The 564,082-nt window shown below is 41.1% G+C and overlaps 9 protein-coding genes, 1 long non-coding RNA gene, 1 other non-coding gene and 1 pseudogene across 32 annotated transcripts; 4 read left to right on the top strand and 8 right to left on the bottom strand.

Moving 5' to 3' along the window:
• Window positions 1-41,933: 41,933 nt before the first annotated feature.
• On the bottom strand, window positions 41,934-127,642 carry LMLN (leishmanolysin like peptidase). 2 transcript variants are annotated; one of them, XM_059162971.1, is made up of 18 exons: window positions 127,410-127,642; window positions 114,556-114,653; window positions 113,856-113,886; window positions 112,933-113,015; window positions 112,107-112,224; window positions 109,593-109,771; window positions 105,551-105,656; window positions 102,544-102,638; window positions 97,703-97,820; window positions 96,056-96,163; window positions 92,342-92,418; window positions 79,475-79,585; window positions 68,337-68,469; window positions 65,925-66,084; window positions 63,268-63,398; window positions 58,938-59,148; window positions 58,763-58,805; window positions 41,934-45,927 (listed from the first exon to the last, which is right to left on the bottom strand). In XM_059162971.1, the coding sequence occupies exons 1-17, from the start codon at window positions 127,626-127,628 to the stop codon at window positions 58,765-58,767; spliced, it is 2,019 nt and encodes a 672-aa protein (XP_059018954.1). In that variant the 5' UTR covers window positions 127,629-127,642; the 3' UTR covers window positions 41,934-45,927; window positions 58,763-58,764. The 2 variants fall into 2 exon arrangements, with proteins under 2 accessions (XP_059018954.1, XP_059018953.1); XM_059162970.1 differs by lacking the exon at window positions 58,763-58,805 and having other exon boundaries at window positions 127,410-127,641.
• Window positions 125,807-126,181, bottom strand: LOC131824661 (large ribosomal subunit protein uL16-like). Its single transcript, XM_059162980.1, has one exon. It carries the CDS (start codon window positions 126,113-126,115, stop codon window positions 125,813-125,815), a length of 303 nt encoding a protein of 100 aa, XP_059018963.1. The 5' UTR covers window positions 126,116-126,181; the 3' UTR covers window positions 125,807-125,812.
• Window positions 126,176-126,309, bottom strand: LOC131826250 (small nucleolar RNA SNORA70). Its single transcript, XR_009351500.1, has one exon. It is a non-coding gene; the product is annotated as a small nucleolar RNA SNORA70 (small nucleolar RNA).
• An 85-nt stretch (window positions 127,643-127,727) lies between the features above and the next one.
• IQCG (IQ motif containing G) lies at window positions 127,728-181,353 on the top strand. Of its 4 annotated transcripts, none has more exons than XM_059162974.1 (11): window positions 127,728-127,798; window positions 142,020-142,088; window positions 143,185-143,452; window positions 148,854-149,068; window positions 151,800-151,928; window positions 157,970-158,051; window positions 167,977-168,138; window positions 169,338-169,412; window positions 178,897-179,028; window positions 179,721-179,822; window positions 180,885-181,353. In XM_059162974.1, exons 2-11 carry the CDS (start codon window positions 142,081-142,083, stop codon window positions 181,020-181,022), a joined length of 1,311 nt encoding a protein of 436 aa, XP_059018957.1. In that variant the 5' UTR covers window positions 127,728-127,798; window positions 142,020-142,080; the 3' UTR covers window positions 181,023-181,353. The 4 variants fall into 4 exon arrangements, with proteins under 4 accessions (XP_059018957.1, XP_059018955.1, XP_059018956.1 ...); XM_059162972.1 differs by lacking the exon at window positions 127,728-127,798 and adding an exon at window positions 134,877-135,154; XM_059162973.1 differs by lacking the exon at window positions 127,728-127,798 and adding an exon at window positions 134,877-135,131.
• On the bottom strand, window positions 131,243-134,749 carry RPL35A (ribosomal protein L35a). Of its 2 annotated transcripts, none has more exons than XM_059162978.1 (5): window positions 134,658-134,749; window positions 133,868-133,915; window positions 133,301-133,453; window positions 131,956-132,100; window positions 131,243-131,309 (listed from the first exon to the last, which is right to left on the bottom strand). In XM_059162978.1, exons 2-5 carry the CDS (start codon window positions 133,876-133,878, stop codon window positions 131,286-131,288), a joined length of 333 nt encoding a protein of 110 aa, XP_059018961.1. In that variant the 5' UTR covers window positions 133,879-133,915; window positions 134,658-134,749; the 3' UTR covers window positions 131,243-131,285. The 2 variants fall into 2 exon arrangements, with proteins under 2 accessions (XP_059018961.1, XP_059018962.1); XM_059162979.1 differs by having other exon boundaries at window positions 134,613-134,696.
• A 937-nt stretch (window positions 181,354-182,290) lies between the features above and the next one.
• LRCH3 (leucine rich repeats and calponin homology domain containing 3) lies at window positions 182,291-300,793 on the bottom strand. Of its 9 annotated transcripts, none has more exons than XM_059162965.1 (21): window positions 300,326-300,780; window positions 251,225-251,369; window positions 249,211-249,337; window positions 246,036-246,141; window positions 242,562-242,698; window positions 241,169-241,278; window positions 232,178-232,271; window positions 231,086-231,206; window positions 225,982-226,130; window positions 222,161-222,237; window positions 216,244-216,295; window positions 215,692-215,841; window positions 212,682-212,732; window positions 210,901-210,954; window positions 206,413-206,484; window positions 204,459-204,507; window positions 203,839-203,946; window positions 201,990-202,108; window positions 201,212-201,349; window positions 191,416-191,493; window positions 182,291-185,258 (listed from the first exon to the last, which is right to left on the bottom strand). In XM_059162965.1, exons 1-21 carry the CDS (start codon window positions 300,717-300,719, stop codon window positions 185,136-185,138), a joined length of 2,454 nt encoding a protein of 817 aa, XP_059018948.1. In that variant the 5' UTR covers window positions 300,720-300,780; the 3' UTR covers window positions 182,291-185,135. The 9 variants fall into 9 exon arrangements, with proteins under 9 accessions (XP_059018948.1, XP_059018951.1, XP_059018945.1 ...); XM_059162962.1 differs by lacking the exon at window positions 182,291-185,258 and adding an exon at window positions 185,437-188,125 and having other exon boundaries at window positions 201,990-202,057; window positions 300,326-300,793; XM_059162960.1 differs by lacking the exon at window positions 182,291-185,258 and adding an exon at window positions 185,437-188,125 and having other exon boundaries at window positions 300,326-300,789.
• Window positions 300,794-301,188: 395 nt separating this feature from the next.
• Window positions 301,189-337,216, bottom strand: FYTTD1 (forty-two-three domain containing 1). The gene is made up of 9 exons (XM_059162977.1): window positions 336,963-337,216; window positions 331,295-331,423; window positions 321,070-321,218; window positions 315,847-315,959; window positions 314,202-314,298; window positions 313,703-313,764; window positions 311,923-311,997; window positions 310,558-310,684; window positions 301,189-307,748 (listed from the first exon to the last, which is right to left on the bottom strand). Exons 1-9 carry the CDS (start codon window positions 337,066-337,068, stop codon window positions 307,650-307,652), a joined length of 957 nt encoding a protein of 318 aa, XP_059018960.1. The 5' UTR covers window positions 337,069-337,216; the 3' UTR covers window positions 301,189-307,649.
• An 87-nt stretch (window positions 337,217-337,303) lies between these two features.
• Window positions 337,304-409,715, top strand: RUBCN (rubicon autophagy regulator). Of its 9 annotated transcripts, none has more exons than XM_059162958.1 (22): window positions 337,304-337,767; window positions 366,179-366,332; window positions 376,501-376,587; window positions 377,893-378,067; window positions 378,695-378,801; window positions 379,844-380,000; window positions 380,630-381,166; window positions 382,482-382,523; window positions 384,615-384,710; window positions 385,416-385,531; window positions 386,246-386,456; window positions 386,964-387,068; window positions 389,610-389,684; window positions 395,901-395,961; window positions 396,702-396,834; window positions 397,707-397,852; window positions 398,422-398,486; window positions 398,978-399,216; window positions 399,754-399,815; window positions 400,285-400,438; window positions 401,513-401,606; window positions 401,830-409,715. In XM_059162958.1, the coding sequence occupies exons 2-22, from the start codon at window positions 366,294-366,296 to the stop codon at window positions 402,006-402,008; spliced, it is 2,880 nt and encodes a 959-aa protein (XP_059018941.1). In that variant the 5' UTR covers window positions 337,304-337,767; window positions 366,179-366,293; the 3' UTR covers window positions 402,009-409,715. The 9 variants fall into 9 exon arrangements, with proteins under 9 accessions (XP_059018941.1, XP_059018934.1, XP_059018935.1 ...); XM_059162951.1 differs by lacking the exon at window positions 337,304-337,767 and adding an exon at window positions 349,421-349,681; XM_059162952.1 differs by lacking the exon at window positions 337,304-337,767 and adding an exon at window positions 349,421-349,681 and having other exon boundaries at window positions 386,967-387,068.
• A 31,602-nt stretch (window positions 409,716-441,317) lies between these two features.
• Window positions 441,318-452,146, top strand: MUC20 (mucin 20, cell surface associated). The gene is made up of 4 exons (XM_059162981.1): window positions 441,318-441,507; window positions 445,329-446,666; window positions 448,961-449,052; window positions 450,733-452,146. Exons 1-4 carry the CDS (start codon window positions 441,411-441,413, stop codon window positions 450,799-450,801), a joined length of 1,596 nt encoding a protein of 531 aa, XP_059018964.1. The 5' UTR covers window positions 441,318-441,410; the 3' UTR covers window positions 450,802-452,146.
• Window positions 452,147-459,604: 7,458 nt separating this feature from the next.
• MUC4 (mucin 4, cell surface associated) lies at window positions 459,605-483,533 on the bottom strand. The gene is made up of 24 exons (XM_059165040.1): window positions 482,891-483,533; window positions 482,382-482,534; window positions 480,958-481,091; window positions 479,883-480,047; window positions 479,450-479,605; window positions 478,369-478,499; window positions 476,947-477,035; window positions 475,141-475,320; window positions 474,824-474,949; window positions 473,929-474,048; window positions 473,392-473,600; window positions 472,807-472,897; window positions 472,197-472,364; window positions 471,549-471,650; window positions 470,913-471,146; window positions 469,731-469,868; window positions 468,154-468,335; window positions 466,314-466,473; window positions 465,270-465,449; window positions 464,735-464,808; window positions 463,564-463,628; window positions 463,241-463,479; window positions 461,082-461,244; window positions 459,605-460,212 (listed from the first exon to the last, which is right to left on the bottom strand). The coding sequence occupies exons 1-24, from the start codon at window positions 483,531-483,533 to the stop codon at window positions 460,017-460,019; spliced, it is 4,098 nt and encodes a 1,365-aa protein (XP_059021023.1). The 3' UTR covers window positions 459,605-460,016.
• Window positions 483,534-534,678: 51,145 nt separating this feature from the next.
• LOC131825849 (uncharacterized) lies at window positions 534,679-539,691 on the top strand. The gene is made up of 3 exons (XR_009351331.1): window positions 534,679-534,793; window positions 538,908-538,984; window positions 539,381-539,691. It is a non-coding gene; the product is annotated as an uncharacterized LOC131825849 (long non-coding RNA).
• Window positions 539,692-560,430: 20,739 nt separating this feature from the next.
• LOC131826121 (U4 spliceosomal RNA) lies at window positions 560,431-560,532 on the bottom strand (annotated as a pseudogene).
• Window positions 560,533-564,082: the final 3,550 nt, after the last annotated feature.

The raw sequence follows: 564,082 nt of genomic DNA on the forward strand, positions 1-564,082 counted from the left end.
GGACTCCAACTCACAACCAGAGATGAAATCGCATTCTCTACTGACTGAGCCAGCCAGCCACTCCTCGTTACCTTTTCATTGCACCTTTCCTTGGTGGTTTTATATTGCTTTTTACCCCTTGTGGCAGCTGATTCCTACACATGGCATCCCTGGAGTCTTATCTTTCATGTATTCTTAGTGAGTCACTTTGGTTTTCCCCCTGGATTAAATCCTAAAGACAAATCAGTAGGTAAGTATGGCTCTCCCCCAAGCAGTAAAAGAAAATGAAAAAGAAAGGAAGGAAGGAGAGAAAGAAAGAGAGAGAGAAAGAAAGAGAAAGAAAAAGAAAAGAGAATCCTCTTTGGGGTAGTATCGCATGGTTTATAGTAATGTCATGTTTTTATATTCTTTTTTTTTTTTTTAAAGATTTTATTTATTTATTTGACAGAGAGAAATCACAAGTAGGCAGAGAGGCAGGCAGAGAGAGAGAGGAGGAAGCAGGCTCCCCGCTGAGCAGAGAGCCCGATGCGGGACTCGATCCCAGGACCCTGAGATCATGACCCGAGCCGAAGGCAGCGGCTTAACCCACTGAGCCACCCAGGCGCCCCATGTTTTTATATTCTTTTTAGAAGTATATACCATAGTTCAAGCAGTTCAGTTTGGTTCTGTCCAAGCAGTCCCCACGTGTAGAGTAGGATCTGTATTCCAAAGTGTATTTATAAAGCCAGTTGTGTAAAACCCACAATGCCAGGGCCCAGAGAAATGAGGTTACAGTGGGTCACCGCTTTCTCAGGGCAGTCTCCAAAAGTCTATCTAATCCAAACGCAGCTGATCTGGCACACTAGATGTGCTGTTCACCTAACTCAAGAACCCTGTACAGCCTTGATTCTGCAAGCGAGGGAGAGAGCACTCTGTGTTCCAGTGCTGGGTTCCGGGGACATACAGCCCTCTTCCACTCCCTCCTTGGCTGGGCCCGCAGCTAGGGGTTGGGGCTGTGCCAAGGAGGGGGCTGGGAGAAGGGCAGACAATCCTGGGCACCAGCCCCAGAAATCTGATTCTCCGCCTCAGGACATCTAGCCAGTCCTTTCACTCGCAGGAACTCTGAATAAGGGATATTAGTTTGTATAGTGTTTTATAGCTTATGAACGACCTATTTTCATCCCTAATATCTCACTATCTCTTTGGTTCTTAGAACAACCCTGTTGAATTAGTTATTGTCATATGTTATTTAACAGACAGGAAAACTGAGGCTCAGAAATGAAATGGTCTTTCTAAGGCCAGTGCTGGGGAGGAGGGTAGGTCAGGAAGAGGATGTGAGAAGAAGTTCAACTGGTGCCCCAGGATGGTTGCAGCTTCTAACCAGGTCTCCTCCCACACCCACTTGGCTGTATTTTATTCATTTGCGAAACATTTAAGCTGTGTGTACTAGGTGCTAGGCACTGTGCTAAGAGTTCTACAAATATTAGCCCACTTAAAATGGCTCAGTCTTAAGTTACGATTTACCTTCTTTTAACCTGTGTCTCAGTCACTATGCAAGCATCTTGGCAATGGGTGGTGACTTTAGCAACATTCCCTCACGGTCCATTTTTTTATTCAGAGGAGTTTGCGCTACTTAGGTGATCTCTGGCTCTCATATTTCAATTATCAGAGGAGTCACTCTCAAGAGCCAGATTCTTGGTCAAATAGTCTTGAATATGACGTGAGATTTTGTACGCTCAAATCTGGCAGGTCTTTCCACCACAGCTTTTCTTATTTTAAGACAAAATGAACAGTTTCTAGTCAGAGCTAAAGTGTCAGCCAAAGAAATATGTCTCTTAATCCACTCTCCATTAAATATGTCTTCAGAGCCTGGCAGTTTGTGCTTGTTAGCTCCTTGACAGCATTTGACCGCCCTGAGAGGAGAGTAGCTTAGCAGTTACTAGAATGGGCTCTGAAAAATAGACCTCTGGCCTTGAATTCTGGCTCTCCTTCTTTCTATTTTGTGATCTTGGGCAAGTTGCTTGCCCTGTCTGTGCCTCAGTTTTTCTCATTTTTAGAATGCGAATAACAGGGCACCTGCCTGGCTCAGTCAGAAGAGCGTGAAGCTCCTGATCCCAGGGTGGTGAGTTCGAGCCCCATTCTGGATATAGAGATTACTTCAATATAAACAAACCTGAGTGGCTCAGTCAGTTAAGCATTTCCCCTTGGTTCGGGTCATGATCTCGGAGTCCTGGGATGGAGTCCCACACCGGACTCCCTGCTCCGTGGGAAGCCTGCTTCTCCCTCTGCCGGCCACTCCCCTGGTTTGTGCTCGCTCGCTCTGTCAAACAAACAAACAAACAAATAATTCAAAAAAAATACACACAAAACCATTCCATACTATAAAATGGAAATAGTAATAGTACCAACCTTGTAATGTCATTGTGAAGATTATCCCACTCTATAGAGGAGGAAATGGAAGCTCAAGGGCACGAGCAGTACAAGGGATGTTCCCAGGACAACACAATTAGTATGTGCTTAAGCTTAAGTCTGAATTTAGAGCTGCCTGTTTCCAGATCCCCTACACTACTAACTGCAGGGATAGGTTCTACTCTGGGCCAGCTGATCCATCAGACGTGCCATGTTGAGAACAGTTTGGGACCACATTGGGGCTGGATGGGAAAGAGTATGAGCACTTAGGCAGCAGCTCCTGTGAGGACAGAAGGGTGTATGTCATCTCCACTTGGCACATCCATGGACAGACCTGGACATCAATTAAGAAGAGAATCCCAGCCTCGGAGACCCTCTAGGGCAGGCACGATGTCTTATTGATATCTGTCTCCCCAGCTCTCAGCAAGCACCTAGACCAAAGCAGGCAGGAAATACATGTTGAACAACACTGAATGGAGGTGTACAGAGACCTGCCCTCAAGGATTGGTGCTCTCTGCTCTGGGTTTGGGCAGCTTCCTTTGGTTTGCCTTAAAAAGACAGATGTCTAGTCCTTAAATGAGACATGGGGAGGCTCATATGCCCAGATTTTAAGAGCTTTAATGGCTTCCATTCTTATTTCAAGGGCAAATTTAGTATAAGAAAGATACCAATATGACATTTTGATTATAATTTACTTGAGTCATTACAGTGAAACAACAGACAGTTTACCCAGCCTCGCCTTTATCTCTACTGTACCTACTCACTCTTCCTCTATTGCCAATTACAAAGGCAAAATAGGTGTTACCTTAAGGGTGAGAAGTAAAAAGGATTGACAGGTGAGAGTTTAGAAATAACATCCTCTCCTTGAAACAGGATCAGTCTGGGACCTTTGATTCTGTTTCATTTTTCCTTCCCAAATGGTTTATTTAATAAATTATTTTTTCTTCTTTTCCTTTTTATTTTTTTCCCAGTGGTCTCCACACCCAACACGGGGCTCAAACTTACAGCCCTGAGATCATGAGTTTCCTGCTGTACTGCCTGAGCCAGCCAGGTGCCCTCCTTTTCCTGATTTAGAGAGAGGTGCCAAGTCCAGAGTGTTACTATTTCAGGAGCATCTAGGTAAAAAGAGCATGTGACTTTCATATGCAAACTCTTCTCACCTACTTTGGTGCAGCCCAAGGTGAGTGCACTCTGGAGCTGGAGCACTTGCCCTTCACAGGGCTGTTTCTCTGGACTGAAATCTCTTGTCTAGTGTGCATTCCCAGAAAGACGCACATTGCCACCATCTTGTTCCTTAAATCTACAATGGTATTTAGATCCTGCAGCGTGAGGAGACTGGATTGATTGTTTTTGATGATGAAAGCAGGAGGCTGTGACAGATAACTTCTTTAATCCTTTTTTACCTCTAAAAAAAATTACTGATCACATCCTATCAGTCAGGTGCTATACTAAATGTTTTTACATACATTATTTCATTTAGTTCTCTTAACAGCCTTAGGGAGGAGGTATCATTACCTTCTTGTCCAGATAAAGAAATCTTCAGATTCTAGAAGATTAAGTGATCTGCCAAGGCTGCATAGCTCCCACGTGGTTAAACCTCATCTATTCAATAAATGGCTCAGTTGTTAAACATCTGCCTTCGGCTCAGGTCATGATCCCAGGGTCCTGGGATCCAGCCCCATGTTGGGCTCTCGGCTCAGCAGGGAATCTGCTTCTCCCTCTCCCTCTGCCCCTGCTCTCTCAATCTCTCTCTCTCTCTTTCGCATGTGCGTGTGCTCTCTCTAATAAATAAATAAATAAAATCTTGAACAAAAGATAAATCAGATGATCTACTCAGAGGGAGGAAGACCTGTTGTAGCAACCAGGAAAATCATTTCACCTCTAATAGGCTTCTGGGCCATCTCCTAAGGGACAAGTATCAAATGAGGTAAGCAGCTGAGAGCTAGAAACATGGATTACAATCAGTGTGTAACAGTGGGTGATTCTTCTGAAGCCCACACCCCCACTGAATGCAGCAGTTAACTTCAACTTCCTGAGTCCCCCTTGCTTCTCTCATTCTGGCTTTCTCCCTGTCTCCAGCTTCCTACAAACTATCTATCCATCTCTGCCCTTTTCCTGTGTTTTTCTTTGCTGTTCCTTCTTTGAGTTTGCATGTGAAGCCTGTCAACACTGAGATGAACTGTATGTATGCATCTTGACCTCTAGAACAGTGTTTCCCAACTGAACTACAGCGCCACCAATCAACTATTTAAATCTGTTACTAGGGATCCAGGATTAAGAGAAGATGAGATGGAATCTTCCAAGTGGGAAACATGCAGCTAGATCAGGGTTTCTCAAAGTGTGGTCTGTGGACCACCTGCATTGAAGGTGTTTATGATAAGTAGAGATTCAAGGATCCCAACCCAGCCCTATTGATTTCAAATATCTTGGGATGTAGCCAAGGGTTTTGTATTTTTAACAAACCCCCTGGGAGATCTTTGAACAATACAGTAGGGACGACTGCCTAGAATAGGAATCACAAAATGGCAGCATTAAGTCAAATCCACTTGCAGACATATTTTGTTTGGGCCTTAGAGTATTTTATTTATTCGTTAAGATTTTATTTTTTTAAGGGTTAATAGTCTTTTTTTTTTTAAAGATTTTGTTTATTTATTTGACAGAGATCACAAGTAGGCAGGGAGGCAGGCAGAGAGAGGAGGAAGCAAGCCCCCCACTGAGCAGAGAGCCCGATGTGGGGCTTGATCCCAGGACCCTGAGATCATGACCTGAGCTGAAGGCAGAGGCTTAACCCACTGAGCCACCCAGGTGCCCCTTCATCAAGATTTTATTTATTTATTTGAGATAGAGAGAGAGCACAATCGGGGGAGTGGCAGAGGGAGAGGGAGAAGCAGACTCCTGCTGAGCAGGGAACCCGATGTGGGGCTTAATCCCAGGACCCCAAGGTGATGATTTGAGGTGAATCAAAGGCAGATGCTTAACCAACTGAGGCACCCTGGACTTATACTGTTTTCTTCAAAAATCGGCTTTTCTGCCATCTTGAAAAAATTCTTAAGGAGGCAACCCTGAGCCAATATTCAGACGACAATCATGTAACGCTATGGTAGGGACCGTAGCATGGTCACCCAGCAGGCTCTCAGTCCCCAGAGCCTCCAGAGTCTTCCATGGTGTCATGTCCTTACCTTTTGACTTGGGCTCTTCTAGGATAGATACCAGGTTTTGTCATCCATGAATCCTCAGTTCCTAAAACCATATATATATATATTAAGATTTTATTTATTTATTTGACAGACAGAGATCACAAGCAGGCAGAGAGGCAGGCAGAGAGAAAGGGAGGGAAGCAGGTTCCCTGCTGAACAGAGAGCCCGACTCAGCCTCGATCCCAGGACCCTGAGATCATGACCGGAGCCAAAGGCAGAGGCCCAACCTCTGAGCCACCCGGGCGCCCCTAAAATCAGAATTATAGAAGAGAATGAATAAATGAGTGCTGAATGAATGAATGGGCACAAATTTGATGATGTTTCCTGTGGCTTGGATAATTTAACTGTAGATTTTCAAAAAGTCTGTTCCTGGGCATAGGATGGATGAGTGTCTCATCCTGGTTTTGCTGCTGATACATTTTTCTATCACCTACTACTCAGGTAGGATGAGGAGGATGGATTTGTCCCTAAATTCTTCCATCTCTAACAGTGTGGCTCTCTTTGGCAGCAGGTGGGCATTATGGTTCCATTCTTAAATTGTATGTGGAGAAGAGGCAATTATGAAATCCAGTCCCAGCCAGTCTCTCTCTCTGAAGCCCCATACCTCAAAATGCCATCTGCTGACATGACGGTTTGGAATCTTAGTTGACCCGAGGAGGTGGCTGACCCTCACACAGTCGCCAAATGGCAGGTATTCATGGAGGCAGACCGGGCCAACTCACAGAGGAAGTTCAAACAGCTCGGCCTAGTGCAGAAGCTTGTCAGCCTCAGATCCCTGCTGATTAGCCCTGGGATTCCCCCCTTCCCACCAACAATACTCAACCTCAAAAAACAAATAAAAACAACCAAAAAAAAGCAAAAAACAATCCAATTCCTACGCTGACCCCAAGCACCATGTTGTTTTCCCCTTCTCTGCCCTCGTACATGCTGTTCTCTCTTCCTCAACCCACTCTACCATCTAGTAAATTCCCACTGGGCCTCAACACGCAATGAAAGCGATGCCTCTGGGAAGTGATCCTAGCCACTGTCCCCGTCCCCTTCCCAAAGACCTAACTTTTCACTCTCTCCCTCCTCTTCCCTTGACCTCTGCCTCGTCCGTGTTCCTGCCATTGCATCTACCACAGTGCTCGCTCCTCTATGTGCTTGTTCCCTACTAGACAGTGATGTCCTTGAAGGCAAAGATGAATCTAGGAAACTTCACAGAAGCACAACCACTGCCTGTCAAGTGAAGGCTGACCAGCCACAAACCCCAGATATGCTGAGGTGAGTCAGAGAAGAGCTGACCATTAACACTCGCCCCGCCCTCGCTCCCCTTTCCCTACCACACACACTTCTGCATTTTGAGATACGGAGCTCACTGCTGATATTTAAAACAACAGGTGAGGTCACCCAGCTGCTGAGCATGCTGGGTCTCAACATCAGAACTGCATGACATGGGTTGTAGGGATTCTGTGTAGGTGATTTTTTGTGGGAAGCACTTAACAATACCAGCATGGTATTTCCTAAACTGTTATGAAGAATCCTTTAATCCTCTTTGGGAGAATGTAAATAGACACCGTATTTAAAAAGTAATCTGGTCAAAAAAAGTTTGGGAATGTCTGAAAACTATATTCCCCTCCAAGAAAGAAAAGTTACATATGAGCATATTAAAGATTCAAAAGTCCAGTGATATGACCGTATTAAAGACTAGAAGTCTGGGGATAAAGAACATGGTTTAATTTTGTTTCACCCAGCACTTCCAGAGGACAGTGTTGAGGAAGGAATGCTGACTTGGAAGTGAGAAGGCCTGCGTTCTCATTTCGCCTCTCTCACTAATGCAGATGTGCAATCTCAAAACAGACACTTCCCCTTTTGCTGCCTCAAATTCTTCACTTGTAAAATGAAAGAATTGAAAGTGAAAATCTAAATGTCATGGTTGGATTCAATTATTTCTAACAGACTTTCTAATCCACGTTTCTATTCTGCTCCAAGAGATGAACAACTCTGGCTTTGAAGCCTTTGCTGGGGCTAAAAGCCTCACACAATGGGTACTTAGCAACCTACCCCAGGAACAGCTGGGCAGGAGCTTGGCGGTTCTCTTAATGCAGCTGTTTCTGTCAGATGGCTAGATCTGAAGGGGAATTATCTTGCAATTCTGAGCTGATGTGCCAACTCTGGGATGACTTTCAACATTGTAAGAATCAGTCAACCACTTTTCCTCTCCTCCTTTGCAAGACATTCACCATTGCAAAATCATTGCTCAGAATGTCCAAAAAATGATAGATTTGACATGAAGTGAAACTCTGAGTTAAGAAAGAGCTTTAAGAGAGGAGAGATTTGATAGCTATCATCAGTCAGGACTGTGAAAATGCCAAGTCCCCGCAGGGAGACCAGATACCCAAGAATGTAGTAAGGAGATTAAGGCCCCAAGTTCTGCTGGTTTTGAGAGAAAATACAGCCAGGCCCTTTCCCTTTAAAGTGCATTTGTGGAAAAAAAAAAAAAGTGCATCTGACTCAAGTCAGAATTCGGGATCACAGAGTTCACGTGGATAGGTGTCAGCCCACTTCTGCTGATGGCCCTGTTAGCATGATTCACATTCAGAGCAGAGAGTCCACACTTCCTGGGCCAAAAGACAGCCCCCAAATAGGCACCGCTGAAGGCCCATATTATACATATGCAGAGTGGCATTTCCCTATGAATATCATCTCAGTGAAGTCAGAAATACCATCACTCAGCATAACCTATAGCCAAGATTTCCTTCATGTGTAAGGTCCACCCAGGCCAGGATCCTTCCTTCTTTCTTTTCCGCTGTCCTGAAACATTGCAAAACGTTCCTATTGTTTTGTTTGTTTTAAAAATATTTTATTTACATATCTGACAGAGAGAGGGCACAAGCAGGGGGAGCAGGAGAGGGAGAAGCAGGCTTCCTGTTGAGCAGGGAGCCCGACAGCGGGGCTCGATCCCAACATTTTTGTGGAGCCCAAAGTGGAGCTTAAACCAACAACCCTGAGATCAAGACCAGAGCCGAGATCTAGAGCCAGAAACTTAACCTGTTACTAGCTGAGGACAAAGCACAAGCTGACACCCTGCCACCTCCCCCCAACTCCTGGGTGGGACATGTGTGACACTCTTTCAGGAAACTTACAATGATCTTAATGTTAATGCTTTGCTAGAGGGAAAAATACCCTTGGTTTGATAATAGCAAGGCATTCAGTACCCTGAGGTTCTCCTTTAGCATATGAAAATCTTTTAGACACCTCCTTTTTTCCTTACTTCCCCCAACCCCATAGTAATCGATTGCTCCTCACAACCCCAGGACAGCTCTTTCTGCCCACAGGTCCTGTCCCTGTGATGAAGAATAGCTGGAAGGCAGGCAGGCAGGGACAAGCCACCCGGCTATCCTCCCACGGAGGAAACCATCCTTAAAAGGATCTTACACCCCCCTGGAAGGAGCCCTCCACCCTTTCCCATGCGATAGATAGATGACAAAAACCTGATTGGATGACAGGTGCAGGTTAACCAGATTAAAACAGCCCACCAGGGGCGCCTGGGTGGCTCAGTGGGTTAAGCCTCTGCCTTCCACTCAGGTCATGGTCTCAGGGTCCTGGGATCGAGTCCCACATCAGGTTCTCTGCTCAGCGGGGAACCTGCTTCCCCCTCTCTCTCTGCCTGCCTCTCTGTCTACTTGTGCTCTCTCTCTCTGTGTCAAATAAATCAATAAAATCTTAAAATACACACACACAAGAACAAAACATCCCACCAACAAGTCCATAAAAACCCATTGACTTAGAAGACTTAGAAACTCCAGTGGCAACCCTCTTGGCACCCCCTTCCTCCTCAGGAGCTCTTTGCTACCGCTCAGTAAACCTTTGCTGCCCACCACTCTATCTGGCCAATCTCTTCCTTCTTCAAAGCAGTGTGATCAAGAATCACAGAGACCTACAGAGAAAAAATCTTGGAACACCCATGCTTTAATAAAACCACCAATTTGGAATGCCTGGTTGGCTCAGTCAGTTCACCGGCTGCCTTCTTCTCAAAGGGTTGAGATCCCAGGGTGCTGGAAGTCTGGGGATTTCCTTATAAGGCCAGCAGGTCCTGTTTTCTAGGGTAAGACAAACTAGCTAAAGCTGAGTTGGAAGATTGTGATTGGCATTAGGTTTTTTAAACAGGGAAGTGTTACCCTCATTGCCGGGTGTGCTGGGCCACAGGGGCAGCCTCCATTTTGTCATGGTCATGGAGCCAGAGTGGGTGTATGTGGTACTTTTAATAGGAGTTGGGTTCAAAGTTAACATTTAGAGCAAAAAGCAAGTATTATCAGAATTATCTTTGGAAATATTTTAAATCATCCCCATGGATAGTGAAAAGGTCCCACTCTGAGAAGCACAGGACGGTTGAGGGTCCTGGGTTTTAACTAAGGGATTATGTCGTTCATCCTATATTTCTCCAAGCCATTGATCGATTCAGTGTGTGGAACGGTATTATTTGAATTGCTATTTCTTCCCCCCCCCCTTTTTAAAAAGATTTTATTTATTTGAGAGAGAGCATGCAAACAAGCAAGCACATGCCGGTGGGGGGGCGGGGCAGAGGGAGAGGGAGAAGCAGGCTCCCCGCTGAGCAGAGAGCCCAATGAGGGACTCCATCCCACGACCCTGGGATCATGACCGGAGCCAAAGGCAGACACTTCAAAACTGAGCTACCCAGGTGCCCTAAATTGCTATTTCCTGCTCAGAGTCTTGTTTTGTTCTGTTTTGGCTAAAACTGGATTTGTGTAAGTTAAGTATGTATATGACACCATTCGGTGAAATACAGAGAAAAAGTGTCTACATTCATTCTACTGACAGAATTTACCCCTTGGGTGTGGACCAGGATTAGAGGTGCAGGAACCAAAAGGGTCAAAGGCCTTCAGTCTTCTCTGGGATGTGTTTATTGTTATTTAACAAGGAAAATGTATTCATATTTTTCTTCTGTAACAGGCAAAGATCCTTGACTCCAAGTCCCTCACACATAGTCAGGGAAAGATAAGCATGGAAAGAAAAAAATGATACGATAGTGATAGCAGTGTGCTGTGGGAGGCTTCAGGGTGGGGGAGTAATGAATGTTTCCCTGCTAGTTAATCTCATCACTGTCCTTTTATTCTGTGTTCACGGAGCTAGCCTTGGTGGAATGAAGCTTTGCTTATTCTGCTTCAAGGTGACAGAGATAAGGCTTGGGCAGTTTGGCGCAGCTTGCCAGGTCCCTCCCCTGCCACAGGGAAGGGCAGTTCTTTTTGTATATAGGACACCAGAAGGAGATACCTGCAAGAGTTTCCAATCTGCTTTTTTTTTTTTTTTTAAAGATTTATTTACTTGAGAGAGAGTGTAGGTACGTACATGAGGGAGGGAGAGGGGCATAGGGAGGGGGAAATCTCATGCAGGCTCCCACCATAAGCACAGAGCCCCATGTGGGGCTTGACCTTGAAACTCTGAGGTCATGACCTGAGTCGAAATCAAGAATCAGATGCCCAACCGACTGAGCCACCCAGGTGCCCCCAAATCTGCTATTTCTTTAGCCATCACAGGGTTGTTGCTAAGGGTGAGGGGGGCCTTAGGTCGGATCACTGCAGTGTGGCTTTCCTGCAGGCTCGCCTTTGGCCATGCATTTACCTCCTCTTTGTCCTTTGTGAGGTGGAATGGACTGGAATTATTATTCAAATGCTAGAGACTTGGAACAAAAGCATAAGAATCCGAAGCAGAGTGGTATACCCAACACTGGGTTGATTGGCCCCGCATTCTAGGGCCCTGTCCCTCTAACCACCTTCCATGTTCTTACTAACCACCTCAGAAGGTGGTTATAGATCAACTGAGAATGGAACCCTAAATCCACAATAACAGAATCACAGAAAGCCCACTGGGTGAATATTCAGATCATTTTCCTGACACAGGCTGTAATGTGAATTCTGTCTCAGGCCTAGTGGGAAAACTCAAGAACTTTTTCCTGTGAGTGAGGAACTTCTCAGTTGAAGGTTGTGCTTGGTATAGTAAAAATTGCAGGTTCTCTAGACTGAGATGGAACCCATCACATTTCACCTGTAATATACTGGACAAGTTACTTGACCTCTCTAAACCCCAGCTCTTTATCTATTGAATGAGAAAAATACTACCCACTTCACAGATGACTATGAGGAATGAAGAGAAGACAGACACCTGGCCCACAGCAGGTACTCATCATCCATTAGTCCCTCCCATTCTCTGAGTCTTTCCTAGCAGGGTTCTGGCTACCAAAACATCTGGTAGGACCCAGCTGGTTTGGTGAGTTAGCCTAGCGAGAACAAGAAGAACCACAAGTCATTTGGAGCATTAGTGTCCAAATCTATTGAGAGAATCTTCACTCAAATGTGCCTCTTTTCGGGAGAAGTTAGGCCTCTGAGAAAAGGAGGAGGGGGAGAGAAAGAAAGAAGGAAATCCTGAGGACATTGTTTTTACTGCCCCCGACTTTTTTCAAATACATGAAGAGAAATTAAGATTAGTTGGCCATGGCTATGGCCATCCTGTACTCATCTTTTCTTTGGATACATTTTAAGAACATCAGTGCTTGATGTTCGCAATGATCATGTAGTTTTTCATAGACCTTTTTCATAGAAGGTTTTCATAGACCTTCTCCCGGATGAAGGTGTTTGATGATAGAGGACTTCAGTCATCAAGATTTTCAGGCATCTGGCTCAGCAATCAATGAGATGAGGGCACAAGGCAGTATTCATATTAAATGGTTTTCCTCTAGTGTTAATACAGGATGGAGTGTGCTATTCTTGAATATCTTTATTTACAAATTGGCTGAAGCCCTTTGGTCATCATAACAAAATTCAATTAAAGTTGGCTGAGGGGAAAATTGAGAATTTTATATTTATCTATGTTAAAAATGATTAAGGAAGACAATTTAAGTGATATAAACAAACATTATTTCACACTTCATGAAACAAGCAGTCTCCATTCCCAAGGTTCCATAGAAGTGAAAAATGCGAGGAAGGCAGGAAACGATTATAAGATAAAGAATACAGAAAAAGCAGAAAAAAATAGAAAGTATTGGGCTGAGGCTACATAGGCAACCTCACTTGGGGTAAGAAAGAACAAGGAGATAAGCACAGAGCCCAGAGTTGGCTTGATGTTTGGAAATCAGCTGACTGGATATACTGTGTTTCTGGTCACGCGGAACGTTTACAAGGACAGGAAAGTTGCCTATATTCCTTTTGCTGACATGGCAGCCTGGCCAGGAGCAGCTCCATTTTAGGCCTAGAAATTTATCTCAGTATATACATGTATATTCTATGTACACATTCATGTATATGTGTATTCTATGTATGTAAATTACATATAAGGATATGTATAGGAGTATCTCATGAAACTGGAATATAAGAATCCAGTAGCGCTACAGGAAAGGGCTAGAACAGGGAATTGCATTGCCATTGGGACATCCCCCTGCAAATCTACTGGGTTCTATTCTCCTCTCCTCCCCCTCCCCTGGTGAAATATGGCTGTTAATCAGCCTCCTGAGAAAGTGATTGATGCTTACGGTTCTAACCATTTCTGAATCAGGGCAGTCTAGGTCACAAATCCCAATTCCTAACTTGGGCAGTTGTCCTTCCTGAGCCAATGAGCTATTAGAGCAAGCAGAAATGAGATACATAGTGCAGACATGGCAGGTGGAGCCTATCCATTGTGAGCAAGGAAGACACAGTCACTACAATTTAAGACCAAGAACTGGAAACCCAACCTAGACTGAGTATCCGTGTTGCATAAAGAAAGAAAAATGATCAAATACGAGCAAATACACCCAAAATGACCAGAGTCATGACTGAGAAGGATAAACAAAACAGGGGCTTGGCCTCTGGGTGAAATGAGATGGAGAAAAAGAATCAGGGCCTGATGGGGAAAAAGGGGATAGTGCCAAGAGAAATCTTGAGTGTGAAACCTGGAGGTTAAGAGCAGGATTGTGCCACTGAGAGTAGAAGGGAGAGAGAAAGGACAGTCTGGCCTGGTGCTTGGTTTCGTCGAATAGAACCTCCCTTAACTACTCCCACATAAGCATTTTGTAATCCCTTCCCCTTCCAACATCCTGCTTCTAAATGGGGTCTGTGTCTCTGGTCTCTTATCTTCTTGCCTAATTAAAGGAAAGCTTTCAAAAGAAAATAGTGATGTCAAGAATAATAATAGTTTCCACTTACTAAGAGCTTCCTCTACCCCAACTGTTTCACACAGTTTCTAATTTTCACATTACTATCTCCACTTTATAGACCTGGAAAACGAGTCTCAGTGTGATAAAGTAACTTGTCCCAAGTCACATAGCTACAGGGCATGGAGCACAGAGTCAGACCCAGGTCTGCTGATTGCTGCCCACCATGCCAGTGTCCTTGATGAGGGGATAAGGAATTATGTTAGTTTCCTACTGCTGCTGTAACAAATTACCACAAACTTAGTGCCTACAACAATGCAAACCTATTATCTTAAGAGTCTGGAAGTCAGAAATCCTAAAGTCAAGGGGTTGGCAGGAATGCATTCCTCCCAGAAGCTCTAAGGAAGAATGTGCTTCCTTACCTTTTCCAGCTCATAGGCCACCTGCATTCTTTAACTCATGGCCTCTTCCTCCATCTTGAAAGCTGGCCATGTAGTGTGCTCAAATGTCTGTGTGACTTTGTTTCCATCTTCACATCTTCGCTCACTCTGATCCTCCTGCCTCCCTCTTGTAAGGACCCTTATAATTACATTGGGCTCACCAAAGAATCCGGAATAATCTCCCCATCTCAAGGCCCTTATTTCAGCCACATCTGCAAAGTCCCTTTTGGCATGTAATAGAACATATTCACAGGCTCCAGGATTAGGGCGTGGATATCTTTGGGGACCATTATTCTACCCCTGTATGGACATCCATCTCTTTGTTGTATCTCCAATACCTAACACAGTGCTTGTCACATATAAGTGCTTAAGAAATATTTTGTTAAACTGAGGAGTGAGGAACAGTAAACTAGATTGACTCTAAATCTTATCCTCACTTTTTTTTTTTTCAAAGATTTTATTTATTCATTTGACAGACAGAGGTCACAAGTAGGCAGAGAGGCAGGCAGAGAGAGAGAGAGGAGAAAGCAGGCTCCCTGCTGAGCAGAGAGCCCGATTTGGGGCTCGATCCCAGGACCCTGGGATCATGACCTGAGCCGAAGGCAGAGGCTTTAACCCACTGAGCCACCCAGGCGCCCCTTGTCCTTGCTTTTGTTTTAATTTTTATTTTAGTTTTTGGTTCACCTGTCTTAAAGTATGATAGGATCAGAGGGTCTAACTCCACAACCAAGAAATCCGTTCTTCCAGTTGGTCCTAGATTTAAAAACAGACAGCCCTCAACACCAGAGTGTGTCTTCTAAGGCTGAGTGCACCCAGGAGCACTGGGTGTAAATAAAATCCTCAAAGTGTAGACCGACTGCCTGTGACCTACAATGGTGAATGACCTACAGTGGAGAGGGTTTCAAAACTTTAAATTAAAAATAAACCGTGAACAAACAGACCAAATTTTTTAAAAATGGACAAAGGACTTCTTTCTTCCAAAGAAGACAGACAAATGGCCGATAAACATATGAAAAGATGCTCATCATCATTAACCATCAGGGAAATACAATGAGATTACTTCTCCTGCACTATGATGTTTATAATTTTAAAAAAAGAAAGAAAGAAATAAAAGAAGTGTTGGTAAGGATATGGAGAACCTGGAACCCTCATACCTTGCAGGTGGGAATATAAAATGGTAGAGCCGCTGTGGAAGACAGCTTGGTAATTATACAAAAAGTCAAACACAGAATTCCCATATTACCCAACAATTCCCTTCCTAAGTATATGAGGTAGGCAAGACATTAGAGTTCGAAGCTGATGGCCAAGAAAGAATTCTTGAGCTGTCTTTGGTGCAAAAAGGTGGTTTTATTAAAGCACAGGGACAGGACCTGTGGACAGAAAGAGTAGCAAAGGGGTCATTAGCGATAGTGATTATATACCTCCAAGTTGAGAGGGGGTTAGGGATAGTGTAAGTCTCTAAGGAATTTTGGAAAACAGGGTTTCCAGGACCTTGAGGGGGTTAGCTATTGTTAGGAAAAGGTCATTTATTACCATCTAATAAAACTTTAGTCATGAGACCTGTCAGATGTATATCGGTGGGCCATATGCTTAGGGGATGATTGCCGTATCTTGTCGGGTCTAATTTTAGAGAGAAAGGAAATTTCCAAAGGAGTTTTTATTTTATTAAAATATTTTTTTTAATTTATTTATTTATTCGAGAGAGATAGGGATAGTGCCCGATGTGGGGCTCAATCCCAGAATCCTGGGAACATGACCTGAGCTGAATGCAGATGCTTAACCAACTGAACCACCAGGTGCCCCCAAAGGAATTTTTATATGTTAAGGTAGACTTACAGGATCCTGGGGGGGGGGTGGTGGTCAGGTTAAGATTGCCTTTTGCCCTTAGCAAAGTGTCAACATCAGGGCAGTTGAGTCCCTAGAGGAACGTCACTTTGCCTCTTTAAGGACTTCTAAGTAGTAAGTTGAGCTGCAAGTAGTAAGGAAATTTAATAATTTTTCTTCTGCCTTTGCTTCTCACATCATATATACCAAAAGAATTGAAATCAGGGACTCAAAGAGATGTGTGTACACCCACGTTCATGTCAGCATTGTTCACAAGAGCCAAAATGTGGAAACACCCCAAGTGTCTACCAACAGATGAATGGATAAACAAAATGTAATATATACATGCTATTCAATATTATACGGCCATAAAAAAGAATAAAGTTCCAATATGGGTGAACTCTGAAAATATTATTTTAAGTGAAATAAGCTAGACACAAAAGGACAAATATTGTATGATTCCACTTATATGAATTATCTAGAATAGGCAAATTCATGTAGACACAAAATAGATTAGGTTTACTGGGAACTAGGGGAGGAGAGGTTGGGGACTTATTGCTTAATGGGTACAGAATTTCTTTTGGGGGGTGATAAAAATCTTTTGAAACAGTGGTGACGGTCACACAATATTGTGATATACTTATGGACACTGTATTGTACAGGTGAAAATGGTTAAAATGACAGAATTGATTAGGCTATATATATTTTACCACATTTTAAAAAATATTAAAAATTAATGAATGAATAAATCATAAACTTTTTTGTCGGGGAAAGAAGGGCTTTCAGTGACTCAACACTGCCACAGGGTAAAAAGCATAGGTCCTGTGAATCCCAAGATTCATAAAAGACAGAATTTTTTAATTATAGGGGCTTGATGGAGACAAATACTCAAGAGGCCTTTGTCATGTAACATAGGGAGCAGCTAAACTAGTTTTATCAAACCTCATCAGGCCTAGAAATGATACACATGGAACTGTTTCACAATAAACTGATTTTAGGGTTTAAGGAAATCAAGCAGGAGAAACAAACAAACATCAGATGTTCTGTCTTCCATCTCACCAGGATTTAACATGACCAGGAACAGAGTGTGCTTATGATGACAGATGATAGTAGAAAGTACAAAGGGGGGGGGGGCTTTCAAGGAGCATGTGGCAAACAGAACTGCAAGCAAAGGTCCATAAGCAAAACATTAGAACAAGTTCCATACAGAAATTTTTCATATGCAGTCATAGAAGAGAATTCAAAGCGACATAACCAGAAGATATATTTGGTCTATGCTGTGTTTAAATTAGTAGCTAATACTTAAATTCAAATTCTGTTTATAGCTCCGCTTGAAAAATCAGAAGACCTGGCAAAAGTGGGTCTACAGTCTTGCCTGGAAACTATCCCTGGCACTGAGAGGTGGCTGCTCCCTTGGAAGGGCTAGGTGGTCTGTAGGTTGTCCTTTGTCCAGAAAAGCAGGCTTCATTCACCCATGGGTGTTGGAATACCACAGTACTACCAGGGCCAGTCCCCCGCAAAACATCTGGCTCTTTAACATGGAAACTGTTGAAACAAAACAAACTATTGGGTAGGCAAATACATTTTCTTTGGCCTGTGTAAGGAAAAACGTGTTTAATTGGTTTAAACTTCGGTATTGAAAAAGGACTTCAACTTCCTCCATTTTTAAACAATATTTTATTTATTTATTTGAGAGAGGGAGAAATAGTGAGAGAGGGGGGGGTGGGGGGGCAGCAGAGGGAGAGGCAGGCTTCCCTGGGCAGGGAGTCTGACATGATCCCAGAACTCTGGGATCACTTAATGGACTGAGCCACCCAGGCGTCCCTCAACTTCCTCCATTTTGACCTCTAACTTTCTAATTCTGTTCTTTCCAGCTTATCTCTCAATTCAGGCAAAAGACTCTGCGGGCAAAGCATCTCCTAATGGGAACCGAAACTACACCCCGGCAGTAAGGACTGCCCTGCGCCAGCAAGCTTCCTCCCCCATAAGAGTGATCCATTTGACCTTCACTGCCCACCTGCACTACCCAGCAACCTTTGTCTCACATTTTCCGTATATAAACTTGGAACTATTTTCTGTATCTTGCAGACAGCCTTTGAGACTTAGTGCACGGTTTTCCCAGTGTTGGCCTCGCTGAGATAAGTTCCTTTCTTGTTTCACTACCGCTTGTCTCTCTGCCTTTGGATTTTGTCAGCGGCAAGTGGCCAAACCTAGTCTGTTTGGGACTCCCAGAGTAGGTGCTCCTGTACTCTGGGCACCCCAGCTACAGTACCCTGTATTGGTCTAGAACATTCAGGCAAAACAAGGGCAGGACTGTAAGCTTGGGACTGTGTCTGCTTATTTATAGCTGAGTCCCTCATGCTTAGAACATTACTGATGCCCATAAATACAGGAGGAGGGAATGAAGACGACATGTGGTATGCAGTAACCAAAACATTCAGAGGAAAAACAGAGCAAGCTTGCCCTAAGGGGACGGTGCTTGAAGAAAGAAAAACACAGAAGCACAAGACTTTCTGACAGATGTCACTGATTTGGGGGCAGAAGCCCACAGAGATGAGAATCATGACAGAGAACTGAGCTGGACTTAAAACTCTCCGCTTACTAGGGCACTAAGGCAAATGACAGCATTTCCACGAAGAATTTCAGTTATGTGGGGGGAAAAAGGAATATAAATAAGTAAAATGACTCCATAAACTTGTACGCTATATAAAAATGTCCTTGGTAGTAAAATAAAAATGAATCTGGGGATCTCTGGTCATGGAGATGTCTCAGTGTTTCTCTCGGATTTGTAGGGGTCAACCCAAGACAGGCTGCTTTGGCATAAGGATTATTTTAAAAGCAATCAAGATGGCTCACCTGTCTGGTTTGGCAGGGTTGTGAGTTTGAGTCCCACATTCGGTGTGGAGCTTACTTAAAAAATAACAACCCCCACCAAGACCCAGAAGATTTAGGTAAAGTTCTTTATCTCCCCCCATAGCTGCTTAAAAAGAATTTAGATAGAAGACCTACTCCAGGAAGACAGCATGGATAACCACAGTATGATATGAACTAGGTATAGTGGACAGAGAGGAACCTAGCAGGGCCTTTTTGAGCAAAGTCCTCTCTGATGTGGAGAACAAAGGCAAAAGAAAAAATTAAATTTCTTTATAGCTTACAGCCCATGGACAAATACTTGAGACAGGCAGAGTGACCTGGAGCTTAGCTGTCTCAAAGTTAATACGTTGCTAGAGGCAAAAGACAACCTTGGCTTGTTATTAGCCTGACCTCCACTATCCTATAAAAATCCCTTTGGGAGGGGCGCCTGGGTGGCTCAGTGGGTTAAGCCGCTGCCTCCAGCTCAGGTCATGATCTCAGGGTCCTGGGATCGAGTCCCACATCGGGCTCTCTGCTCAATGGGGAACCTGCTTCCCTCTCTCTCTCTCTGCCTGCCTCTCCGTCTACTTGTGATTTCTCTCTGTCAAAAAAAAAAAAAAAAAAAATCCCTTTGGGAACTTCCTTTATCTCTACCCCTTCTCAGCCAAATACATGTTAGTAATCATCCTCTAAACACATGGCCCACTGATACCCATCTGAAGGGCCTCATGACCAAGAGTTTGCTATGCTTCATGATTTCTTTTCCTTAGTGCCCATGGTTCTTGGTCACATCGCTTGGAAGAATGAAGACGTAGACCCGATAAAGACTGGTGGGCAGCAAATCAGAGTTTATGGGCGATAATACAAAGGTCCCAGAGAGGGAGAGGACCCAAGAGGGTTGCCACGCGAGTTCCTAGGTCTAGGGATTTTTATGAGAAGGTTGGCAGGTGGTTTTAATCTGATTAACCCCCCATGCACCTGTCATCCATCGGATTTTTGTCCACTGGCCCATCTACCTATCAGGTAGTTGTTCACTTGGGAAAGGGTGGAGGGCTCCTTCCAGAGTGGTGTAAAATCCTTTTTAAGGGTAGTTTCCTCTTAGGGTGGGGGCCCCTTGTCCTTACCTGCCTTTCTTCCGACGATCCTTCATTAACATGATGGAGAAGGGCTACTGTGGGTCTGAGATTACCCACAGGTTCAGTTGTCTAGTGAGACAGGGGAACTAAAGGAACCCCATGAAAAACTTTCTTCACTCCTTAACCTGCTTCTGTTCTTGCTAGCATCCACATCCCTGCCTTACACATGCCTCAGAGAACAGATAATGTTATGAACTTGTAAAGGTCAAGGAGATAATGACCTCTCTTTTGTTCCCGGATGCCTGAGTGGACCAGAATCCTCAATAAAAACCCCAGACCCCAAGCAAAGATAAGACTCACCTTTCCTTTCCAGGTCTCCTCGACACTGCACCTGCACTCTCCGTACCTTTGATAAACTCTGCTCTCACTTCTTCTCGCCTCACGTTTGATTTCTATCCTGTGCAAAGCCAAGAACCCTCTTGACTCGTCTTGTGGACCCTTGAACCTGGTTAACCTGCATCATCTAGCATGTTTACACACATACACACACACACACACACACACACACACACACACACATATTCGTTCATTCATTTATCTTCCTGCTTAGTGCTCACGCTGTTTGAATAGCACTGACTCACCAAGACTGAAAAAAGCTCCATTTTGACTGATGAATTTGGGGTTTGAGGTCTCACACAGCCAACATTTTACAAGCTTATGGGCCAGCCAATGCTCCCAGACTTTTCTGGTCACCCTCCTTGCATTTGCAAAGCTGAACCAAGAAATTAGCTTTGCATGAGGTGCCCCCCAAGCCCTCCCCTTGTTCTGTAAACAGGGCTGCCCTGAGAGTCTGACTGCACAGTCCAGAGTGAAGATACAGACTTTAGGGCTCCTGGGTGGCTAAGCCTCTGCCCTCGGCTCAAGTCATGATCTCAGAGTCCTGGGATCGAAGCCTGCATCGAGCCCCGCATAGGGCTCCCTGCTCATCGAGGAGCCTGCTTCTCCCTCTCCCTCTGCTCCTCCCCATTGCTCTCTCCCTCTCTCTCTCAAATAAATAAATAAATAAAATCTTTTTAAAAAAGACACAGACTTTAGGGAGCAGAGTTTGGTTAATTAGTAAACTATTTCTTGAATTATTTATTAAGCATCCACAGTTTAGGTATAAGGATGTGAGGGTGAACTTTACTGGATAAAGGGTCTGTCCTCATGCAACTGATGTGCTATTGAGGGTGTAAGGAGGGAGAAAAAAATAAAGAGCGATGCTTGTCAATGTCTTCTACAAATAGTACTTTTCAGATTCTAGCGTGCAGTCCAGCTGCTTGGCAAGCTCGTTGAAGCGGATTGCTGGACTCCACACCCAGAAACTGAGTCAGTAGGTTTGAGGAGGGGTCAAAGAATTTGCATTTCTAACAAATTCTTGGGTGATACCACTCCCAATGGAGTCTGCACAAATCATAGAACTCCAAGGTCACCTGTGAGGTGAAGGATTTCGCACTGTGCTTGCTCCTGTAAGTGTGGTTCCCAGGACTCCCTGGTGATCTTTATGAAAAGTACAGAAAGAAGAGAATTCTTGGTCCCTCCCCTAAAGGGAAGCTGCTCAGCTAATAAAAAAGAAGGAATTGCTTAGTTAAATATGGAGAAATGACAACGTACTGCTATGTTAAAACTTTAAGAAATTAAATACTGATGAGAAACAATTTTGTTGGTTGATATAAAGGGTGTTTATAATAAAAACATTCAGTGTTATGAGGTAGGATCCTTATACTATTGGCATGAGAATAAATAGCAATCTGTACCACAAGCCTTCAAAATAATGTTTTAATTCAGTAATTTCTCTTTTGAAATGTATATTAATAAACTAACCATTGGTGTGCATAAATTTTTTCACTTTTAGAAAAATTAAGCCATTTATTTTGAGATAATTGTAGACTCACATGCGAGAAATAAAATCTTTAAAAAACTTTATTAAGTGAAAGTCTCGCAAATGTATTTTTATTTTCTTCTTATTTTCTGAGTTCTACAAGTACCATCTATTATTCAAAAATTGTTTTACTGTGGTAAAATACGTACAATATTTTTTTTTAAAGATTTTATTTATTTATTTATTTATTTATTTTTTATTTAAATTTTTTTTTTTTTATTAATTTGACAGAGAGAAATCACAAGTAGACAGAGAGGCAGCCAGAGAGAGAGAGAGAGAGGGAAGCAGGCTCCCTGCTGAGCAGAGAGCCCGATGCGGGACTCCATCCCAGGACCCTGAGATCATGACCTGAGCCGAAGACAGCGGCTTAACACACTGAGCCACCCAGGCGCCCCTACGTACAACATTTTTAAAAAGATTTATTTAGGGACGCCTGGGTGGCTCAGTTGATTAAGCAGCTGCCTTCGGCTCAGGTCATGATCCCAGCGTCCTGGGATCGAGTCCCACATCGGGCTCCTTGCTCGGCGGGGAGCCTGCTTCTCCCTCTGACTCTGCCTTCCACTCTGTCTGCCTGTGCTCGCTCTCGCTCGCTCTCTCTCTGACAAATAAATAAATAAAATCTAAAAAAAAAAAAAAAAAGATTTATTTATTTTAGAGATGGAGAACAAGCACAAGCAAGGGGGAGGAGCACAGGAAGAGGGACAAGCAGACTCTGTGCCAAGGGCAGAACCCAACATGGGGTTCAATCCCACAACCCTGAGATCACAACCTGAGCTGAGTAGGACACCCAACTGACTAAGCCAGGCAAGTGCCCCACATAACATTTTGAGTGTACAGTTCAGTGGCATTAAATACCTTTACACTGGTGTGAAGCTATCACCAGTATCCATCTCTAGAACCTTGTCATCTTCCCATACAGAAACTCTGTACCCATTAAACAATAACTCTCCATTCCCTACTTCCTCCAGATTCTAGTAACCACTGTTCCAGTTTCTGTCTCTATGTATTTGACTACTCCACAGAAGTGGAATCCTATAATATTGTCATTTGTGACTGGCTTACTTCACTTAACATAATGTCTTCAAGGTTCATCCACGTTGGAGCATGTATGTGATGCCACATTGATTATGAACCCATAAGCTACCACTAAATATAAGGCCACTTATAATAACCCTCATATTTGTGAGATGTTTCCATGTTTATAGCTATGAATTACAAAGTAAGTCTGGAGTCCCAGGCTAAAACATCTTTTGGACTGAATTTGGTGGGGGTGACCTGGTGGGAGACAAGTTAGTTTAGGCTGGGGAAATGACACATTCACAAGGACAGAAGAGTGGAGACCCAAGCAGCCAGCTCACCTGGCTATGCTCAGGAGCATGATTAGGGCAATACTGAGAAAAGCATAGAAGATGCTATGGTTTGAATGTTTATGTTATCCCCAAATTAATTTGTTGAAAATCCTAATGCCTGAAGTGATGATATTAGGAGGTAACCCTTGGGAGATGCTTAGGTCATAAGGGTGGAGAAGCTCGTGACTGAGATCAGCACTCTTTCTAAAGAGGTCCCAGAGAGATGCCTCATCCCTTCTGCCCTTTGAGGTTACAAAGAGAAGTCTGTGACCTGGCAGAGGGCCCTTACCCTACCAGGCTGGCACTCTGAGCTCCAACTTCCAGCCTCCAGACCATGCGAAATAAACTTCTGTTGTGTAAGCCCCCTACACTGTCGTATTTTGTTACAGCAGCCTGAATGGACTGAGACAGATGATAAAGGCAAAGATCGAGAGAAAAATGTACATATGAACAGTTTCCATGTAATAAGAGATGCCATTTCAAGCCAGAGGGAACTGAAGCTGAGATGGAACATGTTCCAACTACTGTTTAGAGAAGGAGGTACTGCTGATTTGTGTAGTTTGGGTGGCAGGAGGCCAGGGCAGCCATACGGAAGAGGAACAACCTCTCCAGTTGGGTTCAGATGGGCTCACACTTGCCCTGTGAGTCTCGTGGATGCACCCACACTCTACCATGCTAATCGGGATTTGTCGTGTGGACTGCATGCCAAGTTGAGAGAAGGAAACTGAATACAACAAAAGAGAACTATCAGAAAACAGAGCGGTCAGGGGAGGTCAGGATCAAGTATGATTTTGGAGGGCTGAACTTGAGGCAGGGTAGAGAGACCACTTTCTCAAAATGTTTGCCTGGAGTTCTGGGGCTGCTGGATTTCACTCTGGTCTGAACCAAAAGATAAAGCCTGGAGGACATAGGAGAACCTTGCTTTTTATGGCCATCACTGGGGACGGATCCAAAGGCAAAACCTAGGACAGATGCTGCCCAGTCACCCCAGTCTACCTGGTGAGTAATGCCCTGAATTCTGAAGGGAGTCAAGAGGCTGGGTTGGGAGTTCACCTGCCTAATCTTGATTTGGTTCCTTGATATTTTCTTCACTGTTGTGTAGAACCACACAGTAAGAGAGTCGAAGGAGCTGGAGCAGATGTGAAGAGGAAGGGCTGGTGGTTAAGGGATCCATGGGGACAACAGGAAGCTCCCCTTTTGTTTCACCCTAACCGGCACAAGGATATAGTCCTGGACTGGGGTATAGCTACTGAAATGGATAGGGAAACATAGACCCAGATGAAGGGGAAATATCAGAAGATTAACAAAAATATCTTACAGCATGAAGGACTTTGGAAGCCACCCAAGGTCGATTTCCCATCTAAAGAAAATGATTACTAACATTTTTGAGAACTCCCTTCACATTAGGGTGTTCTAACTGCTTTAAATATAAGTCCTTTAATCCCCTCCAAATCCCAGGGACATTAGGGCCCCTGTTTAGAGACAAGGCAACAGAGGTTAGGCAGCCAGCCTGGGATGGCAGATGGTGAATGGTGGAATCTGGTTCACAACCTGGGCATGTGCTCCAACACCTGCAGGTCAGCCATCGAGCAACTTGACTTTCCTTTTGGTATGAGTACTTTCAGAGCCCAACATCGCCATATACTTCTGCTCCTGTGTCGCTCCATTTGTGCCCCTTAGCAAATATATTCAAGGGTCTAAAGGACAGAGCAAAGTATTTCTTTTTGTTTGTTCCTCTGTGGTTCCCTTTTGGGTGAGGAGGCACCTCTTTCTTGTTCTCTGTCCTTTTTCTACCCTTCTCCCAATGCCCAACCTTTGGAGCCTACCCGGCTTCATCCTATCACACCATCTGTATTTAGGTCAGCAGGGCCCATTTGCCCCTCATGTCTGAGATTGCCAAATCCCTTTGTCCTGGACTTCAGATTCTTACGAGGAGAAAGGCCATATTAAAAGACAATCGCCAGGGCGCTTGAGTGGCTCAGTGGGTTAAGCCTCTGCTTTTGGCTCAGGTCATGATCCCAGGATCCTGGGATGGAGTCCCACATCGGGCTCTCTGCTCGGCGGGGAGCCTGCTTCTTCCTCTCTCTCTTTCAGCCTGCCTCTCTGCCTACTTGTGATCTCTGTCTGTCATATAAACAAAATCTTAAAAAAAAGAAAAGAAAAAAGACAATCGCCAAACTGTGGAAAGAGCCAAGATGCCCTTCAACAGATGAATGGATAAAGAAGACATGATCCATGTATATTATGGAATATTATGCAGCCATCAGAAAGGATGAATACCCAACTTTTGCATCAACATGGATGGGACTGAAGGAGATTATGCTGAGTGAAATCAGTCAAACAGAGAAGTCAATTATATGATTTCACTTACTTGTGGAGCATGAGGAATAACATGGAGGACATTAGGAGAAGGAAAGGAAAAAGTGAATTGGGGGAAATCAGAGGGGAGATGAACCATGAGAGACTGTGGACTCTGAAAAACAAACAGGGTTTTGAAGAGGAGGGGGTGGGGGATGGGTAAGCCTGGTGGTGGGTATTATGGAGGGCACATATTACATGGAGCACTGGGTGTGGTACATAAACAATGAATTCTGGTACACTGAAAAAAATAAAATAAAGATGTTTAAAAAAATGATAAAAAGATAAGCTTCTGGGCTCCTGGAGGCTCAGTTGGTTAAGCACCTGCTTTCCACTCAGGTCATAGGACTCAGGGACTGAGGTTCCTGCTCAGCAGGGAGTCTGCTTCTCCTTCTCCCTCTGCCCCTCCCAACGCCCCCCCTCACAAAAATAAACAAATCTTAAAAAGACAATAAAAGATAAGCTTCTACCTTGCTAATATTGCTTACCTTTGTTAGAAGGAACATCAATTGGGACCCAAGCAATCTGAAACAGGGGCTCTCCAGGCTGAAAATGAAAGTGCTAGATACACCAAAGCTGTATCCTATTATTTAAGGCAGTATTATGAGTTCAGGTCTCTGGCTGGTTCAGAGGGGAATTATAAACTCCTATTTGCCATCAGCAGCCTTCAGTTTTCATGTTACTGGTGCTGGGAAACCAGGTTTCAAACAGGTCCAAAATGGGTAGCATATGATTCCAGTGGGTCTAGGGTCACTCAACAGAGGTGCTGTTATGTGTCATATTTGAAGCTTAGCAAGCTGTTTTCCTAAGATTCTCATAGAAGTTGAATATATCTTTTTGCTGAATGAGAATGAAAGGCAGGAATGAGAATGAAAGAACAAGTTGATGAAATAGGGACAGAGAACCCCAAATGACTGCACTCTAGTCATCCTCAAAGTCATCCTTATGTCCTTATGTTCAGCAGAAATCCACGTCCAATGGATCAAGTCTGCACTTCAAAACCCACAAAGAAAGGACCTTCTCTTCCCAATGACAGCATTTAGGCTTCTGTTCTAAAGGAGAAAACTCCCTATTTCCTTTATATACATATCCTCATTCTACTAGGCCACTTTCCAGACTTCTGTCACCCTGTTCATTCTGCTCTGATTTACTCAAGTTTGCCAATATACTTTTTAAAATATGGCACCAGGAGTTGAAAGATGTTTTCCTCAGAAAAGTTATGTTGTACCCACAATGTCTGAACAAGGCAGAAGGAGACAAGAAATGGAGGTGATTTTAAGGAAGTGAGCTTGATGACTGGGAAGATGGTATTGAACAACTGTGCATAGAGGTTCAGATGTAAGATGATTTGGGGGTGGCTGTGTTTCCCGGTGGGAAACAGGAAATACAGACCTGATGGGAGGAGAGATGAAGACCAAAGTTATAGTCCTTAGCCTAGATGTAGGCAGTGGTAGCAAATCCTCTGAGGAAGGGGGATATTCCCATTTGCAGAAGACAAGGATGATCAGGCGTTGCCAGACACTTCCCCAGAGTCAGTATCATCTAATCGTCACAATTTTGTAAGGCAGGAGTCCCAGCCCTCATGAGGAGGATGAGGCTGATAAAGTTAAGTAACATGCCCAGGGTCACTGAACCAGTAAGTGGAGGGGCTGGACTCCTACTCAAGTGAGTTCTCAGGGAGTGTGATGAGAGCCTTAAGAACTTGTTCCCAAACCTAGAGAGTCAAGTATGAGTCACGAGGAGCACGGGTGCATGAAGGTTTCCCACGCAGACAGAGTACAGTTTTAGTGCATAGGAAATACAGTCTACAGTTTGTTGGGAAGCTGGGTGAGCACAGACCTTAATGGTTAGGAACACAGGCTATAAAGAGACCGGGCTTCAAACCATAGCTTTGCCCCTTGCATGTTGTGTGTTCATGGGAAAATTTCTCCAACTTTCTACCTTTTCTTTGTCTATACATTGGTGTGAGTAATACCAACTTTGTAACATTGTTACCAGTATTAAATTAGATCGCTTTTGTAATGGGTATATTTCTATATATATGTAAGCAAAATATATATACAAAGTATATATGAGACATGCTTAAGTAGTAGTAAGCATTCAACAAAGGATAGCTATTTCTTTCTATGTAACTTATTCACTTATCTTTGGCACTCCACGTTGAGCCTCTTTTTATTATTTAAAACTAGTTTGTTTTTTTTTTTTTTTTAAGATTTGATTTATTTATTTGACAGATAGAGATCACAAGTAGGCAGAGAGGCAGGCAGAGAGAGAGGAGGAAGCAGGCTCTCCGTGGAGCAGACAGCCCGATGCAGGGCTCGATCCCAGGACCCTGGGATCATGACCGGAGCCGAAGGCAGAGGCTTTAACCCACTGAGCCACCCAGGCGCCCCTTAAAACAAGTTTTTAAAGGATTTTTAAATAAGTAATCTCTACACCCAACGTGAAGCTCAAACTCACAAGTGGAGATCAAGAGTTACATGCTCTACTGACTGAGCCAGCCCGGTGCCTGTTGGGCCTCTTTTCAAAATGGAGAACAAGTGTGGTAGATTATAATGTGTCACTTGGCTTAGGTTGAGCTACTCTTCCCAGTTCCTTTCCATGGGTGTTTCCAGTTAGGAGGATCGGTGAGAGTTTCCGGAGATGGAGGACAGAAGTGAAGGGACAGCCGTTGTGTAGCTTGCACATGTTGTCATTTATTTTTGTGAGGAAGCAGCCAGGCCTACAACTCCTCCAGCTTCCCTGTATCCTCCTCCAGCATCTCTGGCTTCTGGGCCAGGAGTGTGTGGTTAGCGCTCTGACGAAGGGTCCCAGCTTCCGCAGGGCATCCATACCATCAAGGCTGGAGGCAACAAGGACTGTCCCCATTTCGTTTCATCTTTTGGCTCCAGCACATGCCTGCTCTCTTCCACCCTAGACCCGGCTTCTCTTCCTCACTGCCTGCCTGCTGACTATATATACCTCCTCATTAGGGTTGCCAGACTTAGCAAATAAAAATATAAGATGCTCAGTCAAATGGGAATTTCAGATAAACAATAAACAATTTTTTAGTGCAGGTTTCTCTATAATTCACATTTGACTGGGCATCCTGGTGTTTTGTTTTTGTTTCTGTTTTTTGCTTGCTAATTCTGGCAACTCTAAGAATGGAAGAGTAAGTGATTAGAGAAAGATGATTGCTGGGCAGAATCCCATAGAGGATAGTGACTGAGTTTACAATGACACCAATTAATACCCAGCTGAATGCTTTTCTCCAGCTGGGCTCAGCTGCCCAGGTGCAGGTAAGGCCTAGAAAACTGGGTTCCTCCAGAGTTAGGATTTTACCAGGTAGGTGCTGGTAAAAAGCACAAGAGAGTTTAGGGGAGAGGTTTACAAACTTGAATTGGTCACAGTGTCACTCAGAGGACTTTGTCAGAATGCAGACTGTGGGGCCCTTACCTGTCCCCGAAGTTTCTGATTCAGTAGGTCTGGGGTGGGACCCAAGAATGTGCACTTCTAATAAGCGCAGCACTTTAAGACCCACTGGAGTAGAATGAAATGGGGGGCCATGAGACTGAAAGTAGATAAGGGGAGGCAGTGACAGTAGAGGGGCTGATGTATTCCCTGTCTGCCTTCACAGTGAGCACGAGACTGTGATGGTGACTTCAGGAGGGTTGTGTTCCTTCAACCTGTTCTTTGCTCTCTAATTTTGGGCTATGCATGCACTATCCCTGTCCTTTCCTAATGCTGGCATCTGCCTCCCTTCTAAACAGGGAATTTTTGGGAACTCTGGTATCATGACACTGGTGTCCAGTGTGATCTATGTGAAGGTGGCCATGAAAACAGATGCACTGATGGAGGCAACATCAACCACAGAGGTATGGAAGTGAAGGTCACAAGATCACAAGGTCACAAGACCCCTATAGGAAAGAGACCTGTAGGAAAGGAGGATGAGAGAGGGGAGAAGGCAAGGACATGTGCACAAGGCACGAAAAACCAGAATGCACAAAGAGAAAAGCAAAACCCAAACAAAGAAAATTGGACAGAGGTAAGAGAAGTACAAATACACAAAGGTTAGGAAAGCCAAGAGGCTAACTGCCTCTGAGAGTTATCCCAAAGGGACTGAGTGACGAAGGAGAACAATGAGGCATCAGAAGCCACAGGGAAGATGAATAGAATCTTGTCATCTAAACTGTGTGTTCTGAGAGTGTTTGATCGTGTCTCGTGTACTCATTCTATACCCTACTGAAAAGTACACTACAGCGAACAAAATTGCCAAATTGAGGGCTATGAGTGTATGGGTGTAGGTGTGTCGTTTTTGATTCTGTGCTTTATTACTCATGCTGTTTTTCCTTTTGCATGTCTCATTTACAATGACCTGGCAAGATAGTGAGAGCCATCATCATCATAATCGTCGTAGGAATAACACAATGGTGACAATAATAGCTACCATATACGAGACCTGATGCTGCTCATATAAATTATCTCAATCAGTCCTTCTTTCCTTTCACAAACCCATGCGATTGGTAAATCATCCTCCTTCTTCAGATGAGGATACTTTCCAGTAATGGGATCTGAAGCTAAGTCTCCTCCCCAAATCCTCCCACCTGTCCAACACTGACAGGCCAGGCCTAAGCTCTGTATTTGTTCTGTTATGATCACATTTCTGAATTCAGCAAGGGAGACTTCCACTTGGGAGGTACTAGGGAAGGCTGGTCTGGAAATCCAGGGAAGGTGAGGGTGTGAAATGGGGAGGAGGAGAGGAGGAAATTATTAATCTTACTCAAATTTATTCCGATTTTCCACATTGTTCTCTAGGGTGTATAAATGAGAAAAAGGAAGACCTTTAAGGAACTGTTCAAACCTCCTGCTTTGAAATCACTATGATAGAAGACTGGCACAGAGGATAGAGCTCTATGGGGGTACAGAACATAGAGCAAGGGGATATTGGGGTGTCAGGGTCAGGGCGGAGGAGCTCCCAGAAGAGGAAATCCCTAAAGGCAAATAGCAATGATAGGCAAAGGGCTCCTATTCTTAATATGCATAATGCACTTACTTGCAAATCAGCAAGAAAAAGGCAAACACCTCTAATGGAAAAATGGCCAAAACTGAATATAAACATCAAAAAGAAGAAATATGGTTGACTAATCAGGATGTGAAAAAAGGTCAACAAAAAATTTCTTTTAGATGACATTCATGGTTAGTGGTTGTGAGGCGAAATGAGTTATTTAATCCAGTAGAGGGCAGTCTGCATGTAGGTATTCACATTTACTTTTATTTTTTACTGTGGTAAAATATATACAATATAAAACTTACCATTGAACTATTTTAAGAATACAGTTCAGAGGCATTAAGCACACTGACACTGCTGTGCAACGATCACCACCATCTCTAGAACGTTTTTACCATCTCAAATTGAAACTCTTCACATTAAACAATAACTCTCCACTCCCCGCTATATTCACATTTTAATATGATTTGTGATTTTATTTCATTAATTGCTCTTCTAAGAATCTATCCTAAGGAGATAATCAGAGAAATGTGAAAAACATATCTGTACAAGGATGTTCCCAGTTGAAACCGCCTACATATCCATCAATAAGGATTTGGTGGGCACCTGGGTGGCTCAGTTGTGTGACTGCCTTCAACTCAGGTCATGATCCTGGAGTCCCAGGATGGAGTCCTGCATTGGGCTCCCAGCTTCACAGGAAGTCTGGTTCCCTTCTGACCTCCCCTCTCATGCTCTCTCTCACTCTCCCAAATAAATAAATAAAATCTTTAGGAAAAATAGGGAATTAATAAAATAAATTATGCTGCTCAGTCAGGTACAATGAACACAATACAGTCTTTAAAAATTATGATGTTGATTATGTACACTATCAAGAAAACATGTCCATGATCTATTTAGTGAAGGACAAAAGATGATAAAAATGGGTTTCATGACTCCATTATATAAAACTATGTATTTGTGTGTCTGTTGTACTTCATTTTCTAGAGAAAAATAAATACTCAGATCCCCAGTTGAGACAATGTCATGTTTCACTTGATTAGGAAATATATTGTCGCTTTGGCATAGGTGAGTGAAATTTCCAAATGTATCTGGCTATGCAAAGTAGAATGTCTCACCTGTTGTTGTCTGACACAGAGAAATAATACCAGGTGCCTGACTGACTTCTTGACCTCAGGGTCATGGGTTTAAGCCCCATGTTGGGTGTAGAGATTACTAAAAAATAAATAAAAAACAAAACCAAAAAATCTACTTAAGTAACATGATAGCAATTGCATCATATTGGTTGGCTAGAAATAGCCTTTGCTCCTTTCCATCTACTGTTGCATATTAGTATTTGAGCAAGTTCTAACAGATTGTGATGTTGCAATACTCTTTAACGTGCATAGGTTGGTTATATTGTCTTTAATTGACTTAGGATGCATTTCTGCCCATGCTGGGTACAGCATAACCCGGAAAATAATGTTATCTCATTATAACATTAAAATGGCAACAAATCATATCTGTCTAGTAGGGAATGTGGTAGTTTTTTTTTTTTTAATTAATTTATTTGACAGGCAGAGATCACAAGTAGGCAGAGAGGCAAACGGGAAGGGTGGGGGGGAAGCAGGCTCCCCGCTGAGCAGAGAGCCCAATGCAGGGCTTGATCCCAGGATTCTGGGATCATGACCTGAGCCAAAGGCAGAGGCTTTAACCCGCTGAGCCACCCAGGTGCCACGGGAATGTGATAGTTTTAAAATGGATAAATACAGGAGCACCTGTGTGGCTCGCTCAGTTGGACTTCTGCTTTCGGCTCAGGTCATGATCCCGGGGTCTTGGGATCAAGCCCCACATTGGGCTCCCTCCTCAGTAGGGAGTCTGCTTCTCCTTTTCTCTTTCTGCCTTTCCCCTCAATTTGTGCTCTTTCTTGTGCTCTCTCTCAAATAAATTTAAAAAAATCTTTTGAAAAAATGGATAAATACCTCTGTTCAATAGAGGAGATATATACTGCCTTTTTTTTTTTTTTTTTTTAACAAGGAAATATCAAAGGTAGGCTTGAGATTTGTAAAATCTTGGGTCCACTTGTGACCAGAAGTGTGGCTGTGAGATTAAAGTGTTTTTGAGAACTTCCCTGAAACCACCAATGCTTTAAGCCATCACTCTACCCACTTGCCCCTTCTCTCCTGAGAAGAATCCACTGAAATTCTTACCCACAGCTCTTCCCTTGTTTTTCTAGTCTTCTATTTTTTCACCCTTCTGGTTTTTTCTCTCCTCTCCCTATTTATCTTTTCCACCAGGGTGGTTTCTAAAATATTGAGGCTCTGGGAACTGGATTCACAGATAGCCAAAGCTACCCTCTGTTGAGACTCATTTTTGCCAGTGTATTCTCCAGGGATCCAGTGGTTCTTTCCACTTTCCTGGAGAGCTGTGGTATAGCTGACATTATTATCACTTCACACAGTTTGCGGGTGGTGGTGTTGCAGGGTGGTGTGCAACATAGCGTTCTGGCTGAATACTTCGTGTTCAAAAAGGATGAACCCTTCCAGAGGAGAAAGGTCCAAATGGGAACAGAGTCTCTGGATGGGTTAAGAAGACCACAGTTGTGTCCCTTGGTGGGTGTTTGGCTTAGCTGTGATGTCTGGGCTGAATTTCAGTCAATGTATGGAGGAGACTCACTTAATGGAAAATTTAATGTACTCTGTAGTCACTTTTTCATTTTTATGGAAATCATGTTGGAGAGAGGTTTTGCCACCAGCAAATATTTGTGATCTGTTCCCATGATGCTATGGGGGTTTACAGAACACTAGGGAGAGTTGTCTTTTAAATACTGAGTGATGAGAAAACCAATGAATATTTTATAGAATCCGTGGACCAAAGTGCACCTTGACCAAAGATGGGTTATTTCAGCATCAGCACCAGCTCTCCCTCAAGAGCTGGGACCTACTGGTTCCACCTCTGCCAGGGACCATAGATAGAAGGAAAAAACAAATCTTTCTTTACAATCATAGGGATAAAGAAGAATTTTCTATTTTACATTTATTAACCACCTCTCCATATGCTAGGGAAAATAACAAAAGCCACCTGCCTTCAGAGTTGCTCAGAGCATAAAGAGGAAGACAAACTACCAAACATAGAATTACCATCCAGCAAGGGAGCAGAGGAGAAGTCTTCATCCCACACTAAGATGTGGAGGTCAAAAGGCCAGGGAAAGGCTTTCTGCAACAGGTGATACCTGGGCTGAGACTTGAGACCGAATTGAATTTGGCAAGTGTGGGCTAATGGGGTGAGTAAGGGCCTGCTCCCTGCCTCTCTTCTAATAATGCCTCTAAAGGCACCTGGGTGACACAGTTGGTTAAGCATCTGACTCTTGATTTCAGCTCAGGTCATGATCTCAGGGTTGTGAGATTAAGTCCCCTGTCAGGCTCCATGCTGAATGTGGAGCCTGCTTAAGATTCTCTCTCACCCTCTCCCCCTGTCCCTTCCTGCCCTCTAAAGAAAATAATGCTTCTGGGACGCCTGGGTGGCTCAGTTGGTTAAGCAGCTGCCTTCGGCTCAGGTCATGATCCCAGCGTCCTGGGATCGAGTCCCACATCGGGCTCCTTGCTCCACGGGGAGCCTGCTTCTCCCTCTGACTCTGCCTTCCACTCTGCCTGTGCTCGCTCTCACTCTCTCTCTGACAAATAAATAAATAAAATCTTAAAAAAAAAAAAAAAAGAAAGAAAAGAATGCTTCTAAGTATAACCATTAATCACTATACCCTTATTTACATAGTGCTTGTCGACTATATTTGCATACAAATTTCTGAATGCACAAAATTTCCACAATGTCAATTTGGCTACTGGATGGAAAGCTCTTTTCTGTGGTTTTGACCTGAATTCCTTTTGTGATGGACATATAGTGAAGTTCTACGTATGGGTTAGATTCATTGTCTAGATTCACTCCTGTAGGGCTGGGACGGCAGTCACTTTGGATGCCTGGCAATTTTCTGCAAGAAATTTATCATGGAGACATGGGATGTTCTTCTGCATTGCTCTAGGACCTCGTCACTAGCACTGTGCATGGCAAGCAGGGCAAAGTCACTGCAGCTGACAGAGCAGTTTCATGACTCTCTACCTATCCCTTCTTGTGGAAGAGACAACAGCTCCGATGGAGGCCAGTTCTCCAGGATTGTTCTGGACGACATTCTTACAGAACTACCATAGAACCCCTTTCTCCAGTTCTTTCAAGTGTCCTATAAAACACCTTGTTCCCGTAATAAATCACTCACAGCTTAAAAAAGTGGTTTCTGCTTCTTGGAACTGAACCCTGACTGATAAATCTTTAATGAACATTTTTCCTACTTTAGAATGAATGCTATTAACTCCACTGAGAGAAAGATAAAATTTTTTTGAGCTACAATTTTTTTTAGTGGGGACAGAAAAAGAGGGAGAGAATCTGAAGCAGGCTCCATGTCCCAAATGGGGCTTGTTCTCACAACCCTGCGAGGGTGACCTGAGCTGAAGTCAAGAGTTGGACACTTAACCAACTGAGCCACCCAGGTGCCCCTTGAGCTATAATTTATAAAGACTCTGAGTCACAAAAAACTAGCTGAAGTCTTAAAGCCAGATCTCTCTGCTACCAAAGATTTTGCTATTATTTGCCACATGTTAAAAAACAAAATTCAGATGAGTAAATTTGAAGATCTAATTGGTTTTATTAAGCAATTCATGAATCTGGCAACATCCCATCTAACAAGTAGAGGGGAGTTCATAGGAAGGAAATTGTTAGCAAAAAGACAAGAAAGGGGGCGCCTGGGTGGCTCAGTGGGTTAAGCTGCTGCCTTCGGCTCAGGTCATGATCTCAGGGTCCTGGGATCGAGCCCCGCATCGGCCTCTCCGCTCAGCAGGGAGCCTGCTTCCTCCTCTCTCTCTGCCTGCCTCTCTGCCTGCTTGTGATCTCTCTCTGTAAAATATATAAAATCTTTAAAAAAAAAAAAAAGACAAGAAAGGACTGTTTTAGCCAAGTTCACCTTCATAGACGGAGAAGGGCAGAGGTCTTGTTATGCAGATTATCTCCTCTTCCTCTGGGAAAGGCCTAGGCAACAGGCAACCAAAAGATTTCTCAGGGAGGTTAGAACTGAAATTAGGTTAGGTATTATGCTCTGGTTTGGTGACTTGGCCTGGCTCAAGAGTTACCATTTTGGGTCTGTGGTTTTCTTTTTAACATACCTTATGTTGATTCCCCAAAATACACGTACACACTACATGACACACAAAATCTTCTCTGCATTGGTGGATAGTGTGTTCAAATCATCTTTCTTTTTTAGGTTTCCTTTGTTTGTCTCTGTCTTCCAAATATGCTATAAGGGGAAACCAGCTAGGGTACAATATGCCTAAAGAATCACTCAGTACGTAGTAGTGAGTAATTTGTAGGGTCAGGCCTTTAACCCAGTTTAACCACTGACAAAGGGAGCCAAAGCAGAGCTGAAGCATGCAGCCCCATAGGACTAGGCCAACCTCAAAGCCATGCTGCTTTCTAATGATGAGAAAGATACATATGAACCTGGAAAAGAAGGGGGTTAATTTCTATTTTTAAAATTTTTTTTTTAAGATTTTATTTATTTGACAGAGAGAGAGAAATCACAAGTAGGCAGAGAGGCAGGCAGAGAGAGAGGAGGAAGCAGGCTCCCCGCAGGGCAGAGAGCCCGATGCGGGGCTCGATCCCAGGACCCCGGGATCATGACCTGAGCCGAAGGCAGAGGCTTAACCCACTGAGCCACCCAGAAGCCCCCTTTGGGGCGGGGGGCTGAGAAGAGCCCCCTTTGGGGCTCTTTCTGAGAAGAGGTGAGTTTTGGATTTTTATGTTTGAATTCTTGTTGGCATTTGGCCATTTTGCTTTCTTTTCCATGCGAGTGTCTTCCATGACTCTTCAAAAATCTATTTCTAGTGGTTTAATAAATGACATTAGAATTGTACTTGGGAAAAAAACTAAGAATCTTTCCCCAGACCAAATGTCAAAGTTAATTCCTGTTGGGGCACCTGGATGGCTCAGTTGGTTAAGAATCTGACTCTTGATTTCAGCTCAGGTCATGATCTCCGCGTTGTGAGATCAGGCCTAACATTGGGCTCCATGTTGCATGTGGAGCGGGCTTAAGATACTCTTTCTCCCTCTGTCTGTTCTTCCTACCCTCAATGCATACTCTCTCTTAAAAAAAAAAAATAATAATTCCTGGCATATTAAAGAATAAAATGTACAATTAAATGTAAATAAATAAAATAAATAAAATGTAAAGAATAAAATGAATAAAAATAAATAAATAAATAAATAAATAAATAAAAGAATAAAATTAAAAGAACCAGAATAAAATATAGGTGAATAGTTAAACTGGAAATAACATAAATGCCCATCAGTAGGGGCAGTAGGAGAATGGCTAAATGAGTGATGGGTACCAAAAAATCATTACAAATCTAAGTTTATAGACCTGGAAAGATGACTGTTGAACCTGTAAGTAATAACTACAAGATACCAAACACTGAGTACAGTGATATCGTTTTTATTTTTAGTAATTGTGTACCTCATCTAAATTTATGTATGTACATAATAGTCAAGTTTGAAAAGTGTTAGAAAAGAAAAAACAGGCCAAAAATTTAGTATTTTTATTAAGCCCCACATCAGTAAACCAAGACTTAATACTAACCTAACCTAATGGCTCTTTCAGCCTTTCCTAGGATTATAACCAACTAGTCAATCTGAATTACCTGGTCAGCACTAGTGAGGTAATCTACCTGATAGACTCCCATCTTTCCCCAAAGCATGGTAACCCGGCCTGAAACAATCCTTCTTTGCTAGAAATGTCCTTTCTTTCCCCATCCCCTTCTGCCTACAAAAGCCTTCCATTTTATACAGCTTTTTGGAGCTCCTTTTTATTTGTTGGATGGAATGTTGCCTGATTCATGAATCTTTGAATAAAGCCAATTAGATCTTCAAATTTAGTCAGTTGATTTTTGTTTTAGATTAAAAACAACAACAAAAACATAATCTTTACACACAACGTGGGGCTTGAACTCACAACCCTGAGATCAAGAGTTGCATGCTCCACTGACTGAACCAGCCAGGTGCCCCTTGAATTTTGTTATTTAACAAAGACTATGTACTGAACTGAGGCCCTCCAGGTTACCTTTGGAAGGATAGAAATGGAGGGGCCAGAAGAAGCAGGAGCATTTTTACTTCTTTCTGTATATAATATTTTAAAGAGTGGTAGAACTATAAATTATTTCTATTATTTGTGCTCAGTAATTCTCTGAAGAAAAAATTCAAGCGACCTTTCAAAAGTGAAAAAAATATATAATAGGGGTAAGGAAGTTTTTCTAAGCATAACACCAAAGATGAAAACCATAGAAGAAATCATCTAAAGAGCTAAAACTTTCATCTAACAAATAATAAACTTGTAAAAGGTATTTGCAACCTAGAAAACCGTGGTGGATACTCTTGAGTTAGCTCACTCCATCTCCATTCCTTCCTCCTTCTGGATATAGAGGGTATAAAGCTTAAAACTACATTTCTGAGATTTCCTTGCAGTTAGGATCCTGGATGTCAATTGGGTTCCGTCAGTCAGATGCACTCTCAGGATATTTAGAAGCAGCTGTGAAGCAGAGCCCATCTGTCAGCTGCTGCTGCTTCTGCTACTGCTATTAGAAACCAAGGTTATGAAAAAAAAAAAAAAGAAAGAAAAGAAACCAAGGTTATGGAGACCTCCATCTTCAGAGGCAGTTGCAGCCACACCCAGAGTTTCAGTGTCAAGTCATCCCCTCTTTGGATACTGAAGGCAGCTGTGGGCTCAGGAAAGATACCAAAGAAAAGTAAAATCACAGAAAAGAGAACAAAAATGAAAGGAGCATAAGGGACAAGGGACATTGTTGCCAATGCCATAAAAAACACAGTGGGCAGAAATGAGAAAAAGACAAGGAAATAAAAAATTAAGGAGTAGAGAAAAAGTGGTAATACTGAGGACAAATATATACCTAATTGGCATTCCTAGAGAGGAAAACTGAAAATAGAAAATAAAGATGAAATTTTAAAAAAATTAAATGAAATAAAAGAAGATTTGAATCTATAGAGTAAAAAGGCACATACTGTCCTCCAGGAAAAGCAGACTCAGAACAGTCACCAAAAAAAAAAAAAAAAAAAAAAAAACCTCCTTGCAAAAGCTTAAACCTTCAATATTCTTCAAATCTCAAACCATATGCATGGCAGACAATGAGGACTTCCTTTCTGACCCAGGAGTTTAGCTTCTAGCCACCAGACCTAACAGATGTGCTCCTGTTTCCCTCCATGTCCTATTTTATAGTGAATGGGGCGCTCCATTCCCCATGCTCTGTTCCCAGCTTCTGTCTTCTCAGAGCCTAACTTTATCGGATATCTCAGTCTCTTGGATCTTTAGCCTTGCTCTCTCCACTATTTCCCATGCTATACATTTTATCTCTTCATCTTCAAGTGTATAGTTCACCGTAAATGCTTGCTCAATTGTCCCCATCCTTCACTGGCTCCAGGACAAACACCATGTCTGTGGGTTTCTTGTGGACCATGGGAAGGCTTGCAGGGCGCCTGACAGGGTTGATGCCCAATACATGTTGAATAGTAAGTACCCAACAGAGACTACTGCAAAATTAAATCACTAGATTCAGTACCTCCACTGAGCTTAGGTATCAGAAAGCACTCAGTGCACTTAAACCTGGGAGTCCAGAACAAAAGGCAGCCCCTCCCTGGTCCAACAGAATGTAGTCTGGTTGTTCCGCATTCACTCATTTTCTCTGGTCCTGTTAGCCTAATCTTTGACTAACTCCAGCACTTTTTCCTCTGTGTATAGATTCACCTTCACTGTTTCTGCCTCTGGCCTAAATGATTTCTGAATCTATGCCTTTGGCTTATTGGGCATCTGAGAGCCACAGCCAGGTAGTACCTACCCATCCCCGAGTTGACCCGCTGTGTTCCTCAGCTCCGGAGACTCCAGTCCGCTCATTTTCACTACCATGCCTCCTGGGGCATGTGCATGGGCAGCCACACCAGACACTACCATTCCCGACCTGGAAACTGAACGGTGGTACGGAGATGGTAAAACAGCAGGAGCAGACCGAAGTGGCATGGGAGAGTCTGGTTTCTACCAGATTAGTAAATTAGTGAGGGTTGCTGGCTCCCTCCCTATCAGTCTTTGAGAAATAATGGATTGATAGGATCCCCCATATCAATTCCAATCAATGATGCCACCAAACAGATATGTACACACACTTGAGAAAACAGGGCTGTTTTGACCTGGTGATGGGGAAGCAGGAGGCATGACTACAGGCTTAAGTGGTGTGAGAGAAAAATGAGGCAAAACCGGAGAAAACCCCCATCTATGGACATACAGCATGGTGCACAGTGCTGGTGCAGGGGCTCTGGGGCAAAAATCCCAGTGGGGCAAAGCCACTAACTCACCTCAGTCTGAGCACTGACTTGCTTCAGACATTTCTTCTTCTTCTTTTTTTTTTTTTTCCACTGTAAAGATACTTACCCCTAAGGGTTATTTAGCATCTATATAGCACTTAAGTGACTCCTTCTTCACTCCTTTGTCAAACCTATTATAAGAAACGCAGATTTTGCAGATTTTATTTACTTAATAGCAAGCATGAAACTTCACAACTACCCAATAATTTCATTTTTTTTTTTTTTTTTTTTTTAAGTAGGCTCCAAACTAGGCCTCATGAGCCTGAGATTAAGACCTGACCTAAGATTAAGAATTGAATGCTTGGGGTACCTGAGTAGCTCTGTCAGTTAAGCGTCAAACCCTTGATTTCAGCTCAGGTCTTAACCTCAGGGTTGTGAGTTTGAGCCCTATGTTAGGCTCCATGCTGGGTATGCTTACTTTAAAAAAAGAAAGAAAGAAGAAAGAGTCAGATGCTTAACCGACTGAGCTAACCATCATGCCACACCCCACCTCGCTTTAGAATAGTTAACCTGTTTAAGATTTAAGACTCTGGAGACTGGGATGGCAAACTGTGGTGTGGTTGTATGACAACAGAGCCAACTCTATTCTTTGTGGTTATCTCACATTAAATTTTCATCACTTCAGGCAAATATATCAAAACCTTTGCTGTATACACATTCATGAACTGTAGGTGTGGCCCACGTAAAAATCTCTCCTGGAGCGCCTGGGTGGCTCAGTGGGTTAAGCCTCTGCCTTCAGCTCAGGGTCCTGGGATAGAGCCCTGCTCGGCAGGGAGCCTGCTTCCCCACTTCCCGCCTGCCTCTTGGTCTACTTGTAATCTTTCTCACTCCATCAAATAAATAAATCTTAAAAAAAAAAAAATCTCTCCCAAGTTGATTGTGGCCTTTTTGAAATTCACTAGGGGTGAGGGAGAAAAAGCCAGGAAGTGTTCAGATACTGTGATTTGAGTATTTCCAAATGCGATAATGTCAGAAAGTTGTTGAGTCACTGTTTCTAAATTGAAAAAAATTAACTGTTAGTGGCATTGAACCTAAGATATACTAAAGTCTGTAGGCAGAAAAATACCCATTTCTATACATACAGAATGGGAAATGTGGCTATCTACTGGAACATCAGAGCACATATTTGGACTACCATCTCCAAATATGTCCAATTTAATTTAAACATTAACAAATGAATTTCTGAGCGAACACTTAACAAAGCTGATTTAAATAAACCCCTCTTTTTCGGCAAATCTATCAGAGAGGCTGTAGACAAAAGACAGCTTATGGATAATGCCTACTAAGCAAACTATATTTGATGAACATATTGGAAGGTAAACAATGTAATATGTAAGAGGTAGACAGTTTCCTCTTCAGTATGCTATGCAAATAATATTGGCTTAATTCAACTACTTGAAGTAATTTATTACATATAGTTTTAGCTACTTTTATGAACTATTTAACATTTTAAAAATCCAAATTATTATTATTAAAAATTTCCACCAGGGTCTCAGCTCAGCAACTAGGTCACAAAGTGCTTGGATCCATGCCACAGGGTGGAATGCCTTCAAGTGCACATGAAGGCATGTCCAGGACATCCTTTCTCAAATTACATTCAGGTGATGAAGAAGATTCACACCTCAAGAGTACTGCCACAATCTACTTGCTGTAACTGCACAGAGTATGGTATGTGAATGTGCCAAGGGGCTCTTGCAATGGGACTCGTAGCCCACAGCATAAAACAAAAGGGACTGGGATCATCTGCAGCCAGAGGAGCTTCCCCTGAACTGTTTTAGACTGCTCTCTTATCTACATAACTCTTTGAGGAGGGCTACTCCCTACAGCTTTACATAAAACCTGTCCCCATTTGTTAAGTAGGGCAATTCTAATCCATTAAAGTAGAAATCAAATTATTTCACAATTAACACAAATAGTGCTGTTAACAATTCCCCAAATAGTGCACATGTTCTTCAACCAGGTTTTAAAAACTGATGGTAAGTAAAGACAAAATACAGATTAGTTTCCATTTTTATTAAAGTTTTTTTTAAACCAAGGAATACATTACACTTGAAGTTCAATAACACAAATAAAGATTAGTTCTTAAATCTTCTATTTACCAAAAATGTAAACATAAAAGAAAATAATTCATCACTTCCAACCCTATTCTGACTGAATGTATCAAAAAAAGAAGAAAAGGAAGAAGAGGAAGAAGAAGGAAGAGGAGGAGAAGAAGAAGAAGAATTAGGAGAAGAAGAAAAGGAGGAGGAGGAGGAGGAAGAAGAGAAAGAGGAGAAAAAGTAATAGTAGTAGTAGTAATAGTAGTAGTAGTCCTTTCCGGAGATAAGTTCTTTCTTCAGAATGAGTAGCACAATCTTATTAAAATATATTCATCTTCCAGGGCTGCAAGGACATGGCATGAATGACTAGTGCCCACTATGAAATGATCTGTGGGGTTATGACTAAAGTCCACCTCCTTTATCAGGACAGCTCAAATGCCCTCAGAGATGGCTCTTCTCTCTCCACTCAGTGTCCAAGGACATGGACAGCACCAGGGCACTGAGCCCGAGACACTGTCATGAACATGATGCGCAAGCTGGCATACTCTAGGACACAGATCAGAGCCAGCAGTGACCTACTGAGTCTGGATGAATGTTGGTCATAGAATATTAGAGCTAAAAGAATCTGACAAGGCAGCTAGCCATTTTACAGTTGGGTCTTCTAATAGTGAGGAGAATATTGATAAAATTTTATGGAATACTCAGATATGTTTATTTATGTATCTTCCTAAAGCCATTTAAACTTCACTAATTCATGTTTCATCTTCAAATACTGATAAACTCTAAGCCAACATACTAGGCTGAAACTAATTTTAGGCATAACTTATAACATTTTAAGAACATCTATTTGGTCTTAACAAAAATAAATATCCTTAAGAAATAAGTAAGGGAAAAGGATATTCTTCAGGAGAGTATTAGAGGAGTCTACCTTAAGACTACCTAACTGTTTGCCAGTTTCTTTAAAGCTGTCAGCTCAAGTCTGCTGACATGGCTTTTGCTGCCTTCCTGTAAATTCTGTTCTTGAAAACCTGAGAGACAAAATCACTTGTTATTTTTGACAATTGGGACCTTAATACTATCAAAATGAACCTAAATCTGAACTGAAAACTGAGGTAGTCTGGTCCATTTTTATATGCACTCCACACTTTTTGAGTCAGAGAGAGACTCCAGTCTATTGTCCCCAAATCAGCTACTTCCACCATGTCCCCCATCTCACTTCCACCATGGCTGCAGTCTGCTAGTCTTCTCGGTGAACTGCTTTTGTTAACATAAAAGGCATCCTGCCACAGGATACCAACATATAGGCCATTTTGAATTCTTCAGTTCAAAGCTGAATTCTAGCCCACTAATTCTGCACGGAAATCTCAGACTTTAAGTCTGTTTTTATACTACGGCCATATTCTAAGTGACTCAAATGCTCCTCTTAACATTTCTTATAGGTTCAGTGACCTTCTAAGTCTTCCCGGGGTATACTATGAAGAATCAGTGATAAGCAACCACTCTCAAGACTTGTTGAAGAGGAAGGAAGACACCGGAGCTGTTAGTTACCCTCAGAAACTCAAGATTTCTTAGCCACATACCTTATCAAGTTCCTTATATGTGCAGAGAAAACACTAGGGTATCAGATTCCAAGCTTAATAAATATATATATAGAAAAAATGTCATCTATAATATTTTCTCCAGAAAGTCATTAGTGCAAATATAATTATATCAATAAAAAATAAAGCAAAAATATATTTCAAGTATAAAAAGCACCATGCTCGGAAACAATACTACCTAAATGGCATTACTGCACAACAGTCAAAATATAATTGAACCTACCACTGTGAATCGCAAATATATTATCCATCATACTTTTGGTGAAATTCTTTATACAACTTTGCAGGATGATTCATAATCACAATCAATATATAAGTTTAGAGTTTTATAATTTTCTTTAAAAATATACTCTATACTTTTCCTTGACCTTTAAAGTAATGTGTGACAAAGGCAGAAAACTAAGCACTGGCCTGACACCATTACTATTAACTTCTCTTTAGCTGAAGTCAGCTATGCTAGAGACCCCCAGTTTTTTCTTTCTTTCTTTCTTTTTTTTTTTTTTTTACAATGACAAATACCTCCAATTTAAAACTGCTTGCAAATACATATTTAAAACTTATGCATTAGAAAAAGGTGACTTTCCTCTATTCTGGGTTGCAGTTTGGCTCCAATGTCAAATGGTCAGCTAATTACTTTTTAGTAATTATACTGCTTGCTCACTTAGCATAATCTCTTAAAGGGAGTGCTCAATAACTATGCTAAATTAAAAGGTGAATGAATGAATGAATAGATGAATGAATGAAAAAATACTGGTCAGGTGTTTGAGGACTTCATTAACTTTAGAGAGAACTGGGCATTACTCATCACTAAAAAACTTTGAATTGAATTACTAAGAGGGGGTGGTAAGCTTTAGTACCGGAGCAGAATTGTTTCTGAGGATGAGAATCTATGTAGTAACAGGAGCAGTCTCAAAAGCAGGAAGCAAAAAACATCACCTCTTTTTACCGTTGGTTTGTTTTTGTTTTTTGTCTGCCAAACCCATTCCCCTGTCTGGTTTCTCTGGATAGTAGCTAGGGACAATGGGAATCTCGTTCATCCACTCATGTGCATTACTAATGTGCATTACTAATTAGATGACGAGGCATTTGGCTACCTTCAGAGAGTCATAGTTACTCCTGCCATTTACCTGCGCTTCACTGAACTTCTTCACTTTGACATTCAGAGCACTGGGCGGAAATCACATCATATCAAGAACATCACCTCCTTTTAAAGCACAGGCAACTTTCTGACTTCTGCGGACCAAGCCTTATATTGTGGGTGATGAATAGGCCCTACAACAAACTTACACTTTGCTATTAGTAAACCACCTTGTTTTGACTTATATTTTTCTTCTTATATATAGTTTTCAGATAGTAGATATTCTTCTGTAATAACTTCTTAGCCTACTTGAAAATAACCGCATATCTCTCTATGTAGTACCATAATTTTTCTCTTCATTGGTCAAAAAAGAATAGTTCTATTTTTCTTGGGTTACAGTTATCATAATTATTATCTGAAAAACATACAATTAGGTTTTCTTCTGTTTGCATGTCTTCAGTGTTACATGGCAGAGTATTTTTCTCTCTCTGCTACCACAGTTTTTCACATCATGATTAAATTACTGGAGAACACAACTGGAAGGGCTACCAGTGCCTAATGGTTAAGTAGTAAACTGCCACACAGCTGGTTTGAAAAAGCCAAGCATGGTCAAATCATAAGATTTAGCAAAACATTAAAAAAAAAAACCCCAACCTTTTAGACAATGAGAACAATGATTTAAGTGTACCATGCATAGCCATTAAATTCAATATAACAGTGATACAGAAACCCAATTCAATTACTATCTGTAATTCAAAGGACAATTTAACTTTTGAGGACAGGATCCATAATTTATAATCTTATAATAGCCATTTTAAAAATTACTGCAGTATTCATTTTAGGTTAATGAAAATGCTGGGGTATGTAATCACTCTGAAAATTTCACCAATTATTCCATTTTCAAAGGCAAATTTCAGGCAGGTTATACATTCTGACAAATAAAGACATGGTGACTTAGAATTCCTTCTCCTTCTCCAAGCTCTGAGGCTGTCGGGCTGCTGATGAAGAGTGACTGCTGTGAAGTTCTGCTTCAAGGTCTGATTGTGGTCAAAGCTTCCAAGCCAAAGTTAGGAACGCCTCTTTTGCCATCTGCCTAGGCTGGCACTCTCCCAGATTTGTGCTTTGTTCAGAGGAACGTGACACAAAGTAATGTCTTGAGAATTCACTTTTCCATTCCTAGTGCCATACACACAGAAGAAATCCAGCCAGCAGAGGAAATAGATTGCCTAGCAGAAGCCAGAGAGTAACCACCAGGCTAGAGGAATGGGAACAAAGATCTAGGATTGAAAACAAAAAAATTGACTTTAGTAGAGACATTTTTGGAAAAAGTCATACCAATTAAAAATTGACAGATAAGTACAGGTGACAATTAAAAGGTGAACAAAGACCACCTTGGAGAGCAGAATCAAGAATAACTTCCTGAAACCTATATATGCAAAGTCATTTTTATACATTTATAGAAAAAGAACAAAATATCTTATGCAAGAAGGAAAGACGATGTACCCACCATATTGAGGTTAAAAGTAGCACCCCAGAAAAGAAAGAATTATCTTTAGGAAGTATCCCAACAAAGCTAAAGGGAAGTAAATTAATATCTTGGTGATTCTAACACGGGATACAGAATCTTCTTCCTCTATTCTTGTCCTTTTTACGTAGGGTAACCCTGAAATTTATCATCCCAAATCAGGGCATTTTGAGACAAGCATTGCAATAAATTTCCCGAGATGGAACCACTGGTGCCCATGGTGCCATGTCAGCAAACTGAAACTTAGATGACTTTTGTGTTCCCCTGCTTAACCAGAAACACAGTATAACCAGTAGCTAATCTACAACTGGCAAGCCAACTCTGGGACCTGCAGTTATTTCTTTCTTCCTTGATATTTCTAGTAAGGTCAGATATACCACCCCAGCCAATCAAATTAACCCAAATACTTCTTGTTTCCTGCTTGCAGTTCTTTTCCCTTATTTTGCAGTTCTCTCTGTACTCTTGAGATGGAGATTGCCTATTTTATGAAGTGTGAAATAAAATTAACACAAGGGAATGCTATTAATAATTATACCAAGACCATAGGTACATGGACTGTCCCAGGTAAACCAGCACATATGGTCCCTGATCTCTAAATATCTACCCATCTATCCATATTACCCCAGGCTGATATGGAAATGGTGAAAGAGGGGATCCTGGGTGGCTCAGTTGGTTGAGGGTCTGCCTTTGGCTCCGGTCATGATCCCAGGGTTCTGGAATCAAGCCCCATGCCCAGCTCCCTGCTCAGCAGGGAGCCTGCTTTTCCCTCTCCCTCTGCCTGCTGCTCCTCCTGCTTGTGTGATCTCTCTCCCTGTCAAATAAATAAATAAAATCATAAAAAAAAAAAAGAAAGAAAGAAATGGCAGAATATTCTATGGGCTTTGGGCATTAGGAATATATTTTAATTTAGCCATGAGTTGTTCTCAGGGGTAAAATCTTCCCAAAACAATTCTCAGAAAGGAAAGCATTTTTATTGCAGTCAAGAGACCAGGTTAACCTGACTTTATTTCAGAATAAGTTGTCCTTTCTAATATTTTTATCAATAAAGAGCCAACCAAGATTCAAGTCTGACTTGCTTAAAAGGTAGGAAAAATAGGACTAGTCTTCAGCTATGGAACGAACACAGTGATAATGGCAAGATATTTCTGAGCATCATACTACACAGTGTGGAACAAGTATTTTAAAAGAATTATTTTAATGCCCATAAGCCAGGTAAACCATGGGGGAACTCCTATTCTTCCTCAATGGAATCATGCTGGTATTTGTTAAATCTTAAAAAAAATCCCACTTAGAGAGGGCATCAAGATGATAGAGGAGTAGGAGACCTAAATTTTGTCTGGTCCCAGGAATTCAGCTAGATAGTTATCAAACCATTCTGAACACCTACATACTTAACAGCATAGTTGAGTTGTTATTTAGTTGCTTTAGCAGCAACTCTATGAATAGAAAAGCAACCACAGGGGCACCTGGGTGGTTCAGTGGGTTAAAGCCTCTGCCTTCGGCTCAGGTCATGATCCCAGGGTCCTGGGATCGAGCCCCACATCGGGCTCTCTGCTTGGTGGGGAGCCTGCTTCCCTCTCTCTCTGCCTGCCTCTCTGCCTACTTGTGATCTGTCAAATAAATAAAATCTTAAAAAAGAAAATGAAAAGCAACCACATTCTGGAAGGCAGGATATATGGAGAAGTGAATCTGAGGCGATATACAGTCAGCTACTAGCAAGTGATGGAACAGAGGAGCACAAAATTGGAACTTTTACAAGTCTGCTCTGCTGAGGGACATTGCTCTAATAGCTACGCCAGGGATGGATCCCTCACTGGGATAGTGTGGAATCAGGGCCCTTGGAGTCACAGAAAGGCCAGGGGTGCCTGACTGCAGTAGAGCTCCCAGGTATCAGAGCAGGAAAGCCAGCTGCAAAGACTAAGCCCAGGAGGGGGCTCTCAGCTCAGGGTTACCTTAAACTGCAATCCCTGGCACAACTGGGCCACTGCTCTTTGAGCAAGGGCTCAACAAGCGGCACATCGGGGAGACTCCCTTTCTTTCCTAGCAAGAGTGGCTTGGGAGCCTCGTGTGAGAGCCTGATTCAGGAGCCTGCCACAGGAATCTGCTAGGTTTGGAGATTCCAAACGTGAACACAGTCATGTGCCTGAGATAGAAACGCTTGGTCACAGGCCAGGTGAGCAAGGAATGTGGCCAGAGACCAGGGAGACAGTAGTGACTGACTACTTTTCTCTGAGGGCTCACTGAGGAGTGCGGACCCAAGCTCTCGGCGCTTAAAGAGCCAGAGTTTGGGAGGCTGCCATTTTCATACTTGTTCTCTAAAGCTGTGCAGAAATCTTCAGGGAAGAAAAGCTACTGAGTGCAAACCCAAGAAGATTATTTAGCCTGGCCCCTGGCAAGAATGGTGCAATTCCACCTGAGACAAAGACATTTGAGAATCAATGCGACAGGCCCCTCCTCCAGAAGATCAGCAAGAATATCCAGTCAAGACCAAGTTTACCAATCAATGAGAACTGCAAAACTCCAGCGCTAGGGGAATACACCACAGAGAATTCATGGCTTTTCCCCCATGATTCTTTAGTCTTTCAAAGTTAATATTTAAAGTTTTATTAATTTTTTTCTATTTCTTTTTTTTATTTTCCTCTTTTTTCAACCAACTTATCAAGACCTTTTTAAAAATCTTTTTTAATTTTCATTTTTATAGCCATAATTTACCCCTTCATTGTATTTACCCTTATGTGTATGTGTGTGTGTGTGTGTGTGTGTGTATGTATAAGTATTTCTTTCTTTAAAATTTTGGGAGGCAGTTTCTTCCAAAAGACCAAAATACACCCCAAATCTAGTGTGTGGCTCTGTTCTATTCACCAGCCTAATCATAGTCTTCTTTTTTCTTTTTTCCCCTCCTCCCTCCACCCCAAGGTTTTGGGTCTCTTCTGATTTGTTTAGTGCATATTTTTCTGGGGTTGTTACCCTTGCAGTATTTTGCTCTCTTGTTCATCTATTCTCTTCTGGACAAAATGACAAAACAGAAAAACTCACCTCAAAAAAAAAAAAAAAAGAATAAGAGGCAATACTGACTGCCAGGGTATTGCCTCTTATGGCAATTATATGGACATTAGTAAGATGCCGGAACCAGGGTTCAGAATGATGATTATAAAGATACTAGCTGGGCTTGAAAAAAGCATAGAAAAAGGGAGGGGGGAGTGATAGGGTGGCTGGGTGATGGACATTGGGGAGGGTATGTGCTATGGTGGCTCCAGTGAATAAAAATTAAAAAAAAAAAAAAAAGGCACAGAAGATACTAGAGAATCCCTTTCTGGAGAAATAAAATCTAACCAAGTTGAAACTGAAAAGGCTATTAATGAGGTGCCATAAAAATGGAGGCTCTAACTGCTAGGATAAATGAGGCAGAAGAGAATTTGTGATATAGAAGACCAGATGATGGAGAATAAAGAAGCTGAGAAAAAGAGATAAAAACAAGAACTGGATCACAAGGGGAGAATTTGAGAGATATGTGATATGATAAAGTGAAACAATATTAGAATAATTGGGATCCCAGAAGAGGAAGAAAGAGAAAGAGGGGCAGAAGGTGTACTGGAGCAAATTAAAGCAGAAAACTTCCCTTATCTGGTGAAGGAAACTGGCATCAAAATCCAGGAGGCACAGAGAACCCAATTTACAAATCTCAGAGAAAAGAGTAAATCCTGAAAGCAACTCTGGAGAAGAGGTCTGTAACTTATAATGGTAGAAACATTAGATGGACAGCAGACCACAGAGACCTGGCAGGCCAGAAAGGACTGGCGTGATATATTCAGTGTACTAAACTAGAAAAATATGCAGCCAAGAAGACTATAACCAGCTAAGCTGTCATCAAAAATAGAAGAAGAGGGGCACCTGGGTGGCTCAGTGGGTTAAAGCCTCTGCCTTCGGCTCAGGTCATGACCCAGGTCCTGGGATCAAGCCCTGCATCAGGCTCTCTGCTCAGCAGGGAGCCTGCTTCCCTTCCTCTCTCTCTGCCTGCCTGCCTGCCTCTCTGCCTACTTGTGATCTCTGTCTGTCAAATAAATAAATAAATAAAATCTTAAAAAAAAAAAAAAAAAAAAAGAAGAGACAAAAAGCTTCCAGGACAAACAGAAACTGAAAGAATCTGTGATCACCAGGGACGTCTGGGTGGCTCAGTTGGTTAAGCAGCTGCCTTCAGCTCAGGTCATGATCCCAGCATCCTGGGATCGAGTCCCACATCAGGCTCCTTGCTCCGCAGGGAGCCTGCTTCTCCCTCTGACTCTGCCTGCCACTCTGTTTGCTTGTGCTCGCTCTCACTCGCTCTTTCTCTGACAAATAAATAACTAAAATCTTAAAAAAATAAAAAAAGAAATAAGAAAGGTCTCAAATACACAACCTAATCCCACACCTAAAGGAGCTGAAGAAAGAACAGCAAAGAAAGCCTAAACACAGCAGAAGAGAAATAATAAAGATTAGAGCAGAGATCAAGGAAATAGAAACCAAAAGAACAGAAAAACAGATCAATGAAACTAGGAGCTGGTTCTTTGAAAGAATTAGTAAGAATGGACAAACCTCTGGCCAGACTTATCAAAAAGAAAAGAGAGGGGACCCAAATATAAAATCATGAATGAAAGAGGAGAGATTACAACCAACACTGAAGAAATACAAATGATTATAAGAACATATGAGTAACTCTATGAGAACAAATAAGATAATCGGGAAGAAATGGATGCATTCCTAAAGACATATAAACTACCAAAACTAATGCAGGAAGAAAGAGAAAAGAACAGACCCCAAAGCAGAAATGAAACTGAAGCACTAATCAAAAACCTCCCAACAAACAAGAGCCCAGGGACTGATGGCTTCCCATTGGAATTCCATCAAACATTTAAAGAAAAGTTAACACTTATTCTTCTGAAACTGTTCCAAAAAACAAATATGGAAGGAAAACTTCCAAACTCATTTTATGAGGCCAGCATTACCGTAATCCCAAAACTGGACAATGACTCATCAAAAAAGGGGAATTACAGACAAATATCCCTGATGAACATGGATGCAAAAATTCTGACGAAAATACTATCCAAAGGATTATTCACCATGACCAAGTGGGATTTATTTCTGTGCTACAAGCTTGGTTCAACATCCAGAAATCAATCAATGTCATACATTACATTACATTAATCAAAGAAAGGACAAACACCATATGATACTCTCAACAGATGCAGAAAGAACATCTGATAAAGTACAGCATCCTTTCTTGATTAAAACTCTTCACAGTGTAGGATAGAGGCTACATATGTCAATAACATCAAAAAGTCATCTATGAAAACCCCACAGTGAATATCATTCTCGTCAGAAAGATGGCAGGGATGTCCACTATCATCACTGCCATTCAACATAGTACTGGAAGTCCAAGCCTCAGCATCAGACAACAAAAAGAAGTACAATCCATCTGAGTTGGCAAAGAAGAAGTCATATGCACTTCTCACTCTTTGCAGATGATATGATACTTTATGTGGAAAACCCAAAAGACTCCACTCCAAAACTGCTAGAATTCATACAGGAATTCAGTAAAGTTGAAGGATATAAAATCAATGGACAGAAATCAGTTGCATTTCTATACACCAACAATGAGAGAGAAGAAAGATAAATTAAGGAGTCGATCTCATTTACAACTGCACCCAAAACCGTAAGATACCTAAGAATAAATGTAGCCACAGAGGCAAAGGATATGTACTCAGAAAACTATAGAAGACTCATGAAAGAAGTTGAAGAAGACATAAAAGAAATGGAAAAACATTCCATACTCATGGATTAGAAGAACAAATATTGTTAAAATATCTATGCTACCTAGGCCAATCTACACATTCAATGAAATCCCTATCAAAATACCATCAACTTTTTTCACAGAAATGGAACAAATAATCCTACAATATGTATTGGAACAAGAAAAGACCCCAAATAGCCAGAGGAATGTTGAAACAGAAAACCAAAGCTGGTGGCATCACAATTCCGGACTTCAAGCTCTATTACAAAGCCGTAATCATTAAAACAGTACGGTACTGATGAGGGAGCAGGAGGCTGGCTGAGGACAAAGCAAAAGCTGGCGCCTTGCACCCCCTCTTCACCCTTTCCCCTCCATAAGCGTAGCATCCCTCAGGCAGCCCTGACTGCCATGAACAATAAGCAAATGGTTAACTTGCAGAGCTCACAATCCTGCTAGACAGGAGTCTCCCTTGGCTTACAAATGTTCTAAATCTCACTAACAAAGACGATTGATAGCAGGATTGTGACACCCCACCAAAAAGTCTCCCAAAGATCTTAATGTTAATGGCTGGTCTAAAGACAACATTGATCCAGCAGCAAGGGCAAGGCCTCCGGCAGGCCTGGAACATCCTGGCACCTTGTAGGCCCTCTTTAGCATATGAAAACTCCACTGAAACCTCCCTTCCCCTCACCTTCCCCCAACAGCAGGGTACATAACCTGCCATCCCTCACGGCACGGGGCAGCAGCTCTTCCTGCCCACGGGTCCTGTCCCCGTGCTTTAATAAACCACCATTTTGCACCAATGACGTCTTAAGAATTCTTTCTTTAGTCGTCGGCTCCGAACCTCCTCACCCCACCGAACCTGACTTAGGTTCTAGGACTTCATCAGTACCGGCACAAAAACAGACACAGAGATCAATGTAACAGAATGGTGTGCCCAGAAATGGACCCTCAACTCTATGGTCAACTAATCTTCGACAAAGCAGTTAAGAATATTTAATGGAAAAAAGACAATCTCTTCAACAAATGGTGTTGGGAAAATTGGACAGCCACATGCAAAAGAATGAAACTGAATCTCTTGCTTGCACCAGATACAGAAATAGACTCAAAATGGATGAAAGACCCAAGTGTGAGATGGGGATCCATTAAAATCCTTGAGGAGAATATGGCAGCAACCTCTTCCACCTCAGCCATAGCAACTTATTCCCAGACACATCGCCAAGGGCAAGGGAAGCAAGGACAAAAATGAGCTACTGGTACTTTAAAAGCTTTTGCACAGCAAAGGAAACAATCAACAAAACCAAGAGAGAATTGAATGAATGAGAGAAGATATTTGCAAATGACATATCAGATAAAGGACTAGTATCTAAAATCTACAAAGAACTTATCAAACAACACCCAAAGAACAAATAATCCAATCAAGAAATGGGAAGAAGACATGAACAGACATTTCTGCAAAGAAAACATCCAAATGGCCAGCAGACACATGACAAAGTGCTGAACATCACCTGCCATCAGGGAAATACAAATCAAAACCACAATGAGATACCACCTCACACCAGACAGAATGGCTAAAATCAACAAGTCAGGAAATGACAGATGTTGGTGAGGATGCAGAGAAAGGAGAACCCTCCTACACTGTTGGTGGGAATGCAAGATGGTGCAGTGACTCTGCAGTGACTTTGAGGAACAGTATGGAGTTTCCTCAAAAAGCTGAAAACAGAGCTACCCTACGACCCAGCAATTGTAGTACTGGGTATTTACCCCAAAGATGTATATGTAGTGATCCAAAGGGGCACGTGCACCCTAATGTTTATAGCAGAAATGTCCACAATAGGCAAACTATGGAAAGAGTCTAGATGTCCATCAGCAGATAAATGGATAAAGATGTGGTATATATATATAATGGAATATCATGCAGCCATCAAAGAAATGAAATCTTGCCATTTGCAATGAGTGGATGGAACTAGAGGGTACTATGCTAAGTGAAATAAGTCAATCAGAGAAAGATAATTATCATATGATCTCGCTGGTATGTGGAATTTGAGAAACAAGGCAGAGAATCATGGGGGAAGAGAAGGAAAAAAGAAATGGGATGAAACCAGAGAGGGAAACAAACCATAAGATGGACACTGGGGAGGGTATGTGTTATGGTGAGCACTGTGAATTGTGTAAGACTGATGAACCACTGATCTATACTCCTGAAACAAATAATACAGTATATGTTAATAAAAATAAAATGAAATTGTGAATAAGGAAAAAAAAATCCCACTTAGCTAAGAATGGTTCTTTTTTTTTTTTTTTTAAGACTTTATTTACTTATTTGACAGAGGGAGAAAGAGCACAAGGAGGCAGAGAGGCAGGCAAGAGAAAGGGGGAAGCAGGCTCTCCAATGAGCAGGGAGCCTGATGCAGGACTCGATACTAGGACCCTGGGATCATGACCTGAGCTGAAGGCAGACATTTAACCAACTGAGCCACCCAGGCCTCCCAAGAATGGTTCTTTTTAAAATGTAGTCTTTGTGTCAACAATATTAGCATCACCTTGTAGTGGACAGTGCAAACTATGGAACATCAAGCCAGAGTTGATGTGGTAGAGTAGTGTGGGCTGCATTAAGGAATAGACCCTGAAGTGACTAATAACATAGGCATATCCCTTTATCTCCTGATTTTCATTTTGGCCCAAAGTAACAGGAGAAGTAGGCAATGTTTATCCACTGTTAGTAATAAAATTTAACAAGCTATTAAAACATTAATGGCAGTTCTGGAACATGTGTTCTTCAAAAATACTGCACTTTCCGTGCTAGTACTAATTAAAATGAAAACATTAAAAATGAGGGTTTCAAAATAAATTAGAGACAGTAAGTTCTGGGTTTTTATCTGAACTTCATTATTTATTAGTTCATGGATAATACATTACTTAATCTCTTTATACCTTAGTTTTCTCAGTTGTAAAACAGTAATTCCTACATCATTAGTTTTTGTGATGGTTAAATGCAATAATAAAGACAAAGCACTTGGCAAAAGTGTCTAGCATTCAATAAATGGAAACAAAAATAACCTCTACAATCTGAAGAGACTTGAAAGAATTCAGAAAGAAATCTTTCATAGTCACTAATGGAAACGATTTTAGGCAATATAGAACAACTACCTAATCACACTCCAGCATTTAGTAGTGTCAACTAGTAAAAAGAAAATAAAGTCAGAGTTTTACTTTTTTTTTTTTTTTTTTAATTTTACCCACCCATTTGAGAGAGAGAGAAAGTGCAACAAAGGAGAGGGGGAGAGGGAGAAGCAGGCTCCCAAATGAGCAGGAAATCCAATGTGGAGCTTGACCCCAGAACCCTGAGATAATGACCTGAGCTGAAGGCAGACCCTTAACTGACTGAGTCACCCAGGTGCCCCCAGAGTTTTACATTCTAAAAGAAATTACAGATATTAGAAAAAGCTATGCGAACTAATACCTAAAAACACTAATAACAAAAATCAGAAGAATTTAGGGTGAATATCTTTTACACTTCCTCCAGAATATTAGCATTTTTAAAGTTTTAAAGGCATGCTTAAAAACCTAAAAAAATACTTTACTAAGACAGATTATGGATGATCATTTGTTTATTAATAAAGTTCATTATAGGGGCACCTGGTTGGCTTAGTGGTTAAGCCTCTGCATTCGGCTTGGTTCATGATCCCAGGGTCCTGGGATCGAGCCCATCTCTGCTCCGTGCGGAGCCTGCTTCCTCCTCTCTCTCTGCCTGCCTCTCTGCCTATTTGTGAGCTCTGTCTGTCAAATAAATAAATAAAATCTTACAAAAAAAATAAGGTTCACTATAGGTTAATTCTAATTATTAGTATTTCTCACACAAGCATATTTAAAGCATCAAAATAGTTCTATGACTTTAGTGGGTCATTAAAAAAGTATTAAACAGAAACAAACTATTTACCTGAAAGAAACACTTGTCATTGTTTCTGGCACACAGTTCAATAAATATTCAGTAAAGAATATGCTCAGTGAACCCATTAACAAATATGGTAAGTCAGGATATTTTAGAATTTCAACAGTGATGTGTGTATTTAAAAAGCAATGCCTAAAATGTACCTATTCTTGTAATATTTACACATTTTCAAAATTGCAGTAGTGATTTGGTGCTTGCAACACTCTTTTGACCATGCTTCCTCATAGAAATGGGCAAGTTAACAGGGAAATCAATCACATTATAGCAGCACCATATTAGAAGGGTGACTGGTAAAGAAGGAGTAGGATAAGCAGAGTATAAGGTGCAGACTGTGCAGGTGGAGGGGGGCAGGTGATTTGCAATCTCCACCTCCCACCTCCTTTGAATAGATTCATTTGTTTTTGTCATGCCCCAAAGACTGGAAATGATCAACTCATGGCCCTTTGACCCGGTTCGGATTTTCTCTCATTCCTAGACACTCTTCTACTGTACTCTTAAGATTCTTACTCCTGAACCAGCAAGAATAACTATTTCAACTCTGTCAACAGCTCAATCCTTGCTCATGTCTTGGACAATGAGATGATGACAGATTGTTATAGTTAACTGGGATTAGGCCTGAGGATAGGAACTCCACCAGAACTACCTAACTTGTGGACTATCAGCCTTCTTATTCTAGCCAAAGCAATTAAACAGTAACAACAAAATTAAGTTACCGTATCAGCTTTGCATTAAAAGTAAAAGTTAACTAAGAGTATTTAACACTACTTATACTATTTACCATACCAAAAGGACCTAAGATCTTTTTTTTAAAAAGATTTTATTTATTTGTCAGAGAGAGAGAGAAAGAGCCGAAGGCAGATGCTTAACCTATTGAACCACTCAGGTGTCCCTGAGATCTTTTGTTTTAAAGATTTTATTTATTTGAGATAGAGAGAGTGAGAGAATAAGCGGGGGGTGGGGGGTGGGGGGTGGGGGGTGGGGGGGGTGGGCAAAGGGAGAGGGAGAAGTAGGCTCCCTGCTGAGTGGTGAGCCAAGTGGGGCTCAATACCAGAACTCTGGGATCATGACCTGAGCCAAAGGCAGAAGCCTAACTAACTGAGCCACCCAGGTGCCTGGAACAGGGATGTTCTTAATGACATCGAGAATGGTGAATCCTTGCAAGAAAGTTTTCAATTTCCTTTGATCGAATCCATCAGAGGAGTCACTATGTATGGCAGTTATAGCTTTATAAAATTTATTTATTAAATAATAAGACTTAAAAGTCAAAATTCCTCCTTGATCTGTGGGCTACAGAATGGATACTGTATTAGCATGTATAAAAACAACATGAATCTCCTTGCTCATTTCCACTGGAGCTCTTGGATGACCAGGTGGATTCACAATGGGCAGTAGTTTTAAAAGGAATCATTTTTTTCTGAGAAGTAAGTCTCAACACTGGGCTTAAAATAGTAAACCATGCTGCAAACAGATAGGCTATCATCCAGGCTTTGTTGTTCCACTTACAAAGCAAAGGCAGAGTAGATTTGGTGTAATTCCTAAGGGCCCTAGGATTTTCAAAATGGTAAATTAGCACCAGCTTCAACTTTAAGTCATCAGTTGTATTACCCCCTAACAAGAGAGCCAGCCTGTCCTTGGAAGCTTTGAAGTCAGGCACTGACTTCTTTCTAGCTATGAATGTCCTTGATGGCATCTTCTTCCAATGGAAGCTTCATCTACATTGAAAATCTGTTGTTTGGTGTGGCCACTTCCATTATTTATCTTAGCCAACTCTGTATAACTTGCTGTAACTAATACAACAGTACCCGCTACTTTCCCTTACACTTCTATGTTACAGAGGTGTCTTCTTTCCTTAAACCTCATGAACTCAACTCTGCTAGTTTCTGACTTTTCTTCTGCAGCTTCCTCACTTCTCTTAGCCTTCACAGAAGTGAAGAGAGTTGGGGCCTTGCTCTGGATTAGGCTTTGACTTAAGAGAATGTTGTATCTGCTTTGAACTTCTATCCAGACCACCCAGACTTTCTCCCTTTCTCCATGTCAGCAACAAGGATTTTTTTTTTCAGTCATTCATGTATTCACTGTAATATCACTTTTCATCTTCTCCAAGAAATTTTCGTTTGTATTCACAGCTTGGTTAACTGACAAAACCAGCTGTTGACATGCTTTCTTCACTAAGTTGAATCATTTCTAGCTTTTGATTTAAGTTGATAGACATGTGACATCTCCTTTTACATAACACTTAGAGACATGGTAGGGTTATTAATTGCCCTAATTTCAATATTGTTGTGTCTCAGGGAATAGGGAGGCCTGAGGAAGAGGAGGGAAATGGGAATTGTTGGTTGGTTGAGCAGTCTGAATACACAAAATTACCAATTAAGTTCAGTTTCTAATGAGTGTGGTTCCTGGTGTCCCCAAAGAACAAAATTACAATTGTAAAATCAAAGAACACTGATCACAGATCACCATCACAAATATAATAATAATTAAAAGGTTTAAAATATCATGAAAATTACCAAAGTGTGACACAGAGACATGAACTGAGCCAATGCTGTTGGAAAAGTGGTGCCGGCAGAGTTGCTGCCAAGGTTGGCACAAACCCTTCATTTGTAAAAAATGCAGTATCTGTGAAGTGCAATAAAGTAAAGCAGAATAACATGAGGTATGCCTGTATAACTGAAATACATTTAAATGCTTTTTGTGTTTAATGAGCAGAATTTTGTTTATACTTAATTTCAAAACGAATGGTTGAAACATTCAGTTTTTGTAATCTTGAGTGATTTTTTTTTTTTTTTTTTTTTTTTTTGCAAATCAGAGGTCTTTAGAAATGTTCCTTATCCTTCCTCTTACTGAACGGAAGTGTCGTTTACTCACCTTCAATTTCTAACAGTGGTGGTAAGGAGGCTTTCCAATGAAACTGCAATTAGAAGAGAAGATGCTCCACCTGTTTTAAGAGTTTCCACCTTTCAAGAGTTTCCTTGAAGGGAATTTCCAACATTATATAAATAAGAAAAGTCTTGTCTTTACTCCAACCACAGAGACTACTCACCTAGTGGAAGAGCTCGGGTCAAGTTAGTAGCTGGAGGATCTCTTTCTGGAGGACAGAGCTCACAGAAGTCCCAACACGATGGGCAGAGCAGGTTACCATCATGAATCCAGCCATTCATCTGAATACTGACAGGGAGGACCTGCCCAGCTCGACTACACAAATATGAAGTGTTCTGAACCCAAACTGTCAGACCTTGAGGAGAACAAGAAACCTTCAAATAGGAAGGGAAAAAAACCAGATTAATAAGATTCTCATATAGGATATATGAGCCTTTTTCATCTACAGGAAAATACATTAGAATTTACTAAAAATACTGACTATAAAACAATTTGGAATATAGGCATATCTTTAATCTCGTATAAAGAAAGTTAAACTATTCAGGTTCTAAAAGAATTTTCACTCTTTGGTAGTAGCTCTTAGACTTTTTGTTTAGCATTTTTAGAAAAAATCTGAGGAAAGCTACAGACACTACTCTTTAATGATACAAGACAACACACAACTTAACATACAATTTGGATTTATAGACCCTGAAGCCAAGTTGTCAAGAGTAACATTTATGTAGGGGTGCCTGGGTGGTTTATAGTCTGTGGAGCATGCAACTCTTGATCTCGGGGCTGTGAGTTTGAGCCCCACATGGAGTGTAGAGATTACTTGAAAAAAATCAAACCTTAGGGGTACTTGGCTAGCTCAGTCAGAAAAGCATGCAACTCTTGATCTCAGGGTCCTGAGTTCAAGCCCCACGTTGGGTGTAGAGATTAAATAAAACTTTAAAAATATTAATGATAATGATGATAATAAAATCTTTAAAAAAAGAATAACACTTCTGCAGATTATAGTATCCTCATTATATTTCAGCTCAAACCTTTGTCAAAGAGCCATTACTCATGTCATTTTCTCCACAAGTCATAACTTTTGTAAATCAAATTTTTAAATTGTAAATTGTAAAAATATTATCATTGTAAAAAAAGTATTACAGTACAGAAATGTACATAATACAAGTTTTTTATTCTTTTTCACTATCACAGACCCTCTGCTCAGGTATAAAAAAGGTCCTAGTGATTTTATATGGACTGGTAACATATTTATTTATTTATTTATTTATTTATTTATTTATTTATTTTAAAGATTTTATTTATTTGACAGAGAGAAAGAGAGATCACAAGTAGGCAGAGAGGCAGGCAGAGGAGGAGAGAAGCAGGCTCCCTGCTGAGCAGAGAGCCTGATGTGGGGCTCAATTCCATGACCCTGGGAACATGACCTCAGCCGAAGGCAGAGGCTTAAACCACTGAGCCACCCAGATACCACAGGACTGGTAACATTCTTAAAGGTAGGACTAACATCTTAACTGCAAGGGGTAACTAATAAAGTCAATTTTATTTTATGTATTTTTAAAAGATTTTATTTATTTATTTGACAGAGGGAGAGATCACAAGTAGACAGACAGGCAGGCAGAGAAAGAGGGGGAAGCAGTCTCCCCACTGAGCAGAGAGCCTGATGTGGGGCTTGATCCCAGGACCCTGAGATCATGACCTGAGCTGAAGGCAGACACTTAAGTGACTTAGCCACCCAGGCATCCCTCAAAGTTGTTTTCTAAAAAGACTTCACATTACTTTCAATTCTGCTACTTCACTTTATAGATTTCTGGAATCTCTCTCCTGGGCCTATATTCAAACCAAGTATGTGATTATGAATATGTCTAATGGTGGCAAATTTTTTACTTAGTAAGTTAATGTAATTTTTAGAAATACCTAAAAGTTGGCCAGAACCAAACCTAGTAAAGGTAGTTGAGTAAACTAGATAACATTAGGTTAGTATAGGTACGGGGATGTCCTTGTGTATAAGAAATACACAAATTTGTGTGTAAGTAGGAAGATGTCTTTGTGTATAAGAAATACACAAGAAATACCTGGGGAAGAGGGTGAAGCATGTCAGCAGTTTGCATTTAAATGACTCAAAAAAATTTTTGTACCATTCTTGCAACTTTTCTGTCAAAATAAATAAAACAAACAATAAAAAACAAAATAGCTAACCCATGTTAAGTGTTTGGAGATTATACACATTTTCCCACAAAATGGTGGTTAATATTAAGTTAGAAAAATTAACTGACAACTCTAAGTACAGGGAAGCCGATTTATTCAATCTTTATATATAGCATTGCAAATCTGCATAATCCCTTTGCGGTGCTGTAATGTGACAGACTTTTTTTTTTTTTTAGACTTTCTTTATTTATTTGACACTCAGAGATCACAAGTAGACAGAGAGGCAGGCAAAGAGAGAGGAGGAAGCAGGCTCCCCGCTGAGCAGAGAGCACGATGCGGGGCCCCATCCCAGGACCCTGGGATCATGACCTGAGCTGAAAGCAGAAACTTTAACTCACTGAGCCACTCAGGCGCCCCGATAGTGACAGACTTTTAAAATAGCCTGAAGATGGGATGCCTGGCTGGCTCAGTCAGTACAGCATGTGACTCTTGATCTCAGGATCATGAGTTCAAGTCCCACATGGGATATAGAGCTTACTTAATTAAAAAAAATAATAAAATAAAATAGCCTGAAGAGGTCATCCTTCTCTATCCTGCCACTGTTCTAGCCTTATCCCCTTTAATATTTTCACTTAAGGTAATTTATTTCAAAAGAAATTTTTTTAATTAATGTGCTTATATGAATCTGTTTTTTACATATACATTTTACATCTTACATAAATGTGCTTGTAAAAGCACATTTTTATCATGAAAAGTGAAAATTAGCTCAATATATAACAGGAAATGACTTCCTTAATTATGATACCTTAAAAAGATGTAATGTCTTGGGGCGCCTGGGTAGCTCAGTGGGTTAATTCTTTGCCTTTGTCTCGGGTCATGATCTCAGGGTCCTGGGATTGAGCACCGCATCAGGCTCTCTGCTCAGCAGGGAGCCTGCTTCCCTTCCTCTCTCTCTGCCTACCTCTCTGCCTACTTGTGATCTCTTGCTCCAGCAAATAAAATAAATAAAATCTTAAAAAAAAAAAAAAGATGTAATGTCTCATAGCCATAAATAATAGTAATTATTGGGACACCTGGCTGGCTCAGGTGGTAGAGCTTGCAACTCTTGACTTCAGGGGTATGAGTTTAAGCCCCAAATCGTGGGTAGAGTTTACTTAAAAAACAAAACAATAGTAATTTTTATTATTGGAAAAATTTGGAAAAGGTGTTTTGCTCCACACTAAGTGAAGGCAGTAAACAAAATTTTGTATTACGATTACAACTAGGTCAAAACTATGAATTTAATAAATACATAAATCTGCAATGTACTTTATCAGAAAATGGTTGCTAGATTACAGCTGTCAGATTATAGCTTAAAAGTTATGTATTTTGAATTGTCTTTTGTCTATTGATATAAAAGATAATTTTATATGAATTGGATAAAACATGAATTATATCTCAATAAAGCTATTATCAGTAATTTCAAAAGTAACAGTGAAATTACCAGCTATAGAAGTCCATTTAGATCTTGCAGCTGAAATGGTACAAAGAATTCTTATTTTTCAATTCTCAGGATCACACTTTCCTCCCTGAGATTCATGAGCAGAATATGTTAATACTCTTTAAGTTGGATGCCCCTGAGTTAACCCACTGAGCCACTCAGGCGAATTTATTTATTTGACGGAGAGAGAGAGAGAGCACACAAGCAAAGGACCAGCAGGCAGAGGGAGAGGGAGAAGCAGGTTTCCCCACTGAGCAAGGAACCCGAAGCAAGGTCTTAATCCCAGGACCCTGCTATCATGACCTGACCTGAAGACAGACCAACTAAGCCACCCAGGTTTCCCTCTTAATAAGTTTCTAATAAGGTGATGCAGTCATTTCAAATCAGATATGTAAATGAGACAATTAAGAAAAAAGTATTTTGCTACCTTTGGATTTCTAATTACACAGGAGAAAACCTATTATTAATCTATAGCTGATTTATTAATTCTTAAATCCACACTTTCCTCAGATCTTATGAAATAAAATTGCAAATTTTTTCCATTACAAAGTAGTATTTGTTCAAAAACAAAATTACATACATTCCATTATTTCCTTGGGATATATGTCCAAAATAAAATTACCATAAAACTTGCTGATATATAACAATTATATGTTTTTGTAAACAAATGGAAAAAGGTTAATTTCTCTCAAGGAAATGATAATATTTTCATGAAACATAAGCATCCAAGCTAATATTTACATAAATAAGTTGAAAGCATTAATCAGTACATTATATAAAAATATAAACTATTTTAAAATGTAAAAGCCACTGATAACAAGATAAAATTATATAATATTTTATAATAATTATTAACAATCATATAGTTTACCTGATAACATCCACTCCCCCAGTCTGGGTAACTCAGCTTCCTCTCACACTTTTCCATGACAAATGCTGATTTCTGAATTAGACAAACTGAATGAGGTCCATACTTTTCAGCACCATAGTTTTTAAAAAGATCTGAAACAAACCAAAGAATTTCTCTTAAAAATTGACTTCTGGCTCAAAGAAGAAGTTGAAGCATTCCAGTCTTATGGTTAAAAGTTGCTTTAAAAATGGAGTATGTTTGGGATGCCTGGGTGGCTCAGTTGGTTGGACGACTGCCTTCGGCTCAGGTCATGATCCCGGAGTCCTGAGATCGAGTCCCGCATCAGGTTCCCAGCTCCATGGGGAGTCTGCTTCTCTCTCTGACCTTCTCCTCGCTCACTCTCTCTCTCAAATAAATAAATTTAAAAAAATGGAATATGTTTAATGGAAATTATCAATTAAAAAAAATCAAGAGAAATGGGCTCTAAAATCAAACTGGATTCTCAATAAAGGACTTAGTGGGAAGAAATTATTATATCAAAAAATAGGAGATAAAACTGGCCTAAAGTATCTAAAGGAGATTTACAGAGGAAATGGCACTAAAAATCATCTTTACTGGTTATCTAAATAGGAATCCCCCCCGAGATGAAGCCAAGTAATTTATCTAATAAAGGCTTTTTTGTGGTGCTGCAGAAAGTTTTTACAAAGTTCTTTTATTTTCATTGTATGCCATCTCCTGGAGGTCCATACCTAACATGCTGATGCAGTCTCAGACTGAGCACAACCATGCAGAGATACAGGATTAATGGACCTCCAAATATCTAATAGACAAAGGAATGAGGCTCTTTACCCTGCTTAGCAATAATTTGTTCTCTTTAGGCTTAATACAGTTTTCATCTTTTGAAAGCAGAGGTCTTTTTTTTTTTTTTTTAAAGATTTTATTTATTTATTTGACAGACAGAGATTCCAAGCAGGCAGAGAGGCAGTCAGAGAGAGGAAGAAGCAGGCTCCCTGCTGAGCAGAGAGCCTGATGTGGGGCTAGATCCCAGGACCCTGGCTGGGATCATGACCTGAGCCGAAGGCAGAGGCTTTAACCCACTGAGCCACCCAGGCGCCCCTGAAAGCAGAGGTCTTAAAGATGGGTATTTTATGTCAGTTTTGAAAAATCTTAATTACATAACCTAAGAAAGAAAATATAAAACAGAATAAAATTTTTAAAAAAATTTATGAATACGTCAATGTCCTTGAAAAACAAAGTGATCAGTGTCAAAAAAAGAAAAGGGGGTGGTTACCTATCTACAGCCCTCAGGCCAATCCTGAAGGCTACCTGAAGGTTTTTATAAATAAAGTTTTATTGGAACACTGCCATTAATTTACATATTGTCTATAGCTGCTTTCATACTGTAACAGCAGAGTTCAGTAATTGCAACAGAGACCGCATGACCCACCAAGTTTAAAATATTTACTATTTTTGTTTAAAAAAATTTACTATCTTTCTCTTTATAATAAATGTCTGCCAACTCCAGATCTAAAACAATAAAGTGTGATACCATATCATTGGCAAACTCATAATTGACAGATCTCTGCATTTCTTGGCTTTAACATGGAACTGCTGAATAGTTATAAGTTTTTAGATGTTTATTGAATAGATGAGCGATGAAAAAAAATGACTGTACAAATCCAGTTAAATCTACCAGGTTTAAATATAAAAGGAAAACCATTTTGAAAATTTAAAATGAAAATAACAGAATCTGTAATAAAGTATAGAATAATTGGGGATTAAAAAGGACCAGGTTTTGGGGTAACTGGGTGATGGACACTGGGGAGGGTATGTGTTGTAATGAGCACTGGGTATTATATAAGATTGGTGAATTATAGACCTGTACCTCTGAAACAAATAATAGACTATATGTTAATTAATTGAATTTAAATTAAAAAAGAAAAAGGGACCAGATTAGAAATTTTGATGACCACAGAGTAAAAAACTACCTATCACTCTTTATGTACGTATCAATGTGATAACATTTTGTTTACACAAGTGAATACCCAATTGGCAATATATCTTACCACAGAGTATTATTCTGATATCCGGAGAATGACATGTTACTTCTAAATTACATAAAATGCACACTCCTCAGAAAAGAAAACACAGGATACCTAATATGATTTAATAAAAAGAGCTCTGCACTGGAGGACCTTAGGCTGGCACCATTAACTGTATCACTTAGTATCTCTTCATTTACTTGTGACATTCAATATGTTCTGTGTGTCTCTCATCAGGTTTTTAGAAAAATAAAATAAAATGATAAAAATGAAAGTGCTTTGCAAATGGAAAATGTCATGCAGATGTAAAGTACAACAAAAAAGTAGGGTGTACACATCTGCAAATATATCTAAACAACTAAATACTTGTTATGTGTCATAGTTCTAAGCATTTATTATGTGAATTCATTTAGTTCTCACAAGTACTCTATAAGACAGGTATTATTATTCACTTGGTACAGAGGAAGAAACTGAGGTACAGAGAAGTTAAGTTACTTCTAACAAATGGATACCAGTGGAACCATAATACAAATTTAAATAGTCTGGCTCCTGGGTCTGTGCCCTTAATCCTTACTCTATATTGCTAATATGTAATTTTAATATATATACAACATTTCATTTCACTAGACTACTAACCTGGTTGATTTTCCAATATTCTACAATCTGAGCTGCGCTGATATTCACCACTTAAATGCCAACTGAATTCCTGACTGAAAGGGCAGTAGTCAGCAATTTCTACTGAACCACCATAATAAGGCAAATCTTCTGTAGGTATTCCACTTAGTTCATCGAAGTACTATATAAAAAAAAAATTGTTAGGAAGACAGGAAAGTAAGAATCATTCTGTATAATCAAAACAAAGTCCACAGGCAATTTATAGCAATCCTCTAATGCCACATAATATAAAAAAGATATCACTGTACTTTTCTTCATATATAATACAATATAAAGACAATATACTACCTGAGCAGTATTTCAAGGTTGTCATAGTTTTAGAAATAACTAAGGTAAGTATCTTAGTCTAAGTTTTTTACTAGATGATAGATTTGACTAGTGTTTTAAAAAGATGAATAGGAAAGGTTTTAAGAATTGAAAAAACACAAAACTGGGGCGCCTGGGTGGCTCAGCAGGTTAAAGCCTCTGCCTTCGGCTCAGGTCATGATCCCAGGGTCCTGAGATCGAGCCCCGCATGGGGCTCTCTACTCCACAGGGAGCCTGCTTCCTCCTCTCTCTCTCTGCCTGCCTCTCTGCCTACTTGTGATTTCTGTCTGTCAAATAAATAAATAAAATCTTAAAAAAAAAAAAAAACTCACAAAACTAATCCAGAGAATTAAGATACTTTAAATATAATGTACTTCAAGTGTTTTAGAAGACTTAATTTATGTGTTGTTTTGATAAATTTGAAAAAAGTAAAACTGTGATAATATGAATGAGATCATATATATAAAATACTTTGAGGGGTGCCTGGGTGGCTCAGTTGGTTAAGCCATCTACCTTCGGCCCAGGTTATGATCTTGGGGTCCTGCACAGGAAGGGTCTGCTTCTGCCTCTCCCTCTGCCTCCTCCCCGCCCCTCTCTCTTTGCCTCTCCTCTGCCTCAATTCCCCCTGGCTCCCTTTCCTGCTTCTGCTCCCCCCAAATAAATAAATACATAAAATATTAAAAAAAAATACTAGGAACACCAAAGAATTAAGGCACCAGAAAAAACTTAAAGATTTCACGTTTACACCAACTCCTTGAATTATATTACTATGCCTAGAAATACAGTTGCCATCTTATGATATCTGAAGCATTCAGTGTGGTCATAAACATATACAGGAAGCTCAAAATTTAGCAATAATCGTTTTAAATTATCTTCTAAGATACAACTTCTGACTACAGAATCCTTTGTAAATGTCAGGCAGAACTGAGGTATTTTAGAGATGGCCACTGCAGGAACAAACTTAAAGGTCCAATCAGAGATTCAGACTGAATATGTGGGACCCTGTCCTTCACCCTTTTTTTTTGTTGTTAGAGAGAGAGGAGGGTCAGATGGAAAGGGAGAAAGAGACTTTTTTAAAGATTTTATTTATTTATTTCACAGAGAGAGAGACAGTGGGAGAGGGAACACAAGAAGGGCGAGTGGGAGAAGCCGACTTCCTGCCAAGCAGGGATACCGATGTGGGGCTCGATCCCAGGACCCTGAAATCATGACCTGAGTTGAAGAAGACGCTTAACCATCTGAGCCACCCACACACCCGAGAGAAAGACTCTTAAGCAGGTTCCATACCCAGTGTGGAGCGCAGAGCTGGGCTAGATCTCACAACTCTGAGATCATGACCTGCGCTGAAATCAAGAGTCAGATACTTAACTGACTGAACCACAGACAGCCCTTCACCCAAAAGGTGAAGACCTTTTGGAATTCACCTGTCAAACTTTTTCTAAAGAAGAACTTTCAAGACTTTTAATTAATTGAATTAGAGTGTCTCAGTTATTTTCTTTGAAGAATTTTGTCCTTTTGTGTTAATTAGAGGAAACTAAAGATGAAGACTTTGGAAACAATTAGAAAAAAATACAAACTACTTAAAAAAAGATCCGATAAATATTCTAAACGCCTTTTGCCATTACTACAAGACTTTGCTAGATATTAATTGTTGTTGATTAGCACATTGGGTTTAAAGAATTTAAAGAATTCTTCATTTTTTTTTTTAACTTATAGAAAACAAATGAGGACTTTCATAAGTTGAAAAACTCAAGAGAATTCACTCTTCTAACTCAAAATTGAGACTTCTCTTTAAAAAGTTGAGTTGAGGGCGCCTGGGTGGCTCAGTGGGTTAAGCCGCTGCCTTCGGCTCAGGTTATGATCTCAGGGTCCTGGGATCGAGTCCTGCATCAGGCTCTCTGCTCAGCAGGGAGCCTGCTTCCCCCTCTCTCTCTCTCTGCCTGCCTCTCCATCTACTTGTGATCTCTCTCTGTCAAATAAATAAATAAAATCTTTAATAAATAAATAAATAAATAATAAATAAAAGGTTGAGTTGATTTCTAAAATTGTGCCCAAAACAAGTGTTACCTGGTACTCTGGAGGTAAAGGTTTTGAAAACTTTTGCAAATTACACACTGCAACTGCTCTCTGGTCCTGTCTGCAAGTTAACTGCAATGGATTACTTCTGAGTGTGTCACAGAAAGGGCTCAGCGTCTGTCTCCTGCACACAAAGATAAACACCATGGTATCAAACTCTAAAGAAAATAAAACAAATCCATTTTTGAGCTTATCTTTTCTATTATCATTTCAGTATACTTTTTAATAGCTTAATACTAAATGCTGCATCAAGTTATGAAGTTATTTTTAAAAGTGTAAAAAGAAATGCTTAATGTAGATATGAAAGATTAGTGCTACATGCACTGTAACATTATTCCACCAGTATTAAACATGATTTTATTTATCTCTTTCTCAAATTTTGCCAGTAAAATGGGAGTTCTGCAGACCTGACCTGCATGTTAAAGACAGATAATAAAATTTCTGATCTTGCTTAGAAATGCAAATCTTCATAACCAATATAATGGAGTCTAAGAAAGAGATGGAGATGGAGATGATGCACTTCTGTCCTGCAGCTACAAAGAATTTTTTCTATGCCACAATCTAGTTCAAATACTTTCTTTTGACAGTTTATTAAACTGAACACATTCACAAGACATCTTGTTTTCATGTGCAAAATGAAGATTGTGTGAATACTCCTAATTATTACAAGTTGTTCTGTTCTGTTAAACCTAATCTTGAAAGCACAATTTGGAAAAAGATGTCTTGTAATTTTCCAAAGACACTGAAATCTATTGCTTTGTTCTGTAGAAATAATCTTCAAATTAGTCATCTTATTGATAATTACAATATATATTAATATAATGGTAATGTTATAAATGAAATTCCAGTATTCTTAAACAATATAAATCCAATCAAGACTGCCAAATTATAATAGGAATATTGCTATTTTTCCTCTTCTCCCATGTGCTTGCTGGAGAAAAAAGCCTAGGTTAGATTTCTTATTTTAAGGAAAACTGATACTTGCTACATTTAAGTTAACACTGTATAGCAATAAAACATCTCTAGGGGAGTTATAGTTTCTTGAGATAAAATATGTAAAAGTCCTACCACAGTCTTTGATAAACATGAAGCAGCACAGTGTAACAGGAAAGCAAACATCTAGAAGTCTTCACATAGGCTTGGTTTCAAATACTAGCTTATTTGATGTTTATTTAATATTCCTGAGCTTCAACCATAAAGTGCTCCATGTCTAGCACATACAAGTTACTCAATAAAAATGACCAGTAGTTCTTACTAAGTCACTTCTTCAATACCACAAAATTCTTTTCCTTTTTCTCTAACATAATACATAATTTCCCTTGAATTAAAATATGAGTTTTGGCTAACTGGATAAAGAGGAGTAAGGAACTTAAAAAACACTGATTTAAAAAGCTCCAAAGTTAGAGTTGTTCAAGATTCATGACATATAATTCTACAGAGTTCGGCTTATAGAACTTTCTGTAGAGTGCTGTCCAATATGTTTAATCATATAGTGGCTATCAACCACTGTTGATAATAGCAATGTCCACAATCGCCAAACTGTGAAAAGAGCCAAGATGCCCTTCAGCAGACAAATGGATAAAGAAGATATGGTCCATATATACAATGGAGTATTATGCCTCCCTCAGAAAGGATGAATACCCAACTTTTTTATCAACATGGATGGGCCTAGAGGAGATTATGCTGAGTGAAATAAGTCAAGCAGAGAAAGTCAATTATCACATGGTTTCACATACTTGTAGAGCAGAAGAAATAACATGGAAGACATTAGGAGAAGGAGAGGAAAAATGATTGGGGGAAATTGGAGGGGGAGAAGAACCATGAGAGACTGAACTCTGAGAAACAACCTGAAGGTTTTGGAAGGGAGAGGGGTTGGGGGATGGATGAGCCAATAGTGGGCACCAGGAGGAGGACACATATTACATGGAGTACTGGTGGTGCTCCATGGGTGTGCTTACATGGGTGTGGTGCATAAACAATGAAACTTGGAACTCAAAAAAAACACAATAAAATTTTTCTTAAAAATCGCAGAGAAAAAAGAAAATCCTGAAAGTAGCTCCAGACAAGAGGTCTGTAACCTACAATGGCAGAAACATTAAAGGGGCAGCAGACCTATCCATAGAGACCTGGCAGACCAGAAAGGACTGGCATTGTATTTTCAGGGTACTAAACTAGAAAAATATGCAGCCAAGAATAATATAACCAGCTAGGCTGTCATCAAAAATAGAAGAGACAAAAAGCTTCCAGGACAAACAGAAACTGAAAGAATCTGTGATCATCAAACCAGCCCTACAAGAAATATTGAAAGGGTCCTCTAAGCAAAGAGAGAGGCCAGAAGTAACAGAGACCAGAAAGGAACAGAGACAATATACAGTAATAGTCACCTTACAGACAATACAATGGCACTAAATTCATAACTTTCAATAGTCACCCTGAATGTAAATGGGCTAAATGCCCCAATCAAAAGACAAAGGGTATCAGACTGGATACAAAAGCAAGACCCATTTATATACTGTCTGCAAGAGACTCATTTTGGACCCAGAGACACCTCCAGATTGAAAGCGAGGGGGACAGAAAACCATTTCTCATGCTAATAGACATCAAAAGAAAGCTGGGATGGCAATCCTTAAATCAGACAAATTAGATTTTAAACCAAAGACTGTAATAAGAGATGAGGAAGGACACTGCATCATACCTAGAGGGTCTATCCAACAAGAAGATCTAACAACTGTAAATATTTATGCCCCTAACATGGGAGCAGCCAATTAATAACAAAATCAAAGAAACACATCAATAATAATACAATAATAGTACAGGACAGTAACACCCCTCTCACTGTAATGGATAGATCATCTAAGCAAAAGATCAAGAAGGAAATAAGGGCCTCGAATGAAACACTGGACCAGATAAGCTTCATAGATATATTCAGAATATCCCATCCCAAAGCAACAGAACACACACTCTTCTCTAGTGCACATGGAACATTCACCCACATGGAACATTCACCAAAATAGATCACATACTGAGTTACAAATCAGGTCTCAACCAGTACCAAAAGATTGCGGTCATTCCCTGCATATTTTCAGACCACACAGTGCTCTGAAACTTGACCTTAATCACAAGAGGAAAGTTGGAAAGAACTCAAATACACGGAGGCTAAAGTGCATCCCACTAAAGAACAAATGGGTCAACCAGGAAATTAAAGAAGAATTAAAAAAAAAAAGTCATGGAGGGGCACCTGGGTGGCTCAGTGGGTTAAGCCTCTGCCTTTGGCTCAGGTCATGATCCCAGGGTACTGGGATCGAGCTGCACATCTGGCTCTCTGCCCAGCAGACAGCCTGCTTCCTCCTCTCTCTCTGCCTTCTTCTCTGACTACTTGTGATCTCTGTCTGTCAAATAAATAAATAAAATCTTTAAAAAAAAAAGTCATGGAAACAAATGAAAATGAAAACACAACTTTTCAAAATGCTTGGGATGCAGCAAAAGGGGTCCTAAGAGGAAAGTTACATAGCTACAAGCCTTTCTCAAGAAACAAGAAAGGTCTCAAATACAAGACCTAATCCTATACCTTAAGGAGTTGGAAAATAACAGCAAACAAAGCCTAAACACAGCAGAAGAGAAATAACAAAGATTAGAGCAGAAGTCAATGAAATATAAACTAAATAAACTGTAGAAAAGATTAACAAAACTAGGAGCTGCTTCTTTGAAAGAATTAGTAAGAATGGACAAACCACCTCTGGCAAGACCTATCAAAAAGAAGAGGACAGATCACAATCAACACTGAAGAAATACAAACAACTACGAGAACATATTATGAGTAACTCTATGCCAACAATTTATTTATTTATTTTTTTTAAAAGATTTTATTTATTTATTTGACAGAGAGAGATCACAAGTAGGCAGAGAGGCAGGCAGAGAGAGAGAGAGGGAAGCAGGCTCCCTGCTGAGCAGAGAGCCCGATGCGGGACTCGATCCCAGGACCCTGAGATCATGACCTGAGCCGAAGGCAGCGGTTTAACCCACTGAGCCACCCAGGCGCCCCGTATGCCAACAATTTAGACAACTTGGAAGAAATGGATAAATTCCTAGAGATGTATAAACTACCAAAACTGAACCAGGAAGAAACTGAAAATCTGAACGGACCCATAACCAACAGGAAATTGAAGAAGTAATCAAAAACCTCCCAACAAACAAGGGCCAGGAACAGATGGCTTTCCAGGGGAATTCTACCAAACATTTATTTTTTAAGATTTTATTTATTTATTTGACACACACGGAGAGAGAGAGAGAGAGAGATCACAAGGTCAAGAGGCCGGCAGAGAGTGGGTGGGGGGAGCAGGCTCCATGCTGAGCAGAAAGCCCAATGTGGGGCTCGATCCCAGGACCCCGAGATCATGACCTGAGCCGAAAGCAGAGGCTTAACCCACTGAGCCACCCAGGCGCCCATTCTACCAAACATTTAAAGAAAAATTATTACCTATTCTTCTGAAACTGTTCCAAAAAACAGATATGGGGGCACCTGGGTGGCTCAGTGGGTTAAGCCTCTGCCTTCGGCTCAGGTCATGATCTCAAAGTCCTGGGATCCAGCCCCGCATTGGGCTCTCTGCTCAGCGGGGAACCTGCTTTCCCCGCCCTGCCTGCCTCTCTTCCTGCTTGTGATCTCTCTCAGTCACATAAATAAATAAATAAATACCAAAAAAACCCCAAAAAACAGATATGGAAGGAAAACTTCCAAACCCATTTTATGAGGTCAGCATTACCTGGATCTCAAAACAAGATAAAGACTCCACCAAAAAGGATAATTACAGACCAATATCCCTGATAAACATGGATGCAAAAATTTTGACCAAAGTACTAGCCAATAGGCTCCAACAGTACATTAAAAGGATTATTCATCAAGACCAAGAGGGATTTATTCCTGGGCTGCAAGGCTGGTTCAACATCCACAAATCAATCAATGTCATACACTAAATTAATCAAAGGAGAAGAACCATGTGATCCTCTCAAGAGATGCAGAAAAAGCTTTGACAAAATATAGCATCCTTTCTTTTTTAAAAAAATATTTTATTTATTTATTTGAGAGAGAGAGAGAGAAATAGTGACAGAGAGCATGAGTACGGAGGAGAGGAGAAGCAGACTCCCTACTAAGGAGGGAGCCCAACGTGGGACTTGATTCCAGGATCCTGGGACCATGACCTGAGCTGAAGCAGATGCCAACTGACTGAGCCAACCAGGCTCCCCTCCTATCTTGATTAAAACTCTTCTCAGTGTAGGGATAGAGGTTATATACCTCAATATCATAAAAGCCATCTATGAAAAGCTCACAGTGAGTATCATTCTTAATGGGGAAAAACTGAAAGCTTTTCCCCTAAGGTCAGGAATACAGCATGGATGGCCACTATCATCATTGGGATGCAGCAAAAGGGGTCCTAAGAGGAAAGTTACATAGCACTACAAGCCTTTCTCAAGAAACAAGAAAGGTCTCAAATACAAGACCTAATCCTATACCTTAAGGAGTTGGAAAATAACAGCAAACAAAGCCTAAACACAGCAGAATTCCAAGTACTGGAATTCCAAGCCTCAGCAATCAGACAACAAAAAGAAATAAAAGCCATCTGAATCCACAAAGAAGAAGTCAAACTGTCACTCTTTGCAGTTGATATGATATTTTATGTGGGAAATCCAAAAGAATCCATTCCAAAACTGCTAGAACTCATATAGGAATTCAGTAAAGTGGCAGGGTATAAAATCAATGCACAGAAATCAGTTGCATTTCTATACACTAACAACAAGACAGAAGAAAGATAAATTAAGGAGTCGATCCCATTTACAACTGCACCCCAAACCACAGGATACCTAGGAACACATCTAGCCAAAAGGGCAAAGAATCTGTACTCAGAAAACTATAAAGTACTAATGAAAGAAATTGAGGAAGACACACAGAAATGGAAAAATGTTCCATGCTCATGGAATGGAAGAACAAATATTGTTAAAATGTCTATGCTAGAATGATCTACATATTCAATGCAATCCCTATCAAAATACCATCAATGTTTTTCACAGAACTAGAACAAATAATCCTACAATTTGTATGGCACCAGAAAAGACCCTGAATAGCCAGAGGAATGTTGAAACAGAAAGCCAAAGCTGGTGGCATCATAATTCTGGACTTCAAGCTCTACCACAAAGCTGTAATCATCAAGACAGTATGGTACTGGCACAAAAACAGACACAATGATCAATGGAATCAATGGAACAATCAATGGAACAGAATAGAGAACTCAGAAATGGACACTGAACTCTATGGCCAACTAATACTCGACAAAGCAGGAAAGAATATTCAATGGAAAAAAAGACAATCTCTTCAACAAATGGTGTTGGAAAAACTGGACAGCCACAAGTGGAAGAATGAAAATAGACCATTTCCTTATATCATATACAAAGACAGACTCAAAATGGATGAAAGACTTAAAGGTGAGGCAGGTATCCATCAAAATACTAGAAGAAAACACAGGTAGCAACCTCTCTGAAATCCGCTGCCGCAAGTTCTTCCCACATACATCACCAACTGCAGCCAGTTCTTCCCACATACATCACCAAAGGCAAAGTAAACAAAAGCAAAAGTGAATGGACTGGGACTTGATCAAGATAAAAAGCTTTTGCAGAGCAAAGGAAACAATCGACAAAACCAAAAGACAACCAACTGAATGGGCGAATATATTTGTAAATGATGTATCAGATAAAGGGCTAGTATCCAAAATCTATGAAGAACTTATCAGACTCAACACCCAAAGAACAAATAAACTAATCCAGAAATGGGAAGAAGACATGAACAGACATTTCTGCAAAGAAGACATTCAAATGGCCAACAGGCACATGAAAAAGTGCTCAACATCACTCGGCATCCAGGAACTACAAATCAAAACCATAAAGAGATACCACCTCACACCAGTCAGAATGGCTAATATAAACAAGTCAGGAAATGACAGATGTTGGAGAGGATGTGGAGAAAGGATGAAATCAGAGAGGGAGAAACAAACCGTAAGAGACTTTTTTAAAAAAAATGTATTATTTGCCCCGGGGATACAGGTCTGTGAATCATCAGTCTTAAACAAGACACAGCACTCACCATAGCACATACCCTCCCCAATGTCCATAACCCAGCCACCCTGTCCCTCCCCTCCACCTGGCAGCAACCCTCAGTTTGTTTTGTGAGATTAGGAGTCTCAACCCTAAGAGACTCTTAATCTCAGGAAACAAACTGAGGGTTTCTGGAGTGGAGGAGGGTGGGAGGGATGGGGTGCCTGGGTGATGGACATAGGGGAGGATATGTGTTGTGGTGAGTGCTGTGTATTGTGTAAGACTGATGAATCACAGACCTATACCCCTGAAGCAAATAATACAACATATGTTAATAATAAATAGATAATAATATTAGAACCAAATAGTGTAATCGATCATATTAACAGTTTTTTTTAAAAAATCACATGATTATATCAACCAGAGCAAAAAAAGGACTCGACAAAAGTCAACATCCATTGTGATAAAAACTCTCAGAAAAATAGGTAAAGAGGGGAACTCCAACTTGAACAGAAGCATCTACAAAACACCTACAACTAACATTATACTTAATAGTGAAAAACTGAATGCTCCCCTCCCCCAACTGTGTTCATGGATTAAAAAGCTCAATAGAGGGGCGCCTGGGTGGCTCAGTGGGTTAAGCCTCTGCCTTCGGCTCAGGTCATGATCTCAGGGTCCTGGGATGGAGCCCCACATCGGGCTCTCTGCTCAGCAAGGAGCCTGCTTCCCCCTCTCTCTCTGCCTGCCTCTCTGCCTACTTGTGATCTCTCTCTCTGTCAAGTAAATAAATCTTAAAAAAAAAAAACTCAATAGAGCTAAGATGTCAATTCTCCTAAAATTGATATATAAATTTAACACAATTCATAGAAAAATCCCAGCAAGATTTTTTGTAGACACGGTTATTCTGAAATTTTACGAAAGGCAAAGGAACTAGAACAGCTAAGATAATTTTAAAAAGAGTAAAGTGGATCAGTTTACAGATTTTAAGACCTAGTATCACTACAGTAATCAAGGACTGTGCAGTATTAATGAAGTGACAGACACATAGACCAATGGAACAGGAAGCGAGAGCACAGAAATAGACCCATATAAATACACCCAGCTGATTCTCTGACAAATGCAAGAAAGCAATAATAAAAGAAAGACAGCCTTTTCAACAAATGATGCTGGAGCAACTGAACATCCATACACAAAACAAAGAACCTTGATCTAAGTCTCTCACTTTATACAAGAATTAATTCAAAACGGATCTCAGACTATAATATACAACATAAAGCAATTAAATTTTTGAAAAAGAAATACAAGAATCTTTGAGATTTAGGGCTTCGCCATTGACTTGATATTGAAAATATGTCTCAGAAAAGAACATATTGATGATCTGGACTTTATCAAACTTAAAAACTTTTACTCTACAAAAGACCCTATTAAGAGAATAAAAAGGAAAATTATGGATTAGGAGAAAATGTATGCAAACCACATATCTGACAAAGGACTAGTACTTAGACTATACTAAAAACTTTCAAAACTTAACAGTAGGGGCGCCTGGGTGGCTCAGTGGGTTAAAGCCTCTGCCTCTGCCTGCCTCTCTGCCTACTTGTGATCTCTCTGTCTGTCAAATTAATAAAATCTTTAAAAAATAAAAAACTTAACAGTAAAAAAAAAAAAAAAAAAGGAAAGAGAAAAGCAAACATTTCAATTAGAAAATTGGCCTAAAACATGAAGAGGTATCTCATCAAAGAGGCTATACAGACATCAAATAAGCACATGAAAAGATATTCAACATCATTAGGCATTAGGGAAATGCAAAGTAAAACCACAATGAGATACCACTACTATCTTTTAGAGTAACTAAAATAAAAAACAGTGACAACATTAAATGCTGACAAGTATGTGGAAAAACTGTCATCACTTATACATTGCTGGTAGAATATAAAATAGTATAGCCATTCTGGAAAAGAATACTAGAGCTCTAGAAAAGAGTTCAGCAGTTCCTTAGAGAACTAAACTTCCAACTACCATATGACTCAGCAATTGCTTATCTTGGAGAAATGAAGATTTCTTTCCACACAAAAACCTGCACACAAATGTTTACAGCAGCTTTATTCATAATAGTCCGAAACTGGAAACAACCTAAGTATCCTCCCACATGTGAATGTTTAGGGCACCTGGGTGGCTCAGTCCATTAAGCAGCTGCCTTCAGCTCAGGTGATGATCTCAGGGTCGTGGGAAGAGACTGCAATGGTCTCCCTACTCAGTGGGTAGTCTGTATCTCCCTCTATCCTTATCCCCTGCTTGTGACCTCTCTCTCTCTCTTTCAAATAAATCTTTAAAACAACAACAACAAAACATGTGAATGCTTAAACAAACTGTGGTATATCCACAGTTTGGAATATTATTCAGCTACTAACTTGAGGAAACTACTGATATACACAACCCAGAAAATTATGTGGAGTGAAAAAAGTCAGCCCCAACAGGTTATATATAGAATGAATCAATTTATGTAACATTCTTTAAATGGCAAAATTATAGAAATGAAGAACAGATTAGTGGTTTTCAGGGGTGTAAGAGGGGCTGGAGTGGGAGGGAAGTAGGTATAAATCTATAAAATGGCAAGATAAAGGATTCCTGTGGTACTGAAATGTTCTGTGTCTGATTGTATCAACGTCAACATCCTGGCTGTGTTACTATACTACAGTTATTACAAGATGTTACCAATTAAGAAAACTGGATAAAGTATATATGGAATCTCTGAATATTTCTTTAAAACTACATGTAAACCTATAATTATCTCAAAATAAAAAGTTAAAAAAATATACATTTACAAGGGTACCTGCTGGCTCAGTCCATGAAGTGTGAGGCCCTTTTTTTTTTTTTAAAAGATTTTATTTATTTATTCGTTAGAGAGAGAGAGAGAGAACAAACATGCAGAGGGAGAAGCCGGCTCCCTGCTGAGCAAGGAACCCAATGCAGGACTCGATCCCAGAATCCTGGGATCATGACCTGAGCCAAATACAGCCACTTAACCAACTGAGACACCCAAGAGTCCTGAAATGTGAGGCTCTCGATCTCAGGGTTATGAGTTCAAGCTTCACAGTGGGCACAGAGCTTACTTAAAAAAAAAAAAATGCATAAACATATGAATATGTGGGCATACACATCCCCCAAACTTGATGAGTGGACTTTTAAAGTTTGCTAGGTGATTTTGATTTTCATCCAGATTTGAGAGCCATTATTCAAAAGTATTTTCATGTTTTTGGATACTGATCAACAGTTGCATCTATGTTTATGAGTGCATTCTCTGAAAAAAATAGTAAGAATGATAGAATATGTAAAAATTTTACAGTTTATAATTTATTCATTATAAACTAAATAGAAATGCTTATGGCTCTCATTCCTACATTGTGGATTCTTTTCATATATGATTTTTTTTTTTTTTTTAAAGATTTTATTTATTTATTTGACAGAGAGAGATCACAAGTAGGCAGAGAGGCAGGCAGAGAGAGAGAGGAGGAAGCAGGCTCCCTGCTGAGCTGAGAGCCCCATGCGGGACTCGATCCCAGAACCCTGAGATCATGACCTGAGCCGAAGGCAGTGGCTTAACCCACTGAGCCACCCAGGCGCCCCTCATATATGATTTAAAACAATAATGTATCAGGACGTCTGGGTGGCTCAGCTGGGTAAGCAGCTGCTTTCAGCTCAGGTCATGATCCCAACGTCCTTGGATGGAGTCCCACATTGGGCTCCTTCCTCAGCGGGGAGCCTGCTTCTCCCTCTGCCTCTGCCTGCCACTCTGCCTGCCTGTGCTCACCCTCTCTGATAAATAAATAAATAAATAATCTTAATAAAATAAAATAAAATAAAATAAAATAAAACAATAATGTATCTACCTATTATATTACCACGAAGCACCACAGATGGTTTTCTGTACATTTTGAAATTGAACTGTTTAGGTAACATTTTCAAAATAGTGACATTTTAGGTTTAGGATAAAGAACAAAATCAGAAATCAACCATGTTATCAAAGATATAATGAGGAAATGTGTTCTTACTTTTGTTTCTGCTGGTCAATCCAGAATTTGCAGCTCTTCCTGACGAAGTCACAGCCCATTCCTCGGCCCCAGTCTAACTTCTCAGCCATACTGTAATTAGCCTTATACCAGCTGTGGAAATAATTCAAATAAAGAAGTTATTACTGTCATTTTAAAAACAATTCCAGCATACTAATTACAGATCTCAACAATGAGCAAACCAGGACCTCAAGACAGAGGAGCATTTATAAGCAAAGCACTTATACATGGGAACTGTTGCACAAAATCATGTAAAATAAGCACCTGTCTTATGGTGAGGGTACTTTTGTATTTGAAAAAAAAGAAAATCAAAACCAAAATATGTTGTCACTGTAATTTTCAAAAATGACAGAAGTCACAGAGTAGATAGTGGTTAAGGTGTGAGACAAAGGGATTAAGGGCCAAAGAAACAAAAAGAGAATGAGAAAAAAAAGACAAGGGAGTAAACTAAGGAAGAAATAGTGGACTTACTAGTTGGATAAACATTACCTAATCTGATTCAGTTGGCCCTAGTTTCTTGCTTTGTGGCCTTGAATTCGTGATATTCCATCAATACAGGTTCTGCTTGTGACTAAAAATTAAACTATTATAATAAGACATAGGAATATTTTTGTCTAAAATTAAAAATTTTTTTAAATGTTCTAATTTCAGAAAAAAAACTCCACATTTATTTGGTTTCCTGGCAAATTTATTTATTATTTTTTTAAAGATTGTATTTATTTACTTGACAGACAGAGATAACAAGTAGGCAGAGAGGCAGGCAGAGAAAGAGGAGAAAGCAGACTCCCCGCTGAGCAGAGAGCCAGATGCGGGGCTGGATCCCAGGACCCTGAGATCATGACCTGGGCAAGGCAGAGACTTAACCCACTGAGCCACCCAGGTGCCCCAGTTCCCTGGCAAATTTAATCAAAGCCTAGGAACCTACTTTTATTAGTTTTTCTTTTTCAAGATTTTATTTGTGAGAGAGAGAGAGAGAGAGAGAGAGAGAGCATGAGAAAGAGCACAAGCAGGAGGAGTGGCAGAGGGAAAGGGAGAAGCAGGCTTCACGCTTAGCAGAGAACCCAATGTGGGACTCAATACCAGGACCCTGGGATCATGACCTGAGCCAAAGGCAGACACTTAACAAACTGAGCCACCCAGTTGCCCCTTTCTTCTTTATTCTTAATAATAAGATTAGTTTACAAAAACTATAAAATTATAAAAAATAGATTCTTACCATATATACACACACGCACACATACACACATATATGTATATATATATTTGTTTGAGAGACAGTGAGAGTGTGCACATTCATGCTAGAGGTTGGAGCAGAGGGTGAGGGAGAGGAGGGGGGAAGAATCTCAAGCAGTCTTGGTATGAGCCTGATGTGGGGCTCAATCTCATGCCCCAGATATCATGACCTGAATTGAAACCAAGAGTTGATGCTTAACTGACTGAGCCACCCATGTGCCCCAGTTTCTAAACTTTTCATATTATATCGGTGGTCCCTTTAGCATTACCAAAACAGTACATAAAAACAAAGGCTCAAAGGCCAAGGGAATGACAAGAATTTTTCTCTCCATTCCGGCTACCTTCCCACAAAATAAAAATTTAAAAAGGAGCATCTTCAAAACATTCTCTTCTTTAAATTTTAATTTAAAAAATTTTTAAGATTTTATTTATTTAGGGGTGCCTGGGTGGCTCAGTGGATTAAGCCGCTACCTTCAGCCCAGGTCATGATCATGGTCTCAGGGTCCTGGGATCGAGCCCCACATCGGGCTCTCTGCTCAGCAGGGAGCCTGCTTCCTCCTCTCTCTCTGCCTGACTCTCTGCCTACTTGTAATCTTTCTCTGTCAAATAAATAAATAAAATCTTTAAAAAAAGAAAAGATTTTATTTATTTATTTGAACGAGAGAGCACATGGGGAGGCGGACGGAGAAACTGAGATGGAGAGAGAGGGAGAAACTGAGAGACACTGAAGACATGAATCTCAGCATTCCAATAACCAAAATGCCAGCAGCCTCTGCAGCTATAACATGACTTATGTTAATCAGTTAACGTAGGTCAAGTTGTCCAGATAGTAACAGATGCCCTCAGTATTGCACACTAGCAGTCATTTTAGCAGTGCTTAGATTAGCCACTCCTTCTCCCTATGGATAAAATGTAAAGTAATAAGATTTCCTTGGGAATTAACATATCTAATATAGGTTGAGTACAGAGCATACTATCAGCACTATGTCACTGAATCGCCAGCTAAATACTCCACCTACATTTCTTGAAACCCTCCTGATACCTTCTTTGCAGCTCTTCCTATGCTATGAATCCACAGTTATTAAGCATTTCTTTCTTTGTTTAATGATAAGCCTCTACCAGTGAATAAACAGACACAGCTCCTCCCTTCATGAAGATTATAATCCAGTGGGGAATTCCTGACGTTTTTTTGTTTGTTTGTTTGTTTTTTTAAAGATTTTTATTTAGGGGCGCCTGGGTGGCTCAGTGGGTTAAGCCGCTGCCTTCGGCTCAGGTCATGATCTCAGGGTCCTGAGATCGAGTCCCGCATCGGGCTCTCTGCTCAGCAGGGAGCCTGCTTCCCTCTCTCTCTCTGCCTGCCTCTCCATCTACTTGTGATTTCTCTCTGTCAAATAAATAAATAAAATCTTTAAAAAAAAAAAAGATTTTTATTTATTTATTTAACAGACAGAGATCACAAGTAGGCAGAGAAGCAGGCAGAGAGAGAGGAGGAAGCAGGCTCCCAGCTGAGCAGAGAGCCCGATGCGGGCCTCCATCCCAGGACCCTGGGATCATGACCTGAGCCGAAGGCAGAGGCTTTAACCCACTGAGCCACCCAGGCACCCTTCCTGACGTTTTGTTTTAAAACAAATGATGGGGGGGGGCGCCTGGGTGGCTCAGTGGTTAAGCCGCTGCCTTCGGCTCAGGTCATGATCTCGGGGTCCTGGGATCGAGTCCCGCATCGGGCTCTCTGCTCAGCAGGGAGCCTGCTTCCTCCTCTCTCTCTCTCTGCCTGCCTCTCTGCCTACTTGTGATTTCTCTCTGTCAAATAAATAAAATCTTTAAAATAAATAAATAAATAAATAGAACAAATGATGCTTTAAAAAAAATTACAACTGGGATGAATGCTACAGAGATTAAGTATAAGCTGGTAATAGCAGCACATTAATAGGAAAACCTACATTAGTCTGGGGAATTAGGAAAGATCTGAGGAAGCAGTTTTAAGCTAAACCCAAAGGATGAGCTCGAGTTAGCCGAGGGAGCAGGGGAAGCACTGGAAAGAGAGTTTCTTAGGGGCATTAGAAGGTTGTGAAATCAATTTATTGTATCTTAACATTTATTTCTCATTCTTCTAAAAATCAATAAAATAGGGAAAAAATGAACTGAATTGTTGGTAGTAGGGTAAATATATTTCCACGAACTTTGGGTTAGCTTTGTATACAACAGCTAATACCTGAGGTGGTACCTACATGGGCCAAACACTTTACTAAGGACTTTACATGTATTAACTCACAAAACACTGAGGTATGTATCACATTTCCCCTTATTTTACAGATGAGAGAACTGAGGGAAAGAAACAGCAAGTAAGTAGCAAAGATGGGACTTGAATCTAGGGTTCTGGTTTCAATGTCAATGTTCTTTATAAAAAACTGGGATATAATTCATATCTTATAAAATTCACCCTTATAATGTATATAATTCAATGTTTTTAGTATATTCACAGGGAAGTACAACCATTACCATTACAGGCATATCTCCTTTATAACATTTTCCACTTTATAACATTTTGCAGATACTGTCTTTTTATTGTTACAAATTGAAGGTTTGTAGCAACCTTGTGTCAAGCAAGTCTACTGGCACCATTTTTCTGACAGCATTGGCTAACTTCCTGTCTTTGTATCACACATTGGTAACTTTCACAATATTTTGAACTTTTTCATGATTATTATATTTGTAATGGTAATTTGTGACCAGTGATCTCTCCGGTTACTATTGTTAATGGTCTTGGGGCACCAAGAACCACACCTATACAACAATAAATGTGTGTATTTATTTATTTATTGTGTATGTACTCCTGCACTGACTGTTCCCAGTCTCTCTCCCTTTCCTCAGTCCTCTCTATTCCCTGAGATACAACAATATTGAAATTATGCCAATTAATACCCTATGGTGGGCTGCCTGGGTGGCTCAGTTGTTAAGCATCCAACTTCTGATTTTGGCTCAGGTCATGACCTCAGTATCTGGGATCAAGCCCCATGTCAGACTCTGGACTCAGCGCAGAGTGTCCTTCTCCTTCTCCTCCTCCTCCCACTCATGCTCTTCTCTCTCTCAAATAAGCACATAAATCTTAAAAAAAGAAAATAACCTAATGTGGCCTTCCAAGTGTTCAAGTGAAAGGAAGAATCATGGGCACCTGGGTGGCTTAGTGGGTTAAAGCCTCTGCCTTTCGCTCAGGTCTTGATCCCAGGGTCCTGATATCGAGCCCTGCAGCAGGCTCTCTGCTCAGCAGGAAGCCTGATCCTCCCGGCACAACACCCCCCACCCCGCCCCCGCTCTGCCTGCTTCTCTGCCTACTTCTGATTTCTGTCTGTCAAATAAATAAACTCCTTTTTTTTTTTTTTTTTTTTAAGATTTTATTTATTTGCTTGACTCAGAGAGAGAGATCATAAGTAGGCAGAGAGGCAGGGGCGCCTGGGTGGTTCAGTGGGTTAAGCCTCTGCCTTCGGCTCAGGTCATGATCCCAGGGTTCTGGGATCGAGCCCCGCATCAGGCTCTCTGCTCAGCAGGGACCCTGCTTCCCCCTCTCCCTCTGCCTGCCTCTCTGCCTACTTGTGATCGCTCTCTCTGTCAAATAAACTCTTTAAAAAAAAAAAAAAAAGAAAGGTAGAATCAGATGTTTCTCACTAAATCAAAAGCTAGATATGATTTAGCTTAATGAGGAAGGCATGTCAAAAGCTGAGAGAGGCCAAAAGCTAGACCTCTTGCACCCATTAGATAAGCTGTGAATACAAAGGAAAAGTTCTTGAAGGAAATGAAAAGTGATATTACAATGAATACATGAATAATAAAGAAAGTAAACAGCCTTATTGCTGATAATGAAGAAAGTTTGAGTGGTCTGAAAGAATTCTACTGTGGGTAAAATGCTACCAAACAGCATCCCATGCTATAGAGAAGTTATTCTTTAAAGGAAGAGTCCAACAGTGTGACGAACTTCATTGTCTTCTCTTAAGAAATTGTCACAACCACTTCAACCTTTACTGCCCACTGCCCTCATTAGCCAGCAGCAATCAACTGACTGAGCCACCCAGGCACCCCCTATTTTTAAATTATGGCATGTACATTGTGGGGTGCCTGCTGGTTCAGTCAGTACAGCATGCAACTCTTTATCTCCAGGTCATGAGTTCAAGCCCCACATTGGGTGCGGAGATCACTTTAAAAAAATAAAAAGTTATGTACGTTGTTTTTTTAGATATAATGTTATTGCACACGTAACAGACTACTGTATATTTATATGTACTGGGAAACAAACCAAAAAATTCATATGATTTGCTTTAGTTAGTTGAATGGTGTGGAACCAAACATGGTATTTCTTTAAGGCAAACCTACATCTAATTTCATAACATTTACAACACCCCTCAAAAAACTATGTCCCGGGGCGCCTGGGTGGCTCAGTGGGTTAAGCCGCTGCCTTCGGCTCAGGTCATGATCTCAGGGTCCTGAGATCGAGTCCCGCATCGGGCTCTCTGCTCAGCAGGGAGCCTGCTTCCCTCTCTCTCTCTGCCTGCCTCTCCATCTACTTGTGATTTCTCTCTGTCAAATAAATAAATAAAATCTTTAAAACAAAACAAAACAAAACAAAAACTATGTCCCCATAGTAATCACTAATAATTACTTGTGATCTCAGGGTCAAGAGATCAAGCCCTGTGTTAGGCTCTGCACTCATTGTGGAGTCTGTTTCAGATTCTCTCTCCCTATCCCTCTGCCCCTCCTGCTTGTGCTCTCTCTCTAAAATAAATAAGTAAATCTTAAAAAAGAAAAAAAAGAAAGAGATACTAAAGTGGCTATACCATTTTGCAATCCCACCAACAATGAATAAGAGTTCCTCTTGCTCCATGTCTCTGGCAGCAGATGTTCCAGATTTTGGCCATTCTCATGGGTGTGTAGTAGTATTTCATTGTTATTTTAATTTGCATTTCCCTGATGACCCTTTTTTTCCCCTGCTTTTTCTTTAATACGATTGCCATCTTCCCTGATATATAATTAGGTGCCTTCCTAATGACACCAAATCTACTTTTCTGTTGCACCAGATAGCATCCTAGGATAGAACTCTGATTACCAGTCATGTTCACAGAGTACTGTTCTTACATATAGTACAGCTAACTCATGGTTGGGCCATAATTAATGGATAATGGTCTTTTCAAAAAATGGATTAATGTACATATCTCAACCACATTAAATTTTAAACTTAGAAGTTCACAAACAGGGGCACCTAGGTGGCTCAATTATTGGGCATCTGCCTTCAGCTCATGTTATGATTCCAGGGTCCTGGGATTGAACCCCTTGTCTTGGGATCGTGCCCACTTTCAGGCTCCCTGATCAGCGGGAAGCCTGCTTCTCCTTCTCCCTCTCCCCTAGCTTGTGTTCCCCCTCCTGTTGTCTCTCTCTCTGTCAAATAAATAAATAAATCATTAAAAAAAAAAAAAACTTAAGAAAAAACAAAAAAATTCAAAAGAGTTCACACATAGTCTATTTCTTTCCTATAGTTGCTATCACTCCAAATTATAGTTTTGAAATCCAGAAGTGGGAAGAATCCTATTGTTGATGCTTCTTTCTTTTTTCCCTTCCTTCCAATCACCTTCTCTTCCTGTTTTATTTCTCCTTCCTTTCCCTTTTTCTTATTAAGATGAAAAGAAATGGTTTATTAAGGAAATCAAAATACAGTAAACATAAAAAACTTAGAGTAATTACAAGTTCTTATTTTAAGATTTATTTATTTATTTATTTGACAGAGAGCGTACAACCAGGGGGAGGAGCAGAAGAAGGGTTGAGGGAAGCAGGCCCCCTGCTAAGCAGAGAGCCTGATATGGGACTCAATCCCAGGACTGTGGGATCATGTCCTGAGCTGAGGGCAGATGCTTAACCAAATGAGCCATCCAGGCGCCCTATAAACTCTTTTTGTAATGATGTTAAAATTACTGACAAAATATTTGTCATTAAATAAAACATGGAGCATTTCTTCATATGCTTATCTATATACCTTTTTTGGTGAAGGGTCTGTATAGCTCTTTTGCTTGTTTTTAATTGGGTTGTTCATTTTCTTATTGAGTTTTAAGACTTTTTTTTTTTAAGAGTTTATTTGTCAGAGAGCAAGAGAGAGGGAGAGCAGGAGCAGGGAAAACGCAGGCAGAGAGAGAAGCAGGCTCCCTGCTGAGTAAGAAGCCTGATGTGGGGATTGATCCCAGGACTCTGGGATCATGACCTGAGCTGAAGGCAGATCTCAATCAACCAAGCCACTCAGGAGTACCTTGAATTTTAAGTTGTTGTTGTTTTTTTATATATTTGGGTAATAGTCCTTTATCAGATGTGCCTTTTACAAATATATTCTCCCTGTCTCTAACATGTCTCTTCATTCTCTTGACTTCATCCCTTTTATGGCTGAATAATATTTCATCGTATGTATATACCACATTTTGCTTGTCCATTCATCAGTTGATGAACATTAAGGCTTTTCTACTTTTTGATTATAAGTAAAGTTGCTGTGAATATTCATGTCTGGGTTTTTATGTGGACATGTTTTCAGTTCTTTCAGACAGATAACTGGGAGTAAAATGGCTAGATCATATGGTAAATCTCATTTAACTTTTTGAGGAACTATCAGTCTGTTTTCTAAAGTGGCTGGATCATTTTATATTCCTCTTAGCAGTATATGAATTCCAATTTTCCCACATCCTCATCAGCATTTGCTATGGTCTTTTTTATTATAGTCATCCTAGTAGGTGTGAAATAGTATCTTGTTGTAATTTTGATTTGCATTTCCCTAAGGACTAATGATGCAGAGAATAACTTCATGTGCTTACTGGCCATTTCTGTATCTTTTTTAGAGAAATATCTATTCAAATCCTTCACATATTCTTAAATCAGGTTGCCTTTTTATCATTGAGTTATAAGAATTCTTTATATTTTCTGGGTACTAGATATAATATTAGATAGATTATTTGCAAATATTTTCCACATTTTGTGAGTTGCCTTTTCCCTCTTTTGATAGTACCCTTTGAAGCACAAAAGTTTTTAATTTTTTTTTTAAAGAATTTATTTATTTATTTGACAGAGAGAGATCACAAGTAGGCAGAGAGGCAGTCAGAGAGAGAGAGGAGGAAGCAGGCTCCCCGCTGAGCAGAGAACCCGATGCGGGACTCGATCCCAGGACCCTGGGATCATGACCTGAGCCGAAGGCAGTGGCTTAACCCACTGAGCCACCCAGGCGCCCCCAAAAGTTTTTAATTTTGATGAAGTCTAATCTATCTAATATTTCTTTGTTTGCTTATGCTTCTGTTATCATATTTAAGAAATCACTGCTGGGACACCTGGGTAACTCAGATAGTTAAGTACCTGCCTTCGGCTCAGGTCATGATCCCACCATCCTGGGATCAATGCCCTGCATCAGGCTCCCAACTCAGTGGGGAGTCTGCCTCTCCCTCTCCCTCTGTCGATCCCTCTGTTTGAGCTCTCTCTCTCTCATATACCTAAATAAGTTTTTTTTTTTTTTTAACCTAAATAAGGTCTTTTAAAAAATTACTGCTTAGGGCGCCTGGGTGGCTCAATGGGTTAAGCCTCTGCCTTCAGCTCAGGTCATGCATGATCCCAGGGTCCTGGGATCGAGCCCCACATCGGGCTCTCTGCTCTGCAGGGAGCCTGAGTCTTCCTCCCTCTCTCTCTGCCTACCTCTCTGTCGGATTGGGATCTCTGTCTGTCAAATAAATAAATAAAATCTTTAAAAAAAGTTACTGCTTACTCCAATATCATGAAGATTAATACCTAGGATGCTAAGAGTTTCCTAATTTAAATTCAATTAACATATAGTGTATTATTAGTTTCAGAGGTAGAGTTCAGTAATTCATCAGTCTTATAGAATACCCAGTGCTCATTACATCATATACCCTCCTTAAGCTTCATCACACAGTTGTCCCATTCTCCCACCCTCTTCCACTTGAGCAGCCCTCAGTTTGTTTCCTATGATTAAGAATCTCTTATGATTTGTCTCCCTCTCTGGTTTTGTCTTGTTTCCTTTTTTCCTCTCTTCCCCTATGATCCTGTTTTGTTTCTTAAATTCCATATATGAGTGAGATCACATGATAATTGTCTTTCTCGAATTGATTTATTTTCCCTAGCATAATACCCTCTAGTTCCATCCATGTCATTAAAGATGGCAAGATTTCATTTTTTGATGGCTGCATAATACTCCACTGTATATATATACCACATGTTCTTTATTCATCCAGCGATGGCTAGCTGGGCTCCTTCCATAGTTTGGCTATTATGGACATTGCTGTTATAAATATTGTGCTGCAGGTACCCCTTCGGGTCACTACATTTGTATCTTTGGGGTAAATACCCAGTAGTGCAATTGCTGGGTCATAGGGTAACTCTATTTTCAACTTTCTGAGCAACCTCCATACTGTTTTCCAGAGTCACTGCACCAGCTTGCATTCCCACCAACAGTGTAAGAGAGTTCCCCTTTCTTCCCATTTCTTTTTATTTTATTTATTTATTTATTTATTTATTTATTTATTTATTTATTTGACAGGGAGAGAAAGAAGAAGGGAAGCAGGTTCCCTGCTGAGCAGAGAGCCTGACAAGGGGCTGGATCCCAGGACCCTAGGATCATGGCCTGAGCCGAAGACAGAGTCTTTAACCCGCTGAGCCACCCAGGCACCCCCCTTTCTTCCCATTTCTTGGTTGGATTATTTGTTCTTTGTGATCCAGTCATTTTTTCAGTAGGATGCTCTTTAGCCTCCATGTATTTGAGTTCTTTCTAAATTTCTTCTTATGATTTCAGTTCAAGTTTCAAAGGAATGTGGTGTGAAAATATGCAGGGAATGATCCCAGTCTTTTGGTTCTGGCTGAGACCTGATCTGTGACCCAGTATGTGATCTATTCTGGAGAATGTTCCATGTACACTCAAGAAGAATGTATATTCTATCACATTAGGATGGAATGCTCTAAATATATCTGTCCTGTGTCCATGTGGTCCATGTGTCATTCAAAGCCCTTGTTTCCTTGTTAACCTTCAGCTTAGATGATCTGTTCATTGTGGTGAGTGGGATGTTAAAGTCCCCTACTTTTATTTATTAGTATCAATGTGTTTCTTTAATTTTGTTATAAATTGGTTTATATATTTGGCTGCTCCCATGTTAGGGGCATAAATATTTGTAATTGTTACATCTTCTTGTTGGACAGACCCTTCAATTGTGGTAATAGTTTCCTTCCTCATCTCTTACTACAGTCTTCAGTTTAAAATCTAATTTCTCTGATATAAGGATTGCTACCCTAGCTTTCTTTTGCTGTCTAATAGCATGATAAATGATTTTTATCCCTCTCACTTGCAATGTGGAGGTGTCTGTGGGTCCAAAATGAGTCTCTTGCAGACAGTATATTGATGGGTCTTGCCTTTTTATCCAATCTGATACCCTTTGTCTTTTGATTGGAGCATTTAGCCCATTTACATTCAGGGTAACTGAAAGATATGAATTTAGTGCCATTGTAATACCTATAAGTGACTGTTACTGTATATCGTCTCTGTTCCTTTCTGGTCTATGTTACTTTTGGGGTCTCTCTTTGCTCAGAGAACCCCTTTCAATAGTTCTTATAGAGCTGGTTTGGTGACTGCAAATTCTTTCAGTTTCTGTTTGTCCTGGAAGCTTTTTATCTCCCCTTCTATTCTGAATCACAGCCTTGCTGGATAAAGTATCCTTGGCTGCATATTTTTCTCATTTAGCACTCTGAATATACTAGTCTATCCTGGCCTGCCAGGTCTCTGTAGATAGGTCTTCTGCCAGTCTACTGTGTCCACCCTTGCAGGTTATGGACTTTTTATCTTGAGCTACTTTTAGGATATTCCCTTTTCTCTGAGATTTGCAAGTTTCAGTATTATTTTGAGGAGGGTTCTCTGTGCCTCTTGGATTGAATGCCTGTTTCCTTCCCCAGACTAGGAAAGTTCTCTGCTATAATTTGCTCCAATATACCTTCTGCTCCCACTTTCCTCTTCTTCTGGGATCCCAGTTATTCTAATATTGTTTTACTTTATGGTATCACTTCTCTCTGAAATTCTCCCCCTTGTGATCCAGTAGTTGTTTATCTCTCTTTTCCTCAGCTTCTTTATTCTCCATCATTTAGTCTTCTATATCACTAATCCTCGCTCTTGCCTCATTTATCCTAGCAGTTAGAGCCTCCATTTTTAAAAAGATTTATTTATTTATTTATTTATTTATTTATTTATTATCAGAGAGAGAGAACACACAAGCAGGAGGCATGGCAGGCAGGCAGAGAATGGAGCCCGATGTGGAACTCAGTCCCAGGACCCTGGGATCATGACTTGAGCCGAAAACAGACACCTAACTAACTGAGCTACCCAGATGTCCCAGAGCCTCCATTCGTTAACTGTTTCTCATTAATAGTCTTTTAAATTTCAACTTGGTTAGATTTTAGTTCTATCATTTCTCCAGAAGAAATTCTCTAGTGTCTTCTATGCTTTTTTCAATCCCAGCTAGTATCTTTATTTATAATTGTTATTCAGAACACTAGTTTTACAATCATACTTATGTCCATACTGATTAGGTCCCTGGCCATCAGTACTGCCTCTTGTTCTTTTTTTGAGGTGATTTTTTTCTGTCATGTCATTCTTGCAGAAAGTGGTCACTTTTCCGTTTGTAGAATTGCAGCAATTCTTTTCTTAGATCTCCACTTGAGTTCATAGGCATTCAGAATTACTTAATAGCTATCTAGCTGAACTCCTAGAACAAAACTAAGGTCTCCTACTCCTCTACCATCTTGGACTCTTTGATTCTAAGAGTTTTATAGTTTAAAGTCTTATATTTAAGTCTTCAATCCATTTTGAGGTAATCTCTGTATATCATATATAGTAGGGTTTATTCTTTTGCATGTGGATAACCAGTTATCCCAACACCATTTGTGGAAAAAATATTCTTTCATCACTGAATGCTCTTGGTACCCCTATCAATATCTTTGCTCTTAACACACAAATAATTATCTGTGTGTGTGTGTACGTACGTATGTGTGTGTACACTTTGGTCATCTTTCTTAACTGTGTGATTATGTTATTAAAAATAAACTTCTAAAGAATATTTGTGAAGCGCCTTTGGGCAATAGAAAGGATCATTTAAAATGTAGTGAGATAGATACGAAAAAACTACTATGGTAATCCAGGCAAAAGATAATGGTGGCCTTGATAAAGGCAGTGGTGACCAAAAAAGTAGACAGATTCCAGGAATATTAAAGAGCTAAAAATCACGGACACTTTTGATTGATTGGATGTAAGAGGTGGGAAGAGGGAGTTGTCAAAGATGATTTCCAGGTTTCTGGATTGATAAATAATAATGTTTTCTACTGAGAGAAGCAACTTAGTTAACCTATATTTAAGTCTTATGGATTTAGGAAAGTTAATTTCCATGTCTATAACTTTAAAATATTGCCATATATTTAGAAACATCTGGCTATATTACCGTTGTGGTGCCCCAGAAAAAGGAAAAATGCCATAAAAATCACCACTGCCATGATTTAAATTCAATATTCATTTCATTTTAATAAACAATGCATGTAATATTCTCATAGCTGTCTTACCCAGTGTCTTCCATTAATGCCAGAGTGATTCGAGAGAAGACTCGGTTCTGGGTGTGAGAACCAGTCATTGCTTCATTCTGAAAATCAACAGATTTTAAATTAGAAGACTAGACCTCCTAAAACTCTCAATAATTTCCATTATTTTGATGTATATGTAAAATGTCTCAAGTGTGAAAGGCTGACTTATTCACTTAAACTAGTGAAATATAGAAACCTTCTTTAAAATAACAAGGAAGTTTAAAGAAAGATTTGCTTTCTGATTTAAATATCTACATTGTGTACAGTTTCCTAAAATGGCAGATAACCACCATTTAGGACTCTGACGAAAATGAAGATAAATATAAGCAAACAGAAATACTGTAAAAATATTACCCAATCTAGACAAAGTAAAATGAGTGGTTGAAACAGATGCCCATAAAATATTGGAAGGGATGGTTTATTTGTCTGAATTTTTTAAAAAATGGTTTTATAACCCTCAATCTTATGATCACAGAAATATACATTAACATGCAAAGCAAGTATCACAAAATCATAGGATCAAAGAGTTCTATGAGGGACCTAAAATGTCATCAAGGTCTACTATCTACTCAATGTTTTTATTCACATCCTAAAATTCCTACAACAACTCTGAGTATTCTTCAAATCCTTATGCTGAATGCTGGATGGTCACCTCAAGTACTTTAATATCATTAAAAAAAGTAGTTCATGGGGGCACCTGGGTGGCTCAGTGGTTAAGTGTCTGCCTTTTGCTCCAGTCATGATTCTAGGATCCTGGATCAAGTCCCAAGTCAGGCTCCCAGCTCAGCAGGGGCATGCTTCTCCCTCTCCTGGCCCCCCACTCATACTCTCTTGCTCTCTCTCTCTTTCTCTTAAATAAATAAATAAAATCTTTAAAAAAAATTAGTTCAAAGACACAAAGTTGATTTCAGAGAAGGCAGCTGTTGATGAAATTAATACTCTCAAGTTTCTACTGCAGAGTGAATAAATTTTCATGTGTGACTAATCTATGGTTTTCTAATGGGAATCACTTGGGAAATATGCTTAAATAAAATTTAAAAAATTAAATACCCATGGGAGAAATGAATATAATGTGTCTTTCATAAGTTTCTATCACTATTGATTTATGGTCACCTGATAAGAATAGTCAGCACAAACATTAATTTCACTCTTTTGTAAGCCACAGTTTGGAACTTCCCCATGTGCACTGACTCTTACGGGGATGTCCCTTACAGAGATCTGGAAGTTATATCTATGGAACTGTTAAAACAAACAAACAAACATATATTAATTCTTATTTGGGACATAGTACTTCTAAGCCAGGCTGGTTCTTACATCCCTCTGTTATGGCCTTATGCTCCTGTATTTGAGCTGGAGTAGGGTGGGGGAGAGGCATGGATGACAGTCCCTAGTCTGCTGTGTGGAGCACAAGAGAAATGCCTGACTTCTGTCATGCTCCCATGCTGCACATTCTTTCCTGTATCCTTCTAAGTGAATCTTTCTTCATTGTGGCCTGTTAGGTCTTATGAGCTTAAATGCTGCTGCTTCTTCGTTTTGTTTTTTGTTTTTAAGATTTTATTCATTTATTTGACAGAAATCACAAGTAGGCAGAGAAGCAGGTAGAGAGAGAGGAAGGGAGGCAGGCTCCCCTGAGCAGAGAGCCCGGCAATGGGCTCGATCCCAGCACCCTGGGATCATGAAGGCAGAGGCTTTAACCCACTGAGCCACCCAGGGGCCCCACTTGAATGCTTCTTTAGTTGAACCTAAGAACACCCACTGGAATGCCACTCCTGAAAGGTATCACAGATATAAATAAACTGCTCACCACAACATTTTAATTTTTTGAAAGATTTTATTTATTTGAGAGAAAGTACGAAAGACAGTGAGCACAAGCAGGGGGAGCAGCAGGCAGAGGGAGAAGCAGACTCCTCACCAAGCAGAGAGCCCAATGTGGGACTCAATCCCACAACCCTGGGATCATGACTGGAGCTGAAGGAAGATGCTTAACCGAGTCACCCAGATGCCCCATCACAACATTTTTAAAATAAAAAATTTAGGGGTGCCTGGTTGGCTCAGTTGGAAGAGTGTGCAACTCTTGATCTCACGGTTTTAAGTTCAAGCCTCACACTGGGTGTAGAGATTACTTAAAATCTTAGAAATAAAATAAAATTAAATTAAAATATTTAAAACATTGTTGCTCATTAACATAGGTCTATTGTTACATTTCATATAATACTATGTAATTGTTAAATCATGTTGGTTTATAATGACTTTTCCCTGGATTTTAGTATTTTGTGGAACAAAGCAATAGCAGTTAAATATAAAATACACTAAGACAGCTAAACACAGCCAACTGAGGAATGCTGGTACTATGCATGACCCATTCACTCCATGTTCTTCCACTTGGTTCAATATGACCAGAGGCTCTGTTTTAAAAGTGGTTATTGCCTGGCTCCCTCTAATTTTGTACATGTTAGGCTTGCCCCCATTACTCAATTTATAGCCTTCCTTACAATTACCATGGCTTTTTGTTGTTGTCTAAGGTAAAGAAATACTATAGTAAATACAGGAGCTTACTTACTGGAAATATGTTTAAAACTGAGCTAGTACTTTTATTATGACTTACTGCTTTTCTTAGTGGTATGTTATTTGTTTTTTCCATGAGTCTTGTTATTTTTAGTGTTTAATTTTGAAGAAAGAGTTTTTTTAGGAAAGCATACATTACATTATAGGAGGAACCCTGTACTGCTTGGAAAGATGTCAAGATACATCATTAAGTGGAAAAGAGTTCACAAATGTATGACTCCATTAAAAAAAAAAAACTGTGTGTTGGTGTGTATATCTCTACATTTATATAACATTTCTGGAAGGATATACAAAAAATTTAAATAGTGATTACATCTTAAAGTAGATCTGGAGCACTAAGGGGAAAAGGAACTTTAAGTTACCATAGGTTTTTTAGTATATATAGGGTCCACCTTATGGAAAAGCAAGGGAAGTAAGTGGAAAAGAGGAGGAGGACTTATTTTAGTGGCTACCTATCAAACATTTCAAGTTTTAAAAAGAGACAAGAAGTTAACTAACAAACAATAATCAGGAAGGACAGTTAAGATTCATTCTAGTTCATTATTGAACTTATTGACCTTGTTAAGGGGGAACCAAACAGAAAAAAAAGAGAAAAATAATTTTACTTCATAACCCATTATACTGTTTGAATAACCTGAATAAGAATTACTTTTATTTATTTATTTTTAAAGTTTTTTTTTTTTTAAGGATTTTATTTATTTACCAGAGAGAAAGTGAGAAAGAGTGCGAGCAAGGGGAGTGGCAGGAGAGGGAGAAGCAGACTCCCTGCTGTGCAAGAAGCCCCATGTGGGACTCGATCCTAGGACACTGGAATCATGACCTGAGCAGAAGGCAGATACTTAAGCGACTCAACCACCCAGGCGTCCTGAGAATTATTTTTATTAAAGAAAAAATATGTCTTGTAACATTTTTAAAAAATATTTTGTTTATTTATTTGACAGAGATTGTGATTAGAAATCACAAGTAGGCAGAGAGGCAGGCAGAGAGAGGGGGAATCAGGCTCCCTGCAACCAGACAGCCTGATTCGAGGCTTGATCCCAGGACCCTGAGATCATGACCTGAGTCAAAGGCAGAGGCTTAACCCACTGAGCCACCCAGGTGCCCTCTAGTAAAATGTAAAAATAAACTGACCTCTAATAACCGCTTTTCCCAATGATTGAGCTCAGTGCCCATACCGCCTTGATTTTCAAGTTCCATTCCCTCCAGAATTGGACAGTTAAAATGTTTTCGTGCTTCATCCTGAGAATCAGAAAAAATTAAATAAACCCTACAGAAATATGATAACAGCAGATTCTTTATCTAACCTAATCTAAATATAATAAAGTAGCCATTAAAGAACTACTTTGGTGAGAAGTGAGAACATCTTTTAAAAATATGGTTTTTACTATAATTAAATAGAATATTCTGATACTATTACACTCTTCTTTGCTAGTAAATTATTATTTCTCTTAATATTTTCTTCCTCTATTTGAAGATTTGGGCTTTAAGTGACATTTCAAAAAGGATACAGACTAACATGATTGCTATTTGTAACTACTGTATCAACATTTTTAATGAAGGTATAAACTGCTCTTAGTATAGATACAGTCTTTGAAAAAAAATAAATTCTTCATTAGAATATAATTTTGCTCACTTGGTTTTTTCTCTCCTTTGGTTAGAAATTTCCAGTGATGAGAAATATCCCAAGAACAATGCAAAAGTTCCAAAGGCAGGGGTGTTGGCTGGCTCAATCAGTAGAGCATGGGACTCTTGATCCTGAGGGCATGAGTTTGAGCCCCATGTTGGGGGTAGAGTTTATTTTAAAAATAAAAGTGGGATGGTTAATTTTACATGTCAACTTGGCTCGGCCACAGTGCCCAGATATTTGATCAAACATAATTCTGAATGTTTGAGTAAGGGTGTTTTTGGATGAGATTAACATGTAAATTAAGTAAAGCAGATTACCTTCCATAATATAGACAGGCCTCATCCATTCAGTTGAAGACTTAAAAAGAACAAAGATTGACTTTGTCCAAGCAAGAAGGAATTCTGCCTGCTTACTGCCTTTGGACTCAAACTGTAACTCTTCCCTGAGTGTTCAGCCTTCCAGCCTACACCCTCAGAGTATGAGCTCCCCAACCTCCATAACGGTAGGAGCTATTTCATTAAAATAAATTTCCTTTTCTCCCTCCCTCTATTTTCCCTCCTCTTTCTCAGTCAACACATTCTGTTGGTTCTGTTTCTCTGGACAACCTTGACTAATATAGACAGCATAGTGAAGGATCAGCAATTACACAAACAGTACCAGTGATCCTAAGAGGTACGACAGTAGAGGAGCACTGGCTTAAAGCAATGATTTAAAATGGAGCCATGAGAATTACTGCCAAATTTCCATTTCTTCATATTTCTCTTGGCTTGTAGCTTTACTGTACTGCCTTTATATCATTTTTCTTATTATAGGTCCTGAAATTTAATCTTAAATTCTTTTTTTAAAAAAGATGTATTTATTTATTTTAGAGAGAGAAAGACAGTGTGCATGCACAATTGGGAGGAAGGGCAGAAGGAGAAAGAATCTCAAGCAGACTCCATACTGGGCACAAAGTCTCACGAGGGGCTTGATCCCACAATCCTGAGATCATGACCTGTGCTGAAACTAAGAGTCAGACATTTAACTAACTAAGCTACCCAGGTGCCCCTAGTCTTAAATCCTTAAACAATAATGATCAGTAAAGAAAGAACTATAAGAAAGGAAAAGAGGAGATGGGTCAGGAAACGTGAAGAAGTTGGGTTAATACGTACAACAACACGAGGTGTTACTAGAAGATACACAGTGTGAGAAATGATCTTATTATCTCGAACATTCCACAATCTCTCCACTTTTCGAACTACTTTATCACTCCATTGATATAATCCAAGACTGCAATTAAAGAATAAAAGACAGTCATTTTGCAAATTCAGCACAACTTTAAATAGTAAAAGTGTTTATGAACATCAATATGAAATTAAAATATTGGACTTTACTATGTACCAAGTCTTTGCAAAGTACTTGACATTTTCTAATTTAATCTTTTCAACCTTCTGAGGTTATCACTATTTTGTAGATAAAAAGACAGAAGTTTGGAGAGATGAAGAAACTTGCCTAAGTTCACATAGCTAATACTTCGTTCAGATGACAATGAATTACTTCCTTTTAATAAATTTATTGGATAAAACAAAAGCAAGTCCAGAGATATATCCAAGTATATAAGAAAACTTAATAAATAATAACAAAAAATGTCATTTTAACTTATTGGGCAAGGGTAATTTACTTAATAACTGTGCTGTAAAACTGGTTATCCATTTAGGAAAAAAGTTAAATCCCTATTTCAGACCATATACAGAAATAAATTCCAGGAAAATTGAGCAAAAATGGCAGACCTCTGAAAATTCTATTCATGAAAACTATGAGGAAAGTGGCAAAATGCCTAATCAACTTTTTCAGAACTTTGTAAATTAACTAAAGACCTGCAGCAATCCAGGAAAGATTTATTTTTTAAAAAATGGATAAATTCAATAAGAACGTAAGCTTTGTAGCATTCTCCCATGCCCTCACTCCAGTCATATGGCAGCCCTGAAACTTAGAGCCCACAATCATGGTGAAAGCCAGCAACCTGACAGCCACTATAGAGTGGGCAGATCATGGTTGACTGGAAGAACGCATTTTTTAAAAAAAAACCATAATCCAACCATGTCCACAAGAAACACAGCTCAGACTCAAGGACAGAATTAAGTTGAATGTAAAAGAATGAAACAGATATACCATGCAAACTGTACCCGTAAAGAAAGCTGGAATGGCTATACCAATATCAGACAAAATAGACTTAAAACAAAAATTGTTAATAGAGATAAAATGGGACATTTTATAGTGATGAGTCACTCCACCAAGAAGATATAACAGTTATAAACATATATGTATCTTACAAAAGAACCCCAAAATACATGAAGCAAAAATAAATTCTGAATGAATTAAAGCTATGAATGTAAAAAATTCAAATAATAATTTAATTGAAACTATGAATGTAGAAAATTCAAATAATAAATTATCAGAAAACATTTAGGAGAGTATTTTTATAATCATTGAAGGGCAGAAGTTTCTTAAGCAACAGAAGAAAAAATATGATAAACAAAATAAGTAAATGGGATAAATATTTGCAACAAATACAAAAAAAAAGGATTAATATCCTTAAATTATAAAGTACTCTAACAAAATCATTAGAAGAAGAAAAATAACCCAAGACTAGCCCAAAAACATAAATAGGCTGTGATCAAAGAGAAAATTCAAATGGCTAAAACCTTAGCAGTAGTCCTAGAAATACAAGATAACATCTTTTACCAAATTGGCCTAAAAAAAAGATCTTTACTATCCAGTAATGTAAGGTAAGCATTCATCCAACATTGGTAGGATATAACAACATCAATTATAATGGACATCAATTTTGCCTTTTCCTATAATCCGTATCGCTTTTTTTGTTTTTTTCCCTAGATGACTTTTTTTTTTTTTTTAAGATTTTATTTATTTATTTGACAAAGAGAGATCACAAGTAGGCAGAGAGGCAGGCAGAGAGAGGGGGAAGCAGGCTCCCTGCTGAGCAGAAAGCCTGATGCAGGGCTTGATCCCAGGACCCTGAGATCATGACCTGAGCCGAAGGCAAAGGCTTAACCCACTGAGTAACCCAGGTGCCCCAGTTACTTCTATCATTAACCCTATGAATCTCATTTCCACCACTAAAACAGAACAAAGAAGCTATATATTTTCCAGCATTACTTTACAGAAATTTTAAACAGACATAATGTTGACAGAATTGTAAAGAGAACACCTGCATCACTGATAACCATACAATTAATACTTTGCTATATTTGCCATATCATATATCTGTTCATCTACCCATGCCTTGATGTTATTCTTTTTTTATTAGTTTATTTTTTTATTTATTGTATTTAAATTCAATTAGCCAACATACAGTACACATCATTAGTTTCAGATGTAATGTTCAATAACTCATCAGTTGTAACACCCCAGGCTCATCACATCATGTGCCCTCCTTAATGCCCATCACCCAGTTACCCCATCTCCCCACCCACCTCCCCTCCAACAATCCTCAGTTTGTTTCCTATAGTTAAGAGTCTCTCATGGTTTGTTTTCCCCCTCCTTGACTTCCCATTCAGTTTTCCCTTCCTTCCCTTATGATCGATCCTCTGTACTGTTTCTTTCCTTTTTTTTTTTAAGATTTTATTTATTTATTTGACAGATAGTGATCACAAGTAGGCAGAAAGGCAGGCAGAGAGAGGAGGAAGCAGACTCCCCGCCAAGCAGAGAGCCTGACGTAGGGCTCGGTCCCAGGACTCTGAGATCATGACTGGAGCCGAAGGCAGAGGCCCAACCCACTGAGCCACCCAGGTGCCCTCTCTCCACTGTTTCTTAATTGCTTTTATCTTTTTCCACGGCAAAGTCATGTTTAACCAACCATAGCAATCAAATGCAGCAAGAAAATAAAGAGCTTTTACCTTATTAATAATTCCTAATATCCTCTTCACTATCTACATTTCTAGACAAATAGTTTCTCCAAATAGATATGGAAGGGACAATCCAACTCTTCATATGTTTACCAACTGTATTTCCTATTATCCTCTTATATCCATTTATACTTTAAGATTTCCTGCTTTTGAGGAATATCCTGAGTACAAGAAAGCACTGCAAATTATCAGCTTAACAATAGTTCTTATGAGTGGCATAAGGAGGAGGCTCTCTCCTCCTTACCTACATCACTTATGTATTTGATGCCTACTTCACCACTTATGTTTCCCATAAAGACCACAATTTTAGGAAAGGCCAGACTCCTCCTACACCACCAAATGAATATGATCTATCTAAGAAGAAAAAACATATTTCCAATTAAAATTTGTTTCTTCATATGTACTTTAAAAAATATCATGATGAATAAAACATTATCTGCTTTAGTATTTAATTCTAGCTATTTTAATAGAGATCTCTGTAATTAAAGCAAAATATACATCAAGTTAACAAATTTTAAGTGAAAGGTTTAACTGTTTATTTCATATCCATATACCACTAATCTGATAAAGACAGGGAACACTGTCAGTACCACTGGAAGGCTTCCTTGTGCCCTATCCTAATCTATACTCAACTTATATGCCATTTAACAGCTTGGGCCTTCAAGACCACTTATCTGCCTTTTATCATTGCTCTTTTTTAACTCCATACAAACGGACTATCTGATCTCTTTTGCCCAAAACTCTATCTGTGATATTGATATATGCTATTGCATGTAACAATAGTGTGTTCTGGGGCGCCTGGGTGGCTCAGTGGGTTAAAGCCTCTGCCTTCAGCACAGGTCATGATCCCAGGGTCCTGGGATCGAGCCCCGCATCGGGCTCTCTGCTAGGCGGGGAGCCTGCTTCCTCCTCTCTCTCTGCCTGCCTCTCTGCCTACTTGTGATCTCTGTCAATGAAATAAAATCTTTAAAAAAAAAATTTTTAAAAAAACAATAGTGTGTTCTTTTTTAGTGCCTTATAAGTTTTCTTTTTTTTAAAGATTATGATTATTATTTTATTTCATTTATTTGACAGAGACAGTGAGACAGTGGGAGAAAAAGCAGCAGGCTCCCTGCTGAGCAGGGAGTCTAATGTGGGATTGGGTCCCAGAACCCTGGGATCATGACCCAAGCCAAAGGCAGACACTTAACAACTGAGCCATCCACATGCCCTATAGCTTTCATTTATATGAATACATCATAACATATTTATTCATTCTTCTATTGATGGATCTTTTGATAGTTTCTATTCTTTGGTAATTAATTACAAAACTGCCACAAACATTTTATTTTATTTTATTATTTATTTGACAGACAGAGATGACAGACAGAGAGGCAGGCAGAGAGAGGGTGAAGCAGGCTCCCTGCTGAGCAACGAGCCCGATGCATGGCTCGATCCCAGGATCCTGAAATCATGACCTGAGCCGAAGGTAGAGGTTCAACCCACTGAGCCACCCAGGTGCCCCCGAACATTCTTGAGCATGTCTTTTTGTGCACATATCCTCTTAATGTAGAGATCTAGAGAGCTTATATAAATGTATGCAAATAGTTACAGTTCTGTGATTGATATGCTATAAAAAATTTTTTTGATAATTTTTTTTAGTGTTTCTTAGTATTATTTATTTTAGGCCCTGACTCTATAGATTGCTGGTAACATGCTGTGCTAAATACAGTTTCAGTTCATATATAAATATTGCCATGAGAGGTAGTAATTATTAATAAGCCAAAATATAATCAAACTACATTTTCCTATGGCCTAACTATACCGTATAGTGTTAGAAGTTACAATGTGGTAAAAAAGACCTCTGCTGGCAAGAAGAGTCCTGGTTCTTTGGACAAGTCACTTAAGTTTTCTGCATCTTAACAGCTTCATCTCTAAAATGAAAAGGTAATGCTAAGTGACCTCTTTTATCCCATTTTAATAGCTACAGCCTTTTTAGGTTAGTCATGAAGCCACTATTATTTATGGCACCTAACATGCCATGATTCTAAGATTTTAGTCTTAGCGCCCTTCTAAAAGAGAAGAACAAGAACAAAAATAACAAATACCTGTAATTAAAAGGTGGGAGACCATCTGCAAATCTTGAAGTCAAAGGATTTCCATCTTTATCATGGTAAAACGCAAACAGGCCAGCAGAGAAACCCTATAAAAAAAAAGTTTAAAATGTCTCACAGAGAAAAATATCAAGACTGATTATACACATCATAGCATGCTACTATCAAAAGAGAACACTGATAGAACCTCATAAAAGCACGTGGCCAATATTTTTAAAGGAATTTGCCACATACTGGAACTAGACAAAACTTCAGTATTCCGTCTTATGAATTTTAAATTTCAATGACCTGAGGTAATTGTAAGTGAAGAAATCCAAAGTACTAGTGACAACATTCTTTGGTACTGGTATAAATAAGAAATACATGTGTTTAAGAATGATTTGTATTTATCACAGTTTATCCCCTTCTCATGAACTTATTACATAAACTCTACAATTGCATCCAGGGAATGTTACCACTGATAACAATTAACAATATAGTTTAGAGTAGGGGGTAGGCAATCAAATGCATTCATAAAAATTCAAAGTCTTTAATCCTAAAGTCCACATTTAATATATATCTGTACTTAACAAGACTAGAAGTGTGTGTGTGTGTATACTTAGGAAAAAATGGAAACATATATCAAAATATTAGCTGTGGTTCTTTTGATGGTAGGGTAATGTGTAAAATCACTCATATTCCCCCAATTTTTTTGTAATATAAATTTGTTATATTTAGAGTCACAATTTAAATACTATTTTTAAGAAGTCTTTAATGAATGAGATAATGGATACTTCACATAAAGGTTCCCATTCACTATCCTTACCCTCCCATAACAGATGGGCACACACACATAAAATTATTACCATTTGATATCTCTTATTTCATTAGTGAGATTTCCTTTCTTGCTGTCTTTCCTAATCTAGTAACTCAGACAAAGTACTTTTGTAACTACTTCTTTATGTATGTTTTGTACACTGAGAATATGTTATAACTTATATCTAAATAACTAACAATCACAAATGATCACTTAATTAACCAATTCCTTTGGCAAATTACTTTGCTTACACAACTGGGGCCTCTGTGTCATTCAAGGCTTGACAAAATGATTAATGGAATCCAAATTATTCTTTTATTCCTGCACTTCTTCTTCTTTTTTAATCTCTGAAGATGCAAAGGACACTTAATTGAGTCAGCTAGGGAAATCTGAATTGTTCTTTATCTACAATTCACTGAAGTTATACAAAGCTTAAAATAGTATGATTTGCCTCATCCTGTATAATATTCTAAATACACATTTTTCCCACTCTATCAGCTTGAAAATTCTTCTAAACACTCACATCTCGAAAGCTTATTAGGTATTTAAAGCACCACTGTAATTGATAGCTATTAGCATATATAACTTTAGGGGGAATCTCTGTTAAAAATATAATTCTTGCCATTGTCCAAGATGGATTTTGAGACTTAAGCTAATATTTAAAATTTCTTAGGTTTTTACAATTTTTAAAATAATTCAAATACGCAGAAAGTAAAAGAGAACTGGAGGCTTATATGTCTTCTTTAAGGTTAAGGAGTTAATTTTATCGTATTTTCTTTAAACTTTTAAGAAATAAAACACTGCAGAGTAAATATGGTTGAAGCCCCTTTACCTAACTCTTTCCTCCCTCTCCCTAGAAGTAACCACTACCAAAAAAAAAAAAAAAAAGTAACCACACCTTGAAGTCAATGTGCATAACTTTCATACATGCTTTTACAGTCAATGATATCTAGCTTTAATTTGTGATTCCTTGACTGCTAAAGTAAGTCTGAATACCTTCTCACACATTTTTCAGTCAATTGGAATTTTTTCTTTTGTGAATTGCCTGTTCATAACATTTATAACATAATCTATCTCGTGCCTGGGATCTCTGCATTTATGTTCACTTACGTATTCACTTAAAACCTGTTGTTCTTCTTTGTTTCTCTCAACATCAAGTAACTGTAGTTTTTAGGTCTTACTTAGAATGATCCTTGTCTTTCACCTCAATTAGCAGGTTCAGTTTACTTTTTTAAATAAAAGAAAAAGACATGATTCATGTTACAATCCCCTCCCCTAAAGGACATAAATGCTGTCTGGTTACAATGGAGTTTCATGGAGTCATTCAATGCTGATTTTAAGACAGGCTTGCTTTTCAAGGTCATACATGACAGCTCACTAAGTAAGACTAACACATAATTACCACTAATTTTTTTTTAACATCCCTACTATTCATAGCATGGTCCTGGAGCATTTCTGTTTTATCTTATTTAATCTCCAAGAAGAAAAAATCCACTCTAGTATGTACTACCATTATCATTTAACAAATGAAACTAAGGCTTGCAACAGCTAAATAATTTATACAAGAGCCCAAAGATTTTCAGTGGTGGAATTAAGAAGATTCACACCTAAATCTGTGTGATCTATTCTCTCCCAATGACTACATTTTACTACCATCTACTTTCTAAATACATAAATGGCATCAAGACAACATTTCCTAGGGTCTTAGATAACTTTAATTAATTTCCTGGACATATTATAAAAGTTCACTAATCTGGACAAATAGGGAAAATGGAAGGAGAGGTTCTGAATAAGTAAATTTAAATTTTAGAAGGCCTACGCAGCTCAAGAGGCCTTTTGCACTCAGATCTCTGTAAAAGATAAGAAAGATCTACAATAGCATTATCAATTATCACTTTAGAGGAAAGTAAGCTTCTCTAAATTACTGTTTTTTCAAAAAATAGTAATCATTTTCTCAAAACTCCTATTTACCCAATGAATTTACTTGCTTAATTATTTTAGGTAGTATAACTCAACCAAGCCACTATCTTAATCATTAAAAATTCTCTATTGGCAAAGGCCTAATAATCTAGGTTTTACCGACATAAATCTAAGAATCCAAAATTTAACATACACATCAACATGACAGCATAATAAGCAGAAAATCAAAGCACCAAAAAAAAAAAAAAAAAAAAAAAAAGAACAGTAGTTAACAGCAGAATTTACCAGGGCATGAATAATCTCATGTTTTACTGTGGACAGCATCCCAATAAACTCCTGAGGCTGGGTAGAGATCATATTTGGACACAGGTTAGCATATCCTGCTATTGGCCTGTTAAAATAGACATTGAATTTTTTATTATATTCCAGAAAAATATGTATTATGATATTTACTAACCTCTACTTTTATCACACACCCCCACAAGTTTTTATTTAAATTCCAGCCAGTTAATACACAGTACAATATTAGTTTCAGGTACTAACCTATTCTTTTCTATAAAACATTGACAAAGGTAAGAAAAATCTTTGCTAAATATCGAATGTCGTTTTGTACCATAACATCTAACTCACTGTCTTATACTTTCAAGACATATACCTCTGTTTTCCTATGGTGTGGCTCATTAGCACCAGTCCTCACAAAAGGAAAGTTAATATAAAAAGTAAAATACATTTCAGTGTGATTTTATAAAGTATGTTAATATATACCAAAAGAGGACTGAGAAACTTAAATTCTAACACTAGTTTACTTGCAAAATCACTTTTGACTTCAGCATTTAACTATATTTACAGGCACAGGGGTAAACAGGTTGGTGGAGAGGGAAGCTAGATGTACAATAGGATAATAAGCAAATCATTTAGGGTGCTCACCTTTCTTATGACCATCTTGCTATTCCCTTTCTAACATGGCCTTCATTCACATAAAGTTTTTTTTAATCTTTCCATCATCTTCTTTCAGAGTCTACATTTAATTCTATCACTTTCTGAGCCTAGAACCTGAGAGTGAAAGAGCTGATTCACCCTTGCATAATTCAGTCAGTTCCACCACGCACCTACCTGTTTTTCAAAACTGTGGCAAACAGAGTAAGGAAATCCAAAGTCCTTTCTCCCACCACTACCCTAACATTTTACCCTTTAAAATGTAACCATCTTTTCCAAAGTAACATTTGCCTTATTTAAGTAAGAAACACACGGCATACTTTGTTCACACTTGAGAACAGACTTATACCTAAAAAGTATGACTGTTACTTACTTACCAGAACACTGCCACATGACCTCTAAAATACAAAATGGATGTCATGGCCAGGCTTAAAACCCATAGGGACCTCCCACAGCATTTACAATAAAACAGCCCTATCTCTCCGATGCATTTCCTTAAGTTCTCATCCTCAAACCCAGTGTCCACAGAAGTGGCTTCTAACAGCAACAGGCACACATGGATTTTTCCTAACTTACATCTTTCTCAAGCTCTTTATTTGGCTGAAGCTTACCAGTGCTCAGGTTACACCTAAAGTTTCGATTTCAAAGAGGCTGTCTTTGCCATAATTTAGATTATGTTTCCCCCTTTTTTCCTTTTATGTTACAGCACCCTTTTTCCCCCTATAATTTATCATGTTTTGAAATGACATTTATTTCTAAGTATATTTGGTATCTGTCTCCCTCTGGAATTTGTATATTCTGTGATGCACGTACATGTGTCCGTTTTGTTCACCTAGTCTGCTGGCAACATATTAGGCACTCAAATATTCATGGAGTGAATTAATGTGGCAGTTTTGAAGGAAAGTTTCTCAAGTAAAAGATTAAAAAAGAACTGAAGATACACTTTTTCTTCCAACATCAACATCAGAAGAAACCAAATTCTTTTCCCAGATATGAGAAGACAAAGAAGGGTGGCTTCATATTCATGGATACAAATAACACTCTTTTTTTTTTTTTTTAATTTTATCTATTCATTTGACACACAGAGAGAGAAATCACAAGTAGGCAGAGAGGCAGGCAGAGAGAGAGCAGAGAGCCTGATGCGGGACTCGATCCCAGGATGCTGAGATCACGACCTGAGCCAAAGGCAGAGGCTTAAACCACTGAGCCACTCAGGTGCCCAACACTTACTCTTTTAGTTACTCATTTATATCAAATATGAACTGAAAGTTAAAAGTGTTTTAAACATAATAGCAGTGCAAAGAAACTGAAACACATCTCTGGGTTATGGGATTCTCATCTGTATGATGGCTCCTATGCTGGATTCTCTCACCAAAAGACAACTAGATATTTTACGTATGTTCAGCATTGTCAGATGCTGACAGGAGATGAACTAATCTACAATATCATCTCAACATGGAATTTTATATCCCTCTCCCAACTTTTCCAAGGAAGCCACTCTATTCCCAATACATAAGGTTCACTTTAATATATCTTTTATTTAAAAAAAAGTAATAAAAATTCATTGTGAAAGGATATATATCAAAACAACATAGAAATATATAAAGAAAAACATGAAAATTCTGTTCTACAACCTACTTCCCTCTAAATTTCACTATCAGAATTAAATGTTATCAATAATTTTGGGGGGGGTGGCACCTGAGTGGTTCGGCGGGTGAGGCCTCTGCCTTTGGCTCAGGTCATGATCTTAAGGTCCTGGGACTGAGCCCCACAACCAGCTCTCTGCTCAGGCAGGGAGCTTGCTACCCACCCCCTGTCCCTCTCTGCCTGCCTCTCTGCCTATTTGTGATCTCTGTCAAATAAATAAATAAAATCTTTAAAAAATAATTTGGGGTGCTTTATTTTTTAGCGTAACCAGTCATCCCAGTTTGTCCAGGACTGAGGGGTTTCCCAGGATACGAGATTTTCAGTTCTAAAACAAGGGAAGTCCAGGCCAAATTGGAATGGCTGATAATCCTAATTATTTCTTTTTCCTTAGCATATTCAAGTACATATATAAACATATATAAATATAAAAATCCTATTATATATACTGTTCTACAATGGTTTGACTCTCAATAGTATATTGGAAATGAAATTGTGTGTGTAGGTGTGTGTGCACAATCCATATAGTTTAGTTCAAATTAAGGTAACCATGATTTTGTAGCACTACTATTAGGAAGGTATATTTCACACAGACATCTACATTAAGAAAGTACTTCATTTTATGAGATAATTTATCATTCATTTAGCACTTCAAATACCACATTTCCTTGGTACTGAGACACCATTAATTACAAAAAATCTTAAAGCCAATGACAACTTCTCAGGAAAAAAGGAATACTCTATTAAATACATGTATTTTCACTAAATAATGGTGTGTGTGTGTGTGTATGCAAAAACATATAACACTTTCTTTTTCAGTATTACATTCAATCATTTGACTCTAAGCTTTCCCAACATTTAGAGGCTAAAGATTTTTGGGTAGATTTCACAGATCATCAGTTATACAGCATCATGGTAACAGACTGTTTTGCATAATCCATGAGGATGATTTTGACCATATCTTTAACACCTTTAGGTAAACATATACCAGTGTTTCCTTTGTATTGCCTATTTGATTCAACTAATTATTTCATTTTTCTTTTCCTCAAATGAACAACACATCAACAGAAATGAAATAGCTCTTTAAATTCAGCTAGTCTTGACAGAGGAACATTCAAGACCTCAGCAATGGTCCTAATATACACATGAACTGGTCACATTAACTCTCCTAGATTTGAGAATGTTACAATCTATCCTGAGACATGACGATTTCTACTATCTTCAACTGATCTGTTTGGAGTATGACAGGCAATCTTCTGCATATACAATAACATTTTATTTCAAACCTGCTTCACTGAGAAATTTTTTAAAAATCTTTTGTAAATAGAGAGCCTCTAAATATTTTAAGTCATAATTTATCTAAGTGAAGGACACAGCAAGTAATATAACAATTAGATGAACAGTTATTTTGAACATCTTACAGATTCAACAGAGATGCCAAAATTTAAGTTAAAATTGTTTCCTTAGGTATTTATTTACTTCCAAAGGACTCTCCACAGTAGACTTTTTCTCTGGAGCTGGTACTGGCATTACCATATGATAACAGTTCTATCACCTGACACTCTCCTCTTCCCCCCCATCCCCCCCTACGCCCTGTCACCCCCACTCCTCCATCCAAGCAGGGTACAGTTTCTTACAACTGGAGGCAAGCTAGAAAATGCAAACATCCTGTATTCTAAATGCTTAGGACTCTTTTTAAGAGTTCCCATATTAGATCTTGGAAATTAAGTCTCAGGGGAAAGTTTACCTGTCCATTTTTGCTTCCTGCTGACAATAGGCTGCATAAGAGATGATGTTTTCATGGCTGCACCTCTCGGTGGCCAGAGCACCAACATACAGAACAAAGTCTGCATCCCGGACGCCCTCTTGGTCTTGCACACCCACTGTCACACAGGACCACTTACCCCCACGGCAGACCCTGCATCGCTGCGCCCGTGGTGGGCAACGGAAAATCAAACCAGAGACAAGATTAGTTGTAGAGATTTTTATTTTATGTGAATCCAGATTCTAAATTCGTATGATTTAACAGTTATTATCCTTCAACTTTTATCAAAATCCATTCCTACCTCTACTCAGTTCCTATCTCTAATTCTGAATTTATTTTGCTAAAATTTCTACTTTATGAGTGATAATAAAAATCTATAATCTTAATTAAAACAATCAATTGTTTTTTAAGGGGAGCTAACCAGGACGTAAAAAAAGACAGAAATAGATAAGGTTTTAAACTTTTAAACTTTGACAGTGAAAATTACAAAGGGCCTTCTTGTGTATGTGTATATATATATGTGCATATTCCTAGGAATCTACAATTATTTCAAAATTAATTAATAAAAAGCTTTTTATCTAATGGAAATGTATTTTTCTATTACAAAGCAATTTGTGTATCTTGTTAAAAATTCATATAATACAAACATACACAAAGTAAAAAGTTAAAGTCATCTTTTACCTTTTAAAGATGAGTTTAAAGGGTAAAGTCACCTCACCATCACTCTTGTTTCTAGTTTTCTAATCAAATCTTTGCCCTTGTAACATCTGTTTTTTAGAGAACTTCTCTCAAGCTCCTAAACAATTATGAACTCCAACTTACAGTTTAAAGACTCAGTAAATTGTGATTTTTTTGTGTGTAAATAATGTTTTCATAGAGAGAAAAAAACAGAAATCCTCATTTTATTATATTGTTTACTCTTGTTTCTCTAATACATATATTTATAATTTTTCAGTTCAATTACTTTAACCTATTAATAGTGTTAAAAGAAGTTGTAATTTTTAAACACTCTTTTCCATGATCACTCATGTATTAAAAAAAAAAAAAATCAGGACACCCTCAACCCTTCTTACATCAAGATGTAAGAAGCAGAATTTGGAGAAACCAAGAGAATGAGAAACAAAAAATACTTCAGAAAAAAAGGAAAGCAATGCCTTTTTTTTAAAGATTTTACTTTTAAGTAATCTCTACACCCAATGAGGGGCTCAAACAAACTCATGACCCAGATTGATCTGCATGCTCTTTTGACTGATCCAACCATGTGCTCCAAGGACTTCTTAAAATGTCTACAAAATGCCTCTAAATTTCTTGGGGAAAAAGTTGGATAGGCAATTAACAAGTTTTTTAAATTTTTAAACGTGTCCCTAAAATCTTTTATACACTATCAAGAACTCTGAGAAAAGAAATAAAAGCTGAGTAAATTAGTTGTATGAGGGCCAACATATAAGCCTCTAAAAGCCTTATGGAGCTTCAAATAACTTAATAAAAAAATTACAAAGAAAACTTCATCTAAACGTAAGCTTAATTTTGGTTACAAAGTAAATGTTCAAGTAATATATTCACTTTCTAGAAGTAACCAGAGAACAGTTCAATAGAGAAAAACAGCTACAGCAATAATCATATTTACAAATGTATATGTATAATAAATTGGTTTTCCGGTATACACATTTAAAATTTTTATCTTTTTACTGATAAGTAATATAACCTTAATATGAAAAATCAGAACATTACAAAATTACATAACTTACCAAAGAAAAGCCCCCCCACTCCAACTCTTAAAGAAAACCATTAATATTTTGGTATGGCTCTAGATTCTTTAGTGTGTGTGTACACCTCTAGATTGTTTCATAATTTTTTATTGTATATGTACATATGTTTTTATTTTTTATGTTTTTCAGTTTTATTAAGTTGAATTATCGATTATAATTCTTAAATAAAATAGGCTAACTGATTTCCAACCTTTTTTTCATTTAAGACCTAAATATCTTTCCAAGTCAGTAGATGGAGATCTACTTCATTCTTTAATAGCTGCACAGTATTCCATTATAGGATTATACCATAATTTAATACTAATATAGGATTTATAGTTTTACAAAGAATATCCTTGAACACATATTGCATATTTGCAAGTATTTTTATGGAATACATTTCCAAATTGGGTTGAAGCACACCATACATATTTTTTATTTTAAAAGATAATGTCAAATTGCCCTTCAAAAATACTTAGTATATACCTGCTAAAAGATGTTTTGGAAGATAAAATTCTAAGCTGAAATGATTCAGCAGCCCCAGAGACAAGTTGAAAAAAAGAGAAAAAAAGGAAAGAAGGTATCATCAAATTCATTTGAAAATAAATGAAAGAATAAAATGAGAAAAATGAAGCTTTTGAACTTAAAACTATAAAAACTTTTTGGTTACACTCACAGATTCAAAATCTCCATCTCTCAGTTTATTCTAAAGAGTAACAACAGAGCTGCTAAGAGTAGGGTGAATTACCTGGAGGTGCTCCTCAGGCACTATAACTGGGCCACATTTTGTATGCTCTGCAAATTCCCCAGTACAGTATCTATGGGGATCATTTTCCTTCTGTAGGTATCGGTTTGTTGCACGTTGTCTTCAGTCATTTGTACATCAAAATTCAATTACAAAAAAAAAAAAAAAAACCCATAGAAAAAAGAAAGAAAACTAGTTCACAGCAGTTAAAAACATTTAAAAAAAAGCTATTATACTAGTTCATTAATAATAATTACTATTTTTGTTAGAAAAGTGGACTAAGAAAGAATTTTGGTTGCATGGGAAATTCTCCAAGGCTAGGTTTTCAGACACCCAAATAATTCATAAGCCTCTACTGTAGACACATGAGGGAGGGAGGGGATGTGGAGAATAAGCAATGACACCCCAGAAAAAGATCTAGCAGGTCACCTCATCATAGAAAATTAGGGAAAGAATGATCACTTAACAGATGCTTTCTTTTTTTTTTTTTTTTAAAGATTTTATTTATTTATTTGACAGAGAGAGATTACAAGTAGGCAGAGAGAGAGAGGAGGAAGCAGGCTCCCTGCTGAGCAGAGAGCCCGATGCGGGACTCGATCCCAGGACCCTGAGATCATGACCTGAGCCGAAGGCAGCGGCTTAACCCACTGAGCCACCCAGGTGCCCAACAGATGCTTTCTTATTCCCTTTAAATACCTTGCAGTTCGGTCACTAAGGACAAACATAATAAAATATCCTATATGAGTTTCATAATTTGTCATACTGACAGAATGGGGAGGTCAGAGTACCAAACAACGAAAGAAAATGACCTGTATAGAATGTGACATACCTGCTAAGTAAGATAGTGCCCGCAGGTCTCCGAACCTGAAAAGTCTTCTCTAAATAAGAAATAGCTTGTGGAAAAAGTTTATTCTAAATAAAAGTTGAAAAAAAAAAGTCAGAATTATAGTTAAAGGACGAGTATATTTAAAACAAGTAAGCTTAGGATATTAATGACTGAGGGGAAAAAAGGGGAAAACTTTACAATTCTGGAATACAAACGCTAATTAGTCAAAGATTGTGTGGAAAGAGAATGAGTCTAGGAGCAAAAGAATTTCCTTACTTTCTTAGTTGAGCTTGGGGAAAGAAATGAAGTGAAAAGTTCCTTCCCCATCTCTACTGAAATAGAATGTAAGAATATAGAAGTCTCAACTAATCTAAATTACTTCAAATTTGGGAGCAAATTAGATGACTCCAACATTAAGGTAATTTATGTTAAAATCTTATGTTTAGAAGATCTACTTTAATTTCACCGTATGTGTGACTCTGTAACAGCTAAGACACTGTTGACGTTAGCACCTCTATATGCAACTTCAGCATGTCATATATCAGACACATCCACCTGCAGGGGAATGAGTATTTCTACAAGACAATAGTGTCCTCGATGTATTTCAAAAATTGTCTTTTTCACTCTATCTTTAGCATGTTCTATTTCCACAAAACATAAGAGAACAAGGAAGAAAACAAGAAGACTGATTTACTATTAAATTGTAAAATGAGAAGACTAATTTAGCATCAAATAAGGACAAAATTTTGGTAAATGCATCACAGAGACACCTTTGAAGAAAATGATAAAAATGTTCACTACCAACACCTTCTATTCATTCATTAAATAATCAGCATATATTTTCTTTGTTGAAGTATAATTTATATATAATAAAGTGTACCCACTTCAAGTATCAAATTCAAGCCGTAAGTATTTATGTGACATACCTTTACGAGGTATCTTTTCTCAGGGAGTAATCTGAAAATCAAGACATAAAACATAAGAATTGCCACGGTGGGCACAGCACTGTCAATGATCATTAGTTCAGAGTGTATCTGGCAGGAGCCCCAAGGAATGCTCTGTGGAAGATCTAGTATCAGTCCTCTAAAATCTTAATTTACCTCAAGAAACATTTGAGCTTACTCTGTACCAACACAATGCTAGGCATGATCATGTTATCCCATTCTTTTGGGAAATTAAGGAGAGGGAAAGACATCAGTTACTCCTAACAGCTCTTCATACATGATTACAGATTCATAATTTATCTATTTTCTGAACCCCTCTTACACTAACTGAAAGATTAGACTATGATCCCTTTGGCTAATAATTTTGTAAATGTTCTTATTATATATATTAATACTTTTATTTTTCCTCCAGGTACTTACTGAGGAGGTGCCTTCTAGGTATGTTATGACCACAGACAAGTAGATACATACTAGCTCTGTTTAAACTGTTTATGATGTATAGATTGATTTTAATCATATCCCATTATCATCATCCTTCCAGACTAAAAGGCATTATTAGATTAATTCCATCTTGAAGGTGCATTAGCATGTAGTTCCATGTATGGATCTTCAGGTAACAAATGGAAATATCTTCACTACTTTGATTCTTAATTTTAAAAAGACAAAATAATGGTGTACTTACTCGTCAATACTTTTATCATAGACAGTCTTGATTCTTAAATGTTCATCAACATCTCTTTTTACAACATGATTTGCCTTAAGATGAACCTTATTTATGACCTGAAAAAAATAGATTTGAAAAATGTTTAAAAGGTGTTTTATAGACTAGCTAATGGAGATTCTAACCAGAAAAAAAATAAAAGAACTAAATAAATGAAGAGTTGTTTCATGCTCACGGATAGGAAGACTCAATATTGTCAGAATGTCAGTTCTTCCCAATTTGATCTGTAGATTCAATGCTATTCCAGTCAGAATCCCAGGATGTTATACTGAGGACACCAAACAAACTGATTCTAAAGTTTATATGGAAAGGCAGATCCAGAATAGCCAACACTATGTCAAAGAAGAAGAATAAAGTTGGAAGACTGATACTATCTGACTTCAAGATTTACTATAAGCTATAGTGATCAAAACGTGGCACTAACAAAAGAGACAAACATTTATTGCAGCATTATTTAAAACAGCTAAGATACAGAAGCAGCCTAAATGTCCTTTGACAGATGAATGGATAAAGAAGATATGGTATAAAAAAAAAAAAAAGAAGATATGGTATTATACAATGGAATATTACTCAGCCATAAAAAAGAATGAAATCTTGCCATTCCTGACAACACAGATAGATCTCCACGGTATTATGCTAAGTGAAATAAGTCAGAGAAAGGCAACATGATTTTAGTTATATCTGAAGTCTAAAAAACTGAAAATGAACAAACATACAGTACAACACATATAATAAATACAAGATACATATTGTAATCACTAGTGCAAATACTCAAATATATTGCATTTTATGGTAATTTAATTACAACTCAATTTAAAAAGTAAAGCAGGGGTGCCTGGGTGGCTCAGTGGGTTAAGCCGCTGCCTTTGGCTCGGGTCATGATCTCAGGGTCCTGGGATCGAGTCCCGCGTCAGGCTCTCTGCTTGGCGGGGAGCCTGCTTCCCTTCCTCTCTCTCTGCCTGCCTCTCTGCCTACTTGTGATCTCTCTCTCTCTCTGTCAAATAAATAAATAAATAAATCTTTTTTTAAAAAAAAAAGTAAATCAAAGAGATATAGCTAAAAAGTCAACAGAAGAATCAAAATAGAAAAGAGAGGAAACAAAGAAAAAAATGGAACAGAGAAACAGCTGAACTGCAGACCCAAATCCAACTCTCAATAATCATATTAAATGTAAACAGATTATAGAACATTTCCATTAAAAAGCAAAGATTGTCAGACTAAGTAACAGAGCAAGATCCAACAATTTATTTTTATAAGAAACCCATTTTAACTATAAAGATCTAAAGGGATTGAAAGTGTAAGAATGGAACAAGATATATTATGTAAACATTGATAAAAAAAAAAAAAAAAGCCAGAGTGGCTATGCTAGTATTAGACAAAGTATATTTTGAAACAAGGAATACTATCAGGGATAAAGAGAAGGGCAATACGTAGTGCTAAATGAGTCAATTCAACAAGAAAACAATGATCTAAAACATGTAACCACCTAACAGCACAGCTTCAAACTACATGAAGCAAAAAGTAAAAAAAATAGACAAATCCACAGTTATAGCTAGAGGCTTCAACACTTACACCTCAGTAATCAGTGCAGACCAGAGACAAAATCAGTAAGGATATAGGAGACCTATGTAGCACTACAACTAACTTAACTGAACCGACATTTATAGAGCACTTGCCCCAATAATAGCAGAATGTACATTCTTCTCAAGTGCATATTGCAACATTCACCTAGATAGATCACATTTTTGGCTAAAACAAATATTAAGAAATAGAGAAAACCTCGGGACGCCTGGGTGGCTCAGTTGGTTGGACGACTGCCCTCGGTTCAGGTCATGGTCCCGGAGTCCCGGGATCGAGTCCCGCATCGGGCTCCCAGCTCCACGGGGAGTCTGCTTCTCTCTCTGACCTTCTCCTCACTCATGTTCTCTCTCACTGTCTCTCTCTCAAATAAATAAATAAAATCTTAAAAAAAAAAAAAAGAAATAGAGAAAACCTGAATCATACAAAGGATGTTCTCTATCCATAACAAAATTAAATTAGAATACAATTACTGAAAGAAAACAGGGAAATTTCCTAATATTTAAAAATCAAACAACAAACTAAATAATCACTAGGTTGAAGAGGAAGTCACAAAAGAGATTAGAAAATATTTTTATAAAGATGTTATTTTTAAATCCTCTCTATACCCAACGTGGGACCTGAACTCACAACTCCAAGATCAAGTGTCACATGGTCTACCAATTGAGTCAGCCAGGTGTCCCTAGAAAATATTTTCGTTGAATGAAAATCAAACTACAGCAAATTAATATTTGTGGAATACAGCTGAAGCAGTGTTTACAGGAAAATTTATTTTTAAAAACCCTCTAATTATCTAAGCTTCTATTTTAAGAAACCAGAAAAGGGGGGCACCTGGGTAGCTCAGTCAGTTAAGTTTCTGCCTTGGGCTCAGGTCATGATCCCAGAGTCTTGGGATCAAGCCCCACACTGGGCTCCCTGATCAGCAGGGAGTCTGCTTCCCCCTCTCCCACTCCCCCTGCTTGTGTTCTCTCTTTTTCTCAAATAAATAAATCTTTAAAAAGAAAGAAAGAAAGAAACCAGAAAATGAGCAAACTTAAAAAAAAAAAAAGAAGAAGAAAATAATAAAGAGTAGAAACCAATTAAATGGAAAACAGAAAAATAATAGAGAAATCAATAAAACTAAGAGCTAATTCTTTGAGAAGACTAATATAACTGATAAACCCCTAAGCAGAGAGACCAAGAGAAAGAGAGAGAACACCAATTACCAATGTCAAGAATGAAACAGGAGATACTACTACAGACTTTACAGACTGTGATACTGTGATTTACAATAGGAAATATGTATTTGGTTTTTGCCCCATTACTGGCACAGATTTCTTAAAATCTTAGAATTTCCTAAGTGATGAGAGTGATAAAGGTGTATTTTGTTAAATTAATGAGGCGACTTTTGGAAAGCACCTAAGAATGGGGACTGATTGCCAGTGGAGCCAACCATGTGATTAGAGGGTTGGAACTTTCAGTCTCCACCCCTTCATCTCTGATGAGGAGAGGGGCTGCAGTTGAGTTCAATCCTAATGGGTGATGATTTAATTAACCATGTCTATGTGATGAAGCTTCTATAAAACCCAAGATGATGAGATTTGGAGTTTCCTACTGGTGAACACTGTTAACCTTAAAAATAAAACTGCTGGTTATTTTTCCAGCAAAAATGGATTTGGGAATAGAAAAAAACTGCAATCCAGGATAAGCATGATACAACAAAACCATAGGCAAATCTGAAGAACAAAGGAGAGGATAATACTCTTACAGAGAGAAAAAGGAAACTGGGAGGGCTATTACAAGCAAAATGTCTACTGGAATAAACTGGGAGTTCAAAGTATAAAGGCTTTTCATTGGCTTAGTTGTGAGTCTCTCATTGGCTGGACTATTGCCAGGGAAGGAGCGAAAATATTCTTCCTTCTGCTGGGATAGTAAAATAGTATACAAATGCAAGGTCCATCACTTCCTGTTAGGTCTGTAATTGACAATGAATGGCAGGGCATGAGAGTTCCCTCTTGCTGGCCTCCCAGCTCCATTCTAAATGAGGTTTCCCCTTTTATTGATTTTTGGACCATATGAAAGAGATTCCTAGAGAAGGGAATGCTCTGATGGGGGGAAACTCCATGCCCTTTCTCTATACCTTGCCCTATGCACGTCTTCCATCTAGTTGTCCTTGAGTTATACATTTGTTTTTATAATAAACCAGTAATCTAGTAGTAATTTTTTTTCTCTAAGTTCTATGAGCTGCTCTAGCAAATTAATCCAACCCAAGGAAGGGGTTGTTGGAAACTCCAATCTATAATCATTTGGTCAGAAGCTCAGATGACAGTCTGGACTTAACAACTGGTGCCTGAAATTGTGGAGTGTGGGCCAGTCTTACAGAACTGCAGAATCTGATGCTATCACTGGGTAGATAGTGAGTTTCGGTTTGTGTAGGAGAGTTACTTGGCAGTGTGTGGAAAACCCCCCACATGTTGGAATTGATACCAGAACACTTTATTACAGACATTTAAAAAATCAAAAGAGAATACTAAGAAAAACGTTAAGCCTACAACTTTGACAACTTTAATGAAATGAAATTCTCTGAAAGATATAATGTAATCAAAACACAACGAAGAAGAAATAACTTGAATAGTTCATAGTTTACAACTCCCCACTAAAGAAAATTCCAGGTTGAGATGTCTTCATTCATGAATTCTATTAAACATTTAAGGAAGAAACAATAGTAACTGTATGCAAGCTCTTCCTTAAAATGGAAGGGGAAGGAATATTTCCAAACTTATTCTCTGAGGCTGGCATTACCCTAATACTGAAACCAACAGTTATGGGAGAAAAAAAAAATCTACAGACCAATATCCTTCATAAATATATACGCAAAATTATCAACATCAGCAAGTTAAATCCGGCAAAACATAAAAAAAGGGTAATACATCATAACCAAGTGGAATTTTAATCTAAGGAATGCAATGCTAGTTTATCATTTAAAAATTTCAAACAATGTAATTCACAACATCAACATACTAAAGAAAAAAAGTTACACAATTATATTAATTAATGCCAAAAAGACATTTAATAAAATTCAGGGGTTCCTGGGTGTCTCGGTCAGTTAAGCATCTGCCTTCAGCTCAGGTCATGATCCTGAGGTCCTAGGATCTCACCTCTGACAGGCTCCCTACTCGGCAGGGAGTCTGCTTCTTCCTCTCCCTCTTATCCTTCCCCATGCTTGCGCGCTTGCTCTCTTTCTTTTGAAATGAATAAAAAATCTTAAAAAAAATTTCAATATCCGTCCATGATATTACTAAGAATAGAAAGTAATTTTCTCCACATGGCAAAGCACATTTGCCAAAAATCTAAAACCAATACACTTTTTTCTTTTAAAGGGTTTTTTTAAAAAAAGATTTTAATATTTAAGATTTAATAATATCTACAACTAATATTCTTTTTTAAAAAGATTTTATTTATTTGAGAGAAAGACCGCCAAAGAGCACAAGTGGAGGGGTAGGGGCAGAGGGCAAAAGAAAAGCCAACTCTCTGCTGAGCAGGGAGCCCAGACCTGAGGCAGGGGTGGCATCAATCCCAGGACCCAGGATCATGACCTGAGCTGAAGGCAGATACTTAACTGACAGAGAAACTCAGGTACCCCTACAACTAATTTTTTTTTTTTTTAAGATTTTATTTATTTATTTGACAGAGATAACATGTAGGCTGAGAGGCAGGCAGAGAGGGGGTGGGGGAAGCAGGCTCCCTGCTGAGCAGAGAGCCAGATGCAGGACTCAATCCCAGGACCCTGAGATCATGATCTGAGCCGAAGGCAAAGGCTTAACCCACTGAGCCACCCAGGTACCCTAATATTCTTAATAATAGAAGACTGAATGCCTTCCTAAGATCAGGAACAATGCAAGAAAGTCTACTCTCACCATTCTTATTCAATGTCATATAGGAGGTCACAGTACGATAAAGCAATATTAATATTAAATATTTAATATAAGCAAAAGATACATATTGTAATCCCTAAAGCAAATACACACACACACACAGGTTAAAAGTAAAAGAATGAAAGAGATATACCACATAAGCTCTATCATAAACAAGCTCAAGTGTCTCTATTAGTATCAGACAGAACAGACTTCAAGACAGAAAGTATTACCAGAAATAAAGAGTGACATTTTATAATGATAAAGGGTTAATATATCAGGAATTGTAAATATGAATGTATTTAATAACAATGGATTCAAAGTCTACAAAGCAAAAACTGATAGAAGTAAAGAGAAAAAGAAAAAATTTACAATCTTAAGAGATCTTTAAGACCTTTGTCTGAGCATAGGAAGTGCTTAGACTACCATCAATCACTTTACCTTACTGACACGTATAAAAAGCTATAATCAATAACTATAGAATATATATTCTTTGCAAGTATACATGAAAAGTTAAATAGGATACAGCATATGCTGAGGTATAAATAAATCAATCTCAAATTTCAAATTTCTGTCTTACAGAAGACACTCTCTAAATAACAGTAACAATAAGATCTAGAAAAGGACCCAAAATTTAGAAATTATATTTAAACATTTTTAATAACCCTCAGATTAAAGAAGAAATTACCAGGGAAAATAAAAACACTTTGGATCAAACAACAATTAAGCTCCCCTACTCTTGCTCTCTCGCTCACTCTCATTTATCTTAAATAAATCAATACAATCTTAAAAAAAAAAAAGACAACTCTCAATTAAAGATAAATAAATAAATAAATTACCAAAGCTAACAGTTGGTTATTTAGGATGTCTTTATGCCAAAAAATTTAACAGTTCAGATGAAATAAAGACCTTAAAAACACAAGTTACCAAGACAGGCACAGAATCAAATAGAAAGTATGAAATGACTTGTTATCAGAGAAATTGGATTTATCTAAACTTTTCTACATAGTGGTTGCTTGGGGCCAGAGGTAAACAGGGACTGACTAGATAGATAGGTAGATGGATAGATGGATAGATTTTTAGTAATTTCTACACCCTACATGGGGCTCAAACTCATGACCCTGAGATCAAGAGTCGCATGCTCTCCTGGCTGAGCTAGCCAGGTGCCCCAGGGATTGACTAAAAATGGGCATAATGGATCTGTTTAAGGTGATGGAACTATTCTAAAACTGGATTGTGCTGATAGCTACACAATTCTGCAAATTTATTAAAAGTCACTGAATTGGACATTTAAGTGGGTGAATTTTATGTTATATAAATTATAGCTCCATAAGAGTTGGTTTTTTTAAAAGATTTTATTTATTTGTCAGAGAGAGAGACAGAGAGAGTGAGCACAAGCAGGCGGAGTGGCAGGCAGAGGGGGAAGCAAGCCCTCATCGAACAAGGAGCCTGATATGAGACCCAATCCCCAGACCCCGGATCATGACCCAAGCTGAAGGCACGCCTAACCACTGAGCCACCCAGGTATCCCTCAATAAGAGTATCTTAAAAACTCTCTACAAAGGCCCACCCAGGTGGTCTCAACTATGAATTATACTAAACATTTAAGGAAGAAATTATTTCAGTTTTATACAAACTCTTTTAGAAAATACAAGAGGAGGGCGCCTGGGTGGCTCAGTGGGTTAAGCTGCTGCCTTTGGCTCGGGTCATGATCTCAGGGTCCAGGGATCGAGTCCCGCATCCGGCTCTCTGCTCAGCAGGGAGCCTGCTTCCTCCCCTCTCTCTCTCTCTGCCTGCCTCTCCGACTACTTGTGATTTCTCTCTGTCAAATAAATAAATAAAATCTTAAAAAAAAAAAAAAAAAAAGAAAAGAAAATACAAGAAGATGGAACACCTCCTAACTCATTATGTGAGACCAGTATAATTCTGGTATCAAAAATGAACAAAGGGATGCCTAGGTTGTTCAGTCAGTTAAGCGGCTGTCTTCTCTCAGGCTGCATCAGGCTCCTTGCTCAGTGGGGAACCTGCTTCTCTCTACATGCCACTCCCCCTGCTTGTGTGCTCTCTCTCTCAGTAAACAAAATCTTTAAAAAGATGAACAAAAACTTCACTAAAAAAAGAATTTATAAATCAACATTACTCATAAACATAGATGCATAAATCTTTAACAATCTATTAGCAAACTAAATTCAGAGATATATAAAAAGGATAATACATCCTTAAGTTAGGACCAAGGAGGGTCTATCACAAAAAGCAACTGCTATTTACACAATTTACTACTGGAAAATTCAATGTATTCTATCATATAACAAAATACTTTACATAATTCCATTTGTATAAACTAAGCTCTAAAAGAGACAAAACTAATCTCTCTCTCTCTCTTTTTCTAAGATTTTATTTATTTGTCAGAGAGAGAGAGAGAAAACAAGCGGGGGGGGGTGGCAGGCAAAGGGAGAAGCAGGCTCCTTGCTGAGTAAGGAGCCCGATGCAGGACTCAATCCCAATCCCTGGGAACATGCCCTGAGCTGAAGGCAGTTGCTTAACTGACAGAGCCACCCAGGAGTCCTGAGACAAAACTAAACTAATGTTAAAAAAAATAAATTAAAAAAAGGGAATAATTGTCGCCTGGGGTATCTGGATAGGGAAAACTGACTGGCACAAGATGGGGCAGGGATCTTTCTGGAGTCATAGAAATATTCTGTTATCATGTGGCTACAAGCTTCTCGTGAACTACATGACTGCATTTATTATGTCCCAATACATGTAAATTTAGCAGAAAGCTTTTAGGGGCACATGGCTAGCTCAGTTGGTAGAACATGCCACTCTTGATCTTGAGGCTGTGAGTTCGAGCTCCATACTGGGCACACAGGTTACTTTAAAAAAAAAAAAAAAGTTTAAAATAATATTCCTTCCTTCCTTTCTATTTTCCTTCCTTTTTGCTTCATTTTTTAGAGCACTGAGGAGCAGAGAGAGATGGAGAATTCTCAAGCAGGCTCTACTCCCAGCACAGAGCCCCAGGTAGAGCTCAATCTCACAACCCTGAGACCATGACCTGAGCCAAAATCAAGAGCCAGAAACTTAACCAACTAATCCTCCCAGGTGCCCCAACCACAAAACTTTTAAAAGTAACAACAAGTGGGATGCCTGGGTGGCTCAGTCAGTTAAGCGGCTGCCTTCAGCTCAGGTCATGATCCTAGGGTCCTCCGATCAAGACCCGCACTGGGCTCCTTTCTCGGCTGGGAGCCTGCTTCTCTCTCTGCCTCTGCCTGCCACTCTGCCTGTGTGCACGCTTGCTCTCTCTCTCTGACAAAGAAATAAATGGAATCTTTAAAAAAAAAAAAAAAGTAACAAGTGAGAGGATGGAGAATGGGCAGAAGTATATGAAATATGAATGAGAGAATATGGTAAGAGTTAAAGCTGGGTGATGTGTCCATGAGCGTTCATTATACTATTCTGTTTTTTTGTTTTGTTTTGTTTTCATTTATATAATTAAAAAATGAAACTTAGAGGTTTGGGTTGAAAACAAGTTAAATATGTCAAAAAAATTTTTTTTAGTTGGTTCTATACCCAACATGGGGCTTGAACTCACGGATCAAAAGTCTACATCCAACATGGGGCCTGAACTTAGAGATCAAGAGTCTCACACCCTACCAACTGAACCAGCCAGGCGCCTCCCTACACCTCCCCTCCTACTTCCCTCCCATCCTCCCAACATGCTTTGTACTTCCCACCACAACCCCAAAAATGTTACATAATTTCCTATAGCATTTAACAGAGGTGTAGTCACTAGTATGAGTACAATGAATAATTCTTTTTTTTTTTTTAAGATTTTATTTATTTATTTGAGCATGAGTGGGGAGAGGGGCAGAGGGAGAGGGAGAATAAGACTCCCTGTTGAGCAGGGAGTACAATACTGGGCTCATTCCTAAGACCCTGGATCATGACCTGAGCCAAAAGCAGATGATTAACTGACTGAGCCACCCAGGCACCTATAATGAATTACTCTTGCCTGTACTTTATGTTTAGGTTAAAGCTAAGACAATGGTTAGGAGGACTTGCTATTATATAGTCTATGAAGAACCGGGAGATTTATTAAGAATGATAAGTCTCAAAAAGAACTTAATAGCTTGCTTTTAGTATCTGAAGCACTATCACAATTGAGTTTGTTTAGCCAAGAGGCATGAATAGGAATAGTGGGTAAAAATTTCCGGAAGAGTTTTCAGCTCTATAAAAAGAAGAACTTTATACTGGTGATCTCCAAAAGTAAAGGGGCCGCCTCTGGAGATACTCTCTCTTTCCACTGAGATGTTCAAAAAGAAGTTGGAGTTTTGAACACTGGCAACATGGCAACAATCACTAGATGAAACTGCTATATGTTTCCTCCAATGGAGGGATTTTGCAATTCTTTGAATAGTTTTCTCTTCCTGTAATCTAAATTCAAAGAAAGAAGCACAGGGTTTTGCAGGAATGGTTTTGTTGTTTTAGATGTTTTTAAAGAATTCATCGGGGGTGGGAGAATTGTGGCTATATTGTTAAAGGGTACAACCTTGCAACCAGTAAGTAAATAAGCCCTGGAGCTCTAATACAGCATAGTGACTATAGTCAACAATACTGTATTATAAACTTAGAACTTGCTAAGAGACTAAAAAAATAAATAAAATTCAGCCAAAATGCAGTGTCATGATAAAAGCTGAAATATAGCTATAAGCCCCAAACTTAGTATTTTGGCACATATGGTTATAACAGTATGCATAGAACATTTTGGAAATTATCACAAAAATGAGTGGTCTTAGATTTCTGGGCTGAACTGAAAATTTCAAGATTAGTCTTTCTCAATAAAGTAATAAGACAATTATAAAATCAATCATAACATGCCACCCTGCCCCAGGTACTCTATCTCCTTTCTACAAAGAACACTGATTATTGTGGGCTCTCTAAATACTGCTGTGGAATCAGATATAAACCTCATCCAAAGGAACCTTACAATTTAACTACAAAAGCAAAACTACAAAGAAATGCCTGAGAAATAAACCTTCCCCACACAGTAGTACTTGGTTAAGTGCCAGAGAGATTACAGATAAGACATACTATGAAATGGAAAAAACCATTCTGCTGGAGTCGTTTCAGCTGACTGTCTTGAAGGTAGGGAACTTTAACTAGGATTAAAAGAACGTAGGGCACCTGGATGGCTCAGTGGGTTAAAGCCTCTGTCTTCAGCTCAGGTCCCAGGGTCCTGGAATCAAGCCCTGAATCGGCCTCTCTGCTCAGCGGGGAGCCTGCTTCCCTCTCTCTGCCTGCCTCTCTGCCTACTTGTGATCTCTCTCGTCAAATAAATAAATAAAATCTTAAAAAAAAAAAAAAAAGAATGTAGAGAGGGAGAAAAATGGAAGGAGGCAGGCACTTGCAGGGTAGGAGAACAGGGTAAAGCAAGCAATGTGGTGAAGTAACTTGAAAATAAGCCTGAATTTTGTCTTAGAGAGCCCCCCAATAGCCTTCCAATGCCTTTAGCTCTCCTAACCTTTGGGTCAGTAGTTTCCAATGTGTGGTCTTTGGACAAGTATCATCATCAACCACCTGGGAGCCTGAACTGCAAATTCTGGGTACCATCCCAGACCTAATGAGTTAGAAAGTGGGGGAGTGAGACAGCAAACTGTATTTTTTTTTTTTTTTTTTTTTTTTTTTGACAGACAGGAAGTTGGATTTATTGGTGGGCATGAATATGACGGGAAGGGGTAGTGCTAAGGTTCTCATGAGTGCAGAGCCCTCCATTTGTCCAAGGGACCACGGTTAGGGATGTATTTGACCCCACAGCCATCTGGGATAAGCCGCTTTTCAGCCACCATGTCTTCAAATTCATCCGCATTGAACTTAGTAAAGCCCCACTTCTTGGAGATGTGGATCTTCTGGCGGCCAGGGAACTTGAACTTGGCCCTGCGTAGGGCCTCAATCACATGCTCCTTGTTCTGCAGCTTGGTACGGATGGACATGATGACTTGGCCAATGTGGACCCTGGCTACTGTGCCCTGGGGCTTTCCAAAGGCACCCCGCATACCTGTCTGCAGCCTAAATTGGAGATAGCCATGAGGTCAGACCCCAGCATCCACCAAAAGGGCTGTCTCCAAGGTCCCTTAGGGCAACCCATACAATCAACAGGCTGCATACACTACCGAGGAGGCTACTGTTTGCAGCCATGGCACACTGGGCCCCCACAGACAAAGAGCACAGTCGGCTTAATTGGCTGCAGAGACAGCAAACTGTATTTTAACAAACCTTTTAGGTGATTCTGATGAACTCTCAAGTTGAAAACCACTGCTCTACAATTGCCTAAGTAGAACTCTCAGCACAGGAAAGCCATCATGTTCTGAGTGCCTAACTCAGCCACTTTGCTGGGTGCAGAAAGGGAGTTAACACTGTTAGAGTAGGCAGTTTGTGAGGTTCTCACAAGATGCCGCGAGGCCAGCAAAGAGGAAGTCATGGCCATCTATGAAGGAGAGGCCTGTCCTGGCACCACTCCAAAAGAAAACCACAAGGGACTACCATCTTGACAGCTTGAGTGACCTCAGCTCATTATACAGTTGTTTTATCATTAGCACTGCGGTTATGAGGGAGCTCCGCCTCTGAAATCTCCACGAGAGTTCTTTATCGGGCAAATAAGGCAAGAAAAAGGGCATAACCTACATTCCTGGAAGAGACCACCCTGTTTCCAAGAAATCCTCACTTCAAGTAATCAATATTCCACCCCTTTGTTAACAACTGTCAATAACAGAAACGGAAACCCAGTAGGCTCAGACCTTCCTTGAGCGCACCCTCTCTCACATCTCTAGAATGTAGTTTTACTTTAAGAAACTTTCCTGCTTGGGGGCGCCTGGATGGCTTAGTCTTTAGGCGCCTTCGGCTCAGGTCATGATCCCAGGGTCCGGGAATCAAGCCCCACATCGTACTCCCTGCTTGGCGGGAAGCCTGCATCTCCCTGTCCCACTCCCCCTGCTTGTATTCTCTGTCTTCCCCTCTGTCAAAGAAATAAAATCTTTAAAGAAAAAGGAACGAAAGAACGAAAAGAAAGCTTCCTGCTTGTACTGCTTATGTACCCTGTTGTCTGTCCTTGAATTATTTCTCCTGGCAGACCAAGAGCCTCCAGCGACATCTTTTGCAGGGGCTGGGTCAAGGGCTCAGGACCAAGGATCACCCGGTAACAAGGGCAGGTCCAACCCCCAAGAGTTCAGTTTCCGGTCCAACTTCGCTTTCTTCTCCAACACACCTTGTTCCAGAAACTACCCTCTACATCTTCGCCTCTTGTGTTACTTTACCCTCACAGCGCCCGTTCCCGCCCCTCCGTCGCCCTACCTCAGTCTCAGAGGGGACGTGGTGCCGGCAGGGAGGGGAACTGTCCAAGGAGACAGGAATTGATGTGGAGCTTGCCCAGAGGCCGCCCAACAGGAGTAAAACGCCTTGGACCCATAAAGACCTGCTCCAGCGCCACTGGCTAGGGCCAGGGCCTGAACCCGAGAAACCTGCAACTCCGTTCCATTCGGCCGCCATCTTCTGGCCGAGCGTCGTTACCATGGAGTACGTGACGTCTTCACCCTGGCGCCAGCCCCGCCCCTCGCTGCCGGCGGAGAGACGATTTTCGATTGGCTAGCATCACCAACCAGATCGCCCCGGATGTGAACTCCATCACGGTCGTCGCATCTCAGTTCGGGAAGCCTGCCAATAAATGGCCTTTCGCGGCCCACGTGAGTTGGGCTGTAGGAAGACTAGTGGGTGTCGCTCGGCAATTATTGTATAAGGCCATTTCTCTTTAATTCAGTTTCTCACCTTAAAGGTAGGCATCCACACTGGATGCCATGTAGCTTAAACAAACTGATGTAGAACCTTTAACGGTTTAGCCCTCTGTATAAAAGATGAATGGAATGTACTTTCATTTTTACTTTATTTTCAGTCACCAATTTTAGCACCATTTAGTCATTTCTTATAAAATCAGTATGTTCGTTCCTATTCAACCCCATCCCTTAACTGTTATAAAACAAGAATTAGGGGTGTCTTTGTGCAGCATTTGACTTGATTTCTGGGGTACGAGTTCAAACCCCACAATGGGCATGGAGCCTACTTAAGACAAAAACTGCAAAAAACAAACCCAAAACAACCCACAAGAATTGCAACTGCATTTAACCCAGGAAGAGACCAGGTGGATCCTTGCCATTAAGGAAACTACCTTCAATCTAGGCCAGGAGTAACTATAAAAAAAAATGAAAATTGGGATATTACCCCCAAGGCCCTTTAAAAATTAAAACTAGTAACTGTAAGCACTGAACTGGGGCAGTTTATTTATTCAGAACTGAATACTGTAAATTACTATACTAGGAACTGGAGAAAGTAAAGAATAGCCCCAAGATCATACAATTCATTGGTCAAGATCATGTACTCAAACTGAAAGGTGGGGCATTCTACCAGTAAAGGCTGGTAGAATGAGTCTATCATCCTCCAACTATTTGAAATTGGGACTCCAAATCAAATTTATCACTTTCAAGACATGTGCTTTTTCCACTACAAGATGACAAAGAACCTGTGAATTCTGAACAGAGAGTAGCACCAGGAAACATCAAGTTCCTAGTTTTAACAGTTGTGTCATGCTGGGGACAGGCTGTTTCAGATCCTGCCAACCAACTGTTAGCCATTTGAGTTCATTTCTCTGAAACACAGGATTCCTCCAATGGTACCTCTGGCTTGAGGACCATTTTTGTACTCACCAAATCTCATTATGGGAAGAGAAATGCATAAAGCCCTCTCTCATTTACTAAGTGCTGTATTACTAAATCAATTCAAGAGGATGAATTTCCATGCAAGGTTGTCTTGCCTCTGCATTTACTCAGGTCATCCTAAGGATTCTTTTTTTAAAAAAAATTATTTGACACACAGGGGGAGAGATCACAAGTAGGCAGAGCAGCAGGCAGAGGGGGAAGCAGGCTCCCTGCTGAGCAAAGCCCCATGCAGGAGTGGATTCCAGGACCCTGAGATCATTACCTGAGCCACCCAAACCTCTCTTCTTTGCTCAACTGTCCACTTCCTGTTTATTCACCTCCATTATTCTATCATCATCCTACTCAATACCATATCCACTTAATTCCTACAAAGGTGAGCTTTAAATTTCCTCCACTGTAAGCCTAATCCAGGCACAAATGTCCAGCTGCCTTCCTGGACATGCTCACAACTGAGTATCCTATAGCTTCCTCAAACTCATCACCCTTCCACTGAAAGATCTTCTCTAGTTACCCAACTTTGTAAATGCACTCACTACTACCCACCCACAACCCAAGGTAGTAATGTTACCATTGAAGACAGCTGGTCTTTGAATTCTCTTAATCCTTAGTACAGTTTATAAGACCTGGCATAATCTGGCCATTTCTACTTATTTTCCAATTATTGCCCACAATTAGGTTTCAGTTACACTACACAACCCAGTTCAACAGTTCCTTAAATGCCTTCTTTCACATAAACCCTAAAGGTCAATTTTTATGAGCATTTCTTTCTCTATTTCTAATCACTCTTAAGAGTACTGATACATCTTTGGGGCAACTGGGTGGGTCAGTCTGTTAAGCAGTCCACTTGATTTTTGGTTCAGGCCATCTCAGGGTTAAGATGGGAACCCCAAATCTAGCTATGAGCTCTGCAGGGTGTCAGATTCTTTCCCTCTGCCCCTCCCCCAACTCATGCACTCACAAATTTTTAAAAAGTACCAAAACATCTACTTAAATGACATGTTAGTGAAGTTACTATTAGATTATGCTGTTTCTCAACAACTAAATCTCACTGGAGTACGTCTGTGGATTGGTACTTCTTGCCAGTGACCCAATTTATCAATGTCAATTTCCTTAGGATTCTAAATACACAAAATTGTGGCCCTGAAATACACTGCTTAGACCTTGTGAAGAAAACATTAACACTGGACCAAAGCTGCATCTGACCCAACCACCTCTTTTTCCTTTAAGTCATTCTTCCCAAGTAAGCCCAAATGAGACTACAGTACAAATACAACCCATTTGTGATACCTGGTATTTTTCCTTCTAACAACTTTGGCTTGAGGACCACCATTGGGCTTGGCACACCATTCTTAGAACTGCTGTATGCTACTCTAAATGTAATTAAAAACTGTAAAAGGGCTCAGTTTGACCAATTCCCAGGTTTCATGTCGGTATCTTCAGTGGAGTGTCAAGATTTGGTGGTTAATAAAAGGACTGGCTGGCTGCTACTGTCAACAATCAAGTATTTACAGCCACCATACTGCGACCTGATGCCTTGATTTAAACTTTATTTCAACAATTCAGAGAACTGAAATACCTTGCAGCCCAGCTTTAGTTTCATCTTACACTAAAGTATCTCAATCCTATACTCTACTACATTAAAACATGGAACCCAGCTACACTATCTAGGCAACCTCCCCCTACCCCAACTCACTACAACTTTTTCTTGAGGCATGTATTATTTTGCTATTTTCAACTTACACATTATTAGCAGTCAAGTGTTTTATACTGGCATCCAGTAACACACCCCAAGAATAATCTCATCCTTGCCTATCTAAACAAGCTGCCAAATACCATCAATACAATCCTCATTTTAAGTTCTCACAAGTATCAAGTTTCTTAACCAATCTATACTGAACAAGTGCATACATGCAAGTAATTAAGGAGGTTGTCAAGATAATCTTAAGTTTCTTTCACTGACTCTCAGTCTAAAGAAGGCAATCACATGTAATAAACCACAGTACAGCGTTCAAAGAAACTTAAGTTATAGATCCATTTTGATGTGGGAACCTGGGAAAGTGTTATGTATTTGTATTGGCTAATATTTCTGGCTTCTGTCCTTCCTGGAATACATGGTCTCCACCTGACCAAAAGCTTTTCAGAGAACATGTGCTCCATCGCTTTAAAAACTTCCAACATACTCCTTCCCACTGCCTCTAATCAAAGCTTGTTTCCCTCCCCCATCACGTGATGCTTTGTATTAAGACACTCTAACCTCCCTACCCTCATTAAAACCCTCCTACTATCTAAATTATTGTAACTGTCATTACATATAGCTCCCTGGCTTCCTTGTACTATGAAAATGCTGGATAATCGCCACCATTTAAATATAGCAACTTGTATTTAGGAAAAAGAAAATGGTAAGCCATTTAACAAAAATACAAGAGAACAAATCTACACCTTTATTTACTTTTCATTAAATTTAAATCCTCGAGGGGTACAGCATCTAGGAAGAAAAAAAAAAACACGGTATAATTAGATGCATGTTCCACAACAAATCTGAAAATGTCAGTGCGTACAATATGGATCTGCTCCCACTGTCATATTACTCATCTCTAAAAGGGATCCAATGACTACTTATATCCTAGCAGGGAGAGAACTAAGTTCTTACATTATCTACATGAACACACTTTAAGAACCAGTACAGGGAACACTGAAAATCCATTTAATTTTGCTTCATATGAGTATCAGTTTTCTTATATAAAATACAGCTATTAACACCTTTTCTAACAAAACTGTCACAATGGAGATGAGAATATCATGAATTATGCCAGGAGGTGAATTTTTTCCAATAACCACTTCTGTGTTCAATAAATCTTTCTCAGAAAATTGTTCTTTAAATACTATCCTCCCCACCCCAAGCTTTAGCAAAATCTGCAATCTAGATACAATCCATTTGAACACTTTGCCTTCACTTTCCCCCTAATGCCAGGAAATCTGGTGTTTCATAATACATCTACACAGTAGCGGACGATTCTGAAGCACAACTCATGGGGTGATTTTAAAAATCACAATAGTCTTTAGAGGTCAGAGTCCAGACCTCTGAGCTTAGTCTGACCCCAGAGTGTCATATTGCTAATAATTTTACTTACCACACGGATTCTGTGGCCAATGGCTTTAGCAGGAAGGTTGCTTCGGAATTTGGCACGAACCATGCCGCTGTTTCCATGAGCACGAGTTACTTTTCCCCAGATTACTCTGGTTTTGTTTGGTTTGCCACCAGGAGTCACTGTGTTGCTGGTTTTAAAAGGGGATAAAAGAGGTATGAGAACATAGCAACAAGCGTAGGGTGATACAAATTCAAGGTGACCTAGACCAGTGGTCACCAACTCAACAACTGTAATTAACCACTAAGTCACCTGAGAAATTAAAAAGTCTGGGGCATCATTCATTCAGCAAGTATTTGAGTACCTACTGTATGCCAGACACTTTAATAATGTATTTTTTGTTAAGTCTGTAAAACACAAAATTGCAATTTACAAAAAAAATCCCTTTCAGATAACCAAATAGTTAAGTAAAACATACTAATGTCAGATGCTAATAGATGCAATATTTTTTTAAAAAATTATGGAAAAGCATAAGGTATCATGGAATGAATCCTAGATGGGCGAAGTGTAGAAATAGAGAGCCCTGAATGCCTTAAATGTCTTAAAGCCTCCTTAAAGACCTTTGTTTTTACTAAAGATGGGGGGGAAATTGGTTATCTGAGAAATGGACAGGTGATTTGAGTTATAATTTTTATTTTTTTTTAGAAGACTTTATGTATTTATTTATTTGACAGAGATGACAAGCAGGCAGAGAAGCAGGCAGAGAGAGAGGAGGAAGCAGGCTCCCCGCTGAGCAGAGACAGACCCGGGGTGGATCCCAGAACTCTGGGACCATGACCTGAGGGGAAGGCAGAGGCTTTAACTCACTGAGCCACCCAGGTGCCCCCTGAATTATAATTTTAAAGGTCTTGTTGGAGGAGGAATGGGTAACAAAGATAAAAGCCATGTCCAGAGATTTTAACTGGTTCCGTGAGTTTGAGAATCAACGATCCAGATACATTTTTAAGCATGTATACAACATAATTTCAAGAGAGCAACAAAATGAGTTAAAGTACATGAAAAACTACTCTATTAAGAAGACACTTGAAAGAGTTGGTGGCTTCCTTTAAACAATTAATTAATAGCTGTCATCTTTCTAAAAGCATTAAGATACCTAAAATCATTTAATAATGTACTTTTTGTTAAGTCTGTAAAACACAAAATTGCAATCAACACTGCCCACCCAAATTAACATCCTTCCATAACCTTCCACGAAGTTTCTTAAAGATCCAAAGTAGAAAACACAACAGTATTACTTTACCAGTATCTTTTGACGATTATTCTTTGAATAGGAAAATGAGACACATCTTAACTAAAAATTTAAAAGCCATTATTAGTACTATAAACTTACTTCTTTGCTTTGTACACGTAAGCACATCTCTTGCCCAGATAGAATTCCGTTTCATCTCGAGCATATACACCTTCGATTTTAAGAAGAGCTGTGTGCTCCCTCTGGTTGCGGAGACCCCGCTTATAGCCAGCAAAAATGGCCTTGGACCACAGCCTAAGACAAAATAGACGGTAACCGTTAAGTTGTTAAAGGATCGTTTCCCTTCACTGGTAAAGATGTGACTTGCAATGAGCTCTACTCAAAGGTTATCTGCAGCAAACATCTAAGTTTTTCCCACCAGCCTTTTTTTTTTTCCAATTTTTATTTATTTATTTGAGAGAGAATGAGTGAGAGAGAGCGTGAGAGAGAAGATCAGAGAGAGAAGCAGACTCCCCAAAGAGCTGGCAGCCCGATGCGGGACTTGATCCTGGAAGTCTGGGATCATGACCTGGGCTGAAGGCAGTCGCTCAACCAACTGAGCCACCCAGGCGCCCTCCCACCAGCTTTAAGCTCACATTTATGTTCATACTTGACAGACAAACAAACAAAAAACAACAAATACAATGCAATTATATTTAAAACCCGTACCTTCCAGACATTATTCGGCGTTTTAGAGGAGTCCTGTTCCCAGCAGGCCTTAAAACAAAAAGAACCAGTTTAAAATGTTTCAACGCACGTTTCTCACGGGGTCCTCTCTACGTTTCTTAAATTTGTTAGGCACATTCCTTTTTGCTCGGCATTCCACTTTAAGAGTACGGGGAGACCTTATTATCCCGTGACATCTACATGAAACACAGTCGGGCAACACTTCCCAACCTCAGAGAAAAGCCTGACACCAGCTAACTCCAAAACGAAAGCTACAACCAAACTGTCAGGATTCCACAGTAAGACTAGTAGCTCCTGGAAACCCCAAAAGGAAGTCCTGAGAAAATCCATAGCAGGACCAGCAGGAAAAAAATAAAGAGGGAGGAATCCGAGAAGCGCGCAGGAAGTAAGACTGAAGCACTGAGTGGGAAAGGAAATGCTGAGGAAACGGAGACCGTAGATATAGCCAGGTCTGGAGTGGGAACACAAGAAAAGGAACTCATCGTAAAGGAGCCACTGCTTCCAAAGGGGTACTACATACAGGCAACATGTGTCTATGAGTCCGCCAAGGCCCAGGAAGCAACACCGATTACGGGAGCTCCCGTTCTCCGGGCGTGCGGGGACCAGCAGAATCAGTCCCCCATCTCCTCAATCCTGTCCTTCCTGTTGCTGGAATCCATAAAAATCACTCGCCGACACGGCCTCCGAACCGCACCACTGCCCCGCCGAGGCATATTGCTGAGCTCACCTCACTTACTTGCGCCCAAAGTTCAGCAACAAGAATTCCACTCACCTCCACAAGCCCCAAGATGGCGGAAAAAGAAAGGCGAAGTCCCCCCGCGTGGCCTTGTGGGATAAACACCTCTCAGCCCCGCCCCAAGTTTAGGCATCTTCCGCAATCGCCAGAAAGGGGGGGGGGGGGGGAAGGAGCCTCGGATGTCTTTTTCGACTGAAACAAACCATATTCAGAAGCATTCTAACAGTTCTTTCTCCAAGTTCTTTCGTCCTTTTGATCTGTAACGCGTATTATTTTGAAACAGAGGGAGGCAATATGGTAGCCAGCTAGAGGCTAAGCGTTGCCCGGGAAACACCAGAGCTTGGTTTCTTAGGTGGAAAAAAACTGAAGCCGGACTGGAGGATATCTCCCCGCCTCGGGTATCCCAGATTTGATTCGCCGGCATGGGGGTATCTTCCTCTGCTACTACAGAGGAGTAGGTGAACCGAGACTCCGATCCTAGCGTGGAAGAGAAAGGCCAGGAGCACGAAGGCAGGAGGAGTTCTTCCTTTAAGGTTTTCCCGCTTACTCCTTTCCTCCTGCTCCTTTATCTCTTTCAAGAAGTGACCTAAGTTCTTACCTGCATCCTTCGTTTTTACTCCAGAGTAAATAGGACTGCCCTGAAAAGCCTTTAATGCCTTTTAAAGATAACTCATTCCTCTGCCAGACAAACTCGCGGGGCGCCCAGCACCGTGCCTACAAGAAATGGGTCTTCGGTAAATACTTGCAGACGAGATGGATTAGTGGATATCAGATTTACGTTGCCTAATTATTGCACATTTATTTGGGTTTCTCTATGGGCTCGTTCATTTATTCAGCAATTTATTGATGAATTACCATGTACCAAGCTTTGTTCTTGGCTCGGAGGACACTGCTATAAACGAAAAACCACAAAAGTCTCTGCCCTCATAGAGCTTGCTTACATCCTAGTAAGGGGAGCAAGACAATAAGCAAGCAAATTATATGGCACATTAGAAGGTGACGTGAGGAAAATTTTCTCTATGGAGAAAAAAAAATTAAGCAGGGAGGGAGGCCACTATTAAAAAAAAAAAAAAAAAAAAAAAGGCTTTTACTCCGAGATGAGAAACCATTCGGAGGTTCTGTGTGGAGGAGTGACTCAATTTGACTTCCATTTTAACAGGGTCCCTCTGTTGAGACTGAAGGGAGCAAGAACACCAGCAGGGAGATCAATTAGGAGACTATTGTAATGAACCTGATAGATGATGACATATAGACAGAGTGGATAAATACTGGAATTCCGAATATATTTTCAGTGTAACCCTGACATGGTTCGCTGATGGATAAGAAATGGGAGAGAGGAATAAAGGATGGCTCCAAATTTTATGAGATATCTATAAATCATATTTGAAGTCCTTTCTTAAATACATCAGGATGGAATGTTCATACCTTATAACCCACTCTGTCTATCCAGTATTCTCTGTCCCAGAAATACACTAAAAATCCTGCTATTAAATGTACTAGAAATCCAAATGTAAGTAGTCCTGGGAGGAATAATGCATTAAATGTGAGTTTTATTTCTTTGTTCTTTCATTCACTCTATAAATACTTCTTGAGCACAGTGCCTGAAACAATGTAACAGTGAGCGTCTCCATCATCCTCCTGCTTTCCTGACACTAAACAGTTTAATAGGGGAAAATGACAAATAGGAGTGCAATGAGTGTTTGAAGAGTGGAGTCCTGATCCAGCCTGTTGAGTTAAGTAAAGTGTCACTTACAGAAGTGTCATTTAGGGCATTTTTCAAACTGCAGGTGAGGGCCAGTAGTATATTGTGATTATAATACTTTATAGTATTATAGGCAAAATATGATAGAATCTAAATTATCAGAGTATCATACATATTAAGGGTAAATTGTTATGTGAAACTTGTTTCAGTTATTTAATGTATATATATACACTATATAAAACAAAAACTATGTAGATAGGCCATTGCATCAGTCACTGTTGCTCTGGATGAAAACAGTGATAGAGTTCAAAATTTCTTTTTTTTTTTTTTTAAGATTTTACTTATTATTTGACAGAGAGAGATACAGTGAGATAGGGAACACAAGCAGGGGGAGTGGGAGAGGAAGAACCAGTCTTCCTGTTGAGCAGAGAGCCCAATGCGGGGCTCAATCCTAGAACACTGGGATCATGACCTGAGCCAAAGGCAGACACTTAACGACTGAGCCACCCAGGTGCCCTGAGTTCAGAATTTCATAAAGGGTTTGCTTACAAAAATGTAGGCAGGAGTGAAACTATAAGGGATGACATAGTGTCCAGGGAAATGGAGCAGAAATAGTTACCTAAGCCCCCAAGAAAGAGCAATGTGGAGAGGATTGCCTGCCAGGTGCCATGGCCTTTGATAGAAACATAGCCAACCCATGGTGATCTGGCAGGGAGGGAGCTGAGAGGATAAACACCTGGTCTCACTCTTCTACAATTACCAAGTCTCCTGTTGATGTGTTCCATTTGGGTCAGTCTTTCAGGGCGTAAGAAATGGTGGAGACTGGATTTGGAGCAAATGACAGATGCCTAGCCAGATGCCACTGATTTAGGTTGGTACCTGATGGATCAGTGGGACCTTACAAGTTGAAGAATGAAGGGAAGAATGGCTCAAATAGAAGAAATAGCAGGTGCAAAGACCCTGAGTTAGAAGGGGTCGTGATTCCATAGAAGAACTGAAAGAAGCCCCTTAAGCCTGGAGCCAGGAGAACAAGAAAAGGGCAGTGCCAAGTGGGTATCTGAAGAGGAATAGAGCAGGCCAGATCATACAGGCCTTATGGGCCAAGTTTTGAATTTTAGCTTTTGTCCTAAGGCCATGAGAAACCACAGAAAGGTTCTAAGGAAAGACATGATTAGATTTTCAGCTTTAAAAAATTGATTTTCTGGGGCGCCTGGGTGGCTCAGTGGGTTAAGCCGCTGCCTTCGGCTCGGGTCATGATCTCAGGGTCCTGGGATCGAGTCCCGCGTTGGGCTCTCTGCTCAGCAAGGAGCCTGCTTCCTTCTCTCTCTCTCTCTCTGCCTGCCTCTCAGTGTACTTGTAATTTCTCTCTGTCAAATAAATTAATAAAATCTTTAAAAAAAATAAAATAAAAAAATAAAAAATTGATTTTCTATTTTTTATTTTAAAAATAAAACAAGATGAAATCAGAGAGGGAGACAAACCATAAGAGACTCTTAATCATAGCAAACAAACTTGAGGGTTGCTGGAATGTAGGCAGGTGGAGGGATAGGATGACCCGGTAATGGACTTTGGGGAGGGCGTGTGATGTAATAAGCACTGGGTTTTATATAAGACTGATGAATCACTGACCTCTACCTGAGAAACCAGTAATATAAGTTAATTGAATTTAAATTTTTACAATGGGGGGGGGGAAACAGTTTGGACCTGGATTTAAGAGAAACAAAAACCATTAGAAGTGTAATTTCAGTTTAAATGTGCCAACTATTTAAATAGACTAAAATGAAACATTTGGAAATTTGATTACATATTTTTCCCTTTGAAGTAATAGTTTTTTTGTGTGTGGTTTTTGTTTTTGTTTTTTTTAAATACTGATTTAAATACTGATTTAGAAGAGGATATCAAGGTAATTGCATATTTGGGAAATGACAGTTTTTCTGAGAATCATGAGAAGTCTAACAGCCCATTACAAAGTTAGAGCTGGAATACTCTAGATTAAATAATAAGCTGTCTCTTGTAGGTATTGATACACCAGCCATCTCCTTAGAAAACAAAGAAATGTTATTATTCTACCTTATGGACCATAGGAAACTTGCTGTGAAATGCTATTTGCTAGGCCTTCCTGTTGATTTTCATAGGTAACTCTTGCTTCCTTATTATAACTTATCTCCAGCTCCTTTACATCATCATTTGTATTTCCATCTACAAAATTAAAAATAATATATAATCATTCTTTAAAAAGAAAAAAAGATCACTTCCAACTTGGAGGCTATTAGAGTTGTTCAAGTAAGTAACAGCATCAGTTCCAGCATGGCATTGGGGAACATGGAAATAGAAGATAAAGCCACAGGACTTTGTGATGGTTTGGATTAAGAAATGCTGGTGTCACAAAAAGATGGAAGATGCTCTTGGATCGGAAGAATAAACATTGTTAAAATATCTATACTGCCTAGAGCAATCTATACTTTTAATGCTATTCCGATCAAAATTCCACCGGTATTCTTCAAAGAGCTGGAGCAAATAATCCTAAAATTTGTATGGAATCAGAAGAGACCCCGAATTGCTAAGGAAATGTTGAAAAACAAAAATAAAACTGGGGCCATCACGTTACCTGATTTCAAGCTTTACTACAAAGCTGTGATCACCAAGACAGCATGGTACTGGCATAAAAACAGACACATAGACCAGTGGAACAGAGTAGAGAGCCCAGATATGGACCTTCAACTCTATGGTCAAATAATCTTCGACAAAACAGGAAAAAATATACAGTGGAAAAAAGACAGTCTCTTTAATAAATGGTGCTGGGAAAACTGGGCAGCTATATGTAGAAGAATGAAACTCGAACATTCTCTTACACCGTACACAAAGATAAACTCAAAATGGATAAAAGACCTCAATGTGAGACAGGAATCCATCAGAATCCTAGAGGAGAACATAGGCAGTAATCTCTTCGATATCAGCCACAGCAACTTCTTTCAAGATATGTCTCCAAAGGCAAAGGAAACAAAAGCGAAGATGAACTTTTTGGACTTCATCAAAATCAAAAGCTTCTGCACAGCAAAGGAAACAGTCAAGAAAACAAAGAGGCAACCCACGGAATGGGAGAAGATATTTGCAAATGACAGTACAGACAAAAGGTTGATATCCAGGATCTATAATGAACTCCTCAAACTCAACACACACAAAACAGACAATCATATCAAAAAATGGGCAGAAGATATGGACAGACACTTCTCCGATTAAGACATATAAATGGCTATCAGACACAGGAAAAAATGTTCATCATCACTAACCATCAGGGAGATTCAAATTAAAATTACATTGAGATATCACCTTACACCAGTTAGAATGGCCAAAATTAGCAAGACAGGAAACAACATGTGTTGGAGAGGATGTGGAGAAAGGGGAACCCTCTTACACTGTTGGTGGGAATGCAAGTTGGTGCAGCCTCTTTGGAGAACAGTGTGGAGATTCCTCAAGAAATTAAAAATAGGGGCGCCTGGGTGGCTCAGTGGTTAAGCTGCTGCCTTCGGCTCAGGTCATGATCTCAGGGTCCTGGGATCGAGTCCCGCATCGGGCTCTCTGCTCAGCAGGGAGCCTGCTTCCTCCTCTCTCTCTCTCTGCCTGCCTCTCTGCCTACTTGTGATTTCTCTCTGTCAAATAAATAAATAAAATCTTTAAAAAAAAAAAAAAGAAAAAAAAAAGAAAATCATTAAAAAAAAAAGAAAGAAAGAAATTAAAAATAGAACTTCCCTATGACCCTGCCATTGCACTCCTGGGTATTTACCCCAAAGATACAGATGTAGTGAAAAGAAGGGCCATCTGTACCCCAATGTTTATAGCAGCAATGGCCACGGTCGGCAAACTGTGGAAAGAACCAAAATGCCCTTCAACGGATGAATGGATAAGGAAGATGTAGTCCATATACACTATGGAGTACTATGCCTCCATCAGAAAGGACGAATACCCAACTTTTGTAGCAACATGGACGGGACTGGAAGAGATTATGCTGAGTGAAATAAGTCAAGCAGAGAGTCAATTATATGGTTTCACTTATTTGTGGAGCATAACAAAAAGCATGGAGGACATGGGGAGTTAGAGAGAAGGGGGTTGGGGTAAATTGGAAGGGAAGGTGAATCATGAGAGACTATGGACTCTGAAAAACAATCTGAGGGGTTTGAAGTGGTGGGGGAGTGAGACGTCGGGGTACCAGGTGGTGGGTATTATAAGTGGCATGGATTGCATGGAGCACTGGGTGTGATGAAAAAATAATGATACTGTTATGCTGAAAATAAATAAAAGGAAAAAAAAAAGAAATGCTGGTGTCAGATGAAGGAGGAATGGGGGTGCCTGGGTGGCTTAATCAGTTGAGCCTCTGCATCTTGGCTCAGGTCATGATCCCAGGGTCCTGGGATGGAACCCTGAGCTCAACTCCCTGCTCATCTAGGAGTCTGCTCCTCACTCTCCCCATGGCTCTCCCCCTGCTACTTCTCTCTCACAAATAAAGAAATAAAACCTTAAAAAAAAAACAATAAAAAAAGATGAAGGAGGAATGATTCTTAGATTTCTATCATTGAGGAACGAAAAGGCATAACAGTGTGAGCACAATGGATGCCGCATCAGCAAGCCCTATCTTACCTGCATGAAGCACATTTATCTATGCCCCAGGCCTAAAAAAAAGGAAAAATAGAGAAACAACGAGACATCAAAAGGGCAAAACGTTCTTTACACAATGATACTTCCTCTTAAGACCACCCTTGTACCAGAAAATTAGGCTAGTTTGGAGTATCTTTTCTTCAATTTACATAAAGATTCTGTTTTATATGTTTTCATTTTTACATATGATACTTCTCTTGTATTAGATATATTTGTATCCTCCTTCTTAGAGTCACTTTGTTGTGGACAAAATCATACTGGAAATTTACCATTATTCATTTAGCATAGAACAAAATTCTCCATAGGGTGTTCTTCTTGTAAAGCTTGTTTAAGCAGAACAGATTTTGGCTTATGGAGGGGTAATGTCTTGATAGTAGTCTTAGTAAACTGATTTTAAGGAGAAATACAGCTTTTCTAAATAAAATCTCAAGTGTTCTTCTAAGTCCAGATACAATAAACTTTGTTATCTGGCAGGTCAGTGAGATGGAATGATCAAATCAAATATTTTAATAATCAGAATAACAGAAAAGTAAATCTATTACATAGATATTGCCAGTTAAAAAATCAGAATATAATAAAGTATGAAAACCATGTTGTATATTAATTTACCATAAGAAGAGATTCAAGGGGTGCCTGGGTGGCTCAGTAGGTTAAAGCCTCTGCCTTTGGCTCAGGTCATGGTCCCAGGGTCATTGGGCTCTCTGCTTAGCAGAGAGCCTGCTTCCTCCTCTCTCTCTGCCTGCCTCTCTGCCTACTTGTGATCTCTGTCAAATAAATAAATAAAATCTTTAAAAAAAAAAAGAAATTAAAAAATTGCATTTATCAATAGTTGCTTTTGTCAGTATATAAGCTGACTACTTAATAGTTCTGCATCACATGATGTCAGGGGTTCTTCCATCTCTGGGGCTGCTCTAAGCAAAGAGAAGAGATCAGCTGCAGCTCTTATAATTCTTTAATTTTCTCTTATTAAAAGGGTATAGGAGTAATTTAATTGTCATTCAACACTCCCTTAAACTAATCTCAATGTTTTCTTCTCATTTTAGGTGACTGGGTTTTTTGTGAGATTGTAAATGTACCACGGAAGTTACAATTAATTTGAGAAGAATGGAAGAGTATGTTCAAAATTCCAATTTATTTTGTTACCTATTTCTTTATTAACTATTTATTTAAATTATGCCTTATCTTGAATTTATTTATCTATTGCTATGAACAAATTACCCCAAAGCTTAGTAACTTAAAATATCAACATTTATTATTTCACATAGTTTCTGTAGGTCAAGAATTTGGAAACAGCTTTGCTGGATAGTTCTAGCTTTTCAATCATAAGACTGAAGTTGGCCAGGGCTGCAATCATCTGAAAATTTGATGGGCTGGAAGATCATGTCCAACATGGTTCATTTACAGAGCTGGGGAGTTGATGCTGGCTGTGGGAAGAGGCCTTAGATCTGCACCCTCACAAACTTCTCCAAAGACCTGCTTAAGTGTCCCCATGGCAAGGCAGCCAACTACTTACAGACTGAGAGATAGGAGAGAGAGAGAGTAAGGGAGAAGCTGCAATGTCTTTTATCACCTAACCTTAGAACCCACAGTATCCTCCTGGTTACATAGGTTAGGTGGTCCTATTAGTGTGGGGGAGACTACAAAAGGGTATGGATACAAGAAGGTGAGAATCCTATGGACCCATTTTGGAGACTGGCTACTACATACTGTTTTTGTTTTTAATGTATTTATTTTTTTAAGTAAACTCTGTGCCCGATGTAGGGTTCGAACTCATAATCCCAAGATCAAGAGTCACATGCTACATTGACGGAGCCAGCCAGGCACTCCTGCCAAATTCTGCTCTTTATTAATCATGAGCCACTTATGATTAGCATTTAAAGATGTTGTAAAAAAAAAAAAAAAAAGTTGATTTGGCCCAAATTCAAATTGGTTAACCCATAGTATGGGTTACATAGAGTTATTAAACAGTTAGTGGCTTGCCTTTGGTTGGTCAGGATGTCAAAGGGAGATATTTAGCAGAACCACATGTAAACTCCTACTTTCATTCTTTATCTTGGTTATATGACAATATGGATGTCACAGAGGCCAATCTATATGCTGCCTATGCATTTGAGTTGAAGCAACTTTTAAACATTTGGTGACTGATTTACTTTTTTCTTTCTTTCATTCTTTCCTTTTTTTTTTTTTTTTTTTTTTTTTTTTTTAAAGAGGCCAACTAGAAGGCTCAAATCTTCCAGCAAAAGTCTGGCATTCTGAGGTGACAGTGTCAGTAATAGGCGAGCCACCCAGTGCTGTAGAAGAAGAAAAAGAAATAGCTGAAGAAACAGACAGAGAAGTCATCCCGGAAATCATAGAGCCACTCTCCATTCTAGATGTGCTGAGGATCTCTGCAGTTCTGGAAGATACCACAGACCAGCTCTCTATTCTAAACTATATCATGCCAGTTCAGTATGAAGGAAGACAAAGCATCAGCATGGTATATACACTCACCATTATATAACTTTTGCTTTCTTGCCTTTTTATTTCTCTATCACTTAGAGTACTTATGCTATCAAATTTAACATGGGACATAGCACCTTTATCTCAAATAAAAAGGACTATAATAATTACCTGAGATATGTACTCTGAACTGATGGAGTAAAATAACTATAGCTCAAGATACATTGCCAGTCAGAATATACTTTTCTTCCAGTATGTTGGCATTATTCAAAAAGGCCTATAATAAATCAATATAAATATAGTACATGTACTGAGAGTAGCTAGTTTACTGAATTGCCCCACCTGTCTTATATTTCTTAGCTGCTGAAAGCTAACTGAACCCTCTGGGGAAGAAATTCAGCTGGACCTTCTCAATGTTTCTTTATTCTTTTTTTTTTTTTTTTTAAGATTTTATTTATTTATTTGACAGAGATCACAAGTAGGCAGAGAGGCAGGCAGAGAGAGAAGGGAATCAGGCTCCCCGCTGAGCAGAGAGCCCAATGTGGGGCTCGATCCCAGGACCCTGAGATCATGACCTGAGCTAAAGGCAGAGGCTTAACCCACTGAGCCACCCAGGCGCCCCATGTTTCCTTATTCCAAAAATACTGTGGTACTGTTGAATATGTTACAACCTGTTTTTGTGAATAGCCAGCCGGGTCATTATGTCAGCCTTTCCATTTTCGGTGATGTTATGGACTCCTCCTCAAAATGCTATTTGAGTTATCAAAAAACTCAGCTTGGTAGTGAGCAAAACCTTTATAAATTTTTAACTCTTTTAAATTTTCTTTAAAGATTTGTGTATGTGTATTTATTTGAGAGAGAGAGTGCATATGAGCCATGGGAGAGGTAAAAGAAGAGGGAGAGAGAATCCTCAAGCAGATTCCCTGCTGAGCGCAGAGCCCTACACAGGCTTGATCCCAGGACCCTGAGATCATGACCTGAGCCAAAACCAAGAGTCCGTCCCTCAACTGATTGAACCACCCAGGCACCCCAAGCTCTTGTAAATTTTTAAAACTTAGGTTATAGATATAAAATGAAAAGAACTTATTATCTTTTTTTTTTTTTTTTGAGAGAGAGAGTGTGAGAGCAAGCAGGGGACAGAGGGGCAGGAGAGGGAGAGGGAGAATCCCAAGCAGGCTTCATTCCCAGCACAGAGCTGGACGTGGGGCTTGATCTCACAACGTTGAAATCATAACCAAGCTGAAATCAAGAATCGTATGCTTAACCGACTGAGCCACTCAGGCACCCCAGAAAAGAACTTATAAGTACAAATACCCATTTATTACATTCAGCAAAATTACATTATATACTTTGTACAGCATACATTGTTTTTGATTCTCTAACAAATGAAAGTTGCTATATAAACAACAGAGTAAATTGCTTCCCACATCTAACAGAAAAGAAGTTTATATTTATTGTAACTAGATAAATTTCCCTTTCATTGCTCCTTACCACTTTTAAATTGTTGTTGTTATATGTATAGTCTGGGTGTGAAGCTTTGCTTTTTTAATTTTTTGTAAAGCTTTTATTAAAGTTTAAAAATTAAAATTTTAAAAGGATACTAGATTTTGAGTCAGGTGGTCTTTGCAGTTTAGTTGTATACTATGTGCAATTCATTTCACTTTCTGGATTTTCATGTTCTTATTTGTAAAATGTGATGGAGCTTTTTGTGTTTTTTTTTTAAGATTTTATTTTTAAGTAACCTCATACCCAACATGGGACTTGAACTCACAACCCCAAGATCTAGAGTCGCATGCTCCACTGACTGTGCAAATCGGGGGTTCCTAAAGTATAATGGAATTTTAACTAAATGATCCATATCATCCCTTCCAGTGCTAACATCCTATGAGTTTTTGGGTAGTTTTAAAATGACATTAATGGGTATATCAAGAATTTTGTAACAAATTAATTTTTTTAAATCAATTTATGAAAGGTAAAGAGATTGGAAACCCAAGAACTAAGGCTTTCAGTGCATTTAAAACAAGAGTCTAATTCATACATTAATCTAGTAAACAAACAGTAAAGAAGAGTCTAGTGTTTCCTTCTATTTATTGTCTCCCTCAGTAGGAATCAAAAATAAAAAGATAGTTAACAAGATAAAGTTTTATGATACTTATCAATGATAGTTACTGAATCAGGCTAAAAAAGGGTAATTTGCCTTCAGAGAAACTCAGGAGAGGATGGAAAACCCAATTCTGCAATGATCACCACTTCAGTAAATTAAAGAACAAAAATTTTGCACTGTTTTATTCTGGTTTATGATAGTGATCTTAACCCACAAAATTTTCCACCTTAACAGAGGCCCTGCTTATGATTTCATAGTAGTGTATATAATAAAGACTTACATTCTTACCTTTTTTTTTTTTAAAGATTTTATTTATTTTATATAGAGAGATCACAAGTAGAGAGGTAGGCAGAGAGAGAGAGAGAGAGAGAGAGAGAGAGAGAAGCAGGCTCCCCGCTGAGCAAAGAGCCCGATTCGGGACTTGATCCCAGGACCCTGAGATCATGACCTGAGCCGAAGGCAGTGGCTTAACCCACTGAGCCACCCAGGCACCTTCCCCCCCCCCCTTTTTTTTTTTTTTTTACCCCCCATCCACTCTTATCTTGATTAATAGAAGCCTAACAGCCCTTTCCTCAATGTAATTTAGTTCCACAACCTTTTAAAATTGTGAGCCTTTTAAAATAACTTTTTGTTTTTTACTTCATAATACTAGTTCTAACTTACAAATTTTACAATGCCATTGCTCTGTAAGTACATAGGATATATATTTTAAATCCTTAGTAGGTATGTGGATGTTTTCTTTCTCCAAAGGCTTCATTCATATTGTTTAGCCTTAGAACAACCTTGGGATGAAAGGTTAGTTAGCTTTATGCCTCCTTTATAACTATTTTTATAGCTAAGGACATCTCCAAATAGATTTTCAATGGTAAATCATGGATTTGATGTAATGATGAAAAAAAATACTAATATACCAGATTCTACCAGAAGTGGGAGTAATTTGACCAAAATTTGAGAAGAGCTCCCATGAAGAGATACTGTTTCTCTTACCTTTTCCCTTAGGGTCTAATACCCTACCCTGTACATACTATATACTATACAAAAATATTTTTAGTGAGTGGACTAAAACATTTAGCTAGTTCTTTAAGTTCTCTCTTTAAAAAATTCATACTTATTTGTAGTAATCAGTAAATCAGGCTGCCTGACATAGTTGTCTCCTTTTCCAGATGCCCAAGTATAAAGGTAGAGGAAAAATAGAGAAATAGAAACAGCTTCCAAGGCCTTACACTTTTCCTTTCCTATCTAAGTAAAATCTGAAATAATAACCATCCTTAAGGTTTTCTTATGTCCAGGTAAATTTCAGCTTAACTGTTGAAATTCTACTTTTCTGTACTCTTTGTAGCCAGTCAAATTAATTTTAATTTAAAAGAGTACTTTAAAATATAATTCTTGGGGTGCTTGGGTGGCTCAGTGGGTTAAAGCCTCTGCCTTCGGCTCAGGTCATGATCCCAGGTTCCTGGGATCAAGCCCCACATCAGGCTCTCTGCTCAGCAGGGAGCCTGCTTCCTCCTCTCTCTCTGCCTGCCTCTCTGCCTACTTGTGATCTCTGTCTGTCAAATAAATGAATAAAATCTTTAAAAATAAAAATAAAAATAATTCTTAATTAAGGCAGCATTTTGTTTTGTTCTTGCCTACAGATGTTTTCCCCTGATCTGAATCTTTGCTTATTGTTGATGTAAAGAAAAATGCAGTTGAGTCTGTTTATTAACCTTTCATGGATTGTTTTTTTTAACATTTCTGGGCTAGTTGAAGTTTAGCTAAGGAAGATTGAGGCTTTATCAATATGCAGATAACCTTCCTTCTGTGCATCGGGTCAGCACAAGAATTTAACTAATCATAACAAGTGCAGAACTGACATAATTCTGTGTGCTTTTCTAAATGCTTTATGTATATTTATTTAATCCTCATAATAACTATGAGGGCAGGTATTCGTATCGCTGTTTTTTACCAATGGGAAAATGGAGGCATAGTGATATTAAATAGTTGTCTAAATCAATCTGGCTTAGTAAGAAATAAAGGCAGGATTCAAACAAGGAAGTTTGGTTTCAGAGTCTATAGGCATAATCACTATGTTATATGGCTTCTCAATACCTAAAGCTTTTAGCAACAGATTAAATAGGAATCATCAATTAAAAGACATGTGCTGTTTCCTCAGGTTGATGTCTACCCCTTAATGTTCAAGTTTGGTTCTGCAATGAATTATTTTAGCCTTTTCCCACATGACCTTTGAAAACTATAGTGCACCACTAATGTTACCAGTTTATGCTCTTTGGTATGATATTCTTTTCGTTCTATTTCATATTCATGTGTTCAATGAACACTCAAGTTTTCTATACCCTAGGCATTGTTCTAGGCAATGAGACTATTAAGATGGCTGCATTTCTTTTTTTTTTTTTTTTTTTTTGAAGATTTTATTTATTTATTTGACAGAGGGAAAGATCACAAGTAGGCAGAGAGGCAAGCAGAGAAAGAGGGGAAGCAGGCTCCCTGCTGAGCAGAGAGCCTGATGCGAGGCTCGATCCCAGGACCTAAGATCATGACCTGAGCTGAAGGCAGCGGCTTAACCCACTGAGCCACTTAGGCGCCCCTCTTTTTTTTTTTTTTTTAAGATTTTATTTATTTGACAGAGAGAGATCACAAGTAGACAGAGAGGCAGGCAGAGAGAGAGGGAAGCAGGCTGCCTGCTGAGCAGAGAGCCCGATGTGGGGCTCGATTCCAGGACCCTGAGATCATGACCTGAGCTGAAGGCAGCGGCTTAATCCACTGAGCCACCCAGGCGCCCTCTTTTTTTTTTTTTTTTTTTTTTTAAAGACTTTATTTATTTGTCAGAGAGAATGAGCACAGGCAGAGGCAGAGCAAGGTGCCCGATAGGGGCTCGATCCCAGGACTCTGGGATCATGACCTGAACCAAAGGCAGCCGCTTAACCAACTGAGCCACCCAGGCATCCCAAGATGGCTGTATTTCTTATGCCATCTTGTTCCAAAAAGAATTTGAGGTGAACCAAGATCTCTAAGACACTGCCCCTCCCCTCACAGGGAGACATAAATACAAATAATTACAACATGGTAAATATCTGCTCGTGAGACATTTCACAAAGAACTTTACCTTTGATCTTAGTCTTAAAGTTTACCAAGTGGTAAGTTGAGGAAAGACAGGCAAAAGGAATGTTGTCTCAAGGCAGGAAGGCACAAAATAGCAGGACGTGATCTGGGTTGCTGAAGAAAAGGGTAATTTTCTTGTGTTTTGAGTACAAGTGGCAGAAGGTGAGGTTGAAAAATGTAGGCAGAAGCCCTTATTTTTAAAATCTGTCTTACACAGAACATCATTTCTTTCTAGAAGAAAAACAAGAGCTTAGAAAAACTTCCAGAGGCTTCAAGACCCTTAAAAATAACCAGTCCATTCTTACCTAAAGAAGAAACCAAGTTGCCAGAAATCCAAAAAGGAAGCCAGTTTACCAACGAGTTTAACAAAATGCAAGATCTTGTCTTCAAAACACCTACAAGACAGACCATAATGTCTGTGGAGATACTGAAGAAAATTCAGATTGATAGGTAAAGAACGCATGCATATTTGGAAATGTAATAGTATATTTATGATGGATGAAAAATGGGTGCAGGGGTGGCTGACTGCTGTCTTCTCTTAGGGATTGGTAATTAGATGCAAAGGTACTGCTGATAACAGGATTAGCTAAAGACTGCCTGGAGGGAGTCTGGTACAGGTATGGTGGCTTTATGATCATAGGCAAGTTGTTGAGACTTTGCGTCCAGTTTTTAAAAGTGAAAATAATTATAGCAACTTTGCAACATCAGTGTGAGGATTAGAAATAAGGCTGCAGCCAAGTGCCTAGCACAAATAAAAGTAGCTGTTATGATGGCTTATCCACGAGTAAGAGATGCCATTCAAGTAGCCCACTTTTTTTTTTTAAGATTTTATTTTATTTTTATTTCTGTTTAAGATTTTATTTATTTATTTGACAGAGATTACAAGTAGGCAGAGAGGTAGGCAGAGCCAGAGAGAGGGAAGCAGGCTCCCTGCTGAGCAGAGAGCCCTATGCAGGGCTCGATCCCAGGACCCTGGGATCATGACCTGAGCCAAAGGCAGAGGCTTTAACCTACTGAGCCACCCAGGTGCCCCTAAGTAGCCCACTTTTAAGCTGAGTTTTAATCCTGAGAATTTCTTAAAGGCAGTCTCAGTTTCCACTGTCTCATTAATCAGTTTTTTATCAGGCTTGCTGACAAGGAAGTCTGTTAAGTTTAAAAGAGGATGTAACATTATGCTAAGAATTGTTAGTAAATGAATGTTTATAGTAATGACCCAGGGCCACTAGCCATATCCAGCCTGTAGTCTGTTTTTAAAAATAAATTTTATTTGAATACAGCATTGCCTGTTTACATATTTCTTGCTGCTTTCGTGAGTAGCAAAGCTGAGTAGTTGCAAGAGAGAATTTATGGCCTGCAAAGCCAAAAATATTTACAGTTTCCCCCTTTATAGGAAAAGTTTGCCAACTCCTGCATCAGAGGGCTAATGTTTCTTGTGAAATCAGTCCGGCTCAGATTTGCATACATGACAGAAAGGTGTCCTGCTTATAAATACCAATCTAGTTAATGTCCTTTTTCTTTGTAGGATGGCTCATATCTTTTCAATTTTTTTTTTTTACTTCAGTGTACTTAACTTTTTTCTTTTTTTTTCTTTTTTATAAAAGATTTTATTTATTTATTTGACAGACAGAGATCACAAGTAGGCAGAGAGGCAAGCAGAGAGAGAGAGGGGGGAGGAAGCACGCTCCCCGATGAGCAGAGAGCCCGATGTGGGGCTCGATCCCAGGACCCTGGGATCATGACCCGAGCCGAAGGAAGAGGCTTTAACCCACTGAGCCACCCAGGTGCCCCCTTAACTTTTTTCTGAATATAGTTATTGAATCTTTCTGTTTGAACTATTGTTAGTAAATTATTATGTATAATAGTGAGTGTAATTCTTTCTGACTCTATATGAAAACATTAAATAGCAGTTTTTAAAATTCTGTACCCACTAGAGTATTATAAAAAGTAATGGAGCTACCTGGGTGGCTCAGTTGGTTAAGCGTCTGCCTTTGGCTCTGGTCATGATCCCAAGGTCCTGGGATGGACCCCTGAGTTGGGCTCCCAGCTCAGTGGAGAGGCTGCTTCTCCCTCTCCCTGCGACTCTCCCTGCTTGTGCTCTCTTGCTCTGTCCCTCAAATAAATAAATAAAAACCTTTAAAAAAATAAAAGAAAATGAAAAGTAACGGACTATGAGTCAGGACACCTGAATTATAGTTCTACCTTTTCTCAAATTATTTATGTGACCTTGGGCAAGTCATTTAACCTTCCTGAGACTGAGTTTACTCATCTCTAAAATGTGTGTGTTTTATTAGCTCTTTTTTTTTTTTTTTTTAAGATTTTATTTATTTATGGGAGAGAGAGAAAGAGGGGAGGGGCAGAGAAAGAAGCAAACTGCCTGCTGAGCAGGGAGCCTGACACAGGGCTTGATCCCAGGACCCTTTGATCATGACCTGAGCCAAAGGCAGGCACTTCACCGACTGAGCCACCCAGATGCCCATATTAACTCTTTAAATTAAAAAAAAAAATGATTTAAATTTTGCAAAGTTACAAAATATTTTTAAAATGCAGAAAAATATAAAGAATGAAATAATGAATACTTAGATACATAAACACCAAATCTTAACATTTTACCATAATTACTTTAGAGGTTTTTTGGTTTTGTTTTTAAGTAAAATATTTAAGATACAATTGGAGCATCTTCAATTTTATCTTCCCTCAAAGACAAACTCTCTTCTGAATTTGGTGTTTATTATTCTCTTACGTTCTCTTGTGACGCTTTTATTAGGTATGTATGGGTCTTATTTAAAAATACAGTTTTATATGTTTTTAAATATTATATACATAATATCATACTATATATCCAGGGTTTGTTAGTCCTTGGTATGTAAGGTTAAGGAAGTTCTCTTTTATTTTTAGTTTGCTAGGAGTTTTTGTTGTTTATTTTCAAATGAGTGGACATTGAATTTTGCCAAATGTCTTTTCTGCATCTATTGGGATGGCCACATGTTTTTTCTCCTTTGCTTTTGTTTATGTGTTGCATACTATTAGACTTTCTAATGCTAAACTATTCTTGCATTCCAGGAGCAATTCCAGCTTAGTCATGGTTTTTCATCCAGGGTCTTAACCTGTGTGACTTCTGTAGCCCTTTGTAAATGTAAGAAAATATACCTTATTAACTCATCCTTTTTGTGTCTCCTTACAGGCAATTTCTCAGCGATATAATTACAGATACCAGGCAGGAGTTGGAAGAGTCAGGCACTTTCACTAGTCTCAAGAAAGCCCTGGGCAAAGAGAGGGAAAACAAAATGCATTTCTATGATGTCATTGCCAGGTCTGAGTAATATTAGGTTTATTTGTTGTGTTGTATTTTTTTCTATAGATTTTTATTTATTTGAGAGGGAAAGTGAGCATGAGTTTGAGAGAGAGAGAATGAGAGAGCAAGCGAGCAAGAAAGAGAGCACGCACAAGTTGGGGGTGGGGCAGAGGGAGAAACAGATTCCTCCTTAGGCAGGGAGCCCAATGTGGGGTTCACTATCAGGACTCCAGGATTATGACCTTAGCTGAAGGCAGACCCAGGTGCCCCTGCTGTGTTGTATTTTAAAGTGCCATAAAACTTTTACCAGAAGTTCTTGATTTCTAAAGCAAATCAAATTTGTGCCTTCCAGGGAAGATAAATAGAACTCAGAAATTTAGGTGCTAATCCTAGTTCTGCTGGGACAATAATTCAGATTTCTGGGCTCCAGTTATGTGTATCTACAGTATGTCAAGAATAGTCTTCCTACTGTACAGTAACCTTTTTTTTTTAATGTTAATTCCAGTTACTTAACATACAGTGTAATATTAGTTTCAGGTGTACAATACGGTGATTCAGTACTTCTGTACAATACCCAGTGCTCATTATGACAATTGCACTCCTTATTCCCCATCATCTATTTAACCCATACCCACCCTCTGATTACCATCCGTTTGTTCTCTGTAGTTAAGAGTCTGTGTCCTAGTTTATCTCTCTTTTTTCTTTGCTTGCTTGTTTTATTAAATTCCACATATGAATGAAATCCTATGGTATCTGTCTTTCTCTGACTGATTTATTTTGCGTATTAGTTTGATACTCTCTAGCTCCATCCATGTTATTGCAAATGGCAAGATTTCATTCTTTTTTATGGCTGAATAATAGTCCATTGTATATATACCACATCTTCTAACCCCATTCTTCAATCAGTGTTCACTTGGGCTGCTTCAATATCTTGACTATTGTAAATAATGCTGCTATAAACAGCAGGTGGATGTATCCCTCTGAATTAGTGTTTTGTGTTCTTTGGGTAAAAACCTAGTAGTGCAATTACTTGATCATACAGTAGTTCTATTTTTAACTTTTTGAGGAAACTCGATACTGTTTTCTGTGGCTGCATCAGTTTGCATTCCCCCCAAGAGTGCAAGTGGTTCCTTTTTTTTTCTCCACATCCTCAACCAACACCTATTGTTTCTTGTGTTGTTGATTTTAGCCATACTGACAGGTGTGAAATGATACCTCATTATAGTTTTGAATTTCATTTCACTGATGGTAAGTAATGATGAAATTTGATGAACATCTTTTCAAGTGTCTGTTGGCCGGGACGCCTGGGTGGCTCAGTTGGTCAAGTGTCTGTTGGCCATCTGTATGTCTTTGGAGAAATGCCTGTTCATGTCTTCTGCTCATTTTTAGAAAAATATTTATTTTTAAATATTTTATATTTATATATAATATAATATTATAACAACATTATTTATAATGATATATAATATGTATTTTGTATATAATAATAATGTTATATTAAATATATAAATATTTTAAATAAATATCCGAGGACCCTGGGATCAGGACCTGAGCTGAAGGCAGACGCTTAACAGACTGAGCCACCCAGGCGTTCCTCTTCTGCCCATTTTTTAACTGGATTATTTTTTTGGGTGTTGAGTTTTGTAAGTTCTTTGTTATAGGTATCAACCTTTTATCAGGTCATTTGCCAATATCTTCTCCCATTCTATAGATTGCCTTTTAGTTTTCTAGATTGTTTCCATCACCGTGAAGATTTTTTTTTAATGCAGTCCCAATAGTTCATTTTTGCTTTTGTTTCCCTTGCCTCAGGAGACCTATCTAGAAAAAGGTGCCATATCAGTGTCAATGTCAGAGAAGTTACTGCCTATGCTTTCTTCTAGGATTTGTATGGTTTTAGGCCTTACATTTAGGTCTTTAATCCATTTTGAATTTATTTTTGTAGATGATATAAGAAAGTGATCCAGTTTCTTCCTTTTGCATGTTGCTGTCCAGTTTTCCCAGCATCTGTTAAAGAAATTATGTTTTTCCCATTGGGTATTTTTTCATGCTTTGTCAAAGACTGACTGTATATTTATGGATTTATTTCTGAGTTTTTTATTCTGTGACATTGATCTTTCTGTCTGTTTTTGTGCCACAACCATCCTATTTTGATTATGACAGATTGTCATGTAGTTGGAATCATATAGTACATAGCTTTCCTGGATTAGCTTCTTTCACTTAGTATTATGCGTTTAAGTTGCTTCCATGTCTTTTCATGCTTGACAGTTCATTTCTTTGTTAGCACAGAATAATACTTTATTGTCTGGATAAACCACAGTTTATCTATTCACATATTGTAGGACCACTTGGTTGTTTTCAAGTTTTGGCAATTGTTGAATAAAACTACTTTAAACATCTATGTACAGGTTTGTTTGTTTTTTTAAAGACTTTGTTAGAGAGAGAGAAAGAGAGTGGGGAGGAGAGGGGCAGAAGGAGAGAGAGAGAGAGAGAAACTCAAGCAGACTCCATCCTGACTATGGAGCGTAATGCGTGGCTAAATCTCATGACTCTGTGATCAGACCTGAGCCCAAACCAAGAGTCAGACACTTTAGCCGCCTTCAGCATGCCACCCAGGCACCCCTCTATGTACAGGTTTTTGTGTGGATGTAAATTTTTAACTTATTTGAGGAAATACCAAGGAGCGTAATTGCCAAATTGTTATGGTAAGAGTATGTTTAGTTTTGTAAGAAGTTGCCAAACCAATTTTGCATTCCTGCCAACGATGAACGAGAGTTCCTGTTGCTCCACATTTTTGGCAGTATTTGGTGGTGTCAGTCTTTGGGATTTCTGCCGTTCTATTCAGTGTATCGTGGTCTCATTGCTGTTTTATTTTGTCTTTATTATTTATTTATTTATTTTTAAAAAGATTTTATTTATTTATTTATTTGACAGAGAGAAATTACAAGTAGATGGAGAGGCAGGCAGAGAGAGACAGAGGGAAGCAGGCTCCCCGCTGAGCAGAGAGCCCGATGCAGGACTCGATCCCAGCACCCTGAGATCATGACCTGAGCCGAAGGCAGCGGCTCAACCCACTGAGTCACCCAGGGGCCCCTGTTTTTATTTATTTATTTATTTATTATTATTTTTATTTTTTTAAAGATTTTATTTTTTTATTTGACAGAGAGAGATTACAAGTAGGCAGAGAGGCAGGCAGAGAGAGAGAGGAGGAAGCAGGCTCCCTGTGGAGCAGAGAGCCCGATGCGGGACTCCATCCCAGGACCCTGAGATCATGACCTGAGCCGAAGGCAGTGGCTTAACCCACTGAGCCACCCAGGCGCCCCGCCCCTGTTTTTATTTTTAAAGCTTTTGTTCATTTATTTGACAGAGAGAGAGAGTGAGACAGGGGACACAGCAGGGGGAGAGGAAGAGCGAGAAGCAGGCTTCCCGCTGAGCAGGGAGCCAGACATGGGGCTTGATCCCAGAACCCTGGGATCACGACCTGAGCTGAAGGCAGACACTTAACGACTGAGCCATCCAGGAACCCCTATTTTTTTTTTTTTAAGCTTTTATTTATTTGCCAGACAGAGAACACAAGCAGGGGGAGAAGCAGGCTTCCTGCTGAGCAAGGAACCGAATCATGAGCTGAGTGGAAGGTAGACACTTAACCAACTGAGCTGCCCAGCTGTGCCTTCATTGCTGTTTTAATTGGGCATTGCTTTTGAATGGGAATAAAAAGTGATCTGACTGGCCTTTATCTCTTAATGTGCTGAAATTTCCATTCATTGTGATGATGAATCAAAGTGTAGTCGGATCCAGAGAGATGAGACATCTTTTGATTTGGCATATCTAAAAATGATAGGAAAAGACAGTTCACTAAAGGGGACATATGATGGGCCAATAAACATATAAGAAATGTTTGCCTTCAAATCAATAGTACATGGGGCACCTAGGTGGCTCGGCTGGTTAAGTGTCTGCCTTTGGCTCAAGTCATGATCAGCCACCTTGGGTGGGCTCCTTGCTCAGCAGGGAAACTGCTTCTCCCTCTGTTTGTGCTTTCTCTCTCTCTCTGACAAATAAATAAATAAAATCTTTTAAAAAAAGTATACCATTTTTCATTTCTCACACTGGCCAGTTTTCTTCTTTATGGCAAACAACACCAGTGGGAATAATAGTTTTAGATGTAATCTAGTGGGTTTTTTCCATGCCCCTAGTATAGTTAGAGCATCATTTTTGGTTAAATTAATACTTAGTATTTTGATTATTACTATGTGTGAATAGTTCACAGATGAGATATACAGTATATAATTATTAAATTTCCTTTCTTGAACAGCTTTTTTTCTTCCTAGAGTTAGATCTTGCCAATTTTTTGTTTGTCTGTTCTGACACTTCTGTTCCAAATCCAGCACCCAGCTCTTCACCAGAGCCCTAGAACTCCTTAAGGATAGTCATACATATTAAGCCTTTTCCCCTTCCTTCCTTCCTTCCTCTTCCTCCCCTTCCTCCCTTTCCTTCCCTCCCTTCCTTCCTCTTTCTTTCTTTCTTTTCTTTCCTTTTGGGACTTTGTTCTGTTCTTTTTCACTTATTTATGTAACTGAATTGACCCTAGGGTTCTGAATTTATTATGAAATAAATATTTTACATCTTTCTTATCTATTTCTTGATAATCTATAGATGGGAATTACATCATCTATAGTTTGGCAAGACAATCTCAATCTCAAGATTCTAGTTAAGTATATGCTTACTAAACATTCCTGAATGGGAGTACTTATCTAGGTGCTACTTAGTGGTAAGGTGTTTTGGTTGTTGCTATAGACAGAATGTTCTGTGTACCCCACTCCACCTCCAATTTATATGTTGAAATCCTAACCCTCAATGTGATGGTATTAGAAGGTGGGACCTTTAAGAAGTGATGAGGTCATGAAGGTGGAGGCCTCAGGAATGAGATTAATGCCCATATAAAAGATAACCCATTCCATCATGTAAAGATGCAAGTGAAAATGACCATCTGTGAGCCAGGAAGCATTTTCTTAACCAGACACTGAATCTGATGGCACCCAAATCTTGGTCACAGCTTCCAAACTGTGAGAAATGAATTCTGTTACTTATATACTACCCAATCTGATATTTTTGTAATGGCAGCCTAAGCTAAGATAGTTTTTATTTTGTTTTGTTTATTCTTTTTATTTTTTCTTTAAAGGTTTTATTTATTTATTTGACAGAGATCACAAGCAGGCAGAGAGGCAGGAGGAGAGAGAGGAAAGGAACAGGCTCCCCACTGAGCAGAGAGCCCGATGTGGGGCTCAATCCCAGAACCTCGGGATCACGATCTGAGCCGAAGGCAGAGGCTATAACCCACTGAGCCACCCAGGCGCCCCTTGTTTTGTTTATTATTACATTATTTAATTTATTACATGGCTTCATTATTTTGTTTTTCTTTAAAACTAGATAATGGCATTACTAGAGGTAAGCAGAATTCTGTTTCTGAGTACAAACAGAAACCTAAAGTAGTTACGTTCTCCTTCAGAGAGCACTGAATTTGAATCCTGCCCTGCCATTTACTGCTTGTGTGCCCATGGCAAGTGTGTTAAGTCATGTGTTCTGAGAGCCGCCAAGATGAGATTATTCATGCAAAGATTTTTATCAGGGGAAATACCCATGTGAGAGAAAAGGTGGAGGGAACCTTCGGACTCAATGCTGACCCGACCCCAAGTGGGAGAGAGAAGGTTAGGTGGAAGAGAATGTCCTGCCCTTCCTTTCCCCACTCCTGTTCTCCTCTTCGCTTCTTCTCAGCAGCAGCTTTTTGAGATACAACCCATACACCAAAATCTCCCTTCTGGTTTACTAAAACAAATTGCAGTGATCTGTAAGGTATGACTAAAAGTGTGTTCCATGAACCAGCACCACTGGCAACATCTGAGAACTTGTTAGAAATGTGAATTCCAGGGCCTGGTCCTAGACCTACCGAATCAGAATCTCTGGGGGTAGAGCCCAGGAATCTGTTTTTTAACATTGGGGGTGAGCCTCGTGCACCTGGAGTTTGAGAAACACCCCTCTAAACAAATCATTCTCACTTCTTCTAGGGAGGAAAAAGGAAAAAAGCAGATAAGATCTCTTCAAAAACAGCTACTTAATGTTAAAAGAGAACGGCAAGCTGAAGTGCAGGTAAGAATCACCCATCCAACACCGGAAGTTACTGAGCCAAAACGGCCATGTAAGAAGCCATCTTTCTTTTTTTTTATTATTTTTTTATTTTTTATAAACATATATTTTTATCCCCAGGGGTATAGGTCTGTGAATCACCAGGTTTACACACTTCACAGCACTCACCAAAGCACATACCCTCCCCAATGTCCATAATCCCACCCCCTTCTCCCAAACCCCCTCCTCCCAGCAACCCTCAGTTTGTTTTGTGAGATTAAGAGTCACTTATGGTTTGTCTCCCTCCCAATCCCATCTTGTTTCATTTATTCTTCTCCTACCCACTTAAGCCCCCATGTTGCATCACCACTTCCTCATATCAGGGAGATCATATGATAGTTGTCTTTCTCTGCTTGACTTATTTCGCTAAGCATGATACGCTCTAGTTCCAGCCATGTTGTCGCAAATGGCAATATCAAAAGCTTTTGCACAGCAAAGGAAACAGTTAACAAAATGAAAAGACAACTGACAGAATGGGAGAAGATATTTGCAAAGGACATATCAGATAAAGGACTAGTGTCCAGAATCTATAAAGAACTTAGCAAACTCAACACCCAAAGAACAAATAATCCAATCAAGAAATGGGCAGAGGACATGAACAGACATTTCTGCAAAGAAGACATCCAGATGGCCAACAGACACATGAAAAAGTGCTCCATATCACTCGGCATCAGGGAAATACAAATCAAAACCACAATGAGATATCACCTCATACCAGTCAGAATGGCTAAAATCAACAAGTCAGGAAATAACAGATGCTGGCGAGGATGCGGAGAAAGGGGAACCCTCCTACACTGTTGGTGGGAATGCAAGCTGGTGCAGCCACTCTGGAAAACAGCATGGAGGTTCCTCAAAATGTTGAAAATAGAACTGCCCTATGACCCAGCAATTGCACTGTTGGGTATTTACTCTAAAGATACAAACGTAGTGATCCAAAGGGGCACGTGCACCCGAATGTTTATAGCAGCAATGTCCACAATAGCCAAACTATGGAAAGAACCTAGATGTCCATCAACAGATGAATGGATCAAGAAGATGTGGTATATATACACAGTGGAATACTATGCAGCCATCAAAAGAAAAGAAGCCATCTTTCTTAAGCAAAGAAAAACTACAAATGAGAAATGGTTGTTTCTCCTGGGATGCCTTTACTAAACAGAGTAATGTACAAAGAGAGTAACTAGAGAGCTGTCTGGGATATGTAAGTAAGTCCCCAGTAGAACTCGGGGAGACCACAGCACTCGGGAATGCTCAGTTTGTTCTTATTCCTCCCACCGCACTCAAGCATACCACTGACCCCTTCCTACAGGAGACCTTATCTCAGGCGGTCTCCTGTATTCCAGCATCCCAGATGCGAGACTAGTCCCAGATGGGACATTAAGCACATTAGAAACCTCCTTATACATGATGGTTAGGTTTGATAATGTCATCTGTATTATATTTCAAGTACAGAGTGGATTTGATGGGCTTTTATGGTCATTAGGACCTAATCTGTTATTTCATTTACCTCTATAAGAAAATGCATCCCAAGTTTTAAGCAGTAACTTTAGAAAACAATGCTTGGTATACACAGTTAGAAATTCTACTAGGATTTCTAATACAGTTAGCAGTTTAGAAAGTTATAAAATAACTTAATGTCAGCTTTTGCCTAGCTATTTGGACAAGTTTATGCTTCAGATCAGGGAGTCTTCATTATTTCTTATATAGAAGTTAGAAGACTTTTTTTTTTTAACTCTTTTTTTTTTAAGATTTTATTTATTTATTTGACAGACAGAGATCACAAGTAGGCCGAGAGGCAGGCAGAGAGAGTAAGAGGGAAGCAGGCTCCCCGCCAAGCAGAGAGCCCGATGCAGGACTCGATCCCAGGACCCTGAGATCATGACCTGAGCTAAAGGCAGCGGCTTAACCCACTGAGCCACCCAGGCACCCCAGAAGTTAGAAGACTTTTTTAAAAAAAGATTTTATTAAGACGGAGAGAGCATGAACAGGGAGAGTGGCAGAGGGAGACTTCCGCTGAGCAGAGAGCAAAATGCAGGTCTTGACTCAAGACCCTGGGATCATGACCTAAGCCAAAGGCAGGCACTTAACCAACTGAGCCACCCAGGTGCCCCAGCCAGTATGTTTTCAGATAGTTTTAAAGTTCCATTTTGTTGCACTCTTCCTACTAGAATTCCAATGATCCCTATTTAGACTTTTTGATAGTGACCTTTAGGTCTCTCTGTTTCTTAAAAAAAATTTTCTCTTTGTTCATGTGATTGAATAATCTGTTTGTCTGTCTCCAATTTCACTGACTTTCCATCATCTCCATTCTACTATTAAGCCCCTCTAGTACTTTTTTTGTTTTAAAATTTAGAAAATTAGTTTTAGAATTTCCATTTAGTTCTTTTTTTATAGTTCTATTTTTCTGCTGAGGTTTCTTGTTTTTTATTTATTATGAGCATATTGCTCTTTATTGAGCTTTGTTTAAAATTCTTATCTATTGGGATGCCTGATTGGCTCAGTTGGTAGAGCCTACCAACAGGGTTGTGAGTTTAAGCCCCATGTTGGGTATAGGTATTACTTAAAAAGAAAATCTTAAAAAAAAATCCTTGTCTGCTAGTTCCAACCTTTGGCATCTTAAGGTTAATCTCCCTTGAGAATGGTTCATAGTTCTCTTTTTCTTCAATATGGAGTCATTTTGGAATGTGTCCTGGACAGTGTGAATATTATGTTGTAGAGGCTCTGCATTCTGTTCTATCTCCCAAAGTGTACTGACATTTTTGTTTTAGTGGTCAGTTAACTCCATTAAATTAAAACTAAAAACTCTCACCGACATTGGGCAGTAGCTCACTTCAGTTCATTTCCTTTTCTCCTTGGCAGGGCTGCCTATGTTCTTCCTGGCACCATTGTGCCTCAGGAGTGAGCCAAAGATATGCACAGAATTTATACAACAAATGTGAAGCTTTTTCTCTCCTTTTCAGCATTATTGAAAACTATTTGGCTCTAGTTGTCCAAAAATCTGTTTTCTGGTTCTTCAGTCTGAAAAGACTGCGATGAGGGTTCTCACTGCTTTACACAATCCACTGCTACCCTCCACTCTGTAGTGCTGACTATGGTCTAATCAAGGTCATGGAAAGTTGGAAACTCAGCACATGCTGTACCTCTCTTACAAGTGTCTCCTTCCAGATTCTGCCTGATTTTGTACACTCCAGTGTTTTTATGTGATTGCCTTTTGTATTGAGCCCAGAGTTTATAGTTACTAGCTGTGTGAAGGTCATACTGGCAGGAACTTATTGGCAATAGTGAAAGTTAAACTTCTAAATATTCAGTTAGGAGACAGAACTTGGGATTTATAAGGAACTAGAAGAAGGCCAGTTTATAGCTGCTGAAGTTTGAAGAGAAACGGAGAGGATAACATAGATGAACTTAGAATAGGAGAAGGCAACAAATTATGGAGGGCCTTGTAAGCCATGCTTCTCTGGGGAAACACCATCAATGGGTGTCCTGTACATGGGGGAGGCTCGTCATGTAAGACATCTGCCTTGTCCCTGGGGGTCAGGGTTTGGACCATGTTGAAGTTCTAGGTCTGTAATCTTTGTTGTTGTGTTTCTTAGGGCTATATCTAATCTGCTCCAGACCTGTGGCTTTAGGTTGACCAGGAGTTTCTTTAAGCAATTACCCTTACCTCATCCTGCTGCCTCTAGAACATACCATAAACCTTTCCAGTGCTGGAGCTGCCACTAAGGTATTTAGCATTGAGGAGATATTCTCAAAACAAAATGCCTCGGAGGATTTATTTTTCTCCTGGGCCTAGGGTTTCTCATTTCCCTTAAATTTATATATTTATGTAAATATATAAAAATATACAATTATATATAATTTATAACATATATTATATAGTATTTATTTACAATTATATATAAATACATATATGTACATACATATATTACATATATATACACATTCCTTCAAGGAGATTATATATATATCAGTGCTTGGGATACACTGTAGGCAGTTAGAAATTAGTTCTATTAGGATTTCTAACACACTTAGCAGTTTACAAAGTTATATATATACATATATATATATGTACATATACAATTATAATTGCTTATATATGTACACATATATACACACATATATATACCACACACGTGTATATATATATATAACTTTGTAAACTTGTAAACTATATATAACTTTGTAAACTGCTAAGTGTGTTAGAAATCCTAATAGAACTAATTTCTAACTGCCTACAGTGTATCCCAAGCACTGATATATATATAATCTCCTTGAAGGAGATATATATATCTTCAAGGAGATGGTTGGCTGATAAAGAAGAGTCCTTCACTTACTTCATCTTTGCCCTGATTATTGAGGTTAAATGAGGTAACAGTGAAGGATATGAACCCATTCCAACTCATTTTGACTGGTTACAGAAGGGGCCAAAGGGCACAAAGCTGGATGCCCTGTAACCCTAAAGTTTCTTGGATCCAGATTCACATGAATGTCTAGACTGGGTGGCCCTATGCCAATGGTAGCACCACTAATTCCTCAGCTTTTGGTTCTTTATTCAGCAATCACATTGCCATCCATGGTCACTGACTATACTTTGGAAAGCTCAGTGCTATGCAGAAGCTTTGCATAAATTTTTTTTTTTTTTTAAGATTTATTTATTTGAGAGAGAGAGTACGTGCTCTTGGGATGAGGGCAGGGGCAGAGGGAGAGAGAGAGAATCTCAAGCAGACTCTCTGCTGAGTGCAGAGCCTCAGCACTCAGGGGCTCAATCTCACGACCCTGAGATCATGACCTGAGCTGAAATCAAGAGTCAGACACTTAACCAACTGAGCCACCCAGGCGCCCCTGCTTCTTATTTTAAAACAGGCCTGAACTACTCCATCCTCCAAACCATACTTTGGTTTTTCTCTGGCCACACTATTACTAACTTTTGCATGTTACCCAGTTCTTTTCTTCACTTAGCCTCTCAGCTTTTTGTACTCTCTTTGATGACACTGATTTCCTTTTTGGGGGGACTGGATATAGAGTTGAGTACCTAAGACAACAGGTTGAGCTGACTCTGATGAACTTTAGGCTCCAAAATGGGTTAAGGAAGTAGATGAAGATATAGAAGGCACGTTTGCTAATTTGCAAGCAACTCAAAGCCAGTATATGATAAGCAATAGATATCAGAATTCAAAAGCCTTTTATTAGAGCCTGAACTGACTCCAAGAGGAGGCAAAAGTGAAATGAAAGGTCTCATTTTGTTTAGAAGACTCCTGTAAATTGAGAATTGTGAAGACCTAACTTGTCTTCAATAGTTTCATTAGAGGCTTAGCCAGGTTTTAACAGGAATCCCTGAGATTAGGGTCTTATCACTTTTGTGGTAGTAACAGCATTTTTTTTTTAAGATTTTATTTATTTACCTAATAGATCACAAGTAGGCAGAGAGGCAGGCAGAGAGAGAGGTAGAGGGAAGCAGGCTCCCTGCTGAGCAGAGAGCCCGATGCAGGGCTCTACCCCTGGACCCTGAGATCATGACTTGAGCCAAAGGCAGAGGCTTAAACTACTGAGCCACCCAGGCGCCCAGTAGCAGCATTTTTAAAAGCTGTCTGCCTTCCCATCATCTGTAGACTTCGCAGAGTCTCCCTTTTATAGTGCTGCTTCTACTGGATTGTCCTCAGAAGCCTGACAATCATGATCAGTCTTGTGAAAAACATCTGAAGGACTTCCTCTTTGTTTTGATTACTGCATTTTGTGGCACTCTATTGTGTTTATACAACGGAAAAAAATACTTCCTTGTCCTCTGTTGTAGTTAGACATGTATAATATTGTGTATAGTATAAGGCATTACATTTAAAAGAGTTTACTCAGCGGAGATCCGTCAAGACAGTAAGGTGTATGGAAACTTTATCACAAAAGGGAAGAGGAAATTGGTACAATTGGAAAGGAAATTGTTCAAATGGAAATGAAGGAATGGGTGGAATTGGAGCCTGAAACTTTAGAAATCTGGATCTGTTTCATCTGCACCTTAGAATGGGGGACTGTGGGGTGCCTAGGTGGCTCAGTGGGTTAAGCTGTTGCCTTCGGCTCAGGTCATGATCTCGGGGTCCTGGGATCAAGTCCCGCATCGGGCTCTCTGCTCAGCGGGGAGCCTGCTTCCTCCTCTCTCTCTCCCTGCCTGCCTCTCTGCCTACTTGTGATCTCTCTCTGTCAAATAAATAAATAAAATCTTAAAAAAAAAAAAAGAATGGGGGACTGTGTAGCTCAGATTTTATTCAGAGAGTATTCTAGAAGCTGCCATTGTTAGTCATAGACAACTACAGATGTTAACTTAATACAGAACTGTATTTTTTCTGTGGCTTTTGCCACTTAAATAGACCACATTCCCATTTTCCTTTTTCCCTCCAACCAAACCCTCATCTCTGCTTTGTGTCCAATTATGAAAACAGACACCACCATTAAAATCCTTTGGCTCAAACTTTTGTGGCAGCTGTTGGAGCCTTATTAACTGTAATTGGTTGGCTGCTCGTTTCCATTACTAAATTGTGCTCCTCTGAATTCAAATAACGAGTACAGATCTGAAGACAGTTTGGTGATTTGTAAGTCAGGTTTGGTCTGCTTGTGATCTCTCTCTGTCAAATAATAAATAAAACAAACAAACAAATAAATAAATAAATAAAATCTTTAAAAAAAAATGCCGTTGCTATGGGGACGCCTGGGCAGCTCAGTAGGGAAATTGTAGACCAATGTTTTAAGATCTTATTAGGTTACATAACGTAATATCTTTTTCTTGCCAGAGGCGGAAACTCATAGAGTTTTAATTCTGCATTTATGATCTTCATATTTTTACTCTAAAAGACTCAATATTTGGTTTGATAAAGAAAACTGACCAGAACATTTTCTTGAGTCTTTGAAAGTATATCTGTGTGTTGATGCTATTTAATGAATACCTGACTGTTCAACACCGTTAGATTCTGTGAGAAACAAAACTGCAGTTATTTATATGGGCTGAGGTTTTCTAGAAAAGGTTTTCTGGGCTTAAGTGGTATATAAGCAGGGTGTCAAAGAAAGACTACATGGTTAGATAGGTATAAAGATTCCAGCCGATGAGGAAGTGAAGCTGTCACATTTCGCTCTAACTCAAGTCTTCCTAGAAATCCAGACTTTATCACTGACCACCATACAGCTTGAATCAGAAGGGAGGAGGGAAGCAAAACGGAAAGAGATGGGAAAAGGAAATAGAGTGTAGAAGGAAGGGGAAAACGGAGCCAAAAAAGACTTTTCTTAAAATGCATTTAATGAACATTTATTGAGTAGCTAAGTTGTGCAAGACACTGGCAGGATTTTACAGTTGAGAAAGGTCTTAGGTTAAGTAAATTGCCCACAATCCTACAGCTTTTAAGAGGTTAAGAAGTACTGCAATGTATTAGCCAGCTGGACTGGTAACGTGTTCTCAGCCAGAGATACTCATCTCCTTGGAAGGCTCTGGTACTGGCGGAACAACTGAATAATTGGAATGATTCCATAGTGTTTACACCAAGAAGTCAGACAAAATGAGTTGAAGGGAGTCTGACTAAGTTTAGGGGCCTCTGATCCTTTAAACCATATTTGCTTTTCATGGTGGATAATCCTGATGGATTTCTGCTGTTTCTTCTAATGCTTAGAACTAACTCCATCCAGCTTACATGGCAGAACTAAAGTTGGTTGGTATTTAGAGAAACGGCGATCTCTGACTAAAGCAGTGTGTTTTCATTATTAATTGTGTTTGCTTGTCATGCTGTCAGCTAACCAATCATCTCTCTGTGAAATTACTCCTGCTGCATCTGTTCTTCTCAAATGATCAGATGTTATCTCCCCGACTAAAACCCTTCTGAGGCTTCCCATGGCCCTTGGATTACAATTCAAACCCCATACTAGTGCTTCGGAGGGCCTACATGGTCCGTCTTACCTCCCTCTCCAGCCTCATCTTGTCCTACTCTCAACCCTCGCTGGGATAGTCTCCAGAGTTTTCTTTCAGTTCCTGGAATGTATCCAGGTTTTTGCGGCTTCAGGACTTGGGTACTTATTTTTCCTCTTTCTTAGACTCCTCCTTGATCCCACTTTTCATGTGACCTCCATACTTACCCTTCAGGTGTCAGATTTAACATTCCCTTCTCAGAGAATCCTTCATAGACTACCTGATCTAATGTGGGCCTCCCTTGTCACTCTCTCCCATGGCCTGTTGTCCTATTGAGTGTTGTCTTTAAGAGTGTTTTGTGCCTTTAAAAAAGTTTGCTTTCTTTTTTAAGACTTTATTTACTTAGTTAATTTTTTAAAAGATTTATCTTATTTGAGAGAGAGAGCGAGAGAGCAAGTGGGCAGAAGGGCAGAGGGAGGGAGAATCCTGAAGCAGGCTCCCTGTTGAGCAGAGAGCCCAACATGGGGCTCCCTCTCCCAACCCTGAGATCATGACCTGAGCTGAAATCAAGCGTCAAATACCCAACTGACTGAGCCACCCATGTACCCCTTAAGATCTTATTTTTAAGTAATCTCTATACCCAACGTGGGCTCGAACTCATTACCCTGCGATCAAGAGGTGCACATTCCACCAACTGAGCCATCCAGATGCCTCAAAAAGTTTGTTTTATTTTATTTTATTTTTTTAAGATTTTATTTATTTATTTGACAGAGAGAGATCACAAGTAGGCAGAGAGGCAGGCAGAGAGAGAGAGGAGGAAGCAGGCTCCCTGCCGAACAGAGAGCCTGATGCGGGACTCGATCTCGGGACCCTGAGATCATAACCTGAGCCGAAGGCAGCGGCTTAACCCACTGAGCCACCCAGGCGCCCCAAGTTTGTTTTATTTTAATCACATCTCTATCACTAGACTATAAGCTCTATGAGGGCAAAGACCACGTCTATTAGTTCTCCACTATTTAGCTTAGTATGGTACTGAATGAATAGTTTTTAAATGAATATTAAAACCTTAAAATTGCCAAGCACTTTGGGACCTGCAAAGAGTTTTTACATATTCTTAATTAACTCCTTACAATCACTTGCTGAGATATTCCAGACAGGGCAGATATTAATGTTTTTATTTTATAGCAGGTAAAACGTGCAGAGTTTAACTGACTTGGCCAGGCTGACACAGCTATTGGGGGCTTGGGTGAGAAGACAGGTCTTTTGATCATTTAGAGCAGTGCTTTTTCTACCAAAATGAGATGGTAATGAGAAGTCTTTGTGTATACAGACTATCCAAATAGTGTACTAGGAAAAAAATCTCCCATTCTTGATGCTTAGAACTACTTAGCCTTTGTTTTCATGTATACTGTCCATGATTATTGGCTAACTTTCCTGTAGTGCAATAATAGTAAAATAGATCCTTTTTCTTGTTGATTTATAGATACAAAAGGTAGGCTTTAGCCACTGGCTGAACTGAATGGAGGTAGAATATTTTTTTTTTTACTTTATTATTTTAAAAATTATTTATTTATTTTTATTTATTTTATTAAAGGATTTTGTTTATTTATTTGACAGAGAGAGAAATCACAAGTAGGCAGAGAGGCAGGGAGAGAGAGAGAGGGAAGTAGGCTCCACACTGAGCAGGGAGCTCAATGTGGGGCTTGATCCCAGGACCCTGAGATCATGATCTGAGCTGAAGGCAGATGCTTAACCCATTGAGCCACCCAGGTGCCCCTGATTTATTTATTTTAGAGGGGGGGGGCTGAGGGGAGGGGCAGTGGGAAGGGAGGGGGAGAGAGAGAGAATCTCAAGCAGATTCCCTACTGAGCAGAGAGCCCAATGCCAGGCTCCATCTTATGACCCTGAGAACATGACCTGAGCCGAAATCAAGAGTTGAATGCCCAAGGAACTGAGCCACCCAGGCACCCCATGCATGTATTTTAATTTAGAAACTTGGTCTTACCTCTACAGAGTCGGAATGAATATATTGCTCACCTCAGGGACCAGTTGCAAGAAATGAAGGCAAAAACCAACATGGAAAATCGCTATATGAAGAAAAACACTGAGCTGCAGATCTCCCAGACCCAGAAGAAATGTAACAGAACTGAGGAGCTTTTGCTGGAAGAGATAGAGGTAATCACTGCTGCTTGAGGAATGAACACATTCGAGCTGTCACTCTTCATATTGCTTCAGCTAACAGAGGAGGAAGGAGAGGGAGAGTATCTTGATCTTTGCTCCAGCTCTCCTGCAGCTCTCACATTTGAGACCAGAAGTAAAAAGAGAATGAAGTCTTGTGTATTTGCAGGCAGAGATTCTGATGGGCTGTAGCCGACATCCACTGTTTTTTGTTTGTTTGTATTTTTAAAGATTTTATTTATTCGACAGAGAGAGATCACAAGTAGGCAGATAGGCAGGCAGAGAGAGAGAGAGGAGGAAGCAGGCTCCCTGCTGAGCACAGAGCCCGATGCGGGACTCGATCCCAGGACCCTGAGATCACGACCTGAGCGGAAGGCAGCGGCGGCTTAACCCATTGAGCCACCCAGGCGCCCCCATCCACTGTTTTTTTGTGACGACTTTGAAAGTCAGTTGTACTTTCTTCCCTTGGTCACTTTATCCTTATTTTATAAAACCACTTGCCATTTCTCCTGGTAACGCGGGCAAAACAAGATGCTTATTAAGTGTGGGTTTTTGCTGCTGCCAGCTGGTACCTTTTATCCCTCTATTAAGAAATATAAAATCAAAAGAGCTGAATTTCATTCAAACCTAAATTTATATAGCTGGAAAGTCACCGCGGAAAAGAGTAGGAGAAAGAAACAAGGGGCAGACCCTCACTAGAAAAGGAAGGCTCCAATGGCTAAATGAACAGTAGGTAGGTGGGAAGGAACAAACATGTCATCCCTGGGGAGGAGGACTGCTTTCCCTGGGCCCCACTCATTTGAAAGCTTACTCCCCTGGGTTAGTTAGACAACCCTGACTACAAACTTTACTTGCACTCTGGAATTTCCTTTTCTAGGCCTAAGAACCTTGTGCCCTTGAAGCATGGTTTCTCTCCTTCAATTGACATCACTTTATCCAGGCAAGCGGATCATGGTCCTTTTGTCCTGGGCACTGGCATGTGTCCCCTACAATGCCAGCAAATGGCCTAGCGACATTTGTGAACATGAACTGGGTTGAAGGGAATGATTTCCCAGCCATAGAGCAATATGGCAGGATTCTTGGGATCTCAGCTGGTAAAGAAAATTGAGATCTGGCCACAGATCTCTAATATTGAGAATTTCTCATTCCGAACCCTGCTGGCAAGATTTCCTGATACTGGTTTATTGTTGTCACAGAAACTGAGGTTGAAAACTGAAGAAGAGAACAGGATTCATCTGGAGATTGAAACGTTCCTTAGAAAAGAGCAGCAGGTGGGTCCCCAAAACTTTTCCATGCTCTGATGTGTTTGTGTTTCACTTACAAAATACATATTTCTTTATTCATCCTATTTCTTCTTGTGTGAATTATATGTGACTGAAGTGGTTTTAATTAGTATTTCTAAAACTAATAACAAACTAAGCTGAGAGGAGTTTTTAAAAAAATCCCTGTTGGGATGAATAAGGAAAAAATTTCTAGCTTAGAATTCAGTTTACCTTTGAAAAAGCTAATAAATTTTCAGTAAACAGTTCCAAATTTGTGGTTAAAGAAAATAATTTATACCTGCTATCTCACAGGGCTTTACTAAAACCAAAATCTAAATTTCTAATAAGGAATGGGATCTTATACACAGGCAGTTTAAGGATTATGTACCATGTTCCTTGTTCAGTGTTAGATGCCTAGTTAGCACGTGTTTAATGACAATCCGATGAGTTAGTTGGTGGGTGAATGGATAATGGATGGGTGAAGTCAGTGTTTCCCAGATTGTCAGCCCAGTAACACGACATAGATTTTTTTTTTGAAGATTTTATTTATTTATTTGACAGTCAGAGATCACAAGTAGGCAGAGAGGCAGAGGAGGAAGTAGGCTCCCCGCGGAGCAGAGAGCCCGATGTGGGGCTCAATCCCAGGACCCTGGGATCATGACCTGAGCCGAAAGCAGAGGCTTAACCCACTGAGCCATCCAGGCACCCCCAGAAAGACATAGATTTTGAAAAGAAAGAGTGAAAGCTCTCATAATCACCCCCAAATTATTCCAGTAGTTCTTCCAAATCTTTTTCTTGATATACATACTGGTTTATGTACCTAAATACTTACATTTTTAGTATTTATCTATCCATCTATTTATTTATTTGTTAATATTTCTGACATAAATAGGATCATACCACATATATTATTCCAGACTCTTTTTAAAAAATATACTTTGTCTTACTGTTTCCAATAGCAATACAACTGCTATATAATATCCCATTGAGGGGTAGACCAAAATTTAGTTAGCCATTCTTCTGCCACTGGACATTCAGGTTGTTTCCAATTTTGCTAGTATAACAATGCTAAACATTCTTAGCTATGTCTGTAAATGCATGGTATATGGAAAGTCTATTCATTTTTGCATATCACTGTAGATGCCTTATGCCCTCTCATATTAGTTTTAATGTTTTTCAGTTAATTCATTTAGATTTGCTTTCTAGAAAATCTTTTCGACTGCAGACAATTTTATATTTTCGTTTTTGTTATTTATATGTGTTTCCATTTTGTTGCTTATAGTATAGCTTGAGTGTCAAGTGTAATGTTGACTAGTAGTAGTGATAATGGGGCACCATTGTTCTGTTTTTGGTTTTAGTGGTATTTCAGTCAGTATTACATATGAATTCATAGTCTAGCCCAGGTTCTCATGTGCAGGTTAGGGCATTCATTGGGAAATAATGGGACACTGAAACTCATAATAGGAATATCTCAATGTATTCAGAAGTAATTAATATTCAACTCCCAAGTAACTCTGAGCCTCCCTTCCCAGTGGAAGTAGTATGCCTTTGCGGGTTTGGGAGATTAGTCTTACTTTCTGTGAAAATGCCATAGTAATAACTTCATCTAAGTCAGATGCTCACTCTCAACACCCAGTACAATCACTCCTCTTGTCCCTGGACCCATAACTAGAGTCAAATCTCAGCAAGCTTCAGGGTACAGGTAATTCAGATATCTATAATTCAGAGGGAAATAGCTTATAAACCTAAAGAATTACAAGACTTTGCTTGTAATTGGGAGACATGTGTGGGAATGGATTCTAAGGGTGATAGACCAACAAGGGTGGAATGTAACGCTAGACTGAGTCATGTTCATTGATATGGACATACTTACTGGAGATTCTGGATCCCATGTGATAGCTTGTGAAGCTGGACTCTAACGGTTCACTTGAAACTGGACTCAGCGACTCGGCAGTGGCCCACATTTAATGAGGTGGAGATGCCACAGCTTCCCTAGTAGGATTTAGTGGAGAGAATCTAAAGACTTAGGGAAATGGGAATATCAGAGTGAATTTGTGTGACCTACAGATCTGCTGCTGAACACCTACATGTAATGAGTTAGTGTGAGACATTTCTTCCCAGAGGACACTCCCATACTAAGACATTGAGAAATTTGTTCGTGAGGGGAGCACTCACATCCTCAAAAAGGTCTTTGGTTGCTTTCCTAGGTAGGCCATGTAAAATCATGGGTGACATCATCATTGAAATGGCTTCCCTGCTTTCAGTGGTGATGATGGGATTCTGCAGAGCCAGAGGACATGAGGCAGCACTTAACTGCCAAAGAAAGGTGAACACATTTACCATGAAGGACAGCGGGGATGTACCAGAAATCAGAATGCCTTTGCTCTTAGTGATATTTGACAATGGCTAATTAATCATGGTACCCCTATGAACAAAATTCATGAGCAGCCTGATAAAGAATTACTTGATGTATGTAACAGAAGAAAGCCAAAACCACAATAAAGAGTCATGGTTTCTCCTCCAATTTCCAGAACTAAATCAATTCAAAGACCAAATCCCCTTAAGTGGAAGGGCCAGGTCCCCCTGAGGATGAACTCTACATCATTATGGAAGGTATATATTGTGAATCTTCCCCTAAGCCTACTCAAAGGGACCTGTGGCTATTATTAGAGTTACTGTACACTGGAAAACAGAAAATATCCAGACCCTTTCAGATTACTAAACATTGGCTCTGATTTAATATTAATTCCTAGGGACCTGAAACAATACCGTGGTCATCCCTACTCAAAATGAGAAATTATAGTGCTCAGGTGATCGGCAGATCTGCTTTACTCCAGGCCCACTTGCTCTGTGGATCCACCCTGTAGTTATTTCCCATTACTGAACATAGAATTGGAATAGACATACTCGGCAACAGACAGAATTTCCACATTGATTCTCTGATTTATGGAGTGAGGGCCATTATGGTAGTAAGGACCAAGTAGAAGTCTCTGGAACTTCCCCTTCCTACCAACATAGTAAATCCTAAGCAGATGCTGCACCCGTACTGCAAAGGCAGAGATCAGTGCCAACAAAAAATAAAGCAGCAGAGGTAGTGATACTTACCACATCCCCATTTAGCTAAGCAGTGTGACCTGTTGAGTTGAGTGATCTTGGATAATGACTGTAGACTACTGTAAATGCAATCAGGTGATGACTCCAATTGCAGTTACAGTTCTAGGTGTAGTATCTTGACTAGGGAAATTCTTCAGAGGCCACTGGCAATCGGTAGGCGGCTGACCAAAGCCTGTGTCTCCAACCCAATTTGGAAGAACCTCCAGAAGCAGTTAGCTTTTACCTGGCAGGGTCAACCGTACATCCTCACAGGCTCGCATCAGGGCTGTGTCCCTTCTGTTCTTTCTGCCATAATATGGTCTGCAGAGATCTTGCTTGCTTTGACTTTCTACAAAACATTGTAGTAGTCCCCTTGCTGATTCTATCTGCTGAACAGGACAAAGCAAGGACTTTGGGTGCCTTAGTAGGACTTATGAATGAGAAGGTGGGACAGAAGCTACTTTTGGTACCAGTTTTGAATCACTGTTCAGTTAGGTGACAGAAAACACAACAGTTCTTTCAGCAGGGAATGTTTAGCAAAAGAATCATTAAGAGTAAGGGATTGGCTACAAAGAAAGGATAAAAGAGAACTCTAAAGAAACACCCTAGGGTCAAAGGATGGTATCCAAGGAAGGGAGGAACAGAGATGTTTGCTTCATTGCCCTGGGTCAGAGCAGGTTCATAGGTAGTGGGATAAAGTGGACAAACTGGGAATGGTGGGTTCTTTGGTAAGCAAGAATCCTCCTGTTATGTCAGCAAAACTTGTTGGTGAATAAGTGGCATCAGTGTCCCCCACACAGGCCACTGTCAGCCCTGTGCCCCAGGAACAAAAGAGGAAGGACTTGAACAAAGGAGAGACGCTTTCCTGTCATGTCCCTTTAGCGCCCTCTACTGACAAGGCTTATCACTGTGCCAAGTGGCAAAAGAACCAAGTTAGAGCAAGCATCCTGGTTGAAAAGTTGGCTGGTGAAGGATTCATTTAGAGAGGCAATAAATTGATAACTGGCACAAATGGGGTTGTATGAGGTTTACTACATAGGTTTACGGTAGATAAACTTTTATCAAGTTAAATAAGTTTCCTTTCAGTCTTGCTGAGTTTTTTGTTTTTTGTTTTTCGTTTTTAATCTGGAATGAGTTTTGATGTTTTATGAGATAGATTTTTTCCATCCATTGAGATATAGGCTTTTTATTTTTTAATATGCTAGTAAAGTAAAATATAGTAATCATTTATTGATGAATCATCTTTAAATTCTTGGGATAAACCCTGCTTGTTCATAATACATTATTCTTTTAACAGACTGCTAGATTGGTTTATAGATTTTTATTTTGTATTTATATATTCCATAAATAAGTTTAACCTATAGATTTATTTTTTAGTGTTCTTTGTATTGTAACAGTTATGGTAGCTAAGCAGCTTGAGTTGGGAAGCTTTCCGTCTTTTTCTGCTCTGAAACCTAAAAATACCAATAGAACAAATAGATTATTATCTGTTCCTTGAAACTTTACTAAAATTTAGTCATAGACAATCTTTTTGAGTACCATTTTCAAGGGGAGATGGTTAGCTACCTTTTCAATTTTTTAATTATTGATGTCTTCACTTAAATAATCTTTTTGAGTCATTTTTGGTAATTTCTTCCTAGAAAGAACTCATTTCATCTAAAACATTCATTTCAAATTTATTAATATAAAGATGTGCTCCACAGTCTCTCACAACTTAAAAGTTCCTTTATTTATGTAGTTATTGTTTTCATCTTTATTTTTTAAAGATTTTATTTATTTATTTGATGGAGAGATTGAGAGAGAGCACAAGCAGGTAGAGCAGAAGGTGGAGGGAGGGGAAGCAGGCCCCCCCGCTGAGCAAGGAGCCCAACATGGGGCTCAATCCCAGGACCCTAGGATTATGACAAAGGCAGCAGCCTAACTGACTGAGTCACCCAGGCGCCCCTCATCTTTATTTTAAGAAATTTGTGTCTTCTCTCCCTTTTTCTTGCTTAAATGTTTTGTCAAAATTTTGACCATTTTATTGGTCTTTGCAAAAACCATCTTTTGGCTTTATTGAGCAAATACTTTTTCATTTTCACATTGGTTTTTGCTTCAGTTTTGAGCAATTATTTTCTTATACTTCCTTTGAGCTTATGTTGTTAATCTTTGTCTAGTTTTTTAAATGCTATGTTCATTGACTTTTGAATTTTATTATTTTCTACTATATTCATGTAACCCAACATATTTTTCTGGGTACTGTTTGGCTGCAGTATACAGGTTTTGATACATAATGCTTTTTTTAAAAAAAATATTTTTATTTATTTGACAGACAGAGGTCACAAGTAGGCAGAGAGGCAGCCAGAGAGAGAAGGAGGGGAAGCAGGCTCCCTGCTGAGCAGAGAGCCGGATGCAGGTCTCGATCCCAGGACCCTGGGTTCATGACCTGAGCCAAAGGCAGAGGCTTTAACCCACTGAGCCACTCAGGCGCCCTTGATACATAATGCTTAAGTTATCATCCCTTTTTTTAAATTTTAAAGACTTATTTATTTATTTAGAGATAGAGCAGGAGAGTGTGTACAAGCGAACACAAGCAGAGGGAAGGGCAGAGAGAGAGGGGGAAACTGGCTCCCCGCTGAGCAGGGACCCTGATGTGGGGCTTGATCGCAGGATGCTGAGATCACAACCTGAGCTGAAGGCAGACTCTTAACCGTCTGAGCCACCCAGGTGCCCTTAAAAGTGTATTTCTTAAATGTCCAGGTAGCTGGAGTTGGAGAAGAAATGTGTAGGCTTTCTATTGCTGACAACCCTTTGACGTCTACACTGTCTTCCATTGTGGTGTCGTTATGTGAAATGTAAGACTTTATGTCTTTTGGCATTTGTTGAGCCCTCATTTGGGCTTCATATATGCTCAGATTATGTGAATATTCCATGGGTATTTGAAAAGAATTTGTATTCTCTGTTAGGTATAAATCTGGGGTGCCTGGGTGGCTCAGTTGGTTGAGTGTCTGCCTTCAGATCAGGTCATGATCTCTGGGTTCTAGGATCAAGGCCCATGTCGGGCTCCCTGCTTGGCAGAGAGTCTGCTTCTGCCCCGTTCTTCCCTGGCTCATGCTCTCTCTTGCTTGCTGTCTCTCAAATAAATAAATAAAATACAATCTTTTTTTTTTTTTTTAAAGGTCTAATAGTCTGTCAGATTCTTCATGTTATTTATTTTGATCTAGCTGAGCTGTTAATTTCAGAGAAGTATGAGAGCCTCCCAAGATGATTTCGAATCTGTCAATTTCTTATATTTCTAATAATTTTTGCTTTATGTATTCTAAAATGGCATTAGAATATAAAACTTCATAACTACAATATCTTTTTAATAGAACATGCCTTTTCTCAGGATAAAATATCCCTTTTTGTCTCATTTAATTATTTTTGGCTTGAATTCTGTTTTTCCAGATACTACTTGCCAAACCTGCTTTCTTTTTGCTATGATTATATTGTTTTAGTTGTGATTTTTATAAATCGTTCATAGATTGACTTTTTTAAAAAAATTTGGACACTATTTTGATAGGAAAAAATTTTAAAAATATTTTATTTATTTATTTGACAGACAGAGATCACAAGTAGGCAGAGAGGTAGGCAGAGAGAAAGAGGAAGGAAGCAGGCTCCCCGCTGAGCAGAGAGCCTGATGCAGGGCTCAATCCCAGGACCCTGGGATCATGACCTGAGCCGAAAGTAGAGGCTTTAACCCACTGAGCCACCCAGGCGCCCCTATTTTGATATGGAAATTTACCACAGTTTATTTTTATTGTGATTTTTAATTTATTTGTATTTACTTTTTTCATCTTATTTTATATTTCCTGCTTTTCAAGCTTTTTGGTGTTTCTTTCCTTCTTCTGTTGGATTGATGGAATTTTTATTGTTTGATTTTTTTTTTCTTAGTTAATTGTTTTGAGGATTTTGTTTGTCAGAGAGAGAGAGTGTGTGAACAAGCAGGGGGAGCGGGAGGCTCGGGGAGAAGCAGGCTCCCTCCCTGCTGAGCAGGGATCCTGACCTGAGCTGAAGGCAGATGCTTAACTGACTGAGCCACCCAGGTGTCCCATATTGTTTGGTTTCTTGCTGTCTAGTGCAAATTCATCATTTGCATACCACTTTCTTAGTTTTGTAATATCAGCATACCACCGGTGTTATTATTTTGTATATACTCACTTCAACAAAATTTTTTATATTACTGTAAAATAAAAACCAGTATCATTTGCCATAAATAGAAATTAATATATCTAGAAGTTCAATAAATATCAAATGATGTTATTACATTTTAGCCATTTCTTTTTACCTGCCTGGAGACTGTTCTTTTTTTTTTTTTTTTAAGAAAAAAATGTTAACAAGACTTAGAGATGTTAAAGACATGATTGCACCAAACTGATGTTCTCTTTAACTTGATCAGAATAATTGACTCACGTTTTTAAAAAATTCCATGTCAATGTACAACCTAAAGACTCCTCTTTTTTTTTTTAAACTTTTGATTATTTATTGATTGATAATTAAAATAAGCACCATTTATTGAAAGCCTTTTAGTGCCAGGCACCTTATACATTATATCTATTCTTCATAATATTCACAGGACATAAGTAGTAATATTCCCATTTTACAAAAGAAGAAACAAAGCCTCAGAGGTATTAATTAACATGTCCAATATATATAGCTAGAAAATGGGAGATTGAAGATCTGAACAGGCCTCTGATAGGCTCTGAAGCTTGTGTTGTTTTCCTTGCGTTATGCTGCTGTTTTTTCTTATATTCCACTTGTTCTATTTTTTAAAATTTAAATTCAATTAACATATAATGTGTTATTAGTTTCAGAATTATAGGCTAAAGACTCCTCTTGAGGTTTCATTCTTGAGGTACATGATCTAGTAGTTTGGAAGTTATGCATTATATTCTTGGAGTGGTAACCCTTCACATTTTAACATACTTATACTTTGTTCAAAGTATATTCTTTATACTTTGTTCTGTACTTTAACATATATATGTATACTCTGTTCATCTTAAGTCTAGAGTTAATCAATACTTATATCTTCTTTTCTTTAATAAAGCAAAGTTTTACCTCTTCTCTTCCTCTCTTACATCCCATATTGAAATCATTCATTACGTATTTCCATTTTATAAATGAGGGAACTGAGGCTTAAAGAATTTAAGTTAACATACTTGAGGGCCAGAGCTTAGGAGCGAAACCTAGGCATTCTGTCTTCAGAGCCTATCTGTTTTTTCCAGGAGACATAGTTCCTAATTTGGGATTTTAGTTCCAGATTATGGTTTACTTTTATTTATTTATTATTTTTTTTTAAAAAAGATTTTATTTATTTATTTGTCAGAGAGAGAGAGAGCGAGAGCAAGCGCAGGCAGACAGAGTGGAAGGCAGAGTCAGAGGGAGAAGCAGGCTCCCTGCGGAGCAAGAAGCCCGATGTGGGACTCGATCCCAGGACGCTGGGATCACGACATGAGCCGAAGGCAGCTGCTTAACCAACTGAGCCACCCAGGCGTCCCTATGGTTTACTTTTAAAAAAAAAGTATTTTATGTAGCTTAAATAAACATGCTGTCGTTTCTCACATGTACTATCTCTAAAATGAAATTTTAGATTTCATTGCTAAAATACACTTTTGAGTAACTCTTTTGGAAAGACCAGGTATAGTCTTTCTTTCCTCACAATTGAATGCTAGGTTAGCTAAGTACAGAATCTTAGATTCACATTTATTATTTTCTAGGATTTTGAAGACATTGTACCCTTCTCAATTGGCATCTGTTTTTGTTTTTTTTTAAAGATTTTATTATTTATTTTTTATTTGAGAGAAAGAGAGCATGAGAAGGGGGAAGGGGCAGAGGATGGGAGAAGCAGATTCCCTGCTGAACAGGGAGTCCGACGACACAGGGCTCCATCCCAGGACCCAATAATGACCCGAGCTGAAGGCATACGCCCATCTGACTGAGCCACCAGGCAGCCCTGGTATTTACTGTTATTAATCAAAGAACTATCTGATGCCATTCCTTATCCTTTAGAATTTTCTACCTACCCTTTATTCCTTCCAATTTCCCTTATCCAGACCCCTTGGAAGGCCTTCTTCCGTTTTTAAATTGAATAATAATATTAAGTATACAAACATTAAGCATATACTTTGATGAACATTTGCATGCGTGCGCGCACACACACACACATCCTGTAACCACCACCCACATAGAGAACATGTTTACAACATCCCAGAGTCTCCCTCGTGTCCCTTCCTGATCTAATCAAGCAACCTGCCCCTAGAGGTAGCCATGATTCTGCCTTTTTTCACTATAGGGAAGTTTTGCTGGTTCTCGAACCTTATATAAATGATTTCATAAGGCTTTGTGTCTGATGGAACCATGTTTTAATGTTCTTTCCAAACAGAAACTTGAGGAAAAGCTAGAGTTCTGGATGGAGAAATTTGATAAGGACACGGAAATGAAACAGAATGAACTAAATGCTCTCAAAGCTGCTAAGGCCAGTGACTTAGCACACCTTCAAGAACTTGCAAGGACGGTAAGGAAGCAGACTCCACAGTCTAAGGCTGAGCACGCCTGAGGAATGGGTGGTAGCTGAGCTACAGTAGCTGCGTGACAAAGTAGAGGTGTGCCTGTAAACCACTGAGCCTCTTCTCCCATGATGATGACGAGGATGACGGCATCCACGATGGGGACAGTATTAGCAGCATCTGACAAGCCTCCATTGTGCTCGTTCTGTCCCAGGCACTTATTAACATTCCAAAGGACTTACTTCACCCTCACCACCTCTTGAGATAGATACCATTACTATTTCTACTTTATGGTCTCTGAAGCTAATCTGTAAATTATGAATTTTAAAAAGCTTCTGATTATTGTTTCATCATTGAATAACTGTAAAACTTCCCAAATATCTCTTTTAAAAGATGACTGCTATTTGTATGTGTACTTTCTATGAGTTTAAGAAACAGTACTTTGAGGTCATTAAGCACACAAGTTACTAGTTCATTTTTATGCAAGATTTTACAGCAAATTTGCTCCAAACGGAAACATTTTTATATAGTTAGTATATGAATATTTATACCATAGGAATCCACTTAGTTTTTCTTTTCGTTGGTTTATCTTTAGGTTTGGCAGGCTTTATTTTCAAATTTTATATTAAAAGTGCAAGGCTGGCTGGCCATACCTTGCCAGGACAGTCTTATAACCTAGGGTCCATGTTTACTTTTACAGATAAGGGAATATGAACAGGTCATCATTGAAGATCGGTTAGAAAAGGAGAAGGCCAGGAAGAAGAGAGAACAGGATGACTTGGAGTTGAAGAGCATCATAAAGGTAGAAAGCCAGAGTTGGCATCTTTTTTTTTTTTTTTAAAGATTTTATTTTTATTTGAGAGAGAACACAAGAGAGGGGAGGATCAGAGAGAGAAAGGCGCAGGGAGCCCAAAGCAGGGACCTGATCCTGGGAATCCAGAATCATGACCTGAGCCTAAGGTCGTCACTCACCCGACAAGAGCCAGCCAGGCGTCCCATAGTTGGCATCTGAGGGCACGTTCAATTCATAGCTGGCCTAACACTGAGCAACACAAAGTCTCTTTTTCATTTATTATGAAGCATGAAACAGATCGGTATGGAAGGATGGCTTTTTGTTATTACTGGAATTTGCCTGCAGTCCTTGGTGCAGGGAGATGGTTCACATAGCAAGGGGCATATCCCTAACTCTTAATCCAGGGGAAAGTGGTGGTCAGCAGAGGAAGCAGGACCTAGAATTTATGCCTGAAGGTCGTATTTAAGAATATTATTTATAGTCAGAACAGCTCTTGGAGAAGCTGTTTTTTTTTTTTTTAAATTAACTCTATCCCCAATGTAGGGCTTGAATCATGGCCCCAAGAGCAAGGTCACATGTTCTACCAACTGAGCCAGCCAGACACCCCGGATGATCTTCTCAGAATCCTATTTATCTAAGTTATCCCAGGCTATCTGCTAGGTTCTGACAAGACCTGTTTTCAAAAAAGGGGGGATGGAATAAATAGAGTTTAGCATGCATGGCGGCTTCCATGCTTCAGACACACACCATTCTTTTTTTTTTTTTTTTTTTAAAGATTTTATTTATTTATTTGACAGAGAGAAATCACAAGTAGATGGAGAGGCAGGTAGAGAGAGAGAGAGGGAAGCAGGCTCTCCGCTGAGCAGAGAGCCCGATGCGGGACTCGATCCCAGGACCCTGAGATCATGACCTGAGCCGAAGGCAGCGGCTTAACCCACTGGGCCACTCAGGCACCCGACACACACCATTCTTCAGACATAAGTTACTTTATGACAAGACAACTCCCTTATGCAGAAAGGATGGGGATTGGCATGCCTGTTCTATCGTACTCACTCCCCCTTTCTCTTCCAGCTCCAGGCCTGGTGGCGAGGCACTATGGTACGGAGGGAAATTGGTGGCTTCAGACTGCCTAAGAAGGAGAAAGATGATGGCAAGGATTCTAAACGTAAAGGCAAAGACAAGGACAAGCGGAGAGGCAAGAAAAAGTGACAGAGTTCTCATCTTTTCCTCTGGTCTTCTGGCAATGGGAGGACTTGGAGGAAGAAACATTTTAGCAGCACAGACAACTTGTATCTACAGGTCATTTCTTATTGAGCATTCCCAGGTGCTGCCTGTTCTCTCCCATTGCCTGTTGTATTAGTTTTCAAACCCTGAATTAGGACTATACCATCAACTTAGGGCTTCTTCGTATTTTGAAAAACTTTCATTGGGAAGAAGTATTTCTAGGAGTCTTGTGAAGATTCCTGTTGCTTTTTCTTAACAGAAAAAAGTTCATGGGCTTATTAGTTGTGATGCATTAAAACTTCAGTAATTTCTGTAATGTCTCCAATTCTATATTTTGACTACAGTGAAAAAACTCTTGAGCAAAAGTCAAGTGTTCATTCAGAACTACAAGATGATGTTTATAAAGTGTGTGGCAGAATACAGACACTGTAAGGTCAACATTGGTTCCTTCCTGCCTTTTAGGTTAGTATCACCTGAGTGTTTTTTTGGGGTGGCGGGGCATGGAATACATATCTTAAGTTGCTTCAGCTCTTTTTCTGGGCAACAGGTAGGCATATAAATTATAAATTAAAAAAATAATAAATTGGAATCAACGGAAATGTTAGGACGTACAATAGTATAGTAAAGGCGGGGACCCAGGTCTGCTGGAAAACTAGCCTGCAGGGAGTTTTGATTAGTGAGACACCGGGGTCTATGCCTGTTTTGCTCCCTCAACAATTCTCACCTTCAGGATATTATGGCTAAAAGAGTAAAGGTAATCCAAGCAGAATGTCTTGGGAAGCTAAAGCTTTCCCTATTGCACAGTTGGTAATTTCTTAGAGAAAAGTGTCCAAATGCATCTTGTGTATATCACAAATTAAGCCTTATATGTAATCCCAAATGCAGGGCAATACGGTTATCTATACTTCCTTGGAAAAGTTTAAAAAAAAAATTATCTCAAGGGCCTGTTATGAGGACCCCGTTTCTCCTGATGTTCTTTCAGGGAACTAAATAAATAACCTTTCATTTTTTGCCAAGGAAACCATGCTTTAGGTATGAACATTTTCTTTTCTTTTTTTTCTCCCCCTAAAGATTTTATTTATTTATTTGAACGAGAGAGAACACAAGTAGGCAGAGAGGCACACAGAGAGAGGAGGAGCAGGCCCCCCGCTGAGCAGAAAGCCCGATGTGGGGCTCGATCCCAGGACCCTGAGATCATGACCTGAGCAGAAGGCAGAGGCTTTAACACACTGAGCCACCCAGGTGCCCCTAGGTATGAACATTTTCAATTCAGCCTTTATTTCATGCGATTGAAGTGTTGGCTTTTATTTTAATGTGAACATGTAAGGTGGCGTACAGGCAATTTAAAATAACATACATGATACTGACATATTTATACTTAGAACTTATGCATTATATTTACAGACATACAAATATAGGACAATGTTTTACAAAATCTTTTACTAATTACATGTTTACAACATTTCAGAAATAAAATGAAAGCTGCTGTAAACCATCTCACTGCAATACATATATAAAAAGGTTTCTAAATATCCATGTTTTCCTTCATTTCTATAACCATTTTAAGTACTTGGTTGCTAAAAATTTGTCCTACTCATCAGCAGAGTCACACATCATTAGTCACTGCTAAGCTGTAGCAAGTAAGAGAAATCATCGACTCCTCGGTTAGCTATGAGGCTGTATTTAAGTAAGCTATTAAAGAGAGTGACCTCCTAATAAGCTCCCTACTCTCTTCTAGCCAGACAAAGAAAGGCTCCTGCACCCAGCAGCTGTCTGCAGAGAACCTGCTGACTGCCAGTCTCCAGGGCTGTCAGGGGCCCTAGTGGGTGGGCACTTAGCCTCCTCCTGTTCAATGATCAGCCATTGCTTCAGTAGGAAGGAATCTCATCAACGCTCAGTGGAACCCCTACAGGGTCTTTGTCTTACACTGGAGTCTAGCAAGGCTAAATGTTACATTTTCTTTCCAGTTTATTAAAAAACAAAAACAAAAAAATGGTACGTACAGAACAATGAATATAAAAATTTTCTAGCAAAAACATCTTGATTTAGGAAAGAAATTCAATATATTTGATATTTTTTTCTTTATCAAGCCAAAACTGTACACAATTTTTTCCTAGTAATTCAAATATAAATTTGCATTAGTTTGATGAAAATATGTGAATAAGGTTGCAGTTGTGAAATAAAAATGGTAACTTCCACTTACTCCTATGGGATAATTAGTTGCAGATGTTCCAAATGTTGCATTATGTATGTCTTCTGGGATTATTCCTTACATAATAGGTGATAAGCAGTCCTCTTCTTTGCTGAGTTTCATTTCAAATGGCTTCTATTATTTGGAAATTGTACTGAGGTGTAAAGTTGAGTAGAAGGAAAAATCCTTATAGTTTAAAAATGTACACAGCTAAATTCTAAACAAGTCCTCTGATTGGTGGGTCTGTTTAGAACTGTAAATTTAATGGGGTCTGGCTCTAAGCACTTAAAAAACATTTTACTTTTGTTCTGAAAAGGTCAGTGAAGATCAGTGGGCTTTGAGATCAAATGTTTTATGTTCCTTAATTTTAAACTTTGACAAAGTGGTAATGTTCTGCTCAACTTGTTTCCCAGTGAGAACAGGGAGAAAACATTATTTTGACCAGATGTCATTATGATTTTACCCAGTTACTTTTAGATGTTGCACTTACATGATAAAGAGTGAACATTTTGCTCAAATGCATGCATTGGTAAAGAAAGTCCAGAACAGTTTATAACCCAAAAAACCTCAGATTAACTACTATCTTCAGTTACTCTATTTACTTGATTTATAAAGGCAGTGAATACCAAAAGATACGCTGACAACTAAAAGGGGTTCAAAAAATAGGATAAGAGAGACTTTCGTAGTTTAAGCTTGAACAAAGGCTCCTGGCTTTGTGTTTCATGAGCCTTGGGCCCTCCTACCTGGCCCACAAATGAGTGAAGGCACCAATGGTAGAATTTGAAGAGCTAGATACAGAGACAGCACATGGTTTTTTAAAGAAGCCCCAAGTGCCTTATTTCAAGCATGTAACAGGCAGTTCCTTGAAAGAAATTAAGAAACTTGGCTACTCTTTTATTCCTTTTGCTCTGTTTTCATAATCTTCCATTAGTCAGGGAGCTAGAAGTGTATCGGCCGTGAGTGGAAGGTATCTGCAGGCCCTGGTATCCTGCGAGCAGTGTGGGGGGAGGTGGTGGGGGAGCTCAATGCAAACGATGCTGAGTAGTGCATGTTACCATCCTAAGGATTTGGAACCCTTGTGTAGAGTGCTTGTTTACAATATTCAGGTAATAGCAGAATGTCACAGATGAGAACCAAGCTTTAGGTGGTGGTGGACAGAAGTTGGGAGAACGCCTAGGACACTGGCCTTAAATACAACTTACCTCTCTCATTGCTTTACCGTGCAAAAATCTAGGCCCTCTATATCATATCTGGTTTGCTTTAGACATAAGGTTTTTTTGTTCTGTTATTTTTTGTTTTGTCTTGGACAGACAGTCCAAAGTAATATAGCTTCTGGTTTTAAATGCGGCTGATGAACACAGTGGAGTCACTGCTCTCCACATCATACAAAAAATACCCAGCTTGGGAAAGTGGTCTCACTATGTCTGTTGAAAATGCAGATATACCCAGGCCCCGCTCTAGACCTCCTGGAATGAGAATCTACACTTTAACAAATGTTCCAGGAGAATCTAATGAGTCACCAGTTCCAGAAACAGGAAACAGGTAAAGATAGTAGCATGTCTGTGCTTTCAGGAAAGCTAACTATCCCTCTGAGAGGCTGTCTTTCTGGAATGGGAGACAAGCCTGCTATCTAGGAAAGCCCAGCCCGTTTAGGCTTCGATGTCAGGTTCTCAGTGACGAAAGGACGAAGTTTCACCTGCAAAAACCAACCGTGTCTTCCTAAAACTATTCAATGGAAACGGATATAACCTCCCCTAAAATGGAGAAATGAAGCAAAATATTCCTGTCAGGAATCATGGAAACAGTCCTTTTTAAGAACACGTAAGAGCTTTGTGGAAGCAGCCAGCTGGCAGCGGCGCTCACGTCCTGCTCCAGGGTGGCCGGGCCAGTACCCGCGCGCAGGGTCCTCATGCAGCAGACAAGTGGTGCTGCTGCTTGGGCGGGGCAAGCTCCAGGAGAGCCTGCACCGTCACTGCGACCTGGCTCAAACCTTTCTCTTCTAAAATGTGCAGAGGCAAACATAATTGCTCCTGAAATGGGACAACGTAACATAAAAACAAACAAAAGAGAAAACAGGATGAACATCAATGAACTGAAAAAACAAAAACAAAAACATAAGCACCTCTTCTCTCTTTCCTAAAGGTCAACTGAGATAGGACAGGTCAGCACCTGGGGAACTGACCTCTGTTCATACGAGTTACACAGAGATGGCATCTGACACTGTCACTTTATTAGAACAAGTAAAACATACATACAAGTCATTTGGAAACTGGAATAAGGACAAGTTACAGACATAATACATACAACAGAGGATAACAGAATCCTATGGGGTCAAAGAAACATCTTTCATCCCCAATAAATAAAAGAGCAATGCAGATCAACAAAATGAGGCAGGGAAAACGGAAAAGCAGTTCCAAGTTACCAGACGGCCCAAGCCCAAAAGATCTAACATTGTAAGAGAAAGTGCTCCAGAAATTACATAACACGGGAATGCGAGATGGGTTCATGCCATAAGCCAGACTGCACGAGGGAGGGAGGGATGCCCTCCAGCTGCCATTATAATCCTGATTGTGAAAATCAGGGCTCTCGTGCCAAGTAGGGGACACAGGAAGAAAGTCACTATTTCATATCCTCGTACTGAATGGATTGAATTATGTTGGAGAATGATGACGTGAGTTTAGTCAGGAATGTCTTAATTACCATATATGTAAAAGGTGTTTAGAAGTTTCCTAAAGGAAGTCAAAATACTTCTATTGTGTTTGCCTCGTTAATGTTTGGTTAATCCTTTCTTGAAAAAGAAAAAGGCAGAGCTCAAGAATAGCACCTATCATTGGTTTTTCTTTTAAGACTAAATATTCATAAAAACAGACGCTACTCATAAGGGACAGAAAGTAGAATTCTGGTTCCAGTAAAAAGGAGACTATACATGTTTATTAAAGAAGACAGCTGGACTCTTCATTGGCACTTTACCTTATTATTAGGAAGTTTTACAAAATTAGTTGCAATAAAAAATATAACATTTATTTTGAACAGATAGTAGTACTTGTGCCTCTTACTCAAAATATTATCTTGATAAAACAATGTAATTATGATCTTCTGACCTTATAAAACTAGCAACCTTGTATAAATACTTTGAGTACTTTGTCCATGCAGATGAACTACCCCAAGAACTACCCCAACATGGACCTGCAGGGTGTTTTGCTCTTGGGAGAGTCCTATTTTCTCTGAGGCCAATTCCCTGGTCTCTTCTCCAAAGCGCCCTGCCCTGCGTGTGGTTTAGCCATTCCTCCCGAGGCTTATGTTTTCCAGACGTACATTTACCTTCCAGGCGGCTTACAGGGAACGCCCTGTGCTCTGAAGAGAATGTACAACTACTTCCTCCCAACCACACACAAGACCACATGTTTTTTTATTTCCTAAAGGGACAAAACTCCACAAAACTGAATGATCTTTGACTCAAGACATCTTAAAATCAAAGCAAAGCAAACCTCCCAAACTCTGGAAGGTACTACTACTGTATAAAACTGGCCTTCAACACAGTGTTCAGTGTTTCAGCATTAACAGGAGATAGGTTTTTAATGTGTTAAAATAACTGTCGCATTTGATATGGAAGAAAACCAAAGCAATCACACCTTTAGGCTTATCACTTCTACAACAGGGTGTTCTGTTCCCTGCTTTGAGTTCAGTAGATTCCTGAATGTTCAGAAACCCTATCTATGAGTAGAATTTGAGTGCAATCATAAAGTAGTTGCAAGTATTAAGGCCAGCAGCTCACATACTGAACATTCTGAAGAAGACAATACCCGCTCACAGCCTTGGGGACAGGACAGAGACTGCTGCCTGGTCCTTAACCTGCTACCGTTGTTCAGACATAACCTCCTCAATAGCTTAATTCAATACCAGCTCACCCACTAAGAGTTCAAGTATATTGGAAATTACATAAATTTCACTTTTAAATTCTCAATAGGACTCTAGAGGTGAAGCTCAGTTAATGATAACAAGCATAGTAAATCTGGACAGGCGCCTACTCCTGAAAGGTCAGCTCCAGATCATCTGCTTGTCACAGACCATTTTACATGCACACTGGGCTCAGAATAGCAATCTAATGAACCTGCCTGATCTTTGAACCGAACATCCTGATCAAATTAAAAATTACTGATTCAATGGCCAATGCTTCCAGACGCAGACAGTAAATGCTTAGGTGGACCCGCGCCTTCCAATACAGGGACATCTCAGGAGTTTAGGGCAAAGCTCAATGCAGAGATCTAAGTGACCAGGTGCCTTCCCAACCAGAAAGGGTACAAATATGTTCCTTATGTGTTTAAAACGCTGGAAAAACGGCCACATGGGAATTTTATTAAGTCATTTGGAAATAAAGTTCTAAGTCACAGTCTAAGAACAGGTCCAGAATTCTATGAGAGATACCTCAGCACTTTTGAAAAGAGAAACAAGGCCATAGGCCAGGAGAATGGACCAGGAGAAAAAAATGCTGGTCTTTTAGTCTTTGTGAACAATCATTAATGATTACTAATGTGATGGGCTGTTTATCTGGACATGTGAGGGCATTATCTACTTTACTGGTTAGCTCTTCGATGGTCGTAAATAAAGCACATATGTAAGTACTTTGTAACAAGAAACAAACCTCCTTCACCAAGCACAGGAATGAGGTGGGAAATCGCTGGATACGATCTTTCAGCTAGAGGGGGAAGATCCAGTAATAAAGCAGACAGAGAGTTAACATTAAAGTACAATAAAATGCCACAAAACCCAAAAGCTGGATAGACAGAGAGATAAAACTGGATTCTTCTGAATGTGCCCCAAGAGAAAGTAGGGTTTCAACAGTTCTTTTAACACGGAGGTTTAGCTGAAGGATGTCAGAAGGGGAACAAAGATTGTCCTGTCCAAAGTGTGAGCAGAAAAGGAAAACAGAAAAACAAAGTTAGTGGATTGGAAACACAGATTTGAGTACAGAATCCAACACGATCATCTCAATCATAGAGAAAGACATCCTAGAAACATTTGTTTACTATGAGGAATGAAAATAAAATACTGAAAAACAGAACTACAAAAAGACTCCCTCTGTGTGCTGAGCTTGATTTTACTATTAAACGGGCTGGTTGGTGACCAGTACACACACTCAGCATGCAGAGAACAGACTGGGTGCTGGCTCAGGGTTGTGGGAGGTCTCTAAGTGGTGAGGTCTGTGCCAGGCAACAGCTTCTTTCCCAAGGCTCATTCTTTCCTATTAACAAAAAAAGAATGGGCCAGAAACCAGAACAAAAGCTGGGGGTGGGCTGAAGACAGGGAAGTATTTGGAGAAAGCCACGTAAATCAGGGCGGTCCCAGAAGAGGAGAGCCCAATGACCGAGGAAACTTACTCCCTGGAGGCCAGGTGGACCAACTGATTTGATGTACGAAATGAATCTAGAGGGTAAGGGGCCTAATAGACCACCCAGACCCTCCAGCTCACAGACAAAGAAATTAAATAAGTAAATAAAAACACAATCAAACTGGAGAACAAGAAAATATTCTTCAACACATAACATACAATAACTAGGACATGAGATGCTGGACTCAAACAGATGTTTTTGTCACCCATTACAGTTTTCTGAATGTAACATACTTAATAAAAGCAGAATAAGAGAATACCCACATGCCCAGCCTTATCAGAGGTTTTCAAGAGTCGTCTTATTCTTCAGTGTTTCATTCAGAACTTATAAAACACTTCAAAACTTGTGCTGAGAAGGGAAACTGTTCACCTTTCTAGTTTCTAGACAGAATTCTGACAAATATTTACAATATTAAGTTTTATGTTACACATTTTCAAAAGTGACCATTATTATATCCCTGATTTAGTGTTACTCTAAAGTTTAAAAAGAGAAGTGGGGGTGTTTAGGTAAAGGTCAGAGGGACCTGAGAAGGCCATTGAGAATCTATGAGTTGATGTATTCCTTCATTTTCCTTCACTTCGTTCTAAGCAAATAACTAACTTTTTAGCAGAAGTAGCAGCGTACGAGGAACCTGTCTAAAAGTGGTGGTGGTGATGGTGACAGCGGTAGAGACTCAGGTGGAAGGCAGAAGGGGAGAGGCAGAGGGGGCCTCCAGGGATTGTCCACTTCCTCTTTCAGATCGGGAAGACTGAGAGGAAGGAAGGTGGTGTTAAGAACCCCAGTCTAACCACCCTAGAAAAATACCCCGTCTTTTAAATTTGAATTTTTTTTTTCTGTTTCCTGCCTTCAAATAGTGTGGCTCTGGTAGGAACAGGGACAGGCTACCCCATAATCATCCCTAATTACCATCGCTTGGCAAATGCTGAATCAAATGCACATTTTAAGGTAGACTGTATTTTGCCAATTGTTGGCAGGTACCTTTGGAAAGAACTTCAGTGTACGGAGTTTAAGTCTGAGACAGATGATGGTTCTCTAAAGCCCAGAGTGCAAGTACAATGACTGTAAAGCTGGTGAACAGTACTTTGCATGGGTCTGACATTTGCCAGGCGTGCTCCCATGTCGTGCTGTTTGGGGCAGGCTGTGGGCATGCGTGTGTGATGTGATGAGCATGTAGGAACAACTTCAACAGATGGAAGGAAGTACTGACAGATGTTAGTGTGTACCTATGAATATTAGAACCTGCTTATTAGTATGGAGAAAATGCATGCTATTTGATTAGTAACCTTATTAAGGCTCTCTATGGTTAAAAGTAGTTTGTTCTAAATGATAGGATCAGTCTTTAGAAAACAGCAGGATATAAAAGTGAAAAATCTGCTCTGGATTTGTCCACAGAAACAAACATAAAAAGGTCCTTGCTAATACCACAAATGTAAATTTCAGTTATTTTTATAACTCAGATTTGAAAAAATAAAACACAAAAGAAAACAGTGAAAAACAGATTTACAACCTACTTAATAAAAGGGGAAAAAACAATGGTGGAAATTCACTGTGGCTCACAGATGCTCTAAGGAACCAGATGTGTTCTCTTCCACCTTTTGCAGCACATATATGAGCTGCCACGGGAAGGATGCCCATGGGACGAGTGGTGCTGTGACCTCCTCAAGGCAAGGTTAGCTGCGAGAGGACCAGGGAGCCACGAAAAGGGAGAATCACTGGCGTGAAAGCTGTTAGGACAAGGGCTTAATTTCAAGAGCAACACTGGGGTTGAGTCCAGGCCAGTCCTGGGGTTCTGACAGGAAGGTGACAGAGAAGAGTCATGATTTTCTTCTTGAAGGTTGGACACCAAATATGACAAGAACTGTTAGGGTTATGGATAATGGAACAAAGTATCAAATAGCACCAAGTGGTTATTTCTTTAAGCGGATCTGTGTCTGTGTCATTAAATATAGAATTTTTTTTTAAGAGTACCATGCTTAGTTGGTTTAGCATCATTGTTTTTAAAAGGATAACGGAATATAAAGTGCATCAAGTTCATGTCTCTTAATTGCATCTATAAAGTTTAACTATTTGTATAATAAAGGGCAAGAAAGTTGTAACTGAGGAACCTAGAGACAATAAATCTCAAGAGCAGGACAAATGCCTAGAAATGGCCTCCTGTATGCTCAATTCCAAAGAATCAGAGCTTAGTGAAAACAGCTAGTGAAATCTGAGTGTGGTTTCTGATGTGGTTAACAGCATTGTCCAAGCGTTTGTCAGTTTGGATGACATACTGTGTTTATGTAGACGATGTTAACAGGACCGGAACAGCAGCACAGAGAGTGACTATTCTAGATCTGTCCTATTTTTACATTTTTCTAAGTCTAAAATTATTTTCAAATAAACATTTTTAAAATGTATTAAAGTAAATGTCAAAAAACCTGAAACCAAAGGAAGCATTCTCAATCTGAGATGCACTCATTCTGAAGCCCGGAGTCTTATGTATGAAGAAGATGTATACAAGCAAGCAGGAATGTTTCAGAAAATGTCAAAATATCTATTTTTGATTACTTAGCTTTAAGTATTACAATATATTTAAATTTATATGTATATTACATTTTTTGCTTGGTCCTTGGAAATAATTAAGGAAAACCGCTCACCAGTATACTGACTGACTCTAGTAACACAACATCATGTTAGTAATTACTAACTTCATTTAAAGTGAGTCCTGTAAGATTTTAGATACTCTCATTTCCGAAAAATTTTAGAAAAATAATACCCAAGTCTCTTTAGGCAACATAAGAAACGATAAATTTATTACCTGAGGTACACCAATTTTTCTGCAAGCTTCTAGGAAATTCTCCACATTCCGCCTGCATTTCGCCATAGTTAACTTAGGCTACAAAGGAAGGAAAATGTGGTGTTACTCTAAAGTTTAAAAATACCCTTGCCAGTTGCTTTGTAAATTCAACATTCTAGAATACAGGGTCAGCAAACTTCTTAAAGGATCAGATAATAAATGTTAGTCTTCAAGGCTATAGGAGATCTGCTAAGAGCTTGAAAGCAACCACAGGCAATATATAAGCAATGGGTATTCCAGTAAAACTTCATTTACAGTACCATGCTGTCTAAAGATACAAACGTAGTGATCCAAAGGGGCACGTGCACCCGAATGTTTATAGCAGCAATGTCCACAATAGCCAAACTATGGAAAGAACCTAGATGTCCATCAACAGATGAATGGATCAAGAAGATGTGGTATATATACACAATGGAATACTATGCAGCCATCAAAAGAAATGAAATCTTGCCATTTGCGACAACATGGATGGAACTAGAGCGTATCATGCTTAGCGAAATAAGTCAAGCAGAGAAAGACAACCATCATATGATCTCCCTGATATAAGGAAGTGGTGATGCAACATGGGGGCTTAAGTGGGTAGAAGAAGAATCAATGAAACAAGATGGGATTGGGAGGGAGACAAACCATAAGTGACTCTTAATCTCACAAAACAAACTAAGGGTTGCTGGGGGGAGGGGGGTTGGGAGAAGGGGGTGGGATTATGGACATTGGGGAGGGTATGTGCTTTGGTGAGTGCTGTGAAGTGTGTAAGCCTGGTGATTAATAGACTTGTACCCCTGGGGATAAAAATATGTGTATTAAAAAAAAAAACAAAACAAACTTCATTTACAAAAATGGGGGCTAGCCTTGGGCCATAGTTTGCCACTGCCTACTTTAGACATTTTACTTTGATTTTTTGTAAGGCAAGAAAAATTTTAGAGACAGCTGTTTAATTATATCCATTTTAAAATAATATTGACTGAAGAAAATTTGTAGCGACAGCAAAGAAATTACCCACAACCCTATCATTCAAATATAATCACAGCCAAACTTTATTTCCTTACAGTCTTCATGAAAGAAGATAATTAAAAAAAAAAATCAACATCTTTTACTCATAAATATACTATGGGTGCATCACGTCTCTACTTAGTGATAATCCTGGAGTGTTTTTAAACATATGAATTTTATTTTTATTTTTATTATTTTTTTAAAGATTTTATTTGTTTACTTGACAGAGATCACAAGTAGACAGAGAGGCAGGCGCAGAGAGAGAGGGAAGCAGCCTCCCTGCTGAGCAGAGAGCCCGATGCGGGACTCAATCCCAGGACCCTGAGATCATGACCTGAGCCGAAGGCAGCGGCCCAACCCACTGAGCCACCCAGGCACCCTAAACATATGAATTTTAAAAGACTGGATTAAAGAACCTGTTTTCCAAAGAATGCAGATTTCCCAAAGTTAATTTCCCTAACTTCTACTTAGTAAGCTTGTTTCTGGAAAGGTCTCTTACTAACAACAAAGTGTTATCACATGACCTAAAGTTGTGAAAAAAAGTTTTTAACCTAGTGGGTTATGTATAGATTATGATATAAGGTAGAAATATGAATTCCATTTCCCAGAATGATTAACAAATTCAAATGTTCAAATTCATTGGCTGTTCTCCAACATGTTTAAGCATTAGGCACAGAAACCAAATGTCTGCACGAACTCTGCCTTCGCGTTTTTACCCATGTAAGCAGATGGAAGCCTGTATACCACCTCTAGAAAACAAAGGTTTCACTTGTGAATACCTGGGTTTTTCTTCGAAGATGGAATATGATACTCCATCACGAGCAGAGGGGAAATTAATAAATATAAAATAGTGTCTGAAGAACTATAATCTCAGCCTGAGAAAAGGAGCAGGGGCTAGGACTGGCTTTATTATAACAAATAAGAATGTGGGATGAGGGGCGCCTGGGTGGCTCAGTGGGTTAAAGCCTCTGCCTTCGGTTCAGGTCATGATCCCAGGGTCCTGGGATCGAGCCCCACATCGGGCTGTCTGCTCCGCGGAGAGCCTGCTTCCTCCTCTCTCTCTCTCTCTCTGCCTGCCTCTCTGCCTACTTGTGATCTCTGTCTGTCAAATAAATAAATAAAATCTTTAAAAAAAAAAAAAAAAAAAAAAAAAAAAGAATGTGGGATGAAAGGAAAATAATTTTAAATTTTTTAAAGGAGTACTTGGGTGGCTCAGTTGGTTAAGTGTCCAACTGACTCTTCATTTTGGCTCAGGTCATGATCTCAGGGTCGTGAGCATTGGGCTCCGCGTTCAGAAAGCAGTCTGCTTGAGATTCTCTCTCCCACTCCCTCTGCCCCTCCCCACTGCCCTGCTTTCGTGCACCCTCTCTAAGTAAATCTTTAAAATAAATCTTTAAAAAAAAGTTTAGGGGCACCTGGGTGGCTCAGTGGGTTAAAGCCTCTGCCTTCAGCTCAGGTCATGATCTCAGGGTCCTGGATTCGAGCCCCGCATCGGGCTCTCTGCTCGGCAGGGAGCCTGCTTTCCCCCTCTCTCTCTGCCTGCCTCTCTGCCTACTTGTGATCTCTGTCAAATAAAATCTTAAAAAAAATAAAAAAAGTTTAACTGAAAATAAATTTAAAAATTTTTTTAAGATTTATTTTTATTTTTTAGAAGATTTTATTTATTTATTTGACAGAGAGAAAGACAACAGCAGCAGAGGGAGAAGGAGAAGCAGACTCCACTGCTCAGCAGGGAGTCTGATGTGGGACTCGAACTCAGGACCCTGGAATCATGACCTGGGCCAAGAGACAGATGCTTAACCAATTGAGCCGGCTGGGTGCCCTAAAGATTTTATTTTTAAAGTAATCTCTACACCCAAATGTGGGGCTTGAGCTCACAACACTGAAATCAAGAGCTGCATGTTCCACTGTCAGCCAGCCAGGCTCCCCAATAATAATTTTTGAATTTCGAATCGAAGCACTTTCCAAAAGGTCCTGAAAGGGGATAGGAATTAGGTTTCTAGGACAGTACCCATTCTTGCCTCTGCCAAGTTGTTTCATCATTGAGGTAAAAAAGGTTTTTTGTTTTGTTTTTTAAAAGAGAGTGAAATATTAATGGCAGGAACATTAATGGTAGAATCATGATCTTAACAGAAGGAGGAAAAACACCATGGGAGTTCACACTGGCTAATTCACACTGGAGCTGGGCTCCTTCTCTTCCACTTTTTACATGTGAAAGAGCAGGTGTTCATTGGATAAGTGATGTGGTCTTCTCAACTCCTGGCTAAAGAGGGAGACATAAGGTAAACTGAGGCACAAAAGAAAAATCACTGTGGTGGAAGCTATTAGGACAAGGGCTTAACTTTAAGGGAAGTTGGACAAGTAAACACAAGACAAATGCATTTTACAAATGCTTTTAACTGGCTAGACATTCCCGCTCCCTATACCAGTTTCCCTTTCTGCCTTGAAAAATGGAATAGAAACATGTAACTAGCTTCTCTTATTATAAAAAGACCTTAGCTAAACAAACCAGGATGTTGGTCTGGGTTTGCAGAGAAGGCCAAGGGTGTGTCAACAGGGAACCATGGACTTTAGCAGAAGAAAGGAACTGGGCATTTCATTCTACAAAAGAAGAACCCCCTTTAAAAAGGTATTTAAGGGGCGCCTGGGTGGCTCAGCGGGTCAAATCCTCTGCTTTTGGCTCGGGTCATGATCCCAGGGTCCTGGGACCGAGCCCCACATCGGGCTCTCTGCTCTGTAGGGAGTTTGCTTCCTCCTCTCTCTCTGCCTGCCTCTCTGCCTACTTGTGATCTCTGTCTGTCAAAAAAAAAAAAAAAAAATATATATATATATATATATATATATTTAAAAAGGGGTGCCTGGGTGGCTCAGTGGGTTAAAACCCTGCCTTCGGCTTAGGTTATGATTTCAGGATCCTGGGATTGGGCCCTGCATCGGGCTCTCTGTTCACCGGGGAGCTTGCTTCCCCCTCTCTCTCTGCCTGCTGCTCTGCCTATCTGTGATCTCTCTCTCTCTGTCAAATAAATAAATAAAAATCTTAAAAAAAAAAAAAAAGAACCCCTAAATTTCTGAAACTCTACCATTCAGATGTCAGCATCCATGGGAGAGGAGAGTGAAACAGGTCCAACTATCTAGATGGAAGAACAAGGTTTCTATGTAAACAAAAGGCTAAAGGGATGAAGAGTTCATGTTGCTAAGTTAAAACTGGTCCAGGAATCACCACCATCTCAGGGGAAAAAAAAAAAAAAAAAAAGAAGACTCAGAATAATGATCATGGAAACTAACCAAACATTACCTCCATGAAGGCTACTAGCACTCGAAGACATAAAAGATGTCTCTGTTTGCTGGGGGTGGGGACGTGAGGGAGGCAGCAAAAGAGAAAATGTCCTTTGAGATTTCCCCTACAGGCAGCACGGTTCTGACTGACGAAGGTGAAGAGGAAGGAGGAACAATCAGCTCTCTCCCCAGTCATTTCTTCCTTTACAAGACAGTATTTCATAAATGGGATTAAACTCCTTATCGTCTGATGAAAGCTGTGAATCTAATATTGAGAAAAATACAAATGTATGCAAATTACGGAGTTCATGGAGCCTGAAGAGCCCTAGGAATGCCTGATCCCAGGCTACAAATGTGTCCAACAGAATGGCTAGTCCAAAGGACCCATGCCGTAGACTCCCCATCACCATGGAATGCAGGACTCATGATTTTGCTTTAAGTCAAGTCTCAGAGAACCTGCTATCCCCAAAAGGTTTTCCAGAAGTTTGGGTGTTATGTCAGTTGTGTATAGCCTGTTCTAATTCTCTAATGTACAGCCTGATCTGAATAAGAAATCTTATTTTCCACTTTTCTGAAATTTGAAATGATTCAAGAGTTTTTCAGGTCATTTACCTTGGAGATGTGGTTCATTCAGTGAGCTGTTGATGATTTTTTGATAGGATTCACTAGTACATTTCTAAGAATGTGAACCATACTACATAACACCTATGCCTATTAAACCAAACAGCAGTTCAGCAAACATCATTGACCCTCTCCCAAAATAGCAAAGAATGATGAATTATAACCTATTATGCCTTTCTGAGTTTCTTTCTTTTTTTTTTTTTTTAAGATTTTATTTATTTATCAGAGAGAGAGAAGGGGAGAGAGCGAGCACAGGCAGACAGAATGGCAGGCAGAGGCAGAGGGAGAAGCAGGCTCCCCGCTGAGCAAGGAGCCCGATGTGGGACTCGATCCCAGGACGCTGGGATCATGACCTGAGCCGAAGGCAGCTGCTTAACCAGCTGCTTAAACCCTTTCCTTACTAGTGTTGTGAAATAGCCCGTCAATGCCTATTCCATAATCACCTTTAGGACCAAAACCAGGTCCTTCCAGTCTCTGAGAGCACAGCTGATTTTGGTAGGACTACTGTTCCTGAGCCACCCAGGCGTCCCCTGAGTTTCTTTTGAAATGCCTGGACATGAGACCTCCCCTTATAATGAGGTACCATTTTTTTTTTTTTTTAAATTAGGGAAAAGAAATCCTGGTTCTTACAATATATCAAGAAAGTGTTTTTTTTTTTTTTTTTAAGTTATATACTCAGCATTGTCATTAGCCACTTTTCAAAGAATTACAATAAATCCCCATGCTTTAATGAGCCATAAAGAAACTTCTATGGTTTTCCATTTGTATGTGGCTTTAATTTTATAGTCCCCTCACAAAATAACTTCTACTAAGAAAGTAAGTTACAAAGCTCTCTGTATGGCCAGAAGAACAAAATAAGCAATATAGTATATAGTCTAAGACAAAGGAAGGAAATCCACAGCAAGGAAAAACAGATGCAAATATTTATACTGAAATAGAGTATTAGAAGAGAAACCTCATTAACACAATATTAACTTATTTATAAAATCATTATCACAATTTCAAAGTAGGGTTTTTGGTCTGAGGTGTTTTTTGTTTGCTTGCTTTAATTAAAATGCTGGATAATTTTCAACTGGTTGACTCAGAGTCCATTTGTTTTTAACTCCCAAATATTATCATTTGGGAAGTGTTAGTATTTACATTTCTCTTAGCTGTGTATGTCATTTATTAATCAAAAAGATCCCCTCTTGGGGCGCGTGGGTGGCTCAGTGGTTTGGGCTGCTGCCTTCGGCTCGGGTCATGATCTCAGGGTCCTGGGATCGAGCCCCGCATCGGGCTCCCTGCTCCGCAGGAAGCCTGCTTCCCTCTCTCTCTCTCTCTCTCTCTGCCTGCCTCTCTGCCTACTTGTGATCTCTGCCTGTCAAATAAATAAATAAAATCTTTAAAAAAAAAAAAAAAGATCCCCTCTTGAACAGTTTTATTTAATAGGCCTCCTTGAATTTTTCTTTTTTTAAAGTAATCTCTACACCCAGTGTGGGAATTGAACTCATAACCCCGAGATCAAGAGTTGCGTGCTCTACTGACTGAGCCAGCCAGGGACTCTTTAATAGGCCTACTTGCTTTTAAATGTCAAAGATATTTCATGAAAGACTTCTTTTGTTTTTGGTTTCTAAAAGAGAACTTAATGTTCTTGGGAGACTGCACCACTTGTATCTCATCTCTGTACCTTCTGTCCTGGCTGAATGCCTGGCACTGGATAGGTACTCATAAACAGGAGTTAAGTTTTTTTGTTGACTTCAGTAGTATGTTTTAAATTCTCTCATCTCATGTTATACCCGTATTTCTGACTAACAAGAATATCCACGTGTTTTATTTCATTAGGCAGTTAAGTATTTGTAAAACAGTTTTATTCTTCCTCTGTGTACTTTACACTCTTACACGGAAGGCAGTTTTCTGGTAATCAACGCAAAGAACCTCAGTCACCCTTACTCTCAATACTTTCTGTATTAGCTGTTTGCTACTTCCTAGGCATCCTCTCTGGAAATGAAAAATGACAGGTTTGCCCTTTTTCGATTATTAAAACAAATTCTCGCCCCTAACTCAGTTGACAGAAATGGGGAAGAACGCCAAGTAGGTATAAACCCTTTCCTTACTAGTGTTGTGAAATAGCCCGTCAATGCCTATTCCATAATCACCTTTAGGACCAAAACCAGGTCCTTCCAGTCTCTGAGAGCACAGCTGATTTTGGTAGGACTACTGTTCCTCTTTGCCTCTACTACACAAAACTGAAGGCCTGTTTTCAGAGGTCACTGAATAAAAAAAAAAAAGTGGCTACCAGTTTTCCTTAGAAGCAAATGCAACTCTCTATTTGTAGATGTGCCAGAGGGGACAGGGCCACATCATCACCCCTGGGACCTTGGTAACAAAGCAGCTTTTATAATTAGAAGAATATAAGGTCCTTGGGAGGGATAAATGATTTTGTATCTGGAGGGGCAGCAAGCTGAGTGTCCGAAAGAGGCCATCTACAGGCCTATATAGAAGAGTCAAGAATCTGTAACAGGAAGTGCCTGCTAAATAATAACAAATGACCAGAAATGAGATGAGGTCAAACCTTCTGAAAGGTCAGACAATGTTTTAAGCATGTTAGAAATGAATAGCATCCTTGGGAACCTTGATTATATTCTGGTGTGTGTGTGTGTGTGTGTGTGCGTGCGCGCGTATGCTGCGTAGGGGGAGAGGAGGGAGCACAGCTGTGGAGGATATTCTTAGAGGGGCACCTGGGTGGCTCAGTGGGTTAAGCCTCTGCTTTCGGCTCAGGTCGTGGTCTCAGGGTCCTCTGCTCAGCAGGGATCCTGCTTCCTCCTCTCTCTCTGCCTGCCTCTCTGCCTACTTACGATCTCTCTCTCTGTCAAAGAAAGAAAGAAAGAAAGGAAGGAAAGAAAGGAAGGAAGGAAGGAAGGAAGAAAGATTCTTAGAACTGGGGAAATGTGAATATAGCTTATGGATGCTGTTGGTGTTTTATGCAATAACACTTCATCTTACCTTATACCCCGACTCCCACTGGCTGCTAGTGGCTTGCTATATTCCCTCCTCTTTCAGCCTGTTCCCACAGGAAGCTTCTCCTCCACCTTAAGGCAGAAGGACTTGGCCCCCATGTCAGACAGTCAGTGGCTATGGGCTACAGAAAAGAGCAAGATGGCCTAGGACAATTCTCTGAAATATTTTGGGGGTAAAGTTTTATATTATCTGCAACTTTCATTTTAAGATTTTATTTATTTATTTGTCAGAGAGCAACAGAGCACAAGCAGGGGCAGTGGCAGGGAGAGGGAGATGCAGGCTCCCCCACTGAGCAAGGAGCTGGATGCAGGGCCCTGGCATCCATGACCTGAGCCGAAGGCAGACACTTAACCAACTAACCCAGCCAGGTGTTCCTATCTGCAACTTTCAAATAGTATGACCGAAACACACCACACACATACACACACAATGCAAGACTGCAAAACAAAATGAGTGTCAGATCTAGGTAGATGCTTTAAGAGTGTTTCTCGTATTAGTTTCAATTTTTCTGAAGGTTTGAAATCTTTATGAAAATTTGAAGGGGAAAAAAAAAGGAGAGTGTGTCAACCCTAAACCTGCTCCTGTTGTGGATTACCAGCCTGATACTGACTTCCAGATCTGACCGGCGGTTTAAAAAAAAAAACCTGCCAGTCATCCTGAATGTATATTTTCCCTCCTTTTCCACCCAAAGTTGGTCACTAGATCATGCCAATTCAACTCCCAAAATAGATTCATCATTCTAAACTGTAATTATAGTTACATTTTCCCCCTCAAATTCTTTCATTGTTTCTTCATTGTCTCCACTAAGATAAACTTCTAACTCCCCGACATGGTACAGAACACCCTTATCACATGGCCCTTGGCTTACCTCTTTAGCTACATCTCCTACCACTTGTAAACACACTGTGTGTATCACCTACGCTAAACAACTTAGGAATTCCTTGAATATGTCATGACTGTCCCTATCCTTTGAATCTAGGCATATTATGCCTAGGATGCCTTTATCCCCTGTTATGCTGGCAAATTTCTTTTTTAAAAAATAATCTTCTGAGTCATTTTGTTTTTTGCTTTTTATTTTTTTTTTTTTAATTTTTTGCGTGTGTCCCAAGATTCATTGTTTATGCACCACACCCAGTGCTCCATGCAATACGTGCCCTCCTTAATACCACCACCAGGCTCACCTAACCCCCAGCCCCCTCCCCTTTAAAACCCTCAGTTTGTTTCTCAGAGTCCACAGTCTCTCATGGATTTGTCTGTTTTTTAAAAAGTAATCTCCATCTTGATGAAGTCCCAAGAGTTTATTTTTGCTTTTGTTTCCCTTGCCTCTGGAAACATGTCTAGTAAGAAGATGCAGTGACTGAGGTCAAAGACGCTGCTGCCTGTGTTCTCCTCTAAGTTCTGAGGGGATTCCTATCTCAAATTTACATCTTTCATCCATTTTGAGTGTATTCTGAATGTATGGTATAAGAAAGGGGTCCAGTTTTCTCAATACCATTATGCCCAACGTGGGCAACTCAGTACTAACTGAGCCAGTGAGGCGCCCCTATGCTGGCAAATTCCTACTCATACTTTTAAGAACGAATTCAAATTTTACCCCCTCTGGGCAGGCTTGCCTGAACTCTCCAGGAAGAGTTAAGTGGTCCGTTTTTGTATTCCTAGAGCAACCTCTTACATGGCTCTCTTATAACAACTGCTACTAATCGTTGTTACCATGCTGATCTTTTCTCTCATAGAAGTGAGACTTGGGAAGACAGGGACGGGACTATTCCCATTTGTATCCTGGGCATTCTGTACAATGCTTGCCATTGTATATAATAAATATCTGATTAATAGCCATTTATTTATTTATTTATTTTAAGCATGATGTACTTACCACAGCTGGTGAGGGGACGTGGATGCTGGGGACAGATCGAGGCCGCACATGATTGGCCAAGTGGCAAAGAACAACACCATCGGTTAGAGCTGCTCCAAGGTCACAAGGCAGTGATACTTTCAGCCGGTACTCGATATGCTAAAAAAACAGGAGAATGTGTAACATGTTACCTGAAGAGTGGCTGACACAGAGGACATAATGGAGTTACAGTGAAATATATTTAATTAGGAATCAAGATAAAAAGCAAATAACTTAAGTACCACAATCCCTATTTTATCCTTCTATGTCAAGTCAGTGACTTAAGAAGGAGATCTAATACATATATACAGCAGCCAGGCCACAGTATGGGCAAAATACAGGAGAAATTCATTTATAATTTTCTGTAATTACAATTAAAAATACAACAGAACTAGATTTTCTTTCAATTCCAAAATAAACACTACAGTGAGGTTGTATGTATACGTGCTTGTGTTGTCCATACAAACAAATTATTATTACTCTTAAAAAATGTCCTTACATGAGGCAGAAAAATCTTTTAAATGAGTAGGGCCAGGAATTGAGCTTTATAGAATAACTCATCTCATTTTCCTAGTAAAAGCTGAAAAGAATATCCTTCATAGCAAAATCTCTTTTACGTTTATCACACAATGGCCAGCACAGTACACAATAGGCACTTACTGATTCTATTAAAAATTGTAAGCCAACAAACAGGTGATTGCAGGGTTATGGGCTCTAGCAATAACACTGCAGAAGTGTAACTGAAAGTTAAGGTACACACTTTTCGAAGTTGATCTATTAATTCCAGCTCTTCTTCTCTCTGTCTTGAATTCGGTCTCATTATGGGATCTGCAGAATCAGTGGTAGGAGCAGAAGATGAAAGAAGGGGTGAAGCATGACCTAAAAAAATATGAATATGTAAGACAGAACGGCAATTGCTAGTGATGGAAAGATACTTAGATCCACGCGGTCACAGGTTCCGCACAGTACAGTGATTCCCACTTCTGGGCTCTTAAAAAAGTTTTTATAATGAAAGGTTTCAAATACACATAATAACAGGGAGAAAACTGTGTTAAAAATTACCAAATGTCCATTACCCATTTAGTTCGACTACTTTTGCCTGATTAAAATGTTTTTATTGAAAAATAACATACAGACAACTATGCAAATAATTAGCAAACAGCTCAATAAATTATTATCACAAAGTGGACACAGTCAGGTCAATAAATGCAACATTACCAACACCCAGAAGTCCCTCTCATGCTCCCTGCCCATCAGTACCTAAAGGTTACTTCTAATGACACAGGCTTTAACTATGACTTGTAATACCAGGATTAGTTTTGAGCTTTCTATAAATGAAGCTATAGTGTATATATATATGGTTTCTGTGCTTGGCTTCATCTGAATGACAATGTTTATAAGGTTTATCCATGTTGCTGTATACATTAATCTGTTCACTTTTATGGCTTACATGGTATCCTATTATACAGATATGCCACAATTATTCATCCACTCTATTATTAATGGATACTCTGTTTGGGGCTATTATGAATAACATTGCTATAAATATTTTTGTACCTATCTTCTGGTAAGCATGTTTACATTTTTCAGAAAGCAAAACTACTGGTCACAAGATATACAAATGTCAACATTATTAGATAACGTAAATAGTTTTCCATACTAATTTACAATCCCACATGCAGTGCAACTCTGGTTTGATTACAAATCTCACTGTTAGGGCACCTATCAGTTACACCAAAAGTAGTTATTTTTCTTTTTTTAAAAAAATATTTTATTTATTTATTTGAGAGAGAATGAGTGAGAGAGAGCATGAGAGAGGAGAAGGTCAGAGGGAGAAGCAGACTCCCCAAGGAGCTGGGAGCCCGATGTGGGACTCGATCCTGGAAGTCCGGGGTCATAACCTGAGCCGAACGAAGGGAGTCGCTCAACCAACTGAGCCACCCAGGTACCCAAAAGTAGTTATTTTAGACTTGAAATGTTTGTTCCTACTTCCAGGTAATCTCTTTGGAGGCCAGGCAGATCTATGTCATATTAACTAAAAAACATTAGACTGAGTAGATTTAAAAGAATTACTTGGGCACCTTAGTGGTTCATTCAGTTAAGCATCTGCCTTTGGCTCAGGTCATGATCTCAGGGTCCCCAGATCGAGCCCCATGTCAGGCTCCCCTCTGAGCAGGGAGTCTGCTTGTCTCTCTCTCCCTCTCTCTCAGTGCCCCCTCCCCGTCCCTGCTCATGATCTCTCTCTCAAAAAACAAATGAATAAAGTCTTTTTAAAAAAGTACTGATTCATTTCTTTAAGAGCAGATAAAACACCTTTTATCACTAGAAAAATCTGAAAAGGAGCTCATTACAGAAAAGAGGAACATTCCCTAAAGCCCTGAAAGAGTATTTAATTTTTTTCAAACCTATAATCTCCTTTGGGTGTTACCAAGAAACTAGTTAAATTCAAACAAGATTCTCCTGCTTTAATATTAGTGAGATCACAGACAAATGCAGAGTTTAAAGCTTTTGCCAAAGTGACATCTCACAGTAAAAGTTGAAAAGTTATATAATAGTTAATGTTATTATATAAAGTCCCACCCCCCCGCCCCGTAGTCACTGTGACCTACCTTTATTTGCTTCTGCCCTGACAGCTGCTCGGAAAAGGAAGCTTTCAGGGCGCTGGGCCTGGTTTCTCTGAATAGCAGCAGGAAAAGAATATGCAGGGGAATGATGAACTACATCAGCATGGAAAAGCAAAATAAGATTAAAGGAGATGGAAAAAAAAATAAATATAACAACAGACACACATGTCACAGAAGTTCAATAAATGGTACAAAGATATCAAATCAAACCCAGTAATGAAATAAGATGGTAATTTTGTTTATTAATACAAAATCCGGTACAGAAAAGTAACCTTGAAATCAGGAAGGCTGCTTATATATATATTTAACTGTCATGTGATTTTTGCTATATCAATCAAGGCAGAATGAATGTTACGATATTGAACAGATTCTCTTGTTGCGAGTGAGAGCCCTGCTAGCTCATGCTCATACATTCATATCATATGGCTGAGTAGTTAAAAAACCAGTTGAATTAAAAAATGGAAAATGTGCAGGAAGTTCCCAATTTGGGGTCTGGTTTCTCCTCTCAGAAAAGGAAGCCACAGCTAGCTAAGAGGTAATTTATCAAGAAAGTCTTAGTAAAGAATTATTCTTCGTGTGGCTAACTGTACCTTTGTGTCTATTACCTGTTTCTGTTGTAGGTGAACTTGTTATGGCATTAGATCTGTCATCATTCTGTGGAGAAACAGAGATATGCCAATAATTATTCAAGAAAGGGTACTTTCCACATTTATGATTACCTGGAATAAAAGAAAAACATGCAACTTTCCTTCAAAATTAGGTCTAGAAATGAGAATCTGGTGTAAAGATTTTTAAAATCTAAGTGACTTGCATTCTAGGATATGGACATAATGAGTTCAAATCACTTCAAGCCCATGAACTATACTTGAGAACTCTTGGAGAACTGGACCAAAAAACAGAAATTGGCAGGAACACGACTTTTACTTGTCTGGTTAAGCAATAAAGAAATAAACCCATGCCTAGATATTTACCTGCTGTAAAGTAAGTGGGATACAAAAGAAATAGTCTTTTCAAACTAACCATTTACACTGCAGCAGGTCTTGACAGACAGAAAGGTAGACTTAACATACAACAGCTGGCACATTCAGATTGGGTCTCTTTCAACTATGACTCTGGGTGAGAATAAGCATTAGGTAATGAATGGAGTGTAATGAATTAGCTTCTCTCCTATACATCTCCTATACTAGTTATACACCTTCCTTGAGAATTTTGAGAAGAATCCCTCAATTTTCCGTGTTGTTATTCAAAAAGGAACCTAGCTGAGAAAGTCTAGCACAGGGTCAACATCGAAGAAAATTCTAGTTTCTTCCAAAGCCCTCCAGGTAGGTGGAGCGTTTTCAGTAACAACTAGAGAGAAGGTTTCTCAGGTTTACAGATGTTATAAAGCCAGGGCCAGCATTTAGAAGGACATGACACAAGAATGTGAAAGTATTCTGCTAAATCAGAGAAATAAAAATGTTCAAAAAGCAAAATTAAGTATTTAGAAAAACAAGGTACAAGATATGGGAGTTAATGATCATCTGGGAATGTAACAGAAACATGAGAATTACAGTGGATACTGAACAAAATGAGAAGAGCCCACTTAACGCTGACTAAGACGTGAAAAACCTTGTTTCATGCTCAGCACCACGTGGGCTCGAGTGAAGGATATGTTTCTGGTTGGGGACTGTGGAGCCAAAATGGAAGGCAGAGAACTTGAGAAAGCTCAAAAGAATTAAGAGACTGAGAAAGGCACATAAAATAACTAGAATTTCTGTAGTGAGAAGACAAAGGCAGCATTGTTAATAGTTTTCAAATATAATGATTCTTACGTAAAAAATGCTAAGGGACTAGAAAATCTCCACAATGGAAAGAAAAAAAGAAATAAGTATATACCACAGGGAGGCAGACCTACTAAATCAGACAAGGTGAGAACTTTCTAACAGTGAAGATTATCAATAATTTCTTATGTATCATATGATAACAAATGTGGAATTACCATTCCTAGGGGCCTTCAATAAATAAAACACCACAAGCTCTTTCTATAGGCTAGCCCTATTCCAGCTCTGCTAGTAAGATCGAAAGCAACCACAGACCACACATGAACAAATGGGAGTGGCTGTGCCAATAAAACTCTTTGCATAAATAGGTGGCCTAAGTGCCATACCTTGTTGACTTCTACTACATGAGGTTTTGAGTGGTGACACTTTTGGGGACTGGGACTGAAATTATTTTGCATTATCACATCAGACAGCCAAGTTGAGTTGACATTATTTATCAGCCAAAGTAAAATAACTTATGACAAAAAAATAACCTCTGATAGGAAAATCAGAGTGACATTTCAAACAGAATCTCAATATAAAGAATAACTGCAGGCCTCTGTGAGTTATCTAGTACAGTAAATCTTTCAAAAATTTCAAGTGGAATTAATGTTAAATTGACAAACAGTTTCATAAGCTTACAGATATTTCATGCATTCCTATATTTTATATTGCCATTGGACCAATCTGTTGGAAAACTTAAGACCTCCCATGCACAACCCCTCCCCAAAGCTCCTGGTGCATTACAGGAACAAGATACCTTGATAGGCATGAAGGCAGAAGAATGAGGCAGGGCAGCAGCACAGCCCGCTTGATACAACCCTGACAGTGACTAAATTTTAAAAGAGAAAGAGAAGAAAAAGAAGGCAGCATTTATGTTAGCAAAACATCAGCCAGGCAGGGCAGATCTGGTCAATGAAATTAGAAAAGGAAAGGTCACGGACAAACTTACAAATGGTTTACTAAGATTTTGATAAGGCCGAAAGAATATTTTTGGGGGAAAACCCATAACTTATAAAATGGTTTTCCCTCTTGTATAATTTAAACTATTTCAGTACTTTATAACACATGAATCAAGAAATGAAAGGGCTTTCGGCTGTCAGCTTGCAGGAGGCCAAGGTGCACTCTTTTCGGTCATCTTGAATCTGGGTTCATCCAATACCAGCTGCCTCCACCATGCCGCCTAAGCGCAACCTCAAGGACTTCATACCTGAGGTACACCGCTGGGGAAGTCAGTGCCCCATCTGCCCTGGCCCCCAAGGGCAGCCCTCTGGGTCTGTCTCCCAAAAAAGGTTGGTGATGAAAATACCAAGGTGACCAGTGACTGGAAGGATGAGGATTATAGCACAACCGACCAACTGGCCATTCAGCACGGATAGGCCGAGATTGAAGTGGCACCTTCTGCCTCTGTCCTGATTATTAAATCCCTCAAGGAACCATCAAGAGACAGAAACAAGCAGAATAATAAAAAGCACAGTGGGTATCACTTTCAATGAGGATGTCAATACTGCCTAACTGATGTGGCACTGATCTTTAGCCATAGAACTCTCTGGAGCCATTAAGGAAATCCTGGGGACTGCTTAGTCTCTGGGATATAATGTTGATGGCCGCCGCCCTCAGGACATCATAGATGACATTAACAATGGTGCAGCAAAATGCCCAACTAGTTAAGAACCACAAAGGAAAATATTTTCATAAATGATTATGTGACAACCACCCCCCCTGAAAAAGAACCCCCAAATCAGGCACGAGTTATTAAAAATGGTTTTATGCAGAACTAAAACTGAAAACATCAAAATTTTTGAGCATAGTCACCTTAGAAACTGAACTATTAAGTCCTGTGTTCTTCCTATGATGGGGAAACAAATACAGTCAAAGAGCTCTCATTTTTAACTGAGCAGAACTGGCATGAGTAAGAACAATATTTTTTCAATGTTAATCCAAATTACATATATTATAATTCAATGTAACAGCTCTGATGTGAGAAAATAGGATACGAGAATTCTGTGTCACACTTTTAAGGTGAATTTCATTTCTGCCTCTGTGTCCAAACGACCTATAAGAGGGTAAGTGGAATTTTCTTTCTCTTTGAATCCTTTATTTCTTCACCAACCTACATACAACCAGCAATATTCGCTGTCTCTATTAGGTAAATTAGAGGTATAATTAGAGACAATGTTATTAGAATCTACTGTACAGAATTTTGATTACAGATAAAACTCAAAACGTGTCAGTTTTTTAATCTGGCAAAGATCAGAAATCAAGGAAGACAGCATTATAAAGAATGGGCATTGGTAAGACCGTACCTATGAAAACAACAAAATGCCAAAGGCTTAAATATATTAAAGCTTTTATAAGTTAAATAACTTTGAAATATGTAAACTAGGATCACAAATTATGTAGATTATCAATAAAATAGAATTATTTTTAAAGACAGTGGACAGCAAGGTTTCTTTCATGAAAGGTGGGCAAAAAAACAAGAAAGAAAGAAAGAAACAAACAAACAAACAAACGAAGAAAAGTAACACTGCAGCCTAATCTATCTTAAGGCAGAAAAAAATGAAGGAAATGTACCAAAGAACAGGACTGTGAAAACAGTTAACACTGTGTATGCTTCACCTCTTCAATTTTCTGGGCCTCTTTATAATCAAATGTACTGGGATTACTGTCAATCTCAAACATGAAAAGGCTAAATAAAAGCCACTACATTGTCAGAGGACAAAAGAAGTGGAGGGAAGAGGAAGAGGAAGTGAAATGAGCCTAGCATAGTCTCTAGTTTCTGAGATGAGACACAGATGCAGATGGGATAGAGATGAAAGCAACAGACGCCTGAAGGGCAGCCCTAAGAGAAGGTTCATGTCATGGATATTAAACACCACTGATAGTTATTTTAAATCCTATACTTCAAGGTCTTTAAATCAAATTTAACATTTATACCTTGCTGTATCAGCAGACCTTTTCATCATGAAACAATTTAATGAGTGATTATTACATAGCATTTATGTGTTCACTGAGGAAATATTTATTGAGCACTTAACACATCCCAGGGACAATGATAGGGACTGAGTATATGCAGGTAATTGCAACAGAGAACATCCCTGTGCCCAGGAAACTTACAGCCTGTAGTCTAAGAGGGAAGAGATATAAAACAATAAACGCCGACCGAAAAGTACAAGGATGAGAAAAATGACCGTGGTGGTTTGGGGGTTGTAGGTTGCAGAAAAACCATTTTTAAAAAGTGTGACATTTAAGCTGATAGCTGACAAACGAGTAGGAATTACCCAATGGATATATGCAGGGAGGGAGATGCAGTCCATGCTGAGGGAAACTGCATCTGCCAAAGGTTGTGAGGTAGAAATGGGCTGGCCTTATCTGAAAAGCTGAAAAAATGCTGGTATAGCATAAGCCTAGAGAGATGAGACCAAGTGTGCAGGAACTTGTAGGCCATGTTAAGAAGTTAGGACTTGGGGTGCCTGGGTGACTCAGTCGGTTAAGTTTCCAGCTCTTGATTTCAGCTCACATCATGATCTCAGGGTCACAAGATTGAGCCCTGCGTCGAGGCCAAAGTTGGGTTCCATGCTAGCAGAGTCAGCTTAAGATTCTCTCTCTCCTTCAACCTCTGTCCCTCCCCAGCTCCCTCTCTAAAAAAAAGAAAAAGTTAGGACTTAATTCTATCATATAAAGTCATCGAAGAGTAGTCTTGAGAAAATCAGAGGTATGCTTTGAAACACTCTTTTTACATAGCGTTGGCCATTATTTGGCATACAAAAGTATGTGAGATGTGGTGCTTGCTTTTCAAAGCCATCTCATTTAGGTCAAACAAGAATACTGATGAGAAAAATACAAGTGTGTGTGGTCTATAAATGGATAAAATTCACTTTAAATTTCACACTGAGGGAATTCAGTTGCTTTTCCAAGTTCCACTTTTTCCTTGACAAAGAAGCGTGGGCACTCAGACTTCTTTCACTTCCTATATGTGTTATTAAATCTCACCTCAGTCTCCTAAGTTGTTTTCAATTACAGTATGAGAGGCAATACACCGTGGTGTTTAATGCAGGTTCTCAAGTCAGCCAGATCAAGATTTGAACCCAGTCTTGCACTTACTTACTTAAGAGATGTGACCTTGGACAAATTGCATTCTGGACAAAACATTCTGTGCCTCATTAACAGTTTGTAAAATGTGACACATTTAACATTCCCTGTTAAGACTGCTGTGAGGAATAAAAGATAAATTCTGGTAGTGTCTCTCAATATTTTTCTGCATTAATTTAAGTTACTTGCTTCTCATGACAATTAATTTCCACTAAAACTCCAGAGGGTGGTGGTTTTATTTCGCTCTAAGACTGCCCAGTTAAAATGTGCTTTATCCATCTCAAAGGAACTTATCATTGCAGAACACACAGAAGCAATGGCAATGGAAGTCTATGTGAGAAGATGCTCACACCCTAGTCTGTAGCCCACGCAGCGGTGCGCACAACGGCAGCACGTACCAGCACGGAAGCCAGGAATTCCTACACACACTGCACTTTTGAACTGCTAGTTTTTAACATACTGTAAAAAATATCATAAAACATGATGGGTAAAGCAGTTTTGTAAATGTTAGGATTCTCTTGCAAGGCTGATAAAACTTTCTAAGATCTTCAATACAGCTCTTATGTTATACTCATTTTCAGTTGATGAAAGGCACTAAAAGTAAACCAGTGTTAAAAATGAGCAGTAGGTAACATTCCAAGTTAATGTTTTCCCAGAATTTAAAAAAGGGGCGTGGAGGGATAATCCTGAGATGTAAGTTTGGGGTTTTCAGTAGCTTAAAATAGATAATAAAATAGCACAGCAAATACACAGTTGTGTAATTAGTCATGGAGTAAGTTAATCACTTGACACACAGGTGATTCACCAACCAAATTAATGATTAATAAAGTAAATGCACCTGGAATTAGAAATGACATTTATAAAACAAATTATGCCCCGTCCTCCTAACCCACATACAAAGCCAACATGGATCGCAAAGTGAACATTTTACTTTTGGAAACACTAACAAAGGTATCTGAATCAGAGAGGCAGATTGCTGAAACACTGGGTAAATCATGAACAGTAATGTAGGAAACTGTTCTATCTGTAAAGCATTTAGTAATGATGCTTATCATGTTTTATGATATTTAGATGCTTTCTAAATGAGAAGTATAATGACTGTTCTCCAATTTCTAGACACAGCAATATATAACTCCATTTCGTGCAAGGCTCTTACCACTAACAAGGCACTATCATCAGTGTGCTGAGACCTTCTGGATGGGAAGGGACACTGGAGAGGTGGAGAGAAATGGAGCAATGTCAAAAACAAACTATGCACACATATGACATATTTCACAAATACACAAGCAAAGAGATATATTAAGACACACTGAAGATGCTAACATATGGGATCACATTCACAATCATTTTGAATTCATGTATCCTCACAGCTAATAAACTGATTCTGAATCATGATTCTCTTTTAAAGAGTTTCAACAATTTCAAATATGATCTTATTGCTTAAAAACTGACTAAAGCAAGGAGGGAACAGGGGTTATTTTCTATTCACAGAAGAGAAAGCTGAAATATAGTTGTAGCAGTAACAAAGAATTAGCAGTCACTTAATCAGTCAGTAACAAAAACAATAAACCCAATAGTCATGAGTTCTAGTCTATGCATCTCTTCATTATTTTTCTCAAAGTAAGAGTACACCTGGAAAACTTAAAAACTGTACCTTATTTTCCAGAGAAGTTTAAATTTTTAAATAATGACTTTACTCCAGAATGACCATTAAGAAGGAAATTTGGGGGTAAAAAAAGAAGACGGTATTAACTTTGTCTGTGAAAGGTTTGTACCTTTATTATTACCTTGTGAAGAAAAGACTACTGAAAAAGCTGAGTTACTCTTTCAGGTATTATACCAATGGCTAAGTTCTGAGATAACCAGAAGTAGTGACTATATGTACACTGAGATAAAGAAAAAAAAAAAAAAAACCTTTATAATGGATAATTAAAAACATTTCAAACAATGCATTTTACCATTCCAGTAACACCTGTGCTTTAAAAACCTCTGTGCTGAAACTTATAAAGTCCCTTGTTAGGTTTTTAAGTAGTTTACTTTATAGAAAGCAGATTCAAAAGTCATATTAAAAATGCCTTTATGCATTTTTAAGGGAACAATGATCGTAAACTGAAAAAAACAAGAAGGCAAAGAGAGAGAAAAATGGCTTTTAATAAAAAAGCCAACTACAATAAAATATTCAGTAAGTTTATTTTAACAGATCAAAACAGGTACATTTTTAAAAGGTTAAGCAATCGGGGCACCTGGGTGGCTCAGTGGGTTAAGCCTCTGCCTTCAGCCAAGGTCATGATCCCAGGGTCCTAGGATCGAGCCCCGCGTCGGGCTCTCTGTTCAGCAGGGAGCCTGCTTCCCCTCCTCTCTCTCTACCTGCCTCTCTGCCTACTTGTGATCTCTGTCTGTCAAATAAATAAATAAAATCTTTAAAAAAATAAAAAATAAAATAAAAAAAATAAAAGGTTAAGCAATTAATTTTACATGTTTACTTATAATGAAAATGTACTACTTAATATTATAAAACTGTATGCCATATAATCAGTAACATACACATTCGGGAAGTGAGCCCTGGAGCTGAAATCTATGTAGTATCTTTTACTTCAATACCAATAGCATTAATGCCTGTCACACACAGCTCTCAGGTCTCCCTCTCACTACACACTCTGCTTTGAAATGGATAAGGGAGATGATACTTCTGGTGGGCATACGGGAAGGGAATAAATAATCTCCAGATCATTAGTCTAGATTAAAAAACCCCGATCTATAGACTTGGATAAACTCCCTGGCCCATGTCACCTCCTCCCGAATAAGTAGAATTTTGTGAGGGGTAAGGAAAATGGGAATATTTTGACCACTGAAACACATGATAATCACATACAGAACATTTCATTTCACATTGCAATAATAAAAAATTCCAAAGAAAAAGTGATTATATAGACTTACCTCACCATCTAAGGGGGGTTGTTGTTTTTGTGGACTTTGTGATGCTTTGTGCTACACACCCCCAACCCCCCAAGAAAGGGAAGTTGGTTAGAATCTGGAACACTGGAAATGATAAATTCTATTTACCAAGATAATCACCCACATTAACTTCCGTATCTCTCACATGCAGCACTTTCCTAGATTTACTGGTTAGAAGATGCTGCCCTTTCCCTTAAACAGCTTATAATTTAAAAAAGGAAGGCAATAAACTGACAGTATTTCATAGATCTATAAGCATCTATAAACAGAAATAGAAAAAGTGTGTTTTTCATATATACATGCACACACACGTTCACAACCAGAATGGTGATCTCTCACTCTATTCTCTCAGTGAAACCATTCTCTCTTTGTCTAGTGTTAACACCTCTAGCTCTCTCCTTCAGCCAGTCTTCAGGTTTGCATTTTCATCAGCCTGTGGATATTCTGTTTGTAAACCCACTGTCATGTTATGTTGAACATGCTCAAAAACAAACCCAGTTTCCCATACTAACTGGCTCTTCCCCCAATTTGCTAATTTCTGTTACTATGTCAAATAAAAATACTATATACCATCTCTATAGTCACTGTTTTACAATGTATTCTTCTTTTTTAATTAACATATAATGTATTATTTGCCCCAGGGGTACAGGTCTGTGAATCATCAGGCTTATACACTTCACAGTATTCATTCTTATACACATTATCTTAAGTGAGTCTTTTTACTCTCGGAGATAAATGAACACCATAATCATATTTATTCAAAGACAAAAGAACTGAGGACAAGAGACGTTAAATGATATATGCAAGATAAGTCACAAAGTTGGCAAGTAGCCTAACTGAGAATGCACCTACATCTTTTGACTCTGAATCTTATATTCTTTCCACAAAGCTAGCCTTCTAGTCAAACTATCCTTTTAACTCAAAATCTTGCTTTGGAATCTTCTTTTTTTTCATTCATCTTCAATGATTTATTCAACATTCACTACATTTATGTATAAAACATACAGATGCTCCTCTTGTGGTGGTCAGGGGTGCGGCACTCACCACATTAGTAAAAGTTCTAGGTGCACCCATAATAATTCCGAGTTAATATTTATAAATTAAATACTATACCTATGGGGAAATTAAAGGCACAGAACCATTCTTTCCCAAAGTCAAGCACATACTGAGTAGCTAAGCTGGATTCAAATTCAGATTATTTTTGAGGCTAAGCTCTTACCACTGTGTAACACTGCCTCTCTTTAGGAAACTCAGAAATCATGTGGTTCTACGCCTTCATTTTGCACCCTAATTATTGTCAATTACTCTCTATTTCATTTACCTCATCTTTCTTTCTAACATATTCTAACTCAAGTAGATTAGTTTTTTGGAAGTATCTTTTCTTTTTCTCCTGTTTTAGAACTCCTAATTGTTCTCTTCTATCTAATAGATCAAGATCAATCCCTAATTTAGCATTTAATCAAGACCATCTACAATGTGATTCTCTCTTACTAGCTATGTTGCTTTTAGAGAAGGCAAGCTAAGTGAATTATTGATTAGAATACACAGAACAGTGCTTAGGATACAGTATGTGTCAGCTGTCATTACTTACGGATAGTCAGTATAGCATTGTGATCACAGATTATCTAGGGTTTGGAGCCACCTTTTTTCTTTTTTTTTTTTTTTTATTTATTTTTTTTTTTTTAAAGATTTTATTTATTTATTTGACAGAGAAATCACAAGTAGATGGAGAGGCAGACAGAGAGAGAGAGAGAGGGAAGCAGGCTCCCTGCTGAGCAGAGAGCCCGATGCAGGACTCGATCCCAGGACTCTGAGATCATGACCTGAGCCGAAGGCAGCGGCTTAACCCACTGAGCCACCCAGGCGCCCCTTCTTTTTTTTTTTTAAAGAAGGTTTTCATCTTCTGCCAACCTAATTTCCATTTTCTGTTCAACCTGTCTTGATCAAAACAGTGCTCTGCCACTAACTAGCTGAGTATTTAACCCAGGCAAATTGTCATTCTCTCAAAGATCATCCTGGGTTTGATACATTTGGAAAAAAATAAAAGAATTTTATCATGTGTATGGTACTTATACCATGTTTAAGTTATGGTACTTTCACTCATGTGTATGGTACTTACAAAGAAGGTCTTTGGCTAGAGTTATGAAACACAAGAGAGAAAGCTCTAGAGGCCAAGAGTGATTCATTCATTCAATCATCCTTTAACAAATATTTACTGAGCTTTACTGTGGGTAAGACCTGCTAAGATCTAGGAATGTAGCAGTGAATAAATAAGACAAACATACCCCCTGTCTTCATGGGGTTTACAGATAAATGGAGAGACAGATCTCAAACAGACAAACAGAAAATGATGATAAAAATCCAAGGTGATTCCTGAACAAAAAGACTTTAAGTGATACAAGCAAGAGAAAAAAAAAAAGAAAAAAGAAAAGAAACAGGTTTAGATGCAACTATAGAGGCTGTAAATTTAAAAAAAAGAAAGAAGTATTAACAAGGGTTGTTGCCCAAATAGGTGCAGACAGAAAAGAAGGGAAAGCCTCAAAGATGACTCTGAAGTATTAAGCCTGTTAACCTCCAAAAGTTTGGTACTCAGTAAAGGAAGTCAGAGACGGGCTTGGATAACAAGAGTTTACATGTGCATGGCACTTTATGGTTTATTTGGCACTTTCCTGTCTTATTGATCTTTATTAATGTATTAATGATTGAGGAAGTGGCAGCTGGACAGCAAAGTGAGACGTCTAAAGACAGACTGCTAATGAAGAGGAAGAGACTACTGTCCCAAGAACAAAATGATCACTTCTCAGCCTACCTACAGGAGGACAATTCATTCAGGACAAGTAGGAGACAATTACACTACTTACTCAAGATTCCTTATAGTGACATAAAAGGAAGCTGACACTTTAAGACAAACACTGATAGATTCAGCAAAACAAATAAGCACTTACTTCTAAAACACCTTAGGAATTTCAATGAAATATGGCAAAAATCTCACCTTGACAAAGTCCAGGACAGCATCTCTCTGGATCTGCTTGGTCCTTATTTTCTCCTCCTCATACTGTAGGGCGGCAAGCTGGGCCTCTCTCCGAGTTCGCTCTACTAACTGTTCTCTTCTCCGATGAAGTTCCAAGTCTGTATGTGATAACTGGAACAAAAGTATTTCACACATGCAAGTGGGGATAAAGGTCCACTTGTCAATATTCCTAAGCAATTCAGGAAACTACTGCTGACCCAAACAATTTCTACTTTGCAGTCGCCTAGAATTTCCTTAACTGTTTACTGCGCATCTTTTCCCATCTTTGCACTGTGTTCTTGTATGTGCTATAAAGCCATCATGTCAGTAAAAATTTACCTCTGTCTGGTGTCTAAAAAACACTGCTAGCAAGTATTAGCTGCACATGTTGTAGTGACTGTATTTTGGAGGAGACAGGTACTGAAATTTACACATATCTGGCAATCAAGGGTAACTTAAGTGTTATAAAAATAGAAAATCATCTTAGTTTAAAAAAAAAAAATCAAAACTCAAATAGAATTTTTTTTTTTTTACCTGATTGTGACTTGGTGATAGTGACATGACAGAAGATGGCTCAACTGGAACCCTGACCCAAAAAAGGGGGGGGGGAGACAGAAGAAACTCTTTGATAAGATAGGCAGATATATAAAAGCTAAGTAAAATTTTATTGTTAATGTAGCATACTATTAATCAATAGGCAAACTGTCTAGTCAGCAATGAAAGACTGAATGCATTTTGTAAACCTGAGCCCAAGTCTTACATGAAGCTACAGGAATATGAGATGCCTCCAACTCACATTTCACGTGACGGTATCATTGATCAGTCTACAAACAGCTAACAACAGTCTATGTCAGCCAGTGCTGACCAGACAGATATTTGAGATCACTTTTCAAATAGTATCATTTCTATATAGCATACATAATTATTATCTCATTACCATGATTGAAACAAGACACATGTAAATGAGATCATTTTATATACAAAGTCATTTTACCCATAGGATTCTGGAAGATGACAGAATCTGGCAACTGTTCTTGTAAAGCACTCCTATTCCCATTTTCAACTGATGCAGCAATTTTAATAATAAAAGTAAATATTCTGATTTTTATTTTTAAGAAAGAGATAAAACCTGATTTGATGCTTTAAAAACAGCAAAAGTTGCTTCTGTTTTATTAGTACTAAATCTTACAGTTTGGTATTTATCTTTTTCCTGAATTGGATTTAGTGTTTCAAGTGTCTGTTACTCATTTGTGTCTCACCTAACAATGTTGGGAACAGTGGCACTGTGACATTTAGGACCTGAAATTTTAAACTATGATTATTAGCCTGTCAGGTTGACTTAAATGCATTAAAACAATGTGTTACTAGGGAAATAAAAATGAAACTCCGAAAGCTTTAGTAGTTTCTTATTACCAACTAATAAAAAACCAAATTCTTCAACCTGGATTTCGGGACTCTTAGCCCATTTCAGAAACACACCCACCATGGAATCTTTTCTCTAATAAGATTTCTTCACTTATCATACACTAATTCAAGCCTTTTCTATAGATTCCAACCTATAGAGAACTTCTTAGAAAAGGTGTTTTTTAGAACCTTCTTGTTCTTTAGAATTGGGACTTTTCCTCTTGATGTACATGTGTAATTAATACTTCTTCTGCATTTGTCATCTACGATTCGTGTCATTTTTTGGGCAAAGTTCTGCAGAGGCACATAGAAACTAACAATCTTTGAGCTCCTACCATGTACTATATATTTGATACACAGTGTTTCTCAATTATTCTTCATGCAATTTTAGGAATAGAACTATTATAATCCTCATTATACAGTTGAGAAGATGAAGCATGGAAGTTAAGTAACTTTCCCAAGGTGATACAGCCAGTAATCCTTATCTACCTGATTTGAATTCTTATCTGACTAAGTGGTAGTCCGATTTTTCTTCTTCTATGTATGCTGCCTACAAGAACTGGAGGTACCTCAGAAATCATGGAGTCCATGCCACTAACTTTACAAAAGAGAAAACTAAGGCCCTCAGAAGTTCAATGATAGCTACTAGGGCCAGAGCCCGGGTCAGAATTCAAGCCCCCTGACTTGGAGATTAGTGGCTTCTACTATTCCACACTTCCCCACTTTACAGAGGCAGAGTGTAGGAAGGAGAAAGTGAAAAGCATGGAGACCTAAAAGCATATGGGCACACATATAGAAAACAATTACCTGCAATGGCAAAAACTAAGCTGTGAAAAGTTAAAGATGGTGGCAAAGAGTGAAGCATGGCATATGGGAGAATAAAAGTGGCAGTGAGAATGGACAGCTTCCTCAAGCCAATTACCAGGTGCTAAGGTGGGCTCGTCACAACTTGGCTGCTCCAAGGAGCAACCTTAGAGCCAACGCTGGCACCAACCTTGGTGCCACCATGCTACTTCATGCCATATGGCCTTTTCATCTATGAATATGGTTCTCAATAGGATTGTCACAAAATTTCAGATAATTTTTTTGTTGCACAAGATTGTTCTGCACATTATAGGCAGTTTAGCCTTAATGCCTGCCAGTAACACCTATAATCATTAGGGCAACTAATTCCCAAATCAAATAAATACATTTCAAATATCCACTAAGAGTGGTGCTAGAACCTATTGAGAAACACTGGCCTACATTATACTTCCCTAAATTTAAAAAAAGGTAATACGTAAAAAAGTAAAACTTAAGCCATACTCTTGTTCTCTTTCTCTTCACATTTCTTTTCTTATATTGGTTCCACATCTTTGAAGTATTCACAAAATTCTTTTTTTTTTTAATTTCCAGACATTAAAAAATAAGTTTAAAAAAATCTGTTTTTTTTGTTTTTTAAATATTTTAGTTATTTGACAGAAAGAGAGAGCACGAGCAGGCAGAGCAGCAGGCAAAGGGAAAGGGAGAAGCATGCACGCTCTCCACTGAGCAGGGAGCCCAATGCAGGGCTCGATCCCAGGACCCTGGCTGGGATCATGACCCGAGCCAAAGGCAGCTGCCTAACTGACTGAGACACCTAGGCGCCCCTAAAAAAACCTTGAGTTTAAGGCATACAACATGATAGTTTGATTTACATATGTTATGTATGTCATATGACCTCAAGAGTATAGCCACATTTCTTACCTTTACTAAAATAATTAAAATACCACCCCCTAGGGGTGCCTCGGTGGCTTAGCTGTCAAGTGTCCACTTTTGGCTCGGGTCATGATCCCAGGGTCCTGGGATGAGCCCTGCATCAGGCTCCCTGCTCAGCAAGGGGACTGCTTCTACCTCTCCCACTCCCCCTGCTTGTGAGGTGAACGGGATAACCACTACACTACGGAACCCGGCCCCACTCCCCCTGCTTGTATTCCCTCTCTCGCTGTCTCTCTGTCAAGCAAATAAAATCTTTAAAAAAAAAACAAACCTAAAAAGCTTTGACGGAATACATCATAGTTTTTTTCTAAGGTATAGAACAAATTACTTAATAACTCCCATAGACAAGGTTTAAAATAACACCGAAGTTGGGGGAAAAAAAAACTTCCTTAATTTTTTTTTTTACTAATCCTTCCCAACATTTATCTTATTAGCACTCCCAGGCAGTACACTCTTAGTCAAAAATTTTCAAGAGAAGAGTAGGTTGGTAGGGTAAGATTTCTGGCTGAAATATAACCAATAAAGAATAAGACACAAGGGGCGCCTGGGTGGCTCAGTGGGTTAAAGGCTCGGGTCATGATCCCAGAGTGCTGGGATCGAGCCCCGCATCGGGCTCTCTGCTCGGCGGGGAGCCTGCTTCCTCCTCTCTCTCTGCCTCTCTGCCTACTTGTGATCTCTGTCTGTCAAATAAAATAAATTAAAAAAAAAAAAAAAAAAAAGAATGAGACACAAGTGAGTCCGGTACTGTGACTAGTCATGGGGTAATTGTTAAAATTATGGACTTTAGAATTAACTGTGACCTAGTTTGAATCCAGGATCTGTCACTTTTTAAATTTTTTAATGATTTTATTTATTCGAGAGAGAGCACAAGTGGGGAGAGGTGCAGAGAGAGAGAGGGAGAAGCAGGCTCCCCACTGAGCAGGGAGGCCGACATGGGGCTCAATCCCAGGACTCTGGGATCATGACCTGAGCCAAAGGCAGAGGCTAAACTGACTGAGCCACCCAGGCACCACCAGGGTCTGTCCCTTAATAGAGGGTGATATAAATGAATATAGATGGAAAACTACTAGGTCTGGAAGCACAGGCTCCAATAAGGGAAGATTCCCTCAGTGCTGGCAGAGCAAGAATTTCTAAGAAAGTCATAAATACAAGAACACTGGGTTAAGGTTAGATAGGCAGATTTTTGGCCCCTATGATTTCCACCCCCTGGTGTTACTCCAGTAAATGTGTTAAATGCCAAAAAGGACTTTGCAGATGAAATTAAGGTTCCTAACTGGTTGACCTTGAAGTGGAAAAATTATCCAGATGGGTCTAATGTAATCATGGGAACTCTTAAAAGCAGAAGGTGGGGGTAACTGGAAGGAGGTGGCCTAAGCTACAAACTTCAGCTATAAGATAAAGAAGTACTGGGGATGTAATGTACAACATGATGACTCTAGTTAGCATTGCTGTGTGATATACAGGAAAGTTGTTAAGAGAGTAAACCCTGAAAGTTCTTATCACATGGAGAAAGAAAATTTGTTATTGTATTTATATGAGATGATGGCTATTAAATAAACCTATCGTGATCACTTCATAACATATGTAAATCAAACTATCATGTTGTATGCCTTAAACTTATGCAGTGACTTATGTCAATTATTTTTCAATAAAACTGGGGAAAAAACAGAAGAAAGCAAGAGAGTTTGTGGGATGTGACAGAAAGGGAAATCAGAGACTGAAAATGTGAGAAGAGATTCAAAATGGCTTGCCATTGCTGACCTGAAGATGGAGGGAGCTAGGAACCAAGGAATGTGGGCAGACTCCAGAAGCTAAAAATGGAGTCTCAGCTGATAGTCAGCAAAGTAAGAGGGACCTCAGTGATATAACTATATGAAATTGAATTCTGCCAACAATATGCATGAGCCTGAAAGTGGATTCTCCCCCAGGATCTTCAGGTAAGAATCTAGGCCAGCCAGTGCCATGCCTTTATGAAACTCTAAGGAGAAAATGAAGGCAAACATTATAAACTGAAATATTATGTCTTAAGCCACTAAATATGTGGTAATTTGTTACATGAATATTAGAAAACTAATATATAAGGTAACTAAGGAAAAAAAAAAAAGCTGGCTTTTACCTTGGGAGTTTCTATTAAATTCTAGAAATCTTGAACTTTACTTATGATGGATGCAGGAGGTAAGAGGGACAGGAGATAAAGCATGGGACCTCCCAAAGTGGAAAAACACAATAGCAAACCCCACTCAATATAAGGATTCAAGGCAACTAAAAAGCCATTCTGAGATAAATTTCAAAGATATGAAATTCAAGTAAATCCCCAAGAACTAACCGAGAAGACTAAAGAAGGCCAATTAAGAGATTTTTCTTTCACTCTTCTCCCCACATGTTCTTTACTCATCTATATCTCAGTTTCCTAAACAACGTTAATATCCCATCAAGTGAAGATCTATGAATGACACTTTCTACAGAGGAAATTTACTGTTGTTTAAGAACAAGTTTATCAAGTCTAATGCTTTAAGACTTCATAAAAAGAGAGAGGAAGCAAAGACCCAAAGGCTGTGAATTTTTCAACTACTGCGATATAGTGTATGCAAGAAACGTTTGGAATTCAAGAATAAGCAGCAGTGCTCTAATTGGTCAAGTTAATTTCAGAAATATTCTGTGAGGTACTAAGTGTAGTGAGAAGATTGTATCAATTGAGATAGGAAGGAGGAAACATACTGATGTCTCTGGCTGGCTCCCCGTTTCTAGTCAAAAGTTTAAGCAAAAAATGAAAAATAAAAAATTCAGGACTCCTGGGATGCTTGGGTGGCTCAGTTGGTTAAGCGGCTGCCTTTGGCTCAGGTCATAACTGGGATTGAGTCCCACATCAGGCTCCTTGCTCAGCGGGGAGCCTGCTTCTCCCTCTGCCTCCCATTCTGTCTGCCTGTGCTCACTCTCTCTCTCTGACAAATAAATAAAATCTTTAAGAGAAAAAAAAATTTTTCAGGACTCCTGCAACTCATTTAGTCTTCTTTATGCATAAATTCAGACATATCACCATAAAATCTCACTGCCATTAAGTACCTTCAAATCACATAATTATACACGTAATGATTTAGGCAACCTGAATTTAGAATCGATAAATCGATTTTACTTCTTGTTCTATTACATGAGCACAAAGCACTCTTTCACTCAGCTCTACAAACACGGTATCTAAAACAGAGTCTAAATGTCTTCAACATACATACGTCTGCACAAAACCATAACCATTTCAATGCTCTTACTAATGAGTTTTAAAGTTTGAAACAAATGAGAATTGGTTTTTTCAAACCTGTTTTGATGTGAATATCTTCTCATGTCCTCTGTTTTTTGAAACTCCCTCAGAGGTACTGGCTTTATGGGTGACCCCTAGGCCAAAAAAGCAGAAATAAATGAATTTAACAGACGTATTTAAAACATTGTCGCTGCATAATCCACATCTGACTTGGCATTTAGGGATCTACAGATTACACTAAAAAATATTTTAACAAAATTTTCAAATGTGAATTTTTTTTTTAAATGTGAAATTTTTATGTTTAAAATATTCATTATAGGCTATGTTACTGCTTTGGTAAACAAAACACTATTCATAATCTCAAAATACTCTTTAAAAAAGATTTCCTTCTCACTCTATTATATAAATTACACTGACCATACAGTAATATCTACTATATGCTAAGATGCTAGAGCTTGGAGAGGATCTTAGGGGTCATCTAGTACAAACTTCCATCCAGACAGGAATTCCCACCTGCCCTTCCCTGACTTGTGCTCGACCTCACTTGTGTATTTCTAGTAATAAGGAGATCACTGGATAGATTATATTAAAAAAAAAAAAAAAAAAAAAAAAAGATTTATCTGAGAGAGCACAAACCAGGGTGGACAGAGAAGAAGCAGATGTCCTGCTGAGTAGGGAGCCCGACATGGGGCTCGATCCCAGGACTCTGAGATTATGAAGTGAGCCAAGGGCAGACACTTAACTGATTGAACCACCCAGGCACTCCGGGCAGATTACATTTCTTTACTTATTTATTTATTTACATTTCTTTACATATCATCACAAATTGTTACTTATGTTAGTCATACAAATAGCCCTGGGGATATTGGTGGAATATTAAGATGCAGCAAAAAGTAATTTCTATTTATGGTAAAATAGGGTGTTAACCAAAAGAAGAATATTGACAATTTAATTTATTTATAAAGAATTAAGGTCATTTCAAAAAGACATGACTGAGGAAAACTGAACTGTCCTCAGTGATATGGACCACATATTGAGAAATAAAATTACAAAGAGGCTTATAGGTAATCACAGCATTTATTTTGTCAAATAAGAATGGATAGAAACAATAAAATCTGATTTCAACACCAAAAATAAACATTAAAATGGGTATTCTTTAAGGGCAAGAAAACAACTTATCCAAAAAAGTATCTAAAAAAAATCAAATGTAAGGGATGCCTGGATTGTTCAGTCAGTTAAACATCTGCCTTCGGCTCAGGTCATGATCTCAAGGTCCTGGAATCGAGTTCCACATAAGGCTCCTTGCCAGCGGGGAGCCTGCTTCTCTTTCTGCCTGCCATGTCCCCTGCTTATTCTCTCTGACAAATAAATAAATAAAATCTTAAAAAACAAAAAATAAAAATCAAATGTAAAACTATTTAGAGTTGATCTCCAAGAAATCTAGGTAATCATACAGAACTAGAAAATCTTCTTTGGTGAGCCCTGCAAAGGGCTAAAGAAAACTGTTTTAAAGTCAGGCATTAGGATCATATAAAATGAGATATAATGAGAGAACTCTGATCAAACAATAATTACTCTAATGTAAGTGAATATGCCTTCTTAAATAAACAAAAATCTCTCCTAGTATGTTAACATCAGTGACTCAACACACTGGTTTTACATACTGCCATTATCTAAAATTACTGCAAGAGGTACATGAAATTTTCATGACGAATGTGACATTGGCTTAATTTTAAAAGTAAATGTAATACTGGGCCTCCTGGGTGGCTTAGTTGGTTAAGCAACTGCCTTCAGCTTGGGTCATGATCCTGGAGTCCCAGGATCGAGTCCCATAATGGGAATACCTGCTCAGTGGGGAGTCTGCTTCTTTCTCTGACCCTCCCCCCTACATGCTCTAATAAATAAATAAAATCTTTTTTTAAAAAAAAGTAAATGTGCCCTATAAACATGTTATACCCTATTTCATCATAATACCTCTAAGTATGAGAAGTACTGTAACAGAATTACATTAATAGCAGAGTGTTTAAAATCTCAAATAGATCCTTTTTTGTAGCAACCCATTCTTAGATAGTAATCAAGAATGTAACACTTTAGGGGTGCCTGGGTGGCTCAGTCATTAAGCACCTGCCTTTGGCTCAGGTCATGATCCCAGGGTCCTGGGATTGAGCCCCACATTCGGCTCCCTGCTCGGGGGAAGCCTGCTTCTCCCTCCCTCTCTCCCCTGCCTTGTGTTCCCCTCTTGCTGTCTCTCTCTGTGTCAAATAAATATATAAAATCTTAAAAAAACAACAAACAACAACAAAAAAACACTTTAGGTGGTTGTTAAACTATCTAAAATAATGTACCTGGGTGGCTCAGTGGGTTAAGTCTCTGCCTTCTGCTCAGGTCATGATCTCAGGGTCCTGGGATCAAGGCCTGCATCAGGCTCTCTGCTCAGCAGGGAGCCTGCCCACCCCCCCACTCTCTGCCTGCCTCTGCCTATTTGTGATCTCTGTCAAATAAAATCTTAAAAAATAATAATAAATAAATAATACTGCTTCATCACATTTTTATAGATGCCAAATTTTAGAAAACCTTATGACACAGAAGTCATAAAGAGAGTTATGACCGATAATCATAAAGACTACCACACAAATATAGCTGGAATTAAAAAAAATATATTATAAAACAGCAAAAACAATGGATTAAAAAAAAGATACAATTTTTCAGTAGTAGTATAACAGGAATTTTTATATTTAGTAGAAAACCTCATCTATACATAAAAAAATAACTACCCATAAAATAATCAAAGAGAAAGACCACAAGGAAAAATAACTCCCTTTAAGATTACAATGTGCATTGTTAATCTTCATTTTTTGGCAAAGTAGTCACCCTTTGTTCTAGTAAGAATGTTCATATCCTGAGTCACATGTAGTTTCATTAATTTCCTGGTACACTATTGCTGGGCTGCAGGACTTCGATTTAAATATCTTTATCCAACTTTAAATATAAGAGTGTCTTCTGAACACCAACAAAAAATACTGTTCAAAAGTCTTCAAACAGGGAAACTGAAGGATTTTTTTTTTTTTAAAGAATGATAATATCGTTCCACAACACATCCCACTTGAGTGATTATCCTCTATTTCTAAAAGGCTAAATACATCACTCTCTAAAAAGGCCCCAAGTGTTTCTCAAATAACCCCTGCTCAGAGCTTGGGACCAACTCCAGACATTAACATCACACACACTGAAGTGGAGCCGTTTCATTATGCTGACTAGATACGCTGAAGAATGCAATTTCCACTGGAGCCCCTTGGGGGATTGGCAGCGATTCTACTGTGGGCTGAATGCTCATTTGTTTTCTAAGGCAACTCAATGCTTCACTATAAGAGATACCCAAGAACTATAATGGCAAACAATTTATATTCTGTGTGACTTAGCATAAAAGATCCAATATAATTAAGTGCATTATAGAAATTCTATGGTTAAGTTTGTATGTTGTTCCAAAGTCTGCAGTTTAGTTTGATCCTTGTAATTACTAATGAAGCTATGATGTACCAGTTGGTAACAATAAAAAAGCAGTAAGAACAAGATGAATGAAAAGCATTACATTCATTTGCATTTTCTTCAAGGGTATAGAATACTCTTAGGACTCCTCTTATTCCTTCTCCAAGTTCTGAAATCTGTTTTTTTATTTGAAAAATAAAGTTAAACCCTATTAAGTAGGGTGACTTTTTACAATAAATCTGAAAAATTCAGTCATGAAATTGGGACTGAACTTTATAAAACAAATAATTGGGCCTAAACCAATAAATCACTAATATGACAGAAATTTATACCATCATGAACTATTTTTACTAGGGGACAGCAACATATTTAGGCTTAAAAGTGTGTACTACCTCATGAGAGATTCGCCGTTGTTCAATGTACGCCATAAACTGGGAACTGAGGCTGTCTGGTTCCAGGCCCTTGGGCTGTCTGATCTCATCCTCTTCCTCCTCTGCAGTACAGCTATCGATGTAGTCGATCTGGTCCAGATCATGGTCCACTGTCCATTACACACAAACACACACCAGAAAAGAATAGTCAAATTCAACAGCCAGTAAACACATTCAGTTGCATCCTTTTCCCTAATATTTTCTATTCTGAAAGTGGGAGGAGTGAGAAGAAGTGTAAATTAGGTAAGCCTTTCTTTTTAAGTCCATGGCCACTCACAAAAATAAGTTCTAGAAAAATCTTAGTCCTAATTCACTAAAGAATGCAGTAATTGATACTAATTATGGAATTATAGACCTCTAATATTTCTTTTTTCTTTGGAAAGCTCTTTACTGTTTTAAACCAGACAGTTTGAGTTTGTGAGACAAAGAGAGGAAGAATAATTTTTAAACACTGGGGGGTACATATTCTTTTAAATTGCCCCCTTCCCCCCATTTTAGTTTAAGGGCTTAATTCTACCCTTCAAGGAACTGGGAGGCAGGAAACCTAACACAGTCAAGTCAAAATGAAAGAGAAAGGACAGGAGGAAAGTGGACTCAGAAATAAAGAAACAGCTGTTGACCACTGTTTCTCTTCCTGTAACTGTTGTCCATACTTAGAACAATGATTTTCTTTCTTTTTTTTTTTTTTTTAATTAAAGATTTTTATTTATTTATTTGACAGAGAGAGATCACAAGTAGGCAGAGAGGCAGGCAGAGAGAGAGAGGAGGAAGCAGGCTTCCTGCTGAGCAGAGAGCCCGATGCGGGACTCGATCCCAGGACCCCGAGATCATGACCTGAGCCGAAGGCAGCGGCTTAACCCACTGAGCCACCCAGGCGCCCAGAACAATGATTTTCTTATTTAAAAATTTATTTTCTAGAGGTCAGCAGTGTAGATATTTTGTAGCAGTTTGGAGACAGAGGGAATCATTTGAGAATTTTTGCTTCTCAAAATGCTTTGGGGTAAAAGGCCTATGAGTAAGATATAGCCATCTCATTATTCTAATATGTTTGGGAGTTTTCTATTATGTTTAAAAAGTAACATTTTTCTTTTTTAAGATTTTAATTTTAAGCAATCTCCATACTCAACCTGGGGCTCAAACACACAATCCTAAGATCAAGAGTTGCATGCTCCATCAACTGTGCCAGCCAGGAGCTCCCAAGAGTAACTATATTTAAAAGCTGGCTAAAATGGCATAGTAGGGGCAAAAACCTTGCTACTAAGCTTTCTAAGGTTTCTCCAGAGACTAAACCCCAACCATTATTGTATGGTGTTCTATAGACTACTTATAAGTGACAGTTGCTGGGAATAAAGAACTCAGAGAAGTCTATTTTTCTGTTTTCAGATTCAATTATTTCTTTCCTCTTTAAAACAAGTTTTTATTTATTTGAGAGGGAGAGAGAGAAAAAGCAGGGGGAGGAGCAGAGGGAAAAGGAGAGAGAGACTCTCAAGCAGATTCCTCATTTGAGAATGCAGACCAAATGAGGCTCAATCTCACAACCCTAAGATCATGACCTCAGCTGAAATCAAGAGTCGGACACCTAACCATCTAAGGCACCCAGGACCCTCAGATTTACTTATTTCTAAAAATTTCTATATTGGCCATTAATAAAAAAAAAAAAGGAATTTTGAGTTACCAGAGTTAATAATAACAGGTAAAAGGACACAAAGGTTATAAATCTATAACCACATTAGAAACCAGGTACATAAATCCATCTTTTTCAATGAGCTACAATTTGTGTGACTAAATAATTAATGGTTCATTTTATGACTACTTCTCAAGAAAGCAACATCACCTTTACACAATATCTAGATCAGTACAGTCCAAGAGAAACAGAATGCAAGCCATAAAAGTGAACCATATAAGTAATAAAAATTATCTAGTAGCCACATTAAAAAAAGTCAAAAGAAAATGTGACACTAATTTTAATAATAGATTTTACTTTGCCTAATATATCTAAAATAGTGTCATTATAGCATGTAAGTAATATAAAGTATTACTGATATTATACATTCTCCCCCCCCCATGTAAATTCTTCAAAACTCAATGTGTATTTTACAGTTATAGTACATCTTAATTTAGAAAGGCCTCATTTCAGGGGCACCTGGCTGGCTTAGTAAGAAGAACAAGTAACTCTTTATCTCAGGGTTGTGAGTTCAAGCCCCAGGTCAGGTGTGAAGATTACTTCAATAAAGAAAAGTAAAAAAAAAGTTAGAAAGGCCTCATGTCAAATGCTCAATAACCACATGTTTCTAGTGGCTGCCATACTAGACAGCACTGATCAGAACAAAAGTATTTTAAGTCTGAAACTAAGAAGGAAGATATCTCATATGAAAACAAGATTAAAAAGAAAACCACTGGGGCGCCTGGGTGGCTCAGTGGGTTGGGCCGCTGCCATCGGCTCAGGTCATGATCTCAGGGTCCTGGGATCGAGTCCCGCATCGGGCTCTCTGCTCAGCGGGGAGCCTGCTTCCTCCTCTCTCTTTGCCTGCCTCTCTGCCTACTTGTGATCTCTCTCTGTCAGATAAATAACTAAAATCTTTAAAAAAAAAAAAAGAAAAGAAAACCACTAAAATGTGAATGGAATGGTAAGTAACAGGAGTACAGAATATAAAATGATAAAGAAAAAAAAGAGAGCAAGTCACTTAATTGAAATCATCATTCAAGGATGAAAGCTCTTAAGAAGACATCCAGGTGGCCAACAGACACATGAAAAATGCTCATCATCAGGGAAATTCATATCAAAAATACAATGAGATAGCACCTCATACCTATCAGAATGGCTAAAATCAACAACACAAGAAACAACAGGTGTTGGCAAGGATGTGGAGAATATGAACTCTTATGCACGACTGGTTAGAATGCAAACTGGTATAGTCACTGTGGAAAACAGTATGGTGGTTCCTCAAAAAGTTAAAAATAGAACTATCTTATTATTCCACAATCCCACTACTAGGTATTTACCCAAAGAGTACAAAAACACTAAGTCAAAGGGACACATGCACCCCATGTTTTTGCAGCATTGTTTACAATGGCCACATTAAGGAAGCAGCTAGGTGTCCACCAACAGATGAATGGATAAAGAAGATGTGGTGTGTGTGTGTGTCTGCTGAGCAGAGAGCCTGATGTGGGGCTCAATTTCAGGACCCCAAGATCATGACCCGAGCTGAAGGCAGATGCTTAACCAACTGAGCCACCCAGGCCCAAGAAAAAGACGTAACTACAGAGAATAAAGTGATGGTTACCAGAGGGGGAAGTTGGATGGAAGATGGGTTAAATAGGTGATGGGAGTTAAAGGAATGCACTTGTGATGAGTACAGGGTGGCTCAGTGGGTTAAGCCTCGCCTTTGGCTCAGGCCATGATCTCGAGGTCCTGGGATCAAGCCCCGAATAGCGCTGTCTGCTCGGCAGGGAGCCTGCTTCCTCCTCTCTCTCTGCCTGCTGCTCTGCCTACTTGTGATTTGTCAAATAAATATTTTTAAAAAGAATTTTTTAATTTAAATTACACATTTTTATTCATTTTTTTATTTTTTAAAGATTTTATTTATTTGACACACAGAGAGACAGAGAGAGGGGAACACAAGCCAGGGGAGAGGGAGAGGGAGAAGCAGGCTTCCCCCTGAGCAGGAAGCCCAACGTGGGGCTCAATCCCAGGACACTGGGATCATGACCTGAGCCAAAGGCAGACACTTAATGACTCAGCCACCCAGGTCCCTAAATTACATGATTTTGATATTTAAAAATATCAAAATAAATAAAACTTAGATTCAGATGCTGTTGAAGAATATAATCCAAGATGAATGAAAAGGTGAATATTAAGAAATGCACTGAATTCCTGGAAGTGGTCAAAGAATGACCAAAGGGAGAATCTTAAAAAGGGAGAATAGTGGGGCGCCTGGGTGGCTCAGTGGGTTAAAGCCTCTGCCTTCAGTTCAGGTCATGATCCCAGGGTCCTGGGATCGAGCCCCACATTGGGCTCTCTGGCAGAGAGCCTGCTTCCCCCTCTCTCTCTGCCTGCCTCTCTGCCTACTTGTGATCTGTCAATATATAAATAAATAAAATCTTAAAAAAAAAAAAAAAAAAAGGAGAATAGTACTTTAAAAGAGAATCACGATGAAATCAGGATTAACAAAGATCTATTCCAGGTAAATAGTCTTTAATGAAGTTTCCTTCCAAAATAAAAATAAGTGAGAAACACTGTATTTTTTTTTTTAAGATTTTGTTTATTGGGACGCCTGGGTGGCTCAGTTGGTTAAGCAGCTGCCTTCGGCTCAGGTCATGATCCCAGCGTCCTGGGATCGAGTCCCACATCGGGCTCCTTGCTCCGCAGGGAGCCTGCTTCTCCCTCTGACTCTGCCTTCCACTCTGTCTGCCTGTGCTCGCTCTCACTCTCTCTCTCTCTGACAAATAAATAAATAAAATCTTTAAAAAAAAAAAAAAAAAAAAAAAGATTTTGTTTATTTATTTGACAGAGAGAGAGAAATCACAAGTTGGCATAGACGCAGGCAGAGAGGGGGGAAGCAGGTTCCCTGCCAAGCAGAGAGCCCAATGTGGGGCTCGATCCCAGGATCCTGAGATCATGACCTGAGCTGAAGGCAGAGGCTTAACCCACTGAGCCAACCAGGCGCAAGAAATACTGTATTTTAACTGCAAGCCTGAAAACTTAGAGAAATTAAAATTTAATACCAATGGAAAACAACTTTTTCCCAATCATATGAGGAAGTCTTTAAAAGAAGAGCTGCAGGGGCACCTAGGTGGCTTAGTCACTTAAGCGCCTGCTTTCGGCTCATGTCATGATCTTGGGGTCCTGGGATTGAGCCCCACGTTGGGCTCCCTTCTCAGTGGGGAATCTGCTTCTCCTCCCTCAGCTCCTCCCCCTGCTCGTGCTCTCTCTCAAGTAAATAAATAAAATTAAGTAAGAGCTGGAGAAGCTACAGATATACAAACAAAAGAAATGAATGTGAAAATGATCACTTAAAAACACCAGTGACTGTAAAGACTGGCTGTGGTCAGGAGTTCCACTCACCTCCACCATTTGTTACTATTAAACTGCTCCGAGTCTCCTGGTACTGGCTTTCTCTTCGCAGTCTTTGTTCCTTAGTTATTTCTGCTACTCGAAGAGGCAGATCTGAAAATTCATCTGTAGGCTTAAAAAAAAAAAAGTGGTACTGTTTAAAAACATCATTTCAAACTTTAGACAACACAGTACTGAAAGCATGGATATGAATTTATACTTAAGAAGAAATAGCAAAAAACTCCTGGAAATGAATAGTACAGTAGTAACACTGTCTCAACAATGTGAGTGTACTTATGTCACTGATATGTACACTTAAGAATAAAATGGTATATTTTATGTTATGTATATTTATTTTACGTAATTTAAAAAAAGTGATGGAGGGTTATACATCACTTTACAAATAAACATGAATTTAAACTATCTACATATATGTATCTGCATGGATACAGATATGATTATGAACACATCTCCTGGTACATACACAAGCAATTCCAAATTACAAATGGGCTGTGGTCTGAAGTTCATTTGCTTTGGAATGAATGAAATAATGCTACAAATGGGAGGTTATCAGTCTTGCTAATAAAAGCTTATTTCATCATTTAACCCAACTGAGAGCAAAAAAAGATAGAAAGCATAACAATAACTAAACACAAGAGAAAAAAGATATAATTAATTAGGACAATTATTTATCTTGATCATGTTAAAAGTCTTCACCAAGGTTCCTGTCCTACTACCCATCAGCCTATAGTCCTATCCTGTCACCTTGCAGCACCCCCTTCTGCAACCTCTGCTCAAGGTCACCCAGCTCTACAAACTTAAGGCTTCAGTTATAATTGGCTCAATTCCCATTTGGCTTTCTAGGATATTAAACTATTTATACAAGACAGTAAGGTAACAAACATGTAAAACGCATGGTAAAAAGATGGCAAAGAAACAGAGCATCATTTCTGGATGGCAGTACTCTGTGGTTTTACATCTTCCTTGGGTTTTCCATATTTTATGTAATGAGAAACTGAATCCAATTAAGATACTTTTCATTTTCATCATTTTATTGTCTCTTAATCAGGTGTTACAACACGCAGAATAAAAGAAACAACTTACTTCATTCCCTGACCATCTCTTATCACCACTGTCCACACTATTGAAACCTGAATCAAGGGCTCCATAAGGGCGACCTGAGTACAGTTCTTCATGGCTGCCAAAGAGAGACTCTAGTTGTTACTGGGTAGTTTGAGGTTTTAAAATTAACATTTAAAATAAATTAAATGCAATTTTACTAATAAACATTACCATGGCATTTACTGATTTAATTCATTTAGAATTAAATGGGCATTCTTTTGACTTAATATTAAAAATTCCAAACTAAAATAAACAGTATAATGTATACCAGTATACTAATATAACAGCATTCATTCAGTTTTCAAAAATGTCAACAGGGCCATTCTTGTTTCATCTATGCTTCTAACCCATTTACCATGTCCCCCAATGCAGGGCTTGAGCTCACTGCCCTGAGACAGAGACCTGAGCTGAAATCAAGAGTCAGACACTTAACCAACTGACCACCCAAGTGCCCCCCTCAATTCCTTTTATTTATTTATTTTTTTAAGAGAGAGAGAATGAGGGGCGCCTGGGTGGCTCAGTGGGTTAAAGCCTCTGCCTTCGGCTCAGGTCATGATCCCGGGGTCCTGGGATCGAGCCCCACATCGGGCTCTCTGCTCAGCAGGGAGCCTGCTTCTTCCTCTCTCTCTGCCTGCCTCTCTGCCTACTTGTGATCTCTGCCTGTCAAATAAATAAATAAAATCTTAAAAAAAAAAAAAAAAAAAGAGAGAGAGAGAATGAGTGGGGAAGGGCAGAGGGAGGGAGGGAGAGAGGGAGAATTTTAAGCAGACTCCACACCCAGCATGGAATCTGACACAAGGCTCAATCTCATGACCCTGAGATTGTGACTTGAGCTGAAATCAAGAGTCAGACACTTAACTGACTAAACCACCTAGGCACCCCTCAATAGTGCTTTTTAAAGATAAAATTCATATCCACTGAAATGTATACACCTTAGCTACATACTTGATAAATTAATTCATCTTTGTAATATACACTTCTCTCATGATGTAGGACATTTCTACTTTGCTTGAAAATCCCCACACATCCCTTTTCACAGTCAGTTCCCCTCATCATGCTATAGTGTGCTCTTAAGAGATAACCATTCTTCTAATTTTTTCACATTAAATTAGGATGAAAGGCAAAGTAACAATCCCCAAAGATGTCTAAGATCTAACTCCTGGAACCTATAAATATGTTTCTTTACATGGCAAAGGGGAACTAAGGTTGAAAGTAAAAATAAGACTGCTAGTCAGTGATCTTAAAATAGGGCGATTATTCTAAATTATCTGAATGGACATAATGTAATCAAAAGGGTCCTTAAAAGTGGAAGAGGAAAATGATGGCTTGAAGATGACTTCTGGTTAAGAGACAAGGAATGTGGACAGCTTCTCTCTAGTAGCTGAAAAATGCAAGGAAATGTATCCTATAGTCAGAGCCTACAGAAAAGAACAAAGCTCTGCCAGCATCTTGATTTTAGCCCAATGAGACCAAGACTTAGACTTGTGACCTAACAAAACCATAAGATAATAAATTTGCGTTTAAAAATCTTAGTTTGTGGTAATTTGTTATGGCAGCAATGAAAAAGTAATACAATTAGTTTTGCTTATTCTGGAACTCAAAAAATAGAATCATATATAATTTTTTTCTAATCTGGCTGTTTTTGTTTAGCACTCTGTCAGTGAAATTCTTGATGGTTTTAATACCTTCAAGTAGAATGGATAAATTATTTAAGTGTAGGCATCACTTAAAAACAAAAACAAAAAAACCTCCCAATCTGCTTTTGAAAGTAGCTGTACCATTTTGCACTCACACCAGCAATGCATCTGAGTTCCAGCTGCCAACACTTGTGTTGTCAGTCTTTCATCTCAGCTCTTCTGGTGAGCGAAAAGTGTTATCTCACTGTTGTTTTAATTAGTATTTTTCTGATGACTGAAGATATTGAGGCTCATTTTGTGTGGGTGTTGGCCATTCATTTATCTTCTTTTTGTGAAAGGTCCATTCTTTTGCCCATTTCTAAATATACCAGTAATCTCAAAAATAGTCTGCTAAAAAGCCAGCCACAAAACACTACATAATGTTTGATTTCATTTATATGAAACTCTAAAAAAGTAAACCTGTACTGACTGAGAGCAGATCAGTAGCTGCCTGGGCTGAGTGAAGGGGAAAGGACTTATCTACTGTAAAGGGGCCCACAGATGATGGAAATGGTATCTGTCTTGTTGTGTTGGTAGTCTCATGACAGCATCATTTACCAAAATTCACTAACTGCACACTTAATAGATAAATGTTATGATTTGTACATTATATCTCAATAAAGCTGTTTAAAAATCTTCCAAATTCTTTTGTCAAAGGGGATGTCCCATTTTATAATTTTGCAAGCAGTGTATGAGAGCACTCATTGCTCCACACCCCCACTAAACATCTGGTGTTGTCAGTTTTTAGTCATTCTAGTAGGAGTGTAATAAAGTCTTGTGCCTTAATTTACATTTCGATGATGATTAATGATACTGAGCACTTTTCTGGGTGCTTATTAGTCATTTGTATATCTTTGTTAAATATCTAATCAAGTCTTTTGTCCAATTTTTAATTGGGTTGTTTGTCTTTTTAGCATTAAGTTGCAGAGACCCTTTATAGTTTGGATATAAGTCCTCTGTCATATGTATGTGTCATATACATATATTGCAAGATTATCTCCCAGTTTGTGGTTTGTGTACTCATTTTCTTAGTATTTTCTTTTCATGAGGATACACTTTTCATTTTGCTGAACTCTAATTTATCATTTTTTTTAATGGTTATTGCTTTCTGTATCCTCAGAAATCACTGCCTATCCCATGTCACAATGATATTCTTTTATACTTTCTTTGAAAAGTTTTATAGCTGTAGTTTTTGCTTATTCTTAAACATACTTTTAAAAGTTAGATGAATTAGAAATTTAAAACACAACAGGCTTATTTTTAAAAAATGGTCTATTAGCATTTTATTTTATAAGCATGGGGTTAAAAAAGCAACTTTCAAAAGTACAAATTTAAAATTATGTTCTTCTGGTACTGAATTTTGTATTCTGCATATTCTTACATAGTTCATGCATGTAACTTTAATTTTTTTAAAAGGAGGTTAACCATTTCTACTCACATGCCTTTATATAAATGAAAGCTTTATGTCAACTAAAAACAAAACAAAACAAACAAAAACCCTATGTGAACAAAAGACAGTCTTTGTAACATCACTTTACGGATAAAGATTCTATTTTTAATGTAGTAATTAATATATACATCTATTTGTCCAATGTACTAAATATGCTCTGATTATGAAGATGCAAAAATACAGGTACCTTCTGGTTATCTTCCTCATTTTTCTACCTTCCCCCATTGAGATAATTTAGCAAAAGAAAGTCTCTTAGCAGAATTCTAAAATTATTTTTCTAGCAGTGTCTGGATGGCTCAGTTGGAAGAACATGTGACTCTTGATCTCAGGGTCATGAGTCTGAGTCCCATGTTGGATGTAGAGATTACTTAAAAATAAACAAACAAAAATTTACTTTTCTAAAAGAAAGTAGTTAATTTCTCCCTACTTTTTACTTTGGAAAAATTCGTATCTATACAAGAGTTAGGAGAGCAATACAATGAATATCCATTTGCCCTTCATCTATATTTCCTAATTGTTAGTAGTGAAGTAAAATGTCTTATTTCTAGTGTCTATGTGATAGGTCTGCTTTTATGCTTATTTTAGAGTCCAGATCTTACACATAGGTACTATATATGTTTTATCACAGCAAAGGCAGGCCGAGGTACCCAATTTTAAAAGCTTTCTAATGAAATTATACATTAAGCCACACTTAAAATTCTGCAGCTGCGAAAAGATGTATGTATATTTCAAGGGCGCCTGGGTGGCTCAGTGGGTTAAAGCCTCTGCCTTCGGCTCAGGTCATGATCTCAGGGTCCTGGGATCGAGGCCTGCATCAGGCTCTCTACTCAGCAGGGAGCCTGCTTCCTCTTCTCTCTGCCTGCCTCTCTGCCTACTTGTGATCTCTGTCTGTCAAATAAATAAATAAAAATATTAAAAAAAAAAAAGATGTATGTATATTTCAAGATTTACTGAAAAGTATTTTAAAATATTATGTATTTCTTCAAGTAAAGGTTTTCCAGTTTCTAGAGGGCACTGTTCTATATAACAATTATTCTATCAAGTGGCTGACTGAGATAAGCCTAAATTTACTGCAGTATTTTTCAAGTGGGTAACATAAACAGAATTAATAGAATCTCTGCATTAGCTATCATTTCATTTATCTCCTTTATTTGTTACTTTTAGCTTCTCCACATACTCTTGTTCAGAGTTTAAACTGATAAGATTAAAATGGGATATGCAGGTTTACAAACCCCTGGATTTGCTCAGGGTTTTCTTGGTTTTAGAACTTGAAGTCCTGTGTCCCAGAAAAACCCTTAGTCACAAGCAAATCAGGACAGATGGTCACCCAATGAATAAATGTGGCCCTCAGGAAGCCTGGCAGAGTTCTGCCAGCCAGGCTCCAGCTATGCCCTATCTGAAAGTCCAAACTCCTTAATAAACTACCTAGCATAACATGGACTCAGATGTGTAAATGCCTTTTCTGTAGCAGGAACTTGCACTGCGAGTCAGTCAGTAGAGTACAGTGAGGAGCATAAAACATGGCTATTTTCATGGTTTAACAGATCTGGACCGATGACATGGCACCATCATTTACTAGCTTTGTGACGTCAATTAACTTGCTTAACTTCTCTCAACTTGTTTCCTCGTAAGTTAAAGGAACAAAAAAAAGATTAATAACACCTACCTCACGGATTTTCTATAAAGACTGAGAAAATACAGGCTACGGATTTCCACAAATACTATTACAAAGGACTAAATAAAACTCATTATTATTGTTTCTATAAAAAATGTACCCTAAAGAGAGCATTTGCTGTTACAACACGTCACTATATCTGCTTCATTGGGGTTTAGTTCACCAAACATTTACCAAATGTCACACAGTATTCTAGATGCTAAGAATACAAATATGAGTAAAGGATGATCATTGCTTTCACAAGCTCGAGCTTGCTGGAGAGAATTAATTCTGTTACTCAGATTGCAGAAGCAGGGCTTTTCTTACTAGTGGCTTAGTCTTTCCTCAGATTTGCTTCCCTGCCACACTACCGTACATGAATATATTTAGTCTGTAATATATAGCTAGTCAGCAAAAAAGCATAGGTCACTATAGATGACTACTGAAAAATACATATGCCACGGTGTAAAACTTAAAAGTTACCACAAAAGTGCAACTTGCTAAAGGAGTTAGAAACATATCTAGAAATAAATAAAACATTTGTGACCTTTATAAAATAAGGAAGACTGGTTGTACTTTATTTATTATGCAAAAGTAATTAGGAAGTTACATGTAAGAAATGAAAGAAAGTACCACCTAATTTGCACTGAACACCTCAAGAGCTACAGGATTAAGAAAAATTCTCTTTAGCCAAGACAGGACTCTTAGGACTAAACTGGTTCTAGATCACCATGGATAGCTAGAAACTATAATGCCTAATATTTACATAGGACTTTATGGTCAGCCAAGCATTTTCAGAAACAGGTCATTCAATCCTATAACTACTGTTAGGTTATAACTGGGGTAAATAAAGATCATGTTGAAGAAACTGAAATCCAGAGAGGTTAAATGAACTGCCCAATAGTAAAGACAGTCTCACTCCATGGTGGCATTTTGAATAAAGATACTGCTAACTGTAGTGCAATTTCATGAATCAGTATCTCAGTAAAAAAGACATGAAGGTACAATATACCATTTGCCACTGTATGAGGAGTTGAAGGAAATGTTTTATTTGTATTATATATAAAAATATTATCTAGGACATTTTGAAACAATTACAAATAATATAACATAACTCCAAAAAAATGGGAAATACAGAATACAGATTAATCTGGTAAGCATGGTGAGGTATTACTATAGGGACTGAAAGACATCAGATCTATAATTACTAATTCCTCTGGAGAGATACAACATGTTTATGCTATTTAGACTTTCCTTTTAGGATATACTTCTCCACGGATTCAAGCCTTCTTTTTGTCTTAGGAAATACACATGTCTCTTGCCAGGCTTTTTTGAGAAGTTTTATGTTTTTCAAGTATTGTGATGAGAATTTCTATATTAAAAAAAAATTAGGCCAAGACCAATTACTTCTCAAGACTAAGGAGAGTATGACAGAAAAAAAAACAGGCTCTGCAATTAGTACCACTGGCCTTAATCAAAGCTCATTATCCAAATACAGGGTAGGGCTTCCTCTTTAGTCTTTGGACATACCCTCACATACATGTCCCCAGTAATCTTCATGAAATGACTGACACTCAAATCTCAAAGGCCGCAGTAGCAGTTTCTGTTCCTACTCCCCTATTTCAGGAGAGGAAAACATTTTCTTAACAAAGATGATTAACTCCAAGGGGAAAAGTCAATTAGTGTAGATGTAAAATAAAAGCTACATTTTTTTTTAAAGATTTTATTTATTTATTTGACAGAGAGAGCAAGAGAGAGAAAGTACAAGCAAAGGAACAGCAGGCAGAGGGAGAAGCAGGGACCATGCTGAGCAAGGAGCCCAATGCAGGACCTGAGCTGAAGGCAGACCCTTAACCAACTGAGCCACCCAAGTGTCCCTATGTTTATTTGCTGTACATTTTTCAAGAGCAGAGGACTAGAACACATTTAATGAAAAATTTGAATAGAAAAAAACAAAATTTTTTCAACAAATAAGACAACAGTTCTATATTATAAGCCATTTACCAAGGTAAGAGGAAAAAGACTTGTAGAAAGGAAAGGATATAATGAATAGAGAAAATTTAAAAATTCTTGGCAATATAATGGTCTGGATCCCTTCTCCACTGTTGAAGTCCATTCTCCAGCAGAAGCCTAGAACTAGCACAGAGTATACCAGAGCTAATCCCTACCATCTGTCAAAACCTTTTATTTCTTAACCTTAAACATCACATACCTGCTTTTAGTCTTTTCAGAGTTAAAAAAGTGTTAGGACTGAGATATTCTTGTAGGAATCTTTTATGGTATGTATAACATTGGTTAATTTCTCCTTGTGTATTTGTATGAATACACTAAAACTTGTATTACTGTATGCTTAAACCACCAGATTAGAACTAGTATTTTAAATACCCTTCATTCTGTCTATGAAACTTTTCAATCTAACAGACAGACCCCCAGAATGTCATTACAAAGTTGTTCTGATAACTTTTAAGCAGACGAAAGTTAGGAGGTAAATAACATTTGTGTGACCAAACTCACTGTTTATTCCTTTAATAAATACCTGTTGAGTATCTACTGTGTGTGCCAAACACTCAGCTGAACTAAGGGATACAGTGGTGAAGAAAATGGTCTGTGGCAAAGGGCAGAAGTCAAGTTCTTTTGGAGTAATACATAATTTTCTTGGTTCTGGGGGCACCTGGGTGGCTCAGTCAGTTACGCATCTGACTTTGGCTCAGGTCATGATCCCAGAGTCCGAGGATGGAGCCCTGTGTTGGGCTCCCTGCTCAGTGGAGTCTGTTTCTCCCTCTGCCTGCCCCCCCACCCCAGCTTGTGCTCATTTTCTCACTCATTTTTCTCTAATAAATAAAATCTTAAAAAAAAAAAAAAAAGGTTCTGTATTTTCAGACAGCTTGAAATTACTCCTTTATACCATAAGCACTTATTTAATTCTAACAATTTCTGATGAAAAAAATTTAAACTAAATTTAAAATTTAAATGTAATGCACATTTCCCTTTATTGGAAATGATATATCTAACATACCTTAGCATTTACATGATGAGCATCAATTATGGTACTATGCTCTAACATGGCAATAACTTAAAATATTACTGAAATATGGAAGGTTCTTTGCATATATGCCTAATGGCATCAAGGCACTGTTTTTTGAGTGTTACTGCTTTTAAACATCTTGTTAAAATTATGAAATATGTCATACAGATAAAAAATGAATAAAACAAGCATAGCTCTTAAAACATTATGAGATATTAATACCTTTAAAGCCCCCTTATGCGTCTCTCAGACTGAATCTTCCTTCCTCTCAGAGTTAACCAGTAACTTGAATTTTTTGATATGTGTCTGCTTTTTATAGTTTTATTTTTCCTTGCAAATTATTTTTTGTGCTTTTAATATGTCTGCTTTTAGAAACTCTACCAAAAGAGAAATCTGTTGATCTGTTTTAGACTAGGATACTGAGAAGCAAGCTCATTAGGACTGTGCTCTTACGTAAAATGTGACAGATTCAAAGAGAAGGCCAGAAGGGTTCTCTTTTGAATAAGGCCTATATGCATTATGGCACCTTCACTGAGACTTCTATTTTGTCTGTTAAAAGGCCTTTTGAATTTATTTACTGCTGCTTAAGATTGTTCCAGATGGATGGGAATGCCAAAGAGATAACCCTGTAATTCAAGTGTTATATAGCTGAAGGATTCATCAACTAAAAGATCCTGAAGTGACATTAATGGTCATCAAACCCAACCTCTCCACTCCCTAAAGAAAAAATGAACCCCTAAAAGTTTGAGTGACGTGTTTTAAGTCACAGAATTAACACAGAATTTAAAAAGAGCCAAGGTTGGCATTCAAGTCACTGAGACTTCAAGTAGGTTTTCAAGTAGGGACCCCTCAGCGGGTATTTGGCAATGTCTGGAGTCATTTTTGTTTGTCACACTGGGAAGGTGCTACAGAAGCCAGGAATACTAATAAACATCTTCTGATGTACAGGCCAGCTTCCCAAAACAGTTATCTTGCCCAAAATATCAACAGGTATGAGGTGGAGAAACCCTAACACTTTGTCAGATATCTGTAATCGACTGTTTACTTAATACAAACATTCAAAATAGGTTATTTCTCTTTAGTTAAAAATTCAGGCTGATTAAAGGGTCCAGTTTGACTCCCTATAAGATGGACTACATTAAATAAAAAAAAAATAAAATATACTCACCAGGAGCCAAAACCCAAGGGTCTCCTATCATAATCTGGCAGATCTGGAGCAATCTTACATGCCTGTATGTTCAGGTACTTAAATATGTGAATTTTGCCTTTAATACATATCTAAAAAAAGTAACATACACACACAACCAAATTATTACTCATCCGAAATGTAGGTGTTCCCTGTTAACAATCACAATCAGCTTTTTATTTATTATATATTAGAAACAGCAGGCATTTCTATCAACTACATACAGCGATATTAAAAATCAAATACTCATTATAACATATTTTTAGTTATTCTATGTGTTTAAGTGATATAAATACAGATTTTTTGTTTTCTGGTCAAGAAAAATTTTCAGTAACATATAAAATAAGTAACTTATGATTATAAACACTGAGAGAATACTAAATAAACTTATCATCTTGACTAGTTAAGCATAGTCAGGGATTTAAAGCATTGTACCCCACAGATTACACTGGCAACTTTTGCTTTTAGAAATTCAACAATCATGCACAATTATGTTTTGAATCCTACTCTGTAAGAGAGAAAAGCAGAATGATTAATTATTAAAATTCTATTTCTGTTGATGGAAGTCAAAATACAAATTCTTTAGGATTATGAGATCCTTCTATAGGAATGAAGGTTACTCATAAAGCTTTATAGCTGCCATCTAGAGGTCTGAATAAGACCATCATCAACTATAGAGTTCAAATGCTACAGTGAAAAATATAGGCTGGCACGTGTTGTGATGAGCAATGGGTGTTATATACAACGAATGAATCACTGAACACTGTATCAAAACTAATAATGCACTATATGTTGGCTAACTGAATGTAATAAAAGAATAAATTAAATTAAATTCAAAAATATACAGGCTGGTAAATTTTTTCAGATCATGGGATGGCTGGAATCTATATGTAAAATTACCTTATAATTATTATTAAATAGTCTCGTATCTGTCACTGATAAACAAATGACCAAATTAACTAAACGACGAACTTAAGATTTTAGAAATAAAAAGGGACAAAAACAATGGTCAGAAGAAACGCACTGATAATCTTTAATTCTGAAAACCAAGTATTTTTATGTGTCTCTCATGTTTACATTTGCCTACATGCAAATTTTACTAGAAAGGAATTAACTCAAATTATATTCGAGAAACTTCAAGAAGAACCCTTCAGCCTAAAAAAGTAAGTCAATTTAATGAAAGCCGAAACACTTCTGGAAATATTACCTGCCCTTCATCCCATTTATTCAGGGCTTCTAAAGAATACATATGTGTGTGAGTTTATTTTAAAAGAATTTCATTTCCAACAAAAAGATAAATGCATAGAACTTCAATTTGTAAATTCACCCCTTGTTGAAAAAGTTTCCAACATACTTCAGACCCACTAGAGTTTACCTGTGCAGGAGGAGACTGTAGTGGATTGTTATCTAGGGTGATAATCTGTAGGTGCCTGAGGTTCCGATAACAAACAGGGACTGCTGTAATTTTATTGCAGGAGAAGTCTAATCGTATCAATGGCAGTTCTGCCAGCTCTGCAGGGTGATAAGAAGGAAATGAACAATTCATGATATTTCAAAACTGGACAATTTTTACAGGAGCTTCTAGTTAAATAATAACAAATTTAATGTATTTATCTCCTTTCTTAATAATGAGCTGATATTGTAAAATGAAATCTAGTTGCTCACAGATGGGAATACTAGTGAAAAGCGCTCACAGAACTATAGAAACCAGAGGCCTGATACCACAGAAACGTAGGCATAACCAATGGATTAGATGATAGTGTGTACAAAGAACAAGTTAAATGCCTAAGTTCCCAATCTCAACTCATGAAGCAGAACCCCTCTCCAATCACCACAGGGGTCAATAAGTTATTCTCTAGTGAAACTGAATCAAAAGCCTTTGAATTCAGGAATCTCAAGCAAAATGGAAAGTCAGGATGAGCAGCCAGTTGAAAACAGGATTTAAGAGGAAGACTACGTAGTGCAGAGACCTCAGCACTTTCCTACCCAACCCCATCCCATCCTTCGCTCTTGAATGCCTGTAGTCAGTCCCCTCTTATCTATGGGGGATATGTTTCAAAACCCCTAGCGATGCAGCAACTGCAGATAGTACCAAATCTGATATATACTATGATTTTTCCTATACATACATACCTGTATACATATACATGATAAAGTTTAATTTATGAATTAGGCATGGTTAGAAATTAACAACAATAACTAATAATAAAATAGAACAATTACAATAGTGTAATAAAAATTACATGAATGTGGTCTCTCCACTAGAAAAGGAGGGAGGAGTTAGCCATAGGCACATAAAAAAACTAAGCAAAAACAAAACAAAAAAAGATGAAAACAGCAACAAAAATAAGATAGAGAAAAAAGAAAAAAAATCAGAATATATCAACTGAATTGGCAGGGAATAACATTTATATAGTTGTAGTAACATAAACAATAATACTTTGATCAAAAGTCGTAATAAAACTACACTGGGAAGACAGTAGGAGGGAAGTAAAGCTATGATCGTGATAGTGTGTAAGAAAGTTAAACCATCATCTATCAGATCGCCTGGATGGCTCAGTCAGTTAAGCATCTGCCTATGGCTCAAGTCATGATCCCAGGGTCCTGGTATTGAGCCCCGCATCAGGCTCCCTGCTTAGCAGGAAGCCTGATTGTCTCTCTCCCTCAGCCTGCCGCCCTGCCTACTTCTGTGCATTCTCTCTCTCTAATAAATAAATACAATCTTAAAAAAAAAAAAAATCAAGTCATCTACCATAACAGGAGCTGACATAAATAAATGTCAAGACTGATAAATCCAGTAAAGCTGTTAAAGCCCACTATTTAGAAATATGTCAGCAAATGCTAGTGGAAATAGTCAAAGGCAGAAAAGGTAAATGCTTCCAGACATTAAAACTGGGGAAGTGGAGGGGTGCCTGGTGGCTTAGTTGGTTAAAGGTCCAACTCTTGATTTCAGCTCAGGTCATGATCTCAGGGTCATGAGATCGAGTCATGTGGCAGCTCCATACTCAGCAGGGAGTCTGCTTGAGATTCTCTCTCTCTCTCTTCCCCTCCTCCATGTGCACGTGCAAGCACACTCTCTCTAATAAATAAAATCTTAAAAAACAACAACTGGGGAGGGAGATGGTTGAGGCAGCAGAATGCCATTATTGATTTTGAGCTTTTTATACTCAACTTTCTGAATGATATATTTTTATACTATTTTATATTATATATATTTTTATATTATTTGACTTTCTGAGCAATATATTACTTTATAACAATTAAAATTTAAAATCAAAATGGCAATGAGACATACGTCTTATCTACCAAACCACCAATTAATGAACATGAACTCACACACTAACATATATAGCTACTGGAATAAAGCTTTCTTCCCATCTCAGTTTGGCTGAATATGCTGAGATTACAAGATAAGCTTTAAAGCCATTTAAAATTATATGTGTGACTCACCATTTTCTTGTAACATATATTTAAATTTTGATAGAGAAATCAATTAGATGATAAAACTATTAGACTGTAACTGTCATTTAAAACTCTGAATTTTCATTTTCACTAAAATCCCAATGTTTTCATTAATTGATTTTGTAGTAAGTCCATATTATTATATTAATATGCCTTTAAAGATCAATCACCGTAAGTGGGTCCTGAGTAGAAGGGTAATCTTGGATAGAAATTTTGGGTTATGAGACTTATGGCATGATGTTGATCAGTTCTGCTGGGGGCCTTCATTCATATTCCTGAGGGGGTAAAAGTAGACCCAGGAGGAAATGAGGAAGGGCTCTAAAAATAAAAGGTGTAGAGGTTACTGAGTAAGTGAGTAAGATGAAAGTTATGCAGGATTTTGGCTAGTCTGACCGCACTAAGTGTATAAAAGTGGACTAAAAGGTCACTTACTGAGATAGTTTGACATCCAAAATGTCAGTCATACTTGTATGAACTAAAAATTTGTTAGAACTAAAAATCATACTGGATTAAACTGGTGTTAACATTTGGATTCCACAGTGAAGCAAAAGTTTCATTAGTTATTTCATTATTTACTACACAAGTCGATTTTTGTAGAAGAACCTACAGCATCGTAGTCATGAATATACCTTCTAAAGGACAAAGGTAAGGGAAAGTGGATGGGAGTACAGATGAAGTTTCCCGGAGCTGATCACTACTTTGGCTGGATTATTCATTGCTCTCATCTATATATGAAATTTTCCATAATAAAATTAAAGAAATATATACTCTGATCCAAGTTCTCCCCATTTTTCATTTCTTTTTATGGCTTCTTTCATGAATTCATATTTTGAAGGATTGATAAATTATTCTTAATTTGTTTAATCATTTTTATCATTTAGATACATATACCAGAGCCTATAGTAGGCCTAAGAGAACCAGCCTCCCAGTGCAGTCTCTCACTGCATTCATTATTCATTCTACACATCACCTCATTAACTAGCCACAACCATTAATTAGCCTCTATCTGAACATTTCCAGGGAAGATTAAGTTCAAGTTAAGTCTATTTTAAGTCAGTGCAAATTGCAGGAATATTTTTCATCACACTAAACTATTTCCTAATCAAAAACATGATCTATTTCTCCCAATAGTTGCAAGTACTAAAACTTTCAGGGACCCTACCTTGCATTATGAATTAATTCTGACACGATCTAAAAATACAATCACTGGTTAATAGCTATTGGAGTTTTTCACTGAAGACTCTAACTTTAAAATCTATTAAGTAGCTGAACTACTGTATCTCCAACGTTGCCTATAACTCGTATACATTTTTGTCTTGTACCTATCAGTCTGAGAGATCTTCAAAATAAAACAAAAAATAACAAAACAATTATTTCAGTTTCTTACCTTCAGGCAAACGTACTAAGTGGTTTCTTCTTACATTAAGGTCTCTCAAGGCCTCCAAATTACCAATTTGGGAAGGTATTGTTTGAATTTCATTGCAGCTCACATCCTATCTCAAAAAGATATAAGGTAAAGAGTTGTTCTAATATTACAAATTTGTCCACTTTAAACCATGTGTAAAATGAGGTTTGATAAAGTAATACTATGATCTGTCTTAACTGTAAAAAAAAAAAAAAAAAAATTCTGTGTCCCCTTGTTAATTCTAAAAATGTAGAGGCCTCTGACTGATTTTACACATTTTATATGGATCTACACTAATTTTATGAGCAGAACAAAAATTAAATGACACGATATGGACAGAAGGCCTAGGATCAAATCAAATGAAAATTCTAGTGAAAAGGTAAATTAGAAAAAAAGTATATCAACAGATCTATTTAGGACAATATTTTATACGTGTTTTAATGAAATTAGAAGAAAAAAACAAAACAATAATAAAAATTATAATGATAAAAAAATTGAAAGGAACTCCTATTTTCAAAATACCAGCTCACCTGCTCAAAAATGTAAAATAAAAATGCACTGAAGAGGGGCGTGTGGGTGGCTCAGCTGGGTGAGCGATTGCCTTTGGCTTAGGTCATGATCCTGGAGTCCTGGGATTGAGTCCTGCATCAGTCTCCCTGCTCAGCAGGGAATCTGCTTCTCCCTCTGCCCCTTCCCCTCTCATGCTCCTTCTTTCTCAAATAAATAAATAAAATCTTTAAAAAAATGCATTGAAGATAGCTCAAAAAATTCTTTATCAAACTGAAAGTGAGGGAAAAAATACTGAAGTACACATAACTCATAGGCCATGGAAAAAATAGACACTGCTCTACTGGCATCTGATCAAGCTGGTACCAACACAAGTATTATGTGGGCCTTCTGGTATATTGGTCAACATCTTGATTCCACTAGTTCTGAGAAGAGGCTGACTACAGATTCCAAGACTGACAAATTCAGAATCCCTTAATTCTGAGACCAGCCAGAAAAATGTATAGCATTTTTCCATGTATAACAGCAGGAAGTTGTCTAGGTTAATAAAAGCTCCAAGATGCCACATTAACACTTAGAACTCCTTTAGAATATGAGTAAAAAGACAATATTAATAGACTATTTGAAAAGACCACTTACCAAAACTTCAATAATCTTCAAACATTATTTTCATATTTTCCCATAATATTCTTAGAGAAAATATTACTTTACTTTTCCTACCAATTAATGACTGAAGTAGAATCAGTAGCTATACTTTTTAGTCCAATGCTCTGGGCATCAAAATTAAAAGGAAGAGAAGTTGAAAGGATAGGGAAAACTGAACCTGAGCCAGAAGGTAATAGTAATTTATAATATTTCTCTTGGAAAATGTATATCTTGAAAGACTGAAGTTTACTTTCACTTAAAAATGAAGGGAAGGGTGGCTCAATCAGTTAAGCCTCTGCCTTCAGCCCCGCATGGGACTCCCCACTTAGTGGGAAGTCTGCTTGTCCCTCTGCTTCTGCCCTTCCCCCTGCTTGTGCTTTCTCTCACTCTCTTGCTCTAATAAATGGATAAAATCTTTGAGGGAAAAAAAAAAAAAAAACAATGAAGAGAAATAGCGGCACCTGGCTGGCTTAGTTGGAGAAGTAGGTGACTCTTGATCTTGGGGTCTTTAGTTTAAGCCTCATGTTGGCTATAGAGACTACTTAAATAAATAAACCTAAAAAAAAAAAAAATGAAAATAAAGGAAAAAAGCAATAAGGATGTTGTGAAAACATGTTTTATCAAGTAGAAATCAGGAGCTTTGGGATTATTAATTCTCACTCGGGCGCCTGGGTGGCTCAGCTGGTAAGGCAACTGCCTTCGACTTAGGTCATGATCCTGGAGTCCCTGGATCAAGTCCTGCATCGGGTTCCCTGCTTGGCAGAGAGTCTGCTTCTCTTTCTGACCCTCCCTCTTCTTATGTTCTCTCTCTCTCTCTCAAATAAAAATAATAATAATAATAATTCTCACTCTGGCACAAACTATATAACTGAGGGTATCGATTTACCTCTTCTGTAGAAAGCTAAAAGCTCCTTCTACAAGATATAGCTTAGGTATTTATGATTCAATAAGCAGATACAGAAAGTTCTGGTTTGAAAAATCAGAATCTGAATCACAAGCAAAATTTACTGTTAGTTCATGTTAATAACCCAAGCTCTGAAGAAATGCCAACAAACCTGTATTTTGGACTTTATTTCCTAGATCTTATTGTCTCTAAATAAATTGTCTAAATACTCCAGATTTAATATATTTGTGTATTTTTACATGTGACCTTTTATATTTATAATTCACCTGAAAAAAAGAGAGAGCTAATGTGTGGTCCAGTTAAATTACATGTGCATTTTTTGTTTATGATGTCTATCTTTGTTAATAAACCTACATGAAACTATCCTTCCAAATCTCAATGGATAAAATTGTATTTGACCATTTCAGAAATACAAAACATGGGCTCTGAAGTTAAGGTAGGCTGATTTCAAATTCTATTTCAGTTATGGAACCTGGGGCAAATTATCTAATTGCTACTTTCCTCGGGTTTAATATGATAATTATAATACTTAATTCATAATGTTACTGTGGTGTTTAATCGGAAAAGTTCCATTCCCATGCCCAGAACATAAGTACTAAAGAATAACAAGGAGTAGTAAATGAAAGTCAAGCTTCTCAGAAACTATAAAGCAGTAAAGAATAGCTTACTTTATGGAAGGCGAGGGGTGCTAGAGATAGCACATAAGACAAAAAAAATAAGCCTGATCTTTGTAGTGCCTGTTCCCCTGTAGGGGCTAACCAAAAATCGGAACACTGACACTATTGAGATTTTGAAAAATTCAAATGCATTATTAACTTATATCTCAAAAGTTTAGTAACGTGGAAATCAATGAATACTGGTTAAAATTTAATTCTAATGATTTTCTCCCAGTCCACGTGGGTCTATTAGACTTGCACTTTAAGTACTTTAACTCTGTCCTGAAACACTTTAGTACTGATCAATCAGCAAAACTTCACTATTCATACCTGAAGAAAACTAAACAACACACCTTAATAATGGGTCTTTATCACATGACAGATTATGGTATGACTATGGATATACATACATGTGGGACAGTGAAAAAGTAAAACATTAACTTACAAGTTCTGTTAAATGTCTGAGATGTCCAATTTCCTCTGGAAGTGACACCAATTTGTTATTACTAGCAATTAAGACTTTCAGTGGTAAATTACACAAGTGCACTGGTAACGTTGACAGTTGGTTCCGACTAAATGGATAAGTAGAAAAAGAAAGGAGTAAGAACCCACCACTCAAGAAAGAAATTTCCATCTTTCCTATTCTACACTCAGTAAAGTGACAAACCTAAGTCTTGGAAGGAACAAACAGGATATCAGATTTGGATTCTGGCCTCCATTTCCTCACGTATCACCTTTGTGATTTTAAGCACAGCATTATTCATTTTTTACACAGATTCCTCATATATAAGTTGAGGATCTTAATAACTCTTCTACCTATCCTACAGGACCCTGTACCATAAAATTCCTTTGTAAATAATGATGTGCTATATAAACACAACATATATTATTTATTTAAATCACTGATAAAGTGATTTAAAAATACAGTAGATGACTGTTATCCTCTCCTGTCTTCCAAACAAGAGTTATAAACATAAAAGTAGTTGTATCTACTCCCTCACCATTACATACATTATAATCAAATGTATATAAATGATCCAAATATAGTTCTATGGAAAACAAGTGACAGGCTGTGATTTCAAATGTCACACCAGCTGAAGTATAGGTATATAAATCTTTTATGGGGCACTTGGGTGGCTCAGTTGGGTAAGCAACTGCCTTCGGCTCAGGTCATGATCCGGGAGTCCCAGGATCGAGTCCCACATTGGGCTCCCAGCTCCAAGGGGAATCTGCTTCTCCCTCTGACCTTCTCCCCTCTCATGCTCTCTCTCACTATCTTTCTTTCAAATAAATAAATAAAATCTTAAAAAAAAAAAAAGAAATCTTTTATATATATAAAAATATGCGAAATCAGTACTGAAAATATACATCTATCATTAGGATAAAAATAAGTTAAAATTTTACTTATATAGATTTAAGCTTTTCATCTCTAGGGTCAGTTCACCCCATTTCCAAGATCTTTTGCTGATTTGACTAATATAGATCACGAGTCTTTAAAACTTTTTCAATCAGTCATTCTATTCTGGGATGCCTGGGTGCCTCAGTCAGTTAGCATCTGCCTTTGGCTCAGATCACGATCCTGGGGCCCTGGGATCAAGCGCAGGGAGCCTGCTTCTCCCTCTCCTCCCCACTTATGCTCTCTCACTATCTCTGTTGCTGTCTCTCTCTCAAATAAAATCTTAGAAATAATAATAATATTAAAACAATTCTATTCCTAGACATTTATCTTAAGGAAAGAGAAAGATAAACATTTACAAACAAGAGTCTCTGCCAGTATTACTTTTACCATGGCAAAAACCTGAAATAAACTAAGTATCTGAGAGGGAAAATGAGTTTTAGAAGTATATAAACTATAGAATAAAATCTTCACATACAAAAATACTTCCAAAGAGTATATCATGCCAAGGGGAAAAATATCATTTAGAAATTTGATTGAAAGCCTAGAGAAAAAGGAAAACATCACCTATAATTATAACTCAGATACAACATTGTGATGAATTTTCTTCATACTTTTCTACATTTGCTCATTTTTTTCCAGTGAATATAACTTTTATAACCAAAAAAAACAGTGAAAGAAGTATTCTAAAATATGAAAAAATAGAAAGGAGTTAAATAAATGCATTTACACATTCAGAACTTAGTACACAAAAATGCAAAATCACAACAATGAAAGTACTTTCAGATCTATTCTCATTTGAGAAAGCTTATTTGAAAATGTAATTGAAGAATCACTACAAGACTACTGTAAGCCTATCAGGCCAATGACCCTTACAGTTTCTTAATTATTGCAAAGCTAAAGGCAAAGGGAAAAACTAGAAGCACATAGGAAATATTGTTAATTCAGCCTAAGAATGAATATGAATAGATAATGTAAATTTCAGTGAAAGGGAAAAGAGAACTGAAAATACCATATAAAACTAAAAATTAAAAAAAAATAAAGAAAGAAACAGCATCCTTACCTAATATTTAAGAATGTTAGAGCTTGTAAGTTTAGAATTGCCTCTGGTATATACCGAATACAATTTTGGTATAAGTTGAGATTCTCGAGAGAAACAAAATGACATGCTTCTATGGGAATCTCAGAGAGACGATTTCGTGACAGATCTGAAAGAAAAAATAAATTAAGTTTTAAGGTCAAACATTAGAACTCCAAAATGTTAGATAAATAAGCAGGTTTCATGATTGTCTGAATTCCCAAGTGTTTCCATCGTGAAGAATGGTCTAGAGTAAACATTCAAATATTTATTATTCAACTGAAAAAAACATTTTAACATACTCCTCTCCATCTTTTTGTTGGGAAATACTGATTCCTTCTCTGAGTACCCACATATACTTAAAAAATAAAACCAGTATTTTTTGTAAGTAACACAAATTCTAAGGCATATCTGTCCACAATTACACCAAAGATCATACTAAGTATCAAATATCCTAGGAAACAAATAGATCCTAAAAACCACCTTCCCAAAAGCATAGACAACATTCTGGGATTTAAAAAAAAAAAAAACAAAAAACTTAAAAAAACTTAAAAAAGAAAATACTGCCCCCCCCTTAAGATTTTTTTTATTTATTTATTTGAGAGAGACAGAGAATAAGCAAGAGCATGAGTAAAGGAGACAGTCAGAGGGAGAGGGAAAAGCACACTCCCTGCTAAGCTGGGTGCCTGACATGAGCCTCAAACCCAGGAACCCTGGATCATGATCTGAGCTGAAGGCAGATGGTTTGACTGACTGAGCGATCCAGGTGCCCCATTATACTGCCCCTTTCTTATATCATCAAAGATTATCAGGGTCATGTCAAAAGTAGTCAGGAACCATTCTGCTTCTAGGCCAAAGATGAGACAAATCTCAGCTTCAATGGAGACAATAATTACAAAGGACTCCAATGTATCACATACGTTGAATTATATTAGTTTATAATGACATCTAGCCCTTTCCCCCAAAAGATGATAGAGAACGCATTCATTATCTCATAAACTGATAAAGTAAGGGGAAAACATTTAACTTGCCTTTCCTCTATGAACTGTATCACTGAGTAACCAAACAGATAAAGTGTCTGTAAGTGTTCGCCTTATAAATAAAAAATGATAGAGGGCGCCTGGGTGGCTCAGTGGGTTAAGCCGCTGCCTTCACCTCAGGTCATGATCTCAGGGTCCTGGGATCGAGTCCCGCATCGGGCTCTCTGCTCAGCAGGGAGCCTGCTTCCTCCTCTCTCTCTCTCTCTGCCTGCCTCTCCGACTACTTGTGATTTCTCTCTGTCAAATAAATAAATAAAATCTTTAAAAAAAAAAATGATAGAATGTCACCATTTTGCAACCCTCAATGAATTAATGGATCTAGAATTGAGTATTAACAGTTTTTTAAATAATTTTTTTAAATTTTTAATTTATTTGACAGACAGAGATCACAAAAAGGCAGAGAGGCAGGCAGAGAGAGAGAGGAGGAAGCAGGCTCCCTGCAGAGCAGAGAGCCTGATGCGGGATTCAATCCCAGGACCCCAAGATCATGACCTGAGCTGAAGGCAAAGGCTTAACCCACTGAGCCACCCAGGCGCCCTATTAACAGCTTTTTTTTAACAACAAGACAATCAGAAATTGTATGCCTCCCTCTGGAAGAATAGAAAATCACTTATGGTCTTGCCAGAGGGACAGAACCCACATCTACTGAAGCTTTTGCTAACTTCCAGGAAATGGAGAAGACAAAGGCATCTGCTGACATAAAGTCACTCTGTCATTATCCATTTAGAGCTAGTTAAATATACTGTGAGATTCACTTGCTTACCACTGTTTTCTCTCTTCTTCTGCCCTATCTCAAAGTCTCTGTTGGCAATTATTGGTGAGAATCATTTACTGAGAACATCTCCTAAATGGAGGACTTGTATTACTGTGTGTCCACAAATATCTTGCTTTCACCACAACATGTGAATAATACCTGCTTAGGTATAGGCACAGGTCCTTTCTTAGGAACATGTAGATGTTATATTACTACCATCTAGCTTCCAGGGTCACATGGAGTAGTCTGGCACATATACGATGATTTTTTCCTTTGTAAACAGCTTATTTTTCTTGTCTCCCCACCATCCTCAACAGTTTAGTCTGGAACTCAGCAGGCTCTTTCAGTTTTTCTTCAAACCAGAGACATGTTTGCCTAGTATAGCTTTAGTTACTGCACCTCCTTCATTTGTTCTCTCTCCTTCCATAGAAACATATATCTATATCTATATCTGTATCTATACCCCCACTGATTACCCCATTTGGCTATACTCTTCTACTCAATGTATCAGACCAGGAATTTGAGTCTCACCAATAATCACCCTTTCCACAAGTTAATATATAAAAAAGCTCCCCGCTTTTTGTTTTCTTTTACCCTATGATTAGAAGCACGTCTCTCTATTTCTCTTGAAAATCTAAGATAATTTATTTTGTTTTGCCTGTTAAATCTGTCAATAGAACAGAAGTTTCTACTTCTGTTCTATTTCATTGAAATCACTTGTTCCAGATGCAATCCTTGTTCATCCTGTCTCTGGCTGCTGGTGTTCCTTTAAGTGAACTGTTTTCGTTTGCCATTCATGGCTTGCATCATTGTCATCTTGGAGCTCATCCTTCAAGCTGCTTGGGAGTCCCTTGAAAGGCAGTTAACACCAAAATTGTAGAAGCAACCTCTACAATGGGATGGAAGTAAGCTTTTACTCAAGTGCAGAGTTCATTCTGAGGACTCAAAAATTTTGATAATTGCCCCACAGGCTATTACCTCTTGTTTTCATTTGGATCACATTATATTCCCCAAACTCACATATTCCCTCTAGGCCCCTCCAGCCTACATGCCACAGAGGTGTTTCACTCTCAAGTGATAGTAACTGAAGTTGGGAAACAGATCACTATCTTGCCAAAATGCCTCCCCATATTGTATTCATTAGGAAAAAGTTTTAATGCCCTAGTTAACAAAGACCATCAAATACTTAAGACTAAAATTTTCTTATAAAATCACATTATAAATAGTTTCTTTCATACTAAATGCAGTAAGAATTCTTTTTTTTTTTTTTTATCAATCCCTATTTAAATTTTATTACTATAATTTTAAAAGTTGAATAAATGAGGAGTGCCTGTTTGGCTCAGTTGGAGGAACATGTGGCTCTTGATCTCGGGATCATGAGTTTGAGTCCCACATTGGGTGTAGAGATTACTTAAACAAATACATAAACTTAAAAAGTTGAAGAAATTAAAGAAATTAAATTCATTGTAAACTGCTCCTTATTTAAATTTAACCCTCCAAGATGACAGCTCCAGGCAACAGATTAAATTTAGGCAGGGATTACGCTGCCTAATTGATTTAAGCTTAAATTGAACCTTAAACATGATTTAAGCTCAGTCTGTTAAGCATCTGCCTTTGGCAGGTCCTGGCATCCAGCCCTGCATCAGGCTCCATGCTCAGCAGGAAATCTGCTGAGTCAGCTTCTACCTCCCTCCCCACTCAAGTGCTCTCTCTCAAATAAATAAATAAATAAATAAATCTTTAAATTACTTAAAATCCAGGAAAATGAAACAAATAACTTCCAACATTTTTTTATCCCCATGTTAAGCAGGGAAAAAATAACAGCAAGATATATACTAGGCTTAGACGCATTTCAATAAATGAGTACTCCTTAATTTTTTAATATTTAGCAAATTTAAGATATAATCTATTTTTGAAACCAGAGTTTTGGATAAGGGTTCTTACAAGTTCTTCCACTTAAATTGTATTTTTATTTCAATTTGAGAAGACAAGTAGCTACTTCCTTATGTTAACTAAGTAATTTTTTACAGGCTATAAATCTATGATCATATTACAGAAAATACTGCAAAGTACTAACAGTTTATAAAAAATATTTTTTGTCACACTCCCTCAAGGAAGAAATAATTTTATAATCAAAGAAATGCGTTTTAAAAAGCCTTCATGGGTGCCTGGGTAGCTCAGTTGGTTAAGTCTGACTCTTGATTACAGTTCAGGTCATGATCTCATGGGTTGTGAAATCCAGCTCAGCAAGGAGTCTGCTTCAAGATTCTCTCCCTCTGCCCTTACACCCACTTGTGTGCTCTCTCACTCTCTCTCTCAAATAAATAAATAAATTTTTTAAAAAAGCCTTTAAGAAATAACCTTCAGTTTAAAAAACTATGGGTATGTAGTATTCTTAAAACTCTTTTTCTGGTTATAAAAGCAATGATGCTAACTTCATATGGAGAGAAGACTACATAAAACATATACGCATTCAAAGAAATAAAAATATTGCCAGTACCCTAGAAGCTCCAATGTAGCTGTTCCTGATCATAATCTTTTCCCTTGCCAAAAGAGAAACTAATCTACTGATTTTAGTGATAATCATTTCCTTGATAGTTTTAACACTTTATAATTTTTAGTACTAACTACCTATTGTTTTGGAGATCAGAAGTCAGAAATAAATCTCATTGGGTTAAAATAAAGGTGTGTTGGCAGGGCTACATTTCTTTTGGAGATTTAGGGGAGAATTTGTTTCCTTCTATTTTCATGTAAGGTATATCATGCAGTAGTTCCTTCATTTTCACTGTCTTCATAGTTCTCTTTTATATAAACATGCCACAGTTTATTTGCTTATCCTACTAATGATGAACACTTCAATTACACATTGATCTAGATGAATATCCAGGAGTGAAAATTTCGTAATAAGATGTAGGAATCTTCAGCTTCACAAGAGAATGACAAATGGTTTTCCAAAGTGGTTACACCTTGTGTAACTATTGTGTGGAAGACTTCTTGTGGCTTCACATCTTTTCCAATACTTGTTATTATGAGATGTCTTAATATGTTTATTTTGTTTTAAAGATTTTCATACAGTGGCATTTCATTGTGATTTTAATTTTCATTTCCTTTATTATTAATGAGGTACTACAGCTTTTCATTTGTTTATTGGCCATAGATTTCCTTTCTTATAAAGTCTTTTGATTTGTTGGAGATCTTTATAAATTCTGAATATGAAGCTGGTATCAATTATATCTGCTGCAAATCTCTTCCCTCACTTTGTGGTTTGAAGTTCCACACTCTTTGTGGTATCTCTGATGACAGTCTTTAATACAGTAAAATGTCTTATTAATGTTTTCCTTTATGGTTAGTGGTTTTTACAGTTTTAAAGGAAAATCTTCCCTTAAGTTTATAAAAAGATATATTCTTCTGAAAGTTTTATAGTTTGACCATCACATTTACCATACCAGGTATTGTTTTACTAGTATGATATGAAGTTAGGAGGCCAATTTCAATTTTTCCTACAGGGATATCCATTTATCCCAGTGACCACTAATGAAAAGATCATCTTCCCTCCTATTATTTGCCAATAACACCTTTGTCATATACCAGGTGTCTATATTTGTATGGGTCTACTTGAAAGCTAATACACTGCACTATTGTCAGTATTACTCAATCTTAATTACTACAGCAGGATAATAATTCTTGCCATCTAGCAGAGTGATGTGTTCCTAAACTGCTAAGGTATTCCTACCTCATCGTTCTTCAAGTATTTCTTGGCTTTTCTGAATCTCCTTTTAAACTTCAGAATGGGCTTGTTTAATTTCATGAAAACACTTGCTGGAGATTGCAGTGAGTCAAATATCAATTTGAGAAGAAATAACACCTTTACAATATTGAATTTTTCAATCCACGAACATCTCTACTAATTAATAAAAGTCACCTTTAATTTACCTATTAATAAAGTTTTATAATTTTCCTCAGGAGGGCTTTACACATTGTTTACTTGCTTTATCCCCAGTTCTATTGAGATGATCATAAGATTTTTATCTTTACTTATATTAATGTTTTATAAGTATATTAGATTAGAAATATTTTCTAGTTTCCATTATGATTTCTGTCTTATTCTGTCAGAAATATATTCTTTAATTTCTGAACACGTAAGGACACTCTAATTACCTTTTTGTTGATTTCTAACAACTTTATTATAGTAAAAGAATACTCTTGGGGCGCCTGGGTGGCTCAGTGGGTTAAAGCCTCTGCCTTCAGCTCAGGTCATGATCTCAGGGTCCTGGGATTGAGCCCCGCATCTGGCTCTCTGCTCAGCGGGGAGCCCGCTTCCTCCTCCCTCTGGCTGCCTCTCTGCCTTCTTGTAATCTCTGTCTGTCAAATAAATAAATAAAAATTTTAAAATGTTATGTTATTTCAATCCTTTGATATTTATCTGCATTTTCTTTATGGATCAGCATATGGTCCATTTTAATAAATATTCTGTGTGAGTCTGAAAAGACTCCTTATGTTATTTCAATCCTTTGATATTTATCTGCATTTTCTTTATGGATCAGCATATGGTCCACTTTAATAAATATTCTGTGTGAGTCTGAAAAGAACGTGTACTCTACATTTCTACATTGCACATAGTATTTTAGTTAGGTCTATTAGGTCCTATTTGTTTGACTACATTGTTCAGGGCTCATCTTTACTTTTTGGGGGCAGTTTATTTATATCAATTGCTGACAAAGGTATATTACAGTCTTCTGTTACTATTACTATTGCTATCTTGTCTATTTCTCTCTGTAATTCTTTAGCCTCTTCTTTATATATTTTGGGATTTTGTTACTGTGTTCCTATGAAATTTTAAATTATTAAATTTTTCTGATAAATCAAATTTTTATAATTCTTAAGTTACTTTTTTTTAAGATTTTTTTTTTTATTTATTTGACAGAAAGAGAAACAGTGAAAAAGGGAACACAAGGAGGGAGAGTAGGAGAGGGAGAAGCAGGCTTCCCCACGAGCAGGGAGCCTGATGTGGAGTTTGATCCCAGGATCCTGGGATCATGACCTGAGCCAAACATAGACACTTAACTGACTAAGCCACCCAGGTGCCCCTTTAAATTACCTCTTTTATTTCTAGTATTGTTCTTTGCTTTGAAATTTCTTCATTTGGTTGGTTTGGGGGACTGATTTTAATGTGACTCCCATTAAAATCAGTCCCCCAAACCAACCTGTTCATGCCCTTGTATAACAACCCCTCCAACTGAGTATGGGTGGGACTTCATAAGTAGCCAATATACATTTGACCCTTGAACAATGTGGGTGAGTTAGGAGTGCCATCCCCCAACACAGCTGAAAACTGGGTATAACTTTTGACTCCCTCAAAACTGAACTCCTAATACTCTACTGTTGATCAGAAGCCTTACCAACAGCAGAAACGGTCAATTAACATACACCTTGTATATGTATTATATACTGTATTCTCACTATAAAGTAATCTAGAAGAAAGAAAATGTTTAGAATATCTTATGGAAAATATATTTATAGTACCATACTATAAAAAATCTGCATGTAAGTGGACCCAAGCAGTGCAAACCTATATTGTTAAAAAATCAACTTAGACTTGTCTTTAACCAAAGATTGCAAAGAAAATGTATGTCATTCCTGTGGTTATAACTATCTGTTTCTCTCTGTTGCAGCTTTGAAGAGTCAAGCTATCATGAATTTTACCCCTGAAAGGAAATAAATTCTGCCAACAACCTGAAGAGGCTGGAAGCAGACCCTTCCCTAGTCAAGCCTCTTGATGAAAACGCAGCCCCTGTCAACACCTTGATTGGAACCCTGCTGCAGACCTAGCTAAGCTGTGCCTGGACACCTGATCAGACTCCTGATCCAAAGGAACCATTAAGCTCTTTAACTGCTAAATTTATGATAGTTTGTTAAAGCACAGGGAACAATATAGTTAATTTATCTATAGAATATCTTTCAACACTTCTCAATCATGTTTTGAATGTGTCTCTTATAAACAGCATATAGATTTTGCTTTCTTTTTATTGCCCAACAATCTTTATCTTTCAACTGAAACACTCTATATTTAACATAATTACCCAGTGTATTTGTATTTTTAAAGCAGTCATGTTATTTCTAGCTCTTTGATTATCTATGCTCTTTTCTTTATTGCTAAAATCTAAATTATGTTCAAAACAGTGAGGTACTCAGCTAGAACACAGACTCAGTTTCCAATTTTTTTAATTACTCAAGTTCAAACTAGTGGAATATGGATATAGAATTTAACTACATTTGACTTATTGACTAATTAATGTAGGAAAATATCATTTACAGGCAGTGTCCTGAGTCCTGTATATAAACCAAATGCTTCAAAAGACCTCATGTTTTTCTGAAGAGGGAAAAAGATTTCTCAGCTTTGAGAACTATCTTTACACAATAATGCCAAAGAAATGCTATATATTTGCAAATATATCAGTTTTCCAGTATTTTCTATCTCATGATGGAAATGCTTTTGCCTATTCAGTTCTTTAGGACAGAATTCTGGAATCACTTTTTTCTAATCTAAACCTATCAACAAACATTATCAGTTTATTGGTCCAAATGTATCTTGAACCCATTCATTTCTCTTTATCTCCTCTGTCACTGCTTAATCTAAGATTCAAATAAAACAACACATGGAAAATTATTTCATAAACTATAAAACACAAAAAGGCACACATAAAGTGAGCTTCCTAGGGTTGAGAGCAATACAACAAAAACAAGTAACAAAACTCCCCAAATTATATGGAATTGTGCAAGGTCAAAGTGCAATATAAAAATTTATGATCTTTGGTCACCAAAATGAAGCAATATTGCATTCAGTATACCCTACTTCTAAAAGACAAAAATGCAGAAAACATTTACTTAATGATTTACATTAAAATGTTTAAAACAATTTTCTTATCTTTCAGTGAGGTTAAATAAGCACAAAGGTTAGTGTATCTTTTTGTTACTGGAGTAAGCTTTTGATTTCACACATACTCACAAGACTAGTTATTGTCACACAAACCTCCTAAGTTTCCAAGTCTGTGTCTGTGTAATCAATCTTAGCTTGTTTTCTAGACTGCTAATTCAATTGAGATTTGCCAAGTACTACAAAAAGCCACAAACTGGATAATAAACAACTTTGCAATTAAGTTATTAAGTTACTCCTATGTATCATATCCTCCATGTGGCCTTGGTCTTTCACTAGCCATTATCTTTTCTTCTAATGCTAGTGACATGAGCCAACAACTGTACCACTCTTTGGCACAGACCTTGGATGTATTATTCAGTTGAGCAAAGCATAAAAAACCCATTTTGGCCTGATAAAAATATGAGAAAAGTTTTGGCTAAAGGATAAATCATGAAGTCTCAATAACTAAACTAAATAAATAACTAAACTAATGTTCAATAAAAAAGTTCTAGCATATTATGTTTGTAATAAAATGCCCAATTATTTTCCATATTTATGAAAGTCTTACCCTCAATGTCAAATTCAACTCAGAGATACTGCTGAGTTTTAAAATAATATGTTAGTTAAAGAAAAAAGCCTAAAAAAATAGTAAAAAGCATCCTAAATATTAATGGAAGGGGTGTATAAGAATCTAGATTCATACACCAAATATTTAATGAGTCTCTTACGTTATAAGGGTAGGAACTACGTCTGCTTTGTTCGACTCCGTAAAATTGGCACTCAGTAGTTCCACTGCACATAGTATGGAGCTCAATAAAATATTCGTTCAAAAAATGAGCAAATAAATGGATAAAACAAAAACTGTCAACTCAGAAACGAGTAAGAATCCTGTCCTCCCTTATCCTTAGAGCTTCAGCTACAGTAAGACTGTAACATGACTAACATAGCTAAGAAAGGCCAAATCACAACTTTATCTTCCTTAATTTTTTTGTTGTTTTAAGAAGTATTACATAACCTGGATTGAAAATAACTTACTTTTTTTTTTTTTTTTTAAGATTTTATTTATTTACTTGACAGAGAATCACAAGTAGACGGAGAGGCAGGCAGAGAGAGAGAGGGAAGCAGGCTCCCTGCTGAGCAGAGAGCCCGATACGGGACTTGATCCCAGGACCCTGGGATCATGACCTGAGCCGAAGGCAGCGGCTTAACCCACTGAGCCACCCAGGCACCGGAAAATAACTTACTTCTAAACAAGTACTTGGGGGTGCCAGGGTGGCTCAGTGGGTTAAAGCCTCTGCCTTCAGCTCAGGTCATGATCCCAGGGGTCCTGGGATCGAGCCCCGCATCGGGCTCTCTGCTCATTGGGGAGCCTGCTTCCCCTTCTCTCTCTTTCTGCCTGCCTCTCTGCCTACTTGTAATCTCTGTCTGTCAAATAAATAAAATCTTTTAAAAAAAAAATAAATAAACAAGTACTTACATAAAATGAATCAAATTCAACTTTACAGGGAAAAACTGTTATGTCTATCAAACTATAGATAAGCATCTTAGATTTATTTATTTGAGAGAGAAAGACAGAGAGAGACAGACAGATAGTGGGGGGAGGGGCAAAGGAAGAGGGAGAGAAATTGTGGAACAGACTCCCAGCTGATTGTGGAGCCTGACATGGGACTCAATCCCAGGACCCCAAGATCATGACCTGAGTTGAAATCAAGAGTCGGATACCTAGTTGCCCCAAATATTTTATAATTTTTTAAAAAGGCTGAAATAGGTTACAGCTGTAAAAGACTGCTTTAGGTATATAAAATAATAACACTGGACCTTTGTTTCATTTTCAAATATAAAATTTTTTAACTTATGATATTCCCTTTCTTCCTATTTATAAAAATTACATGCACACTGATTTATAGTCCTATTTGCTACATGGATGCAGATTTTCATCTTATTTAAAGGGTTATAATCCATTATGAGCCAGATTTGATTATGAGAACCTCTGTATCTTTTTGATATGCCATCTTCATTTTTTTACTTTTGTTTTTGTTTTTAAGATTTTATTTATTTGACAGACAGAGATCACAAGTAGGCAGAGAGAGGAGGAAGCAGGCACCCCACTGAGCAGAGAGCTCGATGGGGGGCTAGATCCCAGGGCCCTGGGACCATGACCTGAGCCGAAGGCAGAGGCTTTAATCCACTGAGCCACCCAGGTGCCCCCCATCTTCATTTTTTTGAGCATTTCCTCATATTCTAACACAACAAGATGTTCCAGGTTTATCTTGTAAGCTTCCATGTCCCAATTCTGCAATCAGCGATTTCTCTTTCACCCTTGTGTAACAAACTTCTGTGGCAAGTTACATTTGGAGGATGGGGGTAGGAGACAGAAGGGAAAGCCTCCAACCCCTAGGAAAGTTACAGAATAAAGTTACAGAATAAATGGTTGTTGGGGTTTTTTGTAAGCCACTAAGCTTTATAGTGGTCGGTTACACAGCAATAACCAAGAAAACAGAAATTGGTACCTGGAATTGAAGTGTGCTCTAACAAAAACTTAGAACACCTGGTGTTGGCTTAAAAGAAGGCATCAGGGGGGCACCTGGGTGGCTCAGTGGGTTAAAGCCTCTGCCTTTGGCTCAGGTCATTATCCCAGGGCTAGGATCAGGCCTAGGATAAGGGCTCTGTGCTCAGTGGGAAGCCTGTTTCCTCCTCTCTCTCTCTCTGCCTGCCTCTCTGCCTACTTGTGATCTCTGTCTGTCAAATAAATGAATAAAATCTTTAAAAAAAAAAAAAAGAAAGAAAGAAAGAGAAAGAAGGCATCAAGAAGTGGCCCTAAGGGCCTCGCAGAGCATGTTAGTGATGCAGGAAGGGCAATGAAAAAAATGCTACTGAAGGGTTAAGCCTCTACCTTCGGCTCAGGTCATGATCCCAGGGGCCTGGGATCGAGTCCCGCATGGGGCTCTCTGCTCAGCAGGGAGCCTGCTTCTCCTCATCTCTCTCTCTGTCTGTCTCTCTGCCTATTTGTGATCTCTCTCTCTATCAAATAAATAAATAAAATCTTTAAAAAAATAAAAAAATAAAAAAAAAATGCTACTGAAGACTGGAGAAAAGGGCACCCTAGTTCTGTCCCAGCATAACAATTCTCGCAGAACAATTAAAGAAACTAGAACCTGCCGTAATTTGGTAGGTAGAAAGGGTACCTAATGGGTTTAAATCACCATAAATACATGTGGCTATCTCTAATGAAACACATTAGAGTTAAGAAATATATGACAACAAGCGCGCCTGGGGGTGGCTCAGTGGTTAAGCATCTGCCTTTGGCTCAGGTCATGATTTCTGGGTCCTGGGATCGAGTCCCGCATCGCGTTCCTTGCTCAGATGGGAGCCTGCTTCTGCCTCTCCCCCTGCTTGTGCTCTCTTGCTCTCTCTCTCTCAAATGAATAAATAAAATCTTAAAAAAAAAAAAAAGAAATATATGACAACAAAGTATTATTAAATCTTAATGAGAAAGGATGTACATATATTTACAACACACATATAAATATATTCCTGCAATTTACTAATTACCCTCCCTTATTTTTAGAAATATATTACACATTTTTCCTTTTCAAAAATAATGTAGAGAAAGCAAAAAACATTAACCAACTTAAAAGATCCTTTTTGCTCGCATAGTAAAAGAACATGAATTTCTGGGACGCCTGGGTGGCTCAGTTGGTTGGACGACTGCCTTTGGCTCAGGTCATGATCCCGGAGTCCCGGGATTGAGTCCCGCATCAGGCTCCCAGCTCCATGAGGAGTCTGCTTCGCTCTCTGACCTTCTCCTCACTCATGCTCTCTCTCACTGTCTCTCTCTCAAATAAATAAATAAAATCTTAAAAAAAAAAAAAAAAAAGAACATGAATTTCTGCCTAGAATGGATTTCAGTTTCACATAGTATTAGAAAACAAACTCAATTATTTAGTCTATAAAGACCACCCCTAACTCTAACTGAATTCTTATAATACAGTGTACTCCTGAACAACTTGGGTTTGAACTGTGCAGGTCCACAAATGTGGAGATTTTTTTTACAAATGTAGAAAATGTATCTCCTCTTATGATTTCAACATTTTCTATCCCCTAGATTTATTGTAAAAATACTGTATATAATACACATAACATATAAAATATGTGTTAATACATTTATATTATCAGTAAGACCTTCCATCAACAGTAGAGGATTAGTAGTTAAATACTGCAGGGAGTCAAAAGTTAGACATCGATTTTCAATTGTACTGGGGGTCAGTTTTCTTAACCTCCATGTCGCTCAAGGGCCAACTGTATTTGCTTCCATTTGAAATAGTGTTTATCACATACTATGCCAATAAAAGTTTTCAAAGCCAGGGGCGCCTGGGTGGCTCAGTGGGTTAAAGCCTCTGCCTTCAGCTCGGGTCATGATCTCAGGGTCCTGGGATTGAGCCCGCATGGGGCTCTCTGCTCAGCAGGGAGCCTGCTTCCCCCCCACCCCTGCCTGCCTCTCTGCCTACTTGTGATCTCTCTCTGTCAAATAAATAAATAAAATCTTAAAAAAAAAAAAAAAGTTATCAAAACCATACCCAGAGGGGTGCCTGGGTGGCTCCGTGCGTTAATAAGCCTCTGCATTCGGCTCAGGTCATGATCTCAGGGTCCTGGGATTGAGCTCTGCATCAGGCTCTCTGCTCAGCAGGGAGCCTGCTTCCCCTCCCCTCTCTCTGCCTGCCTCTCTGCCTACATGTGATTTCTCTGTTAAATAAGTAAATAAGGGGCGCCTGGGTGGCTCAGTGGGTTAAGCCGCTGCCTTCAGCTCAGGTCATGATCTCAGGGTCCTGGGATCGAGTCCCGCATCGGGCTCTCTGCTCGGCAGGGAGCCTGCTTTCTCCTCTCTCTCTCTCTGCCTGCCTCTCTGCCTACTTGTAATCTCTCTCTGTCAAATAAATAAATAAAATATTAAAAAAAAAATAAGTAAATAAAATCTTAAAAAAAAAAAAACATATCCAGAAACAATAAAATTTAGAGAAACACTATTATCTTAAATGAGACATAATCTAGTCAGATTTTAGTCCTAGTTCTACCATTTTTTTTTTACCATCTTAATCTCTAGAACATCTCTGAATCTCTTACTCTACACTTTCACTGAGATGCTTTCAATTATTTTACCTTTTTTTGCAGGTAAGAAGTACTAAGAGGTACTTTCTCCCAAGTCTATCTTTTCCATTATCTGTTTAAGAAACTTATAATTTTATGAATTAGAAGTGGTTAATTCCTACTTTCAGGGGACAAACTTAGAGCCCAAAGACCTAACAGTAGTATGGTTCCTTAAACAACATTTATCTATTTTCCTCCCAGCTAATTTATTAACTTTTCATTAATGTAAAATGAGAATGTTTGAGACTATGAAAGTCACAAGATCCAGAAAAAAGAACATAATCATTTTACTAATATAGTATTTATTGCTCACTTCTGATAAGATAGCAAAAAAGAAAAATCCCTAATCTTTATAACACAAAAACTTGTTAATAACTTAAATCTCTTAAAAGAAAACAATTATAAACATCTAAGTGGTATTTCAAACGTTTAATTCAACAAATTCTTTTTCTCTTCTTAGGAATCTGCTCAGTGTTGCTCCTTCTTTCAAACTCTTACAATTGCCGTTCTCCACAGAGGACAACTCCTAAGACAGCCCAAAGCCCCACACAACCTTGTTTTTTCTCAGACCAGTGTCCGACTTCTATACTAAACTGCCTGGGATCATTTCCTTTGACCAACCAGATCTAATTCAATCTCTCTTCTGACCCTCCGTTTTTCTTCCTATTCTCATGTAAGCTATCAGAAGAAATAATGTGATGGTGTATCTGTTAATAGGGCCACTTATTTGAATCACAAAGTAAGCTAAATTCAGTTGAATCAATTAATACAAATATCTTGAACTTAAACTTAAGTTTTCCATATCATGACAGATCGGCTTGAACCTACTCATCTATAAAGAACTTTTTCAAGTGTTTCTAGCTCTTATGCATGAACAGGTTACCTAAAGCATACAGGCGAAAAAGGGGAATGCCTGGGTGGCTCAGTGGGTTAATAGGTGGTTTCTTCAATAAATTTTTTTTTTAAAAGATCTTATTCATTTATTTAACAGAGAGCGAGCACATGCAGGGAGAGCATCAGAGGCAGAGGGAGAGGGAGAAGCAGACTATCCACTGAGCAGGGAGCCTGATGTGGGGCTATATCCCAGGACCCCGGGACCATGACCCAGCTGAAGGCAGATGCTTAACTGACTGAGCCATCCAGGCATCCCTCAAATAAATAAATAAATCTTAAAAAAAAAAAAAAAAAAAAAAAAAAAAGCACATAGGGAAAATGGACCAAGGAGTATCTTTCCCAAACTTCTCTTTTTAAAAAGATGCTTTGGGGGTATCTGGGGGGCTCAGTGGATTAAGTGTCTGTCTGCCTTCCCCTCAGGTCATGATCCTGGGACCCTAGAATCCAGCAGAGGCTCCCTGCACAGTGGGGAGCCTGCTTCTTCCTCTTCCTCTCCCCTCTGCTCACATTCTGTCTCTCTCAAATAAATAAATAAATAAAATCTAAAAAAATTAGATGTTTTGGCCATTGTGTACTGCTTATTAGCATACACACATACAGTAAGACATTTTTTAGGGTGTTTGCTTAGTTCACAATGTTCCTAATTCATCTCATTCACAGGGGCTGGCTCCCTCCTTTTCAGAATTATACAGACCAGTCATTCTTAATCCTAAAAACATTCTCAAAGGAAGTCACTGAATTTTGGGATCTCGTCAATCTCTATACCCTGGTAACTCCTGTCCCTCCTTCAAGAGCTATCTCAAACATAATTTCCTTATACCTTCCTTGACTTGTCTAGGCATTCAAAGGATTTTCTATTTGTTTCTATTTTCTGTTTCTATTACCCCACTACAGTAATCACCACACATGGTACTGTTAATTCTTCATTAGAATTTAAGCTCTTTGAGACAAAAAGCTTTGTGTCTTTTGCATCTAACACAACACCTAACTTATTAAAAGGTCAATTTTAATTGCTAGAAGTAAGGTAACTCAGCCTGCTAACATCAGTTATTTCATGCTGAACAAATCTCTACCTAGCTATTTCGTTTTTTATTAAAAACTGAAAAATTAATCTTTTCTAAATAAAAAAAATTTTACTTGGTAGGTAACTAGTTAATTTTTAAAATGTGGGCTCCATGAAGGGATTTATAAGAAAGGATCTTTAGTAGAGGAAATGTAGGAGACATACCTACAGACAAGGTCAGATTCCAACCACATCACTACCAACCCTCTGCAACACAACTTAAAAATGAATGGATTATCGGGTAAGAGATTAATATTCCAGATATATTATTTTTAAAAATCCTAAAACTCAACAACAAAACAACAACACAATTAAAAAATTGGGCAAAGGAGTCAAACAGAAGATACAAGAGCGGCCAATAAGCACAAAACGAGACAGTTAACATCACTATTCATTAAAGAATTGCAAATCAGGTGCGCCTGGGTGACTCAGTGGGTTAAAGCCTCTGCCTTCAGCTCAGGTCATGATCCCAGGGTCCTGGGATGGAGCCCCATGTCGGGCTCTCTGCTCCACAGGGAGCCTGCTTCCTCCCCTCTCTCTCTCTGCCTGCCTCTCTGCCTACTTGTGATTTCTCTCTGTCAAATAAATAAAATCTTTAAAAAAAAATAATTGCAAATCAAAACCAAAATGAGATTCCACTTCACATCAATTAGAATGGGTATTTTAAAAAAAAATTTTATTTTTTATAAACATATATTTTTATCCCCTGGGGTACAGGTACATGAATCACCAGGTTTACACACTTCACAGCACTCACCATAGCACATACCCTCCCCAATGTCCATAACCCCACCCCCTTTCCCCCAACCCCCCTCCCCCCAGTAACCCTCAGTTTGTTTTGTGAGATTAAGAGTCTCTTATGGTTTGTCTCCCTCCCAATCCCATCTTGTTTCATTTATTCTTCTCCTACCCCCTTAACCCCCCCCCGTTGCATCTCCATTTTCTCATATCAGGGAGATCATATGACAGTTGTCTTTCTCCGCTTGACTTATTTTACTAAGCATGATACCCCCTAGTTCCATCCACATCGTCACAAATGGCAAGATTTCATTTCTTTTGATGGCTGCATAGTATTCCATTGTGTATAACTATCACATCTTCTTTATCCATTCATCTGCTGATGGACATCTAGGTTCTTTCCATAGTTTGGCTATTGTGGACATAGCTGCTATAAACATTCGGGTGCATGTGCCCCTTTGGATCACTACGTTTGTATCTTTAGGGTAAATACCCAGTAGTGCAATTGCTGGGTCATAGGGTATTTCTATTTTCAACATTTTGAGGAACCTCCATGCTGTTTTCCAGAGTGGCTGCACCGGCTTGCATTCCCACCAACAGTGTAGGAGGGTTCCTCTTTCTCCGCATCCTCGCCAGCATCTGTCATTTCCTGACTTGTTAATTTTAGCCATCCTGACTGTTGTAAGGTGATATCTCATTGTGGTTTAATTTGTATTTCCCTGATGCCAAGTGATCTTGAGCACATTTTTATGTGTCTGTTGGCCATCTGGATGTCTTCTTTGCAGAAATGTCTGGTCATGATCTCTGCCCATTTCTTGATTGGATTATTTGTTCTTTGGTTGTTAAGTTTGCTAAGCTCTTAATAGATTTTGGACACTAGCCCTTTATCTGATATGTTGTTTGCAAATATCTTCTCCCATTCTGTCAGTTGTCTTTTGGTTTTGTTAACTGTTTCCTTTGCTGTGCAAAAGCTTTTGATCTTGATAAAATCCCAATAGTTCATTTTTGCCCTTGCTTCCCTTGCCTTTGGCGATGTTCCTAGGAAGATGTTGCTGCAGCTGAGGTCGAAGAGGTTGCTGCCTGTGTCTCCTCAAGGATTTTGATGGATTCCTTTCTCACACTGAGATCCTTCAACCATTTTGAGTCTATTTTCGTGTGTGGTGTAAGGAAATGGTCCAATTTCATTTTTCTGCATGTGGCTGTTCAATTTTCCCAACACCATTTATTGAAGAGATTGTCTTTTTTCCATTGGACATTCTTTCCTGCTTTGTCGAAGATTAGTTGACCATAGAGTTGAGGGTCTATTTCTGGGCTCTCTATTCTGTTCCATTGATCTATGTGTCTGTTTTTGTGCCAGTACCATGCTGTCTTGATGATGACAGCTTTGTAATAGAGCTTGAAGTCCAGAATTGTGATGCCACCAACTTTGGCTTTCTTTTTCAATATTCCTTTGGCTATTTGAGGTCTTTTCTGGTTCCATATAAATTTTAGGACTATTTGTTCCATTGCTTTGAAAAGGATGGATGGTACTTTGATAGGAATTGCATTAAATGTGTAGATTGCTTTAGGTAGCATAGACATTTTCACAATATTTATTCTTCTAATCCAGGAGCATGGAACATTTTTCCATTTCTTTGTGTCTTCCTCAATTTCTTTCATGAGTACTTTATAGTTTTCAGAGTATAGATTCTTTGCCTCTTTGGATAGGTTTATTCCTAGGTATCTTATGGTTTTGGGTGCAATTGTAAATGGGATTGACTCCTTAATTAGAATGGGTATTTTTTTTAAAAAAAAAAAAGCTTGAAAATAACAAGTATTAATGAGGATGGGGTTAACTGTAACCCTTGTTCTTGCTGGTAAGAAGGCAAAATGATACATAGGGCTGCTACAAAAACAATATGGTGGGGACGCCTGGGTGGCTCAGGTGGTTAGGCAGCTGCCTTAGGCTCAGGTCATGATTGGGATTGAGTCCCGCATCGGGATCCTTGCTCGGCGGGGAGCCTGCTTCTCCCTCTGCCTCTGCCTACCATTCTGTCTGCTGCCTGTGCTTGAACACACTCTCTCTAACAAACAAATAAATAAAATCTTAAAAAAAAAAAAAAACAGTATGGTGGTTCTTCAAAAACTTAAACATAAAATTATCTAGCAATTACATTTCTGAGAACTATACCCCAAAGAACTAAAGGCAGGGACTCAAACAGGAATTTGCACACCAATATTTGTACCAGCATTATTCACAAGAGACAAAAGGTAGAAAAAACCCAAATATCCATTAAAGATGAATGGATAAACAAAATGCAGTAAATGCATGCAACAGAATAATATTCAGCATTAAAGAGGAATGAAATTCTGATACATGCTACAATGTAAATCAACCTTGAAAATATGTGCTAAGTGAAAAAGACTAGACACAAAAGGCCAAATAGTGTATTTCACTTATATGAGATACCTAGGACAGTCAGACCCACAGAGACAGAAAAGTAGGGTGGTTACCACAGGCTGGGAGGGGAGGTAAGAGTTACTGTTTAACAGATACAGTTTCAGTTTGGGAAGATGAAAAAGTTCTAGAGATAGCTATAGTGGTGATGGTATATTTAAAAATCTACCTTAAAAATCTCTTTATAAAACCATGATCTTTTATAATAATGATATCTTACAACTCAGCAATAAACTAAATAATACAGAAATGACAGAAACACAAATTCCAAAATCCTTGAACATCAAATCTCAAAAGTTAGTCTCACAACTGTGTAAGAGAATGTCAGTTGTTTATTAACTTCTTTCCTTCCTAATTCCACTTCTCTTTCCCAGAGAGAAAAATGGCCAACATTTCATTGTATTCAGTTATGTAATTATGACAGAATTTATCTCTAAATCTTTAGAGTCAAGCCAGGATAACCTAAGTTCATTCTAGTCCAAACACAAATGAATGTTTTCAACAGTATGGCATTTATTAAGAAACGTTAGCAGTCAAAAGTTCTATGTTCTTCTAATAATTCCTTCAGGCCATCCCACGCAATGACATCATCCTTACCAGATAAAACCCATTATGCAATACCCACATATACAGTACTATCACTTTCTATGAGAACAGTTGCTGTCATGAATGTTAAAAAGATTATGACAAATATTCTCTGTTAAGAGATTTTTAACGCTGAACAATGTAAACTTTAACATAATATAATAATAATATCCTTTAATAAGAAAAATTTCTAAAAAAATTCTAAAATACATATTCAAGATGAAATATAAGATCAAGTCCCTAAAGAATTATGTAAAAGTATTAATTTTAAATGTGATTTGATAACCATTGAACAAACCACAATGATACTGTGCATGGTGTTTCCCACAGACTAACAAATACCAAGGAGAAAAACCATACACAGTTGTCCATTAACTGAAGATACTGTGATACCTGATAAAAAGTTTGTTACACTTTTGAAAACTTCTTTTAAATTTGCCACATTTAAAAAAAAACACACACCCTATACTCAGATATTTTTCCTTTGTTTTCAACTGCTATGTCATTCCCGTGAAAATTTTACTGAAAGATAATGCAATAAAAATCATTTTATTTTAACTATTAATAAAATTATGTAACCCAGGGAGGTCAGAAATGAGAATATTTTCTAATGTTTTTCATTCTAAAGTCACAATATTTGTATATAATTCTTGGGTTTTCTTTTCTTTTTTTAAGGTTTTATTTATTTATTTGACAAAGAGACAGCAAAAGAGGGAATACAAGCAGTGGGAGTGGAGGAAGGGAGAAGCAGGCTTCCCGCTGAGGCAGGAGCCTGATGCGGGGCTTGATCCCAGGAGGCTGGGATCATGACCTGAGCAGAAAGTAGACACCTAACGACTGAGCCACCCAGGCACCCCAGGTTTTCTTTTTTAAATTGTTTTTAACTTTTTATCAAAGGCAATAAATTTATACAATTTTAAATGCTAAGTAGATTTCTGCTTCCAGTAAGAACAGATATATTGTTCCCTATTCCACCTGTTAAGTGCAAGTTAAACCGTGACCATTGTCTCTAACATAAACATAAGAAGACTCTAAAGGGTTAAAAGAAGGAACTTCAAGACCAAGGAACAACATAGTGATCAGTTCCCTGGGTTTTCTTTTTGCCTCATTTATCCTAGACTTGGAGTTGTTGTCTCCAAGTTGGCAACCCAAAAATATCCATGGGCAGAGACCCAAAAAAGAAGCAGCAGCAGCAAAAAGGTCCCAACAAAAGCCTGCTCTCTCTAGCCAAAGGACCATGAAAAGGGCAAATTAAACAATAACTGCCCTACTCCAGCCAAATACCTCAAAAAAATTGTGGTCTCACCCTCACCTATGCCAAAAAAGGCTGAGTGGGGTACCTAAATTTGATTTTCCAGCCTTGCAGGACTAGATAACTCAGGATTTCTGTGGCTCCTCCCCAGTCTCCACTGGTGTGGGCAAAGGTCTGGTAGGGAGCTAGGACTTTCACTCCTGCCAGAAGGTCATGTGGCCCCCCTCCCCACCATGCAGAGTCAGTGGAGACCACATGAACCTGGACATCCACCCCTACCCAGCAGTAATGAGGCACCCTCCAATTTGTACTGGTGTGATGTCAGAGGAGGACTAGTAGAGTCAGGACTTGGGCCACTGTCCAGGAGTTGGAGAGGCAGAAAGAAAAGACAAATGGCTTCTTCTAAGATTACCATTCCTTTTCAGAAAGTAAGGGCCATGAAGAAATCTCAGTTCCTCAGAGGAAAAAAAAGAGTGGGAAGTATATAGGGTATGTAGTTAAAATGTCAAGGACTGAAAATTTTTCAAAATCTCAACATGATGCTAATTTTAAGTGTTCTGCATTAGAGTTTAAAAATTCAGACCACCATGACTATGGTGTCACTACTGAGATAGTGCGAAAAAATGAGAGAGGCATATTCCAAGAGAAAGTACCACTGAGCCTATTTGACTTTTGAGTGAAGCAAATACTTTAACAAGATCCAGTCCCTGTAAGTCATAACCCCCAAAAGTCAAAAACAACTTGAACTAGAAGGACCCAGGAATTCAATGATGGAGATGCTGATAATCACATTTTGAAGCAGAGTATCAGAATAGGGAATTAGAGAAAATCCATTAATGTCTCACTTTACTTATAATAGTTCAGGGAATATCTATTTTTCTGTGAAAGCTATGAATTTAACTATCACAATTTATCTTCCTTGTTTTATTTTCATGTAGTATTTACAGAGATACCAAACTGTGCCTCATTATGTGGCAGGTCTTACTTTTAACCAGTTGGAAAATAAAAAGTATATCTTGTGATCATAACAGTCATGTTTTTAAATGATGTAATGACATAGTTTCATGTTTAACAGTTCTAACTCAGAAATTAGAACTTTATGAATGCTTTGAACAAAAATATTACAATCTCATCACAACGAATTAATGGCAGCAAGTCTGGCCTACTTCACTGTGGCCTTTGCTAGGATTAGAAAATCTGGCCATGATTCTATAAAAAAATTTCTTTGCAAGGAGGTTCAATTTGTTGTTAGCAGGTATTTGTTCAAATTAAGATCATCACATTAAATGAATCTGCTGTCAAATCTTTTTAACAGAGTAAGTAAAATATTATCAGAAAAATAGAGGCAACCGGGCCTCCCATTTTAAAATATCTGTGAATATTAGTATTAGTATATGACTTGCACATGTACATCTGAAAAAGTATAATATAGAAACTTAAAGATTTCTACATATCACTTTTTCATTAAAGACTAATACGTACTTTTTGGTATAAAGACTGACCAAGGAGCACCTGGGTGGCTCGGTGGGTTAAAGTCTCTGCCTTCGGCTCAGATCATGATCCCAGGGTCCTGGGATGGAGCCCCACATCGGGCTCTCTCCTCTGCAGGGAGCCACCTTCCTCCTATCTCTCTCTGCCTGCTTGTAATCTCTGTCTGTCAAATAAATAAATAAAATCTTAAAAAAAAAAAAAAAAAAGGCTGACCAAGTAACTAGATTACTTGAGAAATCTGTTTGTGGCTGCATGTCTGCTTTAAAAAAAAAAAAAAAAAAAAAAAAGGCTTTGGTAGGGGCACCTGGGTGGCTCAATGGGTAAAGCCTCTGCTTTAAATAAATAAATCAAATCTTTAAAAAAAAAAAAAGACTGACTGAGTGTCTAGATTACTGATTACTAATCAGTAATTAATCAGCAAAACAGATTATTAATCGGTTTGTGGTTGCATGTCTGTTTTAACCCAAAAAAAGGCTTTGGTAGGGGCACCTGGGTGGCTCAGTGGGTTAAAGCCTCTGCCTTCGACTCAGGTCATGATCCAACGGTCCTGGGATTGAGCCCCACATTGGGCTCTCTGCTCAGCAGGGAGCCTGCTTCCCCCCCACCCCTGCTTGCCTCTCTGCCTACTTGTGATCTCTGTCTGTCAAATAAATGGATAAAATCTCTAGGGGGAAAAAAAGGCTTTGGTGTGGCACCTGGATGGCTCAGTCAGTCAAGTGTCTGACTTCCTTCATGATTTCAGGTCCCGGGGTCAGGCACCCAATTTGAGCCCTGCTTGGGGCTCCCTGCTCAGTGGGGACTTTGCTTGTCCCTCTCCCTCTGTCCTTCCCCCTACTCATGCTCACTTTCTCAAATAAGTATAAAATTTTTTTAAAAAGAAGAAAAAGGTTGGGGCGCCTGGGTGGCTCAGTGGGTTAAAGCCTCTGCCTTCGGCTCAGGTCATGATCCCAGGGTCCTGGGATCGGGCTCTCTGCTCAGTGGGGAGCCTGCTTCCCCCTCTCTCTCTCCCTGCCTCTCTGCCTACTTGTGATTTCTCTCTCTGTCCAATAAATAAATAAAAATATTTTAAAATAAAAGAAAAAAAAAGAAGAAAAAGGTTTTTGTTGTTACCAGTATTACCTTTTTCTTAGCATAAACTATAATATTTCTAAGCCATAGAGTCTGTAATCCTTTGCTCTGTTTATGGTATACTTTCATCTAAAATACTGATACCAGTATCTTATTACTAGTGCAGGTAAGAAAGGGAAGAATTTACAATAAACTGGTAATATATTTAGGTGCATAGGGTTTATCTCTAATTAAATGTTTAAACCTATTTTCAAGTCCTATATTTACACTTAATTTCACAGAAATTTCTTATTGGATATGTTATATCCTCAATAAATACCATAAAATGAAAATATTTAACTCTCACTTTAGACTATTTTATGCAAAATTTTGACATTTCAGTTTAATGAAAGGATTTCAAACTTGAATTTATAATTTGCTATGATTGGATTAATTTCAGTCTCGTACTTGATATTGTATCAACAGTCTTCTTTCATATTGGTATTAGTATTCTGGTATAGTATTTAATTTGAATATATATTTCCCCCGACCCAGGCCCCACATTGGTTTTTAAATATTTGGTCTAAATTTATTTTAACTGCATGAAATAAGCATTTGTTTAGAACAACATTCATGTAAAACTCTCTCTGAAATGTATGCAGAATTTCTCTCTTGGCTAAATGTATTATCATTACCTTCTTTATAATTTTAATCGGTTTTCCAGAAATGATTTCTTCATAATATAATTGTGAAATCAAATTGAGCACCTTGGCCAACAGACACATGAAAAGATGCTTAACAGCACAGATGGTCAGGGAAATGCAAATCAATAACAATAAGACATTACCCCACAATTGGCAGAATAGCTTAAATAAAAACAGAAGAAATAACAAGTGTTGGTGAGGATGGGGAGAAAAAGGAACCCTTGTGCATGTTGGTGGGAATGCACACTGGTACAAGCCACTGTGGAAAACAGTATGGAGGTTCCTCAAAAAATTAAAAATAGAAATACCATATATCCCAATAATTCCATGATTGGGTATTTACCTAAAGAAAATGAAAACACCGTAATTTGAAAAGATGTGCGTACCCCTATTGTTTACAATAGCCAAGATATGGAAGCTACCAATAATGTCCAATGATAGATGAATGGATAAAGATGATGTGAGATACACACACACACACACACACACACACACACGATGGAATACTACTCAACCATAAAAAAGAATGAGATCTTGTCAACTGTGACAACATGGATCCAGAGGGCATTATCCTAAGTGAAATAAGTCAGACAAAGACAAATACCAAAACAAAACAAACAAAAAGCAGAAACAGACCCATAAATACAGAGAATAAACTGAGATTTGTCAGAAGGGAGGGGGTGGGGGATGGGAAAATGGGTAAAGGGAGGCTTCCAGTTGTGGAATGAATAAATCATAGGGATGAAATGTGTAGCCCAAGGTATACATTCAATGGTATTACAAAAGGGTTGTATGGTAACAGACGGTAGCTGCACTTGCTGTGAGCATAAAATAATGTATAGACTTGTTGAATCACTCTACTGTATAGCCAAAAGTAATGTAACATTGTATGTTAACTATACTGGAAATAAAAAATATTTTAGTATTTTGGCTATTGTGGACATTGCTCCTATAAACATTGGGGTGCATGTGCCCCTTCAAATCATTATGTTTGTATCCTTTGGATAAATACCTAGTAGTGCAATTTCTGGGTCTTAGGGTAGTTCTATTTTTAGTTTTTTGAGAAACTTCCATATTGCTTTCAACAGTGGCTGTACCAGTTTGCATTCTCACCAACAGTGTAAGAGAGTTCCTTTTTCTCTGTATCCTCACCAACATCTCATTTCCTAAAAGTTGTTCACTTTAGCCATTCTAACCAGTGTGAGGTGGTATTTTGTTGTGGTTTTGATTTGTGCATGTTACATTCTCCCTGATGCCAAGTGATGTTGAGTATTTTTTTCATGTGTTGGTTGGCCATTTAGATGTCTTCTTTGCAGAAATGTCTGTTCATGTCTTCTGCTCTTTTCTTGACTGGCCAATTTTTTTTATTCCAGTATAGTTAACATAAGTATTATATTAGTTTCAGGTATACAATACAGCTATTCGACTCCATACATCACGCACTGCTTATCACAATGTATACTTCTTAAACCCCATCACCTATTTCATCCATCCTCCCACCATGTTTTCTCTGGTAACCATCAGTTTGTTCTTTATAATTAAGCACCTGTTTCTTGGTTTTTCTCTCTCTTTTCCCCTTTGCTCATTTGTTTTCTCAAATTCCACATGAGTGAAATCATACGGTATTTATCTTTCTCTGACTATTAGCATTATACTCTCTAGCTCCGTTCATGCTGTTGAAAATGGCAAGATTTCATTCTTTTTTATGGCCAAATAATATTTCACTGTATATACACCACATCATTTTTATCCATTCTTCATTCAATGGACATGGGCTGCTTCCATATCTTGACTATTGTAAATAATGCTGCTATAAACACAGGGGTGCATGGCATTCCTTTGAATTGGTGTTTTGTATTTTGGGGTAAATACCCAGTAGTGTGATTACCAGATGGTACAGTAGTTCTATTTTTAACTTTTTGGGAAACTCCATAGTGTTCCAGAGTGGCTGCATCAATTTGCATTTCTACCGAGAGTACACAAAGGTTCCTTTTTCTCCACATCCTCACCAACACTTTTTGCTCCTTGTGTTTTTTATTTTACCCATTCCTACAGGTGTGAGGTGATCTCATAGTTCTGATCTGTAGTGCCCTGATAATGAGTGATGTTGAGCATCTTTTTGTATGTCTATTGGCCATCTGGGTGTCTTCTTTGGAGAAATGTAGAAATGGAAAGTTTTTAAAAAGAAGCAACTGTTTCTGCATGCTCATAAAATCTTTAGGTCACATTGACAATTGTCACTTTTGATATGTGAATTCTTATTACCAGAGTAACGGTCTCGTTTTTGTAACGCCATGAAGCACTGTATTTCTTTGGACACTTCCATCCAATTTCTGTCCACCATCTGGAGGATGCACCAGGTCCAAGAACTAATACCTGCCTGTGAGCAGTCAAAGTTTGGATCTGGGTGCTTAATAAACAAACACAAAAAAGGGCTTACTGGAAGAGCTATTAATAGTGTCTAAGTCCAAGAAGGCCCGTGCATCATGTTTTATCAGTTTTCATACATTTTCTCTCAGGAAAATAATGTACACTGAATAACTTAAAAAAGCAGCTTTTTTTCCACAGTTATGTTTTTCACATATCCTAGAAGAGTGGGATGCTGAAAAATGCATGTAGGCTGACAAAATTTTGGTACATAGTTCTAAAGCTGGGCTGTGAGAAAAATATTAAAGAAATTTAACAAGAGGAATGAAAAAACAAACTTTGAACTGTATGTTAATTTATCTAAGAAAACTATCCTTGTATTTTGGAGACCTGCGTCCTACTCTTGTTTTGCTGGTGACATAAGCTGGACTAGGATGACACACAAATCACTTAATTGCGAAATGCAGAAATTAGGTAATGAAAAAGGATAAGAACTCCATTTTTAGAAAAAGTTACTATATAAACACAAGGCATTATTATTAATGACAGAAACCTTGTTGCCAGCATAAAATTACTATTTGATAACTTCTCATTTTAAATAATGAAAATTCTAAAGATAACTAAGATAATGATTTTTTCCAAAAAGTTTTAAAAGAAAACCTTAAAATGATAATCAAAAAGTACAAAGTAAAATACAACTCTTAAAGTAAATTCAGGAGGAAATTAAATCATACATTACAAAAAATGACCAACAAAAAACTTGGGGAAAATATGATACGAATTACCAGTGCTAACAATCAACCATCTTACCCCTTGGTGCGGGGGCGGGGGGGGGGTATGTCAATTCCGAACCATGGCTATACAATGTACCAATTTAATCCTGGTATACATAGGTCCGGGACAGAACCCAGTAATATGTATTTCTAACAATTTCCCAGGTGATGCTGTTGCTGCTGGTCTTGAGCCCTGCACTGGCCTCTCTGCTCAGCCGGGAGCCTGCTTTCCCCTCTCTTTCTGCCTGCCTCTCTGCCCAATAAATCTATCTTTTTTTAAAAAAAAAAAAAAAAAAAAAAAAGAATCCAATTTCTAGCCCAAGACAATAATTTTAGTATTATCTGAATATTTGCAATTTGCATATTTGCATGTTATTTGAATATCTGCAACCAAGAGCAATAGTTTTTTTTTTCTTTTCTGAGAAAAGCTAAAAGATTGGAATTCTATGATTATTTTTGTTTCTGTATTTGCCCACATTAGGAAATATATCAAGAAACTTGAACACGTATTACTACAAAGCTGTAACTGTTTGTGGCAGTAGGTTTCTTATTCCAAAAACATATGAGAATAAAAAGAATTCAAACTTTATATACTCTAATGGTAATAGCAATACAAAGAGTTAGAGAAAAATGGAAAGTTATGAGTCATACCAAGAACCTGGAAGAGTAAAAAACTGCTTTTGGGACAAGACAGCATAACATATGAAGCAAAGAATATATTGTATTCTGCTAAAACTGTAATTGCTCACAGAGGAACAGATAATATGAAGTAATTCAGTATTATTTATTCTGGATAATAATATTATTTTATACTAATTTAAGTAAGCATTGTTAAATTACTTATTGTTTAAATATCTTTTTCTATAAAGTCATTATGCATATGGACTATAAATACTCCTTTTGCTTAAAGAAAGATATTAAATCTTTAAAGAAATTGGTCTTGATTAAACTGCTGGAAACACATGTAAAATTTGACTTAGTGTTGAGGAAAGGAAATTAAACTCAGGAAACTTCAAAAATATAGTTTCAGTGTCATCACATAAATGAGATTTATTGAAAATGAGCAGCCACAAGTTGGCATTTAGATGTTGTTATTTCTAAAACTTTTAAGATTATTTATTTACTTATAATAAAGTATTGAGGGAGAGAGCAGAGTGTGTGAGAATGTAAGTCAGGGTGGGGAGCAGAGGGAGAGGGAGAAGGAGGTTCCCTGCTGAACAGGGAGCCCCCATGTGATGCAGATATGGGGTTTGATCTTAGGACCCTGGGATCTGAGCCAAAGGCAGATGCTTAACTGACTGAGCTACCCAGGTGCTCATCTAAAACCTTTGATAGTATTTTAATTCAAAATACAGTTTGGTATAGTAATAAACAGTAACACAGTACTAATAACTAACACAGATAAATTTGACTATACTAGTATGAAAGATAGGAAAGGCTGTTAACTCAGATGAAACATAAGTAAGAATCAACCAAAAAGCTTTAATGTTAGAGTAAGAAGAGGATTCGGTCAGATGAGGGTTAAAATTGTCCATATCCATGACTTTGAAAGGCTCCTGCTCCTTCACATAAATTATCTAAGCTGTCCCTGATGCCATCCTATCTGGTATCAGTTGTCATGTGAAATGATACAAAACAAGGTTCCAGGAGAAAGGCTATATAATTCTGTACCCTACTGTTCACTAAAAGAAGTCATGGCTCCTTAAGGATAATAAATGCCTTCCCTAGGGTAGGGGGAAACAGGATGGATCTAGAATATCTTTCTATTCTTTTTTTTTTTTTTTTAAGATTTTATTTATTTATTTGACAGAGAGAGATCACAAGTAGGCAGAGAGGCAGGCAGAGAGAGAGGAGGAAGCAGGCTCCCCGCGGAGCAGAGAGCCCGACGCAGGACTCGATCCCAGGACCCTGAGATCCTGACCTGAGCCAAAGACAGCGGCTTAACCCACTGAGCCACCCAGGTGCCCTATCTTTCTATTCTTGAAACACAAGTTTTAAGTTCTCAGCAGCAGTGCTGGCTGGCATGGGGAAAGAGGCCTGTCCAAGAGGAAGGTCACCACACATGAAGGATGCAGGCAGTGACACTAACATATAGAATACAACAGTTAGAAACAGCCCCGTGTAAACATCTTCAATCTCTAAGAGACCGTAATTCCAGAAGGATCCTGAAAAGGAAAGATAACATGCAGGGAGCTGTAAAGAAATCAGTACCTATTCTTTTGTGACAAAAGATGAGGATAATCAAGACATACGTTCTATAGAAAATATTTTTAGGTTCTACTTGTCATTACCTTATGTTGTAAAATAAAGAAGTATTTACAAACTGTATGTTCTATGATAAGACAGAAAATTTAATAAACCTATGCTGGTCATTGTTGATCTGTTCATCTCAGGAATGTTCAGTTCCTATTGTTATTAAACAACGATAAACAATTTGTCATTAAACAAATTAAACAGGGGCACCTGGGTGGCTCAGTGGGTTGGGCTGCTGCCTTCGGCTCAGGTCATGATCTCGGGGTCCTGGGATCGAGTCCCGCATCGGGCTCTCTGCTCAGCCGGGAGCCTGCTTCTCTCTCTCTCTCTCTCTCTCTCTCTGCCTGCCTCTCTGTCTACTTGTGATCTCTGTCTGTCAAATAAGCAAATAAAATCTTAAAAAACAAACAAACAAACAAACAAACAAATTAAACAATTGAGCTAGTAATGATTAGGCCTCTAAAAAGCAGTTATCAGGGCACCTGGGTGGCTCAGCCGGTTAAGGGTCAGCCTTTGGCTCAGGTCATGATCCCAGGGTCCTAAGATATGGGCTGCTTCTCCCTCTCCTGCTCCCCCTGCTGTGCTCTCTCTCTCACAAATAAATAAATATAATCTTAAAAAAAATTTTTTTAAAGCAAGTATCAGAAACAAACATACCAATGAGAATTAAAGGCCTGCTTATAGTATAACAATTCTGATAGAAAGCCCCAATTCTCATAATAGAAGTAGGGAGAAAATAACACAAGGAGATTGAGCTCTGGACACAGGCTGGGGTGTTTCCACCTACTAAGATGACATACAAAGGCTTTTTTACCTTTTCAGCATAAACTCTGACAGGAGCCCAGCTAAGCCAAGGCACAGTTCAAAAGGATTTGCTGATATCACAATTAACTCCAGCCATATACATATCCATGATATGACCAACGATAAGGATATATATAATATCCTAGGAAAAGGTAACTAGTGTCATAACTTTGTTCTCTGACTACTGTACTCCCCCAAAGAGTCTTTTCTCTTTAAAAAAAAAATTTTTTTAAAAGATTTTATTTATTTATTTGACAGACAGAGATCACAATTAGAGAAGCAGGTAGAGAAAGGGGAGGAAGCAAGCTCCTGCTGAGCAGAGTCTGATGCAGAGCAGAGGCTTTAACCCACTAACTCAAAAGCAGAGGCTTTTGAGCCACCTATGGCGCCCCTCTTCTTTTTTTTTTAAATAGACTGGTGTTAAAGGGCTCAATTTAGTCAATATTTGTGGCATAGGGTTAGAATAATTGGGGCCAACTATTTGCTAGAGAACCTCTGGGAAAAGAGAGCAACCTCGATTACCTGATTAACTTTAGAACAGTGCTTCTCAAATTGTGCTGTTTTAATTTTTTTATTATTTTTTTAAATTTTATTTATTTATTTGAGAGAGAGAGAGAGAGGGCAAGAGAGAGCATGAGAGGGGAGAAGCACACTCCCCATGGAGCTGGGAGCCCGATGCAGGACTTGATCCTAGGACTCTAGGATGATGACCTGAGCCAAAGGCAGTCAGTTAACCAACTGAGCCACCCAGGTGCCCCTCAAACTGTACTGTTTTTAGAAGATTTTATTGAAATGCAGATTCTAATTCTACAATAGGGTCTGAAATTCTGCATTTTTCTCTCTCTCTTTTTTCAGGAAAGCTCCATGCCCAGCATGAAGCCCAACTCAGGGTATGAATTTACCACTCTCAGACTGAAATCTGAGCTCAACCAACTGAGCCACCCCAGGCACTCCTAAATTCTGCATTCTTATAAGATCCTAGGTGATGCCGTGTCTCTGGTCCTTAGACCATACTTTGAATAACAAAACTTTAAGACCACAGAGCTTCCTGAAAATTTCTGAAGAAAACACTATGTAGTAGTATCCCAGGAAAAGCAGGGCAGAACAATTTAAAATAATCATGACTCTGAACAATATTTATCAACCAAGAAAACAGAAAAACTTCTATTACTGAAACCAAATAATGACTAAGAATTATTCAGACCACAGATGTAAAAGGCTCATCAATCCTCAAGTAGGATAAATACAAAGAAAGTCAAAAACAAAGGAAAAAAAAAATCTTATAAGCAGCAAGAGAAGAAACATGTTATCTTAAATCTATCATTAACAAAAAGTTGAAACTGATTTTTCAAAAGAAATTATGCAAGTCAGAAGATGATGTATTGCTATTTTTTTCTTCTAAAGATCCTATTATTTGAGAGAGAAGAGAGAAAGAGAGAACACACTTAAGTAGGGGGAATGCCAGGCAGAGGGAGACGCAGACATGAGAAGGCTCCCTGCTGACCAAGGAACCTGAGGAGGAGCTCAATCCCAGGACTCTAGGATCATGACCTGAGCCCAAGGCGGATGCTTAACTGACTAAGCCATCTGAGCATCCCATACTGATACTTCTAAGGTGCTGAAATGAGGAAGGGTGAAAGCCCTGCAAAGCAAGAATTCTGCACCAGAGGAAAAAAAAAAAGGAAAATTATGTTTTTTCAGAGAAAATGAAACAAAAATTCTGAATGAATTCAATGCCAACAGACCTAGACAAGTTTATGATACATCAAGTAAGGGGTCAATCATTTATTTATTCAAAAATCTAGGGACGCCTGGGTGGCTCAGGCGCTTAAGCAATAATCCCAGGGTCCTGGGATCAAGTCCCACATCGGGCTTCTTGCTTGCTTCTCCCTCTGCTTGCAGCTCCCCCTACTTATGCTCTCTCTCTCTCTTGCTCTCTGACAAATAAATAAATAAAATCTTAAAAAAAAAAAAAAGTCTAGTCTACTGTGTGGCACACACTATTGTAAATGCTAGGGCTACAGACAGACCAGGCTGTTATTCTAATGAAGCTTACATTAAAATGGAGTAAGCAGGGACGCCTGGGTGGCTCAGACAGTAAGTTGCTATCTTCGACTCAGGTCATGATCCCAGGAATTGGGATCGAATCCTGCATTAGGCTCCTTGCTCAGTAGAGAGCCGGCTTTTCTCTCAGCCTCTGCCTGCCACTCTGCCTGCTTATGTGCTCCCTCCCCCTCTCTCTCTGATAAATAAATAAATAAAATCAATCTTTTTAAAAAATTAATAAAACTAAATAAAATAAAATGGAGTAATCAATCAACTTAATAAAACATCCCCAAATAGGGACATACTAAGAAGGAAATAAAGAGCAGCACTAGAGGGAAAAGTGGTTCAGGACATCTCAATAGGGCTTATCATTAACCTTTCCAAAGAGGTGAGTTTTGAGGGTAAGGGACTCATAACAGTTATTGATCATTTACTATGGGCTAAGAATGAACTCTAAATATTTTATATGTATTTATTCATGTTTGAGCTAAAAATCTAAGGATGAGAAGCATCCAGTCACACAAAGATTTGGAAGAAGGGCATTCCATGAAGATCCGATAGCAAGTACAAAGGACACGGAAGGAAAATAAATTTGATGAAAAGGAAGAAGTGTAAGTGAACTAAAATACACTGAGCTAGGCCCAAGAATGAATCAACTTAAGGCTTATGAAATAGGCAGAGGTCACACATAAAGCCTTTCAGGCCCCGGTAAAGCATCTGCATTTTATACATATGGCAGCAGATAACTACTACAGAATTTTGTTTGATTTTATAGGGAAGTGACATGATCTGATTGACATTTCAAAAGTATCATTTTTGGCTGTTGTATGTAGAGTGCTTTCGAGAGGTGAGAGTAGAAACTGGAAGAGTAGTTAGGAGGCAACTACGGCAGTTGATGGCAACAATGATAGGGCTTGCACTAAAACTTAAGCAGGGGAGACGCACAGGTGGACAGATTTAGGATCCACTGAGGTAAATATGTTTTGTTATTAGACTGAAGAGGGAAGGAGAAATAGAGAATAAAGTATAACAGGGCCTGAGCACAAATGGTGGTAACACTCATAGACATGAGTTCCTACTTCAAGAAATGGATAGTAGTATCATTTACAAGGAGAACAGGGTGTTGATGTTTAGTTTCTTCACTCCATCTCTCTTTCTCTTTTGGTATTTTTGGTGGGGGAGAAAGTAGGAGCAGCAAATCAAGAGTTATTTCTGGGGGCGCCTGGGCGGCTCAGTGGGTTAAAGCCTCTGCCTTCGGCTCAGGTCATGATCCCGGGGTCCTGGGATCGAGCCCCATATCTGGCTCTCTGCTCAGCAGGGAGCCTGCTTCTTCCTCTCTCTCTCTGCCTGCCTCTCTGCCTACTTGTGATCTCTCTCTCTGTTAAATAAATAAATAAATAAAATCTTAAAAAAAAAAAAAGAAAAGAGTTATTTCTGTTCAAGGTAAATCTGAGAGGCCTCTTAAAACATCTAGTGCAAATATCAAGTAGGCAACTAAATATGTTAAGTCTGAGGCTCAGGCACAAGGTCAAGGCTAAAATTATTTGTTAAATGAATACAACACAGATTCAAAATTGACTAGCTGAAGTCAGTCTGGGGGAGAGGGCACAACCTAACTCACACCCAGGCCAAAGCACAACCTCTGAGGAGATTCGCCCAAACCCCTAGGCCTCCTAAATCTTAAGAGCTCCAATCCAGCCTACCTTTTTATTTTCTAAATGAGGAAAGATAATAAAAGACTGTCTTAAGCCAAACAATTAAGGTAATGAATCAAGGCTAAAACATGTAAATCACCTTATTTCCAAAGTAACATTGCCCCATCCCCCCATCAAATCTACATAAACAGCTCAGTCATTACTAAATATCTCATCCCCCACTTCATTTACACATTGGTTTGTTTCACCTGTGCTATGCAAGGAGTCCATCCTCATGTACAGCATTGCTTCAGGACATTTCTTCAATCTTTGTCTTCTTACATCCTTTTCTTTTTTTTTTAATTTATTTTATTTTTATTATATTTTTATTTTATTTAAATTTTATTTATTTATTTATTTGCCAGAGAAAGAGAGAGTGAGTGAGCACAGGCAGGCCAAATGGCAGCAGAAGCAGGGGGAGAAGCAGGCTCCCCGCTGAGCAAGGAGCCCGATGTGGGACTCGATCCCAGGACGCTGGGATCATGACCGGAGCCTAAGGCAGCCACTCAACCAACTGAGCCACCCAGGAGTCCCACCTCCTTTTCTTTTGAGCAGGTAATAGCTCTCTATTCTTGGACTCCATATCTCAGACTATCTCCCCTTTCCCAAATTGCCTCAAAGTAGAGCCTATGATGTTTTCAAAGATCAGTAAGAGGCTAAACACTGTTTGAATCAATAGTCTCTAAGGGAGGAAAGTGAGACTATTATCCAGAGGATACACAAAATGATGCCCCCTGGAATATGAAGGAAAAACATAAGAACTTTCATTTATATTTATATTTAATTTTTCCTTTAAAATTTTGTATTTTATGTATATTTTATAACACATATAATTTTAGTACTTTAGTACATACATATTATTTACACACACACACACACACATACACACACACAATTTGTTGTCAAAAATTTTTTTACTATAGGGACCACTGGCTAAAATGACAGCATACTGTCCCGAGGTATTGGGATTAGGGACACTGCAGACATCTGTAAGGATAAGAGCTAAGCAACATTGTTCATCTTTTGTCTCCCCAAGTTAATGCAGGCTAAAAAGATAGTCAAGATACTCTCCAAATTAAAAAAGAAAAGAAAAACTGAAGGTACTCCTAGAAAAAAATCTAATTATTAAATCTTTCCTCCTCTTCCAGTTGGACCAAGAAATAAAGTCTGGCTATAGAATAAATCATTATAATTACAGTCAGTAAACTGCTTATCATTTAAAGCTTGTTTAGTGTTCATTATAATAATTATATACTCTATTAAAGGCTTACTTGGTTACTTGATTTTAGTAGTAAATACAACTTGTAGTAGACACATGCCATTTTTTAAGGCTACCCAGATTCTAAACATTATTATTATGTTTGGGCAATCCAAGCAAGACTTTATCAAATAGAGTTCTTTCCTCAACAGAAGCTGAAATCAGCCACACAGTATAGTTGCTTTCTCAGCCTCTCTTGGGCCTAGAGATATGGCTATATAACCTAGGTTACCCCAAACAGACACATCCTTCCCCAATTTTGAATTGAAAGAAGAATAGTAATAATACATCCCAGTATCCAGAGGCAGTGGCAGCAAAAGTTCCAGTGCTGGTGTGTGGTGTCTGTCCATTATCCCTGGTGTTGGTGATGCAAACTGAGGGGTCTATCATAGTAGCTGGGGACTATCGCAGTTAAGATACCACTGCTGGTGGTATCTTCCAAGGGCAACTTCTGCCATATGATTTTGGGTATTATTTCTGGCTACCTATTCTTCCAGCTTGGTTCCCCAATCCTTCCACAGATTTGGTAGGCTACTCACGACCACAGTTGATTTCTGTTCCTTATAACTAAGAACGCTAAGTAACCATTAATGCTCAATTTTAACAGTTTACGTCTCATGTAATTTGATTTTGTCAACAAAGTTTTTCAGTGACACTTCCATTAAAACAAATCAGTCTTTCAAGTATTTATTCTATACTAAAGTGCCCAATGCTGCAAAATGATGGGTCTTGCACTTTTATTTATTTTTATTTTTTTTTTAAAGATTTTATTTATTTATTTGACAGAGAGAAATCACAAGTACACTGAGAGGCAGGCAGAGAGAGAGAGAGGGAAGCAGGCTCGGGCTCGTTGCTGAGCAGAGAGCCTGATGCGGGACTCGATCCCAGGACCCTGAGATCATGACCTGAGCCGAAGGCAGCGGCTTAACCCACTGAGCCACCCAGGCGCCCGGGTCTTGCACTTTTAGAAAAATTACTGGAAATAGAGAAAATTTAAAAAATAGAGAAAATTTAAAAAAATACATGGAGAAAAACAAAAATGGAAACATAATGATGGTCCAAAATCTTTATGATGCAGCAAAAGCCGTTATAGGGGGAAGTTACAAGAGAGAAGTACCTCAATTAACAAGAAAAATTCCAGTCTAACCTTACACCTATAGGAACTAGAAAAAAGAAGAACGAAACCCAAAATTAGTAGAAGTGGGGAAATAATTAAGATTAGAGTGAAAATAAATGAAATAGAGACTAAAAACGCAAAAACAAACAATGAAACTAAGAGCTAGTTCTTTGAAACAATAAACAAAACTTATAAATTTTTAGCCAGACTTAATCAGGAAAAGAAAGAGAGAGGACTCAAATAAAATCAGAAATGAGAAAAGTAGAAATACAAACAGCACCACAAAAATTTAAAGGACTATAAAAGAATACCATGAAAAATTACATGCTGGGGGCTCCTGGCTGGCTCAGTTGCTACAGCATGTGACTCTTGATATTGGGGTGATGAGTCTAAGCCACATAATGGGCATGGAGATTAACAAAACAAAACAAAAAAAGGCATCCATATTGGTAAGGAAGAAGTAAAACTATTTGCAGATGACATGATACTTATGTACAGAAAACCCTAAAAACTCTACAAAGACCTATTAGAATAAATGAATTCAGTAGTTTCAGAATACAAAATTAATATACAAAAATCTGTTTAGTTTCTATACCTGAAAGAGAAATTAAGAAAATCCTATTTATAATTGCACCAAAAATAATAAAATACCTAAGAATAAATTTAAGCAAGGAGGTGAAAGACCCATTCTCTGAAAACTACAACACATTGATGAAAGAAATTGAAGATGACATTAACAAATGGAAAGATATACTATGCTCATGGATTGGAAGAATTAATATTGTTAAAATGACCATACTATTCAAAGCGATGTACAGATTCAATGCAATCCCTATAAAAAAAACCAATAGTATTTTTCATAGAAATAGAATAAATAATCCCAAAATTTGTATGGAACCAGAAAAGACCCCAACTAGCCAAAGCAATCTTTAGAGAAGAACAAAGCTGACATTCTCACAATCCCAGATTAAAAGATACACTAGAAAGCTACAGTAATAAAAACAGCATGGTACTGGCACAAGAACAGACGCAGAAATCAATGGAATAGGTCGGAAAGCCCTTACACTTTAATGGTTGATTAATCTATGAAAAAGGAAGAAAGACTATACAGTGGGAAAAAAGTCTCTTCAATAAATGGCGCTAGGGAAACTGGACCACTTTCTTATACCATACACAAAAATAAACTCAAAATGGATGAAATGCCTTTTTTTCACTTTAATTTTTTTTCAGTGTTCCAAAATTCATTGTTTATGCACCACACCCAGTGCTCCATGCAATACATGCCCTCCTTAATACCCATCATCAGGCTCACCCAATCCCCTACCCCTCCCCCCTCCAAAAGCCTCAGTTTGTTTCTCAGAGTCCACAGTCTCTCATGATTTGACTCCCCCTCTGATTTCCCCCAACTTGTTTAAGACCTGAAAGTACAAAACTCCTAAAAGAAAACATAGGCAGTAATCTCCTGGACATTTGGCCTTACCAACATATTTATGGATGTCTCCTCAGACAAGGGAAATAAAACCAAAAATCAACTACAAGGACTACACCAAAATAAAAAGATTTTGCACAGCCAAGGAAACCACCAACAAAATAAAAAGGCAACCTATTGAATGGAAAATATTCACAAACAATATATCTGATAAGGGGTTAACATCCAAAATATTTAAAGAAATTATACAACTCAACACCGAAAAAACAAATAATCTGATTAAAAATAGGCAAAGGAAACAGAAAAACAAAGCTGGCATCACAATTCTGGACTTCAAGCCTTATTACAAAGCTGTAATCATCAAGACAGTATGGTATTGGCACAAAAACAGACACATAGACCAATGAAACAGAATAGAGATCCCAGAAATAAACCCTCAAATCTATGGCTTACTTATTTTTTTTTAACATCTTAATTTTATTTTTTTCAGTATTCCAAGATACATTGTTTATGTACCACACCCAGTGCTCCATGCAATATGTGCCCTCTGTAATAACTACCACCAGGCTCACCCATCCCTCTACCCTGGCCCCCGGCCCTTCCAAAACCCTCAGTTTGTTTCTCAGAGTCCACAGTCTCTCATGCTTCATCTCCGCCTCTGGTTTTCCCAATTCAGTTTTCCTTTCCTTCACCTAATGTCCTCCATGTTATTCCTTATGCTTCACATTAACCGTCCAGCCCATAAATACAACCATAGTAAAAAGAAATGGAGCCTAGGAAATCCTTGACCCCAATATTATTGCCATTCCTCTAGTCTTAACATTGATTTAGTGGTGATCCAAGACAAATCTTCTGAACCCATCTGAAGGTGCCATCTTAAAATTCACCCTTCATATTTCTAAAAAATGCCAATACAATTGAGTCCAGATTTCCCCCTGAAACAAATTCTAGTCTTATTTCAGGTGCCTTTATACCTAACAGCCGTGATTTCCCCATGGTCTCTGCCTAACTATATAAAGCGCACATGCCTGTATACGTGTGTGCATTGATAAATAACAGGTCTTTTTACCTCAGCCTTCCCTATTGGGTTTTTTTTTTTTTTTAAGTATTTATTTATTTATTTATTTCAGAGAGAAGGAGCACAAGTGCATGAGCAGGGGAAGGGGATGAAGGGGAAAAAGAGGGAAAGGAATCTCAAGCAGACTCCATGCTGAGGACAGAGCTCCATGCAGGGCTCAATCTTGTGACCCTGAGATCACAACCTAAGCAGAAACCAAGAGTTCCACGAGTAATCAACTTGGACACCAGGTGTTCCCTCAGTCTTCCCTACTGTGTTGGTATAATATAGAATTGTGCTGCTTGTCAGGCAGAAGAGAAAGGAAGAAGCATGTGGATGAGAATATATTAGAGCTATAGGATTTCTCATTTCAAATGGAGGTTAAGTTGTAAGAGGGATATGAATGTTATTTTCTGAGAAGTATTCTGTATCCCACATTCCAATTCAATACACATATTTTCATAGCAACTTTGTTACAAAGAATAATAGTATATATAATATTATATCCATGCTTCTGAAACTGGGATATGAATTGGCAAGGGAGGCAGTGTTACAGAAAGGCAACAAAATAAACACAGAAACTTACTAGGTTTGGTTTATCCTAATGGCTGGTAATTTGAAGCCATAGATTTGTCATTAAAACAAGCATGAAAATATAGAGTGGAGGGGCACCTGGGTGGCTCATTTGTTAAGCATCTTCCTTTGGCTCAGGTCATGATCCCAGGATACTGGGATCAAGCCCCACATCATCCTCTCCCACTCCCTCTGCTTGTGCTCCTTCTCTTGCTCTCTCTCTCTCTCTCTCTGTCAAATAAATAAATAAATAAAATCCAGAAAGAAAGAAAGAGAGGGGGAGAGGGAAAGAGGAAGGAAGGAAGGAGGAAAAATATAGAGTAGAATTCTTCAAAAGTTATTTATTTATTTATTTGATAGACAGAGCTCCAAGTAGGCAGAGAGACAGGGAGGTGGGGGGGGCGGAGGGAAGAGCAGGCTCCCCGCTGAGCAGAGAGCCCAACCCTAGATCCCAGGACCCTGGAACCATGACCTGAGCTGAACCCACTGAGCCACCCAGGCACCCCTAGAGTGGAATTCTTAAGAAAATTCTAAGACTTCAAATTTCAAGGTCCCTAGTGAGGCAATTTCAAGCTCTGCACCCCAGACCTTCTCTGAGGTTAGAAGTACTCCCATCTTTATACAGAGAGAGATACGTGGGAGACCATCGCTATTAGGTATAAACAAGTTTGAAATGTGAGTTAAGCCAACTTTCATGTTTAGGAAAAAAATACTAGGTTTTTGTGTGTGACCTATAAACCTATCCAGGCTACATACAATATGTAACACTATTTCTATGAGAAATAACACTATTTCTGCTTTTGAATTTGTTTGTAAACTGCTTAAGTTTTTAAGGTTACATATAATTTGTTAAAACAATTCCACTTCTAGGAATTAACCCAAAGGAAATAATAAGAGATATAAGCAAAGAATTATATTTTAAAATGTTCATAGTGTTATTTATAATAATGAAAAATCTGAAATAGCCTAAATGCCCAATAAAAAGGGTCTGGCTAAGTACAAAGATTTAATTAAATTCGCCACAGCTATTAATAAGAAAATGTTAACAGATATGACACAGTATTTCTAATATGCTATAAGATGGAAAAAAAATAAACTACAAAAAGCTGATACCATCTTCTTCAATATATATATGTACATGCATTAAAAAAAAAAAAAAAAAAAACCCTACAAGAAGAAACAAACAAAAGCCTAGAAGAATATGTCAAAATGTCCACAGTGGTTATCCATACAGTAGTACCATTCTCTTTTTTCCCTTTCTCTACCTTGTGTATTGTTTTATCAGATTTTCTACAGTAAACATGTATTACAATTATAAGAGTTAAATTAATATATAGTTATACATAAACACAAAGAGCTCCTAATTCTTTGCTACCAGCTGGTTCTATGACACAAGGTAGAAACAGAAAAAGTAAATCTTTTCTCCCTGAATTTATTTTCTTCTTGTAGAAAAAACTACACTCCTCAAGATGCACTGAGTACAGAATGAAGAGCTATCATCTCTCATCTATCAGAATGAAACAGAACAAAAGGAATGAGAAGATCAGCGGGTGCAAAGTAAAGACAACTCATGCATTGTTGATACAAATCAAAGCTGAACAATCCTAGAAGGACAATTTTACAATGTGTATTTTTCAGAAAACCTAAATTGTGCATACCTTTTAGCCAATCAATTCCATTTCTAGGAATTTATCCTGAAGAAATAATTAGACAAGTATGCAAATATATACCTACTAGGATGTTCTCAGGAATACCACATGTAACAAAGGTTACATGAAAAAATAATCACAATGTGCATCAAGAGGATAAATTAAAAGACAGCATATCATACAGTGTACTACCATTAAAAATTATGTACTGGGGGCACCTGGGTGGCTCCATCAGTTAAGTGAGGGACTCTTAGTTTTGGCTCAGGTCATGATCCCAGGGCCAAGATCTAGCCCTGTCCGCTCCACACTCAGGGAGCTCAGGGCAGAGTCTGCTCAAGATCTGTTCTCTCTCTCTCTCTCTCTGTCCATCCCTCTGCTCCTGTGTGTGTGCACATGCTCCCTCTCTCAAACAAATAAATAATCTTAAAAATAAAAATTATGTTACAGGTCTCTATTTTCTGGTATTGTATCTCATATAGTAAAAAAGTATATAGATGATAAAAGAGCCTTTTGTGATCCCATTTTTATAATTTAAAAAGTAACAATGCATATACATCTTTTAAAAAGATTTTATTTATTTATTCTAGACAGAAAGAGTGAGCACAAGCAGGGGAAAGGGCAGAGGGGAATGAAGAGGGATAAGCTGAGCACCCCCTTGCCGAGGGCAAAGCCCTAATGCAGGGCTCAACCCCACGACCCTGGAGATCATGAATAGAGCTGAGACTAAGAGTCTGATGCTCAAGAATGCGTACATTTATGAGGAAAATGTTTGGCAGCATTCCAACCAGTGTTCACTACTAAATTCATCTCTGGTAAGTGGAATTACAAATGATCTTTAATGTCCTATTTAAAACTTTTCATATCACAATGAACATGTAAAACCTGTAAAATCAGAAATGATTTTTAAAGTCTACTAAACTGAACCAGTCTCATTAATCAAATAAAATTAGTTTTACTCTTTTCTATTCTTTCTTCATTTCTGAGGCTTTTAGAATATTCTTCCGATTTGAACAACTAATGCTCAGTGGGTGGCAAATGTGTCAAATATATATTAATGCCGCTATTAACAAAAATGACATGTTTAAAAATGGCAGTCTCCATGAACAAGATCTTATTTCTGAAAGAAAAAATTATATATCCCCCAACATTGAGATGCTCTCAAGTATCATGTAAGTATGATTTGATGCCATTTGCTACAACCTCCTCTCTTTGCCTCTGCCTTCTCATCATTACTGCACAGTGTTTTTAGCTCTACACACCAGGATGTCTTACTGTCTTTGTGGATATAGAAAAACTTTGCCAAAAGAAATATGATTAGAAAATAAATGATACAGAAAACAAATTTCAATTCTCGTCAAAGCAGTGCCCCGACATCACTGTCCAATATAACTTTCTGTAATGATGAAAAGGTTCTACTGTCTGTGCTGTCCAATATGACAGGAAGTGGATCTGTCTAATGTGCTGTGTCCAATGATACATGTGGCTACTAAGCACTTGAAATGTGGCTAGTGTGACAGAGGAACCAAATTTAAATTTTTAACCCCCCCTTTTTTAAAAGATTTTAGCTATCTATTCGACAGAGAGAGAGACATAAAGGGCCCAAGGGCAGGGAACAGCAGGCAGAGCGAGAGGGAGGAGACTCCCCGCTGAGCAAGGAGCCTGATGTTGGTGGGGCTCAACATGACCTGCACTGAAGGCAGACACTTAACTGACTGAGCCACTCAGGCACCCCTAAATTTTTAACTTTAATTTTAATAACCACCTATAGGTAGTAGCTACCCAACTGAATAGCATTACTCCAGAAAAGTTCACAGTACATATTGTGGTCAATAAAGATATATGTAAGAATCCAAGAGCAATATGATTTCCACTTAAGACCTACACTCCAGGGGTGCCTTGGTGGCTCAGTGGGTTAAAGCCTCTGCCTTCGGCTCAGGTCATGATTCCATGACCGCCTTGGGGTGGGGGTGGGGGGGGTCTCTGCTCAGCAGGGAGCCTGCTTTCCCCTCTCTCTCTGCCTGCTCTCTGCCTACTTGTGATCTCTGTCAAATAAATAAATAAAATCTTTTTTTTTTTTTTTAAAAAGAAAAAGACCTATACTTCAGTGCATATTTCAAAAACTAATGATACCATAATTTTACAGATTACCACCTTGAAAAATTATAGGCTGCTTCCTGAAAAATTAAATTGTCTTTTAACAATCCTCATTCTTCGTTACCTAGGAAATAAGCATCCATTTCTTAAAAGTCTCAATTCTTGTGGCGTTAGTAACACTGCATTATCTTGGCTCGCCCACTACATCTAAAATTTGTTTTCTTTTGTGGTGTAATCTTAGTCTCTCCCTCCTGCCTTCCACTACAGGCTGCTCCCCAAAACTGAGTCCTTAATTTCTTGTTTTCTGTCTTCTACTCCGAAGAGATTTTTCACAGCTTCAACAATGACCACTTTTTGCCTTCTGTGAAATATCATGAAATACCATGAAATACCATGTCACTATATAATCTTAAAAACATCATTTAACCTCTGAGATACAAACTTTACAAACTTTTACAAACTTCTCGTTTGTAAAATAACTTAAATGGTTATTATGGTTCCTTCAGCTTTAGGAGTCTTTGAATTCTAGTGAAGGTCTAGTTATGGCACTTTATTTCTGGGTTTCTTTTCTCAGGCAGATTCTATTTCTTCCCTTTTTAAATGCTGGTGTATCCCATGACTTAAGAGTGACCAACTTTTCCATTCTCCACACTCCTTCTCCAAGAATCTCATAACTCTTCATTAGGAGTCTCTGAAATAAATGGGGTAGCCAGGACTTCAGATTTAGGGGCACCTGGTTGGCTCCTTCGGTAGAGCATGTGACTTTCTTGGGGTTATTAGTTCAAGCCCCACATTGGGCAAAGAATTTACTTAAAGATTTTTTTTAAAAAAGCTCCAGATGTACATTTCTATTCATTGCACAGAATTAACTAGATATGCTACCAACCCCTTTAAAGGTGTCAAACAAATCAAAGAAATTCTGTGTAGCAAACTTCTTTGTCAGTATGGCTTAGTGATCAAAAACCAAGTTTTAGGATTAGATGTATCTGAATATGAATTCCAGTTTTGTCACTTATTAGCTGTGTAACTTTGATCAAATTAATGTCAAGTCTCCATTTTTTTATGTAAAATGGGGTTTAAAATAGTACTTACAACTCATATTGTTGTTGTATGTGCACATTTTATATATACAGCTTAGAACAACACCTGAAATATGCTAACAGCTCAATAAATATTAGCTATTATTATCAATAGCATCACCATCTTCCTAGTTCTCCAGATTTAACAACTCAGTCATTTTTGGTGCATTCTGCCATTAAAAAAAATAAATTCAATCAGCGTTTGTATATTTTCATTTTCCAATATGATCTCTATTTTTCATTCCTTCAAAGATTTAATTATTATTGCAGCCACCCAACTAGATTACTAGGTTTCTTAATTCTTATAAGTTAAAGCCTCTTCTTATTTTTCCTTTATATTAGCTAGTACAATGCCTTACACATAAAAGTTTTGCTGTTACTAGACGAGTCACATAATTTTTACACTTATTTACATATTCCTTCATTAGATCCCTTGAGTTCACTGAGGGCAGAAAGTGTTGTTCTTTTTTGTATATCTGCACCTGCCAAATTCCTTAGCAAATGTCTGTTCAATGAATGAATATTGATTAGTCTCCCTATCTCAATCCCAATAAACCTATCCTCAATTTAGCTTCCACACATACAGAAGATAGCCCATATACTCTCAAATCCAACCATTTTTTCTGACCAAACTGGCCTGACCACAATATTATCAAGAGCAGTCTCACAGTATCAGTCAGGACTCTTGATTTTGTATCAAAAAATTCTGCTCAAATTAAGCAGAAAAGGGAATTTATTAGTTAGCATAATTTGAAAGCTCAAGGACAGCATTAACTTAAGGCCTGACTATTAATCCAAAGATTCAAACATTATCATCAGAACTTGGTCTCATTCTTTCCATCTTTTGGCTCTGCCTTCTAAGTTCCAGGCTTACACTGTATTCTCTCAGCAACTGCAGAGTCCAAAGCATGCCTCTTTCTCAATAGTTTCAATAAAACATTCACAATTAACAGACATGTGCAGTGACTGGAAATGTGCCCATCTCTGAACAATCACTATGGCCAGAAGGATGGCCTTCATTGACTGGTGAGGCCTACCTCAGTCATGTGCACACCTTTGTGTTAAGGCAGGGCACCCATAAAACTGAGAGGGGTGATTTCCTAGGAAAACTGGAGTATTGTTATCAAATGAAAGGGGAATGCATAATGGACTGGCAAAATTAACTTATGTGCCATATACTCCAGGATTTATTTTGCATGTTGTCCACCACTGCCTGCAATGGCTTTCCTTCTTATTCCTGCCTATCCAAATCTAAGCTACATCCCTTCTGCCCTAAAAAATCTTCGGTGATCTCCAAGATTTTCCTTATCCACTGGATCAAGTTACCTATTCCCAAATAAATATTTCCCTTTCCCTAAAGAGCTATTTTTTTTTAACAAACAAGAGTGAAAAACCTCAAGAAAATGTTCCTGATGAATTCTAATCATGTAAAGTTATAAATGGTATGGCTAATATATGCTGTTTTCTTAGAACGTAAACTCTTGAAGGACAGCAGGCCTACCAGATACAGTCTATACATTATGAGAGAACAGAATGCATGGCAACTTTGATATATATCTGTATCTCTATATATTATACATATATATCAGATACATACATTATATATAAATATATATTATAATTATAGGTATTATACTATCAATATTAATACTAGATATTATAATATTTACCTATGCCTGTATCTACCTATATATATATCTATATATTTATATATAGATAGAATATTCAAATAATTTTCCTGGTTTTAAATTTTAAATAATGTAAACAAAATATTTTAGCTAACATAAGTTATATCTGAATTCATCAAAGTACCTAATACTACAGGTACACTATGGTTTTGGAGTTACTTCACACTAGGATCAAATCCTGGCTAATACTGCCTCTCCTGGCCTTTAACTACAGGTCTTCCAGCAAATGATCTAACATCTCCAAACCCTAACAGCAACAGTAATATCTACCTGCACACAGGGAGGCTATATGGTACAGGAGACAGAAAAGAGTTAGATGGATCTGGGCTGAAATTCTACCACTAATACTAGTTACAAGACTTACTCTGAGGGGATTCCTCATCTGTAAATTCTGAGTGCCTCTTCATATGTAAATTGGGGATAATAATGCTTAGTCCATTGGTTATTTTGAGCATTTAACAAGGCAATGTATTTTAAAACACCTAACAATGAAGAGCAAACAGTGTATACTCAATAAATGATGATATCCACATTAAATTATCTGCTTAAAATAATTCAAAGGGACACCTGACTGGCTCAATCGCACGTGACTCAATCTTAAGGTTGTGAGTTAAGGCCATATTGGGTGTAGAGATTATTTAATATTAAAACATTTAAGGGGCGCCTGGGAGACGCAGTCAGTTAAGCAACCAATTCTTGGGACGCCTGGGTGGCTCAGTTGGTTAAGCAGCTGCCTTCGGCTCGGGTCCTGGGATCGAGTCCCACATCGGGCTCCTTGCTCGGCAGGGAGCTTGCTTCTCCCTCTGCCTCTGCCTGCCATTCTGTCTGCCTGTGCTTGCTCTCTCCCCCTCTCTCTCTCTGATAAATAAATAAAATTTAAAAAAAAAAAAAAAAAAACATTTAAGGGGCGCCTGGGAGACGCAGTCAGTTAAGCAACCAATTCTTGATTTTGGCTCAGGTCATGATCTCAGGGTTGTTGAGATCAAGCCTGTCAGCTCCATACTGGGTGTGGACCCTGCTTAAGATGTTCTCTCTCCCTCTCCCTCTCCAAAAATAAAAAATAAAAAATTTTAAAAATAAAATAATTCGGGGCACCTGAGTAGCTCAGTTGGTTAAACAACTGCCTTCTGCTCAGGTCATGATTCTGGAGTCCCAGGATCCAGTCTCGAATCTGGCTCCCTGCTTAGCGAGGAACCTGCTTCTCCCTCTGACCTTTCCCCTCTCATGCTCTCTCTCTCTTTTGCTCTCTCTCAAATAAATAAAAATTAAAATTAAAAAAATAATAATTCAGAGCACAGTAAGGGAAAAATTTATTGGGATTAGTTATTTTTCTACATAAATAGCTCTGGGTTTTCTTTTTTAATAAAATATATTTCTTCAAAGCAAAACATGTTAGTCCTAGAACTCTTTAAAAGCAGGTGAGATGGGGCACCTGGGTGGCTCAGTGGGTTGAGCCTCTGCCTTCGGCTCAGGTCATGATCTCAGAGTCCTGGGATAGAGCCCCACATATGGGGCTCTCTGCTCAGCAGGGAGCCTGCTTCCTCCTCTCCCTCTGCCTACCTCTCTGCCTACTTGTGATCTCTCTCTGTCAAATAAATAAATAAAAATATTAAAAAAAAAAAAAAGCAGGTGAGATAATGAACCAGATAAACTCCTGTAATCAACTTGTTCTTTAGCTTCAGGCTTAATATAGTGATACTGAAATGACTCACACCAATATAAAATCACTATATTACCCATCTCCTGAATAATCATATGCCATATAACCATCTCCTGAATAGAATCAGGAAATCTGGGGATGACTGACAATTTTAGATGTTGTCTATCAGAACATATGCAAAAGGCACATGGCTGTTCATATTTACCTTAGCAAGAAAGTTTAATTTCTGTAACATTCTCTAAAAATACAAAATATCTTCAGCACAACTGTTTCCAGAAAGAGATTAAATAATTAGACATTTAATTTTTCCACTTTACACTAGAGTGAAAATTTCTCTAGAAAGAAGTTTCTTGAAGTAGTTTAACGGTTCCATTTATCTTTTTTTTAACACGAGTAAATCATATGTAATACTCCTCAATCTTTAACGAGTGCACAAAGAAAATTATTGAATCAAATTTTAAAATAAATTTTAAAATTTTATTTTAAATTTTATTTAAATTTATATTAAATTTTCTCTAAATTTTAAATTTCTAAAATAAAGTAAAATGGAATAAATGTAAGACATAAAGTACTACACATTCTTTCACTATATCAAAAAACCACTAAATCAAAACCAAATACTTAAATACATCATACTATACAAACCTGTATAAGGGATTTTTCCCCTCCTTTGTGTTAAACATGAATAGACTCGGTTTTTAATCTACTCCCTAAGGAAGCTATATTTTAAACACAAGAAAAACATTACGTTGAATGCCTCAGTCACCAGACATTGTTCTCTACAACTAAGAAAACCAAATAATACCCAATTCCTTATTACCCTTCCTGTGTTCAAACCATGTAAAAAACAAAATAATGTTTATTTTTAAAAGCATTAAATACAGATACGGTAAACAATATGTGTCTTTTCTTCCCTCAACTTTTCTGGGAGGCGTGAGGAGGTAGAAAAGTAATGGGAGTCTGAAGTTATTTTCACAACTCTCCTAAGCCAACTAGATAAAGGTAGAGAAAGAAAAGTTACAGCCTAGGGTTCACATTAAAAACAACTCTCAAAGAAACGTCAGTGCTCAGATCAATGCTTCCCCGACAACGCAGTGACCAACGCTGCTCTGCTCTATTAAGAGAGATAACAATCCCAAATCTGAAAGGCCTGCAGAAACCGGGGCGGGGCAAGGGTCCACCTTAAGCAGCGGCAGAAGTTAATTTTCCAGGAGAATAAAACAGTAGTCCTCTATCCCTACGGTCCTCTTCCCCGAGAGATGCTGCAGTCTGCCGCCTCGCCCCAGGCTCGGGGTCTGGCCCGCAGGCCCGGGGGGGCTGGCCGGGTTGGGGCAGTCGGCTTCGCCCCGTTACCCGGGTCCCAAGCAGGCGCTATGGCACCGGTTGCTCTAACTATCTCCGAGTCCTGCCACCGTCTGGGGGCGCCTCCCGCCGCGCCCCGGGACCCACGTCGGCAGGGATGCCCCATGCCCCACTCACCCGCCCGGGTGGTGTCCGTCAGGTCGTGGTTGGCCGCTCCCCGGGGAAACTCCCTCAGTTTCCGGCCGCTCAGACTCAGCACCCCGGTCACTGCCGCCTCCTCCAGCGCTCGATCGAGGGAGCGGCTCCACGAACCCGGGCCAGGACCAGGGCCTGTCCCGGAGCTTGGGCCACAATTAACACCGGAGAGGTTACCTCCCGATGCTACTGGGCCAGAATACTCTGGAGCCGTGGCCACAGCAACCAAGCCCGCGGCCGCCATTTCCAGCCGACAACTCTCGAGCCCCCGGCTCAGCGCATGCGCTGCCAGAACTGATGGGTGGGCGGGGAAAGGGGCAGACAGACCCCGGACGGTTCTCTTGATGGGCAGGGCTTGCAGCGCCCCTCCGCACATCCAGGCGCTTGCCTCCGCCTACATCGAGGTTTTCAAGGGAAATTAAAGCGGAACTCACATATCTGGAGCAGCCCCCTCCTCTAGACTCCCCGTAGCATTTTTACCATGCCTCTACGAAAATATCTTTTAGAAAACGCTCCTCACAGAAACTTCTCTGCCTTCCTCCCGCAATACGGGAGGGTTAAACATTAAATTAAAGCTTCTCAACACTGCTGCCACCAGAAACATACGCATTGAGAGGGAACCCTGGGACGCGACATATAAAACGTTTTCCCAACTGCTGTCATTCTACACGCCAAGTGATCTAGATTGAGACGTGGATTTATTAACTATTATTGTCAGAGGTAAAAGTAAGTGCTAACCTGGCTACCAAACTCATGATCCTCATTGAAAGGGTTATATAAATGTTTTGGGTACTCCCTCCCTTTAAAAAAAAAAAACAAAAACAAAACAAACATTTTAAATAGTATTTGTCCTTTAGGCGAGATTTTATTGTTGAACAAATCAGGATGAACAGCATTCATGTCTAAATTTGTCTGGAACCAAAACCGAGGAAAAGAAAATATGACTATAATCTACACGTGGGAATTAGAATGGAAGAAATGATAAAAAAAAAAAAAAATCACTGTTAACTGAAAAACTGGAAACTTCACTTTAAACCAGTTAGGTCTCATTTACATTGCAACCAGTCTCTAGCATATTCTTTCACACATTTAAGCCATTCCTGCTACATGATGTAAATTCCCCTACAATGAATTAACTAGTATTTATGGGAAATAAAAGAGGCTGACCCTTTCCCTAGGAGATTACAATCTAATAATCAGACAAATATACCAATTTGAGAGTAAGACAAAACAAAAGGCTAAGTAAAGGTAGTGGGGTTAAGCTATCAGAATTCAGAGAAAAACAGCAACAGTTAATATCTATCTGCACACAGGGAGGTTCTATGGTATAGCAGACAGAAAAGTTAGATGGACCTGGGCTGAAATTCTACCACTAATACTAGTTACATGACTTACTCTGAGGGATTCCTCATCTGTAAATTCCCAGTGCCTCTTCATATGTAAATTGGGGATAAGCCATTCCTGCTACATGATGTGAATTCCCCTACAATCAACCAACTAGTATTTATGGGAAATAAAAGAGGCTGTCAGGGGCCTTTCCCTAGGAGATTACAATCTAATCATCAAACAAATATACCAATTAGAGAATAAGACAAAACAAAAGGCTAAGTAGAGGTAGTGGGGTTAAGCTATCAGAATTCAGAGAAAAGGAATCTATCATGGATGAATGCTTTTGAACTAAATCTGAAGGACTATGAAATAGGCAAGGTAAGAGCAATATTCCAGATTGGGAGAAGTATCAACATGAACACACACAGGTATGATTTATAATGGTCCATGTGGAGAACATTTAGGGCCAAAGCCAAAAATTTCATGAGCCAGCAAAAGAAAATAGAGTTGGACAGCCTACCTATCATTCAAAGCCCAACTCTTCAATGAAACTTTGATTAGCACTTCCCCCAACTACTAGACGGAAGAGATTGCAAAAACATTTAATTTTAGAGAACAAAGTTGGGTTAGTAACAGTTGCTCAGAGAGTTGTTCTATGAACTCTTAATACTGCATTCCAGGTTCTTCAGCAGCAAGTTGCATGACTATTATCAATGTCATAATATGAGTATGGGTTACTACAATGGCAAGTGATGTGTCAGCTCAAAACAAATCCAATGTATGATTTTTTTGTTGTTGATATTCTGATCTTTCTAAATGTTTTGTTCTTCTTAGAAAGATTTTAAGGTATTAAAGAACAGGAGCTCATTTTGTATTTTTTTTAAAGAAATATTTCAATCTCGGGAAATGTTTCAACTACAGTGACTAAAGCACCATCATATATTCCATATTAAATGCTACAATGCTAAAGTTATCAGATATTTATAAAATGTACCACTGTCATCTGAATTTGATTACCTATTACATTCTACATTTACACTAAATTCTTCTAGCAAGTTCTCCATAATATGGCCTCATTTTCCTACCTACCTACACATGTATCTCATAACTGCAACATCCATGCTAATCCTGGTCTCTAAACTTCTGACCAAGTTTATAGACTGACATTACTTTGCCTATTAAACTGGATTTTAAGGTCATTAATACATTAAAGTCTGTAATTACCTTCCATACTCCAGAGCTGAGTATTTTAATAGGAGCTAAGGATGAATGGAAGCAGACACAGATGAGTTAGGTACTAATACAGCAGAGGTTATATATTACTATGAAAATGGCAGCTTGGTTAGAGAGAAAAAAAAATTTTTTAGAACAGGGTAGATAAACCTATAGGTATTTGAAATCCAAAAGAAAAGTCTGTGGGTAGGAAGAGAAATGAAGATGCTCTATATATCACGAGAACAAGTCCTAGGTAAAGAAAGGCTGGAAGAAAAGTAATCAAGATGTTAATTTTTAAGACTTATAAGGATTTCAGTTACCTACAAAGGTAGATTATGAGGGAATTCTCATCCTACTCCTTCAGTCTTCCCCAGAAAATAAGTGAGAAGATCATCTTGTGAGAATAAGATACAGGAGGAATCACTATGAGGATTTCACCAAAGTGTCTAGTGATGAATTAAGGTGATGAGAAACAGTTGCAAAAAGGCTAAAAGCAAAAGTGCTACAGGGGCCTCTAACTTATTCTACAGCTGCTCTGTGGTTTGGAAGCAGGAGCTGAAAAATATAGGCAGTGAGGGTTAATGAATGTTAGGAATTGATACAGAGAACTTCCTGATTATCTGAAAGTTAACTCATTGAATGAATACCAGGGGCAATAGTTTCACTCTAATCTCAAGAGTTTTCCAGTTTTGTATCTCACTACCTCATGCAGAAACAGACTTTTCCCCTTCCTACTCACTAGATGTATGTTGTGGTCACTCCTTTAAGACTCCATTTTTATAAACTCAAAGCAGTGGGATTAAAATCTTGACCAATCTTACCCTCTTCAAATGTAAAGCACAGAAACTGGCTTGATGAATACATTTTATAAATCCCTTTCTGACTCTTTAAATAAGCAGTGCTAATAACTGATTTTTTAAAACTTTATATAAGAAAATTTAGATAGTATGATTTTCTTCTCATTAAAGGGAAGTGGAAATAGTAGAAATCAGACACATACACACTAGGGAAATAATTTCCTATTCATCTTTAAACATCAGTAAACCTCATCCAAAATACAACTCAGAACAAGGGATTTCCAGCTCCAGCATGGTATTACTTCCTGGTTTCACCAAGCTTTTTGGTAATAGATAGAAGTAACATAAAGCAGGTAAAAAGAGGTGTTAAGAAGTCAACCATTTATAAGAAAATCTTTAAATCCCTATTCAATGGCCCACAATAGTATAAAATTCCTGTTATAAATGCTTGGGGTTTATTGTTCTCACTTTTAAAAAGGAATAGCTTCAAATTGATCTATGTAAGAACTGTCTTTAAAAGGAAGCTTAAATCTCCTTTTATATACAGTGACAACAGAACAATAATTCTGATGAAACTTCAAAAATCAGAAATGAAGAAATCATTTTCTGCCCTGATAACTGCCTGTATTCAGAATGTATGGTTTTCCTTTGTAGTCCAAAGTCAGCTATTTTTTTTTTTTTTTACCTCTTTAAAGTAGTAAATCTAGACACATTAAGAAACAGAACAAAGGAGCAAAGGGAAAAGAGAAAAAACAAGAAACAGACTCCTTTACTATAAAGAAATGGTTACCACAGGTGAGGGATGGGTGAAATAGGTGATGGGGATTAAGGAGGGCACTTGTCATGATGAGTACTAGGTGATTAAAATATTTTTAAAAAATTAAATTAAATTAAAAGTTATCCTGTGTATACTGTGTGAATTATAAAGCTGACAGTAAAACATATTTAATTGAACAAAAAATTATCATTGGGCAATGCAGCCTACAAATTTCTTCATACTTAAAAGTATTTTATGATGTGTTTGTAATTTAAATTGTGAAATTTATGCCTATTAGAAAAAAATATGTAATGTCTAATTAGGAACACTGGCCTTTTCTAAGACATTTACATAACTTTAATACCAAAATAATTAAGTCTCAAAAATTATGGTAGAGTAGATTTACTTGTCATGCTACAAATGCTAAAGCACGGCTATTACCATTTCTTAGGTATCTGACAACCAAACATCATTCCACTACTTTCTTTGGATGTTCAAGTCACAGAAGCAGTTTATTATGACATGAGAATTAAAAGACCTGAGCTCAAAAAGTGACTCTGCCACATGTAAGTCTTGAAAAGCTGAGTCTCACTTGGCTAAGATACAGACCGAGAAGTTGAAATGGACGATCTTGAAAGGTTCATCTAGCCTGAAATTCTGCATTCTAAGTAAATTTCATTCTTTATTTTAAACTCCTCCTGGCTTCCTGTTTGGAGCTTACAGATGAAATGGTCAAAAGGCAGTCAGAATAGAAGTCTAGACTGACTTAACAATTTAACTGGTAGTTTTTCAAGCCCCCAAAATTATAAATATAATCACTACAAAGTTCTTTGTAACACAGAACAATCTAAAAATCACAACTCGATCTTTATAGCTAAGAATAAATGTGAGACCTGTAAGATTTTATTTGTTAAAAATGAACAGCTTCAGAATAGATCTAAATTTGTAACTTTTCCAAAAAACACCATAAAGTACAGTGTAAAGCATCTCCTCATTAAATACAAACTTTCATTTTGTGATGCACTGCATCAATGTTTTGCATACACCTTGATGCAAAGGAAATTTTAAGTTGTCCTGTTTAAAAAAAAATTTAAGAACTGAAAAAGGATGACTACAACCACATCCCAAGAAAGGAAATTTTCCTCCAATAAACCATATTCTTTTGTTTATATACAATGTTAGCACTCAAGAATTTTAATTTAGTTATAACAAAGGCAAAATTTCATATTTAAAATGAAAATGAAATTAGAGATGCACAAAGAGCAAAAGTTTAATATACCAAAGACACTGTTGTTTGATGCAATTAATGTCAGTATTTGGGACAATTTGTAAGGTTTTCAAGAAAAATGGCATTAATAATAGCTCTGTACAGTATTTAAAATAAAAAAAAAAAGAAAGCATCTTTATACCATATTTTCATGAACTGTTCTAAAGACAGCAAATCTGTGCTCAGTTGTTTTTCCTTTGCTTTAAAATAAGCTATCAGTAATTCTAAACCAGTCTAAAATAAGATGGACTGTTAATGGATGAAATCTAAGCATCTGTACTTGCAAAAATGTTTTGCAACGAGTCCTTGGCCTAAGGAGACTAGAGTTTATTTTCAAATTGTGTGACTGGCTTCCAATAATCCCTTATCAGTAGACTTAACTGGCAAAATACCAGGTATTAAGGATCAGATTTAATTCTTTGGTATAAGCATGAAACTGTTAGGTGATACTTTTCCGTGGCTAGCATAAACCAAAGTAACCCAAGGAGCATGAGAGAAAACAGTGACATCTAATATGCAATGCAAGGCAGGCAAGAGTGATGACTTAATGTTTTGTTTTGTTCTATAGGGAAAATCAACACCAATACACTCCAAGGAAACTAACACCTATACTTAGAGGTTTTAACATTATAGCAAAACAAAAGGTTAAGCTTCAAAATGACTGGACTTGTAGCTGGACCGTGTTACTGCATTTTGGCATTATACTGTAACTTATAGTATACAACCATCTGAGGACTTTCAGCCTAGCTTGGCACAACAGATTAATTCCTCCCACTCCTCTAGTGTGTGGGAGAGAAAAAAAAAAACCCTCTCACCATAAATGCCTAAACTTTATACATACAAGAAAGGTATAAAACAAGGTTACAATGTAACTCTATTACCATTTCCGATATTTTTCTTTGCGACATATACAAGTGTTTTTTATTTTGAAACTGCATACTGTGTCATTAGCAAGCTTAAAAGGCTTATGAAATTTAACTTTTTTGAATAAGTCTAGGACTTTATGGCTATTGATTTTAACCATCAAAGTATCTAAGGGAATCAATCCATTTTGGTAATTTTAATTCTTCTAAATATTGTTCGAAGAATTCTTCATGGACACTAGATGCAAGGCTACATTAAATTCAAACAGTATATCTGTGTCCTGGGTTTTGAAGTTTTTCACCTCAGTTCTCTGTCCTCAACCTGCTACTTCCTCCTGTTTTCTTCATTTTCTAAACACAATTTTCAGGTTTTTACATTGGACCTTCTCTTCCAAGGTAATTTTGTAAACACACATTTATTTATAGCCTTTAAATATCAACAGTTTAAACAAAGACTAATGCCTAGAGTCACATTTCTTGTTAGAAGTTCAGTATTAAAAATTAACAACTCTGGAGGATTAACCTAATGTCATCTGAAAAGAACCCAAATTCCAGATATTCCCCAAAATCTTAAAACTCAAAACTGGAATTCTAGTGATTTTTTTTTAATATATCTAATGAAGAAAAGTCAACTGCACTTATTACATCAACACTATTAAAGGATAGGTGACAGAAACAAAGGGACCTACTCATATCTCTGAAGACCAAGATTTACCATGGCAAAGTGTAAAAAATGAACAAAAGTGATGAGATCCTAAATACCACTATCATAAAAATAATTAATTTCTATCATTCTGTGTTCTTTCTGCTTCATGAGGAACCAAAGAAGTCAAACAGAGAATTGTTCTGTCTGGACCATGAAATCTTAAGAACAGATACGTATATTCCCTGTTACTCTTTCAGGGAGTTATTTATACATGTTTAAAAAAAAAACAAAACACACTTCAAAAATAAAAATAAGAGTTATTTAGCCTTGTGAATATTTTGAAATAAAGTTTCTTGAATTTTTGTGATGAACTCTTCAAGCAATTCAACTTTTAAAACAGAGGCATCACTCAAAAGTCCCTTTGACATGGATCTATCCCACAGTTACAAAACGGCTTCCTCCTTTGTTGAATGTGAGAGTAGCTCTTTGTTCCTTCAGGATCCCAAATCGCTCATTCAAAGTCATCCCTGTCTAGAGAAAACAAAATAAAAAAATTAACAACTTGACTATTAGCCGTATTTGCTTAAGAACAATAATGTGATCATAATGGTAATTCAAAGCAACAACTAACATTTCCTAAATATTTATGCATACAAACTCATTTAACTCTAACAAAAATCACATATATGAAATAGGTGAATTTAGTGAGGTTCGGAGAAGTTAGTTAACTTGCCTACTTGCAGCTCCAGAATTTCAACCTAGTGATCTGACTCACAATCTCTACCTCCTAACCCCTATAAATGCCTACATTATACACTACATAAAACTCATTACCATAATGCCCAAAAGTCATAAATCCAAGAGTTTCTCTATATGAATTGTTTTTAGGCTCTACAAACATTGCCACAAATTCTAGTGATGTCTCTGATAAAAGACAAAATCTACTTGTGAATATTTGAAACCTATTTTTTTTTTTAATTTTTTTGTTTGACAAAGAGAGAGAAAGACCACAAGTAGGCAGAGAGGCAGGCAGAGAGAGAGTGGGGGAAGCAGGCTCCCTGCCGAACATAGAGCCTGATGTAGGGCTCAATCCCAGGACCCTGAGATCATGACCCGAGCTGAAAGCAGAGGCTTAACCCACTTAGCCATCCAGGTGCCCTGAAACCTATTTTTTTTTAAAGATTTTGTCAGAGAAGAGAGAGGGAGAGAAAAAGTGCAAGTGTGCACACTAGCAGGGGGAGCAGCAGGAAGAGGGAGAAGCAGGCTCCCTGCTGAGCAAGGTGTGGGACTTGATCCAAGGACCCTGGGATCATGACCTTAACCAAAGGCAGAAGCTTAACTGACTGAGCCACCCAGGCATCCCTGAAACATACTTTCTTGAATTTCTATGAGTTTTTGAATTTCTGTGAGTTCCTCACAGAAATTCAAATCAACATCTGGTTTTTGATTAACAACCAAATTATATGTCACCGTTTCTTTTTTTTAAAATATGTATGTATATATACATATTTTTAAATTTTATTTATTTAAACGACAGAGAGAGAGTGCGCAAGCAGGCAGAGTAGCAGGCAGAGGGAGAGGGAGAAGTGGGCTCCCTGCTTAGCAGGGAGCCCAACACAGGGCTCAGTCCCAGGACCCTGGGATCATGACCCAAGCCGAAGGCAGTCACTTCACCAACTGAGCCACCCAGGCGCCCCTATGTCATCATGTAACCATGACAAAATAAAATAAAAAGTAAAACAAACTTGGTCAAACTTCTGTCCATACTCCCTATTTCAATTCCACACTCATCAATGGATACAAAAATAAAAAAAGCATTTGACAAAATCCAACATCCATTCATGATAAAAATTCTCAGTCAATTATGAATAAAGGGAACTCCCTCAACCTGATAAAGAGAATCTACTAAAAACCCACTGCTAACATCATACACAATGGTGAAATACTTCATGCTTTCTCCTCATGCCTGGGGACAAGGCAAGCATACCATGCTCTCACCACTTCTATTCGACACTGTACAGAAGGTTCTAGCCATCACAATAAAGAAGAAAAAGAAAAGGTTTAAAGATTGAGAAGGAATTTGAAGGATGACATGATTGTTTACAAAGAAAATCCTAAGGAATCCACAAAACTGCTGAAGTAGTTAAGTGAATTTTAGCAAGAATCACAAGACACAAAGTAGAATGTAATATAAAAACTGTCAAAACCACAGTGAGACACACCACCTACAAGCACTTGGAATAATCAAATGACAGGCAACAACAAGTGTAGATGAGGATGTGGAGAAATTTAGAACTCTCATACATGCTGGAAGGAATGTAAACAGTGCAGCCAAATTGGAAAACAAGTCTGGCAGTTCATAGATGATAGGATCTAGGAATTCTGCTGGTAGGTTTTTATCCAGGGGAAATGGAAACACCTACTCATACAAAAGACATGTACGGGGCACCTGGGTGGCTCAGTGGGTTAAAGCCTCTGCCTTCGGCTTGGGTCATGATCCCAAGGTCCTGGGATGGAGCCCCACACATTGGGCTCTCTGCTCAGCAGGGAGCCTGCTTCTCTCTCTCTCTGCCTGCCTCTCTGACTACTTGTGATCTCTGTCAAATAAAGAAATAAAATCTTAAAAAAAAAAAAAAGACATGTACATCAATGTGCAGATGACCATTATTCACAACAGCCACAGAATGGAAATAGCCCAAGTGTCTATCAACTGATGAATGAAAAATTAAATACAGTATATCCATATGATGGAACATTATTCAGTAATAAAAAGATCATACCCTATGGATGAAACATGAAAATACTATGCTAACTGGATGTGGTGCATAAACAATGAATGTTGCAACACTGAAAAAATTAAATTAAATTTAAAAAAAGAAAAGAAAAAAATACTATGCTAAGTAAAAGAAGTCAGTCACAAAAGACCACATATTTTATGATGCTATTCATATGAAATGTCTACAATAGGCTTATCTATGGAAACAAAAAGTAGGGATGCCTGGATGGCTCAGTTGGTTAAACGTCTGCCTTTGGCTCAGGTCATGATCCCATGGTTCCAGGATCGAATCCCACATTAGGCTCCTTGCTCAGCAGGGAACCTGCTTCTTTCTCTGCCTCTCACCGCTACTTGGCTCGCTCACTCTCTCTCACAAATAATTAAGAAATCAAAAATTTAAAAGTTAAATAAAATAATAATAAAAAAGAAAGTAGATCCATCAGTGGCTTCCCAGGGTTGAAGAGACTTAGGACACCCTATTTAATTCATTACACACTTTTTAAAATTAATTAAGATATTCTCAATCAATGGCCCACAGAAATACAAACTAACAAAAAAATTTACCTGTTTTCCAACACTATTTATGTCAAATTGTAAGGGGACACCTTTAGGGACTTTCTTTACATCAGATTGTTCCCGTTTTGTCAAGAATGAGGGTACAGCAGCACGAGTTAACCGTGGTTTCTGAGTTCTGTTAGGAAAAAAGTTAGTATGAAATCAGATAAGCTTAATAATCAAAAACAGAAAAATAAATTATCTGGTACATAAGACATCTTGATTTGTACACATGTTCCAATGGATAGGGCTATTCTGTGTTCTCAAAAAAGTACACCAGTCCTCCCTTTTCCATAGGGTATACATTCCTGAACTGCCCCTCACCCCCACTGGCAGATACCTGAAACTGCAGATAGTACTGAACCCCTACACATACTGTATGTTTTTTCCTATACATACATACCTATGATAAAGCTTAATTTATAAATTAGGAATGGTGTGAGATTAACAATAACTAATAATAAAAAAGAACTGTAGCAATATACTGTAATAAAAGTTGTATGAAAATGGTCTCTCAAAATGTTCTCCTCATTCAAAATGTTATTGTACTCACCATGTGAGATGATAAAATGCCTAAATGATGAGATGAAGTGAGGTGATTAATGTAGGAATTGTGCTGTAGTTGTCAGGCTACTACTGACCTTCTGACAATACATCAAAAAGAGGACCATCTGTTTCCAGAGCATGGTTGACTGGGTAACTGAAACCATGAGAAGTGAAATCACAGACAAGGGGGTACTACTGTACCTGGTTCTTGACTAATCTAGAGACTAAAATTTATAATCACTCATAGAATACCTCTTTAAGTAGAATTATAAACTTTTCAACAATCTGGAATGATTGGGGACTCAACCTCTGTTTTCTTCATTTACTAAAATGGCTGAAGAGATGAAATTCAAAACAAACCTATAAAGTTTATAATGCAATAAACATAATGGAATGGTTAACTAAATTAAGGTCATCCAGATAAAAGAACACACGAGGAAGTCTTTAAAAAGAAGGCAGATCTGTAGGTACTGAAAAGTAAAGACACAGGAGAAAATAGCAAATACATATATAGCATTCCCTCATTTATCATTATACATAAAAAAGAAATGTATATACTACTTAGTATATATGCACCACCTTTTTTTTTTTTTTTAATAAAAACATGAAACTGTTAAAAGTGGCTACTTTGGGGCTACAGAACCAGGAATCAAGAAAATTTTAACTTTATAATATACTATTTCCACCCTGTACTACAAGTATTACTTTTATCTTTGCCGTAGTTTATCTTAACTTGGATATCATGAGAAGTCCAACACTTTTCTATTACCTACTGAATAGGTAACAACTGAGAGGTTATAATTTCTGCACAATAAAAGGAGGACTTACACTGGACACTGCACTGCTCCAGGATTATCAATAGAGACAGTCAAAATTCCTCCATTTGTGGTGGAAGTCCGCCATCTAGTTTCAAAAAACCAAAAACTTCATTGAAGTGCAAGTTTATAAAACCTGTAGTGTATTTCATATAAAAACATGCATTTTAAAGTAGATATCACTTTTTCTTAGCTTTTAAAAAATACTAAGCCCCACAATAATATAATTAATCAGCATCTTGGGTATAGGAACCAGACACTTAAATTTGTTAAGTATTTTTCAGTGTAATAAATATATGTACATTAAATTAAATACAGAAAAGATTCTAATGAAAAGTAACAGTTCCCAGTTTTCTCTCCCAACTTACTGCTCCCCAGAGGCATACCTTTCCTGATCTCCAATGGCAGCAATTTTCACCTTTCCTATTTTTACTGTTTGCTAGTTCCTCCAGTTCACTGTTCAAGATGTGTATGTAATATTTTGGTATGATAAAGTTTTAGGTATCACACTATCCTCTCGTTTCCCCACCTACCTCTGAACATTTTGATATCTATATATCACTATTTTACCTCCATTATAACTTCATAAATACTTAAATCTCTCTCAGTTTCTTAAATCTCTTTCTTTTAATCTCTCTCAACACCATCCCCTCCCAACTTTGTATGAAAGAACAGTAGTACCTCTACTCCTTCCTTCTACCTCTTCTCCCACTTTGCACCTATTTTTTTTATCAGCTCTACTTTTATATTTATGTTACTCAAAATCAGACACTTTCACCATATTGTTAACCAAATAAAGTATTATGTGCTTTTTCCCCCTACAGGTTTATTCTCAAAAGTTCAAAACAGGGGTGCCTGGGTGGCTCAGTGGGTTAAGCCTCTGCCTTTGGGTCAGGTCATGATCCCTGGGTCCTGGGATCGAGCCCCATATTGGGCTGTCTACTCAGCAGGGAGCCTGCTTCCTCCTCTCTCTGCCTGCCTCTCTGCCTACTTGTGATCTCTCTCTCTCTGTCAAATAAATAAATAAAATCTTTAAAAAAAAAATTCAAGACAAACAGCATTTATATTATTACAATTATATAGGCATTGTTCATTGCAGAAGCAAACAGCTTATTATTATTTCTTTCCTTATGGTTCCCAATGTCATGACTCCCATGCAAAAGAGTATTGTGAACACCAAGTTCAAACAGTTTCTTTTCTTACACTCTGCTCATTTATAGCTGGCATCACATCTGGACTAACACCATGTTTTATACATTTTGTTTTTCAAAAGGTAGCCATAGTTCCAAATAATTTAATCTCAAAACCTGATCTTATTGATGGAATTAGAGTATTACAACTCACACGTCAGAAGTGCAATTCTAACAGACAAAAAATGTATTTTTAAAAAATTTTTATGGGGTTGGGGATAAAAAAAGAATATGTGAGGAGGAAAAACATCCTATTATAAAATTAAAGGTTTACAAGTTTTCTAAAATCTCTATTGGGTTTTCTTATATTTATTCCCTGAATAGGTTCACTTATATAAAGGCAGTTACAGATAATAAAGATCTATTTCATTAAAATGGAATAGGTCATTTTTTTTTTTTAAATAGAGTGATGTATTTGTTGTTAAAACTCATAACATGGACATGTGAAAATATAAAAGGCTCTTAGGGGAAAAAAACAAAGAACAAAATGGATTCATCTATTTCAGGTCAAGGGTTAATACACTTTTGGTCTCATTTAATTTCTGGGTTGCTAGTATTCTGGGAATTTTGAAATGACATCTTGAAAAACAAATTGAAACTTACTGACGAGTTCTCTTTGCTACTACATCGTCTAGCAGTTGTTCTGTGTTCAACTGGGCCTGAACCTGAAGGGGAAAAAAAAAGCAGTAGATCCCATAGAAAGCAGAGGATTTGAATCCAAAAAGCAATCCTGCTCTGTAACTTTATAACCCAGTGTGGTGTGTGTATGAATGCAAGAGAGGCATGTGACTATTCTGGCAATACCTCTTTGTTGGGGTTCCTATATCAGAACAAGTGGTAAAACAAATTTATACCTAAGTAGCACCTTAAACTCCTAAGATGCTGCTACTGATGACAACAAGAGAGAGAAAAGAAAAAATAAACAACCAAAAGAACTAATCTAATGTCACAGTCTCCATATCCCAAACCCAACCCCTACACCTCAACCAGGGGCTATGATTGAGGATTACTCAATCCTATGATTGAGGATTATTACTAAAGGAAGATGTTCAAGATCCCTTGAGTAAAAAGAAAGCACCAGCAAGGGTTTTTTTTTAAATACCTTTAGGCCTCTTCTGAAAAGAAAAGTTGCCTGACGAGTATCTTTCTGATGACTTAATTTATTTCCACTCCTGGTAAAATTGGCTGGAATGTTATTTCTGCAACAAAAACACACACATAGTGAATAGTCTCAGTCATTTAATAACTCTCAAACATCCTGAGAAAAAATAAGCAAAAATAGTTAAATTCATAGGTTGGACATTTGAGGTATACTAAACATAAAGACTCTGAATTATTTTCTTATTTATATAAAGCTATTGAGATTCAATTTTTAAATATCTTTCTGTAGCATGCTACATAACAACCTAGTTAATTCTGAATATTCCAACATAGAATATCTCTTCTGAAGACATTAAAAATAACATTTTTAATGCTATTTCTTAAATTTGCTGAAAAACATATGTACAGATTTATTTACAGGATTAGTAAAAAGAAAATCACAGCTAGGTATATCATAGTCAACTGCTGAAACCCAAAAGTAAAGAGAAAATCTTGAAAAATAACAACTACAGTTTTCCATTCTCCCTCAGAAACCTTTATATATTAATATAAATCACACAGAAACTTAGTCTTCCACTGCTTGCTCTTTCACACAAGGCAATGTACTCTCAATTATGTTTGACTTGACTTTCACCAATTCCCTTCTAATCTCTATGTGAGGTCAGTAAAATATGAGAGAACAAATTTTTCGTATTTATCTAGTATGTATTTTTTATAAACACTTAACAGACTGCCTAGTCTTATCTCCAGTTTTAGAGAGACTCAAATTTTCCTAGCTAGCACAATTAACATGGGTCATTAATGCCTCATGTAATGGACAAGTTCTTATTTAAGAAGTTACCATTTTCCAAAAGCTACTACACCAAATGATTCTCAAAAGAAAAAGAGACGGTAGTTAAGTGAAACTGAAACTCCAGCCATTCCACTTTACTTAGTTTTTGTTTTTGAATTATCTTCCACAAGAGATGAATAAGTGGTATTTGAAACTAAAATAATATAGACACTTCAGTTTATCAACTTCCTTTCTGCCCATTTTATACTTACAGAAAACAGAATGTCATAACAATAGGTCACATTTTTAAGTTTCTGTTATGCTTTCCATTTAACATAATAATCTCAGCTATGGAGGGCCTGGTTGGCTCAATAGAGCATGTTAACTCTTTATCTTGCTTGGGTTGTGATTGAGGGCGCCACATTACACATCAAGATTACTTTTTTAAAAATTCAGCTTAAGAAGCATTCATGAAAAATTCTTTGTAGTTTGCTTTTTCAACAAGTACATTGTTCTCTTAAGAGTGCTTGAGACCAAACAGCAATTTTAACTTTTAGAATTCCCAATTTTGAATAATTCCTGCAGAGTTGTTTTTACCTAACAATCAATTTTATAATTTTATTCTATATGCAAACAGAGATATTAAAGCAGACAGATGCTTAAGTTTATAATTTGTTAAATTCATCAATAATAGTGGGTCTAAGAAATAAGAAAGCCATTACTGAATGCTTCCACGTTGGATGTTCAAAGAGACATCCCAAATATGTGTCTTGAAAATGACCACTACAAATATATTCATTTGATCATTTAGGTGCATAAAGTGTTATCTTTATTTATTCAGGATAGCACAGTATTACCATATTTGAGTACTTACTTTCTATTTAACTGGTTAGGTCTCTTGAGAACTGCAACTGCTTTTCTCTGTACTTCATTTTGTCTCAGAAGGCTCGCCTTCCTTTTTAATGCTGGAAAATATCGTTCTATATTCTTTCAGAAGGCAAAAAACTATGTTAAGAGATTGCTTTTTGCTATACACCCTACTACAATAAACATTTCTGAAGCAGAATAAACAGAGACTGCTGAGATGTGCACGTTATTAGAGAAGCTAAAATGACTTGAAAATCTCCAGTCTAAGGGACTAAAAAGATAGCAACCACATCCATACTTAAAATACTTTCAGCAAAAGAAGAATCCTTTTTTCTATTTTGGATATGTTCACTTAGGTATTCTGGGGGATGCACAGGGAAACATAGCCCTAGAGCTCAAGAGAAGAATCAGGAAGCCAGAAACATAAATTAAGGAATCACTTATATAAACATGATTTTTGATTACCAAGTGACGGATAAGAGGGCCAAGTTCCAAAACAAATGTGTGAAAAAAGGCGGTTATGACAGCAAAGAAGTCTGAGTAGAGAGTTACAAGGAAAAAAAGGAATCAAGAAAATAGGCACGTGAAATGTACACTTTTTCTCCCTTACCTATATAAATTCAATCCAGCATTAAAGCCTAATTCAGACTGTCATATTTTCCATGACTTTTCAAAAAGTTCTTGGCAATACAAACTGTTCTCTTTTTTTCCTAAAGATTTTATTTATTTATTTGACAGAGAAACACAGCCAGAGAGGAACACAAGCAGAGGGAGTGGGAGAAGCAGGCTTCCTGCCAAGCAGGGAGCCCAACGTGGGACTCGATCCCAGGACCTTGGAACCATAACCTGAGCTGAAGGCAGACGCAGGCAACCTATTAAACAGTATCTTAAACTTAATCTAGATTACTTTATTGTATTTCAAAAACATCAACTGACTAAAAAAACATAAAAATTGTAAGTCTTCATTTTCATGAACATTTGGAAAAGAAGTAAATGTAAAGTCAAGGATAAAGAATATCAAGAGTATAGAGGAAATGTTAGGAAATTAGACTAATAACCCATTTCAAACTTTGTATTCTGTCTTTAATAATAACACCAAGTATCATTTTATGGGTAAATGTAAGTTCCCTCTATGCTGCTGTCACATGTTTTCTTCCTTCAAAGTACCTCCCATATTAAACCAGTTATTTGTATGATAATTTATTTAATGTTTATCTCAGCTCTCCATGAGGGATTTTCTACTGAGCTACTGCAGAATTCCTTACATCTAGGACATAGTCAGTACCCAATCACATTAATTAAATGATAAAAACACAGACTAAGATAATAACAATCCATTAATACATGCCGAACATGTTCCATGGATCTAACGTTTGTATATATGCATAAATGTGTTTTTTTAAAGTGTAAGGGGGGTGGCACCTAGGTGGCTCAGTCAGTTGAGCGTGTGCCTTCGGCTCAGATCATGATCCCCATGTCCCAGCTCAGTGGGGAGTCCACTTCTCTCTCTCTCTCCCTGCTTGTGCTCTCTTTCTCCCAAATGGATAAATATAAATACATAAATAAATAAATAAAAGTGAAAAGGTAAGTTTTTCTTTCACAATAATTTTGATATAAAAAATTATACCTTGAGTGGAAAAACTTTAAGGTATTTAAATTTTATGTCAATTTTACCAAGGCATTATTTAACATACAGTAAAATTTTAGGTGTACAATTTGATGAATTTGAGTTATTACATATAATCATGTAATGACATCAAAATCAAGATATAGAATACTGCACTCATCCTAAAACACTTCCTTGTGCCCCTCTGCAGTCAATTCCCTTCCATGACCTTACTCCCCACAAGGCAATGACTGATCTGTCACTACAGTTTAGCCTTTTCTACAATTTCAAATAAATGGAATCATACAGAACATAGTACTATGTTTTCCTTTTGCTTAGCATGATGTTTTGAGGTGTATCTGTGCTGTCATATACATTGATGTATTCCTTTTTTATTGCTAAATAGAATTCCATAGTATGGAGACATTTATTTTTACTATTAAAACCAGACAAGTGATTAAAACCACCCATTATGGGGTGCCTGGGTAGCTCAATGGGTTAAGCCACTGCCTTTGGCTCGGGTCAGGATCTCAGGGTCCTGGGATCGAGCCCCGCATCAGGCTCTCTGCTCAGCGGAGAACCTGCTTCCCCCTCTCTCTCTGCCTACTTGTGTACTTGTGATCTGTCAAATAAATATATAAAATCTTTAAAAAAAAAAAAATCCCATTAGTGGGAAATAGCTTCTATATATACACAACAGCAACACAACTTTTTTTTTTTAAGATTTTATGTATTTATTTGACATACACACACACACAGATCACAAGTAGGTAGAGAGGCAGGCAGAAAGAGAGGGGGGAAACAGGCTCCCTGCTGAGCAGAGAGCCTGACGCAGGACTCAATCCCAGGACCCTGAGATCATGACCCAAGCTGAAGGCAGCAGCTTAACCCAATGAGCCACCCAGGCACCCCAGCAACAAAACTTTTTAAGTTGACATTAGTACTAAATGGTTTACTATTACCAAAGTCAAGTTAAAAGTAATACAAAATACAACTGGGTTGCTCAGTTGGTTAAATGTCTGCCTTCAGCTCAGGTCATGATCCCCAGGTCCTGGGATCAAGTCCCGCATCAGGCTCCTTGTTCAGTGGGGAGTCTGCTTCTCCCTCTCCCTCTCTCTCTGCCTCTCCCCCATGCTTACGTGTTTTCTCTCTCTCTCTCAAATAAATAAATAAAATATTTTTAAAATTAAAAAAATTTAAAAAACATTTTTTTAAAGTTCTATGGGGAAAATAAAGTTCTATGGAACATAACATACTCTTCAAGCTTTGGGAAATTCTGAATCAAACAGAAAAAAGTTATAGAATTGATACTGACGAAATTATATATATCACTGGAAAAACCTCTAAAGAACATAAACACAACTTTAACCTGATGGGTTATTTTTAATTGACTCTAAACAACAAAGAGAAAAAAAAATTCATTACTGGAGACAACCATTCCCCTGTTGGCACAGCTACTTGCTCTCAGTAAATACTAGTTACATAAATGGTAGGCTATCTTCCCAGTCATTCCCTTCACAGATAGAAAATGTATTTTTGGGGCACCTGGGTGGTTCAGTAGGTTAAAGCCTCTGCCTTCGGCTTGGGTCATGATCCCAGGGTCCTGGGATCGAGCCCCAATCGGGCTCTCTGCTCAGCGGGGAGCCTGCTTCCCCCTATCTCTCTGCCTCTCTCTCTGCCTACTTGTGATCTCTCTCTCTCTCTGTCAAATAAATAATCTTTTTAAAAATGTATTTTTATCAAAATAATATCTCGCTAATTCACATAAGCTATGGAAAATGAGAGATAAAGTAACAACATCTAATTATCGTCAGAACTTTTTTAAGGTGTAAAATTCCTAAGTACATATAACAATTCAAGGCCAATTAAGCTATTATGGTAACTTGTTTAAAGAATAGAAAAAGATACTAAGTTATTTATATGGAAAAAGGTTTCTAATTTGCTAGAAAATAATCTGCTTCACAAGTACTGTATTTTATCCTAATCAGACTATTAATCTTATTCAGGCTGAGGAAAGGGTTTTAAGAAACAGCACTTTTCAAACTTTACCTTTGCCAAAATCATTCAACTATGAATAAATAGATCTTACTATTCAGTACATTCTTACATTCTATAATTAACATTTTCAATTTTCACTATTTTCTAACAACTCAAAAGACCACATGTAGTAATTTAATATTTTTACTGGGTAAAAGTAATTAGATAGCAGTTAAACCCAACCTCCCTTCCAGTATCCATATCTCATTAACGTTTTCCTATTTTTAACAAATTAGTAAACTGTGTGATAAAAGTTTTAGAGGCAAAAACGATTGCTGGTGGTGGCAGAACTGAAAAGTTATGGAATCTAAGACAGTTGTGGTTCTTAACCAGAATATGCACATTAAAAATAATATAAAGAATGAGGTCCTGAATTTTTTTTACAAGTATGTATTACACCTGCATGATCAGAGAAACCAAAAAAATTAAAAAACAGAAGAGCAGAACATGGACATCCTTGGTGGCTTGGACTTACTAAACTTAAGAATTGAAGAAAAAATACTTGTGAAACTATCTGAAGGAATGCTTCAGCCAATTCAAAAATTACTCATTGAGAAGTAAATAAACCTTCACTTAAAATTTGAAAAGTAAGGGCACCTGGGTGACTCAGTGGGTTAAAGCCTCTGCCTTCAGTTCAGATCATGATCCCAGGGCCTGGGATCGAGCCCCGCATCGGGCTCTCTGCTCAGTGGGGAGCCTGCTCTTCTCTCTCTCTCTCTCTCTCTCTCTCTCTGCCTGCCTCTCTGCCTACTTGTGTTCTCTGTCAAATAAATAAATAAAATCTTAAAAAAAAAATTTGAAAATTAGTTAACTTACAATGGGTAAACCATTGGAATCTAATTAAAAATTGATATCTATCCCAAAGAAATAAAAACCTATGACCATACAGACTTACTTACATTCACAGCCACATTATTTACAATACCCCAAACTGGAAATAACCAAAATGTCCAGCAACTAGTGAATGAATAAACAAAATATGATATCCATAAAACAGAGTATTATACAGTAATACAAAAAGGAAAACATCATAACTAAATGCCAGATCACATATTGTCATATGATTCCCTTTATATGAAATGTGCAGAAAAGACAAATTTATAGAAAACCTACAGAACGTACATTAATGGTTGCCTGAGGCAAATGATGAGGTATGACTACAAATGGACATGAGATTTCTTTTTAGAGTGACAGAACTGTTGTAAGGTTAGATAGTTGTGATAATTGTAGAACTCTGTAAATTTTCTAAAATTCACCGAATTATACACTTAAAAAGATGCATTTTATAGTATAAAATTATACCTCAATAACCTGTTAAAAACTGTACATACACAAACACACACAGGCAAAGGAAATCAGAAACCTATAAAAAATTTCACATTGACTTTATGTAAGAACATGGAAATTTAGGTATTCTTCATGAATGATAATGATTTAATTTTTTACATAAGATCCAAAGCACTTCATTAAAAAAATCAAAATATTCAAATGAAATACTCTCTCAAGGAAACATTGTACTCATTCACAGAAATATTAATACAACTAAAGGGAAGGGGTACCTGATGCAGGATTAAGCCATCATCCTACCTTATCACTTAGAGGTGGTCGATTCATAGGACTAATTCCTTTTCGAATTCCAGTTGCTTTCCTAGCTGCAAGGCCAGTGATAACTCCATAAGGACGTCTCTTTCCAGGCATTACTCTTCCTCTACGGCTCAGACTATTCTTGCCAAAACCTGTAGGTTTGGAAAAAAAAAAAAATCAATCTAAGAATGCAATTGAAGGGCACACAGGTCATAGGGTATTCTATTTCTTAAGCAGAGTGGAGGTACGAGGGTTTTATTTTTCATTTATTATTTATATTTCTTATATCACTATTATATGATATTATTGCATTATTTACAAGTACTTCTTTTGAAATTACATATTTCATTTTTAAAGAGGTAATAAACTGCACCAGCAAGGGTTCTGTTGGTGTAATGGACGGCAAAGGACTATAAGATTCTCCTGTCTCCCTGGTAGCTACCCTCTCTCTTGCGTTATTTTCTCATTGAACAACTTTCCCTGTGCAATGTGGTGTCCACACTTACCAAATACTTGAAATATGACTAGTCTGAATTAAGATGTAATAAAAAGGTACAGTATTTCACTAATAACTTTGTATTTATTATATGCTACAAAGATATTTTGGATACACAGCATTAAATAAAATATATTATTCATATGTGGCTCACATTTTACTTCTATTGAAGGACACTGAACTTGAGTGGGTCACTATCTCATATCCCATTTACTATGTTGCAATCTGGCTTATTTTCATTTCTACTGTATTTAAACTACTTTTGCTAAAGACCCTATTGAGTTCCAATGAATATAACTTAATCTCTGTGCCACGCCACACAACTTGACTTTGTCTTTCCACTGTATATTTTATTTATTTTAATATATTATTTAAAGATTTTACTTATTTATTTGAGAGAGAGAGAGAGACAGCCAGAGAGAGAACAGGGGAGAGAGGGAGAAACAGACTCCCCACTGAGCAGGGAGCCTGAAGAGTGGTTCTATCCTAGGGTCCTGGAACATGACCTGAGCCAAAAAGGCAGCTGCTTAACTGAATGAGCCACCCAGGTGCCCCTAAGTATTTTCTAATTACGAAAAAACGAACATGTTCATTGCAGAAATCTTAATATAAAGTACAAATGAAAATAAAAGTCACCCATTATCCCACCATCTTGGGACAACCACTAACATTCCAGCTCTTGCTAGTCTTTTCTTTTACTCCTACACATTTAAAAAATTAATGTTTTCAGTTTCAACTATTTTTTAAGCAACTCAAAAGACTATCACGGAGCTAATTCACAATTTTGTAGTACCGTCTAGAAGGTACTACATCGATCTTCCTGGCAACAATACTTCATAGTCTATGTATTATTTTGTAGTGTGCATTAACACTGCATTGTAAATATTATCCCATGTTTTTAATATTCTTTCATTGTATTATTTTTTTAAGCAGGCTCCAAGCCCAATGAGGAGCTTGAACTCACGACCCTGAGATCAAGAGTCACATGCTCTACAAACTAAGCCAGCCAACAGGCTCCCCTCATTGTATTATTTTTTAATGTGCCTTACTTGATCTAAAAACCTCACAATGACCACTTCAATTACTTCTAATATTAAATTATTATAAATAACATTTTTGGGGGGAGGTGAAGATGCAACAGACTTTTATTTAACTCATTAATAAAAGCATAGCAGGGAAACGAATCCAGTTCCAAAGGATTTTATATTCAGTGGCAGAATTTAAATAAGATAGCTATAAGAAGACACAAAACCGGTAAATGTCTTACGGGGGTGGAGGGAGCATAATTTTCAGGATTATTTTTTCTACTGGACAATTTCAAAAACCCTACTTTATCAATTATATATAAATTTACCTCTGACTTTACAGAGTTGCAAAGTATCAATAATATGCACTAAGAACATTGTTACAAGGACATGTTTATTTTTAAAATTTTTTTAATTTTTAAATTTTTTAAAAAAGATTTTATATATTTATTTAACAGAGATCACAAGTAGGCAGAGAGGCAGGCAGAGAGAGAGGAAGGGAAGCAGGTTCCCTGCTGAGCGGAGAGCCCGATGTGGGGCTCGATCCCAGGACCCTGGGATCATGACCTGAGCCGAAGGCAGAGGCTTTAACTCACTGAGCCACCCAGGTGCCCCGAGAAGGACATACATTTAATCAATACTATATAGCAAGTCAAATTTAGATCTCTTTAGATTTCCAGAGGTAATATTTTCATACACATCCGATCATTTCTTCAAGATATAAATTTCTAGAAGTTGAAATGCTATATCAAATAGTAAAACAAATTAAGGAATTTGGTTCATGTAGTAAAAAATCTTCTTTAGAATGACTATATTTATTCATATTACCAGGAACATAAGGGTGCCAACTTTTTCCACATCATTGACAATGCTGAATGTTCTTTTTAATCTTTCTCACTTAGTATTTGAAAAAAAAAAAAAAATCTTGTCTTCTTTGGTAGTTCACTATTGAGAATGAACATTTTCCATGTGTTTTTGGCTATTGCTATTCTACCATCCATGAACTGTCATGTCATAAGCAGGTTTCCTGGGGTCAAGTTTTAATATCCTTTGATAGTTTTTTTTTAAAGATTTTATTTATTTATTTGAGGGAGAGACAGAACAACCAGTGGGAGCAGACGGAGGAAGAGGGAGAAGCAGGTTCCCCACTGAGCAAGGAATCCAATGCATGACTCAGTCCCAAGGACCTGGGATCATGACCTGAGCGAAGGCAGACACCCAAGCAACTGAGCCACCCAGATGCCCCAATATCTTTTGATACTTGGAAAGAATTTTATTAAATTTATAATTAATATCTTTACAATATTCATGAACAAAGTATGTCTTGCCACTTTATTCAAGTCTTCTCATCACTAAACTCAGTAAAGCTTTAAACTTTTCCTCACGTAAGTCTTATGTCTTTCTTGAGTTTATTACTATGTACTTTATGTATTTTGTTGTCAATCACAAAAAGACCCCTTTTCTAACAATAATTTTCATATTGTCATTCCTGGGATACCAAGAGATATTAAGTTTTTAATTAATATCTTTTAATCAGCCATCCCACTGAACTTATTATTTTTTTTAAGATTTTATTTATTTGACAGAGAGAGAGACAGCAAGAGACGGAACACAAGCAGGGGAGTGGGAGAGGGAGAAGGAGGCTTCCCACAGAGCAGGAAGCCGGATGCAGGGCTTGATCCCAGGACCCTAGGATCATGACCTGAGCTAAAGGCAGGTACTCAATGACTGAGCCACCCAGGAGCCCCGCACTGAACTTATTTTTAGTTCTATGGTCTTTCAAATTATTTTCTTGGGGGAAAAGTGAATTATTTTCTTGGGATTACTGAGCAACAACTGTTATCACCTACAAATGATAGTCTTTTTTCTAATTGCACCCCAAATTCTTCTATTTCTTAATGCAATGGCCAGAAGTTCCAGAGAACCATACTAAGTAACAATTGTGGTATTGGGCACTTTTATTTTTATTTTTTTCTTAAGATTTTATCTATTTATTTGACAGAGAGAGAACACAAGCAGAGAAAGCTGCAGGCAGAAGGAAACAGAGAAGCAGACTCCCCACTCAGCAAGCAGGCCAATGAAGGACTCAATCCCAGGACCCCAGGATTATGACCTGAACTAAAGGCTTAACCAACTGAGCAACCCAGATGCCCTGTGCACTTCTATTTTGGAATTCTAATTTTGGGAGGGAATGTCTTTAGAATGGTATCCTGTATAGTACGACACACCTGCAATATGTAACAGGTCTTCTAAGGGAGAAGTTTCACAGCCAAATGGAAAAACAACAACAACAACTGGCTTTCTTTACTATAGGATTTCTTAGGACTAATGTGTGTGTTCCATCTCTAAGTTGGGGATAATAGGATATGTATTCCCAAACTTAACCTAACTCCAGAATGCTTTTGTGTAGTGTGCGTATTTTGAGAACGGAGTTCAACAAGACAGGAAAACTTGTTTTAATGGCTGAACCATTTACCAATTTACTGCCCTTCAGCTCCCAATTCACTCTTTACTGCCCTGCTTCTATTATAGGAACATTTCTCTTATCAGCGGGCACAATGTTAAGTTTTCTAAATAGAGGGCACTGGAGAGACTCTAGAGAAAGGATTTTTTTCTTTCAGTTTCCAGTGCACCCCTCAAAGACTTATTCTAGGGCACAGAACACCTAGTGGCAGTTATTATTCCTCCCCTGTAAGTGAGACTGGTGAGGCACAAGAAGCACTAAAGGCACAAAATCTAAGTGTGAATTACACCTTAAATGCTGGGCCCTAGGCATCTGTCTGGATCTAGTCCTAGCCATCACTAGTTCTGGCCCTACTCATCCTTCATTGAATTTAAGTTGCATCACCTCCACAGGTGGCTTCCTAGTGAGTTCCACCAGAACAGCAACTTGGTGTGACAGAGTTCTTCCAGATTTGTTCCCTTGTTGGGTACTCTGCCTCAGTCCTAAAGTACGGATTACTTTTATAACCAGAGGAAAAGCAATAAAGACACAACTTTTTAAACTGTAAAATCAAATTACTGGGTTTTTTAAAAGTTTTATTTATTTAAGTAATCTCTACACCCAATGTGGGGCTCGAACTCATGACCCTGAGATCAAGCGTCACAGACTCTTCTGACTGAGCCAGCCAGGTGCCCTTTGAAACCAAATTATTGTTATTCTATGTGTGATTTCCTTCTAGAATTGAAACCAAATAAAGATTAAGCATGTTGAGGGAACCTGTATACTTAAATTAAATCTACAACTACTGTTATTTTTATTTGTATTAAATATGAAACAGATACCATTAACTCTGTTAACACACTGTGCTATTTTTTTTTTTAAGATTTTATTTATTTATTTGACAGACAGAGATCACAAGCAGGCAGAGAGGCAGGCAGGGAGAGAGAGAGGGGGAAGTAGGCTTTCCGCCAAGCAGGGAGCCCAACAAGGGGCTCGATCCCAGGACTCTGGGATCATGACCTGAGCCCAAGGCAGAGGCTTTAACCCACTGAGTCACCCAGATGCCCCTATGCTGAGTACTTTAAACAAGAACTTGATGGGCTGATGACAACATTTTAGGAGATGCAAAGTGAGGTGAAGCACAGTAACTACTCACATGTCACAGTTACAAAATGGCACAGCCATCAATCTGGGTGCAAGTTAGTGTGGCTCCAAAACCTGAACACTATCCAAACTGTAATATAAAAACTAAAGAATAAAAGGTAAAAAATATAAGCTAGGATACATTTCCAAAAAGAAAAAAACAATTATTACAGAAAACGTGGGCTCTCAGCTAGGCATTATAAAACAGCAAAATTTGATTAGGAACACAAACATAAACTTACAAGTACAAAGACATGGTTAACCACAACATAATGAGATACAGTCTAGGGAAAAGAATAAGAAATAAATGAATGTTGTGTCCTCGAATCAGAGGGCTTCATGTGGGGATAAAGAATGTATGTGACAAGGAATGAGGGGTCAAAGAATTCATGATCAAGTTACATCAGTCTTGAAGCAATATCTTTGAATCAAAGAGGGAGAAAGAAAATAAAAAATAAAAAATAAAGAATTAATAATCTTCCTTATTTTTTTTCAAATATGTACTATAATAATTACTTCTGGTTTTAAATGATATTTTTAAATAATAAACTTCTGTTTTAAGCTCTCAAAAAAAAAAAAAAAAAGAGGGAGAAAGAAGGCAATGAGACCATTTCAGATGCTACTATAGTACTCAAATGTGACATGATAAAAAATGCAGAGTGGAACAAAGAAATATGAAACTATTTCAAAAGAATGAATGAATTAGCAAAGAGAAAGATGAAAGTAAGAAGGAATCCATTATTATACCAAAGCTTTCAGTTTAGATGAGAAAGACTCATGAGAAAAGTCTCACAAAGAATGAAACTGATTAAAAGGAGAAAGTAAGAGATAGAATTCTATTCCTGACTGCCTTCTATTTCTGACTGCTGTAGTCACTGTTACCATACTCATTATCCTTTCCACTTTTATTTCTATGAGTGGCTTCTCTACCTTCTAGCAAGTTTAGATCATCCATTTCCCCTTCCTCCCTTTATACCTTTAAACAAACTTCACCAGCTGTACCTCAATTTTAGCAATGGTTCTATTTTTCACCCTTTCAGTGTCACATTTCATAAAGACAGACCTATACATACTGTCCAATTCTCTCCCCTCTCCCCACTTACCTCCTTGTCTTATATTCTAAAAAGCATTATAGGGTACTAAACACATCATCTAATATAGTAAGTCCTTTCTTAGTTTTTTTTAAGTAAGCTCTATGCCCAACATGGGGCTTGCACTCACAACACCAAGATAAAGAGTAGCATGCTCTATGAACTCAGCCAGCCAGAAGCCCCACCTGTTCTTAGTTTTCATCCATTCCAGCCCCTCTAGAAAGTTCTCTCCTGTCTTTTCAGAGCATCTTCATTCTTATTACTTCAACTACTACCACTATGAAGACCCTTTCTTTCACATTTTCAGCTATACTAGGGCAGCAGTTTAACCCTAGCCATGTATCAGAACCATGTATGGAGCTTTAAAAAAAATCCCTAGGGACGCCTGGGTGATTCAATTGGTTGGACAACTGCCTTCGGCTCAGGTCATGATCCTGGAGTCCCGGGATCGAGTCCCCCATCGGGCTCCAAGCTCCATGGGGAGTCTGCTTCTCTCTCTGACCTTCTCCTCGCTCATGCTCTCTCACTGTCTCTCTCTCAAATAAACAAATAAAATCTTTTATAAATAAATAAATAAATAAAATCCCTAGGCCCAACTTCTGCAGATTCTGCTTCAGTAAAAACAGAGTGTAGCCAGAACATCAGTCTAGTTTATAAAGCTCCACAGGTGTGACAATGAAAAACTAGAGACAGGTATTTTCATTTTACGTTTTAATCCTTACCCCAATCCCTTCGTGAATTTCTCTCATATACTTATCAACTTGCCTCAGTAGTTTATGGAGTCTGATCACGTACACAAAGATTTGAGGGGTTTTGGGGAAATGTCAAATCACAAAGTGAATGCAATATTACTGGCTCCTTTCCAAAGCAACATACAAATATTCCCCAATCTCTTCTACCTCTAAAAGAAACCCCATCCTCAAACTTTTTGGTCTCAAGACCTCTTTTTTTTTTTTTTTTTTAAAAGATTTTATGTGTTTATTTGAGAGAGAAAGAGAAAGACAGTGCACAAGTAGGGGGAAGGGCAGAAAGAGAGGGAGAAGCAGACTCCCCACTGAGCAAGGAACCTGATGTGGGGCTGGATCCCAGGACCCTGAGATTATGACCCGAGCCAAAGGCAGCCGCTCAACTGACTGAGCCAACCAGGCACCCTCAGAACTCCTTTATACTCTTAGTTATTGAGAACTCCAGAATTTTTATTTCTGTGGGTTTATATTTATTGATATTATCATACTAGAAATGAAAACTAAAACATTTAATTATTTATTTCATTAAAGCAATAATAAACCCAATACAGGGCAAATAACATATTTTTAAAGAAAAAGAACAATTACTTTCCAAAAAAAAAACCAGCACTGTTCTGTACTTTTGCAAATCTCTTTGGTGTCTACACAGCTAGATTCTCATATATGCCGCATTCAATTTAATTATCACACGTCATGTAGACTCTGGAAAACATTTGTGAGAGAATAACAGTGAAAACCCAATTAATGTCTTAGTACTATTATAAAAATAGTTTGACCTTGTGAATCCCTTGAGTGTTGGGGACTCCTCAGGATCCCTGGACAACACTTTGAGAACTAAAACTGTATACTATTCTACCACCGAAGAATATTCAGGTTTATACAAATATTTAAGTAAGTAACTAAATTACATTTTGGGCCAAGAGTTTTAAGATTTTATTCACTTCTTTGTTCAGCCATCAAAAATAATTTACTCAAAGGGGCACCTGGCTGGCTCAATCAGTAGAACATGGGACTCTTGATCTCGGGGTTGTAAGTTCAAGCCTCAAAGTTGGGTGCAGAGATTACTTAAAAAAAAAAAAAACTTGATAAATAAATAAATTAATAAAAATAATTTATTGAGAGTCTGCTAAAGGCTATCTATCTTATGTATTATTTTACCTCAAGCTAACATGCTCATTGACATTACAATGTGGAAATCTGAACTTTCAACCAATCAGAGTTTGAGACAATCTTCCATCTCTCTGCACATTCAGTGACAGAAGCAGGTGTTCTGCCACATGTAACTGGAGAACAAACAAGCACAAGTTCAATCTTATAAGATCCTAAGCTGCCCCTAGGTATCATTTATCATAACCCCCATAAAAGGAAAGCTTTTCTGATCCTTCATGGACCAGATCCTATTTCACCTTATCCATAATCACCACTGATTTTCTTAGTAAAAATTCTATCTGAAGTCCTATAATACTGTTGGAATTTCTCTCATGACATTTCTCAACTCCATGTTTTTTGTCCTATCTCTGTTACTAGAAATTCCTTGAAGTAAAGAATCACAACTCTAAGTACCCAAAGAACCTGGTCAGTTCAGGGTATTTATCATGTATTTAACATGTGGCTAATGTAAACAAATATATTTCTGGCTTCTGTGAACTCTGAAATTATTTTAAAGCAAATCATGTATAAAATATGGTATTCTGAGTAAGTTTTAAGAATCTTTAAATATAAATCACTGGGATTAAACATTCATTTGCTATAGCTAAGTATCTTTCCAAAATTTACTTGTTCATGTTGAGCTGTTCAAGAAATTACTAGAGAAGGGGCGCCTGGGGGGACTCCGTCACTTGAGCATCCAATTCTTGATTTCAGCTCAGGTCATGATCTCATGTGACATGGGGTTTAGCCTTGGGTGGAGTTCCTTGTCGGGCTGTGCACCTGGCTCTGTGCTCAGCAGGGAGTCTGCCTGGGATTCTCTCCCTCTGCCCCTCCTATCACTCACGTGCACACATGCATGCACAGAACATGTATGCTCTCTCTCAAATGAATAAATCTTTTTTTTTTTTAAAGATTTTATTTATTTATTTGACAGAGATCACAAGGAGGCAGAGAGGCAGGCAGGGAGAGAGGAAGAAGCAGGCTCCCCACTGAGCAGAGAGCCCAATGTGGGGCTTGATCCCAGGACCCTGGGATCATGACCTGAGCAGAGGCTTTAACCCACTGAGCCACCCAGGTGCCCCGTCTTTTTTTTTTTTTTTTTTTAAAAAGAAAGACATTAGAGAACAATAAAATTTTGTGTAGGGTCTAACCTCAGTTACAGACATATTTTGAGGGTATGATGGCATATTAACTATTAGATAATAGAACTAGTTATAATCATCCTCAGCCCACAGATAATTGTTTTTTATGCTTTTTAACATACAGGATAAAAGTCAACTTAGGCTCTAGTTCATCAAACACTTTTTACATGTGTAAAAAAGAGCTAGAGTTTTTTGAGTTAAGGTTTATTCTAAAACACTGATATAACTGCTAAAAAAATTAATGAGTCATTAATAGGGTTCTGTTACCACCTTAAATCCACTTTGGAACAAGATGGCTGTAAATAAGTAAGTCTCCAAACTGCCCAAACTAAGAGTTCCAAGATCATTAGGTCACATCTGAGGCATCCAATTCTGAGTGTTACCTCTGGAATATTTAACAAATCCTAAAGCCTTAGATGATAATAAAAAGAATCTGAAAGTATTTTCGAAGCAGAATTGTCTCCACATACTTAAAAAGTTCTCTTATAAGAAAAGAGAGTTTGCTTCCTGTAACTCTATGTAGAGTTAACAGTTGGGAAAGATTTAATTCAAATTAAGAAAACTTCCTAGTAAATCGAGTTGTCTCCAATAATGGAGTTGTCTTATGAAGTAGTATGCTCATTCACTAGATATATGTATGCTGGAGTTATGTAATTACCCACCAGATAGACTGTTAAAGAAATACCTAACAGGGAAGGAGATAAAACTTCATGCTATGTAAAATCCTTTGTAATCTGTAGCCCTAAATATAATTTATACTATTTATATACTGAGTGTACCTTAAAAATATTTTTAAGAAACAGGGCTATCACCTACTTAAAGCAACTTAAAATGTTTACCAGATTTCAAGATTAAACAAAAACCTGAGAGTAGAAAAAATGCAAATCACAGAGGGTACTAACATATTTCCTCCATGTTTTAAGTATGTCCTAAAAATAGCATTCTGTGACCCAAAGGAATAGCTCCTTATTAAAGCTTACTTGTAAAACTTACCAGAATTCTGTTGGAGTCCCCATCGTACTCTCATCCTGAATTGCCGGGCACTACTTTGTTGGAGTTTTCTATTTAGTCTCGGAAAATTCTGCTTCTTTCCTTCCTTTCGATTCAATTTGATGATATCATCTGTGATATAGGAAATGTGATGATTATTTTCATTTTAACCTAATGACTCAATTACTCAGTCTCATTTTCTTGTTAATAGTCCTATGTCCCTAACTTCTTTGCTACTTTGAAAGCACTTTTATAAGAAAAAAATAAGATAAAAACTCAAATCAGCCAAAATACTTGCAGTACCAAAGAAGTTTTATAGGAAAAGTTCAATTTAGTAACCCAAAGCAGGTCTACCAATTAATGAAGATTTCTGTTATCCACAGTATATATTTTTTTAATTTTATTTATTTATTTGACAGACAGAGATCACGAGTAGACAGAGAGGCAGCACAGAGAGAGGAGGAAGCAGGTTCCCTGCCCCGCCCAGGATCCTGGGATCATGACCTAAGCCGGAGGCAGAGGCTTTTACCTACTGGGCCACCCAGGCGCCCCTATCCGCAGCATTTCTTTATCTAATGCACATAAATAAGCAAAAGCCTATTTACAAAAATTACTCATATTTACTTTCCATAATCACAGAAGTGTTTAGTTTTTAAAGACCACCTTCCAATAAAACCACAGGCAGTAAAAAATAAATAAATAAATCATTCAATTAAGAGTACACTTCTGAAGAAGTCCACCTCAATTCAGCAAATATGTATTGAGCATACCTGTGTGCAATGAATGTATGTGACAGGCTGTGCTACAGTGAAAACAAACAAAAGTAAAATATGGTCCCTATCTTCAGTTAAGTTTAAAATTATTGATGGAAACAGACAAGTAAATAGCTAATATGAAATAAAATAAGTACATAATAAAGGTATAATACAAAAAAAAATCCACTCCTCTAGCAAAATAATTCAGGGTTACCTTACTTTGCTTTCTACCTGATCTTTCAAATCCTTATTGTTTTCAAAAACACTTTTAAACTCTCCCAAAGTAATTTACAAACATCACATTGCTCTAATACCACAGCACAACAATATTAAGATCAGGAAACTAAATGTACTTCAGATTTCTATTTACAAATTTAAAAGATTTCTAGAAGCCAAAAATACTCACTTAAGAAATATCAAATACTCTGTCCACAGTCCCAACTCCAATATTAATTTTGATGACTGATAAAGAAAATAAGCCTGGTCAACAACTTAATAAAATTTCACAAAACTAATTAACCTCAATTATTTTTTCCAAACTGCTCTAAACACAAGAACCTAACAATTATATTAATATAATTAGTCTTTTCTGAAGTAAAAGAAGTAATTACATATTACAGGACCCCTTTCTTATATATTACACTACCTAACCCATAAGTAATCTTTAAGACTCTTAACACAGATATTCATTAGAATAACTGAAATCTCCCCAAAGTACTTTGTTATCTTCTTGAGGTCAGCCCTTCCCCTAAAATAAATTTGTCCAAGTAAAAGACACTCAAAAAGATTTGTTTTAAAAGGGTTTTGGGGCCCCTGGGTGGCTCAGTTGGTTAAAGGTCTGCCTTCAGCTCAGGTCATGATCTCAGGGTCCCAAGACCCATCCCCACATGGGGCTTCCTGCTCACCGGGGAATCTGCTTCTCCCTCTCCAAGATCTTGCCCCTCCTCACCCCCCATTTGTATACTCTCCCTCTCTCTCTCTCTAAAATAAAGAAATAAAATCTTTAAAAAAAAAAAAAAAAGGTTTCATGAAGTCAGATATATGAACGTGTATATAGAAAGGGAATACTTTTAAACACTTCTGAAACACTGCTTTCTTCTAACAAGGTGCTACTTACTCTTTTTTTTTTTTTAAGATTTTTATTTATTTGACAGAGATCACAAGAAAGCAGAGAGACAGGCAGAGAGAGAGGGAAGCAGACTCCCTGCTGAGCAGAGAGTGGTGGGGGGAGGCTCGATCCCAGGACTTGGCATCATGACCCAAGCGTAGGCAGAGGCTTTTTAACCCACTGAGCCACCCAGGCGCCCCTGTGCTACTTATTCTTCACCAGAAGTCTGAAACCTCAGAGCCATGAAAGTACACCAAAAAAATGAATTTGCTGGGAATCATTTTTTTTTTTAAAGATTTTATTTATTTATTTGACAGAAAGAGATCACAAGCAGGCAGAGAGGCAGGCAGAGAGAGAGGAAGGGAAGCAGGCCCCCTGCTGAGCAGAGCGCCTGATGCGGGACTCAACCCCAGAACCCTGAGATCATGACCCGAGCCGAAGGTAGTGGCTTAACCCACTGAGCCACCCAGGCGCCCTGCTGGGAATCATTTTTTTAAATTTAAAAAAAAGGGGGGGGGGCAGGGGCACCCGGGTGGCTCAGTGTTAAGCCTCTATCTTTGGCTCAGGTCATGATCTCAGGGTCCTGAGATCAAGCCCCGCATCAGGCTCTCTGCTCAGTAGGGAACCTGCTTCCCCCGCTCTCTGCTTGTCTCTGCCCACTTGTGGCCTTCGTCTGTCAAATAAATAAATAAAATCTTAAAAAAAAAAAAGAAAGGCAAAATATAATTTTGACTAATCAGGTTAATTTTAAAACAGCATTTTATAAAGAATAAACATAACAAAACTAAAAGTAACAAAGCATATAAAATATGAAATTGCTTTATTTTTAAATGTTTATTATCTAAATCCTCATGTTAAATGATCAACTGCATTCTTCCAATCTAAAAGAAAAAAATGACTTTCTCCTGCTCAGGTAGACAGATTATGTATCAAAAACAAAACAAAACAAACAAAAACCCAAAATAACCATTATGATGAGGTATTTTATGAAAAAGTTTCTTCCATGACATTAGGAGTATACATACATGATAATAAAAACAGTAGTAACTAAGAAGTGTTGCGCTCACAAGTACTCATTTAATTCTCACAATAATTCTATTAAGTATTATAACACCCATTTTCAAATTAAGAAACTGAGCCAATGAGGCCAGCTATTGGTAACCTTGGTAGATATTCTATATGAATATTTGTACAGCCACAATTTAAAACAAACAAAAATCAGATTCTAAACCACTGTAGACACGATAAAGTGGAATATTCACAAAGCATAATAACTGCCTAAAATAGGTATCATCTCATGAATCAACCATGACTGGTTGATTCAGTCAGAAAAGCATGCAACTCTTAACCTCAAGGTCATAAAAATTGAGCCCCAGGTCAGGTGTAGAAAGTACTAAAAAAATAAATAAATAAACTTAAAAAGAAACAGGTACCATTTCTTCATCTCTTTTCTGTAAAATTCTCGTTAAAAAAAAAAGGAACCTGCGTGGCGCCTGGGTGGCTCAGTGGGTTAAAATCTCTGCCTTCGGCTCAGGTCATGATCCCAGGGTCCTGGGATTGAGCCCCGCATCGAGCTCTCTGCTTAGCAGGAAGCCTGCTTCCGCCTCTCTCTCTCTCTGCCTGCCTACTTGTGATCTCTGTCTGTTAAATAAATAAATAAAATCTTTTTTTTAAAAATTAATAAATAAAAATAAAAAATAAAAAAAAGGAACCTGAAAGAATACTATATATTATTGGAAGAAAGAAAAGACACCAATGTCTATTTTAACTATCATAGTGCTTGATTTCTACCTTCAATGACAATTATTCCTCCATTTTCTTCACTTGAACATCCTAACCACCAAACAAAATACATACAAAAAAACCTAGAAACTTAAGAAATGTATTGGTTTGGGGCGCCTGGGTGGCTCAGTGGGTTAAGAAATGTATTGGTTATGATAATACATGTTTAAAACTCCCTGCAACATCTATACGGTTTTCTTATTTGTATGATTTGGGGCAAGTTATTTCTCTATGCCTCAAGTTTTATACAACAAGAATAACAGCAAAGGCTTATCTAGCATGTTCATATAAATATAATGCAAACCGAGGAGTTTGGGGGGAGGCAGGTGGGAGGTTGGGTGAGCCTGGTGGTGGGTATTATGGAGGGCCTGTATTGCATGAACACTGGGTGTGGTGTATAAACAATGAATTGTGGAACACTGAAAAGAAATAAACACAAACACACACATACAGTTTACTCTATACCAGGTACTGTTCTAAGCAGATTATACGTGCCTTTTGACTCATTTAATAGGGCAACCTTCTGAGACAGACAAGCACTGTTATCACTTTTTACACATGAAGCGCTGAGAAATACTCTGCCTGTAAGCACATGGCTATTAAATGGCAGAGGATTTGAACTGAAGACAGTGTGGTTCTGGATTCCATGCTCTTTATCACTAGGAGCACATAGTTATCTCTAATAACTCACAGAGTTATGACAAAGCTAAACCGAGTTAACACACAAAATGTTTAGGTCAGTGCCTGCAAGATGGTAAGCACCCAATAAATATTCGTTATTAAATTCCTCTTGGTCTTAGCTGAAAAGATTTCTCATTTCTTTAGAGTTCACGATTATCAGTAAGACAAGACTTGAGGCCAAACCTATTATTTCTGATGATTTACTTAATTCATATATTAGATTCTGAAGTGCGGTAATCGCAGCAATCCAAGAGTTCTTGATATTTTACTTAAAACTCCGCAGATAAACCACAGCAAAAAAGAAAAATACCTTCTTTGGAAAAGTTAACACCTCTGTATCCACCTGTCAGGTAATTTTCAAACACTTATCCTAAAAACTAATGCTTACAGAAACAGCAGGCAGAGAACCCCACATGATAACAGTAACTTGAGTCCTGACAAAAAGAAAAATTTAAACCAGCTCATCCAGAGGCTAGTGCCTCACTAGGATTAGATCTGTACGCTTAATTGAATCACCGACCCTCCTACCTTTTACAAAATCCTCCCCAAACCACCCCACTCTTCCTTACAGTGGCTGGACCCCATGCTTCACCCGGTTTCCTATTAATCCATGCCAATCTCTGCTTCAGTTTTTTCTTTTTTCCTAATTAGCTAACTTTGAGGCTTAGGTAAGGAGAGCTCGCCTTTCTAGGTACCTCCTAATAAAACACCATCTGATGAAGCCCTTGCCTTGTGTTTTCTGACAAACGCCCAGGGTGGGCGCCCGAGGTGGCCCCGAGGTCTGACGCCCCGCAGAAATGGCCAGCTCTCGGGGGCGTCTCTGTGCTGCCGGAACCGCGCCAAGCGTCCAGGCCTGGCCGCACAAAATGCCCAACTAAGCCCTCCGCTGAACAGCGACTCTAACCGAACGCAGACCCAGCCGGGCTCTCCAAGGGCTTCTTGGGCGAGGATGGCTCGGTCGGACCTCTCCCCTCGATCCCGACAGCGCCAACGAACGAACACGCTTGAGAGGAAAGCCGCCGAGTTTTCCTCACAAAGAGCCCGGGTCGTCCGCGAGTGGTAGCGCCCCTCGACCCTCCAAACCCCGCCGGCCCGCAGCACCGCCCACTCCCACCGCCCCTCCTCAAACACAGCCCCGCCGAGGGGACGCCCGGGTCCCTCTGGCTCAAGCACCGCACCAGGTGGCGCTCCCCGTGTCCCCGCGGGCCCTCACTTGGTTCCGCCCACCCGCAAGGAAAAACTCGACCGACAACTGCGGCCAACCGCCCCTTCCCCCACAAACCGCGGTACTTGGTTCCACCCACACCCTCCCCCCACTCCAACTCGGTCCAACTCGGCTCCTTACCCAAAGACATATCGATTTTGTCAAGATTTTCATTGCTGCGGGCTTTCGGCTGCGGCGGCGGCGGGGTCGCCGTGGCTCCCACTAACCGGGTACCAAACCGGTTCATGGCTGGGGACGTCGCGCTGGAACAGTCAGCGGAGAAGGCCGGAGACCAAGGCCTGCCACCTCCCACTCACGCACGCAGACCAGCTGCACCGAGGGAGCGCGCACGCGTGCTGGCGGAGCCCTAGCTCTCCCACCCGCGGCTGCGGCCGGGGGGGAGTGGCTACAGAGACGAGCGGCCGGCGAGAGCGGCCCCACGCCCGGGCTTGCTCCTAGCGGCTCTTCCCGGACAGGAGGAAACATTGCACACGCGGCTCTGGACGCTTACAATGGCGGCTATTGTAGCTATTCGCCTTTCTGCCCCAACTGGGGGATACTGGACCTTGAGCACCTCGGGATCGCATACCCTATATGAGATTGTGTTCCTCCGACACCCTCCATTCGTCCTGCTTCAGAAAGGCCCCCTAAGCTTTGGTACACGCGAAAATTTCACACCCCACTGCAATGCAGCCTCAGAGGCAGGAGAGACCCCATACAGCTTAGAATGCAGAACTACATCCCAGCTCCCCTCTTCCAGGCAACTCCTCCACCTGCAACATGCGAAGTCTTAACGTCTGGATGCAGAGCAAAGCTGCAGTCACCTTACCAATAAAAGCAAATGCTAACGTCCCCCGCATCTGTACCACTTCTCAACTGACACTCCCAAAATACCTGACACGGCACTAGCTACCTTAATAACACTTCACCTTCCCTTAGGAGAGGGGTAAGTACCTCTGCTTGTTTGGCTGCATTTTTCTCTAATTCATTTGCGTTGGGAATTGATAGGATTCGCTTTTCTTTCTAATCATCCTTGTAGGAAAACTGAATATTTGATGAATTCCTGCATAATAACTTTTTTTTTTTCCTATTTACAAAACATGATATTCTCTCTCTTCTTACCTCTTTCTCTTCCCCCAAAGCAATGTGCTTGTATGGAAGCATTTAGGTTATACCACCCTCATAAAAGATTACAACTATCTAAGACATTTGCATCTAAGGAAAAAAAAACAGGGACAGGCATTCCCTCCATTTAGAAATCTCTGCCACCTTCCTCCTGTCCTCTTCCTAAAATTTCTTTTTGCATGGAGATGAACCAGTGACCTTAAGCATCCCCAAAACACGGTAGCCTGTACTTAATTATTTTCCCCAAAACCAAATCTATAACCATAGGAGAGTGAATCAGGTCAGGACACACCTATGAAGGGGTGCAAGAAACTTTAATGGTAGAGGAAAGTTTGGATGAAAAATCCCAAGAACAATACTTGGCATGTCAAGGAGAGTAACATATATGCTCTTAGGACAATGTGCATGATTTTATTACTATTCCACCCAACAGCCACCACCCCTCCCCCAACTACTGAAAACCAGGGAAAATGGGTTCTAGAGAGAAAAGTATGAGAGATCTAGGTTTTACTGAGTGGTACCTTTTTCACTCACTTCAGTCATTCACTGTACGAACTTGGGAAGCTGGGTCTCATACTCATCTGCAAAACAAGAAGTAGTTATACTAACTACATGCATTATAGGTAATTATTCTTGGATTTCTTATGGTTCTAAAATCTTCTATGCATGAAACATTTTTCTTCACACTATCATTCTCTCCCTAGAAATAATTTCTGTAATCTCTGCTAATTTGTGGGAATAATCTACAGGGAAGAATATTAAGTTCTTAATGTTGTGGAAGAAAAGTAATGCATTTAGAATATGGGTGCATTTTGTACTTCAGATAAGACAGATAAGAAAAATCCCAAATGTATAAAATCCCACCCTCCACCAATTCATATAAAGATTCCCTTTTATCCTGATTTTCTCCCCAAAACTGAAGCTCAACTCCAAATCTTCTTAACTTTAAAGGGAACATGCTCCAATATTTCATTAAGCAACCCTAGCTGTTGCATTTCAGATTTTGAGATTTCCCCCACAGGCTGAGGCTCTGAATCTCAGAGCAGTCACCCAGATTCCAAAAGGAAAAACAAGGAAATGAGTAGCATTGTGTAAGGATAGATCGATCACACGCAAAATAGTAGAAACCAAAACAGCAGCCTGAGACATATGCAGCAAAAGTGAAGTGGAAGACAAACTGAGAAATCGGAACTGGGGATTGTCTAAGAAGTTCATCTGCCAGCCACAAGGGCTGGAGGTAAAAGGCCAATCCTGCATTTTCTGGGGCATGAGAGGCAGGTATTCATTTAATTATACACATTGAGCCCCAGACATTGTAATGGGCTCTGGGGATAAAATGTAAGTGAAGATGGATTCAGCCCCTATCTTCATACAGCTTGCAGAGCAAAACAAAAAAATTTTTGAGCACCTACTGGGAATAAGTACAGTACTGTGCCAGACACTGAACATATAGCCATTGTCTGGAGTACATTAACTCAGCAGCTTCATCTAAGTCAGAATAAACACGGAATTCAAGTAACTACCCTTTTTAGAGGCTTGATTTCATATACTACACATAAGGCAACATCTAGGATTGTCAGATAAACTACAAGATTGGCTACATTTGAATTTCAGATAAACAATGAATAAACAGCAAATTTCTTTACTACAGTGTGTTGCATGCAATATTTAGGATATATTTATATTCAACAATTATTCATTACTTATCTGAAATTTAAATTTAACTGAGAGTCTTGTATTTTTACTTTCGCTAAATCTAGCAACCTTAACATCATACCTTTCTATCAACATGTTGTGAGTCTCTTTTCACAATGTGCATGGAAATCTACATTCTATTCAAAGGTAAGCACAATTCATGTTTTTCAGTCATTAAGTAATTTCTATCAGTTTTACATTTCTCCTAAGTCCCTCTTTTTTCAGTTTAATTGAGGGGTAATTGATAGACAATAAAAGACACATTTTTAAAGTGTGCAGTTTATATATGGGCGTATGATGTATAAACCTGCAAAAACACCACCTTAAAGAGAATAATAAATATATCTATCATCTCCAGAAGTTTTCCTGTGCTCCCTTATAATCCTTTCCCCAACCACTACTTAAGCAACCACTGATCCCACAGATTAATTTGCATTTTCTAGAATTTTATATAAGTAGAGTCATACATTAAAATGCATTTTTAAAAAAGATTTTATTTATTTATTTGACAGAGAGAGATCACAAGTAGATGAGAGGCAGGTAGAGAGAGAGAGAAAGAGAGAGAGAGAAGCAGGCTCCCTGCTGAGCAGAGAGCCCGATGCGGGACTTGATCCCAGGACCCCGAGATCATGACCCGAGCCGAAGGCAGCAGCTTAACCCACTGAGGCACCCAGGCGCCCCTAAAATGCATTTTTAAACTCAGCATAATTGTTTCCAATCTGTACGACTTTTATTCTTTTGCTTGCCTGATTGCACTGACTGGGGACTCCAGCACCATATTTATTTATTTATTTAAAGATTTTATTTATTTATTTGAGACAGAGAGAGAGAGAAAGAGCATGAGTAGGTGGGGAGGGAGAGGGGGAAAAGCGGACGCCCTGCTTAGCAGGGAGACTGATGAAGGCTCGATCCCAGGACCCCGAGAACGTGACCTGAGCTAAAGGCAGGCACTTATACGACTGAGCCACCCAGGTGCCCTCCAGTACCATATTTAAAAGGAGAGGTGAAAGTGACAATCTTTCCCTTATGACAAACCTCAGGGGGAAAGCATTATCTTTCACCAGTAAGTTAGGGGTTTTTTTGGTAGATGCCCTTTATCAGGTTGGAGAAGTTTCCTTCTATTCCTGGTTTGTAGAGTTTTAATCATGAGTGAACATCAAATTTTATCTATATTTTTCTGCACCTATTGAGATGAGCAAATGGGGTTTAAAAAAAATTTTTTTTTTCAAATGTTGAGCTACCCTTCCATTTCTAGGAGAAAGCTACTTGGTCATAGTGTACTATCCTTTTTATATATTGCTGGATTTGGTTTGCTAATGCTTTGTCAAGAATATTGTTTTTCTTTTCATGAGTGATTTTTAAAAAAAGATTTTATTTATGTATTTGAGAGAGAGCAGTGGGAGCTGGAAGGGCAGAGGGAAAAGGAGAAGCAGATACCCTGCTGTGCAGGCAGCCTGACACGGAGCTGGATCCCAGGACCCTGGGATCATAACCTGAGCCCAAGGCAGACACCCAACCGACTGAGCCACCAGGGCACCCCTCATGAGTGATACTGAGGTATAGTTTCCATTCCTTGTGATGTCTGTCTGATTTTGGTATCAACACTTGCTTTTCAGGACAGGATTTTTGTATTATTGGAAATTTGTAAAATTTATATTACACTGGCATATTAAGTGAGTTAGGTATAATTTTTATCACCTGTAGGTATAGTATGTATTAGGTAGGTATAATTATTATCAGTATACCTGACTCCCTTAATCTACTTGCATCCAGAGTACAGTTTTTCTTCTCTTTGCCGCTCAGTTTTTATTCTACCCCATTTGCCACTGTCTCTGCTGCAGTAGCTTTTTCTTTGTCATTTTGCTATAGCTTCATGTTCCTCCTTGTGTTGCCCTTTTCCTTTGTTCTAGCTTTTCGAGCTGTTCTAGTCTTCTTCCTTTTAATCTTAGGATTCATTCATTTGTTCAGAGTTTGAATTCCTACTATGTGCCAAATACTGCTACAGTACAGTAAGAAAACAGAGTAGAACAGCAGATACATCACAGGCTGGGTTTCAGGCATAGCCAAAGGCATCACTGGTCTCCATGTCCTTGACCATCACTTTTTTCTCTGACTCGAGAACTTAATCTAGGCGGGCAGGGGAACTTGAAGGGGGATTCTTCATGGACTCATGGGTTGGATCTCTGGTTCACTCCTTATTAGGCTTTGTCTTCTCTGGGCAGGGTAGGCATCCTGTCAATCAAGAATTCTAGTCAGTTCACTGAATGACTAGTTGTGGAATTTTCTAAAGCTACACATATTTATGTAAGTCACAGTTTCTCCTTGTTTACACCATGGTTTCCTTTAAAAAGTATACCCTTGATTTGTACTAGACAGTTTGGTGGTCTAGGAAGGCTCTAGAAATTCAGGATTCCAGAGTCATGAGGCCTTGAGGCATTCTTTCTTCTCCCCATGCTTCTTCTCCCTTTGCACTTTGGCCTCCTTTTTCTGGGATCAAGAGCCATGGCTGGACTCTCAACTTTCACTTTCCCTCAGGAGAGGATCCATTCTCTTGGCTCAGGTTTATTCAGCTAGAGTTTCAGAGAGCTGAGACAGAGACATATAGAATATTCTTCAAGTGTGTTAAGGATTTCCTTAGCCCTGAAATAAGATTTTTAAAAATTTCTTTGTAATTTCTTAATTTCTGAATTTGTATGTATTACTCATGGAAGACAATGCGCTTTCCCATATAATTGAATAAATGAATGAATACTAAATACTTAAAGTGGGTGGAAAAGTTGCTGTGAAGACAGAATAGAACCAGTCAATAAAGACCTCACAAAATTCTACAAAAGCTTTAAAAATCATCCCATTTGGGAGGTGCCTGGCTGGCTCAGTTGGTAGAACATGTGACTCTTGACCTTAGGGTTGTGAGTTTGAGCCCCACCACTAGTTGTAGAAATTACTTTAAAAAAATATAATTTTTACCAAAAAATAAAGCTTATAGCAGTTCATATCAAATGAAACTTTTTAAAAAAGTTATCTCCACAGCCAATGGGGGACTTGCATTCACAACCCTGAGAAGAGTAGTATGCTTTACTGACCCAGTCAGCCTGGAAGCCCTGTAAGCTTTATTAAAGAAGAGAAGAGGGGGGAGAAAAAAGAATTTTGGTAAATCAGTAAATTCAGTAAAGCCAGTGTATTGGTTTTGGCAAAATCGGCTAAAGACTTCTTAAAATAAATAAATGCTAAATAAAATAAAATGCTAAACTGTGGGAAAAATGGAAATTAACTTAGAAAGATATTCAAAATTAATCATTATAAATGAAGAAATTTCCATGTGAAATACTAAAACTTTAATTACATTGATTTTAGGATGCAGTTACGAGAAAACAAAACCATATTAAAATCCATGTTTATTTTCAAATCTAGGAAAATGTTGTAAACATAGTGTAATACCCCTATATCCTTCACTAAGATTCACCAGTTATTAAAGCTTAGCCACATGTGCTTTCTCTATACAGACAATCCCCAACTTATGGTTTGACAGAATTTTTTGACTTTAGGATGGTATGAAAGTGATACGCATTCAGTTGAAACTGAACTTAGTGTTCTAAATTTTGATCTTCTCCCAGGCTATTGATACTCTCAGTAGATACTCTCTCATGGTGCTGGGCAGCAGCACAGCTCCCTTTCAGCTAGGTGACTTGGAGGGTAAACAACTGATGCATATACGTCTGTTCTGCACTCATACAGCCATTTAGTTTCTCACTTTCAGTATTCAATATATTACATGGGATATTCAACCCTTTATTATTAGATAGGCTTAATGTGTTATAGGATTTTGGCTAGCTGTAGGCTAATAAATGGATATGTTCTGAGCATTTTTTTTTAATTTTTAATTTTTTATAAACATATATTTTTATCCCCAGGGGTACAGGTCTGTGAATCACCAGGTTTACACACTTCACAGCACTCACCAAATCACATACCCTCCCCAATGTCCATAATCCCACCCCCTTCTCCCAAAACCCCTCCCCCCGGCAACCCTCAGTTTGTTTTGTGAGATTAAGAGTCACTTATGGTTTGTCTCCCTCCCAATCCCATTGTTCTGAGCATTTTTAAGGTGAGCTGACCTAAGCAATGATGTTCAGTAGGTTAAGTGCATTTTTTAAAAAAAGATTTTATTTATTTGAGAGAGAGAGCATGAGCAGGGAGTGGAGAGGCAGGCAGAGGGAGAAGCAGACTCCCTGTTGATCAGGTAACATGATGCAGGTCTTGATACCAGGACCCTGAGATCATGACCTGAGCTGAAGGCAGATGCTTAACCAACTGAGCCACCCAAGTGCCCCAGTTGAAGTCTATTGAGTGCAATTTCAATTAATGATATTTTCATTTCAGAATGGATTTATCAGGATGGAACCCCACTGTAAGTGGAGGCATATTAGTATACAGATACACTGATAGCTGTAATTCTTTTAATTTTTAAAAAGATTTTTTAAAATTTATTTGAGAGAGGGAGAGCGAGGGAGCAGGGGCAGGAGGAGGGGCAGAGGGAGAAGGAGAATTAGGCTCCCCGCTGAGCAGGGAGTCCAAAGACTTGTGGCTCCATCCCAGGGCCCTAGGATCATGACCTGAGCTGAGGCACACACTTAACTGACTGAGTCACCCAGGCATCCCCAGATGGCTGTAATTCTTATTTGTTTTTGTTTGACAATAAGAGAGTAAATTGCAGACATCATATAGAATATATCTCTAAGGATATTCTTTTACATAACCATGCTAAAATGATCAAATTCAGAAAATAGAACATTGATGCAATTCTATTCTCTGATGTACAGTCTATATTTAAATTTTGCCAATTATTCTAATAAATAATTATCCTTTATAACTTTTTTTTTCAAACTAAGATCCAACCCAGGTTCACATTTTGCATTTCTTTGTCCTGCCTCTTTTGTCTCCTTTAATCTCATAAAATTTGTCAGCTTTTCTTAGTTTTGTATGATATTTATATTTTTGAAGATTGAAGGCATTTGTTAGACTGTCCTCCATTTTAATTTGTCTTATTGTTAGCCCGTGATTAAATTCAGGTTATACACTTTTATCACGATTACTATGTATGTGATGTTGTGTCCTTCTCAGGACTTAACATTAGGAGGCAAAAGATGTCATCTTGTCTTATGGGTAATTTTAACTTTGATCACTTAAGGCTATGTCTGCCAATTTCTCCATTGTAAAGGTACCTCTTTTCCTCATTTCTAGTGAGTAAATGATCTGTGGGGAGATACTTTGAGACTGTATAAATATCCTACTTCAGAGCAAACTCACTAATGGCTTTAGCATCCATCCACAATTCTTGAATGAACCAATTATTACAGTGATGGCTACAAAATAGTGATTTTCTCAGTCTATCGTTCATCTGCATTCATTACTTGACATTCTACTACGGAAAATAGTTTTTCCTTCCCCCCTTTCTTTCTTCCCTTTTCTATTTATTTATTATTTGCATACTTATTTATAAATGCATGTAAGTTTCCATAGAAATTCAGACTCATCCTGTGTTCAAAAATTCTCTTTTGAAAAGTAAAGGGGTAAAGAGTGTAAGGGCCATGCTTGCCTTTTAAAATATTGTGGATATGTATACATTTCATGGATTAACTCATTTTGATGCTCAAATTCATTTGACTTGGCCAGTGGGAGCCATTCCTTAGCTTTTAAAATTTTAATATTTTTTTAAATGCTGCTAAGAGTAATTTTAGTGAATATAATGAAAAGAACATATTCATGAATTTAATTGATATTTAGTATATTTAAGAAGACTACTTTTTTTTTTTTAAAGACTATTTATTTGTCACAGAGAGAGAGAGCGAGAGCAGGCAGAGCAGCAGGCAGAGAGAGAAGGGGAAGCAGTCTCCCTGCTGAGCAGAGCCCAATGCGGGGCTCAATCCCAGGACCCTGAGATCATGATTCGAGCCAAAGGCAGATACTTAACCCACTAAGCCACTCAGGAGCCCCTAAGAAGTCTACTTCTTTTTTTTTTTTTTTTTTAGATTTTATTTATTTATTTGACAGAGAGAAATCACAAGTAGGCAGAGAGGCAGGCAGAGAGAGAGAGAGGGAAGCAGGCTCCCTGCTGAGCAGAGAGCCAGATGCGGGACTCGATCCCAGGACCCTGAGATCATGACCTGAGCCGAAGGCAGTGGCTCAACCCACTGAGCCACCCAAGCGCCCCAAGAAGTCTACTTCTTAAAGTGAGATGAAAACAGAGGGGGAGGCAAACCAGAAGAGATGCTAAACTCTAGGAAGCAAACTAAGGGTTGCTGGAGGGGAGATGGGTGGGAGGATGGGGTAACTGGGTGATGGGTATTAAGGAGGACACTTGTAATAAGCACAGGATGTTATATGCAAACGATGAATCACTCAATTCTATCCATAAAACTAATATACAGTATATGTTAACTAAATTGAATATAAATTTAAAAAATTTTAAAAAGACCATTGAAACCAAATTTTAGCAAATTGGTAAATGTAATGAGCTTTAAAAATCCATTATTTGAATAATTGATTTTTTTAAAAAAGATTTTATTTATTTATTTGACAGAGATCACAAGTAGGCAGAGAGGCAGTCAGAGAGAGGACAGAAAGCAGGCTTCCTGCTGAGCAGAGAGGCTGATGTGGGGCTTGATCCCAGGACCCTGGGATCATGACCTGAGCCGAAGGCAGAGGCTTTAACCCACTTAGCCACCCAGACACGCCCTGAATAATTGATTCTGAGTGAATTTGGCCTTCTGCCATTGGTACTCTAGGACCTATTACTGTTTGTATAAAACTAGCATCTTGAAAACATTGATCAAAATCAAACAATCTTCTTCAGGTTTTTTGACTTCTAAAATATTACCTTAGCAAGCAGTTCTAAGTAAGACCATTACATTTATGTGACTTATTGAAGACTCATGCTAGATATTTTTGCATATTTGGCAATTTTTGCATTTGGGCCTCAGAAGCACAATATTGTACTAACAATCCTTGGTTCATGACATACTTTGGTCATCATCTTCCATGCATGGCCCATTTTTATTTGGTTAGTTAATTTTTTTTAAGATTTTTTTTATCTGACAGAAAGAGAGAGCGAGAACGAGAGCGAGAACACAAGCAGGGGGAGCATGGGAGGGAGAAGCAGGCTTCCATCCAGCTGAGCAGGGAGCCAGCTGGATGGGCAGCTTGATCCCAGGACCCTGGAATCATGACCTGAGCCAAAGGCAGTTGCTTAATGACTAAGCCAACCAGGGGCCCTGATTAGTTAATTATTTTATTTTATTTCAATTTCTGGGTTATTTTAAATAACCACTTATAATTAGTTATGACATCATAACTAATTAGTTATTTTGAAAACTGTGTACCTACAAACCCACCACTCAAAACAAAAGCTAGAATAAACAATAGCCCTATGACCTAGCAATTCCACTTCTGTACCCAACAGAAACCTTTGTTTACATACAAGAGGGTACAGTAAAATAATATTAATAGCAGCACTGTTTACAATAGCAAAAACCTAGAAACAACCCAAATGCTTATCAATGAAAGACAGCATGAATAGGGGCGCCTGGGTGGCTCAGTGGGTTAAAGCCTCTGCCTTTGGCTCGGGTCATGATCCCAGATCCTGGGATCGAGCCCCGCGTCGGGCTCTTTGCTCAGCAGGGAGCCTGCTTCCTCCCCTCTCTCTCTGCCTGCCTCTCTGCCTACTTGTGATCTCTGTCAAATAAAAAATAAATAAAAATCTTAAAAAAAAAAAAAAAAGACAGCATGAATAAACTGTTGTATTCACACAATGAACTATTATATAGCAGTCAAAAATCAATGAACTACAGTGACATATGATAATGTGAATAAACCTTATCAATGTAACATTAAGCAAAAAAAAACCTAAGGCCTCAAAGAATAAATACAGCTCACTATACTTTTTGTGAAGTTAAAACACAAAAATTTAAAAAAATAATAATTTCTAGGTATGTAAATTGATACAAAGAAACTATATAAAAAGGGAAGCAGTGAAATCATAAAGCAAGGATTCAGGATATGGCCATCTGGGGTGAGGGAAAGCGGAAGGATAGGACAGGGGGACGGACACATGGCTAATGTAAGTCATTATCACATTTATTAACTGCTTTAAATATGTTTAAACCCAGACTTTCTCAGAACTTTTACTATAGAACTGAGACTTTTTACAATATTAGTTCTAGAATTTCCTGATAAAGTGGTCTTTCATGTAAATATGCTAAGATCATGTGGCGTTATTTTGGGATTAAACTGCCTGCCAAAAATAAAGTTCATACATTCGTAGAAATAGAAGTGAAATCCCAGTGATTAACACTGCCACTTTCTGAAAAAGTATAGCCCTTTAGTAGAATAATATGAAAAAGTTTGAATGAGGTCTATTTCTTATATAAATGGAAGTTGAAAATCATAACTTACATTAGAAACCTCCTTCATTTCACTTTTAATTCACGAAAAAGTTTCCTCAAGTTTGAAAATTCCTTTAAGTCATATATTATTTTTAATAGAGTAACTAGTTTTCCACGGAGCTTACCTAGAGACCCCTCTCACAGAGTAGTACAGATTCTATTGCTTTACCATTGCACTAATCCCAACCTCCTTATTCCCTACTGCCCCAGTTCAGGCCTGAACTTGCAAACTAGTAATCCAAAGGCACATTTAGCCTATAAACTTTTTTTTTTGGACTGTGTAATGTTTACAATTAAAAAAAAATTGTTACCGATTTTTTCTAAAAATTAAAAGTTGTACTTAAAAATGCAGACTCCAGCTTCTATTGCAAAATCAGAGTATTAGGCAATTCTAGGCCTATATACCCATTTTGCAACATTCAATTGTAGAAAAGGTAAGACCTCCCTTCTTGGACGAGCTTTCCAGTTCAGAGTTTCTGCCACTCTCCAACAACCAGCTCACTTTTCTCATTGGCATTACCTGCTTGGCCTCTATGGGGATTTTCAATTTTCTCTCATATCCATTTTTCCAGTCTTACCTCCAACATGGTACATTCCCCATTCCCTCTCCACATTGTCAAAAGTAGTTTTCTAAGCAAGTTTGGTCAAACCACTTCTTGATTTGCATATTCTTAATTTGCTCCTAATTGTTTTAAAGATAAAATCCAAATTCTTTAAAATGGCACTTCACGATTTAGGGTGCTTGCTCACCAACACCATTCTGTTCCCCACCTCTTCCCAGGCCTTATTACTACTCAGAACTAGTACTTCCCAAACCAGCATGCTTCCTTATGCCCGGGCCACTGTTTCCACTTTCTCTTCTCCTGGCTAATTCATACTTATCCTTAAAAATTCTGTTCTGATCAGTTCTGCAGGAAAACTTCCCCGCAGAGCCTTTCCCTCCTGCTTTTCCTTTGCGATCCCAAAAGCAAGCTGTGCTCTTCAGTTTGTGAGCTCTTCATTAAAATGCTTGAGGTCCCCAAACATCACCGACAGGTGTTAAACCCGGGTAGGCTGAAGCGGGGTTAACTGTACTTGGATTAAGATCAGCGTTATTTCCTAGTCTAAACTTCTGATCCCATGCGGCACTGAGTATGAAGCACGACCTGAGTGTGTAAGGATTTGCACCCATACGTTTTCCACAACCTAACGCTGGTATTCCCCGCCTAGTGTACGGTCGCGAGCACGCAGCCAGAGGCGACGTTCGCCGCGAGCGCGGCCTCCGATTGGACCGGGCGGAGCATGCCGGGAGCGGCCGAGTCTTCGAAGTGCTTACTGGGAGTTGTAGTTCTTGGAGCCGGAAGTGGGGGTGGCTGGGCTAGAAACCGCAGCTGAGACAGCAATCACCGCTCCTGCTGTCATCCCAAGTGTAGTGCATCACCCTGAGCCCACCCACCGAGGGTGCCTTCCTCCGCTTCTTAGGGCTTCGGGAGCCCTTAGGGACGAAGGGGCAGGGGCGCCTCTCTTCAGAGAGGAGGCGACCTCGTAGTCCCGGATGCGGCCGGAGGGCGCGGGAATGGAGCTCGGCGGCTGCGAGGAGCGCCTGCCGGAGGAGAGCAGGTGGGTTGGGAAGGGCGCGGGGGGGTCCAAGGCCGATGGTGCACCGAACCACCGGGAGGATTGTGAGGGCTCGAGACCACCGGCAGAAGTATCGGGCGTGATGGACTTTGGGAGACTTGTTTGGGAAGAAATTGTGAGAAGAAGGACTGGCAGGGCGTGGATAGGACGGGAACGGGTTTAATATGGGTATGATATGCTGAGGGCAGGGGGAGCAGGAGAGGAGGTAGCTATTGAGAGGTGCTTTTGTGAGACTTTTGCAGGCGAGAGTCTATAGATGGGGGTAGGGCACAATGTTGGTAGCCTGAGTGAAACTTGAGGTGACAGCATATCAGACCAATATTAAGAAGGTTGGTGTTGTAAGAATTTCTGGGCGCAAAGGTTAGGGCACTATGACTGGCCTAGAAAGCAGCTTAGGCGGAGATGACTGTGAGGAAGACAGGAGGGCCTGTGTATGAAAGTGGACGATTGTAATGGCCATGGTGTGGGGGAGCGGGCTTGCTAATGAAACTAGAAATTGTGTGCGTGCCTCTGTCAGTGGCAGGATCTCTCTGTCATTTCCTTTTCGTCTTCAACCCTTCTCTCTTTCCCCACAATGCAATTTAGCAATTTCACATTTATTTATACGAAACTATTGACATCTTGTTCATACCCTTTAGAAATGGAGGATTTAAGATTTTACAGACTACTTTGATTAAATGGTGACTTGTTCTCTGTATAGGTGCTTCCCATATTTAGGTGTTTGCTTCAGTGAGAAAACATCAGCAGGGGGAAAATTAATGAGATAATGCGCCCAGGTGAAGACCTGGCTGTTTTTAAGTTTGACTCCTCTTTTATGTACACTGTTAACTTGTGGCCTGTGTACAAAATGTGGACTGACAAGCCTGGGTTCCTGCCTGAGATGTATGAAAGATGAGTTCAGTGAAATTGAACATCTTACTTCCCTTTTCCACGTTTCAGTTTCTGCTTGTGTATATTTGGCTATTTATTCTTCCTCCAGATGTCTGTGAAATGCTTCGTGTGAAAGGTCCCATATAAATTTTAAATAAGGTTTTGGTTCAGTTTTCTTTTCCTTTACCGGTTCATGTGGGAGAGGCTGGGCTGGAAATTTCAAATTCACATTTCCTCCCCATCTAGCTGGGTTAGTTATTTATTTGATGTATTTAAATAAACACTTATCACATGCCAGGCACTACTTAGGAGTCTTACAAGTATTATTTACTTCTCATGATGGCCAAACAAAACAGGTATTATTATTATCCCCATTTAATAGATGAGAAAGCTGAGACATGAACAGGATAAATAACTTGCCAATTTCCTACAGTGAATCCTGGTGGAACTGGGATTCAAGCCCAGGCAATATGGCTCCGGAGTCTGAACTTTTAATACTTATGCTATGCTGCCTCATTATGTTAATATAGTGGGACAAAGAAATGTATAAGATAATGAATTTTATAGCATTCTTTGCCTGTCATTCAGGACAGTAGGGACAGCTCCTTTGCAGGTATATTTTTCTCTCTATTATTTTTTCCATGCTTACCTTTTTTTCTTTTTAAGATTTATTTATTCACCAGAGAGAGAGAGAGCACAAGAAGGGGCAGAGAGAGAGGGAGAGAATTCCAAGCAGACTCCCCGCAGATTGTGGAGCCCAACATTAGGCCCAGTTGCAACCCCAGTTGCAATCCCAGTTGGTCACTCAACTGACTGAGCCACCCAGGTGCCCCTCTAATGCTTGCCTCTTAACCAAGCAACTCTAGTCAAAATTTAATTTCTGCAGTGGGACTATCCCCACAAGGTCACTAGTATTGTTGCTATAGCCTACTCTTTGTTGGTGGCTGAGTTAACTCAGAATGTGTTGTTTGATGAAGTTTCATGGCACCAAGGCCTCCTTAGCTCCAAGTAGACAACTGTCATATACATACCGGTGCCTGAGAATTGAGGCATTGTGGCTGGGTCACTCTTTTTTTTTTTTTTTGGCTGGGTCACTCTTAACCTAACTTTCTATGGTCAATAAAATACCCAGTTCAGAAAAAATCTTCATGATGAGATGGGATCTTTTTTTTTTTTTAATTTTATTTAATGGGGTGCCTGGGTGCTTAGTCAGTTAAGAGTCTGCTTTTAGCTCAGGGCATGATCCCAGACAGATCCCTGCATCCGTCTCCCATCTCTCCGCTCGGCGGGGAATCTGCTTCTCCCTCTGCCCCTACCACTCTCTCTCCCTGTCTCTCTCTGTCAAATAAAAAAAAAATAAAATCTTTTAAAAAGAAAGATTTTATTATTTATTTGATAGAGTGAAAGAGAGAGCATTAGTGGGGAGGAGCAAAAGGAGAGGGACAAGCAGACTCTGTGCTGAGCACAGAGCCCAATGTGAGGCTTGATCCCATGACCCTGAGTTCATGACCAGAGCTGAAATCGAGAGTCAGATCTTAACCAACTGAACCATCCAGGCATTCTGAGATGGCATCATTTTTATATACAAAGGATAAACTTATCAATATATTTCTGAAAATATCAATATATTTTCTGAAAGCAGTTGAGGTAGTGAAATGTGCATTATAACCAGGTAGACCTGCCTGTGAATCCTAGATTTACTGCTTAATTTGGCTCATGCATCTGAGTAGGAAAAATAATGCCCTGCTGACTGGTAACTTGTGAGATTTTGAAAAGATAATTTCCATGAAACTCTTCATGGGGTGCTTGGTATGTGCTAAGTGCAAAAAGTGTCTACTTGCTGTCTCCTCCCCAGTTTTCTTGAAATAAGGTGGATATGTACTTTTCTGGTTGTTGTTCTCAATTGTATTTCTTGTTCTTCTTCCTTCCATGGCTCCTCTGAGTTCAGCACTCCACTCTGAGGATGGGGGGCGGTGTTAGCCTAGCTTTTCACTTTATCCTTGGAGTTTAGTTATTTCGTAGGTTCCCTAATTTTCATCTAGCTATTTATCACTCTAGCAAAACACTATACTGCTTAGGGATAATGCTTCTCTTTCTTTAGTTGGGTAGTAAGTGCCAGGCGTTTGGAGGTTGTTCGGTGAAACTACTAAACGATGAAAGGAATGGTTCTTCTGGCTTTACTCTGCCACCCTATACTGCCTTAGGCTGTGCAGTCTGAACTTGAAACCCAGCTATATGCAGTTTTTCTGGTGCAGTGATCCAGATAGAGTCAAAATTGAAGTATTGAAATCCTTTTTAGTGTCTCCAAACTGAGCTCAGTCCATTGGTTAAAACTGTTCCATCTTCTGTTCTGTATCTCAGTTAATAGCATTTCCCACTCAGCAAACCCAAATTCCCTCAAAGTGAAATTTTACTTTCCTCCTCATTCCCCTTATCAAGGTAGTTTCCAGGTCCTATGAATTTTGTTCCTGATTTTTCTCTGGGAGCTTTATTTCTTTCTCCATTTCCAAATATATTTGCTTGTATTACTGAAAAATCCAGGGAGTAATATTACTTCAGGCCTGACCAAGTATAGGCTTAAATAAGAATTTGTCCCTCTCTGTGGGCTCTTCTTCCCTATGTGTTGTCTTCATTCAGACTTTTCTACAGGATAACCCTAATCAAGCCCAACCAAATCAAACCAAAACAACAAACAAACAAACAAAGCAATCCTAATAGGTATAACAAAAACAAAAATTTGGAGGCTGAGTATTTTTGGATTGACCTGAGTTATGTTCCCCTTCTTATAATCAGGGTATGGAATATGCCACTCTGTCAGGCCCAAATTATGTGCCCAACCCTGGATCCTGAGGCAAGGGTATACTTTCTTGGGACTTCATGTACCCGAGTATATGGCAGAGGGGTGATTCCCCTGTGGAAAAGGAGAGTTCTGTTACCAAAAGAAAGGGACATGAATTCTGGGCACATATAACCAATATATTCATCGAGGACCCTTTATGATCTCTCATTGTGGGCCGTCTCAGTAGCCTCCTAACTGACCTTCCAGTCTAAACTCTGGCCCTAATTCCAGACTGTCTCCACATAGCCACCACTTTAATCTTTTGCAAGCAAAGTTATTATACTATTTTACTCGGAAATGTTTAATCTTTTCTTCTTGAAAAATAGAAAATAGTCAAAACTCCTCCCTGACATTTAATCCATACTTTAATCCCTGCGACATTCCCAGTTACAAAACCATGGCATTCACTGCCTCCTACATGTTCTTCTTCACCACTCTCATCCTTGTGTCTCCACATTCCCTGCAATCCCTCCTCCTTCACCTGGAAGGCTATTAGTCATCTTTTAAATAATGCTCCTTTAGAAGGCATCCCTGACCTGCCCTTCTCCATCTCTCTTTGTAACATATCTCTCTGCAGAACATAGTTATGTAAGTGCCCATTTCCCCCATTTCATTCTGAATACCTTGAGAGATGGAGACTCTTCGTCTTTTTTTTTTTTTTTTTAAGATTTATTTATTTATTTATTTATTTATTTGACAGAGAGAGATCACAGGTAGGTAGAGAGGCAGACAGAGAGAGAGAGAGAGAGAGAAGCAGGCTCCCTGCTGAGCAGAGAGCCCAATGCGGGACTCGATCCCAGGACTCTGAGATCATGACCTGAGCCGAAGGCAGCGGCTTAACCCATTGAGCCACCCAGGCGCCCCAGAGACTCTTCGTCTTTAACCACCATAAGCCCAGTGCCTCGCCCAGTGCCTAATGTAATCGACATTCTGTGAGTATTTATTCAAGGAATGGAAACATTAACAGTTTGGTCATGCGTCTTATAGTTGGGCAGCTGCCAGTGGTACTGTTGCCTTTGGAAGGGCCTCTTTTTTCCCTTTATCCCTATTCACTTTCACTTTTTTACATTTATCTTCATTTTCTATTTTCTTCCTTCCTTTCTCTTTTTTCTTTGACTGAGGTAGGGGTTGACAGTTTATATAGAACTTGTAGTAAAGCAGGAGGATCAAATAATTTTTGAGCAATTCATACTGCTAGTCCAGTTATTAGTATACCTACCCCCATTGTCCACTGTCCCCCCAACCCCAACAACATATTGTTGATGCTTTGGGGGGAAATGCTATTGTGCAGAACAGAGGAGAGGGAGGCCTATCAGCAAACAGCAGGGACCCTAAGCTGAAGCTTATCCCAGTATCTATCCTCCCCACAGCTGGTCTGCTTTTTTTTTTTTTTTTTTTTTTTTTAAGATTTATCCATTTATTTGAGAGAGGGAGAGAGAGAGAGAGCACAAGCCGGTGGGGGGGGGGGAGAGGGAGAGAGAGAATCCTGATGCAGACATCATGCTAAGTGTGGAGCCTGACCTGGGGCTTGATCTCAGGACCCTGAGATCATGACCTGAGCCAAAACTAAGAGTCGGCTGGTTAACTGAGTGCACCACCTTGGCACCCCTGATCTGTTTTTTATAGCTCCTTTATCACTTCTTTTATTAAATGGAATCTTTTTGTGTGTGTTTTGTAATCTTTCCTTTCTAAGTTTCACCAGCCTGCCTATCTGGGTGGTTATAGACTAGCTCTGTCCAACATAATAGCCACTGGCCACATGTGGTGATTTAAGTTTAAATAATTAAAATTAAATAAAATCTAACATTTCAGTTCTTTAATCATACTAACCAGATTTCAAGCCCCTGGGGCTACTGGCTGCCATACTGGACAGCACACATATAGAACATTTCCAGCATCATAGAAAATTCAATTGAACAATGCTGTTACAGATTAAATTCTGAGTTTTTCAGTAAACAACTAGGTCATGCTTACATGTTTTTAGTTCCTCTGCATCAGGCTGACTTGAAGTTTAACCCACACTTGATTGAGAGGAGAGAGGATTATTAAAGGAAATCATAAATTATTAGCGACTAAATAGGGACTTGGCACTTCCTTTGTAAGGCCATGAAATTTACAGAAATCCTGCTAGATCATAGGAGTGAAGAGATGATGATTTTTTTTACTAGAAAATAGCAAGATCCCATAATTTCTAAAAGATTCTAAGACAGTCTCTCTATGAGCTTTCTCACTTGGATGCTTTGGCGAAGAAAGCATTCAGAGCCATGACATCATTCCATCTCCACCCCCTTCAATACCATGATTTTATTTTTGCCTTCTCGAGAATCCTTTGACAGTTTTAAATTTTCCAAGTTTTTTTTCCCCCTCTTTGTTCTACTTCTGTTATCTGCTTATTGTCTTATTGCTTTGTGGACAGAGAATATGCCTTGGAGGATTGAATAACTTTTTTTTATTGTGTGTACTTTAGTACAAGGCTAGATTTGGATTGTCCTATGCTTAAAAAAAAGTGTTCTTCAGGATGTAGTTTTCTAAATTTAAAGAACAACCTTATTATGTATAATATTATTCAGCTCTTCTAATCACTTTTTTACTTTTGATTTTTATGATCTGATAATTAATCTCCCATTACCATTGTTTTTTCTCTTCTATTTTCACTTTTTTAAAATTTTATTTTTAAGTAATCTCTATATGCAAGGTGAGACTTGAACCCACAACCCTGAGATCAAGAATCTCATTCTCCACTGACTGGGCCAACCAGGCACCCCTCGATTTTCTTTGTATGTTTTCTGTAGTTTTTGCTTCATATGTGTGTTTTGTTTTATATATATATATATATGTATATATATATGTGTATATATGCACATATATGTAAAATTATATATGTAATATATAATTTATATATTTTAAATTTATATATTATATATTTTTATTTATGTATATTTTATATATTTCAATCTATTTTATACATATACATTTTAGATATGTACGCACATATAAAATTTAAAATTTAATATAAAATTTAAATTTTTTTTAATTTTAAATTTTAATTTTAAAATTTTTTAAAAAAAGATTATTTATTTGAGAGAGAGAAAGAGAGAGAGAGTGCATGAGTGCACAGGATGGGGAGGGGCAGAGGGGGAGAGAGAGAGAGAGAATCTTTTTTTTTTTTTTTTTAAGATTTTTATTTATTTATTTGACAGAGAGAGAGATCACAAGCAGGCAGTGGCAGGCAGAGAGAGAGAGGGTAAAGCAGGCTTCCTGCTGAGCAGAGAGCCCGATGCAGGACTTGATCCCAGAACCCTGGGATCATGTCCTGAGCCGAAGGCAGCGGCTCAACCCACTGAGCCACCCAGGCGCCCAGAGAGAGAGAATCTTAAGCCAACTCCTTGCTGAGCATAGAGCCCAAAGCAGGGCTGGACCTCATGATTCTGAGATCATGACCTAAGTTGAAATCTAGAGTTGGCCACTTAACTAACTGAGCCACCCAGACTCCCTTGTTTTATATTTTGAGGCCATGTTATTAGATACCTAAAATTACTGAGAGCTACATCTTCATTATGACTTCTTTGTCTTTTTAAATGATTTTTGCTTTAAATGCAGTCTTGATGTAATATCATAATTTCTGCCTACCTTTTTGCTTGATTGGTTCTTTGGTTTTAAATAGTTGTGTTTATTTCATTGACTTTTATTTTTATTTCATGTCTATTTTATCTTAATTCTGTCATCTTTTAAAAATGACTTTTTATTATGTTCTTTTGCTTTTTCTTTGCCTTGGCAATATTTAAGATAATCTAGTTTTAGTTGTAATGATGATTAGCTTTTACTTTAAAATAGTGTCCCTAAAACTGGAAGCAACTGAAGCACTGTCTTTCCTCCCCTACCTTTGCTCTCGAAGGTGGGGGGTGGTGTGCCTCCTTGCTTGTAAAGCATTGTGCTACCCAGATGTGACTGTAAGGTAATGAGATTGGCTTTCTTCTATGACTCAGGAAATTAACCTTACTGTTTTACAATAAAACCTTCTATGTTTCTACCATTCTATTAAGTAAGCAGATTTGAATCTCTGTTGTATACAAGATACTTCCAAGAGTCTTCTGAGGAAGTCTTCCTAGCTTTCCTGCTTAAGCAAGAGTACCCTGAGCATGATCAGGCCTTGGAATCTATGCTTATGAAGAGGAGATTTAGCCTGGTTTAAAATCAGTTGAGATATTCTTAAGATGCAGAGCACAGTGACAAGTCTTAATTTGTGTTACAGCCGGTCCTATCCTGGATAGTTTTGGCAGATTTTTTTCTGAGCAGAATGAGTAAGAAGGCTTTATTCAGGACCCCTTCTGATGTAGTTTGACTTACTATATTTATGCACTGGAAATTCGAAGAGGGAAAAGAAAAGAGAAAAGGAAAGGAATATCATTATCTACCCTATGATGGTGCTTTCTGTAGATTATCAATCACACTGAGGGAGCTGAAGCTTAGAAAATTTAAATGGCTTACCTAAGACTGCTTGACTAGTTTGTGGAGAGCTCGGATTCAAATTCAGGTTGGCCTGACTGTGAACCTTGCTCTCTTTCTGCTGCATGACATTTTCTCCCTCTTTCTAATAACAGCACATAAGAAATAGAAAAGACACGGTTTCTATCCTTAAGAAAACAAATCACATACAACAACAATTAAATAGCATTTTTTTTAAAGGATCATCAGGAGGAATGGTATATTGACAGCATATATTATGGGGTTTCCAACAAGGGAGTTATAGCTGGTCAAATTATTTAGAACTTCTTAGGAGAATGTTGAACGAGAGCTGAACCTGAATCCCTGAATGAGACAAGAGGAGAAGCATTTTAAGTGGAAAGATCTGTTAAATAAAACCATGCAAGTAGGTATGAGGTTGGCATGTTATAATAGAGTGTGGTGGGTAAAGAGACTGTTTTCAAATTGAGGAGTACCGAGTGGGAACGTTGGTATTTAGACTGGGGCTACATGATGGAGACTTTTTGAATTCCATACCAAGGAGTTTATATACCATCAATGGTTAGGTTTCTGACATAAGGGATTTAACTTTTGGTAAATCTGCTCATTGTTTAAATTAAATAAATTTAATATTCAAATGTAGTGTGATTGGTGAAGGATTTGTTGAATAGATTTGAAATTATAGGCATGCCTAGGAGGACCACTTATTCCCCCCAGACATTAAGATTCTGCTGTCAGCCATTAAAGAGATGGAACTAGCCAATGATTGGGTTCTCCCAGGTGCCCCAGAGCTGAGAAACTACAGTAAAGTCAAGGATGTTTTTTCCTATGAGCATTATTTATTTAAAAACATCATAAATATTAACTGCATGCTGTACTCATTAAATACTATATAATTGAAACCAGGAAGTATGGAGCCAGATAAGAAAATTAAACAAATTAAATGTAGTAGTCTATTGTTACTTAAGTGTTACCAATAATTATTTCACTTAGCGATGTTTTCCTCTACTTTAAAGATCACTTCTTTTCAGGGAGTGCTTTTTGGTATTAAAAGTCCCAGGTGTTTGCCTGACCACAATCTTTCAGCCTAAGATGCCCTTCCCACTTTGGGGATTTAAAAATCCTTGATGGTACTTTCCAGCCTCTTGTTAGCTAATTTTGTTCAGATTCTTGATCTTTCATTAATTGCTAGAATTGTTTAGGAAGGGCTAAACAGGGATGCCTGGGTGGCTCAGTTGGTTAAGCATCTGCCTTCAGCTCAGGTCATGATCCCAGAATCCTGAGATCGAGTCCCTATCAGGCTCCCTGCTTGGCAGGGAACCTACTTCTCCCTGTGCCTGCCACTCTGTCTGCTTGTGTGCTCCTATGCTCTGTCTCTCTCTCTCTCTCTGACCAATAAATAAGTAAAATCTTTAAAAATAAAAAGAAAAGCTACAAAGAAGGAAGGGCTAAACAGTTTCTCTCCTCTGTATTTCCCTCACAGAACTAGAGGTAACTATTATTACATATCTCCATTTCTCTCAATATTTTTACCTGAGATCATAAATACAATTTTATATTCTGCCTTTTATACTTTAATATATCATTAACTTTGGGAACTTTTTCTAATCAAAGATTTTAATGGTTTCATGATATTCCATCATTTAGATATCACATACCTGTCTTCACATTTCAGGGATCAAATCATAATCTGACTTGGGACAACCTGACCTACAGTCTTGATTTCAGGTAGATACCACAATTCATTGCAGATAAATGGCACACTGTGGAGGGGGTATGCCAATAAGTTGAAGCTATTTCCTTGTCCTTCCTAAAAAGGGCACTGGGGATCAAAGATATGCTTATATGTATTTCTTGGATTGAATCTCACTTTACAATAACTTATTATGTGTATATTATTTGTCATATATTTCACTTATTTTTAGTGATTATGTGTTAGTTATATGGCATAGCACTTTTCATTTATTTATTTATTATGTTTTCATTTAAATTCCAGTTAGTTAAATAGTGTAATATTATTTTCAGGTGTACAATATAGTGATTGGACACTTCCATATATCACCTGGGGCATTGCACTGTTTTAAAGAGATAAAATTTGTGGGGCACCTGGGTGGCTCAGTTGGTTAAGCATCCAGTTCTTAATTTTGGCTCAGGTCATGAGGTCAGGGTCATGACATCCAGCCCTGCACCAGCTCTGCGCTAGGTTGCGTATATCTTTTCAAATTAGTATTTTCATATTACGTAAAGAATATGGGTAGTAGAATTACTGTATCATAGGGTAGTTCTATTTTTTTAATTTTTGAGGAGACTCCACACTGTTTTCCACATTGACTGCACGACTTTGCATTCCTACCAACAGAGCAGGAGGGTTCCTTTTTCTTCCACATCCTCACCAGCACTTGCTGTTTCTTATGTTTTTGATTTCAGCCATTCTGGCAGATGTAGAGTGATACCTTATTGTGGTTTTGATTTGCATTCGCTTCATGATGAGTGAGGTTGAACATCTTTTCATGTGTCTGTTGGCAGTCTGTATGTCTTCTTTGTAGAAATGTCTGTTCATGTCTTGCGCCTGCTTTTTAATTGGATTATTTATTTTTTTGATGTTGAATTTTGGAAGTTCTTTATATATTTTGGATACTAACCCTTTATCAGATATGTCATTTGCAAATATTATCTTCCATTCTATAATTGTCTTTTAGTTTTGCTGATGGTTTCCTTTGCTGTGCAGAAGCTTTATTGTGATGTAGTCCCAGTAGTTTATTTTTGCTTTTGTTTCCCTTGCTTCAGGAGACATATTTAGAAAAATATTGCTAATGTCAGAGAATTACTGCCTGTGCTCTCTTCTAGAGCTCTCAGGTTTCAGATCTCACATTTAGGTCCTTAATCCATTTTGAGTTTATATTGTGTATATGTAAATTGGTCCAGTTTCATTCTTTCGCATGTAGCTGTCCGGTTTTCACAACACCATTTTTTGAAGAGACTGTCTTTTTCTAGTTACATCTTCTTGCCTCCTTTGTCAAAAATTAATTGACCATATAATCCTGAGTTTATTTCTGGGCTCTCCATTGTGTTCTATTGATGTGTGTCTGTTTTTGTGCCTGTTTTTGATTACTATAGCTTTGTAGTGTATCTTGAAATCTGGGCTTGTGATATTTCCAGTTTTGCTCTTCTTTTTCAAGATTGCTTTGGCTATTTGGTGTCTTTTGTGTTTCCATGCAATTTTTAGGATTGTTTGTTTTAGTTCTGAGAAGAATGCTATTTATACTTTGCTAGGGATTGCATTAAATCTGTAGATTGTTCTGGATAGTATGGACATTTTAACAGTATTTGTTTTTCCAGTCCATGAGCATGGAATATCTTTCCATTTGTTTGTGTTATCTTCAATTTCTTTCATCAGTGTTTCATTGTTTTCAGAATATACGTCTTTCACCTACTTGGTTAAGTTTATTTCTAGGTATTTTATTGTTTTGGTGTAATTGTAAATAGGATTTTTTAAAAAATTTCTCTTCCTGCTACTTCATTATTAGTGTATAGAAATGCAGCAAATTTCTGTATATTGGTTTTGTATCCTGTGATCTTACTGAATTCATTTATCACTACTAACAGTGTTTTGGTGGAATGTTTAGGATTTTCTGTAAATAGTATCATGTCATCTACAAATAAGGAAAGTTTTACTCCTTTTTTTTTTTTAAATCAATTTGGATGCCTTTTATTTCTTTTTGTTGTCTGATTGCTGTGGCTAGGACTTGCCCTACTATGAATAGAAAGGGGTGAAAGTGGACATCCTTGTTTTGTTCCTCTTGTTCCTGATCTTAGGGGAAAAGCTCTGCACTGAGTATGATGTTTGTTGTGTTTTTCTTATAAGACCTCTATTATGTTGAGGTATGTTCCCTCTAAATCTTTTTTGCTGAGCGTTTTTATAATAAATGGGTGTTGTACTTTGTCAAATGCTTTTTCTGCATCTATTGAAGTGATCATATAGTTTTTTAATTCTTTCTCTTGTTGATGTGGTATATCATACTGATTGATTTGTGAATATTGAACCACTCTTGTATCCCAGAAATAAATCCTGCTTGATTGTGAATGATAGTGAATGATTGTGATTGATAGTGAATGATTATTGTAACATATTGATGCTTTTGGTTTGCTAATATTTTTTGAGGATTTTTATATACATGTTCATCAGAGACATTGGGCTGTAGTTCTCTCTCTCTCTCTCTCTCTCTCTCTCTTTTTGTAGCATATCTGGTTTTAGTATCACGGTAATGCTGGCTCCTTGAGTATTACTTCTGATTGTGACATGACATGACATGACATGACAAGCTTAAGACTGAGCTGGCTTTTAGGAAAACTTTTTCCTTGAATAATCTTATTTGAGTTGCTTAAGCAATTTCTGTTCCTCTTTAAAGGAGGAATGAAGTCAAAATTCTCCCCCCCCCCCAAAAATATGTGGGACTTTATTCTGAGGTTTTTGATGAAAGTGATTCGGGTAGGGATGGATTATGCTGTCCCTTGCCACTTAGGCCTGATTTTTCCTTGGCACATGATGAGATGCTTAGAAAGACTTTTAATTTACAGTGATTAAGGGAGAGCACTCTGTGTACTTGCAAAAGTGGCTCTGCAAAGAACTACTTTGAACCTAATATACTTCAAAGACCTTACCTTTGCCCAGGTAAAGATTACATATGAATCCAAGGTGATACTATTCAAATAATTATTACCAAGCAGGTTTGCCCCAAGAAAGACTGACCTTACTTGCTGAAAATGTGGTTCAAGAATGCAGAGTCATATTTGATTTCTCATGGTGATCTGTTTACTTGCATCCAAGATTCAGGTATGAATAGATTAGTCCCACCACTGTGTATGGGCTTCAGTTGAGTTTAGCATTTCAACTCTCTGAAAGTGGTAACTGTATCATTAGGGTAAAGGAACCTCAAAAGGTAAAGATACTAAATAGACTATGTAAATCAAAATTTTAAAAGTTTACTTTTCTTTGAGCATATACCAAATGTAAGTGATTTGGTATATCTTAGAATAAGAGCCACATTCTTTTGTAGCTTTGGTACCTTAGGGACACTATAGTATGGGGAGGGAAAGTTCCTTAGCTTTGTCCAGAAGTTGGTAGTAGATCTGAATGCTCAGGTTTCTTGGATTTCAGGATTCTTTATATAATTTTGGAATCACAGCCTAGTAGGATGATGGGGTATTTGTGTCTGCTTTCAGAATTTATCACGATAGTTCTTTGACAGTTAAGCTTGTAAGATCAAGAATAAATCAGAAGTATTGCTCAGCCATCAAAAAGAATAAAATCTTGCCATTTTCAATGACATTAATAAAACTAGAGGGTATTATGCTAAATGAGATAAGTCAGAGAAAGAGAAATACCATATGATTTCACTCATATGTGGAATTTAAGAAACAAAATAGATGATCATAGGGGAAGGGAAGGAAAAATAAAGTAAGATAAAAACAGAGAGGGAGGCACACCAGAAAAGATTCTGAACTCTAGGAAATAAACTGAGGGTTGCTAGAGGGGAGGTGGGTTGGGGAATGGGATAAATGGGTGATGGGCGTCAAGGAGAGCACCTGATGTAATAATGAGCACTGGGTGTTATATGCAACTGATGAATCACTAAATTCTACTCCTGAAACTAATAATATAGTATATGTTAACTAAACTGAGTTTAAATAAAAAAATTTTTTAAAGATTAAATCAGAATAAATCAGAACATAGATACGCAAAGTTGCTTTAGTAAACAAACTGCTCTCAGGCCTACAAGACATGATTGTAACCTGTTGAAATGTGAAAACCGTGTCTATCTGAACAGACCAGATTAACCCTAAGGAAGCATAGGAGTTGGAGAATCACTGAAGCAGAAGTTGGTAGTCAGATGGCCTCTGTGATGGTAGTTTCTCACAATGTAACAATAAGTGGCATTTTAATGGCCATCTAAGTCCCTTGTGCATCTTAGTTATTTGAGATATCGCTAAGGACTGGTATGGAAATAGAACAGGGAAGTGGCCAACAAGTACATGGAGGGGTGCTCAGCATCATCAGTCATCAGGGAAATGCAAATCAAAACTATTTTGAGTTATCACCTCACACCTTTTAGAAGGGCCGTTATCAAAAAGATGAATGACAGGTGTTGGTGAGAATGTAGAGAAAAGGGAATCCTTGTGCACTTTTGGTGGGAATATAGTGGTGCAGCCACTGTAGAAAACAGTATGGAGATTCCTCAAAATTAAAAATAGAAATACATTTGATTCAGCAATTTCATTTCTGGGTCTGTATCCAAAGGAAACAAAAACAGGATGCTGAAGAGATATCTGTACCCCAGTATTCACTGAAGCAGTATTTATAATAGGCAAGGCATGGAAACAACCTTAGTATCCACTGATAGATGAATGGATAAAGAAAATGTCACACACACACACACACACACACACGGGAATATTATTCAGCCCTAAAAAAGGGAATCCTGCCATTTTTGACAATATGGATGGACCTTTAGAGCTTTATGTTAAATGAAATAAGTCAGTTCGAGAAAGACAGATACTGTATGCTCTCACTTATATGTGGAGTCTAGAAAAGTCAAACTCATAGAAACAGAGAACAGATTGATTGGTGGTTGCTAGAGGTGGGGGTGTGGGGAATGAGGGTGAAGGTGGTCCAAAGATACAAACTTCCAGTAATAAGATAAATAAATTCTGGGGATGTAATGTACAGCATGGGTGACTATAGTTAACAATACTGTATTATATATTTGAAAGTTGCTAAGAAAGTAGATCTAAATGTTCTCATCACAAGAAAAAATTTCTAACTATGTTCTGTGATTAATGTTAACTAATTTTATTGTGGTAATCATTTTACAATATGTATATCAAATCCTTATGTTATATACCTTAAAGTAATATAATATGTCAATCATATCTCAATAAAAGTGGGGAAGAAAGAAATGGCTCAAGTGAGTTTGGTGACTTGAATGTTGAATGGTGTAAGGTTGTCTCCCAGTTTGAATAAATTCTTGGTCTTAATGTTTTGAGAGCGGAAGACCAGATTGAGATTCATCTGACTTTCTCTTTTTAGATGACACTTTTATACTGGACCTAGCTTTGTTCATCTTATTTTGTCTTACTGTACTCATCCACTTTTAAAAATGACTCAGAAAGTGTACAAATAAGTTATAAATAGTTTTGTATACATAGTTTTGTATAAATAGTTTTGAATAAATTTATATAAATTTTGTATAAATAGTTTTTGTATAAATAGTTTTGAATACAGATAGAAAAGATTCAGAATGCTTCTAAAGGTATTTAAATGATGTAAAATAGTATGATGAAAGTTACCTGAAAAAAATTATTCCTGTGACTGTCCTTGGAAAGTATTAAGAGTAGTATTCTAATGAGAAATGGAAGGGCAAGGTAAAGTGTGCAGTATAACAATTTTCAGACTTTTCCTCTTCAGTACTTTAGATTGTTCAGAATAAGCCAAAAGTTGACTGATTTGGGGGCATGTCCCTAAATGACTTAGTGCAAACAAAACATTTTTTTTTTTAAAGATTTTATTTATTTATTTGACATAGAGAAATCACAAGTAGATGGAGAGGCAGGCAGAGAGAGAGAGAGGGAAGCAGGCTCCCCGCTGAGCAGAGAGCCGGATGCGGGACTCGATCCCAGGACTCCGAGATCATGACCTGAGCCGAAGGCAGCGGCTTAACCCACTGAGCCACCCAGGCGCCCCAAACAAAACATTTTTGTCTTTATTTTAGCTTAAAGAACTATGGGGGGAAGTAATGGATAATTTATATTCTTAACCATAATACTTGTGTACAGGTATGTGTACTCAGTGCATGGAAATATAGTGAATAAAAATTCATTTTTTACTTTTTTACTTGGAAAAAGATTTCTGGTTTTGAGCAATGCCCTCATCTCTTTATATGTTGCTCATGTACTATCATTTCCAGAAATGGATCTTAATGGGTCACACTCCTAGAAACATGGGTTATAGGTTATTTATGTGAGAATTAAATGAGATAATAGATGAAGATCACCTTACGATGCATAATATGCCACATTAAGATTGAGGGAGTTTTCTTTGTTTTGTCTTTTTTTTTTTTTTTAATCTTAGTGTTTTTTACAACTTAAGTTCTTCCAGAATTGGGTTTTATGCCCAAGTAAAAAATTAATAGGGGATAAAATGTTAGGATATAGGGCAGGAGGCTTCTTGGCTTAGACTTTCTTTGACATGATTAGGATCAGATACAACAAAGTTAACTAACCATTGATTATAATTGATGCCCTTGCAGGAGGGAGCACTGGCAGTTGCTGGGTAATTTGAAGACTACCGTGGAGGGTTTGGTGTCAGCCAACAGTCCCAATGTCTGGTCCAAGTATGGTGGCCTGGAACGGCTTTGCAGAGACATGCAAAGCATCCTCTATCATGGGCTCATCCATGACCAGGTATGTGAACTTCTTCTTTTCTTCCAGATTGACTGCACCACTTGTTGGAAAGACAAAATTGCATTAAGGTGTTGGCAGGGAGAAGATGAAGGCTCCTAGTCTGAGAGTCCTTGAGGATAGGACTGTAACATGATGATCATGAGGAGGACAATAAGGACAATAATGACGAATCACTAGGATTTTTCTCTTAGGAGCACCCTAGGAGAAGTATTTACAGAATATTGTCATTTTTATAATATCCTTTGAGCATCATTTTGTAGGTAACTCGTTGATTCTTGGGAGTGGTAGTTTAAGTTATAGCTTAATTTTTTTAAATATAAAGTTTATTAATGTTGAGTTCTTTTCTGTAATATCCTCAAACACTCTAATAAACTTGGAGTATTGATAATGAATAGAATGTAATAATACTTAATGGTTTTGCTTCGTCTTTGGCAGTTACTCCATTTGCAGTGTTTTAGATAAGGTTCATATCTGGGTATAATTGTCAAGTGAGTCATTGGCTCTGGTATGCTACTTTAAAAAAAATCAGACCTCACAAATATGTGCATAATCATGTGTTCCCAAACACTCATGCTCATCCCATGTCAGGGTCTAAGTATTCTTCCCTGGAACTCTCTCCCTTGAGCCAAGCTTGTCTTTTTCTTTTTCTTCTTCTTTATCTCTCTTTTTAAAAAAAGATTTTATTTATTTATTTGACAGAGAGAGAGATCACAAGTAGGCAGAGAGGCAGGCAGAAAGAAAGGGGGAAGCAGGCTCCCTACTGAGCAGAGAGCCCAATGCAGGGCTTGATCCCAGGACCCTGAGATCATGATCTGAGCCAAAGGCAGAGGCTCAACCCACTGAGCCACCCAGGAGTGCTGTCTTTTTCTTTTTTAATCAGAATTTATTCTCAACTAGACTAGCAGTCACACTGAAAAAGAGCTAATCAAATAATTAGCATTAAGGAATTCATATGCTACCCTCCCGTCTAAAAATATGTGTATATTCCGAACAGTATCTTTAAACTAATGTTCTTACTGGATATTTTCAGAACTCAGTGGAGAAGTTGGCTTAGGTGAGATTTTCTTTATTCAAAATAAGTTCTGAAAGTGAGGCTCTCTCAAAGGGTTTCTTTTTCTTCTTTTAAAGATTTTACTTATTTATTTGACAGAGAGAGACAGATCACAGGTAGGCAGAGAAGCAGGCAGAGAGAGAGGGGGAAGCAGACTCCCCGCTGAGCAGAGAGCCTGATGCGGGGCTTGATCCCAGGACCCTGAGATCATGACCTGAGCAGAAGGTAGAGGCTCAAGAGTTTCTTAATAGTTACTATTATTCAAACACCGTTCTAGGAATTTGGAAGCAGCATTGTGTAGTAGAATGATAAAAGTCTTTGGAATCAGATAGAACCCAGATTGAAATCTAGACACAACGCTCGGGTCCTTGGGGAAAAAAATGAAATAGTAGTTACCGTTACAGATTTCTGAGTTGAACTGTTCATATTTTAATCCCAGCTTCAGCACTATGTGGTATGGATAAGTTACTGCTTTATGCCTCTGTTTACTCATTTGTAAAATGAGATAACACTGGTACCTACCTCATAGGATTATTGTGAGAATTGAATGAGATAATATACATGAAAAGCTTTAAGAAACATAAGAAATTGACAGTTGATCTTAACTATTAGGTAATATTAATTTTTTGAGCATTGTTTTTCTCATCTATAAAAATGAGGATAATATTTACATCATAATGTTTGATGGAAAGGTTAAATAAACTAGCATAAAAATTTGCATAGTACAGTTTGTGGCACACAGGAAATAATAAATGTTTCTTTCATTTTTTAAGTTTCAAGTTACATGTAGTCTGATGGGAAAAAAAATAGTTATAGTTATGAAGACGGGAATGTATAGAACAAATTAGTTAACCCACTACAGTCTGGTTTTTTGCCATACCACTGGTGATCCTGCTACTGAAATTTAGGTAAAATGATGTCCATGTTATCAGATACATGAACGTTTCTTCTCCTTTGAACCCTGTCTGATGTTCTTTACTGTTGATCATCATCACACCTTGACTTATACAGCATTATTATCTTCTAATGTCATAGAGTCTTCCTACCTCTGTGACCATTCCTTCTTAGTTTCTTTCTCTGGAATCTCTTCTTCTTGGATTCTAGCTTTTAATGGGATTCTGTCCTACATCCTTATCTTGTCTTACTTTGTACATTTTCCGGAAACAGCCTCATCCACTTGCATTGTTTTAACTATCACCTGTGCACTAAATACCCCCAGCTCAGACACCTCTGCTGAACTCCAGATCCATAAGACTAGCTGTCTGCTATACGTTATCATCTAGCAGTCTGTTGTACAGGCCAAGCAGAACATGACCCAAAACAAACTTATTTTCCTCATTAGATTGCCCTTCCTCCTATTTTTAACACTGATTTGTGACCTTGCCAAGCCAGAACCTTGGGAATCATGCCACATGTTGTATAAAAACTCAATATAAGTTTCCCAGGCTGATGACCAAAATAACTACCAGATTAGTGTCGCTACCATTTAGTGGTTAAGCACTTGCATTTTGATAGCAAAAAGGTTCTTTTCTTGGCTCTGTTACTAATTTTACATCATCGTCTAGAGTAATCACTTCCCCATATTACAAGACAGTTTTCCCATCTGTGCCAGAAAGAGAAAATGTCATAATGAAATAGTAAAGTAATGGGATTCCAAATGAAGGATGCTTGGTAAATGCAAAACAATATTAGCGTATCTTGTTAGAATTATTAACGAATGATATCTGTGAAAGCATGTGGTTATCAGAATGAAAAATATTAAAGTATATGGTCATCTGCAGAAAAGCATTAGTGTTAATAAGTGAAAACAGAGTAAACCAGGCAAAGCTGTCTTGAACACACTTTTCAGCTGCAGACTGTAATGGAAAGAATCATGACCAGAAGATCCATACCAGTTTCACTGCTACCCTCTTCTGCCTTGTGAAGACCTAACAATTAATGGCTGTGTCAGGGACTTATTTCTCCCTCTCATTTCCTCCCCAAAGATTAATGCTTTCAAAGGCTTCTGGCTGCTGCGTCATCAGGAAGCTATTCTGGGTGTTGTGCCCTTGGAGAGGGGGAAGGGATACAGTGATTCATGCTGGTCATATCTATTTTGTGCTTTCATAAGGATGTGTTATGGAATGTGAACTTTATTTTTTAAATCACTCAGGGCCTTATGAAAGCTAGAACATCATGATCATATTTTTAGATTATTTTTCTTGACAGCCTGCATCTGGGCTACCTTTTAGTTTTCCCGTAAGGCAAGGCATATTTGATCTTTTCCTATCTACTGCTTAAAAATGTGGAGACATTCAGTCCCTAAGATTCCTCAGCTAAATACGAGAAATAAAAAGATCTCCCCTCTTTTCCACTGCCAAGAAGAAGCCTCTTCTTGGTGGTCTAATTTAAAAAATAACCATAACAACACAAAGATTTCTGTGTGTTTTTTTTCCTGAATATATTAGTTAAATATTTTTATTTGTTGAAAATTTGGAAAATAGCAAAAAAGAATTTGAAGAAAGTAAATATCACCTTCAAGTCAACACCAAGTATTATTGCTTCTTAACATTTTGATAGATCTTATTTTTTTTCTACACATTCATGTGCTTTTTAAAATATTAAGATTATATTATACATATCATTCTGTAACTTGCTTTAAAATATTTAATTTTTTAAATAAACAATACCTTTATATGGTTTTAAAAAAGCATATAACTATAGTCAGTGAAATATCTTATTTCCTTCCAGTCCTGCAGGTAACTACTATTTACCAGTTTCTTTCCAGAGAATTTTTATGTTTATAAAAGACTTTATGAATAATTTTCTTTGCTATATTTCCTGATTTTTTTCACACAAATAAAAGCATGCTGTAATTACTATTCTGCACCTTGGTTTTTTTCTCTTGATATATCTTGTAATTCATTCCAAATCATCATATAAAGCATTTTTTTTCTTTTTTACATGTATCATTTTATAATATTCCATTGTATGTGCCATAATTTATGTAGCCAGTTCCCTGGTAATGGACTTTTAGATTACTTCCAGTCATTTATAGTTAGTAACAGTGCTATAATGGATAAATCCTTTACAATAGGATATTCCTAGAAGTAGAATTTTTAGGCTAGAGGTTATGAGCATTTCAATTCTGATAGATACTGCTAAATTGCCCTTCAGGAAGTTATGCCTATTTACATCCTCACCAACAAGGTATAAGAGTATTTGCTTCGCCAGTATAGTGTGTTATTAAACTATAAACTATCCCCAATATGATAGATAAATGTTACATTTCTCTCATTATGAAAGATGTTTATGAGAGCCTTTTCTGTGAACTTTTTCCAATTTTCCCCCCTTTTCCTTAGATTGTTAGTCTTTTCCCAGGGATTTGTAAGAGTTCTTTATTAATGGTATTAATCCTTTGTCTGTAATGTGAATTGCAAATATTTTTTCCTGGTTTGTCTTTTGCCATTTCAAATGGTGGCTTTTATATGCAGAAATATCTGAGAGGGGTGGCAGAGGGAGAGGGAGAGAGAATCTTTTATTTATTTATTTATTTATTTATTTATTTATTTATTTTTAGAGAGCGCACACACACATATGCACTCGTGGTGGGGAGGTGCAGAGGGAGAGAGAGAATCTCAAGCCGACTCCCCACTCACTGATCATGGATACCCACACGGGGGATTGATCTCACAATCCTGAGATCATGACCTGAGCCATAATCAAGAATTGGACACTTAGGGACACCTGGGTGGCTCAGTCAGTTAAATGGCTGCCTTCAGCTCAGGCCATGATCCCAGAGTCCTGGGATTGAGTCCCACAGTGGGCTGCTTGCTATGTGTGTGGAGTCTGCTTCTTCCTCTGCCTGCAGCTCCCCCTGCTTGTGCTCTCTCTCTCTCTCTCTGTTTCTCTCTCTCTGACAAGCAAATAAATAAAATCTTTAAAAAAAAAAAAAAAAAAAGAGTTGGACGCTTAACTGATCCACCCAGGCACCTCTCTGATTTTTAGTAAGTCAAATTGATCATTTCTCTCAGGGCTTCTGGGCTCTGTATGATGCTTTGAAAGGGCTTCCCCACTGTACGATTATTAAAAACATTTCTCCATGGTTTCTTCTATTAATGACCCAATTTTTTACATTTAAACTGTTTCATCTGTAATTTATTTTGAATATACTTAATTCTCTTGACACACAGATCTATTTCTGGTTTTTTATTATGGTCTCTTGTTCTCTATTTTGTGTCATCACCACTCAGTTTTAATTATTGTAGCTTTTCATTATGGTAGGAATAGCCCCTCACTTGTACAAAGACATATGTTGATTTTTTCCCCCGACATTCAAATATTTGTCATTCTATTTACCCCTTAACTGCTTCATCATTTTTGGATAAGGACAGGAAAATCTTATACAATGTAATCTGAATCATTTTCTGATTAGTGAGGGCAGTTAAGGAGTCATTCACACATTTTATTTTATTTTATTTTAAAACATCTAAAATTACATTTGTTCAACAGTCTTTAGATAATAGAGCCAAAACCTTTTCTGGGAGTGTGGAGCCACTGATGAAGTTTCGTATCATCTTTCTCGAATACCTTGTACTCATAATATGTGATACAGGACTTATGATTTTAATTTCTTTATTCTGGACTGGCAATTTAAAGATCCTATAATGTGAGTATAAAACCAACATTTTTGGTTTTTTTTCCTTCTGACTTTGAAAGTCATTTTGCGTCTACATAATTTGACATCAAGTTTTTATAGAAGTTTTTTTGTGGGCATAAATTTTCAGCTCCTTTGGGTAAATACCAAGGAATGTAATTGCTGGATCCTATGGTAGGAGTTTAATTTAGTTTTGTTTTTTTTTTTTTTCAAAGTTGGTAAGTATAGTTATTTTTTTCCTTTTTTAATTAATATATAATGTATTATTTGTTTCGTGGGTACATGTCTGTGATTCATTAGTCTTACACAATTAATAGTACTTACTATAGCAAGAGTATGTTTAGTGTTGGAAGAAACTGCTAAACTGTCTTCCCAAGTAGCTGAACTGGGCTGCCCGGGTGGCTCAGTGGATTAAGCCTCTGCCTTCAACCCAGGTCATGATCTCAGAGTCCTGAGATAGAGCCCCGCATCGGACTCTCTGCTCGGCGGGGAGCCTGCTTCCCCCCCATCTCTCTGCCTGCTCTTCTGCCTACTTGTGCTCTCTCTCCCTCTGTCAAATAAAAAAATTAATGAAAAAAAATTAAAAGTCCAAAGTAGCTGTACCATTTTGTACTGTCGCCAGCAATGAATAAGAGTTCCTTTGCTCCACATCCTCACCAGCAATTAGTGTTGGCATTGTTTTGGTTTTGGGCCATTCTAATATAAGTATATAGTGGTAGTGTGTTGTTTTAATTTACATCTCCCTGATGATATATGATGTGGCATGTCTTTTCATGTGCTTATTTATATATCTGTATATCTTTGGCAAGGTGTCTGTTAAAGTCTTTCGCCCATTTTTTAAGTCATATTGTTTGTTTTCTTATTGTTGTGTTTTTAAGAGTTCCTCTTATGTTTTGGATAACATCCCTTTATCACATGCGGCTTTGCAAAAATTTTCTCCCAGTTTGTGGTTTGTCTTTTCCTTCTCTTGGCATGTTGGTCACAGAGCAAAAGTGTTTAATTTTAGGGAAGTCTGCCTTATCAGTTCTTTGTTTCATGGGTCATCCTTTTGGTCTTGTATCAAAAAAGTCATTACCATACCCAAGGTCATCTAGATTTCTAGCTGTATTATCTTCTAGGAGATTTATAGTTTTGCATTTTACATTTAGGTCTATGACTCCTTTTGACTTAATTTTTGTGACAGGTGTAAGATCTGTGTCTAGATTCATTTTTTTGCATGTGGATATCCAATGTTTTAGCACCATGTTGAAAATACTATCATTGATCCATTGTATTGCCTTTGCTCTCTTGTCAAAGATTAGTTGATTTTATTGATGTGTCTGTTTCTGAGCTCTCTATTCTGTTTCATGGTCTGTTTTTCTGTTTTTTTCCCAATAATACATTGCCTTGATTACTGTGCCTTTATATAAGTCTTCAAGTCAGATAGTGTCAGTCCTTTTTGAAGAAAAACTTTGCTCTTGTCTTTCAATATTGTTTTAGCTATTCTGAGTCTTTTGCTTTTCCATATAAACTTTACAATGAGTTGGTTGATATCCAAAAAATAACTTGCTAGGATTTTGATTGGATTGTATTGAATCTATAGATCAAATTGGGAAGAACTGACATTTGACAATATTGAGTCTTCCTATCCATGAACATGGATTATCTCTGTATTTATTTAGTTCTTTGCTATCTTTTATTAGTGTTTTATAGTTTTCCTCATACAGATCTTATACATATTTTGTTAGATTTCTATCTAAGTATCTCATTTTTGGGAGTGGTAGAGTAAATGGTAATGTGTTCTTATTTCAAATTCCACTTGCTCATTCCTTATATATAGAAACGTCGTTGGTTTTCATATTAACCTTGCATCCTATGATCTGGCTATAATTACTTACTAGTTCCAGGAACTTTGGGGTTGATTATTTAGAATTTTCTACTTAGATAATCATGTCATCAATGAAAAAAAGCAGTTTTATTTCTGCCTTCCCAATCTGTTTGTCTTTTATGTCCTTTTTTCCCCCCTTAATGCATTAGTTAGGACTTCCATTAAGATGTTAAAAAGTAGTGGAGGGGCGCCTGGGTGGCTCAGTGGGTTAAAGCCTCTGCCTTCAGCTTAGGTCATGATCCCCAGGTTCTGGGATTGAGCCCCGCATTGGGCTCCCTGCTCAACGGGGAGCCTGCTTCCCTCTCTCTCTGCCTGCCTCTCTGCTTACTTGTGATCTCTGTCTGTCAAATAAATAAATAAAATCTTTTAAAAAAAGAAAGATGTTAAAAAGTAGTGGAAAGAGAAGACACCTTTGCTTTTTTCCTGATCTTAGTGGAAAAGCTTTGAGCTTCTCACCATTAAGTATAATGATAGCTGTAGGTTTTTGTAGGCTCTTTATCAATTTGAAAAAGTTCCCCTCTATTTCTAGTTTACTGAGGATTTTTATTATAAGTGGGTGTTGGGTTTTGTCACATGCTTTTTCTGCATCTACTGATATGATCATGTGTATTTTTTTTTCTTATTTAGCTGTTGATGTAATGAATACCATCACATTCCATTGATGTGATTTGATGTGTTGGTTTTGGAATGTTGAACCAGCCTTGCATACTTCTTGTAAATCCTGGTTGGTCATGGTGTATAATTCTTTCTATACAATTTTGGATTTGATTTGCTAATTTTTTTTTTTGAGAATTTTGCATCTATGTTCATGAGAGATACTGATCCATAATTTTCTTGTGTTTTTTTCCCTGGTCTTGGTGTTAAGATAATCCTGGCCTCATAGAATGATTTGGAAAAATATTTTCCTCTGCTTGTATTTTCTTCAAGGGACTATAGGGAATTGGCATGATTAAATGTTTCACCAGTGAACCTATCTAGTCCTGGTGCTTTTGGTTTTAGGAAGTTATTAATTGTTTATTGCATTTTAGGAGATATAGGCCTACTTAGGTTATCTATTTCTTCCTGGTAAGATTTGGCAGATTGTATCTTTTGAGGAATTGATCTGTTTTACCTAGGTTGTCACACTAGTGACCGTAGAGTTGTTGATAGTATTCCTCTGTAACGTCCATAATATCTATAGTGATATCCCCAGTTTTATTTCTGAGTTAGCCTAGAATTTTATCTAAAGAAAAGAAACCAAGTTTAGATCCTATTCACATAGATGTAACTAACCAGAGGACATGCTGGAGTGGATATTCCACTGCTGCCCATCCCTGGCCACTCAGTGTTCACTAAGCCACAGAACAGAGATCAGAACACTGCCACACTGCTGCCAAGATCTTAAAGGTCTCCATGACTCTAGTTGGCAAAAGAGCCTGTACATTGACACCTCTTATTATCACTTCTGCCTTACCAGTCTAGGTGAGAACCCACCCATTTGAGATGACATTTCAGTTGCTTTTTGGGTCATATATTAAGTTCCAATTTAAGGACTCTTTCTAGGCTGTTTGTTTTGTAATGTTGGTTAGTCTGTCTCTTAATGCTTGTGCTAGGTTTGTACTTCTCAATTATTTAGATTTGTTTTAATCTGTGCCCAGTAATCTTAGAAAGGATTCTCAAAAAATAAGAAGTAGATTTTCCTACTATAAACATTTGCCTTCTCCAGTTCAGGCCTTCTCCAGTATGAGACTATTTTATCTAGCATTGATCATTTCTTTGACTCTAAATACAGCCCTTTCCTGACCTGGATAGCATGGGAAAAGCAGGTCTTTCCTTACTTGGTTTTGCAGTAATAACTGAAGACATACATCTCTGATTTTTAACAAATAACTTAAACTCTTCACTAGTTTTAAGACTTGCCTTCTAGGGCTGAATGGTGGAGAGATAAGGGAGAAATCAGGTTATTTTCATTGTGTGACCTTCTATGTTATATGCATGCATTAGCTGATCAAAAGAACAATTAAAATGATTTTGGGGGTGCCTGGGTGGCTCAGTCTTTAAGCATCTGCTTTCGGCTCATGTCATGATCCCAGAGTCCTGGGATCGAGCCCCGCACTGGGCTCCCTGTTCCATGGGAAGCCTGTTTCTCCCTCTCCTACTTCCCTTGTTTGTGTTCCCTCTATCACTGTGTCTCTGTCAAATAAATAAATAAAATCTTTTTTAAAATGGTTTTAACATTATCCTTAAAAAGGGTGAACAGAGGAAGACAAACCATAAGTGACTCTTAATCTCACAAAACAAACTGAGGATTGCTGGGGGGAGGGGGGTTGGGAGAAGGGGGTGGGATTATGGACATTGGGGAGGGTATGTGCTTTGGTGAGTGCTGTGAAGTGTGTAAACCTGGTGATTCACAGACCTGTACCCCTGGGGATAAAAATATATGTTTATAAAAAATAAAAAATTAAAAAAAAAAAGAAAAAAGGGTGAACAGGTGTTTTTCTCCTGATTGCTGCTGAGAACCTTTGTTGAGGCAGGGAAGGTTAGGCTTTTTTTCCCTTCTGTCTTTGAATGTCAACACCAGAACTAGATTTGGTCTAAAGTGGTAATGATTTCTTCACCTTGTATGGTCCCACAGCAGGTTTGTTGCCGCCAGACTGATTACTGGCAGTTTGTGAAGGACATCCGCTGGCTCAGTCCCCACTCAGCCCTTCATGTGGAAAAGGTAAGAAAGGAAAAGTAACCACAAGGCTTTGTTGTTTAATGATCTGTCTGAAGAGTCTGCTAGGCTAGAAAGATGTTATGTGTCAAGGTTCCTATTAACTGAGGAAGTTATTCCTGTAGGACTAATTTGGAAGGGAGGATTATTTGCCCTAAAAAACAAACCCCATTAGACCCGTTGCCCCAGACCTACTTTCTCTCCTCTGGGGAAGGGGTGAAAAAGCTTTGTTATTTTTAAAAGATCTGCATATTAGGATCAGAAAGAAGCTGTTCAAAAGCCTAGGAAAGTGTCAAGAGGTTCCCTGAAAATGGTTGGGGAAGTGAGACTGAGGTTTCCGATCAGGGTAATAGCTCGTGGAGGTTAGTGACTTGGCCAGCTAGTTCCAGAGCAATCACTGCCTAATGTATGTATTTATTTACTTAACTTTTCATGATGGAAGATTTTAAATATATGCAAATTAAGAGAGCCCTGAAATATCTATCTGTTATACTTATCATATCTAGCCAGTTTTGTTTCATGTATATCCCACCCACTGCCAGGTTCATTACTGAGATGATGTCAGGAAGAGTAATTTGTTTTTAAAACGTTGGGGAACCAAATCACAAGGTGTCAGACTGGCCTTTTTTTGTGAGAAAAATCCAGAACCCAGTGTTTTCTTATGTAGACTCTCTTTGTCCTTCACATAATTTTTCTTACCACCCCTCCCCTTCACCTCCAGCTAACTTCCTTTTCTAAAATATATTGCTATGGTTGTTACTTCTTAGAAGCTGCCTGTGAGACCTTACTTTTAGAAACAGCCAAGTAGAAGGAGCTTCCAAATAGAGAATGCTATGACTAGAGCCAAACAAGGTGCTCAGATGGCTTCTCTTTGGTGGCAGATCTTAGGTGACATCTTCCCAGATCCTTTCCCCCCAGGTTTTTGTTGCATTATTTTCCATAGACCACCTGAAATGGACGACTCTGTGAGAGCGGCCAAGAGGTCAAGTTTATCCTTCCTCTGAGTACTGCAGGCTAGATGTCTCTTCAGATCTAGAGCATAAAGAGACATATGTAGCAGCTTTGTCCTCTCCTGGAGCTGCATATCAGGTCACAACTGCTTCAGTCTTCTCCAGTGGTCTAGTCCAGCAATGGGGCCGCTAATCCCTTCCTCCCCTGTCCTCCCTCTGTAACTTTTAGATGCTCCCTGGAGGCAGAGTCCCTCTGATCGTTGCCTCTTCCCTGTCTCCATTTAGTTCTTGGGTCCTTAGGCCTCAGTCTTGCCATCTTTACCAGGATGCATGTTTTGACTCATGCCTCCTTGCCTCCCAGTTCATCAGCCTGCACGAGAACGGCGAGAGCGGTGCGGATGGTGAGAGCGGGGACAGTGACAGCAGGCGCGCTGTGGCCGAGCTGTGGCTGCAGCACAGTTTGCAGCGGCACTGTCTCTCTGCCCAGCTCCGACCTCTGCTGGGGGACAGGCAGTACATCAGAAAATTCTACACTGGTACGTGGAGTCCCCTCACCCAGGATCCTCACACACTCTTCTCCATCTCTTCCACTTTACTCTTCCTAGAGAGGCTGACTCTCCCCCCAGGGCCCGATACTTTCACTTGGTGGAACAGAGATTCTAATCAGAAGGATGCATCTGGTCTTCTCCTTCTTGTGCAGAACACAGTCCAGCTGGATGCCAAGGTCTTCCCTGACTCCCACAGGTGCAAATCAATAAGAACCACCACCATTTACTGCGAGTTTCCTAGGTGCCAGTCACTGTAATGTTCTGTTTATACATGCACCCCTCCCAACAGCCCTGAGAACTGGGTATTAGTACCCCTGTTTTCCGATCAGGGAAGCAGAGCCTGGGGAGGCCAAGTCACCTACAGCCAGCATTCAAATCTGGGACTTTGTGACTTTGAAGCCTCTGGGCATGGCCTCTCCTATATTGCGTGTGTATCACTTAGCCTCTCTTGTACTTATGTATCCCTGATTCCTCTTTTCCCTGCAGTGGCGTGATTCTCCTTAATTCATTTTCACCTGTTGTGTCTTTCATTCCCTGAGCCTCTCCCAGGCTGTACAGGGAAGCTAAAGATCTCCCTGTTGGGCTCCATTGCAACAGTAGCATTTCTCTCCCCAGATACTGCTTTCCTGCTAAGCAATGCCCACGTCACGGCCATGCTACAATGCCTGGAAGCCGTGGAACAGAACAACCCCCGCCTCCTGGCTCAGCTTGATGCATCTATGGTAAGGGGGCAAGGAGTGATCTCTATGCTGGGTCCCTGGGCCTCCCCATGATAGAACCTTCTGTAGCAAACTCTTTCTTTGCTTAGGCAGTTATGAGCTAAAAGGCTTTTGTTTAAAAAAAAAAAAAATACTTGGAGAAGAAGGGGAGGTACCATTAAGTATCTACTGAAGTAAAAAGTCTAAGCATAAAGTCTGTTTAAGGAGGGAGGTGTATATTTTTTTTAAATCCTTTTTTAAAATCTGTAGCCTGAGTAAGCACTTCCGTAAGGGCAGGTTTGACAAGCCAGAGGAAGAGGATGATTTTGAATGAGGGGTAGGATCGAATCCAGAGTAGGATTGTAGAGTGTCCTACCTGGTAGGACCTAGTGTGACACGGGAATGGTCCTGTGTCCATTTTCATCCTTGAAGTATAAAGAAAATTTTGTTGCTTGATATTGCTTATTGTTAACCGTCCAGTTCACTCACCCCATCACTAATATCAGTGCCTCAGCTAGAATAGAATCACAATCCCAACTCCTTTTTAGGAGGGAGGCCCTCTCTTTCGTGGTTTTAAAATTTTGATTCTTAGTTACCACCTATTAAATGCTTTCTGTGTGCCTGGAACACATGTGTCATCCATTGAATTCTCACAACTCTATAAGGGAGACATTAATCTTTATTTTATAAAGGAAGCCAGCTGAGGGACAGAGCAGGTAAGTCACTTGCTCCAAGTTGGTAAGCAGTAGGGTCTGGACATGAACACTGATCTGATTTCTGACTCTATGTGCATAGTCTGAAGAATTTTGTTGTATTGCTTCCATGATAAAGCACTCCCAGTGTCCCACCTGGGGTTCCAGTTTCAGAAGCTGTGCTGTATCACAGGACTTCAAGGTTTCAAAGTTGTGTCCTCGAATAGAGCAGAAGGGCTGTATGTCCAACCTGCGGGCTCTGGCTGTAGTTCCAAGCCTGCTGCCAAAGGTCAGCTTCTACCAGCATTTCTGTGGGGCCGAATGTTCTTCCTCACAGGGCCTCTGTCCTCAGCTCAGACACGTTTGTTTTGTAGTTTGCCCGGAAGCATGAGAGCCCGCTGCTGGTAACCAAGAGCCAGAGCCTGACAGCTCTGCCTGGATCCACATGCACGACTTCAACCAGCTACGCTCAACATCCCTACTTTGGGTCCTTCTCTAGCCTCCACCAGTCTGCACCCAACCACAGCTCAGGTATGGGGGCAGGAAGGGGTAGTCAGTACATGCATGCCCAGCCCCGGAAAGGAGGAAACTTTGTGGGTGCACAAAGGTCTAGATAGAGCTGTGGGTTGGTGCAGTTTGGTCACATTCTGTGTCTTGATAGTGGATATCTTAAGAAGTTGTATAGTAACTAGCCTAAAGTAATTTAGCAGAATCATGAAAGTAGTAGAGGAAAGAGAGATGTTTTTAGATTCTCCTGGATTTCTAATCCCCATTGACAAGAAGGTATTCCAGTAATAATAGCTAACACTTACTGAGGGCTTGCCCCATGCCAGGCTCTGTTATAATCAGTTTATATGTATTACTTCATCTGATCCTCAGAACAATCCTGTGCCATGGATGTTGTTGTCATTGCTCATTTTATAGGTGAGAAATGTACACTAAGAAGCACCGAAGCCACTGTGTCAAGAGCCCACGCTCTTACCCAGCTTACCTGCTTCTAAGCAATTTCTGCTTATTTCGCATGGTGCACCTTTTCTAAGATGATACTAATGTCCCGGGCACCCAGTCACGATAGGGAGTTTGGCCCTTAGTTGTCGAGAAGTCCTTCCTATGTACCAAAGCTTTCCAGCTCACCTTTTTCTCCCCTTTTTATATCCTAGAAAGAAGAACCACTTCCTTTTCACTCTCTGGCCCTCCCCGGAAACCTCAAGAAAGCAAAGAGCATGTCTCACCAGCGCGGGATCAGACCTTCCAAGCCCCCCTGCTTGCAGTCTCCTCATTAGCTGGGGATCCCCCCTCAACCCCAAATGAGATGAGCTCTAGCACTCTGACCAGCCCCCTAGAAGCATCCCAGGTCAGCAACCAGAATGAATCTCCAGGCGATGCCAGCGAGGGGCCGGAGTACTTGGCCATTGGCAACCTGGATCCCCGAGGCCGGACTGCCAGCTGTCAGAGTCACAGCAGCAATGCTGAGAGCAGCAGCTCCAACTTGTTCTCCTCCAGCAGCTCGCAGAAGCCCGACTCTGCTGCCTCTTCCCTAGGCGAGCAGGAGGGAGGTGGGCAGAGCCAGCTGTCCAGCATCCTTCGCAGGTCCAGCTTCTCAGAGGGGCAGACACTCACTGCCACCAGCGGAACAAAGAAGAGCCACACTCGCTCCCATTCGGACACCAACATTGCCTCCAGAGGAGCCCCAGACTGTCACCAGCCTCTTCTTAGTAAGTTAGGTTTCTGATGACACGGTGGGCTGTCCTGCTTATAAAGAAAGAGGAAAGTTGGTAGTGTGATATGAATACCCAGGAGATCTCTCTGAGAATATTGATGTTTGTTCCTTTATACATTGCCAAATAGTAAACATTTCCCTGGTTTCTTGCGGCAGTTCCTTAGCATCAGAGGATAGTGCGACTTGTCACAGTTTGAGTTTTTAATGTTTCTCTCAGACAGAGGGGAAATTCTTAGGAGCTTTGAAAATAATCCCATTAAATTCCTCCCCTTTCTGTGATTCCTGAGAAATGCGGTCAGGTGTAATATGAGAGAAGCAAAATGATCTTGGGGTTTCCTCATTAAAACTAGGATATATGAGTGTGGGATGATGGGACTGAGGAAACCAGTTAAGGGGGCTGACTGTTGCATCACTAATCCAGGTTGGAAGGCAGCCTGGTAAGGAGGCCCTGGCCACTGAGCCCATCCTCACGCAAACACCAGCTGCTAGCAGAGGGCACCCTCAGCATGGGAGACACGGGGCTCGTTGCTTTTGCCATCTCCCTGCCATCTTCTGTCATGGGTTGTTAGTGTCTGGCAGGCTTTGGTTGGGTTTCATTTATAGGAAAACTTCCATAACAGCAAGTGTAACATGGATCTCTGTGCTCAAAGCCAGTTCTGGGTAGGAAAGCTCCGGAAATAAAATACAAAAAAATTTTAAAAAGAGGAAGATTTCCTGTAGCAATTGGAGCTGCCATTGATTTCTCATTATAATTTCTAGAAAGGTGAGATCTGAGGCCCTCATCTGAAACTTGTGAGTGACAAACTTTTTTCTGTTTTCCACTCAAGATGCAGTTTGCCTTATTGGAACTCTCTAGGAAAAAAAAAATCTTCATATCAAAGCCTGTCTTCCCATGAACTTTCTTAGATGTGAAGAGTACTTGGGTTAGCTCCTCACTTCACATCTCCTGCTGCAGGCCTGCTGTCTGTGTAGTCCAGGCCGCTGGTCTTTGAGCATGGAAAACTTCCCTGCCCCCGTTCTTGAATCCACATGGATTCCAGAAACCACGGTAACCTGCATTGGAAAGGGGAGCCAGAGAAAACCTAAGCAAAAGGGTCTGAGGAAGAGAGGGTCATGTGTAGCTTCTTGTGAGTCAGCTGCCTCAATTCAGTAGCTGAGGATTTCAGCACTACGGTCCCCTCCTGGGGGTTAAGTCCCCACCTCTGCTAGATAAAAGGACGCTCTTTTCCTTACTCTATTCTCATTTCCTCTGTTTGGACTCTTCTCTGCACCTGTCTGTCTACGAACAGGAGGCCCCAGGAACATCACCATTATAGTTGAAGATCCCATTGCAGGTTTGGGAGCCAGTCCTTTCTGTCTGCCACCTCCTCCTCCTCTGTGCCCATCTTGCTTAGTTCAGAGCCTCCTTTTCCGTTCTGGTGTCAAATCAAGTCTGGCAAGGCTGGGTAATCCTGCTGTGGTTCTTGGACCTGTCTCTGAGATGCCCCCGATATTTTGCATCTTACGTTTTCTGCCCATGACTTCCAGATGCCTCAGTCAGTCTCCCAACAGCTTCTGGGAGGCAGAGTCAAGATTTATCAATCCTGATTTGCCCAAAGGTGAAACCGAAGCCTGCTATTTGTCTAAGGCATCATGATGAATTGGTGGGAGAATTTTTTTTTTTTTAATAACTGAGTACTTACTATGTATTACTTTATTTTCCTTGAATTAACACCAGAATGTGTTTTTCCCCCTTTCTGTGGTCTTGGATGTGGATGCATGTTTTCTGCCTCTCCCAGAGTCCCATTTCCTTTTTCTTTCACCTATTTTCCTTCCTCCGTAAGTCCCATCCCACCCCCATTCCCGTTATTGCACAGGTGTTTTCTAGTGACTTAAGTCTGTTTCTTTGGTTTTCCCGGTGGTGTTCAAATTAAATATTGTGTTCAGTTCCGGGTTCATGGAGATAGTAGTAGTAGTAGAATATGTCTGCACGACAGAATAGGGAGGGAGGGCTGAGAGCTGTGGCCTCCTGGGGAAGCCACAGAGTAGATTAGCTTGGAAAGGGGAAAGTTAAAGAGGAGGAAGTTGATAGGACCACTGTTTGGAAGATCATTGTTGTGCTTAAGGAGCTGAGAAATTGTAAGAAGTCTCAAGTGAGGGTGAGGACTAAGAATCAGAGCTGCACACTTGAAGGAGCAATATCAGGAGGTAGTAAGCTCAGGAAACAAAGGCTGGATGGCCTTTACATGTTGTAAAGAATAGGGTGCTGGTGTTGGAGTTTGTGTTGGGCACTAAATTTTATTGGGCACCTCAAAGATCCCCTCCAAGTCATAGTTTCTTACCAAGGCATCCTGGTGACTGCTGGTCTGTCTTCAGTAGTGAGGAGGAGAGCCTACTGCCAGGACCAGCAGAAATCTTGGAGACCCAAGGAAAACACAGAGTTACCTCTTATCACGTAGTAGCATTTTTTTTTTTTTTTAATTAAGAGGAGCAGCTGACAAGCTGGCACCATCTGTGGGGGATGTGGGTTGGATGCAGCTCAGTCATTCTCTCTCCAGAGCATCCTGCTCATTTCCCAGGCACCCACCTGCTTTTCTGCCTGCTCTTCCTTAGGTAGCGCTGGGAATTTTGTGTTTTCCTTTGGAGAGTATCATTTTCTCATTTCCTGCGAGCCCTGCCTGCTGCTCTTTCTCTACTCCAACCTCTCATTGTTCCTTAAAAACTTCTACCCCGCCACTTCCTACTTTGCCAGGCTTCTCTTGAAACCTCTCCCTTCCTTCTCCAGGAAGGCTGGGTGTGCAGCCCTGTGGCCGAGCCGTTTGGATATAGGGCCATTGTCCTTGGCTTCTCGAGCGTTTTCTTGATGTTTCTTTTAAGGAAATTGCTGGATTTTATTTTGTTTTTCTAATTCAGAAGCGGGTTAAATACATGGGTATGACAAATTTCAGGTTCATTTCCGGTTCAAGAGAGGCTGTGTCCTAGTCTTCCTAGTGTAACCTTTCTGAGATTGTTTAAAATCCCAGTGTCAAGGTATTAGAAAAGTTTCAGTGTACCTACCTTTGTTTTACCATATGAGGACTGTTTTCTACATTGGTTCTTGTCAAAGGGATGGAAATTGGCCAATATTCCTAGAACATTTGGTAAGAAGGTGGAAGGAAAAAGAACTAAATTCATGAGTCCATTTTGATTTGATTGTTTTTCACCTTTGTGTTGCTGCATTCTGGGTCATGTTTTCTCTTCTACTCTTGGAATATACCGAGTCCCCATCTCCTTTCCTCCATGTGTTCCTGCATTCTTGGACTGTTCCCCATTGGTGTGCCACCTCTCTCCTGCGTGGGAGGGCATTGGGAATGGGAGCAGTTAAATGTGGAAACTCCTAAGTTGGGAATGTATGTGTTGCTCACCTCGTATGTGTGTTTTTACTCCCTGGTGGTCACTGACACTAGAATCCTGCAATGATAAATCGAAGTTGAGAGGCCCCTTGCCTTACTCTGGCCCAAGCAGTGAAGTCAGCACACCCAGCTCTCTGTACATGGAGTATGGTGAGTACTAGGAAGGCCAGGGCTGCAGCTGTGTCTTTCCTCGGCTCTCCCCTCGTGCCTGCTAAGCTCTGAGCTGTCTGGCTCACGTCGGCTCCGTGGAGGGTACGCACCGTACAGTCTCACCCTTCCTTTCATCATTTATAGCCCCCGTGCCAGAAATCACACAGCCCTGTCATTTCTCTTGCTCCTTTCTGACATAAGGGGTACCACCCTCTCTTAGGCTGTGGGTGTTATCACTATGAATGTCTGTCGCTCCAGATGGAATGGCTCTCTGAGTGGGTGAGAGGGACCTTGAAAAGAAGCTTTGAGTGTTGAGGCTGAGTTACCAGAAGATAAGCTCCACATGGAAATCATCCACAGGAGGAAGCTATTTGTTCCCTTGTCTGATTCTCAGCACAGGTTTTTTTATTTCCTTTTTTGTAGGGTAAGAGGCCAAGTGTGTCGTCTTTACATTTTGATGGCAAAAGGATTGTCTCTGGGCTCTCTTCATTTATTCTATTCTTTAACCAAGAGGCTTAGTGCTTGGGGATTTTGAGATTCAGAGAAATTCCTTTAGAAGGTAGACATCTTCTTTCCAACCTGTTACCCGGGAGAACTTGGGAGTGTCTCTAGTGGTAAAATGATCAGACTTCTTAAGAAGCTTGTCTGTTACTGATTTGCTTTCCAAGTCAGAGCTTTTCACATCCACTTTCTGTTTTCCCACAGAGGGTGGTCAGTACCTGTGCTCTGGGGAGGGCATGTTCCGAAGACCATCAGAAGGACAGTCCCTCATCAGCTATCTGTCTGAGCAAGACTTTGGAAGCTGTGCAGACCTGGAAAAGGTGAGGAGTCTAAGGGACACTGAAGAGCTCGTGAGTTAGGGCATCTGGCCTGAGGGGCTCTGGGGCCATTTCTGAAGAGGTTTTGATACACAGCAGGAAGATGAGCAAAGACCACAGGTGAAAGTGAGTTCAGAGTAAAGATGAGCTCAACAAGTTCAATCTCTAGAGAACTTTTCAGGGGGTATCTGCTCCTCACTGAGTCCAAAATACTACTAATTTTGTGTTAGAAGCTGCCTTGGGAAGTATTGAATTTTAGCCACGTGGTTGTCATTTCCTTGACCCTGGAACTTAGGTCAAAGCTGTTTCCAGAATCAGCTTCTCTCTTTTGTTCTAATATGTTCAGATATGTAATGAATAATGTCTCTGTAGCATTTTAGAACTTATAAAGTACTTTATCCTGAGCTATTACATTTACCTTAATGCTTTGTCTACAGGAGTATGGTTTTAGGAAAGACCTAAAAAGAAAGATACCAAATTTTGGATGTCTTCTCTGTCATAGTTTTATGTAGAAAGTAGGACAGAAAGGCCAGGCATGGCAGTTTTGAGAGCAAAGAGGAAGTAGAACAGTTTTTTGGTGTGTTTTTTCACCCTGAGTGTTTTGAATGAAAGCAATGTGTGTGTTAGAAGCTCTGCTTTCCAGCATTCCAACCAGTGAGGGGTTCAACACATCAAGCCCCTCACTCATCAGCTTCTTTGGTGCTCTCCTTCCCCCAGGAGAATGCGCACTTCAGCATCTCAGAGTCCTTGATTGCCGCCATCGAGCTCATGAAGTGTAACATGATGAGCCAGTGCCTAGAAGAGGAGGAGGAAGAGGAGGAGGACAGCGACAGAGAGATCCAGGAACTGAAGCAGAAGATCCGCCTTAGGCGCCAGCAGATCCGCACCAAAAACCTACTCCCCATGTACCAGGAGACTGAGCATGGAAGTGAGTGGGGCTTCGAGCACCTTATTTCTGCTGCTGCAGAGCTTCGGGCCAAGACTTGGTGCCTCGTGCGCTTCCTTTCTTGTCTCTCTCTGAGATGTAACCAAGCCAAGGGTTCCTCTGCTGACAGAAAGATTTTTTTTTTTTTTTTATGTTGTTCTAATTTTTTTTTTCCTGTCAGACCCAGAGTCCTAGAGTTCATCCATTTTCTACTTCAGAAATATCTTCCAAAAAATAGGTTTCTAGTATGAGAACTAAGATTGCTGGTCCCAGAGCCACTTCCGAGACAGTAGTACCTCCTGTTTCTGTGAAACTTTCAAAATTTGGGGAATAAAATGGGGGACACCCAGCAAGAAGAGCTGTTTCCATTTCCCCCAGCATCACTCCTGGCCAAGGTTCTATTTTCTTTGCTGCTGAAGGCATACCAGGTGCCTTTCATTGTGACCCTTGGAATAGGTAGCCTCCCTCTGTCCAACTTACTACCTTTCTTTCTTTCTTTTTTAAACATAGCAGGCTTTCGGGTCACTTCTAGCAGCTCCCAGTTTAGTTCACGTGATTCAACGCAGTTCTCTGACTCTGGCTCTGCAGACGAGGTTGATGAATTTGAAATCCAAGGTAAGGAGTGATGCTATTTCAAGCCACATTCATTACCTGTTTCTTTCAATTTGAAGTCATAGACTGAGAAGCTTTCCCTAAGTATAGAGAATCTTCAATTTGGCCCATTTTGGAATGTTGTCAGTGGTTATAAGAGACAGCCTCTTTTGCCAAAAACAAAACCCTTCTAGTAAAATTTAAGCAGCAGAGAACACTGAAAGGAAGTGCTTCAGAGTGGTCTGGCTGCTGGAGTCACCTTGATGGGTCTCAGTTGCACCTTTCTCTTGGATTTTCACTCTGATTTCTCCTGCTCACAGCCTAGGGCTGGCCCATACCTGCTTGAAATTAGAATCCTTTTCTCTTGTGTTCCATAACACAATTGAAATTGTTCCAAAATGTTTAAAAGGAGCTTTGTTATAATCCTAAGAGAAAAGGACAAAAAGAGTCATTGTGGGGGAGAAAGCAAAACAGGGGGAAAAAATGAAGTTTAGGAAGTAGAGCTTTATTCTGTTCTATCAGTGCTACTTGCTTAGCAGAATCACAGACCCTCATTGTCGTAGTAGTAGTTGTTGTAAGTATATGCACAGAGAAGGGGAAGGGGTCTAATCTGGGAAAGCAGTTGCATTAAATCAGGTTAGCCCATGATTAGTGGATTAATCCATTACTGCAAATCATAAATTTCTTCAAGTTCTCATCATTGCAACAAACAAACCAAAAAGCAGTTCTGGGACATAAGTTTTCCTCCAGGAGTTATTTTCTTATAGAGGTGAATTGTATCTGTAATTCCCCATTGTAAGATGATGATGAATAGATCTTTTTTTATAGATCTGTTTATATCAATCTAGGGAATTGAGGTAATTTACTTTTCACCTGCACAGACTTCCAATAGTAGTATTGGAAGTACCTGATGGTACTTGGATTTCCTCCCCATTCAGAAATACAATTTTTAGACATATTTTTCCAGGTCTCTAGGTAGTCTTCCTTCTTTGTTCTCTTTAACATATCTGATTTCTGTTCATGACAATAATCGCCACTTAAAACTCCATTTTGGGGTTTTTTTTTTTATGTGGTTTTCCAATATTTCTCCAGTTCTCTGACACCAACTGAGTATCTTACAATTTAATTCTGACATGAACACGTGGAGGTAGTATAGACCCCACAGTTTAAGGGCTCAATCCCACAGAATACTCCCATTGCAGATGTCAACCACAAATGGGGTCCCCAGGTTACCTGCTCTTCTCCCTAGCCAACTACAAATGCAGGGGTTTTCCACAACCCCCATTTTCCATAATTTGCTAGATAGACTTACAGAACTCAGGAAAACACTATAGTTAAGATTACTTTTTATCACAGAGGATACAAATGAGCAGTCAGATGGAGAGGTACTTAGGGCAAGGGCCCAGTTTCCCAAGCACAGGAGCCTCTGTGTCCGTGCACTCAGGGTGGGCCAGACTGCCAGTCCATCAGTATGTTCACCAACCAGGTAGCTCTCCCACTGACAGTCACCGTGTCAGTGTTTTATCAAGATTTCATTCCATAAGTAGGCATGAGTGCTTAAATCATTGGTTATTGATGATTGAACTCAATCTACAGTCCCTCTCCCTTTCGGGGCAATGGGGGAGGGACTAAAAATTCGAATCCTTTAACCTGGTGGTTGGTTTTTCTTCTGGCAACCAGCCCCATCCTGAAGTTATCTGGATGCTCCCCAAGCTTACCTCATTAGCATAAATTCAGATATAACAGAAAGGAACTCATTATGAATAACAAAAGACATTCGTATCACTCTGGAAATTGCCAAGATTTTAGGAGCTCTATGCCGGAAACTAAGCAGAGACCAACTCTATATTGTTTCTTACACCACAATCTGTGATTGACTTGATCTCCAAATTAGAAAAAAATAAAGGGTTCTGCCCTATCTCTCGGATCAGCAGAATCTTACGAGGGTAATATTAAGGTAAATTCAAAACACTGCTTCATTATGTGTGGAGCAGCCCACTTGACTACTAAGTGTTCCTTGCAGCAAAGCAGGGAGCCCCGGGAAGCTGTTCAGTCTGGAAGGAACCCCATTCGAAACAGCCTGTGGCAGAGGCATGGAATGCATTCCTATGGGAAGCTGTTGTCGCACTTGTGGCCCCAGAGGAGTTGTTTAGGCAGCTAACTGGTCAGCTCAGGATGGAAATCCTTAAAGGAAAAGACTTTAGGGGAGGGTCTCTCAACCTCTAGGCCAGATAATTCTTTGTTGTAACAGACTGTCCAATGCATCATAGAATGTTTAGCTTCCTCCCCGGCCTGCACCCAAATATCTGCAAGGGTGCAAAATCTCCCCTGATTGAGAACGACTGTCTTCGAGGTCTTTAAGGCCAGGCTGGTTTGGGGAAGCTGCAGTGACTGTGTGCCAGGATATACTGAGTGCCCACCTGTGGATGTGATCCTATAAGCAGTTCATCTTTTGGAGCAATGTCAAGTCCTGATTCTAGGAACATATGGTACAGAACTGTCATTCTCATCAATTTACCTCCTGTCTGAATACTAAAGGGCCCCCTTTTATAATCATTATCACAGATGGTAGCGAAGGATCTAACCTGACTCACATGTCAAAGAACGGACTCTCAGTGTCAATGGCCTCGATGTTTTCAGGTAGCCTGTGCTGGAAGTGTGGGTGTGCTCATACATGCATGTGTGTGAATGTTCGCATCAGCTTATGTACATCCTCTATCTTGTGACACCTGTCTATAAGGGTTAGAGAAGTAGTCGGGGAAAACCAGACTTGAGCCAGCAAAGAATATTTCAAATGCTCATTTTCTTCTTCGTATGACCCCCAGTAATCCTCCCTCCTGAGATCGTCCTTGTTGATCCTTCCCTACAGTGATATTTATAGACTGAGTGGTCATTACGACTGATGGAGGTAGTAGACAGTTTAGAAAGCAAAGGTCAGGTGAAGAGGTTTTAGTTCAAACCACTAGCTAAGCCACGGCTACATGTTCAGACAGCAAAAGTCAGATAGAATGGTATGGAAGCGGAATGTGTCTTTAGTTTTGAATTTGCAGAATCAGTTTGCAGAAAGCTATCTCTTCTTGGTATTTTGTATATGATTAGGATTTACTGTTGCTTTATGTTTCGCCTTAGTAATTGTTTTATGATTCAAACGGGTAGGCTTTCTGTAGGTGGGGTTAAATGAAAGGAGCAATTTTCAACTCAAAATGCTTTTAAACACACACCAGCAAAACTCAGGACTTTTTATTAAACAGTTCATTAAAAAAAAAAAGTCTTTATTTATTTATTTGACAGAGATTACAAATAGGAAGAGAGAGGGGGAAGCAGGCTCCCTGCTGAGCAGAGAGCCCAATGCCGATGCCAATGTGGGCTGATCCCAGGAGCCTGGGATCATGACCTGAGCTGAAGGCAGAGGCTTTAACCCATAGCCACCCAGGCGCCCCTAAACAGTTCATTTTTTTTTTTTTTTAAGATTTTATTTATTTATTTGAGAGAGAGACAGTGAGAGAGAACATGAGCGGGAAGAAGGTCAGAGAGAAAAACAGACTCCCCGTGGAGCTGGGAGCCCAATGCGGGACTCGATCCCGGGACTCCAGGATTATGACCTGAGCCAAAGGCAGTCGTCCAACCAACTGAGCCACCCAGGCGTCCCTAAACATTTCATTTTAACTGTTGATGGTGTCAGCCACTAGAATTTGAAATACTTATGTAAGATTAGGTAAAGATTTGAAGAAATAAGGGTATTTAGGCTCATTTTTCTCTATCCCCAAACAGTTGTAATTTATTCCAACATCATCTTCCCTTGCTTGAGAAGTAATTATCCTATCACTTGTTTAACTGGTTTCTTATGTGTTTACAACCACAATCCATTTGTGGGTGCATTGATTGACTGCCAGCCATTTGTCAGAGCGTGTTCAGTCTGCTTTAGCCATAAGGCAGACTTTTATTTGGTCTTCCTGGCATCTTTTCTTCCCCCATTTTGGGAGCTTTAAAGTTTTTCATACATTTTTATACATTTATACATTTTACATATATGAAACATTTTTCAGCAATCCTAGCACATTATGGGAGTTAGAGGGAAAGCAATCAGAACAAGTTCTCTCGAAAGTAGTAGCTTGTTTTACCTTCTTTCTACATATGGATTCTTATTTATGAAAATAACATTTACATTTCATCTTTCTTTACTCTAGACTTCTTTATTGCTTTCTGTTCCTTTTCATCTGTTTCTGGTTTATTAACAGTACAAAATTCTTTCTAAAAGGTGTCATTATACTTCTCGTTAGCAGTCTTCTGATTATATTCGGAGGTTTACAGATGTATATCTTTTTTTTTTTTAAAGATTTTATTTATTTATTTGATAGATGGAGATCACAAGTAGGCAGAGAAGCAGGCAGAGAGAGAGGAGGAAGCAGGCTCCCAGCTGAGCAGAGAGCCTGATGCAGGCCTCGATCCCAGGACCCTGGGATCATGACCTGAGCTGAAGGCAGAGGCTTTAACCCACTGAGCCACCCAGGCGCCCAGATGTGTATCTTTTTGATCATCCAAAGTGATTTATGCTGTTGAAGAACCTCTCAGGATACTTTCAGAGGAAGGTCATTAAAATCTATAACACCCTTGGAAAAATTTAAATGCTTAAGCATCATTATGGATGGTAATTTCTTAGATCCTGATTCATTGAGTAGAGCATATGGAACAGAAGTGTTTCTGAAGGAAATAGATTTGGAAATTACTTCCTCCTAGCAATAAAGTAGATATAAACCTTGTGATCACAGAAAGCTTATTCATAGAAAGCTATATATTCATCAACCTACTCCTTTCAGTAATTTTTAGTAAATTTACCAAGTTGTGCATCCATCACCATAATCCAGTTTTAGAATATTTATATCATCCCAGTAAGATTACTTGTGTCCATTTACAGTTAATTTCTGTTCCCACCCCAAGCCCCAGTCCATTGTTAATCTTTCAGTCTCTATAGATTTGCCTTTTCTGGACATTTCCTATAAATGGATCCTACAACATGTGATCTTTTGCTTTTGGCTGCTTTTATTTCATCATTTTCTTCTGATGGTATCTGCCACACTGGTATGAGGTTGTTCATAAGCTCCCAATGCCAGACAGTCTTTTCAGCCTCTTGAGGTTTAGGGTTTTGTTCTCTATCCCACCTTCCCTTTTATCACAGCTTTATCAATTGTTCTTTATCTTCCTTTGTTGATTCTTCTAGAATTTCAGTCTTCCACATGCACATATCTGGTCATGGTCCAATCAGGAAACAGAAACCACAGAGTAATTTGAATAGGGAAGATTTAAAATAAGAATTATTAACTGTCATGGAGGACTGAAGTAATAGGAGACTGGCTCATAAGGCATGAAAAGAACTCTAAAGAATACAGGAATAGCAGATACAGGTAGCAGTCAGTATCCCTGGGCCCGAGGGAGAGCACCCAGGAAGGAACATATGTAGAAGATACCCACATCCCCAAGGCTGAGATCCAGAGGTGGATATGTTCTCTAAGGCTGCAGAGCTGCCCTAAGAGAGGGCCTGGGGATGCTGTACCAGGCCAACAGCACCAGAAAACCCTTCTGTGGGGAGCTGGCAGAGGCAGCCACGAGGGAGGTGCTGAGATACTCAGAACTGAGCTGAGAGACGCTGGGGAAGGTGGTGCATGGGAGGTGCCAAGCCTGTGGCACTTGCCTGAAGCTTTCCCAGGAGGTGCCGGGGGAAGCTGTTTATGAGAAGTTCCGCTGGTGGCATTCTGCTAGAACGCCACCTTCATGAAGGTGTGCTTCCCCAGGGGAAAGTCATGTGTCCTATATGCAGGAGTCTGCCTAGAGGAGCACAGCAGACTCGGCAAGAGAAACCCCTTCCTCCTCAATGTCCCCACAGTGCCAGCTCCTGATAAAGCTTAACATGGTGCCGTCTGGCGGAGGGCCACTCTGTGAGTCGGGTTCCATCATCATGGAGCAGACAAAAAGGAGGACAGGTTTGGAGCTGAAAGGCAGTAAGTTGATAACTGGCATAATATATAAAGACAGAAGTTTATAAACCATGTTTTCTGACAAGTTTTTCAATTATGTCCAATTCAGGTAATCAGTTGCTTCTCCCCACACTGCCCTTCTGAATATTTTTTTTCTTTTTTAAAAAGCAGAGTAATTGTGATTCTCCATTTTTAAATGTTTCCTGTCTAGTTAGCAGTTACAGAAAATTCAATGGAGTTAGGCCTTCTAGTGCGTTGGGTATCACCTTATCTGCTGGAAAGAAAGCAGGAAGGAAACCAATGTCAAACTGGCCAGTAAATTCTGAAGTCGAATCTCTTCCTGTACCTCACTTTGTTTAAAAATTTGCAGATTTTGCTGAGGTTTTAACCAGTTCTTTCCTGATCATCCCAATACCAGTGTCTGGGCATGCAAAATTTCCTATAGCATGTCATTTTGAATTTTTTCAGTCAGCAGTAATAACCTTATCTAAAGCATCAGGTGCGTTTGAAATCTGTTCTCTTAGGAACAGATCCTTTTCAAAGAATCAATTAAAAGTTTCATAATTAGGTTAACATAATGGTCTCCTCTGCTCTTTACTTCTTAATTTTCTGTCTTGGACCCTGGAAAAATCCTTAATTTTCATCCAGATCTTCAACTAGTGTACAACCACATTAATGTAATTACATGCTTGAACTGACCAGAGAGTCGGCAGAATGCAGCAGAGGCCCAGGACCCACAGGGCCTTCGCGGTACTTGGCCAGTGTCAGGTGGGATGTCTCTTTTGATGTCAGGGGCTACTTCTCCCTCTCTGCTCCCAGGGTGAGAGTGTCACAGCCAAACCTGTGTGGTCCTCCACGCTCTTGGAAGTATTCATGATTAGGTAGGAAGCCATCATAACCTCTGGTAAAAAAGAAGAAAAGTGGTAAAGTAGGACTAGACTGTGTATTCCAAAGAGCAGAGAATGATTTTTTTTTTTTTCCTCTCAAAGAAAAAAATAATTTCTTTTCTCTGAGGTTGAAGAACTACTAAATAGTTTTTCAAAGACTATGGTTTCCTTAGCAACCATGAATTATCACCACTTCTCTCTGATGTGCAGAATTTTCTTTAATAGCCTGGGCATACAGTAGCAACATTGGTTAGCTCGTTATTCAAGGATATCTAAGATTTTCTCTCATTTTTCTTTCTGTCACTCCCAGCAGGCTGGTATTTGCTTTTTTCTTTTAGCCAGTTAATCATTGATTTAGGAAATATTTTCTGAAAACTTATTATGTACAAAACAGTCAGGCTTATAAGAGCAAGACAAGACTTATGTACAAATTCAAAGCAGTATAAGTATTATTCATATAAATGCTACAAACCAAATGGTCTGTGAAGGTCTGCTGTTGCCTAGAATTATTTTTTCCTTCACTAGTACTATTTAGAATGGAATAGGCAACTAGCAATGTATTGAGATCTGGATTTTGGTGGTATAAAGTCAGATAGAAAATGTGATATAGGTGAACTTTGTTAAATAAAATAGAATTTGCTATTTACTAGTCAAAAATTTTGTTGCTGTCTTAAATCTTTTCTGTGCTTAGAGAGCATATGAAAATTCATTGACAGGTATCATTTCTTCTCTCTTGTGTATATAGCTTTGAAAACATTGATTTGTTAGTAATATTCTTTGAGTATACAGGGCGTATATACAGAGCCCTGTACTAAGTATTTTGGGTCAAGCAGAAGAATTAGACAAGCTCTCATTTCCTCACAAGGAGATTTTATGATCTAGTGGCGCATATAAAAATATATATACAGAAGAAGCATGAAGAACAGTTGAGCTACTTATGGCCAATTGCCAAGTGACAACTAAAGCTCTAGTGAGGGGCTCAAATGCAGCAAATTGATCATTGTGTAGCTTTAATTAGGAAAAGAATGTCTTTCCAGCGGGCATCAAAGGAAACGAGGGATGAGACTTACCACAACAGTCTTGTTTACATGACGTGAATACACTCTATCTGCCTTTCTTGAACATGAGTGTTCTCTTTCACATTTTCCCCATCAAACATATTTGGGAAGACAAGGTCCTTGGAGTTCAGGCATATTGTTATTAGGAATCCTCTTCAAAATCCTTTAGCGGAAATGGGCTTTGGAAAGTCAGCCATAGATTTCTGCCATTATGCCTTAGAGTTCTATAGAAGAGATCATGTTGAGTATCTCCGTGAACATTTGTTGATTACCAGGCATCCAAGGAGCTGCCAAGTCATAGAGAAGTTCTATTCCCATTCCACCAGACAGAAAAGAAATCCTTCCATGAAGCTTTTATAAGGATACAGAAGACTTCGCACATTCGGAAGCAGTAGCAATAGCAGTCAGACGTTAGGAGCAAAGCTCCAGTTCCACCTAACATCATATGAGTTACCTCCATGATACAACTTCTGCATTAAGTCCGATTTTGATATAAAAAAGAGCTAGACAGTTCTTATCTTGAGATTTTATCATTTAAGAGGGCTTGAGATTTAGAGAACGAGGGAGAGATTGGAATAATTTCTTTGTGTTTCTGCTTGATAGAGGGTGTGTCCCTGTGTGCCTTAGGTTGCTTCCTTTTCTCATTCACTGTTTTGCACCAAATCTGAGTTTGTGTTCCCACCTCGATTTGTAGCCATTTTTACTGTCTCCATGCTGTGCATAATGTCACTAATTCAGCCTTGTTGTGACTTGAACAGAGCCAAACCATAAATTACGTGTAGAGCTTCACTTGGTCTCTGCTCCTTATCCTGTGTAGAATGTAGCTTGTAGTCCCTACCCTGAGTGCTGGGCTGGCAAAAGCTTGGCATGGTTTCCATTACTATCCCTTACCTCCCCCCTTCCCATTTCCTGCTCCCCTTATCTCTGGTTTCCATTTAGATGCTGACATCAGAAGGAGCACAGCTTCAAACAGCAAATCCTTCACTTCTTCTCAATCCTTGTAAGTACTCTCCCTACCCCGAATAAAACCTTAGGTATATGGAGAAACAAACCCAGTTCTTGGTGTATGGATGGGAAAGGCCATAGAGGAAGTAGCCACATTCACAAAGAGACAAGGTAAAAGTTAAAGTGATGGGCCTACCTGATGGTGGCAAGCCCCCTGGGATCATTCGTTTAAACGGAGTAGGCTCTGGTGGAGGCAAAGTTTGCAGTATGGATTGTTTCTTCTCTGCTGACGATGCTGATACCAGAGGCCCCCAGAAGATCAGGTCCCCAAAGAGAGAACAGTGATCATGATTTCTGATTATGAAATCTAATTGAACCGGTTTCACATTGTAGATACAACTAGGGAAAATAATGGGCCATTTGGGAGCAACAAATCGTCCTTTATTGTTCGCAAGGCAGCTTTACTCTATTGATTTTGTAAACAGGTTTTATAACCCCCATTTTGCAGTTAAAGAAACTGAAGCTTTGAGAAGGGAAGTGATATAGAATCCTTAACTAACAGTGCTGTATAATGCTGTTAAGTGGGATTTGAGCCAAAGTCTTCAGACCATAAGATCAATATATTTTCCTCTCTTCGTGTGTCTGAAGATGATGAGAAAAGAAGCCAAGCCGACTGGGGGTGCTGGCAATGTTTTCAGCCTGGAAGTCACAAGGCATAATATCAGATCCTGGAGGGAAGGCTCCCATCTTCCTGTCTTTTCTCTACACTCATCCTTCCTTGAATCTCCTTTCCAGCTCTCACTGCTTTCTTCACTCCACATCTGCGGAGGCAGTGGCCATGGGACTCTTGAAGCAGTTCGAAGGCATGCAGCTCCCAGCTGCCTCAGAGCTGGAATGGCTAGTTCCAGAGCACGATGCCCCTCAGAAGGTAGACTGCATCAGCTTTTTTTCTTTCCTTCTTTTTTTTTTTTCCCAAAGGATTTTATTTATTTGACAGAAAGAGAGAGTGTGTGCAAGTATGAACACAGGGAGTGTCAGAGGGAGAGGGAGATGCAGACTCCCTGATGAGCAGGGAGCCCCATGTGAGACTCGATCCCAGGAGCTGGGATCATGACTTGAGCCGAAGGCAGATGCTTAACTGACTGTACCACCCAGGCACTCCTCTTCAGCTGTTTTTTCTCCCACTGTCCAGCTCCAGGAGGGCGTGAGCCTTTCTGATGCTGTTCTCTTTTGTCACATACCCCTCTTCTAGAGTGAGTCTATATATTTCTTTCCTTACTCATAGAAGCCATTTGTTACAGGTGTGTTGAGTGAAAGAAAGAATGAATGAATGAATACATGCTTGCCTGGGTTTTCCCTGGCAATATTCAAAATAAGAGATAATGGCTCCTTCATTCTCCTTATTCCATATGACTGCTTACCAGACCCAGAGGTGGAAGTTCTGTGTTGTGACTACCTTTGAGACACTGAAAAAGTGAACTGTTCATATTCTCCTTTGCTCTACAAGTTGCATATAGCATAGCAAGGGCCCTGGGGTAGGTTCAGGGACAGCATCAGCAATGGGTACCACCGCACTGGAATGCCGTTTCTGTTCCTTTTGCTTTGTGGAACACAAGGCCGACCTTTCTAGTAGCCTGGTGCCTTCGTGGTTTGTTTTGAGGGCCAAGGTTCCTCGAACACCTTTACCTGAAGTGTTCTTGAAATGTCTGTCATTAACTGTGTTTCTGTGATGGCCAACGGGTCAAGTCAGTGTTCCCCCAGACTATCTGTGTTTGATCACCCTGTGCTTTTCTCCTGCAGCTCCTGCCCATCCCTGACTCACTGCCCATCTCACCAGATGACGGGCAGCATGCTGACATCTACAAGCTGCGGATTCGTGTTCGTGGAAACTTGGAGTGGGCCCCACCCCGGCCTCAGATCATTTTTAATGTTCATCCAGCTCCGACGTGAGTAGCCAGTGTCTGTGTCCTTTGGGAAATGGATACATCCTCTGGGTTATTGGGGCAGTCTTCTCACCTTTTTGTCTCTGCCTCCACCCGTAACTCAGTAGCAGAGGGAGGGGATTGTCCGTCTTGTCACAAGTCTTACTCCTGCTCCTCCTGTTGCTTCCCAGAGCTAACCGGAGATGAGGTCTGGTATCACTGGCCTTCCCAATTATTGCTTTCCTCCCAGTAGTTTTGTGAGATTTTCTTGGTTTTCTTCTCTTAAGATGGATGCTTTTCTTTCCTCTTGTTCTTTCTCTGTGTCCTATTCTCATCTCATATATTTGTACAGGAAGTGTGGTTCATTATTGGGGGCTGTCCCTGCCTAGACCTAAATCCTCACCTAGTAATCCTCAGTTTGAATTGGTTCTCCCAGTGGGTATGTTGGGTCCAACTCTAAAACACAGTATGTGAGCTCTCTCTCTCCCCATACTTACTTAACAGGAGCCCTGTCTTTGCCTCCTTATCCTTGACATGCCAGAGGCCTTATGTAGCTGGTATCTGCCAAAGCTATCCCCTCCCTCTCTCCTCAGGAGGAAGATCGCGGTGGCCAAGCAGAATTACCGCTGCGCAGGGTGTGGCATTCGGACCGACCCTGGTGAGCATCTTCTCCCACCCCCCTAGGACCCCCATACCACCTCCAGCAGCTGCACCACCTCACACACTCAGCAGAGGGGCTGGTCAGGGAGATAGTGAGAGGGAGGCGGCAGAGCAGAACTAGGAAAGGGAAAGAAGGGGCCTGGACCTGGAAGGTAGGTCTAGCCAAGGTCACTGGTAATCAGAGAGAAGTTATTTCTGTGGGCACGTTACCAGCATTGTGCACTGAAGAAGACTGGGTACTTCAGGCCAGGTGCTTGGAAGTTGGATCTTACCATCTCTGGCAAGGTTTGCGTCCTCAGTGGCCTTTGGGGGGACACAAAAACCACAGGCCACACTCCGTGGGTTTCTACTAGCTTTGGGAGCGCATACTGAGGTAGATGGAGCTGGGTGGTCATCCCTTCCTGCTCTTTGAAAAGGGCTAGGGGTGCTGCCTCACCGGCTTGTAGATGGGAAAGCCACATCTGACCTTTGATTTTCTGGTTTTTCCAGATTATATCAAGCGGCTGCGGTACTGTGAGTACTTGGGCAAATACTTCTGTCAGTGCTGCCATGAAAATGCCCAGATGGTCATCCCCAGCCGGGTTCTGCGCAAGTGGGACTTCAGCAAGTACTATGTCAGCAACTTCTCCAAGGACCTTCTCATTAAGATCTGGAACGATCCTCTTTTCAATGTGCAGGACATCAACAGTGCCCTCTATAGGAAGGTCAAGCTGCTCAATCAAGTCCGGGTGAGAGCCTTGAACTGCAACATCCTAGATTACCCTCCTCAACCCTCATCCCCTCCCTCTATTCATACAAGCTTTGCCCGGGTCACCACACCCCTCTGTGTCATCCTGTCAGAGCTGGAACCATCTCCTCACTCATGCTTTCTCTGCATACGTTCTCAGTCCCCGCCCTTCCCCACCTCCACTCTGAAGCCGTAGATGGCACTCAGTGACAAAAACAGGAGTTCTCCCTGCACTGAACGTATACTCAAGGAAGGAGAGGGTAGCAGCTGGGAAATTCAAATTCTGGATTTCTCAGTGGCTCTTAGTTGTGTATGTGATTTGGGAGCCCAGCCAAGCAGAGGGGGGCGCCTCTCTGACGGGAGGTCATTTTAAAGCAAGTTGTTGAGTTACGGATATAGAGAAACGTTGGGCTCTGGCTGCTGCATGCAAAGCTTCTGGGTCCCCTTGGTTCAAGGGTCTTGGTCATTCTAATGGTTTTTTCTCTCGTCTCCATACCTGGTCTTACCCCCCACTCAACCACAACATCTTCCTCTTCAGCTGCTGCGGATTCAGCTGTATCACATGAAGAACATGTTCAAGACATGCCGACTGGCCAAAGAGTAAGTCTTATGTGGAGGCCAGAGGCCTCTTGCTGGGTTAATGTCTCTGAAAGAGACATGCCCCAGCAGTTGTCCCTTATTATGTGAAGAGGGAGAATAGGGAGATTTGCAGACAACTCCAGAAATGGTAAACAAGAAGCCTATGACAGGAACTGTGTCTCTGTTCTTCTCTCTGGAAGGGGGAGTCTCTGGTTCTTCTATCCAGGGCAGACCTACCACGCTTTGCAAGCTGGCGTGAATCACTTGCAGAAGGGCATAAAAGGCCCTTCTCTTATCCAGATACCTAGCAGTGTGGAGGGTCTGGGGTGGTCTAGAACACCTAGGCTGGCTGAGTGTTGCCTACCCTCATTGCCTCTGCCTGGGACCCTTCTCTTCCCTGTCCTGCTTCTGAATAGGGATCCTTCTGTTTTGATGGACTGCACAAAATGTTCATTTTCTGTGCCTGCTTACTTCCCCTCACTTCCTGTAGGCTTCTGGATTCCTTTGACACAGTTCCAGGCCACCTGACCGAGGATCTTCACCTGTACTCACTGAATGACTTGACTGCAACCAGGAAGGGGGAGTTGGGGCCCCGGCTTGCTGAGCTCACCAAGGCAGGGGCTGCCCACGTAGAGCGATGCATGGTGAGATGGTCTCCCTTTAGCACGGAACTGGGCTCTTCCTTAGGGATATGGAGAGTAGGATGGACTCATGTTCTTGCCATGCATTTCTAGGAAGTTGACATGGCCTGTCAGCACTATGACAGAAACTGGGCAGGATTGCTATTCCCTGGGTTGGGGAAAGGCTAAATCATCCAGATCTGAAGAACCTGGAATTCGAAGAGGATGTGGTGCTGGCATAGCCCCTGGGTAATGGGCAGGACTGAGTGGGGCCTTCACTATAGAATTGTCCTCATGTGGGAGGAGAACCTGGAGCTAGAATCTAGACCGGGTCTCTGCTTTATCATTTTCGATCGGTGTGACCAGAGGAAATATGTTGCCCTCTCTGCAGTAAGCCTCAATTTTCTTGTCTTTAAAGCAAAGATAATAATACCCCTTGTCCTTTCCTCTCAGGATTTTTGAGAACTGATGACATAATTTACGTGAAAGCATTTTGTACGCTTCGTTCTATAGATGCAGGTTATTATTGTCCTTGATATACCCAACGTGCCAGAAATTCAGAAGTTCCATTTTTAGAATTTCACATCTTAGAATATGCCTGATGTATGTTCCTGTGACAGTCCCGGAATTAAAGCCTAAAACAGGGCATATGTAGAGATCCTGTGTAGCAGGGGGAATGAGACTTCGCTCTAACCTGACTCAAGGCTGCGTGTTATTTTGGAGAAGTGCCCTTGTCTTCACATTTTATCTTAATTGGCTGTGGTTCCTATTTCAAAATAGAATCATCACCCACACTGGAATTTTGACTTCAGGAAGCCCTTTGTGGCACCATTCCTTCCTTTTCGTCCCCACGTCGCAAACCACTCTTGTAGCTGGAGTTTCTCAAGCTCTCTTATAGCCACTTTAAAGCTCTGTCTCACACTGCCCAGTCCTGGCCCCAGTTTGGCTCTCAGGTTCCCGAGTCCAACTGGCACGAGAACCCCTGAGAACCCACTCAAGTCTTATTTGTATTTTGCTCTTTCCCTCACGTGTTCATCCCCTGGTCCCCGTCCCTGGTATGAGGCCTCTCATTTTGCTGCCTGTCCCTTTCCTCCCCAGCTCTGCCAAGCCAAGGGCTTCATCTGTGAGTTCTGTCAGAATGAGGATGACATTATCTTTCCTTTTGAGCTCCATAAGTGCCGGACCTGTGAAGGTAAGGGCCAGTGCCCGCTGTTGAGTGGGCAAACAAGACTGAACCCAAGGCTAATTGATTTCCCTCAGCCTTCCCTGTTAACAGGAGTTGAATTTGACTCTACAACTCCCTGTTTTCAGCCTGGACGTACCAAGCCTTGGTGGTGAGAAGTGGCTGTGACAGTGACTTACTTACAGCCTGAGATAATACAAGTTTTTCTCTGTTCTCTTCCCAACCCGAATAGAGTGTAAAGCGTGTTACCATAAAGCTTGTTTCAAGTCTGGAAGCTGTCCCCGGTGTGAGCGGCTGCAGGCCCGGCGGGAACTGCTGGCCAAACAGAGCCTGGAGTCTTACATGTCAGACTACGAGGAGGAACCCACGGAAGCCTTGGCCCTAGAGGCCACCGTCCTGGAGGCCACCTGAAGAAGGCGCATTAAACCCTCTTTCCAGGGGCCAGGGTCACATGTAATGCAGAACTGAGCCACCCTTTCAAGGACTTTCCCCACTTGGGTTTTTTTTTTTTCCTTTAATTCTTATCATTATGATTTTTTTTTTTTAATGACTTGTCTAACGTCCATGTAAATCAACCTTTGTTAGGTTGGTGGGGTCCAATCTGTTGTGACAATTTGTAGGTACCGGGTATTTCCATCAGAACTGACATATGAGTCCTTATGTGAAGCTTCTAGTGCCTCTGTCGGGAATGGACGGTGAGACCTGATTCTTCAGACATCCGTGGCCTTCTCTACTTGGACCAGATCTGGTTTCAGCTGCATTTCAAGTATCATTTCCGGTTTTATTTTGTTTTAGTTCTGGAGCTTCTGAGTCAGGCCTTTTGCAACCAACTGACTTCTCCTTTGCTGCTGAAATAGGAGGATGGAGTTTTCTCTCTCTGTCCTGGAATGGAGTCAGACTGGGCCCTGAGGAGAAGCAGCAGAGAATGGGACTGCATCGTGGGCATCCTGTCCAATTTACATAGGTCTTTGTGAGGCCGTGGAAATAGCATTGTTACCTGGAATCCTCAGTGACCCTGAGGCCACCTTGACCTCCTTGTTTGATACCGTCTAGGCATTGAAGTGTCACAGACTGACTTTCTTTACCCCGGTGGGGTTGAAGCAAAGAAGCATAACTGTTACTTAAGCCAGGCCCCTTCATGGCCTTCCACCAGGCAGAAGCGAGGCTGCAGCTCTATTGCTTCGAGAGCATTTATTCAGTCAGAGGAGCTGTTGGCTTCCTTTTACGTGATAAGCTCTCTTTTAGTCATCCTAGCTCTGGTGCAGATATGATCTTTCAAGCTCAGGCAAGTCCCCGATATCACCCTAAGTTGCAGACAGAAACTCCATCCACCGTCTTAGTTGTGGGTCTCTTGCCACTGTGTTCTCTGTTAGACGGTCATTTTGGTTCTGAGTGAAGGTATGGCCCCACTCCATTCTCATCCCCTCCCTGCATCAGAGCTGGGACCCTCCTTGGTGGCTGAACTCTTGCCTTAGTTTCTTTTGTTAAAATCAAGGTGGGGGCAGGGAGATTTCTGCCATTAGTGGGGTGAGAAAACTTGGCCATTTGTGGGTGTGAGTGTGAGTGTGAATGTTCTTATTATGCACTGAGTTCTGTAGTCTGGTGATATCCATATGTTCACTCATTCTTTTCATATTACTAATTTTAAACACACCTTTAACATACCTTTTCTTAAAATCTGCATTTTGATGGGACCGTGAATATGTCTGTGGTATTCTTTACGTTGCCGTAGCCCCGACCCCCACCTAGAACGCCAGTCAGGGCTGCTGTTCTGAGGGCTGGTAGCTCTGTGAACAAGAGCCCACAGCACTTTTTCCCTGGGCCTGATTTCTTGTATACCTGTATTTCCATAATTGGCTGCTGGTAGAAAAAACTTGGTTTGGATGCTGCCCCAAGAAGCTGAACAGAAAGCAGCACACAGTCGGCGGAAGCTGATGAGTGACTGAGCTGGAGATAGCCAGGAGTCTCACAGGAAGTGGAAGGGGCTGTAGGGTAATGACCAGAGCTTAGGCTTCACCTGGGCCAGAGGGAGCAGGGAACAAGTGACCCATGGCATTGGTCTCTCTTCCTCAGACTTAGGATCAGGCCAGAAGACCCTGAGGCTCTTCTCCCTTTAAGTCATAGAGAAGGCTCTGAGGCCAAGTTCTGTAGCCCAGCCCGGTTTTGAGGGGCTAACTAGGAGCTCCGTTGTCCTTCAAAGAGCTTTGGGAATGGCCCCATACTACTCAAGTCTTACTAAGGGTTAGGCCTCAGATTCAAACTCAGGGGTTTGTTAAAGAAAAAGCTGAGCTCTGTGTCCAGTTTTGGTATACATTACATATCTAGCTCCTCAGTCTTAAGTCACTACACTGGAGGAGAGAGGCACTGTCATTATTATCCCACCTGTTTTGTATTAGCAGAGGACCAAAGGATGGAAACCCTGACAGTTTCCAAAGTTGAGCTCAACGATCTTACAGGCTCCTGGTTTTTCACTTATTTTTCTCCACCTTCCCCATTCCATCTTCTTAGATTGCATAGCTGTTTTAGTGACCCTGACACTCTGCTGTCATTATTGTCCAAATACCCATTTATTTATTTATTTGAGAGGAAAGAGAGAGAGGAGTAAGTATGGGATGCTTTGAAAGCACTTTGCAACTTACAGCAGTTTCTAAAAACCCCCAGCTGTTGTGGGGAAAAGTCTGAATGCACTGAAGAGCATTCCTTCTAAATGAAATGGGAGGGAAGAAGTTCTTTTTTATAAATAAAGGGAAAAAAGTTATAAGTTGGCTTACAAGGTAGAGACAAGGTTCAAGACATAGCAGAAGAGTGGAAGGCAGGTATTTTCCACTTTAATGAGGCTGTTATTGACTTTCTCTGCCAAAGCTTTAGAGCTTCTGTTAAATTAACATAAAAGGAGCAAGAGTCTAAATAGAGATGTTCTGTTCATGTACAACTTGTGTTCTGAACTGGATTTCTACTCGCTGTAATTCATACACAGCCTAACAGTCTGTTGTCATCTTCAATAAACTAAGGAAATGAAATTCCTGCCTGTTATTTTTCTGCTTTGATTATCAGGAAATGGTATTGAGTGTCTACTGTAAAGCAGGCATGTTTGAAAATTCAGAAGCTTCCTGAATTCTGACGCAAAGAAAACTGGACCTTCCAAGTCAGGAAAAGTGGGTGTGAGAATATGTTGTCACTGACTTGCTGTGTGACCTTGAGCAGATCACTTTGCTTCTCTGGATTTCTGTTTCTTCATGTATCAAAGATACGGGTGCTAGTCCTTACCAGTGCACAAGGTGTGCCCCCTACCCATCCTTTTGATGTGAATATCTTATTTTAAAATGAGGTAGGGGCACCTGGCTGGCTCAGTCAGTGGAGCGTGCGACTCTTGATCTCAGGGTTGTGGGTTCAAGGTGCAGAAGGTACTTCAAAATAACAAATTTTATTAAAAGAAAATTAACAATAAGTGAGGTAAATCTTTCTCTGATTCTCACTTCTGTGAACAACTTGCTCTGAGTTTCTCTCTTATGTTCTTGGCCCACTGGAGCTCCAGCTTCCCCTTTGCAACTTTCTGAACAATTCTGCTTTGACGTCCCTTGGCCATCTCCCACTAATGTGTCCAAACCCAACATAAATATCGTATTCCCCCTAATCTAACCAATAGTCACCCCAGCTTGAAAATTTGGTTTTCTTCAACTCCTTCCTCTCCAAGTTAGCTAGCATGTTTAGCTAACAAAGCATTATCTCCTTCCGACCACCTGTCATCAAGTTCTGCTGATTTTTCTCTTGAAAATAAATCTACCTTGTCCTTTCCTATCATTCGCACACAAATTTAGGTTCTTATCTTATATCTCAACCATCTCTAGCCATGCCAATCTCTTCCTATTTAATCATCTGTCAAACATTTGGGTACCTGCTCTCTGCCAGTTTCTCTACTAGGCTCTATGGCTATTGCTGGGAGAAAAATGGAGACACTTAAATGAATATTGTAATTATAAGCTCCAATAAGAGCTGTGAAGGAAACGAGTAGATGCTACTACATTAAAAAACATCATAATTTAAATTGGAGACAAGTAAGTCCCCTGATGAGGCAGGGTAGGGAGAAAAGGATTCCAGATGGGGACTGTCATATGTGTTGGTGCTGACACAGGAGGAGTTTGGGCAAGGAACTGCAGGAAGAACCAAACTGCAAATTTTAGCTTTTATTCTTAGAACACTGGAAAGCCATCGAAGAGTTCTAGTCAGAGAAGTGACTCAGCTGGTTAAAATGTCAGTGTGTACTTTCCAGAGAATAAATAGAGTAAAGCAAGAGTAGAAGCAGTGGGATCTTCTAGAGGGTTGGCTCTAGTGACTCAAGAGAGGAATTATGTTGATTTGGACGAGGGTGTGGAATATTGTCATCACTGTCCACTCATTACCCCAGACCTCTGAAAACAAGACGCATTCCAAATGTTCTACAATGACTTGGGCATTTTAAATCAGTGAAGGAAAGGCTGAGGATCAAGAGATTGGAAAGATACTGGGAGAAATGACACAACCCATGAAAATTAGCAACTAAGTGTCAGAAAGCACAGAGACCAGGACAACCCTAGGAACCTCCGCTGCAGGATTTGCAAACCGCTTGAGCCTGGCTGCCAGTGAGGCAGGCCAAAGGGTAACAACTGTGCTGGGGACTCACTCCCAAATATTAGGACACATCCAAAAGAAAGGGGAGTTATGAGTTGGGGAGTCGTCCATTGGGGCCTTGACTATGTTATCAATCCCTGTAGCCCCAGGAGTGTGTACATTTGCTCTATCCTCTAATGGTACAGAATAGGCATAGTTTTTATAGCTTCTTGGTTAAAGTGAGGCCCAAGCTTGCTTCCGTTTTCCTATAAACTTCTGGCTTAGAGTGTGGGGAAAAGGGATCACTCTGCCCATCCCATCCTGCTGACTGCCCTGGTCAGCTACAGTCTTCTCCCATATTCAGTCTCCAGGATATCCAAATGCTTGCTTAAAATATTAGGGATAGCAGCTGCCAGATGGCCTACGCTTACCCATTGCAAGCTTGATGTTTTCAGGATCAAAGATGAATGTGATTAACAAGGAAAGAGAATCTGCTTAGCACTACTCCTTTAGGAGTATGGCGAGCATTAGGCTGTGTTACCCTTGCCGCCTTCTTTTCTGTGAACTACTTCTGGAGGCTTTGGAGGGACATCAGAGATTTAGTCATTAATTTTCCATGGATTCTGTCATTTATCCCAATATCATGACCGTGTCTTCATACCAGACAAGTGAGGTGAGGGTTAGTGGGTTAAAATAAATCTTGAGTGGTGGGAGGGTTCTTAGGTAGGTGGGAGTTTTAGGGATCAGCCTTCTGAGAGGCTGCAGTAGGCCAGTAAGATGCAAGACTGCGACCCAGCAGTGTAGCCCAGATGACCTGGAATCTTTTTTGGCCACTTTGTCACTGTAGGTACATCCTGTCATTTTTTCTCACTGCCCTGGGAATATCTCACTTGTTTTCCTTTTAAACAGTGATGCTTGTAGTTCTCAACTTGCTTTATCACCCTACTGGCCCATGGCAGGAACAGAAGCTAGCCTCCCAGCTTCTCCCCCAAACCCCTGTTTCCACAGCCAGCCCCCAACGGCTTCAGCACTAGAAGTGGCAGGGGGGTGGGGGGACAAGCAAGTAGAAGGTTCTTTCTCTCCTTTCCCTCCTTACCTCCTAGCCTTTGCCACTTAAAATCTGAGGAAAGAAATTCAGCCTAGATGCCAGCCATAGGTCTCCCTGCGCCATGGACTAAAAGATTTGTAATCTCTGACTTAACCAACCACTGGAAGCCCCACAACTACAGATCTACCTAAAAGAAAGTCCTGACACAGAGAAAAGCAGGAATGAGCCTACAGAGGAAAAGGGAATGAAAGAGAGCTGCTTCTCTCTCTTTCTCTTTTGTTTGTTCAATAGTTAGATAATTTCCAATACATTCACATGCTTAAAGTATACAAAAAAGTATACAGTGAAAAGCCTCCTATGTCTAGCCATCCATGTTGCCCAGTTTTTGCCTCACCCCCTTTAGTAGCCCCTCATTAATTTTCCATCTATTCTTAGAGAGTTTCTTTATGGAAAAATAAGCAAATAATATATTCTTTTTATTCTGGGGATCCTGGGTGGCTCAGTTAGTTAAGCATCCGACTCTTGTTTTCGGCTCAGGTTATGATCTCAGGATGCTGAGATCAAGCCCCATGTTGGGCTCTGTGCTCAGTGGGAAGTCTGCTTGAAGATTCTCTCCCTCTGCCCCTCCCCCCCCAATAAATAAATCTTTAAAAAAAACCCAAATATATACTTTTTTTTTAAAAAAGTTTTATTTATTTGAGAGAAAGAGAGTGAGGGAGAGAGAACATGAGTGGAGTTGGGGCGGGGGGAAGAAGGAGAGGGAGAAGCAGACTTCTGGCTGAGCAGGGATCTAGGCTTGGGGCTCGATCCTAGAACCCTGACATCATGGCCTGAGCTGAAGGCAGACATTTAACTGACTGAGCCACCCCGGGGCCCCCAAAATATATAATCCTAAACCTTTACCCTTAAAAAAAAATTGGCCTATTATATATAGATTTAAATACCTTGCTTTTTTAAAAACAGTATCTTAAATAATTTTCTGTATCAGTACATGAAGAGTTTCCTTATTTTTTCTTATAGCGGCGCATTTTCCATTGTATGATTGGACAATACTTGGTTCAACAGTTACCTATTGATGAGCACTTAAGTTGTTTCCTATCTATTGTTGTTACAAACAATGCTGCAATGAAAAATCTGGTCGTACATTATTGTATATGGGTGCAGGTATTTATAGGATAAATTCTCCAAAGTGGAACAACTGGCACAAAATACAGGTGCATTTGTAATTTTGGTAAATATTGTCAAATTGATCTCCAGAGTGGGGATGAGGAGATTGGAGCAGGGGAGAGGATGGAAAACATTACTGTGAGGTCACACTCCTTTGGCTAAAACTCACCACTATTTCTGTCTACAAGATAAAGTTTGGTTCCTGACCCTGGCACATACAGGATCTTCATAACATGGCCACACTTTAACTTCCTAACGTCACTTCCTGCCATTCCTTGAACTACTCGCAATTTCCCAACTATGCCTTGATCCTTCTTCCTTTGAAGAGCTAATTCAGCTATATCCTGGTTTTCTCTGATTTATTCTCTACCCATCCTCCAAGAGCCCTTAGCACTGTCTCTGGGCCTCTGTTAGAACACTTCTCACGCGGTCTTGTCATTTAGCATTTTCTCTAAAAGCACAACGGACAAGTGAATGAACGGGATGAAAGCATGAATGGCCAGGTGGCCATCGGAATGTAAGGAACTGGCTGTTCTACATGGGAACAAGAATGGCCAGAAGTACACTGTGGGACAAAGGACAGGAATGTTCTGACTTTGCCTCCAACTACCACCCCTCTTAGCTCTCTTATTTCTTTCCTTGGGACCATATCTTTGCGGTGGTTACTTTCCTAAATCTTAAAGTGATAAAAATATACTCATATCCCTTCTCTTCCCTCAGCTGCTTTGCAACTGTTCATGTGTTGTTTTGTCCAGCAGCTATTATCAGGGAACGTAACATTCCAACTGCCCTTTACTCACCGTATTATTAAACAGCCAGCCTTTCCTTGCCAGGGACTAAACTGGGAGACAGGATGATATTTAGATTCCCTAAAAACACCCTAGGGATTTAAAAATCTTCAAGTCTACACAGTAAGCTGAGAGAATGATAAAGCCACATGAAAAACTACTGAAGCTGTTAAAATGTCCAAACATTTTCCACCTAGAGATAGAAAAATAGCTTATAGTACAAAAATCTTACTTGTTCTAAGAAGCATAGTTTATTGTTACAAAGTAGTTGTGGTTCACACAAAGTCAAAGCCTGACAGCCAGCAAGTTCTCAAGCTTCTCTTCTCAACATTTAACTTAGACTTGAGATCTGCATAGGCTAAGTTCAAGAACACTGTTTAAAAGGTGGGGGGAACACCAGACCAGCAACCAACCAACCAACCATCCATCCATCCATCCATCATGCTGGATGTGGAGCCTGCTGGAGACTCTATCTCTTTCCCTCTGCCCTCACCACCCACCCCCAACCCCACTCACACTCTCTTTCTCTCTCTCTCAAAAAAAAAAAAAAAAAAAAAGTATGGAAATAGAAAAGAGCTAGTTTACAATGGAGAAACCTAGCCAATACTACCTTAATTAAGTGATTGAAGTTAATACCACCAGTGACAACATATGGATATTATGCATTCTGGATATAATGTGAGGGGAAGGGCATATCACTTCTATGGTGTTCTTTCCAAAAACCCATACCCTCAATCTAGTTATGAGGGAAACATAAGACAAAGCCGATTTGAATACTTTCTACAAAATAGCTGACCTGTACTCCTCCTCAAAACTGGCAAGGTCAGGAAAAGCAAGACTGAGAAACTGCTGCACACCAGAAGAGGCTAAGAAGACATGATTAAATACGGTGTTCTGTCCTGAATTAGATCCTGGAACAGGAAAAGGACATTAGCAGTAAAACTTGTTAAATCTGAGTAAAATCTGAAGTTTGATTAAATGTAATGTAAAAATGTTGGTTTCTTAGTGTTAAAAAATGTAAGATGGTAACATTAACGAAAACAGAAATTTTCAAGAACTCCCACACTATCTTTGAAACCTTTCTGTAAGTCTAAAATTATTCAAGAATCATTCATATATAAAAAATATATATAGAGAGTGCACTTGTGATGAGGCAGGTGTTGTATGGAAATATTGAATCACTAAATTGTACATGTGAAACAAATATTACACTGTATGTTAACTAACTGGAATTTGAATAAAATTAAAAAAATATATATATATATGTCATTATTACAACTATGAAAAAATATCCCTGGAAAGAAAAAATACATAAAGGAAGAGAAGGAAAGAAATAAAAAAAATACTAAAATACATGAGTTTCTATTGAAATGATGGGATTTTTCAGTAATTTTTTTCCCTCTTTGTGTACATATTGAAGTATTTGCAAAGTTGTCATTTTATGTTTTAGGATGTAAAGAGCTAATTTTGGTTTGGTTTGGTTTGATTTTAAGGAAAAATAATTATTTCCCATGAAATGCAGAGGGAATGTACAAAAAGTATATAGATATTAAAGGACAGTTAAGGCAGCTGTTGCTTTAAAATACTATCTAAACATTCTTTAGCACAAGATAAGGTGACCCAAATTGGCCCAGAAGATATCCAGGCCTCCTCCCTTCTTGATCTTCCAGTCTTTTGCCCAGTCCCTCTGAGAACTGGTGTCTCTCTCTAGGCTTTCTGACCCGAGAGCACACCAGGAAGAGGACACCTTGGAGTCTCCAAAAACGATTTGCACATCCAGACTTAGAAATCTTGGTTTCTATCCTTAATGGTTTGTAGGGTCCCCATCATTACCTTAATCCTGGAGGAACTTTGGCTTCTGGGTTCGTTCCAACTAATTATGGTCCCTGTGAAGGCTGGGGCAGGATGAGGTAGGGGCAGAGACAGGACTAGTGGGATGCAAGAAAAGTTCCCGTTACTGCCAAGTTTTAGAGTGGAAGGCCCAGGCAATTTCATCTAACCAGTTTTCCACAGACTTATCAGATTCTAGCTATTTCAGACTACAAACAACACTATTTGACTCTGGCATGACTCTCTCATCGTAAGCAGAAACTAATATGGGCAGAAACTACTCCTTCATTTGCACTTACTTGCCCTTACCATGCCCCCTTTGGACTCAAACAGAAGTAAAATCTTAACACTCAGGATGAAGAGTTTACTAGTCAAACAAATATTTATGCAGTCTGCATTCTTTCCACAACATACCAGTCAACTCAGAAGCCCCAGAAAAAAGATAGACAGAGCAAGGCTTCTTTTTAATCCTTAGTTAATATCTTTCCCCACAAAAACCTTACCAGATTTTTGTTTTTAACCCTCTGACAAGGGGTGGGTACCTGGCTCAATCTGGATTGCCTGAACGCATTCCCTAGACTATGAACCTTAACAAGTTAACCAAAGACCAAAAAAATGGATGGGCACTTATTCAGTCTAGCATGACCATGAGACTGTCTGCCTGCCTCTCAGATTCTGGGGCTGCCAGGTTCTTAACCTGTTCTGAGTCTAATTCTTTAGCCTTCTCTACAAATCTTTTTAGTATATTTCTTTGTTTCTTAAGTTAGCAGTTTCTGTTTCTGACCAAGTATCCTGGTATTGTCAAAGAACAGGTGAAAGAGAAGGCAATGATTGGAATAATCCACAAATTATGCAATCAAATACTGACTTTGTCTGATTTAAACTGTTCCAAATCGAAGATGGTAGAGAAGTAGCAGGCTGAGACAACATCAGGTAGCAGGAGATCAGCTAGACAGCTTTTCAAACCATTCCAAACACCTACAAATCCAACAGGAGATCAAAGAGAAGAAGAGCAACAATTCTAGAAACAGAAAATCAACCACTTTCTGAAAGGTAGGAACAGCGGAGAAGTGAATACAAAGCGATGGGAAGATAGACCGTGGTGGGGAGGGGCCGGCTCCTGGCAAGTGGCAGAGCAATGGAGAACAAAATCAGAACTTTTATAAGTCAGCTCCACTAAGGGATATTGCTCCAGAGGCTAAACCGGGGTGAAGCCCATGCGGGGTCAGCGTGGCCCAGGTCCCGCGGGGTCACAGAAGGATCAGGGGTGTCAGAGTGTCGCAGAGCTCACAGGTATTAGAGTGGGGAAGCCGGCTACAGAGACAGAGCCGAGGAGTGAGCTCTCAACTCTGGGGTACCTTGAGCTGTAATCTGTGGCACAGGCCACTGCTCTGTGAGTGGAGACCCCGGGGAGACCCCGACCTGGAAGAGCTCAGGGATCTGTGGGGTTTGGAGACTCTAGGCGGGGCCATGTGCCGGAGACAGTAGATGTTTGGTCACAGGCTGGGTGAGCTTGGAGCATGGCCGGAGGCCAGGGAGACAGGAGTGATTGAGCGCTTTTCTCTGTGGGCGCACTGAAGAGTGGGGCCCCGAGCCAGAGATTAGGAGGCCACCATTTTCATTCCCATCCTCTGGAACTCTACGGAAAGAGTTCAGGGAAAAAAAGCTCCCGAAAGCTTAGCCCAGCCCCTAATAAGGGTGAGCAAAGACACTTGAGAATCACTACAACAGGCCCCTCCCCAAGAAGATCAACAAGAAATCCAGCCAAAACCAAGTTCACTTACCAAGAAGAACAGCGGAATTCCAGAGGAGAAGAAAGCAAAGCATGGAATTCATGGCTTTCTCCCCATGATTCTTCAGTCTTGCAGTTAATTAATTAATTTTATTTTTTTCTGCTAATTTTTTTTAACTTTCACCCTTTCCTTTTTTAACGTTTTTTAAATTAGTTTATCTTAACAATACCTTTCATGAAAAAAATCTTTTTGAACCTTCATTATTATAGTCACATTTTATCTAACTTCATTTTTTGTATACACATGGGTTTTTTCTTCTAATAAATTTGGGGTACAACTTCTTCTAATAGATCAAAATATACCCTAAATCTAGCTCCGGGCTTGTTCTAATCTCCAGCCTGAGTAAATTCTCTCCACTTTCTTTTTCTTTATTCTCCCAACCAACTTACTTTATCAACTCCCTTTCTAGAAATTAAAAAAAAATTTTTTTTTCATCTTTATAGGCACATTCCATCCCTTCATGGTGTTTACCCTTATAAATGTTTTTCACTCTTCAAAATTTTAGGAGGTAGTTTCTTCTAAGAGACCAAAATCCTCACAAAATTAAGTGGGTGGCCCTGTTTTAGTCACCAGTCTTTTATATATATATTATATATAATATATATAATATATATAAATATTAATATAGTAATATATTATATTACTGTATTAATTATATAATTAATATATTAATTATATATTAATTGTATCATATACAATTATATATTGTTTATATAATTGATTAATATTAATATATATTAATATATAAAAGAAAAAATATATAAATCTATATATTTTTTTATATTTTTATTTATTTGTTTTCTTTTTCTAATTTTTTTTTTCTGAATTTCTTTTTATCCCCTTTCTCCCCACCATGATTTGGAATCTCTTCTGATTTGGATAAAGCACATTTTCCTGGGGTCTTTTAGTATTTTATTTGCTCCTTCATATATTCTTATCTGGACAAAATGACAAGGCAGAAAAACTCACCACAAAAAAAGAAAAAAGTACAAGAGGCAGTACTGAAGGCTAGGAACCTAATCAATACAGATATTGGTAATATGTCAGATCTAGAGTTCAGAGTGATGATTCTCAAGGTTCTAGCCAGGCTTGAAAAAGGCATGGAAGATATTAGAGAAACACTCTCTGGAGAGATAAAAGCCCTTTCTGGAGAAATAAAAGAACCAAAATCTAACCAAGTTGAAATAAAAAAAAAAAGCTATTAATGAGGTGCAATAAAAAATGGAGGCTCTTACTGCTAGGATAAATGAGGCAGAAGAAAGAATTAGTGATATAGAAGACCAAATGACAGAGAATAAAGAAGCTGAGCAAAAGAGAGACAAATGCGGGACCATGAAGGGAGAATTCAAGAGATAAGTGACACCATAAGACAAACAACATTAGAATGATTGGGATTCCAGAAGAAGAAGAAAGAGGGGAACAGAAGGTATATTGGAGAGAATTATTGTAGAGAATTTCCCTGATATGGCAAAGGGAACAAGCATCAAAATCCAGGAGGTTCAGAGAAACCACCCTCAAAATCAATAAGAATAGGTCCACACCCCATCACCTAATAGTAAAATTTACAAGTCTTAGTGACAAGGAGAAAATCCTGAAAGCAGCCCAGGAAAAGAAGTCTGTAACATACAAAGGTAAAAATATTAGATTGGCAGTGGACTTATCCACAGAGACCTGGCAGATCAGAAAGAACTGGCATGATATATTCAGAGCACTAAATGAGAAAAACATGCATCCAAAAATACTGTATCCAACTAGGCTATCATTGAAAATAGAAGGAGAGATAAAAAACTTCCAGGACAAACAAAAACTGAAAGAATTTGCAAACACCAAACCAGCTCTACAGGAAATATTGAAAGGGGTCTGTTGGGTCCCCTAAAATTGGGTACCCCAATAATGGGTCCGTGATTAAAGGTGTGAGACTGATACAAAGCAAAGGTCAAGCAAAGCTTTATTTTGTGCCAAGCATCAGGAATTAGACCGACCATCAAACAGACCGGTCGGGGCCACCCCTACAGAGAGGATGACCCCTCCCTGCTTTCCAGACTAATTTTTATAAAGCAAAGGCCATGTGGTTGGGCCTGGCCATGCACAGGTGGCCAATGAGATTGTAACACACAGAAAAAGCTGCACAGTCATGCTAGGTGACCAATTGAATTATAATTTACCCTAGTAGACATTTGATTTAGCCTATCACACCTTGGTTAGGATTGGTGCCAAAAGGCTCCCAAAGGGTGGGGGCCCATACTCCTTGGTAGCTAGGAGACAGTATGCACCCCCACTGATTGAATACCTCCACCTGGCCTGACCACCCTTGTACTTGGACTTTGTTACCTGGGACTGGTTTCCGGGACTTGTTTTAAAGTAAGTTCTCCTGGGTGGGGGGGGGCGGGGACGGCGCAAGGTCAATTTCAGTTTTACAACAAAATGGCAGTTCAACCGGGGTGGGGCCGCTCTGGCTGAATAGGCCCTTACAGAGTCCTCTAAGTAAAGAGAGACCCTAAAAATAGTAGACCAGAAAGGAACAGAGACAATATACAGTAACAGTCACCTTAATTCATACAATGGCACTAAATTCATATCTTTCAATAGTTACCCTGAATGTAAATGGGCTAAATGCCCCAATCAAAAGACACAGGGTATCGGGGGTGCCTGGATGGCTCAGCGTGTTAAGCCTCTGCCTTTGGCTCCGGTCATGATCTCAGGGTCCTGGGATTGAACCCCATATTGGGCTCTCTGCTCAGCGGGGAGCCTGCTTTCCTCCCTCTCTCTCTCTGCCTGCCTCTCTGCCTACTTCTGATCTCTGTCTGTCAAAAAATAAATTAAAAAAAAAAAAAAAAGACACGGGGTATCAGAATGAATAAAAAAACAAAACCATTAATATGCTGCCTACAAGAAACTCATTTTAGACCCAAAGACACCTCCAGATTTAAAGTGAGGGGCTGGAAAACAATTTACCATGCTAATGGACGTCAGAAGAAAGCTGGGGTGACAGTCCTTATATCAGATCAATTATATTTTAAGCCAAAGACTATAATAAGAGATGAGGAAGGACACTGTATCATACTCAAAGAGTCCGTCCAACAAGAATATATAACAATTTTAAATATCTATGCCACTAATGTGGGAGCAGCCAACATATAAACCAATTAATAACAAAATCAAAGAAACACATCGACAATAATACAATAATAGTAGGGAACTTTAACACTCCCCTCACTGAAATGGACAGATCATCCAAGCAAAAGATCAACAAGGAAATAAAGGCCTTAAATGACACACTGGACTAGATGGACATCACAGATATATTCAGAACATTCCCTCCCAAAGCAACAGAATACTCATTCTTCTCTAGTGCACATGGAACATTTACCAGAATAGATCACATCCTCGGTCATAAATCAGGTCTCAACTGGTATCAAAAGATTGGGATCATTCCTGGCGTATTTTCAGACCACAATGCTCTGAAGCTAGAACTCAATCACAAGAGGAAATTTGGAAAGAACCCAAATATATGGAGACTAAGGAGCATCCTTCTAAAGAATGAATGGGTCAACCAGGAAAGTAAAGAGGAATTGAAAAAATTCATGGAAACAAATGATAATGAAAACACAACGGTTCAAAATCTGTGGGACACAGCAAAGGCAATCCTAAGAGGGAAATATATAGCAATACAAGCCTTTCTCAAGAAACAAGAAAGGTCTCAATAAGCTGTCACAAGACATGCCTGTGTGATTCTTTTCATCTACTTTGTTTATAACTCAGTGTTTGGATACTGTTCCTGTCCTTTAGGAACATATTTTTGTTATAAAATAGGACTACAGAGGGGCATCGGTTGGCTCGGTCCATAAGTGTCTGCCTTCAGCTCAAGTCATGATCTCAGGGTCCTGCTCACCAGGAAGCTGGCTTCTCCCTCTCCCACTCCCCAGGCTTATGTTCCCTCTCTCGTGGTCTCTCTCTGTCAAATAAATAAATAAAATCTTAAAAAAAAATAGGACTGCACAAATGAAACCATTGGATATGGAATATTTACTATGTGTTGAGAATTCTGCTGAGTTCTTTATATGTATGACCCATTTTGTCCTCCCAACAACCCTATAAAGTCAATACCATCAGTGTTTCCATTGGGAAAAGCAATCAAGGCACAAAGAGTTTAAGTAACCTGCTCAGAGTGACACTGTTAGCAAACAGTGGAGATGGAGCCCAAATACAGGCAACCTGTCTTCATAAACCCCACTCTTCACCACTCCCTTATGCTGCAATGAACGACCATGATGGAGTTCTAGAAGGTCAGAAAAGGGGAGATGAATGTGGCCAGAGTGACTAGGGGAGGCCTCAAGGACTTCTTGGTTCTGGAGCTGACTCCCTTAGGCTGAGTGGGATTTCATGTTAAGAGGAGAGGGAAGAGCCTCTTGGGGAAGAGAGGAGTCAGTGCAGCAGGAGCGAAAGCACAGAGCTGGGACTAAAAATAGCCTTTAGACAACTAGGAAAGTACAGAGAGAGTTTCCTTTGTTAATTGTTCAAGGAACAATTGGATAATGATGGGGGGGGGTCAGATCATCAGCGGTCTTGAAAGACCTATAAATCATTAGGACTTTACCCTGCAGCGTTTATAGGGAGTGACAGCAAACAACTTTTTTTTTATGATAGAAAATTGCAAACATGCACAAAGATATTGAGAGTAGTACACTAAACCTGTGCATACCTGTTATCCAGATTTAGCAATTGTCAAGTTACAATTGTATTTCATCTATATCCCTAACCACTACTCCTACCAAGGTTATTTTGAAGCAAATCTCAGACATCATATTACTTCATGTGTACATATTTCAGTGTTATGTAGAAAATTCCAAGAAATCTATTTTTAAATAGATTTCTGGGTGTTAGAAATAATAAGTGAGTTAGTTTAGGGGCCCTGGATGGCTCAGTTGGCTAAGTGTCTGCCTTTGGCTCAGGTCGTCTTCCCAGGGTCCTGGGATTGAGCCCCACATCGGGCTTCCTGCTCAGCGAGGAGCCTGCTTCTCCTTCCCCCTGCTCTTGTCGGCTCCCTCTCTCTCCCCTTATCAAATAAATTTTTAAAAAAATAAAAGAAAAAAAAGTAGTAATAAGTGAGTTTACCAATATTGCAGGCTATAAAGTAATCATACAAAACCCAATTGCCTTTCTATATTCTAGCAATGAACATGAAAATTACAAATTTATAATCACTAAAAAAAACCCCAAACAAAACACTTACGTGTAGATCAAACAAAATATGTACAGGATTGGGGTGCCTGGGTGTCTTAGTCATTAAGCATCTGCCTTTGGCTCAGGTCATGATCCCAAGGTCCTGAGATCAAGCACCACATCGGGTTCCATCTCCCACTCCCCTTGCTTGTGTTCCCTCTCCTGCTATGTCTATAAATGTTTACAGATAAATAAACTCTTTAAAAATATATACAGGATCTCTATGCTGCAAGTACAAATTGCTGATGAAAGAAAGATCTAAATGAATGTAAAGATAGATTATGTTTGTGGATTGGAAGACTCAACATTGTGAAGATGTCAGTTCTCTCCAAATTTATACACAGGTTTCAGGCAACTCCTATCAAAACACCAGCAAGATTTTTTGTCTATAAGAACAAGATTATACTAAATTTTATATGAAAAGACAGAGAAACAAGAATAACTAAAATAATTTTGAAAAAGAATAAAGTGGGAATCAGTCTGTCAATTTCAAGACTTACTATGTAGCTATAGTCATCAAGGACTGTATGGTCCTTGGTGGAGGGACAGACATATAGATTAATGGAACAGAATAGAGAACCCAGAAATAGACCCACACAATTCTGCCTACCTGATTTTTGACAAAGAGGCCAAAGCAATTCAATGGGAGAAAGATAGTCTTTCATAAATGGTGCTGAAGCAATTGGAAACCCATAGGAAAAAAAAAAAAAAAGAAGAACCTTGACTTGAAATTAATTCAAAATACATCACATCCTTAAATGTAAAATTATAAAACTTTTAGAAAAAAAAAATCTCAGGATCTCTGGTTAGGCACAGAATTCTTATATTTGACACCAAAAGCACCATTTATAAAGGGAAAAACTGATAGATTGGACTTCATCAAAATAAAAACTTTCGATCTGCAAAAGACCTATTTAAAAAGGATGAAAAAGCAAAGCTGCAAATTAGGAGAAAATAATTGTAAACCACACATGGGACAAAGAGCTACTATCTAGAAAGTACTCTCAAAACTCCACAATAAATGTTGTATGGTCATTACATCTCCATGGTAAAAGAATTAAAGAAAAAACTCAACATAATAAAACAAACAATCCAATTAGAATATAAACAAAAGATAAGAAGAAACATTTCACTGGAAAAGGTATACAGATGACAAAAACAAGCACATGGAAAGATAGCAATATAATTAATCATTAGGGAAATGAAAATTTAAGCTACAAGATATCACTGCATATCTATCAGAATCACTAAAATAGAAAGTAGTAAGAATTCTAAAGGTTGGCAAGGATGCAAAGAAACTATCACTCATTCATTGCTGGTGGGAATATAAAATAGTATAGCCAATATGGAAAACATTTTGTCAGTTTCTTGTAAGACTAAACGTGCAACTCATATACAACCCACCAATTTCAAACTTGCACATTTATCCCAAAGAAGCAAAAGCATATATTCACCCAAAAACATGTGCGTGAATGCTGATGGTGACATTATTAGTCAAAAACTAGAAACAACCCAGACTTCCTTCTATAGCAGAATGGTAAAACAAACTGTACTATTACCGATATTTCAGAATACTACTTAGAATTAAAAGGAATACATTACAACAACTGGATGAATCGCCAGAGAATTATTATGCTGAAGGAAAAAAGCCAATCCCAGGAGCGCCTAGGTGGCTCAGCTGGTTGAACAACCAACTCTTGATTTCAGCTCAGGTCATGATCTTGGGGTCCTGGGATCAAGCTCCCATGGGGCTCCCTCCTCAAGGGTGAGTCTGCTCAAGGATTCTCTCTATCCCTCTGCCCCTCCGCCTCCTTACGCATGCTCTTTCTTTCTAAAATAAATTAAACCTTTAAAAGAAAATAAAGAAAAAAAGAAAAAAAGCCAATCTCCAAAGGTTACATTCTACAGGATTCCATTTATATAACATTCTTGAAAATGACAAAATTATAGAAATGGAGAACAGATTAGTGGTTGCCAGAGGTTAAGGAGAGGTGGGGGTAGGAGGGAAGTCAACATGGCTATAAAAGGACATGCAGGATCTTTGCCATGGCAATGTTCAGTTAATATCCTGTTTGTGCTATTGTATTAAAATTTTCACGAGATGTTATCCTTGAGGAAACTAGGTAAAAGTATGTGGACTGTCTCTGTATTCTTTCTTAACAATTGCATGTGCATCTATAGTAATCTCAAAATAAATAATTTAATTGAAGAAAATTAACATTATAAATAACTATGAGAAAGAATCAGCAGATGCAGTGGGAAAATTTGTACCCCAGCTATGGAGAATAGAGCAATATGAAAGAGAATTCAAAATTAATTTACATGCAAGTGTAAAGAACCAAAATTAGCCAAGGAAATTCTAATAAGTTTGCTGTAACAGATATCAAAATGTATTCTAAACCTATCATGGGGCTCCTGGGTGGCTCAGTGGATTAAAGTCTCTGCCTTCAGCTCAGGTCGTGAAGCCCCACATCTGGCTCTCTGCTCAGCAGGCAGTCTGCTTCCCTGCCCCTGCTGCCTGCCTCTCTGCCTACTTGTGATCTCTCTCTGTCAAATAAATAAATAAAATCTTAAAAAAAAAATAAATCTATTGTAATTAAGATAGTGTGGCACTTGTACAGAGAAAGACAGACAAATTAGAACAATGAAACAAAATGGAAAGTTCATAAATGGATCCATACATGTAAGGAAATTTGATATATGACAAAGGTGGTATCACAAATTAATGGGAAAGGGATGCATTATTTGGTACATGACTGTGTCATGCTGCTTACTCATATGAAAAAAATCATTTTAGATCCATACCTCAAATCAACACAGAAGTTAATTCTAAATAGATTAAAGACCTAAATTTGGAAAATAAACTTTTAATACTGGTGTGGCTTAAACTGTGTCCCCCAGAAAGATATTTGAGCTCAAGTCCTAAGCCCTGTATCTATGAATATGATCTTTTTGAGAACAGGGTATTTGCAGATACAGTCCAATCAAGTTTGCACTAGAGTGGGCTGGGTCCTAAGTCCATCATGACAGGTATCCTTATGAGAGTCAGAGACCCACCAGGAGAACCCCATGTGAGAGCAGAAGCAGAAACTGGAATGATGAACCTATAAACTGTGGAAGGCCAGGGACGGCCACCAACCAGAAGAGGCAAAGAAGGACCTTTCCCTAGAAACATCAGACAGTTTGGCTCTCTCAGGACCTGGTTTCAGACTGGAACTTCCAGAACTGAGGGAACACAGTTTTCTTGTTCTCAGCCATCCAACTTTGTGGTAATTTGTTACAGCAGCTTTAGGTAATGAATACATTTATTTATTTATTTATTTATTTATTTAAAATCTTCTTTTTAAACAAGATTTTATTTATTTATTTATTTGAGAGAGAGAGTTAGAGAGAGACAGGTAGTGACAGAGACAGCAAGAGAGAGCACAAGGGGGGAGGAGAGGGAGAAGCAGGCTCCCCACTGAGCAGGGAGCCCGACATGGAGCTCCATCCCAGGACCCTGGGAGTATGACCCCAGCCAAAGGCAGACACTTAAATGTAGGCAGGCACCCCTACAAATACTTTAGTAGAAAGCCCAGTTTTACTTAAAAAATTAGAGGTAAAGAAAGATTTTATTTTCACTAAGAACACTTTTAATAACGCACATAAAAGTAAAAGTCTTCATCTTACAGATTTTCTGCACTCCAAAAATACAATAGCTTGGAAAAGAACGTTGAGAAAACAAAAGCCAGTGTCAAAAGATGGATTGAAAGAACTAAAACCGTACAGGTTTTATGTAACCGATTTTATATTTTTCCTACTGTATCATCAATGTCAGAAGTCTGTTCCTTCAGCTGGTTCCATTGCTCGGGGTTTAAAGAAATACCTGTTCTTCCAGGTTTCATTTCACCTTCTGGATCCATCCAATATTCTTTCCTATCCATCAGGACTCTCCCTCTGAAGTCCCGAATGCTGACGTCCCTCATTTCCCCCAACTGGAAGCATGCTGGCATCGCCATTGCTGTTGCTCTGCTCAGGGGCCCACAGGGTTCTTGAAGTTTCACGAATTTCTTGCTTCTTCACAGGTTTTTCTGGAGCTCGCTTTTTCCTCTTTAACTTTTTGTCTACCTCACCATCATAATGGCTCTCAGAATAGCTTGAAGGAACAGGGTCCCTTTGATCAAGGCACCGCCTGACTCTTGCCTCCAAGGTGCCTTCTGCTCGCTTGCCCCTGATGGAGAACCCAAAGGGATGGAAGCCTTCAAGGCAAAGATTTCTTAAAACAACTTGCAGAAAGCACAAGCCACAAAAGAAAAGACTGATAGATTGGCCTTCAATTAAAATATAAAGCTTCTGCATGGCAAAGAAACAAGAGGAAAAGGCAAGCCAGACACAGGGAGGAAGATATTTATAAGACCTGTAACCTGCTGAGGGCTAGTAACTGGAATTTATAGAAGAGTTTCTTATCCTCAGTAAGAAAAAGATAACCTTATATACATTCATGAAAACAAAGTGATAGAAATGAGCAAAGGCTACAGATAGACAATTTGAAGAAGAGACACCTCGATGGTCAGTAATCTCAAACTTGGTAGTAGTCATGGGAATGCAAATTAAGGCTAGAATTAGTTGCGATGTCACACCCATCAAATTGCAGGGAGGGGAAGTGAGATTATCAAGTGTTGATGACTATACAGAGAAGAGCAACAAGAAATCCTTCGGCACTGCCTGTGGGAGATAGAGCCCTGTAACCACTTGGAAGATCTTTGATCGCATTTAGGTATTGAAGATGTGTACCCTCTATGACTGAATAATTCCATTTCTAGATGGTGGAGGAGGAGAAATGTCTAGGAATTTTTATAGCATCATTCCTTATAGTTATGGAAAACTGGAACCAGACCAAATGTCTATCAATAACAGAATGGCTAAATGTTGAAAACTCATAATACAGGGTCATGTGGGTGGCTCAGTCAGTTAAGTGTCTCGCTCTTGGTTTTGGCTGAGGTCGTGATAATAGGTTCATGAGATCAAGTCCCGTGTTGGGCTCTGTGCTTGGCATGAGTCTGCTGGAGATGCTCTCTCTCTATCTACCTTTGTCCCTCCCCCTGCTCGCTCTCTCTCTAAAATAAATAAAATCTTTTTAAAAAATACCCTCATAATGCAATAGATTTTATTGTGATAACATATACATAACAAAAAATTCCATTTTATTTATTATGTTTTAATTGAAATATGTTGGCATACAATATAATACTGGTTTCAAGCCTACGACATAATGATTCAACATGTATATACATGACAAAATGCTCACCACAATTAAGTTTGGTCACCATCTGTCACCTTCAACACATTTGACTATATTCCCTGTGCTAAATATATTCACATTGTTCTGGAGCCTTCATCACTATCCATTCCTGGAACTTTGTCATCACACCATACTGAAACCCTGTACCCATTAAACGGTAGCTCTCTGTTCCCTTGCCCCCCAGCCCCTCATAACTGTGGCTCTACTTTTTTTCTCACTAATTTGACCATTCCTTGTACCTCATGTAAGTGGAGTCATACAGTATTTGTTTTTTTGTATGTGGTTATTTCACATAGCATGTCTTCTTTTTCTTTTAGTTGTCATATCTTTTATTTTATTTTTGATTTAAATTCATGTAATTAACATATAGTGTGTTATTAGTTTCAGAAGTAGAGTTCAATGATTCATTAGTTGCATCTAACACCTGGTATTTGTTATATATCACGTGCCCTCCTTAATGCCCATCACTCAGTTACCCCATCCCTCTACCCCCTAATCCCCCAGCAACCCTCAGTTTGTTTTCTATGATTAAGAGTCTCTTATGGTTTGTATCCCTCTCTGGTTTTGTCTTGTTTTATTTTTTTCTTCTCTTCCTCTCTGATCCAGTTTTGTTTCTTAAATTCTGTACATGAGTGGAATCATATAATTGTCTTCTCTGATTGACTTATTTTGCTTAGCGTGATATTCTCTAGTCTCATCCATGTCATTGCAAATGGGGAGATTTCTTTTTTTTTTTTTTTGATAGCTGAGTAATATTCCATTGTATATATACACCACACCATCTTTATCCATTCATCTGTTGATGGGCATCTAGGTTCTTCCCATAGTTTGGCTATTGTGGACATTGCTGCTATAAATGTTCAGATGCACGTGCTCCTTCGGATCACTACATTTGTATCTTTAGGATAAATACCCAGTAGTGTGATTGCTGGGTCATAGGGTAGCTCTATTTTCAACTTTTGAGGAACCTCCATACTCTTTTCCAGAGTGGCTGCACCAGCTTGCATTCCCACCAACAGTGTAGAAGGATTCCCTTCTCAGCATCCTCGCCAACATCTCTCGTTTCCCGACTTCTTAATTTTAGCCGTTCTGACTGGTGTGAGGTGGTATCTCACTGTGGTTTTGATTTGTGCTTTCCTGATAGCGTGATATTTTCAAGGTCCATCCATGTCGTAGTATGTATCAGAATTTCCATCCTTTTTAAGACTGATCCACTGTGTGCAACTAGCACATTTTGTTTATCCAGTCCCTATTGATGAATATTTGTCTATTGTGAATGATGCTGTTGTGAGCATTATTGTACAAATATCTGTTCGAGTCCATTCTTTTGGTATAGACTTAAAAGTGAAATTGCATCATATGGTAATTCTATTTTTATTTTTTGAAAAACCACAGTACTGTTTTGTACCATGGCTGTACTATTTTACATTCCTCTCATAATGCCATTCTGTAAAGTAATTGAAATGAATAATAAGAACTAATTATATCGCATGAATTCTTTTACACACATCATTCCCTCTGCTTAGAATGCTCTCCCTTTCTCTTCAGAGCTTCACCTGGATAGATCCTACTCGTCTTCTGAGTTTTGGGATAAGCAGTATCCTAAGGCAGTCTTTGCAGCACCCTCCCTTCCACCCCTACTTCCCAGGCCCCTGTTAGGTCCCCCTCCTCTGCTTCTCCCTCTCACGGTAATGTTGTGTTGTAATTGCCCATTCGTGTGTCTCTTACCACTAGGCCACTGAAGCTTCTTGAAGGCAGAACCATGTCCATCTTGTTCATTGTTGGATCCTCAGCATCAGCAGAGTATAGGTGTTTAAACAGTATTATTAAATCACCTGATGAGTTTTAAGAATATGACAAAGTGACAGAAAGCATTTAGAGTCCTGAGAACTCTTGAGACTTTCTGTGTCTCCTGCAGCAACTATTTGGAGGCTGGTAGAAAGGGAAGGGGTGTTCTCCATTTCCCAGCGTCCAGAATCTCTAAGATGGAAAGAACTTCTGCCAGTAATTTTATCTGGCCTTCTACCAGGGCCAGTCTCCACCAGACCTTCCCTTGCAGCCTCATTTGCGCTTCTAAAGATGATGGCTACATGGTTATGCTTTCAGTTATGTGTTACAGAAACCCCAGCTAAGAGTGACCAACAAATGGAGGTTTATCATCCTCAAGTACCAAGATGCCCTGACTCTGGATCAGGGTTATCTTTGGAGCCCAGGCTTCTTCCATCCACAACATGTTGCTTTTCATCCTGGTACAACTGTTGTCTCGTGACTGTGCAATGGCCTCACATGACACTGGGGACAGGCAGAAGCGAGAGGGGGAGCACCAGCAAGTTCCCTTGTCCCTTTTGTAAGAAAGCTGAGCTCTGGAAGTTCTCCAGCATATTTCTGTCTCCATCTACGCCTTACTCGCCAGAACTAGGTCACTGATGACCAAAGGAAGGGAGGTTTGGAAAGCAAGATGTAAATTGTTCCTGTTCCTACAGTGGAAGGTGACAGGGTGTGGTCAGGAGTGGCTACTGAATCCATCTTAGGCACTCACCGGCTCTTACAGCAGATCTGGGCCACTTGCAAGGAATCAACAGACGCCTGCCTGATTGGGCCAACGATAGTGACAGGTTCCAGACTTTAGTAAGGCCTTCCCAGCGGGCCTATTGGGTCACCTTACTTTTCTCATCTTCCTGCGGTAGACAGCCCCGTGAATGTCTATCCCTCAACCTTCTCCTGTTCTTTTTTGTTCTGTTTTGTTTTTGAGAGAAAGAGAGAAGAGGGAGTACTCGAATGGGGGGGAAGGGCCAAGAGAGAGGGACAGAGAGAATCCCAAGACGACTCAGTGCTGAGCTCACTTGCCCGGAGCCTGACACAGAGCCCATCTCACAACCCTGGGATCATGACCTGAGACAAAATCAAGAGTCACCCACTTAACTGACTGAGCCTCCTGGGCACCACTTAAATTTAGAATTTTAGCCCCAACCTTTGGTTCTGTCAGCATTCTAGTAGCTCTGTGGTGTAGACAGCTTATACCAACTCTGGGGAATAGGGCTGTTCAGCTGAATTTCCTGGCCGATGGGTCCTTCCAGGCGGGCATCTCTGAATACCACTACAGTCTGGTTGAAAGAATACTGTGGCCGGAGCCAGGAGGTCAAGATTCTTATCTCAACTCTAAGAAAGTTGAGCTGTGTGAACTTGTGTTTCTTGCCTTCTCTGGGCCTCAGTATCCTTATCTATAAAATGGGGACAGAGGGTAGTGATTCAGATTAGATGATCACCAACATCCTTGAGAGCGATTTCATTGTTTTCTCTGATTCTTCTCCTCCCACAGGTCTGGAAGCCCCAGGAGATGGGAAGAATATATTTTTTTTCTTGCCTGTGTTACCCCTGCTTGTACAAACTAGTCTGAGCAGCTGGGACACCTGTGCCACTGTCTTGGTGCCACAGGCCTGCCTTCTGCCAGTGGCTGCCCAGGCAGAGTGGCTGCCCAGTGAGCTGGCCCCTCCCCAGGATGCAGACACCAAATGAGCTTCCTGGGATGGGTGAGTATTAAAAGCCCAGGCCTTGGTCCTTGGAACACTCTGTCTCTCCTCAGTGCCTGCGGCCATGTGTCTGATTCTCCTCCTCCTGCTGTGGCTGAGCCCTGTGGCCCCAAACCAGGAGACAGGTGAGAGCAAAGGAAGCTGGCCTCTAGTCTCTTTCATTCATTCACTCAATAGTTTTTGTTCCTGGCATGATTCATCTCCTAGGGGACTAATGTTCACTAATTCATTAATTAAATAATTCATTTACTCAGCACCTACTTGGGCTTAATGTGGCTTCTCTGTGGATCCATCCACCTTCGTATGTGTAAGATGTCCTTGGGTGATTAGCTTGGGAAGGTCTATTTTGGCTGGGGAGCCCAGAGGAGTGTCCAAAAGAGGTTCCTATGAGCAGAGGCAGCACAGGGCTCTAGAATGTGGGGGAGATGGGCAGGAAGGTGTTGTGACAAGCCTATGTCTAGAAATAGGCAGACTCAAGAAGCGACTGCCAGGCACCAACTTATTTGCTTGGCTAAAATATCCCTGGAAATGGGGTGGGATGGTAAAGTTGTAGTCATTAGATGGTCTCTTGTGAGAAAACTAAATGCCATTGGTAGGAATACTTTTTGTGGGAAAGGGAGCCTTCAGGGGCATGCTAAATAGTAACAACAGGTAGGTTATTAAATTGCTTTGTGGAAAGGACTTCTGGGGACCCTTCAGTTTTGCTGAGTGGGATTTGTAAGTTTGGGGCTGGAGCAGGATCACTGGGAACTGCAGAGGGGAGGAAGAGGCTGCCCAGTGTCCCCTAGCCACACCCTTTGCCAGTACACTTGCTCTCTTCTCTATGACATTGTCAGAGATGTTTCAGGATTATTGCTCTGGAAGGGCACGAGCTCTTCACAGGTTCAATTATTAGGATCTTCATCCACTCCTGTCTGGGCCCCACGGCTTGTCACTTTCACTAGCTTCTTGGTCTGAAGCCAATAGGATGGTCGCAGAGCAACTTGCACTTCTGCCTCCTCAATAGGAGGCCATTTCCTGATGGGCTCACTGCCTCTCCACCACATCCTCTGGCTCTCTTCTCTTACCTGGAGTAGAGCACAAATTGTACAGTATGGCAGTGTTCTGGTCACTCAGAGTTTGATGACACTGTTCACTAGACTGAGATCCTGGGAAGTGTTTTCTTTTGCAGGGTCTCATGGAGCAGGGTACTAGAATATATGTCTGTGATCCACCATGGTATCTGGCTAAGAGTCACTCAACAGAATAAAATGGATGAATGAATGAATGAATGAATGGGTACTTGGTCTCTTCCTATACTGTCATTGTTGTGATAGAACCAGTCAGCTATAACTGTGTCCTGACCTTGGACACTGTGGGAGCCCAAGTTCAATTCAGAGTTTTTAAATTAAATTAAATTTAAATTATTTGACATCAGCACTATAGTGATACATTTCTTACCTTGGATGAGCTGGTAGGGAAGGCAGATACACACCTCCAGAAAGAAGTCTGTAATACCAGACAGGGATTAATGCTGTGTTAAAAGCTAGAATCAATAGGTTTTAAGAGTAAAAGGAATAAGTTAATCACAATAAATGTAACTAATCCCTCCCGCCCCCCCCCAGCTGGGAGAATGTAGGGAGGTCTTTTGAAATAGATCAAATTTCTTAAAAAAAAATTTTTATTATGGAAATTTTCAAATAAGAACAAAAAGAGAGAGAATCGTATAATGAACCCAATATTCTTATTGGCTAGTTTCAAAATTATCAATGTTTTGACCAAATTCTTATCCACCATATTAAAAAATATAATCACAATACCATATGAAAACTGAAATAAAGTAATTACTTACTACCATTTTAAAAAAGATTTTATTTATTTATTTGAGAGAGAGAGAGCATGAACACAAGCAGGGGGAACAGCAGAGGGAAAGGGAGAAGCAGGCTACCCACTGAGCAGGGAGCCTGATGCGGGACCCCAGGATCATGACCTGAGCTGAAGGCAGCCACTTAACCCACTGAGCCGTCCAGATACCCCACTTCATACCAATTATTTCTCCAATTCTCAAAAAGACCTTCTGGTAATCAGCTTATTCAATCAGGACCCAAAGGTTACATTTAACTGGTCTATTTCTTAAGCCTCTTCAAATCTCTCTGTCCCTTTTTTCTTTTTCTCATGCTGTTTTTTAATTGAAGAAACCAGGTCATTTGTCGTATAGAATGTCCCACGTTCTGGGTTTATATGATTGATCCCATATGGATGTGCCTCTGTCCCCTGCATTTCCTGAAATCTGGTAATTAAGGTTCATTTCTTCAGTCAAGAACACACCATATATGGGGCTATGTATTTCTTCTTGCATCCTGAAGGAGACACACAAAGCTTAGTGGTCCCATTTTCCTGTATTCAACTTGATCAGCCAGACAGCATCTGGTGTAGGTCCATTATAAACCTTCCCCCTCAACCTTTCTCTAATGGCTTTAACGACACTGACAATTGTTGCATAGATCCATTTTTTTTTTTTTTTAAATTAGGGGTTGCCACATGCTGGCTTTCTAATTCTATCACTCCTCTTGCAATTGTTAGCTGGAGTTCTATAAATGCTTTTTCCTTGTCAGCTCCTTGGTTTGTATGGAAAGGCTGGATAAATGTTTAATTCTTCATTTCTCATTTTCAGAATAATGAGCTTGTTCCTTAGCAACCAGGGAAGACTGAATTTAAACATGACCTTGGAGGATAAGAATGTTTTCTTTTAGTGGCTATGGGAGGCAAGGGCGTTTCACGCAGAGGAAATAGCTTTAGCACAGGCTCCAAAGCAGCGGTGTGTGGTGTGTTTAGAAATGGGCAGAGACTGCTAGCAAGTTCGTTTTGAATGAAAAGCTTGGCGTGGTGGGAAAAGCAGGGAAGAAGTCAGGAATCCTGGTTCTACCCCCAGCTCTGTCACCCACCCAAGCGTGACCTTTGGAAAGTTTCCATTTCTAGATCAGTGGCTTTCAAACTTCTGTGGCCACAATCTACATTAATAAATACATTTTACGTGGTGATTTAGTACATACATACATGTATATAAAAACTAACAAAATTTTCAAAAAGAACTTCAAACAACTTACACTTATATATACAATGTATATGGATATTTTCTCTTCTGTTCTAATCTGTTCTGTTCTATTCCATTCCAATCCATTCCATCTCATTAAAATTAATGCTGGTCATGACCACTAAGTTGATTTCTGACTCACAAATGGACTACAACTCTTGTTTGGAAAGTCCCTGGGGCTTTTTTCCACCTCTAGCCCTCTTTGAACCACCCCTGATATTGGTGACAACCTGACACTGAACCAGGCACTCGGAAAGAGGGGATGTGAAAAGGGGAACTAATCATTTACAGGAGGCTTCTAGCTCATCAAGAGGCAGAAGCCAGGCCACTCTCGGAGGCTGCCACCCCAGCCTAGCCTGCCATCACCTTGAGAGGTCTGACCTCCCAGGTCACTGCTTCCCTTTCACCAGACACCTGCTGGGGACTGTTTCCATAACAGGCTGGGTTGGCCACAGCCAGCCCCCCATCCTCTCAGGGTCCTGCTCCATGTTGATCTTGTCAACTTTGGAAGGCCCTCAAGTTTATCCCTAAACAAAGCCCCACACAGGTACTAACCTAACAGGAGGTGATTGGGTAGATCAAGGTAAAATAGGGGGAGAACAGCATTGAGAGTCCTTTGAGTCCATTGAGAACTCCTGGGGCTCATTCCCACCTGATCCGATGACTCAGCAGATGACCTAGGTCACGTCCTTACCTGCCAATGCCTTGCTTTCCCTTTCCCTTAAAGAAGATAAGGCCACTCGCTTTGTAATGGATAGGCAATGGTCAGATGTAATTGAATTGATCAATCTGAGAGAATGGATGGAATTAGGGTTGATGAAACTGTTTTGTGAATAGGGACCCTGGAGACCTTCCTCCCGCTCTGTGGGGTTTTTCCTCTGTCCCTCTGGTCACACTTCTTCTGTTGTTTTCTCTATTGCTTCTCTTTCTTCCTTGATGCCCCACCCCTGCCAACCTCCTCCTCTTGTCTCTTTCTTCTCTCTCGTTCTTCTTTCTCTCAGCTCAGTCTCATTCCTGTGTCTCTCTTTTTAATAACAGCTTTCCTGAGGTATAATGAATGTAACAAAATTCAGCCTTTTAAGGTGTACACTTCAGCGGTTTTAGTGTATTCAGAGTCGTGCAAACAACACCATTGTCTAATTTCAGAGCATTTCTTCACTCCTCAAAACGGCCCCGTACCCATCAGCAGTCACTCCCTGTTCCCCATTCCGCCTGGCTCTGGGCAGCCATTATTCTACTTCCTGTCTCTATGGACTTTCCTGTTGTAGACACTTCACATCAATGGAGTCATACAATATGTGGCCATTTGTGACTGACTTCTTCCATGTTGTAGTGTGTATCAGTACTTGATTCCTGTGTATGGCTGAATACTGTCCCATCATGTAGGTGGATCATAGTCTGTTTCATCCATTCATCAGTTGATGGACATTTTATTTGTTTCCACTTTGGGGTTCTTACAAATAATATTCCTATGAACATTCATGTACAGGTTTTTAGGGGAACATGTATTTTCAATTCTCTTAAGTATATATCCAGAAATGGGATTGCTGCATTTTATGGTTTTCACTCTATGTTAAACATTCTGAGGAACTGCCGAACTGTTTTTCTCTGTTTTTCAGAGTGGTTGCACCATTCTTCAATTTCACCAGCAGTGTCAGGGTTGGGTGAGGGGGTGTTCAATTTCTCCATATTCTCACCAACATTTGTTTCTTAATAGGTGTGAAGCAGTATCTCACTGGGGTTTTGATTTGCGTATTCTTGCTAACAAATGTTATGAGTTTCATGTGCCTATTGGCCATTGGTATTGTCTTTGGATATATCCTTTGCCCATTTAAAATTGGATTATTTGTCTTTTTTTTGTCAAGTTGTAAGAGTTCTTTACATATTCTGGATAAAATTCTCATATCACGTGTGTGACTTGTAGATATTTTCTCTCATTCCATGGATTGTCTTTTCACCTTCTCGATACTATCCTTAGAAGCACAAAACTTTAAAATTTCAATCAAGTCCAGTGTATTTTTTCTTTTGTTGCTTGTGCTTTTGGTGTCATATCTGGGAAATTGCTTAGTCCAAGGCCGTGATCATATACATGTATGTTTGTCCCTAAGACTTTTGTAGTTTTAACTCTTATGTTCAGATCTGTGATCCATTTTGAATTATTTTTTTAAAGGTTTATTTATTTATTTGAGAGTGAGAGTGAGCAAGAGAGCAGGTGGAGGGGCAGAGGCAAGGGGGAGAGAGAATCGTCAAGCAGACTTCCTGCTCAGTGAGTAGCTCAGTGTGGGGGTCGATCCCACGACCCTGAGATCATAACCTGAGCTAAAACCATGAGTCAGGCACCTAACTGACTGAGACATCCGGGTGCCCTTACATTGGTCTCTTTTTAATGTCCCTTTTTCTGTAGGCAGCTGCTCCCAACCTCAGCCCCTCTGCTGCCTTGGAACAGACCAACACTGCAAGAGAGGAAGCTGCTACTGTGATGATTTCTGCCATGTGGCATCAGACTGCTGCCCAGACCACCATGCCCTCTGCAACCCAGGTAACTCACATCACAGGGGAGCTGGCTGCTGTGATGGGCCGAGGCAACCCTCTCTGTGTACCTTGGGCCAAGACCAAAGAGGTCCTTGACAATCCTAAGATCGTTGTATTTTGTCCATTTCATATCAAAAGTGCCCACACATTCCTCCCACCTTTGTTCCCCTTCTTTTCCTCACCACCTGCTGCTCCCCTCTTAGCTGCTTTACCAGATCCCCACAGGGAGAGGTTAAGCTGTTGGTGGTTGGGGATCAGGATGGAGAGTGGGGTGATTGGGTTCTACCTAAATGCCCTTCCATCTCTTGCCATATAGATGCCTCTTGACCTGACCCATGTAGACTTTTGAGGCAACACAGGAGTCTACAGAGAGGAGCTAAGGATGTTAGGCAGCAGGAGGGGTGTGGGAGTCAGGAATGAGGACAGGAGCTTTCACCTTGTGTTTCTCAGCTTCTCAGACTACCAAGATGGCGCTGCAGATGGTTCTGAGGATGGAGAAGCCCCCACGCCCTGCAAGACACAATCTAGACAGGATGCAGAGCATAGTGAGTGTCCTAGAGGTTCTCCCAGAAAGGGTGGTGACAACCTGCTCCTGCCTCCTTGGTCTCCAGGCCCTAAAGACAAGCACCAACTACCAAATGAGAAAAGAGACATGAGCTGGGGCAGAGCTCCATGGCAACCATGGTTTTCGGGCTAGGAGCCGTGGTTCCTGACCATGGACGCTGACACTTGAATTTCGTATCATTTTCATGTGTCATGAAATATTCTTTTGACTTTTTTCAACCACTTAAAAATGTAAAAAACATGCTTAACTTGTGATCTGAACCAAAAAATCTGTAGTAAGTCAGATTTGGCTGGTGGCCCTCAGCATCATCTCTAAATCACCCTTCATTCTGTTTTTCTTCTATGCCCTGGCTTCAGCCCTGACTTGTCCAGAGCTTTCTCCTCAGCACTGGAGTGTATCGTGAGCCTTGGGCAGAAAGGAAGGCAGCATGGTACAATGGAAGGAGCATGGACTCAAGAGCCAGAAACACCTAGGTTCAAACCCTGTCTCCACCAATTGGGACCTGGGTGACCTGAAGTAACTCCTTCCCTCTACCCTGTCCTCATCTGTGTCCCGGAGCTTGCCTTGTAGAGCTGTTGCAAAAGGGCCTTGGTCGATATACAGCAAGACATTAGCTGTTACTTGGGTCCATGCAAAGAAGCTGAAGAGGGTATAGGTCTTTTTTTTTTCCTGCTCACTTAGGTCCAACAGCTTCTCCGAACCAACTTTCCAGGGATGCCTCTCTCCATCTCCGTGAAGGGAATCAAGAAGAGAGTCTGATATCCCCTGTGAAGCCTGTCCCGAGCCCCTCCACCCCACTTTCCCACCGCCAGGCCTGCTGGGGCCTCATCACTGGACACAGTGTGCTTGGCTTCTATCCTGCATGTTTCCACATTGGCTCACCCAGAGGAAAACAGAAATCTGCAATTGTCATAAACACATTTAAATCAGCCCTACAGAGTATAAAACATAAATTTGGCTCATGGAATTCATTGTTTGTGGTGGTTACAATGAATATAGCAAACATTTCTTGAAAGTGGCAAATGACAAACTAGCACTCCTTTGGCTAAGTGATATCTGCCTCCTTCCTCAATATTCCTTCCCGGGCACTGTGTCATTGCCTTTAAGTCCCCAGATAGCCTGGTCTGTGCCCTGTGGCCGCATGTACACCCACTTGTCTTCCCAGGGTGAAAAGAGAAGCAAGGGGAGCTTCCTCCAGTGGGTTGGCACTGGCCTCCTGGGAGTTCCCTTGTGTGAGGATTTCAAAGCTCCAGGAGGGTGATGTGACACCAGGGGCTTTGGGGTCTGCTGAGCCCTTCGCCTTCTCTCAGACCTCGTCCTCCTCCTGTTCCATGAATAGATCCCTACATTTCAGCTGCCTGCTCTCTAGGCCTCAGGATCTTCTTTTAATTCTCTCTGCCCCTGCCTCCTTCTGCAAGGGGCCAAGTCTTTCTACTTCTACTTCACACACAGTTTATCTTTTCCTTCTATAGTCTCACTGCCAAAGGTCATAGCATCCTAACTGGTCCTCTTGCCCCGGGTTCTCCCCTGACTGGTCTCTACCCACATCATACTGCTCAGAGAAGAGCTCTGGAGTTGGCAACCGTCACTGGCTTCCCATTGTCTCCAGAACAAAGGCTAGCCTCCCACATATGGCTGCAGAGTGCTCCATAGGGGGGGCCCAAGGCACATTTCTGGCTTTATCTCCTGTTAGTCCCCTTCCCCAATTCTATGTTCCAACTAAATGGAATGACCCGTTGTCCTTGTCCATGCCTCCCTCCAGGCTTTTGCTCATTTTTTTTTAAAGATTTTATTTATTTATTTGACACAGAGAGAGAGGTCACAAGTAGGCAGAGAGGCAGGCAGAGATAGAGGGGAAGCAGGCTCCCCTCTGAGCAGGGAGCCTGATGCGAGGCTCAATCCCAGGACCCTGAGATCCTGACCTGAGCCGAAGGCAGAGGCTTAACCCACTGAGCCACCCAGGCGCCACTGCTCATTCTTTACACTGGTTTCTAAGTAAATGCTTATGGCAAAGGATGCCCTGTCAGAGCCCAGTTATCCACCAATGGTTCTGTTTTAGCTTAGTTTCTCTGAAAGCAGAAACTGAATAATTTATTTGGGAACAAAATTCCAAAGAGCAGGGGTGAGGAAAATGGGAAGTGACACAGAGAATAAGGGAGAGCTAGCACAAAGATGCATTATCCAGTTAGCCCAGCCATGGCTGACAGCTTGATCCTGTGGGGACTTCTAAACAACCTTATGAAAAGTTTTTGGAGAACCATCTTTCCTGGAGATGAAATAGGAAACGTCTATCCATCACCTCCCATTCTCATGGTTTATAGGTTGCTTCACTGGGTGCTAATTCTCTTGGTTCTTTCTTGCTGGTGTGTGAGAGCAGAGCAGCTCCCAGAAACGTACCAAGACTTAGCGTCAGGGAAAACCTGGGAGAGAGCAAATGGAACGTGGCAAGGCACTTCGGGAAAGCTGGTCACTGTAGCAGAGGCTGGAATAGGAAGCAAGGCCAAAAGGATTTGAATGGTGAACAAAAGGTGTTCCACCCCCTGGCTTTTGGGGACACAGGCTTTATTGCTCCAGCTCTTCCAACCACAGATTTTTACTCCTGCCCAGGGACAGAGGAGCCTGGGTGAAGGGACAGCCCTGGGCCCTGTTTGAAGAATGCACCTCATACAACCAGAACCTGGGTTCTCTCTTCCTCATTAGGAAGTGCTTTTCTGGTGAGGTTCTGTGGAATGCGTTGGGATCATCCAGTGGGTCTCATAGAGAGCCCAAAGATGCTGATTTGTGCGCTTTTTCTCCTCTCTTCACTCAGTGCTTATTTTCCTTCCAAAGGTTCAAAAACTCCATCTCCTCTTGTTGCTCCTATATCATCCCTTTATCTCAGCTAGAGTGCCCATAGTTAAGTTTATCCAAATTGAAGAGACAGTTTCTGAGATATTCTATCCCTGGCACAGATTTCGCTCTAGTTGTGTGTGTGTGTGTGTGCACGTGCGTGTGTGTGCATATGTGCATGCATATTTCATTTCTATCTGGCTCTCCATTCTCCCTCCCTGTGTCTTCTAGACACCTTCCCTGTGAAAGTCAATTCCCTGGCAGCAGCCTATCATTTGGGAAAAGCCCTGTGAAAACAGAGGCCTTGCATTACAAGCTGAGCTAGTGATGCAGCTTAAAATTAAACTCATATTCCACATTCATCCACATTCATAAGAATTTCTAAAATTATAAGGACAATTTCTTGTCCTTGTACAATTTCTAAAATTACAAGGTGTTGAGGAGAGTATGGGGCAACTGGAACTCTCACATGTCACTGGTATAGTGGAAGCTGGCACAATTGATTTGGAAAACTGTTGGATACGATACACAAAATCTAAACACATGTATGCCCAATGACTCAGCAATTCCACTCCTAGGTATGTATACCCAAAACATATGCAAGACTGTTCACAGCAGCTTTCTTCAGAATAGTGGAAAACTGGGGCACCTGGGTGACTCAGTCTGTTAAGCATCTGCCTTTGGCTCAGGTCATGATCCTGAGGTCCTGGGATCAAGCGCCACTTTGGGATCCCTGCTCAACGGCTAGTCTGCTTCTCCCTTTACCCTTCCCCCCCTCCTCATACTCTCTCTCTCTCAAATAAATAAATAAAATCTTAAAAAAAAAAAAAGAATAGTGAAAAACTGGAAACAATCCAAATGTCCATCAGTAGAAAGTGAATAAATAAATTGTGGTATACTTTATACAATGGAATACTATCTAACAACAAACAAGAATGGACTATTATTACACAAAACAACACAGCTGAGTTTCACAGGCATAATGTTAAGAACAAGAAGACAGACACAAAAGAGTGTGTATTCATAACTCCATTTGTATGAAGTTCAAAAATAGGCAGAACTAATCCATGGTGATAGAGGTTAAGAATGATTTGCCGGGACGATATTGACTGGAAGGGACCTATTGAGAAGCTGAAAATATCTTCTATCTCTGTCTGAGTGGTGGATACCTCCCGAGTGTATTCATATGTAAAAGTGCATTAAATTGTAGGATTGATGTAGTTTACACCATGTGGGTTATTCCCGAATAAAGAGATGAATGAACAAGTGGTCAGAGGGCCCCCTGGAGTTTCCTGTATGATAGTCCAAGGAATAGGGGTTAGGGTGGTGGGCCCGTTCTAAGGTCCTTGCAAATTTAGATGATTCTCATCCCCCTTTCTGTGGTAAATCTGCCTGACAGGATCTCATCTAAACACTCTATGCATACTCCATGTTTTGAACTTGTAGGAACACATTTGGACCCCCAGAGTTGATATAAAGATATATAAAGTCGAAACATTGGAGCTTCAGAAGATGTAAAAAGAAATGTTATCTGAGCTTCTCTTAACTGACTAAAGCAAAACTTTCCAAAAATACAGCTGCCATTAATCTTCCTCTGAGTGATTTCCTAGCCCATTCAGCTGCCATGGAGACAGACTGCCTAATAGAACTTTCTATAACTTCCTAGGGAAGCCCTAAACCCCTCCCCCACCTCTTTCACTCCTACTCCTTCATTACATTTGATATACAAATCTTGATCTCTAGTTATTCAGTGAGTTATTCAATACTGAGCAACTTCCTGGGGCCCATGTCAATAAACTTGGTCTTTTCTCCTGTTCATCTGCCTGTTCTCAATTATTTGGTGGGTCCTCAATCACTGGACCCAAGTTGGAGGAGCAAAAGTCTTTTTCTCCCTACAAATCCAGAACAACCTAGCTGTGGCCTATAATTCAGTGGTCGAGCAGGTTTACAACCTTATATTTCAAGGATATTTGGCCAAGTTGACTCTTTTATCAGACTCTTGGCAGACTGGTGCTTAGGACTTGACTTGATAACACTTGTCCTGAAACAGATTCATCCCTACAATATGCATTGGTTTCATTGTGGGGGGAGGGGTTCTAAATACTCTGATGAAAAAGCCAGACCCAAAAGGTACTGACAGCTCTATTCTTCCAGTTGTTCAAGCTGAAAAGTTTGTACTTTTTTCTCTTTTCTTTCTCCCTCTCTTTCTTTCTTTTTTTAAAGTAGGCTCCTCACCCAGTGTGGGGCTTGAACTCACAACCCTGAGCTCAAGACCTGAGCTGAGATCAAGAATCAGACACTTAACCGACTGAACCACCCAGGCACCCTGAAAAGTTTGTACTTATTCTTGACTTCTGTTTCTTTGACATCCCACATCAATCTGGCAGGAAACCATGTGGACAGTATTCTCAAAATATATCCAGAATCTGACCAACTCCCACCATGTCCTCTTAGGGCCACCCTCATCTCTTGCCTGGACTAGGGAAAAAGCATCCCATTCTTAGCCCAGCTGCCAGAGTGATCCTTCTAAACTGAGATCCCATCACTCCTCTACTAAAAAACTTCCCAGGGGTGGTTCCCATCTCAGAGTATCAACCCTAAGGCTGACAAGGCCCTTTTCCATCTACCCTCCCCATCACTCTGTCCCCATTGACCCCCACTTTGTCCCCTAGCGTGGCTCCAGTCCAAGGCCCTTTGATGCTCCTTGGACCTGATCCTGCCTTAGGCCTCTGGACCTTTCCCTGGGCTCCCACTGCTTGGAATGCTCTTTCTGAGGTATCCACCTGGCTAACGGTCTCACCCATTTCAGATCATCACTTAGATCTCACTTAGATCTTAGATCTTAGATCTTGCTATTTAACACAGCAAACTGCACTTCCCCCCTGCCTCCCCAATACCTGATTCTTCTTTTTCCCATAGTATTCATTCCTACGTAGTTCACTTATTTATTGTGTTTATTGTTTGCCATCTCTTTCCACTAGGAAGTTGGTTTCATGAGGTCAGGGATCTGTTTTACTCCGTGACATATTCTAAATGCCTAGAAGAGTGGCTGGCAAATAGTGGGTGCTCCATATATGTTCGTTAAGTTAATGAAATCAGCTTCTGATGCTCATTCAGGGTGAGAGCTGAATTTGGCTGGGAAGAACAAAAAGGTCTAGAAACTTTCAGGATTTGATTATTATGGCCCCAGGGTCAGTATTCATGTGCTCAGGTTTGGAAATCCCCCCAGACATAGAGGAAGATGGACCAGACAAAATCCTGCAAACTCAGGGAAATATTCAACGGGGCTTCCCTGCCAGTGGGTTCCTGGTTAGATCCCATCATAGGCAACTGGGCTGGAGATGAGTTGTTGGTTTAAATGATAGCAAGAGAAAGGAAATGGTGAGAAGTCTGTGATGGGCATGAGAAAGGCACCTGGCATGCTTCAGTCTGTGGATTAAGCCACTGGCTGCTGGAATGAGGAACTCCTTCTCCCAGCCGGGGTGGGGCAGAGAGCCTGTCCAGGAGGGGAGGGAACTAGCAGAAAGGAGCTATGCATTCTTTCTTTTTTCTTTTCTTCTTTTTTTTTTTTTCCCTTCCTTCCTTCCTCTTGCTTTCTTCGTTCCCATGAGTTATTTATTTGTAACTGGAGGTGTTTTCTTTTTATTCCCTTCTTTACCCACACCCCTATCTGCCTCTCCTCTGGCCACCACAGGATTGTTCTCTGTATTTATTCAAGAGTTCTCTGTTTTTGCTGGAGTTTCTTCCGTCTTCTCTAGGGTGAAGCCCCACAGTGGATTGCACACACGCATGCATGCTACCTGACAGGCCAAACAGAATTCAGGTCATTGCTGTGGCCCCGGGGCCTCCCCTCCACACCAGAAACCCCCAAAAGGCAAATCCATCCTCCCATTTGATAAAGTGAAGGATTTAGGTTGAATGGGAGGGTAGAAGGGCTCAGCCTGTCCGGAGTGCTCTACAGATCAATGGTGTAGTTGGAACTGGGTTTCAAGATCTCAGACTGCATGCTGGACGGTGTCCTGGGTGGACCCCCTCAGCCTCTTCTCACAGAGTCTTTCTCCCCCCATGTTCTGGGATGACGCCCTCCAGGCAGCAGAGTTCTTAATCCCAGCGCAGGGTGAAGTTCTAGAAGACAGCGTCTCACACCCAAATGCAGAACCTCAGACTGCGTGGCCAAGGGGATCTTATTGATGGAAGCCCAGCGAAGGCAAATAACTTGTCCAAAATTACACAATTCTTGGGCCACAGTTAAGGATGGAGCCGGAAACTGAACTTAGGTTTTCTGATTGCACTTTGAAGTTCCTTCCAGCAGTGGGATTTTGTGATTTCTCGATGCTGAGCCACTCTACTCTAGAGTGGTTTTCATCACAAAACTCTGATCCTGAAATCCCCAAGGTACTTTGTCTGCCACTGGTAGTGGCCATGACAGCTCATTCCTTGGCCTCTGGAAGGGCTAAAATTCTTTTCTAGGGCATTTGGAAATATATTCTTCAGCCTCACTCCCCTTCCTGTGACCAAATCCCATAAGCTTCCTAGTCATCACCCTTACATTTCCCTCTTCCCGGGGCCCTGTACTCTGACCTGCACACCTATGCTTTCCCTTCTCCCAGCTAGTGAGCCTTCCCCATCCCACACTCCAGTCTGGCTCTGGACGTGATCCTGACTCTGACAGGGATGCAGAATCACAGGAGTCATTAGAAAGACGTTAGAGGTCAGAGTCCCGCTCCGCCCTGCCCCCTGCAGACCTTGGGGGGCTGTCCGTTCTCTCTGTTGCTTGAGGATCACGGTAGATGCCAGAGTTCTCACTTATTTACTTATTTTAAGATTTTATTTTATTTTATTTTATTTTATTTTATTTTCAGTGGGGCGGGGAGGGAGAGCCAGTCCTAAGCAGACACCGTGCCGAATGCAGAGCCCAACATGGGACTCTATCTTACGTCCTGAGAGCTCTCATACTGAACAGCTCAGGTGCAGGTGTACTCCATGAGCCACAAGTATGCAGGAGGAGCTGTGTAAGAACTTTACTTTCTCGTGTAATCCTCACAAAACAACCCAGCAAGGTAAGGACGATGCCCATTTTATAGATCAGGAAGTTGAGCCTCAGAAAGCTTCATTCATTTGCCCTAGATCACAGAGCTAATAAAGGCTAGGATTAGAAATGAAGCCCAGGTCTACTGAACTAAAAGACTAAGTCCCATGCACAGAGGTGGGGGGAGGAGGAAGGGTTGTAGAAAAGGGGGAAACATGAAACACCATCTTCCCTGGCCTCCCTGGCTGCAGGACCGAGGCGGTGAATATCACTGTGGAAATGATTCCACATCTCACAATCAAACTCCTCCAAGTGTCCAGAGAGGAGAGAGGTCGCTGGGCCGGGAGTGGGTGGGAGGGTTAGCTTGCTGACAGCCCGTGACATGCACCCTGCTAGCTCTCCACCGGGGCATTTGTGAGTACCTGGCTGCCTTCTGGAAACTACCCAGCCACACCAAGGCAGGTGACCCGCCCTCCTCCCCAGATTGAGGAAGCAGGAAAAGGTGGCAGCGTGAGGCAGTGAGCAGACGTGCTGGGCGATGGTGGCCAGATCTCCCCTGAGGATGGGCTTTCTCTGGGGCTTGGCTCTGTCCCTTTTCTTCTGCTGGGAGGCTGGGGCCCCCAGGAGCTCTGCAGGTAAGGAGGTGGGGGCTTCTCTCCCAATAGAGATCTGGGTGTGAGTTTCTGTACCAGCAGCCCTCTTGGGTTAATTACAATTAACCATAAAGTTGCATCTGAAGTACTCCTTTATAAACATGGTGTCAGCTGACGCGCGTCTGACACTGCAGTCCATAGAATGAGTGACGTCCTCGTGCTGTGACTGTGGGTTTGTTTTTCCACGTGGGAGTTGGGGGGGCAAGTGAGGCAGAGTGGTGGAAGGGGATAAATCTGACTAAAGCCAAAGAAAGTGGCTTGATCAGGTTCTAACTCCTCCAAGGTTATTTCCCAGCCCAGATTTCCTTTAAAAACTAGTTTTTGTGTGTGAAAAGTCTGTCACTGACTGCGTGGGGAGGGTGGATTCTGAGGGGGCCAGGGCTGTTACGGAAGAAGAGAACTAACCTAGAGGTGTAACAGGAACCTTGCTAAGCTTGTTGCATGCATTGTCTTTTCTTTTTTTAATAGACTTTTATTGGAGAGCAGTTTTGGTTTCACTACAAAATTGAGCAGAAAATACCGAGATTCCCATGTCACCTCTGTACACCCACTAGACATGGACTCCCCTTCTATCAGCATCCTGCATTTTTTTTTTTTTAAGATTTTATTTACTCACCTGACAGAGAAAGACACTGTGAGAGAGGGAACACAAGTAGAAGTGGGAGAGGGAGAAGCAGGCTTCTTGCCGAGCAGGGAACCTGATCAGGTCTTGATCCCAGGACCCTGGAATCATGATCTGAGCCAAAGGCAGACACTTAATGACTGAGCCACCCAGGAGTCCTCTGCATTATCTTTTTAAAAAAGATTATTTTTTAATTTTTTATTTTTTATAAACATATATTTTTATCCCCAGGGGTACAGGTCTGTGAATCACCAGGTTTACACACTTCACAGCACTCACCAAATCACATACCCTCCCCAATGTCCATAATCCCACCCCCTTCTCCCAACCCCCCTCCCCCCGGCAACCCTCAGTTTGTTTTGTGAGATTAAGAGTCACTTATGGTTTGTCTCCCTCCCAATCCCATCTTGTTTCATTTATTCTTCTTCTACCCACTTAAGCCTCCATGTAAAAAAGATTATTTTTTAAAGCAGTTTTAGTTTCATGGCAAAATTGAGAAGAAGGTACAGCTATGTCCCATATGCCCCCGTGCTCTTTTTAATATTCACAATGACCCGAGAGAGAAACACGAGTCTTATTCCTACTCACCCCTGCCCACAGAGGTGATGGGACTGAGGCTTCCCAGGATTCAACAAGTCACCTGCAAAGCCACCTTATTCTGCAAGCACCTAGCCTCTAGACCACTTTGTCTCGTGTACGCCTTCATGATCTGCCTGGCTTGTGCTACACGTTTTACATTTTAATTTAATCTACTCTTTACAACCTATGAAATATGTACCCTTAGCTCCGTTTTACAGATGAGAAAATGCAGGTTTGGAGCCCAGAGACTTGATCAGGGTCCCATGGCTGGTAAGAAGCAGAGCAGGGACTAAAACTCAGGGTCCCAGTACACACACCATCCTCTCTGCCAGTTTGAGGCATGACCGGGAAAGCAGCAACAGGAGCACAGGGCCGGGTCAGCTTTGCTGTGCTTGAGTAGACCTGTGGTGGGTCGGAGACTTGGGTGGGGGGTGTGAGGGTCCCAGTGGGTACGAAGTGGCTGTGGGTTGGGAAGCACAAGGAGGTTTCAAAGCAGGATGATATCATGGGGCTCCTGGAAAAGGAAGAAAATACTTCAGAGGAAGTCAGTGGTCAGACCCCAAGACCACTGCGTGGGTTGACACAGAAAGACTTTGATTCCACCGGGTAGGGACTAAAGAAGCTCAGAGAAATATCTTGGGCTTTGAAGTGGGGAGAAGAAAGTATATTCCTGTAAAAGCATGATTTGTGAACAACTAATAAGAGTGGATATGTCATGACTCTCCAAATCTGAGCATGGGGACAGCCTGACATTCTCACCGCATTAAAGAAGGCTGTGTGCTCTCAAGTGGCTCTTGGAGAGGACAAGGCTGGGGAGGGATGCTTAGTGACCCTTGCAGGCTTTGGTATATAAGACTTTCCCATCCTCTTCTCCTCTGGTCCTCACTACCACCTGCAAGGCAGGTAGGGTAACCCTTGTTCCCAAGGGAGGCTTGGAGAGGTCTAGTGACTGGCTTGGCTAGTAGGAGGCAGAGTCAGGATTTGAACCAGTCAATCATGGGACTCCAGAGCTAGTAGGCAATAGGCCTGGGTTGGAGCCCAGTCTTTGTTCTTCTGGCCCAGCGCTCTTTTATCGTTCAGGGAGAGATACAAGAGGACAAGCTGAGGACCTGGGGCCCAGTCCTGACAGCCAGGGTAGAGGTGACCAAATGGTCCTGTAATTCCATGGGGTGCTTGGGTACTTTTAGGTCAGTAGACCTCAGTAAAGACCATCTCAAATCATTGGAACCCCGAAAAGGGGGTTCTTGTCCTTCCAAGAGTAGGATTACTGGAAAACCACAGAGCATCCCCTTATATTTGAATTTCAAGAAACAAAGCTTTTTTTCTGTATGTCTCAAATATTACATGAGAAATACACATACTAAAGACATAATTTGTCATTAAAATTATTCCTTGTTTATCTGAATTTCAAATTTGAATTTAATTGGGCATCCTGTATTTTTACTTGTTAAATCTGGCAACCCTCCCCTGAAAGGGTCGTTAGCCCACTTACAGAGAGAGCCCTTCCCCCTCCGTAGGTGGGAGAGGCATGCTTGTAGGTGCATGAAAAGATCCTGCTGTAGCCTCCCCAGGAAAGGAGTGCCACCCACCGCTCACACAACCTCCAAGGGTCTGTCGAGTGGCCAGAGATGTTCTGGTCTGTGGAGAAACGCTAGCAGCATCTCTTTAAGGGTGAAGTTTTCCTCCCTTGGCTCCCTGTTACCTGTGGAACATGGATGGTGCATCATTTCAGTAGTTCTGGGGTCCCATCCCCACCATGTCAGATGAGTGGGGATGGGAAGCTTGCCCCTTTCCAAAGGACTCCGCCTGCTCCCTTCTCTTTTGCAGAAACCATCACCTACTCTCTCTCTGGAGGTTCCTCTCCCCACGTCCTCCCAGGTACCTCTAACTACAAAACCACAGTTGTTTTCTGGGTTTGAAGGGTTTTTACTCCCATGGGGAAACATCTGTTGGATGAGAAAAGTATCAATGGCAAAGTCACAAGGATTCTTTCAGAAGGTTCTGAGAGTTGTGGTCCCTGCTCTGTAGTTCTTGGCTCACTTGGACCTCTGCCTTCTTTGCTCCCCCTTGAAGCTGGAGTCTGGCCCCATGCACTCCCTCTGATGGCTTCAGACCAATAATCAACTAGATTCTGAGGCTTGCCTCAGAAGCACTTAGGGTCATCAGAAGACATTAGACAGGCTGGGGTGCCTGCGTGGCTCGGTGGGTTGAGGCCTCTGCCTTCAACTGGGGGCATGATCCCAGGGTCCTGGGATCCAGCCCCACGTCAGGCTCTCTGCTCAGCGGGGAGCCTGCTTCTTCCTCTCTCTGCCTGCCTCTCTGCCTACTTGTAATCTCTGTCTGTCAAATCAATAAATAAAATCTTAAAAAAAAAAAAAAGGAGACATTAGACAGGCAACCCCAGTTCCATGGCTGACACAGGGGACTGGTCTTCCTGATGATACCACCTCCTTCTTCCTTGTATGTATAGATGAAAAATGCCATAAAAGCAACTTCCCCTCCCTACCCTCCTCCCAGGATACCCAGGGCATAAACACAAGAACATGTGTGAAATTAGTCCAATGGGACTCATGGCTTACAAAGCTGGTCTTACCTAACACAGGCCCCAGCACCAGCAGACCAGGTCCTTTGGTGATGACAAACCACATAGAAGAGACTGCCATGACTCCGGGAATCGGGACAAATTCAGAGAGAGACTTCCAGACCTCTGACCTTGTCGAGACCTCTGTGCCAAGCCATAGCCCTTTGGAAACTCAAACCCTGAGCACCCAGACCTTTGATAGGAACTTAATCCTGGCCAGTGCCATTTCAGAAGCAGAGACCAGGAAAACCAAGACCACTTTTCGTGCAACAGAGACCAGGGTCTTCACACAAATGACACCGTCCAAGTTCACGGTTATGATCACCACTCCTATGGAGGCATCAGCCACAAGTGGCAGGACCATGGCAACTGGAAGGACCACAGTGGAGACTGTCATAGGCAGTGATCTTGTGGAAGCTGTCTTTGACACCCTTTGTACTGATGACAGCTCAGAAGAGGTGAAGAGGCTCATAATTGATGTCTTGACATCAGCTCACACCTCTGCAGAAGACGAGGGCCTGGCCTCAGACAGCAGCGCCTTCTCAGACCACTCAGTTCTGGCCATCACCGTCTCACAGGCCCTGGCACCCGACCAGAATGCTTCGGCTAAAGACTGGCTTGCCTACAGCCTCACTGATGTGGAGATTACCAACTGCAGCATCACAGAAATACTAACAACTGCCACCAGCCTTGGGACCTCCAACGTAGCTCTCGACCCCTCAGGAGGAAAGACCCCATCTTCCCCTGATGTGTCAGCTTTGTTTCATTCCACCGAAGCAGAACCACACCTCACCAAGACCATGACCTCCACAGAGATTTCATCAGCAGCCAGTGCCACAGAACCAGTCACACCTGATACCCCAGTTGAGACTCCGCTACCTGCTAATAGCACCATAGAAGGAGGAACAACAGCAGCTGAGCCCATGACCCCCAGCACAAGTTTGGTGACAGTCAGCATTGGACCCTGGGAAGAAACTGCTGTCCTCTCTACGGAGACGACAAGCCACACTGAGGTCTCAGGAGTGATTACGATCTCCACAGAGACCGGGTCAACGGTAGGTAAAGTGGTTTCCCCTGCTGCGGCTGACAGCCACAGCCACAGAGCCACTAGCAAGAACTCCAGCCCCTCACAGCCTCGTACCACAGACAGCACAATCGATGGGTCCGTCTCCATCAGCAGGAGCACTTTTCCTTCTGCCCACCTGATTATGGCCAATAGAAGCCTTGAGGCAAACATCACCTCAGTCAAGACCACAACCTTAGCCAAGACCTTGAAGACAACCAGCAGGGCTGGAGGGAAGACGCCAACTGCTCTGCCCACCACTGCTCAGCCAAGGGGGACCACAGAAGCTACTGCAGGTAGAGGCTCCTATGGCTAGGATCTGGGGGATGTGGGGTTTGGAGTTTCCAGGGTGTCTGTGTGCTTAATAAGGGGTAGGGAGGAAGGAAGGCTCTGGGGCCTATTCTGAGTCCAGTCTCTGATGGAAGCTCTTCATGATCTTCTAGCAATTCTTGCCAAAGTCAGAAATATAGCAGAGTTAGAGAGGTATATGGGAAAACTGTGGGGCTATCACCTACTCTCTCTCTGGAGGTTATCCCTCTCTGCTCTCTGGCCTCAGTTTCTCCACCAGTAAATGGGGTCGTGATGGGTGAACAATAAGGTCCTTTCCGGCTCTATCCTTCCATGATATTAATAGTTGAGTGACTAATATGCACCAGGTGAGGCCCCAAATTTTATTCAAAAGCCACAGTCCTCATACTCTTGAAGCTTCTGGTACAGCTAGAGCCACACAGAGGGGCACCATGTGAACATCTGGCTCAAGCTGTGGCCCTCTGAACCACTGAGACCCCATGAAAGTGGGACTTACTGGTTGTGCCTGCTGGGGTTGGAGCCACAATGACTTGAAACAAACAAACAAACAAATTGGGTGAAGGTTTGGGGTTTAAAGCTTCATGTCTAAGAAAACATACTTTTTAGGGAAAAAGCTGCTTGTGAGAGGCTGCTCTGTCAGCCCAGCTCCTGGTCAGCCTGGAGCCTCCACCTCGTCTTCCTAACACTGTCCTTGTGGCCTCACCCCGATGGTGGCCTCAGCTTGTCCTGCCTTTGTGGGGAGGTGAAATAAAAATATTAATCACAACCCCCTTACCAAACATCATGTGTATTCCAGCAGAGGTGATAGAAACATATTGCCCCACCAGGCAGTGCTGGCCCCAGAATGTTCTCACTGATGTCAGGCAGTGAACTAAGAGCTTTGCATGTGTTCTCTCTTCTAGTTAAACCTTCAAAACCACCTTCTGAGGTGGATGTTAGTAGCCCACCTGACGGGTGAGGAAACAGATTTAAAGATGGTGAAAAGACAGCAGTGGGACTCCAGATGGAAGTCTGGTTCCATCTCATAGTCTCCTACTGTGCTTTTATTTTTATTTTTTATTTTTTATTTTTTTAAAAGATTTTTATTATTTATTTGACAGAGAGAGATCACAAGTAGGCAGAGAGAGAGAGAGAGAGGAGGAAGCAGGCTCCCTGCTGAGCAGAGAGCCCAGCTTTTATTTTTTTAAAGCACAACTGATTAATGTATTTTTCTTTTAAAATGCTTTTCTTCGGGGTGCCCGGGTGGCTCAGTGGGCTAAAGCCTCTGCCTTCGGCTCAGGTCATGATCCCAGAGTCTTGGGATCGAGGCCTGAATCGGGCTCTCTGCTCAGCAGGGATACTGCTTCCCCCTCTCTCTCTGCCTGCCTCTGTGCCTACTTGTGATCTCTCGCTCTCTGTCAAATAAATAAATAAAATCTTTAAAAAAATAAAATAAAATTCTCTTCTTTATTATTTGACAATTAGATGATACATTGACACGATTTAAAATTCAGTAGGTACAAAAGGGATCAGTATAAAATGTTTCTGTCCCACTGAGGTTCCCCAACTCCCCAGCTACCTTCATACACATGACCGACAGAGTCACTTTCTTGTGAATAGTCCAGCCATGAAATATGCATATGGCGGCCAAAACAAGGGGGAAAGAGATATATATTGATATTGATACAGTATCAATACTGGTATCTATCTCTATCTCTAAATATAGAAGTGCAATCTAACAGTATTCTGGTAGGAAGAAATGACTCCATGGTCATTTCTGGGGAAAGCAAGGGGGTTAGGGCCCCACCAAAGGCAGAACTTGCCCCCAGAGTGTCTAGATTGGGAAGACTGGATTGAAGCTTCTGCCAACTTAGACCTGGACAAATTGGCTGAGGTTTCCCCCTCTGAGAGCTGGCCTCTCACTGGTGCTCTCCCTGTCTGGATCCTTTCCCAACAGTTCATCCAGAACTCCCAGGCCTTGAGAACATTCTAGATTTCACTTTCATTTCTCGTTCTTTGTACTATTCTTTTGACTTCTCCAAATGTGGATGGGGTCTTTAGACATCCTTTCCTTCACTCTTGTTGGGAAGACACTACAAGGAGCCTAGTTATTGGAAAGAGGGAATCCTTTTTCTCTTTGCAGTGAATAGATGTAAGATCCCATGTGAGCACGGACACATTTACACATGAGAGTGAGCCCAGAGGTGCAGAGTGGGGGACAGAGGCTGGGGAGCACAGGTCATGTCCCCATTCCTGAACTGACTTACCGATAGGTTCATCTCCTGCTTTTCTAAATTTTCAGGTGGGGATGGAGGCTTTCTCCTCCTGCAGCTGAGAGTGGCCTCCCCAGAAGACCTCACTGACCCCAGAGTAGCAGAGAGGCTGATGCAGCAGGTGAGTGGGAACTTTCTGGGCCAGGAAAGTAGAGGAGAGTTACAGGAACTAAATCTAATCTTCTTGGCTTAGCTTCTGCCTATTTTTCCTGAGTTGGGAATTCCCTTCTGTGTTTGTAAAAAAATGATTTCCCTCACCCCTAATTTTCTCAGGCCTTAGGAAGGCCAGGTCTTCTAGCCTTTGGAAGGTCAATTATATGAATGGGCAGGACTTTGGGTTACAAGTAGCAGAAATCCAGCTCATTGGAGCTTACACAGAAAAAGGCAAGGAATTGACTGAGAAACCTAGAAGTGACTTGTCCATTTTCAGTTATGGCTAGATCCAGCAGCTTAGATACGATCATCAATATTTTCTTTCTCGACTTCTCTTAGCATTTTGTTCTTCAGAATCTCTCTCCATATGTAAGGAAAGGTGGCTGTGACAGCCCCAGAGTCACAGGTACTTTCCTCTCCCAATACCTGCATATTATACTAGGGAAAGACTAGTCTTATGGACCTGCAAGGTCCACCGTAACTGACAGCTCAAACTGAACCACATGGAATGAGAAGGACAGGCCCTAGAGGAACTAGGAATGCTAGGCAGAAAATACCCCAATGATGTGTATTCTCGATGGGGACCAAGACTGGGATATTTTTGTATAAGTTGGGAAAATTCCCCTAAGACCCACATCACTGGGCAAAGCTTCCAGTGGTGGAATTCTGGGGCCAGAGCTTTTGGGGATGGTGCGAATCATTGGAAGGTTAGACTAGGTCAGCTCAGCCTAGCTCTTGTGCCCACATCTTGAAGCCAGGAGATAAGAAGAGGGAATATCTGGACCCTTGAAGTTCTCTTAGCTGAAAGGGACCCATCAGGACTCCATAAGGAGTTCCCTGGGGTGGGTGCAGGGTTGAAATGGGACAGCCAGAGAAATGACGAATGCCTACAGCACATGATAATCAAAGTAGCAAGTGTGAATCCTAGTCAAAGAGGGAAGCCAGAGGGGCATCTGGGTGGCTCAGTTGGTTAAGACTCTTGGTTTCAGCTCAGGTTACGATCTCAGCATTGTGAGATCGATTGGGGTCTGTGCTCAGCGTGGAGTTGGCTGGAGATTCTCTCTCTCTCCCTTCTTCCTCTGCCCCTCCCGCCCTCTTTCTGTCTCTATAAAATAAATAAATCTTAAAAACAAACAAACAAACAAAAAAAGGAGGGAACCCAGAATAGTGTCAGATCTGAGCTCCCAAACTGGAAACTATTTCCGTGATCAGAAAGAGGCCTGGGAGAAAGGAGCAGGTCCAGAGCTGAGGGGCAGGAATCAGGCTGTGTTGGTGTTGGGTAGGAGTTCTTGTTGGGAATGGGGCACAGACACAGAGTTCTGGGCTCAGACAAAGAACAAACTTTGGAGCCATATAGATCAAGGGGTGAATTTCAGCTCCTAACTGTGTGACCTTGGGTAAGCTATTCTGTATTATTTTCCTCCCTTATAAAATGAAATTACTACTACTTGCTTTATAAGGGTTGTTGGGAGGTCCAATGACATACTGTGCATGCAGCATCTAGTCCATGCCCAGTCTGTGGGCGGCTCGGGAAGGGTTGCTGGCCTCCTCGTACATCCTGTCCCACTGTCCCTTTCTGCCCATGCCCTGTGGTGAGCTCATGGGCCAGATTTGGGCTGGAAGGATCCCTGCTTCTTTTGCCCTCCAGCTCTGCCAGGAACTGCATACCCATGGACCTCCAATCCACGTCTCTCTGCTGCGCATCAGGAGGGGCTAAGGAACATCTGCTGTGCCAGAGGGGCCAGTGCTGCCTGCCTGTGGCCTGGGATACCCCCTCATCCCATACACAGACTGGAGCTACCGAGCTAAGATATACCTGGAAGATTCCCAGGAGGTCAGCTAACCTAAGGCATTACCCAGCCATGGCAGCGGGACCCTGGCTCACATATGCCTCAGTGTGTGTGTGTGTGTGTGTGTGTGTGTGTGTGTGTGTGTGATGGTGGGGGTGGGGTGGGAGTGGAGCTTCCCTTGTTCCGAAGATATCCTTGGACTTCCTTTGCCACCTGTGTTACGTTTCAGTAAAGAGTGATCTGATCAGCCATCTTTCCACCCTCTTGGTGCTCCCATCAGTCCATTAAAATTGCACACAGTGTGGCCCAGAGGCAACCTATTTGATCAGTATGGGATTTTTTTGGTGTTGACATTTTTATGATATGGGGATTTTATGCATCCTCCTTACTCCTTCCCTCCCTCCTTCTCCCCTGGTTCTTGGTTGGGACCTCGATTACAGCACTTACTGAGGCTGGCCCCAGAGCCTGTTGAACTCTGAGCTCCTTCAGAGCTGGGCCCATATTTATCTCAGCATCCCCTGAACCTGAGCAGAGTGCCTGGTCTGTAGTAGGATCACAGAGAATGTTTTTTGGATTGCCTTGACTTTCAAGTTCTGGATACAAGCAGATCACAAGAAAGTCTGCAGTACTCGATTATTCCTCCCCTCTAGCTCCTAAGTCAAATTATTACTATTATTTTTAAGAAATTAAATGCAGCTACCTGATGGCTTAGACGGTTGAGTGTGTGACTTTTGATTTGGGCCCAGGTCATGAGCTCAGAGTTGTGAGGTCAAGTCCTGCTTCAGGCTCTGTGCTGGGCATGGAGCCTGCTAAAGATTCTCTCTCTCTCTCTCTCTCTCCCCCTATCCCTCTACCCCTACTCTACCCCTAAAAATATTACATGTAGCTAATCTTTTTTCCACTGTAAAACAAAAAACAACAAACAAACAAACAAAAAAAAACCCTTGCTTATGATTTTGTGATTTTGAAAAATTCAAAAGGACCAAGAAAAGAAGACAAATAGCAAGAGGAGTGGTAAAGAAAGAAAAACATCTCTAAAATCCCACTTCTTATGTACAACTATTGTTAGTGTCTACACTCAACCTCTCTACTTGGTCTGAGATGTTTTACGTTCAATATTTGCAAAGTCAGTCTTTTTTTTTTTAAGATTTTATTTATTTACTTGACAAAGATCACAAGTAGTCAGCAGGCAGAGAGAGGAGGAAGCAGGCTCCCTGCTGAGCAGAGAGCCCAATGATTATGATGATGATGGGGGGGTGATGCGGAGGATGATGGGGGGGGATGATGCGGGGGCGGGGGGGGGGGGATGATGCGGGGGGATGATGCGAGGCTCGATCCCAGGACCCTGGGATCATGACCTGAGCTGAAGGCAGAGGCTTTAACCCACTGAGCCACCCAGGCACCCCACAAAGTCAGAGTCTTAATCTTTCCCCCAAACCGGCTCTGCCTGCGACTTCATTATGTTAATTGCATCCTCCTGTTGCTCAAGCCCAAATTCTCAAAGCCAGTCTTTATTCCCCTATTTCCTTCGCACTCACTTTATGTCTAACTCGTCGCAGAATGCTGTTACTCTCCTCTTGTCAAAATAAGCCCGGAATCTGATGCTTCCTCACCATCGCTGCTGCTCTCAACTGGTGCAAGGCACCATGGCCTCCTGCCGGGATTACTCAGACCCTCTTAGCAGGTCTCTCTGTTTTCTACCTTTACCCCTCAACTGCACTGTAGCCCCAGCACACCAGCCAAGGCTGTTGCTCTGCAGTGTTAGTCAGACATCGCCACTTCTTGGCTCCAAACTCTCCCATCTCATTTAGACAAAGAGGTGTGCGACCTGCGCCCCTCCCCCAGCCTCGTTAATTTGCTCCCTGCGCTCCAGCAATGCTGACCTTCTTGCTGTTCCAGGAATCCATCAGGCTTTGTATGCATTCTCCTATCTGGGGACCTTTGCACATGTTGGTCAATTTGCTCAGAGGGCTTCTCCTGCAGATATCCAGCCGGTAACACCTCCAACTCTTTCACCATCTCGGTGGGTCCCCCTGGCCACCCCCTCTGTTTTGATTTTCTTAATGCTGATTACAACCTAACATAATACATATTTTATTGATTTATCCTTTCATCTGTCTCCCTCAACTAGAATGGAAGATTTCGCTCCCTCCCGTATCCCTAGCATCTAGCACAATGCCTGGCAATAAAAAGGGCCCAGTAGTAGAGCCTGGGTGGCTTAGTTCTTAAGCGTCTGCCTTCGGCTCAGGTCATGATCCCGGGATCCTGGGACTGAGTCCCGCATTGGGGTCCCTGCTCAGCGAGAAGCCTGCTTCTCCGTCTCCCACTCTCCCTGCTTGTCTTCCTCTCTCACTGTCAATTAAATAACTAAATAAAAAAAGAAATTCTGAAAAAAAAGTGCCCAATGGGGCTATGGACATTGGGGAGGGTATGTGCTATGGTGAGTGCCATGAAGTCTGTAAGCCTGGTGATTCACAGACTTGTACCCCTGGGGCTAATAATACATTATATGTTTTTTTAAAAAAATTTAAAAATTAAAAAAAAATTTTAAAGTGCCCAGGAAATATTGTTGAGCGGAGGAAACAGGACAACTTCAAAAATTGCTATGAATAAGGGGAATATGTGTATTAACTGATCCCCTGCCTCTTGCAGAGGGAAGCAGAACAGGTTTTATAAAGGAGGCTGAACAAAAATAATGCAAATATTCTTCCCAACATATTTGCTGAGCACCCACAACAGAAGAGAGACATGTTGTATGCCATGGGGGATGCAAAGCCATCTCTTCCCTACAGGCCAAACTTAGTAGGGGAGGGTAGACAGGTACACAATTACAAATTGAAAGAACTTATTTACACCATATTCTGGCAAAACCAGAACCTCCTTAATATACAAAGAGCTCTTAAGAAGCAATAAAATGGCAAACATGCCTGCACGAAAGTTAGAGTATAAATGTCTTCCAGAAACAGGAGTATAAGTGCCTGTTTTCCATGAAAAAGAAACTTCACTAGCAAAAAAAAAGGGGGGGAGAGAGTCATACAATGAGATATTGCTAATTGTGTGTTAATAGGTAAGGATTTATAAAAATTATAATTTCCATGAGGAGGGTGTGGGGGGGAAAGAACACTCTAAAATACTGTTGGCGTGAATGAAACTGGTATAGCCTTTCTGGAGGGCATTTTGATTTTCTAAAGCCTTAAAAATGTGCATCCCTTTCCCCAAGCAATTCCATCCCAAATGGTTTATCTTAAGGAAATAATTAAGAGTCTGTGCAAAGATAATAAATAATCTGTTCATTACAGCGTACATAAATTCATTACATTTATAACAGCCAATAAAGGAAAAAGACAAGACAAAACACAGGATATCCCAGTGTAGTCATTTGGTTAATAATAACAGGGTGTGTGTGTGTGTGTGTGTATGTGTGTGTGTTTGCTCCCAAATACTTTTCACACTGTCTCTAGAGGTTCCCTTTCCAAATTCAAAGTTAGTCCTGTTCTTACCAAAGGAATAAAACTCCCAGCTTTGTATATTAGGGTCTTTGTGATATGGCCTTGGCCACCTTCTCAACTCCGTGTCCTACAGACCCATCTCCTATGTCCTATGTTCCTTCCACAGGAAATTTCTCAGTACTTTGCAGTCACGCCACCTTTGATCCAGTCTGCATATCATGATTCTTGCCCCCAGAAGTTTCCCCCTCTCTCTGGTGCCTTCATCTGGAAAACTTCTATTCATGCTCCAAAGCCCAGTTCACTCAGTGCCTCCTTGTGGTGGCTCTCCGAAAATCCCCTAATGAGGATCTAGTTTCTTAGTCTCTTTATGTTTCTGTTACAACACTTAACACGCTACGCTACATCCTGGTTTATTTGCTTCCAAGCTTATTAAGTCATAGATGTTTCAGGACAAGTACCGCAAGGGAGTCATCGCTGTGGCCACAGAACCTCGCACAGAGCCCTGCACAGAGACGGCACTTGACTGTCCGCCGAACCACGGAGAGGAGTGGCTGCGGGTGCAGTTGACCCGGAAATATGGGTACTGGGCTCTGAAAGTCGGGAAAATGGAATTTTTTGAAGTCAAACAAAATATAAATCTAATGATATCATTATGAATAAGCCACACTATAAACAGGCATGGGTGGAGAGCAGTTTGCGTAAGTATGTAACACCCATTACATAATTCCAATTCTTAAATAGCTTTTCTTTTCTTGCTTGGCATTTATTTGAATCAGAGATACCTGATAAAGTGGATAATTCATCTTAAATACCTGCATATAAGGACATACATGTACATTCAAAACTGATGGCTATTCTTGGAAGCCAAAAAGTATGTAAAATACAGGCTCCACCAGTTAGAAGCATTTGGGAATTAAAGTGTGTAATACGTACGAGCGTGTGCACTCACACACATGCGTGTAGGGAGGGCGTGAAAGAGAGAGAGAGGAGAGAATTACTGGCGATGACCAGAATTAGCAGAAGTAATGTTACCAAACCAGCAAGAACCAGAAGGCCTGGGGAAAATTCTCCAGTTATATAAGACTCAAATGTGTGTGTGTCTATGAGGTGGAAATGCCACATATTTCATGCAGACAAAGGTGGGTGTGGACCCAAACAAGAGAGCCTGTCTAAAGTCACCGGTGACTCACAGGCCGTGATGAGGACAGCATGAGGGGGATCTATTCCGAAGAGACTTGGGCTGAAGCTCCTGCCATAGCCAGTCCTTCCTTCAGCCCCTGTAGGGGGGCTGGCCACCAGTGAGTGGAAAGCAGGGAATAGCAACTGATCCCACGGGTGTACCCCAAATTCAAATGAGTGGACATCACTTTTGGGTATCAGTGTACATTTGCATATCATGCCAGTTATCTATTTTTTACCATCAGTTCTTTATTCCAGTTGTATAAGTGACCGAATCCAAATTGCACAGATCCAGCAGGTGGGCTGATGAAGACTCGTGTTGTGTCCTTGATCTGACTGTACCACTCATCAAGTGACCTTTTCTTGCTACACAGACACCGCCTTACTTTTTCTTTTTTTTTAATTTATTTTAGAGAGAGCAGGGAGAAGGGCAGAGAAAGAGGGAATGGAAGAGAAGCAGATGCCCCACTGAGTGGGGAGCCCTACATGGAGCCCAGCCTCACAACCTTGAGATCATGACCTGAGCTTAATTGAGAGTCAGATGCCTAACTGACTGAGCCACCCAAGCTCTCCAGCCTCCTTCCTTTTTTATGACACCCTTTCTCTACATGCTCAGTGTCTCAGCCATTTTGACCAGGTTGCCACGTAAAATATAGGACACACAGTTAAATGATAATTTCAGATAAACAATGAATACTTTTAAAAACATATGGGTATCCCAAACACTTTATGGGACATCTTGTACTAAAAAATTCATTGTGATTTTTCTGAAATTAATTTTGCTAAATCTGAAACTAAATTCCAAAACTAAATTTGCTAAATCCGACAGCCTTACTTGGAAGGTCTCCTCTTCAACAAGTGTCCCTACTTCTCTTTTTCCTACAACTCTTTTGAGTTTTTTATAACTTTTTCCTAGTCCGTGGGGTTCCTTCTCTGTAGCAAGCCCCTGAGCCTCTCTTAGGCTTCGGCTATCTTTTTCTGTCCTCCAACACTTCTTCTGTCCTCCCGCACCTTCACCCCTCCACCATTGCCCAGTGACAGGAGAAGAAGCTTAATGACTGAAGACAGATGAGGGAAAGGACTTTGGGTTGGGGTGGACTTGCTCCCCGTTTGCCACCTTGCTTTTGTTCTTTTAGGCTTCCTCTTCCCATGCTTGAGGACACACGGTATCTATACCAACCATGTCTTGCACAGCATGGATCAATCCCTTGCCAAGAGTCCTCACTGGGTTGAGGATGAGATATAATTTTTGGACTTCATGTTTAAAGCAAGCCTTCCTCTCTCTGACCTGGAGCCACACTACAAAGTCCTCATTGCATAATTTAGTTTTGGGATTACAATGGTCCCAGTAAAGTCTGTCTCACCAGTCCACCATGCTTATGTGGCCCCTCCTTCCTCATTTTATACCTCCTTTTTTCTAAGTGCTGGACACTGCCCTTCAGCCCATCCCTCTCTCTCTAGAGACATATGTGCTTAGTTCTTTTTATTTAAGTGTTTACAATCTTTTGAATTAATAAACCTAATTTTTTGGAGTACTTTTATGTTCGCAAAACTGAATTAGAAGTACAAACTTCCCATTTCTCCCCTTCATTCCCCACACTTACAACCTCCCCCACTACTAGCACCCCCCACTGGAGTGCATTGTTACAATCCATGAACCCATGTTGACACATCATTATGACTCAAAGTCATCAGTTTATACTAGGATTCATTCTTTTCTTTTGAATGTGAAGTATAGTTGACATACAACATTATATTAATTTCATGTATAAAACATAGTAATTTGGCATTTATACGTATTATGAAATGATCACCATAAGTCTAGTTACCATCTGTCACCATATAGTTAATATAATATTATTATCTATATTCCCTATGCTGTACATTACAACCCTTGAGTTATTTTATAACTTGAAGTTTCTACCTCTTCATCTTCACAATTTTGCCCACCCCTCAGTACCACTTTCCTCTGGTGTGTGATTCCTGTAGGTTTTTAAATTTTAATTTAATTTTATTTTATTTTTAGAGAGAGAGAGAGATTATGTGTGTGCACATGCAAGCAAGGTCAGAGAGGGGGCGAACAGAGGGAGAGGGAGGGAGAGAATCCTAAACAGACTCCATGCCCAGTGTGGAGTTCAGTGTAGGGCTCGATCCCATGATCCTGAGATAATGACCTAGGCCGAAATCAAGAGTCCGGTGTTTAACAGACTGAGCCACCCAGGAGACCTGCTGTAGGATTTTTTTTAAAAAATCAAGCTGAGGAAGTTTCCATCTATTCTAAGAATTTGGGTGTTTGAATTTGTCAAATGTTTCTTCTGCAGCTATTGATATAATCATATGATTTTTCTTCTTTATTCTATTGATGTGATAGATTACATTAATTGATTTTTGAGTGTTGAATCAGTCTTGCATACCTGGAATAAATGCCACTTGGCCATGGTGTGTAATTCCTTTTATTCATTGTCGGATTTTATTTGCTAATGTTTTTTTGAAGATTTTTGCCTCCATGTTCATGAGAGATCTTGCTGTATAATTTTTTTCTTTATTATTTTTTTTTCTGGTTTTAGTTTTAGGGTAATGCTGGCCTCCTAGAATGAGTTAGGAGGTATTCTCTCTGCTTCAGTCTTCTGAAAGAGATTACAGAGAACTGATAGAATTTCTTCCTGAAATGTTTGGTAGAATTCACCAGTGAATCCATCTGGGCTGCGTGCTTAATTCTTGTTAAATGAATGCTAGGATTATGAATGCCTGGGTGGCTCAGTCAGTTAAGCCTCCCAGGGTCCTGCATGGAGCTCCTTGCTCAGCGGGAGTCTGCTTCTCTCTCTGCCTGCTGCCCCCTCCCCCTGCCTGTGCTCCCTCGCTCTCTCTCTTACAAATAAATATAACCTTTAAGAAGAACTTTTTAAAAAATGAATGCTAGGATTAAATAAATGTGTGTGTATGTGTGTCACTTAAGTAGTCTTCACACCCAACATGAGGCTTGAACTCATGACCCAAAATCAAGAGTTGCATGCTCTACCAACTGAACCAGCCAGGAGCCCTAAATAAACGTGGTTTTCTATGGAGACTTGATTATTCTTTGGGACAGCTGAGGGTAAAGCCACAACCTTACACATATGGGAGGGGCTTTGTCTACTGGGAGTAGTCATTCTCTCTGAAATGCAGACAGTTAGGAGTCTCTGCTCAGGTCAGAGATCATGTTTCTCCGGAGCTTCCTCCCACACTACCTGCTCACCTGCGAGAGTGAGACTGAGCGCCGGGTTCACATCATGGGACCTGCTTTCCGACCCTATGGCCACACTTGTTTGGACCAGTGATGAACAGCTGACATAGCTAGGCTAATCAGAGTCCCCCTTCAGGCAGTTAGGACTTAGGACCAAGAGCCAGCTACCCAGTTTCTGCATAGAGTTGGAATTGAGGTACTCTAGACCCAGGAGTTGTGGACCAGTTTTTGGTTGGACTTGTTATACCAGAGAGGTGTCAAGTTCTGTAGGCTAGGAGAGAAGATGAGGTGGAAACTGGTCGGGTTGCTGGGAATGGGCAGAATGGGGCCAACGGACTGTGGGGTAGAGAGGCTCAGAAGACTCTAGAGGGGTTCAGGAAAGGACAGGAAAGGATAAAATATATTAGGGATTGGGTACTCCAGGTCAAATGAAGGGGTGGGTGGCATGGTTCTCAGATTGGTTCTTGGAAAAGAGGCTGGAATGGTTTAATCCCTCCTCTGGGGAGCACAGACAGTGGGGACAAGAACCAGACAGGTAAAGGCACTGTGTATTTATCCTTTTGGAACTGAGGGACAGAGACCAGCAAGGCAGCGAGGGTTTCTGGGTGAGTCTAGGCTACTCCATATGGGGGCCTCAGAAGGCCAGGCTTTGGCTTGTGTTTCTTTCCCTGGGAAGGGGACAAAAATGATGTGTGGAGGCTGAAGCAAGGATCTGCCTGGGTTGGAGCAAGAAGCCTCCCCACAGAGAGTAACTGTGGGCTGAAGGGGCCTGGGTTGAACCCACCTCGGCTCCTCCACTCCCTGTCCCTAGCTCTTCAGCCACCAGAGGAAAATCCCAAGTGGAGCCCATGGCTTTGGGAACACAAAAAGTCTGAAGGATTTTACTGTAATAGACTTTAATTAGAAGTAAACTGGAGGGTTGGGTTTTTGTTTGTTTGTTTGTTTGTTTGTTTTTAATACAAGTGGTTTTTAACTTAGAGTTATCACTCCATTCTTAACTCTGATGTGTGTGGGTTTGTGCATCAGTGTCCTTCTTGTGGGTACATTTGTGAGACAATTCATCCTTTAACTAGGTGGTCTTTATGACCCCTTCCTGTCTGTCCCGGGGTCTACTGACAAGGTGTGGTCTTGTCTTTATTATTATTCATTCCCTTGAAGAATCCTGAGTTGCCTTCAAGCACCTTCTTCTTTCTGGTCTCCTCAAAGGAACAGCATGGCCAGCAGGCGTGAGGGTGAGGCTGGGTGGGTCCTGAGGTATCCTAGGCCGCTGCTGCCCCTTTGGGGCCAGGCCTCAACTTACTGAGTCCAGGGGGTAGGAGTAGTGGTTCCCGCCATAGCACCAGAAGCGCAGGACCACAAACACCCCGGCCCCCAGCAGCAGGAGGAAGCCCAGGGCTCCGAAGAGGATTCCGAAGAAGGCGCCAAGCTTCATGCCCAGGTGCTCACAGCGCTCTCCCCAGGGCGTGTAGATGGAGAAGGGCACACAGCTGTGGACAGGGACAGGGACTCAGCGGCAGTGGGGAGGCCCCAGGAGGTTTCCCACAACTGTCCAGGCTCCCCTGTAGGGAAGGTGGCGGGCCTACAGGGTGGCTACCAGGTAGCGGGGCTGGGAAGCTGCACCTGGCCGGCGGGGTGGGGCCGGCTGCTGGCGAGCAGGTGCAGAGAGGACCCCCAGCTCCTCCCAGCCCTCCTCGGACCTGGGAGGGGAGAACGCTAGTTGGGGGGTGGGGAGGAGTTTGGGGTCGTAGTGGACACGAGGGAAGACCCAGGGCACCGATGCGCCTCGAGGGCCCCAGGGTAGCACTGCCCTTCTTCTCCTTAGCTGGCCTGTAGACTCAGTGCGCTCCCCTCACAGGAGGCCCTCAGACAGCTGACGAATCACGGGGTCCTCAGACACCTGTTTGAGAGGGCCTCCCCCGACAGGTGCTCCTAACGAAGGGCAGGGCCAGGCCAGACACAAAGCGGTGTGTGCCTTTCCCACAAGGAGACAGCAGAATGTTCACCCCAGAAGCCAAATCGGGTGGAAGAGTTTGCCTTTGGAACCCACATCCCCCTACCAAACCTGCCAGCTATGTGGGGCGGGTTCTTCACCTGTTTTTTTCTCTAAAATGGCACTAATGCCTACCCAGTGGCTGAGTTTGAGTTTCAGAGATAATGTAGCATCTTTACTCTCCACACAGAGTAAGCACTCACCTGTCTTTTCCATGATCCCGGCTCTCTCTGTTGTAAAGGAAGCTCTGCCCTAACTTTGAGACCCCACCTAACTTTGAGACCGTGTCATTTTGGGGCCCCTTGCAGTATCTCTGCCCGGCTGGAGTCCACCAGCTCGGCTTCTCCTGCCCTCTCCCCAACTCACGTGCAGCGGGGCCCTTGGGGCAGGTGCTGGCACTGGCCTCCATGCTCACAGTAGCCGTCACTGCACGGGGACACGCAGGTGAGGCCACTCTGGGGACTGTAGACCAGTTTGTAGTCCTTGTAGCCGCTGCAGTTGAAGTAATTCTTCAGCATGCTCACATTCACTGCCAGGAAGGACACGGGAGAGCAATCAGTAACCCCAAATCGATACCTCTCCCATCAAGGTTTCTGTTTTCGGGCATTTATCCTGGGGAGCCACGGGAAAAGCACACCAATGCGTGCGTTCATGGAAGTCTGGAGAAGCACGGTGTGTAGTAGCAATGGGTCTAATACGCGGGATTGCGTTAAATAAGGGATATTTTACAACCGGTAAGCACCATGGGGTGGAAAATGCATTGGTTAAGAGACCGTGCTTTGAAGTAAACCAGACCCACGCTGAAATTCAAGCTCTCCTACTTAACTAGTTGCGTGCTTTGGGGGAAATTCCTTAACTCCTTCAGCTTCAGTTTCCTTATCTTTAAAAGGAAATCATAATCTTAGGACCTATCTTGCTGTGCATTCTAAAGGACGGAATATATACTAGTATACTCATTACATTGCTTAACACAATGAGCACTCAATACATGGTCACAATGGGTATAACATTCTGTTTAAAATACAGCACACTAGGGGCGCCTGAGTTGTGCAGTCGGCTAAGGGTCTGACTCTCGATTTTGGCTCAGGTCATGATTTCACGGTCGTGAGATTGAGCCCCTCATCAGGCTCAGTGTGCAACCTGCTTGAGATTCTCTCCCTCTCCCTCTCCCTCTGTTGCTCCCTGCTCTTGCTCACTCTCTAAAATAAATAATCTTAAAATAAAGTAAATAAAATATAGCATACTATATTAAAATGTATGATAAAATAATATATCAAATGGGAATACATACACAATACAAAAAATAATAGGTTCACAATTGCTTAAGCAATGAGGTTATCAAACAATAGGTACTACTGGTCCCCTCCCCCTTTTTTTGGTGGGCAACAAAGCAGTTTTTTGAGCCTTAGTACAAAGCTCCTGAAGAGGGAGGGTACCCAAGAGGGTTGCCCTACTTGATCCCTTTATTACAAAAAATATTGGTATGTGTGGAGATCCCTATGCATAGAAGAACATTTAGAAGGCTGTGTGCAAAAATGGACTTGCCTTTGGGGATTGGAAATACAGGTGATTTTTTTCTTTTCTTGTTGTTAATTTGTGTTTCCTCAAGTTTATACAAGAAGCACATTATGCTTATATAATAAAAATTATTGGGGGGTTTTGGTTTGTTTTCTTTAACAAAAGGCATAGTCAGGTCTGGCTTGGTTGTTCCCTTAAACCGACCCCTAACGCCTTATTACACATACACAAAGTAGTTGGAGGATTGTCCCGAGGAGGGAGGAGGCACAGCCTGGGTCTGAGCAGAAATTCTTGCTTGGTCCCACCCTCCAGTCACACAGTGGCTTCTGTTGGGTTTGGCGTGGTCACTGACCTGTTCTCTGCCTCACTCCCCAAATAGGGTGGTCTATTCCCTTCCTTCTCTAGTGTGCTTACCAACTGATCTCATTCTTGTTCCAGGATAATCAGGGACCATCCCAGCTAAAGGGGACCTCAGAAATCCCATCTCCTTTTCCAGATGTGGGGGTGTTAAGTCTTGGGTTGAGGATGACTTTTGCTCAGGGTTATACCTTTCAAGGAGGGGAAATCTCTGTCCCTTGGCCAGGTCTCCAGCCTTCTACTTAATATCCTCTAGCTGGAGGGCAAAAGCAAAAGAGATGTCCCTGTTTATGTTTATAAAGTGCAGTGGTATTTTAACAAAATCATTAATAATTTTATTAAAAGAAAGAAAGCCATCAGCAGCGATGGTCAGGAAGGTGGCCATTAGAGTCACAGCTCAGTGAAACTGTCTCTCTGGGGATTCATCAAGCAGGATTTTGTGCTCCTGCTCTTGAACCTGGAAAGCTGGTGGGCTCAAATGTTTAACAATCTCTCTCAAAAATCACCAAGAGAAAACCTAAATTACTTCCTTCTGGCTTTTCTGAAAACCATTCCACCATGGGTTGCATGGGCTGAAGATCTGGGATAGCCTTCCCCGTGTACCTCCTCCTTCAGTTCTCTCTGTGACCATCCCCAGGACAGTGACTCACAAGCTAACAGACTCTTCACATCTTCTCTGGAGATGGGGTGGAAGTTCACATCGGTCCTGGGCTCCTTGCTTCTGTTCCGCTGCCTCCATGAGGCCTGGGGTAAGAATGCCACCACCACTGCCTCCAGCAGCTGGGTGTTGAGGAAGTCAATGACAGGACCCTGAGGGAGGTACTGGAACTCCGAGATGACCCTCCAGCGTCTGAGTAAACTTTTGGACTCCGGCGCTGCCTCAGAATCACTGTGTGGGAGGGGTACAGTGAGGCATGAAGGGTGGAAGTGGAGGGACGAGACCTGGGGACCCGGTGGGGACAGTCCCACTTACCTAGGTACCACTTCACTGTTCCGGAGAAAGGCCCGCACATTCAGGTTGCGCAATCTATAGGCCACCTAGGGCAGAGGATGGAGGTGGGGAAGCGGGAGTGAGGCCCAGTCCAAGAAGGAGACCCCTTCCACTGTACTGTGGTTATTTATCCCAGCCTGGCTCCTTCTTTGTACATGAACACCAGGACCAGTAGAATGCTTCTCATCCCGTTCTGCAGCCCCACAACCCAGCCTAGCCTGCTGACCAGCATGGGTCCCTGCTCAGTCAGAGTTTATTGGTGAGTGAAGGACTTGGCCTACCTTCCTGCGTCCAATGACAAGGGGAAAATCTGAGATGAATGGTCCCTACATTTGCCTCTGTTCCCTGGTTCACCCTCTCATTCTCTCCCCACATGGATAATGAGCACTGATTATGTGTAGCCAGACCTCGGGGACAGCTAGGAGCTGGGGGGCGGGGTCAATAGGCGAGCGACAGCAGACTTTACCTCACAGAGTGTAGAGTGCTGTGACGGTAGCAGTAGTGATAATACTTCTTATTATAATTTTTGAACACTTGTATTTTAGACACCGTGGTGAGTTCTTTACATACATTATCATTTTAATCTTGACACAGCCCGCAGACATAGGTACTATTATTATTTCTGCTTTGTGGATGAGACAGCAAATAATTTGTCTCATGATTACATCTGCTCTAGGGAATGGTAGAGCAAGGATTTGAACCTGGGTGTGTAGGATTCAAGACCCCCAGTAATTCAACTACTGTGTGACTTTGCCTGTGGTTGAGGAATGGACAAGGGCCTAGGAGCCAAGAAGAGAGAGCTGCTGGTTCTCTCTGGGAAGTCTGGGAAGGCTTCCTGGAAGTGAAATGCCTTTTTGTGTTTCTACCATATGATACCCCAGTGCAGGTCTCTAAGAACACTTAGAAGGAGAGGCTGGGGGGACTTGGCCCCCCTAGACCCTAGTCTGGTTATTCCAGTCCTCTTGGAGATCTCTGTCCTGGGGTTTCCTGCCTTCCTCACCCCCAGGCTTCGCCAGGGCAGGAGGCTCCGGCCTCCTCTGGCAACTGAATCTAGAGGGATGGCTAGCTGCAGAACACATCATTGAGGGCTAAGACTCTGCCCTCAACTGGCCGAGAGCCCTCTCCCCCATCCAGAGCTGGCCTGCACACTGACCGAGGCATTGACATCTGTCACAGAGGCATTTTCTTCTTCACTGACCCAGAGCTGGATGATTCTTAAGGGAAGGTCTGGAAATGGAAGAAGCAGATTCACAATAACCTCACAGTTTACATAGACTCACCCGAAAAGGCCATTGGGCCAAGTTAGGGAGACCGACCCATCCTACGGTGACAGAAAGTCACCAGAGGAATCAGGAGAAAGGGCTGAATCTGCTGAGCCTCACCTTAGGGCCCTTCCAACTGTGGTCAAGGGTTCCTGACTCTTGACTCTCTGGGCCACGAAGCCACCTCCAGTCTTTCCTCAGTGCACTGCTGAAGCCTGGGGTTCATGCTGTGACAGCTGCCCCCCTCCCGACTCCCCCTCTCCTCCCACTGCCACCTGCTTCCAGAGCTGGAAACTTGGGCCCACCTGAGAGATATCTGAGGTTCTGCCCTGTGAGATGGAGGAACCGAGCTCTGCTCCCCCACCCAGGTTCCTCGTCTCCCCTCAGGGTGAGGGAATTGTGGAGGCAGAAGGCATCTAGAGTTACCTTGATGGAGGGTTGGAGTGAAGTTGTTCCCAGCCACAAAGCAACGGGTGTCTGTGAAGGCCGGGGGGCAGGTGCAAACGGGCTGGCAGCCCAGCGCCTGGGAGACATAGCAGTGTCCCTGATTGTAACAGTAATTCACAGGGCAGGACTTGTTCTGACAGAGGGGAGAGGTCTCCAGAGCTGTGGAGGGAGCAGGGGGTGGGGTCAGCAGACAAGGTCAGACAGCAGTTGGGGGGCCCCAGCCCACAGAAAGCTCCTTCTAGGATGGGCTTGGTTTCTTTCTCCCCAAAGCTCACTCAGTCCACATTCTGCTTCTGAGTTGCTCTGAACCCTAAACTATCCTTCCCCCTTTTCCAGAAAGTTCCTTTGCCAGATCGGCATTCTCCCACTTCTGCTGAGAGAACGGCACATCTGCTTTCTGCACTTCCATTCCTTCTTCTGCCTTATAGTCTACCCGCTCTGGCCTCTCAGAAGACACAGGGGCCTCTAGAATTCCTCCTAGCACTGCAGGGGGCTTAGTGAAGACTTCCCGGTGATCACCGTCAGCAGGACTCCAGTGGCTCAGAGGTCGAGGAACAGGGGATGGGAGGAAGACTCAAAGAGAGGACGCACCCTAGCCACCAGATGCCCATGGCAGCCCCCCAGATGTCCCAACTGAGATGTGGAGATGCTGAGCTTTGTGTCTGAAGATACATGAGAGGAGCCTGGGAGCCCCAGGTTGCTCTGGCTCCTGGGCTGCTGCTGGACGTCTGCTTTGCCCTCCCCCGCCCCCCGCCAGGCCATCTTCAGTCTCTTGCCCTGAGTTTCCCCCATCAGGACCTCAGCCTGCCCACTCCCGGCCACTCCCCCGGGGAGTGCACAATCTCTTCTCCTTCAGCCTCACACCTCCCTGGACATCCTGACCTTCTTACCATAACCAGCTGTATTGAGTATTCTAAACGCTTGCTGGAAAAGGGAGAGAGATGTTTTGCCTCATGCCCCAGGCCCTCCAGGCCTCCACTGTCCCCAGAGCCTCCTCCTGCCGGAGCCCTGTCCCCAGCTCACCTGCACAGTGACGCCCGTCCCCAGTCAGGTGTGGAGGGCAGGCCTCGCAGCCCTTCCCAGGAATGCACTGCACACTCTCGAAGCAAGGCTCCTCACAGAGGTTCTTGGAGCGTTCGCAGTTGTGGCCAAAGGTGTCCCCGTCACACTTGCAGCCGGCCACCTGGAACGGGGTGCTGATTACGGGTAGCCAGGAGGCTGGACCACTGAAGGCTTCTGGGTGTTTCTGTACTGACCCCTCTGGTCTGAGAACCCATGGACCTCGAGTCCTTGCCTTGATTCTGCCAGCATCTACTGAGCACCTTCTTGACCAGGCTGTGGTCCTGTATATCCTTGCCAAGCCCACTAGGCCTCCCCAGGCCTTTCCTCCCTCCACACCCCTACCCCCTGGCCCCTCCACCTGGTGCCAGCGCTGGGATCTCAGCCACACCATATCTCCTTGCTGGAAGCCCTTTTTACAGTAGGACAGGGCCTAAATAAATACTCTACTATCCCTTGAAAACTGGATCTTACAGAAGCTCAGTTTCCTGCTCCATCTTCCCTTGCTGACTCCTCAACCAAGAAGGCAGAGCCACACTGCTAAGCACTGTGAGAACACACAGCAACCGGGAAAATGGCGCAGACAGCTACTGAGTCCCCAAACCTTGTCCAGCCCCCTGGCCTCTCTATTCTGGCACCCCTACGGAGATGACTTTAGAAATCTCCCTAAAATGCAACACCCCAACACTTTCTACTTCCAAGACTGGATATTTTGGGATACCTAAAATAATATATTGATTTTAATCTGTTTCTCACAGTCAGAACCTTAATTCTCGTCTTCTACCACCGGGCTCCTCTACCTCTACCCCATTCAAGCAGGAATTCTTTGCTCATTTTGAGGAGAAGGCTGTGTGTAAGGGCTGAAGGGGGTGGAGGGGTACTGCCAGCCAAACACTTTCCTTTATGGCTCCTGTTTTACAACCCAAACAAAATAAGAAAAAGAAAACAAAATTTTAAATAAAGAAAGGGGGCAAGATTCATTGACTGAGGCCAGCTGTCTTGGTTAAGACTTGTATAAATAAAGATTTTCTCCAAAATGAAGAGATGCTTCTTTTAGCTGGAAGGAGACAGTAAAAGAGAAAACAAAGGGGTTTGGGCTCGTCGTGTCCCTCTCTTCCCAACACCATAATGAAGAGACCCCAGAGAGAAATGGCTGTGTGGCGCTTCTGGGCAGATGGGAACTTGGGTTTTCTGTGTCTGAGTGGGGCACAGACGCCAGAGAGCACCTCCCTGGGACCAAAGAGGAGGGAACATGGAACCTGTGACCTGTGTAGTCTCATGCCCAGGGACCACAACGATGCCTTTCTGCCCCTACCTCTCCATGCCTTGTTCTAGAACCATGGAACTGTCTGGGGTCGGGGGAGGAGGGGCAGTGCCTGAGTGACTCAGTCGGTTAAGCACCCAGCTCTCGATTTCGGTTCAGGTCATGATCTCAGGGTCGTGAGATCGAGGCCCCGGTTGGACTCCCTGCTCAGCAGGGAGTCTGCTTGAGATTCTTTTCCTGTCCCTTTGCTCCTCTGCCAACTTGCTTTCTCTCTCTCTCAATAAATAAATGAGTCTTTAGAACTATGAAGCTGGGAACCCCTGGGGAGTTTTAAAGGATGCTGAGGTAGATGTTTCCTGTAAACCTAGCAGAATGGGAGCTAGGAGATAAAAACCTGAGATTGGTGTTGATACTCCTTGCTGACCACAGCTCCCAACACACACGTTACCACAGTGGGACTGAAATATGACATCCCTTCAGTTCCCACGGCCTCTCTCCTCAACAAGGAGACCTCCCTCCCCCGCTCCTCCCAACACTCACCTCCAGGGAGGAACCGCCCACCCAGCTGGTCAGGTTGTATACACACTGGCTCTCTTTCCTGCAGGCACAGACCACTGTCTTTGGCTGGAGTACAGAGGACAAGTTGTCTTCGACGTTTCTTGCTAGAATCTCCAGAGCAAATGGTTCCAACGACTTTGGCGTCCATAGCAGTGTCCCGTTCTCTGCCCCAGGGAAGACAAGACCATGGAGAGCTGGGAGCCTTGACTGTTGTGCAGTCTGACACATCTTGGCATCTGACAGCCCGAGTGCTCCTGTTGGCCTTCCTGCACCTCTCTCAGATCACCCCTCAAATGTCATCAGGCTTTTCCTCGAGCTAGGCTGGGTTCCTGGAGCGATCCCGGTCACGCGCCAAGCTGGAGGTAGCATGAGCCCCACTAAGTGATTGTAGGGTGGGACTCCACACAGAGGAAGGCACTTGCCCCCTGAAGAGACCCCAAAGGGCAACCATGCCTGTGCCTGCCTCAGACTGGGACATCCAGGAGGGACAGAGAACAAGGCCATAAAGCTAGGATCTTCCTGACCCTGCTCCAAGCTACACTGCACATGAAACTGGTTTCCCCTTCCCGGCAGCCCCATCCCTTGCCCTGATTTCTTGCCCACCCATCTCACTTTGTAGACCTTTGACACCAGACTACAGTGATAACATTGCTACATATCAGCAAGGACTCTTCTGATCCAAACCTGTCTTACTTACAGTGTCCAAGAAAATAAACAAGTCTCCTTAACACAGAGGTTTGAGAGTTGTTGGAAGTAGGGGACAGACAGGAGTAACTTCCAGGCTGTCCCTCTGCAGGAGAGGAGCCCAGGGGAGGAGGAGAATCTCCTGATGTCATTGGTTAGCACCGGGGAGGGTGCACACAAAGAAGTCCTCTAACGCACAGAAAGAAAATGAGGCGGAGAGGGGTGCTCTGAGCTTCAAGTAGGGTCCCTGATGGCTTTGGTTTAGCAAAGATCAGTCAGTAGCATAATTGGTGCTGGCCACAGAAGGTAAGTTGCGTCCTGTGGGCTTTGACTTTTTGACCCAGATCATGGTTCTAGGACTGGGGATCGCCACACCATTACTGACAGGGAGAATGAGGCTTTGCTTGGTCCCAGCACGGAAAAGCCACGAGGCAAACATCGTTGGCCAACATAAAAATAATGAGAAATGTACCGGATGAAGGTATTTGTATCTTTAAACCCTGTTTTACTTATATCCTTCTTTTAAGAGACTTGAAAATGCTGTAGATTAGTATTTTTTAAATTGTTAGACTTTATTCTAATAATTTGGTGATTTCATAAAGCTGGCTAAAGATGATTGCATGTCATTGGATTTGAGGTGAAATGACCTTTGAATCACTTGTATGGGCCCTGAAGCAGCATAGCTAGCTGGGCAGATTGCCAGAAGGCCGTCACTGTGATTCACTGGGGACACCTATCTGAATCAGAGTGCTCGTTCTCAGAAATGCTGGTCCTAGATATACCGATGGAAAAGTGCCGTGAAGTTCCCCAGCGTGTAATGATGCCAAATTACCTCCAGCTTGACTCTGACCTCTTAAGCAGCCAAGTGCTCTTACCAAAGATCCTGAAGTCAGTGCTGCTGTTCCTCAAAGTGAATGTGACGCTCTTAGAGTGGCTGGTGTACTGAACCCGCATGGTCTGCCCCATGTAGGCTTCCAGCACATGCTGACCCTTGATAGAGGGTGGGTACTTATCTGAAACACAAAGAGAGGATTCGGGGTTTGGGACAAGACACTTTCTTGCCTCACAGGGCTCCTCTCTCTTTGTCTAGTCTTCTGGTTTGTGTGAGGTGTTCTCAGGGCTCTGATCCACCTCTGGAAGCAGGAATTATTCCATGTACCTGCCTTCAGATCTCTGTAGAGCGGGATGGGGTTCTATTTAGCTTTTCTTTATCTCCCCCCCCCCCACAAGATGGGGTCAGGTCAAGTTCCTTCCTAATCAGAGTGCTATGCTGGGCATGGTATAATGTGAATCAGAGACTAGTGTCATTCAGACCACCACAGAGTTTTCCCATTGGGAGAGGGCTGGAAATGGTCAGGCTAATCTCCAGATGGGTTAATTTCCAGATGTCAGGAAATAGAGGAATACAGTGGAAATGCTATTTCCATGTCATTATTCATTCAGTCAGTCACTTAATACCTTTATTGAGCACCTACTATATGGCTGTCTCTGTTCTAGGTAGTGAGGACACAGCAGGAAACAAATAATAAAAAAAAGATACCTGTGAAAACTAGAAAATATGCTAGATAGTTTTAAGTGCTAAGGAGGAAAAACAAAGCAGGGAAGGTGAACAGGAAGTATGGGTAAATGTGAAATTTTAGAAGGCTAGCCAAGAAAGGCATTGCTGAGAAGGCGACTCGATTTGCGCAGAGCCTTGAAGGGGGTGGGGGTGAGCGTGGGGCTGGTCTGGAGGAAGGGGGTTGGGCAGAAAACAGTATGTGTGGAGTCTGGAGTCAAGAGTGAGCCTGGTGTGTTTGAAGAGCACAGAGAAGCCAGTGGGGCTGAAGTAGAGGGAGCAGGGCGGGGGGAAGTAGAGGAGAAGTTTAACTGCTACTGGGGTCATGTTGGAAAGGGCTTTGAAAGTCATCACAGTGAGCTGGGGAGTCGTGGGAGGAATAACAGAGCGAAAGAATCTGTTAATTTTTTTGAATGTGCAACTTGAAGGAATGTCATGAAGGGGTTGTTCCTCATCTGTCAGCTGACCCCGCCAACACCTCCCTCTGCTTCATGCCACTTACTGAGGGTGGTGTTCATCTTCTGGTACCTTCTGAAGAGGATCTTTGTGTTCAGGCCAGTGCTTCTGCTTCCTGTGGCCAGGCTGTCATAGATGCACTGTTTGTCTCCGTCACACTCGGAGACCAGCTTGTTATCCGAGGTTTCGTTTCCCCTCCATTGGGAAAAAAAGACAGGGGTGAAGTTGGAAGGCAGGTGGTCGTCTCTCTTGCCAAGGAGCCTTGTGTCACTGATTTCCCCTATAACACATGGAGGCAATGGCGGGGGGAGCAGGGATGGGTCTCCAGTTATGATTTTGGCCGTGTCTACCCCTTACTCTCACTCTACACGCCTTGGGGCGAGGGAGGGAGATGCGGAGGGAGGGAGTGACTTCTGGCTTTTGAGGCTGCAAATCCCTACTCTAGTGAGTGATGGCCACCACTGCCCTTGTCTTCTCTTCCAGGAAGAGAAACACAGCTGAGATGGGGTTGGAGGGGACAAATCTGGGGGGGGGGGGGCAGAATCCTCAGCCTTTCCTCCTGGCCTTTCCACCTCTCCCTCACAAAGGATGGAGGTCTGGCTCCCACAAGCGGAGGGAGGCAATGCTTCCTTCATCCCAGCTTGGCCTCATCTACCCCGAGGACTCTGAGGCCCAGACTTACAGGTCATTCCGTATTGAAAAAGCAACTCCTCGGTGCTATCGCGGGGAATGGTGGAGCCGTTGGGCATCCTGAAGTCATCATCTGGATTGTCATTCCAGACTCCTGAGGGTCAGAGTAGGAGGTCGGCCACCCTGGGTCTGTGGCTCTCCCCTTCTCTGGGGAGCATCCAGTGGGGCACGCTCAGGGTATGACCGGGGTGAGGGGGCCTGGGAAGCCTCTTCCAGTTGCGCTTGTTCTCGGCTCGGTCCTTTCAGGAGGGGCAGGGAAGACCATACCTCATAGCCCACCCCTCTGTCTCCAGGATGGAGGAGGGGGAAATGGAGGAAGAAGGGAGGGGAAGTGGGGCTGGAGGCAGGGAACGGGCAGCTGCTGGCTCTACCTTCCCCAGAGCCCATCCTCAAAGCCCCCTCAGCTGTCCTGGAACCGGAGATTCACGATGACAAAAAGTGAGGCTGAAAGCAAGCTGAAGAGAGCCCTCGTCCCTCCCCACCTCTGCACAGCCTCAGGGTTCTGTTCCCAGGAGGCCCAGGAAGAGCAGCTCAGCCTGGGACACCCACAGGCCAACTGGACTGGCAGCTGCCTGTGGTCTGGGGCCCCCACTCTTTCTGCTGCCGCTGCCTCAGACTCAGAATCCTGCCTGCTTCTCACCCAGGAGGCCTTCTGTGCGGTTTCGATACTCCTCCGGGAGGCCGCAGGAGGCATGGAGGATGTTGGAGAGGGCAATCACTGAGATGGTCACGGTCCCATCGAAGATGGCTGACACCAGCGAGCCATTGCGGGTCACGATGATGCCGGTGGTGTTGAACGTCTCCGGGCCTGGAAGGTGGGGAGGCAGAAGAGGAAGAAACCAGCACTGGAACCCTGTGGGCCCAAGACTTAGCAGTAGTAAAGGGTCAAGGTGCAGAGGGGAGACTCCGAGAGCAGCTATGGGGGTGGCCTTGGGATACCTTCTCCGGTGGCCCAGAGCCAAACTCACAGGACACCCCCTCCTTCCTGGGGACTAGAGATGGGCACGAGGCTATCACTGCCTTGGAGGAAGGAGAGACGTGAGGAAGGAAAGCCCAATGTCTGGCTCCTAGGTGAAGAAGCCACCCAGGTCCAGCTGCTGAAAGAAGACGAGGTGAAGCGGGGTTGCTGCCCTCTTCCCTGCCCTCCCCGCCCCATGCCCCTGCCTCTGCGCTGCTCCCTGGCACTGGGCGCCCCCACTGAAGCTTGACCCAGGGAAGCAGAAGGGAGCTGACAGCTGCTCCCAGCCTACCTTCTGGGTCTTCATGGTTAGTCTCAAATGTCACAGTCTGGTTATTGACCTGCACGTGGATTGTGTCATCGGGCTCAAGGAGCCATCGGACCTGGATGGGGAATTGGAGAGGATCTAAGACTGACCTGAAGTGGGCCCCGAGGCAGAGAAAAAAGGCTGCAGAGAGTTTGGACCCGAGCCCCGGAGGAAGAGGGTGGTAGAGGGATGACGAGGTTGTGCTAGCTCAGGACTTAGAGGGCTCAGCAGGGGCCCGGCTGGAGCTCCCTGCTGTCAGCACCTTTAAAGGGACTGTGACCATCTCAGCGACGGCCCTCTCCAACATTTCTCAGATGATCTCATTTAAATCTCACAAGAGCCCTGTGAGGTAGGTAATTTTACTCTCCCCATTTTACTACAAGAAAACTGAGTCACTGGGAGTTCCGTCATTTCTTCAGGATCACGTGACTGACAGAGCTCTGACCCGAATCCCACTGTCTCTAGGGTTGACTCTTGAACCACTGCACTGGCCAGACATGTCCTCCCTCCCTGCTGTCCCATCCCCTTCCTCCTTCTTCCTCTCCTTCTTGGGGCCCCTGCCTCACTTACTGTGATGGGGTCCAGTTGGCTGGTGTCATATTTAGCTGCAAAGGCGATGAAGTTGGTGGCCTGGGCGGAGCCGGTCTGGGCGGTGCGGCCCTGCAGCAGGAATGAGGAGTTTCCATCCCAGGCCCGGACCAGCTGGAAGTCCCCCAGCCCATTGAAGGTGAAGTTGGCACCATCCAAGGTGCTGATGTGGGGGTCCCCAAACATCCAGGCTGGAAGAAAGGAAGAGACCACAATGGCAGACTGTCCAGGGAAGGATCTGGGATTCCCCCACTGCCTCCAGACCGACTCAAGCCTGGGAGACGTTCATGGAGTAGAGAACCATCCCCAGAGGCCCTCTTGCACTTTTGTGCCCCTGCCCAAATTCACATCATTATCCCCGCCCCCCAACCCCTTCCCCAACGCCAGGTACAAAGCCTCTGTTTGCCTCTGGCCACACACTAAACCATCTCCACTTGGTGGCCATGGCCCTGCCCCAGGAAGCTTGCTGTCCCTCCCCAGTGGCCCGGCCTCAGCCCTGTGGGGCCCCAGCAGCCTCACCGGGCCTCAGGGGCCGGTACCCAGCACAGCTGATGCGTGGCCGCCTTTGGTGGTACAGAGCACAGAAGGACGGCTTGTCGTTCCAGCGGCAGCACCAGTCCCATGGCTCCAGCTCCTGGTCTGGGGGAAAGATTGGCATGTGGGAGGGAGACAGAGGGCCTGCAGAGTCTGGCGGAAGGTTTGGTGAGGCAGGATGACACGGGAGTCGGGCCAACTTGGAGCAGATCCTGCCCTGCTCCATGGCCTTGGAGCATTGACCGTCACTATCTCCCTTGTAGGCTTGCCGGAGCTGTGTGTGCAGCAGAGCCCCAGAGGTGCACCCAGGGGGTTCGGGGCTGTGTCCCAGGGGCTTTCTCTCCAGAAGGGTGGGGCTGAGTGCCCCTGGGAGGCTGTGATTGATGGTCTGGGGGAACCACGGGGGCAGCTATGATTGTCAGAGGTAGCGGGGTGGCTGGGGACAGAAGGGGGAGCCACAGTACCCTGGTCCCCCAACCCTGTGCTCTCTAGCTCCTCTGGAGGGTCTCTGTCACCTCTGTGGAGGTGACAGTCAGCTGATTTGGGCCCAGAGGGACAGGGTCGCACTTGGTCCCCTCTCCTTCCCTGGAGAGAAGTCTCCACTCTTGTCTGGGGCTAGGAGGCCAAGTGAAGATGGGGCAAGAGGCACTGGATCATAAATCCCCGGGAGGTCAGCTGGAAGGGATTTGGAACCTTCCCAACGTTACAAGATCAGGAAATTAGTGGCCAGAGAGGGGAGGCAGCTGGGAGGGAATGGGGACAAAAGGCTTCTTTCTTCAGGTCCCACTGCTTGGCTGGGAGCCCAGGCCTGGTCTCTGACAGAAAAGAGTAGAGAGAGCTTCAGAGAAGGTGGGGATGAGATCTCTGCAGTCACACGTACCAAATTGCCAAGGAGCATGCACTGTCCAGCCCTGGAGGAGCTCGCCCCAGGGCCCGTAGCGGCAGCACACGCCCCCGCGCCAGGAAGAGAAGCTGCACAGCTGCCTGCTGCCGAGGCCCCACCAGCCTGTGACAAGGATGGACATGCTCAGGCCCAGAGGTCTGGAGAGAGGGGTAGCGGCGGGTATGGGGTGGGGGGCGAAGGGTGGGCGGGGCGAAGGGGTCCTGGAAGGGATAGGTCAGGTGTGAGCAGAGGGTTGGTGGGTGGTCTTATGGGGCATAGCGGGGATGACCCAGGAAACAGGAAGGGGGCATCACCCATGCTGATGGGCTGGAATCGTAAATCCCATAGTCCCTGCTGCCAGGAGCAAGGGCAGGAGATCTGGTTCCAGCCCCATGTGGGTCCCCGAGGCTGTCTTTTCAACCACTGCAGGCACCGGAGACGGTAGTTGGGCCTTTCTTCCCCGTGTAGGCTATAGACCTGCAGGCCCCGGACGCCTAGAGCAGCAAAGGAAGGAGGGGTTATCCCAGGGCCTCTGGCCACAAGCTCTCTGCTTTAGCAGCCTAACTCATCAATGCACATTCTGCAGCCACCACCCCCCACCCCGACTCTGGACAGCAACTCCAGGGAAGGGACCCAGTTCAGACTGGCCCCTTTTATGAGACATCCAGAGGCCCTTAAAACTTGGATCTTAGAGGGAAACCCTGGGACAAGTGATGGACAGAGCAGACTCACCTGCATGCACTCTGAGCCAGACCCCAGCCCTGAGCTTCCGTCCACCAATCCTCCAACCCTCCCATCTGCCCTCTGAACTCCAGTGCCTTCCCATCTCCCCAAACTAGTCCTTCCTCATTCATCCTTTATCTCACTAAGGGGCACCACCAACCACCAGCTCAGACCTTGGCTTTCATCCCTGACCCTCCCCCTCCCCCAGCACAGACTGCCAAAGTAGACAGGACAACAGCCAGCTGGGGGCTTGCTCCAGCACCATGAGGCTGAGGAAGCATCCTCTGGACCCAGAAGCCATCCTCAGAAGGGACAAGTAACTAGGAGAAAAAACCCTGGTTTGAATTTAAGCTTTAACCGTAGGTTACATACTGCCTACCCCAAAAGCCAGGAGTGAAAAGGGGCCTCCAGAGTCCAATAAGACACAGCAGGACATAATGTATTAGATTTTGACCCTGTTCCCACACAAAAGAAGAAATTGTCAAGATAACTATAATTTGTTAAGGTTTTGAAAAAATATTTACTTTATCTTCTTTACAATGGCTGGATATCATGGGAAACAAATCAGATATTCTTCCCCAAAACACACACACACAATCATATTGCGCCTTCTAGGTCACAAGAAGATGCATCTTGATAGAATGGCCCAGAATCTGACAGGGCAGTTCTCTCCACAAGATGGCACCCACGATTTGACATAGCTTCCATGTACCAAAAGCTCTTGTCCCAGAGCAAAGAGAAGTAGATTTATGCTTCACAATCTACATGGCTGATTTCCAATGCTAAACTGTCCTTCATTCAACTCACATTTTGGGAACTATAATCTCTGTCCCATTGGGACCTCTGGACAACAGATTGAGTCATGTCCCATGGAGCCTCCTGATACAGAAGCCCTGGCCTTCTTAACAGAGTGAGAGCTCCTTGAGAGCAAACATAGTCAGTCTTTGTCCTTTTTTTCTCTTCCTCCCTATTCCTGGCTTTTAGCACACAGCAGGTGCTCAGTTAATGATGACTGGCTGAATGTCAGACTTCTGGATCTCCCCGCAGCAGATTGCCTGCAGGGATCTCATCTGGGTTCTTATTCCAGCCCTGGGACAGGACACTTGGACCTAAGGGTCCATTCATATCCCCAGCTCCTGGCACAGCCCTGTCCTTACTTCCAGGATCTGGTCCCCCACTGAGAGACCTGGCTTTGGCACATCCCAGGGAGGAACATAACCCTGGCTGGGACTGTGCTGTGTGATGGCACAGAAGGTACCAGACGCACTTGGGTAGTGCCAAGTCCTGATTGTACTTGTGGGTCAGATTGTGTGGGGGATGCCCTGGGGCAGTGGAGATGCTAGAGGGCTGCCTCATTAGGACTCTCATGACTCCTGGAGTTGAGGACAGAGAGTTACCTGAGTTGGAATTCAGGAATTGGTCTGGTAGATACTTCTTCCACAGTGGCTGGGATGTCAGTGGGCTGTTTTCAAAATGCCCGTCTCCACTGCAGGCAAAGGGAAAAAATTGCATGCCTCCGTCACACACGGGGTCTTTCCTCTGGGTCGACTAGTTGTACATTCATGCCACCAGTGGGACAGACCATCACTCAGTGTGGGTAGTCATTAGATACCAGTCATTACACAGTCAGCTCATCAGGCAGCCGGCATCTCTGACTCCTAGCAACAAGCAGGAGAGGGCAGAGATGGGGGGGCAAAGGGAAGGAAGGCTCTGATTTATTCTATAGCTGACCACTGACTGCAAGAAGTGTGCACAAGGCAGAGGTGTGCACACAACAGGGTTCAGGCTTTCTTCTGATGAGTTTCCCTTCAATGGGGGGATTGGACAGAGGGCTGGGGAGGGGACAGGATGTTGGGATGCTAAAAGCCAATCTCTGCCTCTGAGCAGTGACTCCTGACTTTCTTCCTCTCTGCCACAGGATAGGTGAGGCACACGGGTGGGACACTCTCCGTGGACTACTCAGGAGGGTGGGCAATCCCTAGCTAGTGGAATAATTCAACTTCTTTCTCTTTCACAGCACATGAAAAAGCAAAGGAAAGCAATAGAATTATAGGGGCAACCCTGAACACCATCTAAGAGAATTTGCATCAATGACTAGTAACACATTATGTGACCTTTACAATTGATTGCACACACCAGCATCTCGAAAGAGTGGTTGAGAACTGTTGTCAGAGACTGAGTCACCTTCACACACAGGAATCCATGGCCCCGTCCATGGCTCTCTCCCTCTACCCTCTGTCTTTCCCACTGACCCCACACAAGCTGTTGGTGCCCCTAGATGAGGGATTAATGCTCAGCCCAACAGAAGTCAGGAAGGCAGATTTCAGCCTCAAATATCTGGGTGCAAGGTCCTGCTTTGTCACTTCCATCTCTGAGACTTTGGGCAAATTACTGATCTATTTTTACCTCAGTTTTCTTACCTATAGAATGGGTAGTAAAGAGTATCTCCTTCATGGGTTGTGATAATTAGATAAAATAATGCATCTTAAGTAGTTTGTGTAATACATGTTGGCTGGTATTACTATGATACTTGAGAGGTCAAGAGGGGTTGGCTAATGTCAGTAGAAATCAGAGAGGTCAAAGCTCTGGGAATTATCATGAAGCCTGGGGACTGGGTTGGGAAAGAGAATGTCAGGTGAATGGGCATCTTTTAATTTGAAACAGCAAGAAGTGGGAGCTGGAGTTGGTGTGAGTCAGAAACATCAGCAAGAAGGATTCACAGCCTGTCCTGGGGGGATTGGGAGTGGGTGTGCAGCCAAAATCCTGCCCTGGACCACTTCCTGTATCTGTTCAGTGCTGACTGCCCATTCCCGTCCTACCTGGAGAAGCCCATGAGGACTGGGTTGCCTGGGCGCTGGGTCACATCCCACTGCATGCCGCCATTTTGGTAAAGAAACAGGGCGTAGGACCTGCTCCCATCCGTGGAAAGGATGGCCTGGTAGGTGTTGGTCTGGAGGTCGGTTGGAGACAAACATAGGATTGCCTGTGAGAGATCTGGGGTCTCCTCCCTGGTGTCCCATCACCCTCCGCACCACCCTGCCTGGACACACACATCATCTTTTCCTGGCCTCCCCAGAAAATGTTTGGGATTGTGCAGGACAGCTTTCACCCTGGGGATCAAAGCGCCTATCGTAGTGCATTTGCCTTCTTCATGACTTCTCTCCAGGGAAGGGTGATAAAAGGCTCTGATTTAGGATCCAGTGAGAAGAGAGTTTGTGTAGAAAAGCTTCGGGACTCAGAAAGGTTAGCCACCACCGCAGAGAGCCAAGGGAGGCCTATTTAGCTTCCTCTGGGATATTTTTAAGCACATTGTTCAAATGTCCCCTCAACCTAAATACTGTGGATGGACCACAGAGGTCCTCCAGATACTAGAGGTCCTCTGGAAGCAGATGCCAAGCACTGCTTGAACAAAGTAGGTAACCAACGAACTCATTGACCCAAAGAAATGAGAGACTAGACCACACAAGGGCTGTAAGAGCTGAGTCCCTGGGGGAAGACTGAGGACACCGTGTAGGCTGATCATTGCCCTTGGATGGGTCTGCCACTGAGAGCCAGAATTGGAAGTCAGAAAGCCTCAGCTCCAAGCCTGGCTTTGTCATTGGCCAGCTGGGTGACCTTGAGCAGATTGCTTAACCTCTCTAACCATCGTCTTCTAAAATGTAGATAATAATATCAGGTTGAGTCATATATATACAATTGCCAATAGTCAGCCATTTTGACTTACAAAAATTCTATTTCCTATGTTTCAACCCAATGAGTCCTAAGTGAGTGCTCAGCAAACAGGGTGGGGGTGATCTGTTCCTGAGTCAGAGCACATGTTAGAAAAGCGGCCCCTGCCTAGGGTTCTAGGATGTCTGACTTCCAGATGGTTCACAGGGAGCTGTCCATTGTTTCACTCACCCCGAAGGTCCACCGGGCGGGATAGGCATGGGCTTTGACCCACGTGACCTTTAGGGTCCACCTTGCTTTGTAGTTCCAGGTGTAGGTAAACTTTTTAATCCAAGACTCCACCTGCCAGACTAGCTGGTTGTGTTCATTATCGAGTGTCTCATATTCCTAGGAAAGGAAAGCAGATAAGACAAGGAAATGAGGGTCCTACCTGCAGGTATGTTCATGGTTGTGAAAGGGTATTCCCAAGTCTATGTAACAGTCCTGCTCTGTTTCCTCCCCACCCTCATATTTAAACATCATCCCCTGCCCACACAGAGCCCAGGCTCGGACAACAGTAACGTGCGTGCGCGCACACACACACACACACACACCGCCACATAGCCCTTTGTCTCTCTTTGCTGGCTGCTGGGGGGTCCTGAATTCTGGGCTTGGAAAGGCTCACCTGATAAAATATGGTTCCCTGGCCAGTGGAAAAATCAGCATCGTCCCAGAATGGAGCCACCAGGGCCACGGGGTCCCAGCCTGTGAAGCCTCTACGAGGGGGATTGGGGTAGGAGAAAACCTGGTACTCTGACTCCGGGAAGATGATCTGCCCATTATCTGTGAACTGGGCACAAAAGTTCTTCTGGTTAGTGTTTAGGGAGGAAGGAGGAAGGGACAAAAATATCCCAGCACAGGGCCAGCTCCTCAGAAGTGTGACCCCCAAGGACCTCTCTGGGTAAACTGCAGAGATGTCAACAACTTCCACAAGATCGTTTTATTCATCTCCCTGCCTGCTGGGAGAGACCCCTTTACGTAGTTCTCACACAATACTCTTCATCTGCGGACACTCCTCAGTTTTAAGTACTTCCTGTCATGGTAGGTTTTCCCCTGCTTCCATGGCCAACCCCATCTACAAACAGGCCCATCACAGAGCAGAGCCCTCTGGGTGAGTCCCCATAGAGCCATCCTGAGGCTCCATCCACATCAGAGTGGGCTAGACGATTGCTACACTCAGTCCCATCTCTGGGTTGCCCTATCTTAGTGTGCCCTGCCCCAGCCCCCATGCCCACCCCTGAGGCCCGCAGGTACCACAACCACCATTCCGTCTCTTCTCCAGGAGACATGGCGTCCTTGGACTGAGGAGCCAGTAAATATTCATAGAAAATGTAAACAGCATTAAAAGGTGGTTTCCCAAGTAGAGCTTCTAACTCATTAAAAAGGCTCTGAAAACAGTGGAGAGCTTAGTGGACTCCCAGACCTCTTTATTGAGGTAAAGACACTTTTGTCCATGAGGGGAGAGAGCCTTGCCTAGCTCAGTCTTCCTCAGTCAGCACCCAGGCATTAAAGAGTATAAATGCAAACTGTGCCAGAGGCAGGGACACAGGAGGTGTCTAACAAGTGTTATTTGTTGCATTCTTCCTTCCTCTGGACCACAGTCACGGTCACAGGGCCATCTCCAAGTCCTGGAGAGAGAAGCAGAGTCTGGGGAACACAGGTCATGGGTCCTGTCTTTTGGGCTGCAGCTGGGGACTCACATAGAGATAATCCCGGAGAGAGAAGCCAAGAGGGAAGCCAATCTGGGGCTTGAAGAGTGGCGAGGTGAAGTCCGAGATCCTCTTGACAAACTCCCGATCTCCAACACTTGGCCCATAGGGGAAGAGGGGAACACCTGGGCCAGCACAAAGAAGGGCAGGAAATTCTCACGGGTCCTGACTACTTTAGGGCTGACAGAGAGCTTCCCCAAGATGCCCCTACACCCAACTCAGAGTCCTCAAGGACTCTTCTATTCCCCTCTCTGCTTGCATTTAACCCATCTTTTCATTTTACCCCTTCAGTGGGTACTCTCATCCTTTACCATTTTGAAGAAAAACAGGTCCTGCTGTCAGAACACCATCAAGTTATTCTGCATCTATTATGATTCTCGTAATTCTTTCAAGGGTTCAAAGACAAAACTCCAATGTGAAGATCAGTAATTGAAATAACCATTTCCTAGAAAGAGACTTGTTTCCTAAGATGGTATTTCTCTAGATACAGTAGGTGGACAGAATTTGTCCTTGGACCCCTTAGAAGTCTTTGGGCTCCAGTTCCAGAAAGCTTATCCTAAATATTTCTCAAATGGGTCTCCTCTTTTCTTTCCTGGCAGCCCTCCCCTGGTTTGCTTGGAATGCCACAGTATCTGTATACAACTCTCCTGGCCTCCTGCAAATTCATCCAACACCCCAAACACCATAGCACCATTCATAAACACAGACCCTACCATGTCCTCCCTGGTTCACTCACATGACAGCCTCATTTCTCAATACTCTTCCCTTTGTTTCCAGCACCCCCAAGTGCTTTGGGTATATCCTCCCCATGCAATATTGGGACTACTGTTCATATCTAGATCTTTATTCCAGCTCTTCAAGCCCTCCTTCCTGCTTGGGATGTTTCCTCTTCCCCAACTCCTATTCATTCTTTCCAGAAAGCCCCCTCTTCACCATGAGCACACCCCTACATCCACTAGGGACCTTCCATTGTGCATGTCCAACACCCTACATTTATTCCTCTAATTGCACTTATCAAGGCAGGAGATCTGTCTCCTACTAAACCGCACCTTGATCATTTCTTAACCCCCCCCCCTCCTAGCCCAGTGCCATGTACAAAGCCAGCCTTCAGTGGTACTGAAGCACAACTGAGCAGTTGTGCTGTCTCAAAATCCCCTGTGAGAGCCTGTGATCTGAGAGAGCAGTCTATGAGCAAGGAGCCTGAGGTGGAGTTACAGCACCCCTCTAAAGGGGATATGGGAGCACCTGGACTTCCCATGGCCCAGAGGAGGCAGTTCCATGGAACCAGCTCCCCCAGCTACCCAAAAGGGCTCTCACTGGTAGATCTCACCAAGTTGCCATAACTTTAGCACCCACACCAACTTAATTCTCTCCATCGCAATATGGAGAGCCCCCAGACCTACAGAATCACTAACCTTTCTTGGGTTTGACAGGGACTGGAGCAGGTGTTGAGTGTGTGCCTATGGATGTTCTAGGAGATGGGGTTGTATGGGTCTGGGAGGTTGTTGAGGGTGGTGATGGTGTTGTCCTTCTCTGGCTGCCTATCCTCACCGAGGTGGTGATGGTTCCTGGGCATGCAGAGACAGAAAACTGCAATAAGTCTTACAGTCAGAAAGTAGCAGAGTCAGAGAGAGTGATACACTTCAGGATCTGTGAGTCAGACCTGGGCTGGGAGAGACAGCTAGAAACTCTCCTCTATCTTCTACCCACACCCAAATTAATCCCTACACATAAGCAACTGTCTTCTGGGGTAGAAGGGAATGGTGGCACATCACTCACCATACTCCCACTCAATTCATCTTGTGGCTCTGCCCTCAATGCTAGCCTGGTAATGCTATCTCACCATCCCTAACAAGCACTTAACTAGGCTGACCTGAGCCAACTGAGCCACCCTGAGAGATCAAGAACCTGGAGCCCCACCTACCTGATGTCTGAGTCCTCACAGTGGAGCTTGACGATGCTGTGGATGGTGAGAAAGTGCTGGTAATAGACAGAGGAGTAGAAGGACCTGTGAATGGGGTGGTGGAACTCCAGGTGATGGGAAAACCAGGGGATGAATGAGAGAATGAAGAATTACTGGTTGAACTATAGAAATTGAATATGGTCTGAGCTGTGCCAATATCACTAGACGTAATAGACTCCGAGAAAGCACGGTCTGTGGATGGATGAGTGACAACTGACCAAGATGAAGGTCTGTGGCTCACACTGGAAGGCAATGAAGATATTGTTGTCCCAGATGTGCCTGTATCTTGGGAAATGCCTTCCTTACCAGTGTGTTCAGTTAGGAAAGAAGAAGGATTTGATGTGAACACTGTGGAGATGGTGCTGGTGTGAGGTTCTGTGCTGGTCTCCATGGTCTGACTCGTGTGGTCCTGAGATGATGCTGTTGTTGTGTCTGGAGCAGTACTGAAGGACGAGGGTGGTGCCGAGGTGCCCCCAGTTGCACTGGTGCTTGTGACACTTGAAATGACCGGAGTTGCACTTGTCAAAACAGTCGTTGGCGTGCGTGTTGTGTTTCCTCGCGGGGTGTCTGTTGACCCTGGTGTTGTGGGGATCTGTGAGGTCATGGCAGGTGTATTGCTAACAGTAGAAGAGGATGAAGAGTCAGCTGTAGCGGCTGATGACGTGGGCACGTCTGACCCTGTGGAAGTCTTGTCGCTAACACTGGAGGGAGTGGACGTGCCTGCTGTCCCAGAGGTGGCTGTGGCATGGGAAGTCTTGTCCGTGGGCGTGGATCCACGTAGGGAGGAGGAGGGAGTTGTTGTGAACACTGTGGAGATGGTGCTGGTGTGAGGTTCTGTGCTGGTCTCCGTGGTCTGACTCGTGTGGTCCTGAGATGATGCTGTTGTTGTGTCTGGAGCAGTAATGAAGGTCGAGGGTGGTGCTGAGGTTCCCCCAGTTGCACTGGTGCTTGTGACACCTGAAGTGACCGGAGTTGCACTTGTCTGATCAGTCGTTGGCGTGTGTGCTGTGTTTCCTCCCGGGGTGTCTGTTGACCCTGGTGTTGTGGGGATCTGTGAGGTCATGGCAGGTGTGTTGCTAACAGTAGAAGAGGATGAAGAGTCAGCTGTAGCGGCTGATGACGTGGGCACGTCTGACCCTGTGGAAGTCTTGTCGCTGACACTGGAGGGAGTGGACGTGCCTGCTGTCCCAGAGGTGGCTGTGGCGTGGGAAGTCTTGTCCGGGTGCGTGGATACACGTAGGGAGGAGGCGGGAGTTGATGTGAACACTGTGGAGATGGTGCTGGTGTGAGGTTCTGTGCTGGTCTCCGTGGTCTGACTCGTGTGGTCCTGAGATGATGCTGTTGTTGTGTCTGGAGCAGGACTGAAGGATGAGGGGGGTGCCCAGGTTCCCCCTGTTGCGCTGGTGCTTGTGACACCTGAGGTGACCGAAGCTGCACTTGTCTGATCAGTCGTTGGCGTGTGTGTTGTGTTTCCTCGCGGGGTGTCTGTTGACCCTGGTGTTGTGGGGATCTGTGAGGTCATGGCAGGTGTGTTGCTAACAGTAGAAGAGGATGAAGAGTCAGCTGTAGCGGCTGATGACGTGGGCACGTCTGACCCTGTGGAAGTCTTGTCGCTGACACTGGAGGGAGTGGACGTGCCTGCTGTCCCAGCGGTGGCTGTGGCGTGGGAAGTCTTGTCCGTGGGCATGGATCGACGTAGGGAGGAGGCGGGAGTTGATGTGAACACTGTGGAGATGGTGCTGGTGTGAGGCTCTGTGCTGGTCTCCATGTTCTGACTCGTGTGATCCTGAGATGATGCTGTTGTGTCTGGAGCAGGACTGAAGGACGAGAGTGGTGCCGAGGTTCCCCCAGTTGCACGGGTGCTTGTGACACCTGAAGTGACCGGAGTGGCACTTGTCTGATCAGTCATTGGCGTGTGTGTTGTGTTTCCTCGCGGGGTGTCTGTTGACCCTGGTGATGTGGGGATCTGTGGGGTCATGGCAGGTGTGTTGCTAACAGTAGAAGAGGATGAAGAGTCCACTGTAGCGACTGATGACATGGGCACGTCCGACCCTGTGGAAGTCTTGTCGCTGACACTGGAGCGAGTGGACGTGCCTGCTGTCCCAGAGGTGGCTGGGGCATGGGAAGTCTTGTCCGTGGGCGTGGATCCACGTAGGGAGGAGGCGGAGGTTGATGTGAACACTGTGGAGATGGTGCTGGTGTGAGGTTCTGTGCTGGTCTCCGTCGTCTGACTCGTGTGGTCCTGAGATGATGCTGTCGTTGTGTCTGAAGCAGGACTGAAGGACGAGGGTGGTGCCGAGGTGCCCCCAGTAGCACTGGTGCTTGTGACACCTGACGTGACCGGAGTTGCACGTTTCTGATCAGTCGTTGGCGTGTGTTTTGTGTTTCCTCGCGGGGTGTCTGTTGACCCTGGTGTTGTGGGGATCTGTGAGGTCATGGCAGGTGTGTTGCTAACAGTAGAAGAGGATGAAGAGTCAGCTGTAGCGGCTGATGACGTGGGCACGTCTGACCCTGTGGAAGTCTTGTCGCTGACACTGGAGGGAGTGGACGTGCCTGCTGTCCCAGCGGTGGCTGTGGCGTGGGAAGTCTTGTCGGTGGGCGTGGAACCACGTAGGGAGGAGGCGGGAGTTGATGTGAACACTGTGGAGATGGTGCTGGTTTGAGGTTCTGTGCTGGTCTCCGTCGTCTGACTCGTGTGGTCCTGAGATGATGCTGTTGTGTCTGGAGCAGGACTGAAGGACGAGAGTGGTGCCGAGGTTCCCCCAGTTGCACGGGTGCTTGTGACACCTGAAGTGACCGGAGTGGCACTTGTCTGATCAGTCGTTGGCGTGTGTGTTGTGTTTCCTCGCGGGGTGTCTGTTGACCCTGGTGTTGTGGGGATCTGTGAGGTCATGGCAGGTGTGTTGCTAACAGTAGAAGAGGATGAAGAGTCAGCTGTAGCGGCTGATGACGTGGGCACGTCTGACCCTGTGGAAGTCTTGTCGCTGACACTGGAGGGAGTGGACGTGCCTGCTGTCCCAGCGGTGGCTGTGGCGTGGGAAGTCCTGTCGGTGGGCGTGGAACCACGTAGGGAGGAGGCGGGAGTTGATGTGAACACTGTGGAGATGGTGCTGGTTTGAGGTTCTGTGCTGGTCTCCGTCGTCTGACTCGTGTGGTCCTGAGATGATGCTGTTGTGTCTGGAGCAGGACTGAAGGACGAGAGTGGTGCCGAGGTTCCCCCAGTTGCACGGGTGCTTGTGACACCTGAAGTGACCGGAGTGGCACTTGTCTGATCAGTCGTTGGCGTGTGTGTTGTGTTTCCTCGCGGGGTGTCTGTTGACCCTGGTGTTGTGGGGATCTGTGAGGTCATGGCAGGTGTGTTGCTAACAGTAGAAGAGGATGAAGAGTCAGCTGTAGCGGCTGATGACGTGGGCACGTCTGACCCTGTGGAGGTCTTGTCGCTGACACTGGAGGGAGTGGACGTGCCTGCTGTCCCAGAGGTGGCTGTGGCGTGGGAAGTCTTGTCCGGGTGCGTGGATACACGTAGGGAGGAGGCGGGAGTTGATGTGAACACTGTGGAGATGGTGCTGGTGTGAGGTTCTGCGCTGGTCTCCGTGGTCTGACTCGTGTGGTCCTGAGATGATGCTGTTGTTGTGTCTGGAGCAGGACTGAAGGATGAGGGGGGTGCCCAGGTTCCCCCTGTTGCGCTGGTGCTTGTGACACCTGAGGTGACCGAAGCTGCACTTGTCTGATCAGTCGTTGGCGTGTGTGTTGTGTTTCCTCGCGGGGTGTCTGTTGACCCTGGTGTTGTGGGGATCTGTGAGGTCATGGCAGGTGTGTTGCTAACAGTAGAAGAGGATGAAGAGTCAGCTGTAGCGGCTGATGACGTGGGCACGTCTGACCCTGTGGAAGTCTTGTCGCTGACACTGGAGGGAGTGGACGTGCCTGCTGTCCCAGCGGTGGCTGTGGCGTGGGAAGTCTTGTCCGTGGGCATGGATCGACGTAGGGAGGAGGCGGGAGTTGATGTGAACACTGTGGAGATGGTGCTGGTGTGAGGCTCTGTGCTGGTCTCCGTGTTCTGACTCGTGTGATCCTGAGATGATGCTGTTGTGTCTGGAGCAGGACTGAAGGACGAGAGTGGTGCCGAGGTTCCCCCAGTTGCACGGGTGCTTGTGACACCTGAAGTGACCGGAGTGGCACTTGTCTGATCAGTCATTGGCGTGTGTGTTGTGTTTCCTCGCGGGGTGTCTGTTGACCCTGGTGATGTGGGGATCTGTGGGGTCATGGCAGGTGTGTTGCTAACAGTAGAAGAGGATGAAGAGTCCACTGTAGCGACTGATGACATGGGCACGTCCGACCCTGTGGAAGTCTTGTCGCTGACACTGGAGCGAGTGGACGTGCCTGCTGTCCCAGAGGTGGCTGGGGCATGGGAAGTCTTGTCCGTGGGCGTGGATCCACGTAGGGAGGAGGCGGAGGTTGATGTGAACACTGTGGAGATGGTGCTGGTGTGAGGTTCTGTGCTGGTCTCCGTCGTCTGACTCGTGTGGTCCTGAGATGATGCTGTCGTTGTGTCTGAAGCAGGACTGAAGGACGAGGGTGGTGCCGAGGTGCCCCCAGTAGCACTGGTGCTTGTGACACCTGACGTGACCGGAGTTGCACGTTTCTGATCAGTCGTTGGCGTGTGTTTTGTGTTTCCTCGCGGGGTGTCTGTTGACCCTGGTGTTGTGGGGATCTGTGAGGTCATGGCAGGTGTGTTGCTAACAGTAGAAGAGGATGAAGAGTCAGCTGTAGCGGCTGATGACGTGGGCACGTCTGACCCTGTGGAAGTCTTGTCGCTGACACTGGAGGGAGTGGACGTGCCTGCTGTCCCAGCGGTGGCTGTGGCGTGGGAAGTCCTGTCGGTGGGCGTGGAACCACGTAGGGAGGAGGCGGGAGATGATGTGAACACTGTGGAGATGGTGCTGGTTTGAGGTTCTGTGCTGGTCTCGGTCGTCTGACTCGTGTGGTCCTGAGATGATGCTGTTGTGTCTGGAGCAGGACTGAAGGACGAGAGTGGTGCCGAGGTTCCCCCAGTTGCACGGGTGCTTGTGACACCTGAAGTGACCGGAGTGGCACTTGTCTGATCAGTCGTTGGCGTGTGTGTTGTGTTTCCTCGCGGGGTGTCTGTTGACCCTGGTGTTGTGGGGATCTGTGAGGTCATGGCAGGTGTGTTGCTAACAGTAGAAGAGGATGAAGAGTCAGCTGTAGCGGCTGATGACGTGGGCACGTCTGACCCTGTGGAAGTCTTGTCGCTGACACTGGAGGGAGTGGACGTGCTTGCTGTCCCAGAGGTGGCTGTGGCATGGGAAGTCGTGTCCGTGGGCGTGGAACCACGTAGGGAGGAGGAGGGAGTTGATGTGAATACTGTGGAGATGGTGCTGGTGTGAGGTTCTGCGCTGGTCTCCGTGGTCTGACTCGTGTGGTCCTGAGATGATGCTGTTGTTGTGTCTGGAGCAGTACTGAAGGATGAGGGGGGTGCCCAGGTTCCCCCTGTTGCGCTGGTGCTTGTGACACCTGAGGTGACCGAAGCTGCACTTGTCTGATCAGTCGTTGGCGTGTGTGTTGTGTTTCCTCGCGGGGTGTCTGTTGACCCTGGTGTTGTGGGGATCTGTGAGGTCATGGCAAGTGTGTTGCTAACAGTAGAAGAGGATGAAGAGTCAGCTGTAGCGGCTGATGACGTGGGCACGTCTGATCCTGTGGAAGTCTTGTCGCTGACACTGGAGGGAGTGGACGTGCCTGCTGTCCCAGAGGTGGCTGTGGCATGGGAAGTCGTGTCCGTGGGCGTGGAACCACGTAGCGAGGAGGAGGGAGTTGATGTGAATACTGTGGAGATGGTGCTGGTGTGAGGTTCTGTGCTGGTCTCCGTGGTCTGACTCGTGTGGTCCTGAGATGATGCTGTTGTTGTGTCTGGAGCAGTACTGAAGGATGAGGGGGGTGCCCAGGTTCCCCCTGTTGCGCTGGTGCTTGTGACACCTGAGGTGACCGAAGCTGCACTTGTCTGATCAGTCGTTGGCGTGTGTGTTGTGTTTCCTCGCGGGGTGTCTGTTGACCCTGGTGTTGTGGGGATCTGTGAGGTCATGGCAAGTGTGTTGCTAACAGTAGAAGAGGATGAAGAGTCAGCTGTAGTGGCTGATGACGTGGGCACGTCTGACCCTGTGGAAGTCTTGTCGCTGACACTGGAGGGAGTGGACGTGCCTGCTGTCCCAGCGGTGGCTGTGGCGTGGGAAGTCTTGCCCGTGGGCGTGGAACCACGTAGGGAGGAGGCGGGAGTTGATGTGAACACTGTGGAGATGGTGCTGGTTTGAGGTTCTGTGCTGGTCTCCGTCGTCTGACTCGTGTGGTCCTGAGATGATGCTGTCGTTGTGTCTGGAGCAGGACTGAAGGACGAGGGTGGTGCCGAGGTCCCCCCAGTTGCACTGGTGCTTGTGACACCTGAGGTGACCGGAGTTGCACTTTTCTGATCAGTCGTTGGCGTGTGTGTTGTGTTTCCTCGCGGGGTGTCTGTTGACCCTGGTGTTGTGGGGATCTGTGAGGTCATGGCAGGTGTGTTGCTAACAGTAGAAGAGGATGAAGAGTCAGCTGTAGCGGCTGATGACGTGGGCACGTCTGACCCTGTGGAAGTCTTGTCGCTGACACTGGAGGGAGTGGACGTGCCTGCTGTCCCAGCGGTGGCTGTGGCGTGGGAAGTCCTGTCGGTGGGCGTGGAACCACGTAGGGAGGAGGCGGGAGTTGATGTGAACACTGTGGAGATGGTGCTGGTTTGAGGTTCTGTGCTGGTCTCCGTCGTCTGACTCGTGTGGTCCTGAGATGATGCTGTTGTGTCTGGAGCAGGACTGAAGGACGAGAGTGGTGCCGAGGTTCCCCCAGTTGCACGGGTGCTTGTGACACCTGAAGTGACCGGAGTGGCACTTGTCTGATCAGTCGTTGGCGTGTGTGTTGTGTTTCCTCGCGGGGTGTCTGTTGACCCTGGTGTTGTGGGGATCTGTGAGGTCATGGCAGGTGTGTTGCTAACAGTAGAAGAGGATGAAGAGTCAGCTGTAGCGGCTGATGACGTGGGCACGTCTGACCCTGTGGAAGTCTTGTCGCTGACACTGGAGGGAGTGGACGTGCTTGCTGTCCCAGAGGTGGCTGTGGCATGGGAAGTCGTGTCCGTGGGCGTGGAACCACGTAGGGAGGAGGAGGGAGTTGATGTGAATACTGTGGAGATGGTGCTGGTGTGAGGTTCTGCGCTGGTCTCCGTGGTCTGACTCGTGTGGTCCTGAGATGATGCTGTTGTTGTGTCTGGAGCAGTACTGAAGGATGAGGGGGGTGCCCAGGTTCCCCCTGTTGCGCTGGTGCTTGTGACACCTGAGGTGACCGAAGCTGCACTTGTCTGATCAGTCGTTGGCGTGTGTGTTGTGTTTCCTCGCGGGGTGTCTGTTGACCCTGGTGTTGTGGGGATCTGTGAGGTCATGGCAGGTGTGTTGCTAACAGTAGAAGAGGATGAAGAATCAGCTGTAGCGGCTGATGACGTGGGCACGTCTGACCCTGTGGAAGTCTTGTCGCTGACACTGGAGGGAGTGGACGTGCCTGCTGTCCCAGAGGTGGCTGTGGCGTGGAGAGTCTTGTCCGTGGGCATGGATCGACGTAGGGAGGAGGCGGGAGTTGATGTGAACACTGTGGAGATGGTGCTGGTGTGAGGTTCTGTGCTGGTCTCCGTGTTCTGACTCGTGTGGTCCTGAGATGATGCTGTTGTTGTGTCTGGAGCAGTACTGAAGGATGAGGGGGGTGCCCAGGTTCCCCCTGTTGCGCTGGTGCTTGTGACACCTGAGGTGACCGAAGCTGCACTTGTCTGATCAGTCGTTGGCGTGTGTGTTGTGTTTCCTCGCGGGGTGTCTGTTGACCCTGGTGTTGTGGGGATCTGTGAGGTCATGGCAAGTGTGTTGCTAACAGTAGAAGAGGATGAAGAGTCAGCTGTAGCGGCTGATGACGTGGGCACGTCTGATCCTGTGGAAGTCTTGTCGCTGACACTGGAGGGAGTGGACGTGCCTGCTGTCCCAGAGGTGGCTGTGGCATGGGAAGTCGTGTCCGTGGGCGTGGAACCACGTAGCGAGGAGGAGGGAGTTGATGTGAATACTGTGGAGATGGTGCTGGTGTGAGGTTCTGTGCTGGTCTCCGTGGTCTGACTCGTGTGGTCCTGAGATGATGCTGTTGTTGTGTCTGGAGCAGTACTGAAGGATGAGGGGGGTGCCCAGGTTCCCCCTGTTGCGCTGGTGCTTGTGACACCTGAGGTGACCGAAGCTGCACTTGTCTGATCAGTCGTTGGCGTGTGTGTTGTGTTTCCTCGCGGGGTGTCTGTTGACCCTGGTGTTGTGGGGATCTGTGAGGTCATGGCAAGTGTGTTGCTAACAGTAGAAGAGGATGAAGAGTCAGCTGTAGTGGCTGATGACGTGGGCACGTCTGACCCTGTGGAAGTCTTGTCGCTGACACTGGAGGGAGTGGACGTGCCTGCTGTCCCAGCGGTGGCTGTGGCGTGGGAAGTCTTGCCCGTGGGCGTGGAACCACGTAGGGAGGAGGCGGGAGTTGATGTGAACACTGTGGAGATGGTGCTGGTTTGAGGTTCTGTGCTGGTCTCCGTCGTCTGACTCGTGTGGTCCTGAGATGATGCTGTCGTTGTGTCTGGAGCAGGACTGAAGGACGAGGGTGGTGCCGAGGTCCCCCCAGTTGCACTGGTGCTTGTGACACCTGAGGTGACCGGAGTTGCACTTTTCTGATCAGTCGTTGGCGTGTGTGTTGTGTTTCCTCGCGGGGTGTCTGTTGACCCTGGTGTTGTGGGGATCTGTGAGGTCATGGCAGGTGTGTTGCTAACAGTAGAAGAGGATGAAGAGTCAGCTGTAGCGGCTGATGACGTGGGCACGTCTGACCCTGTGGAAGTCTTGTCGCTGACACTGGAGGGAGTGGACGTGCCTGCTGTCCCAGCGGTGGCTGTGGCGTGGGAAGTCCTGTCGGTGGGCGTGGAACCACGTAGGGAGGAGGCGGGAGTTGATGTGAACACTGTGGAGATGGTGCTGGTTTGAGGTTCTGTGCTGGTCTCCGTCGTCTGACTCGTGTGGTCCTGAGATGATGCTGTTGTGTCTGGAGCAGGACTGAAGGACGAGAGTGGTGCCGAGGTTCCCCCAGTTGCACGGGTGCTTGTGACACCTGAAGTGACCGGAGTGGCACTTGTCTGATCAGTCGTTGGCGTGTGTGTTGTGTTTCCTCGCGGGGTGTCTGTTGACCCTGGTGTTGTGGGGATCTGTGAGGTCATGGCAGGTGTGTTGCTAACAGTAGAAGAGGATGAAGAGTCAGCTGTAGCGGCTGATGACGTGGGCACGTCTGACCCTGTGGAAGTCTTGTCGCTGACACTGGAGGGAGTGGACGTGCTTGCTGTCCCAGAGGTGGCTGTGGCATGGGAAGTCGTGTCCGTGGGCGTGGAACCACGTAGGGAGGAGGAGGGAGTTGATGTGAATACTGTGGAGATGGTGCTGGTGTGAGGTTCTGCGCTGGTCTCCGTGGTCTGACTCGTGTGGTCCTGAGATGATGCTGTTGTTGTGTCTGGAGCAGTACTGAAGGATGAGGGGGGTGCCCAGGTTCCCCCTGTTGCGCTGGTGCTTGTGACACCTGAGGTGACCGAAGCTGCACTTGTCTGATCAGTCGTTGGCGTGTGTGTTGTGTTTCCTCGCGGGGTGTCTGTTGACCCTGGTGTTGTGGGGATCTGTGAGGTCATGGCAAGTGTGTTGCTAACAGTAGAAGAGGATGAAGAGTCAGCTGTAGCGGCTGATGACATGGGCACGTCCGACCCTGTGGAAGTCTTGTCGCTGACACTGGAGCGAGTGGATGTGCCTGCTGTCCCAGCGGTGGCTGTGGCGTGGGAAGTCTTGTCCGTGGGCGTGGAACCACGTAGGGAGGAGGCGGGAGTTGATGTGAACACTGTGGAGATGGTGCTGGTTTGAGGTTCTGTGCTGGTCTCCGTCGTCTGACTCGTGTGGTCCTGAGATGATGCTGTTGTTGTGTCTGGAGCAGGACTGAAGGACGAGGGTGGTGCCGAGGTTCCCCCAGTTGCACTGGTGCTTGTGACACCTGACGTGACCGGAGTTGCACTTTTCTGATCAGTCGTTGGCGTGTGTTTTGTGTTTCCTCGCAGGGTGTCTGTTGACCCTGGTGTTGTGGGGATCTGTGAGGTCATGGCAGGTGTGTTGCTAACAGTAGAAGAGGATGAAGAATCAGCTGTAGCGGCTGATGACGTGGGCACGTCTGACCCTGTGGAAGTCTTGTCGCTGACACTGGAGGGAGTGGACGTGCCTGCTGTCCCAGAGGTGGCTGTGGCGTGGAGAGTCTTGTCCGTGGGCATGGATCGACGTAGGGAGGAGGCGGGAGTTGATGTGAACACTGTGGAGATGGTGCTGGTGTGAGGTTCTGTGCTGGTCTCCGTGTTCTGACTCGTGTGATCCTGAGATGATGCTGTTGTGTCTCGAGCAGTACTGAAGGACGAGGGTGGTGCCGAGGTGCCCCCAGTTGCACTGGTGCTTGTGACACCTGACATGACCGGAGTTGCACTTGTCTGATCAGTCGTTGGCGTGTGTTTTGTGTTTCCTCGCGGGGTGTCTGTTGACCCTGGTGTTGAGGGGATCTGTGAGGTCATGGCAGGTGTGTTGCTAACAGTAGAAGAGGATGAAGAGTCCACTGTAGCGACTGATGACATGGGCACGTCCGACCCTGTGGAAGTCTTGTCGCTGACACTGGAGCGAGTGGATGTGCCTGCTGTCCCAGCGGTGGCTGTGGCGTGGGAAGTCTTGTCCGTGGGCGTGGAACCACGTAGGGAGGAGGCGGGAGTTGATGTGAACACTGTGGAGATGGTGCTGGTTTGAGGTTCTGTGCTGGTCTTCGTCGTCTGACTCGTGTGGTCCTGAGATGATGCTGTTGTTGTGTCTGGAGCAGGACTGAAGGACGAGGGTGGTGCCGAGGTTCCCCCAGTTGCACTGGTGCTTGTGACACCTGACGTGACCGGAGTTGCACTTTTCTGATCAGTCGTTGGCGTGTGTTTTGTGTTTCCTCGCGGGGTGTCTGTTGACCCTGGTGTTGTGGAGATCTGTGAGGTCATGGCAGGTGTGTTGCTAACAGTAGAAGAGGATGAAGAGTCAACTATAGCGGTTGATGACGTGGGTACGTCTGACCCTGTGGAAGTCTTGTCGCTGACACTGGAGGGAGGGGACGTGCCTGCTGTCCCAGAGGTGACTGTGGCGTGGGATGTCTTGTCCGTGGGCACGGATCCACGTAGGGAGGAGGCGGGAGTTGATGTGAACACTGTGGAGATGGTGCTGGTGTGAGGTTTTGTGCTGGTCTCCGTGTTCTGACTCGTGTGATCCTGAGATGATGCTGTTGTGTCTCGAGCAGTACTGAAGGACGAGGGTGGTGCCGAGGTGCCCCCTGTTGCACTGGTGCTTGTGACACCTGACATGACCGGAGTTGCACTTGTCTGATCAGTCGTTGGCGTGTGTGTTGTGTTTCCTCGCGGGGTGTCTGTTGACCCTGGTGTTGAGGGGATCTGTGAGGTCATGGCAGGTGTGTTGCTAACAGTAGAAGAGGATGAAGAGTCAGCTGTAGCGGCTGATGACGTGGGCACGTCTGACCCTGTGTAAGTCTTGTCTCTGACACTGGAGGGAGGGGACGTGCCTGCTGTCTCAGAGGTGGCTGTGTTGTGAGACATCTTGTCCGTGTCAGTGAATCTACGTATGGAGGATGAAGGAGTTGATGTGAACACTGTGGCGGTGGTGCTGGTGTGAGGGTCTTTGCTGGTCTCCATCGTCTGACTTGTGTCCTTCGGAGAAGTTGATGTTCCTGGAGTAGAATAAGGAACATAGTGCTGTTGAGGGTCCTTCTAATTCCTTTGTCATTGAGAATTCTAGGTGTTTTGATTAGAATTGCCTGTGTCCTGTTCTAATTTGTGTTTTGTGTTTCTTATAGTGGTATTTATTGAGCTGATGCCTTCCACTTTTCTGACATTTTCATATTTGTGTGGTTGGCATTTCAGTACTATTTTTCACAAGGATTTCTTCTTCGTAGTGTCCGTTCAGTCAATGGGGGTTGAGGATTATTCACTTTATATATATGAATGAATGTCTTATGAGACATCGGATTCTACTTCTGTGTAACTGTGGAATTTTTAACCATTTTTGTACATGTCCATATCCATATTTAACCATAATTCCCTGGTTAAATGGCTGTACAGATTTACTTATTTTAACATGGCTAATGTTTTTACTCACATAAGTAACAATTAGTCTTAAATTATATGCTAATGGATGTTTGTGGTAGCAATTTGTCTCCATTAGCAATTCGTTTGGAAGATAGTAATGGAAAATGGTGGAGGTGACCTCCTACTTTCCCCATCCCTGGGTTACAAGCCATCACCTATGTACTTCAGTTTCAGATGAATGTTTTATTTAAAATACACCCACAGTTCATGTACTCAACAAATTTCAAATTGTCACCCATCCTATACACGTATTTCTCAAGCACTACAAAGGAGTTAGGTAGCCATCTCTTCTTTTCCCAGCCTCTCTTTATTCTCCTTAATCCAGTGTTTATCTCTCCAGTTTCCTTCCCAATTTGGGTCTTCATCTCATCAAAACTTTTTCAGTTTTAACCCCTATTGTTATTGTTGTGATCTTGTTTCACTCCTTCATTTCTTTCTATTAGTCCATCTGAACCATGCAAAAAAATTACTGGCCTATCAGAAACTTCTCTGGAGAGCTAGAATTGGTAAATAGTTGTGATCTTGTATGTTTGAATCCCAGACATGCCTAAATACATTTCCTATTGACAGCAAACATGTCAATCACTTGTACTATCTTAAACAAGAAGTTTACTCACGTTAAGCACTTGGAAGTACACCCAATAATACAGCAGAATGTGAGGACTCAAGTTTGAAGTGACTCCTTCTTCTGTGGAATGGTGTGGGTTTCTGTCATGGGGATGGGAATCCTGTCTTCTAGTCAGGTAATTATATTTATTTCATTTCACTCTTCCTGGGGACCTTCCTTGTGGGTGATTCCTCTACCTACCATCCAGAACTTTTCTTCCCTACTTAACCTTTTCTTTTTAAGTAGAAGTCGAATTAATTCTATTTGGTTTTCAAAACCATGTGGGTTCTTGAGCTCAGGTCACCCATTTCTACAAACCTCAGCAAGATCTTTCTAAAGATACAACCACCTTAAATTGTCATATGGACCATGACCTATGCCCCAAACTACTTTTAAGACTAACAAAACTGTTTTTATGTTCTTTTTTTTTTTTAATAATCAGAAGGGGAAAAAATCAATGTGATAATAGTGAATATATAATAATTAATCTATCCTTGGCCACATTTTTCTTTAGTCCAACACAGCTGTAAAATAATTTTTTTAACAACGTGTGAACCCCAGGAGGGAAACAGTGTCTAGGGTCCATGAAAGTCATTGTATGGCCCTTTGTCTAGGCTGCCTGAACAAAAGCATGGACCCATTGGTAAAGAGATAGGCAGCATAGTAGAAGTTCATTTATGACAATCTAATTTCATTTAATATTTTGCATTAGTTCAGTAACTTAAATTGGTTTTTTTCTCCCCAAAACCATCTTTGGTTCCCCCGAAAAACATTTTCTCCTTTGCAGTTATTGAGATATAACAACAAATCCAGTTATAACAAATTTGAAGTATTTATGTCTTTCCTGAAAACTCTTTTCCATGTACCAAGAGATGTTGTTCCCTTAAGTATTATGAACATCAAGACCAAGATATTGCTCTTTCTTTGAAGAGAGTTCTTTTCTCCAAGGTGTCAATAGCCAATTTCAATATACTTACCTGGAAGAAGGAGATTTTTCATGATTGGCCAAATTCAAAATACTCAAAGGATTGATAAGACTGATATTTAGAAGGAAGGGGTTAGGGAGAGAGTGGTTGAGTTAGACACTGGAAGAGTATGTGCTATGGTGAGTGCTGTGAAATGTGTAAGCCTGATGATTCACAGACCTGTACCCCTGGGGCAAATAATACCTTGTATGTTAACAAAAATAATTTTAAATAAATAAATAGAAGAAGGGGCTTCTCTAGATGGTTGAGGGCTCTGACATATATAGTCAGGGCCCCAAGAGTAAATTTGTCAACTACATGTGCTAACTTTTTAAAAACCCTATAACGTGAATGTCTCTTTTAAATGAAAAAGACATCGTCAATTTTTTTCAAGAAAGTTGGAATAAAATTAAGTTTTCATCTTTTTTATTTGATTTGAAGTGGCCAGTCTTTCTTGCTGAAGTTGCCAAATATTTCTTCCCTTAAGACAGCCCTGAGACGTCCAAAGAGATGAAAACAAGTTCCTTCCCTATAGACAATAAATAGTGTCTATGTGGAAGGAAGACATTCAGTCGCACAGCACGGTATGCATCCCTGACTAACTAGCTGGCACTGAGCCTAAATGAGCCCAAGATTGAGTTGGGACAATAAAACCTGCTCTAGGTTGGAGATTTAGATATGCCTACAGGTAAATTTAAAGAAAAAATTTTGCAACAAGAACTCGGTGTCCAGGTGCAAGATTCCTATAGAGTGACTATCTCAGGACTGTAACAACCCACAGCAGTCTTCCTTATGAAAAGGAGGGCAAGGTTAGACTAGAACGGTTACCAGACATTTTAAAATGTTAGCTCTTGCAACCTGAACAATAATTTTTTTAAACAAACAAACAAACAAACAAATTAAAGGTCTACTTCTCCCCTTCATTTCTAACATTTTTCCCAATCTAGCAGAAACCTAAGAAGTACGTACTCTACCTTGGTCATTTTATTTTATTTTTTTCTTTCTTTTTTTAAAATTATTTATTTGATAGAGAGAGATCACAAGTAGGAAGAGAGGCAGAGAGAGAGAGGAGGAAGCAGGCTCTCCACTCAGCAGGGAGCCCGATGCGGGACTCGATCCCAGGACCCCGAGATCATGACCGGAGCAGAAAGCAGCGGCTTAACCCACTGAGCCACCCAGGCGCCCTACCTTGGTCATTTTATAACACGATGTTAATTTAACTGATCATGCCTATTTTTTTTTTCCAATTTACTTGTTAGGCAGAATATTTAAATACCAGCCTGTTTGGTTTAAAATATTTGACTGTGGGCACCTGGGTGGCTCAGTGGGTTAGGCCACTGCCTTCGGCTCGGGTCATGATCTCAGGGTCCTGGGATGGAGTCCCGCATCGGGCTCTCTGCTCAACAGGGAGCCTGCTTCCTCCTCTCTCTCTGCCTGCCTCTCTGCCTACTTGTGATCTCTCTCTGTCAAATAAATAAATAAAATCTTTAAAAAATAATAATAATAAAATATTTGACTGTGCTCCCACTAGTCACAGACAAATTCTCAGTCAAGCAGTAGGGCAAACTATCCTCCTGAATTTTGTTGTTAAGGATCTTGGGTCTTTTAGAGCAAAGAAAAAACCAAGAAACAGTGAGGTTTTTTTGTTTTGTTTTGTTTCTTTCAGGAGATTATTCTTTTTTGTTTTCACTGGCTCCCTAGCTATACTCAAACTTATTTTTCACCTCGGTGTTCCTAACTAGTTGGAGGGATGATGTTGGTGAACATCGTCAAAAAGATGTGACACACTCCCCACCCCTCATTGACCCAAGAGCTGGACCCCGGGCACTTGCAGGCTCCTTGCCCCTCCCTTTATCCTGGAAATGTGGGTTCCATGTCCATTTCCTACTCCCAGAGGCTGCTCCAAGGACAGCCTTAAGATAGTGACATATAAGTCAATCAGAGAGAGTCAATTATCATATGGAGGACATGGGGAGTTAGGGAGGAGAAGGGAGTTGGGGGAAATTGGAAGGGGAGGTGAATCATGAGAGACTATGGACTCTGAAAACAATCTGAGGGGTATGAAGTGGCGGGGGGGTGGGATGTTGGGGTACCAGGTGGTGGGTATTATAGAGGGCATGGATTGCATGGAGCACTGGGTGTGGTGCAAAAATAATGAATACTGTTATGCTGAAAATAAATAAATAAATTTTTTTAAAAAAGAAAAAAGATAGTGACATAGTGCTGGAAACACCTACAGGACATATGTGACTGAGCCCAGTTAGGGCCTCTCTATAACCTTATAAGATTTGGCAGGCAGGTGCCAGGATCTATTCAGCTTGTTGCTGCCTAAGACAAGCCTGTACTTAAGTTCCCTTTGCTATTATTAAAACTGTCACCTACCAACCTGGAGTGGCCCACCTCTTTCTTGGGTCTCTCTCGACCCTCTGAGCACAGGGGCCAGTTTCAGATTACACCTGGGAAGTTCACAGGAGGGTCATGAACGAACAGATGAAGTTTACAGAGAGACAAATGCCCAGGGAAGAAAGTTCAAAAGCAGTTCCTGGAGTTGACTATAATTCCACCACTTTCTCTTCTTAAAAAAGCAATTTGGATGGGGTGCCTGGGTGGCTCAGTGGGTTAAGCCTCTGCCTTTGGCTCAGGTCATGAACTCAGGGTTCTGGGTCCTGGGAGCAAGCCCTGTATCAGGCTCTCTGCTCAGCTGGGAGCCTACTCCCCGCCCCCCTGCCTGCCTCTCTGCCTACTTGTGATCTCTCTCTGTCAAATATATAAATAAAATCTTCAAAAAAAAAAAAAAAGAAGAAGAAGAAAACAATTTGGACATTCAGGTTAGTGAGAATGATTATGAGTCAGCTTTAATTTATTAAAATATAAGTGACTCAAAAAAAAATAAGTGACTCACTTGCCAGCTTCTGTGCCTTTTTTGTTTGTTTGTTTGTTTTAATTTAAGACTTTATTTATTTATTTGACACAGAAAGAGAGTACAAATGGGGGGGCATTAGGGAGATGGAGAAGTAAGCTCCCCGCTGAGCAGGGAGTCTGACTCAGGACTCGATTCCAGGACCCCAGGATCATGACCCAAGCTGAAGGCAGGTGCTTAACTGACTGAGCCACACAGTCACCCCTGTGCTTTGTTAATAGTAGTTAAGGAAAGGTGACATACTTCTAAGCTGGCATGGACAGACGCATGGAATGAGCTTCAGACTGAGCTTGGAGGTCCTTGGGTCCCTTCTTAACCCTCAAATGAGTCTGCTTCAACTTTAAAAGGAGACTTCCTCTATTCAGAATGATGAGTAGATTTGCTTATAGGACTTCCAATTTTATGCCTGAACTCTCTTCAGTAAAGTTGCAAAACTTGTTTTCTCCAGATAAAGTTTAGATTAGAAAACATTCCCTACACAATTATTATCAACTTTATTTCATTTTCCTAAGAACATAAATAAGAGCATTGCTCTATTATCTGACTTTGAGTCACCAGACAGAAGTTACAGACATGCCAGACTTACTAAATTTATTATAAAATCTTGGCAATTAATATATTTTCAGAACCTGCATCACCTCTGTTACAATCAATATCAACAGCCAAAGTTTCTTGATAGCATAGCCCAAATTTTTTTAAATAAATATTTTTGTTTGTTTGTAACAGTAGTACAACTCTGTTTCCAGCAATATGGAAGAAGAGATAAGCCTTTAAGGGCAAAACCTGTAAATGCCAGATAATGGAGAGTGCAGAGCTCAGTGCAGAGCTGACTGAGATCAGAAGAAAGGAAAGAAATACTCAGGAGTGAAAAAGCTGAAACCTGAGATGGTAAGTCAGTCTCCCACAGGATCTGCAGCTCTTTGAGATCTAGACTGTTGAGTTTTAAAGGCTCCATGGGAAAAGGAGACACATTCTCAGATCAGGACACTGTAAACTAAATATCTCCTGCATAAATCTGGAACCCTCAGAGAGAAGGTGAGCAAAAAATTCAGAAAGAGGGGCGCCTGGGTGGCTCACGGGGTTAAGCCTCTGCCTTCGGCTCAGGTCATGATCTCAGGGTCCTGGGATTGAGCCCCACATAGGGCTCTCTGCTCAGCGGGGAGCCTTCTTCTTCCTCTCTCTCTGCCCCCCTCAATGCCTACTTGTGATCTCTGTCAAATAAATAAATAAATAAATAAAACCTTTTTTAAAAAATCAGAAAGAAAAAAGGAAAAGAAAACTGAATGGAGGATATTAAGAGAAGAATAGAACATACTGAAACAGAAACAATTGAAAATAGAATCAATAAAGCTGAAAGTAGGTTCTTTGAAGATACAATAGAGAAACTTCTGGCAAGGTGAATTAAGACAAAGAAAGAAAGAAAAGAAGATAACAGAAAGGAAGAATATTAGGAATGAACTTAACTTTGCACCTTAAGGACCTAGAAAAAGAAGAACAAACTAAACTCAAAGCCAGAAGAAGGAAAAAGTAATAAAGATTAGAGCAGAGATATGTGAAATAGAGAATAGAAAAATAGAGAAAATCGATAAAACCAAAAGTTGCTTCTTTGAGAAGACCAGAGAAATGGATAAAACTGTAGCTAGGTGGACTAAGAAAAAAAAGAGAGAAGATTCCAATTACTGACATGAGAATGAAAGTGGGGACATTACCACCAATTCTACAGAAAGAAAAGATCATAAGCAAGCACTGTGAACAGTTCTACATCAACAAATTAGATAACCGCCACGAAATGATCAGTGTGTTTCTGAGAAACACAAAACCTGTCAAGACTAAATCATAAAGAAATAGAAAATTTGAATAGATCTATAACTTGTAAGGAGACTGAATCAGTGATCAAAAATCTCCCAACAAAGAGAAGCCCTGGGCCTCATAGCTTCTGGGGAATTCTACCAAACACTGAAAGAAGAGCTAACACTATCCTTTTCAAACTTTTCCAATAAACTGAAGAGGAAGGAGCACTCCCTAACTCATTCTTCTTTTTTTTTTTTTAGATTTTATTTATTTATTTGAGAGAGAGAGGGAGTGAGGGCGAAAGCAGGAGCAGAGGGAGAAGAAGCAGATTCTCCACTGAGCAGAGAGCCAGATGTGGGGCCCGATCCCAGGACCCTGGGATCACAACCCGAGCTGAAGGTAGGCACCCAACTGACTGAGCCACCCAAGTGCCCCACCCTAACTCATTCTTTTAGGCCAACATTACCCTGATAACAAACCCAAATACACTACAAGGGGGAAAAATACATCCCTTAGGACCAGTATTTCTTACAAACACTGATGCAAAAGTCTTCCACAAAATAGAAGCAAGCTGGATTTAGCAGCATATTAAAAGGATTATATGCCATGACTAAATGAGATTTATTCCTGGAATGCAAGAATGATTCAACATACAAAACTTGATCAATGCAATACACCACATTAATAGAATGAAGGTGGGAAACAGCATGGTCATCTCAATTGATATAGAAAAAACATTTGACAAAATTCAACACTCTTTCATGATAAAAATGCTCTCCAAACTAGGAGCAGAAGGAAACTACCTCAATATAATGCAAATTATATATTGAATTCCCACAATGAACATGAACATCATACTCAAGGTGAAAGACTGAAAGCTGTTTCTCTTAAGATCAGAAACAAAGCAAAGAAGCTTGTTTTCACTATTTGTATTCAACATAGTAGTGGAAGTTCTAGCCAGATCAATTATGAAGGAAAAAAAAAAAGGAGAAAGAAAAGGAAAAGGAAAAGAAAAAAAAGGAAATAAAAAGGCATCCAAATTAGAAAGGAAAAAGTACAATTATCTCTGTTTATAGATGATATGATCTTATATGTACAAAACTCTAAAGGTTCCGCACTAAAAACTTATAAAAATAATAAGTGAATTCAGCAAAGTAGTAGGATTCAAGATCAACACACCTTGAATCAAAAACCAGTTGTATTTCTAAACACTAATAATGAACAATCCAAAAAGGAAATAAAAAAAACCAATTCTCTTTATAATAGCATCAAAAAGAAAAAAAATACTTGGGAATTAACTAAGAAGGTGAAAGCCTCGTACAATAAAAATTACAGGGCATCTGGGTGGCTCAGTGGGTTAGGCCTTTGCCTTCCGCTCAGGTAATAATCTCAGAGTCCTGGGATCAAGCCCCACTTCGGGCTCTCTGCTCAGCAGGGAGCCTGCTTCTCTCTCTCGGCCTGCCTCTCTGCCTACTTGTGATCTCTCTGTCAAATAAATAAATAAGATCTTTAAAAAAATAAAAATAAAAATTATAAAGTATTGCTGAAAGTCATTAAAGAAGGCAAAAGTAAATAAAAATAAGCCCCAAGTTTAATAGACTCAATATTGTTAGGATGTCAGTACTATCCAATGTGACCTACAAATTCAATGCTGCCATCCCTGTCAAAATCCCAATGACATTTTTTGCAGAAACAGAAGAACTTATCCTAAAATTTATGTAGAATCTCAAAGGACCCTGAATAGCCAAAGCTATCATGAAAAAGAAGAGCAAAGTTGGAGGGCTCACACTTCTGATTTCAAAACTTACTACAAACCTATAGTAAACAAAACTGTAGTACTGACATAAAGACAGACTAACAGACCAGTGGGATAGAATAGAGACCCAGAAATAAACCCTCATATATATTGTCAAATGATTTTTGACAAGGAAACCAAGACTATTCAATGAGAAAAGTACAGTTTGTTTTTAAATAAACAGAGTGCTGAGAAAACCGGACATCCATAGGGCGCCGGGGTGGCTCAGTGGGTTGAAGCCTCTGCCTTCCGCTCAGGTCATGGTCTCAGGGTCCTGGGATTGAGCCCCGCATCAGGCTTTCTGCTCGGCGGGGGGCCTGCTTCCCTCTCTCTGCCTGCCTGTCTGCCTGCTTATGATCTCTCTCTCTTGCTGTCAAATAAATAAATAAAATCTTTAAAACAAACAAACAAACAAACCAAAATGGACATCCACTTGCAAAAGAATGAAGTCAGGCCCTTGAAGAGGTGTTTGTATACCAATGTTCAGAGCAGCATGATTTGTAATAACTAATAACATAAAAGAAACTCAAGTGTTCTTTGATAAGTATCCCCTGAATGGATAAGCAAAATGTGGGAAATACATACAATGGGATGTGATACAGCCTTAAAGAAGGAATGCAATTCAGACATATGCTGTAACATGCATGAATATTGAGGAAATCATGTCCAGTGATATAAGCCAGTCACAAAAAGACAAACATTGTACAACCTCCACTTAAATGAATCACTTAGAGTAGTCAAAATCATGGAGACAGAAAGTACAATGGTGATTTCCAGACGCTGGGAGGAAAAGGGAAATAAGGAATTATTATTTTAATGGATATGAAGTTTCAGTTTCACAGATGAAGAGTTCTGGAAATGTGTGGTGATGACAGTAGCAAAACATTGTGAATGTATTTAACGTCATAGGATTGTTACTTAAAAATGGTTAGGATGGTAAATATCATGTATGTGTATTTTACCATAATTTAAAAATAAGATGAATTGAGAAAAAAATAGAAATCTGATAGAAAATATTTTAAATTGAATCAATAGTTAAAAAATAAACCTACCCACAAAAGGTAGGTTAAGATGATATTATAGGCAATTAGATAATTCCAATTTTATATAAACCCTTCCAGAACTTAGTAGAAGAGGGAATGCCCTACAACTAATTTTGTAAGGTATTATAACTTTAATACCAAAACTAAGACAGGAAAACTAGCCTGGGTGGCTCAGCCACACCACATTAATAGAGCTTTCAGCTCAGGTCATGATCCCATCATGGGACTCCTTGCTCAGTGGGATGCCTGATTCTCCCTCATTTGGCTTCTCCCTCTGCCTGCCACTCCTACTGCTTGTTGTCTCTCTCTCTCTCTCTGGCCAATAAATAAATAAAATCTTTTTTAAAAAGAAGAAAGGAAAACTATAGATGAATAAATCTCAACAATAATATAGATGGAAATGTCCAAAACGAAATATTAGCAAACCAAGTTCAACATTGGATTTATTTAAAAAAAAAAAATTCATCATGATCAAGCTGGGTTTAAGCCAGAAATGCAAATATATGGAATTTTATTAATGTAAGTCACAATATCAACAGAATGGAAGGGAATCATAATCATCCCAACAGTTGAAGGAAAAGCATATGACCAAATTCAATACTCATTCCTGTTAAAACTCCAGGCAAACTAAAAAAAAAAGTGAACTCTTAATCTGACAAATGATGTCAATAAAAAACCATTAGCAAACATTATACTTGAAAATAAAATATTGAAGATAAAATATTGGAAACATTTTCTTTAAAATTTAGAATGAACCCATGTCAATTACTTATTTGACATTAGGCTGAATGTCTAGCTAATGCAATAAAACAAAAAAATAAAAATAAACAAGGATAGGAAGTAATAGAGAAGTTCTTTCTGGTATGGAAAGGAAGAAACACCCTGTGATCACTTGTAGATGCTATAATTGCTTACATATAAGGCCCCCCAAATTTCAAATTATTAGCAAAGTTCTCCATATATGATTAAAAATGTAAAAATAACTGTATTTCCATACATTAGCAAAAGGAAATATTTTTAAATGATAGTGTTTATGATAGTGACAAATATAAAATACCTAAGATTAAATCTAACAAAAGAGGTGCTTAATCTCTGTGGACAAACTTATATCACTTCATTGCAATATATTAAAGAAGATCTATTCATTATTTTAAAATTGCAAAAGAGAGATAATTGAAAGATCCATACCCCATAATGTCACTACCCAGACAAACACATTATTTCATTTTTACTTAAAATCAATTAATTAACATAGAGTGTATTATTAGTTTCAGGGTAGAATTTAGTAATTCATTAGTTGCATACAACACCCAGTGCTCATCACATCACGTGCCCTCCTTAACGCCCATCACCCAGTTACTCCATCCCCCCACCCCCACCCCTCCAGCAACCCTCAGTCTGTTTCCTATAGTTAAGAGTCTGTTATGGTTTGTCCCCCTCTCTGATTTCATCTTATTTTATTTTTCCCCTCCCTTCCCCTATGATCCTCTGTTATATAATAGAATATCACTCCGCCATCAAAAAAATGAAATCTTGCCATTTGCAACGACGTGAATGAAACTAGAGGGTATTACGCTAAGTGAAATAAGTCAATCAGAGAAAGACAATTATTATTTCACTCATATGTGGAATTTAAGAAATAGAAAACCACATTAATTTGTGTCCTTCCAGCATTTTTTTGTTTTAAATATATATATATATATATATATATATATATATATATATATATATATATAGTTTAACTTAGCCAACATATATAACTTTGCAACATATGTATCTTTGCATCCATTTTTTAAAACTTCATCTGATATTATGAGCATCTCTTTGTGTATTTATTCTTTCTAAACATAGTCTGAGGAGACAAATCTTTTATTCCTTGGGTGGTATAGTTCCTTCTCTCCTCCCTTTTGGAGGCAAGGAAGTGCTGGCCAGGGGCCAGGGTGGCAGGGTGGGGGAGACTGGGAGGGAGGGACTGGGTCAACTAAACCCAACAGCAAGATCTTGGGTGTTGTATGCAACTTTCCCTTGCTAAGCTCTGGGGGCCCCTTTTCCCAACAAAATCATTCCCTCCACTGAAATCTTTCATTACCACCATTCCCATTTCCGTTTCCCTGCAACAGTGCAGCACGAGGGCAAGTGTCTCTCCTGGAACACTGAATTCCGTGTGCTTAGTTAGCTCTAACCACCCCTCTGGAGATAATGAGAGCCCAAGAACCATGTACACTCTACTGATTCTTTGCTTTGCTTGTAAGGTTTTCCCTAATAAACCTTATTTAATGCTTATTCCGTGTGTTGCTAGTAGGTCTGTATAATTGTGTGCGTGTGCATGTGTGTGTGTGTGTGTGTGTGTGTACATGTATGTCCATGCCCCTATGGAACATTGGATGTTGCCTTAATACATTAAATAATATTCCATCATAGGAACAGCCCCTATTTAACTTACTGGTGAACGCTTAGGCTGTTTCCAGTATGTTGCTATCATAAATAAATCTTTGATGACTATCTTTGGGTATAATATTTTGTTTTGTTTTCATTATTTTAGCTCATTTCCTTAACAGAAATTTCAGTAAGTAGACTTACTGGTTAATGCTGTCATTAACAACTTTCATGTCATTAATTAATACCACCAAATTTCTTGACAGAGAAGTCATACTGATTTACAGCCCCATTAGCTATTTCTCAATACTCTTTCCCTTCGTGATTTTTTAAAAAGATTTTGTTTATTTATTTGAGAGAGACAGAGAGAGCACAGGGGGAGGGAAAAGGGGCAATGCGGAGCTCGATCCCAGGACCCTGAGATCGTGACCTGAGTCGAAGGCAGATAGTAACCAACTGAGCCACTCAGGTATTCCTACTCTCCCCCTTTGGAAAACGTTTGTACTTGGCAGTACCAGTTCTAAATCTTGTCCAACAGGGCTGTGTCCTGCTTTTGAACCTTTGTTTAAAAGATATGCCTGTCCGGGGTGAGTTGACTAGAATCTCCTGCTCCAATGAATAAGAAAACAAGCGAGCCCCCTCAGGTTGATAACTCTTGTTTTCTCCTGTAGGGGAGAAGGCACAGTCTTAACAAGTCTTTTAATCTGTTGGGCTTGTCTTTAGGAGGAAGAGATTGGCATTAGTTATATAAAAACTACACTACCATATCTGTCTTTCACCACCATTTAAACAAGTCTTAAGCCACTCCTTCCATGGATTAGTCACCAATGTAGGAAAACAGTTTGCTAACCTCAAGTAAGTTATTCCTCCACAAGAAATCCTGGTAGGGAAGAGAGCCATAAAGGAGCTCTTCTTGGTAAGAAAGTGGTTCTCAGAAGATAGGGTGCCTCCAAATCCCTGGGGTAACTTGTAGAAGTGGATTCTGGGGCCTGCCACCAGAATCTGATTCCCTATATGGAGTGGGGTCCAGGAATCTGCCCTTTACACATGTGCAGGGTGATTTTGATACCCGTAATCTATGGACCACATTTTAAGGAACACTGTCCTTAAAACAAAATAATAGTATCTGCTCTTAAGAATTTTTGGTAAGGGGCACCTGCGTGGCTCAGTCGGTTAAGTGTCCACCTTCAGCTCCGGTCATGATCCCAGGGTCCTGGGATCAAGCCCCACATTGGGCTCCCTGCTCAGTTAGAACCTGCTCCCCCACCCCCCCGCCATTTCCCTCTGCTTGTGTTCTTTCTCGAAAATAAATAAATAAAATTGTAAAAAGAAGAAGAAGGAGAAGGAGGAGGGAGAAGCTTTTTTTGTAAGCTAAAACCACCTTATGAAGTTGTAAGGCAATGAAATCTGGGGGCTTGATCAAGCATGATTCTCAAGAATAGTCCCAGCTTTATTTTTGGTGCTCAAGTTTTGCTGGAATGAATAGACCTCATCTTTTAACAGCATGCAAGCCCAACTCTTCAGCTCCTATCAGATTTTTAGACAACTGAAACCTGTCGTTCTCAACCTGACCAAATGCATAATGTATTTGCAGAGCTGAGAGCTAGGGATTTGAGTGTGAAGAGTTGATACTTGAGAGAAACATTTTTCCTCTCTTCTCCTTTCCCTCCTTTCTCTATGAGCACTGAAAAGAGCATCTAACTTGATCTCCTATGTCCCAGAACCCTCTCCACCAGGAAACGTCTCTGCCTTCACCTCATCCCTCATCCTGGCCCCCAAAATGGGCTAACTCTCTACCAAGAGACTACACACAGAGAGACACACACAGACAGACCCGGTGCCCAGTCTGCTCCCCTCTTCCCTCCTTGGGTGCCTCAGCCCATCACCTCTCTCTTTCTGAGAGTCTCCTTCTCTTCTGCTTACAAATGCGTTTCAGTCTGTCTGTCTGTCTGTCTCTCTCTCTCTAAGATTTTATTTATTTATTTGACAGACAGAGATCACAAGTAGGCAGAAAGGCAGGCAGAGAGAGAGAGGGGGAAGCCGGCTCCCCGCCGAGCAGAGAGCCCCATGTGGGGCTCGATCCCAGGACCCTGAGATCATGACCTGAGCCGAAGGCAGAGTCTCAACCCAATGAGCCACCCAGGAGCCCCCGTTTCAGTCTCTCTTGACCTAAACCAAGTCTTTTTTCCATCCTTATCCCTTATCTTTTGTTTCAGCCACGAGCATCCTGAAAGTCAGGTCTATACTCTCCACCTCTTTTTTACCGTCTATCTACTCCTTATACTCTGCCCCCCACCCCAGTCACCTCACCAAAAACACATTCCTGAAAAGTTATAAAAACCCTCCTTCCTAAACACCAAAACCAATTTTCTTCAGTTCCCATTAGTCTCTGAAATCCAGCACCAACATCCATTCATCCTGTCAACGAAAGATTTACCGAACACCCACATCAAGATTCTCCTCAGCCAGTGTCTCCTCACTATCTGCACAGCACTGCCTCCTCAAATGGAAGGACTCTGCTCATCCAGTGCTCTCCCCATTCCTTCTGCTCCCTGGGCCATTTCTCTTCTCTTCTCAGCTTCCAGAGGAAGTCAGTCTTCTGGGTGTCATCTCCAGCTTTCGCCTTTCTTCCTACAGCTTCTGTCTGGCTAGACTGCATCTACTTTCACACCTTACAAATCCTGGCTTCACACACCTACCCTGGCTTCACACCCATTTTTCCAGACTCACCTTTCCAGTGATTACCTGGCTGGCCTGTCAAATGCAACATGTCCAAGCCAAACTTCCTCAAACTGTTTCTTCTGTCTTCCTATGTTAACTGTAACATCAGATCCCCCCAGGTACTCAGGACAGAAGCTCCCTGAGTCCTTTTCGATTCCTTTGTTTTCCTTGTCCCCGACATCACAGTTTGGCACCAACTATTATTCCTCCGAGTTATTGCTCCCATCATGGTCTCTCATTCCCTTTGCTGTGTGAGCCTCATTACTCAATACTGAACAGCGGCCACTAACTGCTCCTCCTGGTTGCCCTACTCCCTACCTCCACCCACTGCTGGCTTCATCTTCAGCTATGGGAACCCCGAAGGAGAGTATCTCATCATCTCCTTAGCAGGGATCTTTGAGAAAATGCCTGGATTGCCCTCTGTGGAAGGCAGCTGTTTGGATTCTAAGCGCATGGGTCCAGTTGTCTTATCAGGGCCACGGAGACGGGTGACTGGAATCGCTCCTGTCATCCTCTTACAACTGTGATAAGGAAATCAGGATCCTGAAACATGTGTCCTTAGAGGGAGGCCATTTGGTTCTGGCTGAGCCTGTGGTCGAGAAGAGTGTTCAGTAGTCTTGTCCGTAAGTCTATTTGTACTGCAGAGTAGTTTCTGTAAGGAATGCCCATTACCAAGATGTTTCTGTTGCACACATTGTCTCCTCTTTCAGTTTTTGAATGTCAGCTGACTTGTGGTTAATTGGTCAATGGAGCTGGGAATAGCGATTTCTTTTGTACTTCTCTCACTAGGTACATTTTGACTCTATAAACAGTAAAAATGTTGATACTGCATATTTGTATAGGGCTTTATAGCTTCTTTTAATTAATAATGCCCCCTTTTCACAGAAGAGGAAACTGAGATTTGGAGAGGTTGAGTGACTTGCCCAACCCCGCATGCCTTGTAAGTGACAGGGTGGGGGCTCACAGTAAGAGTCAAGGCTTGAAAACTGTGAGGTATTGCTTGGCTGTGGGACTGTCACAGAGGACATGGCCTCTCCACAGTTTGGGCTTTTCCAACCCTTCCTCAGGAGAGCTGAAGTGAAGGGTGGAGAAAAGGAGACTGACCTTCCCTGAATTCTTAGTCGGCCACAAGCAGAGTGTTCTGAGCCCGGTTCAGCACATTTTCAGGGACAAATGATGTGATACCAGGCTATTTCTGCCAATTTTCCTGGTGTCTCCTTTTCTGTGATGATGCCAGTGAGTTACAATGGTTGTTGACTCTTTGGGGTGACAAAAGGAGGAGTTTCCATCAAGGGCTAGTGAGGGCACCAGGGGTGGCCAGGAGGTGGGGCATTCCTCCCTCAGAGTCCCAGAACCCTCCATGGGTTTCTTGGCTACCATGGCAGTGAGAGAGCACTCAGCAAGGCAGTTACTACACTGTATCTGTTAGGAGGTATCTAACACTTGTATGAGTCCTCTCAGGGCAACAGGGATACAGAAGTTGATGGTGTTGATAAGCATTGTTTCTTTTTTGCAGCCCACTGGTGATTCCACAGGTATGAGGAGGTCATGGGTGTATTGTTGACTCAGTTGAAGGAGTGGTGGCCGCAGTGGTGATGCTGGGGGAAGATAACATTCCCACCGCTGGTGAATCACTCCTTGAGGAGAAACAAAGCCTCCGTCTTACATGTGTGCATTGTGGGCAGAGGTTTATTTTTAGTGCCTGGTCTGTTTGTCTTGAGTTATTCCTGGAATTGGAGGTGAGGAGCCCATGAGCCAAATCACCACAAAGTTTTACTTTTCTGATGCTATTTCCTGATTGGTGGGGCTCTTTGCCAGGCTGTGCCTGGGGCAGCAGAGAGCTAAGGAAGCACCCACCTGTGAAGATAGCCATGCAGAGAAAATGGACTCATGGATGGGAAGCAGGTGCCCTCGAAGTTATATAGAAGTTGGCAGAGGATGGCAGGACTACCTCTCTGGCCTCCCTATTTGGGAGCCAAGGGCAATCTGTGTGTGTGTCAGCCTCAGAATCGGCACAGCTCTCACCCTAATAGTTGGTAACTGGGCTCTGGGTGCTACTTCAGCCCCTCTCACAGAAGAAGAGCTAGGTTATAGAAACAGTTGCTCACACACAGCTGAGTCGGTGCTTCTCAGCATTGAAGACTGCCATTCCCTCAGAAATTCTTGACCAAGGAATGAGATTTCTGAGCTGTTCCTGGGCTGTGGGTGATTTCAGGATGCCGCCCTTCTGTGGTCAGAGTTTGGGAACAGGAGAGTTCCCAGAAGATGATAGCTACAATGGCTATTGGAGCCACAGCTGTAGGGTCTGACAGGTAACAATGGAGGTGGTAGCTGTGGTTTGTGTTTCTACTTTCATCTTAGAGGAAACAGGAACTGTGACCATTGGGTATTTTTCCTCCATTGTTCTTAGAATTCAAGATGAGGAAAGTCGCTAACTTGGAATGTCCTTGGGATTACTGATCTTGAGATATCTTCAGCTCCTAGAATGGCGGCTGGCATACAAGGATCTCTTCATGGATGTCTGTTGAATAAACAAATACATGTGGCCCCATCCCTTGGTCTTTGGTTCCTTCAGCTGAGCTTTGGAGAGAGTGTGAGGTTGCACCTGTTTCTCCTGTCACTGTGGCAGTGGCCTGGGGGCCAGGAGGAGGCCAACTTGATGGCTGCTGCCTGGGAAGTATGACGACCACTACAACAGAAGGTAGCCAAACTCCTGAAGGCAGCCGTAGGCTAGGAGGGTGTGCCTGCCTCAGATGGGAGCCAGGGAGAGATGAGTTCCAAAACCAAAGGGTGGAGGCTAGAGATCAAACTTCTGAGGAGAGGAAGGGGTGAGGAAAAGAAGGTTGGAGCTTATGAACAGGTGGTGGAAGCTGGATTTTGACATTTCTTGACTAGGTTCTGGAGCTTCTGGGGTTTTCACCAGGGTAACGTTGGTGCTGCTGCCAAATGCTGGAGAGGTTCAGTCAAATGACCTGTGATAGTCTGCAAGGTGAAGAAACACCTAGTGGATAGGCATATCCACTAGTCACAAACTGCTGTGACTTCAGTGGGTATAGTTGGAAAAGAAAGACAAAGTTCTTGCCTTGGAGCCAACTGTGAAGGGCAGTCTAAATTTTTTTTCACAGTGCTTCTGACCTAAATGTTTGAGATCAGCTTAAAGGAGGTGGCTCTGTTTACTAATGAGGAAAAGGAAGGAGATGTTTGAAGAAGCTAATTATGAAAGAGGCTTTTTCAATACCTCAGTTCCGTCAGCACACAGTTGGCTGGTCTCTGACTAGGGAAGAAAGATATGAAGCAAGAAAGCAAGATTGTAGTCACTACTGTGATTTAGTGGTTGCTTGGTTGTTTTAGCTGTGATTCCTCACAGTCATGTTGCTTCTGACCCCCCCTAACTAGGTCCTTTCTGAGCCTGACAGGAACAATGAACAGCAGAATCTGACATGGCCACGGAGTGGCTAAAAGCATGGGTTCTAGAGTCAAAGTGACCAACATTCACTGTGTGAGTTGGACAAGTTACTTGACCTCTCTGAGGCTCGAGGTCCTTAGCAGCTAGAGTGGGATGGTGGTAGATAACAGTAACACCAGTGCGTGTGCTGCACGTGAAGTGCTTAGCTCAGTACTTCAGTTCAATAAATGGCACTTAGTTCTGCCTGTTACCTTGGTCATTACAAACGTCTGGGATCCCGGTGAAGGCAGCTGCCCTTGTAACCTGTTGTTGTTCTCACTTTTCCGTTCCCTTCTCTGATCTCCTAAGCTACCGTCGGGCCAGCCATAGTGTCTTCTTCCTGGACTCCTACAGCCAGAAGCTAACCGGTCTCCCATTTCACCCTTGGCCACTTCCAATCCATTTTCCTCCGCTGTATCAAGGAATCACTCCAAAATTCAAATCTGACTATGTCACTCCTCTACCTGAAACCTCTCACTCTCTGCCCCTTCTAGTTCCTTAAAACCATAAGCCATTCCACAGTTTAGTAGGCCCTGTGTGATCTAGACCGGGCCTACCTCTTTCAAGTCCTTCCCAGTCAAGTTCTTTCCTGCCTCTGCCCGTCTTGCCCTGCCTGGCTTGTGCTCATTCCCACCACTGCCTCCCCTGACTTAATACTCTGCCTTCTTGTCTCAGCTCAGAGGGCAGCCCTTGGTCAGAGAGGCCTTCCTGGACTTAACTAATCTAAATGAAGTCTCCCTACTTTGCTTTCATCAGAACATTCGTTCAACTAATACCACAGTTGTGGTTGGGAATTTTTCTGTAACTATTTTCTTTCTTTCTGCATACTAGATCTTCGTTCCAGGAGGTTGGGCCCTGTCTGTTCCATCTCTCACAGTGTACACACAGTTCTGCCCTAGAACAATGTCAGGCACTCCTTAAATAGTTGTCTAATTAGCCCATGTATGAACAGATGAACAAATGAACGAACGAATGAATATCTCAGCAGGGGTTGTGAGTGCTTCTGTTTGTCCTCGTTGGTGGGCTGGGCTGGGCTGGAGATTCCTCTGTAAAATGTTTCATTATGAAGTGCAAACCCACGAAGCGAGGAGGAGTCAGGAAATTTGGATTCTAGTCCCACCTGCCCTACTTACTGGCTGTGTGACCTTTAAAAACTTTGGAGGCAGGAAGCACACGCGACTTATTCGTCTTTGTATCTAGAGCGCTTGGCATGAGTAGAGGTTCAACAAGTGAATGAAGAAGTCCAAGCTCAAAGCCCATCGCCAACAGGCCTTTTGGGACTCAAGTTGCTATTGTAGTTGGGGGCATTTGCGAGGAGAGTAATTGTCTATGCAGACCTTAAAAACGCACACCGAGCTGCCTGCAGCGGAAGCCAGCACCCAGCACCCTCCGTTGGAGCAGCGCCGTGATGGTGGAGGCCTCGGGCACAAGCACACACACCCAGTTCCTGGGGCCTCTTCAGGGTCTCAAGGAAGATGCTGAGCATTTGCACCTCTACAAAGTGCCAGAAGCTCCCTGGGGCACGAGGTGACTTCGTTTCGGCTCCACATCTCAGTGCTATGCTGGGGAACAGGTATACGGTGACAACTAAGGGTCTGCTTGCCATGAATTCAGCTCGGTGGAAGCAGAGACAAGCATTCTAGGAGGACATATGGAAGAAAGAGGACAGACGCCTATAAAGTCTTCCATCTTGCCCTTCAAAGAAGTGGCCCCAAGAGCGGCAGGAGGCACCTATCTGAAGCATTTCAGGATGCTAGCATTCCGGAGTGCCACGAAACCAGGGGATAGACAGCAAAAGCACTTGTTGGAGCACATTAAAATGCAACTGCTTCTTGGCCTCTCCTGGTCACGAAGACATAAATCACTCTCCAGTCAGACACTGCCAGGACAGCCTCAGCCTCCAGAGTTGAGCCCAGAAATCAAGGGTGGGGAGGAGATCACTGGGCAACGCCCCGAGAAGCCATGGGCTCAGCTCTAGTGGGGTGCGGGGGAGCTGCCCGACAGCAGAGCCAGCCTTCAGGGGCAGCTCAGGCCAGAAGCCACATTCTAAATAAGCCAAGCCAGCCCTTGCAAGCCCACAGGAAGGACAAGGGTGGCCTTTTGGAGGTTCGAGAATGTCTGCATGAATGAACACACCTTTGTCCGTAGAGATGTCCGTTCCATTCCTGGCTTCACCCTCCCCATCCCCAATCTCCCCAGCTCTAAAAGGGAGCAGTCCCTTCTCTCAAACAAGATTTTATGGTTCTTCTACTTTACACCAGAGATGATGTCATTTTATGCTCACCACAACCCTATGAAACAGTTGCTTGGCATTTAACTCATTCTGCTAATAAAGACACCAAACTAAAGGGACTCTTCTCATGTCCCCGGGGATGGCTAGGAGGCAACACTCACTCAAGGTTTTCTGACTTGAAGTTTCTGCTCTTTGCTGTACATTTGGCTGAGCCACCAGGTAAATTTGACCTGTTTTCTTATTAGGACCTCTTGTTCGGGGCTCTCTCCTTGGTGTCCCCAAGCGTAGTGACAGTCTCCTGGGGTGGAGTGTGAGGGTGGGGGAAGATGCCCTGTGGCCTTGGTGGCAAGCTGGGTAGGCCTCCCCCAGACAGACTGGAGGTCCTCTGAGAGAGGGACAGCAGGAGACCCAGCCCCATGGGGCCCTCTGTGATGCGGTCTCCTCTGGCCTGCACTTGTGGCAGTCTGTAACCTCCCAGTGGTGGCCCTGGGCAAGGCAGCAGTCCCTCCGTTACAGGGACACTGATAGGATTGGAGACTGGGTTTGATTTTGACCCAGGTTCCTTGCCATGGGGTGTGGAATCAGGGGTCCCAGGCTTCTTTCTGAGTCATTCTCGCCTGAAGCCACTGGTTACCTCTGACTTCCATTGGATCTCGGTCCAGCCCACCTCTGTGCACCTTCCTTTGCCCCGTTGACTTTTGACAGCCAGAGCCTTTCCCTAAGAAAGCCCTTACCACTGCAGCATCTTCATGGGAACCCCGGGGCTTTCCCTCCAGCGGCGCAGGGGCTCTGCCTGGGTGAGGGTGCCTGCAGCAAGCATGGAAACAGACCCAGATTCTGCCAGATGGGTTACCCTCAGTGATCCAAGGGAGTGGGGCCGACCAGTTTCTGCTCGCCCAGAAGCTCCCTGGGGCACATGATGGGGGTTAACTACCTGTCCTGTGGAGACTCTCTTTCCCTCCATGTTCTCCAAATGCTCAGTCAGATGCTTGGGGCAGCACTTCCCACCCCCCACCCACCTCCTTTCCAGGCCAGTCTCCATCTTGTCCCCTCAACAGTGCACGGGCCCCAGCACTCCAGGACATCACTGTACTTCTTCCAGGCCCTCCCCTTCATGGTCCTTTGTTCCTTCTCTTGTTCATACCCCATGGCTCCCCATGGCTTTTCCTGGCCACCCGCACCCCAGTTCTTGCCCTCTGGGCTCTTCTCCTACCAACTCCCTGACTCCTCCTGAGCAAGAGAACCCTAAGGCAGGGCGAAGAGCAGAGTTGGTAATGAACCCTTTTCTGTTGACTTTATGTCACAGAATATCAAAACTTAAGAACGTGGGAATCCAGAGTCATGCCATCCACCACCCCACTTTTTATATAGGGGAACCAAGGCCGGGAGAGAGAGAGAAGACAACAGGACCTGGACATAGTGACCAGATCTGTTAGTGCCAAAGCCAAGACTGGGCCCCAGGTCCCCTAAATTCAAGTCACCTGCTCCCCATTCGCACCGTCATAACTCCCACAGACACTCCTTCTTCCACAGCCCTCTCTTTTGCTCCTAAGTGGCTGGCCACCAGAGGCTCTGGAGGCTCCCTCTGGCCTCCGTTTCCTTACCACGTGATGGGTAGGTTGGGTGGAGGGGAGGGGGGTGTGTGCAGTGGGAGGGTTGGACCACTGGGGAGATGGTAGTTGTTTCATTTGCTCTTAGCCAAACCCTTACACATTTCAAGGAAGGCAGAACATTCCACTTCCTAGTTCTGGGTCTCTTACTACCTTAAGAGAGTAAATTCCTTCTGACCTCCTCCCAAGAAATGATCCCTTGCCTGAAAGCTGCCCCAGGCCTGTCAAAGAGGGGAAAGAGCTGTGAATTATTTCTTTGGTTTGGGATTCTGACCCCTCATCCTTTCCTGGCCCCCAGATCCCCTCGGAAGACACAGACACCTGGAAACACAGAATGAAACCTGGTCCTGGAGCCAGAGAGGGGCAGCTTGGAAGGCGGAGGACTGCGGGACCTTGCTTCCGCCCCCCACACCGGTTCCATTCAGAGAAGGGAAGTGGGGGTGTGTGGGGAAGGCCAAGATCAACACCAGGCCTATGATCCTGGCCCCGAGGGCATTAGCCCAAGAGGAGTCTTTTCAGTCCCAGGTCAGAGGCAAGAAGCCAATAGCCAGGCACCTGGGGTGCCCTCTGGTCCTCTCCTGTTTCTAAGCCAGTCTGCCTGTCCTCTTCCTCAGCCCCTTCCTTTCAGGTCTGCCTGTCTCCTCTGGCTTTCCCCTTCCCCCATCCCCCACCCCCACCCGCTCGCTGGCTTGCTTTGATGCATCTGTCTCTCACCTGTCTTTTCCTCTGACTCTGCATCTTTATGCCAGTTTTCCCTCAGGTCCTGTCACCCAGCTTTTCTGTTTTAACCATCAGCCTCTCTCCTCAACTCTCTCTCCATCTTTCTACAGTTCCGCCGACTGTCTCTTTCTCCCCATAAAATAAAGCCCTGTTTCCCCTCCATGTGCTTCCCCAAACCAGGCTACTCCTGCCCCCTACACACCTCTCTGCTTTGCCCTGTCTCTGTCTCCTCTTCTCTCTCCAGTGTTCTCCCACCTCTTCCCCCACCTTGCCCCATCCCTTCTCTCTCGTCCCTCTCCCTTCCTCCTCGTCTCCCTCTCCCCCCTTCCTTCCCCCCACCTCTCTCACCCTCTCTCCATGACAGCCCCAGCTCCCTGAATTCAGCCTTTCCATACCCCTGTATGCATCACTTACCCAGGATCATTGGCCAAAGGAGGCAGAAACATAAGCAGCTCAGGAACACCCAGGGGACCCTTCTCCATCGGGCCCCCCTCATGGCTCCGGAAAGAGTCCCTCAGGCTCCTCCGGGGAAGCTCCTCGGCACAGAAGCTGCAGTGTGAGGAAGAGAGGTGAACTTGTCCCCACCGGCTGCTGGCCTGAGACAGGTGTATTTCCCTGAGGGGCCAGAGTACCGAGGGAGTAGGACAAAAGAAGGCGGGGCGCCATGCCAATCATCCTTGCCCCGTCCTTTCTTTCCTCAATCTCCACCTCTTTCCCCCACCAGGAAAAAAAAGAAAATACTGATACACCTATTGCTCTGCGTGGTCAGCCTGAGCCAGTTAGGGGGAGGGATGGAAGGGGGATGTGGAGGTCAAGAAGTCAGGGTGCATTGGGAACGAGTGGGCCATTCCCACTCATTCCCAAACCAAAGAAATAATTCACAGCTCACTGTTGTGCCTGGAATCATGGGCTTCCCCGTCCTGCCAGAGCTCTGGACAGCCACCATGGAAGGCAGCTGGGTGGTTTCAGGAGACAGGGGAGGGGAGAATGGAGAACAAAGGGACCAAGAGGAAGGGAGTTTGGGGATGCATGAATGGGAGAAGAGTGAGATTTAAGAAGCCCCTAAGAAATACAGGGAGAGGGGGGAACAGTGGGGTGAGAGGTAGGAGTCAGAAATACCCTGTATATAGGGCACCTAGGTGCCTCTGACAATTAGCCTCTGACCCTGCGTTTCAGCTCAGGTTATGATCTCAAGGTCATGAGATCAAGTCCAACATCAAGCCCCACTTTGAACCCTGTGCCTGATCAGCACAGAGTCTGCTTGAGATTCTTTCCCTCCCCCTAGGCTCCCCCACACTTGCTCTCTCTCTCTCTCTCTCAAATAAATAAATATATAAAATCAGGAAAGAAAGAAAGAAAGAAAGAAAGAAAGAAAGAAAGAAAGAAAGAAAGAAAGAAAGAAAGAAAGAAAGGGAGAGAGAGGGAAGGAAGAAAGGAAGGAAGGATCCTGTGTGCAACTTTTGGAAAGGGGTGTTGGGCTCAGAATATCTGCTCAGCACCAGGCGCATGGTAGACTCTCCTCAATGGTGGGTGTCTTCTTTCCGGAGAAGGGAGCACAGAGCCAAAGTCCAGAGAACCCAAGGCAACCTGGGAAAGTGGCTTCAGGGATCTGGGATGGGTAGTAGTGTTGAGGGTAGAACCTGGGGAGAAGTCATAGTGACTCCATAAGAAACTGTAAGCTTCTCCCGGATGTCTTAGGACTCAGGTCACCCCATTTTTACTTATTGGGACTTGTCCACACCAAGAAGGGGCAGGAACCCCAGAGAGGGTGTGCTGAACCCAGTTCTGACGGGAAGATAGTTGGTATACTCCACAAAAGAAAACAGTGGGGTTCTTCCCCCACCCCTGACCACAGCATGAACGTGGGCTTCTGGTTCCTCAGGACCTGGTTCCCTGAGTGTGGGGGATGTATGGAGTGATGGGTCCCAAAGCAGGGACCTCGGGCTCACAGACATCGCAAAGGCCAGGACAAAGAATGAGCCTGTCCGCATTCCCAGGCAGAATGAACCATATCCCAAGAAGAGTAGATGGCCAATGCCATAATGCCACTTCAGAGGACCATGACGGCCTCACCACCCCTTTGACTTCTTGCCTGCTGAAGCTAGAAGTTCAATTACAGCCAGAGCACAAAGGCCAGGCCTTCCAGTTATAATGTGGATCCTGCCGAAAAGTAGCCTGGTCTCCCCCCTCAGTCTTCTACCACTGTATGGATGAGTTGATCCCATTCTCTCCTGGGAGCAGAAAACTCATAAAGGTAAAGGGGGATTTCGGGGAGAGAATACCTAGACAGACTAGGAGGAGGATAGCTTTGAAGAGAATTTTCGTAAACACCAGGGCCCAACTTGGCCTTTTTCATCACTTTTCTGGGCCAGGTCTTGCCCACAAGTTTTCCCATTAACTTGCTGGGCGTTTTGTTTGGTGATGCTCTCTGGACTACACTGTCCGTCTACAGGGTAGAAAAAAGCATTACAGGTTAGACCAAAGTAAGAGTTGGACATATCTCTGACCTGACCTCCCAGATAACCTCCCACCTTCCGATGCAGGGAAGATCAGAGCCACAGAATGTTCTTTGGAGGCCATGTGGTGGCCAAGGTTCCACTGGGCATTAGGACGCGTGGGCTTGAAGCCCAGCTCTGCCACCCAAGGTAAACCACGGCCTCCTGAATCATGTTTTCCTCATCTGTGAAACAGGGGTAACATGTCAAAGAAAATAGAGAGCTGGACAGTAGTTAAAGCAGTAAAGCAGATTTTATTCAGGACTCTTAGAGCAGGGGTAAGAACTTCAGGATAGAGCCAGGCTCAACTCCAGATACAGCATGGGCAAGTGGGAAATTACAGCCAAGGAGCAGGGCACAGAAGGGGGTCAGTGGATGGAAAACCGGGAAGAGAAAACATCAGGGTAAGTGGGGCTCTGGCTAAACCAACCTAACTGGGCTCTTGCTGAAGACAGGCCAAGCAGTCAGACATCTCCTGGGGGCAGCGGAGGATGAGGAACCAGATCAGACATTGAGGGAATTGGATATTGAGGAAGGAGCACCCTTGCTGAACCGAATTAGCAGCATTCTTGCTAAAACTGGATTTTACAAGGAAGTGCCTAGATGGGCCTAGAAGGTTCAGGAGCTTAAGATCTAATCAAGCCAAGAATCTTTGTCCAGTACACCCACTTCAAAGGTTGTGAGCTCATACATGTTAAAGTGCTTTAGAAATGTTAGGACACATGGAAAAGGTACTTGGCTCTTCATTCCATCCTAACATTATCCCTAAAGGCAGAAACAAATGAGGGCAGCTGGGGGACAAGGAGGAATTTGGAAGAGAATTTCCAGGCCCATCTATCTGCATGCCAGGGTCTTTGCTATGTCCGCGTAGGGTTTGAGACCTTGGCGTGTGCGCATCTCATTCATTTTTTACCCTGGCTACCTCCGGTTCTCCTCCTGGTTAGCCTCTGACACTTGGTTTCAGCTCAAGAAAGAGTCTTTCTGCCTGGCTCCTTTCCAACCTGCCCTTTTTCCGGAGCTGTCTCTGCAACAAATGCCTCTGTCTGTCTTTCCTTCTCTCCTCCCAGGGCATCTGATGGGGACACAGAAGGGTGGGTAAGAGGGGAGGCAATGAGTGCATTCTCTCCATCCTGTCTGGTGGAGACCTCCTGGGCTGCAGACCACAGGGTTTACTCACTGAGGAACCTGAAACTAACTTTATTTATTTATTTTTAAGATTTTATTTATTTATTTGCGATTGAGAGGGAGAGCACAAGCCAGGGGTAGAGGCAGAGGGAGAAGCAGACTCCCCATTGAGCAGAGAGCCTGATATAGGGCTTGATCCCAGCACCCGGGAACCATGACCGGAGCCGAAGGCAGATGCTTAACCAACTGACCCACCCAGGTGTCCTGTCGAAACCAACTTTAAGCTGATATTTTACGGGGGCACCTAGAGACCTCAGTCTGGATTTGGGGTATAAGTAAATTGGAGCAAGAATAAGATCTTCACATGGAAGAAAGAAGATACAGCCTTGGCTTGGGTTCTGGGCAGTGAAGTCAAGATCCGAAAAGGAGATTTCTCTAAGCCAATCAGAGTGGGAGGTCCTAGGTTTTTTTTTTGGGGGGGGTGCTAAAATTGCTTACACCCTTATAATATATGCCCTAATAGACCCTCATGCTGCTAATAAAGTTCCTTCTGATCAGACTTATTGCACCTGGACTGAGATGGGGCAGAAAGTCAGATATTTATTAAATCTGACTTATGAAGTCCTGAACAAAAAGAGTGTCAGTCCCCATGTATGACCCCATTACCCTGTGAGGTACGTATCAGCCCCTATCTCACGTGGGTGGGGACCCAGGTTCAGGAAGAGGTGCGTCCTCCTGTCATCACTGAGTCATGGTCCAGGTTGGGCGATCAGGTGAAACTGGAGAATGTTCGTGCCCCTGATCACACCTGACGCAGAGCACACAGGAAGTTACAAAGCTATAGCTCCAGCCTGGGGCGGCCTGCCTCCCGAGTGAAAGAAGGGATCGAACACGGGCTCAGGGCTTACGCAGTGCCGAACCGTTTGTTCAGTCCCCCAGGCAGACATGGAAACATGCCTTTCGGAAAGGACAGTTGTCCCAGCTGCACGGTGCGAGGCGTGCAGGTTCCAGCTGCTAGCCCCTTCCTGGGGCACCCCAGCTTTCAAGCCTACCTCATGTTCTTCTGAGCAATGCAGTGGGGCAGGTCCTAGCCCTTTCCACCGCTCCTGCGGGACTCCTCTAATGGGTGTTGGGTCACTACGGAGGTCACCGAGGTGATGACGAGGAAACTCTACTTCCCAGGCTTTGGCTTCCAGACCCCCTTGAAAGTGGGGGTCCAGGGGCTTGGGACCCATAAATACCCCCATCATACTCCCAAGATTGGATTTCTCAGCCCATGTCTTTAAAAGTGCCAAGCCTTTTCACACCAATTAGCTCATTTCCCTTCTCATTTTCCTTCTGAGGCAGAGGAGGGCATAATGTTTACCCAAAGAGCACCTTCCTTCCTGGGGTCCCGGTGAAGGAGGAGCCATCCAAAGTGTGTACGAAGAGGCAGAAGGGAAGCACTGACTTGAGGCCCAGAATTCTCTATTTACCCATTCACTCAAATTTAAAGAGAAGGAAACGGGGGGGGGGGGGGGGGGCATGAAGCTAGCCTCAGGGCTAAATCAAACGCGCACCCCCAGGGGCTCCAAACGCGCACCCCCAGGGGCTCAGATTTGCTCTCTGTGTCCTACGGTTAGGTTCCCCTTTCTAAATTCTGAAAGAGAAAGAAAACTCAACATAACTTTGGAACTGGAAGAGAACTTGGCCATCGTGTAGTCGCACTCCCCGTTCTGCAAGCCCAGAGACAGGGTCTGAGTTCACGGAGTCAGTGAACGGCAGATATGGGCAGTGGCCCCATGTCTCCAAGGTTCATTCCGCATTGCTGTCCTGCCTGCCATGTTTATTCTGTTGTTCTCAAACATTCCTGGCCCCTCACTGGAACCCCTGCCCTTAGTGTAAACCCAGGTGTACAGACAGCCCTCAGTACATGTTGTCATTATGGTGACTGAATGATGGCAGACCATCCCCTCAGCCTGGACAGCCAACAAACAGACATCTCCAACTCCACGCTGACAGAGTCCAGACCAGGCCTAAAGTAGTCTTTTAAAATAAGGCTTACTAGTTGTTTTTTTTTTCCCATTATTTTTTCCCATGCCCATTATAGCAACTATGGAAAATATTTTAAAGTAGAAAGAAAAGAAAACCATCACCAATGATTCACCACCAAGAAAAACCTCGCACATTGATAGTTTTCTAGACTCTTCCCCATGAATAGCTCATATACATAGTTTTAACCTATCCTGTCATAGATAAAATTCGGATTCCGACTTTGCCGTATAACTTTAAAGATTTTATTTATTTATTTGACAGAGAGAGAGGGACCACAAGCAGGGGAGGAGGGAGAGGAAGAAGCAGGCTTCCCGCTAAGCAGGGAACCTGACATGGGGCTCGATCCCAGGATCATGACCTGAACCAAAGGCAGATACTTAACCAACTGAGCCACCCAGGCGCCCCTACCGTGTAACTTTAAACCCAAGTATTTCTTCTTGTCACTATAAACACTTCATTCATATAGTTTTCATAAAATTTCATTGACTAGACTGCTACCATATCTTATTTAATTATGTTGGACACGGTTATTTACAGTCGTCCTTACTACAAGTAATGAAGAGTTCAGAGTCTTGTACCTAAAGCTCCTTGCATATTTAAGCTCATTTCCTTAAGCTAGAATCAGGCCTTGTATGTTTTTCTAGACTGCTCTGACCTTCCTTCTAGAGCAGGAAGTCAATTAGCATTAATTAGCTGTGTCTACAGGATGTGGGGTGTATTCTTAGACACTTGGAGTACATGAAGTCTCTAATGCTACCAGTCTAATGGTAGAGGTGAAACCAACAAAACAAGACAAATACTCTGGTAAGCTTAGAATGACAGGTGGATTAAGGACTACAGATGGGTTGAGGAACAGGTAGAGTCCCTTAAGGATGCCTTCGTGGGTGGTTTCCCAGCCATGATCCATGACCGATTGCCAGTCTTCTCATTTGAATACCTGAGGCTTGATACATAGCCCAGGAAAATAGTCTAGAGAAAGTGATTCAGGATGAATTGGAAAGAGAAATGTGTGTTGGGGGTGGGGGGAGGGAGGTTGGTACTAAGCCAGGGGGTTAGAGCAGAAGAAGGTGGGAATGGTCCTGCAAAAATTCTAGCTGAATGAGGCCAGTGCTCCCCTAAAGAAAGGAACCAGCTGGCAGGGAAGGCCAAGGGGAGCTAAGAGGAGCAGGGCCAGGGAGCCCCAGCAAGCCCCGCTCCCCAGTGTACAATGGAGGCAACAGAACTCCAATGGACCGTTAGCCTGGCACTCCGGCAGCCGAGTTAATCTGTGAGCCTATGTGCCAGGCACTGTGTCTGACACGGGGGATGCTGGGATGAACAGACCACAGTGCCTGCCTTCACAGGGCCACAGTCTAGAAAGATCTAGATGTGGGCAGAGGGGTGTGTAGTGACAGGCCCTCTGGGTTCATGGCCCTGAGCTCCGGGGGTTCATGGGGCAATGGAGAAAGCTCACGGACAGCAATCTGAGAGCATCTGAGTATCAGTTTCCTAGGACTCCCATAACAAGGCACGACAGACTGGGTACCTGAAAGCGACAGGAGTGTATTCTCTCACAGTTCTGAAAGCCAGAAGTCCTCAGTCAAGGCGCTGATAGGAACATGCTTTTCCAAAGTCTCCAGGGGATTCTCCTTGCCTCTTCTAACTGGTGGTCACTGGCAGCTCTGGTTTTCCTTGGCTGTCAGCTTCCCCCCTCAAACAACTGTCTTCACCCCTATGTGTCTGTGTCTGCTCATTCTTCTTGTAAGGACATGAGTCACTGTAATAGTAGTGCCCACGCTCAGCCAGTATGTTCTCCATTTATCGTAACTCATTATATCTGCGAAGACACCATCTCCAGGGCTGCCTAGGTGGCTCATTCTGCTGAGCATCTCCTTTTGGCTCAGGTTGTGATCCTGGGGTCCTGGGATGGAGCCCCGTGTTGGGTTCCCCGCTCAGTGGGGAGTCTGCTTCTTCCTCAGCCCCTCCCCCATGCTCGTGTACCTTCTCTTTCTCACAAAAATAAATAAATAAAATCTTAAAAAAAAAAAAAAAAAGTCAGTCTCCAGATAAGATCACAGTGAGATTCTTGGTGACATGAATCTTACGAGGACACTAATCCAACCCAGCATAACCTCTGAAGAAGGTTTGGGGAGGGTAAATGTATGAGTCATTACAATGAAGGACCTCTACAGGGAGGCTGAGCAGGTGGGCCCCGTCACCCTGTGCTGGTTCTGGAAGTCCCAAACACTTGCCTCTGTCACCGCTGAACTAGCAAGCCAGTCTGGGTGACCAAAGGAAATGTTCGTACTTGATCCCTTGATCAAACTTCCCAGGAGTAAGAGGCTGGGCAGGCAGCAGACCCAGGAGCTCCCAACACTGCCTCCTTATGGCTGTTCTGAGCCCACCCCCCACTGCCCAGGAGGGCTGGAAAGAAGTGGTGGAGACAACAAGGGCAGGGCCCAGCTGGAGCTGACCACCCCTGCCTGTGCTCCATGATTTCAACCCGCTCTTTCAAAGGTGGACTGACGATAGCCGAGTGAAGGCCTCAGACTTCTGGTTTCCTTCTGAATCCGGAGAGGAGAGTAAGGGTAGGCGAGGGGAGAGAGACAGGACAGTAAAAAACATAAGTGAAACTTACCCTGTCCCCTGGGGAATCCCACAGTTGGTATGGCCGCCAACTCCCCACCCCCCACACCAGACGCCTCCCTGCTCCCCAAGGGTGGGGAACAGCCTGAGCGTTTCCCCCTTTTCCTCACACAATCCCAGACTCTCCCTTCATGGGAAAAAAGTGACTTCTCACCTTGATCTGCCCTCTTGACATTACTTCTTCAGGTGCGCCTAGAATGTTGTCTCCCCCAACCCTCATTTGCCGCCCACACTTCTTGGAGCCCTGGAGAGCTGGGGCTCAGGTGAGGGGAGGAGGCAGGAGGATAGTGATCCCTAAGCCTGTGTCCCATGTCGCAGGTGGGGGTGCAGTACTGTAAGATGAGGTTTGCTCTGAGATGAGCATGAGGTTCTGGGGTCTAGAGACTGTGTTAGCCAGTGAGATCCCAGGTCCCAGGGGGCGAACCTGCAAGAGGGGTCACAAGCTGGCTTTCCTTCCAAGGAAGGGGGATGTGAGAGGGACTATGGTCAAGCCCCAGAAGACCGAGTGAGTGCTCCACGGGAAAGAACAGGGGCTTTTGGGGCACCTGGGTGGCTCAGTGGGTTAAAGCCTCTGCCTTCAGCTCAGGTCATGATCCAGGCTCCTGGGTTTGAGTGAGCCCCGCATTGGGCTTCTCTGCTTAGCAAGGAGCCTGCTTCCTCCTCTCTCTGCCTGCCTCTCTGCCTGCTTGTGATCTCTGTCTGTCAAATAAATAAATAAAATATTTAAAAAAAAAAAAGAACAGGGGCTTTGGAATCACCATAGACTAGCTGTTTCCCAGCTGAACCTCAGTTTCCCCATCTGCACAATGGGAATAGTAATAATTTCTATGAGTTTAACACATAGAAAGTTCTAGACAAACGTCAATGTTTCCTCCCCCGACCCCTATCTCTGGGGAAGGTGGACACAGAAAAAGAGCCAAAGAGTTGTTTGGAGCAAGAGCCTGGGGTTGTTCGGGGGGTCAGGGTCAGCTCTTTGAGGTTATGGTATAATTTGTGCAGAGTAGCTAGCTTGGGAAGGGAAATAGGTTGGGGGGGCCCAGCTATAGGGCTCAGGAAGCTAGTGTCTCCATCTGGCTCCTGGTAAACTGGGAGAGGGTCAGCTTGGCTACATCAGGGGAGTTGATGTTAATCTTATGCAGATTAGCTTATTTTATGCAATGATCATGCAAGCCGGTAAGTTCTTCAAGAACTATGGTTTAGTGGCTGGGGAAAAGGAGCCTGCTTGAAAGAATGAGGTTTGGAGAGCCAAAACCAGTGGTACAGAATCAATCTGCTAAAAAAATAATATGCAAAGGCAAGGACAAAGCAGGTCCTTGTGGAAGTACCTGTGGAAGGATACTTTTCTGGAAGGATACTTATGATTTAAAGCATTTCTTTTAATTCTGATACTAGACCATATCATAGAAAGCCTGCAGGCCCTAGATGCCACCTGACTCTGCTGGGAGTTCAAATGTAGGCTCCAATATCTTATAATTAATATGAAGTATAATAAATATTGTGATATGTGATATAATAGTATCTATTAGATAGAATTACTACATAAGCCTAAGTTAAATGGGAGATTGTTTTTTAAAAATGTTTCAAAAGTTTTCATAGCTGGGGGCACCTGAGTGGCTCAGTCAGTTAAGCGTCTGTCTTTAGCTCGGGTCCTGATCCCAGGGTCCTGGGATTGAGCCCTGCATCAGGCTCCCTCCTCCGCAGGAAGCCTGCTCCTCCCTCTCCCTCTCCCACTCCCCCTGCTGTGTTCCCTCTCTCACTGTATCTCTCTATCAAATAAATAGATTTTTTTAAAAAGTTTTCATGGCTGCTATTTTCTGAAGAGCCCCTGAATGTATGATTCCCTTTAGCATATCTGCACAGCCAAACCCCAAATCCCGGTCCCTCTGAGACAATCAGTCCCGCCCTTCCTTAGTGTGTCCCCCTGCCAAGAGATAGGCACCCATTGCCAGGAACTGGTTTTCTGAAGACTCTCTCTGTGGGAAAGCCTGCCCCCCACCCACTTCAAGCCATCAGAGTACAGATCACCGCAGTTTGCTCAAAGTATTAAGAACCTGAACCCAGCCCTGCTCTCTGGTTTGAGCTTCTTTTTCCTTCCCACCAGTCCTATGTAGAAGAAAGACACAGATTAAAATTCTCGAAGATTTAATTCATATCGGTGAGTCTGTGTTTCTGTATAAATGACCAATGCATTAAAAAAAAAAAAAAAAAAAAAAGGTGGGGCACCTGGGTGGCTCAGTGGGTTAAAGCCTCTACCTTCAGCTCAGGTCATGATCCCAGGGTCCTAGATGGAGCCCCGCATTGGGCTTCTCTGCTCTGCAGGGAACCTGCTTCCCCCTCTCTCTGCCATTCTCTCTGCCTACTTGTGATCTCTGTCTGTCAAATAAATAAATAAAATCTTTTTTTAAAAAAAGCAAAAAACAAAAACTGACTTCTTGTACCATTCTCAGAGTCTAACATATGGCCTTTAATCAGACGAATACAGGCGTGAGGAAGGCAAGAAGAAAACGGGAGGCTCAGGAGGGGCACACCAAGCAAACTTACAACTCCCATTCAGGCCTCTGTTCAAGGCCAGACTGGTCAAGGCCAGGAAAGGGCTGCTGTGGCCAGGGTCTCTGGGACACAGGAGGATGGGCATTCTGATTGAGGCAGATGGGGGGTCCAGCCCCTGGGGATTGCAACCCTGGTGTGCGGGTGGAGGAAACGTTAAGAATAAACCAGCCTCTTCCTCAGCTTGTTAGTGGCTTAATGTTGCCAACCTTCGAGACCCCATGAGCTATGTGAGAAGTACCAGTGTGGCTGACTCACCCCAGTTCCTTCAGTATCTGTAGGTACCTGGTTGGAATCCAGAATAACTGCCTGGGGTAGAGGAGCCCCAGGAAAGAGGAAATTGCTGAGAAGAGCCCGAGGGGCCGACGGAGCCTCCCAAGGGCCTGCCTTGTAAGAAGCAACAGCACCCGTCTTGCTGTGCTGGGAGGTTGGTGGGGGTGCTTTGTGCAAAGGGGTGCTTGTGTTTAGAGGTTCCGTAGGGTGCTCGCTTCGGCAGCACATATGCTAAAAAAAAAAAAAAAAAGAGGTTCTGTAGGGGTGGGTTTCTCTGTTTCCTACCCAGGATGGAGGACTTTGAGTCCATGGAGGGGAGTGAGAGAGAGAAGGTAGGTAGGAGCCAGAATATGAAAGTCCTCATCTTGGGAAGGGGCTTTCTGCAGGAATAGCTTTGGCCAGAGACTTCTGGCTTCTCTCTGGTGCCCAAAGATGCTTCAAACGTTCAGGTCCTTTTTTTCTGGTTTTGTGCCCACCTCCCACCCACCTCAGAAAGCTCTGATGAGGCCCCCAGAAAGCCTCCACCTGCTTGCTGGGAGGAGGCCAGCCTTCATGTTGTCTCAGGGATTCCTGCCCGAACTTGCTTCTCCCTGTGGCAGCTCTTCCGTCTCCCACTCTCCCTGGCTGGTCCTCACAGTGCCTCAGGTTTGGCTGAAGCCTTTTCTATTCCCCAGGCAAAACTCTGCTTCCTTACCTGCCCTCCTGCTCGGTTACTGCCTGAGACCCCCAGGTGCCCAGAGTCCCAGCTTTGTCTTTCCTCTTGCTTCCCTCCTGGACTGTCCTGAGCACCGTCAGGCCACAATCCATTCACTGAGCTGAAAAGCTAAACCTACCTGATGTCAAGAACTGTGAAGGTCCCACCCCAGTGTCATGGATTCTGGCAGAGGACAGGAGATTCGGGGTCAGAGACAAAGGACTTTACTACTCCAGACACACCAGATAGCATGAACTTCATGTTCACATTGGCTTCTCTTGACCCCTAAGTCCCAGAAAGGCAAAAAAGAGGCAGGTACAAATGGGTTCTGTGACACAGTAGGCTTGTGTCCCTGCTGAGAAATGCTGATCTTAGGAAACTCTGATCTTTTTAAGAGGCTACCTGCAAACCTACCCACCCTGCCCCCAGAGGTAAGCATTATCTTTATTACATTGGACAGCAACCAGATCTGCTTCTGTCCCAGAGAGAGAGAGACTCTATCTCTACCTCTCAAGGCTCTTCACCATATAAATACCCCTGAAAAGATAGCCTAGAACAAAAGGCCATCTGTATTTCTGCTCCCAAGACTGGCAAAAAAACCAGGAGTCCCTTGGCCTGAGTTGTTGGCTCTTTCCGCCGCCTTAGGTTTACAAGGGTGACTCATTCAGCACCATATACCCCCTTCCCCCAGGACTCCATGTCCAGCACAGTGCCCAGGCCCCAGCAGATTCTCAATAAATGTTTGTCAAATGGATGGATGAATAAATGAGTCTTTATAGAATTTTTGCTTTATAGCCTAAAAATGGCTAAAACGTTTTTTAAAACCACAAAAGGAATGACAACTAACATTTGTTGAGTTTTTGCCACATATTGGTATGGTCAATTCCACTGTAATCAAAGCTCGCTTGACTCCCTCTCTGTCTAAAATAAACAAAACCTTTTTTGTTTTTAACATATTTTTTATTTTTTCATAAACATATAATGTATTATTAGCCCCAGGGGTACAGGTCTGTGTATCGCCAGGTTTACACACTTCACAGCACTCACCATAGCACATACCTTCCCCAATGTCCATAACCCAACCACCCTCTCCCTACCCCCCTCCCTCCGGCAACCCTCAGTTTGTTTTGTGAGATTAAGAGTCTCTTATGGTTTGTCTCCCTCCCGATCCCATCTTGTTTCATTTATTCTTTTCCTACCCTCCAAACCCCCCACATTGCATCTCCACTTCCTCCTATCAGGGAGATCTTATGATAGTTGTCTTTCTCCGATTGACTTATTTCGCTAAGCATAATACCCTCTAGTTCCATCCACGTTGTCGCAAATGGCAAGATTTCATTTCTTTTGATGGCGGCATAGTATTCCGTTGTGTATATATACCACCTCTTCTTTATCCATTCATCTGTTGATGGACATCTAGGTTCTTTCTATAGTTTGGCTATTGTGGACATTGCTGCTATAAACATTCGGGTGCATGTGCCCCTTCAGATCACTACATTTGTATCTTTAGGGTAAATACACAGTAGTGCAATTGCTGGGTCATAGGTTAGCTCTATTTTCAACTTTTTGAGGAACCTCCATGCTGTTTTCCAGAATGGTTGCACCAGCTTGCATTCCCACCAATAGTGCAGGAATGTACCCCCTTCTCCGAATTGTTGCCAGCATCTGTCATTTCCTGACTTGTTAATTTTAGCCATTCTGACTGGCATGAGGTGGTATCTCACTGAGGTTTTTATTTGTATTTCCCAGATGCTGAGTGATGTGGAACACTTTTTCATGTTTCTGTTGGCCATCTGGATGTCTTCTTTGCAGAAATGTCTGTTCATGTCCTCTGCCCATTTCTTGATTGGATTATTTGTTCTTTGGGTGTTGAGTTTGATAAGCTCTTTATAGATTTTGGATATTAGCCCTTTATCTGATATGTCATTTGCAAATATCTTCTCCCATTCTGTCAGTTGTCTTTTGGTTTTGTTGACTGTTACCTTTGCTGTGCAAAAGCTCTTGATCTTGATGAAATCCCAATAGTTCATTTTTGTCCTTGCTTCCCTCGCCTTTGGCGATGTTCCTAGGAAGAAGTTGCCGCAGCTGAGGTCGAAGAGGTTGCTGCCTGTGTTCTCCTCAATGATTTTGATGGATTCCTTTCTCACACTGAGGTCCCTCATCTATTATTTTGAGTCTATTTTCATGTGTGATGTAAGGAAATGGTCCATTTCATTTCTCTGCATGTGGCTGTCCAATTTTCCCAACACCATTTTAAATAAAACCTTTTCAAAACAAAACAGCTTGTCTTAAAAAAATAAAATCCTCTTCTAGGAATTCATCCAAGGGAAATCACAGGCCAAGTATACACAGATATATGTACATAGCAAATACTGGGGGCTGCCTAATGGATCAGTACTGGAATTTGCTGAAGTTCTTATGATGCGTTAGAACATGGAATATAATGCAATCATCACAGATGATCATGTGGTAAAATATACAGCAATCAGGGAAAAGTCAATAAAACATTGTGAAGTAAAATCTTTATAAAATGGTTTGTATGTTTAAAATAGTTTCTATGTGATCCCAAAAGTTTTTAAAAGAGCCAAATATAATGGAAAAAAAAAAAAAAGAAAGAAGAAGAAGAACCTAGAATGAAATACTTCTAAATGCTAATAACACTGGAGTTCTCTGCTTGGTGGGTACATTTTATTCCTCTTGCTGAAGGTATTTTCCACAAGTATTGTTTCTAATAAAAGAGTAAACATTTTGTGCATTTTTTCAATGAAGATTGGTCTTCCTACATGAGTTGTTCTCAGGCAAGCGCTGATAGGAGTCTGAATCCTTGAGCAGACAGCTGCAGGATTCCAGGTATGAGGGGACCTGCAGGCCAGATAGCGCAGTGCTGTTCCCAGGCTTATGCTGAGTGCGGGACAGCAGGGCCTCAAACTAGTGGAGAGGGTCAGCAGCAGCCCTTGAAAACATTGGGGCACCTGGGTGGCTCAGTGGGTTAAGTGTCTGCCTTTGGCTCAGGTCATGATCTCAGGGTCCTGGGATCCAGCCCCTCATCCGGCTCTCTGCTCAGCAGGGAGCCTGCTTCCCCCTCTCTCTCTGCCTCCCTCTCTGCCTACTTGTGATCTCTATCTCTCTCTGTGTGTTAAATATATAAACAAAATCTTTTTTAAAAAAAGATGAGAATCAGTTTTTGAAAAACAATTATGTGTGTGCCTGTGTAGAGACAACATGAACTATATTTTTATATAGGTTGTAGTTTGAAAAAAAATTTGAGGGGTGCCTAGGTGGCTCAGTCAGTTAAGCCTCCGGCTCTTGATATCTGCTCAGGTCATGATCTCAGGGTCGTGAGATCAAGTCCCAGACCAGGCTCTGCGCTGGGCATGGAACCTGCTTAAGATTCTCTCCCTCTTCTTCTATCCCAACCCCCACCCCTGCTTGTTCTCTCAAAACAAAAAAAGAAAAAAGAAAAAAAAGAAACAGAGTACTCACCACCAAGTGCTGCCCAGCCCTAGCTGAGCCTAATGATGGGGAACTCACGACCTTTGTGCTAGTTTCTGGCAAACAAACTGTTGGACAGATTTCCTTGTATTTAACAAACTCTGGCTTCTCTTCATGCCCAGTCACGGCCACCCCCTCCCTCCAGGCAGCACCTGAGGCCTTGAGGGCAGCTCCACGTCACGCCTGCGTCCAGGCCGCCGCCCTCTCCTCAGCTCCTTAACCACTCTCTACTTCCAGGTTTTGAGGCCCTTGCTTTCCACTGTCTCCTCTGAAGTCATCATCTCTCCAGCCCCCTGGTTCATGAAACGTGACACACACAGCCCTCTCCCGGACGGAGGCCATCTTGCTTATTAACTGGTCCATGAATTCCTTCAGTGACCATTCAGTGAGCACCGCTGTGTGCGGGGCTCTGTACTGGGAACAGGAGGGACGCCCAGAGAGTAAGCCCCAGCTGCCCCCATGAGGAGACCCCGTCTGGTGGGGAGAGGAGCGGTGATTACGCTATGATCCCATGAGGGCAGGCTGAGGTGAATGTGTTCACCGAAGGCCCCCAGCCCATTCAGCTGAGTGGAGGGAAGCCAGTCTCTGGGCCCATGCAGGCCTCACCTGCCCCCTGCCCTCTTGCTCCTCTGGGCCTCAGCCAGCTCCCAGTGGGGCCAGTCTCTCCAGCAGGCAGCCCCAGGCCGCACACACCTCTCCCCTCCCTGTCTCCCACCAGCAGACACCCAAAGGCTCGGGTGGCGAATAAGCCGGAACCATCCCCACAAGAGAAAATGAATTTGCTGCTCGCCCTAAAGCTCTATGCCCGCTCTTTTGTGCTGCTTGTCTCATTTGTCTTGTCATTTTCCTAGGCTACCATTTACTGAGCATCTACTGTGTTTGGCATTTTGATATATTATCCTTAATCACGGGACTTTTTTTTTTTTTTTAAGATTTTATTTATTTGTCAGAGAGAGCCAAGCAGGGAAAGCGGCAGGCAGAGGGAGAAGCAGGTTCCCTGCTGAGCAGGGAGCCCGATGCTGAACTCAATCCCAGGACTCTGGGATCCTGAGCTGGGCGGAAGGCAGATGCTTAATGACTGAGCTACCCAGGCGTCCATTTCTTGACTTTTTTTTTGAATGGGCGTGATTATCCTGTTTTACAGAAGAGAACGTTTAACACGGAGGTTAGGTTTTCCTACAAATATTTATCAAGTGCCTGTCTGTGGCAGGTGTGGGGCTGGCAGCAGAGAGGAGCACAGGCTCCTCTCCCCCTCCCCCTGCAGGGGCCTCACAGTCCTGCCCCAAGTGCTTGTGCATCTGAGTTCTATTTTGGCTTCACAAGACCAGTGTGAAGAAGAATCTACTGGGGTTGTTCTCCCCTTGCCCTGGGGAATCCAGTGAGGCCCAGCTAGGGGAAGCCGGAACACGATGGCTTCTGGTAGGTCAGTGAGTAAAACTGTGGCTCTGGGGCCAGGGAGGGCACCGGGCTGGATTTGTCCACAGGTGGCCTGGGTGGTCCTTGCATATGCCCCAGAGGTCATGGGATAGTAGCGACTCCTGTTGTCATCAACCCCTTGGAATCAGGAGGCTGGACGGAATGACCTCTGAATTTTGGTCACAGGGGCTCTCTTGTGGAATTTTGGTTCAGGGAGGTCACAAAGTTTCCAAAACCTGGATAGTCTCCCCGCTGTGTGACCTTGGGCAGCCACTCCCCACTCTGTGCCTTCCTTGGTTTCCTCATGTGTGAAATGAGGTTGGACGAGTCAGCCACTCAAGTCCCTTCCAGTTCTGACGCTGTCGGACTCTGAGTCTGCCTGGGTGGGTGCCTGATTCCAGAGGGTGCTGGCCCAACGGGCGTTTTGGGGCCAGGACAACAGTAATCTAAGTGCCAAGAGGAACAAGGAAGTAAGGGAATGTTTCAAATTCAGTTTCAATTTGGGCTGCCATGGGAACTGCAGAGGGAAGTCACAGACTGCCCCAGGTCTTCTCCCCAGAGCAGTAAGGCGGTGGCGGTGAGTGAGCTCAGGCCCCTGGGCCAGATAGACGAAATAGAATTGGCTGCCACGGGATCCTGGCCCAGGTGGGTAAGAAGATCCCCTAGAGCAGGGGTCTGTCCAGTCTCCACAGGCCTACAGGGAACTCCCTCTCCTCTCATGACAGGATGGGCCAGGGCAGTGGCTGAGGAAAGTGACATCCACTGGGAAGGGGGACACAGGGGAGGCTTTGAGTCTCAGTTTCTACAACTTTTTGCCACCACCCAAAACCCCAGCCAGGCTTTCACCTTCCGCTGGCCGCTTCTCCCCAGATGTGAGTGCTTGGAGCATTTGCCTCTGCCAGGAGGGCCTCCACGCTCTGTCCACCCTTGCAGAACTCCCCCCATAGCCCCTGCAGGCCCAAACCATCTCTCGGCCTCCCAGGCTAGAGCAGACATCTCCTCCTGGCCAGTTCTCCCGGCTTCAGCCAGAAACCACTGTGAAACCCAGTCTGCAGCAGCCTGGGTGCTCTGACCTCCTATTTCCCTGACCTCTCCTCCCTCCACTGCCCTCCAGTCCTGGGCATCTACCAGATCTCCTGTCAGCGCCTGATCTCACATGTCCCTGACTCATCTCTCCTCTCCCTTGTCATACTTCCCCCTTTTCTCACTACCTACCCCACACACTTTTTGCTAGGTGCCCCTTTGCTAAGAACACTGACCGATGATGACCCCTTTGGCCCTCAGAAAGTTTAACACTTATGAAAGATCCACGTTTCCTAGAGCCCGTAATTCTAGAGCTGGAAGGTGGTCAGTGGGGAGGTTGCAAGGAGCCCAGTGGTCTAACTTCTCGGCCCATTACCAGGAGTGAGTGCCTGGCCTCTGGGGAAATGATTCCTGCTAACCAAATCCACGGAGGACCGCTGAGCTATAAACCAGAATGCCCATTTAGTAGCTGAAAACATAAGCTAGAACTCCCAGACTAGCGAAGCACATGATGCCTCTGGATTTCTTCTCCCCTATTCCAGTCAACTAAGCTCCAGTGGTTATTGTCCCTTTGCAAGGATTAGAACACTTGTGTCTGATGACAGGGTGTCTGAGCCGTCATTCACAACTTCTGGGTATGTGGAGACGCAAACTAGCTAGCCTGGGGAGCCTGGAACCAGAATTAGGGGAAAGGGGAGGGAAAAGCTCCATTCCCCCAAAGCAGAACACTGTCCAGTGAGCTGAGTCCTTTTCCAAAACAAGGATTCTTCAAGTCTTCAAGCCAATCAGGTTTGGAGAAGGCTACTTCCTTCCTCCCCACCACATCCCCACCCGGAAATTCACTACGTTATGTTGGCCTAATCGAGGCTCTCAAAGGAACATCATTTTACAAGACATTTTCCAAATTTCTTTGGCTGCAAAACTGTTCTCCCCCATACTCCCCGAGACTCTTCCCTGGCTAATGCTGGGCTGTGGCTGCAACAGCTTCTGGAAAGTGGAGAGCTCAGCTCCCTTCCCATCAGGCTGCCCTGCCCACTTCAGCCTCCTGGGCCCCCTTTCTTGTTCTCCTTGTTGACCAACCTCTTCAGGCAAATTCTTTCTTTATCCCTATTATTTGCATTGTTTGGCACTAACAAGCCTTCTAAACCCTACTGTCAGCGTGGGAAGCTGTTTTGTGTTTAAAATGACTTCTATACCACCAACAGAGGAGGAAAGCACTATTGAGTAGAACAAGCTAAAGGAATTCAAGACAAAACCATAAACTGCGGGTGCACTGAGCTCATGAAGGAGCAGATATTCTTGATTTAGAAATGCAGACGTAGTCCAGGACTGAGTTTGGGGATGAGGTCTGAGGAGACCAAGATTGCTCTGACCTATACAGTGAGCAGAACCTGGCGAGTCAGAGATCTTGGAGGGACGGGCAGGGGAAGCCTTGGAAAAGGAGAGGAATCCTGATTGAATCCATAAAAACAGAGACTATCCAGTTAAATTTGAATTTCACATAAACAACAAATAACTTCTTTTTTTTTTTTTTTTAAGATTTTATTTATTTATTTTACAGATAGAGATCACAAGTAGGCAGAGAGGCAGGCAGAGAGAGAGGAGGAAGCAGGCTCCCTGCTGAGCAGAGAGCCCAACGTGGGGCTCGATCCCAGGGCCCTGAGATCATGACCTGAGCTGTAGGCAGAGGCTTTAACCCACTGAGCCACCCAGGTGCCCAACAACAAATAACTTCTTAGTATATCTCATGCAATGTTTGGGACATACTTACATTAGACTATTTGTTGTTTATAAGGAATTCAAATTCGCGGACAGGCAGCCCTCAGTGCAGTGTGGCCAACGAGCGAGAGACTACAGTCAGGGTTCTGGGGCAGGTGGGCACCTCATGGGGGTGGGGGACCAGGCCTGGGGATCAAGGAGAGATTTGTCAAGGAGAGAGGCTTTGTCTCAAATGTGGGTTGACCGAGAGAAGGAGAGAAAAGCACAACTGCTTTGTGTAAGGAGGGGGCCCAAGAAGCCATGAGAGAAGAAACTGGAGTGGTGGGGGAGGGGTGAAGTGGGGCAGGTGGGAGGGTTGGGGGAGTGATCTGGCTGGCATAAGAGCATCACTTCCGCCCCCACCACTAAAGGGCTCTCAGTGCCTTGGGGGGGCAGCACTGGACTTGACAAAGGGGGTGGGATGGGACTTGATCCAACTTTCTCTCTAGGCTCCAAGGACAGGATGACTGGTTGACCCTTTGGGTCATTTGTAGTTATATATGTGTGTGTTTGATCTTTTCTATTACATGTTAGTTTTATTATTCCAACTCTCAGAAGCCTGGTGATACCTTATTGTTATCCTAAAAAGGGGCCAAGCCCCAGAGGCATGAAGTGGATTGTTCAAAGTCACACCACCGAGCCAGAGCTCAAACCCCCAGCACATTCTACAGCAATTACTGCTATTCCAGCCTCTCTCTCCATAATCATGAGAGAAAACTCTGTGCCTCTGTTTCCTCGTCTATAAAATGCTGACAGTATTGTGTCTCGGGATCATCGTGAGGATTAACTAAAGTGATCTGTGCTTAGAGGTGTCTACCCTGGCCACATGCTCAGTGAGGGCTGAATGCTTTTCTTGTCATCTGTTCACACCTGTGTTGTTTCAAGTCCTCTGAAAAGCTGCTGCCATGACAGGATAGACACACAGAAGCTTTAATGGAAGGAGTACTTCTGACAGGAAAACGGGAGTTATCTACCGCTGAACAACAAAGTACTTCATAACTCAGTGGCTTAAAACAACATCTAATATTTCCCACAGTTTCTGAGGGTCAGGAGTCTGGAGAGGCCAAGTGAGATGGGTCTGGCCAAGAGCCTCCAAGGCGGCTGTGGCTGGGCTGTCAGCAGTGGGGGCTACATTCAGCGGCTCATGTGGCCTTTGGCTGGGGGCCTCCGGTCCTCATCTTGTCAGCTGGAACTGCTCAACAATGTGGCAGCTGGCTTCGGAGGCAGAAAGGGTGACAGACAGACAGAGAGATAGAGAGAAGGCAACCAGGACAGAAGCTGCAGTATTTTTTATAACTTTACCTCAGCAATGACATACTATCATTTGCGCCATGTGCTGCTGGTCACACAGACCAATCCTGGTACAATGTGGGAGGGGATTATATAAGAGCACAAATACCAGGAGGCGGGAGCCATCTTGAAGACTGGCCACCACAGGGAGGGCACCAAAAAGTGAGAAGAACCTTCATATCATGGTGCAGGTCTGACCCCTGTGAGAGAAAGAGGGAAGGAAGGATGGCCGAGTAGGAAGAGTCCTAGACGGGAGCCCTATCTAAGAAGGTTTCTGTCAGGCGCTTAAGATGTCCTTATGGGAGAGTCACCCATCGGGGAAGTCCCACATTTTGCTGGAATGTGCCTTCAGTATACGCTCACTGTGCTTAGGCTCTGGCTGAGAGCAGCACGGGGGACACATGTTGTTTGAGTGAAGGTGGTGGAGAGGCAGAGGGACAGCACTGGGGTGTCCGTTCGTTACGTTCCCTGTAGCAGGACATCTGAGCGGTGCCTGCTCATGGCTGTCACAACACCAGAGTATTTTCTCCCTCCCTCTGACACAACTATTTAATCAAAGAGGCTGTTCTTCAAAAGATAGTATTGTGGTAGAGGGGACTATGGGCCCAGGTTGCTGTGAAGCCGAGGGCCAAGTCAATCACAAGCAAGTGATTTTCTTTTCATTCAACAAATATTTTCTACATTTCAGCTCTGTCTAGGCCTGAGGACACACTCTCCAACCTGAGCCAGACTGCCAGGGAAACTCATAAGGGCTTCCTGCAGGAGGTAATACCTTAACTGGGTCTCTGAAGCCTGTAGAAATTAACCAGACAAAGAGAAGAACGTGCTCTCAAACAGCAGGAGAAGCATATGCAAACAACCTGAATTCTCCTCTCTGCCCACCCTGGAGTGGGAGAGAACTGGGGGTCCAGGGGGCCCTGGGCCAGCAATTAGTCAACTAAAGTTCTAGGCAAGTTCCTGGGCCTATCCCTGGCTCCCTGCCTTGTAGGGTTCCCACTGAGAGAGTAATAGAGGGACAGACCCTGGCTAATCAGTCAGTCCTCAGATGTGAGCAGATATGGAAGAAGGTAGGACTGGACTAGGTGGAGGAGGAACCTGGCGGTGGACAGAAAGGTGACTGGTACAGGGAGCGCCAGACCGCAACTCTTCCCTCCCTTCCAGGAGCTTCTACCTGCTCATCTTCCTGAGGGAGCTGACGTGCAGAACCAAGGCACTGAGGAGGATTGCAGGACTGGCGCAGGGCGGGGGTAGGAAGGGAGGAGGCACACCTGTGCTCACAACCGAAACAGTGTGTCCAAGACACCTGCTGTCCTCTCAATGCCCTCACCCCTCTCCTCCTCCCTTCCTCCATCTCCGCCTTCCTTCCTTTATTCCTTTAAAAAAAAATTCAATATACAAGTGTTCTAGAAAGCCTGATGTTACAGAGTGAAAAATCAAATATCAATAAATAACCCTACTAATTATTTTTGCTCCCAGTCTTCTCATCCACACATATATTTTAACACGGCTGGAATAACACTAGATATAATTTTGTATTCAGTTGTTTCATTTAATGAAGCATCTTCAATATCACATGTCTTTATAATTTTATTGAATTTGATTAAGTAGTTCTAATGCAATTTAATTAACTATTTCCTTCTTATTGAATATTGAACATTTAAGTAATTTGTTTATTGGTTGGTTTGCTTGTTTAGCTATTATACATAGTGCTATAGTAAATATCCCAACAGCTTCTCCTTCTATTCATCATTTCCCTAGATAGATTCCCAGAGGTGGTATTATTGAGTCAAAGTTTATAGATCTTTTAGTTGTTCTTACTATATAATGCCAAATTACTTTTCAAAAAATTTGCAGTTAGCAATATATGAGGCTGCCTGTATTAGTTAGGATTCTCTAGAGAAAGAGAACCTCTTTCCCCCCAGTAATATACATTTTTTTATATTATACATAATGTACACTTACATATATATATGGAGATAAAAAGAGAGATTTATTTTAAGGAATGACTCACACAATTGTGGAGCCTTGGTGACTCCAAAATCTAATGGAGGAGGCTGGCAAGATGGAGATTCAGGAAGAGTTGCAGTTCAAGTCCAAAAGCTGACTACTGGAGCATTCCCTCTTGCTCAAGATGGTCAACATCTTTTGTTCTATTCAAGCCTTCAACTGATTAGATGAGGATCACCACATTATGGAAAGCAATCTGCTTTACTCAAAATCCACGATTTTTAAAAAGATTTTACTTATGTATTTGAGAGAGCAAGAGAGAGAGAGAACATGAGAAGGGGGTAGGGCAGAGGAAGAGGGAGAAGCAGGCTCCTGGCCAAGCTATGAGCCCAGTGAGGGGCTTGATCCCAGGACCCTGAGACCATGATCTGAGCTGAAGGCAGATGCTTAACCAACTGAGCCATGCAGGCACCCCTAAAATGCACCAACTTAAATGTAAATCCCATCTAAAAACACTTTCATAGAAACATCCTGGATAATTTTTGACCAACAGTCTCTCACTGGAGGGACCAAACATGGGGGGAGATATGTGTAGGGAAAATTGTGTTGACTCTTCCTGAGTGCCCAGAGGGACAGCCAAGAGTTAAAGGAGGCTTAAAACTTAGAGAGAGGAAGAAAGAGGAAGATGGCTCCAAAGACTACCAGAAGAAGGCGGCCATGGAGATGGCAGAGACTATATCATGGGACGAAGCAGAAGGGGATGAATTGGGGAGAGAAGACACAGATGAAGACACTGCACAAGAGAAGGATTTGGGTAGGTATTAGAAATGGGGTGGTTTCCAGGGGCTTCTGTGCCCAAGTTCTCTTACCTTGGTGTCACATCACATCCAACTCCAAACGTGGACTTGTGGATGGATGTGGGTCAGCAGACGTCCAGGCTTGGACAGATGGCATCACCACATTCTTCTGCCCTGCTGTGACAAGAAGACAAAGGAAGATACCAACTTCCAGTGGGTGGGCTTTGGGCCCATGGCCCCTGGTGACAGGCTGACAACAAGAGGGAGGGCCCCATGCAAGGCAGAGCTGTTTGGAGAGGGGAGGGGCCACCTTCATTAAAGGGAGGTTGAGGACTTCATCCTGAAATAGATTCAGACCAACACCAGGAAGGGAGGAATAGAGTGGGGGAAAGGAGGCATGGTGAGCATGGAGGATGGCAGGCAGAGCAGGGATGCCTCTTGGTGGGGCCTGAGGAGCCCGTGTGAAAGCCTCAGTTTGGAGCCCACACTGTACCCCACACTGTGCTCAGTGCCCTCCCTGGAGCACCCATTCAAGCCCACCTCTTAACTATCCTCTGGAAGGGGCTACTATCCTCACCAGCTCAGGAGGAAACTGAGTCTCAGAGAAGTCTAAATCAGTGCTTCCCAAAATGTAGTCCATAGACCCATGCTGGCCACCAAGAGGTAAGGACACCAGTTGAAAGAAGGTGTCTGGAAATTTCTACAGCACTTTGACAGAGAAGTTGTGTATTTTTCGTATCTAATAATAAACAACTGGTATACAACAGCTAGGAATAAACTCCAAAAGAACTGTGAAAAAGTCATATGGTGAAAAATTTTAAACTGCTAATAAGGGACTTTAAAAAAGTCTTGAAGAAATGGGGGAGGACATGTCATGTTCCTAAGCGAAAATCTTTAATGGTGTAAAGATGTTAATTCTCTATATATTCATCTCTGCACTTAGAATTTCTTAGAATTTGAAATTGTGATTCTCGAGTTTATATGGAAAAATAAATTTTGAATAAAAGACCAAACATCAAAACATGAAACTAAAGAGTAATTTCAAGTTTCTAACCCAAGAATTGGTAAATATATCAAGGCAAGGGAATTGTATTTAGAAAAAAACACATGGAAATTAAATGAAGATTTTGACAATGTTCAAACCCTGGTACTAAGTGGAATCCCAAGAAATAATATATATATTTAATGGACATGTCTCTAGGGATGTTTATCTCACTTAGGGTCATTGGAAACATGGCTTATTTGTGGGGCCCATCAATAAATATTCATTGGAAATTTTAAAAAATCTAATTCTACAAGAAAAAAGTTTGAGTAGGTTGCTTCACAAGATAGTGATTTGAAAACTAAGATACTCTTGGAGAAATTGACAACGCTCACAAAGGCTTGGCTAAAATGTGAAGGGTTGGCAAAATATGGCCCATAGCGCCAATTCAACTGCTGCTTGTTTGTGTAATTAAAGTTTTAAGGGAATGCAGCCAGGCCCATTCATTTTCAGATCGTCTATGTCTGCTTTCATGCGCTGATGGCAGAGTTGAGTAGTTGAGACAGAGACCATATGGCCCTTTACAGAAAAAGTTCGCCAAGTTGCTCTGTATGATCAAAGTAGAATAAATCAAAAGTGCAATGAAGGGTAGCTAACTTATGCCATCATTTACTTTTTCTCAGAAGAAATGTCCTAGGTGGGGCACCTGGGTGGCTCAGTGGGTTAAAGCCTCTGCCTTTGGCTCAGGTCATGATCCCAGGGTCCTGGGATCAGGTCCCACATCGGGCTCTCTCCTTGGCGGGGAGCCTGCTTCCTGCTCTCTCTCTGCCTGTCTCTCTGACTACATGTGATCTCTGTCTGTCAAATAAATAAATTTTTTAAAAACTCTTAAAAAAAGAAATGTCCTAGGTAAGCATCGTGCTTATTTATATAAGCACGTGCTTTATAATCATAAAACAGTTGTAAATCCACCCTACAGTTGAATAATAAAAGATAAAATAAAATTTTGGAATATGATTTTTTGCAAATTTTATTTTTTTAGTAATTCATTTCTTAAAAAGATTTTATTTCTCAGATGACTGAGAGAGAGAGGGAGGGAGAGAGGACAAAAGCAGAAGGAGGGGTAGAGGGAGAAGCAGACTCCCTGCAAAGCAGGGAGCCGGTCACAGGGTTCGATCCCAGGACCCTTGGAATCATGACTTGAGCCAAAGGTAGATGATTAAACAACTGAGCCACCCAGGGGCCCCTAGTAATTCATTTTTAATAACATTTTTAAAGTAATAATTTCAGATTTACAGAGAAATTGCAAGGGTAGTACCAGTACCCAAACACACCCATTTTCCCCTTGACATCTTATGTTGGTAAATGCATTTGTCACAATGAATGAGTCAATACCGATACAGTATTAACTAAAGTTACAACTTATTTGTTTATCCATGCTTGCTCAGATTTCTCCACATAAGGTCCTTTTACCCTTCCAGGATCCCATCCCGGAAATCACATTACATTTCATCATCACGTCTCCTTAGGCTCCTTTTGGCTGCGACGGTTCCCCAGATTTGTTCTGGATGATCTTGGCAGTTTTGAGAAGTACCAGTCAGGAACTTGGTCTTATGTCCCTTGACAGGAATTTGTCTGATGTTTTTCTCATGATTAGACTGAGGGGATGAGTTTTGGAGAGGACCATCACAGAAACATAAAGTGCCATTTTCATCGCATCCTAGCAAGGGTACACGCTCTCAACGTGACCTGTCATCCCTGGTGTTGACCTCGATAACTTGGCTGAGGCAGTGCGTCGGCTTTCCCTTCTCTTCTTGGCCCCTTTCCATACTGTACTCTCTAGAAAGAAGCCACCGCATGTAACCCACCCTTTAGTGTGGAGAATTACGTCGCCCCTCCTTGAGCGGGCAGTATCACATCAAGTATTTGGAATTCTGCATAGATTTGTCTTTTCACCCCCATTTACTTATGTGTTCATCATTTTTTTTCCACCAGCATGGATCCCTGGATATTTGTTTTATACTTCAGATTATAATCCAGTACTCCTTTACTTATTTTCTTGATCAAATTGTTCCAGCTCTGGCCATCGGGAACTTTTCCAATTAGCACCTGTGTCCCTTTGACATACCTCATCATTGTGTTTGGTTTTTATAAGCACTTCCTTCCTTCCTTCACTTCTGCCAGATGCTGTTGTCCATCTTGTATATTTCTTGCCTCGGTCCTAAAATTAGTCATTCCTCCAAGGAACCCAGATTCCTTTTCATGGGAGAATGGCATTAGAAACCAAGACCTTGACGCTAGGTGTACCCACTGCCACTTCGGTGTCTCTCGGATGATTTACCCATATACTAACCTACATACATCTAAGTACTTATAAATGTTCTTTATATGGCTTTCCGTATGGATAGTAAGCTCAGCATGAGTTCACACTGTTGTCTCCAACTCCAATCCGTTTCCACACGGGTAATTCTAGCCTCCTCCTCTTACTCACCTGGAACCTCCCTCTCCCGACAGAAAGGCCACCATCACCATTCACTTAAGGGCTCAGTCCCAGTGTGTAGAGTGTTGTCAGGATTCTAGCCTGCACCCCCACGAGGAGGAACTCACACAGTGTCTTTTGCCTTTAGTCGTAGACACGTCACTCGTTTGCAAAGTTTCTGACAATGGCACATTTTCCCCATGCCTTCAGTAAGACAGTTTTGTACATTTGCAATACAGTTAGACTGTTTTGTTGCATTCTGCCTTCCATCCTGGGATTCCTGACCTCCTAAATGATCCTTGTTTCATCTGCCTATGTAGGTTCACTTTAGGTGCTATCAAATTCTATGGGTTTTGACATGTGCATATCGTGTATGCCCCACTACAGAATCAGAATCTTATAGTATAGTTTGCCCTAAAAAATCCAGGTGCCAGGGTGCCTGGCGGCTCAGTCGTTAAGCATCGGCCCTCAGCTCAGGTCATGATCCCAGGGTTATGGGATCGAGCCCTGCATTGGGTGCCCTGCTCAGGGGAAGCCTGCTTCTCTCTCTCCCACTCCCCCTGCTTGTGTTCACTTTCTCGATGTGTCTTTGTTAAATAAATAAATAAAATCTTTTAAAAACAACAACAACAGCCATGTGCCTCGCCTTGTCAATTCCACTCTGCCCTCCCTCTGCCTTCCCCTTAGCAACCACTGATCTTTTCATCCTTGCTCTAATTTTGCCTTTTGCAGAAAGTATTGTGTTGTATAAAAATATTGATCTATAATGAATTGTTTTAAAATGTTTTCAACCTGATTCTTCGCCACATATGGTTTAAGAAGCAGCGGTCTTGGGTGCCTGGGTGTCTCAGTCGGTTAAGCACCTGCCTTCAGCTCAGGTCATGATCCCAGAGTCCCAGGATCGAGCCCTGCATCGGGCTCCTTGCTCAATAAGGAATCTGCTTCTCCCTCTACCCCTTGCCCCATTTGTGCTCTCTCTCTCTCTTTCAAATAAGTAAGATCTTTAAAAAAAAAAAAGAATAAACTGGGGTGCCTGGGTGGCTCAGTGGGTTAAAGCCTCTGTCTTTGGCTCGGGTCACGATCCCAGGGTCCTGAGATTGAGCCCCACATCAGGCTCTCTGCTCAGCAGAAGATCCTGCTTCCCTCTCTCTCTGTCTCTGCCTGCCTCTCTGCCTGCTTGTGATCTCTGTCTGTCAAATAAATAAATAAAATATTAAAAAAAGAAGAAGAAGAAGAAGAAGAAGAAGAAGAAGAAGAAGAAGCAGTGGCCTAAATAACTTGTTCTTGGTCACTCTGCTGCCACAAGGCGGAGTGAGAATGTGAAGCCACATCTGTCTGGTTCTGAGTTTTGAGCTGGTTCCCAAATCTGTCCATTGTTTCTTCCCCATTGAAGCACTAAGAGGGGACCCCTCACTCTGAATGCTACTCTGAAACAATTTAGGAGCCTGTTGGACAAGATTATGGAGAAAAAAAAAACATAGGCAAGCCACAGTTATTAAAAGGCTTTATGTGGACTCGGGAAGTTGGAGAAAGAAGGAGGAAGAAAACTATGCCTCTGACCCTGGGCATTAGGGAAACTTCTCATGTCTGGGGGAGTTCCATAGCCCATGTGGAGAGCCTACCTAATGCCAGGCCCTTGGCTGGGCTCTAGGACATGAGGAATACATTCCCCAAGAATTTCCCAGCCTAGCACAGTATTTATCAATACATATGCAATCTAATACATACATTATAAGAAGAAAACATTCAAAGATTCTTCCAAAAACATAAAAATATAAGACTCGGGGAAAGGAATGGGTGGTAGGATTTTTACCCACTCAACAGACAACAAAGGCAGAATCCCATGAGAAGATCAAGTATCTGTATTTATTATGCTTTCAGATACAAGGAAAATAATGGAAAGACTGTGTGAACCTTCTGCTCCATGTGGTGAGGGCCAAGAATTCTAAATGGAGATGGGAAGTGTGGGAAAGAAGTTCAGTCCGAAGGTACCAAAGCAGTCACTCTTGGTGATTACAACGAAGGTGGAAGACTTTGGGTTTAATTCGACCCCAGAGAAACCAACCCGTGAGTAACTTCAAGGGTTGACACTGGAGGAAACCAGATTCTGTGCTCCCACAGAGCTGACTCTGAGGCCATGCATGTAACAAAAAGCGTGGTAGCTCCTTTCATAAGACTGTGTGGCTATGAAGCCGACCTTACTCCTCCCATGAAAATGTAACCCTGGGCACTGCAAAGAGGACGAATAATTAATGTGAAGGGTGACCTGACGTTTGTCTCTGCGGGCACAGAAGTAATGCAGCCAAGGGGTCTATATGTGTTGACTCTGGCCTCTTCCCAGAGTCAGATAATACAACCACCACTTACAGGCCAGTTCCACTGGCTGCCTCTCACACGCTCCAAATTCACATCTCCCAAACAAACTCATGTTATCCTGAGCTGCTCTTTTTTTGAGTTGACATTTTCATTGCTATAAATTTGCATAACATAAAGTTCATTGTTTAACCCATGTGAGTGTATAATTCAGTGGTTTTTGTATTTCACAGTGTTGTATGCCCTTCATCATTAGTTCTAGAATATTTTTATCACCCGCAAAACAACCCTGCCCTCAATAAGCAGTCACTCCCCATTCCTCTCTCCCCTGAGCCCCTGACAACCACTAAGCTACTATCTGTCCCTATGAATTTGCCGGTTCTGAACCGTGTAATGGGTGTAAATGGGACCATACAACATGCGTTCTTCCGAGTCTGACTTCTCTCAGTGTACACTTTCAAGGTTCATCTGTGTGGTGGCACGTGTCCCTACTTCATTCCTTTTTAGGGCTGAATCCTATTCACTGTACAGATCTAGTACAGGTCTTTATCCCAAACCTGTTCTTGTGCCAGCCTTCCTTATCTCTTGAGTGGTCTCATCCTTCCTGCAGGTTCTACACCAAAAATCAGGGTGCCTTTTTTTATCTTTTCCTCTCACTCACCTTCATAACTCATTCAGGTAAGATAAAAGTCTTTTGAATTCTATACCTCTCTCTATCTCCACCCACCCACCCTGCTATCCATCATCAGGGACCCTACCCCAGTGCAGGACACCCTCCCCTCTCACCCAGATGACTGCCCCCTCCCCCTAGGCTGTCACTCTGCCTCCAGCCCTGTCCCTTCCATACACCCTTTACAACATGGTGGGCGTGATCTTCCTTATTTTGAGAGCTGACCACGTCTGCGCCCTGCTTAAAATCCTTCACTGCCTACCCACTGTCCTTAGGATAAAGTCCAAGTTTCTCAGCACGGCTTACAAATCCCTGCTGGCCATGTGCCCTGCCTGGCTCTCAGGCTTGTCTTGCATCCCACGCTCCAGCCAAACGAACGTCTTGTCCTGAGCCAGCCAGGCTGTTCCCCTGACAAACAGTAGTTCATTGAGAAAGACTCCTGTCCGTGGCCACTTTCCGTCTGATGCTCTTCATCTCCTGCCCAGGCTCCAGATGGGACTATACTCCACACAAGCCTCTCCATGGCAGCTGGGCGCCTTGTTCACACCTCCACTGAGATGTCACCGTGTCACCTCCACAGATAGGCCTTCCCTGACCATGCCATGCCACCATCCGCCCTGGTCACTCCACTTCACTTTTAGCACGTATAACTATCTGAAACCTTATTAATTTGATTGCTTCTTTGTTATCTATTTCCCCGCACTAAAATGTAAGTGCCATGAGACCAAGAATCTTGTGTTTCTTATTTATCTTGGAACCCAACCTCAGAACACAGCGTGTCACACGGAAGGGACTTGATAATCATATATTAAATGACTAATATATGGGGACACCTGAGTGGCTCAGTTAGGCATCCGTTTTCAGCTAAGGTCATGATCCCAGGGTCCTGGGATCAAATCCTGCATCTGTTTCCTTGCTCAGCAGGGAGCCTGCTTCCCCCTCTCCCTCTGTCTGCTCCCCCTGCTTGTGCACGCTCTCTCTGATAAAAAACACATATATAAAATTTTATCTCTCTGATAAAAAATATATATAAAATAAATGACTAATATACATTTAATGTGAAAATAGATCCTATTTGCTAAAAATCACATAATGGTTTTTTTAAATTGAGGTGAAATTGGTATAGAATATTATACAAGTTGCAGGTGTACACCAGACTCTGATCTTTGTATACGCTATGAAAGGATTACCACAACAGGTCTAGTTACCATGTATATACCATGTGACCATCTTTTCAAGAATGAAACGGCTCCATATGTAGTGATTTGGAATAATTTCCATAATATGTTATGTGGGTAAAAAAGATGTAGAATATACCGATCCCTATAGCAGCAATGTCTGTAAGAGCCAAACATTGAAAGAGCCCAGATGTCATCAACAGACGAATGGATAAAGAAGATGTGGTATATATATTCAATGGAATATTATGCAGCCATCAAAAAAGAAATCTTGTTATTTGCGACGACATGGATGGAAGTACAGGGTATTATGGTAAGTGAAATAAGTCAATCAGAGAAAGGCAACTATCATATGATCTCCTTGATAGGTGGAATTTAAGAAACAAAACTGAGGTGCATAGAGGAAGGGAGGGAAAAATAAAATAAGACATAACCAAAGAGGTAAACAAACAATTAGAGACTCTTTTTTTTTTAATTTTTTATTTTTTATAAACATATATTTTTATCCCCAGGGGTACAGGTCTATGAATCACCAGGTTTACACACTTCACAGCACTCACCAAAGCACATACCCTCCCCAATGTCCATAATCCCACCCCCTTCTCCCAAACCCCCTCCCCCCAGCAGCCCTCAGTTTGTTTTGTGAGATTAAGAGTCACTTATGGTTTGTCTCCCTCCCAATCCCATCTTGTTTCATTGATTCTTCTCCTACCCACTTAAGCCCCCATGTTGCATCACCACTTCCTCATATCAGGGAGATCATATGATAGTTGTCTTTCTCCGCTTGACTTATTTCGCTAAGCATGATACGCTCTAGTTCCATCCATGTTGTCGCAAATGGCAAGATTTCATTTCTTTTGATGGCTGCATAGTATTCCATTGTGTATATATCACATCTTCTTGATCCATTCTTCTGTTGATGGACATCTAGGTTCTTTCCCATTAGAGACTCTTAATCATGGTAAACAAAGTGAGGGTTGCAGGAAGAGAGGTAGGTGGGGGGATGGGTTCACTGGGTCATGGGCATTAAGGAGGGCATGTGATGTAATGAGCACTGGGTGTTATATAGGACTGATGAATTAGTGACCTCTACCTCTGAAACTAATAGTGCATTATATGTTAATTAATTGAATTTAAATAGAAATAAAAAGAAAGATTGAAAAGAGAAAGAAAGAGGAAAGGAAAAGAAAGAAAGAAAAAGAAAAGAAAGAATACTGTGCAGAGTGGTGCTGCCCAGAAGAAATGTAATGTAAGCTACACACGGAATTGTAATTCTCTAACAGCCACATTAAAAGTAAAAAGAAACAGGTGAAATTAATTTTAACAATACTATGTAATTTAATCCAATATATTCAAAATAGTATCATTTCAACATATTAATATGAAAAATTATTAATGAGATATTTAACTTTTTTTTTCATATGAAAGCTTTGAAATCCCAAGTCTTCAAGGTGTACTTTACCCTAACAACACATCTCCCTTTGGGCTGGCGGTGTGTCGGGGGACCCACAGCCGCCCACGCTGGGGCCGACTGGGTTCATGGCAAGCACCCAGCAAGAGACAGCTCCTCAGCTTTCATGTCCCCAGTCATCTTCCCCACTTGAAGGCTTTCTGGGACACTGGTGACTGACCATGGACCATGGGAGCAATTGGAGGACCCCTTAAATGTACACTCTAGATCCCACCCATAGCACTGCTCAGATGCCCCAAAAGGTCTGCCATTCAGGGGGACATACAGACTCCTCCTGTTTGTGCCCTGATGCCGCCTCCCCTAGGAAGCAGATTAGCTCCCTTCAACCCAGCCTCATTTTCCTCATCCTCTAGGTGAAACTGGTCAAAATCAAACATTCATCCAGTCCATCAACTGCGGCCTTACTTTGCGCTAATTGCTTGCCGGGCCCTGGCACAGGGTTGGGGAGGGAGAATGGGGAGACACGAGATACCTGCATCTGGTCCTCCCGGAGGGCCCAGGCTAGTGGGAACTCTCTCCCCAGTCCCCAGGCCCCCAGCCCCCGCTCCCTCTGCCTACCCCTCTTCTTAAGCCTGATCCCCTTCCTGCCTCTCTGGGGCCTCAGATCTCTGCCCTAGACCTGCAGGCGTGACAGGCGGCTCCCCCGGGTGCCAACCACACCTTTTTTGGGCTCGGTTTCCATTCTAGAGTTCAGGCTGGTCTCTGCTTTTCCTGGGGAGGTTCATGTGTATTAGTCACTGTGTTCGGGGAGCACAGGATAGCAGAGATGATGCGGTCACTAGGAGGACAAGGAGGAAGTCTGGCCTGCAGACCAAGGACTTGGCTCCTGGTCTCACAGCATCTAGGCTGCTCCGGAATGACCAAGGCCAAGCTCACGGAAGTCACTTGGGGTGCCACCTGAGGAAGGAAGCCTTGGGCTGTGGTCCCATCTGCCCACCCAGGCTCTGAGGGCCCAGCACACTTCAGGGAGGCCCAGGTGCACTCAGCTTCGAGTTCCTGGAATTGCCCTGTGTCCACATAGAGGGTGGCCCTAAATGAGGTTTATTCTTTTCTGTGATAAACAAACCTGGCCACAAACCTTGCAGCCATGCAACTCAATAAACAACAAACACCCGCAAAGCAACCCGTAGGGGAAACCGGAAGCCTTGGGTTCAAATCTTCCTTGCTTCCCACTTACTTAGCTGTGTGAACTTGGACAAATTACTTAACTTTTCTGAACCTGATTTTCTTACCTAAAGAGAGGTAATCTTAGCTAAAGAGAGGTAATAGCAATACTTACCCCCTAAGCCTACTGGGAGGATTAGATTAATAACCTGTAAAGTTCCAAGCAAAGGGTTTTCTCCAGGGGACTGAGGGTTGGAAATGGGGACAGTGATGACCCCTAGAGGACAGTTTGGGAAGTGCTGGGGGTGCTTTCCATTGTCAGCATGCCTCAGGCCACTGGTGTAAAAGGCCCGCAGTACACTGAGCAGTAAAGTACAACGAGAAAATGCCCTCTATTCTACACGGCAAAGCAGGTTTTTGCATAATTTGAAGACACACTGAATTTCCAGGAAAGCAACTACTGGGTAAATTGAGGGAATTTCATGTGTTTTGTTTGGCATTTTACCAAGAGTTGTTCATGGATTTAGCAAATCTTACCACTGACAGTATTGTCACTTGTGGTATCTGAGCGGCCACAAAGTGAGCTTTTCATACTCTACTGTGCACACGCATCCCCAGGGGTCCCTGCTAAGGTTCCGACTTCATCCAGCCGGTCTGAGGTGAGCGTGAGTCTGCAGTTCTCCCAAACTCCCAGGAGGGGCCGCTGTTGCAGGGTCCTTAGCGCAGCCGCACACTCACATCACCGAGAACGTGTTTTATTAGAGATTACTTCTCTTTTTTCTTCCTTTATATGACAGGACACCATCTTCGGGTGAGTTCCCCAGGAAACAGACTCTGAGAGACATCTGTGTGTCCCTGGGGTAGGTTTTCAGAACCACCCCCACGAGGGGTGGGAAACGCCGGACCGGGCAGAGGAAGTTGTGCCGTGATGGGGTCACCCGGAGAGGCCTCAGCTGACCCCTGCCGAGCTCAGAGCTCACAGCTGGCCCTTCAGAGATGTCTCCCGTTGAAGCAGGGGCTTTTATCCCACATGAGGGGGTCCCTGGACAGACCATAATCTTTCGTCTCTGCAATTCCTAGGGAGGTGTCAGCTGTGAGTGGTTCAAAGCCAACACTCCTGCCACTGGGGACCGGGAGGACCTCTCCTGCATGAGGGATCCAGGCAGGACACCTGGCATCCGGTGTGAACATATTCAGAGTTTTTTAAATAGCATAGGTGAATAGGTAATATTACCTAGGAAATTTCATTTTACCATAGTAAAGAGGATGTTTCAAAATATTGGTTACAGAAGGGGAGCTTTGGGTTTAATTTAGAGCCTTTGAACATGGTCATTGGTGTACATGTCTATTAATACAAATAATAGCTCACCAAACTTGACATTGATTGGGTGCTTACTATGTGCCAGGCACTGTTTTAAGCACTTGAAGATCCATCAGTGAACCAAGCAACAAAGCCCCTGCCCCTGTGGAGGTTACATTCTAGCAAGGAGCCAAGGGGGTTACAGACCCGGTGATCCCGGTTTTCAGTTTTGGGTCTGCATCTGCCCTCCCGGTGGTCCGCTGCCCATCCCTTAATCTGTGCCAGCCAGGGGGTACCTCCTTCACGGCGAAAGCCTCTCCTCTCTTCCTGCTCTATCCAGGCTGTCTGCGTGTAACTGTTTCTCATCCTTCTGGCTTCATCACTCACCTCACTCAAGATCTCATTTTTAGCCCTAGAAACTTTCTCTGGCTACTTTCAGCAGAAAAGGAATGTGTCGCAGATCCTCTGGGAGGGTAAGAGGGCCACCTAGTAATATGGGACAGCCCTAGCCCAATGCCTGATGAATTCCACCCTAAACACCCAACAAAGTAAAGTAGAACTGTTTCTTCAAGGAAGATGTCCTCTGACGCCTCTTCAGTCCTCTCTGCACACTGTTCACCAGATAATAATCCTCAGGCACAGAAAGAGCCCCTCAAAATAAGTGACTGACATGGTGGGAAAGTAGACAGTAGAATGGACCCACACATGATCCCAATATTGACAGCATTATTCAAAGACTTAATAATAACTAGGATTACCCTGTTGAGGGAAATGGGGCAGATGGGTGAGAAGGTCTTTTTCAACAGCTGAAAGTACTTGTCACCAAGCAGTGTGCACCATGAGACAGACTGAATGAAGTTGTCATGCTGAAGGAAAATGGCCGCAGGTAGAAGCACAGACCTGCAGGAAGATGAGATCATTAGAAAGAATAAATACGGGGCGCCTGGGTGGCTCAGTGGGTTAAGCCGCTGCCTTCGGCTCAGGTCATGATCTCAGGATCCTGGGATCGAGTCCCACATCGGGCTCTCTGCTCGGCGGGAAGCCTGCTTCTCTCTCTCTCTCTCTCTCTCTCTCTCTACCTGTGATCTCTCTCTGTCAAATAAATAAATAAAATCTTTAAAAAAAAAAAAAAGAAAGAAAGAATAAATACACACGAAAATGATTATGCAAAAATGCAAAACTAAAACAAGCTAGTAAAGGAGAAAAAAGTGGAAAAATAAATCTGTCCAAGTTTTAAAGGGCTCCAAGGGCTCTAGGAAGGAAATCACATCTAACAGGCTGAGGAGAGTTTCAGGAGACCCAGGACTGCTACCCCGGACAGGACTGCTCCAAATGTGTAGGTTGTTTACATGGGGGAGGGGAGGATCGAGGTGGTAGACTGGGATAGATTTTATTACTGGCCCAGTCTCCTCTGCCCCTCCCTCCAGCACCCTCCTTGTGTGGAGCCCCGTGTTGCCAAGCTTGGCCGTGCCACTTCCATTGGAGTGGAAGTGAAGTGTGTCCATTTTGAGGCAAAAAGTTCCCGATTTACTACCTTTGTGCTGTTTTCCAGCCCCCTCTGTGGTGAATCTCTGGTATGTACAAGACAGGGGGTCCTTCATCAGCCTGGGCCCCAGAATAAAGGGCAGAAAACGAACTCTGTTTCGGTGACGTGAAGGGCAGGTGGTGGCTCAGGAGTGTCTCTGCCTCAGCTCCAGTGGAAAACCTCTCCCAGGGTTCTGCTCTGACGGTCTGGATGATTTCTTGCCCAACCTTTCATTCGATCATTTATTTATTCATTCATTCAATTCTTACTAAGTGCCTGAACCCAAAGGTGCTGAAAAACAAAGATGATTGATTCAGTCCCTGCCCCCTTGTCCTAGCTGTCAGGGGAAGAAGTTAACAGCTCTAAGAGAGTGGCACTAGTCACGGCTGGGGTGGGGAGCGGGGCGTGGGGGGGGGGGAGGGGCGGTGGTTGAGTCAATGCAAACAATTTGACAAGAAAACAACAGTAATACGATAAAGACCATTAAATCCCCCCAATCTCTTCCAATCCTGCCAGTGTCCCCACAGTCATGTTATGTAGCTGTCACCAGCGTTCTAGGGCCATTTGAGGGACACCTCTCACCGCTTCAGCAAAGCCTACCCACAGGTCAGAATGGATTCACAGGGTAGTCTGAGCCCCATGTTTACTGAAATGCCCTGGGACCTGGGCCAGGAAAGGGAGGTGCTCAGACCCTCACTGTGGGTGGGCAAGGGCTAGCGGGGAGATGGGGCATGACTGTGGAGCAGGATGACTATCCTGCCAATGAGTTTGGGAGCATAGGGGACGCTTCCTTTGAATGAAACTGGGGTACGCATTGCTGGGTGAGCCAGAGACCACCTTCTGGGGCTCTCAAAGCCCACTCTGAGCTTTCCCTCTGCAGCTTTCCCTCCCCTAGATCATCTAACACCCAGGCCCTCACTGACTCATTTCTGGAAGAAATGTGCCCAGACTGGAGCCCAGTCAAGGAGCTAAAGAGAGGGCCTTGGGCAGGAGGCCCTTCCACAGCAACCCTTGGTACCACTGGCCCCTCCATGGAGGGATCCCAGTTTCTGTCCTGAGTGTCAAGTCTCATCTCCATCCCAAGGCTCCACGGACACCCAGGTAAGGGCCCAAGTGGGGGGACAGAACAGTTATCTTTGTCAATGAACATGTACACAATTTTCTGCATTTTTCTGAGAGTCTAGGAGCTTGGATTTCCAGACTGGCTCCTCTGTAGACCCTCTGCAGGGTCTACAGAGAACCATCAACCTCAGATAATTTTCTAACTCACTAATAAACAAAATTATTACAGTGGGTCTATTTCTATCATGTTTGTTTCCTTTGAGTACAAAATCATACAATGGAACCACTATCGATAGCTGAAAGGCAAATCCCTGTTCCATCTGAGATCTGCTCTTTGAGACCCTGAAAAGTAAACAGTGGCAGGTGGACCCGGGAAGAAACCCAGACCTTGAAGGAACAGTGAACCAGCAGGGAAGCTTGCATTTTTTCTCCCTCTGGCATCTCCTAGCTTGGACTCAGAAACAGCTGAAAACTGGAATTGTTGCCTGGGGGCAGAGAGAAGGAATTCCAAAGAAGCTCCCTATTTCTGGTCAAGAAACAGGAAAGGGACTCAAGCGTCTAAATGAGTGGAGGAAATCTACACTCATCGCTCTATCCCTGCTCCCTGACCGAACTACACCAGCAGCGGCGGCAGCAGCCAGAGAGGCAAGCGCAGCTCCAAGGGTGAGGACCCTTGTCCCTGACCAGAGAGCCTGTCGTCTAGAAGGATGAGAAAAACCCCATTGCTTCCCTCCCCACACCACTGTTCCCTCTTTGCTTGGTCCACGTAGGATGTGTGTGGTAGAGCACACAAACTCAAGTCCTGGCTGTCGCACCAGAGAATCAGAAAGAGGGGTCGTGGGGGAAAAAAGGGCCAAGGAGGAACACCTGGGTGGCTCAGTTGGTTAAGGTCTGCTTTCAGTTCAGGTCATGATCCCAGGGTCCTGGGATCGAGTTCCACATCAGGCTCCCTACTCGGTGGGGAGCCTGCTTCCCCCTCTGCCTCTGCAGCTCCCCCTGCTTATGCTTGCACTCTCTCTGAATAAATAAAATCTAAAAAAAAAAAAAAAAAAAAAGTGCCAAGGAGATTGTGAAGAGGAGGAACCTCAGGAAATCAACCCCATAAAGGTGTAGATGAATTAATTCCTGGGCTCATCCCCCAGCCACCCATGCATGGATCAGAACCTAACAAATGCCCCAAAGGCTTTGGGAACTGAACTCTGGGAGAGACTGCCACCTGGGGCCCAAACTGGCCACATGATGCATACCTGGGCAGATGGGAAGGATGCTACCAAGCACTAGCAAAGATGACAGGCAAACTGGCACTGGAACCACAGCTCACAAAAGGCAAGTAGTAACTTGCAGTCTGAACCTAACTGGATCAATTACATGCTAGAACAAACAAAACAACGTTATCCGTAGGCTTTGTAAGACAGGAGTCTTATAAGAGAATTTTCACAATGTCTGCATAACCAAAAACTACTCAGCTTACAAAAAAACAAAACAAAAAAAAACCCTAACATCTTAAGGGGAAAAAAAGAGAATCAGATGCCAATCCCAAGATGAGGCAAATGTTAGAATTATCTGGGAGGCTTTAAAGCAGCTATTTTAACCATGCTCCAAGAAGTAATAACAAACACTCTCGACCTGAATAAAAAGATCATTTCAGGGGCGCCTCGGTGGCTCAGTTGGTTGAGTCGCTGCCTTCAGGTCAGGTCATGATCTCAGGGTCCTGGGATCAAGTCCCGCATCAGGCTCCTTGCTCAGCAGGGAGACTCTTTCTTTCTCCGCCTCGGCCTGCCACTCTGCCTGCTTGTGTGCTAGCACTCTCTTTCTCTCTCTCTCTGACAAATAAAAATCTTTAAAAAAATATTTTTTAAAAAAGATCACTTCAGGAGAGAAATAAAAAATTTAAAGAACCAAACGGAAATTAGAGTAGTGAAAAATACAATTGCCAAAATTAAAAATTCACTGGATGGCACAGTATCAGAATGGGCCACAAGCCATGGGCTCCACAGATTTGCAGACTAGGGTAGAGCCACGGAGGCCAGCTACAACCAAGTGGCTTTGATCCCAGAACCCTTGGTGTGGCAGCCATGGATGCCTATGTGCGAATGCACCCAGTCCTCCCTTGCCCTGGGCACACCAGATCCCTGCTCAGAAGCCTGCTGGGCTGCCCCTCCAGCCTACCGTTTGGATTTGCTTTACCACCTCCTCTGTGAGCCCATCTCTCCATCCTGGTGTCAGCTCCCTATGGGGTTCCTGGTGGTTGTTCCCTCTCTTCATAATGCCCTACACACAGCAGGAGGCACACACACACACACACACACACACACACAAAAACAGCACACGGAATATGGCAGGCCAAGAACTCACCTCCAACTTGGCCTGTGGGGGAGAAACAATAGTTAGCAGGTAACAGGATCTCATGGCTGGAAACCCTGACACTTTGGCTCCCTCACAACTGATCAGCCCCATTTCTGCACTCCTGAGCTCTCTGTATTTAAGAGGAATCATATACATCAAAGCTTTTCAAAGTTTCACTAAGGATTTCATTTTTGCCAAAATTGAAGAAAAAATATGGGGCACCTGGGGGGCTCAGTTGTTAAGCAACTGCCTTCAGCTCCGGTCATGATCTTGGGAGTCCCTTATCGGGCTCTCTGCTCAGTGGGGAGTCTGCTTCTCTCTCTCTGACCCTCCCCCCTATCATGCTCTCTCTCTCATTCTCTCTCTGAAATAAACAAATATAATCTTAAGAAAGAAAAAGAAAAATATCATTAGGTATAGATGTGCTTAATCAATACCTTGCTAAAATAGCATAATGGGTAATTATTTTGTAAGGAATACACCAGATTAAATGCTAAGCACAGAAAGAAGTTGATTAAATAAAAAGAAAAATGGGAACTACTTGTATGCCCAACCAAAGGGCAAAGACTGAGGACATTTAAGCAGATATACTCAGGGGACTATGTTTATGAAAGTACGAGGAAGTGAACACAGTGTGTGGGGTGGGGGGAGACCAAATAGCAAGATGTTAAATGGTGGTTGTCAGACTACACATGGGCTAAAGACCTTATTTTCTCATGTTCCAGAAATTCTAAAATGAGAACGTTCTTTGGACAAAGAAGAAAGTGCTTTCTGGGGGAAGAGTAAAACAAAACAAATCCCTCTGTTTCTTTTGGTAGGGGGCATAGCTGGAACTATGGCTTGTCTGATGTCCAGCAAACACCACGCTTGGTAGTGCATTCACAGTTTGCTCCTGGCCAAACCTCCGCATCTAGATCAGTGTCAGGCCTAAGGTAGGGAGGCAGGCAATGTTGGTTGAATAAACGGATGGATGGCATATTTGGAAATACTTGATACTCGACTTTTTCTTAAAATACCTAGTAGAGACATAAAGGAGTTGAAAATAAGAATTATTCCAGGGGCGCCTGGGTGGCTCAGTGGGTTAAGCCGCTGCCTTTGGCTCAGGTCATGATCTCAGGGTCTTGGGATCGAGTCCTGCATCGGGCTCTCTGCTCAGCAGGGAGCCTGCTTCCCTCTCTCTCTCTCTCTGCCTGCGTCTCCATCTGCTTGTGGTATCTCTCTGTCAAATAAATAAATAAAATCTTTAAAAAAAAAAAAGAATTATTTCAAATGGGAACTATGTAACTGAGACAAAGAAAAATAAAGGCACATGACACAAATCTGTTAGGGTCCTCACTTGTGGGTTAGGCTGTCAGGAAACAGAGCGTAAGCATTAGACAAGACACGGTGCTCATAACCCCAGGGCTCTGGGCAGCCAAACCACTTCTCCAAAACACAGGCCAGTCATGGATTTTCTGCAGCTCTGCCATCCCTCTCTGACCAGCTCTCCCTTACCTCAAGGCCACAACCTTCCTGAGGTTCTGAGGGGAAGGAGGTAAGTGAGAAAGGGGGACAGCTGACAAGACAAGAAGAGGGAGAGTGGGGGGCTTCCCCTGAGGCGGAATCCTTCAGGAGGCCTGCCTCTGACGCGAGGTGCTCACTGCTGCCGAGGGCCTCTCTGGTGCTGGCAGGGAGGAGGGACTGGGGAGCCAGTGATTTGCCACCAGTGACAGGATGTCTTCCATTAATACAATGAATGTGTTCTAAGTACCCGTCACTCAGTTCCACCGGGGAGGAAGGGAGGAAGGAGAGAGGGCGGAAAGGTAGGAGGGAGGGAGAAATGGGGGTAACAAGGGGAAGGAGGGAGGCTTGGAGAGAACGGAGGGAGGAAGGGAAATGAACTAAAAAGGCTACAAAAGCAAAAAACTGACACACTTTCCTGGAGCACATAAAGAGGAGTAAGATACAAGTCTGCTCTCTAACTTAAACCCTAATCAGAGAGGCAAAACCACCCCCTGAGGCCACGTTACCAACTTTTTTTCTGGGTGAGATCTCCCCTGCTTCCAGGCACCCCTGTCCAGCCACCATTTCCTACCACACAAGAGCTTCTGTGATTTCAGATCTTTGCTCCTTCGAACCTGCCCTTTCTTCTCATCCACCCACAGTCCAGAGCGCCCGATCTCCCTCCAGGGGGACTCCGGGGCTGGAAAAGCCGAGGGGGGCAGCGGGCCTGTGCGCACGCGTGGGAGGCGGCCTGGCCCCGAGGGGCTGGGACCGCCCTGTGGAAGGTGGCATTCCGAGAGGCTTGGAGACCATCAGCAGGAATGTAAGCAGTCCTTGGACAAGTATAGAAGCAGGCTCGATGGGGATGCCAAGAGACACTGCTCCTCCAAGAACAGGCTGAGAATACCCTCAAAAAGGAAACAGCCGTGACAGAAGGTGCTTGTGGGAGAGCCAAGCAGAAGGTGCACAGAGGGAGAGCCAAGCTCACGTCCCATGCCTGGAGAGAGTAGAAAGGCAGAAGCAGTACTCAAGGCCAGTGAAACCAGATGGTGGGAGATGAGGCCCTGGTCATGGTGTCTAGCAAAAGGGCCATTAGGACAGCAAAACCCAAGTAAGCCAATTAAGAAATGGAAGACAAATGACCACAAGGACATGAAAGATGTTCCACATCACTAATCATTAGGGAAATGCAAATCAAAACCACAAGATACCACCTCATGCTCATTAGGATGACTGCTATTTAAAAAAAAAAAAAAAAAAAAGAAAGCATGTTTTATGGTATGTGTATTTTACCACAATTAAAAAAATGGAAAAAAAAACTATAACAGGAAGCCATTTTACAGTAGAATGGGATACAGAAGTTTAAAAAAACACACTCTCATATCTCAGAAATAATCAGTTTTAATGTTAACTGAATATTAATCAATACTCTTTTAAGGATTCTTTGATTTGCTGTGTTGATTCCCATTCTGTGGATAAAATAGTTAATATTCAACCAATCCTCTATTACAAAACATGTCGATGGCTTCTAGTTGATCACTGTTATGAACGCTTGGCAATTAAATTCCTTGCATACATTTTTAAGTGAATTATTTATTAGCAATAATCGCGCCTCGGATAAACTTCATTGGCTATGATACTGCCACTGTGCAAAGCTTAAGTGAATTATTTATTCAAAAAAGAGCAGTTAGGATGGGTGATGGGTCATGGGAGTGGGGGGGTGGGACAGAGGAGGGAGTACAGCTCTGGCCTGAGAGATCAGGGGCTCCTGGCAGCCAAGAGGGGTTACCCAAGGCCCAACAGCTCTCTGGGATTAGAGCAGAGCTGCCTTTAGTTCAAGGCTTTACACACTTGATCATCTCCATGACCCCCTGGAAATCTTGGTAGAAGATTCTAGTTCCGTAGGTCCAGGATGGGATTTGGGTTCTGCATTTCTGACAGGTTTCCAGGTGATGCTGCTGTGACTGGACGTCATGCTACCCTTTTAGTAGGCCTCGGGATAAAGGGTGAACATGGGGGATGGGGCCTGTGACAAGGCTGGTGACAGGACTGGAGAGGCTTCTCTCAGGATTTGGTTCTGTGGTTTGTAAAACTCCACCCTGACTCTACCTCACAGAGACAGGAAAGAGAAAGGGGTTCTGAACATTCTGTGCCGGGGCCGCAAAGGGGGCAAGTCACTCATCCTGGGCAGTCTCCTGGTTGTGGCAGCGGGAACAGGGAAACCCACAAAGGCAACTTCAGAGAAGACAGGGGCCCCAGTGGGAATGTTCCCAGCTAGAGGACGCATGCATTTTTGCTTCTCTTTTTCTTGTGGAAAGGAACACTCACCATAACCCCTCCTATCCCATCATCACCTTCAACAGTTATCAACTTGTGGCCCATTTCCTCCAACCATCCAGACTATTCTCAACAGATTACTTCACTCAAAAATATTTTAAAACAAATCTCCAGAATATGAGTCCTCTCTTTACTAACTATATGCTTTGTTTTAATAAAGAAGAGAAAGCTTTCTCAAAAGCCATTTAGCAGTATTTGGTAAAATAATTTGTCACCAAATACAGGCGCCTGGGTGGCTCAGTGAGTTGAGTGACTGACTTGATTTCGGCTCAGGTTATCATCTCGGAGTCATGGGACTGAGCCCCACATCAGGATTCACGCTCAGAGGGGAGTCTGCTTGAGGTTCTCTCCCTCCTCCCCTCTCCCAGCTCTCCAAAGCCCGCATACACTCTCTCTCTTTCAAATAAATAAGTAAATCTTTTAAAAGATCATTTGTTACAAAATAAAAATGTTAACAAAACAGTGGATTAAATTAACAAAATTTCTGCATTTCATTTCTACAGAATGAAAACCATGCAGTGCTTTAAGATTTGACATTTAATGACATTTGAGAGAATTAATTTCAAGATAGGAAAAAGTATCTTTGGTATAAAATATTAAGTAAAAAAGGGTTATAAAATAGTCAAAGCAGGGGGGCACCCGGGTGGCTCAGTGGGTTAAGCCTCTGCCTTCAGCTCAGGCCATGATCTCAGGGTCCTGGGATGGAGCCCCGAATCAGGCTCTCTGCTCAGCAGGGAGCCTGCTTCCCTCACTCCCCCCGTCTGCCTCTCTGCCTACTTGGGATCTCTATCTGTCAAATAAGTAAAATCTTAAAAAAAAAAAAAAAAAAAAATAGCCGAAGCAGGATGACCTTAATTTCTAACACTGTGATACACACAACATGTATGTGCGCAGGAAACAAACTGGAAGAAAATATATCAAAGTTCTAGGTGGCTTTCTGGGTAATTTTAATTTTCTCACTGTGCTTTTCTGAGTGTTCAGTGAACAGTGAGAGTGTACGGCAATCATAAAAATGTTAACAAAAGATACAGTGGTGCCTGGGGTTTCCCAAAGGGTGCTGGTGTCATCCTAGGACTTGTCACTGGTGAGTGACTGCATGCACTCCTTTAGCCCACAGCATCCTCCCAGGCAGCCCCTGGTTTCTTTTCTAGATTTAGCACTGGTCTTCAGAGCCTCCTACCCAGTCTGTTTTGCAGGCATTAGATCCTAGCTGGCCCCCATTTGGCTCCAGATGGTGGGCAAACCGGTTCCCTCCCCTCCCAGGTTCTCTGGGATGAGTCCTTTAAGCACCAATGGGCCCGGGCCAGCAGCTTTTGGAATTAATGGATTATATTGGGCAATGACTTTACACAATCTTGTCTCTTTGCAATCTGAAATTAAACCAGACTGCAAAGTCTTATTTGGCCAATAGGTGGTGCTGTGCAACACAAAAGCACTAGTGCCCTGCGGTTCTGAAGACAGATTTCAGGGATCCCTGTAATAATTGCTGGAGAGGGCAGGCTAACATAACATAGCTATCTAAGAGCTTGCAGACAAACTTAGCACCTGCCACTATCCCTACCATCATCACACAGGAATAGCCATTTCAATATAAATGTAGGAAGACAGAAATCTCAGGATAAAGGCAGTTCTTGAACGTGAATACATTTTAAGAAAAACTCCATTGTATGATTCTTATTCATGTCATTTCAACTCAGACCAATGAAAACTTGACCCTAGACCAGTGCAACCCTAGACCAGCACTGATGCTGAACTGGCCTTTGGGAATCCCTGCTCTAGCCAAGGACTCCAGGAGTTGAAGGTCTCTCTATTCCCCGATGTCAAATTTCCATAAAAATCAATTTGCTTCAAATTAAGAATGCCTTTATGTTCCCAGTGTGCAGTGAGACATATCTACTAGACCTTTCCTCCACTCGTGGTTAAAGTGGAGCAGTGAGCCACTTTTAAGCAGAGCTATCTCTTAAAGACACAGGTTGGGAATACCCAGGTGGCTCAGTCAGTCAAGCGTCTGCCTTTGGCTCAGAGCATGATCCCAGGGTCCTGGAATTGAGTCCCGCATCAGGCTCCCTGCTCAGTGGGGAGCCTGCTTCTCCCTCTGCCTGCTGCTTCCCCTGCTTGTGCACACACTCTCTCTGACAAATAAATCTTAAAAACAAAAACAAAACACCACACAGGTTGATCACACCATTCCTCTGCTGTCGAAAGGACTCAGGATATCACACCAGCAGCTTCATGATCGAGGCCTTCCTCACTCACCAGGATCAGAATCGGACAAGAGCCACCTCCAGCTCATCCCAAAAACACAACAGAAGGATGGCTTCCAGCCTTACCGAACTTCAGCACTTAAACCCAGTCTGTTCCCTCCAGCCGCAATGTTGACATGCCCCTCACCTTCCCGATACCTGCCTATTTTTTTCCAGCAAGTCAGCACAATGTCACCTCCTCCAGGAAGCCACCTCCTCTGCTCCCAAGGCACCTGGCACATAATGATCTGAGAGTACCTGTCACCTGGTTAGAATGGTGGTGTCCCCTGGGCACTGTCTGTTCAGCTTGTGTTCCCTCCTCAGGACTTGACTCAGTAAGATACCCAGTGAATCCTTGCTGATTCATTGATTCTCCTTGTTGGCAAACAAGCCCGGGTCAACTTTTTCAAAAGCCTCCCTTAAGATCTTTTCAGTAAACCCAGGAGATGCTGGCAAAAGCTGGCAGGCGGGTTGGTGTGAGAGAAACAGCAGGAAGCCCTGGGACTTAGGGAACTGGGGATCTGGCAAAAGTACATTCGGTTTCCTGATACACTGAGTAGCCCCTGATCCTTTGGAGTCACCCTTGCAAAATATCTTTCTGAAATGTACTAGCTCTGCAGTTGCTTA

Source organism: Mustela lutreola, chromosome 2 (assembly GCF_030435805.1).
Source record: "Mustela lutreola isolate mMusLut2 chromosome 2, mMusLut2.pri, whole genome shotgun sequence".
In the NCBI taxonomy this organism is placed as follows: domain Eukaryota; kingdom Metazoa; phylum Chordata; class Mammalia; order Carnivora; family Mustelidae; genus Mustela; species Mustela lutreola.

What these genes read in the sequence shown, in the direction of transcription:
- LOC131824661 (XM_059162980.1), bottom strand. Translation starts at nt 126,115, where the DNA reads ATGCGGGGTGCCTTTGGAAAGCCCCAGGGCACAGTAGCCAGGGTCCAC.
- LMLN (XM_059162970.1), bottom strand. Translation starts at nt 127,628, where the DNA reads ATGGTAACGACGCTCGGCCAGAAGATGGCGGCCGAATGGAACGGAGTT. An exon ending in AGAAAAGATACCTCGTAAAG is followed by an intron (nt 113,016 to 113,855) that starts GTATGTCACATA and finishes ACTTTTATTTAG; the next exon opens with AATAAACTTTTTCCACAAGC. An exon ending in GGGGGAGTGGATGTTATCAG is followed by an intron (nt 59,149 to 63,267) that starts GTAAACTATATG and finishes TCCTATTTGAAG; the next exon opens with GTTTCTTGTTCTCCTCAAGG.
- RPL35A (XM_059162978.1), bottom strand. An exon ending in TACGTGTACAAAGCAAAGAA is followed by an intron (nt 132,101 to 133,300) that starts GTAAGTTTATAG and finishes TTTTAAAACCAG; the next exon opens with CAACACAGTGACTCCTGGTG. An exon ending in TTGGCCACAGAATCCGTGTG is followed by an intron (nt 131,310 to 131,955) that starts GTAAGTAAAATT and finishes TTTTCTTCCTAG; the next exon opens with ATGCTGTACCCCTCGAGGAT.
- IQCG (XM_059162974.1), top strand. An exon ending in TTCTATGATGTCATTGCCAG is followed by an intron (nt 151,929 to 157,969) that starts GTCTGAGTAATA and finishes CACTTCTTCTAG; the next exon opens with GGAGGAAAAAGGAAAAAAGC. An exon ending in TTTTGCTGGAAGAGATAGAG is followed by an intron (nt 168,139 to 169,337) that starts GTAATCACTGCT and finishes TTGTTGTCACAG; the next exon opens with AAACTGAGGTTGAAAACTGA.
- LRCH3 (XM_059162960.1), bottom strand. Translation starts at nt 300,719, where the DNA reads ATGTGCGGAGGGGCGCTGCAAGCCCTGCCCATCAAGAGAACCGTCCGG. An exon ending in AATAGTAACAAATGGTGGAG is followed by an intron (nt 226,131 to 231,085) that starts GTGAGTGGAACT and finishes TGTAATGGACAG; the next exon opens with TGGACCATGATCTGGACCAG. An exon ending in AGATATTCACATCAAAACAG is followed by an intron (nt 216,296 to 222,160) that starts GTTTGAAAAAAC and finishes TTTTTGGGTCAG; the next exon opens with GGTTCCAGTTGAGCCATCTT.
- FYTTD1 (XM_059162977.1), bottom strand. Translation starts at nt 337,068, where the DNA reads ATGAACCGGTTTGGTACCCGGTTAGTGGGAGCCACGGCGACCCCGCCG. An exon ending in GGGACTCCAACAGAATTCTG is followed by an intron (nt 321,219 to 331,294) that starts GTAAGTTTTACA and finishes CCAAACCTACAG; the next exon opens with GTTTTGGCAAGAATAGTCTG. An exon ending in TAAATAGTGTTGGAAAACAG is followed by an intron (nt 307,749 to 310,557) that starts GTAAATTTTTTT and finishes TGTTTTCTCTAG; the next exon opens with ACAGGGATGACTTTGAATGA.
- RUBCN (XM_059162951.1), top strand. Translation starts at nt 349,617, where the DNA reads ATGCGGCCGGAGGGCGCGGGAATGGAGCTCGGCGGCTGCGAGGAGCGC. An exon ending in GCTGTGCAGACCTGGAAAAG is followed by an intron (nt 385,532 to 386,245) that starts GTGAGGAGTCTA and finishes TCCTTCCCCCAG; the next exon opens with GAGAATGCGCACTTCAGCAT. An exon ending in AGCACGATGCCCCTCAGAAG is followed by an intron (nt 396,835 to 397,706) that starts GTAGACTGCATC and finishes TTTCTCCTGCAG; the next exon opens with CTCCTGCCCATCCCTGACTC.
- MUC20 (XM_059162981.1), top strand. Translation starts at nt 441,411, where the DNA reads ATGGTGGCCAGATCTCCCCTGAGGATGGGCTTTCTCTGGGGCTTGGCT. An exon ending in GACCACAGAAGCTACTGCAG is followed by an intron (nt 446,667 to 448,960) that starts GTAGAGGCTCCT and finishes CTAAATTTTCAG; the next exon opens with GTGGGGATGGAGGCTTTCTC. An exon ending in CAGAGAGGCTGATGCAGCAG is followed by an intron (nt 449,053 to 450,732) that starts GTGAGTGGGAAC and finishes TTTGCCCTCCAG; the next exon opens with CTCTGCCAGGAACTGCATAC.
- MUC4 (XM_059165040.1), bottom strand. Translation starts at nt 483,533, where the DNA reads ATGACCTCACAGATCCCCACAACACCAGGGTCAACAGACACCCCGCGA. An exon ending in TTTTCAATACGGAATGACCT is followed by an intron (nt 471,147 to 471,548) that starts GTAAGTCTGGGC and finishes CATGTGTTATAG; the next exon opens with GGGAAATCAGTGACACAAGG. An exon ending in CCCCAAGGGCCCCGCTGCAC is followed by an intron (nt 460,213 to 461,081) that starts GTGAGTTGGGGA and finishes CCCTGTCCACAG; the next exon opens with CTGTGTGCCCTTCTCCATCT.